Source organism: Mytilus californianus, unplaced genomic scaffold (assembly GCF_021869535.1).
Source record: "Mytilus californianus isolate M0D057914Y unplaced genomic scaffold, xbMytCali1.0.p SCAF_11, whole genome shotgun sequence".
Classification (NCBI taxonomy): Eukaryota; Metazoa; Mollusca; class Bivalvia; order Mytilida; family Mytilidae; genus Mytilus; species Mytilus californianus.
The window spans coordinates 59,009,962-59,586,677 of NW_026262593.1; the positions used below are offsets into that span (position 1 = coordinate 59,009,962).

The 576,716-nt window shown below is 32.5% G+C and overlaps 9 protein-coding genes and 3 long non-coding RNA genes across 12 annotated transcripts; all 12 read left to right on the forward strand.

The window, feature by feature from the left end:
- Window positions 1–64,916: 64,916 nt before the first annotated feature.
- LOC127719255 (uncharacterized) lies at window positions 64,917–104,405 on the forward strand. Its single transcript, XM_052225270.1, has 17 exons — window positions 64,917–65,053; window positions 65,487–65,557; window positions 66,111–66,274; window positions 68,706–68,872; window positions 82,109–82,271; window positions 82,814–82,978; window positions 84,511–84,684; window positions 85,514–85,664; window positions 85,979–86,041; window positions 88,394–88,545; window positions 91,254–91,321; window positions 97,375–97,538; window positions 97,876–98,003; window positions 99,575–99,722; window positions 100,988–101,239; window positions 102,044–102,056; window positions 104,240–104,405. Exons 2-17 carry the CDS (start codon window positions 65,503–65,505, stop codon window positions 104,403–104,405), a joined length of 2,193 nt encoding a protein of 730 aa, XP_052081230.1. The 5' UTR covers window positions 64,917–65,053; window positions 65,487–65,502.
- Window positions 104,406–115,253: 10,848 nt separating this feature from the next.
- Window positions 115,254–128,932, forward strand: LOC127719256 (uncharacterized). The gene is made up of 10 exons (XM_052225271.1): window positions 115,254–115,338; window positions 115,554–115,763; window positions 116,429–116,471; window positions 117,026–117,186; window positions 118,476–118,652; window positions 119,188–119,397; window positions 125,759–125,801; window positions 126,429–126,595; window positions 127,030–127,197; window positions 128,853–128,932. The coding sequence occupies exons 1-10, from the start codon at window positions 115,254–115,256 to the stop codon at window positions 128,930–128,932; spliced, it is 1,344 nt and encodes a 447-aa protein (XP_052081231.1).
- Window positions 128,933–132,137: 3,205 nt separating this feature from the next.
- Window positions 132,138–132,837, forward strand: LOC127720420 (uncharacterized). Its single transcript, XR_007990729.1, has 2 exons — window positions 132,138–132,280; window positions 132,718–132,837. It is a non-coding gene; the product is annotated as an uncharacterized LOC127720420 (long non-coding RNA).
- Window positions 132,838–134,426: 1,589 nt separating this feature from the next.
- LOC127720417 (uncharacterized) lies at window positions 134,427–138,537 on the forward strand. The gene is made up of 2 exons (XM_052226997.1): window positions 134,427–135,199; window positions 137,489–138,537. Exons 1-2 carry the CDS (start codon window positions 134,686–134,688, stop codon window positions 138,106–138,108), a joined length of 1,134 nt encoding a protein of 377 aa, XP_052082957.1. The 5' UTR covers window positions 134,427–134,685; the 3' UTR covers window positions 138,109–138,537.
- Window positions 138,538–148,204: 9,667 nt separating this feature from the next.
- On the forward strand, window positions 148,205–150,044 carry LOC127720419 (uncharacterized). The gene is made up of 3 exons (XR_007990728.1): window positions 148,205–148,348; window positions 149,447–149,617; window positions 149,893–150,044. It is a non-coding gene; the product is annotated as an uncharacterized LOC127720419 (long non-coding RNA).
- Window positions 150,045–150,091: 47 nt separating this feature from the next.
- LOC127720418 (uncharacterized) lies at window positions 150,092–151,763 on the forward strand. The gene is made up of 3 exons (XR_007990727.1): window positions 150,092–150,145; window positions 151,259–151,422; window positions 151,690–151,763. It is a non-coding gene; the product is annotated as an uncharacterized LOC127720418 (long non-coding RNA).
- A 10,447-nt stretch (window positions 151,764–162,210) lies between these two features.
- On the forward strand, window positions 162,211–177,823 carry LOC127719257 (uncharacterized). The gene is made up of 17 exons (XM_052225273.1): window positions 162,211–162,421; window positions 163,183–163,346; window positions 163,733–163,909; window positions 164,561–164,813; window positions 167,639–167,802; window positions 169,073–169,219; window positions 169,432–169,687; window positions 170,645–170,814; window positions 171,684–171,848; window positions 172,175–172,427; window positions 173,010–173,173; window positions 173,785–173,952; window positions 175,748–175,960; window positions 176,538–176,580; window positions 176,823–176,986; window positions 177,525–177,680; window positions 177,810–177,823. Exons 2-17 carry the CDS (start codon window positions 163,187–163,189, stop codon window positions 177,821–177,823), a joined length of 2,667 nt encoding a protein of 888 aa, XP_052081233.1. The 5' UTR covers window positions 162,211–162,421; window positions 163,183–163,186.
- A 1,404-nt stretch (window positions 177,824–179,227) lies between these two features.
- LOC127719258 (uncharacterized) lies at window positions 179,228–221,556 on the forward strand. Its single transcript, XM_052225274.1, has 35 exons — window positions 179,228–179,385; window positions 179,658–179,813; window positions 180,642–180,851; window positions 181,579–181,621; window positions 182,029–182,192; window positions 186,015–186,191; window positions 187,275–187,487; window positions 187,804–187,846; window positions 189,311–189,477; window positions 189,809–189,982; window positions 190,616–190,828; window positions 191,200–191,242; window positions 193,084–193,250; window positions 193,788–193,958; window positions 194,518–194,727; window positions 196,231–196,273; window positions 196,540–196,703; window positions 197,110–197,283; window positions 197,752–197,964; window positions 205,865–205,907; window positions 206,604–206,764; window positions 207,576–207,740; window positions 208,322–208,531; window positions 209,916–209,958; window positions 210,276–210,448; window positions 210,969–211,142; window positions 212,971–213,180; window positions 217,047–217,253; window positions 217,670–217,831; window positions 218,387–218,593; window positions 219,432–219,474; window positions 219,765–219,928; window positions 220,375–220,548; window positions 220,871–221,080; window positions 221,510–221,556. The coding sequence occupies exons 1-35, from the start codon at window positions 179,262–179,264 to the stop codon at window positions 221,554–221,556; spliced, it is 5,262 nt and encodes a 1,753-aa protein (XP_052081234.1). The 5' UTR covers window positions 179,228–179,261.
- Window positions 221,557–222,346: 790 nt separating this feature from the next.
- LOC127720421 (uncharacterized) lies at window positions 222,347–362,873 on the forward strand. Its single transcript, XM_052226999.1, has 73 exons — window positions 222,347–222,495; window positions 223,313–223,465; window positions 225,491–225,709; window positions 228,852–228,894; window positions 229,780–229,934; window positions 230,240–230,413; window positions 231,705–231,917; window positions 233,652–233,694; window positions 234,227–234,396; window positions 237,537–237,593; window positions 240,724–240,918; window positions 241,692–241,896; window positions 242,894–242,996; window positions 243,868–244,021; window positions 244,902–245,131; window positions 245,551–245,722; window positions 246,341–246,569; window positions 248,576–248,804; window positions 250,329–250,526; window positions 253,084–253,390; window positions 254,632–255,045; window positions 258,919–259,045; window positions 259,428–259,522; window positions 259,886–260,071; window positions 262,708–262,888; window positions 268,995–269,161; window positions 270,279–270,406; window positions 271,194–271,446; window positions 271,915–272,086; window positions 276,643–276,886; window positions 278,066–278,183; window positions 278,840–279,015; window positions 281,817–281,976; window positions 284,118–284,315; window positions 285,931–286,170; window positions 287,029–287,188; window positions 288,939–289,180; window positions 290,193–290,323; window positions 290,575–290,725; window positions 291,170–291,391; window positions 292,242–292,335; window positions 292,894–293,011; window positions 293,563–293,711; window positions 293,940–294,073; window positions 294,385–294,654; window positions 295,194–295,484; window positions 296,181–296,329; window positions 298,084–298,222; window positions 302,807–302,910; window positions 304,979–305,182; window positions 307,958–308,132; window positions 308,966–309,240; window positions 309,384–309,539; window positions 317,107–317,320; window positions 318,870–319,012; window positions 322,964–323,456; window positions 323,726–323,940; window positions 324,275–324,461; window positions 326,915–327,088; window positions 327,829–328,245; window positions 329,785–329,935; window positions 331,495–331,631; window positions 335,637–335,725; window positions 337,817–337,985; window positions 339,089–339,200; window positions 342,382–342,589; window positions 344,535–344,726; window positions 346,022–346,244; window positions 351,737–352,049; window positions 353,765–353,804; window positions 355,941–356,003; window positions 356,238–356,285; window positions 362,139–362,873. Exons 1-73 carry the CDS (start codon window positions 222,378–222,380, stop codon window positions 362,670–362,672), a joined length of 13,512 nt encoding a protein of 4,503 aa, XP_052082959.1. The 5' UTR covers window positions 222,347–222,377; the 3' UTR covers window positions 362,673–362,873.
- An 88,979-nt stretch (window positions 362,874–451,852) lies between these two features.
- On the forward strand, window positions 451,853–455,843 carry LOC127720430 (uncharacterized). Its single transcript, XM_052227018.1, has 3 exons — window positions 451,853–453,336; window positions 454,034–454,184; window positions 455,255–455,843. Exons 1-3 carry the CDS (start codon window positions 451,987–451,989, stop codon window positions 455,815–455,817), a joined length of 2,064 nt encoding a protein of 687 aa, XP_052082978.1. The 5' UTR covers window positions 451,853–451,986; the 3' UTR covers window positions 455,818–455,843.
- Window positions 455,844–466,946: 11,103 nt separating this feature from the next.
- On the forward strand, window positions 466,947–477,583 carry LOC127720428 (heat shock 70 kDa protein 12A-like). The gene is made up of 6 exons (XM_052227017.1): window positions 466,947–467,179; window positions 470,441–470,650; window positions 471,688–472,013; window positions 473,133–473,351; window positions 474,085–474,241; window positions 476,419–477,583. The coding sequence occupies exons 1-6, from the start codon at window positions 467,077–467,079 to the stop codon at window positions 477,471–477,473; spliced, it is 2,070 nt and encodes a 689-aa protein (XP_052082977.1). The 5' UTR covers window positions 466,947–467,076; the 3' UTR covers window positions 477,474–477,583.
- Window positions 477,584–482,409: 4,826 nt separating this feature from the next.
- LOC127720426 (hillarin-like) lies at window positions 482,410–496,558 on the forward strand. The gene is made up of 8 exons (XM_052227014.1): window positions 482,410–482,637; window positions 487,107–487,307; window positions 487,991–488,268; window positions 489,563–490,691; window positions 492,441–492,609; window positions 493,025–493,299; window positions 494,605–494,754; window positions 496,409–496,558. Exons 1-8 carry the CDS (start codon window positions 482,521–482,523, stop codon window positions 496,460–496,462), a joined length of 2,373 nt encoding a protein of 790 aa, XP_052082974.1. The 5' UTR covers window positions 482,410–482,520; the 3' UTR covers window positions 496,463–496,558.
- The last annotated feature ends 80,158 nt before the right edge of the window (window positions 496,559–576,716 follow it).

Sequence of the window (576,716 nt, forward strand, 5' to 3'; positions counted from 1 at the left end):
TCTATCATGATGCGGCTTGGTTTGGATTTTTCGAAGAAATTTTGCTCGAATCGCTGTAGATGTCGTCTTACATTATACTAGATTTTTCTCAAACTATTGAACTGATTATGACAAAACTTGACAGGAATGCTTGAAATAACCAGTATTACAGAGGAAAAAAGTAACACTCAGTTTATTTAACAAAAAAGTCTTCTAATATGGGAAGCTGTACATGCACCTTTGACCTTGTGAGTACTCTCATGTGTTAAAATTTCTTGCTATTTAAGTGAAATATTACAAATGATGAAATATTCTGAGTGGATTGAGTCTCCAAAATACATTTTATGAGAAAATTTCCTTGAAATAGGACTTTACCATGAATATTAGTTGACAGAACAAGCCATACTTAGAGTTTTGGGGAGCTTTTTCTCCCTATTTCTTATATTCTGCTATACTAGAAAGTTTTTCCTAAGAAATACTTTAATAAATATATAGTTTTAAGTAAATGAAATTATTTTTAAAGCAGTAACAACAAATTATTCATCAAAAAATAAGTTTTATATGTCCCTCTTTGGAACGCGGCGTAAATTTAAGTTTTACCTAAGGACTTCTTGAAACCTCCTTGGAGACAGTAAACTTTTATACGGATAGTTCATTCAGCTTGAATACTTCAATTAATCATTTATTATAACATTTTTATCATAAATGAGTGAAAGTTACCCCAAAATTTTTATTTATTGGCCTAAAAAGTAGAAATTTTGAGGAAATGAGAGGTATAAATGGACCAAAAGAGACCTTATAAGGAAGACAAAGAGGTCCATTAGTAGTATTTATCATCCTAAAGTCATCTTTTGTATCATATTCAACAGTTTGTAGGCAGATGAGATAAATATTTGATCATTTATTGGTCCACACTATATTCTATCATGATGCGGCTTGGTTTGGATTTTTCGAAGAAATTTTGCTCGAATCGCTGTAGATGTCGTCTTACATTATACTAGATTTTTCTCAAACTATTGAACTGATTATGACAAAACTTGACAGGAATGCTTGAAATAACCAGTATTACAGAGGAAAAAAGTAACACTCAGTTTATTTAACAAAAAAGTCTTCTTTATGGGAAGCTGTACATGCACCTTTGACCTTGTGAGTACTCTCATGTGTTAAAATTTCTTGCTATTTAAGTGAAATATTACAAATGATGAAATATTCTGAGTGGATTGAGTCTCCAAAATACATTTTATGAGAAAATTTCCTTGAAATAGGACTTTACCATGAATATTAGTTGACAGAACAAGCCATACTTAGAGTTTTGGGGAGCTTTTTCTCCCTATTTCTTATATTCTGCTATACTAGAAAGTTTTTCCTAAGAAATACTTTAATAAATATATAGTTTTAAGTAAATGAAATTATTTTTAAAGCAGTAACAACAAATTATTCATCAAAAAATAAGTTTTATATGTCTCTCTTTGGAACGCGGCGTACATTTAAGTTTTACCTAAGGACTTCTTGAAACCTCCTTGGAGACAGTAAACTTTTATACGGATAGTTCATTCAGCTTGAATACTTCAATTAATCATTTATTATAACATTTTTATCATAAATGAGTGAAAGTTACCCCAAAATTTTTATTTATTGGCCTAAAAAGTAGAAATTTTGAGGAAATGAGAGGTATAAATGGACCAAAAGAGACCTTATAAGGAAGACAAAGAGGTCCATTAGTAGTATTTATCATCCTAAAGTCATCTTTTGTATCATATTCAACTGTTTGTAGGCAGATGAGATAAATATTTGATCATTTATTGGTCCACACTATATTCTATCATGATGCGGCTTGGTTTGGATTTTTCGAAGAAATTTTGCTCGAATCGCTGTAGATGTCGTCTTACATTATACTAGATTTTTCTCAAACTATTGAACTGATTATGACAAAACTTGACAGGAATGCTTGAAATAACCAGTATTGCAGAGGAAAAAAGTAGCACTCAGTTTATTTAACAAAAAAGTCTTCTTTATAATATGGGAAGCTGTACATGCACCTTTGACCTTGTGAGTACTCTCATGTGTTAAAATTTCTTGCTATTTAAGTGAAATATTACAAATGATGAAATATTCTGAGTGGATTGAGTCTCCAAAATACATTTTATGAGAAAATTTCCTTGAAATAGGACTTTACCATGAATATTAGTTGACAGAACAAGCCATACTTAGAGTTTTGGGGAGCTTTTTCTCCCTATTTCTTATATTCTGCTATACTAGAAAGTTTTTCCTAAGAAATACTTTAATAAATATATAGTTTTAAGTAAATGAAATTATTTTTAAAGCAGTAACAACAAATTATTCATCAAAAAATAAGTTTTATATGTCCCTCTTTGGAACGCGGCGTAAATTTAAGTTTTACCTAAGGACTTCTTGAAACCTCCTTGGAGACAGTAAACTTTTATACGGATAGTTCATTCAGCTTGAATACTTCAATTAATCATTTATTATAACATTTTTATCATAAATGAGTGAAAGTTACCCCAAAATTTTTATTTATTGGCCTAAAAAGTAGAAATTTTGAGGAAATGAGAGGTATAAATGGACCAAAAGAGACCTTATAAGGAAGACAAAGAGGTCCATTAGTAGTATTTATCATCCTAAAGTCATCTTTTGTATCATATTCAACTGTTTGTAGGCAGATGAGATAAATATTTGATCATTTATTGGTCCACACTATATTCTATCATGATGCGGCTTGGTTTGGATTTTTCGAAGAAATTTTGCTCGAATCGCTGTAGATGTCGTCTTACATTATACTAGATTTTTCTCAAACTATTGAACTGATTATGACAAAACTTGACAGGAATGCTTGAAATAACCAGTATTACAGAGGAAAAAAGTAACACTCAGTTTATTTAACAAAAAAGTCTTCTTAATATGGGAAGCTGTACATGCACCTTTGACCTTGTGAGTACTCTCATGTGTTAAAATTTCTTGCTATTTAAGTGAAATATTACAAATGATGAAATATTCTGAGTGGATTGAGTCTCCAAAATACATTTTATGAGAAAATTTCCTTGAAATAGGACTTTACCATGAATATTAGTTGACAGAACAAGCCATACTTAGAGTTTTGGGGAGCTTTTTCTCCCTATTTCTTATATTCTGCTATACTAGAAAGTTTTTCCTAAGAAATACTTTAATAAATATATAGTTTTAAGTAAATGAAATTATTTTTAAAGCAGTAACAACAAATTATTCATCAAAAAATAAGTTTTATATGTCCCTCTTTGGAACGCGGCGTAAATTTAAGTTTTACCTAAGGACTTCTTGAAACCTCCTTGGAGACAGTAAACTTTTATACGGATAGTTCATTCAGCTTGAATACTTCAATTAATCATTTATTATAACATTTTTATCATAAATGAGTGAAAGTTACCCCAAAAATTTTATTTATTGGCCTAAAAAGTAGAAATTTTGAGGAAATGAGAGGTATAAATGGACCAAAAGAGACCTTATAAGGAAGACAAAGAGGTCCATTAGTAGTATTTATCATCCTAAAGTCATCTTTTGTATCATATTCAACTGTTTGTAGGCAGATGAGATAAATATTTGATCATTTATTGGTCCACACTATATTCTATCATGATGCGGCTTGGTTTGGATTTTTCGAAGAAATTTTGCTCGAATCGCTGTAGATGTCGTCTTACATTATACTAGATTTTTCTCAAACTATTGAACTGATTATGACAAAACTTGACAGGAATGCTTGAAATAACCAGTATTACAGAGGAAAAAAGTAACACTCAGTTTATTTAACAAAAAAGTCTTCTTTATGGGAAGCTGTACATGCACCTTTGACCTTGTGAGTACTCTCATGTGTTAAAATTTCTTGCTATTTAAGTGAAATATTACAAATGATGAAATATTCTGAGTGGATTGAGTCTCCAAAATACATTTTATGAGAAAATTTCCTTGAAATAGGACTTTACCATGAATATTAGTTGACAGAACAAGCCATACTTAGAGTTTTGGGGAGCTTTTTCTCCCTATTTCTTATATTCTGCTATACTAGAAAGTTTTTCCTAAGAAATACTTTAATAAATATATAGTTTTAAGTAAATGAAATTATTTTTAAAGCAGTAACAACAAATTATTCATCAAAAAATAAGTTTTATATGTCCCTCTTTGGAACGCGGCGTAAATTTAAGTTTTACCTAAGGACTTCTTGAAACCTCCTTGGAGACAGTAAACTTTTATACGGATAGTTCATTCAGCTTGAATACTTCAATTAATCATTTATTATAACATTTTTATCATAAATGAGTGAAAGTTACCCCAAAATTTTTATTTATTGGCCTAAAAAGTAGAAATTTTGAGGAAATGAGAGGTATAAATGGACCAAAAGAGACCTTATAAGGAAGACAAAGAGGTCCATTAGTAGTATTTATCATCCTAAAGTCATCTTTTGTATCATATTCAACTGTTTGTAGGCAGATGAGATAAATATTTGATCATTTATTGGTCCACACTATATTCTATCATGATGCGGCTTGGTTTGGATTTTTCGAAGAAATTTTGCTCGAATCGCTGTAGATGTCGTCTTACATTATACTAGATTTTTCTCAAACTATTGAACTGATTATGACAAAACTTGACAGGAATGCTTGAAATAACCAGTATTACAGAGGAAAAAAGTAACACTCAGTTTATTTAACAAAAAAGTCTTCTTTATGGGAAGCTGTACATGCACCTTTGACCTTGTGAGTACTCTCATGTGTTAAAATTTCTTGCTATTTAAGTGAAATATTACAAATGATGAAATATTCTGAGTGGATTGAGTCTCCAAAATACATTTTATGAGAAAATTTCCTTGAAATAGGACTTTACCATGAATATTAGTTGACAGAACAAGCCATACTTAGAGTTTTGGGGAGCTTTTTCTCCCTATTTCTTATATTCTGCTATACTAGAAAGTTTTTCCTAAGAAATACTTTAATAAATATATAGTTTTAAGTAAATGAAATTATTTTTAAAGCAGTAACAACAAATTATTCATCAAAAAATAAGTTTTATATGTCCCTCTTTGGAACGCGGCGTAAATTTAAGTTTTACCTAAGGACTTCTTGAAACCTCCTTGGAGACAGTAAACTTTTATACGGATAGTTCATTCAGCTTGAATACTTCAATTAATCATTTATTATAACATTTTTATCATAAATGAGTGAAAGTTACCCCAAAATTTTTATTTATTGGCCTAAAAAGTAGAAATTTTGAGGAAATGAGAGGTATAAATGGACCAAAAGAGACCTTATAAGGAAGACAAAGAGGTCCATTAGTAGTATTTATCATCCTAAAGTCATCTTTTATATCATATTCAACTGTTTGTAGGCAGATGAGATAAATATTTGATCATTTATTGGTCCACACTATATTCTATCATGATGCGGCTTGGTTTGGATTTTTCGAAGAAATTTTGCTCGAATCGCTGTAGATGTCGTCTTACATTATACTAGATTTTTCTCAAACTATTGAACTGATCATGACAAAACTTGACAGGAATGCTTGAAATAACCAGTATTACAGAGGAAAAAAGTAACACTCAGTTTATTTAACAAAAAAGTCTTCTTAATATGGGAAGCTGTACATGCACCTTTGACCTTGTGAGTACTCTCATGTGTTAAAATTTCTTGCTATTTAAGTGAAATATTACAAATGATGAAATATTCTGAGTGGATTGAGTCTCCAAAATACATTTTATGAGAAAATTTCCTTGAAATAGGACTTTACCATGAATATTAGTTGACAGAACAAGCCATACTTAGAGTTTTGGGGAGCTTTTTCTCCCTATTTCTTATATTCTGCTATACTAGAAAGTTTTTCCTAAGAAATACTTTAATAAATATATAGTTTTAAGTAAATGAAATTATTTTTAAAGCAGTAACAACAAATTATTCATCAAAAAATAAGTTTTATATGTCCCTCTTTGGAACGCGGCGTAAATTTAAGTTTTACCTAAGGACTTCTTGAAACCTCCTTGGAGACAGTAAACTTTTATACGGATAGTTCATTCAGCTTGAATACTTCAATTAATCATTTATTATAACATTTTTATCATAAATGAGTGAAAGTTACCCCAAAATTTTTATTTATTGGCCTAAAAAGTAGAAATTTTGAGGAAATGAGAGGTATAAATGGACCAAAAGAGACCTTATAAGGAAGACAAAGAAGTCCATTAGTAGTATTTATCATCCTAAAGTCATCTTTTATATCATATTCAACTGTTTGTAGGCAGATGAGATAAATATTTGATCATTTATTGGTCCACACTATATTCTATCATGATGCGGCTTGGTTTGGATTTTTCGAAGAAATTTTGCTCGAATCGCTGTAGATGTCGTCTTATATTATACTAGATTTTTCTCAAACTATTGAACTGATTATGACAAAACTTGACAGGAATGCTTGAAATAACCAGTATTACAGAGGAAAAAAGTAACACTCAGTTTATTTAACAAAAAAGTCTTCTTAATATGGGAAGCTCTACATGCACCTTTGACCTTGTGAGTACTCTCATGTGTTAAAATTTCTTGCTATTTAAGTGAAATATTACAAATGATGAAATATTCTGAGTGGATTGAGTCTCCAAAATACATTTTATGAGAAAATTTCCTTGAAATAGGACTTTACCATGAATATTAGTTGACAGAACAAGCCATACTTAGAGTTTTGGGGAGCTTTTTCTCCCTATTTCTTATATTCTGCTATACTAGAAAGTTTTTCCTAAGAAATACTTTAATAAATATATAGTTTTAAGTAAATGAAATTATTTTTAAAGCAGTAACAACAAATTATTCATCAAAAAATAAGTTTTATATGTCCCTCTTTGGAACGCGGCGTAAATTTAAGTTTTACCTAAGGACTTCTTGAAACCTCCTTGGAGACAGTAAACTTTTATACGGATAGTTCATTCAGCTTGAATACTTCAATTAATCATTTATTATAACATTTTTATCATAAATGAGTGAAAGTTACCCCAAAATTTTTATTTATTGGAGGAAAAAAGTAGAAATTTTGAGGAAATGAGAGGTATAAATGGACCAAAAGAGACCTTATAAGGAAGACAAAGAGGTCCATTAGTAGTATTTATCATCCTAAAGTCATCTTTTGTATCATATTCAACTGTTTGTAGGCAGATGAGATAAATATTTGATCATTTATTGGTCCACACTATATTCTATCATGATGCGGCTTGGTTTGGATTTTTCGAAGAAATTTTGCTCGAATCGCTGTAGATGTCGTCTTACATTATACTAGATTTTTCTCAAACTATTGAACTGATTATGACAAAATTTGACAGGAATGCTTGAAATAACCAGTATTACAGAGGAAAAAAGTAACACTCAGTTTATTTAACAAAAAAGTCTTCTTAATATGGGAAGCTGTACATGCACCTTTGACCTTGTGAGTACTCTCATGTGTTAAAATTTCTTGCTATTTAAGTGAAATATTACAAATGATGAAATATTCTGAGTGGATTGAGTCTCCAAAATACATTTTATGAGAAAATTTCCTTGAAATAGGACTTTACCATGAATATTAGTTGACAGAACAAGCCATACTTAGAGTTTTGGGGAGCTTTTTCTCCCTATTTCTTATATTCTGCTATACTAGAAAGTTTTTCCTAAGAAATACTTTAATAAATATTTAGTTTTAAGTAAATGAAATTATTTTTAAAGCAGTAACAACAAATTATTCATCAAAAAATAAGTTTTATATGTCCCTCTTCGGAACGCGGCGTAAATTTAAGTTTTACCTAAGGACTTCTTGAAACCTCCTTGGAGACAGTAAACTTTTATACGGATAGTTCATTCAGCTTGAATACTTCAATTAATCATTTATTATAACATTTTTATCATAAATGAGTGAAAGTTACCCCAAAATTTTTATTTATTGGCCTAAAAAGTAGAAATTTTGAGGAAATGAGAGGTATAAATGGACCAAAAGAGACCTTATAAGGAAGACAAAGAGGTCCATTAGTAGTATTTATCATCCTAAAGTCATCTTTTGTATCATATTCAACTGTTTGTAGGCAGATGAGATAAATATTTGATCATTTATTGGTCCACACTATATTCTATCATGATGCGGCTTGGTTTGGATTTTTCGAAGAAATTTTGCTCGAATCGCTGTAGATGTCGTCTTACATTATACTAGATTTTTCTCAAACTATTGAACTGATTATGACAAAACTTGACAGGAATGCTTGAAATAACCAGTTTTACAGAGGAAAAAAGTAACACTCAGTTTATTTAACAAAAAAGTCTTCTTAATATGGGAAGCTGTACATGCACCTTTGACCTTGTGAGTACTCTCATGTGTTAAAATTTCTTGCTATTTAAGTGAAATATTACAAATGATGAAATATTCTGAGTGGATTGAGTCTCCAAAATACATTTTATGAGAAAATTTCCTTGAAATAGGACTTTACCATGAATATTAGTTGACAGAACAAGCCATACTTAGAGTTTTGGGGAGCTTTTTCTCCCTATTTCTTATATTCTGCTATACTAGAAAGTTTTTCCTAAGAAATACTTTAATAAATATATAGTTTTAAGTAAATGAAATTATTTTTAAAGCAGTAACAACAAATTATTCATCAAAAAATAAGTTTTATATGTCCCTCTTTGGAACGCGGCGTAAATTTAAGTTTTACCTAAGGACTTCTTGAAACCTCCTTGGAGACAGTAAACTTTTATACGGATAGTTCATTCAGCTTGAATACTTCAATTAATCATTTATTATAACATTTTTATCATAAATGAGTGAAAGTTACCCCAAAAATTTTATTTATTGGCCTAAAAAGTAGAAATTTTGAGGAAATGAGAGGTATAAATGGACCAAAAGAGACCTTATAAGGAAGACAAAGAGGTCCATTAGTAGTATTTATCATCCTAAAGTCATCTTTTGTATCATATTCAACTGTTTGTAGGCAGATGAGATAAATATTTGATCATTTATTGGTCCACACTATATTCTATCATGATGCGGCTTGGTTTGGATTTTTCGAAGAAATTTTGCTCGAATCACTGTAGATGTCGTCTTACATTATACTAGATTTTTCTCAAACTATTGAACTGATCATGACAAAACTTGACAGGAATGCTTGAAATAACCAGTATTACAGAGGAAAAAAGTAACACTCAGTTTATTTAACAAAAAAGTCTTCTTAATATGGGAAGCTGTACATGCACCTTTGACCTTGTGAGTACTCTCATGTGTTAAAATTTCTTGCTATTTAAGTGAAATATTACAAATGATGAAATATTCTGAGTGGATTGAGTCTCCAAAATACATTTTATGAGAAAATTTCCTTGAAATAGGACTTTACCATGAATATTAGTTGACAGAACAAGCCATACTTAGAGTTTTGGGGAGCTTTTTCTCCCTATTTCTTATATTCTGCTATACTAGAAAGTTTTTCCTAAGAAATACTTTAATAAATATATAGTTTTAAGTAAATGAAATTATTTTTAAAGCAGTAACAACAAATTATTCATCAAAAAATAAGTTTTATATGTCCCTCTTTGGAACGCGGCGTAAATTTAAGTTTTACCTAAGGACTTCTTGAAACCTCCTTGGAGACAGTAAACTTTTATACGGATAGTTCATTCAGCTTGAATACTTCAATTAATCATTTATTATAACATTTTTATCATAAATGAGTGAAAGTTACCCCAAAATTTTTATTTATTGGCCTAAAAAGTAGAAATTTTGAGGAAATGAGAGGTATAAATGGACCAAAAGAGACCTTATAAGGAAGACAAAGAGGTCCATTAGTAGTATTTATCATCCTAAAGTCATCTTTTGTATCATATTCAACTGTTTGTAGGCAGATGAGATAAATATTTGATCATTTATTGGTCCACACTATATTCTATCATGATGCGGCTTGGTTTGGATTTTTCGAAGAAATTTTGCTCGAATCGCTGTAGATGTCGTCTTACATTATACTAGATTTTTCTCAAACTATTGAACTGATTATGACAAAACTTGACAGGAATGCTTGAAATAACCAGTATTACAGAGGAAAAAAGTAACACTCAGTTTATTTAACAAAAAAGTCTTCTTAATATGGGAAGCTGTACATGCACCTTTGACCTTGTGAGTACTCTCATGCGTTAAAATTTCTTGCTATTTAAGTGAAATATTACAAATGATGAAATATTCTGAGTGGATTGAGTCTCCAAAATACATTTTATGAGAAAATTTCCTTGAAATAGGACTTTACCATGAATATTAGTTGACAGAACAAGCCATACTTAGAGTTTTGGGGAGCTTTTTCTCCCTATTTCTTATATTCTGCTATACTAGAAAGTTTTTCCTAAGAAATACTTTAATAAATATATAGTTTTAAGTAAATGAAATTATTTTTAAAGCAGTAACAACAAATTATTCATCAAAAAATAAGTTTTATATGTCCCTCTTTGGAACGCGGCGTAAATTTAAGTTTTACCTAAGGACTTCTTGAAACCTCCTTGGAGACAGTAAACTTTTATACGGATAGTTCATTCAGCTTGAATACTTCAATTAATCATTTATTATAACATTTTTATCATAAATGAGTGAAAGTTACCCCAAAATTTTTATTTATTGGCCTAAAAAGTAGAAATTTTGAGGAAATGAGAGGTATAAATGGACCAAAAGAGACCTTATAAGGAAGACAAAGAGGTCCATTAGTAGTATTTATCATCCTAAAGTCATCTTTTGTATCATATTCAACTGTTTGTAGGCAGATGAGATAAATATTTGATCATTTATTGGTCCACACTATATTCTATCATGATGCGGCTTGGTTTGGATTTTTCGAAGAAATTTTGCTCGAATCGCTGTAGATGTCGTCTTACATTATACTAGATTTTTCTCAAACTATTGAACTGATTATGACAAAACTTGACAGGAATGCTTGAAATAACCAGTATTACAGAGGAAAAAAGTAACACTCAGTTTATTTAACAAAAAAGTCTTCTTAATATGGGAAGCTGTACATGCACCTTTGACCTTGTGAGCACTCTCATGTGTTAAAATTTCTTGCTATTTAAGTGAAATATTACAAATGATGAAATATTCTGAGTGGATTGAGTCTCCAAAATACATTTTATGAGAAAATTTCCTTGAAATAGGACTTTACCATGAATATTAGTTGACAGAACAAGCCATACTTAGAGTTTTGGGGAGCTTTTTCTCCCTATTTCTTATATTCTGCTATACTAGAAAGTTTTTCCTAAGAAATACTTTAATAAATATATAGATTTAAGTAAATGAAATTATTTTTAAAGCAGTAACAACAAATTATTCATCAAAAAATAAGTTTTATATGTCCCTCTTTGGAACGCGGCGTAAATTTAAGTTTTACCTAAGGACTTCTTGAAACCTCCTTGGAGACAGTAAACTTTTATACGGATAGTTCATTCAGCTTGAATACTTCAATTAATCATTTATTATAACATTTTTATCATAAATGAGTGAAAGTTACCCCAAAATTTTTATTTATTGGCCTAAAAAGTAGAAATTTTGAGGAAATGAGAGGTATAAATGGACCAAAAGAGACCTTATAAGGAAGACAAAGAGGTCCATTAGTAGTATTTATCATCCTAAAGTCATCTTTTGTATCATATTCAACTGTTTGTAGGCAGATGAGATAAATATTTGATCATTTATTGGTCCACACTATATTCTATCATGATGCGGCTTGGTTTGGATTTTTCGAAGAAATTTTGCTCGAATCGCTGTAGATGTCGTCTTACATTATACTAGATTTTTCTCAAACTATTGAACTGATTATGACAAAACTTGACAGGAATGCTTGAAATAACCAGTATTACAGAGGAAAAAAGTAACACTCAGTTTATTTAACAAACAAGTCTTCTTAATATGGGAAGCTGTACATGCACCTTTGACCTTGTGAGTACTCTCATGCGTTAAAATTTCTTGCTATTTAAGTGAAATATTACAAATGATGAAATATTCTGAGTGGATTGAGTCTCCAAAATACATTTTATGAGAAAATTTCCTTGAAATAGGACTTTACCATGAATATTAGTTGACAGAACAAGCCATACTTAGAGTTTTGGGGAGCTTTTTCTCCCTATTTCTTATATTCTGCTATACTAGAAAGTTTTTCCTAAGAAATACTTTAATAAATATATAGTTTTAAGTAAATGAAATTATTTTTAAAGCAGTAACAACAAATTATTCATCAAAAAATAAGTTTTATATGTCCCTCTTTGGAACGCGGCGTAAATTTAAGTTTTACCTAAGGACTTCTTGAAACCTCCTTGGAGACAGTAAACTTTTATACGGATAGTTCATTCAGCTTGAATACTTCAATTAATCATTTATTATAACATTTTTATCATAAATGAGTGAAAGTTACCCCAAAATTTTTATTTATTGGCCTAAAAAGTAGAAATTTTGAGGAAATGAGAGGTATAAATGGACCAAAAGAGACCTTATAAGGAAGACAAAGAAGTCCATTAGTAGTATTTATCATCCTAAAGTCATCTTTTATATCATATTCAACTGTTTGTAGGCAGATGAGATAAATATTTGATCATTTATTGGTCCACACTATATTCTATCATGATGCGGCTTGGTTTGGATTTTTCGAAGAAATTTTGCTCGAATCGCTGTAGATGTCGTCTTACATTATACTAGATTTTTCTCAAACTATTGAACTGATTATGACAAAACTTGACAGGAATGCTTGAAATAACCAGTATTACAGAGGAAAAAAGTAACACTCAGTTTATTTAACAAAAAAGTCTTCTTAATATGGGAAGCTGTACATGCACCTTTGACCTTGTGAGTACTCTCATGTGTTAAAATTTCTTGCTATTTAAGTGAAATATTACAAATGATGAAATATTCTGAGTGGATTGAGTCTCCAAAATACATTTTATGAGAAAATTTCCTTGAAATAGGACTTTACCATGAATATTAGTTGACAGAACAAGCCATACTTAGAGTTTTGGGGAGCTTTTTCTCCCTATTTCTTATATTCTGCTATACTAGAAAGTTTTTCCTAAGAAATACTTTAATAAATATATAGTTTTAAGTAAATGAAATTATTTTTAAAGCAGTAACAACAAATTATTCATCAAAAAATAAGTTTTATATGTCCCTCTTTGGAACGTGGCGTAAATTTAAGTTTTACCTAAGGACTTCTTGAAACCTCCTTGGAGACAGTAAACTTTTATACGGATAGTTCATTCAGCTTGAATACTTCAATTAATCATTTATTATAACATTTTTATCATAAATGAGTGAAGGATTACCCCAAAATTTTTATTTATTGGAGGAAAAAAGTAGAAATTTTGAGGAAATGAGAGGTATAAATGGACCAAAAGAGACCTTATAAGGAAGACAAAGAGGTCCATTAGTAGTATTTATCATCCTAAAGTCATCTTTTGTATCATATTCAACTGTTTGTAGGCAGATGAGATAAATATTTGATCATTTATTGGTCCACACTATATTCTATCATGATGCGGCTTGGTTTGGATTTTTCGAAGAAATTTTGCTCGAATCGCTGTAGATGTCGTCTTACATTATACTAGATTTTTCTCAAACTATTGAACTGATTATGACAAAACTTGACAGGAATGCTTGAAATAACCAGTATTACAGAGGAAAAAAGTAACACTCAGTTTATTTAACAAAAAAGTCTTCTTAATATGGGAAGCTGTACATGCACCTTTGACCTTGTGAGTACTCTCATGTGTTAAAATTTCTTGCTATTTAAGTGAAATATTACAAATGATGAAATATTCTGAGTGGATTGAGTCTCCAAAATACATTTTATGAGAAAATTTCCTTGAAATAGGACTTTACCATGAATATTAGTTGACAGAACAAGCCATACTTAGAGTTTTGGGGAGCTTTTTCTCCCTATTTCTTATATTCTGCTATACTAGAAAGTTTTTCCTAAGAAATACTTTAATAAATATTTAGTTTTAAGTAAATGAAATTATTTTTAAAGCAGTAACAACAAATTATTCATCAAAAAATAAGTTTTATATGTCCCTCTTCGGAACGCGGCGTAAATTTAAGTTTTACCTAAGGACTTCTTGAAACCTCCTTGGAGACAGTAAACTTTTATACGGATAGTTCATTCAGCTTGAATACTTCAATTAATCATTTATTATAACATTTTTATCATAAATGAGTGAAAGTTACCCCAAAATTTTTATTTATTGGCCTAAAAAGTAGAAATTTTGAGGAAATGAGAGGTATAAATGGACCAAAAGAGACCTTATAAGGAAGACAAAGAGGTCCATTAGTAGTATTTATCATCCTAAAGTCATCTTTTGTATCATATTCAACTGTTTGTAGACAGATGAGATAAATATTTGATCATTTATTGGTCCACACTATATTCTATCATGATGCGGCTTGGTTTGGATTTTTCGAAGAAATTTTGCTCGAATCGCTGTAGATGTCATCTTACATTATACTAGATTTTTCTCAAACTATTGAACTGATTATGACAAAACTTGACAGGAATGCTTGAAATAACCAGTATTACAGAGGAAAAAAGTAACACTCAGTTTATTTAACAAAAAAGTCTTCTTAATATGGGAAGCTGTACATGCACCTTTGACCTTGTGAGTACTCTCATGTGTTAAAATTTCTTGCTATTTAAGTGAAATATTACAAATGATGAAATATTCTGAGTGGATTGAGTCTCCAAAATACATTTTATGAGAAAATTTCCTTGAAATAGGACTTTACCATGAATATTAGTTGACAGAACAAGCCATACTTAGAGTTTTGGGGAGCTTTTTCTCCCTATTTCTTATATTCTGCTATACTAGAAAGTTTTTCCTAAGAAATACTTTAATAAATATATAGTTTTAAGTAAATGAAATTATTTTTAAAGCAGTAACAACAAATTATTCATCAAAAAATAAGTTTTATATGTCCCTCTTTGGAACGTGGCGTAAATTTAAGTTTTACCTAAGGACTTCTTGAAACCTCCTTGGAGACAGTAAACTTTTATACGGATAGTTCATTCAGCTTGAATACTTCAATTAATCATTTATTATAACATTTTTATCATAAATGAGTGAAAGTTACCCCAAAATTTTTATTTATTGGCCTAAAAAGTAGAAATTTTGAGGAAATGAGAGGTATAAATGGACCAAAAGAGACCTTATAAGGAAGACAAAGAGGTCCATTAGTAGTATTTATCATCCTAAAGTCATCTTTTGTATCATATTCAACTGTTTGTAGACAGATGAGATAAATATTTGATCATTTATTGGTCCACACTATATTCTATCATGATGCGGCTTGGTTTGGATTTTTCGAAGAAATTTTGCTCGAATCGCTGTAGATGTCATCTTACATTATACTAGATTTTTCTCAAACTATTGAACTGATTATGACAAAACTTGACAGGAATGCTTGAAATAACCAGTATTACAGAGGAAAAAAGTAACACTCAGTTTATTTAACAAAAAAGTCTTCTTTAGGTGTAATACCACCAAATCATAGTACGTCACATCCGGTTGCTACGAAAATAGGTCGAAAAAAAATATTCCCTTGAATTTGACAGTTGTAGGTAATTGATCCTACATTTCATTGCAGTAAAACATTTCTGAGTCATAAACATATATCTTGGGTATTTCAAAGCACCATTATTTCTTTATTTTGGGTTTCTATAGAATATTTTGGAAACTTGAGGTTACATGGTTACTAAAGCTTGTACACAGGTTAAAAAAGGGGGAAAATTTGATTGGTTAACTTCCAGTGATGGTTATTTTCTTATATGCAATGAAATGTTATGTGAAATTTTTTCTATAGTACTGGACAGGATAAATCTTTACTCATGCCAAGTATTTCTTTATTTGAAACAAAGATAAATTCTGCACAATTTTTGGAAAAGTGCAAATTTAACAAAGACTAATAGGGGAAAATCAATGGTGGTATTACACCTTAACTGCTTATTTTTTCGTCGTTATAATCCAGTATATCCATATTTCGCAGGACCAGTTCAAATTTCCTGCCATTCATCTAGGTCGACCTACCTTTGAGAACCTACCTGTGTCAGACATGATTGCTATTTTTTTTCCTAATCTTTGAATAACAACTATGAAATCCGTTTGATAGGTTTGTAAAAAGTGCAGACATATTTTGTAAATTACAAACCGGTTTGAATAAGTTACTTCGAAATTTATTCGGAACATCTTCTGTTGTCACTTTTCCAAATATAAGAGTCAAACATCAAGATTGTTCGAAACTGCTAAAAATATAGGAAACAAACTAAATTCAGATTCCCTCTTAGTCATTCTCTTAAAAAAAAGTTAAAGGCTGTGTCATTACTATACACTATACAAATCCTTGATTTTAATGATAAAAAAAAAATTCAAATTTTGTTTAGTGACTTTTACTTTTCTCATTTTGTTAGAAAATCTGAATACCTGTATTTCACACAATTATGCCATTTTGAAGGCGGATCATGGTATTTTTTTTATTGAATTTTAAAATTCCGGTGAAAGTAAATAAACTCATCATAGATAAAAGGATTAAAATTGTGTACGCCAGACACGTGTTTCGTCTACAAAAGACTTATTAGTAATGCTCGAATCAAAAAAGGTAAAAAGGCCATACAAAGTATACGAAGATGCAGAGTATTGAGGACCGAAAATTCCGAAATGTTTTGCCAAATAAGCTAGAGTAATCTGATATGTGTCGTTTTGGTCTTGAAATGAGAATTTTTAATTGAAAAGGGTAAAATTATAATCCAATTTCATATCATTTAATACTTAACAGATTTTCAAAGAACAGACCAGATTTTTTTTAAAGTGCACATTCTCGCCCGTATAGAGTTATACAGTAGGTTAGACCAAGACTACTACTTATTTTCAAAGAGTTAAATGACCGATCTAGAACTTGTCATTTTCTGAAAATACTTAAATGCCAAAAAAAACAACATGTTTATAGATATACCATTTGTCTAGACCAGCTTGTAACGTTTACTATAGCTATAGTTCTTAACTTTTAGGAAATGCCGATATAATAATCTAGATACCTAGTTTTTAACCGACAAATTTAGATTAACGATTCGCAGTTAAGTTCTATGTAAGGGAAATTAGTTGCATAAGAATGAGAAAAGTATTTTCTTTGTGTTTTAGCTATAAATAAATACGTCTGAATTATTTATTCGTGACAGCACAAACAATATAAATTACTCATATTATATTGTGTCCTTAAGATTTATTGCATAAAATAGCGGTCAATTGTAGACTATGGAATATTCAATATGCTTTACAATGTATACTTAAAATAAAACGTAAAGTATATTTAAATCTTACAAATTTCAAGGGTAGAAAAATTATATCATGTGTACACGCACTGGTTATGTACGCTGTTTATTTAAAGTAACATTTTGACAGATCAAGTAATAGACCAATGATAATGCTTAATATATTTCATGTAGGAAGTTACATGGACTGTGTTTTTAATTTGATTTATTTATGAGATTATCCAGAATTAAATGAACTAAGAATTAAGAGTTATAACTTTTAAAACAAAAAAACTCATCAAAGATACCAGGTTTATATTTGTGTACGCCAGACGCACGTTTCGTCTACAAAAGACTCACAAAGTCGCTCAAATCAAAAAAGGTTAAACGTCAAATCAAGGACGAGGTTGAAGAGCATCGAGGACCAAAAAATTCTAAAAGGTTTTGCCAAATACAGCTTTTATTGCGGTGTTTTACATGACATAAAGATTAACACTTGTCTACATAAGGTACATCCAAGCAGATTAATTCTCTCTTTCGTCATTGTACTTTACCATTTGATACATGTAGTAACCGTTGATTGATATTTCATTTTTTTACGCCAGACACTAACAGTCAACGAATCAGTTCTTAAGTACTGTGCTATTTTATCAGTTAAATTCAAATTATTTTCAAGATTCTTCCCATTTTCTGTTCGCATTGATATTTACACTGCATTAAAACGAAATCATCAGAAATGGTTCTGAATAGTTCAAACTGTAATTTATTTCATGTTTTATTGATTCTTGATTCTTGTATTGTAAATATATTAGTATAAATTCCATGTATAAAATTGAGAATGGAAATGGGGAATATGTCAAAGAGACAACAACCCGACCAAAGAGCAGATAACAGCCGAAGGCCACCAATGGGTCTTCAACGCAGCGAGAAAATCCCGCACCCGGAGGTGTTGTAATGTTGTAGTAATATTTCATAGTCTGTTGTTTATACTGATCTCTCTTTTGGTCAGTGTAAGTATGTTGTGTAATAATGAAAGTATAATAACAACTGAGTAAATATCCACCATAACAGTTACCTCCCGTTTGAAAAACCTGTTATATAACCTGACATCAAAAACCAGCCATGAGTTAGTCTCTGTCCTCAATTCCAACTTTATACTGAAATATGTGTTACTGAACAAAATCCTAAAAGTCACGTAAAATCAGTTTCTATTAATTTAATGATATTTTCGTACCCCTGATCGCTTTGAGAAACTCCTATTTTTGTATTGAATTGTATTGGAAACGTAGATAAGGGAAAATTGTAAAAAATGAAAAGAACAATCTGTAAATTTATAAATTTCATGCGTCCGAAGCTTTTTCTGGATTAATCTTCACCAAGAATGCCCAAAGCCGAATATTTGAAAGCCAAGGAAGTATTATTTTTATCTGGTTATTAAAAAAGCGAAAACAAGAAAACAATTTAGGAAGTATAAGAACCGAAAAAGTCGAAGAACTATATGACCTAAAAAGAGCTTTAAAAAATAGCCCAAACCATCTAGATCAACTTTGCCTGTGGGAGTTGAAACCTTAGTTTTATAATGTCAAAATTTATAAAACGAACAATGTTAGAAAATATGAAATTAAGGAGATGTGGTATGATTACCAATGAGACAACTATCCACCAAAGTTCAAATGAAGTGGATGTAAGCAATTTTAGGCAACCGTACGGCCTTCAACAATGAGAAAAACCCTTACCGTATAGTCGGCTATAAAAGGCCCCGACATGAAAATATGAAACAATTCAATTGAGAAAACTAATGGCCTAATTTATAGCAAAACAATTTACGTAAAACAAATATGACAGACATGAACCAACGACAACCACTTAACTACAGGCTCCTGAATCGGGACAGGCACATAGAGAATGTGGCGGGGTTAAACATGATTGTGAGCGCTCAACCCTCCCCTAACCCGGGACAGTGGTTTAACAGCACATCATAAGAACAAACTATAAAAATCAGTTGAAAAAGGCTTCACTCATCAGATCGATACAAAGAAAAACTTCAAACAAAAACACAGACAGGACGTGGCAGGGTATATATCCATCCCTCATCCCTAACAACAAAAAAGACACTAAGTACAGATCTGAGAGTACTCGCAGTTACTGACAGCTAGTTCAAAGCCAATAATAACTAATAAAAAAGCATGTATCTAAGTCTAAAATATCAATCAGTACACATCCAACATACAATGGATTTAGTGTAAAAACGTCATTAAAAGTCAGAGAAAACATGACATTGTGCAATGCCAAATTATAGGTATCAACAGATTGTAGTACCGTGAAAGTACATATGTGTAATATTTAGTATGGTTTTAATATGAATATATAAAATCAGTATTTATACCAATAAAAAACAATATTCAAAGATTTAATTACAGTGTTAGATAGGTAAGTCTTTCGAATAAGTTTATTTAAAGGATTGATAGGTTTACCCCGATCGTATCTAAATTTTCGGGCTCGGTTAACAACATCACCGTAAAATTTAGGATGTGTTATTCCGTTTGAAATACGTTTTCTACAGGTATAGCCAAATCTTTGTATCTATGGCAGAATTTAGCAAAGGCTTTAAATAATTTGTGGTAACGAAATCCCTGAAGTAATAATTTATTAGTAATACATAGATTACGCTCATTGAAATCCAAAACGTCACTACAGACAAGAGCATAGCGAACGAGTTGGGATATATAAACACCGTAAGACGGTGCCAAAGACAACGTCCACAAAAGGAAAATTAACAATAGGGAAAGAAAAATCATCCCTTTTCAGTTTTGTCATAAATTTTTATGTAGAGTTTCTGGTGTAATACTGAAATATCTAAATCTAGGGAATGACAGTTATTGCTGTTAATATTTGCTTTATTTAAAGTAAGTTCCTTTGGGTAAATTTCAGCAATATATTTAGAGAATTCTTGATTATTTACAGCTCTTTTCATAATGCTAGCAAGACAAAGGTTTGTTTGGCTTGCTTGCTTTGTTTGTATCAATGTTTGCTGAAGCATTGTAATTAAGATTGACATCTGAAAACAATATAAAAAGGCGGATTTAAACTTGTATACATCATATTTAAATTTGATTGGACATTATCAAATAATCAAATTTACCTATACACAGGTTTAACTTCGCCTACTTATATTGTTTGCAGATGCCAATCTTAATTACAATGCTTGAGCAAACATTTATGCAAACAAAGCAAGCAAGTCAAACAAACCTTTGTCTTGCTAGCATTATGAAAAGAGCTGTAACGAAAAAATATCATCAAGATAACAGTAGGTGTTGTTGAATTTATCAATTAAATGGAATTTAGACGGTTCTTTACTGAGTTGTGCCATAAACTTTGTCTGCTATTAAAGGGGTACAATTGGTGCCCATAGGAATACCTACAACCTGTCGATAAACTTTATTGCCGAAACGTACATAAATGTTGTCAAGGAGAAAATTTAGGGCTTTAATCATCTCATCATACTACAGTAAGTATATCTAGCATAGTTACCTTTCTCATTTGAGAAAAAAGGCTTTATATGAGTTGCAGCAAATATATTTGCAATCAGATTTATCAAACGACCATTTAATTAGACAGGAAAACTTTTGTATGATAAGATTGTGTGGAAGTGTAGTATAAAGAGTGTTAAGTCAAAACTGTCAACCGAATCAAAAGGACCATCAAAAGCACGTAATTTATCTAAAACATCCAAATAATTTTTTTCACTTCAAAAATGGTTAATTCCACTATTTTCATATGCTTTATTACAAAAATTAATGATAAGTTCTTTGATAGTAGTTAAGGAACTCGTTAAAAGCACCGAACGATTAGTAGTAGAATTGTAGAAAAGTTTGTTATAAATCATGTCAGTACCGATTTACTGACTACTGAGCTGATGATACCCTCGGGGAGTGATAGTCCACCAGCAGAGGTATCGACCCAGTGTTCTAAAAAATGAAAACAAAACGTTATAAATTTCATGCTTTTCTGAATTTGTCTTCATGTAACGATTTAAAAGGGACTTATTATTTGGATTCTTAGAAAAACTGATAATTGTCACTTTGATTCTACCGATATCTTCAATCATGGACAGCAAGCTCGGTGTGAGAGTGGTATAAGTTGTCCAACTACTGTACCACTAGCCTGTCAACACGGATGTTGTAAGTTAGAATTCCGCACGTGGGAGGTGCATTCGACTACAATCTTAACGGACTAGGATTGGCAGTTTTCCTGCCGAACGTAGGTGGTTCTCTCCGGGCATTGCAGCTTCCTCTACCAATAAAAACTGCATGACCCCCCACGAAATAGCCAATAGTGCTGAAAGTAGCGTTAAACACCAATCAATCAATCAATCGATCATGGAAATTTTTGACATTCTTTTTTGTTACTAAAAATATTATACAAATATCTCCGTCTTGTCATGTAGTAGAGTTCAGTATAGAAGAACATTTTCCCTTAATTGATTTATTATCTCAATAATTATTACTACAAGAACATGGTTAAAAGGGCATTAGCTGTCGAATTCATGTTCACCGATTTGACTCAAAATTCTCATATTTGATTTATAACATAATAAAACGTATATCCAAATTATAAAAAGTCTAAAAAAACAATTAAAAATGCATGAACTCGATAATATGTATCAACATTTCGTGTGTATTTTTGTCTAGACATCATCTAATTAACCATCGAGATGACCTCCGAAGGCTGCCGACGGTCATATAACCCGATATAAACATAAATATAAATATAAACAGATAGCGACCACGTGCAATTGGATTTTTCTATGTCTGTTTGATTTCATATTTTAGGTTAAAAAGTAAGTTTATCATCGTTTTTACCTGTATAAGAATGATTTTTTGTGGATCGAATCAGTCAACGAACTGATTCATCCTTGTTTCACTTTCAATGTTGACATTCTTAATAGCTGAATACATGCGTAACCCATCTCCAGCTAAGGGGTTAAATCGAAGGTCACATGAATACGGCTCCAATGAGGTCGAATTATTCACTTGCAAGTGATTAATTCATCAGCGATGTTTCTTAGCTTATTTTGACAAAATTGAACTAAATTGGCTGCTAAACGCGAATTATCATTTCACGATATCACTTTCATTAATGAGTGAACAAAAAAAATCATATTTTTTTTTTATATATCTAGTAGCTAATGCCCCTTTAATATGCGTGTTCACGTAAATCAATCAGGAAGTGGCCTTGAATGTATTTGAAACGACAACATAATAAGATGTCAATAGTTTAAATTCACACGCCAATATCAAATTCTTACGTAAAATGTTTACTTATGTTCGACTAAAGAAGGCAATCAGGAAGCGACTGTAGCTTATTATATTTATCTTGAAACTCTGCCAGTAGTTTTCTTTAAGTTCTGCGTGCTTTTCAATTGAATATTTGTTTTTATGAATAATGCAGTGTATAGTAATATTGGATAATATATTTCAAACTTTATAATTTTGGGAGTTTGTGTTTATCGACACGGCATGATCGTCTCCAGTATTGTTAATCTAAGATGTAATTATCATGTTTATTGTCCAGCACGAAATCGTATTCAATTGCAACTCGTCTGAGAGAGATATTTCATTTCAAAAGATAAGCTTTATCTGGGCCTTATACCTAAAAGTATTGTTCCCAGCTGGATATATGCAGTAGATTTTTAAGATACAAATCGAGGTTTTAAATATAAGCACAAATGAAATTGGAAACAAAGTACATACGCTGCGATTAAAGAATACAAAGAAAAGTCATTAACGAAATACATATTATCGGTGACTTTGACAGAGAAAATAATCTAAAATTTTATAATTAAAAAATGCCTTTCTCTAAATAAAGACAAAGGATTATAGGCGGGATGAGACCGAGGCTTGGAGTATAAATCAGGTCACTGGTAACCGTATGTAATACCGGTAGTATGTACATATCACTACAAAAGTCAAAAAGTCTGAAAAGACCAGTTTTTGTCTGAATTTGCATGAATTTTTACTCGACATTCTTAATTTGTCTGAATAATTTTTAAAAATTCTTGACATAGTATGAATTTATCTAATAAGGTTCTTGATTTTTCTTGACAAGTGTCTTGACAGTATGAACATTGTCTTAAAATTTCTCGACACTTCCTGTATCATCTGATAACGAGTCTGGATTAGTCTCGACCAATTCTTGACTGTCTTAAATTTGTCTCGATCTGTCTTGACATATTCTTGACATTCTTAATAATGTCTGAATATGTCTCGACATATTCTTGACATTCTAAATAATGTCTGAATATGTCTCGACACATTCTTGACAGTCTTAAATATGTCTTGATACTATCCCAACAGTATAAATTTCGCCTGAAATGTGAACAGACTTATTCTGCACTGTTTATGACATTCTATTGCTGTTATATACTCCTTTTTATTATGGCTAAACTAAACTTTGAAGAATCAAGGATTAATTTGGTATAGTAAGATACCCTTTTGGTGCAACTAAGTTGGAATACCCTGAATAATCCCCCATGTAGTTTAATTTTGATTTATTTTTATTAAACATTTAAGTAATTGTTTTCACTTGGAATATAAGTCGAAGGTATTGACAAACAGCATTTAGATTTTTGCCGTTCGCAAAACTGCCAGTCAAATTTGCTTTACTAAAATAGATGTCTTGTATCTCTTTTGGACCCCACAATTCATCTTTTGGGTTTGTGTGGCTAAAAAAAGAGGGGGGGGGGGCTTTCGTTTAGGTCAAAGAATTTGTTCCCATCTTGATTCAAAAACCTTATTCATTTTTTAGAACAACCCAAAAACATTTTTTATTCAAATTTGAGTGTTGAATTTTATAATTTTTTATCAAAAATAAATATTTGTGATAACTCCTTCCTGAAAAGAAAAAAATGTTTAGATCTATATTATGCATGTCTGTTTGAGAACCAATTCATAAGACCGATGATTTCTATAGAAATCATTGATGGGACCCATTATAAATAAAAAAAAATTTATTATTCCTGGAGTAGATAATAATTTTCTTTTAATCTTTGGGAATTATTCAATTTGTTTTTATGTTAAAATAATTAACTTCATAATTTTGATGAAGAAAATCCATTTCAATTCAATTTTTTTTCATCAAAATGATGATTTTCATTTTCATCTATCAACAAACTTTTTAAATTGTAGTGGCATGGTCGGTCAACTGATAAGTTGTATGGCTGATTACAGGTAAAGCAATAACTTCTATTTGACAGTTGCTGTACTCTGGGGTGTGGAATACCTTAATTTTATGGGGAACATCCTGTCTATGTGTAATACTTAATATATTCCAACAGATGACATTACACAAATTTTTCTTCTGTTAAATGAATGATTTGTATATCATCATAATTTGCTATTTATATAAACCACATTTTGGTATAATAATTATTTACCTTATCTACAGTGAATATTATGAATGTTGAATGAAATATGTCTACAGTATGATTGGTTTGAATCATTTAATTTATAAGATTTAGGAATCAAAATTTGTAATTATTTAAAAACCCACATTGAAATTGTTTTATTTCAACACACCCACATTTGAATTATTTTATACTTTAGATTTCATAGCCATATTTGCATTTGTAAAAATATTTATATACCCAAATTTTCAATTATTTTACATGCCCAACTTTTATTTTTATTGTAAAGAAGTGTAACTTGAAACAACAGTATATCATATAAAGAGAAATAAAGATTAAAGTTATATCATGAATATTGGTCATGATTTGTAAAACTCAGAACTGTCAAGTAAATTTAAGACACGATTCAAAATGTTCAGAATATGTCAAGCCATACTGAGAAAAAATAAGAATGTCGAGAATATGTCGAGAAATTTCAAGACAGTATTCAAATGTCAAGAATTTGTCAAGAAATTTTAAGACCATATTCAGAATGTCGAGAATATGTCGAGTAAATTTCATACAAATTTAATATAAATGAGAATTTGTCAAGAAAAAATTAAGACACAAGTCATACTTTTGGAGAATGTCGAGTAAAAGTTCATGCAAATTAAGACAAAAACTGGTCTTTTCAGACTTTTAGACTTTTGTAGTGTATATAGTTGCAGGTGTATCTCCTTGTTGAAGGCCCGGTGAACTGTAATTGTTTGAATCTTTGTCATTTGGTCTTTGGCTGAAAGGTGTTTCACTGGCAAACACATCACATCTCTATATTTGATATATTTAATATAACACAAAATATGCTAAAAAATTTAAATACTCATTCCAAATCAGTTCCCATAGGGTATCGTATACTATTTTTCATGAGATTTAAAAAAATCGTCACCTGAAAAATTGGAAGATGTTCTTAACAAACCATTGTAAAACAGAGGTGAAAGTTCCAAAAACATGATATTAAAACTTGTCGGTCGAAAACAAACTAACAATGCCATGGCAAAAAAAAAAAATGTAAAAAAGACGAAAAGAAAAAAAACAAAAAACAAAAAAAAACAGTACACAAAACACAACATAAAAACAAAAGACTGAGCAACATGAACCACACCAAAAACCAATGATGATCTCATGTGCTCTGGAAGAGTAAACAGATCCTGCTCCCGGGTGACATGCACATGGAGGGCGGATTCATATGTGTCCATATATACTGACGAGTTTGTATAAAATCATATGATAAAATGTAGATTAAAAGCTTTTTACAGTCTTTTCAATATTTGTACTTCAAAGATTTGTTATCAGGTGTATTTAACTCTTCTGACTTGGGACAGGCACATACAGAATGTTGCAATTGCGGGGTTAAACATGTTAGCGGGCGCCCAACCCTCCCCTAACCTGGGACTGCGGTGTAACAACATATTATGAACAAACTATAAAAATCAGCTGAAAAGGGCTTAACTCATCAGATCACAACAACACAGACAGGACGTGGCAGGGTATGTATACATCGTTTTAAAAGTACACATCTGAGGTCTAAGGTCACATTTCCAGCTTGAAAATAGGTGGGGAAAACTATCAGAAATATATGATAAGGTCAATAAATTTTTCATTACTTGTTATATGAAAAGCCCTGTAACTTTCTTGGTGTTGCGGCTGTGTTTTTATCCACAAATTTTCCCTCTTTTGACTATTTGGTATTCCACTTTTCCAACACACCACACACGAAACCCAACCAATATGGGAAAAGGTTACATTTTTACTTCCGCAATATATGAAAAGGTATACATTTTTAAAATTTAAATTATATGAAAAGGGTAAGGTAACAGAACCCCAGCGGCACCCCTATCAATTAAGTATGAGCATCCATCAATCCATTTTAGGCCATTTTTCTCTCATGATTCTTTATACTTTTTGCCCATTATTCTCTATTCTTTATATTTTAGCACCTCATTATTCTCTATTCTTTATTTTTTTGTTAATTTTTCTCTATTCTTTATTTTCTTTGCCCATTATTCGCTATTCTGTAACCCCCCCCCCCCATCCACACCCTCTTCTATTGGTGATCATTATCGCTGCTGCACGTGCATATCATGCTGTAAGTTTCCTTCCCCATAACAGACGACTATCCTTTTGGCCGTCTGCATCGACAGAGGGAGTAGAATAATCATGGTTTAGTACTAAGTAGTTCTGTAGGTTATTTTACTAAAGCATTTTATATAAAATTCTATTAATATTGTCATCTTTAATGAGCTAAATTTTCAATTAAAAATGCCGCTTAATCATGAATATTGTACAGTAACACATACCATGTCACCGGCATATGATATGTCTTCCCAATCTCTGTACAGCGCTCGTTTCCGTTCCGTATACTCAGTACATTACACTACAATTTCAAAGTCAGTATGAATAATAACCTTGGACAGTATACTACTCTAAGTTAAACAAGTTTAATTTGGTTGCTGAATGTTTGAATTTGTTCTTGGCTGCCCTCCAACATGGTGTCAAAGGGAAATAACTCTTACTCCAATCAGGTCTATGGAAAACTGACTGTCAGAGCTCAGACGTAATTAAGATTTTTTGCCTTTTTGACTTTTAGGAGTCAAATTTTATATTATGAAAAAAATGTGTTTACAATATGCCATTTCTCAAGTCATGTATTTCACCAGAAAAGATAGTTAAATTACGCAGGTCCTTATAATGACGTCATTTACTAGGTTGGGGACAACCCGCCAAATGGGGAACTATTCCCCAAATAAGTAACAATCCTTCATTTGAGTAACCATTTGATAGTGCTAAAATCAAATTTTTTTTGACCCAAGTCTTTTTACTTAAAATGGCACATATTCATAAAAAATGCAGCAAATTTTCAAAAAGATGAATAGCCCTAACCTGATTTACTGAGAAGTTTCAAGCCTATGGAAACTTCGAAAAATTGGCAATTTAAAGGCTTCTAACTTTTTAAAAACCCAAAATAAAAAAAATAAAAATATAGTTCTTTGGAAGAAGTTGTTACATTTTCTATAGATTTGTGCTATTTTAAGTAAAAAGACCCACTTAAAGAAAAATTTGTTTTTAGTACTATGAAATGATTACTCAAATGAAGGATTGTTACTCATTTGGGGAGTAGTTCCCCATTTGGTGGGTTGTCCCCAACCTGTTTACCAGATAGAAGACGCGCCTGTATCCCTGCACCTATTAAAGTTTCAAGCATTTCCAGGATTGTCATTCTGCTGAATAGTCTACAAATAATTTATGTTCCGTAGGTACTTAATCTCAATTCCCGTACAACTGAAGGGAGGGTGACCAACTAATTAGAATTTAATTTTCCGAATAATAGCATCAAACTTTTTCACCCATTTGCTCAACATGTGTTGGAACTTGACGATGCCTCCATTTGGTCATGTGGTGATGATGTCACATGACAGATATAACTAACTACCATATTGGAACTGGCGTTTTTTGGATTTGTCTAAGTCAGAAAATGACAGATTTGTATAACAAGGTCAAGTTAAAGTAAATATGTCACAGATCTTGGTAAAATTTTGCATATAAAAAGATACCAAAGCGATATTCAAACTCATAGGTAAAAAAAACCTGACCGTATGCCGATGCAAAATAGTCTTTTTATCGTATGTTTTTTACAGGTTTTCTTTTCAAATAAAACCAAATGGTCAGATCCTGAGAGTGTACCATCCTCCCGAAGATGATGAAGTACTTTCAACTAAAAAGGGCCTGGCTGCATTGTTGTCTGCTAAACTGCATGATAAAGATGAGGTATATAAAGCTGGGATTTGGGAAAATAAGAATAGAGCTCTTTTGTGAAAAAGGATTCTCATTAGTTGGTTATTACTTTTTATGGTTCAGACTTAAGGTGTCAGACCACCAATTTAATATCCATTTATATTCAATCAATTTTTAGCTCACCTGGCCCAAAGGGCCAAGTGAGCTTTTCTCATCACTGGCGTCCGTCGTCTGTCGTCGTCCGTCGTCGTTAACTTTTACAAAAATCTTCTCCTCTGAAACTACTGGGCCAAATTAAACCAAACTTGGCCACAATCATCATTGGGGTATCTAGTTTAAAAAATGTGTCCGGTGACTGAAGGTATAAAACCACTAATTCATAGCCCCATTGCTTTCTATGTTAAATTCTGCAATTTCAAGCATTGATGTAAACATATTTTATTTATTAAATTCAAGTTAAATAATGTACACAATTTGGCATTTACATATTAATACAATTGAATAATTAATAGGATCCGGAAACAAGCTGTTAACTTATATTAATCCGTTTCCTAATTCAAATAAGAACATTTCATATGTGTAATACTCAAGGAGTAGAGTGTATGAAATTAAACAATGTTACACTAGATGGAAAACAAACAATACATATAATGAGGTTGTGAACACAAGAAGAGAGAAAAGAAAAAAATCAGATACATTGGAAATACAATAATAAAGTGCATGTTTCTGAACGGACATTTCAAGCATTAATGGCTACTTTGTCTTAAGTTCAAATGAAGTGGCAGTTATTTCATGTAAAAACTATACCTTATCCTGACTTGTGCTGAAATAATCAACATACCTTTAATTGCATATTAGAGGGTACTGGTTTCCAGAAGTTTGATAGTACAAAAACAGGTACTTCTGATCTGAACAACAGGGCAAATGTGCTCTCCTATTAAAATTTTATATACTACTTCATATTTCAAAAGAAACTTTCAACAAGGGTTCTAAGTGATCCTAAGTCCCCAAGTTTTCATTTGATACCAAAACTACCCAAATATTTCACCTATTGACAAAGATACAGCTATGCGTAGGAACTATTTTGTTTAAAATATGTACTACTTTCTTGTATGTTCTTTCCGACCGGGCCTGAATTAGAGGTTCTTTACCTGAAGCTTAAAATAATAAATCTATATTTATCTGTTTGTCTGTACTTGGTTTCTGGATCAACTCCTCTAATGCAAACAGTGAATTTGAGTGAAATGACGTTTTTTTCACCATTTATATATAGCATAGCAAAAAAAGTAAATTACTGAAATGAATTTTAATTGAACAAAACGTAATGAACAAAGATCTACACCATTACGATACTATAATTAATGTTTTATTACAGTTATCCTCTGGAGTTGTACATATTGGAAGTGGTCAATGGAAATATCAGACAGAGGAAGTTGGGAATGAGGGTGAGTGAGAATTTTAACATAAAAGAAATCATATAGATTCTCCTTCTGTTGCCAGTTTTTTTATGATATGTTTCCATTCAAAGACATGTTTTAATTTAAAATTTTCAACATGCTAGATTGAGCAAACCTTTTATAACAAAAAATTTAAACTATCGAGATTGGAGAAGTATTGTAACTCACCATCGAACAGAGGTAGAAATTTTTTTTCTTCCGTTTGCTATTCAGTCTCTCAAAATTGAATATTTATTTTCAGATAAGACAACAATGGCAATGTTGCCATAGAAACGACCAATAACATGAGGTCATAATGAATTATTTACCAATGAAATTACTGGTTTATTGCACATGAATTATTTGTAACTACCTGATAGACTCTTAAATAATTACCCCAGCCAATGGGAGACAGTTGTTTAGTTTATTTTTTTAATTTGCAATAGTTTCTTAGTTTATTTGCAATTAATTTAATTCTGAGCAGAACCATGGATCACAGTATTTCTGTATAAGCTAATCAAGTTCTAAATCTGAAATCAGTGTTATGGAGGAGTAGGTTCTCAAAGGGCCCTAAAATTGTCCCCAAGATTTTTATGATTATTCAATCTGGCCAAAATACTACAAATTAATTGTGATATTCCTACTTATACAAAAAAATCTATTTGACACCTCACATTTTAAATTATGATGTTATGACCACGTATTAGGCATGATTTGTGCTGTAACATTAGTGGTGTTCCAATTTTCCATAATTTATAACAGTTTTTAGCATAATTAACTTTGGCTGCTATCCCAATCCAATTTTTTTGTTTGTCTAGGGATTCAATATAAACCTTTGCACCTTTTGATTACAGAACATTTTGGATCATAGGATGTGGACAAGCTTTTAGGTCCGAAAAACGCACAAATTCATCTCCAAAATATGCTGACTTTGGAGTCTGCTTTGTACCATCATGAAGATATTTGCTTTTCTTTATTAATGCTTTTGAAATACATCCATTTAAGAACAAAATTGTGGCCATTTTGATATTTCTTGATAAAATTGAAGTTCAAGGCCAAAAAATGAACATACTTTATGTGCTTGTTCCAAGTCAGTAGCCTGTAGTTCAGAGGTTGTCGTTGGTTCATCTCTGTCATATTTATTTTTCGTAAATTGTTGTGTTATAAATTAGGCTATTAGTTTTCTCAATTGAATTGTTTCATATTTTACAAGTTGGGCCCTTTATAGCCGACTATACAGTATGGGTTTTTCTCATTGTTGAAGACTGTACAGTTCCCTATAATTGCTTACATCCACTTCATTTGAACTTTGGTGGATAGTTGTCTCATTGGTAATCATACCACATCTCCTTATTTTTATATTTTCCTCTGTAGCTATGCTTAATCTGATAAAGAATGCAAACCTTTTTCCAGTATTGAAAGAAGAATTAATTTTGTTATACAGGTGTGCACTCTGCTAGATATATGGTCAAGGAAACTGGAATTGGAACTGAATTCAAAAAGATAAACGATGGTCATAATACCAAAAATTCAAAAGGGTACTTTGAAAAGGTAAATGTAGTTTACATTATAATTTTTTACAAATCTGTAGATATCAAGCTTATTTTATTGATGGTAATATATTACCACATGTATTCATGGCTGATAAGTTTGGTCACTCTTGTAATAAAAAGAAAATACAATATAAGAGTTAAGAGTCAATTTCCAAATGCATGTAGAGTAAGAGTTTGGTTGGCTTGCTTGCCTTGCTTGCTTTGTTTGTATTTATGTTTGCTCATGCATTGTAATTAAGATTGACATCTGAAAACAATATAAATAGGCGGAGTTAAACTTGTATACATTATATTTAAATTTGATTGGACATTATCAAATAATCAAATTTACCTATTTACAGCAAAGATGCCAACCATTATGGTTTTTCCGTAATTGTTACGAATTTTGGACCAAAATTACGGTGTTACGATTAACAGTCTATTTGTTACGGATTTACCTTGTTGACCTGTCCAGAATAGTTCTCTGTTTATAAATGATTTTTGATTAGAATCATGTAACATTTAGCGCTTGAATGGTTTGGACTGTTATTTTCCTTTGAGTTTCTTGGGACTATCCAAAAGGGTGACTGGGGAATAGATATATGGTCGCCACTGGTCTTCATCTGATCGGCAGTAGTACCCTCGCCTAAGTGGGGCGTCCGTTTGGCTGTGCGGATTTATCTAGTACGCAGCCACGTCAAGTCAGAATGCGGACGTTAAATCTGATGCCTCGTTTAGAGAGTGCCACGCTCTTAACACGTTAAGAACCCTTGCAACAACTCTTTGAGGGGTCCGTAGGTGGCCTGTTGCAATGCTAAATTTCTGTCCATATCCAATATACCCTCATTTTCCCGTGGTAAAAATTTTCTCCGACCTTCATCCCGGGCGGCCTCTCTTGTAAGACCTACCTATTTAATTTATTGCTTACTTGTTCTCGTCCTGAACATGCATGAAATATTTGCCACTGGACGTTTAGCAATCGACAATCAATCAGGATTACCAGTACAAAACGACCTATGTATTTCTTGTTTAATTTTGAATAATTCATGAATGAAACCAGTCATTGTTTTCAATTTTGCAATGTCTGATGGAACAATTTAAATTTCAATGCATAGAAAGAAAACTAGAAATCCGGACCATTATGTCTTTGGATATAATTATGAAAAAGATTTTCATTTGACGCAATGGTCAGTATTCCTCATTTGATCATCAACTTTGAATCGTAGTTCTGATAAATAAAGGAAACCATTTTGTCACTGAGAGTCACCCAAAATGTGTGACTGAGGAATAGAAATATGGTCACTACAGGTTTTCTTCCATTAGGCAGTAATACTCTTGCCAAAGTGTGGCGTCCGTTTGGCTGTGGTGGATGTACAAGTACGCAGCCACGTCCAGTCGGAATGGGGATGTTAATTCATATTCCTCTCGAAGAAAGAGTGCTACACACTCTGTTCCTGAAGAACCATTGAAACAACTCTTTTTGAGATCCGTAGGTGGCCTGTTGCAATTCTAAATTGCTGTCACATATCCCATACACCCTCATTTTCCAGTGGCAGTGTAAAATTTTCCCCGACTCTCATCCCAGGTGACCTCTATTAATTAAAGGACCTACCTTTTGTTTTTGTTAGTAAAGTGTTCTTTTCCTGAACATGCATGAAATATTTGCCATTGGACGTTAAGCAACCAATAACCAATCAATCATATCGCTGTGTGCACAGTTGATTATGAAATGTTATGTTAATATTACTGAAAAAAGACACAAATTACGGAAATTTTATTGCCTTTTTACTGATTGCACTCAAAGGGGTTGGCATCTTTGTTACAGATTTAACTCCGCCTACTTATATTGTTTGCAGAAGTCAATCTTAATTACAATGCTTGAGCAAACATTAATACAAACAAAGCAAGCAAGACAAGCAAGCCAACAAAGCTCTTACTCTTCATGCATAAGGAAATTGACTCTAAATCTTTTCTACATGTTCAGCTTTATTTCATTTTTTCTCACAATGAAATTTTCTAGAAATTTAGTTCTTTGCATACATTTGATAACTGCATATTTTTAGCTCACCTGACCCAAAGGGCCAAGCGAGCTTTTCTCATCACTTGGCGTCCGTCGTCCGTCGTCCGTCGTCGTTAACTTTTACAAAAATCTTCTCCTCTGAAACCACTTGGCCAAATTAAACCAAACTTGGCCACAATCATCATTGGGGTATCTAGTTTAAAAAATGTGTCCGGTGACCCGGCCAACCAACCAAGATGGCCGCCATGGCTAAAAATAGAACATAGGGGTAAAATGTAGATTTTGGCTTATATCTCTGAAACCAAAGCATTTAGAGCAAATCTGACATGGGGGTAAAATTGTTTATCAGGTCAAGATCTATCTGTGCTGAAATTTTCAGATGAATCTGACAACCCGTTGTTGGGTTGCTGCCCCTGAATTTGTAATTTTAAGGAAATTTTGCCGTTTTTGGTTATTATCTTGAATATTATTATAGATAGAGATAAACTGTAAACAGCAATAATGTTCAGCAAAGTAAGATCTACAATTAAGTCCTCTTGACCAAAATGGTCAGTTGACCCCTTAAGGAGTTATTGCCCTTTATAGTCAATTTTTAACCATTTTTCGTAAATTTTTGTAATCTTTTACAAAAATCTTCTCCTCTGAAACTACTAAGACAAATTTAACCAAACTTGTCCACAATCATCATTAGGGTATCTAGTTTAAAAAATGTGTCCGATGACCCTGCCCGCAAACCAAGATGGCCGACATGGCTAAAAAATAGTACATAGGGTCAAATGCAGTTTTTGGCTCATATCTCTGAAACCAAAGCATTTAGAGCAAATCTGACATGGGGTCAAATTGTTTATCAGGTCAAGATCTATCTGCCTTCGAATGTTCAGACCAATCAGGCAACACGTTGTTGGGTTGCTGCCTCTGAATTGGTAATTTTAAGGAAATTTTGCTGTTTTTGGTTATTATCTTGAATATTATTATAGATAGAGATAAACTGTAAACAGCAATAATGTTCAGCAAAGTAAGATCTACAATTAAGTCAACTTGACCAAAATGGTCAGTTGACCCCTTAAGGAGTTATTGCCCTTTATAGTCAATTTTTAACCATTTTTCGTAAATTTTTGTGATCTTTTACAAAAATCTTCTCCTCTGAAACCACTAAGACAAATTTAACAAAACTTGTCCACAAACATCATTAGGGTATCTAGTTTAAAAAATGTGTCTGATGACCCCGCCCGCGAACCAAGATGGCCGACATGGCTAAAAAATAGTACATAGGGTAAAATGCAGTTTTTGGCTCATATCTCTGAAACCAAAGCATTTAGAGCAAATCTGACAGGATCAAATTGTTCATTAGGTCAAGATCTATCTGCCCTGAAATTTTCAGACCAATCAGGCAACACGTTGTTGGGTTGCTGCCCCTGAATTGGTAATTTTAAGAAAATTTTGCAGCTTTTGGTTATTATCTTGAATATTATTATAGATAGAGATAAACTGTAAACAGCAATAATGTACAGCAAAGTAAGATCTACAAATAAGTCAACTTGACCAAAATTGTCAATTGACCCCTTAAGGAATTATTGCCCTTTATAGTCAATTTTTTACAATTTTCATAAATTTTGTAATTTTTTGTAAATTTTTACAAAATATTTTCCACTGTAACTACTGGGCCAAGTTCATTATAGATAGAGATAATTGTAAGCAGCAAGAATGTCCAGTAAAGTAAGATCTACAAACACATCACCATCACCAAAACACAATTTTGTCATGAATCCATCTGTGTCCTTTGTTTTAATATGCACATATACCAAAGTGAGCGACACAGGCTCTTTAGAGCCTCTAGTTTACATCTTTATTCGATGGTCCTCTGCTTTTCAAACACCACATGGTTAAGCTCAGTTCACTATTACATTTGATATAGCAACATGTCCAATATTGCACAAAGATTTTTTGTTATAAACATATATTATAATTGTGTTGCTCTAGATTTTGACCCTTATGCATATTTTGGCTTGTTTTTTGTACAAATCTTGGTTGTTGTTGTTGTTGTTTTAGAGATAGAATTTTTTCATTATTGTGAAAGGAAACTGATATTTACTTAGGCCTTTCATTTTATTCTTAAAATATATGTCATATTACCTTATAAATTTGATGAGAATTGAAGGCCATATTTTTAAAGTTAGAATACATAAACTTTTACTGATCACAGCAAATTATAAATCATTCTTGCTTGCTGGACAAAAAAAAGATTACCAGCTAGTCAGCTTTTTCAAAGCAATTAAAATCATTTTAGAAATATTTGTTCACAGTAAACTTCATGATATTTACAAATACTTTTTTAAATTAAAAAATAAGATGATGTAAGATACAGCAGATACTATAGAAAGCAGATTGTTTGATGGGTCTTGAATGTAAAATTTTCTATGTTTTTAGACTCTCCTCTACCATAAAGAACTTGGTATAGTCCATAAAGTTTTGATAGAAGATAGCTTTACAGCCTTGACTGAATCCCAAGAGTAAGTTTTAATTGTTATGCTTATTTGGACCAAATTAATCTGTCTATCATATTACTGTGAATTCATTATTATTCATTGGATACCAATTTTCATGGCTGTATGTAAATTACGAATTTAAATGTTCAACGAAGTACATATTTTCCATAGGCTTGTGTACAGACTTTGGCAAAACCATGAAATCAAATATCCACAAAAATACTATTTTTCCTTAATCCAGGAAAATTGGAACCCACAAAAATAAATGAATCCACCGTAAACTTTAAAAAAAATTCTTCTGAAATCACAAGGTTTGTTCTTGGTATCAATCTGGCCAATCTGGTATGAAATTAAAAACCATCCAAAACAATCCAATTTCTTCAAATGAGTTACAGATTAGGATTTATGGTTAATTCTATGATGGGTGTTATATATCTTATGTGGTAGACTGTATTTTATAGGTTTTACAGTAATTGTGTATATTTTTATATTTAGTTTATAGTGTTGTATTTTGTATAGGATATGACTTATATTGATTAATTAAAGGTATGAGTATATTAATTACAGATTGTAATTAATTGATTAGTATATTTATTTTCATAGTTCATTTTATTTGCTTATTTGACAGTTGGACTTATTGACAGACGACATTTTCTACTGGTTTGGGTAACTTTGGTTTCACTGTATTTTACTTCAAAGGCTTTCTTTTCATGGTTCATTGGACCGCACACTTTCTTTATTTCTATTGGTCTTATGTTTTGGCGCTATATTTCTTTTGTTCTTTATACTGGTTATCACTTTTGATATAATGGTGGACATAGACATTTGTGTCTGATATAATTCTAAGTTTGAGTAACATTCTTTCTTAGTGTTCTATATTCTATATACAGGTATATTTTTAAGTAATCCTGGGAAGATGTGATTTAATTCCAATTAGATAATTCAGGAGGCCTTTGCACCTCATGCGAGGGTATTTATTTAGTTATTGTTATTATCCTGATTTTGTCAAGAAATAAAACGAATCCACCTCAGAAGAAAGTATTGTTTTATTAGCCCTAGAAAGTGCTACTACATAATTTGGCGCCCACAAAGAGTTATTTCTGTGACAACGTTGATATATCTACGATTGGAATTCTTGGATTGAAGAAACCGTACGGTGAAAGTTGTTCGAACGCACCCGACCTAGTTATTGGCCAACGTCCGGTTCATATGAACGAAGAAAAGGTAAACAGAAATCGACATGTGATTGGAATTCTGAAACAACTTTTCTTGATTTATACTGATATTGTAAGTTGAATTAATATGTTTATATGAATTGAATTTGTGTATATTACATTACATTATATAACCGCAAGAGTAATTTGCGATAATTTTATACTGAAACTAGAATTTGAGAGCAGATTTGTGTTGTTAAAAAAAAATATTGTGGTACATATTTATGCATTGAAAGTTGTATAGTACATAGACTGAAAACTTATGCATTGGATGTATAGTGGTTGTTGCTTACAGTGAGACATACTTTGTGAACTTAGGTTGATTGAATATAGGTATTTTTTTTTTCAGAGACTTAGATAAAAAAATTTTTTCTCTTTGATACTTCACATACACTTTGATTTTGGATAATTGATCCTGAATTTTTTTTCCCTCTCTCTTAGGTACATACACATAGGACTTTGTGAATTTTTTTTTTCAAATTTATTTTATTTTTTTCATATTCACACACTGATGATAGGTACATATGTTTACTTTATGAGTTATTGAATACATGTGTGAAATGTTATGTGACTTGTATTACTTTATGTTTATGTACATGTAGTGTCATTGTGTTTTGATTTTTGTGTACAGCATATTGTGTTTATTGGTGTTATATGTGATTTGTACTCTTAAAAAAAAAAAATTAAACTTATTTAATTAGGAACATAAAATTTAGGTAAACATTTACAGAATAGTAGTACCGGGTAGTGTTATACCGTTTGTAAGGTGCATGTGCATGCAATCCTATATCTAATAATTACCTGCTAATACACACATTACATCCTTTCCTTATTGCATGTTAACCTACCTGTGATATACTTACTTTGATCTTTCAGTGTAGCTATACTTTGAGTTAGTTCTTTGATAGTTTGATAGTTCGGTACTTGAGTTGACACTAGTAGACATTGACTTAGTGACTTTACAGATTATCTAGCTTTGACACTGAGTTGAGATATCATTGTGTCCTTGATTTAGAGGTGTGAGCATAAAAGTTTCACATTTCTGGCCAACCCTTTTACAGGAAGTATACATTGCTGAGTATTTACATTATTATTTGGTGAGTATACATTGTATTGCATACTTTGCATTTGATTCTGTACTTTGTTTATTTTTTTTTGTACTGCATATTTTGACTTTACATTTATCAGTACTTACACTTATTACTGTAATCAGGTAAGTCATATACACACATACTTACAACATGGCTACAGGAGGAGATGAGGTCATCACTCATCAACCGAAGAGTCCATCATTGGAGATAGATCCTGACATTAAGAAGATGATGGATGCATTTGCAAAGATGGGAGTTAAACCCAAGGCAGATACACCAGAGGAACTTACTGATTGGATGATGGGATTTTTGAAGATGAAAGGAAAGATAAAGGAGGAACCAGAGGCCAAAATTGATTTACAACCACCACCTATACCATCAAAACCAGAAGAAAAAGTTACCAAGACAGTTATTAACCATCCACCGAAGATAGCATGGTTTTCGGGAACTGAAATCAAAGCTGGAGATGTTACATTTGAGGTATGGAGGCATGAGGTGAGAGTCCTTATGAAGCAGAACTATGACAAAGATGCCATACTCAACACCGTAAGAAGATCTTTACGTGGAGAAGCTGGAATGGTTGCCATGAGATTGGATTTAGATGCTTCAGTTCAAGAGATACTACAGAAGCTAGACAGTGTTTATGGTAGTGTGGAGAAGAAGGAGGAATTATTGGCAGAATTTTACAGCGCACGTCAAGGAACAGATGAGAGCGTTACTACCTGGAGTTGTAGACTAGAGAGCATACTTGGGAAAGCCAAAGAAAGAGGATTAGTACAACCCAAGGACATTGATGAGATGCTACGATCTATGCTTTGGACTGGACTTAGGACATCTTTAAAAGACATATCCGGCCACAAGTATGATACCATCAAGACCTTTGATGCACTTAGAGTAGCCATACGCCAGATAGAGGGTGATCATTTACTGAGGGAGTCATCAACTTCATCTAAGCCACACACCAGCAAGGCAGCAACTGAAGTTAAGGAAACACCATCAGAATTTGAGGAACTCAAAGGAATGATACATCAACTGGTTAACAGGATGGACACTTATGAGGCAAACAAACAACAGACACCTCCATGGCAACAACAACAAGAACATCAGCAACAACAATGGCAACAACAGATACCACCTTGGCAACAACGACAACCATGGAATGGTCAACCACAACAACAGAGAGGTAGAGGAAAGAACTATGGACAAGGACAGAACAGAAATCAGTACAACAACACAAGACAACAACCACAAAGGAACAACAGAGATCAGTTTGCGTGTTGGAGATGTGGACAATTTGGACACAGGAAGGCAGACTGCAATGTGAGTAGGAAGAATTTAAACTGGCAGCAACCTATGAAGGGGGAACATCCATAGGTATTGCAAGACAACAAGTTCCCAGAAGCAACAGAGTTAAGATGCCAGCAGGACTTTTTGGAACACCAACTGAAACACAGATTTTTATCAACGGAAAGGAAACATCAACACTTTTAGACACTGGCTCAACCGTTTCCACCATTAGCGACAGCTTCTTTCGGGAACATATATCAACACCTTTGAAGAACTTGGATACATTACTGGACATTGAATGCGCTGATGGTCAGCAGTTACCATATCTTGGATATACAGAGGTTAAATTGGAAATACCTGGACACAAGCAGATACACTCTTGCATACTATTGGTAGTACCAGACAGCAGATACAACCATGAAGTACCACTCTTGCTTGGGACCAACACACTTACAGCAATCATGGACACATTTGAAAAAGAACTTGGGCAAAGATTTTTGCAGAACAGTTGCCTTACTACACCATGGTACCTTACATTCCGCTGTATTCTACTACGTGAGCGAGAACTTCTGAAGAACAACAACAGATTAGGAATCATCAAGAGCGCAGAAGTCAAGAGTATCACTGTACCACCTAACTCTTACATCTCATTGACTGGATATTTGGATAAGGAGATACCATACTATCGTACAACAGCTATGACACATTCTTCTGTATTGGCAAAGGACTTTAAGGATTTTGATATTGAGCCAGGACTTGTCAACTACCAACATAAACAGAACGGACCAATAACCATCAAGATATCCAATGTAACCACCAGAACCATCAACATTCCACCAAAAGCTATCATCTGTGAACTTCAACCCGTATCACTTGAATACCAACATGATGAGCCATCAGAGAAAGAGATAGTTAACATCATGGATCAGATAGAGTTTACCAAGAGCAACTTAACAGATGATCAGTATGACCAAGGATTTCAACTTGTTACTTCATATTTGGACCTATTTTCGAAGTAAGACGATGATGTTGGCCATACAGATATTGTGCAGCACCGCATAGATCTGATAGATGACAAACCCTTTAAACAGAGATATAGGAGTATACCACCTTCAGTCTACGACGAAGTTAGAGCTCACCTTCGACAGTTACTTGATGCTGGGATTATCAGGCCATCACACAGTCCATTTGCATCCAACGTGGTATTGGTGAGGAAGAAAGACAACAGCCTGAGACTATGTGTTGATTACCGTCAGCTTAATAACATCAGCAAAAAGGATAGTTACAGCTTGCCGAGAATCGAGGAGCTTCTAGATTGTCTTGGAGGGAGTACGTTCTTTAGTACCATGGACATGAAGTCTGGTTATTATCAGGTAGGTATATATGAGCACACAAGGAACGCACAGCATTCACCGTTGGACCATTAGGCTTCTACGAGTATAACAGGATGCCTTTCGGACTTACCAACAGTCCAGCCACCTATCAACGATTGATGGAGAACTGCTTAGCAGAGTATCACCTTAGGATCTGCTGCGTATTCATAGATGACATCATTGTATTTGGCAAGACATATGAGGAACATCTACACAACCTGGAACTAGTATTAGAGCGGATACGACAAGCACATCTGAAGTTAGCACCGAAGAAGTGTTCATTCTTCAAGAGGAAGGTAAAGTTTGTCGGCCACATTGTTTCTGAATCTGGAGTAGAGATCGATCCTGCAAAGACCGATAAAGTCACCACATGGCCAACTCCTACATCACCAGAGGATGTACGACGATTTCTGGGATTCGTTGGGTATTATCGCCGTTTTATACGGAACTTCAGCCAGATCAGCAGACCACTGACAGATCTCATGCCCACACCTACTGGGAAGAAGAAAGGCAAAGGAAAACCGAAACCACAGAAAGATTGGCATTGGGGAGATGATCAAGATAGAGCATTTACCATCTTGAAACAACACCTTACTTCAGCTCCTATTCTTGGATATGCAGACAGCACCCTTCCGTATGAGCTACATACTGATGCTTCCGGAACCGGTTTAGGAGCTGTCCTTTACCAGGAACAACATGGACAAAAAAGAGTTATCAGCTATGCCAGCAGGGGACTCACCAAGTCAGAGAAGAGCTACCCGCCACACAAGCTAGAGTTTCTTGCCTTGAAGTGGGCCGTAGTGGACAAGTTCAGGGACTACTTGTATGGAACCAGATTTTCCGTCCTTACTGATAACAACCCGATGACGTATGTACTAACTACAGCCAAGTTAGATGCCACGGGACATCGATGGTTAGCTGGTTTAGCAGCATTTGATTTCACCATACAGTATCGTCCAGGGAAGAACAACGGGGACGCTGATGCGTTGAGTCGACTACCCATCACCATGGAGTCTGTGAAAACTATATGCCAGTCCGTCAGCTCATCACCTTATGCTGAATGTCTACCAATGACATCCGATGTCATTGCAGGAGAGGACATATCAACTGGAACATCAACATCGGATATCATTGATTGGAAGCAAGTACAGACTCAAGATGTTATGGTGAAAAACTGGATAGATATGGTGAAGAAAGAACAGAAACCAGAAAAAGGGAATAGCATACTGAAACGACAGTACCACCACCTCAAGATCATCGAGGGAATACTGTATCGTGAAGTAAAGGCCGATGATGGTATGAAACAACAACTGGTTTTGCCTGCACAACACGTCAGCACCGTACTACAGGCTTTACACACAGACATGGGTCACCCAGGAAAGGACAGGACTTTGTCACTACTGAGAGACCGGTTTTACTGGCCTGGTATGGCCAATGATGTTGAAGAGTACATTGCGCACTGTGGCCGATGCACCAGGAGGAAGGTATTACCCAACCATAGAGCACCACTAGTTAGTATCGAGACTACTTCACCTCTGCAACTGGTATGTATGGATTACCTGACACTGGAACCATCTAAAGGAGGACTGCAACACATCCTTGTGATCACTGACCACTTCACCAGATTCGCTCAAGCTATTCCTACCAGAAACCAGACGGCAAGAACAACAGCCGAGGCATTCCTGAACCACTACATTGTTCATTACGGGATACCTGAAAGGATACACTCAGACCAGGGAGCGAATTTCGAGTCCAAAGTCATCAAGGAACTCTGTAACCTGACAGGAATGAAGAAGACTCGCACTACTAGCTACCATCCGCAGGGTAATGGTATGTGCGAGAGGTTTAACCGCACACTACTTGGAATGCTAGGAACACTAGAGCCACAGCAAAAGAGGAACTGGAAAGCCTACGTTGGACCACTCGTTCATGCATACAACTGCATCAGACATGATTCCACCGGCTACTCACCATTCTATTTGATGTTCGGCCGCAACCCAAGACTTCCAGTGGACATTGCATTTGGCTTGAGGAAAGATGCCACAGGATCCAACTACATCAAGGACCTGAAACAGAGACTAGACCACGCCTACACAGTTGCTTCAGAAGCCTCCAAGAAGTTTCAACTTAGACAGAAAGAAGGTTATGACACCAGAGTCCGTGGAGCTACAATACAGAAAGGCGACCGTGTTCTGGTCAAGATAGTGGCATTTGGAGAAGGAAAACACAAGCTAGCAGACAAGTGGGAGCATGACCCTTACACCGTACTTGCTCAGCCTAATGCGGATATACCAGTGTTTACTGTACAGAAGGAAAATGGCGAGGGGAGGAAAAGAAACCTACATAGGAATCTCTTACTACCCATCGGATATCTGACAGACACTGAGCCACCAGTACAGAGAGAAAGACCCGTACCAAAACCAAGATTGAGGAAGAAACAACCCACACCTGTCACACCTATTAGACCGGAGAGCCAAGTGGAAAGTTCGGATGAATCGTCTGATGAGGAACCATTTGAGCTTGTGATAGTGGAGCCTGATGCTAGCAGTGACATTACCATCACTGAGGAACAGCACGACAACTCTACTCTGACCGATACACCTGAGGATTCTGATTCTGTAGGGGATGCCCATTCCCGGGAAGCGACAGACAGCGAAGCAGAAGGGACAGAATCGGAGTTGGTTATTAGAAGCGCTTCGACAGTCAGTAGTGAGGATAGTCAGCAGGAGGATAGTCCTGATGAAGCTTCTACAGCATCTTCACCTGCACCAGTTAGGCGGTCTACTAGAGATAGACAACAACCAGCCTGGATGAGATCTGGAACATTCGACTTATCCAAGTCAGTTGGTACACCAGTTAGTGACAGTGAGTGGTACAAGAAGGTCCAGTTTATAACATCGTTAGCTGGAACACTTCTATTCCGGGATTTACAGTCAGAAGCAGCGAAGACCATACTCGACATTGTGAAGTCACCATCAGCCAACAAATGACGAGACGTCATTTAACAGCTGGGGGGAGTATGTGGTAGACTGTATTTTATAGGTTTTACAGTAATTGTGTATATTTTTATATTTAGTTTATAGTGTTGTATTTTGTATAGGATATGACTTATATTGATTAATTAAAGGTATGAGTATATTAATTACAGATTGTAATTAATTGATTAGTATATTTATTTTCATAGTTCATTTTATTTGCTTATTTGACAGTTGGACTTATTGACAGACGACATTTTCTACTGGTTTGGGTAACTTTGGTTTCACTGTATTTTACTTCAAAGGCTTTCTTTTCATGGTTCATTGGACCGCACACTTTCTTTATTTCTATTGGTCTTATGTTTTGGCGCTATATTTCTTTTGTTCTTTATACTGGTTATCACTTTTGATATAATGGTGGACATAGACATTTGTGTCTGATATAATTCTAAGTTTGAGTAACATTCTTTCTTAGTGTTCTATATTCTATATACAGGTATATTTTTAAGTAATCCTGGGAAGATGTGATTTAATTCCAATTAGATAATTCAGGAGGCCTTTGCACCTCATGCGAGGGTATTTATTTAGTTATTGTTGTTATCCTGATTTTGTCAAGAAATAAAACGAATCCACCTCAGAAGAAAGTATTGTTTTATTAGCCCTAGAAAGTGCTACTACACTTATATATGTTGTGTACAAGTTATCATTTTGTACAAATTATAATTTGTACAAAAAAATTGTACAAATTATAATTTGTATTTTGACATTGTACAAATTACAATTTGTACAAAAAGTGCTTGTACAAATTACAATTTGTACAAAATTTTACTGAAATTCACTTATAACTTGTACAATAATTTATAGTATGGATTTTGTTATAAAAGAAGCATTGATACACACTATAGAATTTTTATTCAATGACCACACAATAAACCTGATTTACAAAATACAAAAAATACCAAGATGGAGACAGGAAATGTACATGCATGCCAGTTAATTCTGATTGTACAATAAAAATTGGCCCCAGTGACAATTCTGATAACGTAATAGAAATTGGCTCCAGTGAAAATTTTGATAGTACAATAAAAAATTTCCCGAGAGAAAATCAGGATGACACTGACGTTGAAACACCAATCATACGTGCCAGGAACAACAGATCCAAGCCGAATATCTAACCAAGAAAAACGAAACGGAAATTATCAGAAATTGCTGTTGGGGATAATGTCATTATACCAATTCATCAGTATGATCGTGCCCCAACTGACCCTCCGAATATCTTAGGTGTAATTACTGACTCTGGAGAATTTGTGTACCGCATTGGAACAGCTGTAGGAATTTTAACAGGATATTTGTTGAGAAATCAAATTGAAGCTGTTAAAGACACATCTTTATTTGCAGTAACGGTTCCTGAGCTTCAACTTTCGCTAAGTGAAGAAGTTAAAAGCTTCAAAAAATGGTGGTCAGGGGTTTCTTTTATGTAAATACAAAGGGGGGGTGCAGCACTTCTTAATGTAAATGTAAAAAGCAAAAGATGTTGTGCAATTCCCGATGCCATAATTCACTCACATGCTCAAACAAATGATACAGAACTATTTTTTGTATTTTGTAAATAAGGTTTATTGTGTGGTCATTGAATAAAAAAAATTTATAGTGTGTATCAATGCTTTTTTTATAACAAAATCCATACTATAAATTAGTGTACAAGTTATAAGTGAATTTTAGTCAAATTACAATTTGTACAAAGTCAAAATACAAATTATAATTTGTACAATTTTTTTTGTACAAATTATAATATGTACAAAATGATAACTTGTACACAACATATATATATATTTATTATGTTATGTTCTCATGTTTTTTTTAGATTTGATCCATACAAGAATATGAGAAAAGTAAAACCTGTTAATCAGTTTTCAGACATTACAAGTAGGTTAAATAATGTTAGAAGGGAATTCCAATGTCTTATACTTAATTGTGGTAACTGATTTTCTGGTCAGTTAAATTTGAATTTTACTTACAGCTGTTTAAACATATGTTAGGTACTGAAATCAATATTTCTTAACTGAAACATCTTGCTTCAATTGATTTACTTGATTTACTTGAATTCCATGTGAGCAATTGTTGTTTCAACAACTAATATTTTTTAAGATAGCTTTTCATAAATAAAGTTTAATTGATCAGTTGCAATGAAATAGGTTAACATGCATCTATAGTTTTGAGTGTCTTATCTAAAACCGAACATAATGTCAAAAAGTTGGTCCACAATCCCACCAATTCAATGGCCTTAAACTCAGAGAGACACTCACACAGTCAGTGGCGTAGCTAGACTTATTATGATCTGCACGCAGAAGTTGGCGAGCGTAGCGAGGCAAAAATATTTGGACCCTTTTTTACAGAAAATGAATCTTTTTTTGATCTAAGATGGTTAATTTTGAAGTGAAGTATTCACAGTTGGAGTGTTTTGCTATACTAGTATATCAAATCAAAGACCTAAAACTGACTAAAAAATTCTAAAAACTTTGCAATGCTCGCCAATTAATTATGCTTCAAAGAAAGAAAGGGCTAGAGAACTGGATCCTCTTATGACATATATGTTAACATACGAAAACAAAGCAAATCAAACAATCAATTTTTAATTTGGTGATATATGAATGTGATGTGTGTATGTAAGACCGTATGTAATACTGAAGTTAACAACTGAGGTCCTTTAGGAGAGTAACATTTTCATTTGCCTAGCATTGTTAAACGTGTCAATAGCTTCTTTAGTGTCAATGTCAAAATCAGAATGAACGTGCAGCAGTGCAAGTGAAGAAAGTCTTTCTTGTCCCATGGTCGATCTCAGATACGTTTTTACGTGTTTCAGAGCGCTGAATGAGCGTTCAGCAGTAGAGGTTGAGGGTGGCATGGTGAGAAGTATTTGCAGAATACAGAAAATATTTGGGCAAAGTTCTTTCGGGTCATCTTCAATGTTTCACAGAGATGGTTTGGTTTCTTAGATGGATAAATATCCCATCGCGCAACCCACCTTTTAATTTTGAGAAGAAACTGATCTTCTGATTGAAGATCGGACTCGTAGGCGCGAAATATGCGAATTTGATGGTCCCGATTCAAACTTTTCAGATTGTTTGGAAGAAGCATCTGGGTAAGAAAAAGTTCTTCCGAATTGACAAGACGATCTCGTAGTTCGTTTTAAATTAGTAGAATGTCTAATATATTAATTGTATATACCGATGTACGCACAACAAAACTGAACTGATAGAAAACACGGAAACCTTTCTGACAAGTTGAAACACCTATATATACAAAGTGACAGTCAATCGCACTCTTTCTTTTTTTGACTGCTATGATTTTTTAATTATGATTTTTTTGGGGGCCATTTTGTTTGTGCACGCAAGTGCGTCGTTGCGTCAATGGTAGCTACGCCACTGACAGTTGTTAAAAAAATTAGAAATACAGTTGAGTTTTGGTTTTAACATGATGCAGATTTCCTTGATGACTCAGATATGAAGTATTCATAAATGTGAATGGTAAGTTCGGAAATTAGTAAGTTTTGTAGAATAAATTGAAAGATTCTGTATACTGTGGATTCATTATTTTTCGTAGGATATCAATATTATGGGTGTAGGTTAATCATGATTTTAAATGTTTAACTATTCTATATTTTGTACATAAATCAGGCCATTGGTTTTCTAGTTTGAATTGTTTTACATTTGTCATTTCGGGGCCTAAAATAGCTGACTATGCGGTATGGGTTTTACTCATTGTTGAAGGCCGTACGGTGACCTATAGTTTTTAATTTCTGTGTCATTTGGTCTCTTGTGGAGAGTTGTCTCATTGGCAATCATACCACATCTTCTTATTTTTATATTGTATGTAAATATCACTGAAAATACATTTTTTCCTCAATCCATGAATATAAGTACCCACAAAAATAAATGAATCCACAGTAATTATTATTGGATGTCAGTGCTCCTTAACAGTAAAAAAACCTTGCATAAAGATTATGATATAAAAGAAAGGATACCAGGTATCCATCCATGACATAAAATCAGTACATGCACAGCAAAAAACACAAAAATCAAAGGTACAGCACTTTTATGGCATGTTTTCATAGAGAAATTGATTATTAAAATATGGTTGAACCCTCCAGATAATTGCGTATGATAAATTGATTAACTCAATTATAGATTTTGACTAGTCTGTTTACATTTTATTGAACTATTATTCAGAGTTTCCAGAAATGACTGTACTGAGTAAAGGTGAACTGCATTTTTTGACACGAGAACCAGTTGGAAATGCTTTAATAAGACCTCTGGAAAATGTATTAACAAGCAGTATCCATGTAGACAAAGTATGTATAAACCTCCTTAATTTTCTCGACTACCTTTTGTCTCAGTATCAACAGATCCACATGGTAAAGGGTTTTGAGGGTCTATTGATTGATAATTGTTATATAAGAGAGAAATTCTATTCTTCCAGTCACATAGAAATGCATAGAATGTTTGACATCACAAAAAGATAACAGTTACATACATGTTATAATGTTCTAATTACTGTAAAATCTGCAATTATTTAGCACATTTTGTATTGCGATAGTTGAACAGCATACAAACATGTGATTTGTAGCATAAAATGCTAATTTCGATAATGTGATACTTATTCAGTCATATTTTTATGCCCCACCTAGGGGTATTATGTTTTTCGGTCTGTGTTTCCGTTCATCCGTCCGTTTGTCCATCTGTCCTGCTTCAGGTTAAAGTTTTTCAGGTAAAAGTTTTTGGTCAAGGTAGTCTTTGATGAAGTTGAAGTCCAATCAACTTGAATCTTAGTACACATGTTCCCTCTGATATGATCTTTTTAATTTTTATGCCAAATTAGAGTTTTGACCCGAATTTCACAGTCCATTGAACATAGAAAATGATAGTGCGAGTGGGGCATCCGTGTACTATGGACACATTCTAGTTTGGCATAAATGTATCAGGCAAATTTCTAAGTTCACTTATGTTGTGTTATAAATCTGGGGATATATTAAGAGGACCCCCTCTCTGCATCCAACCTAGGCAATGCAGCACCTGATTAGGTAGAATAAGAAACAATGCAAATAAGAGCATATAACCAGTTAGGAGACAACATTACTTCTTCTTTGCCTCCTTGCCAACACTTGATGTATTGTAAACTTATACATCAAGGATGGATACACCACACCAGCAACTGGCATGGATACAGTGGCCAAGTAGAACATAAATTAATGGTGAAAAAAATATATATATATGTCAACAAAGTCAGGTTTGGACAAACTAACCACATTTTATTAAGCATAGTTAAAATTTCAAATAAGGCAAGAAATATGCAATACATGTACAAATGTATATGCATGATAAACAAAATTGTCTAAAAATGAATAATTGAATGTGTAAGTCAAACTGTGGTTCTCCAAATAAAATATCCCAAACCTGTAAATAGGGGTAGGAAAAAAACAAAATTTTGTGTTGTAAAATTTAACTTTTTATAATGATAAGGTTGTCAAGTTTTATTGCACTTTTTAAATCATTAATATAGAATTTTCATTGTTGAGAGTAAAGATTTGATCAAATTTGATCAATGATATAAGTTTTCACTTGTTTTTAATTTAGTATCAAAGAAAAAAGCCAAAGGTGGATGTTCATGAGAAGAAACGAGAAATTAATGACAGTGTTAACTGCATCAGAAATGAACCAGCTGAAGGTACCATAATAAAATACTTTTGATATTGTTTGTTGTTACAAGGATACTTGTACTTGATGAAAAAAAAAAGAACAAAAATACCAAACTCCAAGTAAAATTCAAAAAGGGGTAGTCCATAAAAACTGACAAAATCAAATGCGATCAATCAATGGAACAAGTGAAAAATAACTACCATATTTCTGACTTGGTACAGACATTTTCTGAAGAAAATGGTGGGTTAACCTAGTTTTATAGCTAGCTTAACTTCCCACTTGTATGATTTATGATCATGGTTGGATAACTTTCAAGTTTCCTTTCCTCTTGAAAGACTTTTAATAGAATTCTTCTTTTGGTACTGACTGGCTGGATTCCCAAAGCTTTGATAATCTGATGTTGTGCAATATGCCAGTCTGCAGTAGATCCTGAAATTTATTTCACTAAAATATGATTTATTTTGTTGACTGTAGATGTTTAAAATAGTCCCTTTAAGATGGTCTTTATTTTAAGCCCTAAAAGATAAAGCCAAGGGAGGCTATATATTTTGCACTTTTTCCGTCCAACGTTTTGCAAATCTTTTAAGATTTCACTTTTAAATATAGTACACAAGTAATTCATTGTAATTATAAGTTTGTGTATTTGTTTCAAACTCACCGAAATTTCACATAGATATAGCCCTTGAATTTAAAAAAAAATATTTGACATTGAAATATGTTTTTTTTGTTTGTAGGCTCTCCAGTGGTTAATAAATGCTTTTTAAAGATATTAGATATACTGAAGATTCTTCCTGATAAAGTGCTAAAAGAAGTTGCTGAATACTACTTCATGAAGTTGAACCTTAAGTAAGACATTACATATCTTTGGTTTACTTAGAAAGGTTGAAGAGTTGTCTACAGATGTTGTTAAATATTTTTATGAGTTTCATATGTTTTTTAGTAGTTTCATTGTGAAAGAGTTTTATTGGTTGAGGAAATCAGAGATGGTGCTGGGTAATCCATAACCTAGTCAAGCAACTTTAAAACTTTTGTCACATACCAGGCTTAAGTGTGACTTGCTAATTTTTTTAAATTACCAGAATTAGTCTTAAACTCATGTGCCAATGACGAGAGACCTTACAAGTGAAGGTGTATATCAGCCAACTTCCTATAGTACAGCTAAAATCATTTATACTTTAAACTAAATACAGTAAGTTTATATTGGGAATACAAACTACAGAAACTGAAACTAAACAAATTTGCTTTCATAAAAGATTTATTTTCTCAACTTTTGCTAGATGCAAAATAATATGAAAATAAATCGCCATTAGTAGGTCAAAATTGAATCGTTTTGTATAAGAATACATGTTGTAAATCAACAAAGAAAATAAAATGTGAAAAAAATCTGCTGAAAAGGACCAAAACAAAAAAAAGTATCCAGACAGTTAGTTCATCTACATTATTTATCTACTATTGCCATTTCATTTCTGTATATACTTGATTAGCTTGAACCCTGATCAAGATTTTAAGGATACTAATTTAGACTTAAGCTTGTTCAAAACATTTACTATTCTTTAATAATTTTTAGATTAAATGAAAACAGGCAGTCAACAGTTATAATGTTAGATGCATATGGAACACTAGAGTCAAATCTAAGCCAAGAAATCATTAGTAGAATGATTTTCCAAAGGCCTAATCCAGATCCTGAACTGATAGTGCAGTACATGGTTCATATTGTGAGTTCTGATGGGCCACCACACCCAGTAAGTTTACCTTAAAAAATATTACAGCTCTTTTTGTAATTCTAGCAAGGCAAAGGTTTGTTTGGCTTGCTTGCTTTGTTTGTATCAATGTTTGCTCAAGCATTGTAATTAAGATTGAAATCTGAAAACAACATAAAAAGGAGGATTTAAACTTGTATACATTATATTTAAATTTGATTGGACATTATCAAATAATCTTAATTACAATGCTTGAGCAAACATAGATACAAACAAAGCAAGCACGCCAAACAAAAAAGAGCTGTAAGGTACAGTATGTTTTATTTTCACTTAGTCCAATGCAGTACGGAATGGGATATGGTTATTTATATCAATTTCGGAACATTTCTAGATTTTATATATGTAGTATGTATTTTATAAGGGCATCAGACACTTAATGTCACAGTGTTGAGCAAAGAAAGAAAAAAAAATGGACTTGATGTGCTTTATAGATCAATCAAAAAAAATCTAATAGTATTCCAAGACAAGTTTTGGAGATAATTGATTTAGGTATTCAATAGGCCTGTACTATTTCTATACCAGTCTGTTGTCAAAATGCATACCTTCCTAGGCAGATCATTAGAGAATAGTGCAGAAATACAAGCTATACTGACTGCAAAAACCTTACAAAGGGTCTGTTATTTAAGAAAAAAACATTCCCTGTGAAGAAAAAACAAAAAAAATCATATTCTGTCTTTCTCATTAAAAAATTGTGAATACAGTTCCAACTTGCATTAACAAGTTATATTCAGAGAAGATCAAACACTTCTAAACAAATCTTGTAAGGAAATTAAGATTAAATTGTCTAATGAACCCTTTTTTATTGTTTAGATTATCACTTTTGATACTATGTTTCAGATAATACTTGAAGCTATGGAAGATATATGTTTCCATCCAGAGAAATATCCTGCATCATTTTATACTGGAAACCTGTATAACAGAGTAATGTTAGCACTAGGAGCTGCTGCAAGGAAGTTATATAGTAGTGGTGAACAAGAGAAAGCAAAAGGCATAACCTCCAAAGTCAATAATTTATTAGGAATACATGGTAAGTTAATATTAAGGTAAAATTGATGATTTTGTTTAATTGGTCTAAGACATTATGATAAAAATCCATGATGTGAAAATATTCTGTGATCTTAATTCTAAAATGTAACACATTAGAATCATCACCGAGAATTGAAAGATGGGTTCTCTATATTATTATTATATTTTTACTATTTTTTTCTAAATTAATAACTTATAGGACTGTTTTGATCATAACATTTCTAGTAATCGGAATATACACCTTGGGAATTCAATATGTATTCTTAAAAAAGTTGTGGATAAAAATCCACAATACATGTTCTTCTTAACTAGAATCTATCAAGGGTATACTCAATTTTTTGTTAAATTCCAGATATTTGAACTTATCACTTGAGACATCTGTCAGCATGCTGAATATTAAATTTTCGTAGGACTTGTTTAATTATCTCAGCTAAACTTTAATATTTAATTATTTTAGCTTCATTTTAATTAAGTAAATATAAGAAAGAGATGATCAGTGTTTGCATGAAGATAATTTTCTTCCTAACAAATCAGATCTTAGATCCTATGTTCTTTATCATGGATCTGGATAATAAGCAATAACAGACCTGCACTCAGTAATTCTGAAGAACGGGATATTTTTAACACAAAGGGATGATTCTGTTTTGGAAGCATTGTTTCCTTTGATACCATTTCCCCATATCTTCTGTGATAGGAGAAATTCATTGGCTAATGTAGAATATCCCTTTTTAAGTTTTATTTTGAATAATTATGCATGTCTGATGAAAAAATGGTAGGCTTGAAAACGAAAAAGACTTGCTTCTGTCAGGATGAATCAGAAAGTAAGAGCTGATTCTTGTAGTAATTTTCATAACTTTGATGAAAGAAAAGCATTGACTTTTATATTTTCAGATCCATGGATGTACAGACAAAAGAGATCTACACAGACTGAAGTGGAACAAGAACAGTATGATGTAAAACATGTCATATTGTTAGAAACACTTGGAAATGCTGCAATAGATCACTCCTATGATTATATTATTTCTCACATCAATTCTACCAACTCTCCATGGATTAAACGAGCAGGAGTACATGCCCTACGGAATTACGAAAGTGAAATGGTAAGATATCAATTTCTTGACAAGGTCTTAAAAAGTATAGGTAATATGCACATTTAAGACATTTTCTGTCAGGTATCTTTTAACAGAACTGCTAAGTTATTCCTTTAAAAAATGTATCAGTCTTTGAAATCATTGAAAATGTTGACTTGGATGAATTTGATAATTAGGTACCTGCCAATTGATCGATGGAGGAACTATAGTAATCAGCTTGTCCATCTGTCTGTGTGTGTGTGAAAGGTTCTTTACAAATTGTTTTACTCTTTACCTTTCAAATTCCATGGAGTTGGGTAATGAAACATGGTATGATTATTCACCACTACTAGGTGGTGTGTCATATACAAGGAAGAAAACCATATAGTGAAAGTCATTGTCAAAAACTTAGTTCAACTTAGCCATCCCTGTGTATATGTACAAAAATCTTTTCAGCTCTATAAATTTCAAACCCCTTAGAGTTGGGTAATAAAACTTGGCATGTACAATCAAGAAAAGCATACACTAAAAATCTTGGTAAAAAATTTAGTTCAACTTAGTCATCCCTGTGCATATGTACAAAGATTGTTTCAGCTCATTACATTTGTATCCTTTGGGGTGTGAAGATAAATTAGTGGTGCATCTTTGATTAATTGGTATACCCTTAGTGTTTAAATTAAAAGACACTGATAACTTCCTAGAAAATTTCTAATTTGCATCACAATTTATGTGTTTTTCTCGAGCGTAGTCCAATGTGATGGTGCCCATTGCTATTCTCTAGTTTAAGCTGTTATTGTCCTTTTGAGTTCTTGAAATATTCAAAAATCTAATTTTCTAATTACATGTATGTTGTTTATACAAACTTTGACAATTAAATTGAGAATATTTGCTGAAGTAAGTTGTAAAACCCATTACTTAGTGAAATCTTTTCAAGGAACCCTGCTTCAAAAGTTGATAATTTGCACATTGAAACTAATATAAACTTTGTCTACTTTTAAATATACAACAATCACATATTTATTTTAGGCAGCTCTAGCAATATTAAAGGCAGCAATCTATGATGATAATGAGGAGGTCAGATATGAAGCCAAACTAATGTACCAGGCTCATCCTAAATCAGAATATAAACATTACAACAGGTAACTTGAAAACCCTTTTTAGCTCACCTGGCTAAAAGGCCAAGTCAGCTTTTCTCATCACTTGGCATCCTGGCGTGCCATCATCTGTTATTGTCGTCGTTAACTTTTACAAAAATCTTCCCCTCTGAAACTACTGGGCAAAATTTAACCAAACTTGGCCACCATCATCATTAGGGTATCTAGTTTACAAATGACCCCTGACATCCAAGATGGCCCACATGGCTAAAAATAGAATATAGGGGTACAATGCAAGTTTTGTCTATCTTGAAAATCACTATGAAAAGAGAAAATCTGAGAGGGGCAGAAATGTTCATAATGTTGATATCTACCTGCTGTCCGTTTACATTAAAACATCTCATAGGAGTTATTGCCCTTAAATGTCAAAATTTACCAATTTTTTTCATTTTTGCCTATTATTTTGAAAAAGTTAATAGATACAGAGAAACTTTAATATGCAAAAAGGATCAGCAAGAAAAGATCTTCAAGTAAGTCAACAACATAGAAAATCGTCCGACGACTCCTTAGTTGAGTTATTTCCCTTTAATGACAATTTTTACCAATTTTTTGCATTTTTCCCCAATATCTTAAAAAATTATAATACTGATAGATGGATAAAAGCTGAATTAAGCATAAATGATCAGCAAGACAAGATCTAGATCTATGAAGAAGTCTAATGGCGGAAATTGTCAGTCGACTGTTGATAGTACTTATAACCGTGCGAGGGCTGTATAGCCAGTCAAGGTCGTTAAAAACTCCCATCATCTTATAACCCTTAAGTGACGATTTTAACCCATTTTTTTCATTTTTGCCTAATATCTTAAAAACTATAATAGATCGATATAAACTTAAATAGCAAAAATGATCAGCAAGACAAAATCAACAAATTTGGCAAATGGCTGAAATCGTCTGACGACTCCTTATTGGAGTTATCGCTCTTTAATGACGATTTTTAACAATTTTTTTGTTTTTTTATGCAATATCTTTTAAACTGTAATAGATAGATAGAAACTTTAAATTGCCAAAACAATCTACAAGACAAGATCTACATATAAGTCATCATGACCAAAGTCGTCAGTCAACTTCGTATTGAAGTCATTGCCCTTTAATGAATATTTTTCCCATATTTTAAGCATTTTTGCCTCTTATCTTTTAAATCATAAAAGATAGATAGAAACTTTTGATAGCAAAAATTATCAGGAAGACAAGATTTACAAATAAGCCATCATGACTGAAATTTTCAGTGGACTCGTGATTGGAGTTATTGCCCTTTAAAGATGATTTTTACAATTTTTTTTAGTTTTGCCTATTATCTTAAAAGGTATAATAGATACATAACAAGATCTACAAATACGTCAACATGACTGAAATTGTCAGTTAACTCATTATAGAGTTATTGCCCTTTCATGATGATTGTTAACCAAAAAGTGGCCATTGTTGCAAATGCAGGTGAGTGACACAGGCTCTTTAGAGCCTTCAGTTAATTATTCTGAGCAGTTGAGGCATAAAATATTGGATGGCTGGTTAACGTCCAATAGCAAATTACTTGCATATTCAGGACAAAATATGTTAAAATGGTACGAGTATGAACCCAGTGCTTTTTCAAGACACTGAAAAGGTTGTTAAAGATAAAGCACTAATGGTGACAGTAGAAACAAACAATAAAAGATTAACTAATTGTTTGAAATTTTGTTGCAGATGTTCTGTCATAGAAGTCGCTGACAATGAATCTGTTGTGTCAGATGATCAAAGTTTTGGACCACACAACAGAGAGAAAAGAGGTTTCTTTGAAGGTTTACAATTCAGACTGGAAGCTCCATCAGTAGACTGGAGAAAAGTACTTGGTTCTACATCTCTTGGAGGATCATTTGGGTTTATCATGTCCAATTATTTAGCTTTGAAAATAGGTGATTGAATGTGCTGAAATTTTCGTGAAGTATTATACAGTTATTATAAAGTGGCAATAGCTTCAATTTAGACAAAATGTTAATTAAGATTTTTTTTCTTCAAAATATAATATAAGCAGAATTTTAAAATAATAATTCCTTTTTAGCAGCCAATTTTGTTATGGTTTGAAAATAAGCTCAACAACATAGCTGATATATTATTGACTTGCAAGACAATAGTTCAACCTCATGTGGATCCATATGCATGCACCCTTTAATTGACCTTTGCTTTAGTTGGAGATGGATGCACATCAGATGATATTATCTTTTGAACAATATGACCAAGTTTCATCAAACTTTGCTTGAAAATGTCCCTTAGAAAGAAAAAATACCCCTATTGATTATTACCAAACTTGGTGTGACAATGTCCAATAGGATGAAGAACACCTGTATCAATTTTAAGATCACTAGGTCAAAAGTCAAGTTATCATTTGCAATGGGTTAATTGAAATTGGGTCAAAATTTGAATAATGGAAATTTTAGCGTTCAACTTGGCCCTTTATGCTAAATATTTTACCACGAGCAACAGGGAGGGTAAAATATCAGCTTAAAGGCCAAACCAATGGTTAAATCAATATAAATTCAAGCCCTTATAATGAAATATATTCCAAATGTTTTGACCAGAAAATAACAGATGTTACACAAAAACTTGTAATCCATAAAGTTGATAGTTTTTCAATATGAAATCGTGTCTGCGAACAATATTTGATATGAAATTTTGTCTGACTGACAATTTTTCATGGGGGACAATATTTTATGATACACATTTTAAGACCCTGCCCCCTAGGTCATGGTCCATGTTTTGAATTGATAAGCAATGTTGCTGTCCATCAGATTTTCTTTTTTCTAATTTTCTGCAGACATGATGAGACACATCTCTGTGTCAACAGTTTATTTATCTAAATATTATCAAATATTTGCCAATGACAGGAGTTATGCAGTTTTCATGAGTTTCATATAATTATTCCATATCCTACAATAACTATATGACAAACATGTTTCATAAGAATTCCATCATTTTAATTGGCAGACAATTACAAACATGTGCTTTAAAGTGAGGTTTTATGTCTCAATAAATTACATCCATGACTGCACATGCTCCTCATGACAATGTTACAAAAATGCATAGGAATATTCAATAAAAAAAAACAAATTTAAAATTGATTGCACTTGAAATTTTCTGTTCATAAGCATTAAAAAAAGATAAGAATTTAATCACACCTCAACATTGCTTTAAACTGGTTATTATAATTTTACATGTATGTTGCACCAGACACAGCACTCATTATATTTTTTATTATTACTCTTTACAGCTCCATTGTCAGGATATTTGAAGGTAACTGTACATGATGAAGCCTATGCCAGACTACACTTAGGAGTTGTGAATTACAATCTTGATGTTATACTGGCCAGGATATGTTTCAAAGGAGAGACTTCATACAACATTAATATCTTACAGGTGATTTCTACATTATTTATTATTTCTAACAAAATCCTGAAATATTTTTAACCTGAAAATGATAGTAGTACTTTAATTTTACAGAATTAAGGGTGTAAACAGATTAAGAGAGCCATTTTGACCATCAGGTCATATTCGGTTTTCATCTCTTTTGATGAAAGTACAAAATACAGTACACCATCTACTTATGCATGGATACCAAGTTTAATGTATTTCAGGGGTATAAGTACATTACAAATTTAGATATTCAAAGAAGTACAAATTTTGAAAAGGCTTATTTGTCTACAGAATTTTTCAAAATCACAAAATCAAATATTCAAGAAAATACAGTCTTTCCTAAATCTTTAAATTGGTAACCATGAAAAAACATGAAACTGCATGTTAAATGAAATATACTTACCAATCAATGCTAGAATTTTATGACGAGTAAGACTTATAATGCTTTTAATATATCAAGCTGCACATTGTATAGTAACTGGGAGTAGGGATACATGGTTTTTAAAGTACATCAGTATTTGTAGGAAAATGAACTTAAAGCAATGGGTAACATTGCAACAAGATTTGATAGAATTGTACCAACAGTTTTGGGAGGCATGAATGATGGTGTCAAGATGATAAAGGACTTGATAGAAGGGAAAGTGAATTTGAATGATCTGGTTTTGCAATTTGTAAACTCATTGACACAGCTACCAAAAAGGGTAAGGCATGAAGTTGTTAGGCATTTACTTTATCAGAATTTTAAAAAAAATTATATGAAAATATTTATAAAGAAAAAGATGTTCATGAGACATCTCATACAGACCGTGTCAATACAGTGCAAAAATTTATATCATTTCAAGTATGAATTTGACTCCTGGTACTTTTCAGATTTGATTAATTCACCAAAAAAGCAACAATAAAGACAGTTTCATGCATTTTAAAACTTTTTATCCTGCAGACAGCCAATGTTTGTACAACTAACATGTATACAAATAAATTTTTGATCCTCCAATTAGCCAGCATTTGTCCAAATATAAAATTTAACAGGTATACAAATAAATGTTTTTTGCTTTATATGTATAGTAAATAAATTAAGTCTCCTGTTATTCTTCCTCAATGGTTGAGTTATGTTAGAGCTAGTTTCCTAATGCTTGTAGATTAAGACTTTGGTTGGCTTGCTTGCTTTGTTTGTATAAACATTTGCTCAAGCATTGTAATTAAGATTTACATCTGCAAACAATATAGATTTGGCGGATTTAAACCTGTACTAACATTGGCTTGTAATGTTTACATGTACAATTGGGTGTTCCTTACCTCCAGGACAACTTCCAATCAAATTTAAGTATAATGTATACAGATTTAACTTTCCTATTTATAATGTTTGCAGATGTAAATCTTAATTACAATGCTTGAGCAAATGTTAATACAAACAAAGCAAGCAAGCCAACCTAAGTCTTAATCTATTTTTGGGTCCTCTTGGTTGTCTGCATTTAAGCCATGTTGATTTCTGTAAAAACAGACAACAGTTGAAAATGAAAAAAACTAAACACTAAAGTGCTGAGTTTGAATTGCAGGATAAAACAATATACATGTATGTTAGTTGTTAGAAAATATATTTTTATTTGTACTTGCTACAAAATTTATGTGTTTTCTTTCAAAGTGAGAATTGTAAATGGAAAGATTCTTACCATAAACATTTATACTGTAAATAAAGTAATTTTTGTGATGTTTTTATTTTAGCAAAAATTGTAAAAGAATTTGTATTGTAATAAGTAAAAAACTCTTTAATTTTCAAATTTGGTAGCATTATTTATATGCAGTGTTTACTGAAATGATAATATTTAATCTCACATTTTTGTCATTTCTTTAAAAATCGAAAAAATGAATACAGGCAAAAATTTCTGAAGTTACCGTTTCTTAAATATTTTACACAGTTTAATGAGGACTATGAGTGAAGCTTTAGGGCAATTTAGAAGGAAGTATTTACATATTTCAATGTTTTCTTGTATTTTCACATAAAGAAATATATAGTTAGTGTTATTCACTATCATTTACTTACTAACAATAAGTACAGTCCCAATTTGCTGCAAAAGTGAATTAGCATATATCTGCATTAAAAGTTTAACTATGTTTTGTAGGTTGCTAATTTAAGAAGTATTACAATCAATGCAATGAAAAAGTTTGGTGAATATGATCCAAAAGATATGCCACCTTTTATGAAACCTGTAGTTAATCTAGTATCCAGAGTGCAGATTTTTCTTAATCGTTTGAAATCGGATGTTAGTGTGTTTTTCAATGTAAGTAATTTAAAAAAAAAATAATTCTTAATTTCAAAATGGATCATTATTGTTTAGGTGTAATACCACCAAATCATAGTACTTCACATCCGGTTGCATATGAAAAAGGGTCGAAAAAATATTCCCTTGAATTTGACAGTTGTAGGAAATTAATCCTATATTTCATTGCAGTAACAAATTTCTGAGTCATAAACATAAATTTTGGGTGTTTCAAAGCACCATTCTTTTTTTATTTGGTGTCTCTATAGAATATTTTGGAAACTTGAGGTTACATGGTTACTAAAGCTTGTACACAGGAAAAAAAGGGGTGAAAATTTGATTGGTTACCTTCCAGTGATGGTTACTATCTTATATGCAATGAAATGTTATGTGAAACTACTTGGCCAAATTTAAATGGATCATTTCTGTTTAGGTGTAATACCACCAAATCATAGTACTTCACATCCGGTTGCATACGAAAAAGGGTCGAAAAAAATATTCCCTTGAATTTGACAGTTGTAGGAAATTAATCCTACATTTCATTGCAGTAACAAATTTCTGAGTCATAAACATATATCTTGGTTGTTTCATAGCACCATTCTTTTTTAGCTCACCTGGCCCAAAGGGCCAAGTGAGCTTTTCTCATCACTTGGAGTCCTTCGTCCGTCGTCCGTCGTCTGTCGTCTGTCGTCCGTTAACTTTTACAAAAATCTTCTCCTCTGAAACTACTTTGCCAAATTTAACCAAACTTGGCCACAACCATCATTGGGGTATCTTGTTTAAAAAATGTGTCCGATGACCCTGCCTGCGAACCAAGATGGCCGACATGGCTAAAAAATAGTACATAGGGTAAAATGTAGATTTTGGTTTATATCTCTGAAGCCAAAGCATTTAGAGCAAATCTGACAGAATAAAATTGTTCATTAGGTCAATTTTTTGAAAAGTGCAAATTTAACAAAGACTAATTGGGGAAAAACAATGGTGGTATTACACCTATAGCAAGTCGAAGATAGATAATAAATTTTCAGTTGTTTTGAATGCTCCTAACTACTGTAAAAGCAGAAATTTTCGTTGGGGATTTAATTTCGTTTATTTCGTGGATAAGAGTTATCCACGAAATTAAAACCCCAACGAAAATTTAACTGTAAATTTACCAAGTCTAAATCCAAAATACGTAAATATCTACATTATTTAATCAGACAAAATCATATTGACATTATATAAATGGTGAACATAAATGCATACAAAGAAATGATAGGTTAATTGATTATACAAAAGTATTAAAACGTTTTCTTTCAGTCAGATGATAATCCTAATCTTTTGTTTGTACAGTAATAAATCACGATCAAGAATTGTCAATCAATGTCACAGTCTAATGCGTCTGTAATGCCCGCAAGCCGAAATCCATTAATTACACAATCATTGTCCTTGGATAAAACATCAAAGGCATGTAAAAGCCAGTTAGCGTGTGCCGGTTTAATTGCACTAATCCGGAGATCGACAGTTACTTTTTCAACAGGTACACCTTTTTCCAGCTGAGTAGACACTTGATCTGAATACCAATTGATAAATTTCTGCTTGATAATGTACTTTAACTTCCCATTTACGGTACGGTCACACGGTTGAAGTTCTTCTGTTGTACTAGGGGGAACAAAAACTGTACGAATACGATTTTTATGAAGCAGTGCAAGAAAGTTCTTGTCTTGATGTGCCTTAAAGACATCGAATATGGCTAGTGCATGTGCCTTGCTCCTCCCGGAACGTCCAATTTCTTTACGAACTTTGTCAAAGTATGGTATCAATACGGATTTTGCGTATTCTATCATTGTAACACTTGTTGACCAGTGATTCTCAGAATGCGTTACATTCCAGTCTTTTGGAAATGTGTATGTGGGATGACATCTCTCAGTTGTACCTTTGTAAATTAATTGAAACGGAAGTAATGAACCTGTCAGGGAAATTCCAACCACACCCGTTATTTCTCTTTTATCATCTAACGCAACGATACTACAATCTTTTGATCCCTTTTCTTCTAAAGTCCATTCACTTGTAGGAACCATTTTAAGACCTGTCTGGTCAAAGTTTATAATCAGTTCATGTGGAATATCATACTCGTAAACACATTTTGTAATTTTTTTCAGATATTCCGCTTTTAAGTTTTCAAAATCTTCCGGTAACTTTCTGGCTGTTTTTGTCCCTTTCCTTTTAACAAGATTCATTCGCCTCATAAGTGATCTTGCATAATCTCGACTTACATCTAAATGTCCTCTGTTTTCAACAAGTAAAGCACGATTTTCAGCTCTAACGATGCCACGGGCGGCAGCAACAACTATAGTCGTATTTACAACGCCACCAGCAGCACGTAAATTTTTCACAAACATTTTTACTCTGTCATCAAGTTTATATCCCAACATCAGGGGCCTACCTCGAACTTTGGTAGGCAATTCCTTAATTTCAGATGCAATTCTCTGTTCAAGGTTTATCTTAATCTTTTTACGGTATTCGTCTCTCATACTTCTGATTGTTGTTTCCGACACCCGTTTTCCGAGATCACTTGATATTTTTCTCGACGCTTTTGCCACACCAAAATCATTTGTGATTTTTGCAAATTTAGCATGTTCTTCAGGCGTACATGAACCATATTCTCCTCGTTTCCTTTTACCCAGTCTAGACGGTGAAGCTTTTGGGGAATCACTTAAACTTTCGATCGCTTCATTTGCTGCCGTGATTGCTATTGCATCATCCTCGGAAGTTGCACGGCTCGGTGAAGGTAATCCTGGGGAAGATGGTTCACGTATTTTAGAACTTTTAATCCATTTTAAGATAGACATGTTTACACTTCTTGTTACAATTAATGAATGATAAAATGTAAGTTCACAAAACTTAATTACTGCTCACTGTCACTATTAAATGCACTATTGGTTTTTCCCAACGGCGAAAGTTAAGATTAGTTTTATTGAGTATTGTCAATTATAAAATGACATTTATATATTTTTTTCTCAACTTAAAAACCACGAAAATTAATCCCCACGAACTTACTTTTCTATACAAAACCACGAAATTTTAACCCCACGAAAATTAATGCTTATACAGTATTGACAAATATTTCATACTTTAACAAAAACTTGTTCCTATGTTAAGGCTATGGATTTTGTTAATCTCATTCAATACTTTTTGTGCTCAGGGCAAATGACAAAATTTACCTGTCATGACTGATTGATTACATCAAAAATTGAAATAGATTGATAAATAGATATAAGAAGATGTGGTATGAGTGCCAATGAGACAACTCTCCATCCAAGTAAAAATTTATAAAAGTAAACCATTATAGGTCACAGTACGGTCTTCAACACGGAGCCTTGGCTCACACCGAACAGTAAGCTATAAAGGGCCCCAAAAAATTACTAGTGTAAAACCATTCAAACGGAAAAACCAACGGTCTAATCTATATAAAAAACGAGAAACGAGAAACACTTATGAACCACATCAACAAACGACAACTACTGAACATCAGATTCCTGACTTAGGACAGGTGCAAACAGATGCAGCGGGTTTAAACGTTTTAATGGTACCAAACCTTCACCCTTTTTCTGAAACAATAGTGTAACATCACAACATAGAAAGACACACTATAAAATATCAACTGAAATAGCTTAACTCAATCAAAGGACATATTAACACCATTGAACATACACTGAACAAATAAATTTGACCTATGACACAATGTAAATACAAAATAAATAAACTAAGGGAAGAATAATAAAAGTAAATGCCTATTTTACATAATACAATATTAAAATTAAAGGCAAAAAAATGGCATCATTTAACATTTTGCTAGCCTAGTGATTACCTATTTGTTAACAATGCTAGCATTTTTTCCAGGTCATGTGCATTCTTAAGTTTTGTAAAGTTCCATTCCCACTCCCACTGTAAAAATTCGTTATTCAGAAGTCGACTAAGGTTTATTTTATTTTTATGCTTAAGGATGTAGTCAGGTGAAATTAAAAATATCTAGAATTTAAAATTGATACCATAAGTCAGAAGAGCATAAGTTAAGGAACAAAAATAAATTAAAGATATTGATAGGTTATGGAACTCCTTTTCGAGATATTGGATTTAAAAAAAATGGCGGGAAAAGGCTGACTCGTACTTTTACCATATATTTAGCATTGACTTTATTTGGGTCTCAAATTTTAAGAAAAGAAATAAAAAATCTGCTTAAATTTTGGTAATGGCCTTTTATTGAACTATTGTAGTCTTCTATGAAAAGAAAAGTGGATGAAATGGGGCAAAATTATTTACCCTGTATTGTGGGAAAAAACCCAAGGAGTCCAAACATCTGGCAAAAATTCCTAAACCTGACATGACTACATTCTTAAGTGGTCTTTGTAACTCTTGGGGTTTACTTTCCACTTTAAGGTAGTTTGACATTAGGTTCATAGTTCTCAATATGAATCTGCATCCTTGATGACATACAAATACTTACAACAATAAAATAAATTTCAAATGTATGATGTGAGCAACACTTCTTTGTGATATGGCTGTTGCTCATATCTAAGGGCTTCTTGGAAGATCTTGCACAATTTCCTTACTACTTTGCATTTTGAAGTTTCATGGTTCATGGTGAAAAGCAGAAGGGGAGATGATGATATCTATTATCAAAAGATCTTCTATGTAATATTTTTTTGCTTTTCATTATGCAGCAACTCTTCGAAACGGTTACCATAACAGTACCAGAGAATGCTAGAATCATTTTCAAGTCTTTAGGAGACATTATAGATGGATTCAAGGTTTTTATTAAAGATCCTTTGGCAGCTATATCTAGAATAGGGAAAGGAGTATTACAGTGAGTTGATGATGAAAATATTGTACTTTACTTATCTAATAGGTCTTCCTCTGTACAAAACACATGTTTAGGGGTTAAAAAATCCACTAGCTTTATGCCTAGGGCAATCAAAACTTTTAATGCAATATGCCCAACAGACTAGTAAAATAAAATCTTGGTGTTACTAAAATAGAAAGTGGAAAATTCCTTATAACATCTATAAGAGATGAAGAAGGTCCTCTTCTGCTTAAAAACCTCAATGAAGATTTTGAAGATTGACTTGTATAAAACTAGCATGAGCAGTATAAATGACTAAGTCAACATTACACATTTTCTTTTGTTCCATGTGTACTGTGAAGGTATGCAATATTGTCTTTATTTTTCACTCATATGCTTAAGGGTACATTAAAAGTGGATTGTTATTTTCAAGCATTTATCTTTTTTCTATTGTCAGGGTTTATGCATCAGTTATGAAATTGTTAGAGACAAAACACAAAACACAGGAAGCTTGTGATTTTCTTAAAGGTAGGTAGGTCCTGAAATAGGAAATAAGATTGCACAAAATGTATTAGATGAGATATAATGTGTGGAGTCAAATAGTATTTTTTTATGCCCCACCTACGATAGTAATAGGGGCATTATGTTTTCTGGTCTGTGCGTCCGTTCGTTTGTTGTTCGTCGCTGCGAGTGGGCCTCCATGTACTATGGACACATTCTTGTTTATAAATATTTTAAAGTTTTGTTTTAATGTAAAACAGTATTTTATATCTTGAAATTAATCACTTTTTCTTCTTTATATTTATAAATAAACACATTTCATGAGACTAGCAAATAAATGAAAATTTGTTTTATTTTCATAAAGTTAAAGTTGCAAGTTTTCCATTACATGCAAAAGCAGACTTCTTCACTCAATTTAGAGTTTTACATATAATGTAGACACTTGTCTATTGTTGAAGACTGTACATGTATATTGACCTGTAGATGTCTTTACAGATTTGTTTGTGTTGTTGGGTTGCTGTACTCACATCCTAATGAAGTATCCTCTTCTCTTTCTATTCATATTGTGTATGATTTTTAGATTCACAACCATACTGGTTAGAGCTGACTGAAATAATTGAAATAGTGGACTTATCAGTGAAGGTCATGAATACAGCAAAGGCTAAAAGTAAGGCTTGGGTGGAAGAAAATATTGGAGAAGCAGAAGATACTGTGAAACAATTTACTAAAGGAAAATTATCATTGGTAAGCAATATCATAAAATTATGTCAGAAAATTCTCATAAAGACCTATTTTTTTTGTATTCAAAGTACTTATTTTGTTGAATTCCCTAGACTTTCTTATCTTCTTTCTTTTTTATGTTTCCCCAAAAATTCCATGAGCATATTGTCATTCCTTTTTCTATTCTTTCTTCCATCCATCTGTTTATCCATCTGTCTGTCCTGTCAGTCCTTATGTCTCTCCATCTGTGTGTTGGGGAAAACATGATACCCAGGAGATAACTTGGGTATCCCTTGCTTGATAGGAATTAAAATTATATTGATGTAAGATATAGGAAAGGGGAAGAATCCTTATGATTTTAGGGTAAACGGGTTGAAGATAAAGGTCACTGTTACTGAAAAAATATTTACAAATGGTTTTTCTGGAAGGTATCTTCAGTTTCCTTTGATTGATTGGAATGAAACTTGTACTGATGGAAGATTTTTGGGAAAGAGCAGTAGCCTTCTGATTTGGGGGTCAACAGGTCGAAGATGTAAGGTCACTGTTACTAAAAAAAGATTTTTTTTTAAGTTGATCAAAGCCTATTTGTTTTAGGTAAGTTGATTAAAATCTAAATTTTTTTGAATCTTTTTACTTGGTATAGGCTTCCAGACCTGGTGGGTTAGCCAGGATAAGTGGAACACTTTTTGATGATAACTCAAGTTTCCCTATTTTGAAATGTAACACATTTGTACATGTGAAAATTTCAAATAATATAACATGTTTATTTGTCCCTCCAAGCATACTAGTATTTTGAACTCTTGAAATACAAATGTCTTCTCTTAATAAAATTTCAGTTCAAGGAGTATCATTTGGTGGTGCCCACTTTTCACTTGCTTTCCATTGTTTCAAACTATTTACCTGCTTCAGTTCTATGAGTAACACCTTAATTGATTTTACCTGTCCCAATCTTATTCAGAAAAGTTAGTGTCATATCTTAACTTTCTCTTTTTATACGCCCTTTACGGGACGTATTATGGTATACCTCTGTCCGTCCATCCGTCTGTCTCCATCCGTCTGTCTCCGTCCGTCTGTTTATCGTCAACATGTCGGACATTAACTCAAAAATACTTTCACCAATTTGCATAAAACTTTAGTGAATTGTTTATATCTATTGACGTGAGCTCCCTTTCGTTTTTTATAAAATTTAGATTTTACGTTTCTGAGTTATGGGGTTTTATTCATTAAAAAAAAGGGGGATTTTCCAGTTTTTGGACAATAAGTCAAGAATGCTTTCACCAACTTGCAAGAAATTGTGGTGAATTGTTTATATTTATTGACATGATCTCCCTTTCGATTTTTATAAATTTTAGATTTTACATTTCCGAGTTACAGGGTTTTATTCATAAAAAAAGGGGGGATTTTCCAGTTTTGGGACAAAAAATCAAAAATGCTTTCAGCAATTCTTATGAAACTTTGATGAATTGTTTGTAGGTATTGATGTAAGCTCCCTTTCGATTTTTATAAATTTTACATTTTACATTTCTGAGTTATGGGGTTTTATTCATTAAAAAAAGGGGTGATTTTCCAGTTTTCAGACAATAACTCAAAAATGCTGTCACCAATTCTCATGAAACTTTGGTGAATTGTTTATATCTTTGATGTAAGCTCCCTTTTTATTTTCATAAATTTCTGATATGACATTGAGAATTAATTGAACTTTATTTGTTTATAGTCTGACAACAGATATACTAAGTATTGCACAACAGCAAGAAATCTTTAATTGAATATAAATTCAATTCATATAACCAATTTCAAGTTCTATGACTACATTTATTCAGAAACCTATAATATGTCAAATATTTAATTACAATCCAAATTCAGACCTGAATCAAGCTTGAATATTGTGTCACTTTTTGCCCCAACTGTTCAGGGTTGGACCTCTGCGGGCGTATCTAGCTGTGCTCAGCGAAGCAGTTTATTTTTTTATTTTGTCCAAAAAAAAATAGTGGGAAGAAAAATATATCCCTACCAATAGTTTGGCCAAAGAGTGCTTTGAATCATCTGTGGTATAATTTCTGGTTTCATATCCACTAGATTACAGATACATTTGCACTGATTTGTTTCTAGATGCTGCAAACCAATTCATTTTCGCTAGGACTTTATTTTCACGAGTTGAAAAATAACGTGAATATAAATAGTAGCGAATTTGTTAAATTTTTTATCTTCCCTTATGTAAATATGTCAAGAAAATTAGAAAATCACCCAAAATAAATGGGCGTGATGTCAGCTACGAAGGGCTAAACGCGAAATAAAGTATCTGTGAAATTAAGTTTGTTTACAGTAATTATGATAACAGTAGTAAATACATAGATTGCTTAAGTTTCAAAATATTAAAAGTTTTCCTTGATTATAACTCAATAATCTTAATCTTTTTAGCATGAAATAAAAATAATCTATTCTTACTGAATTTAAGCGTGATGTTAGAGAGAGCATTGTAGAAGACATAGAAACAACAGTGGATGAATTGATGTCAGCATTACAAGGACTTACTGGATTTGCTGAACCATTTTTTAACATGTACACTAATTTCTTTAACTTGATAACATCAGTAAAGGAAGCATACAACACTTTGAAAGAAGGGTAAGTTTGAATATTATATATCTTGGAAACAAAAGATACACAATCAAAGGTGAGCCAGGAACCCCAATAAACAGCACTGTAAAGGCGCTTTTTTTAACTTCAATTATTAAAGTTAATCTAATGTTTATGCATTGCTAAATGTATTATATTTGAAAGTTTAATACATGTATAAAAAATTGTTTGTCTGCTTCATATTTATAAATATATCAACTGAAATAGGAAAAGATTTTGGTATATGGTATATAAACATGGTATATAAAGAATATTTCAGCAAGAATATTTGTAGGCGAAGGGTGGTGTCACTGTAAATTTTGCAGAATTCTGCAAAAAATCAGGTTTTTACGAATTTCACCTACATTTATGATGTCACAAGTACGTCACTAAAGACGCAGTTGGTGAAAATCTGTTTTAACTGAAACAATTTAACCTGTTTTTATCAAATTTTCTCCACATCATCCCAGTGGAAAAATTTCGTATTTTTAGGGCCAAAATTATGAGTAAGTGTAACAGCCACTATGTTCCGGCAGTTACTTTGTTCCGGCGGAACTTTTCAACTAGTTATTTCGTTCCGATGGAACTAGTTGTTGTATTCCGAGTGCAGTTGAAAAGTTCCAGAAAAAAGTAGCTAGTTGAAAAGTTCCAGAACAATGTAGCTAGTTAAATAGTTCTGGCGGAACAGAACAACTAGTTACATCGTTCCGGAACAAACCAGCTAGTCAATTTATTCCAGCATATCATAATAACTTTTCACTACTCTCGGTATAAACCAACTAGTTGGAAAGTTCCACCGTAACAAACAATTAGTTGGACAATATGTACTTCATAGTTATGTATATCAAATGAAAACTAAAATGTGTTACTGAAAAGTGAACGTGTGCCCACTTTGCTTTAATAACTCATTGTATTAAAGATATTGAATAAATGCAATGGAAATATCATATTTAATATCAGATTCAACACTAGTAAACAAGTCAAATCATTTTCAGAAATATTCATACATGCTGTTCTTGCTAACATTTCTTTTTCTTTTTGGTCTAGATGGACCAGGTTGCGACTCCAGAAAAAATTGCGCAACTTCGTTCAATTCTATATCTGTTTGACATCATCCTCATCGTCGTTATCGTCGTCATCATCATCATCATCATCAACAACGTTTTCATCATCGTCATCAATGTTTGCATCAGAATCAACGTCAGTATCGCAATTCTCATTGTCGTCGTCCTTTTCGTTGTCTCTTTCGTGCGCGATTTCCTCACCTTCGCTACCTGTACTAATATTTTTGTCAGCTAATGTTCCTAGACACAGATAACAACGAGAAAACCTTGTATAAATGACCTAGATCAAAGAGTCTGAGCTATGTTTGCTGTTAATAAAACACAAGTTGAGTAAAATGTCATTTATTCAGAAATTAATTTAAAATGCAACTTACATCTTAACAATTATAATAGTACTGCATAAATGACAATGACTTTAATAAGCAAAGGTGGGGTTGAAAAAGTGCCACACCCTAACATAATGAACATCATAAAAATGACAAAAATAAAAGTGAGTTGAAAAAATTAACTCACCAACATATATATATACAAAGTATATAAACAATACAATGAATATTGTCCTTAATTGATGTTTAAAGAAAAATAAATGTCCTATATAATAACGCTTAAAAGGGAGGGAAATGGGAGGGTTTTCAGATAAAATTCAAAAACGACCTTTTCTCTCTCCCAAAACAAAGGCGAATGACCGCATGTCCGAGCACATGTAGAAATTTGATATTAATTACCGATCTCAAGAACTGACCAATCAGATAATGTAATTAGATGATCATGCATTGAACATGCAGTCCTTGACCTCATGTTGATATACTTAAACAAAGAAATGCCTTCTTACACACATGGCATTAATAAAATCAATATTATCGGAAATTCCAGCCAAAAAGTCTTTTATTTACAATAAATGTTATTTTGTCAGCTAATGTTCCTAGACACAGATAACAACGAGAAAACCTTGTATAAATGACCTAGATCAAAGAGTCTGAGCTATGTTTGCTGTTAATAAAACACAAGTTGAGTAAAATGTCATTTATTCAGAAATTAATTTAAAATGCAACTTACATCTTAACAATTATAATAGTACTGCATAAATGACAATGACTTTAATAAGCAAAGGTGGGGTTGAAAAAGTGCCACAAATCCCAAGAGGGATCCCCATCCGAGGACTCTGAATTCAACTTAAGGAACTCCAGAACTAGAAAAATTGAGCAAGCCATGTTGACCTCAACAAAAAACACCCAAAATGGAATAAAATATACACCTTTTAACTTTTGCATTTCAAGTAAAAGTGTAGAGCAAACCATGTTGACCTCTACAAAAACATTAACACAGATTATAAACAAAGCAAAAAATAATATATACTAATATAATGAAACTTGTAAATGAAAGGTAAAGCAAGCCATGTTGACCTCTACCAACCAAATAAATACCATTACATATATAGTAAATGACTGATGGCAAAAACTTAAATTTGCAGAGCAAACCATGTTGACCTCTACAAAAGTAAATAATTCTAACATGTATAAAACAGTCTTGTTAATCCTTACAAAAAATGAATCACAATAAGGTAAAGCAAGCCATGTTGACCTCTACCAAAGCACTTAGTAAGCGACTGTGATTATATTAAATCTAAGTGTGAAAATTATCAAGTCGAATATAATGTTGAAAAGCGTTTGACTTCCATCTACCCATGTTTTGGATCAAGGCTAAAGGCACACCTCTGGCAGCTGCAGATGTCGCAGCTCCAATTCTGAAACTGTGACCTTTATAAAAATTTGTGTCTAAACCTACGAAATTAAGCAAACTTTTTAATGAAGAATTGAAATAAAAACCTGAAACAGGTTTTCCACATTTAAATCGAAATAAAGGACCAAGTGGACAATAATGTAACCTTAGATATTCCTCAATAGCTTTAACAGGACATAGATAATTTTCAGGACGTCTAGCTATTGATAATGTCTTACTTTGCAGATTACTATGTTTGTAGAACTTCATAGTAATTGTCATATTGCTCACATGACCATTTACTCTTTCAAACTTTATATCTTCCCTTTGAATTACTCTATAGAATTCAGACTCAGTTTTAACTGCAATTTCTCCAATACGTAAGAAACAAAAATAAGCAGTAGACATCATAGCCTTTAACAAAACTTGATTATAAATGCCAACTATTACTTTTGGTAAAGCCTTAACTAATTTTACAAGAATATCATAGGTTATTGGCAACCGTGTATCAACAGAATGTCTCAACTGTTTTGTACCTTTTAACATTTTTTTAATAAAAAATGTGTCTGTTGGATCCTGTAAGAACTTAATTTTATGTATAAAACTGATGGCTGATATGTATGACGCAATTGTAGATGGTTGATAATTTTGAATAAACAAATGTGAAATAAAATGAGCAACCATGACATGAGTAGATGGAAGTACAATAACTCCTGGAAAAATTTTCTGACAAAAATTTGAATACACACTTAGCATTCTATTATATGATGACACAGTAGCATCAGATAATGATGCACTAACAAGCTTATCAGTCATAGATGCAAAAATTGAGGTGGAATGGCCACAGGAGTTGGACTTAACCAAGGAGCAATCTGATGAGCTTCCTGAAATGAAAAACGAGACAACAAGTCACAAATAACGTTTGTTTTTCCAGGAATATGTTTGGCTCTAAAATAGATATTGTACTTTAATGCAGCTAGCACTAATCTTCGAATCAATTTCATAATATTCTTTTCTCGAGATGATATTTTATTTATAATTTCAGCAACAGCTGAATTATCTGTTAAAAACAGTATTTTATGATTTGCCAATAGAGGGCCCCATATATCAATAGCTAACACAATCGGGAAAAGTTCTTTCACTGTAATGTGTAAATCGACTAACTCCGGTGGCCATTCACCTGAAAACCATTTGCTGCCAAAAACTGCAGCAAAACCACCATATGTACCTGCAGCATCAGAAAAAAGTTTTAAAAAATCTGATGAAACCCATTCTTTAAATAAAAAACAAGATTTACCATTGTAATTTTCAATAAAATTGTACCATAACTTCAGATCTAATCTTGCATCAGAATTAAGATTGATTCTATAATGAGGAGATGTATGGCCTATAGTCAGGTCAAAAAGCCTACGTAAAAAGGCTCTTCCAGGTATGATAACTCCGCATGCAAAATTTAAAAGACCCAATAAGGATTGCAATTCTCTAAGTGAGATACTGCGTTTACATTTGTATTTACTCAATAATTGCAAAATTTTTTCAATTTTTTCCATAGGTAAACGAGCTACCATCTGAGTAGAATCAATTTCAATACCGTAGATAATAATGCAAGTAGTAGGGAGTTGTGTTTTGTCTGATTTGATGGGTACCCCCAATTTATCGGCAAGACAAAGAAAAGTTTGTAATGCACTATAGCATTCATTTGAGCCAGCTTTTCCGACAAAGAAAAAATCATCTAACAGGTGTGATACCCCATATATTTGAAATTTAGCATTTAAAATCCAGTGGAGGGCTGTAGAAAAAGACTCAAACAGCTGACACGAGGACGAAGCCCCCATGGGGAGGGAGACATCATAATAAAATTGTTTGTCCCAATGAAAACCCAATAGATGATGATCTTTTTTAGCAATTGGAATTAAGCGAAATGCATGCTCAATATCTGTTTTGGACATTAGACAATTTGATCCATAAGATTGGACTAAATCTATAACTGTTTCAATGTTTTGGTATTGTACAGCCGAAAATTCTGGGGAAATACCAGAGTTTACAGAGTCACCCTTAGGATACGACAAATCATGTATTAATCGATAAGAATTGGGTTCCTTTTTTGGAACTAAACCCAAAGGGGAGCATACAAAGAGAGGGAAAGGGGGCTTTGTAAAAGGACCCTTAACTCTACCTGCTTCAATCTCTTTATTTAGTTTTGATTGCACAACATGATAATTTTCCCTTGCACTTTTATGATTTGGAGGAAAAATCATTTTATTTAGGGATGTAGAAAAACAAGAATTAATTGAAAATCCAAAAGAAAAACCATGAATCAATTTATCTTTCAACTGTGTTTCATAACCTGCTAAAAAGTGTTTTAAATTTTCAACCTTTATTGGTGTTGGAAGTTTTGACAAAGTTTGCTTGTTTTCCTTTTTGCTCTGGACATGTAAGGGTACAGTGTTTCTTGCTGCAGTGTACACATTGGTGTTTAAGTTTACAAAACTTTGATGTGCATTCCCCTGATTTACAGAAGGCCCAGCAATAGCCATTTGGGAATTGATACTGATGCTGGGCCCTCCTATGAAAAGAATTTGGGCCTGAGTTTGAGGTTTTGGCAAATGACTTCTTATTTTGACCTGAAAATTCAGATTGTCTGTCATATAAAGCTGCAGATCTCCAAAGTTCATCATTTATTTCATCCCATCGTAACCCTAAAATTTTCCTTATCTTCCTAAATTTCTCGTCATATAATTTAGCGGCTTGGAAACCCAAGGACTTGCATAATGACCGTACATTAAAACCATATTTTATCAATGCTTTAGCAGACCTCAAATTCTTTTCAAGATATATAGACATAAATATATCAAAAGCATTTGTCCATTGGTGAATGGACAAAAGCTCTTTGTTAGGTTTCCTATTTGAAATCGTAATATTTAAATTTTCAAATAATGTTGATTCATTACATGTATCATCAATATTAGAAGGTAACAATAGAGCAAAATTTACATAATTATCACACCAAACATCAGATTTAACCTTATTGCTGACATGGTAATCTAAAGGTATAGTATGTCTCAACATTTCACATGCATATGGAATTTCTTCATTTGAGTTTAGCAGCTCACCATCAGAAGGAGTGTTGATATTAGGATCTGAGGAAACTGGTGGTTGAAAGACAGCTAACATTGGTCCCTGGGAGTCAGTAGTTGACGAATTTTCTGGTTGTATAGATGATGACGACAATATACCAGTTAAGTCATTAATTGGAACTGCTGTATTGTCTTTGACAAGTTGAACGCCAGAACTTTGAAACTTCAGGAACAAAGCATCAGCAATGTCATTTGCGGTTGGAACAGACGACTGTTTAGTATTTGTTTCATGAACTGACAGATTTTCAGGAGCTGTTTGTCTGGCCTTGCGTCTCCGCACTGGTGGCCTGTATATTGGTGGTAACTCCTGACTTTGTTCCTCCACTAAATCGTGAACATCCTCTACCAGGTTTTGTGGAGCAGCCTTTCTTCTTGTTCTGCTTTTCTGCTTTGGCATTTTGCTATAAATACATAAAACAAAAAATAAAAATAGAAATCCTGTATTATCACAGAATTTAAAGAATGTTACTATATAAGTAAAATTTTTAAACCAAAATGCTTGTCCGGCAAATTAAACATAGTTGATATGATGATATATCAAGCAAAATATACTCATGTTTAAAATTAAGTTTGATTATGATATGCTAATTAATACTCCAAAACCAATTTTTAAAACCAACCAATATGTATAAAGTACTTCAATTGTACCAAAATCGATCCCTATTGTGACACAACCATTATAGGGAAAGACGTGATTTATTCTCTGATTAAATAAACTAATAATACACTAATATAATAGTATATAAACCATGATTATGAATAAATAATCAATAATTAAATATAAACAGAGACATATTATATTATATAACTCTGATATAAATGATGTAACCAACCATAATAAAATATAAATAAGACATTTTTCATGTCACCAGTGTCACAACCATGTGAATATAAGCACAACCACTCAGAGATATTTTGAATTATAAAATCGTTAAGGTGATGGAGTAATAATATGCAAATAATTCATAGATAACTAAATAATTGTATTGTATGTTTCTTCTTCTTCGTATGTCCTTCCAATTAGGAACAATAAGTAATAACAATCATACACGGTAGTCTGCAACGCAAGTTTGCTCGACATTACATGTACGTGAAAGGCTACCAACAGCAGCACGAACACTTCTAGCGTATATTTCCATACCTTCATCATTAAGATGAACTTTATCTTTTAATAATAAATCTGGGGTGTTCTTCCACAACCCCCTATGATGCCAGAAAGTCGCATTATCTCTTTGTTTTAGTAAATGACTAAGTTCTTTGTTTACAATGTAAACCTTGTTGTTATAATAGGTTTCCGGTCTTTCGGAATACCTCGGGAGAAGTTGACCAATAACCACGTGGTTAACATGATAGCAATTAATTATGTAATCGGCAAAAACGCTGATATCTCTTGCTAATTTTACGGGCTCATTTTCAGACGATAAATCGTTGCCTCCAACCTGAAGAAAAACTGAATGTGGCGTATATTCTTCAATTATATGCATATAATGTTGCTTTTGAACACATTTATTACCGGGGCGAAGAGTCCCTCCCCCCAAACCAAAAAATTCCACCTGGATATCGGTTCCGTCTAAACCTAAATTTAACCAACCTCGATCACAGTTTTCATGAGTAAATGTTTCTAAACGACGAATAAAAGAATTACCAAAAATTAAGGCACGCCGGACCATGGTTCAAAAGCAACTAATCTATTATAAAAATTAATAAATTAAAAATTAAGCTATCAAAAATATATTGAATAATAGTTAAGGTTCGCTTTTACCTTATAATCTGTGGATTCTTCGATGACTGCCTTTCTTCAGTACTTTTTCAGTTTTTCAGATAAAATTCAAAAACGACCTTTTCTCTCTCCCAAAACAAAGGCGAATGACCGCATGTCCGAGCACATGTAGAAATTTGATATTAATTACCGATCTCAAGAACTGACCAATCAGATAATGTAATTAGATGATCATGCATTGAACATGCAGTCCTTGACCTCATGTTGATATACTTAAACAAAGAAATGCCTTCTTACACACATGGCATTAATAAAATCAATATTATCGGAAATTCCAGCCAAAAAGTCTTTTATTTACAATAAATGTTACTTCATCGTACCACTTTTTTAGATTTCTCTGATTGTATGGTCCAATCGTAACACCCTTTTCGTCATCGAACATAGAATAGTTACCTTTACCATTGTACTTGGTAACCTCGTATGGTCCTTTATATCTCAGTTGTTGTACGGTAGCCATACCTGCCTTTCTCCTAAAGTTTTTTAATAACACTTTGTCCTAACTTTCCTTTTGCTTTTGTTGAGCCTTTTTTACGTTCTTTACCACATCTTTGCTTATTTTGTCCTTAATTTTAATCATCTGATTAACTGCGCCTTCTATGTCTTGTTCATCGTGATTAGAATGTGTGTTTTTAAATCCAGATTCATTTGGTAAGACTGGTTGTCTGCACTGACCAAAAAACAATGCTACATCTGATAAATGGTCTAAAAAGCAAAATTTGACCTGATTCATTGTTGTGTAAAATGTAGATCCAAGTGACCTAATGATCAGTGAACCCTGTAGTATTTCCAAAGACCTATCCACTAAACATGTAGCAATGCTATACCATGTCGGGTATCTAAGAAACAGACCTAAACGCACCATTTAACCGGAGTCAATCATGCGTGAAATGTAGGTCAAAGTGACCTAATGATTAGTGAACCCTGTAGTACTTCCAAAGACCTATCCACTGAACATGTATCAATGCTATAACATGTTGGGTATCTAAGAAACAGACCTAAAAGCAGAACTTAAGAAACACATGGACGTACAGACGGACAAATGGACAGACAGGCGGACAAGGGTAAAACAATATGCCCCTTTCATATGCTTGATTGGGACATAAAAATAAAAATACATACCGGTATCCCCTTTTACAAATTGGCTTCTTTTTATCTGCTTTCATAAATGGTCCTATAAGATCTATTTCAATCTTTCCCCATACTCTTGGTGGGAACGAAACTGGAACCATCTCTTGGACATGTGATTTGGTTTTTTTGTTCTGAGACTGACATTCTGGGCAGTGTTTTATGAATTTTGCAACATCTTGCTTCATTCCTTTCCAATAAAATCTGAAAAAGTAATAACCATTTTTATATATCTCCATTTAAAGTAAAGATATCCTCAATATTGTCGTAAATAACATGCACTGTTAAATGAATATTATGTAAAGAAATACCATTATTTAAAAAAAACATAAGTAGATTAAAACAAATGTATTATAAACCGCAACACAAATTACCCCCTCCCACGGGCTGAACATGGGGGAGGGTTGATTTATACACTACGTTGTGGATGTGCGGCACTACGTCCGGATCAGGAATTTGTAAATATAGCCGGGATTTCTTATGTACATTTTCCAATTTCTGGAGATTCAATTTCATATTTTACCATTGTTGAGGTCTATACTTAACACCATATTTCAGGCAATTCGATTTGAAGTACCATAAACTCCAAAATGCAGTGCTATCATTTTGCTTGTTTTTGGAGTTTTGGGTCCATTTTCTATCCCCAATCCCCTTTTCGTTAATTTTGAGTTTGAAATTTCATATCGCCGTAGGCCGTTCGCCACACACTAATGAAAACGATCAGCGAGATATTTCTTGTGACTTTCCATGTAGAGTGTACAAAAACACTGGCAATAATTTTCATTACTTTTGTTAGAAATTATCTATTTGTACTACAAACGTTTTTTAATCGTTTAATACATGAATGTAAGAAAATGCTTATGTCATTATGTTATTATTATCATATGGATTAAAATAATCTTACCTTGAATTGCATTTTTCATAAGTCTTATCCCTGCCAAGGTGTCCTGTGTGCATTAGCTTGATTACACTCTTTGTTCTTTCTCTGGTGATGACAGTTCTCACAGTCTCTTGACCCTCCTGGTTGTTGATATACATCAAACTTTTGTTTCTGTCAACTGTCAACTTGAAATAACTTTGACCGTTTCCGTATTCTTCTCTTCTCACTTTTTGTTGCAGCTTCGTCATATTTTTTCTCTGACAAGTACAGAACGAGCTTCTCGTAATCTGAAACTTCCATTTCTGTGATTTTACTGACTATAACACTCATCTTATATATGCATTTGTTAGTTCTGAACTGTATTAACGTGTGCTGAACCATGAAACCTGCATTCCAGTGAAATGTCAGTTTAAATACCAATCATGTTTATATATATAACTAACAGTATTTAGCATCTAACTTTTTTTTGTAATAATATGAAAAAAATTATATAAAAAAAATATTTATTCACTTTCATTTTTAATGTTCTAACATTGTTCAAGGTTTTTTTTTCAAAATTGTGGGGAACTTTCTGACTAGTTGAAAAATTCCGTTATAAATTACTATCTACAATGATCTAAAAATGAGATTCTGATTCAATATTATTATAATACATAAGTTATGAAAATCAGGTTATGGTATTTTAGTTTTGTTATTGCTTGGAACAACAACTATATAAACGGAACTGTGTGACTAGTTGATAAGTTCCGTTTGAACTTTTAAGCTAGTTTGCTATTTCCAGTTTGGGATAATTCGCTGATGAAGGAGGAACTATGTAGCTATTTGATAATTTCCGTTTGGCATTTGTGGCTAGTGTCTTGTAGTCTCTTGGTTCCGTTTTTTAAAAGTTCAATGATGATATGTTCTTCTCTTTTTTAGTCAATTCTCTGAATGTAGCTGTCTGACTAGTTGATAATTTCTGTTGGTAATTTTGACTTGTTTGTTAGTTTCGTTATAGACTTATTTGACAAAGAGGAACTTTGTGACTAGTTGATAAGTTCCGTTTGACTTTTGTGGCTAGTATCTTTGTTCCCCTTTGAAAAGGTTCAAAGATAATATGTTGCGCATTTACTTTGCATCAATTCTCCAAATGGAACTTTGTGACTGGTTGATAAGTTTCGTTGGAACTTTTGGGCTAGTTTGTTAGTTCCGGTTTTGACTAATTTGGCAAAAAGGAACTTTCTAACTAGTTGATATGTTCTGTTGGAACTTTTCAACTAGTCACTTTGTTCCGGTGGAACTTTTAAACTAGAGGAGGAACAAAGTAACTAGTTAATAAGTTCCTCCAGAACTTTTCGGCTAGTTAGTTCTTTCTGCCCGGAACTTTCCAACATTGGAACAAAAGAGCATTTACATAAGTGACCCAACTCTTTTAGAAATTAAGTAGGTATTTTTCAAATCTGCACATTGTAGTGAATATAAATGAAAAATCAATGATCCAGCAAGCCAACATAAACACCAATTAGAAGTCTAAAGGTTAATATAAGGTTTTCAACAAATAAAAGTAATGGTACAGAATTGCTAGTAAAATGTCGTCTATATTTGGAAATAAAGACGTTAATTGAACACAAAGTTTACACAGAACACAACTGACAATAATTTATCCACTGTGCAAGAGTACTAACACATGATGGCAGAATAATTTTAACAAGCATTTTAACAACAAAAACATTGTATTTATACGCCCTTCAAAATTTTGACGGGACGTATTATGGTATACAAATATCATCTGTCCGTCTGTCCATCTGTCCATCTGTCTGTCCGGCGTAAACATGTCGCATCGTAGCTTGAGAACGACTTATCCAAATTTCATTAAACTTAGCATAGTTGTTTCTTATGATGGTCAAATGATCTGTATACTTTTTGGTGAAAATAAGATTAAAACTTTTTGAGTTACGGGACTTAGTAACTAAAACAGGTGTGTGTTTTTTTTTCACATGTTGCGCCGTATCTCAAAAACAATTTATGATTATTGCTTTAAACTTTACACACTTCTTAGTTATATTAATCTTAAGATCTGTATACTTTTTGGTGATGATTCAAAATTTTATTTTTGAGTTATTGAGTATTTTGTAAAAAAAGGGGGAGGGGTTTTTCACATGTCGCGCCGTATCTCAAAAACGATTTATGATTATTGCTTAAAATTTTACACACTTCTTAGTTATATTAATATAAAGATCTGTATACTTTTTGGTTTTGATTCAAAATTTTATTTTAGAGATATTGATTTTTTTTTTTTTAAAAAGGGGGTTTCAGATGTCGAGCCGTATCTCAAAAACGATTTATGATTATTGCTTAAAATTTTACACACTTCTTAGTTATATTAATTTAAAGATCTTTATACTTTTTGGTTTTGAATCAAATTTTTTTTTAGAGATATTGATTTTTTTGTAAAAAAAAAGGGGGGATTTTGCATGTCGTGCCGTATGTCAGAAACTATGATTATTGCAAAAAAATTCACACACAAGACGGCGGGCGTATGCACAGCTGTTTATTTTATTTTATTTTAATAGTTTACTTCCATATATACTTACTTTCACTTTCTCTTTCAATTGCTATTTATAACTTTACTCACCATAGCAACATTGTGACGTTTTAATTTTCTCAACCCGATTTTGTACATCAGAAAGATTTAATGTATTGTTTTCTATCCTGATGACGGTGGCCTAGCCACCGAAACATGTCAATCTTGATAAATTACTGGAGCATTCCTTAAAGTGTTGTTGTTATAGGACCTTCTACAAATAAAAGTATCTTTATCATTTGACAAGCTGTGAAAGTAACATTGAATCTTCAAGCAATGTTCTCTTCCTTTTTGAAGAAATACACTACTGCATAATTTCGCAGATGTTTTTTCCTTAAGTTATCCATCACGATGGAATAAACACACTAGTTTGTAGAATAACTACATTTCATGTTCTGCTGTCATAGAGTTTCATGTTCTGCTGTCATAGAGCAGAATTTCCTTCTTAATAGCAGTTACATATGGAAGAATATTCTGGAATATAATTTTTTATCGGAAAAACTTTTAAACAGTATTTGTTCCTGCCAAATGGATATAGAATTTTTGTTCCAATGGGAACATATATTAAAGCATTGTTTTTGAAAAAGTTTCCAAAAAAAGATAAAAGTTCTCCCAATTAGTTTTCACAGTGAATACATTCAATAGAGACTTCAACAACAAACTTCCTAAAGGATAAAAGCATTAAAATATAACTGAAGACAAACATTGAAGAGATCCATATTTTGAACAGTTTATCCACATTTTGAGGGGCCCTTTACCAAACTGCTCCTTTTTTCGATACAAGTACTAAATTTAATGGTTTTTTTTACTTTATTGTAACATTTGACATATGTTTACTTTACATTTGGTGCATATAGAAATATTATCATTATATGTATGTATCCTTTAAGCTGCATATGCATTTGGAATAAAGTGTTATTAGAATTATAAGTTTGTAAGACCATAATAATCAGAAGTGATGTATCAAATAATTTCAGGTATGAATCAGCAATGTCTACATTGGCTGGTATATTTGGTCCTAAAGCCAATAGAAATTTTCCAAATGTCACGCGTTTGAGTGGAGGTGGGTGTGGCTATGATGGTTTCTACCCTGCTGGTGACAAAGGAGGAGTTGACTTAGAAATTGATTCTGGAGAAACGGTTAGTAATATTTTACTTATGATCTTAGTATTTTAGAGGAATAGAAGAATAAATTATAACATAAGTAACTGGACTGATTGATTTTTGTTTGCTTACTGTTCAGAGGATGATTGTTCATACATTTTTGGAATAGATTTATGTAACTGTAACGACATGTAAGAATATTGCTATATATTAAAAAAAAAGAGATGTGACAAAAAACATTGATTTAGAATAAAAGAAAAATGTGTCCATGGGACACAGATGTCCCCGCTTGTAAATATAAGGCAAATTCAGGAATTTTTCCATTTAAACTCGAGAACCTGAATTTCAAAACCAACTACAAAAATGCATTCTAAAAATAAAAATCAAAAGATGCATTGTATGCCTAGGTGAGACACTCAATTAAGACCTATGAACATTTTCCTTTTGGACATTATCATCAGAATTTCAAATAAGTAAAAAGTCCGTATAGAGCAGACATCACTGAATCATGACCTAAAGAAATTTCTAATGTCATTTGTCACGTTTGAGGAAGACAAATTTTTTGTTTTGTTTTACAGGTAGTTTCACCATTTCCTGGATTGGTAATGTTGTCTGATGCAGAAAATGAAGTCATTATTCAAACATCTGGAGGTTTTCTGAAAGACATTGAAATTATCTTAAAGAATGTAAAACCAAATGGTGATATCTTGCATCCAAATGATGACCTTTATATTGACAAACTAGTAAGTGTCATGTGACAAGGTATCAAAAACTAGTAAGTGTAAGTTTTGAAGGTTTGAAAACTCAGGAGTAAGCATCATGTGAAGTTTAAGTTGTAAAAAACTTAAGTGTCATTGACATTTAATTTAAAAAAAAACAACTAATATATGAGTGTGTTATGTGACATTTGAAGGTATTGAAGACAAAAAATGAGACAATTTAGAGAAACGAGGAATCAGGAATGTATATTTCAAGGTTTTTTATCCCCTGCCGTAGTAGAGGGGGCATTAAGGTTTACCCTTGTCTGTCTGTACGTCCTTCCGTTGGTGCATCCCGATATTGGTTTCTGTTTTCTAACTTCAGTTTGACTCAACTAAATGTTATGATAATTATACACAATGCTTATTACCACAAAACACAGATCAAGATCGATTTTGGGTGGCATCACTTTTACAATTCTCTAGTTATGTCCCTTTATAAAGTTATATGCAAGCAGGGGCATCATCTGTGTCCCATGGACACTTTCTCCATTTATTTTAAATAAGATATTGGATATCCTTTATGTTTAGCTTTTGATGACCATAAATACTGGCTAGTTTTTAAGAAATCATTTAAGATGGTTTTGGCATTCTATTAATTATTATTTTACCCCCGCTTGAAAAAAGTGGGGGTATACTGTTTTACCTCTGTCTGTCCATCCATCCGTCTGTCAGTCCATCCATCCGTCCATCCGTCCCATGAATATTTTTCGTCGCATCTTTCTGAGGAACTACATTATAAGGATTTCTGAAATTTGGTTTCAGGGTTTATATAAGTCAGCTATACCGTGTGATGCGTTTTCAGATTCATCACTCAAAAACTTCCTGTTTACCGAACACTTACATCATTTTACACATGACATCCAAGTTGAAAATTTTTTGTCACATTTTTCTCAGGAACTACATTACAAGGATTTCTGAAATTTGGTTTCACGGTTTATATAAGTCAGCTATACCATGTGATGCGTTTTCGGATTCATCACTCAACAACTTCCTGTTTACAGTCAAGTATTTGGGGCGGGGGTATCATCAGTGAGCAGTAGCTCACAGTTTCACTTGTTATTGATACTTCAAATTAGAGATTATCAGGTTTTCTACACATTGATATCGTAAAATATTAGCTGGAAGCCACAATGTGAACCTTTTTTTCAAGTGAGCGCAGCGGATGAGCATAAAATTTTCACATTGTGTCCAGTGGCTAATATTTAACAATATCTTTATGTAGAAAACCCTATAATTTGTTTATCGATCAATTACTGGTCATTTTCCACTACCTATAATAGACAGTTTAACGCTTGATTAAAGCAAGCTTGATAACATCTCCTCACAGGTTATGACATTACTTGTAACTTCTCCTCAGACATTGTGAGGTTGCTGATAATGACTGCTCATGTCTCCAACCAGGAATACAAGAATTATGGAGCTACTGAGCAGTGTGATATAGGCAAAGGAAAGGATGATAATATTCGTTATCAGATGTAAAATATTATTTTAGTTAATATATATTGAATATTTAGGTTGCTGCAGGAGAACCTATTGGAACAGCAACTAGATCATCATGTGACAATCATATTACTGTTATCTTCCGTAAGAATGGAGGTTCTATAGATCCAACAGGATTCCTACAAAAAAGAGGCATTCAATTACAGCCATGGCTTCAGAAATGTGATGACTATAAACTAGTGTTCATGGTATGTATGATAAAATGTCTTGTATTTTACCCAAATCTTGTATTATGATGTAATACCACCATTGATTTTTCCCTATTAGTCTTTGTTAAATTTGCACTTTTCAAATAAAGAAATACTTGGCATAAGTAAAGTTTTATCCTGTCCAGTACTTTAGACAAAATTTCACATAACATTTCATTGCATATAAGAAAATAACCATCACTGGAAGTTAACTAATCAAATTTTTTACCCCTCTTTTTCCTGTGTACAAGCTTTAGTAACCATGTAACCTCAAGTTTCCAAAATATTCTATAGAAACCCTAAATAAAAAAATAAGGGTGCTTTGAAACACCCAAGATATATGTTTATGACTCAGAAATTTTTTACTGCAATGAAATGTAGGATTAATTTCCTACAACTATCAAATTCAAGGGAATATTTTTTTTCGACCCTTTTTCGAATGCAACCGGATGTGACCGGATACTATGATTTGGTGGTATTACACCTTATCTGACTCAAATCTTAGACAGAAATAGGCTTATTATGATGTTTGACAGAATCTTATCTTGCCACTAACAAAAAACCTGTACAATCTAGACTATATCTGTTTCATTTTAAGCAACAGGCTTTCGTCTAAAATCTGAAAATTTGTTCCTTTAGTGTTATAGATATTGTAAAGTCAGAGATTTTTGCAATGTTTTTAGTATTGTGAATTTTTTTTTCATTTTCAGAATTTGCTGAAATTGTATTATATACTGTTACATTAATGTGCACTGCTCAACCATTGCAATAATAAATGCACACAGTAAATCTGAATTAACAATTCTGTAATATTCTCTTTTGTATTTAGGGTTTCACTATTGCTGAGGGTTCCATTATAGGCGCTATTGGTAAGAATTTTAAAGACACCAGCGAGGAATTGGAAAGTGGGGAACCTGAAACTGAAGACATGCCAGACTTAGCAGGAGATCCTCCAGGGGCAGATCTTGATCAAATTAAGAGTATGTTTTAGGATACATTCTAATGAGTATCATTGCTTTGAAAGTAACATAGTGTTGAGATGAAAATGGTTGATAATTTGTGAAAACTTTTATTCCATGTGCATATTTTTGCTACTCTTTCTAAATAAGATAAGATACAAGTACAAGCCACAGAAAAGGACATCAGTTCAACAATAGTATTAAGTTTTGAAATTCATGATTATTATAAGATATGAACTGAATAAACTAATTAAATTTGAATTGCCTCATTCTTAAAAAGTCTTTGTACTTGATCAACGTTTATTGTTACAGAACATCACATTTTCTTATTACAGGTGGTGGTATGGTTGGACAGATGAACCCAGGAAATATGGGGTCCATAAATTTGAATGTTCAAGGTAAGGAAAAAAAGGGAATCTTATAAACCAAATTCCTTTTTAGCTCACCTGGCCCAAAGGGCCAAGTGAGCTTTTCTCATCACTTGGCGTCTGTCGTCCGTCGTCCTGCGTCCTGCGTCTGTTGTCCGTAAACTTTTACAAAAATCTTCTCCTCTGAAACTACTGGGCCAAGTTTGACCAAACTTGGCCACAATCATCATTGGGGTATCTAGTTTTTGGCTTATATCTCTGAAACCAAAGCATTTAGAGCAAATCTGACATGGGGTAAAATTGTTTTTAGGTCAAGATCTATCTGCCCTGAAATTTTCAGATGAATCTGACAACCCGTTGTTGGGTTACTGCCCCTGAATTGGTAATTTTTAGGAAATTTTGCCGTTTTTGATTATTATCTTGAATATTATTATAGATAGAGATAACTGCAAACAGCAATAATGTTCAGCAAAGTAAGATCTACAAATAAGTCAATTTGACCAAAATAGTCAGTTGACCCCTTAAGGAGTTATTGCCCTTTATAGTCAATTTTTAACCATTTTTCGTAAATTTTTGTAACCTTTTACAAAAATCTTCTCCTCTGAAACTACGAAGACAAATTTAACCAAACTTGTCCACAATCATCATTAGGGTATCTAGTTTAAAAAATGTGTCCGATGACCGTGCCCGCGAACCAAGATGGCCGACATGGCTAAAAAATAGTACATAGAGTAAAATGCAGTTTTTGGCTCATATCTCTGAAACCAAAGCATTTAGAGCAAATATGACAGAATAAAATTGTTCATTAGGTCAAGATCTATCTGCCCTGAAATTTTCAGACCAATCAGGCAACACGTTGCTGGGTTGCTGCCCCTGAATTGGTAATTTTAAGAAAATTTTGCAGCTTTTGGTTATTATCTTGAATATTATTATAGATAGAGATAAACTGTAAACAGCAATAATGTACAGCAAAGTAAGATCTACAAATAAGTCAACATGACCAAAATTGTCAATTGACCCCTTAAGGAGTTATTGCCCTTTATAATCAATTTTTTACAATTTTCATAAATTTTGTGAATTTTTGTAAATTTTTACAAAATATTTTCCACTGTAACTACTGGGCCAAGTTCATTATAGATAGAGATAATTGTAAGCAGCAAGAATGTTCAGTAAAGTCAGATCTACAAACACATCACCATCACCATCACCAAAACACAATTTTGCCATGAATCCATCTGTGTCCTTTGTTTAATATGCACATAGACCAAGGTGAGCGACACAGGCTCTTTAGAGCCTCTAGTTATTACTAAGTATGATTTTACTCCCAACAATTTGTTTGATAGATTAATGTAATGTTTAGAAGCAATCCTTATTTTGATATGTTAGAGACAATCTCAGTAGAATTGCAACCTGAAAATAATGGTTTGAGTTGCACACACCAGAATGTATATTTAAAATTTGGTATGCACAATCATGAAGAGTACATTTGATAATGTTTTGGTCAAAGAATATTATAAATGTACTAATTCAAATGTAAGTAAAACCTAGATGAAACCTGAATGTTAATCAGATGGACAAAGACAGTCACACTTGTCAGACTTATTTAAAGTATTTTCCACAGAAAAATGGTGTTTTGTTAACCAGGATTTTTGCAGTAAACTTGACATTTGTAAAACATTTATTCATGGCTTGTATTTGAAACTTGATAAACAAAACAAAAAACACAGTGCACAGAAATTAATCTCCCTTACATAACCAAGATGTAAACTGGAACTCCATACATTATATTTGGATTCATTAGTTTCAAAAGGTACCAATTTTCATGGATTGAGGACAACTTTTATTTTTGTGGGTATTTGATTTTATGGTTTTGCTAAAGTCAGCATACATTCATATAGAAAATGTGTAGTTTGTTACAGTTGAAATAATATAGCATGCAAGTCAAGAGTTTAAATGCCTTGCTTGCAAACTTTGTTTGGCTGTTTAATCAGACATTGTAATTAAGATTGACACCTAAATTCAATGGGTAGGTGGAGTAACAGTCTGTTTACAATAGCTCACTATACAAATCATTGGCCTACCCATTTAATTTAGGTGTCAATCTTAAGTACAATGTCTGAGCAAATAACCAAACAAAGTTTGCAAGCAAGGCATTTAAACTCTTGCTTTGCATGCTATATTATTTCAATTGTAAACATTAAAATTAGTGGTTCCCCTGTACCCATGAAATCCACGAAAATCGGTATTCCAAGAATAATTATGAATCCACAGTATTATATGGTAAAGATATACTCAAATAAATTTTGTTCATTAGATAAATCATGCAGAAAAGTTAAGAAAACTCAATTAATGTAAGTACATGTATCAATCTTTTACTTGAAGATCCATTCAGTGTTTTACTGAAGAAAGCAGACAGTTTCCTTCAGAAATTTTCTTTGAAGAAACTAAAGATGGGTTCAATCATAGATTTTCTTGGAAAACTTAAAATGGACGAGTCAAAGAAGAAGCTAGCTGTTGTATTGACGACAGTCAAGGTAATTTATTTATTTTCTCAAATTAACTTTAAAATTCCCGCCATGTTCTTTAGTTTAAATGTTTTAACTTAGTTTTTATATGTCCGTTTACGGGACGTATTATGGTATACCGTTGACCGTCTGTCTGTCCGTCTGTCCGTCCGTCGTCAACATGTCGGACATTAATTCAAAAACACTTCAACCAATATGCATGTAACTTGGTGAAATTTTTATATCTATTGACGTGAGCTCCTTTTTGTTTTTATAAAATTCAGATTTACCATTTCCGAGTTTTGGGGTTTTATTCATTAAAAATGTGGGGATTTTCCAGTTTACGGACAATAACTCAAAAACAATTTCACCAATTTGCATGAAACTTTTGTGAATTGATTATATCTATGGCGTGAGCTCCCTTTCGTTTTTTATAAATTTCGGATTTACCGTTTTGGGGTTTTATTCATTAAAAAAAGGGGGATTTTCCAGTTTTCGGACAATAACTCAAAAACAATTTCACCAATTTGCAAGAAACTTTGGTGAATTGTTTATTTCTATCGACATGAGCTTCCTTTTGATTTTTATAAATTTCAGACTAAGCGTTTCCGATTAATGGGGTTTTATTCATTACAAAAAGGGGGATTTTCCAGTTTTCGGACAATAACTCAAAAATGCTTTCAGCATTTTTTATGAAACTTTGGTAAATTGTTTATATCTATTTTTGTAAGCTCCCTTTTGATTTTTATAAATTTTTGATTTTACATTTCTGAGTTATAAGATTTTATTTGTTTATAGTCGGACAACAGATTTACTAAGTATTGCACAACAGCACAGTGTATTGCACAACAGCAAGAAATCTTTCATATAACCAATTTCAAGTTCTTTGACTACATTTATTCAGAAACCTATAATATATCAAATATTTAATTACAATCAAAATTCAGACCTGTATCAAGCTTGAATATTGTGTCCATTTTTGCCCCAACTGTTTAGGGTTGGACCTCTGCAGGCGTATCCAGCTGCGCTCAGCGAAGCAGTTATTATATGAATGTTGTAAAGATATAAAGACTTACCTTCATCAGACCTAAAGGAATCCTTTGCTAAGATTTGTGTCAGAAATTTACTGTGTTAAATCTATGGTATCTCATTATTACTGGATGCATATTTCAGCACCATATGGTCAACGTGCATTAGTGACTTTAGGTAGTTTATTTTATGGTCCATTTTACAGAAAATCACAACTGTACATAATAAATTCTATTACCCCACTGGAATTGTTTTGTATGATATAGTTCAACAAAACTCATATTTCCTTTTTCTATCAAGGGATAAATTTTTAGCTCACCTGATAACTTGGCATCTGGCGTCGTTGTCTGGTGTCTGTCATCCTTGTCCAGTGTCTGTTGTCCCTTGTCGTCGTTTGTTAAGTTTACAAAAATCTTCTCCTCTGAAACTACTGGGACAAATTTAACCAGACCACAATCATCATTGAGTATCTAGATTAAAAAATGTGTCTGATGACCCCACCTGCCAACCAAGATGGCTGACATGGCTAAAAATAGAGCATAGGAGTAAAATGCAAGTTTTGTCTATTATTTTGAAAAAAGTTATAAATAGAGAAAAACTGACAAGTGCAAAAATGTTCAGAATGTTGAGCTCTACCAATTTTTCATTGAACTTAAAACTATTAAATGACAAATGTTACCATTTTTTTTCATTTTTGCCTTTTCTCTTGAAAACTATAATAGATATAGAGAAAGTTTAAGTTGCAAAAATGATCAGCAAGACAAGATCTACAAATAAGTATCATAGTGGGAATTTCCGACGACTTCTTATTGGAGTTATTGCCCTTTAATGACAATTTTTACCAATCTTTTTGCGTTTTGCCTTAGATGATAAAAATTCATATAGATAAATAAAAACTTTAAATAACAAAAATTATCAGGTAGGCAAGAACCTCAAACAAGTCAATTTTTGCTGATAGTAGACTGTCACTCTTCATAGGAGTGATTGCCTTAAATGAGGATTTTTTTACCCCCTTTTGTGCTTTGAGCAAAAACTAAAGAGGATAGAGAGAAACTAAACAGACAAAATGATTAGCAATACAAGATCAACAAAAAGAAATGTCATGAATTCTATTCTTGTCTACAATGTTGGCGAGTCCATTGATGATTATGCACATAGACCTAGGTGAGTGACACAGGCTCTTTAGAGCCTCTAGTTTCCTTTATCCATTAAAAGAGAAGTAAATAAGACAATATCTTAACTTTTGCCAGTTTGGAAATTATATTTATTTTGTCTTAATATTTCCCAGTGTAGATAATAGGCAGAATGCCATTAACATCATGTATTATGTTAGAGCTAATTTCATAATGCTTGTTGAGTAAGACTTTGGTTGGCTTGCATGCTTTGTTTGTATGAATTTTTGCTAAAGCAATGTAATTAAGATTTTCATCTGCAAACAATAAAAATAGGCGGCTTTAATGTATACATTATATTTAAGTTCCTAACCTCCAGGATAACATCCAATCAAATTTAAGTATAATGTATACAGGTTTAACTCTGCCTATTTATATTGGTTACAGATGTAAATCCTAATTACAATGCTTGAGCAAACGTTTATACAAACAAAGCAAGCAAGCTAACCAAAGTCTTACTCTACAAGCATTAGGAAATTAGCCATAAGGATGAATTTGACTCCATTACTGATAATGCTTAAGTATTTTTTATTGTAGAAATTAATAGACAATAAACCCTGTTTTAACCCATCACAAGCCACAGATGATGAATTAGAAGAGGAATTGTTAGAAAGAGGACAGCAGACGGGCGGGAGTAGAGACAAGATGATCAAAAGACTGCTGACAAATGGCAACCGTAACTATGACATCGTCTGATAAAAAGAACTGAATATGCCTTTTTTGTATTTTGATAGGTGTATAAATGCCCTGACAGAAGCATTATTTGTATATAGGATACATTCTCTGTACTGAAAATATGTACACAGTCAACACTTTGACAAATCATGAAATTAAAAAAAAAAGTACATGGTCAACACTGGCACAACAAGTAAACTACAAAATTGTTGCATTTATTTTTATACGACCGCAAAAAATTTGTATTTTGCTGTCGTATATTGGTATGACGTTGGCATCGTTGTAGTTGTCATCGTCCGAAGACACATTGGTTTTCGCACAATAACTTTAGTTTAAGTGAATGGATCTCTATGAAATTTTACCATAAGGTTCAATACCACAAAAGGAAGGTTGGGATTGATTTTGGGGGTTATGGTACCAACAGTTAAGGGATAAGGGGCCAAAAAGGAAAACTAAGCATTTTTGTAACTTCCAGACAATAACTTGTGTGTTAGTGTATGGATCTCTCTGACATTGTACCACAAGGTTCCATATCACAAAGGGAATGCTGGGATTAATTTTGGGGGTAATTGCCTCAAAATTTTAGGAATTAGGGACAAAAAAGGGGCAAAAAAACAAGCATTTTTCTAGTTTCATGACAATAACTTGTGTGAAAGTGTATGGATCTTTCTAAATTGTACTACAAGGTTCCATATCACAAAGGGAAGGCTGGGATTGAGTTTGGGGGTGATGAATCATAAGGGGCTTCAAAAAATTTGGGGGGGGGGATTTTTTTTTCCTTTTTTTCCTTTTTTTTTTTCTTTAAAATTTTCCATTTTAAGTTGGTTATTTCTGATTTATATATAAAAGCAAATAATAATGATATGGTTTGAATAGGTAAAGAAAAAAAATTTAAGTTCTTAGACCACATTCATAAACCTATGCTGTGTCAAATATTTAATCACAATCCAAATTCAGAGCTTGAATATTGTGTCCATACTTGCCCCAACTGTTCAGGGTTCGACCTCTGCGGTAGTATCCAGCTGTGCCCAGCGGAGCATTTTATTTTATATAAGTACATATTTTTTGTAAACAACGAGGGAAACCAAAAAATTACAAAACTATAAAAAACAAACACATACAGTACAAAAAAATCCATTGAATGAAGTCCAATTAAAGATGGGTGTTACAAATAATTTATAATAAAAATAAGTTGGTGATATTATGCTTTGGATTTTTTTCAGAATGTCCTCTCCTATCATCTTTGATTCCATCGAATGTATACTGTACTTTTGATTCTATGTGTATGGGTGTGGAATGCTGTATAAATGTGAAAGTACTTATATTCCTACGTACTGTGAAAGTATTTGTCAGACTTGATCCTGAAGAAATGGACTTCCATTTTGGTATTGATGAATTTAGAACCTCTGTTTCATTTGGTAGTAACTCGTATGATGGTGAGTTCTATATTATACTGTAAGTAAAAATGAAATTGATAACATTTCTCTTACTCGCTGGTACGGTTTGGTGCGGGAGTATACAATCTCCCGCATTTGGATATTTTAACCTGGAATGACCTCATTCGTATTTCTTTGGATCTTTCATTACTTTCAATAGAAATAAACAAACAATTGGCTATCACTTGAAAACTTTGGTCAGTAGTTTTTATGTCCGATTTATCAGTAATCGAAAATCCATTTCTGCTATGTCAACTCCAAAAAGATAGATGTCTTTGTCTGGACCAAGCTGCAGTGTAAAAAAGAAGAAATATAACTGCAAATTGCAAGCAGATTGTATGAAAGATTTTCAATTTTTATGACCAAGTTCACTCGGCAATGAATCTTCATTTTGCACATTATGTTCAATCTTCTTTTCCGTTACTTCTTGGTATCTGTACGTCGTTTAAAAGCATGCTTAGTAGGAGTCTCACAACGAAATCAAAATATGAAATGTTACGAGTATTGTCCTGACTCAGAGGTATTGAAAAAGGCAAAAAAAACTTGTATATATTTAAACAATGAATTGAAGAAATAAAGTATATTTATTAACTCTCATTGGTGTTTTGTAGACGAATAAGTGTACAGGTCATATATTTAGCTTGAAAATGTCGTTCGAGCAAAATCTCCCCCTCAGCTATGACATCTCCCTCATTGAATATTTCAGAGGTTGGCAGGTATGACTTTCCAAGATATGAACGTCAACCATTTTGTGCTTTACATTATTAAAGGAACAACTCAGGTTCCTCAGATTGATTTGATTATGTCATCTTGTTAACAATATGGTCCAATCTTCTGATTCTAAGTAATTAAATGCATTAATAGATTTTGATGGGGAAAAACATTTAAAGAAAACAGTAAAGAAGTAATAGTATCATTTGCCTTAAATGTATAATGTCTGGGTCCATAGCCAAAAATTAAAAAAATAGACCGTATTCCTGGCTATGGATGTGCTGTCTATTTTTGTTTTTGGATTAACTTATAATTATGCTTATAAAACTCAGACCTGCCAACTATCCCAATTTATGGGGGATATCCCCCATGGGAGGGGTTGGCCTGACTATTCAAATCCTCTTTTATATGAACTTAATACCTCAAAAAAGTTATTCAAATGAGTTTAATGGCATTTAAGTACACACATATTCTCCTTAATCATAGTATATATTATCTTATTAAATATACTTTAGACATTTATAAAACATTCACAAGATCCTCTTGTGCTTAAAATCTCCATGGAAGTTTTGAAAAGTTGGCAGGTACGAAAACTTAAAAAGGAAAACATATCCAAAATTGATTTGTGGTTCCATAGAAAGAATAATTGAAAACTTGTGGAATATAAACGTGTAGAATTTTCAGTGTGCTCAGTTTTACAATAAAAGCTAATAGTGAATTATTTGATACATTTGCTAGTAACAAGTTAATCTAACTCTAATGTGTCATCTCATATGTTTTTATCTATGCAATGAGAAGATTATATTTAAAAACAAGGAATTTTCATATTTTAATATTTAGGCATAGAAAAGAAAATAGATACTGGAATCACACTTCCTGTTGCTGGTGGCATTACAATTATTTTGAGGTAACTAAAATAGATATATTTAACAATTGGTTATTTTTCTTTGAATTCTCTGCAGTAGTAACAAGCATAACAATGCTTTTATGTGAACCAGTTCCTTGTAACTTATCAATTCTATTTTCATTTATCAAGAGAAACTTTTAAAATGTTAGGTGTTTTAATAAATATTGCTTTAGTAAAGTCACCTGATGCAGTGGGAAATCTAGTGACAAAATATTACCTCCCCTGTAAACACTGAAAACTAGATCTTTTCAATGTTTGTGCCATTTGAGCAAGGACACTATCAATTATAAATTCATGGGAAAACGCTCTGGTAAATGGTAAAAATAGAAATAAGTTGAAATAAAAACAAAACTTCCATTTAATGTTATCATTTCCCTCCTTAAATAGCGAACCACAAGTACAGCAGGCTATAGGAGCTTTATGTAAAATTGGTTTAAAATGTTGCTATGCAAATAAATTCCTGGACTTTATTTTTCTACTGGATGTATACCTCTCTGGAACACTCTAGTTATCTGTATATATGTGCAGCTAGATCATAGAATTTCAGGGAAAATTTTTAAAGGAAACAATTGATATGCAGCAAAGATTAACACTTTTGAAATTAAGTTACTAAGCAAATTCAAACGGACCTTATCCAGATGAAAACATTGAATGTGAATAGATCCAGAAGACCGCAAATACATGTACAAAAATCGAGACAACCTTTTCTTAAAATTTGAAAGAAGTTATAACAACAGCACTTTAGGGATTGCTGCAGTAATTTAAGGTAGCACTGGAGGGGCACCGAAACATGTCGATCTCATTAAATTACTGCAGCAATCTCTAAAGTGTTGTTGTTATAACTGCTTTCACATTTTGTGTTTTTAGCTTACCTAGCCCAATGGGCCAAGTGGGCTTTTCTCATCTCTTGGCGTCCGTTGTCTGTCGTCGTCCGTCGTCATCGTCCGTTAACTTTTACAAGTGATGAGAAAAGCTCACTTGCTAACTTCTTTCAAATTTTAAGAAATGGTCGTCTCGATTTTTGTACATGTATTTGCGGTCTTCTCGATCTATTCACATTCAATGTTTACATCTTCTCCTCTGAAACTATTGTGCCAAATTTAGCCAAACTTGGCCACAATCATCATTAGGGTATCTTGTTTAAAAGATGTGTCTGATGACCCCGCCTGCCAATCAACATGGCCGACATGGCTAAAAATAGAACATAGGGGTAAAATGCAGTTTTTGGCTTATATCTCTGAAACTAAAGCATTTAGAGCAAATCTGACATGGGTAAAAATGTTCAATAGGTTTAAATCTATCTGCCCTGAAATTTTCAGACAAATTGTTGGGTTGCTGCTCCTGAATCTTTATAGTCAGTTTTTAACCATTTTTTTTCATAAATTTTTGTAATCTTTTACAAAAATCTTCTTCACTTAATCTACTGGGCCAAATAGAATTAAACTTAGCCACAATTTTCAATAGGGTATCTTGATTGAAAAATGTATCCGATGACCCTGCCATCCAACTAACATGGCCGCCATGGCTAAAATTAGAACATAGGGGTTAACTATAGAAGTCTAAGGGAAAATTGTAAAAAAACAATTTCAAATGGTCACAACTTGAAAACTAATTTAAATAATGATAAGGAGTCTACAATGGGATGACCTGCTTTTAATTTAACTACTGGGCTAAATTAAACCCAACTTGGCCTCAATCATTGTTAGGGTATCTTATACTATTTATTATGATTTTAACCTCATTTACATGATATCCAAAACCATAGTAGATACAAGTGAGCGACACAGGCTCTTGTGAGCCTCTAGTTTATGGTAACAACCCTGCATACTTGAGGTATCCACTTTAAGAATTCTATCGTATAGAAGATTTTCCAGGCGTTGGTTCACTGTCCTTGTAATTTTCTTAAAATTGTATAAAAATAGTAAAAAGATACCTACTTTTAAAAAATATTTATCTTAATTTTTTTAACCTGCACAGGCAGACTTTGAAATTGTTATATTCACGAAAAGACAATACTTCTATATTGAATCCGTTGTACTCAAAAACTTAGATGTGAAAAATTAGTATATTTTGGGAAATAGTAACATGCTAAGGACTTTGTGGAACACCCTGAAAATTGGTGACCCGAAAGATCTTTAGATTTTGTATGTACATGATTTTTTCCTATTTTTGTTATCAATAAGCAGCAAAGATTAACATTTTTTAGATTTCAGTTTTACAAGCTTCTAATGCAATTATCTCGATAAATACTGAACATAAAACATCGTGTATTTGCATGTATATTTCTAATAACATAGTTTAACAAATAATTTCTTAAAAATGTACAATTGTTGTTTAGAAATAACTTTTGATCAGTATCGTCACTGGCATTGTTTTTTTATTGTTTTTCTCAACTTTTTCATAAGAAGTGTGGATTTTCTATTGTCTTCGTTCACTAGATTTCCCACTGGATGCATGCATGTTGTTTCACCTACACGTTATGTATTTAATACTTAAAATTTAGTAAATATCTCTAAATGATATTCAAAATCTCACCCAATTTAAAAAAAATGTTTTAAAATTGTAACAGTTTATGTAGTTATTAGGTGGATGAAGCTTTGACTTTTATGACAAGAAATATTCAAATTATGGCTTATACATGTTTTATTCTCAGATTGCTTTATGTGTCGAATATTGCCCTTAGATGATATTACTTTCAAATTCACAACAAACTTAAAAATTTTCAAATGTGAGTTTGTCTGCAGTTCTCCTCTTGATGTTGGTTTAAAGTAAAAAAAATCTGTTTTCAATGATATTTTTACTGAGTTCTTTGTTGACACTTGGCCTACTTTTATTGTACACTAGGTGAATTATATCTGCTCCTATTTTATAGTTTAGCATGGAAGTTGATATGGAAAAGATGTAAATATTTTTCTGTTTTATTTTTCAGTGTAGAAATCAAGTTAATAGAGACTGTATTTGTTGTAACTGCTGGGCTAGGATTTTGCAGTGTTGATGATGACAGCAGTTGTCTGGTTGAGTTGGACTTCCTAAAAGATGCCAGAATACCTTTTCCATCAAAAGATGCTAATGGAAATTTAGTTTGGCCAAAAAGTAATACTTTTACTATATTTTTTACTTATGAACATGCTTTATAATTGATTTTTCCTTCAATAGATTTTGCTGAATTCATGTAAAATCAGTAGCAGATTTAAAAAAGATTTATGAATCTTGTCTATGAGAATTTCCCTTTAAATGAAAAGATGATAAGCTGTTTCAAATGCATTGAATTTGGTACATTAGACTATGATTTGGTACTAACAGTTGATCCCGATTTTTTCTTCTCAACTGTAAATAAAAGTATCTGCCAATTGCAAAATAAATACACAGAAATATGTGTAATAGTCATTTCTGCAAATCTTACCTTTTAACTTTATATTTTTTTTTATAGTTGATTTAAAAGAAGTCTTCAATACAACCAGAATGATGGAAGATTTCAATGAAAAAGCAAAGACAATAATGAAGGAAGTTCTGATAGCTGCACAAAATGAATTGGTTCAAATGTTAGGTCTTGACCAGGTATATGCAAACATACTTTCATTTTGTTGTGTAGAACTTTCAGTACATGAACTATGCTAGTGTATTTTTTCTTCACACTAGTGTGTATTCTGTTGTAAATTATACCCTTGTGAGAATCTGTAATGGAATTGTAATACTAGTGTATTTCTTTCAAAAGGAAAGGCTTCACTAATGGAAAAGGTTAACTGTTAAAATTATCAATGTTAGTTGTTATTGTGATGCATTTTCAGTCCAAACACTTTTGTACATCCTGTTTGTTGAAGAGTAATGTCAAAACTGTCTAATTTGAGTCTTGTGTATATCAAAAACCTGTGAGAATTGAACTGAAGGATCATGTACAGGAAATATTCAATAAATTCTGTTAACCCGATCGATGTGCACAAATTTCAAGTATACAAACCTTATTGCAGATATTATTGTATTTTCTGTCTATCCGTCAGTATATCTGTCCATCCGTGTGTCTGTCTGTCTGTCCAGATAACAATGAAACTTTACACAGTTGTAGAACACCTGATGATGTGCATATAGGAATGTAACCCCAGTCTTAAATGTTAAAGAAGAGAGAAGTATAGATTATCAGGTTTTCTACTCATTGACATCATAAATTCTATTGCAATTATTTTGTATCAATGGTTCTGATTGAATGACAATCAGTGTACAATTCTCTATTTCCCTGTCTGTAACTAAGAGAAGCCAACATTTTGAATTCTGGAATATATTGACATGTAATTTTTACAATATTAAGCCAAAAAACTCACATTTTGCACCTAGAAATCTTCTGTTAATCAAATTTTATTACATTCTGAGGTGGACAAGAAGCCAGACAACACCCGGTGTTTACACTATGGTCGCCAGGTTAACTCAGTTTGCGACAGTAAAACTACCTATGGATGTCTGCAAAGCTTCAAATGCAATACAGTTATCTCTTAAAGATCAGCCGCTAACCACAATGTGAACTATTTGGCGAGTGAGTGCAGCGAAAGAGTGAAAAAGCTTCACATTGTGTCGATACGTATCTATATGTAGAAAACCTGATACTGTTTATCGTTTTATTCCCCCTCCTTTAGACAGTTTTACACTTGAGGTTGATAACTTCTCCTAAAACATTGTGACTTGGCTGATAACTTCTCCTCAGACATTGTTACTTTGCTGATAATGCCTGCTCACGTCTCAAAGCCATAATACGAGAATTTCGGAGTTATTGAGCAGGGTGATATAGACGATAATCAAATTTACTTACTTTAATATATAAATATCATTTTGTGAGATCACTCACAGTTCTTACAGTTATTCCTAATGTTTACCTAGAGGCATTGATCACATTTAATTTATCTGGAATATTGTATAGCTATTGTTTGTTAAAAAATTTTGATCTTTTTATCAGAGCTGAAAAATACATTTAGTTCTGTTGAATTGTCTTAGTTTATCAAAATCAAGTGAATTTGTGCTTTGAATTGACAATAATGGTAGTTAAAATTTTGGTAAATGAAAATAATATGTACAGTTTGATACGGAAAACCACTTCAATTTAGAAATTGAAATTTCAAATAACCTGACTTTAAATTTTCTAGATCTTTGGAAGCTTGACTACAACAGAACCGTGTTCAAGACCAAATGCAATGGCATATACTCAGATCATGAATGAATTAATTGCAAGAGGTCTCAATGTTTCTGGCACAAAGGAGGAACAAATGCAACACTTGCTACTTGATGATAGAAGTAAGAGTAAATGGCCAAGATAACATGCTCTATAACTCCTAACCAATTACCAAACACCTGAAGCGAGACATAGGTGTTACTTTACCATGAGATATTAGTGGCTTCAACACAAAATTTCGTTTATTTTTACTAATATAAAAATAAGGAGATGTGGTATGATTGCCAATGAGACAACTAGCCACCAAAGTTCAAAAGAAGTGAATGTAAGCAATTATAGGCAACCATAAACTGTATAGTTGGCTATAAAATGCCCTGACATGAATAATATGAAAGAATTCAATTGAGAAAAAAATATCAGCCTAATTTATAACAAAACAATTTACGAAAAAACAAATATGAACCAACGACAACATTTGAACTACTGGCTCCTGACTTGAGACAGGTACATACAGAATGTTGTGGGGCTAAACATGTTTTAAGGCGTTAAGTCAATTTCAGTATTAGGGATAGGCCATTGCTATAATGATATGCATTTTCATTGATATACTTGCATATCAATATTATTCAGGTTGAGAAGAGTCATGCATCAGTAAGTTTGGAATTTTTGCATTGTTCAAATGTTAAATTTTCTGATTAGGTGTATTTATGAAAAAGGACTTAGGATAGAAATTTAGAAACAGAATATTAAGCCCTGTTAGGGCTCTAGTAGGGTACCCTCCTTAGGTCACAATGTCAGGTTTTTTTATTAAGTGTGTATATGGAAAAGTATTCATGATAAAGTCAATGATATATGGTTGTATTATTCCATGCATTTCAATTTCAAGCACAATAAGGTTCTGCCCCTTGGTAATGCTTCATTGACTATAACAGCCAATTCAAATTTCTGTTTTTGATACTGTATATTCAGAAATTATTGCGAGATTTTTATTAATGCGAATTATGCGACTGGGCGAGTATCGCAATAATAAGAACTCGCATTCTGATATCTGAGACATATAATGTATTCAGCTTTTCCGAAAATCGCAATAATTAATCTCGCATTTGTGATAATTATTCCAAAATTGCAATAATAAATGCACGCAATAATTTCTGAATTTACAGTAATACCGTGAAGAAGGAGAGACAAATCTCTAGTGTTCACAGTTGACGTTTTATAAAACTTTATATAGAGTGCAAATGGTTTATCAATTTCCCATCCTTCAGATTCATAGCTGGAATATTTGCCATAGTTACTTGAACACATACAATATCAAAAGTTTGCATATTATCATGTTTTTGCTTCAGTACATTTTTACCATTTGAAAATTTATGTGATTTTTTTTCAGCCTGTAAATTGGATGGAAAAACATGGATGTTGCCAGAAATTACCAGTGACACTTTAAAAAAGCATTTATATTATTCCATGTCTTCAGATTGTCAACGCATAGACGCTTGTGTTGATTTTTCCGTCAAAGTTTTAGGACAAGTCATTACAAAGGCTTTTAAAGCATATGTTGAGATAGATTTTTGTAATTTTGTGCTTGCATATGGATTTGAAGGACTTAAAAAATCAACCATTCTGATAAACTACAACTGGGGTAAGTCACTTCTTTGTTTTTATTATACCCCAAATTTAGGAGTTGGGGTTATGTTGTGTTCATCTTGTTTTTCTATCTGTATGTCTGTTCCTTCATCAAATATTTTATCACACTTTTCATGAACCCCTCCAAAAGCAAGGGGTGAACTCGAGTGCGTCTGATTTTTGGAATATGTAGATGATGAATAATATATAAGTATTATAAAGTAGGTCAAGAACATCTAGGTTATTCCTCATCAATCAGGACTCATCCCATTGCTTTTAAAAAAATTATTTTAAGGCTCCATTTACACTTCTTAAAAACTGTTAGGAAGACATGAAACTTTGAAGATATTTCTTTTTAAAATAGTGATGAGAAAAGATATGGCTGAGTTTTAATAGTTTTAACTTTTCAACATGTTAAAAAAAATTAAAAGATCCACACATATGTAAAAATAAAGCCTGATTTAGTAGTTCATATGCTTTGGCTTAGAGAAAAAAACTTTATTAAAATGTCTCAATTCTATTGATATTATGTTTTGTAAAAGAAAAAAGAAAAATATTGAGACCAGTAAATTATCATTATCAAAGAAGAAAAAAAAAATATACTGGAATCAAAGAAACAATATTGGAAACTAACTTGGTTGTTCTTTTATAAAGAAAGCTTATGAAAACTTATTGCCATGCAAGAATTGAAAATAAAGAGAAAAAGATTGCAACCAAAAGTTTTTAGGAATGATGTCTTGTCAAACTTCATTAAACAAATTCATAGAAGTCCAAAGATGGAATGCATTGTATTTATAAATGTATAATTATGTAATTGCAGGTCAGATGGAAAGGTATCCAGTGACAGACAATATCCATGTTTTGTAAGTTAGATATTTAATCACAGTAGCCAAGATGAAAGGCATTTAAATCTGAAATTTGCAAGGGCATAGAGCGAAGTTTTCATATAAAAAATATTTATGGCATTACTCACTTTTAAGACCATTAAACTATCTTTACTTAACTTGTATTTTGATAATAAGAAATACCAGCATCATATAGGTGCAAATATGTTTATAAGCTCTATCAAATTAATAAGGCAAAAACAGTCATGTAAAATCTTAGTTTAAATCTCAAAACAGGATTACTTTTGAAAAATAATTGACATCTGTGTCTTATTAGCTAACCTGGCCTGAAGGGCCAAGTGAGCTTTTCTTATCACTTGGCGTCCGTCGTCCGTCGATGTCGTCTTTAACTTTTTACATTTTGAACTTCTTCTAGAGAACCAATGAATGGAATGAAACCAAACATGAAATGAATGTTCCTTATGAGGTGCTGACCAAGTGTTGTTACTTTGAAGCCGATCCATCATCCAAGATGGCCTCCAGCAGAGGACTTCGTTTAACATAGGACCCTATGGACAATACATACAATTGTCTTCTTTTAGAGAACCACTGAATAGAATGAAACCAAACATGGCATGAATGTTCCTTTAATATGAGGTGCTGACCAAGTGTTGTTACTTTGAAGCCGAACCATCATCCAAGATAGCCACCAGAGGGAGACTTAGTTTAACATAGGACCCTATGGGAAATACATACAAATGTCTTCTTTTAGAGAACCACTAAATGGAATGAAATAAAACATGGCATGAATGTTCCTTATGAGGTGCTGACCTTGGGTTGTAACTTTGTAGGCGATCAATCATCCAAGATGGCCCCCAACGGGGGACTTTGTTTAATATAGGACCCTATGGGAAATACATACAAATGTTTTCTTTTAGAGAACCACTGAATGGAATGAAACCAAACATGGCATGAATGTTTCTAATGAGGTGCTAACCAAGTGTTGTTACTTTGTAGCAAATCCATCATCCAAGATGGCTGCCAGCGGGGAACTTAGTTTAACAAAGGACCCTGTGTGAAAAATATACAAATGGGAAATATATACAAATGTCTTCTTCTAGAAAACTGCTTAATGGATTGAGGTGCTGACCAAGTGTTGTTATTTTGTAGCTGATTTGTCATTGTCCTTATAAAGTCATTTTCTACAATTTCAATGAATTTATTGGTAATTTCTGTAAACTTTACAAAAGTCTTCTGCTTTTGATTAAATTACGGGGCCAATATTAAACCAAATTTGGCTTCAATCATTATTAGGGTTTCTGTTATGATTTTAATCTATTTTTACATGATTTCAAAACCAAAGTAGGATCAGGTGTGCGACACAGGCTCTTGGGAGCCTCTAGTTTTTTCTCTTGTGAAAATTGATTTAAGACAAAGTTTGAACAAAGTACATCGTATCTGCTAAAAGTCCATATGAAGGAGACAATGTTGAGTTTAAAGTTCCCTTTGTTGCTAGTATAAGTATTGTATGGACTTGAAATACTTGATATTCATCAAGCATCCATAAGAATATGTCTTGGAAAAAAATGAATTGTTTCAGTGATTTAAGCATATTTATATTTCTTTTTATGCCCCACCTAGGGGCATTATGTTTTTTCGGTCTGTGCGTCCGTGCGTCCGTCTGTCCCGCTTCAGGATAAAGCTTTTGGTCAAGGTAGTTTGAATGAAGTTGAAGTCCAATCAACTTGAAACTTAGTACACATGTTCCCTATGATATGATCTTTCTAATTTTAATGCCAAATTAGAGTTTTGACCCCAATTTCACGGTCCACTGAACATAGAAAATGATAGTGCGAGTGGGTCATCCGTGTACTATGGACACATTCTTGTTTTAAAGTTATCATCATACAAGATACATGTAAAAATTGCCAACTTCTGTCAATAGTGACTGATGTCAGTGCATATTAATTTGACTGATTTCTCTTTATTTCTGGTCAATTTAGCAAGACTAATATATTGCTTTAAATGATATTGCCATTTTTAAAAGGTAAAATAAAGCAGTGTTTGCATGCTGACAGTTGAAAAATATAATTGTATGATCAGTACAAAAAGTAAATTATTTTTTCAGTAATTTTAAATTATTTAAATTATAATGTTAAAATTAAGATTAAAAATTAATATTTTATTTACAGAGGAAAAATAGCCAAAAATGATGAAAAGAAAGTGTTTGTAGTAGATTTTGGAATGAAGTTGTGTATTGAAGGAAGCTGTATTCTGGATGACACAATGTTTATTCAGGATTTAGAAATTCCAATACCAATATGTAATGAAAATTTTACATGGCCAGGTATGAAGTAAATACTTAGAAGTTATTGACTTATCACATATTTGTTTGGTTGTTTGTGTGCCCTATGACACCAACATTTTATGATGAAAAATGAGATTGTTTCACGTCTCAACTATTTAAAAAGAAAAATAACTGAAGAGTAGCTAAGTTGAAATTTGTCTGAAAACCAAAATGTTGACACCATACATCAGACAGCATTCATCATATTATAAGCCAAATTGTGACTTTGTCACAACAGGCTGATAACATATGTCTTACCAGGAATACAAGTAAAGATCAGGAATCGGTACTGGGATTTGATACAATAATAATAATGGAAGTAGGCTGTGCACTTACATTGAAATAGCCAGTCATTTGGTTTTTGAATGCATTTGATATATATATCGTAATTCATTTCAAAGATTCCTGATGTTAACTGGTATTATTACAGGGAAGACATATGAACTCAGCCTGTTGTGACAGTCACAATTTGGCTTATAATATGATCGAATGCTGTCTGGATGTCCAGGTGTCATCATTCCGTATAAATCCTATAAACACATAAACAATATCCTTACCAAACTTGGTGTGTTAATGTCTGAAAGGGTGAGGTAGAACCATACTGATACTGGTGTAAAAGGTCAAGGTCACAGTTACTATTGATAGACTGAAATTAATTGGGAAAATTTGGTTTCTGGGTGTTATTTTTTTTTAAGATATATCCAACTTTTACCAAACTTGGTTTGCTGATGCCCCATTGAATGAGAAAATACCAAGACCCCTTGGAAATTGTTTAGCAGTAGATCAAAGGTTAAGGGCAAACTATCTATTTGCCATCATTCAACATATATATTTTGTCAACAGACTTAACAGTCACCAAAATCAAAAAAAATTTGTAACAAACCCCAAAATATTTTCTTCTACTACAAATAAAAAAAGATCCCAACTCAGCATGATGCTTCAATATTTTATTAGTGGAATTGTATATAACTCGGCTGTAACATTTTCTGTTTTTTTAGGTGGAAATAGTATTTCTGATATGGTGAATGCAATTGGTGGACATCTTACAACAGAAGTATTCACCATTATTTTAAGAAAATCTGGAATTGATGTAAGATTTTCTTGTGTCTTATTTAAAAAAAAAATCTTATTTTTGAGTGATTTTTTAATTTTAATGAACATTTTTTTAAAATTAGTTGCTACTTTGTTGACATTTAACCCATGTCTGATTTGTTATTCAGAACAAAACTAAAATACTGTAATTCATAATACATATAATGATAGAAGTGAATTTTGTTTAAAGAAAAAGCTGTAGTTGGCTTTTTCATTAAAATGAAACATAAGTTTCATTAAATTGTAACTTGGATGGAGAGTTGACTCATTGGCACTCATACCACATCTTCCTATATCTATATACATGTCAGTAATGTCTGAAGAATATTCTCACCAAATAATTTTCAGAATGTAAAGAATTATCTTTAGTATATTAGACTTGTAAAACTATATGCTGAATTATTTTCTAAATTCTCTTCGTTCAAATGAACATAAATTAATTATGTACTAGACTATATAATTTCTGTATACCAACTGCCCCATCTGTTTCTTATCTCATTCATATATAGAAATAACTAAAACACTAGTTTTAGATATTGTCAGGCACAATGACCATTCTCTTTAATCAAACATTGCAATATCAAGCGATAACATTATTTATAGTTGTAAATCAAAGTCCATACATATACAGAATAAGTCCTCTGTTGAAATACATGAAAAAAATGTTGCACTCAACAACCTACAAAAGATAAACAAATTATGTTACAAAAAAGTATTTAATACTGTTTTCGAATATATATGTACATAATACTTTTTACTCATTGTTGAAGGCCGTACGGTGACCTATAGTTGTTAATTTCTGTGTCATTTGGTCACTTGTGGAGAGTTGTCTCATTGGCAATCATACCACATCTTCTTTTTGTAAATAATAAGAAAATCTAACAAAAATCTGTGTGTACTGGCAATGGTCAACGCCCTTGTCGATAATTTCAAATCGAGTCCACTGTATTTATATACTCAGGTTCATTAAACCGGTTACAATTCAATTGATATATTAATAGAATTATCATACGATAAAATTCATCAGCCACATACATAAATAAATTTATTTCTTAGTGTATTCAGAAATTTCAATTTGTTTTAAAACAAAATTGCCACTTTTTCAAATAAAGAAGATTAACACTAAAACACTGAAATGATTCTTTTCAAAGAAATGCCAATAACATTTATTGAACTTTTATTTCAGAGCATTTTTACAGAGAAATGTGACTTGGCAGTAACTGAAGAAGGTATTCCTAATATATTGGCTATAACCACTATCCATAAGCTGATAGAAACAGTTTTGACATGTGTATATTGATTCTGAATCTTCTTCTGAAACTACAAAGTAAAATATTTTGACACTTCAGGGATTGATATTTGAAGACCTTTTACAAATCGTCCTCATTTTGATGTTGATCAGGTGGTAAACATGGTGGCAATAGTAGCACATAGTTCTTATCAAAAATCACATTTACAATGAAAAAGAGCTACTGAAAGCACATTACCTGCTGATATGAAGCCATATTGAATACATTAAAGTCAGTTACTGGACTTCAAAAGAGATTTCATACAGCATCTTAATAAATAGTACAGGATTACACAATTGTGCAATTCCCAGAATAGACTTATTGAATTTCAATGAAACAATTTGGTCAATATTAACCAGACTTAGCAGGAATACTGTATAGATAGCCTATGCAAATGAAACTTTAATGGATTGTGGCAATATAGTTATCAAAACCTAAACTTGTCAATTTTTTTCAGCAAAATTTGCTCTTTGAATTTAGAATCTTAGGAGCCCATAGATATTATAATATATTTTAAAATATGCAATTAAATGTACTCTGAAACTAATCATTATGAAACCTAGTATAATCAAACAAAACATTGCAATGTTCATATTTGTTTCTGACAATTATATCAAAATTGAAATGGTGTATAATTCCACCTTTTGTTTATACTGTGTTTTGTATTAATTACAGAATGTTCCAACACTTTCAAAATAGTTGATGCATTGAAAGGGAGGGCACAGTGTGAATTAACAGACAACTGCTTAGGACTTGACTGTTGTTTAGGATTGAAATTCAAGCTTCCATTCCAGGGAGATGATGTAACATACAGTATCCCTTTTGGATTTAAACTTAAGCCGTGTGATTTTGAGATTGAAATAAGTCTTGCAACGTACTATCATAAAACAGTTCTTCTTAATTATGATTGGGGTAAGTTATCATTTCTTGGTTACAAAAAGTATACAAATGTTTAAATGAAAAAAATAAAAAAATGAAATTGAGAACTATTTTATATTTGTAAAATATATTTTAAAAAAGTGTAATTTAAAAGCTTTTCCTGTAGATATACCTTAATAAATAAGGTTCAGATTTGCGGAAGTTTTTCATAATATTTTAACAAAATAACAAAATTCTAGTTTGACTTCCATGGATGCAATTGAAATTGATTCCAATACTTTACATGAATTTTCTTCAGTGTCAAAGATTTCATAACATTCCAATACATTTTTGTACATACATTACAGGTATGGAGAATGAACTTCAGATTGGAAAGGGTGACCCAGCTCCTATAATGATAAGGTTAGTTCATCAATGGCTATCTGAATCCTTTTCATGTAAATGATAAAAAATGCATCTAAAATAATTCTTATTTAAAACTTAAGATAGTCTTCAGTTATGCATAACAATTTTGATTTATTTAAAGTCAAAAAAATAATATTTTTGATATAGAAAATTGTTTATGTATATATTAAAAGGTACAAAGTGGACAAGCTGGAAGAAGGAAAAGGATTTATAATAGATCTTAGAATAGATATCTGTATTCCAATGGATGATGAGATTTATTGTTTCCCAGAAAGGGGTTTTCCAGTGCTAAACCAGCATGAAATTCCGGCATGTTCTAGAAACTTCACAGGCATAATTCCAGGTAATATACAAAGGTGTAAAGCATTGAACTGTTTCTTTGAATGCTGATGAATGTCTTCAAAGTGAAGTTCAATTGATTTTGTTGGGATGTCCTGAAAATTAGTAAAAAGTATTATTAGATGTGGATTTTTAGTGCTTCAGCGAGAAATTGAAAGCGTATGGTCCAAGTTTAGAAATAAAGAGCATAATAAATATTGCTATGCACAAATACTTGCATATTTTACTTTGGACAATTACTGAGTTTTCAACATGACACAATTATCTAGCTATCTGTAAAGTTGAAATATTTCTACTCGTTTTCAAAAACCTTCTACTTTCAAAATTAAGCACATGATTAAAAATGCTGAAGTTCTATAGTATTTCTTAGTATATCATGATAGTATAAAGATGACATCTTCAGTTAAAAATTAAGTCATACTAACAAAACATGTAGTTTGTATAATACTTACAGCAGATTCCATTGAGTGTGTAGCTAAAGGTAATATCTTTGGTTAGCTTGCTTGTTAGCTGAACCGTGAAGTCATTATTAGGTCAGGTATACTACCCTCCTTTCGAAGTAGCATAGTCCAACAGACAGATCGATTGGTTTTCTGTCGGACAAGTCTATTCTTAAAGTAGGGTAGTTTACCTAACCTAACAATGACTTCACGGTTCAGCTAACAAGCAAGCTAACCAAAGATATTACCTTTGGCTACACACTCAATGGAATCTGCTGTAATGAGGAGACCTGTTTGTGTGTTGCTACTCCGTCCTTCAAGATCAAATCAGCCAGTCTCTTTAACCTATTGGAAGTATACAAACTGTAGTTTATTATCCTCCCTAATGATTATTCTTTTTTTGGTTAGTTAGGGAATAATTTGGAAAACAAAATGATTTCTGGATATCCTTTCTGTTTTTACCGTCGGTTGTTGGCTATACGCCTACTTCTTCTGCGACTTCAATATTTTTTAGCAGAAAATTTGCAAAGATGCACCCTAATAAACCAAGAGACATAAGAAGGATAAGCAATTTCTGCTCCACAAATGTCAAGTTTTCAAAATAAAAGTATGATAGTAAGAACATAAGAACAGGTTCAAACAAAAAGCTATTGCAAGCAGAGAAATTGGTTATAACCTAATTCACAGCTTGCCTTCATCAGGTGACATAGGAATAATAAAAAACAATAGATGTAGAAATTCAATTCAGTTACCAAACTGAAATGATGAGGGTGTATTGTAGCTATGTTTTGAAATTTGGATGTCTACCACCACATCATTTCAATGCATACATGCAGATCTTAATACTGTAATTTCAGAAATTATTGCGATGTTTTGATTTATGCAAAAAATGTGACAGTATTAGGTTCGCAATAATGAAATAATGAAAACTCGCATTCTTAATTCTACTGTTGATTTTCCTTTTCAAAGCTTTGGTAATCACATTAATTAAATCTGGCATTGTTACCAGTCATAAGTGATTCCCAATTATAAATGCACACATATATTTCTGAATTTTCAGAAAATAAAAAAAAAAAATTATATTCTTGCAGACTTTTCAGTGAAGGACTGGTTAAATGAAGTGAATATTGATATCAATCAGGGTCTTAAAGATGTTGCTGTAAAATTCATTCTTGATCAGCTACAACTCACAGATTTTTTCAGTGGTCCTAACTGTGACGTGGAAAGAGCTCCTTACAAACCAAGTGTTCAAGGATGGAATAATTGTAAGTTCTAAATATGTATGCCCCACCTATGATAAGAGCCATTATGTTCTCAAGCCTGTGTGTCTGTCTTTTAGTCCCTCCGTTTGTACATTCATCTGTCATATTTATATTAAAGTTTTTGTTTAAGGTAGCTTTAAGTTTTTGTCTCGCCTTGACGGAGTCAAAAAGCGAGACATAGGTATGCTGTTTCCGGTGTCAGTGGCAGCGATGGCAGCGGCGGCTTCATAACTGTATTAGTTTGTGATTAGGTCTAGTTCATGGTGAACCACTAGTGGTAGGTCAATGATATTTGGTATGCAGTTGTATTAGCATTGGCACATCTCATTACCATGGAGATTATTTGGCCCAGCCCCCTCAGTCAAGGTCTATTGACTTTGAAACTTTTCATAGTTTACATGTATTAGTTTGTGATTAGGTCAATTTATGGGGAACCACTAGTGGTAGGTCAATGATATTTGGTATGCAGTTGTATATAAGCATTGGCATATCTCATTTCCATGGAGATTATTTGGCTCCGCCCCCTTAGTCATGGTCTATAGACTTTGAAAATTTTGCTAAGTTAACATGTATTAGTTTGTGATTAGGTCAGTTCAAGGGGAACCATTAGTGGTAGGCCAATGTTAATTGGTGTTCAGTTGTATAAGCATTAGCACATCTCATTTCCATGGAGAATATTTGGCCCTGCCCCCTCAGTCATGGTCTATTTACTTTGAAACTTTTGCTTAGTTTAATGTATTAGTTTGTGATTAGATCAGATTCGGATGAACTGCTAATGTTAAGTCAATGATATTAGGTATGCAAATTTATTGGCATTTGCAAGTATCATTTCCATGGAGATAATATAGCCCCACCCCTGATCATGGTTCATTGACTTTGAAACTTTTACATAGTTTACAAGTTAATGTTTGTGTTTAGGTTTGTTTAAAGGGAACGACTTATAATAAGTCAATGGTATTTGGTATGCAGTTGTATTAGCATTGGCACATCTCATTCCATGGAGATTGTTTAGCCATGTACCTTCAGTCATGGTTCATCGACTTTGAATATTTGCATAACTTACATGTTAAAGTATTGCTATTTTAATTTCAACATTTACATTATCAAAATTACAAAAAGGCGAGACATATCTCTGTGATAACAGTTTATGGTTTAAGGTAGTTTCCATGATGTTGTGGTCACATCAGCTTGAAACTTAATACACAAGTTCATTATGATATGAGTTTTAAAAAAATGTATGCCAAATTAGAATTTTGACTAAAGATTTTGTGGTTCCTTGATTAGGTTGAGGTTTTTGTTTAAGGTAGGTTAAAGTTGTGGTTTTAGGTGGTTCTCCTTGAAATTGTGGTCACATCAACATGATATATGTGCAAAATAGGGGTTTTGACCTAGATCATGGAAATGTGATGGTGCAATTATGCATGGTGTCTTATGGACCCATTTTCTTGTTTTTATATATATTTGGCTTCCTTATTTTTCATCTCAAGTGCACCAGATGATGGTGACCTGCATTCTGAAATCATGGTACAATTATTAATGTGAAATGTTTAAGGGAAGATAAGAATTTGGATTATTATTTATGGCCTAATAAAATATATTGAAAGTATCTGAAGGATATGTTCTGTTGATATTTTTTCTTTCCAGTATGTCCCCTCAGTATGTTCAATCGACCAAAGCTTGGAGACCAAATAGCCTGCCACATTACAGAATCCTGTACTGGAATTGATTGCTGTGCCAATATTCCTTTCTTTGGACTGACAGTTAGGCCATTTTTTGTGTTGGATCCTTGTGAATACAAGATATCATATGGAATCAATACAGAAAATGTGACAAAATCACTCTTTGACTATGAATGGGGTAAGTGATGTTGAAGATGAAATGATTGAAAAGTATCTCATTTCACTGAAATATCCAGGAAAATTACAAACATTTTGTTTGAGACTGAGAAAAAGTTCAAAAAGCAAGGCTTGATGATACATGTATATATACTATGTGAATAGTTTAGACTTTGTACTAATTTTTCTTTATGTTATTTTTACAATCAACTTCAATGTGAGAAAAGAACATTCGTTAATTAGATTTCTTATTGCCAAACTTAGTGGCAAAATTCAGGTCTTTACAACTTAATAGTTCAAAGAAAATGAGATAGGTTCAGATTAAATGGAATTGTTTGAAACTGTTTTTAACATGTTTCAAAATGGTATGTTTATGTTTTAGGAAAAACCGAAAGAATCTCCTTGGCACAAGATCTGATTGTGTTTGAGTAAGTTGTGAAAAAGAAGGAGTTATGAATAATATATTAATTGTTTGTTTTGTTGACCTGTATTACATTATCAGTTAGTTGCTCTAATCAGGTTTATAACATACAATATAAAGTATTGAAAAGTCCTTATTTTGTTGGTTTACAGTTTCATATCATCAGATGTTAAATAATCCATTTTAATGTTATGAATTTCAGTTTGAAATTTCAGCTTACGGTCTCCCCATTGTAAGATATTTTTAAGGTGTCTTATGAAATTATCTTTGCTATCTATCATTTTTGTCTTGTCAATAGTTGTGGAGGGGAGACTTTATTGTGCTGTAACAATACTGTTTCAGTGTGGGTGGCAATTGTTAAAGCTTGTGATATGGATACACTAGTGAGAGAAAATTCTTTATTGTTTAATCATTTTAATATGTTTCTTTGTAGGTTTTCTGTCAAAAAGCCTCCAAATTTGAAGAAGTTCATTCTTGATTTGAGTATTAAAGTTTGTTTGGGTGATGACTCAAACTGTGTTCCAAATAAAAAGATATTTGATAACACAGAGATTCCTCAGCTTGTTTGTGATATGGACGCTGAGATTGATTTAAAAGGTAATGATTTTAATATCTGATGTGAACAAAGCCCCACCGGTTTTTAAAGAGTCTTCTTGTTGTTGAATAAATGATAATATTTTCTGTATTTGTTTAAAACAGTTGTACCATAATGTAAAATAATATATAAATACCGTCATTTTAAATGAGAAAGTCCAATAAATATATTGCATTTCTGAATAAGCTATAAAAGTTTTTACTGTTCATTTCAAAATGGTGGAATACTCTGATGCTACCTTAATTAACATTAAGACCTTGAATGAACTAAAGCATTTTTGTCGAGCCTTCGACTTTTGTCGAAAAAGCGAGACATAGCGATCCTACATTCCGTCGGCGTCGTCGTCGTCGGCGGCGGCGGCGTCCACAAATATTCACTCTGTGGTTAAAGTTTTTGAAATTTTAATAACTTTCTTAAACTATCCTGGATGTCTACCAAACTTGGACAGAAGCTTGTTTATGATCATAAGATAATATTCAAAAGTAAATTTTGTAAAAAAAAAAATCCATTTTTTCCGTATTTTACTTATAAATGGACTTAGTTTTTCTGCCAGGAAACATTACATTCACTCTGTGGTTAAAGTTTTTGAAATTTTAATAACTTTCTTAAACTATCCTGGATTTCTACCAAACTTGGAAAGAAGCTTGTTTATGATCATAAGATAGTATCCAGAAGTATATTTTGTAAAAAAAAAATTCCATTTTTTCCGTATTTTACTTATAAATGGACTTAGTTTTTCTGCCAGTTAACATTACATTCACTCTGTGGTTAAAGTTTTTAAAATTTTAACAACTTTCTTAAACTATCCTGGATTTGTACCAAACTTGGACAGAAGCTTGTTTATGATTAAAAGCTAGTATCTAGAAGGAAATTTTGTTAAAATTTTGTTCCATTTTTTCCGTATTTTACTTATAAATGGACTTAGTTTTTCTTCCAGTTAACATTACATACAGTCTGCAGTTTAAGTTTTTAAAACATTTATTAGATTCATAAACTATCCTGGATTTTTTCCAAACTTGGACAGAAGCTACTTACAATCAAAAGATAGTATAGAGAGGAATATTTTTATTAATTTTTTTCTCATTTTTTTTAGCCTGTGATTAACAGCAAAAGTAGGCGAGACACTGGGTTCCGCGGAACCCTTACGAATTTTTCTTACGAGAAGTTCTTTTTGAAATATATTAAATGTGACTTTTAAATGTTTTTCTTGTCAGAGTCTAAAATTACAAGTAAGAATACGATTGTGTGCTCTTTATCTTTGACGTCAAATATAAGCATCTTTGTAAATATCATTTACTGTAAATTCAGAAATTATTGCAGGGTTTTTATTAATGCGAATAATGCGACTAGGTGAGTATCTCAATGATAAAAACTCGCATTTTGATAACTGAAACATAGGTCTGTATATAGATTTTTCTGAAATCGCATTCTTGTCCATTTTTTAAAAATAGCAATAATAAATGCACGCATTAATTTCCGAATTTACAATATTCCAATTCCTTTTTGAAGAAAAAACAAATCCTTTTTATTATATGATGTATAATATGATATTTATAATGATCATCCTGAGTGGTCTTTTATTTTTTGTATGCAAATGTGTTGTAGTGTTGTATGTTGTATTCTACATCAACAAAATAATTTTGAATTTGTAAGATTCCTATAAATGCTATTGTAGCCCATGGATTTTTTAAGATGTAAATTTGAAAAGTTTTGATAGAGACTTAAACTAGAATAATCATATTTTGTTTTCAGATTTTTCCTTAACAGACTGGGCCAACAACTTAGAAATTAATATCACCGGACAGATGAAACCATCTTACATTAAACTTTTACTTCAACAGCTTGGATTAGATGTTTTGTTGAAGTCTCCACCATGTAGTCATGGAGATGGCTTGTATTACCCATCAACAAATGGATGGAAAAATGGTATGATTTAATTTTGATATATAATAAATCTAGTAAAAAAATAAACTTAACATTGATATATCTTTTAGGTGAATACAGATAAAAAGCAGAAGCCACTTTCATATTTTCGTAAATATTATCATACTGCTCCTCTTCATTTGATTGTATCAATGATGGGTCTTCAAAAAATGTCTTTATATATGACTTTTCAATTAAATAGTCGCAAGGAAACTTGGGTTTTTTTTTTATTCTTTCGTTCTTAGTTTTTGAGCTGCACAAACTCATATGGCAATTATTTTAAAGAATCTCTGCTTATTGTATATGTTCAGTTTCATATGAGAGGGAAGGTGCTCTCAACTCTGATCTTAATTATCTAGGGTTGCCAGTTTTTATGCCGATGGCCAGTGGTTCTCCAGTTGTACTCTGGCTTCCTCCACCAATAAAAACTGGCCACCATGAAGTAGCCAAGGGTGTTGAAAGTGGTGCTATAAATACCAACAATCAATCAATCATAGTAGGTGCAGAGGATAACGAAATATAGAGTAACACACTAAGTTTAAAGAAAGATAAGGGTAAAAAGTTCTTTTATTTGTATACAGTTGTCAAGTTTTTTTAAGCAATTTATCTTGCTTTAAATGATTTATTATTTATAAATTGTCCAGCAGTTCATCATGTTTTAATGATTTATTTTGAATAGATTGTCCAGCGATCACAGCACTACAAGACTTACCAGAGTCCCTCGTTTGTTATCTTCCTGACTACTGTACTGGTATAGACTGCTGTTATAACTTTAACTACCTGGATTTGTCACTTAACATAAACTTATACATTGATACCTGTAATTACCTGATTAAAGGCAGAATAGAAACTCTCCAGTTTGAGATCACATTCTTTGACTATACTTGGGGTAAGTCTATATCTAGAAATTAAACTACCTGGATCTACACCTTAACATTAACTTGTACATAGATACCTGTAATTACCTGATTAAAGGCAGAATAGAAACTCTCCAGTTTGAGATCTCATTCTTTGATTATACTTGGGGTAAGTCTATATCTAACAATTACTCATTAGGAATGACCTTAAGTAAGTAGGTAAAATTTAGAGTTGGGACAAGATATGTACAAATTAACATAGTAAATGGATTGATTTCATAATTGGTTAAAACCATAAACAAAGTTATTGTAACTCAACTTTTATATCCAATCAATGAAAATGGTCCGATTCAATTTCTATTTGTTGGTTGTAAAAGTAAAAAAAAATCCTTAAATTTCATTGATATTAACAATCAACTGACAACCTTTTTTTTTTTTTGAATGATGAAATAAAATTATATATAATTATAAATTACAGCTACTCAGCTGTTTAAAATGCATCGATATACACAAATCCTTATAATAGCCCACTCTCTTAAAAGGCCAATTTCATGATACAGAGACAAGAGTTTGGTTAAACATCAATGAGACTGTATCCGAACAAAAATGACGAAAAGTTAACCAATTTTAATTTTGAATAGTACAAATTTGTGGTAATTTATGTTGTCTTTGATTTCATTATTATCTTGCTTTCAAGGTAACATAAAGGAAGAGAGGTTACAGGAGATCTTTAGAATCAGGTATGGGTTTTTTTCTCTATGTTTCTCCAAATATTTGATAAAGAATTGGTGTGTTTTTCCAGATGAACTTTTTTCAGCCAATTTTATTGTATATGCTTTCTAATATTACTGAAATGTGTATTTTGATTGTTGAAAAAAGAATGTAAATGAGGACAAGTTCATTTTTAAAGTAAGTTTTATAAATTCTGATTAATGTTTAGATGCATTTGAAATTGAAGTAAAAATTGAAACTTTGATTCTTAGAAGTGGAAGCTGTTGCCTCATTCTGAAGTATAATTAAGTTCTTTTTTCCTTCAGATTTATGGCAATAAATAGGCTTAATTTATTTTTTCAAAATCATGAATTACCTAAAAACTTTTTTAATTATTGTAAAAATTCCTTGTATTAAAGATATATTTTTTCCTAAAAACTCTTGTTTAATAAAAATTTTCTCAAAAGAATAATTCGTTAAAACACTTGTACCAATTTAAAGACCCCTACCAAATTTAAAATACTTTGTAAGTATTTTTTTTAATTGAAAATAATATTATTTACAATTTACATTTGTATTATAGGTTTAGAATTGATAAACTGTCAGACCAGAAGTCCTTTATAATAGATTTAGACTTTGGTATTTGTCTTGAGAAAAACTTCTGTGATCCTACTTTGACAATCTTCAAAGATCAGCTGATCCCTCAACCTGTGTGTGACCTGGAGATGGAATTTCAATGGAAAAGTATGTTAGATATTTTAAGAATGAGCATGGTTATTAGATTAAGATACACAAGAGAGTAATAGCAATAAAAAGCATTTTTAACCCTGTCATTTGAGTCTTCTTTTCATTTAAAAAAAAGTTCTTGCTGGATCAAACCTGGTCACAGTCTTGCTTAGTGTGGCTTCCACTGTTACTAAAGATCTTCATGTGGCATATTTTTGCCAGTTGATTGATTGTTGATTGCTTAATGTCCAGTGGCAAATCAGCCTTTAAATTAGGCTATTAAAACAGTCGCCTGGGCGACCTTTAAAGCCTCCAGGCGACCCTAATTTCATTGTTGGTTGCCATTTGGCGACTGGTACTATTTGAACCTGGCGACCGTAAAAATCCCGATAATCAACCTGCCTCCGGTCATATTTTATTAAGTTTTATTCACAGTCATACGAGCGCTCGAATGAATGCTAAAACTTGAATATGATTTCAAGCTTTATAATCTTAACGGGGTCTATAAAGCGTGTAACTTAACTGGGAATTCAAGCGTCTGATGAAGTGTTTTCGGGTCCAATACATCATGGCAGCCAAACAGATGTTGCTGTCCAGATTTTTCAAAACAACTACCCAAAAAAAATGATTTTTCACCAGCTAAGAAACAAAAAGAAGGGGCGGAGAGTTCCTCTATAGAAACTCCGGCTTCTGAAGAGCCAAGTATATCTTCTAATGTTACAATTAAGTGAATAAGAAAAATATTACAAAATTTATTGATATGCTTTTTTTACTAGTCTTCATTAGCTCTACTGACTAGACTTTCATAACAAATTTCTTAGGCGACCTGAAATTATTTCCTGGCCACAAAAATTTTGAATTGGCCACTGAAATTTTATATCTGGTGGCCATAAGGCAACCTGGTCTTTAAACCTACTTTGAGGGCTGCAAATATGTCATGCATGTTCAGGACGAGAACAAATTAACAATAAGTACAATAGGTAGGTCCTGTAATAGAGGCCGTCTGGAATGAAGGTCATGGAAATTTTGACTGCCTCTGCAAAATGAGGGTATATTGGATAGGGACAGAACTTTTGCGACAGGCCACCTACGGACCCCTCAAAGAATTGTTGCGAGGGTACTTAATGTGCAAAGAGCATGGCAATCTCTTATCATGAGGCATCAGATTTAATGTCCTTTTCCAGGTGAACAATTCAGGCTACTTGAAACATCTAGTTTGTAGGAAAACTTGTCTCTTAGATCTAGAAACAACATACTAGGAAAAATCTGTAACAAATACAAGTATGATAATAACTTTTTTTTTACAGATACATCATTATTTAACTGGATGACAAATAAAGGTCTGCAAATTGGACAAAGTTTAACATCAGCACTTGCCAATGAATTAATGGGGTATTTTGGTTTGAAGCCATTTCTAAATTCAGAGCCATGTGATAGGAATGAAAGACCTTATAAAGATGCAGGAACTGGGTGGAACACTACAGGTATATTATCAGACAAATGGGATTTTTACAACAAATGTTTGTTTTCAAAGTTCCTCCTTTACAACATGTACAACTGGAATGCTAAATGTGTTAACCAATTTTCATTCAACTGCATTTTTCCTGAAAACAATCTTGGTGACATCTGGGACTAAATGGTCACATGTGACATATATACTTTCCACACTTCTTTTTTGTTTATAATTTTGTATAATATACCAAATTTGAATTAAATCATCAGTGTTGAATGTACTTTAATTCACCAAAAAATGGTGCTCAAAAACATGGTATTGTAAAAATAAATTCCATAAACACGATTTTGGGGGTTTTCATTGCCATATCTATAAAATGATAATATGCTGTTTTTTCAATTTCTATAAGGTTGGGGAACAATTTTCAATAACTTCAATCAGAACCATAATGTTAAATATAGAAAATGTTAACACGAAAATTAAACTAATGGATTTGCCCTTTAGTATTTTTCAAAATGCCTGAATATATCAAACACATGTAAATATAAAAAAAAATATTTTGACAGCTTGTCCTGTGGCTTTGTCTTTGCCAAAGATACAGAGTACAATAAGTTGCACACTTCCAGAATCTTGCACAGGAGTTCAGTGTTGTGTAGAGGTTGGAAAAATTAAGATGTCCTACACAGTATATGCAGAAATTGATGGGTGCAACATGAAATTGTCATTTGGCATTGAAAAGAGACATTTTGAAATTCCACTAATTAACTACCAATGGGGTAAATATATATTTCCATCAATTTGAACAATCTTGAAGAACTGTAGATAGTTGTCTTTTTAACCGGATTTTCGAAGGAAATATCGGTTATTGAAATGGTGATATACGGCGGGCGGCTGTGCAGTTCTATGGGCGGCTGCCAAACAGTGTCAGCACAACAACATGAAAACGCTTTAACTAATCTTTTTTAAATTTAAATATGTTGTTTCCTTGGACTTAATGAAGGTCTCTATTAATTTTCAAGATTTTAGTATATCTCCTTTGTGAGTTATCGCCATTTTTAATATCCAAAAGAAGAATTTTCAAATATTTTACTGTTGTTATCATGTTATGATTTGTATTATCTCAGAATAAAAATTTGAGTGACAGATTTATTTGAAAATTATCTATTTCCTAAGTGGTAATGATTATAAGCTATATCATTAGACATTTTGAAGAGTATTACATTATTAATTATGTTAGAGTACTATGTTAAACAACCATAGTTCTGTTCAATTAGATATTATAAATATTTTAGCATATGATAATCATTGGAGTGACAGATTTATTTGAAAATTTTCTGTTTTCTAATAAGATCTGTAGGACTGTATATATAAAGTTTGAAACTTACTAGTATTACTGTATAAATGAAGTTTGGAATTTACTGTTCATTATTAGACATTTTGTAGATAATTAAGTGTCTGTTAATCATAAATATTCTTACCCTACCCCCCTTCAATTTGATAATGTGCTGAAACCATATATATTCTTGTATGTTACAATTCAAATGAAATAAAAGGTGAGTGCCCTGGGGTCACCCCCAGCGTGTCTGTTTGAGAACTTGTAAACAGTCGAGATCCCCACCCCTAAACCATATATATTTTTGTATGGGACAATGAAAGAAATCAAATGAAATATAGGGGAAGTCCATTGTGGTAACCCCCCGCCCCCTTCTGTTTGAGAAATTGTAAACGGTTGAGATCCCCACCCCTAAACCATATTTATTCTTGTATTTGACAATAAAACAAATCAAATAAAATTTAGGGGAAGTCCACGAGGGTAAACCCCACCCCTTTCTTTTTGAAAACTTGTAAACGGTCGAGATCCCCACCCCTAAACCATATATAATTTTTTTTTGGACAATAAAACAAATAAAATGAAATTGAGGGGATGTCTCCTGGGGTAACCCCCACCCCCTTTTTTTTGAAAATTTGTAAACAGTCAAGATCCCCACCCGGAAACCATTTTTCTTCTTGTATATAAAACAATAAAACAAATCAAATGAAATAAAAGTCGAGTCCCCTGGGGTCACCCCCACCTTTTTCCTGTTTAAGAACTTGTAAACGGTAAAGATCCCTCACTCCTAAACCATATATATTCTTGTATGGGACAATAAAACAAATCAAATGTAATATAGGGGAAGTCCATTGGGGTAACCCCCACCCCCTTCTTTTTGATAGCTTGTAAACGGTCAAGATTCCCACCCAGAAACCATATATATTCTTGTATGGGACAATATATCAAATCAAATGAAATATAGATGAAGTCCATGGGGGTAAATCCCAACCTCTTCTTTTTGAAAACTTGTAAACGGTTGAGATCCCCACCCCTAAACCATATATATTCTTGTATGGGACAATAAAACAAATCAAATGAAATTTAACGGAAGTCCCAGGTGGAAAACCCCACCCCCTTCTTTTTGAAAACTTGTAAACGGTTGAGATCCCCACACCTAAACCATATATATTCTTGTATGGGACAATAAAACAAATCAATTGAAATTTAGGGGAAGTCCCCTGGGGTAACCCCCACCCCTTTTTTTTTGAGAAAACTTGTAAACAGTCAAGATCCCCACCCTGAAACCATATATATTCTTGTATGTTACAATAAAACAAATCAAATGAAATAAAAGTCAAGTCCCCTGGGGTCATCCCCACCTTCTTTCTGTTTAAGAACTTGTAAACGGTCGAGATCCCCACCCCTAAACCATATATATTCTTGTATGGGACAATAAAACTAATCAAATGAAATATAGGGGAAGTCCAGGTGGGTAAACCCTACCCCCCTTTTTTAAAATATTCTCCCTTTTCTCATCACTTGGCGTCCGTCGTCCGTTGTCGTCGTCCGTCGTCGTTAACTTTTACAAAAATCTTCTCCTCTGAAACTACTGGGCCAAATTTGACCAAACTTGGCCACAATCATCATTGGGGTATCTAGTTTAAAAAATGTGTCCCGTGACCCGGCCAACCAACCAAGATGGCGGCCATGGCTAAAAATAGAACATAGGGGTAAAATGCAGTTTTTGGCTTATATCTCTGAAACCAAAGCATTTAGAGCAAATCTGACCAGGGTAAAATTGTTTATCAGGTCAAGATCTATCTGCCCTGAAATTTTCAGATGAATCGGACAACCCGTTGTTGGGTTGCTGCCCCTGAATTGGTAATTTTAAGGAAATTTTGCTGTTTTTGGTTATTATCTTGAATATTATTATAGATAGAGATAAACTGTAAACAGCAATAATGTTCAGCAAAGTAAGATCTACAAATAAGTCAACTTGAACAAAATGGTCAGTTGACCCCTTAAGGAGTTATTGCCCTTTATAGTCAATTTTTAACCATTTTTTGTAAATTTTTGTAATCTTTTACAAAAATCTTCTCCTCTGAAACTAGTAAGACAAATTTAACCAAACTTGTCCACAATCGTCATTAGGGTTTTTAGTTTAAAAAAATGTGTCCGATGACCCCGCCCGCGAACCAAGATGGCCGACATGGCTAAAAAATAGTACATAGGGTAAAATGCAGTTTTTGGCTCATATCTCTGAAACCAAAGCATTTAGAGCAAATCTGATGACGATAAAATTGTTCATTAGGTCAAGATCTATCTGCCCTGAAATTTTCAGACCAATCAGGCAACAGGTTGTTTGGTTGCTGCCCCTGAATTGGTAATTTTAAGAAAATTTTGCAGCTTTTGGTTATTATCTTGAATATTATTATAGATAGAGATAAACTGTAAACAGCAATAATGTACAGCAAAGTTAGATCTACAAATAAGTCAACATGACCAAAATTGTCAATTGACCCCTTAAGGAGTTATTGCCCTTTATAGTCAATTTTTTACAATTTTCATAAATTTTGTAAATTTTTGTAAATTTTTACAAAATATTTTCCACTGTAACTACCGGGCCAAGTTCATTATAGATAGAGATAATAGTAAGGAGCAAGAATGTTCAGTAAAGTAAGATCTACAAACACATCACCATCACCAAAACACAATTTTGTCATGAATCCATCTGTGTCCTTTGTTTAATATGCACATAGACCAAGGTGAGCGACACAGGCTCTTTGGAGCCTCTAGTTTTGATAACTTGTAAACGTTCAAGATTCCCACCCAGAAACCATATATATTCTTGTATGGGACAATATATCAAATCAAATGAAATATAGGGGAAGTCCACGGAGGTAAACCCTACCCCCTTCTTTTTGAAAACTTGTAAATGGTTGAGATCCCCACCCCTAAACCATATATATTCTTGTATGGGACAATAAAATAAAGCAAATTAAATTTAGGGGAAGTCCCCTGGGGTAACCCCTACTCTCCTTTTTTTTGAAAACTTGTAAACGGTCAAGATCCCCACCACGAAACCATATATTTCTTGTATGTTACAATAAAACAAATGAAATGAAATAAAAGGTGAGTTCCTTGGGGTCATTCCCACCTTCTTCCTGTTTAAGAACTTGTAAATGGTCGAGATCCCCACCCCTAAACCATATATATCCTTGTATGGGACAAAAAAATAAATCTTATGAAATAAAGGGCAGGTCCCCTGGGGAAATTAATCAGTTTGTGTGTGTTATATTTGAACATAAATTAAACATATATAGGGTTCTTTCAAGTGCTGAATCTGAACTTGTTTTTAATTAGATAATCTGTATTATTTTTTAACACATGAAAGAAACAATATTAGCAACTATTAATTAAATTTGATTATAATATGGAAATAGATATAACATCATATCTGATTTTAGAGAAGTATTTTGCTGATTTTTTACTGGTTTATGGAAATAAGTTTGAGTTATTTGTTTTGAAAAGTGATGTGTTTAATTGATAGATATAAAATCATATCTAATTTTAGAGATTTATGAGTGATTAAGTCATATCTAATTTTAGAGAATTATTTTGGTGTTTTGTTACTGGTTCATGGAAATAAATTTGAGCTATTGGCGAAATATCATTGGTAAATTGTTTGAAACTTTTATGACTTGTCTTATCTCACAATAAAAATTGGAGTGACAGATTTATTTGAAAATTATTTATTTCCTAAGTGGTGATGATTATAAGCTATATTATTAGACATTTTGAAGATTATTACATTATTAATTATTAATTAGATCTGGGTTATATCTTAGCATATGATAATCATTGGAGTGACAGATTTATTTGAAAAAATTCTGTTTCCTGATAAGATCTGTAGGACTGTATATATAAAGTTTGAAATTTACTAGTAGGACTGTATAAATGAAGTTTGAAATTTACTGTTCATTATTAGACATTTTGTAGATAATAAAGTCTCCCTAAACCATATATATTCTTACCCCCACCCCCCTTCAATTTGAGAATGTGCTTTTATATTGTAAACGGTCGAGATCCCCATACCCTAAACCATATATATTCTTGTATGGGACAATAAAACAAATCAAATGAAATATAGGGGAAGTCCAGAGTGGTCACCCCCACCCCCCTTTTTTTTGAAAACTTGTAAACAGTCAAGATCTCCACCCCGAAACCATATATATTCTTGTATGGGACAATAAAACAAATCAAATAAAATAAAAGGCCAGTCTCCTGGGGTCACCCCACCCCCTCCTGTTTGAGAACTTGTAAACAGTCGAGATCCTCACCCCTAATCCATATATATTCTTGTATGGGACAATAAAACAAATCAAATGAAATATAGGGAAAGTCCAGGGGGGTAACCCCCACACCCCTTCATTTTGATAACTTGTAAATGGTCGAGATCCCCACCCCTAAACCATATATATTCTTGAATGGGACAATAAAACAAATCAAATGAAATATAGGGAAAGTCCCCTGGGGTAACCCCCACCCCCCTTCTTTTTGAAAACTTGTAAATGGTCAAGATCCCCACCCCAAAACCATATATATTCTTGTATGGGACAATAAATGAAATATATGGTGAGTCCCCTTGGGTCACCCCCAACCCCCTCCTGTTTAAGAACTTGTAAACGGTCGAGCTTTTCATTATTAATAAGATAATACCACATTGAGGTCCAAAGGGTCCTAAATTAAACTTTTGTTTAATTTCATCAAAAATTGAATTCTTTGGTTCTTTGATATGCTGATTCTAACAATTTTTGAGTGTTAATTCATATCTAATTTTAGAGAACTTAGTCATCACTGGTTGTTGTTATTATATTATTGATTATAATTTGAAAAATTGCATCATATCTTATTTTAGAGAACTATTTATCCAGTTTGAGTTATTTCCATTTGCACAGAAAATAATATGGATAAAATTAACCTGTGTTTCATTTCAACATAAATTAAATATATATATAGGGTTCTTTCAAATGCTGAATCTAAACTCTATTTAAATATTAGATTTTTAGGCCCAGTTTTCAAGTTGGTCCAAATCAGGGTCCAAAATTAAACTTTGTTTGATTCAACAAAAATTGAATTTATGGGGTTCTTTGAAATGCTGAATCTAACCATGTATTGAGAGATTTTGGATTGTGGGCTCCTTTATCAAATTAGTCCACATTGAGGTCCAAAGGGTCCTAGATTAAACTTTTGTCTGATTTCATCAAAAATTGAATTCTTGGGGTTCTTTGATATGCTGATTCTAATATGTACTTAGATTTTGGATATTGGACCATAATAGGTATTTAAATGTCCAATTTCAAATATATCAGTTCTTTGACTACATTCATTTTCTGTCACAAACCTATGATGTGTCAAATATTCAATGACAATCCAAACTCAGAGCTGTTTTAAGTTTAAATGTAGTGTCCATACTTGCTCAACTGTTCAGGGTTCGACCTCTGCAGGAAAATCCGGTTTGCTGTCTCTCTGACAGCCTCTTGTTAGGAAATGTAAGGATTTTACATCATTTTGATTGTTGAAAAAACATCAGTGCTGTAAAAACATGTGATATTATTCAATACTAATTCATGATCAGAATTAAGTTTATTCTTGTAAAATGTTATTTAATTTTCATTGTAGAATAATTTTGTGCTTTAGAATTTAAACATATTATTTTCTAAAAAAGTTTTGTTTTATTTTCCCATAGTTTTTAGGTATTTTTTCACTTTGATATCATTTTGGATTGTACATTCAATGATATCCCGAAACTGTTGTAATTGCAGGGACTGAAGAAACTTTCAGTTTGCTGAATGTAATAAAATTAAGGTAAATTATATAAAAAAGCTAAACATGAAGTTCAATAAGTCAAGGTCAAACTTGGTATCATTGGTAACTTTTTCCACATCACAAAGACACAAACAGGAATTTCTGAAAACCTAAGGACAATGATTTAGACATAAAAATGGTAAATGAATGCAATTGAGTGTAATTGATTATATTTTATGTTCACACTTCCAACATTTCTCTACGTGATTTGCAATAGAACCTCTTTCTCTGATTTTCATACAATTTTTTGTGTATAATTTAGCATTTTTTGTGACACCATAAGACATGCTTGCCTTTTATCATGCTATTACTATAATTGCAAAACCATATGTTGAAAAAAAAATCATGATTGAATATTGGTTAACAATGTGTTGAGAGTAAATGGACCACACATATATTATAAAAAAAGCTGTCAGGAAGAGTATAAATTGCCAACAAATATAGAAATGTATTACAGATTTTCATATCATCTATCCATAATGTACTAGAAGATAATAAAAGCATATCTGCTGTTTATTGTCTTTCCATGACATACAAAAACAACAGAAAAGAATAATTTTACTTTTTCCGATTTCCCTGCACAATTTGCAAGGGGAAAAGAACTACAATTCTATCTATTGTTTTCAGGTTTTCTGTGCACAATCTACAAGGAGAACAGAAATACCTTGTGAATATGAAACTGAGTGTTTGTTTAGAACCAAATGGGGCTTGTTTATTGTCTACATCAATACTAGAAAATTTAAAACTGCCAAAACTAGCTTGTAACTGGTTAGATATGGGATTCAAAATTCCAGGTACTTTGTTTAGCTTTAAAGGGGGATAGGAAAAACTAGGTTGAGAAGGGAAAAAAGAGTTAAGTTTTGATTGGACAGTTCAATATGTTTAAGTGTCTGCCAATATATTTATATACTCTCAGTAAGACAAAATAATACTAACAAGCTAACTCTGAGAAAAAAATTGCAATATATAATTTAGTTTTCGTTTTGTTTTGAATTTCAATATTGCAAAATAAACATCTCAATCAACATGTCAATCAGTGACTTAATTTAAAAGGAAAAAAGGTTTAGTAGAAGCCTTAAGAACAAGTGTTGTTTAAGGCATGATAGTTCATTAGAAAATAACTAAAATTTTCCTCCCTCCTGTTTGCCAATATTTGTTCAAAAATTGAAATCACATGCAACATTTGTATATAATTTTTATTGTACCATTGTTTGTATATTTTATATAGATTTCTCACTGACAAAGTTTAAAATTGACAACAGTATAATAGGAAATGTGAAAGGTCTGATGTTCATGAAACTTTTGGAAGAACTTGGAATATCTACTTATCTTCATGAAGAACAATGCAGTAGAAACTTGCCACCCTATTTACCTTCCACACATGGTTGGTCTAACAGTAAGTTGATTTAATCAAATACATGCAATATCAGGGTGTCTGTGAATATTCTAGAAATATAAAAGATATGTTTAAAGTGTAAAAAACTGTAAAGAATCATACTTTGAATAATGAATTCCTGTATAAATACTTAAATTTATGTAATCAAAAGTTAACAATTTTGTCTTGCCATTGTCCTTGACCTTTTTAGATCACCTGGCCTGAGAGGCCAAGTGAGCTTTTCTCATCAGTCGTCCGTCGTCGTCTGTTAACTTTTACAAAAATCTTCTCTGAAACTACTGGGCCAAATTTAACCAAACTTGGCCACAATCATCATTTGGGTATCTAGTTTGAAAATGTGTCTGATGACCCTGCTGGTCAACCAAGATGGCCGACATAGCTAAAAATAGAACATAGGGGTAAAATGCAAGTTTTGCCTATTATTTGGAAAACCGCTAGGAATAGAGAAAATATGACAAGGGCAAAAATGTTCTGTATGTTGAGCTCTATTATTGTTCCATTAAGTCAAAACTGTCAGATGACTTCATGTAGGAGTTATTACCCTTAGATGATGAATTTTACCATTTTTTTAAAATTTTTGCCTACTATCTCGTAAATTATAATAGATAGACAGAAACTTTGAAAGCAAAAGTGATCAGCAAGACAAGATCTACAAATAAGTCAACATGGCTGAAATCTTAAGTCGACTCCTTATTAGGGTGATTGTCCTATAATGACGATTTTACAAATTTTTTGCGTTTTTGCCTAATATCTTAAAAACTATATTAGATAGATAGAAACTTTAAATAACAAAAATGATCAGCAAGACTAGATCTACATATAAGTCAACATGACCAAAATTGTTAGTTTTTTCCTTATTGAAATTATTGCCCTTCAATGACGATTTTTCCCATTTGTGCCTATTATCTTGAAAACTGTAATAGATAGATAGAAACTTTAAATAGCGCAAATGATCAGCTAGACAGGATCCAAAAATAAGCCATAATGACCAAAATCTTCAGTCAACTTATTATTGAAGTTATTGCCCTTTAATGATAATTTTTAACATTTTTTTTGCATTTTTGCGTATTATCTTGAAAACTATAATAATTAAATAGAAACTTTAAATAGGAAAAATTATCAGCTGGATAAGATCTTCAAATATGACAACATGTCTGAAATTTTCAGTTAACTCTTGATAGGTTATTCCCCTTTAATGATGACTTTTACTAAAAAGTGGCCATTGATGAAGATGCAGGTGAGCGACACAGGTTCTTTATAGTCTCTAGTTTCATGGTTCAGTGACTGCTTGAAATAAAATCACTGTTTTTAGAAAAGTGAAATTATCTCTTTATTATGAGTAATAGGATAAATATATTTGGTATATGGGTTCATTTGCAAGGTCTACATTTCTTTCAGGTAGGGTTCACCTGACCTTGATCTCATTTTATGGATCAGCAATCAAGGTTAAAGTTACGTGGTCAAGTCTGTATCTCAAATACTATAAGCAGTAGGTCAACTATATTTGGTGTATGGAATGATTGTAAGGTGTACATGTCTGACTGGTAGGTTTCATCTGACCTTGACCTCAATTTCATGGTTCATTGGACAATGTTCTGTTTTTTTGGTTGGTCTATTTCTCTGATTTTATAAGAATAGAAATGTTGTTGTTACAGTGTTAAGACGTGGTTTGGTCTATTTCCCAGGTACTATAAGTGATAGGACCACTACAGTTAGTGTATGGAATGATTGTTAGGTGTACATGTCTGTCTGGCATGGACCATCTGACCATGACATTATTTTCATGGATCATTGATAATGTTAAGTTTATCTGATACTTATAGTAAAACCTTCATATTATAGACTTTCAACATGAATTCAATCATAAGCAAAAAAGGCAAGAAATTTCAGCGTGTGCACTCTTGTTGTTTTAAGTGTTGGTTTTCTTTATTCTTTTTCTTACTTTAAAATAATGAAGATTTAATACAAAATTTGTACGTGTCTGATCAATTGCAGATATTGTCGTTCATCAGCTTTGTGGGGTGGATTCTTTTCAGAAATCTTTATTGACCCAATTCAATTCCTTAATATTATTTCAATTTAGATGTGGTCCATTGGTTCTTTGGGTGTGGTCACGTTTCTCCAACATTTTATATATATTTTTATATACAGGTAAAGAATTTCTTGTTGGAGAAACGTGATTTTTTTATATTAGGGATTAACTGATTATACCTGTAATTTGAGTTACAGTAAATCCCGCTCAAATGAATTTTTTAATGATATATTAACAATACCAAATCAAAAAGTCAAAATTATAAATATATATAAATTTATTGTATCAAAGAACATTTAATTAATATCATACAAACAACAGAATCAGTTTTTTTGATAAACAATATAAGCACTAATAGACAAATAATTTAGAAAATCTTGAAACGCTGTAAGTTTAAATAGCATATATCAACCAAATGAACTATTTAATAAAATAATAATAATACCAAATGAAGGTCAAAATTAGAAAAGTATATATATATTTAATTTATTTTTCAAAGAGCACTAATATCATAAAAACAGAATCATTTATAAACAATATAAGCACTAATAGACAAATATTCTCAATAAAATAAATCAGACACAAAAAATATATTTTTAAATACAACAAGTCATGTAATTAAAACATAAATTTGCACAGGAAAATGCATAAATTTAGCATTACATCAAATTTTGAAAATGGACACAGTGAACAATTCATAAACGACATGATTGTTATTTTGCATATACTTTACAAATATATTGAGCCTATTTACAAATTGTCAATACTACATGTATACACTTCATACTACTGTCGAATTTCCATGTGGAGGATGAAGGTTGTTTGATCAGCGTAGTCCTGGATGGTAAGTTCATCTTGAAGAAAGCGTGTTAATTGTAGCTGGACATAACAGTACGATGCATTTCCAATAATGTCTGTCACCTCTTGTAGTCTTTACCATGTACTGGTAACCATTCTGCTCTAGTCGAACTCTACCAAACTTGTTGGTTCCTTAGCCTTGTTCCACGTTAACTGAACTGTCACCTGGTCAGTACTTGCCGAAAATTTCCAGACAGGTTCTTTTCCAGACACGTTCATGGCAGCCAATAAAGCAGTCAATTCATTTGGGAATTCCATTATTATTCCAAGTACTCTCACTTTTATGTATAGAAGTGTTCAGTTTGTTTGGCTTGGCCTTATGCCACAATAATGATACAAGATTGAAATAATTATTTTATAATTAATGTATTAATATAGTAGTAACTAGATATCATTGAGATGGGAGCCATCTCTGTGGGCCCCGCTGTGAATAATGTGTGGTAAAAAAATTGTACCTTTATCATTGGACATGGGGTTATCAGCTAAAACCAAAGTTTTTGACCTTGACCTTTGACCTAGGAAGTTGTACATACATTATGACACACCCTCTGGTGTTGGTTAATATACATGTCAAGTACAAAATTTGAAATCATAACGGTTCTCTAGATATAGAGCAGACACAATTTGTTACGGACGGACAGACGGTGGGGCCCTAATTAAGTGTCAGTTTAATTATTCTTTATTACATAAATCTTAATTCATAAATATTTTTATTATCATAATTGACTTATTTCTTCAACAAATTGATAAACAAAATATCATCTTTTTACTTTTTAAGATATAAATGGTTTTCAAATTGATAAACATTTTAATAAAAGATAAAAATCAGCAAAAAATTACGAAATTATTTGTTGTTACTTAATTCCATTAATATTTTTATTTTGCTGAATTTGCTTATTATTTAACATTTATTATCAAAAAATTCAAAAATTTAATTTTTATTATAAATCATAAACAGGTTTCACTATACCTACCCAAAAACAACAATTTTAATTGTTATATAAACACCAAGCCCATCTATTGTTTGAAAAATGTTGGATAAACGTGAGTTGGATTTTTCAAATGTTGGAGAATCGTGACTAAACCGTTCTTTGCAGCTTCTGTTGTTACATTGAGTCTATTTTTGAATCATTTTAATCATACACGTTTAACTTTTGCATCCGTTAAGTCGAATAAATTTTTTAGTCCTGTTGATGGAAAATTAATGTAAATTAACCCTGATGTCTGGAAGTTTGAAAGTAAGAAGTTTTGAAAAATGCAGACATAAAGATAAAAATTCAAATCAGATGTTTTTCTTAAGTGATTAAAGCTGTGTAAACACAAATATTTGTATAACAGTTAAAATGATATATTTATAGTGACTGGTAATTAACACCTTTGTACATCGTCAAAGAGTACCTTTAGTGTGATGAACATATTTCACCTGATTTAAAAACAATGACCCAAGCCAAGATTAAAAGAGTTGTTTGAATTAAATTTCATTAAATACAATAATTAAAAGATTTAGACAATTATAAAAAAAAATAACAATATTTGAATACAAAGCAGATGACCCTCATCGGTGATCATTCAGGACTTGTTTCGGCAAGTGATTCCATAATTTATAATGACTGACCTTTGTTAATATTTGTGTATTGATTACTTTTTGGAATTATTTGTATCTGTACTTTTGTGTTTAATTATTTTGATGAATAAAAAAATAAGGAGCTTGATTACTCAATCATGGATTGTCCTATCAAAAAATGCACGATGTTCAATAGCTATTCTCATAATCTCATACTGTAATTCGTGCATTCAAAATTTATTACGACATACTGGACCTCAGATAAGTCGAATACTTTTGTCCGGCCCCTTTGACTTCAAATTGACAAAATTCTACTGTATTAATTATTTGATCTTACAAATGAAATCCTAGAATATTGTATTAATTACAGATTGTAGCTCTTCATCTATGCCTAGCCTGCCACCATTGTCTGGTCCTGTCACCTGCAACCTGATGGATATCTGTACAGGTATACAGTGCTGTATAGATGTAGAACAGCTGAGCAGGTCCATCAGTGCATATCTAATTCTAGATACATGTAGTTACAGCTTAGAAATTGGAATAGAAAAACTCACATATAAGAAGTCTCTACTGGATTTTGACTTCGATCAAAAACAAAGATTTAGTCTGTTGAATGTCATACAAATAGAGTGAGTATAATATTTTTTTTACTTCCGAGCATCTTTATAAACTATCCAGTCATATATGTTTCTGGTAATCTGTGTATATTTACAATCAGTATATCATTATGTTGTAAAATTATAAAATGCATTACTATGCGGTATGGGTTTTGCTCATTGATGAAGGCGGTACCATGATCTATAGTTGTTAAGTTCTATATCATTTGGTCTGTGGTGGTGAGTTGTCTCATTGGCAATCATACCACATCTTTTTATTTTTATACATGGAGCTGAAATATTTGCATAGGCTTGATTTCAAGGTAAAATGTATACCTCTATAAAAGCAAAAGTAATATCTTTAGTAAACAAAAAATATTAATGCAGAGTTAAAATATGTTAAAAATAAAGTGGCTTATTTGCAAGTTGAAAGTGATTTTTAAGAAAAATCTCCCTTATCTTTATTTCAGTTATTCCATAGATGACATGAAGTCACAAGACGTATATTTAATCAACTTGGACATGAGCGTATGTTTTGAATCGCACAGCAGCTGTGAATTTACCATTAGTATATTCAAGAATATGTATTTTCCTAAACCACTCTGTAAGGCTAGCTCACTCAATATAGGTATGTTCTTGTCATGATAACATGTTGCTTTCTTCATTCTGAATATGCATGAAATATTTGCCACTGGACATAAGGCAAACAAGAGTTTCTAAAAGAAGTCTAAAACATGGCTTGATTATTTTCTGAGAAATATTTTTAGCAAAATTCTGAATGTATTAATGTACATTTAGAATTGTGTATTGAAAAAAAATTATTATCAGGTTGAAAAAGGCTTCTTGAAATAATATTCTGCTAAACATAAATGTTTTTGGTTTCATTAGATCAAGTCACAGTAAATGAAAACAGCTTATTTTATTGGTTTTTTGGTACTTAAAGTAGATTTATGAGTTTTTCATTAAACAGTTGATCTTGTCTTTCATAGGTGATTTGGAACTCAACCAAGAAAAATGGGGTTAAAAATATAAGGAATACATAACAGGACTCTGTCCATCTAGACCCTCATCTTTATTATACCCCATGCAACAAAGTAGTGTAGCTTATAATGTTTTTGACCCGTCAGTCTGTCCGTCCCTCCATCAGTATGTCAGTCCTGTTCTTGTCATCTCAACTGCTTTGAAACCACACAACAGAATTTCATGCAACTTTGTAGATGATACGAACAAACTATGTAGTTGTGCATATCCACAAAAAAAATTTCAGTTGACTTTTGTAGGGGTTATGAGTCTTTGAAGTTAGGAATCTGGTGAGCTTTTTTTTCCCAGTGACAATATGGGGGCATGGGGTATGTGTGCGCGATTACAAAGGTTCTTTAATTTCTTTTCACATTCTTTTTTAATACAGATTTCTCTTTGGACAACTTTCTCACTGATGAAGGGCTTAACATGAATGATTTGCTGGCTGAAGACGTTGTGCAGAAACTAATGGGACAGTTAGGACTATCATCTTATCTTAACAGTGATTCTTGTAGCTTGGAATATGAACCTAATAAGGATGGATGGATCAAAGGTAACTAATGAAAATGAAGAATATGGTGTTTTAATTCATGATACAAAATCACTTTACCAACTTGATAAACAAAATTACAGTGAGGTCTTTAACACAAAGCAATTGTTAAGTGATATTTTTATTAACAAAAAAAATGGATTATTAATACACAGCATGTTGACATGTATCATCGCACATGCATTACCTGTCCTTTATTGCCGATTGGGTATTTTAGTTCAGCTTATATCTATTAATAACAACCAATGATATAAGGAATTCCCTACTGGCCACTCTTGACATCTCGCTCTCTAATTGCTTTGTGAGATGTGGGAAGGGAACCAATCAGAACAAGGCCCTTATTTCAAATTATCCAATCGGCAGAGATAATTAATTATCATCCTTTTGTTTTAATTACTGCGTGCCTCATTTAGGCATTCTAGATAATACAACTGCATGAAGCAGACGCATTGCAATTTGGCATTAGCGAATTTAAAATATATATATATATTGGCTTTAAACATCGATAAATTTTACGGGAAAAATTGGTTAAAATCCTTGGAAATGGATATTTCGGCAATGTTGTTAAAACCAGTGAAAGTATAGAGAACTTTTGTCTTGAGTAGCTGAATTCCCGAGAATGATATTTAACAGTGATACACTGTAGACTTTTGTGCACATTCCGGCGATGGAATTTATTGAGATCTGCTGTTGACGTGTGTAATCCTTGCATACCGTGTTCTGGTGATGGAATTTATTGTGCTTCCCTGTAGACTTTTGTAGTTTTTATCCTGCACGCTCCGGCGACGGAATTATCCGAGTCAGAAATGCTCTGCTTTAAACTTTTTTAACATTTGTACCAAATAGTATATTTGCGACTATAGGCGATATGGCGAGTGACAGTGAAGGCGAAGTAGATTTTCCACGTAATGTCGAGCAGGTACAGATGTGGGCATCCACAATGAAGCTGAATCCAAACACAGCTTCCGAATTAATAAGACTTGGCTTCGATTCTATGGAAGCGATTTCATTGATTGAAAAAGAGGATATGCCAGCTTTTAATATTCCGCTTGGGCAGCAAAAAGTGTTGATGCGAGCTGTTGGAAAAACTTTCAAGGACGGTCGCGCTGAAGCTGGGAATATGGCGGACACGCACCCTTACGGAAATGAAAACAAAGCTACACAGAGAACTTCCGCTAGGATACAAAATGGCGGCACCAGCAACCAAGATGGCGACGGTGTAAACAACAAAGATGGCGACGATGTAAACAACAAAGATGGCGGCGCCCATACGTCAAACCCCCGATCGGAGAATGCCTATGTGCAAGAGATCCTAAAGATGATGTCGAGGGAGAAGAACATTACAGGACAATTTGTGAATGACTCTCATAATTCTTCCACAGGTAGAGACAATTTGCTGGTCAATGACATTTACTCATGGAAAGACCCTCAAATATTTTTAAAGTCTACAAATTTTGATCCTAATGTGAATTTCTTTGATATAACTGATTTTGTACCTAATACTTTAGGGGGGCACTCAGAATCAGAGGAATTAGTTTCGGAATCGTCAGGGGGCAAATTAGTTTTCAAATCGGGGCCTGTCAAGCCAAAATTAGAAACATTGTCGGTAACACAATGGTCTATGGCTAATTTGTCCATAATGCATAAGTTGATAGCTATAGGGGAGTTACAATCATCCCAAGTTATGGATTATTTATCTTATACTATGCGCATTTATCTTTTTCTTTCGAGCTGTGAGTTGGTGTCTGTTTTTTTCCTTGATCGGGAATACCGACGCCCGCAAAAGCAACACCAATTTAGATGGGGTACAGACATTCCCCATCTCCATTCTGTATTTTTGAGGCCAAAGTTTTTGCAGAGTCAGAATTCCTGCATTGCACCTCAAACTCAGAGCTCGAAAGTAATGGCTAATAAACATGCAGTTACATATGCTTCTCATTCTCCAGGGGGAAGGATGATTTGCAAGAAATTCAATAGTCGTAGAGGCTGTTTTATGACACACTGTAAGTTTGAGCATTCATGTGCTATACCTGCATGTGCTGAAAAGCACCCAGCATTTCAGCATACAAAAAACTAGATACAATGGTGAAGCCTACGCGTGCTCTTGATCTAATTTCATGGACTAATGAGTTAAGTGATGATTTTGACAAAGAATTTTTGTTATTTGGCATAGAACATGGATTTGACATTGTCACTAATGTCCCCCTACCAGAGAATGTACGCTCCAAAAATCATCCTTCTGCAAAGCCTAGTAGCCCTTTTTACAAACAGGCACATAAACAAATTTTAACAGAAATTGATAACGGAAACTATATTTTTGTCAATTCCCCCCCCAAAATTATCAGTCCGCTTGGGGTTATCCCTAAATCTGATGGCGGAGTTCGAATTATTCATGATTGTAGCAGACCAATAGGTTTTGCAGTAAATGATTTTGCAGGAGAATTTGATAAACAAAAATTTCAAACAGTAGATGATGCATGCAAGTTAGTTTCAAAAATTTTTTATATGTCAAAAGTGGACCTAAAGGCCGCTTACAGATCTGTCAAAATAAGTGAACAAAGTAGAGAGGTCACTGGGCTTACATGGACTTTTCCTGATGGTCATGATTACACTTTCATAGATAAAAAACTTCTGTTTGGATCAAAATTAGCACCTGGTATTTTTCATAGATTATCTCAAGCAATTCGCAGAATGATGTCACGTAGAGGCTTCACCATTGTGGCATATTTAGATGATTTTTTTATTTGCGAGAAGACAAAGAAGCGCTGCCCTCAGGCGTTAGCAATTTTAATTGCGCTGCTCAGGAAGTTAGGTTTTTGTATCAGCTGGTCTAAAGTAACAGACCCCTGCCAACAGATTGTATTTTTAGGGGTTGAGATAGATTCTACTACTTTAGAAACTAGACTTCCTATTGCAAAATTGCATGATTTGAAATCAGAATTAGCTGAATTTTTATTGCGTAAGCGTGCTTCAAAAAAGCAATTGCAATCTTTAGCTGGAAAGCTTAATTGGGCGTCTGCTGTGGTTCGAGGCGGGAGAGTTTTTCTCCGTAGAATTATAAACGGCATCATGCGATTAAAGCTAGATTGGCATAAATTGCGTCTGACAGGCGAAATATTGCAAGATATAAAGTGGTGGCATAACTTTATTTCAACTTTTAATGGGAAGTCAATTTTACTTGCAAAGGTTCCTATCACCTCTGTAGCTACTGATGTTTGTAAATCAGGTGGAGGGGGTGTCTATCAAAATGATTGGTTTTATGTAAATTGGGCAGAAGATCACCCCTTTGCTTTGAAACTTCACATAAATGAATTAGAGGCTTTCTCAGTGGCGTTAGCAGTAAAGCGATGGGCCCCATATTGGCGTGGTCAGCGTATTATAGTTCATTGCGATAATGCGGTAACTGTAAGTTGTATTAATAAAGGTACATCAAAAAATGCTATTTTGATGTCCTTTTTGCGTGAGCTCTTTTGGTTATCAGCAACGTATAATTTTCACTTGATAGCTAAGCATGTTCCAGGCAAAACGAATATACTAGCAGACTGTATTTCACGGATGCATGATCTACCTTTCTGTGAACAATTTTTGCGTGATTATGTTCGACCACCACTGTATTTACAGGATCTTGTTAGGCACATGTCTAGTAATGCCCTTCGTTTTCTTTTATTTAGGCTCACTGGTATCGAGGGAGGTGAGATCACTGGATAGTATTGTTGCTAACTTTAGATGTCATTCTTATGCTGAATCTACCAAAAAGACATATTTAAACTATTTCAAGTCATACGCAGAATTTTGTAGAAGATTAAATATTACCCTTGTTCCATTAAGTCCTATGAATTTAGCCAGATATGTAGCCTATTTATCTTCAAGGTTACAATTTAATTCCATAACAAATTATTTGTCAATTGTGCGGTTGCTACATTTAGAATCAGGAGTTGCATCTCCGATAGATTCCTTTTTTATGGAGTCAGTACTCAAGGGTGCTAAACGTGTGTTAGGTGCTGGCATACATAGAAAATTGCCTATTACACCAAAAATTTTGAATGAGATATTTACTTTACTGTCAGTCAGCAGTAGTAAGGACTTGTGTTTTTGGGCAGCCTGCTTAGTGGCTTTTTTCTCCTTTTTAAGGAAGTCAAATTTGTTTGCCCCTTCAATTTCAGCTTTTGATCCTTTGCGACATTTTACTCGTGAGGAAATCCATTTTCACTCAGATGGTGTCTGTTTAAAAGTACGCAAAAACCAAAACAATTCAATTTTCAGAGCGTATATTAGAAATTCCCCTTCCTAGAGTGAAGAATTCTCATTTATGTCCCTCTAAGGTGCTTCTTTTAAATTTTAAACAGGTGCCAGCAGTGTCAGCCCCCTCACCTGTCTTCCTGTATTTAGTACGAGGCAAGGTTACCCCTCTTACATATACAGCCTTTGTAAAGATGCTAAAACAGAACTTATCTAGGTTGGGTTATGACAGCAGCAAATATTCGGGACATAGTTTTCGCAGAGGAGGGGCCTCCTTTGCCTTAGAATGTGGGGTTCCAGCTGATCTCATACAATCACAGGGTGATTGGAAATCTAATGCATACAAATCATACTTGGATCCTTCTTTTGCACACAGACAGGAAGTCATGGACAAATTTGCAGTTGCCCTGGGGAAATAATAAACCATTTAACCTACCTTCTACTGGTTACACCACACATGTTTGGGAAGTTTGGAATACCACAGATTATTAATTGATTAATTTGTGTATTGTTTTCAAACTGTACTGTTGTTTGTGTTTTATTAATATGAAATTTAAGCATTAAACTGTGGTTCTTTTCCCAAACATGTCTTTGTTTTACACTAGTTACCATCTGGATTCATAGGTTTCCTGACTGGATTCCGATCAGAGTTAGACATTAACATGCATCTGATCTGAGACTGGTCTAGATTCCAACAGCATATATACACACTATACACATACACAGGGGGGAGGGAAATGGGTGGGGCCGTTTCAAAGTGATGTGGATTAATGTGATATTTTTATTAACAAAAAAAATGGATTATTAATACACAGCATGTTGACATGTATCATCGCACATGCATTACCTGTCCTTTATTGCCGATTGGGTATTTTAGTTCAGCTTATATCTATTAATAACAACCAATGATATAAGGAATTCCCTAATGGCCACTCTTGACATCTCGCTCTCTAATTGCTTTGTGAGATGTGGGAAGGGAACCAATCAGAACAAGGCCCTTATTTCAAATTATCCAATCGGCAGAGATAATTAATTAATTATCATCCTTTTGTTTTAATTACTGCGCGCCTCATTTAGGCATTCTAGATAATACAACTGCATGAAGCAGACGCATTGCAATTTGGCATTAGCGAATTTAAAATCCCATCCTCACCCACCCTATTTTATTTTTATTATTTTTATTGAGATATTTAGGTTGCTTCATCAACTAATTATAGATATATAATTGATTTAATTTAACTGTATATTTTATAAATGTGTAGAGTAGATTATATTACAAGAACACACAGTTTTGGTTTCATATTATAAATGTAATATTCCCTTGAGTGGAATACCACAGATTATTAATTAATTAATTTGTGTATTGTTTTCAAACTGTACTGTTGTTTGTGTTTTATTAATATGAAATTTAAGCATTAAACTGTGGTTCTTTTCCCAAACATGTCTTTGTTTTACACTAGTTACCATCTGGATTCATAGGTTTCCTGACTGGATTCCGATCAGAGTTAGACATTAACATGCATCTGATCTGAGACTGGTCTAGATTCCAACAGCATATATACACACTATACACATACACAGGGGGGAGGGAAATGGGTGGGGCCGTTTCAAAGTGATGTGGATTAATTCTTAATGTTGTTAACACTATATCTATGCATTTTAAAACACAGATACTGGGTAATAAAAGCAAATTACAAGCCATAACTGTGAAAGAAATAACAATTCTAATGCAATTTTTATGTAACAAAATTTTTTTCATGGCTAAAAGTTACCATTGAATCCACAGTTGACATGTCGTAACTAAGGAGTGACCTGCCATTTTGAGTTGATTGGATCAACAAATGTTCGATTACTTCAATGTTAAAGAAATTTGCCGTTTTGATGTGATTTTATTCAAATTTGAATCGTAGAAGTAATGTAATAACCTTCAGTTTGTAAGTTCTCATTTGTATGATGTCACATTAAGCCATGATGTCTATGTGCCAAAATCATACATGAAGTTTCACAGAATTTTATTTTATTTCAAATTTCAAATTTTTTTTTAGGTCTAATTTATTATTTCTTTTTGTAATGCATTAGAATAGGAATAACAGTACTGTAGTTGGAGAGTTGCCGCTGTCAATTTTTATTTGATGGTCCTAAATATTCGTTTTACTGTCTCCTCTATGCGTCTCCAGTAAACTGCATTTGTGAGTGTCAAATCACTAATTGGGCGGCAACTCTTCAACTGCAGTAATGTTAATCCTTTAACAAATACTGTTATAATTTCCCAACACTTCCATTGTGAATCATGCATACAAACCAATGCTTGATATTTGAGGTTAGTCACTATAGAACAAAAGTATGCCTTCAAAAAGCTGTAACTGCATACAAGCAAGTACAAAATATTGATAGATTTTATTTTATTTGGTGTATTTAAATATTTTAATTTTTTTTAGGGTGTTTTGAAGAAGTTTCACTACCAACTTTGCCAGACAATACAAGATGTAAATTTCTACAGTCCTGTTTAGGTATCGAATGCTGCTTAGGTGTAGAATTCTTACAGCACAAATTCAAAGCTTCATTTGAACTTGATGCTTGTAATCATCAGTTGCACCTACGGATAGACAGATACCAGAAGACACTAAATTTGACAGATTACAAATATGGTATGTATGTATATGTATTGTACTGAATAAAGTTACAGCTAAGACATGATAAGATAAACAATAATTTACACACATATTCTGAGTTATGATCTAGACCAATGATAGCACAGTCAAATATAGATCTCTATCTGATCTCTTCATGCATTACTACTTTTAAGCCTTCTGGAAAGATCATCCTTCATACCAAAATGATGCATTTTATTAAGAAAGTCAGCAGCTCAAACAAAAATAATATATATAATGTACTTTTCTTGCTTCTTTTGGCTTCTTCAAGGTTCATATTTGATCTACCAATTGGTCATGGAAACTTGTTTGGATATGCCTCTGAAAACAATTCTGCATCCAAACTGTACATTATATACGGAGGTGGGATTGGTTCATTGTCTATTATGCAAATGCCGCTATCTTTATATAATGATCACCAATATACTTAAAACAAGTTTGTCTATAGTTCTCATTCAAAGCTTACTAAGCAAATTATTTCAGATTGTAATTCCTGTGTAATTCTTTTCAAATTGATATGCATGTACATAAAGTTTTTAAGTGGATATAGATTATAGAATATTGATTCAGTAAATTCTTTTAATAAATTTGTCAGGAAAATATTACAATAAATTTGATTTGTCTATTTCCAGGTACCATACAGAAATTTTACCTCATGAATGTTGTAAGAATGGAGTAAGTAACAACAGCTTATGCAATGTTTAGCAGTAAATGATAAAGTAGAGGCTGTTATTCTAAATCAAAGTGATATATTGTGCCACTTTGACTGCATGATTGCAATTCCATTGTTAACGTTCAGACATTGGCAAAATTGTTGTTTAATTGCAGTATATGTTTCTTAGATATTCAAATGTTTTATTTTTAACATTTTCCAGTATTGCATTATCACTTCTGTAATCGAAGAGTTGCCAACATCAATTTTGGAGCTGACAGTGGCAACACTTCAAATACAGTACTGTTATTCTTTAAAACATTCTGCAAACTTTACTTTTGTTAAAACTTTGACAGCATTACTTGTCTTACAACTGTTTTAAATGTTTGTAATATGCCAAACTTAATAACTCTCATGACAACTACATGAACTGGCTTAAATATTAAAAACATAAACATGTTATTTATTCTTTATTTAAGGTACATCATATATGATCTTGAAACTGAGAAAAAAATCCAATCCAGTTTGAATATTAGTCTCTGCTTTGAATCTTACCATGAATGCTTGACAACTGTTGAAGTCTTCAAAGATACCAAGTTGCCAAAGGTGTTTTGTGATTGGGGGACTGGTTTTCCTCAAGGTATTTTTTAAACTCTGAACAAAAAAATTTCAAGAAGTTTTTGAATATACTTTCATGATAAATTTATGCTGAGATTAAGACAGACACTGTATAAATAAGAGTTTTAGTATAAAGCTGAAAATTATTTTTGAAGGGCTTTAATTAATTATTTTTTTTGATACGGATAATTAAAAAATAATCTTTTGTCTTGTTGGCAATGCAGGCATAAATCTTTTTGTTCTTTTTATTTTGTATAGAGTTTTCATTGTCAACATTGTTCAAGGAGACAGCTGAGACAATTACTGATGTATTGCCTTCTCATATTGTTGAAACTGTCTTTACCAGACTAGAACTACAACAGTTTTTATTATCACCATCTTGCTCAAGATCAGCATCACCCTTTTCGAAGAAGTATCCTTGGATTAACAGTAAGTTCATAAATAACATACATTTTCAAAGTTTTACTTCGTACTATATTTGACCTTTTTGACTTTTTATGCCACCGCCATTAAGTTTTATCCTTGTCTATCTGTAATTACGTAAGTTCCGAAATTGGTTTCCATTCTCTGACTTTAGTTTGCCTCAACCAAATTTAATGAAACTTATACACAATGCTTATTACCACTAAACACAGATCAAGTTTGAATATTGGTGACGTCACTGTTACTTTTCAAGAGTTAGGCCCTTTACAAATAGAAAAATGGCTGAATTTTTCGTTTCCGTTCTCTAACTTAAGTTTGCCTCAACCAAATGTTATGAATCTTATACACAATGCTTATTACCACAGAACACTGATCAAGTGTGAATTTAGGTGGCGTCAATTTTACCGTTCTAGGGTTATGCCCCTTTACAAATGGAAAAATTGCTGAATTTTTCGTTTCCATTCTCTTAAGTTTGCCTCAACCAAATGTTATGAAACTTATACACAATGCTTATTACTGAAAAACTCAGATCAAGTACGAAATTCGGGTAGCGTCACTTTTACTGTTCTTGAGTTGTGTCTCTTTATAACGTTATATGCAAGGGGCATCTTCTGTGTCCTATGGACACATTCCCCATTTATTTTATTCAAGCGTCACTGATGAGTCTTTTTTAGACGAAATGCGCGTCTGGCCTACAAAATTTCAATCCTGGTATCTATGATAAGTTTACTAACATGTGGTTTAATTTATTTTTCAACTAGCTGAACATTGTTTAAAGGCCCAGACCCGTGAGAGAAACTATAAATTTATCCATAAATATACAGCATTTCCAAAATTTCTCTATCATGGGCAGGTATCACAAGCTATCTCATGATATTCCATATCACTAGACAAAATGATGTCACAATTCATTTTTCAAAGATTTACTAAAGTCAGTCAGAATAAAATCTTTGATCAGCTACTGCTTAAAAGTCCTTAAGTGCAATTTGTTTATATGGAAGAAGAGAATTTCTGTAGTTCAATATTCTTACATTTAAACCTCAAAAGCGTGCAGATTTATATATATTTTGATTGTGAAAAAGTTCATTTTTTGAAATGAATACATGTATTTTTTTTCAGATTGTTCCCTGACAACTGATGCTGTACCAACTTTACCATCCGATGTGTCCTGTTTTGTTCCTGATTCTTGTTCCACATTGGAATGTTGCTTAAGTGTTCCTGTCATTAATAAAACCCTCAGAATAGATATATCACTAGATTTATGTTTATATGAAATGGAAATTTCAATAGAGGATTTGAATGTGAAGAAATCTCTGCTATCATACACATGGGGAGAAGAAGAAAGCTTTTCTCTTCAGGGAGGAATCAAGCTGAAGTAAGATATTTAAGAAATAGTTCTTTCACAGGATGATCTATGCTTATTTTAACATGAATAGGTATTATATTTGTAAATATCAATACTGAGGATTAGCGAGTGATAATTCTATAACATATGTCGATGTTCAAAAGAGTATAATTCATGAAAAGAAAGAATTATTAAAATTCGAATAGAAAAATTCAGAATTTTTTTTCTTTAGAAGTGGATCTAAGACACATCTGAAAGGCAGATTTTTTTATTTGATGAAGCTAATAAGTTATGGAGGAACAACTGTTTTACTTTAAAAATGTTCAAACACAGAAATCTCCTTTTTGATCTCCAGCATCAATAAAAAGGCCTGTGCATTGATGAACATTAGCTGCTTATAAAACAAATCTGCATTAATATTATTATTGCTGTTATTTCTTTTAGGTATAAGATTTTTGACCTAGTTAATGAGAGGGTCTACATGATGGACTTGTCATTCCAGCTTTGCTTTGAGTATTCTCATCCTAGTGACTGTATTTTGAATCAACACATTTTAAACAAACAGAAATTTGCAAAACCATTGTGCAGTTGGGAGAGAGGATTTCATATTCCAGGTTTGAATTTCTTTTGACATGAAAAATGTGTGTAGTTATGGAATTTCAGTAGCAGAATAAAAAATTGACAAGACCTAGTAGTTTACTATGATAGTGAATAGTTACATGGCTTTGAATAAAATTGATAATTATATATATGTAACAGGGTCGTATCTTGGATAAAGAAATAACTAACTCTGTTTATAGGGTTCGGATGATTTAATAACCAGTAATAGAAAATAAACTCTGAAATAACAATATCACAATTATCAATAACAGTTCTATTTTATAAAACGCAAGTATCTTAAATTACACATTATCACATATGGTAATAGTAAAATACAATGCTCTTTATTACTGTGTACTATACTACTAATTCAATAATAAATACAGTCAGTTAATTGATGTCACATGTACTTTTATTTCTCATTGTGATACACTACACAAGAATGTAAACCTTGATCAAAATAGTGTACTATATAATGTTTACTGATAAACTATGTGTACGGTACAAAACTGAAGTTAAAAATGCATGAATAACATTAAACCAATCGGAACATAAGATATTATTTGTTCTTTACATACTATTACATTACAACAATCATTAAGTTGTAGATACTATTTTTATAAAGACTAATTATGCCAATATATTAAATATGCTTAAAACCGCATATCTAAAGGGAAATAATACATAACGTTCTGTTTACAACATTACATAATTAAAATAGATTGACTCTTACCACTTGTGGAGTGAGTTTTACTGGTAAGGAATAGGCACAGTTCACAAGTAATACTCTGTATATATCTACATCAATCGAGTCCTAAAACCAAAATTTAATCATAAACATTCGGACTCGTAAAATATTAAAATATACAATTTAACAAAATAACTCGAGTTCATTCATAATTATACTTCTATCATTACAGTGTATAGTATAAGTGTACTAATAAATATCAACATTAACACTTTTCCTTATTTTGTTTAATATGCCGCCATTCATGAAATATCAATTATCTGTGTCAATAATCAAATAGCTACGCAAATTATCTTGTTCTATATTCTATCGTGACAAATTAACGGTAGATAATAAAATATATGTAGCACGAAGCTAAATAAAATATTCTCGGGTACATCTATCATACTAATGTAATAACCAAATTTTACGAGGAGAACGAAATCATACAATAGAAACTTTGCTAACTTTATCATTTACATGTGAAAATATAACTTATATAATAAAGAAAATAACTTACATTAATCAGGTAATATGTTGTGTCCACAATGAATGAAAACAATAATATACAGGTGATATAAATTCAGGACACACAATATCATGCGACTGTAATTTTCAAGTTCCCGTTCAAATCTACCTGGTCAATACAAAATATAAATTGACCGCGAAATCACAATGACCAATCAGATACGTAATTTAAAGTAAGAACCTTTTGAATATTCATGAACTAAATATGAAAAGTAAAGTGTAGATTTGCAATTAAATAATAATATTCCTTTATCAAAATTCAAGAGTAAAATGTTTATAATAAATACAATTAATTTAAAGTACGTTATAAAGATATTTTTACTGTTATTTAATAGGCGTAAAAATGACACTACTACATATATATATAACGCAGGTTGAATATGCTTAAATTTAGAACGATTAAGAAATATTTTTTTGTCTTTGGTCCATGTTCTACATTGGGGCTATAAACAGATATCAAAATTATGGTTGACCCTGTCAAATATTCAAATGCAATACTGTCATTCAAAGTCTAATGCATAGCTGACTCTTTCTTTCTCAATAAAATAACATTTTTGTATACAGAAATTTTAAATGTAACGGCAAATAGATTAAAGTTGACATTTATTTTGTAACAAAGACCAATGTAGATTTTAAGATGGAAAATATTTGTAAATTATTACGAGTGCAAAACATTAGATTTGAATTTGTATTGCTTCTTATATTAACTAGTTACTTAAAATCTGACAGGATTAGTTTAAGGTGGGCATTCTATTTATTTTGTGTATATTTTGTTAAATATATGAGATATAGAAATTTCAAGAATATGGTGGATTCTTCTAACTCATAATAATCTCATTTAAAACTATAGACTGAAAAATTCATGCAGATTTTAACATCTTTTACAGGATTTTCATTGAATAAATGGCTGTCTGATGCCAAATTTGATGACAAACTAACACTTGATGCTTTTGTTGTGACTCAGTTGGTGGAAGAAATGGGACTGAGAACATATTTAAAAGATCCACAGTGTGATAGAAAGACAGACCCATATGTAGCCATTAACAGCTATGGATGGAATATAAGTAATGGTGTGTCGTCCCTCTTTTATCACTCTCCCTTTTCCTGCCTCCAAACATTACTTATGTTAAATAACAAGCATTTTCATAATGTATGAAACATAGATTGAAATTTTATTTTCTGCAAATGCTACATATTAAATGTCACAACCATTATAGAAATTTTCATGCTAATATGGTGTTTTGAAAAAAGACAACAACAAGACAGAATAAGTTGAAGAAAGTACAACATGGCAAAAAAGGAAGGAATGACAAACAAGTAGTCTGCAAAAAAATCACAGAAAATCAAAGATTGAGTAGCATAAACCCTATTGAAAATTAAACATTACCCATGTTCAGCTTAGGCTTTAAAGTGATGCTTTTATGTTGTGTTTTATATTCATTTGTATATTTTTAACAGAATGTGATGGAATAAACATGGGTTTGCCATCACTCCAGTCAGGTCTGTCCTGTCACATGACCAACAGTTGTACAGCAATAGATTGTTGCTTAGATGTAGAAAAACTTGGACTTGCTCTTAATTTTTATCTTACACTGGATACCTGCAACAACAAATTCACAGTTGGAATTGAGAACCTGAAAAGAACTATATCAATCATTAGTATGGGATTTGGAACAGTACAAACATTTTCCTTCATGGGACTTATTAAAATTGAGTAAGTGATAAGAATCCATTAGTAATCACTTATTGGTATCAGTAAGTAATCATTATTAGTTGATAATCACTGATTGGTATAAGTCAGTAATTAGTGTCAGTAAGTAGTCATTATCAGTTGGTAATCACTGATCAGTATAAGTCAGTAATTAGTATCAGTTGGTAATCACTGGCCGGTATAAGTCAGTTATTAGTATCAGTAAGTAGTCAGTATCAGTTAGTAATCACTAATCAGTAGAAGTCGGTAATTAGTATCAGTAAGTAGTCAGTTTCAGTTAGTAATCACTAATCTGTATAAGTCAGTAATAAGTATCAGTTAGTAATCACTAATCGGTATAAGTCAGTAATTAGGATCAGTAAGTAGTCAGTATCAGTTAGTAATCACTAATCGGTATAAGTCAGTATTTTTATACATGTAAAAATGAAAATATGAATTAATAGCTGTATTCCTATATGAAAATAGGAAGATGTGGTTTGATTGCCAATGAGACAACTTTCCATTAGAGACCAATTGATGTAAAAGTTAGCAACTATAGGTCACCATATAACATTCAACTATGAGCAAAACATATACCGCAAAGCAAGCTTTAAAAGACTATGAATGAAAGAATAGGTAGGGTATATGTCAATGAGATGAATGAAAGAAAAGGTAGGGTATATGTCAATGAGACCGCAACATGATAACACCAAAAGAGAAGACATCTTAACCCTTCTTCACAAGTAAAATAATGTTTTCACCTTACATTGAATTGTTGAACTAACAAAGATATAAGCCAAATTACACACCATGACATATTCCATAACAGACAATTATTTTTCCAGGTATTGTACAGGTATTCGTCATATTACGAGGATGTTTTTTTTTTTATTTTAGTTACCAGTTCTATGAATTTCTTAGTGAAAGAACATATGTTGCCAATATCAACATGAGTTTATGTTTTGAATCAACTGGATGTTTTCTACAGCATATAATACTCAAGGATGCAAAACTTCCAAAGCCTCTGTGTGACTTTAATGAGGGATTTCCTATAAAAGGTAAAATACTATTAAAAGTGATGAAATCCATTGAGACAGTAACCCAACAACACAAGTTTACTACTTATTACTTTAGAACCTTTTTTGTAAATGTTTTATTATAGATTGCATTATATAAAGGTAGGAACAGTATTCAATGGAAATTTGAGGTAATAAAAAAAAGGTCCTTGAGACAGCAACTATACAACACAAGTTTAGAACTAAGTACTTAAGGAGCAGTCTTTAAAAATAAATGTTTTATATATAGGTTGCAGAGTAATATCTTTTTGAAATAAAGTTAGTGACATGAAATTCCAAATTTTCCTATTGTGTATTGATGAATGAAAGTTTTTGTCATGTTGAAATGTTGAAATTCATTAAAAAAAACTCATAAGTCGAAGATAAACTGATCATGCCATTAAAAAATATTGAAAAAACGACGAACAGATAAGTCTACTAAACACCACATAGAAAACTCAAGACTTAGCAACACAAACCCAACAAAACTCTAACTATCTCAGTTACTCATTGATGATGTGTATGGGCTTTTTTTTACCTCCGTCACCCAAGTCATAAGCAGGTCTAGTAACTGCTTGACACCATATGTCCGTCTGTCTGAAACAAAACTTTCGTCAAAGTTTTCTCCCCTTCTATGAAAGGAAATAATCTAATATTTGGTCTGCAGCTTGACAATTTTGAGTTGAAGGGAGTAAGCAATTTTAACATCTGCCTTGTTGCCACTTCCTGTTTGCTGAAAGTTTGAAATTTTACAACACTCATTGTACAAGGAAAGTTTTTGTCAAAGTTTTCTTGGCTTCTATGTAAGGGAATGATTTAATATGTTGAGTTGTAGCAAGTAAGCAATTTTTACATCTGCTGTGTAGCCACTTCCTGTTGGCTGATAGTTTGCTGAAATTTTACAACACTCGTTGTACAAGGAAAATGTTCATCAAACTTTTCTTTGCTTCAATTGAAGTGAATGATTTCAATATGTGGTCTGGGAATAATCAGTTATGCTCCATTATACATGTTACCTCAATCAATTGCATGCAGCGACGCAGGTCCAGACCTGGTATTAATCTTGTTTATATGAATTGTTATCTCATTATTTCATTGAAGATTTTTCACTGACGAAATGGTTAAAACAGTATGACTTGGAAATTGGGAAAAGTGTACCAGAGTTTGCAGTAGATTTGTTGTTTCATCAAATGGGAATCTCTGGATATCTACAACATCCTCAATGTGCAAAATCCATGTACAATCCTAACATTCAAGGCTGGAATACTCTAGGTAAATATTTCTGTGAGCATTTCTAAAGCACTAAAGAAAGTGATACAGAAGTGATTATGCTGCTGCATTTAAAAGATGCTGTGAAATTTCTACTTATTATTTATAAGTCACTTTTAATAATTAGAGATGTGTGAATGAAATCTATGAGACTGCAATCACCAAACATTAACATCAGTTATAATATTATTATTTCTGTATAGAGGAAGATGATGTTACTATTCGAACAAATTTAAAAAATCATAAAAGATTAAATTTATTCTTTACTTAATTTTTAGCATGTTCAGCAGATATTTTAGTACCAACCCTACCAGTTTATGCAAGCTGTCATCTGCCAAGTTACTGTACAGGACTTCAGTGTTGTGTAGAGGTACCTCTGCTCCAAAGAACATTTGAAACACATGTATTATTGGATGCATGTGCTTACAAACTGAGTATTGGGATTGAAAATCTGATGATTAACGAATCATTGTTTGACTACACTTTTAATACATGGAAAACTATATCTTTGGGAAACATCTTTAGGCTTCAGTAAGTATTATTGTTTAATCACAGTAATGCTAAAAACTAATACTGAGGATTCATTTATTTTCCTGGGTACCATTTTTTGTGGATTGAGTATATTTTTGTCGATATTTGATTTTCTGGTTTTGCCAAAGTCTGCATACATGACTATGGAAAATGTGTCCTTCCTTGAACATTTAAATTCACAATCCACAAAATTGGTATCCAACAACTAATAATGAATCCACATTTCATGATGTTGAAGTTTTTTTATCTGACCCCTCAGGGCTTCGGTATTTTTTGAAAAAGCACTTACCCATGGGAAAGTTATCTTATAATTTTACTTTTCCCGCATCAGTTTCCATTTTCCTGTTCTTATTTTTTTTTAAAGTCTGAAAAAAAGCTTTATATATGAACAATTAAAAAACATAAACAACTTTATTTTGGTTTGATTACATTATTGTTGAAGTCTAATAATTTCCGTTTCTTTGATGAATCAGCGGAGATAAAATATTTATGCAAACTCATGGCTTCATGACCTCCATTACTGTTTACTGATAATAACTAAGTACCGCTGTAAACGCAAGGAAACAAGTGATTACTTCAGGGAACCAGTTTCTAAACTAGATTTTGTCTAATAATCGACTTTGTCAAACAAGAATACGACGCACCGGAAAGTACCACATATAGACAATTTACTTACCCAACGGGAAACTGGTATCTGCGTTTTCGTTTACCCAACGATTTTTTACTTTCTCCAGGAAAAGGGAAATCGGAATTCCGAAACCACGCCCCTGAAACGAAATCTGGGTTACCTTTTACAAATTGTCAAATTCATACCAGAAGTCTGACACAACATACATGTATACATCTGTGTTAACCTATATATATATATGAAATTCCTGCTTTTCAGTAAAACATTAACTAGGAATTTTCAGAAAGCAGCAGCTTAAAAACGAAATGATGTTAATGAACAAAAATTGTAAATTTCTACAGAAACAACCAAGCTACCCTTTTATTTATGGAAGATAAACTCCACTGGAATTTCTGACTGATTATAAATTACAAATGAATCTGAAATAAGAAAAGGTTTCTTCTGATTCTCAAGTGGCAGTAAAGATGCAATGATTTCATTTTTAGATTTAGAATAGAGGAAATAACAGTTGAAAAGATCTACCTGTTTGATGCCCAGATCAGTGTTTGTTTTGAGACCAATGGTGACTGTAGATACAAGTTTAACATATTTGATAGTGTACGGATACCAAAACAATCTTGTTCCTGGTCAGACAATTTTGTTATCCCAGGTAATATTATACATATATCATTATATTAAATTATCACATCCATCAATATAAATAACTTTATTTTAATTATTTTCGTTTATTTCATTCAATTTATTCATTTTATTTATTTAGTTTATATGATTTGATTTGATTTGATTATTTTATTTTATTTTATTATGAAACAAATGTTTTCATGATTTTATTCAAAATTGTGAAATAAATGATTCAATTACTGTTCAAAGCTTAGTTATATTTTAGGCCATGGCTATGCATGTATTTTGATTTTAGGTTTCCAGATAAATGACTGGATGACTGATAATGGACTTAGTGGCTATGTGAAGGATTTGCCATCAGTCCTTGCATCTCAACTGATGGAAGATGTGGACATAGCTAGTTACCTTTTGAATCCATCATGTGACCTATCAGCTGATAAATATAAAACTGCAAATAACAATGGATGGAATTCAGGTAATTAAGAATGAAGTTGTTTTAATCAGTAGTTGTCAGAGTACATATAGTTAAAATTGTGAATAAAATCCATGTACAATGTATAATGATTATACATGGATTTTATTATTAATCAGTTTTTTTTTACTCCTTTTGCCATGTGTTTTAAGATATTCATCTTGCAAGCACAGAGAAACTTGCCATATAATAGGCACTATAAATGAAAGGTATGTTCTTGACTTTATAGTTATACATTGAAATACAAATTTTTGTTGAAATATGAATTACTTAACTCTTCATTTTTTTCAGACTGTGGATCAGATATGAGTCTCCCTGATCTACCAGATTTAGTCAATTGTTATCTAGATGAGACTTGTACTGGGTTTAGTTGTTGTGCAAATGTTGAATTTATCAATAAAAACATTAACATCTTTTTGAATATCGACCCATGCAGATATACACTGAATATTGGCATAGAAAAATACCAGTATGAATTTTTCTTGATGGATTTTGAATTCGGAGTACAAAAGCAGTTCCATATTGGAAAAGTCATTGAAATAAGGTATATTGATTGACCAATTTCATGAATATTCTATATTTTTTACGAAGTTATTTGAAATTTAAGTTCTGTAAAAGTAATTTTCCATGTTTATGTCTTAAATTATTTAATGTATTTTAGAATTAGGTGAAATTTCCCATTCCTCCCATTTCTGAGTATTCAAGACAAGTTATTAATCAGGTGGGGTCATATATATGATAAAATGCTATCTTTTGTTGTAGAATTGCAATCATTAATTAGATGTATACCTTAATGAATATTTAATACTTTTTCATTCAGCCCTTTGGACTATGAAATACCACTATAACTGCTTTATGAAATTGTTCGTCTTATCATCGCTTTTCATTTTTATGCCCCACCTAGGAGGGGCAATATGTTTTTTGGTCTGTGCGTCCGTTCAGTCGTCCGATCGTCCATCCTTTCGTCCGACTGCCCTGCTTCAGGTTAAAGTTTTTGGTCAAGGTAGTTTTTGATGAAGTCCAATCAACTTGAAACTTAGTACACATGTTCCCTATGATATGATCTTTCTAATTTTAATGCCAAATTAGAGTTTTGACTTAAAAAATAAAACAGTAGATATTTTTTTCATGTTTGAACATTTATGTTTTTTTTCAGTTACAAAATTACAGACTTCCAAGGATTGTCAGTATACTACATAGATTTGGATATCAAAGTTTGTTTTAATGATGGAGGTCCATGTGCTTTGGAAGTAACGATATTTTCAAATACTGAATTACCAAAGTTACATTGTGGTTTAACTAAAGGATATTTAAATTCAAGTAAGTAATGTTAGTCCAAATGTATTCAGATGCCCGGAAAAATTGGTTGAAGATACTGGCCTAACTGTCTTGAAGTAAAGATCAGAAAACACTATAGAAAGAGCTGTATATGAATATAAAAATGATTAAAATCCAATGAAACAGCTGTTAAGACCAGTAGGAACAGTTTAACACAAAAAATGAAACATTGGCGGAATATAGAATACTTTGTGTGTTCCATATAAACCTCTTTCTTTTTTTGATAGGTATTTAGATAAAAGTCCATTTCTATATTCACATTAACTGCTCCAAATATTGTTATTATTATTATAATACACCTGTTTAGGAGATATTGCATGTCAGACAGTAAATTCCTGCTTGCCTTTACTTTGAATTTTTCATTATGTTAAATGAACTTAAGATATTTCATGATACATTTCTCCAGTAATATTTAACAGAAATATTTTGTTATTTGGTCAGCCGCTTGACAGTGATGAGTTGTAAGGTGTGAGCACTGATCAAAACTGTCAGACACCTACTTCCTGTGTTCAGATACTGTAAATTACTGTTAGGTATAAACAAAATTACAAGTGAATAATGTGCTATATTTTTAACCTGAAATTTGAAAATTCAAACAGATCAATCAAAAATTGTTATTTTAAAGTTTTTATCAGCCTACATCAATATGTTACAGTTGTGGTTGTTTTAGCATTTAATTTGTATCTTTAACTGCAGACTGGTCTCTATCAGAATGGTACAGTAATATGCAGATTAATCCACTGGAGAAACTGTCAACAAATGAAATATTAGTACTAATGGATACACTTGGGGTAGCATCTTTCCTCAGAGAGAAACAATGCAGCAGACATGATCCCAACTCTATATTTGCAGCTCAGTTCCAGGGATGGAGTACAGGTAGGTCAAGGATTTATGTAAAGAACCATGCACATAGAATATCAAAAGCATATTGAGTTTGAACCACATGACCGTCTTTCTTGAATCCACTCTTGTCTGTAGACATTCCTCAGGATTCTTATGACTATGATAATCATTAAGATTTCCTGAATTATACAAATTATTGAAGACTGATCAGAGTGAGAATTATACTACAATTACCTTTTTTGTCCATTTGTCCATGACGTTTGTTACATAATACTCATAATTTGTAGTAAGAAAGGATTTGATATTTGTCTCCAACTGCTGTAAAATATGACTTCTTTTACAGAATGCAAGTCAACTTCCATAGCCCTGCCACTTCTTGATACCTCTGTTGTAACGTGTTACTTAGATGGTGATTGTAATAGCGTCCAGTGCTGTCTTGATGTGGAATTCATTGACAGATCTTTCCATTTTTTTGTTAACTTTGACCCATGCAACTATATGATAAAGTTTGGAATAGAGAGATTAGAGATGGATATCTTGTTGGATAGTTATCAGTGGGGTGAATGGGAAGAGATGGACCTGTATGGAGTACTCAAGATGAGGTAAGTTATATTGGTGTTGACTTTTTGACACTTTTAACAGGCAGAACATACAGAATAACTCGACAAATAAATAGACTCAAAATTCTCATTTTTTGTAATAATTTAACATATGAAAAAGATTTCCAATTCAAATTTTCTGTTGTTTTTTTAATTTTTTTTAATGACAGGAAAAAATAATACAGTAACATGTTATTGTTAAAACAACAAACAATTCTTTTCTAGCATTGTTTATATAATCCTTTCAAGAAAATTCTCTTTTACAATTCCAACCTTTTTTAGCTAACCTGGCCAAAAAGCCAAGTGAGCTTTTCTCATCTCTTGGCATCCTTTGTCTGTTAGCTTTTACAGAAATCTTCTCCTCTGAAACTACTGGGCCAAATTTAACCAAACTTTGCCACAATCATTATTGGGGTATCTAGTTTATAAAATGTGTCTGATGAACCCACCTGTAAACCAAGATCACCGACTTGGTTAAAAATAGAACTTAGAGGTACAATGCAAGTATTGTCTTTTATCTTGAAACCGCTATGAATAGAGAAAATCTGACAGGGGCAGAAATGTTGAGAATTTTGAGATCTACCTGCTGTCTATTTAAATCAAAACTGTCAGACGACTTCTTATAGGAGTTACAGCCCTTGAATGTCAAATTTTATCAATTTTTTTCATTTTTATCTTTATTATTTTGAAAAATATAATAGATACAGAGAAATTTTTATTAAGAAAAATAATAGGCAGGACAAGATCTACAAGTAATTCAACATGGCTGAAATCATCAGACGACTCCTTATTGGAGTTATTGCTCTTAATTGATGAGTTTTTACCATTTTTTTATGTTTTTGCTTTATATCTTAAAAACTGTAATAGATACAAAGAAACTTTGCAAAAATGGTCAGAAAGTCAAGATCTACAAATAAGTAAAAGTGACCGAGATCGTCAGTTGACTGCTTTATACTGAAGTTATTGCCCTTTAATTACAATTTTTTTGCATTTTTGCCTATTATTTTGAAAACTATACTAGCAAGAATTATCAGGAAGACAAGATCAACAAATATGTTGTCCGTCTGTCTGTCGGTCCATCCATCCCTAAAAAATTATGTCTGCTCTATATCTTGAGAACCGTTATGATTTCATACTTTATACTTGACATGTATATTAACCAACACCAGAGGGTGAGTCATATTGTATGTACAACTTCCTAGGTCGAAGGTTTGTCCGTCTGTCTGTCGGTCCATCCATCCCTAAAAAATTATGTCTGCTCTATATCTTGAGAACCGTTATGATTTCATACTTTATACTTGACATGTATATTAACCAACACCAGAGGGTGTGTCATAATGTATGTACAACTTCCTAGGTCAAAGTTCAAAAACTTTGGTTTCAGTTAACAACCACATGCATATCCATACAAATTTTTACCACACGTTATTTACAGACAGGCCCACAGAGATGGCGCTCATCTCAATGATTTCTAGTTAAGAATAAAAGGACAAAAGGTGAAAAATAATAGCCAAAGCCCAATATGACAGCTATATTAAGTAATTAACAACTTAATCCAGTTATTAAACATCTATCAAAACAGACGACTTATTTGATGATTGAGTAATCTTAGTTTATTTTGTTTCATATTGTTAAACAAATGAAGACCTAATTAATGGATTTTTTTTAGAATAATAAGTCAGTTACATATGCTCTGATATTTTTGGAAATATCACAAAATTAGATACATGCAAATTCATCAACAATACCAAAATTGTGAAAAAAAGTACATATACAGTAACTCTATAAACAGTAACTCTTTATAGAGTTATTGCCCTTTCATGATGATTTTTACCCAAAAAATGGCTATTGTTGAAGATGCAGGTGAGCGACACAGGCTCTTTAGAGCCTCTTGTTTTTCATGTATAAATTAGTGAATTGGAAATGGGAAAACACTACATAAGGTAATATTATTATTGAATAACATTTAGGTACCTGGTTGATAACTTTTTTGCTGAACAACAATATGCCATTTCCATGACCATCAGTGTATGCTGGGAATCTAAAGGAGGATGTCAAGAATTTGTCATACTTGATAGAAATAGAGTACCTAAATCTGTGTGTAACTGGAATAAAGGATTTAAAATAAGTGGTGAGTTAATTTAAACAATTGGCAAATCAATTAGATAAAGCGTGTATAAAAAGGCTACATTTGCATGTTCAATATCCACATTCTTGATTTTGGTTAATTTATCAAATAATAGGTTATTGAATTTATGATTTATCAAATAATTCAATTTAAATTGAATTTTGTTTTGGTAAAACAAAACATTTGCAACATGGATTGACCAAAGTAATTCTTTGTAAAGTTGTGGTCATGATCTGATACATGCTTTAAATGTATAGCAGATGTAATTAAAGTCTATAAACTTTTATAGAATTTATTATTTCAGTTTCATTTATTTCAAATTTCAGACTTTTCCATCTCTAAATACATGTCAGAAAATGGATTAACCTGGTTAAATCAGATGGCTGCCTCAGAAGTGCTTGAAAGCCTTGGTGTATCTCCGTACTTGAAGTCTCCATCTTGTGACAGATACAGCACACCTTATACTGTTGATAGTAAAGGATGGTCAAGAGGTATGTGATATTTTTGTGCATATAAAGATTTAAAGACATTCCACATAAGCCCATGCAAATGAATAATAGCAGGGAAGAGAATTAATGGTCGACCAGTCGCCCATGGCGACCAGAAATTGACCTGGGTGATCTTTTTATTCAGTTGTGGTAGCCCAGGTGGCGAATTGAAAAAAGTACTCGACTGACAGAAATCCGCTGTATACCGTGGCATTAAGTGCCGGCTACTTCAATGACAAGAAAATAAATTCAAAAAGAAAAAAAATCTTTTTAAGATGTATACAGGCAAGTGTCGAGAGTCGTATTGTTGCAAAGTCATGGTCGCGATAAACAAGGATGTAAAATCAGTGTCGGAAAGTATCGTATGTTTGCAAGGATAACAAGAGAAACGTTCTGATGGTCATTAACAATATGAAGCGATCAGATACCCTGTTCGGTTTTGGCTTCAAGAAAGCGAAGACAGTCAGAGAAGATGACAATAGCATGTTATGAAATAAAATCAGTCAAATAAAAGAAAGTATAATATATAATGTTGTTAAGAATCTGGAAAACAGTTCCTTTTGTAGTTCCCTTTTCAAAGCCCACGTGGTGTCCAGAGAATGAAGGTCAAAAACGAAAGTAGAACATTGTCGACCACAAATAAATAACATTAGTTCAAAATGATTTTAGTTTCCTACTTACTGAACAGTTTACAAAAAAGAGAAAATCAGAGGAGATATCAATTTTATGACAATGCTTTTGAAATACGTGCAAAGTCTTTTGAGAAAAAAGGGGGTCATTTGTTTACAAATGTACGTAGTTACGCAAAATAAATCGACCAAGATATTTAATAAATTAGGCCACACCAATTTGATTAATAGTTCTTTGGATTTTCCCGCTCCTATTTTGGAGAAATTGACTTTTCAATAAATAAAAAAAATTACCGCTTCTGCAAATTTTTTGGCCGCATGCCGCTCCAAATTTTGTTTCTCCTTGAAATTTTTTTTCTTCACATAGACGTTTTTCTTGTGCATATATTGCTCCGTTTCGATTCAAACGCACGTGTGATAAATTGAATTGTAAATAAGAGGTCAAAAATCAGGATGCCAACATGTAGTTGTGTCAGCTCATTGTCGTGGACAAGTAGTTACTGAACACACAGTTATCCGAAATGCATCTCATTTTATCTATGAAGACCTGTTCTAGGAGACAAATATTAAAAATTTGTCTTTAGATGACCACAATCACATCAATGTATGTTAGAACCATCGTCATCCCGGATTATTGTTTCAACAGACATAGACCTGAATCTGAATAAGTACGTTGCAGGGCCAGGATAGGCATCAATGGCAACGCCAACAGAAGAGAGGCGCTGGAAAATTAGTCCAACGATGTGAGAGCAACCGAAGTTTTAAAGCTCTCAATTGTATTGGTACACACGAGATTGTTTGGTAGTCTATTCCAATAAAAAAATGTTTTTACAAAGAATGACGGTTTATATTGTTCAGATTTGCTATGTGGAATTTTGAAACACCGGCTGCTGTTTTGTACAAATTTATCTACAATCTTTGTTGTTTTATAGACCTATCTATCTTGGATGAAATTAATATTAAATTCCCTTGAATTTTAAAAAAAGATTTATCTTATTTTGATGAAAGTCCATATCCCCTTGTTGGTCTATTGGCATACAAGCAGAAATCTTTTGTAAGGGAAAATTTAAGAGTTCCAACATTCGAGACCAAAGTGGTGGTATTGTGATTGGTATGCTCATAACAATTAGGGATGTGTAATTGGTTCAACCACTTCTAGTCAAGCTAAAGAGTTTAAAATGCATTGCAGCTTTTAGGAGCAAAAGGAAAGAGTATTTTGCTGTCAGAATAATGCATGTGAATGTTGTGACAAGTATTTTAAGGGAATATTTTAATACATTGAGATCTACATGCATAGCAATATAAATATCTTACTCATGATGTTGAAGTATTCACCTCACTCATTATGTTGATCCTTTGTATGGATAAATAGTTCAAAGTGGACATCAAGCAGCCAATTAACAATCATTACCATATATAGATATAATGAAAATTTTTTTTTTGGTACATACATGTACACATATTTAAATTTTATTCAACATATGTCATTTACCTAACTAACATAATTCCACAGGCACCTGTTTCAGAAATTTTTTCCCCTATATACCTTAATAATGTGTTATATTAATGTATATAGGAAATTTTTTTTCTGAGACAAGTGCCTGTTCATATTTCCTCTTGTTAAACTGCATCTGCTATGCTTCCTTAATATATACACATGTATGAATTTTAATGAAAATTCACGCAGACAAAGCTTATTTGACGAAAACAATTATAAATTAACTAAACCCCAGCGAGACAAGAAAGTTGGGTATGGTTCATGCGCCAATCCCAGTGTTCTCCCCAGGCCATTAAAGGACCACGGGCCCGCGATGTATAATTTTTTACCGCGGTGGTATCGTTCTTACCGCGATGTATAATTTTTCTCCGTGGTGCTAAAATTTTCAGTTAAAAAATCGTAAATCGGTAAAGTTTTAAACGACTTGTTAAATCTTTTCCGTGCGGTATAAAATTCCAGGTGAAATTTGACCAGTTCAAACCAGTTCAACACGGATTGTTTACACCACGTGATCCATTTACCTTTGTGAGGTTAACCTTTGTTGATTGGATTTAATCGATGTAATTAACACTTTTTACATGATTATTTTGTGTTTTAATTTAGAGATCATAACTTTATGATCATAGATAACTATTTTAAGGCTTCACTCATCACCTGACAAGTCGGCAAATACTTTGTACACAAACCGTGTTGACCCGATAGTTGTACACACGACGACACATATTTTGTACATTATAAAGTTAGCTCAATACTTATATTATAGTTTTATATGTCTCTGATTAAACCATTGCCAAAATTATCTTTAATTATGACATAGTTATTGCATGATATTCCGGTTTCAAATTGTCAACAAGTAATTCAAAGGGGAAGGATCACATGACCCAGTTAGTTCATGTAGAATATTCAAGATTATTTACAATTAACTGCAATCTATTCTATTTTATAAATAAAATGCATGACTGTACCTTCAAACTGGATATCTATATCCATATGATCATTAATGAATAACAGAAGTGATCTTGCAATTTTAATCCATAAGCACATGTTAAATCTATTTATATCTACTTCCTGTCATTTAGGCGGGAAAATATGGAGACTTTGTTGTTGACATTGAATATGTTACTTATAGATCAATAGACCTAAGATAAATTTATAGATTTAGGAATTCTTTTTAAATGGATCATGACAAATAAAGATTTATGTTTCAGTGCAGTATTAAGTCTGTATCTATGTTTGATTATCACCAAAGACAAGAAAGGTTAATATTTACATGTACATGAAATCTATGGCAAAATGTTTTAAAATCTATGAAAAATTTCTTTTTATTAAAAATTAAGATAGAAACTGGTTCAAATTATAACACAATTTTGTTCTTGTTAATTATATATCTCCTTATGACAGGAATCCTTTCACATACAACAACTTTCTTTCTAGAAACTAGAAAGTTTTTTTTAAATTGAACATTTTTGTTCTCTTTTCAATCTGGGAACAGTATATCTAACAATATATATATGTTCCTGTTTGAATGATATTTTATTTTTATTGATCATGGAAAAAGATTTAATTACTTTAAATTTAGATGAATATTATGTAATGAATCATGTTTTATTTATTTTTAAAAAATATTAAAAAGAATACAAACTGCTTATTGATCTTTTTAACCAATAATATTCTGACATAACACAGTACCACAGTATTAAAACAAAACAAGAGACATAAAAACTGCAGTAACTAGAAATATAGCGACGCCACGCGACACAACTGATTGTATGAAACATTTCACCAAGCTGTTCACACGCGTTACCCTGGTGCTATCCAAAAATCCTGGGGAGAACACTGAATCCATCAAATTATATGCATTAGAGCATGTTTCTTCTCCTTTTTCTATGAAGTAACCCAGTTTTAACATGTACAAAAATTTTAAATCGCACAATTTAAAAAAAAAATTATACCTCTTGCTTCACTTGTAGAGCACCCGCCTCATAAAAACTCATTTTCAAGAAAAAAATACAATAAAAAAAATTTCGCTCGCTCGCCCCATATTTTTTGGAGCTTTTGTCCGAAGAACTACAAATCGAATTGGTGTGGCCTTAGATTATTATGAAATAAAATTAAATATTTCATCTATCATCTACATGTATTCAAGGACAGAGAATTTTTTAATTGTCTTAAAAAGATATGTAAAAAAAAACTGGTACACAGGGCATGAAGATTCCCATTTTGTAAATGATTTTTTTTATGAAATTTGATTGAAGTCAACAACAATAATAAGACAAAATTGACATTTTCCCAAGCATCTAAATCACCTCCAGGTATGCTCATAATGCAGGGTTTTGAGTCTAAAATTTCAAAATTTTCTTAAGGGGGGGGGGGGGGGGGGGGGGTGCATGCCCCCAAACCCCTAGTAAGTTCAGCCCGCTTTGCGGGCTTCACACTGTGATAGTGAAATAAAGTGGGCTAATTTTTTTGTCTGGGCTAACTGATTTTTAAGTCTAGTAGCCCAGCTGGCTACTGGCCTTAAAAAGTTAATTTTGACCCCTGAATAGTACACTCACATGATGAACACCATAAATTTATCAAATTCAGGGCTGAATTTGGAAAGGTTTTGTTTTAGCCACATGGATAAACCAAAATAATTCTTTCTGAAGATGAGGTCATGTTGTGATACCATTATGTTCACATTTCTATAACTAATTGATTTTAATTCAAAAGAAATTTTACAATATATTTGAAATTTTACGGACATGAAGCACAGATAAAATGTTATTTCTTTCAGATTGTCCATCAACATTGGTGTTAGATGAAAACATTTCTTATCATACATCATGTTATATTCCTGAGAAATGTACAGCTCTAAACTGTTGCACAGATATTCCACTACTAAATATCACAGTACAAACTGGTATTGATCTAGATCTATGTAACTATCAACTAACTGTGACCTTGGAAGAGGTTACACTGGAATACACATTGGTTGATTTTGAATATGGATCCTGGAAGAAATTTTCATTGTATGGATTATTGGAGTTAAGGTTGGTACAGTAACTTTAGAAACTTTTGTGATGTTTTAATTATTGGACATGTATATGTGTTGCAAAAATTCTTTTGGAAAAGCTTCTTGGGTGAGTTCATAACAAAATATGCTAATAGTTTCATATATGGAACATAAAGTAACAAATTTCATATATTTATACAATCATATAGTCACATAATATGATAAACCTGAGGAAGGAGCAGATGATGTGTGACTTATAATTAATTTGATTTGATACAAAAGGATGAATAATTGTGAAAAAAAAAAATATTCAGTTCTTGAACAATTTGTTAGAAATTGAGATACCATACACCCACTTTTCACCTGTATTTTTAGGTTAGGAGAAGAATCAAACACTCATTGTTGAAGGCTGTACGGTTGCCTATAACTGCTTACTTCCACTTTATATTTAAACTTTGGTGGATAGTTGTCTTATTGGCAATCATACCTCATCTCCTTATTTTTTTAACTGGTAAATATGCAAGACATGGAAATCTGTAGTCAAAATATCCTAATTTACTGTACACACATTTTATTCCTATGATTTCTGACTGTTTTATCAATTTAATTGAACACTCAACTGTGAGAAAAAGAATCAAACTCCTATTAAAAAAGAGATGTGAAAATCACAGGTACCCTTGTACAAGATTCCCTATCATCTGTGATGAGATACACAGACTGGGTATCTCACCAAAATGTGTTTGAGATTTCCAGTGCTTCTGCTCATTCTGGTATAGCAATATTAATATCTTTTTCCAGTTTTATGATCGTAGATCTGAGCAGCGATGGTGTGGTAGTATTCACTGTTAATGTATCATCCTGTTTGGAAACATCAGCAGATTGTCTATTTCAACATACACTGCTGGAAGATGTTACACTCCCAAAACCTAATTGTAATTTGAATTCTGGATTTAGAATAACAAGTAAGATTTTCCATTTAAATGTATTTTATGTTTTGAATCGATATTAATCAAAAATTTATAATTTGAGAAACTACAAACCATTTTATTTTTTTTTCTTAACTTTATAACAATCTTTGTTTAGATTTAAAGTGTCTTCGACAGTTAAGTCTAAAATAACATAATTTTTAATACTTATGCTTTCCATTAGCAAAATGGTTATTTATGGAGACACTGCAAAAAGTTTGTACAGAAAACTCACCGTTCCTCTGATTTAATCATAAGGATCAGTCACACAATGCAGCGTGATAGTGAAACATTATATTTATAGTCAATGGGCTGTTTATAAGAAGATATTGATGACACAGTTACTCTGATGTCGAAAAAATATTATGTTTATATTTTTGTAGATTTTTCACTAACAGAATTTCTGGATGAGAAAGGAATAAGTTCAGATGGAACACAGCTATCCCTGTACATAACATCAGTTCTTCTTCATGACCTTGGAGTGGGCCCATTCCTACTTGAACAGCAATGTGATGCAAACAATTTACCATATTATCCCAGGCAAAAGGGATGGAATATTGGTAAAGTAACTTTAAGTTTAAAGACAAGAAATTCAGTCATGAAGAAACATAATTTGTTACCTTTCTTTCTAACAAAAAACCTTCTTATTTTATTGGATGTAAGTAAGCCTCTATGAAACCATATCCTAAATGTTCACGGGTATATATTGATGGGTCAAACACTCATGACCTCTGACATTTTTGATGTCACTTTAAAGTCCATAGATGATGGTAAAAGATAAGGCAGTGTCACGCATGTCATGAGGTGATTTGAGAAACTTGATTAAGAAACAGTTACAATTTCTAATTAGAAACTTAAATGCATGTTGAAATTAAATGATATTTTTTTTTCTTACCTGTCAGCATCCTGCTTCATACTGTTAATATGCAACTGGACATCACCAGCCTCTAGGTTAAATTTGTCATGCATAATTAGTTGCACTGTTCATTACATAGATAAATAAATACATATCACTGTCCTAATACTGGTATTTGAAACAATTTCATCAGAATTTCTGATTTGTAAATATGGACATTTGCATACATGTGCCCATTGAAACAATTTTGATTGTCATGATGGAATTTATAAGAAAGATGAGAGGGATGACTATCAGAATCATCAGTGAAAATGTTCAAATGTAATGGATTTGTTTATATATTACATAATTTCAGCTTGTCAGAAGGAGGTGAATACAATTCCACTGGACCAATCTACTGTTTGTCATCTCTATGACTACTGTACTGGTATCACCTGTTGTACTGATGTAGATATCATTGGCAGATCAATAAACACATTTGTAACACTGGATCCCTGTAACAGAAGGATGAGTATAGGGATAGAAAAGCTTACTGTGAATATCAGTCTTTTTGATTATGAATTTGGCAAGCAAGAACATATTAAGTTATTTGGACTCTTTGGATTAGAGTAAGTTTTTGTGTAGTGGGTTTAGCTGTTTGTTTTGTTCACACATTGTCGTCAATATAATGGAATTTCATGCGACTGTCATACAAATGAGAGCTTTAGCTAGCTATAAAACCAGGTTTAATCCACCATTTCCTACATAAGGAAATGCCTGTACGAAATCAGGAATATGACAGTTGTTTTCCATTCGTTTGAGTTTTTGATTTTGCCATTTGATAAGAGACTTTCCGTTTAGAATTTTCCTTGGAGTTCAGTATTTTTGTTATTTTACTATTTAATTGATACCAATTATTTTTCTTTGTAAAATATAAATGTTTTTAAGACATTGAAGATAGATTAACATTGCTAATCTAAGCACCTTATCAATCTGCTTATTTCATGAGACTTGTCTTTTAAATTGTTGAACATAAGTTGAAATTGAGAATTAAGTATTGAAATACAGTTGCTTAAAACATCTTATTTTTATGCCCGCCTACAATAGTATGAGGTCAATTTGTTTTTCCTGTCTCTTTGTCTGTTCATCTGTTAGTGCGCCCAGTATCAGATTGAAGTTATGGGTTAAGGTAGTTTATAATGAAGCTATGGTCACATCAACTTGAAACCTTCTTCAAATATTCATTATGCCTCTTAATTACCATATAAATGGGTAGTTCTTTGTTTTCTGAGTGATAATTAAAGTATCATTTGACCAGATCTTTTGAAATTCTAGCACAATGTCATGGATTATAAAATACAGGTCAAGTTTGATTGATGGTTTCGACATTTGCCTTTCAAGAGATATTAGCTCACATGGCCCAAAGGGCCAAGTGAGCTTTTCTCATCACTTGGCATCCGTCGTCGTGAACTTTTACAAAAATCTTCTACTCTGAAACAATTTGATCAAATTTAACCATACTTGGCCACAATCATCATTAGGGTATCTAGTTTAAAAAATGTGTCTGATGACCCCGCCTGCCAACCAAGATGACAGACATGGCTAAAAATAGAACAAAGGGGTTAAGTGCAAGTTTTGCCCATTATTTTGAAAACCGTTTTAAATAGAGAAAATCTGACAAAGCTGAATTCTTTAGAATGTTGAACTCTATCAATTGTCCATTTTTATCAAAACTGTCAGGAGACTTCTTATAAGAGTTATTGCCCTTAAATAACATATTTTACAATTTTGTTTCATTTTTATGCCCTGCCTACTATAGTAGTAGGGGCATTATGTTGTCTGGTCTGTGCGTCCGTTCGTTCGTTCGTTCGTCCGTACGTTCGTCCGTCCGTACGTTCGTCCGTTTGTCTGTCCATTCGTCCGTCTGTTAGTCCGTCTGTCCCGTGTCAGGTTAAAGTTATTGGTCAAGGTAGTTTTTGATGAAGTTGAAGTCCAATCAACTTGAAACGTAATACACATATTCCCTATGATATGATCTTTCTGATTTAATGCCAAATTAGAGTTTTGACCCCAATTTCACGGTCCACTGAACATAAAAAATGATAGTGCGAGTGGGGCATCTGTGTACTATGGACACATTCTTGTTGCCTATTATCTTGAAAACTATAATAGATACAGATAAACTTTAAAGTGCAATAATAATCAGCAAGACAAGATCTACAAATAAGTATGCACGGTCGAAATTGCCAGTCAACTCCTTATTAGAGTTATTGACCTTTGATGACGATTTAAACAAATTGTTTGCATTTTTGCCTTGTATCTTAAAAATTGCAATATTGTAGAAACTTAAATAAAGCAAAAATCATCAGCAAGACAAAATCTTCAATTAGGTTAATATGAAGGAAATGGTCTCCATATTATTAGAGTTATTGCCCTTTGATTATGATTTTAACCAATTGTTTGTGTTTTTGCCTTATATCTTATAAATTGTAATAGATAGATAGAAACTTAGATAAGCAAAAATAATCAGCAAGACAAGATCTTTAATTAAGACAAATATGGAGGAAATTGTCCGACGACTCCTTATTGGACGATTTTTACCAATTTTTTTTGCGTTTTGCCTTATATGATAAAAATTATTATAGATAAATAGAAACTGTCAATAACAAAAATGATCTTACAGCAAGGCAAGGTCTACAAGAAAGTCAAATTTTACTGATATAGTTAGTAGACTGTCACTCTTTATAGGTGAGGTTGCTCTTAAGTGAAGATTTTTTTTACCCTCTTTTGTGTTTTGAGGAAAAACTAAAGAAGATAGAGAGAAACTAGAAAGACAAAAGGATCAGTAATACAAGATCAACAAAAAAGAGATTTTTGTCATGAATTCTATTCTCATCTACAATGTTGAAGAGTGTCTTTTGTTGAATATGCACGTAAACCTAGGTGAGCGACACAGGCTCTTTAGAGCCTCTAGTTCCCATTAGTTTATGTGGATTAATTTTTTTTTTGTTGGTACCAATTTTCTTGGATTGCATTTTTGTTGAAATCAAATTTTGTGGTTTAGTCAAAGTCTGCATATATCCTTATAGAAAATTTGTAGTTTGTTGAACATTTAAATTCAAGGTTCCCCTGTACCCTCAATATCCATGAAAATTGATATTCAACAATGAATCCACAGTACCTTACAATTTTGAGGTTTTTTATTTCCAGTTGATAATAATGAAAGTACTGTTTCACAAAATTGTTTTTCGATTTTAACACAATTTTGTGCTACAAAAAATACAGGTCACAATCAATTGAAATTTGGTTTTTGCATTTACCGTTGAAGAGTTTTTCTGTGGGTGGAGGTATCTGGAACGCCTAACTTTTAGTTAACATTGTCATAAGTATACAAAACTTATATCACATTTGTTGAATGTGGTGTTTGTGAATTTAAAATATTTTTTTCCTCTAGCCTTTTGATAGAAGATTATCCAACAGAGAGACAATATGAAGTGACATTAGATCTGAGTATTTGTTTTGAGTCAGATTCACCTTGTATGATATCAGTCCCAGTTCTGAGGAAAACCATTCTCCCCAAGACCATATGTGAGTGGAAAAGTGATTTCATCGATCCAAGTGAGTATTTGTTTTGAGTCAGATTCACCTTGTATGATATCAGTCCCAGTTCTGAGGAAAACCATTCTCCCCAAGACCATATGTGAGTGGAAAAGTGATTTCATCGATCCAAGTGAGTATTTGTTTTGAGTCAAATTCACCTTGTATGATATCAGTCCCAGTTCTGAGGAAAACCATTCTCCCCAAGACCATTTGTGAGTGGAAAAGTGATTTCATTGATCCAAGTGAGTATATCTTTATTTTCATTGAAGCTGAAAACCATATGTTAATCAATTTTCTTGCAATATGTTTGATTTAATAGTTATCATACTGTCAAGCTATCTGGTTTTAGAGCATTGTTTTATGTCATTATTGGGTTTGTTGGACATACAACCTGTGTTGGTACGTTGAGCAAAGGGATGAATGTCTTGATTGGTTAAAAAGTTCAATATTGTGACTTAGATAAATGTTATAAATGATAAAGTTAACCTATTTTTGTAGGTAAGGTTGATTAATGTACATAGAAATACAGAAATGCTTGTAAAATTACAAGCTGCCATATTAACTATGTCATTTAGAAAATGCAACGATCAAGTTTGCCATCCAAAAAGAAAATATTGACGTCAAAAATCAAAATAGAGGAAGAGTTTTTTAGTAATGGATATGATATGAATCAAGCATATTGGACAATTTCATTTTACTTTTTGGGAAAAAAATGTGATACAATGTCACATGTTGAAATCTAAATTGTGCAAGTTCAACTCTGGCTAAATTTAAGTCACCTAAAGCAAGCTACTTTACTTGAGTAGTATGATTTCAATATCTAAGGGTTTAACCCTTTCACTGACAACTGCCTATACAAAAGTGATACTATGATGACAGCTTCCCTGGTAATTGAGAAATAACCAATAGTACTTCTGAAGGATACTTTTAATTAGTTTTTTTTCTCGTTTGAATTGTTTCACATTTTTATGAAGGGGCCTTTTATAGCTGACTATACAGTAAAGATTTTTCCTATTGTTGGAAGACCTAACTGTGACCTATAATTGCTTGTATCTATTTCATTTGAACTCTGGTGGATAGTTGTCTCATTGGCAATCATCATACCACATCATATCCTTATTTTCATATTTAAGAATAAGATTGAATCCATTATATTCAGAAAATTTATGATTTTGTCTTGGAGATTTAAGAGTTAATTAAAACAAAATTGTTCATATGCAACACAAATTAGAAGTCCTAAGACCTCCAAATATAATTCTGTACTTCATATGTCTTTTTGTTTTAATAGATTTTTCTTACATGACATTCCTGGAAGAGAAAGGTTTAAAGAAAGACCATGTCCTAAGTGTGAATGACATGAAAGATTTGATGGACACACTTGGTATCACAGATTTCTTACAAAAACAGCCATGTACCACAAGTGGATGGATAAATGGTAAGATCTAAATAACATTTTGTCATGTAAATTTATAAATTTCTGTCAAAAAAAGTCTCCAAACAATCAGAAACTCATACTCAAAGTCTGATGCATGGAGAAATTTTCTGCTTTTTAAAAAGGATATCATAGAGTTTGATGAGTTAAACATAGTTAGTAAAAACTATTTTGGGCTTCTAGTTTTAGGTCATTAGATTAATATATTTTTACAGAGTGTAATCAATCCATGGCTGCTTTACCCAGTAACACAGGACCAATAGGATGCCACATTGGAGATACTTGTAATGCAGTAGACTGTTGTATAACATTGGAGAAGATTGGCAGGTCATTTGAAACTTTCATCAACATAGAGCCCTGCCTCTTCAAGCTGACTGTTGCTATTGAACAACTGCAGTTCAGTAAATGGTTGTTTGACTATGAATGGGGATATCCTGTCCAAGTCTGGCTGTTTGGATTTATTAGAATGGAGTAAGTTTATTTTATAACTTAACTGACCCCAGATAAATAGATCTGTATTAGAAATAAGACTAAAAAAATTGTTATCACCTATGACTGAACTTTTTTACTTTGATCGTTTAAAAAAAAACTTTTTTTATTCTTTATTGAAACTTCAAGGCCAAATGTTTAAAACTATTGGTGATTGATATTTGAAAAGAGTCCTCATTTTATGTTAAAGATGTGACAAACATGGCAGCATTGTTGGCTGGTAGATCCCAATGAAACCCTAAAACCACATGTTCATATGCTATTCTGAACTACTCGACCAAATTTAACCAAAATAAGATATGTATGGAATATATATTTTACAAAAGATCCTCATTTGGTTTCAAATTAATGAAAAACATTGTGGTCTTGGTTGACTCTGATTGACCAATTTTCAGAAATCTCTGAACAACAAGTTGGAATGTTTTGAAATGTTATGGAATTGATGAAAACAAACCCATGTGATAGTATATTTGTCACACAAAAAAAAGTTATCTTTTTTTGAGCAATTTATAGGTAAATTTACTAGATGATCGATCACGCTCCAAGGAGCCTCTAGTTTGAAACAGAATCTAAACAGCAGTTAATATTTCCATATCTGAGGTGCATAAAATATATCAACACTACCCTATATCAATGAAGTGTAATAATGATATAAAGGCACAGAAAACCAGGCCATCCATAATATTGTTTTATCAAAAGATCAACTAACAGGGCAATTTGGAAAAGTGATTATATATCCACTCAACATGACCATCCTAACTGACAGTACAAATGTAGGTGTTATACTTTTAAAACCTTAAGTCTTTATAGAAGCTGACTCATGACAAGAAAATTAAAAGATAAGTTGGTTGAATTTCATCTTTTAAAATAACCTGCCATATTTGTAAATTGTAAGATATAAATTGATCTCACTTTTAGTATACTGTATATTTCTTGCAGGTTTAGCATTGTAGATTTAACTGCAGAGGAACAGTACCTAATAGATTTAACACTGAGTGTGTGTATGGAGGCTGACAGGTCTATTCCTTGTGATTTATCAGTCCAAATTTTCAACAAGCATAAACTGCCTAAACAAAAATGTAATTGGGATACAGGGTTCTTTATTAATGGTGAGGATTTGTTAAGTTTCTGTTAACTTTTTAAATCATTCATTTTATTCTAAAATGGCTCATGACTTTATTTTCAGTACAGTTAAGTGTCAAAAATAGAGGCAGAAGGACAATAAAAAATCATTAGTTGAAGAAAAATTAACAACACCATGGCAAAAAAAGAAATTATTAAAAAGACAAAACAACAGTCTTCTAAAAACTTCATCATACTAAAGAACTGAATAACAAGAACCCACCAAGACCTTATGATAATCACAGGTGTTTTGTAAGGGTAAGCAAATCCGCTTCCACATTATGGCACCTCTCACTTTGCTAAAGGAAAATACAAATACTGAATCAATTTTTGAAATTGCTGTTAATTAGAAAATCAAGACTGATATTAATATGACTTACGCTATCATCATCAACTCTCATACTGTGGATTCATTATTATTATTTATGGGATACCAAATTTCGTGGATTTCATTGCAACAGGTTAACCACAAATTTAAATGTTCATAGAAGTACAAATTTACTACTGGATTGTATGTAATTTTGTCAAAACCACGAAATCAGATATCCACAAAACTACAATTTTTCCTCAATCCATGAAGTTTGTATCCACATAAATTAATGAATCCACAATAAATTGTTTTAGCATCTTGTATAGAAGAGTTTGAAAAACCAAAGGCTGAAAATCAATTTATGCCTATATTAAGGAACAAGCTTCTTAAGACTTGTCCATTATTACTTTTAAGCTTGTTTTCTAAAGCAGGGAAGTGAAAGGCATTGGTGTGTGGTACCAGTTCCTTGTATCATCTTCTTGAGAATCTGTTTGATAAAAGGGCACAGTGGCAATTGGATATACAGATATTCTTATTTTATTTCAGATTTTTCTCTACAAAGCTGGTTACTTGAGGAAGGTTTCCCTGATGTTTCTCCATTGCCAGCCTACACAGTATCACAGCTGTTGTCTGATCTCCATGTAGCTGCTTACTTACTAGATAATTCCTGTCAAATAGACCAGGAAAGCAATCAAAATGGTTGGAGAAGTGGTTAGTTAAATACTTTTATTTATTGGATTACCAGTTTCTCAGTTTTGTAGGATGGTCTTGTTTGAAATATTAATGAAGTCAATGGAAAGAATATCATAAAATATTAGAAACTTGTATTTAAGATTTTCCTTTATTTTTTGTCTTTCAAAGTGTTTCAAGATACAGTTTTGACATATGTAATTGTTGGGCACTTGTTTCCACCTGATGGTTTTGAAATAGTATCTGTTATATAATAACAACAATTTTCCATCATTTAAGTTCGCTCTTATATTGCTGAAATGTTGTTATATTGTAAATCCAATATCACAAATATTTATTAATTTCAGAATGTAACCGTGATATAACCTTACCTGCTCTGCCAAGTAACATTGCGTGTCATGTTTTTGAGACATGTACAAGTATAGAGTGTTGTGTAGAGATACCATTGCTCAATACAACATTGAACTTCTACCTAGATGTAGATACTTGTCGTTCTAGTGTTACTGTTGGAATAGAAAGATTGTACCACAAGTATAGTTTGTTAGATTATACCTTTGGAGAAACAGAAAACTTTAATTTGTTTGGAGTAACAAGACTGGAGTATGTATTATTTGTTTTAATGTCTGTTAAATGTTATATGTGCTAGGGTACAAGAAATGTTTAGATATTGTTAGTTTTAAGGAATTTGCATGCATAGGGTGTAGAAAATTTTGCAGAATTCTTTTGTTTAAAGATAACTTAAAAAATTTCTAGGAATCAAAAGTTTTTAAATAAATTCTGTTATGCTACTTAGAGAGTTTTATCTAGTTTTGAAATTAACTGTGACTGCATGATTCTTTATAATTATACCCCTGCTTTAAAAAATTGGGGGTATACTGTTTTACCTCTGTCTGTCCGTCAATCCATCAGTCCATCTGTCAGTCTGTCCGTCCGTCCCATGAATATTTTTCGTGGCATCTTTCTCAGGAACTACATTACAAGGATTTCTGAAATTTGGTTTCAGGGTTTATATGAGTCAGCTATACCGTTGATGCGTTTTCAGATTCATCACTCAACAACTTCCTGTTACTTTATACTTTTAGCGGGGCGGGGGTATCATTAGTGAGCAGTAGCTCACAGATTCACTTGTTATATTTGTGTATTCAAAATTTTTCTTCAGTTCAAAATCAATCTAATTTTCAGGTATAATCTTGAAGATCTGAGACAACAAGAAATGTTCATTCTTCAGTTGACGTTCAGTATTTGTCTGGAATCAAATGGTCCATGTGAACTGGTTATACCTATTCTAGAAGACATGATATTTCCCAAACCTGTATGTCAATCAGACACAGCTTTCATGTCAAAAGGTATCTTGAACTTTATTTTTAATGAATAAACCACCAGTCTCAGAAAACTGGGGAAAAAAGTGAACAGTGGACATTTTATGTTTTTCACATTTCTTGTGTTAAGACTGGGATATAGCTATATTTGGAAAGAAAGCCATAATGTCAATGAATACACACACAAAAATATATTAAAAAAGAATCGAACAGCACAGCAAACCACACAATCAACCAATACCTTGCTCCTCTGATAAAATACATGCATAAAGCAATGAACAACAGAGAGTCCAGATAGCTGGACTTGAAACAGGTCACAATGTGATGGGGCCAAACTAGTTCAATGTGCACACGACCCTCTCCCATTGCCTATCTAGATCATATGTTGTATGAGTCAATCACACAAATAAAACCTGCACAGTACATAATATTAATCTTATATATTGTTATGAAAAGCAGCACATTTGTTGCCCTTCTTCTTTAGTGTTGCTAGATGGTGTCTTGCATTGAGCTGTATGGACTAGGTCTCAAATGAAAAAAGTGTTTATAAATTGAAGTAATATAAGAAAAAGTTCATATTGAAAAATGACAAAAAATTTAGAATACATGTATTGGCTCCTTATCTTCATGTATTGTAGGATTTTCTCTGGAACAATGGTACAGAGAAAGAAAATTGTTGTTTGGCACTGTCTTACCTGGACACTATGTATCTGAACTGCTAGAACTAACAGGATTGACAAGTTATATCATTGATGATACCTGTCATGTGAACACTCTTGATGTAGATGTCAGTGGTTGGAAAATAGGTACAAAATAGAATAATCTATTAGCTCATGCATTTTATACACAATGTTCAGTGATGATATTGCTTGTTTGATTAATTGAGATGAAGTCTTGATGCATATTCCTATATTTTTAGTTAAAAAAAAAGCTGATTCAGGTAATCTGAATGTGAAATTAATAGGCCCAAACCTGCTACCCACTGATTTTAAAACGGAGTAGAATTTATAGAAATGCTTATGTCAGTCAGATTTTAATGAAAATGTCCAAAAAAACATCAGCAATATCTTGAGGAAAGTAGAAATTCAGGGCTTATTTGCTATTTTTGCCCCCGTGCAAAGTGTTGCGGGTGGACATAGAAATACTGGCCAGATTTTTATGAAACTTATATCATAGGTTTGTATCAGCAATGTCTCGAACAAGTTTGAAAATCAGTGCCGATCAATAATTTTAAAAAGAGTTATGCCATATCAGCAATATCTTGGACAAATTTGAAAATTAGTGCTGATCAACCATTTTTAAAAGAGTTTTACCCCTTGGAAACATTAATTACATGGAAAATTGCATTGTTAGTGCTCTCACATGTACAATTCTTGCCAAATTTTTATAAAACTTATATCATTGGTTTATATTAGCAATGTTTTGGACAAGATAAAAAATCAGTGCAGATCAATTAGTTTAAAAAGAGTTATGCCCTTGGAAATATTAATTATATGGGAAATTGCATTGTAAGCGCTCTCACAGGTACATTTTCTGCCAGATTTTTATCAAATTTATATCAAAGGTGTATATCAACAATGTCTTGGACAACTTTAAAAATCAATGCTGATGAAATATTTTTAAAAGAGTTTGGTTTATATCAGCAATGTCTTGGACAATTTAAAAAATCAATGCTGATGAAATATTTTTAAGAGTTATGCCCCTTGGAAATATTAATTATATATGAAATTGCATTGCATTTGCTCTGAAACCTTCATTTCTCTAAGATATTTAAAAAAAAATTAAAAGAAATTTTTAGTTTTTGCTAATGGTCAGATAAAATATGTGCAACGAGGGGGACATCGAAACTCTGTTCTTTTATTTTGTGGAGTTATGACCCCTGGAAATGTAGATGATTTGAAAACTCAACATTGTATGTACTCTCAAACATGTATTTCTCATCTGAGTTTAAGGAAATCAATGTAAAAGGTTAATATAAAATATCTGTAGCTTTCCAAAATCAGTCCTTATCTAATGTTTTGTTGAGAGTTAAGGATCAACAATATAGGTGCAAATGAACCTACATTTATCATTTGAGTTTCATTGAATTAGGTCAAAGGTTCACATTGGCAAAATTTCAAATGTGACTTTGAAAATCGGAGCAGATGGATTATTTTTACCATAGTTACATCCCTTGGAAATGGAAAATTAACATCACAAGGGTTTAATGCTGGGATTTCTTAATGGATTTTGAAAATCAACACCTTAGAAAATGTGCTTAATATTGAGAATAAGCAATTATATTTGTTAATGCTGTCACACCCATGTTGTATGGACAAATGTATCTGTTGCTTGCCATTTTTCTATACTTATATATATATATATATATTTTATAGGAAACCAATATTTTATCAAAATATTAGTGTGGGGTCATCTTGTTGGAATTTTATCAACTTGGTACCATGAAAAAAAAAAAATTGTTACATGTACATATTTGGTTAAACTTTTATCTCATCAAAAGGCATTGGATTAAAGACAGTTTCACCAAGATTTAAATCAATTTAATTTTCCTCTTATTTTGCAATTTTATGGACTCACTTCTTATCTTTCTTTATTTTACAGATTGTAGTGAAAATAGGCTTTTACCAAATATATCATCCTACCCTCTTGTTTGTCACCTGAAAAGTAGCTGTACTGAAATATCATGCTGTTTGAATGTTGACTTCATAGAGAAAACCATAGAAGTTTATCTTAAACTGAACCAGGACTTGCAGTTACTGGAAATTGGAATAGGAAAACATCAGTTGTTATTGTCTTTGATTGGATTTGACTTTGGTGAGATTTAAATGATTTGTATGCATAAAAGGAGAATATTTGACAAGGGCAGTTGAGTTTATCAAATTTTTGCTTCTGATTTTCCTGTAAATAAACTCATCATAGATATCAGGATTCAAATTTTTTAACACCAGATGTTTGTTTAGTCTACAAATGACTCATCAGTAACACTCAAATCAAACAATTTAAAATGGCCAAATAAAATATGCAGCATTGATGACCAAAAATTCTGAACGGTTTTGCCAAGTACAGCTAAGGTAATCTATTCTTGAGGTAAACAATCCTTAGTATTTCAAAAAAATTTAAAGTTTTGTAAACAGTTAATTCATAATTATGACCATATCACTGATAATTCATGTCAGCACTGAAGTGCTGACTACTGGGCTGGTGATAACCTCAGGGAGGAAACCTTTACCAGCAGTTGTATATATCTCAGTATCAACATCTTTGTTACATATAAAATCAGCGAAAACAGCATGTCAGTCACAAATAGAATAGTTAATTCAATTTAAGTCACAATTTACAGTTGCAATGTAAAATTTTTACATGATTTATTAACAATGTACTTTTTTTCCAGGTATTGATCATGAATTTAGACTGTTGAATGTATTCAGAGTGCGGTAAGTATTTTATTTAACTTTTTTGAACTGTTAGAGTGATTTTTGAGGTTTCTCATACCAAAATATTGAATTTGCCATTTCTGCTTAAATCATTTTGAGACAGCAGACGGCACATGTTCATATTGGATGACTCACAAATTTTTGTGATAATAGAATGAAATAAAAAAAGAAAATTGCTTCATAAAATATGGTTCCAAAATATTTTGCCAGGCAGCAGAGTGATTAATTTATTATTATTTTAGGTACAACATATATGATTTATTGAGTGAAAATGAATATTTGGTAACCCTGGAAGTGTCGGTTTGTTGGGAAAGTTACAAACCTTGTGCCTGGTCTGGATATATACTTCAAAGTACCAGACTACCAAAACTACAGAGGAAGTTACAGAATAATTTCAGCATTAAAAGTAAGTATGTAAGGACACAAAATGTTTTTATTGTACTTTATTTATAAAAGCAGTTTTGATTACTGGTTAGTACTAAATGGATTAATGATGTCCTTTGTCCACACAGTTGTAGTATGTTCTAAACTATTCTGATTCATAACAGGGCGAGAACATTATGTAGATATAAACCCTGCTTTGTACTAGACTTGAACACTGAGCCGTATTTTTAACGTGCTCGTTCACAAGGTAACAGTCTGCAGGAATTCATGCCACTTTACTATGAGCTACATGCTTAGCGAAGAAACAACAAAGATCATAGAATGCAGTTTTGAAGTTATGGAAGTGTAATGATCTGATCACTGAACTAGAATACATATTTGTTTAGGGGCCAGCTGAAGCACGCCTCCGGGTGTGGGAGTTTCTCGCTGCATTGAAGACCCATTGGTGGCCTTCAGCTGTTGTCTGCTCTATGGTCGGGTTGTTGTCTCTTTGACACATTCCCCATTTCCATTCTCAATTTTAAAGGTTTTTGTACACTGATATATTTATTTCTTTGCAGATTTTGATCTGTCAGATTGGACTTCTGAAAGAGGAATTAATGTGTCATTCTTCAGGCATCTTGATCTCTTGAGACTATACAATGATTTGGATATTGGATGGTATTTGTCAACTGTATGTGTAAACAACACAACACAAATCAAAAGTTTTGATTCAGGTATTATAAAGTTATGATGGTTTTTATATTATTGAAAATTGTTAGATTAATAAAAAATGTTAAATAATGAACTTTTATATGTATTAAACCATTCTGGTATGATTGGTAACAATTTTAATAATTGGATAGACTTTAAGATTTGAACACATGTAAATAGAAGTTTGAAATAAATGCATAATATATTGCCACCCTTGTTTTCGCCTAAATCTTGTTTTAAAAATTCTTGTTATTGAGATTTTAAAATTGTCAGATTTGATGATTTACTTACAATTAATTCATTGATTATTTTCCTTTGTTCTTTTACTTTATTTTGGTTTGAAATCTTCAATTTTTATCATGTGTTATTTATGAAAAATGAAAAAGTAATATGAATACAACATTTCAAAAAATTACAGGTATTACTTATTTATGGCATCTACATGTTTCAGCATATTTTAACCATGAGGCATTGGTTCACACTCTTAATTCAATTTGATTTGATTTATTGTGGCCAAGTCCAAGTTGTTCATCTACAGTATCACTAGCCTGTCCAGATTGAGGCTGTGAGAAGGTGGCAGTTGAATTCAAACTGTCTTAATTGACTGTGATTGTCTGTTTATCTGCAGACCGTTGGTGGTTCTCTCCTGGCACTCTAGCTTCCTCCACTAAAAAAATGGCATCCATGATAATAGCCAAGCGTGCTGAAAGTGGCAATATACACCAACAATCAATTAGTCAAATTATTTAATTTATATATTACTTATTTATTATAATTTTCAGAATGCTCAGCATTAATTGATGTACAATTTTTACCATCAACAACAGGATGCAAGCTATATGAGTCCTGCAGTAACATCAGTTGTTGTGTAGAAGTTGCTGACCTCCAGAGGTCATTCAACATGTTCTTACACCTAGATACCTGTAACCTTAAGCTAACTGTTGGAATAGAAAAACTGCGTTATATCCAGATGCTTTTTAAGTACAACTGGGGAAGTAATGATTCCTTTTGGTTGAATGGAATCTTCAAACTACAGTTAGTGGATATTAGAATTAACAATTATACCCACCATTGTTATAGAAGTCATAATTTATTTCATAGACTCCAATAACTAGCCAAATTATTTATAATAGTGACCTGAGTTTTAAACAAAAAGTATATAATACAATATTTCTTAGGAAGCATGAATCTTGCAATCTGATTAGTTAATCACCTGGGTGTAAATTGGCACCTCATCCTAGTTAAACTATTTACTCCTGGGGATAAAACAAATCATTTAATTGAAAAATTGCATACTAGAAAGAATTTTTATGCCCCACCTACGATATGATCTTTATAATTTTAATGCCAAATTAGAGTTTTGACCCCAATTTCACGGTCCTCTGAACATAGAAAGTGATAGTGCAAGTGGGGCATCTGTGTACTATGGACACATTCTTGTTACTTCATGATTTTAAACTTCAATATACTAGTCTCATGTTCACAAGCATATTTTCAAACTTTATTTTACCTCATGTCTGAAATTAACTTCATAAATATCTTTCTTATATCAGTTTTTTTTCAGCTATCAGATACATCAATTACATTATGCAAAGAAGTATAGAATGTCAGTAGCCTTGGAAGTATGTATGTCATCAATAGAACCATGCATACAGAACACAACAATACTAGACAATGTAGATCTGCCACAGGAAGAATGTGATTGGAGACAAAACTACAAAATGTCTGGTTCGTATCACGTTCACAATGCAAGGTTGATAAGGGACAGCAATAATTTTAAAACTTAAGACTAATATATAATGATTCCTATTGCTAAAATACACATACTGTAGACATTATAAAAATATGGAGATGTGGTATGATTGCCAATGAGACAACTCTCCACCAGAGGCCAAATGACGTAGATGTTGACAGATATTAAAAAAGTTATATTGTATTTTAAATGTAAAAGAAAAACACTATTTTAGTCTAAACATAAAATATCCACGTCTTACTTTCAGATTTTGCCTATGGCACCTGGCTGGGATCTAAACTCAGCCTACAAGATACTTCTGACAAAGACCTGATACTACAGTTGAAGGAGGAAACTGGCATTGGGTTCTATCTTGAAAAGAACACATGTGCTGATGACTTTGAGTACACAGTCTTACAGTCAAGTATGCAGTCTGTGTAAAATGAAAATTACTAAATTAATTATTTTATCAATGGTTTATTGAAGAATTTGATCTTAAATTTGACTTACAATTAAATTTTTATGCCTCTGCTGTAGGCAACGGGTGCACTAAGTGTTACCCTTGACGGTGTGTCCTTCTGTCCATCCCATTTTTGTTTCTGCACTCTGACAAGTTTTTCACATCCAAATTTTATGAAACTCATACACATTGCAGGGAACCAAAATTCGCAGACAGAGTTTGAATTTTGGCAGTGAGTTTCTTACAGTTCTAGAGTTATGCCCCTTTATAACTTGGAAAATTGCAAATTTTTTCGTTTCCACACTCTAACTTAAGTTTTACTCACCTAAATTTTATGAAACTTATACAAAATGCCACGAACCACAACAAGAAGACAGAGTTCAAATTTGAGTCATGAATCATTTATCATCTAGCGTTATGCCCCTTTTTAACTTTGAAAATCGTGAATCTTGAGCGGGGGCATTCATGTGCTCAAACACATTCTTCTTTGATTCATTAAAGCTTTACACAGTGAATAAACATGTGAAGAAAATGAACTGAATCATGCACTCATATATCAACTATTTGTACAAATATATTATCTTTTTCAAACTGTTTAATGGAAATCATTCCTACAATTAAGAAATGTTGAATTATCATTAATCAAATAACAATTTTTATATTTAGAAACTCACTCAAAATTCCTGTTTAAGACATTTATTTGGACAGGGGAGGGGGGAATTGAATAGTATATTTATAACAACTGTTATTGATATTTGACTACAATATAATTATAACTTTTGCTCTTCATAGATTGCTCAAAGTTTAAGACTAGGACTTTACTGGATGGACCTGTTATGTGTGATATTAATGATCAATGTACCGCTATAGACTGTTGTGTTTATGATGAAAAGACACTGGAAAACTACAACATTTTCATTCATCTTAACTCCTGTAATGACAGTATAATTGTTGGAATTGAAAAGTATAAATTTTCACAATCACTTCTTGACTTTGATTGGAGTAAGTATAGAATGTTATTTTTTACACTTTAAATAATGGGACTATATTGTAATCATCTTATCCATCTTTTTGTGTAATAAATATTTTTGTCGCACTTTTTTCATGTCATATTGGAAAAAAATACTGTATATTTGGTCATCTGCTTGTCAGTTATCAGTTGTATCTTGTGAGCACTTTATGGATTTGTCAGACACCTACTTTTTGTTTGCCTGTACTTTGAATTTTAATAATGTTGAACTTAATATTTTCATCACGCTTTTATCTAATACTACTGAACAGAATGTCTTCATATATGGTCAGCAGCTTGACAGTGATGAGTTGTAACATGTGAGCATTTTTTTATGTGTCAGAATCCTTCCTCCTTTTTGCCAATACTTTGAATTTTTTCATATGTTGAATGAACTTCATATTTTGATAACACATTTCTTCAGAACTATACAAGATGACTTCATATCTGGTCTCAGTATTACTTATAAGTGTCTGCACTTTTTGGATCTGTCGGACATTTTCTTCCTGTTTTCCTCTACTTTGAATTATGAGTGGGAGTATGCTAAGCAAAACAACACATACAAGTTGTTGATGTGAAAAAAACAGTGGAATGTAAAAGAGATAAACGACAGATTTATTTTTGTCTTGCCTGTTGTTGAGTAATCTTGTATAAGTTTGTGTGAAAGAGTTTTATTACATGCTATAATATCTTTTAAATATTATGCATACATATTTTTAGATCAACAGCATGGACTTTACTTGGGAGGAATTTTTCGAATACAGTAAGTGGTATCTTTTAAATTAACATTTTTAACATTGATATAAAAATAAGGAGATTTGGTATGATTGCCAATGAGACAACTATCTACCAAAGTTCAAATTAAGTGGATGATAACTGGTTCTAGTATTATAAGTAAATATTGATGTCAGATGGTTAGTGAAATATTTTTCAGCTTTGAACTTATGAGTAAATTTCTCAATTGTTATACAGATTTAATATAGGTTCTGTTTTTGAGGAAAATAAAACTTTAGGCAAAAAATCTATGCTAATTATTATGAAATGAAAAAGTTATCTTGCAAATTTGCAACAAACAAGTGTAAATGATAAAACTTAAAAACAATACTTGCTAAATGTTTTTTTTATTCTACATCTGTTGTTTTTTTTTCTAATTATAATTTCATTTGCTAGATATAAGCTTGAAGATTTGCCAGGACGGAAGAGCTTTATTGTAAGCATGAAAGTGAGCGTCTGCTGGAGTTCTAAGACTGACTGTGATTATAGAGTGACAGTCCTAGAAAACATTGTATTAGAAAAAGAAGTGTGTGAATGGAAAAAGCCTTTCCTTACACAAGGTACTTAATACTGTTGTTCAATGCAATGACATATGTTTCGCTTAAATGAAATAGTAGAAAGGAGAAGTATAATGTTTCAAATAAAAGATGTGGGTTATATGTCAACTAGACAACAGCCCAACAACAAAATAAAACTTCATACTTTTATTTTTATTTTCATCATTTTCCATACGGCCTTCATCAATGAGAAAAATCAATACCTTATACTCGGCTTTAAAAGGCCCCGACATGAAAAATATGAAACAATTCAATTGAGAAAACTAACGGCCTAATTTTAACAAAACAATTTACGAAAGAAAAACAAATATGTCAGACATGAACCAACAACAACCATTGATCTCCAGGATGCTGATTTGGGACAGGCACATGAAGAATGTGGTGGAGTTAAACATGTTTGTGAGGGCTCAACCCTCCCCCTAACCTGGGACAGTAGTGTAACAGCACAACATCACAACAAACTATAAAAATCAGTTGAAAAAGGTTTAACTCAACAGATCGATACAAAGCAGAAAAACATCAAACAAAGACACAGACCGGAAGTGGCAGGGTATTTATCCATCCCTCATCCCTAACAACAAAAAAGACACTAAGTACAGATCTGAGAGTAATCGCAGTTACTGACAGCTAGTTCATAGCCAATAACAACTAATAAAATCGAAGTGCTGAAGTACTAAACATCGGATGACTGCAAGTTCTTGTGGATGGTCACAAGCACTTGTCTCAGAAAAAAAAATCACATCTCTATACCTGAAAGTGAGGTTAATGTACAGTTATAATTTTTAGCTCACCTGGCCCAAAGGGCCAAGTGAGCTTTTCTCATCACTTGGCGTCCGTCGTCCGTCGTCCTGCGTCAGTCGTCCGTCGTCCGTAAACTTTTACAAAAATCTTCTCCTCTGAAACTACTGGGCCAAATTTGACCAAACTTGGCCACAATCATCATTGGGGTATCTAGTTTAAAAAATGTGTCCGGTGACTTGGCCAACCAACCAAGATGGCCACCATGGCTAAAAATAGAACATAGGGGTAAAATGTAGATTTTGGCTTATATCTCTGAAACCAAAGCATTTAGAGCAAATCTGACATGGGGTAAATTTGTTTATCAGGTCAAGATCTATCTGCCCTGAAATTTTCAGATGAATCTGACATCCCAATGTTGGGTTGCTGCCCCTGAATTGGTAATCTTAAGGAAATTTTGCCGTTTTTGGTTATTATCTTGAATTTTATTATAGATAGAGATAAACTGTAAACAGCAATAATGTTCAGCAAAGTAAGATCTACAAATAAGTCAACTTGACCAAAATGGTCAGTTGATCCCTTAAGGAGTTATTGCCCTTTATAGTCAATTTTTAACCATTTTTCGTAAATTTTTGTAATCTTTTACAAAAATCTTCTCCTCTGAATCTACTAAGACAAATTTAACCAAACTTGTCCACAATCATCATTAGGGTATCTAGTTTAAAAAATGTGTCCGATGATCCTGCCCAATAACCAAGATGGCCGACATGGCTAAAAAATAGAACATAGGGTAAAATGCAGTTTTTGGCTCATATCTCTGAAACCAAAGCATTTAGAGCAAATCTGACATGGGTAAAATTGTTTATCAGGTCAAGATCTATCTGCCCTGAAATTTTCAGACCAATCAGGCAACAGGTTGTTGGGTTGCTGCCCCTGAATTGGTAATTTTAAGAAAATTTTGCAGCTTTTGGTTATTATCTTGAATATTATTATAGATAGAGATAAACTGTGAACAGCAATAATGTACAGCAAAGTAAGATCTACAAATAAGTCAACATGACCAAAATTGTCAATTGACCCCTTAAGGAGTTATTGCCCTTTATAGTCAATTTTTTACAATTTTCATAAATTTTGTAAATTTTTACAAAATATTTTCCACTGTAACTACTGGGCCAAGTTCATTATAGATAGAGATAATTGTAAGCAGCAAGAATGTTCAGTAAAGTAAGATCTACAAACACATCACCATCACCAAAACACAATTTTGTCATGAATCCATCTGTGTCCTTTGTTTAATATGCACATAGACCAAGGTGAGCGACACAGGCTCTTTAGAGCCTCTAGTTTTTTCTTAGACAACTTCGTGTTGGGATGATAAATAAATGACAGGAAATTCAACTTCACCGTAATAAATATGATATTGAAGTAATACAAATCAGTATACTCTGGTTTGTTGTTATATATTATATTAATATTTGTATATTACAGTTACATGTATATATAATTTTCATCCATTTGTATATCATTCTATTCTACTATATTAATAATAGTGCAGTGCAAGTGCATGGTGGACACTCTTCTGTAATAATTCGATTTTTCTAATAGATTGGATTTGAGTAGGCATTCAAACATTCATATTTTCCCTCGAAACTTTCAATCTCCCATGCAGAGTTATCGGTCCTTGAGAGAGAGCGAGGACCGATAACTCTGCATGGGAGATTTTAAACGTTCTTGAGATATTCTTCCGCATGCGTTAACACACATTTTCTGTACGTGTGCATAGATATTAAAGATTTTTTACTTATATATATATTTCTAACGACAAAACATTTTCATATTATTAATTTTATGTTCTAAAAAAAATATTTTTAGGAGTATCCATTGAAAAAATGAATTTATAACAAGCGATAAGGAATGTTATTTTGCACTCGATAATGTCCGCGTATTTATCATGTTTATAGATCGGCTACAATCCCAACACGAAAGTTTCATAATGGAGATCTAGGCGACAGCAATACACCGGAATGCCCTCATCGTCATCCGATGTAAAAATCATGTTTCTAAGACTAAAATATCAATCAGTACACATCCAACATCCAATGAATTTAGTGTAAAGACGTCATTAACAGAGAAAAACATGACCTTGTGCAATGCCAAAATATAGGTATCGACATATTGTAGTACCATGAAAGTACATATGTGTATAACAATAATATTTAATATGGTTTTAATTTACTGATAACAAAATCAATATTTATACCAATAAAAACAATATTCAAAGATTTAATTACAGTGTTGAACTGGTAACCTTTTAGAATAAGTTTATTTAAAGGATTGATAAATTTACCCATATCGTATTAGTTTGTTTGTTTTTGAATTTGTTGTCAAGAACTACAATATGAGCAGAACCCTTGTGTATCTTTTAAAAAAAAAGCTACATCTGTATTATATACTGAAAAACTTGTATTTAAAACTTAAAAAGTTTAATAAGTTTACTGCCATCCAATATCTTAAAATTTTTATTAAAAACATTTTCCAACTATTATGAAGTATATGTGATTGTTTTTAGTGGGTTTTTTAAAATATCAATTTTACGGATTTCTGTCTCATGTCTTGTTCAGATCTGTAAGTACCAGTATAGTTGTCTGATCTGTGATTTTACCAATTGTATCATATTCCCAATTGTGACATTTTGACTGAGTGAATTAGCATGGAAGGTGATGCATGCAAAGCAGGAGATGCTTATCCTGTCAATGTACCCTGTCTTGCTTCTTTTAGAGTTAATGCGATTCTCTCAGTTTTTATTGGTTACTTTGCTTTGCCTCTTCTTAATTGATTTACAAGATTTGAACATCAGAAATAGTGTCCCCTTAATAAATAAGAACTGTTCCATGTTTTGATTTTATTCAGCACCATTTTGATACAATGGTGTTTTGAAAAACACACAAATTTTGTAATAATGGCAAAAAGTTTCATGCAACAATAAGCTCCTAATTGTTTCATTGTGTCAAATAATTTATGACTTTAGGAAATAGTAGGTTTTGATTGTAATTTTACTTTCTTTTAATATTTCATGATCTTTTCCAGATTTTTCTTTGACAAAATGGGAAGCAGAAAGTGGATACACAGTGAATACCACTTTACATGGGCAGGCTTTGACAGATTTACTTGAAGAACTTGGTGTATCTAAATATTATGAGAAGACTAAGTGTAACAGAAGTAATTCACCATATTTCCCTCAATCATCAGATGGTTGGAATATAGGTATAACTTGTGACTTTCTTTGTGCATTTCAGCAGGAAGATATTAAATTTTTTTTTATTGAAACTTTATTTGAAGCCAGATTTTTTAGCAGAAAAATGTAGTTTTTATATTTCTAATGTATAATAGTAATTGTAAAAGTTCTCCTGTTTCTAAAATCATTGAAATTTCAACAATATATATTTATACATCAAAATCTAGGTCAAGATCTGATTTGAATTTTTTTTTAAAGAGGTTTAGTATAATTTTTGATTTTTTTTCTTTTTTTTTGCAGTAGAGGTAATAATGTCAATGCTGCATATTTCTTAAAATAAATCTGTTTTGAATAATTATCATCAATATTTCTTTTCTTTTAAACATTTCCTTTCCTTCTGTGATTTGAATACTTCAAGATAACCATGGAAAGGAGTAGGGGCCCGGTTTTGGCACAAGAAAATGAAATGCTTGACAACTGTTTCAAATTTGCACATAATAATTGGAAATGCATAAAGTCAAGAAATATAAATGAAAAACATAAGATTTTTTATCTGATGACATCACAGTTACGTCATAATATGTACCGTTTTCATGAAAACAATGAGAAATACAGAATTTATGAAGTTTTCCATTGTTATTTCCATTGTGGAAACATTGTGCACCGCCAAGAAACAACAAAATAATTTAAGAGAAGCTTTATTATGACTATTGACATAATCTCACCAAATATGAAGTTGTTTCTTGGGTGCGCACATACTTTGCCACTCTAAAATATACTTAAAATTTGATGAAAAACAAGGAAAATCGAGAAATTTTACAAACTATACAAATTCCGTCAATGTTTGTTGCCATGGTTACTCGTTAAATATGAAATTTGTTTTTATTTTCTGAATACCTTTTACCTTAGTCTATTTATGACAAATTTATAAATATGTATGATAATTTTTAAATTAGCACTATTATTTGGGCCAAATAAGAGCCTTATTGTCCCTATTCCTTTAACATGATGTCATTTAGTCATTAAACATCTTGATAATCTTTGCATTTTTTCTGTCGGATATAGAAACTAGTTTTTGACAGTTACAATGTGATTTGGTTTTTTTTTTTTAGCATGTCCACATACTATCCAGTCCATCTATAGTCTACCAGACAACATGGTTTGTAGCTTATCTGATACATGCACCAGTGTTGAATGCTGTGTGGATATTAAGCTGCTTGGAAGATCATTCCACATTTACTTGGACATTGATCCATGTCACTACAGGCTGACGGTTGGCATTGAAAGGATGAAATTTAACAGAAGTCTACTGGACTACAGTTGGGGTAAGAGGAAATATTTAAATAATATTTAGTGTCTTGAATTGTATTAAAATTTAATTAATGTTTATATTTCTACAGATGTTATTTCTTATTTTGACTCCAATATTTCGTAATGATTTAATTTCAGTTTTAATGAGTTAAAAGCAAGAAATACAACTTATAGAAGTGATTTTAGTGAGCACTATGTATATTTGTATATAATATCACATGTCTTAATATTTTGAATTTGGTATTCTTATAACTTTTAGTTTTGTTAAAATACTCAATTAAAAGTGTCAATACACAAATGGTAATAAACGTTTTACTTTAAAATTTGTAGGTTCTGTGTTATCAGTGTCTTTGTATGGAGTCATGAATTTAGAGTATGTATTATAATTTTTATACTGCTGCAAAACAAAGTTCAGGGGTGGGGGGTAATATGGTGATATAGGATTCACCCTTACTCTCTGTCCATGTTCCTTGTAAGTGACAACTAAACAAATATTGATAAAACTTTACACAAGTTATAGAATACTTCATGAGGATATGCAAAAAGGAGTGTTATCCCAGTCCATCATTTTTAAGGGGAGATAATCAGATTTACTGACTTCAATATATTAATACTATTGTGGGGCAGAGATTATACTTGCATTTCTAGTTCTAAAAAGTGCTCAGTTTCTAGTATTGCTAGTGGCTATGACAATGATATGAACTTATCTACCTTGTTAGATTAAGTGACTGAGGTAAGGATAAAAATTATTTATGGATATTTTGTGTATTTTTCCTTTGACTTTTTTTTTGTGATAATTTTTCATATCATGCTACTCTCTTTAGATAGAAAAAATATTGCTAGGAACTAAGGGTGCATGTGCTGTTGTCAATGTTAACAATAACGACATCATAGGCAAAATAGAGATAAACTCATTATTAATGGTCTTTCAAACTTGAAGATGTTTCTCAGCCACATCTCATCTCACTATTTGATGAGATTGTAGCTGAGAAAAACCCTCTCGTTTGAAATACCAGCAATAATTTATTATTATTGTCTTTACATCCATCTATATCAACCTGCTCAGTGGATCTGTAATTCTCATATCACAGCTTTGAGACAAAGCAGAACTTTTCAGCAGCATCACATTGTCTGAAGTGAAGATATCAACAAAGTCACAATGTGTGAAGAAATGACATCAAGATTACTTTGGCAAGGGTAAAACTTTCTAAGAGATATGTAAAAAGACCAGAAAAAGCCGTAATTTTATTAGCAGAGTTTTGGGTTTTTTAAAGATATCGTTAAATATCAGCCACTTGACACACTCACCAAAAAGGTTTACATTGTGGTTGGCAGCTGATATTTTATAATATCAATTTGTAGCAACTCAGATGATCTATACAAATTGAAAAAGTACTGAAATGGCTGGCATGCTCAATAGATAAGATTCCTGTTCTCTATCTTGACAGAAAACATACAAACATACATGTCGAAGATTTTGAACTTGACATATGACATAGACACTTGTCTTTTGTGAGAGATTGTATTTTGACATTGAGTCATCCTTTTTCTGTGATATGTTAAGTGTTGGATGTCTGCCAACAACCATGTGAAGTTTTTCAGAAAAGTTATGTGAATAAAAGAGATATTGGTATATATCAGTGAGACAGCAAACCAAATAAAACAAATCTGGAAAGACCTCTTGATGTAAGATAAATGATCTGGTGTGTTTAAAAATATGAAGGAATGAAAAATGGTACAAGATAAGGAATATTTTTTGCTGTTGTTAATTTCTTATTTTAAATAGATTTAATTATGGGTTTTGGTATTAGCTAGTTTTTGTTTGTTCTAATTTTAGATTTTCTATAGATGATCTTCCAGATGACAAGATATTTATCATTAGTTTGAATGTATCAGTTTGTTTTGAAGCTCAGAGCTCTTGTGATAGCAATAATTCAATGGTTTTGAGAAATGTTCTTTTACCAAAGCAGGAGTGCAAATTTAACAAAGATTTTGTTGTAGAAGGTAAGGCATTGTTCACTAAAAGATATCTTTTAAATACCAACCAGTAGTTAATTTAGCATTTGTCAGCCTTCAAACCTTTTTTGTGTCAAAATAGATACTGTTGAGGATATATTGTTTGAAAAATAATTTCACGTTTAAATTCTACACTAGGAAATGATTTTGCACTTAATTTTGATAGGCTGAATAGGAAAATGGTTCACTTCATTTACAAGTGGAATTTATTTTCTAAATTTTTGAATAGATATTTCTGAAAAACATGTCGTGCATTGAATATAATGTTTTAGAAAATATAGTGACATTTGCATAGCGCCTGATTTTATTTACATTACAGATTTTTCACTAACCAAGTGGATGTCAGATAGAGATATTATCAGGACAGATGTGTTAAAGGAGTACATGTTATACCAGATCCTTGAGGAGTTAGATGCTCCATCTTTTTTGAATGAATATTCATGTGATAGATCAAGAGAACCTTGGGTCCCTACCAACAATGGTTGGATGCATGGTAAGATAACTTTGATTTACTTGCAGTCAATAATCAAGGCTAGCTTTCGAAGTTTGTAAAAGTCCATTGAAGGTATCTATACCATATTTAATATAATGGTGATATGAGAAAATATATACTGGTAGTATGACATTTGAGATGAATAGAAATACATTTTCTAAATATATGTATGTACAAACTACATGTATGTGTTTATACTCTTTCAGAAGTTTGCAGAGTAAATTCAAAATGAATATATTTAGTCACTGTGGTAATTATACCCCAATCTGAAGGAGCTGGTAGCTTCCAGTGATGGGAGGTATATTGTTTTATTTTTTTCAGTCCCTCTGTCCCTGTGTAGGTCCATCCATCCTATAAAATTGGTGTCAAATGTTTCTCAGGAACTTGAAATCACAGCTTCCTGATATTTGGTATCAAGCTTCTAGTGACATGCTAATTTTTTTATGCATTTTCATCCACATCCTAATGTGCGTAAGACAACTGATTTTTTTTCAAGATGACCTTTATGGTATCATATTTTTATTGTAGCAATTTTAATATAAAAAAAAATAAAGTTTACTTATCAACTGTTTCCTCATGAAGCCATATCAAGATAACAGCTCCATCCTATTTACATTTATACTTTTATTGCAGAGTGTCCAAACTATTTGACATTACCTTACCTGAATGGTGCAGAAACATCATGTATAACCATGGATACATGTACAGGAATAACATGTTGTGTTGAAGCAGTATCTCTTGGAAGATCATTTGTCATGTCCTTTGAACTTGATGCATGCAACTTCATGTTTACCATCAACATAGAAAAATTTGTTCACAACGAGTCACTTGTAAATTATGTTTACGGTATGTATCTCAATTATTTATATCTGAAAGCATGTCCATACGTACTGAATCTGTTCTGTTTTTAATAACCTACATTTCATCGTGTTATAGCCATTGGAATAGGAACATTTCAAAAAAGGTACTTGTTTGGAGCTTTTGTTTTAAACATTGAGATTAAATTTTTGTTAATAAGTATAATAATTAATCTGAATGGACAGTTCTGGAATCTACTTACCCTACACACATGTCTGAATAGTCTCTTTGTGATAGTCACAGACAAAAAAATTACAGCAATATATATCTTTTGATGTTTTCATTTAAAAAAAAATATCCAATATTTATGTGAAAGATGTTTTATATTTTTTTATTTTCAAGTTTAATTTCAATTCCAGGAACTCCCAAGCAATTATATCTGAAAGGAATCTTTTTAGTTGAGTAAGTAGTTCTTGTTATACTCAGTTGCTAAATCAGTAATTTATATTTAAATTTTATACATTATAAAATTCTTCTAGTAGCTTTTTATACATCCGGGTGTAATAGGGTCACATACCGTAATCAGCCTTGTAAAGTCCGCACTGGTATATTGTCTGCACCCCCTTTCCTCCACGAGAATTCAGGAAAAAAAACTTTTTGTAATTGCTTGAAAACATCTAATGAAACTCCTGTAATTTCAAATCATGTGTGATCTTTGTGGTACTTTCATGGAAAAACCTGTTTTCCATCATAAAATAGATTTTGAATATGATTGTAAATGATCCTAGAACACTCCACGAGTGTTAAAATAGGTCAAAATCGTGAATAAATAATTAGGAAAGTTGTATTTCATATTAATCTGAAGTTGGTATAGCATGTGTAAATCAAAAATAATTATGGTGAAAGTGTGTGAAAAATCTGTACTTAATTATAGTTACTACTTGAATACAACTTTGAAACTGAAACAGTTCCCCTCTTTAGGTAAATACTATCAAATATATCCATAACATTAATGTTTGAATGATCTTCAGCTAAAAACTGCTTCGGTGGTCTCGTGGTAGCCTAGAGTGCGGGAGGTTGTGGGTTCGAACCCTGGCCAGGTCAAACCAAAGACTTTAAAATTGGTATTTGCTGCTTCTCCGCTAAACATGCAGCATTAAGGAGTAAGAGCAAAGCCTGGTCAGCTCGGAGTCAGAATAATGTGTCCGGGTAAGGTGACATGTCTTCCTGCGGACTGTTACCTTGTGAACTAGCATGTTAAAAATCTGGCTCAGAGTGTCTGTCTAGTACAAAGCAGGGTAAATATTCATATTACATTAACATGTTCTTGTCCTGAATATGCATATTAATTTGCTGCTGGACGTTAAGCAGCCATCCATCATCATCAACTTCAGCTAAAACAAAATGTATGCTTCAGTATGAAACACCAACATGGAATGAATAACCAATTACGTTTTGTAGTTTATACATTGTAATGCATAAGCTGGTTCCTGGCTGATTTATATACTTTTTTCATTCCTGTAAATACAAGGTGATTCCTGTTTATGTTATGCAATGCTATGAAAAGAAACGAGTAATATGTGATAAAGATTTTAATTGTGATATTTATCAGAGTTAATATTGGTATTGAATTAAAATTGCATATTAATATTGATTAGGTTAATTATCAGTTTCGAAAATTATAAGGGCGCTCACTACACAAACATGGTGGAACATGAACAAACCTGGCAAAATCTAGTTTTTCTCTTATTTCTTGCTTGTTGTACTCTATAATCTGCACCCCTGCCTGACAATATTAATTTAGGAGAAAAAAACCATGGTCTATACAAGCCTCAATATGGTAAGGGCTTCAAATTTATGGACTCAACAAGCTCAAGTACTTTATTATACCAGGAAAATATACAACTCTGCAAAGCAAAAGCAAACATCATCAGCAATTTTACAAATGTTATATAGCATGATTAAACACAAGCATGGTTAAAAACACTTACAAATAGTTAAACTTAATCATACATAATATCAAAGTTTCAGATTGCATTGCATTCTACAAAAGTGAACTACATTATGAAAAGATTCAATACACTTAACAGTTTCAACATAAAATTATTAAGATGTGCTGAAAGATAAATTTTGAATAAAATATAATTTCATTGTTATATATAATTACTATACATGTATATGTATATACATATATATATCATCCTTTGTGCTTTTGTCAAATCTCGTGTCCATCATTCAGTTAAGAATGGATTACTCATGTACCACATTTCTGTCGGATCATGGTAAATTTGATTTATTTTTAGATACACTCTGGATGAGTTGCCTACGACAAAGGAGTATGTAGTATCTGTAATCCTGGGTGTATGTCTAGAATCGACAGAACCCAATTGTATGATCAAAAGAGTTGTAGCAGATAAAACAAGCTTACCTAAACCATCTTGTGACTGGAATAACGGATTTAGTATGCAAAGTAAATAGGAGAATTATATTTTGTGGGTATAGATTGAACCATGAATTTAAATGTGCAACAAAGTACAAAGTTTCCATAGGCTTATATGCAGACATTGGTAAAACCATGAAATCCAATACTCATGAAAATATGATTTTTTCCTCAATCCATCAAAAATAAGTGAATCCATGGTAAATGTTTTCTATGCCTAGAGATTCATATTTCTCAAAAAAATGTCATTTTTAAAACTCTTCTGATTTTGATACCTATCTTAAGAATATGTTGAAAACAATTCCATTGCATATGGGTCACCATGACCTACATTTCACACTTTTGAGATTATCGATGTTTCTAATTTAGGTATATAATGAAGACAAAGATAAAAAAACACATGCAGTTCTTGAAATTTGGATCATCATTGCTGTTGTATTTTATGGTTGTCACAAGTTTTTAATTGTAGCTTTTTCAAACAGTGTTTTATGGGGGTAAAAAAATCGTTTTGATAGAATAGTGAGATATTTAAATTTGAATTACATTTTTTACATGTCTTGTTTGTAGATTTTTCTTTGGAACAATGGGCACTTTTAAAAGGTTTGGAATTTGAAAATCTCCCAGAGGTTCCAGTTCTACAAGTTCTAAGAGATCTTGACCTGTCAAAATACATGAAGACACCACCTTGCAACAGAAATAACACATTTTATAATCCAGAAGTTAATGGTTGGAAAAATAGTGAGTAAACAAATAAAAGGCAGCATAAAATTTGACTATGCATATGTGTTAGTGTTCATGGACTTATAAAGAAGTTATGTTCAAGTAAGTCTTAATTCCAATTTTTATTGAACAGTTTATTGACCATTAAGTTAAGTAACTATAGTAGATTGCCTTTAGCTTTCTTTAAGGCAAACATATTGCTGAACTTGTTTGCATTTGTTATCAGTAAATTCAGATGTTTTTGCATGAGAAATTTAATCCAAAAATGATGAGATCTAGACTGGCCTAAAGAATTCCTTGGCGAGAATATGAATAAACGATATAAAACTGTTTACAAATGAATTTTTTTTTTTAAATCAGTATAAAGATAAGCAGATATATGGTATGAGACAACTATCCACCAGAAACCAAATGACCTAGGTGTAAGCAAATTTAGGTCACTGTTATACCTACAACTATGAGAAAAAATCTTGTCAAATAGTTCAAATCAGAAAAGCCTGATTCATGTACAAAACATTGAATGATTGTACTTTTTGTAATAGTTATTGTGAGTAATTTTTTCGAATATTTGTTTTAGGTTGTCCAGTTACAACAGACTTAACAGAACTACAGCCTGAAATGACATGTACATTATTATCATCCTGTACTAAGGTGGACTGCTGTGTCGACGTAGATATTATAGATCATTCATTTAATGTTATCTTACAACTAGATCCGTGTGAGGAAGAATTGATTGTTGGCATAGATAATTTTGTATTTATAATATCACTTTACCACTATGAATTTGGTAAGTACCTTCATATAGATTTTCCTTCTGGAAAAGAAGGTTTAAATTTCCCACTTTTATATTTTCATGAGGGAAATTTTTTATTGTGTGTATTTGAAAGGCATTGTCCTTTCATGGTATCAATTCCTCAAAATGTTCTTCCAGGTTGCAGCTTGAAATCATTCCTTCAAACTGATCAACTGATACAAAATTTTAGCCCTTTGTTTGAGTGAATAGTTTTTAGTCCCCTACCGAGGAAGTCGAAGGGGACTTTAGGTTTGCACTCTGTCTGTCTGTCTGTCTGTCTGTCTGTCTGTCTGTCTGTCCGGCAAATCAGTTTTCCACACTCTTTTTTTTTTCGTGCTTGAAGATATTGATTTGATATTTGGTGTATTGTTTTATCATGACAAGTTACAGATCAAGTTCGAATTTTGTTTCGGTCTGAATATTTTGTGCAGAGTTATGGTCCTTGAACTTAGAAAATTCACTCAAATGATCAGTTTTCCGCACTTTTTTTTGTCATGCTTGAAGATATTGATTTAATGATTGGTATTTAGTTTTATCATTACAAGTTACAGAACAATTTCGAATTTTGGTCCCGTTGAATGATTTTGTGCAGAGTTATGGTCCTTGGACTTAGAAAATTCACTAAAATAATCAGTTTTCCTCACTTTTTTTCGTCATGCTTGAAGATATTGATTTGATAATTGGTATATAGTTTTATCATGACAAGTTACAAATCAAGATCCAATTTTGATCCTGTCTGATGATTTTGTGCAGAGTTATGGTCCTTGGACTAAGAAAATTCACTCAAATAATCAGTTTTCCACATTTTTTTTGGTCATGCTTGAAGATATTGACTTGATATTTGTTAGATAATTTACACCATGACAAGTTATAGATCAAGTTAGCATTTTGTTCCAGTACAATGAATTTTTAACCGGTATCGGACTATGTATTGCCAGACAATACTCACAGAATGCTTGTTAGTATAAATAAGTGTATGGTAATAGAAATGATCTTACCATCCAATTATATAAGTTATTGATTTTTTTTTTAAAGCTGGAAGGTTAAACACCTTGTAATCAGGATTTTTGTTAAGAATGTTATTGAGGAAAAGAATATGACATGGATTTGCATAAGTGTATATTGCCAAGATATTTCCCAGGAAAAAACCACATCATCTGTGTTTTGAATATTTCTCTTCGAAATAAAGATTTGTCAAAGTAATACCACTGTTATTGCTGTTCTTCATCTTACCAGAGTTACTGATATGATTCCAACAAGTTAGAGACATTACATCTTATAGTAAAATAAAAACTACTCTAATCTTTGACAATTATTCCCTTTTAATTTTTCAATTTATGACCTCAACAAATACTCTTTGAAGTTTCATTTGCAAGAGTTATCTTTAAATTACAGAATTAACTGGGGATATCATCCTACAAATATTGTTATTCATTACAAACAACACAAAAGTATTAATTGTTACAATAACAAACATTTAATTCTTGTTTTATGTAGGAGCCAAACAGAAAGTTTATTTGAAAAATGTTGTTCGAATTGAGTAAGTATATATTACTGTTACACTAGTTTTTTATAGTTTGAACGTTGACAGACTCGTATTGATGTGTCCTTTTTCTACAAAAAAAACCCCAAAACTTTTCCAGTTCATCTCATGCTTAAAATCTTTACCTACCTTATATATTCCACACAATTAAGCTCTGTAGAAACTTTTGATTAAAAGCAGATAGGTTAGAAAGATGCTACATGTATTTGATTGTGTCAGCAGACAAACTGGGATATAAAAGGGATTTTTCTGTCATATTCCAGCTATTCCATATATGACTTAGAAAGTGATGGTAGCTACCTTGTAGACATGAACATAAGTGTATGTTTGGAATCAGAGAAGCCATGTGTGTTTGAAGAGCAGATCTTCTGGAACACCAAACTTAGAAAGAAACCATGTAAATGGCATACTGGTTTTAAAGACCCAGGTAAGTATTTTTAATGTAAATATACCACTCATTTTCTTGTCTAAAATCAGTTTGCTTCCATGAACTCATGTTGGAGCATACTATTAAGTATTTGCAAAGTATAAATTTCATAAAGGCTTGAATGGAACTTTGGAAAAACTATGAAATCAAGTATCCTCAAAAAGATGAATTTTCTTCAATCCACAAAAATTGGTACCCATGAAAATAAATGAATACACAATAGCAATTTCTAGATATAAGAAGATGTGGTATGAGTGCCAATGAGACAACTCTCCATCCAATCCAGCTTGTATTGCTGCATTGGAAAATTTTATGAAATTTTTTTTCCATAATATCTGACCTCAAGTTAACTTTTTAGAAGGTACCGGTAGTAACACAATGATAACACATTTTTTTTTTTATATAGATTTCTCCTTAACATCATGGAAGACCTCCGTTGGTATTGATCCATCACAATCACTCAGTACAGTAGAGATCAGAAAGTTACAAGAAACACTTGGAATTTCACCATTCCTAATGGATGTTGCTTGTGAAAGACACAGCTCACCTTATGTCCCACCATTCAATGGATGGAGAACAGGTAGTACACCCTCGTCCTTTGGTCTCTGGTGTATATTTAGTTATCTAATTGGCAATTATACCACACCTTACTTTTATAAGTCCACATGAAATATCATTTACAACAAAGCCGTTTTTTAAATGAAAAACATATTGCTACAGAGTTCTAAAGTATCTATAAGATTTTATCTGATTAATGACTCAAAGTTAGGTCATAGCTGTTTGTAAAGCTTATAGATTTTATAAAGATGTTTCTAGATATGAAAAAAATACAGATTTGGATTTATTGTGAATTGTGGGAATTTCTCATCAGTGAAAATCATGCTATTACTTAATGGATCTTGATGTAAATAAAAGAAGATGGTGGGGTATATATCAACCACAAAAATAATCAAAAGGTATTTGAATGTAGTTTTTGCATCAACTATTAAATGTACATTTGCTATATGTTCCATAATTTTTTATTGATAATGGCTTGTTACACTTCTAGAATGTTTACAAGAAATACAGAATTTGCCAGCACTCCATGATAACATGAACTGTTATATTGACCAGACTTGTACAGCAGTCCAGTGTTGTGTTGATGTGACAGAATTAGGAAAAGCTTTAGAGATTGGAATCAACATTGATCCCTGTGATTTTAGACTATCTGTCAGGATTGAAAAATTGAGCTTTGATGTAACATTATTTGATTACTTATGGGGTTAGTAGAAATACTTAAATAAGGTGCATTGTTGTTAAAACTATGGTTGGAACCTGAGGCCTTATACAGTTTTGGCTGTTCTGTTATATGGCTTGTACAATTTTTGATGTTTCATAACTTTTATTTATTTGGCCTCTCAAACGTATGGCCTCGAGTGTTCTGAGGACAGTTATTCCAAATATATGGCACTAAACTTGGTATCATACATTTTTTATATGCCCCTTTAGGGGACTATTACGGTATACCCTTGTCCATCCGTTTGTCCGTCTGTCGTCAACACTTCAGTCAATAACTCAAAAACACTTTCACCAACTTTCATGGAACTTTATTGAATTGTTTACATTTATTGACGTAAGCTCCCTTTGATTTTTATAAATTTTAGATTTTACATTTCTAAGTTATTGGATTTTATTCATAAAAAAATGAGGGATTTTCGAGTTTTCTGACTATATCTCAAAAATGCTATGAACAATTTTCATGAAACTTTGGTGAATTGTTTATATATATTGACATAAGCTCCCTTTTGATTATTAAAATTTTCTGATTTTATGTTTTGCAGTATTTGGACTTTATCCATAAAAAAGGGAGGATTTTCCAGTTTTCTGATAACTCAAAAACACTTTGAGCAATTTTCATAAAACTTTGGTTTATATCTATTGAAGTTAGCTCCTTTTTGTTTTTTGTTTTTATAAATTTCTGATAGGACATTGCAGAGTTATGGAACTTTATTTGTTGAAAAACTATTCAAATTTTAAAGTAAATTTGGATTTTATTAGATAAATACTTACCATCATAAATTCTGAGTGTAACCCCAATTGGGTCATAGGTCAGATGGAATATCCCGACTAAAAATAAACGTACTCTCACTGGTATGGACATTTACCCCTGTTTGCCCATATTCTCCCATTCAATTTCCTCAAGACAGAAACGTAAGGAAAGGGGATGAAGGGGAGGTGGGTGGGACCTATAATTTATAATGGTAAGTATTTATCTAATAAAATCCAAATTTACTTTAAAATTTGAATATTTTATAGCTATAAATACGTTACCATCATAAATTCTGAGTAACAGAATCTAACATAAAGCTGAATCCCCTGTAACAGGAGGAAAGTTCAATCTTTGTGCTGAAACTATAGGTCCAAGAGAGTATAAACTTTCGGCAAAAGTAGCCATAGATTGGAGGTAATGAGAGATAAAAGAGTTCTCATTTCTCCAGAAACCTGCAGACAGTACCTCTTCTAAAGATGTACTGATTAATCCACATCACTTTGAAACGGCCCCACCCATTTCCCTCCCCCCTGTGTATGTGTATATATGCTGTTGGAATCTAGACCAGTCTCAGATCAGATGCATGTTAATGTCTAACTCTGATCGGAATCCAGTCAGGAAACCTGTGAATCCAGATGGTTACTAGTGTAAAACAAAGACATGTTTGGGAAAAGAACCACAGTTTAATGCTTAAATTTCATATTAATAAAACACAAACAACAGTACAGTTTGAAAACAATACACAAATTAATTAATTAATAATCTGTGGTATTCCACTCAAGGGTATATTACATTTATAATATGAAACCAAAACTGTGTGTTCTTGAAATATAATCTACTCTTCACATTTATAAAATATACAGTTAAATTAAATCAATTATATATCTATAATTAGTTGATGAAGCAACCTAAATATCTCAATAAAAATTAAAAATAAAATAGGGTGGGTGAGGATGGGATTTTAAATTCGCTAATGCCAAATTACAATGCGTCTGCTTCATGCAGTTGTATTATCTAGAATGCCTAAATGAGGCGCTCAGTAATTAAAACAAAAGGATGATAATTAACTAATTATCTCTGCCGATTGGATAATTTGAAATAAGGGCCTTGTTCTGATTGGTTCCCTTCCCACATCTCACAAAGCAATTAGAGAGCGAGATGTCAAGAGTGGCCAGTAGGGAATTCCTTATATCATTGGTTGTTATTAATAGATATAAGCTGAACTAAAATACCCAATCGGCAATAAAGGACAGGTAATGCATGTGTGATGATACATGTCAATATGCTGTGTATTAATAATCCATTTTTCTTGTTAATAAAAATATCACTTAAACAGAGCCCAGGATGTAGAGATACCCCTAACATCATGAGCTTTAACATTAAAACAATTCAAAAGTTCTGCCTTAGAAGAACCATAAGCTAAAGATATGCATTTGCATATCCAAGTAGAAATAGTTTTAACAGAAAGATCTGAGATTCCTTTTTTAATAGGAATAAAGAGTCTTGAGTTAGAAACAGAACATAAACTACTCCTTCTATCCAGATAAATAGAAAGGATTCTTACTGGACATAAAAGTACACAACTGGTTAAGCACCCTTATCCGGAATCTGATTCTTTGCCAAAAAAACAGGATCAGTTAAAAGAGTAACAGAAGATTTATCCCTGCTAAATCGAAGGCAAGCATCAGAAATAGAGAAGGCATGGATTTCACTCCTTCTCTGTCCAGAAGCCAAAGCTAAAAGAAAACAGCATTTATAGGAAAGAAACCTTAAATCTATTGTTTCTGCTGGTTCAAAAGGAGGAAGTTTTAAAAAGGATAAAACTAGTCCAAGGTCCCACTTAGGAACTAAAGTTTTTTGTCTTGGTCTTTCAAGACTAAAACTATGAACCAAAAGAGAAATATGCTCATTGTTTCCAAAATCTGGGCCACCAGAAATATGAATAGTTCTTGAAATAGCTGATCTACATCCCTTAATAGTAGAGGGACATAATCCTTTGGATTCAAAAAGAAAAACTAGAAAGTCTGCTAATTGTTGTACAGTGACTTGGAAAGGATCAATTTCCCGCTCACTACACCAATCTGAGAAGATTGACCATTTTGCATCATAGACAATGCTAGTGGAGTCTCTGATAGACTTTGTGAGATGCTTGGTTGCTCCTTCAGAAAAACCCCTCTTTCTGAGGATAACCCTGAGAGAAGCCAGGCGTGTAGATGAAGTTTTTCTGGATTTTGATAAAGAACCTTGCCCTTGATTTGAGACAGAAGGTCTGGTCTCAGAGGTAGAACTAGAGGACAAGCACATGATAGGCGCAGAAGTCTGGAAACCAAGACTGATTAGGCCATGCTGGAGCAATAACTATGTTCTTGCAATTTTCCCCTGCTATTTTCTGAAGTACTGGGGAGAGAAACCTGAAAGGAGGGAAGGCGTACCCGAACATTCCTTTCCAAGTTAGGCTCATTGTGTCTACCGCAAAAGATTTTGGATCTGGAACGGGAGACACAAATGTTGGAAGTTTGTGATTGAGACTGGTCGCAAACAGATCTATCTGAAGTGACCCCCAATGAAGAGTCACAGCTTTGAAAACTACTTGAAGTAGTTCCCACTCCGTGTTTACTGGAGCAAGGGATCTGGATAGAGTGTCGGCTAGAATATTGAGGTGCCACGCAATATGTCTCGCCACTAGATGAACCTGGAGTTGAAAACATAGAAGGAGAATGTCTCTGGCTATCTGATAAAGAGAAGGTGAATGAGTTCCTCCCTGATTCTTGAGATAAGCTACAACTGTTGTGTTGTCCGTGGCCAAAATGGCAGACTGATTATTTAGAGACAGTTGGAAATGATTTAGTGCAAGCAGAACTGCTTTCATTTCCAATACGTTGATATGCTCTTCCAAAAGATCTGGATTCCAGACTCCCGAGATTGTAAGCCCCTCCAGATATGCTCCCCAACCGAGGGTGGAGGAATCTGTGAATATTGTTAGACTGGGAACTTGAGGGGACAGACATAGGCCCCTCATTACATTTTCCCGTACTAACCACCATTGAAGATGTGGAAATAAAGGCTGAGTGATTGGAATCAATGCTTCCCATTCTTGTGAAGCTGGAATCTATAACTTGTGCAAATAAAACTGAAGCGGACGATTGTGCAGGCGTCCCAATGGAATTACATCTGCCAGAGAATTCAATAGACCCAGAAGTTGCAAGAATTGACGTGCTGTGACTGATTGAACCGTCAGGAATAAATGCATTTTCTGACATAGTTTTGTAAATTTTTCCTCTGGTGGGAGAACTAGGCCTAGATTGGTTAGGAAATGTTTTCCCAGGAAAACAAAGTCTTGAGAAGGAACTATCTCTGACTTTTTCCAGGAGATTAGGAAGCCTAGGGACAGAAAACAATTGATGACCAAATCTGTCTGAACCCTCAATTTGATTGGGCAAAATTCCTTGAGAAGGGAATCGTCCAGGTAGGAATGAATCTGAATAGACAGGGAATGTAGGTGAGCTATAGCTGCCTGCAAGATTTTGGTAAAAGCCAAAGGGGCTGTAGACAGGCCAAAATGGAGAGCCTTGAACTGGAAAACTTTGTTGTTCCAAACGAAGCGAAGGTATTTCCTGTAAGTATGGGAAATGGGAATGTGGAAATATTGAAGCATCTGAAAGATCCAGAGAAGTAGTCCACATTCCTGGAATGATTGAAGTCCTGATTGATCTGTTGGTTTCCATTTTGAAATGGGGAAAAATAAGAAGGTTGTTCAGAATAGATAGGTCTATGACCGGCCTCATTCCTCCTGTCTTCTTTGGAACCAGAAAAAGGCGGGAATAAAATCCCGGAGACAGAGTTAAGAGCGACACCTCCTCTATTGCAGATTTTTGTAACATTGTGTCCACTTCTACTGATAGTTGATACTTAACTGAGTCTTGAGTATGAGACAAACTTATCGGAACTGCTGACAGAGGAGGTGGGTTCTTGAACTGAAGTGTTAATCCCCCTCGAATTATTGACAGCACATAACAGTCTGAGGTAATTTTCTTCCACAGATTTAGGAAAAAACTTATTATAACCTCCCCCCTACTGGTATTGTTTTTTGAGGAACTTCTTGTAAATTTTCCCCTGGGGAAGCTGTCAATAACGTACGAGGGCAAGAACCTAGCTACTAGACCCAGGTTTCTTGGGACCCTTAAAACCACCAGAAGGCTTACTTGAGCTTTTTCCGGAGTTATGGGATTTGTTCTGCGGTTTGCCGTAGTTATTCTTCCTTTTCTTAGCAGAAGAAGGAGGACCACCTGAAGCAGAAGTACTAGTAGAACTAGATGTAGCATTAACCGACCTCTTGCCATTGTTAACTTGTACACTAACTTTGACTGGAGGAGGGTTTTTGCTGAGTTCCTCTTGAACCCCCTGTACGGGTAAATCAAACATCTTGTCAGTAAGTGGAGATTTCAGTAAAGAATCTTTCAAAGACTCAGCAACAGAAATGTTTTCAAGAAACTCTGCTCTTTTAGATAGGGTGCAATTAGCAATAGAACCCATTAAGAGCAACTGAGATGAACCTAGAGCTTTATCCAGTTGACGTAAAAAGGATCATACTTCTGCTGGAACAACAGAATCTTCGCTGTTAAGCAAATGTCCAGTTGCAGCTAGAAAATGTTCGGCTGTGCCAAGAACTTGAGAAGCACTACGAAGGAGATTCTCAGTCTTTGACCAAACAGGTTGAGTGAGACGAAGACCATCTACTGGCTTTTTTCCCAATAAAGATGAAAGAGATTTGTCACAACTGGGAACAAGTCTACCCAGTAAAGAATCAAAGATATCAAAATCCTGGTACTTAACCTGATCAGAAAAGGATGATATTCCAAATCCAGAGATATTGTTATTAGCAACCTTTTTCACTAGCAGAATTAGCGATACCTTCATTTATAAATTGTAAAGCAAATGCCATATAGCCAGATTCAAGAAAAGAATTGTTAGAGGTCACAGTATTCTGAGAAATACCACAGGAAGCTTCAAAAGTTGAAGAAGGTTTCTTCGGCTTGGAAGGAGAGGCAAAAATGATATGTGCTTCATCCCTCATCAAGGTATACACCTTATCCCTAAGATACTTCAAGGATGGAGGATCCTCAGTCTCCTTGGTGGGAGGTTGTTGAGCTGACTTAGAAGAAGGCTCAGGGGCCGTCTTCGATACCTTGGGAGAAGAAGAACTTTCAACATCCTCATCAATGAGGAAAGCCCTTTCATGACTCCCAGGGGAAACAGAAAGCTCGTCATCCTCCCTCTTATCATATTCTACAGACATAGCTGGAGAAGGTTGATGAGAAGAAACTCTATTCTCCAGTAGAGACATACGACTGGATAGAGTACTAAATTCAGCCTTGAAAGACTCACCAAAGTCCAAAAGTAACTTCTGAAAACCATCCAAAGATGATTCATGATCAGAACCCTGAGTACCATGAGAGAAGACTGAGCTCGAGAGTCAGGTATGGTGGTAGAAGGAGCTACTGCAGGAGTCAAAGATACTGCTATGGGTGGACATGGAGCTAAAGGTGGAGCAGTAGCTACCCCAGAAGGGGGACCATAGAAATTGTCCCTATAAGGCCAAAAACCAGGTTGGTTTGGCATAAACCCACCACAAGGGTAAGACTGTGGCCAAGGTGGCTGGGACCATGAAGGTATAGGTTGGGTGCCTGAGTTGGGAAGCAAATACCCACAATAGGATAATGGGGGCCTAGAACCTGGCAATTTCAAGCCCATAGCTGTACCTGGGACAGAAGCAATAGTACCCGATGAATTAACAGGCCTAGATAAAGTATGAGTCACCGAAGTTGATTTAGGTACCCCCCCCCAAAAAAAAATGTGTGAAAGGGTCAGATAGGTAGCATTACCAGACACCGTTATCGAAACTCCGGTCAATGTACTGGTAGTTTGGGGGGGAACACAAATAATTTGTTTAGAAATTCAAACTAAACAAGGGAATAAGTTTCCAATAATATACACAATAAATGAAAAGCAATTAAGCTATTACTTTACAAACAACTAAACACTTCTCTGTTGAATCTGTAATAATTTACACGAGTGACCGATGTCGCAGATGGAAATTGAATGGGAGAATATGGGCAAACAGGGGTATATGTTCGGACCAGTGAGAGTACATTTATTTTTAGTCGGGATATTCCATCTGACACAATTGGGGTTACACTCAGAATTTAGGATGGTAACGTATTTATAGTTATAAAATTCATTTAACACACTTTGGACATTTATAGGATTTTATTCGTTCAATAATTGAGGCCACAAACTTAGTCAAACTTAAGGTAGCCTTAATAGTGCCAAATTATTCATGTTTTGTGTCAATGGGTACCACTGTGTGTGCATGTCTTTTATTTATTTTTTTTTTTGGGGGGGGGGGGGGGAGGTGGGGTCTATTTGAGCAGTACTCACAGTATTTCAAGTTAATCATTTAAATTCATCTAAAGCATAAAGACCAGCTGAAAGGGTGATGAGCGTATCATGCACTCATGGCGCAGCTCTTTATTCAGAGATATTCCAGTAAAGATATCAGGTAAAATTTATTTGGCACAATTAATACTGGGAGGAAAATTTCCCCTCTAAATAGTCTTAGAGTAGCTTATCAAAGTCATGAGTTGGAGCCTTCAGACAATTACCTCTGTTTTCATAAAGCAAGAGTTTTTGAGATACTTTGTGTGTGAAGGTTGAAGTTTTTCAATTGGTAAACTACTTTTTGTCATTTATCTGTCTACCTTTGGATAAAACATTTTGCAATTGGTAACTAATAACAAAAGGAATTTTGAATATTTTAGGCAGACTACATATTTTGTCTCTTTTTTTTTATATTGTTGTCTTGTTTAGTTGCTGTCACATTGATTAATATCCCATATCTATTGTTAATATAGTTTCGGACATATACTACAATAATGACATATCAATGCCATGATCTCTCTTTTTTTCATCGTTGGTGCATGATGAATGTTAAGGGAATATTGTGTTAACTGTTACAGAGATATCAACAGTCAGAAAGTCAGAAAGTGTAAAACATGTAACTACATTCAAAAGTAAAAGTTTGCAGAAATCATGAATTAATAATTTAAGTAATTAACAATTTTTTTTTCTTCAGGAAAACAGGAATTGTTAGATTTGTATGGTGTTATTCAGATATCGTAAGTATCATGTTGAAACCCTGATCTGTATATTTGATTTTGTTGATAAATGTCAAATGAAAGGCCATTTGTTTTGGAGACTTTTATGGGTACCCATTATTTTCCAAAGCGAAACCAACCTGCATGGAAACTTGAACATTACATTTCAAAAATGCATTCTAAGTTTACAAAAAGATCTAAAGCATTATTGCATAAAAACTTTAAATTTCTGTAAAAAATAAAATTGAGAATGGAAATGGGGAATGTGCCAAAGAGACAACAACCCGACCATAGATCAGACAACAGCCGAAGCCAACCAATGGGTCTTCAATGCAGCGAGAAACTCCCGCACCCGGAGGCGTCCTTCAGCTGGCCCCTAAACAAATATGTATACTAGTTCAGTGATAATGGACGTCATACTAAACTCCAAATTATACACAAGAAACTAAAATTAAAAATGATACAAGACTAACAAAGGCCAGAGGCTCCTGACTTGGGACAGGCGCAAAAATGCGGCGGGGTTAAACATGTTTTTTGAAAGCTATTTAGAATATATCACTGTTGCCCAAAATTTTAAAAAGATTGAAAACTGACAAAAAAAGATTGGGCAAGCTGACTTCCATGTTTATTGATTGTTTTTTTTTGTTTTTTTTTATATCATACTACTTTTTATGCAAATATGTTAGTATACTCATATGACCTTTATTTTTGTTGCAGTTTCACCATCGACAATTTATATGAAGAAAAACTCTATTTGGTGAATCTAAATGTGTCTGTCAGATTTGATGCCAGAACTCAACCGCAATATAATATTATAATGAAGAATAATCTACTTCCTAAAGCAGTCTGTGATTGGACATCAGATTTTTATATTCACGGTATGTGTTTTTGATTTAAATCAATTATTAATATAATCAATATTGATTAACTGGTGTTTCCTGCTAGAAATATGCACATTTTTAGCAAATATTAATTATATTTGTAATCTTGGAAAGGAAACTTCTTGAATGCTTTACTGTTTAAATGCATCAAATATATGTGAGCTATATTTTATCTCACACTACAGCCTTGGTGTGATATATTTAATTTGCCTCAGTATATAACATATGAAAATAAGAAGATGTATGATTGCCAATGAGACAACACTCCATCAGAGACCAAATGACGTAGAATAAACAACTATAGACCAACATGGTAACGGCCTTCAACAATGAGCAAATCCCATACCCCATAGTAAGCTATAAAAGAATCCAAAATTCCAATTCCAACAAGAAATGTACAAAACATTAAACAAAAAACAAATATGATATACAGCAACAAATGTAGATTTTGCTAGTATGATTAGAAATTAATATAGACAATTTTTACTCTACTCCAAAAAATTACAAATAATTTGGCACGTATTTATTGTTTGAAAGGAGTCTTAGTGAAGTGGCCTTGTAAGGGCTGTGCTGTTCTAATATCTTATAAGCTAATCAATATCATATATTTTTAATACTCTGTTCCTGAATTTTTGTAGTCTTAATATCCTTGGAAATGCTTTTCAAGAGCAACAAGATATAATTATTTAAATATAAAAACATGAATATTTAAATATAAAAACTATGCATTTATATGGAGGCAGACTCTTTTAATTTACCTTCTATTAATAGCAGTGAAGTAGTGATTATTATACCAGTTTTATTTCAGATTTTTCATTAGAGAACTGGCTACAAGACAAAGGCTATCAAGTTAAAGAGTCACTACCTAGCAATATCTTATTCCAATTGTATGAGGAAACAAATATAGGCCATTACTTTCTGGATAACAAATGTTCAAAATCACACTATCCCTATGATAGTAGTTGGACAAAAGGTATGGGTTTTTCTTAAATATACATTTTTTTCTTAAGTGAAATACTTGTGCATTGTATAAAAACTGAATTTATTAGAACCAATGCCTGCAGTAGTCAATACAAAAAAAAAATCATTTCAGGGCCTTTTATAGCAGACTATAGTGTATGAGTTTTTCTCATTGTTGAAGGCTGTATGGTTGCCTATAATTGCTTACATTCACTTCATTTGAACTATTGTTGATAGCTGTCTCACTGGCAATCATACAACATCCTGGTGTCAGATATCTGGTGCTGGCTGGTTTAATTCAATGCAAATAATTGAGTTAAGTAGGATATTAATGATTCTGTAATAAAGATAAATTTAATCAAATGTTTTTACCCCATTAAATCATTACTTTATTTTGTTGTAGCTCATACTTTATTGATAAAATTGTTAAAATCTTTGATATTGCAAGGTAAATTTTTTGAAACCTGTATTTAATTTGCATACTGATTATTTCAATCAAAAATTTAAAAAAGTAGATTTCGCTATGAGATCTGAAACTTAATCAGCTGTAATAAATTTCTTTTGTTTATACATGAATGTTGTTGTTTTTTGTAGATTGTGCTATGAACATGACTTTACCCATGTTGCCATCAGACATCTCCTGTTTCATCACAGATACCTGCACAGGGATTCAATGTTGTGTTATGAACGATTTATTGCAACAGACTTTTGAAGTCTCATTTCTGTTGGACAGCTGTTCTAAGAGAATAAGTATTGGTATAGAGAAAATACAGTACAACAGTACTTTACTGGATTTTAAGTGGGGTAAGATATAGTTATGACATATTGCAAATGTTGATTAAAGGATCTAATGTATAATAAAACTTGTATTAGGCATTGTCTACCCAATGTGAATGTTTTACTAATGATTTTTACTTAAGAAATTCAATATTAGATGTTAACTCAATTTTAGAAAAATGTAATTTTCCTGAGAAGGCAAAAATGGAAAACTTGTTTAAATCCTCTTAAGAAAATTACTTGATTCAATGTTTCTGAATTTTTCCAATGAGTACAGAGGATTTTTATGCTGAAAGCAGTAGAACTTGAAAAGTTATATTACTCGAAACACACATAGGAAAACAATTAGTCATTGAAAACTATTTGATAATGATAATGGTCATAAAGGAGTTGGTTCGCTATCTCATAATTTTGGCCCTAAAAACCTGAATTTTTTTAACTGCAATGATGTGAAAATTATATGAAAACATATATTTAAATGCCCAATTGTTTCAGTTATAAAAGATTTTTCACTAATTACGTCATAAATGTAGGTGAATTTGTGAACACCTGATTTTTGTCATAATTTGGTGAAATTTATGTCAATTTTTCTGAAAAATTAACAGTGGCGCCACCCCCTTGCCCACACAAAATTTTTGCTGGAATATTTTAAATGTACCATATTCTTTACTTTTCAACCAAAATTTCAATGGGCGAGGGGTGGCGCCACATATAAAATCATGAAATAAGGTTGAAAAAGATGACAAATTTCTAGAAAAATGGCCTAAAATGAAATTTTTAACTATTTCAGGGTAATATATTTATAATAAATGAAGTAGATATACATTTTTCTTATACTACTTTCAAAAATAATACATTTAGCAATACATACACAGTAAATTTACTCGAACAATTGAAGTTTTAAAAATGCACCTTTACAGGGCCGTTTATTGGGGTTACTGGCTCTACTCCTTTTCCATTTTAAGCATATGTCTGCATAAAAGTCTAAGAAAAGAAGCTACAGTAAAAGATAACAAATCATCAAGTTCATTGAATAAGTTATTTCCTTTGAAAACATTTACAAAAAGTAAAAAGAAAAGACAAAGCCCTACTACTATAATGATATCAGCACTTATTAGAAATTGGGCATTGTAAGTCACAAATTATGTCATAGTGTCCGACATCAGTGAATTTATAAACTTAAAATATGTCTGTAACTTATAATAAATTGCTAGCAACATACTTATTCATGCTAAAATGCTACCTGCAATATTTGATTTTTTTCTTTATTTCATATGTGTTTAATGTTTCAGGATTTTATAATATTTAAAAAAAAATCCAAAATGGGTCCATCTATATTTTGAAAAATATTTTTATCTAAAAGGGTCTTTACCATTTTGCACTGTATAAAAGGCACTTTTTAATTTTATAGGTACTTATCACTCCTTCAGCTTACAGGGGATAGTCAGAGTTGAGTAAGTTGAACTTTTTTTATTAGAGGCGAAAGAAAGTTTTGATGATAAAAAACAAATATGTATAATTCAATGAGACAGATTAATATAAGCACTTGTTGCTTGTTTCAGAATCCCATTTGCCACAATGTGGATTTATATTGTATAAGATGTATTTAATTCATAATAAAATATTGTTTACACTAAATATGGATAATGCATTTTGTACTTTGTTTTTTAATTAAAATGTATCATTTACAAATCTTTCCAATTCCCAAACCATGTCTGCTAGAAGGAAAATAGTCTCATAGAACAGATAAAAATTATTATTGTTCTTTCAGATACATTATAGAAGACTTGTATACTGAGAGATACTACTTAGTAAACATGAGAGTTTCATTTTGTTATGAGAGTACAATACCTGAGTGTGATAGCAAAAACCAATTCATTGTTCTACAAAACATGAAATTACCTAAGCAGCAGTGTGATTGGACCAGTGGCTTTCATTCTCCAGGTAAATCTGACTTTAAGCAGTCAACAATCAATCAATCATTCCAGGTAAATCTGATCATTTATGACAGTTTTTTAAATAAATAAACGTTGATGTGTAGTTAAATTCAATGAAACAGCAATTATAAAAACTCAAAAAACTATGATAGAAATGCGACAGATGTGTCAGTTGCTACAGTGTCATATTAGAATTTTTTATATCTGTTCTTGCCATTTGATCATTATCTGTTCCTGTCATGTTACGAATGCTGAACTTCTTATGGAACAGTTTTTTGGAACGAACAATGTGACAAAAGCAGAAACTCTTTTTTTTTCTGGTGGTCCTTGAAGAAAATCTGCTAGTACTTACTATTATTTCTATTTGCAAAATACCAAAATTGTTTTGGTCCTTGCAAAATTTTAGTGGTCAAAACATTGGACCATCATTTTTCTAGAACTCTGTTCCTCTTTGTATATTTATCAAATTCATTTCAAAAGCAATCAATTATTATACATATGAATGACTTGAGACTTGTTTATGACAGTGTTCTCCTTGGAAACTTGGTATGAACAGCATTCACTGGTACCTGGATCACAGCTGGAAGACTGGATGATATCTGAACTACTCAACGACTTAGGAATATCACAGTATCTCAACACAGAACAGTGTTCCAGACATTCATCACTTTTCTTCCCTAGCTCTAATGGTTGGAAAACAGGTACTATGCTAAATTTATCTTGAAAAAAATTTATCAAGGCCGCAATCTACAAGTTGAATAAAGGCGACACACTGGTCAAAAGATAAAGACCTAAAAGTAAAACAAGACACAGAAAACTAAATATTGAGCAAGAAAAATCTTGCCAAAACCTGGGGGTTCTAATTAGTAACAAGGAGTTTCTGCACCACTAGTGGCTTTTTTTCCTCTTAAGAACAACTTTAACTTGAATATAGAAATAAGAAGATGTGGTATAAATAAGTCTCATAAACAAAGTTTGGAGACTTATTGGTTTTGCTCAGTTATTATTATTATTATGTCAACCTATCGACACCCTGATCGACAATGTCAGGTGACATATTGCTTTTCCTCCGTTTCTTTTTCCCTATTATTATTATTATTGTTTATGGCCCAGCTGACTTAGGTCGGGGCCATATAGTGTTACCCTTATCCTTCATTCCGCAACGTACAGTTATACTTACTTTTTTCTAAACACCTTCACATATTGAGCTGAATTTTAGTATGTGAGTCTACTATGATGAGTTACAGATTGCTTTTACCTTTGGTTCTGCCCTGCTGATTTTTGACGAAATTACCAGCTTTGGACCTTGAAAATTTCATGAAAATAACAATTATACAGACTTTCTCTCTAAACGCTCCACTGATTTTTGCCAAAAATTAGGGGCTTTGGACTTTGAAAATTCTTGAAAATAACATTTATATGGACTTTTTACTAATCACCTTCTTATATTGAGATGATTTTTTATGTGAGTCTACTATGATGAGTTACAGATTGAGTTTATGTTTGGTTCTGCTCTGCTGATTTTTGCCGAAATTACAGACTTTGAAAATTTCCACTCCTAAAGATGGATTGAAGCTTTTTTTGCAAGCGCGGCCATTTGTTGTTGCATATGAAACAGCTCTCCACCAGAGACCAAATGACATAGAAGGATAGCAACTAAAGGTCACCGTACCGCATAGCAAGTTTAAAAGGCCCCAAAGTGACAAATGAAAAACAATTCAAGCAAGAAAACTAACTGCCTGATTTATTTAAAAAAAAAAAATGAAAAACAAATAATGATAAACAGCACTAAACGACAACCACTTAATTACAGGCTCCTGACTTAAGACAGACACATACAGGATGTGTCAGGATTAAACATACTTACATATATAGCTTTATCTCAGAAAGGTTGTGTCTCCTTTCTGGCAGCAGGAGAGAATTTTTTTACTTCTTTACTTGATTTTTTGTCTGCTTGTGTTGTGCATTGTGTGTTGTTTTATATTAGAACAATATACTATTATTTTTTTAACTTATTTCATTATAAGATACATTGTAGTGAAATTTTAAGATAATCAATTTTATTCGGATACAGTAACAGTGACAAATTTTTCCTTCTTGAAAAATCGGATGCAGACATTTCACATACTCTTGTGTAAAGTTTATCTATAGGTTATGTAAGGAATATAACAGTTAATTTGATAATTATTACAACTGAAATATCTAAATAGACATTATTTGAATTATAAGAACATTTATTTATTTATTCTATTTATTCAATTATCTATTTAATTTGTCTTTCTCTTTCAATTGCTATTTATAACATTTTATATTATTTCTATCCATACACAAAATGTTAATTTAATGTTAGTTTTCACATTATTTTTCTTCATATAATAAAATGATAAAGATATTTTCTTCCTATATAACCATTGTTTTTGAATATGTAATGTTCAGTAGTTTTTATTTGAAAAGATAATTTAAAAAAAAAAAACATTTTTTTGATATTTACTATTTATAAATGGGTGTTTGATCTGACTTTAATTTCAGGTTGTTCAAGCAAAATTACTCTTACTGAAATTCCTGACCCAATTACCTGCTATTTAGACACAAGTTGTACCAGAGTAGAATGCTGTGTTGATATAGACTTTATTCCATACTCCTTCCATACTTACCTGAATATAGATCCATGTAAACAGATGTTTACAGTTGGCATTGAAAGATTCCACAGAAACATTTCACTAAGCAACTACCAGTGGGGTATGTTATTTTTTTATTTAAAGAAAGTTTTATTGATGTAGCAGGACTACTTCTGGTAAGTCATCAGTATTTTGGTATACTGTTGCATTTGCCTCATTACATGTCATTATTGACCTGCCAACTTTCTGCAGGTATTTTGTAATAACTACTGTGTCTCTCTACCCATATCATCCATCAACTATTTTATATTGTACAATTTTTCAATTTATGTGTATAATTTTATGAACCTGAAAAAGGAGCTCCCTTTTTACAGTTATAAAAATGTTTTGATGTCCACTTACTTGTACTAAAAATTCCTCATTGAACCCATTTTTCTATTATTGACTCATTTGTCAGTGTTTCTGTTAAGAATGCCTTAAAGAACATTTTATTTTAATTGGATTTTACAACAATTTTTCCATTGAATCCCTTTAAAAACTATAAACTTTTTTTCATTTTTAGTCTCTTCGTGTAAAACAAATTAATATGTATTGTGAGAACAGTTAACTTCACTTTATTTACAAACATCAATTTACTTTCGTTTGTAAAATATCATAAGTGATTAAATATTTTAAATGTGAATACTCTTTAACATAGCAATAGTCGTAGTTCAGATGGTTATTTGGCCATTACATCCAAAACTCACTTAGTCTTGTGACCATTAATTGGTGTTCTGTTGATAAGTATTAATGTCATCACTGAGTTCATAATGATAATAACATATAATATGTTTGTGATTTTTTTTTTTTTTATTGTGCGATAATCAACAATAATTAATTTAATAAGTGATCAATTTCTCTGTATAGGGCCAACCTTAAAAATATGTTTGTTTGCAGTTTTCCGACTGTACTTTCAGACTGCAGGGTCGGTAGGTAAGAAAAATATTTTATTTTATCAGCCAGAATAAAGTTTAAACAAGTAGTTTAACACAAACCAAAACATTTTAAAACAGCAAACACTGAAAACCAACATGAAATGAACAGGCATTTTCAGGTAAACACCTTTTTAACCAAAACTGAAACTTAACATAGTGTCATTATACAATTTATGACATAAATTTATGGTATTATGAAATACTGGAACACTTATAAACAAGGAATGACTAGAATTGTTGTAAAGAAACATATTCACTGACATATATGCATCTTTACTAGAATGTTTTCATGAGTAGAGTATTTGCATCAGAAAAATGTAGATATTAAAGATTCAAAAGACAATTTAGGAGTGTGTAAAAAAAAAATCAACCATTGAATCTTCCTCAATTGAAAAAAAAGACAACTTAAAAATAAATATATTAGACATCTGACATAAAGGTTATATTTGGAAAGATATGTTGATGCCAGGCTTTAATTAAAACAAACAAAAATCTTAAGTCTAGCTTTGGGGTGAAATCCATAGCACCCTATTAAAAGTAAATGGTCTGTACTAAAATGTTTTGACTGCATAAAAAAATAGCAGCATAGCTCCTAGCTAAGGACATATTTCAATTCAATTCACACAGGCCACACAGTTTGGGTATATTTAATATTGTAAGAGAGAGAATAATTGCAATGAGTGGGACAGCCCCCCTTATCCTAAAGGAGCATACTCATTGCAATCGAAGATAGATTTGATACAGAAAGAATATATTTATTTCTCAAGCCAACCATTCATTTTCTCTACATCTTTGTGTATTTTGTGTGGCTTCTTATTGATTTAACATTTCAAATGTGTCCTTCCACCGTACAGGGGTGTTTACAGTTATCCATGAAGTCACGGAGGAGTCTGTTTCCTCTTTGTCATCTTCACGAGGACTTAAAGAAAATATGGCATACTTCAGGCTGGTGTCGAATTGTTGAACCACTGATATTGGTTCCATAAAGTCAGTCTCAAAAGATTCTGTATCCGATTTGTTTAAGACAAAAACGGTTATCGTGTCGTTTTATGAATATCCGCTGCATCATCGTCAATGATATCATCGAAGACATCATTCCGTGTGCAATTCTGCCTGAATCAGTATAAACAGTTTACTTTGAAACTTTTCTGTGTATTATTTGTCTTAAAATTGACAGAAGACGACAGAATAAAGTACTCCTCCATGACTTCGTGGATACCTGTAAACAATCTCCGTGTGCTTTACCATTAAAGGGTCCGATGAACGCTTGACAGGAAGGGAAGAAAAACCGAACTTCAAACATGTAATTGACCTGGACTCGAAATCAATTCCGGAAACAACCCGAAATTCCGGAATGAGTCGATTGAAGTATTAAAAATAATTTCTTCAAATTAAAAGCAATAAAATGTTCACAGTCGGGCGGATTTTCGAAGGTCGGTCGGTAAACTGCAAACAAACAATATTTTAATTTAAGCCTAGGTTTTAACTACTCCTAAGCACAATTCCAGACTTACATAATGACTTTTAGATTGACTGAACTGTTTTTAGGATATACCATTTTCATCCAGATTTACTTTAGCTATAATTGACCAGTCTTCATATAGGATAAACCATACTCATCCTGATTTACCTCCTCTTAAATGAACCAGACTTATATGGGATCCTGATTTACCTACTGACCATAATGAACAAGGCTCATATGTCATAAACCATTTTTGTGCAGATTTACCTCTTGTTTAATGAACTAGACTGTATGATATTCCATATAGACCTTCTTTGTAACGAAAAAGGCTTAAAACAGATAAACCATTCCCAACCATAAATACAAATAGAATGACTTCCTGTTGAACCCCTCTTTTTGACAAAATAAGCGTAGACATATATGAAGCGTCATTTAAAAGAAAATCTTGCAACTCATCCTGAACTTTAATAACATTAAACATTTCTATCTTTATCCATTTACTAGAAAGACTTCCTTACCTTTAATAAAAAAAATATTTTGGGTTAACATACTAATAAGTCAACATCTAATACATTGCTAGAGAGAAAAACAAATCTGATACCTCTTTCGTATTTTCTTGAGCTGATTTGTATCTTTATGAGATATATGGTGTACAGCAATGATATAGCAACCCAATGAAACAGGTCAATATACAGACTTCAACAATAAACTGTTTTGCCTATGTCAGACTCTGGTCACTTTGTAGGTGATCTTGCTGTGGCAAAGGAATCACATTATTCATAAGCTGAACCAGCTATTTCAAAACAGACTTTTGAGAATAACAATAGTTACAGACCATCGGTGATGAAAATCAATTCCTAAACTTATTATTGACCACCTCTGTGGTCTCCACATAGTGTGTTCCTTTTGAGTGTGTAAGGTTGTGAGTTTGAAACCAAAGACTTTAAAGTTGTTTTTTGCTACATCTCTGCTAAGCATGCAGCATTTAGGAGTATGATCAAAGACTGGTCAGTTGGGAGTCAGAATAGTATGCACGGGTAGGGTGACATGTGGTCTGTTACCTTGTGATTTAGCACACTAAAAATCTGGCTCAGCATTTAGGTCTAGTACGAAGCAGAGTTAATATTCTTATCATATTAATATGTTCTCATCCTGAATATGCATTTTATTTGCCACTTGACTTCAAACAGCCATCAATCATCATTATTATGATTATTAATGTTTTGATGTTCTATTTACCTGGGTTTCTAGAAGAAAGATCAGGTCAATTATGAGAACAATCAAATTCCTATATTTTGATTGGTTATGGTTACCTTGATAAGATACAGCAATCAATTTCACCAAAAAAAAATTTGAGAAAAATACTCATAAACATTTAAGTATAAGTTGGGATCAATTTTTTTCATAAGATTTTTTTGTAAAAAAAAACCCTGACCTTTGAGAATTCTTGTCTATTTATAGCAATGAAGGCTGTTCTTCAAAACAGCACATTGCTACGTATGTTCAGACACGTCTTGTTCTTCATATATTATGTAAAAATTTTAATTGCAGGAGTACAGGAGGAGTTCTGGCTTGCTGGTGTTCTGCGTCTTTCGTACATGATCAACGATTTTGATGGTGAAAGCCTGTACTTAGTTAGTCTGAACATGAGTGTTTGTTTTGAAAGTAACAAGACTTGTCATGTGACAACACAGATACTTAGTAACACCTGGCTGAAAAAGACATTGTGTGCATGGGATAACAGCTATTATATATCAAGTAAATATGTATAGTTACATACTAGTCTGCAAACTGCATTTCTTTCTTCTTTTAGATATCTAGCAAAAAAACAAGAAAGTGACAGGGTGCAATTAAAAATCATACATGTAAGATGAATATTGTAAATATTGATCAAAAAAATATTCAGAAAGGTAAAGGCAAACCAACCTTTTTGTTTTTGAAAATAAGGGTATAATGATAAATGTACTAACAAAATAGGAAAATTTTATATGAATTCTGCAATGGTGACTATTGTCTTTTAAAAGAGTACAGCCTCTCACTGCAAAGGTCTCTTTATAGTGCAGGTGCTAATGTCTTAATACATATGCTTTTGTTTAAATTAAATATTTCCTGGAAGTTCATGCAATTGTTTGAAAATACTAAAAATTAAGATTTCATTTACTATTACTTTTCAGATTTCTCCCTTTCAACTTGGCTTAAGAATGAAAACATGTCTGTTCCATTACCAAGTTATGGTCAGCTGTTATTGTTTGAAGACACTGGTCTAGCTCCATATTTATTGAATGAGGAATGTGGGGCAGATGTTGCACTGTTCAGCAAATTAGCTCTCACAAATGGTTTGTGCCTATATGTTCAATTTAATATTTTTGTTGAGGTTTAACCAAATCTTGTTATTTATTCATGAAGGATAAAGAAAAATGTTTTGTACTGATTTAAAAGATTGTAGCATTTTTATAACGAGTGAAAAATGAATAGGAGTAAATATGAAATTGAGTTTAAGTTGACACAAGCTTATTATCTTATGTTATATATTTTCTGTATAACATAACCATAAGTCAACATCTAAAAATTCTTAGTAATTTATTATTATTTCAATATTATGGTATTATCTTTAGGAAAACAGTATAGGTTAGCTAAAATCAATTAGACAGCAAGAAAACAAAATTAAAGGTAAACATGTATGTGGTTTATACAAAATTAAGAACCAACAATGACTTTAATTTTTGCTGTAAAGTCCCAAATTTCAAAATGGGTAAGCTTAAAATGATGATATTTGACGTGTTTTTTTTGAAGATATTATATCAAAACAAGAACAATTTTATTGTATGTATTTTATGTTAAATTTTACTTTGTATTTCTTGTTAAATTTTACTCTGTATTTTTTTTCCCAGATTGTCCATTAAATGTATCATTGAATGATTCAGTGGAAGTTCCATGTCACCTATCTGCACTGTGTACTGGTGTAGAATGTTGTGTCCATGCCAACAAGTTAAGCAGAGACTTCCATACCAAAGTTCTAGTTGATCCATGTTCATATATTGTTACTGTCGGAATAGAAAAATTTGTGTACAACATCTCAATAACAGACTTTGCATTTGGTATGCAACTCTTGTTAGAAGAATATCATTTTGTAAGGTTTTGTAAAAATGGAAAAAGTCATCTGCTAGCACAGATACTGTGGATTCATTATTATTTGTTGGATATCAGTTTTCTTGGGTTTCATGGGTACAGGAGAACCACGAATTTGAATGTTCAATGAACTACAAATCTTCTTTTGTCTTGTACACAGACATTGACAAATCCATGAAATGAAATATCCACGAAAATGCAAGTTAACCTCAATTCATGAAAATTGGTACCCATGAAAATAAATGAATCCACAGTAAATTATTTATTCTATAACCTTTGAGAGAAAAGATACAATAGTACAAAAAGAATATAATTTTCCAATGAATATTTTTGTGCTTCCCAAAATGTTGCATATGAGCTTCTAATGGTTATTTTATTCCTCTAAAAAGCTAGACGGCTATTGATAAAACATTACACAGTTGTAGAACACTGATTGAGATAATGTAGAAAGGAAAATAATCCTAGTTCAACATGTCAAAGGGGAGATAATCAAATTTACTTGGTTCAAATACTAATAGTATTGCAGGCTGGAGGTATCCTTCTGAGAGTTCACTCACAATTCTAGTTTTAAAAATGCTGTAAAATATTTTGATCACTTTGATTATATTTCTATTTAATTGAGTAAATAGTTTGCCTAAATACCACTATTTGCCTTATAAATGAAAAAAAAAAACAGTCAAAAGAAGGTTGCCAGCTTTAACGGTGCAGAAACTTTAAGGCCCAAAATTTATAAAAGGAATATAAGTTGATTTATCATACTTCTTAATATATTTTTTATCTTAAATTTATTTAATTTTTATATTTAAGGTGAAGTCCAACAGTTTTCACTGGCAGGAATTGTAAACATAAAGTATGTAATGTATAAAAATATAACAAGTTTTATACACAATAAAAACAAACTAATTTTAAATTTGTTAGCTACTTAAATTTTGTTATTGATAAGAATAATATAATGTATGTTTATATACATTTTAGACATATTTTACACATCTATTGAAATGGCAATTTTGAAAATTTTAGATCAAATCACTTATTATATAGAATATTTGTAAACATGAAGATAGATCGAGAGACAAAATAGAAAGATAGATATAGTCTCCCATTTGAAATTTTACTTCATGTTGTTTGTATTATTGCCAGAATAATCATCGACTACCTTGAGGAGAAGCATTCCTATCTGGTATCAAAGAATATAAGTATTTGTACAGAGAGTCAAGGTACATGTGAACAGGATTATGTGATACTGGAGAACACTATGCTACCAGTGTTACAATGCTCAAGTGATGGTGGATTTGTAAAAGAAGGTATCTTATTGAAGCATGTTCAAATGAACTTTTAAAAGTTTTTCAATTAGAAATATATCAAATACATACAAAATCACCCTCTCGTCTTGAAACCTAGTTTAATAAGTAGGTATCAATAAAAACTATCTGTAATATCTTTACGATGTTAACCCCACATCTTCGTTATTTATCATATCTTTTTCAATAAAGATATGATATGGCTGTAATTATTGCCCCCTTAAATCTTTGATCTTTTAATGTAGTAATTAACTATTGAAGCTTTTATATAGGTGGCTCCTACATGGTCAAATCTGTGACCCCATTACCTGAGGCATCTTTTAAATGTGATCTTATGACCTACTGGAGCCCATATTGTTATATCATCAGTATGAGAACATTTTCTTCAGCCGATGAACATACTGATAGAAGAAACTGTCTTAAAACTTTAATTTTGAGTTTCTTTTCAGATTTCTCGCTTGAAAGATGGAGGAATGAATCAGGGATTTCAAAGAATGACAGCTTGACCAGTGTTGATGTGTCTCAACTATTTGAGTATATTGGTTTGTCTTACTACCTGCTGTCCACTAGATGTAATCGCTCCATTGATCCATACATTCCAGCCACCAAAGGATGGAACTCATGTAAGCAGAAGATAAAAAAAGAAATTTATTAGGACTTTGAGAATGGTGGTTTTAGCTTTAGTACTATGTTAACATTATACAGTAAAGTCTAATTTAGATTTTCAAATTTTATGTTGTTATATTTGCCACTGGATTTTCATCAATAGACAATTTTAAAATTGATAAACCAATCAATCAGATTTCAAATTCATTGTATTAAGTTTTCAAAATTGTAGTCTATCCCTTATGTAGTTCACTATGCATGATTTGTTCAATAAAGCTTGCTTGCTTATAATCTGAACAGTAAGAAAAAGGTTTGAAATGATTTTGAAATTCACCTTAGTTTGCCCAAGTACTGAAGGCCTGAAAAATTTGAGCGAACCTGTAAGCTGTAACCTTGATGCCACATGTAACAAGATAAGGTGTTGTGTTAATGTAGAAGATCTTGGAAGAACAATGGAAGTATCATTGTCTCTAGACCATTGTAATAGTATACTGACTATACAACTGGAAAGATTGACGGAGGAAATATCATTGATAGATTACAAATGGGGTGAGTCTAAAAATGGTTTTGGAATCAAATTTATTATGAATAGTTCAATTTTTAGCTTTCATTCTTTTACAGTAACCAATATTTATCACCCAGATATTAAAAATGCTTTGTAAGAGGTAAAAACATAAAAGTGCTTAGGTCAGTTAGTCCAATAAATAAAATTTCTCTATAGTTATTATTTTTATTTGTTCGAAGTTGTTTAAATATGCTTCTGCATAGGGTTGAAATATGATTTAAAAGTTTACTTAACTTATTTTCATACATAATGAAACTTTAATGGCATTAAGCAACCAGCAATCAATCAATCAATATTTAAAGATTTTATAAAAAGAAACATAGACATTCATTAATCTTCTTATATCAATAAAACATTGTTTCAATTGATACAATAAAATTTAGTTCAATATGCAATATTTTTGTTAATTTTAGGTACCAAACTGAAACATGGACTTGTAGGTGTTCTGAGAACTGAGTAAGTTTAAAATACTTTATTATTACAAAAGAAAGTGAATCAACGCCTGGTGAATCTAGTACGGTAGAGTCCCTTAAATGCATACCTCAGGTATGCAGGGTCGTTATGATGAAGCACATAAAATGTAGAAAGTCTTATAACAACAACACTTTAGGGACTGCTGTAGAAAGTTTATTGATCTACCTGTTTCTGTGCCTAGGGCACTGTCATCAGGATCATCACCGAAACAACGTAACTCAATAAATTTTCTGCAGCAGTCCCTAAAGTGTTGTTAATATAAGACTTTCTATACTTTATTATTGTACATTATAAACCAAACTTTGGTAACAAATGTTTTTGCACCTGTTCACTTGAAGTCTATGTTGCTGTGAGAAATGGCTTGATTCAAATTATCAGACTTAACTGAGTTCAACTTTAGCAGTTTTGCCACAGTATGAGTTATAGGTATGCCAATATAGCATTTAGGGAATTAAATTATTTACTTTTATTATTTCAGATCAGCAAAGTTGACCTCAGATGGATTTGACTATTATGTTTGGTCCCTTTTAGTCATAAATCTCTTCACAACCAATTTTTGTTGAATTTTTAACTTTGAGTTTTCATGCTTTACAGTCAGTGTTTCAGTTGTACTGTTAATGGGCTAAGACATATAGATGACAAATTTGAAGGATGTCTACCTAGAAAAGTGGAAAATCTTTCGGATAAGGATTCATGGTTATTTTATTCCTATTAATTTCTATTAGCATACTTGTTAGGTCAGGAAAATGTATGTGTTATTTCCATTTCAGAACTGTTGTTTACAATTTAGCAGCAGAAAACAATTATATGGTGTTCATGACCATTTTGGTTTGTTTAGAAGCAAATGGGAACTGCACAGTAGATCAGGTTATACTAGATGGTCTGAAGATTGATAAAGAAGACTGTGACAGATCTAAGGATAATGGTAAAAATATTAGTTAGATATAGAGAGTACCAGTATTCCAACTTTAGGAGGATACCTACCAGTTAAGTTCCACAACCAGATTTCCTTCATTTCACCAAATGTTTTAGCTTCCAATAGATATTTTATGAAAATGACCAACAAAATATATATGTGACTGACCTTGTTTTCAATACTTATTAAGGTTAAAAAATGATAATTGTGCACAAATAGATTCTGTTTAATTGATGTAGCATATAGAATTATTATTAGTAATAATTAATCAGATGAAAAATTGATAATGCTAGTACATGCTTATTTATCATTCCCAGCATACATAGTTTTTTGAACGCTTGAAATTACCATGTTATCCATTAATAAATGTCTAGCTCTGGAAGCATCAGTTAGCAGTGTCAGCTGTACTAGTTTTCATTATAAATGTAGATGCATCATTCAAAATGCTTTCAGTTACTATTGTAAAAAAATACATACATTTTATTTCTTCTTCAAAGTTGAGTAGCAAATTTCAGAATAAACATATTTTCATAGCTACTTAGATAGTTTGAAACATGTGTAAAAAAATGAGGTGGGAGGACATTCAAAACTCATAAGTCAAGAGAAACTGACAATACCATGGCAAAAAACATAAGACGAAAAAAAGACAAACAGGTTCACAAAACACTACATAGAAAATTAAAGACTGAGCAACACAAACCCTACCAAAAACATGGAGTGATCTCAGGTGCTACAGAATGGTAAGCAGAATCTGCTCTACTAGCAAGAACGCAAGAAACACCTGAAGTTTTTATGTCATATTGATGAATTTGTATTTTTATCATAGAACATTCCTTGGTTGCTTGGCTTGATGAGAAGAACATACCAAGTGTATCAGACAGATTACCAGTGTGGGCAGAAGTGCAGATCAAACAGGATCTTGAAATTCATCAATTTCTTAAATCAGAATCTTGTAATCATAAAGTTCTGAGTAATAATGGTATGTTGAATTTTAAAATATGGTAGGATAATCTATTGCTACTTTATGACTACCTCATTTATGGTAATTTTTTGGAATCATGCCATGTGTTATGTATGGTAACATATTTCTGAAAACTACCCCATTTTCAGCTCACCAGCCTCCGTTTACTTTTACAAAAATCTTCTCCTTTGAAATTAATTGGCCACAATCATTATTGGGGTATCTAGTTTAAAAAAATGTGTCCGATGACCCCGTCTTTCAGCAAAGATATATAGGTAATTTTTTTTTTTTTAAATAATTAAATTAATAGAGTAATTTTAAATTTCAATAGAAACACAGACTAAATGTAGTTTTCATGAATTTTTACATCATTTTATTACATAAAATTAAGAATTTATTAATTTCGAGAGGAGCTAGTATAGAGATAAAAGGTTACTTTAAAAAATTAATGACAAAAATATTGCTTGAATAAGTTATTTTATACATTTTTGAAAAAATTAGTAAATACAATTATTTAAGGAACACATGTAATTGTTTTGGGTTACAAATTATAAATAACTTCATTGTCTTAATTAAATCACAAGTTTCTATCTATTTCTATGTGTCTACCTTCAAGATTTTCAAGAAAAATGATATTTTAATAGTCCCAAGAGACCAATCTTTGACCAAGAAGCATCGACATGAAAGATAAGTGCATCAGAAAGGCAATTAGTGTTTCAGGAGGATTAGTTTTTATATTTCATGGGAAAAATAACCAGATGACTGTGAAAATTAGTTAAAGCTAGTAAAATCTGTATGAATGAACACCTATAAAAATATTATTGAGAAAAGTTACCTATATAAGTAATATTTAAAATAGCCTCGTTTTCAACATTACTTGCAGGGTTCACCACAGAATGAAAATCATGGGTGGGGAGAAAGTTCATCAAATCAGAGATTTTGTGTTGCGTTGTCGAATCGATTCCTTGTGCATGAATTATTAATTATATGCCTTGCATGTATTTGTCATATATATATATAGCTAATTTGGAAAGGGGGTCTCACAGATTTTGTAATTGGTCCTATTTGTGGTCTTGTAGCCTGGACATATTAAACAGGGAGAGTAAACACCTGATGTGGCTTCCCAGATTGCAGGAATATTCTGACAAATTTTATCTAAATTGTCTTATGGAAAACCACATGGTAAAAAGGTCTAAAAAGATAAAGAAATTAATAATAAAAAAAAAAATCATATTTGTTATGTAGAATTTTATTGAATTAACTCCCCTCTTTTCCAATACAATTATGTAAAGGAATTATATATCAAGTTTTACTCTTTTCTTACTTTAAATGAGTTTTAAGATAAGGAAACTCCTATCCCAGATCTAACTGTCTAAAAATAACCAGACAATGTTTATCTGTTAGTTAGGTATTTCCCAGTATTTTCCCACCAAAAGATATCATGTGACATTGTTGTCAACAAAAGGACCATGTGGTCAGGGAATCCATTTGTTTTCTGGATTACATCTTTTATAAATCTAGATAGGATATAAACATTCCATTTAAGGTATAGTCAAATGTATGCATTTATAAAATAATTGTAGTTTGCAAACAAGTTTTACTTTTCAAATTGAAGAAACTGGGTCATGATCGTTCATTGGTTGTTACCTTGTTCAACCACGCGAGACCATGTAAATAATATATTCAGCTGTCAGGGTACATCCCTTGAGGCAATTAACAATAATTCGACTTCTTAATTGCCACTGACATGATAATCGGATTAGGGATATCTGAAATTTAACTTCAATCTATTGAATTTTCAAGTGTGGCGGACAATGAAATAAGCGTAGCACTGGGAATTTTAACGTGGTGCTAGAAATTTTAGCATGGCGCACCTCCATCCTTAAATAGGTTGTGGTGATCCCTGACTTGTTTAGGTAATTTTAAAAGTTACTTGTTTAAGTAATGCCCCTGACTGTTAATTGTCTACATTGACTGCAGGCATAGAGTTATTCTTACTCCTATTAATGAAATATTGATAAGTAATTGCTTTTTATATTTCAGGATGTGGTTTATCCAATATAAAAGTAATACCAGTGGGTAGAGAAGATAGTTTGTCTTGTAGTGTGTCAACTGATTGTACAAGTGTTGAATGCTGTGTAAATTTACCGATCCTAAATACATCAGTCCTTATTGTATTCGAGATGAATCAGTGTAGGAACAACTTAAAACTGCAAATTGACAATTTGATTCATAATCTCAAATTGTCAGAAGTTTTTTACGGTATGTTTTGATTATGGAATTGAAAGGTGTAGTTTTTTTTATAAAACTTGGACGAAAATGAAAGCAAGTGACCTTCACATTTTACTTATAGCGTGAAAGTGCTTCTGGCTAAACATGAAATGGTCACTTGCTTTCATTTTGTATAAATTTTCAAAAACACAGCATTTAATTCTAATGTTCAAAGATCTTGAAAGATAAATAGTCTCAATATACATTTTGAATCTTAGTCATATGTAACGAACTTCTTGTAATTATAATTTTTGATAAAATTCTTGATCCAATGCATGCATATATACTGAACTAAGTCTTGTATGCACTTTTTTATGCACCACCTACGATAGTAGAGGGGCATTATGTTTTTCCGTTTGTGCGTCCGTTCGTTAGTCCGTCTGTCTGTTTGTCCGTCTGTCCCGCTTCAGGTTAAAAGTTTTTGGTCAAGGTAATTTTTGATGAAGATGAAGTCTAATCAACTTGAAACTTAGTACACATGTTCCCTATGATATGATCTTTCTAATTTTAATGCCAAATTAGAGTTTTGACGCCAATTTCACGGTCCACTGAACATAGAAAATGATAGTGTGAGTGAGGCATCCGTGTACTATGGACACATTCTTGTTTACATGTATCATAAATCTATAAAATATTATTGACAAATAATATTTCATTTAGTGTTTGTTGATCAGAAGCTAATTTAAAAAATTTTGAGTATGTTGGAGAAGTTTACAGGATCGTGTCATTGATAAACAATCAATACAGAGCATATAGAGCATGTAAAAAATAAGTGAATTGATAGAGCCATGATATTATTTTTTATTTTTTCCATTTGTTCACATTTGTTAATTAAACCTTTCCTTCCTTGTTGTTAAATGATATGAGATAATTTGTTCTTTAAGAAACAGTTCTTACTATTTACCTTCCAGTGCACGTTTGTTTACATTCTTTTATCATGTTTTTCCCCTGGCACTTGTGCTGTTCGTTGGCCAAAATTCTAATGAGAGGTCTTAGAGTTAAGGTCACTGCATATAGGAAAATAGCGGCAAATTAGTGTGCAGGAAGACAATAATTCAATAGCAGCATATTTATGAAGATTTTGATAATTCAAAGGATTTTCTTTCATAAGAAAGTTGACGTACACTTGTTTTATAATAAAACTTAGCCTTTCAAGTATGTAAAACATATTCAACTTTTTTTTTAATTTAATGTTTCATGTGACTTTAAAATGAAACTATGTACACAAAACTTCGGCAGATATTGTCTGGTGAGATCAACAAAAACAGAATAATTCCACATGAAATCAATGATACATCATGTAGCTGAAATTTGCATCATGAAGATGTCGATTCCAAAGTAAATAGGTGATGAAATATTAATCAAACAATAATTATTAAACGTGTACATCATGGGATAATAATTTATTGTTACATATTTCTATTAGTTATTCATATTTCCAATATATTTAATGTCAATTACTTTTTCAAATTGATTAATTAGCCAATTTTTATAATATAACGGTTTGCACATAGTACATGAAAAATGTGTAAAAATAGTGTTGATTTAAAAGGTGGGTGGAGCTGATTTTTTGGTTGCCTTCATAGGGATTTGTTGCTTTAATGCACATACTAGGTTGTTTACGTACAAATTGAAAACATTTGATGGAATCAAATTATATATTTTTCGGCCAATAAAAGATCAGCATTTGTATGAAATGAACACCTACTGTAAATATTATTAAGTTAATTTAATATAGCTCAAAGGCTATTTCAGAATATGTGTCAACCACACTGAAATCGTTGTCACACATTTAAACTGTCACTCCTCAAGATACCACCTCCTTCTTAGACAGTGCTTTACAGCACATTCCAACGAGTGTGTAGCTAAAGGTAGAATCTTTGGTTAGCTTCCTTGCTAGCTCAACCATGAAGTCGTTATTAGGTAAGGTACATCCAGCCTTTGGGTGGAGTCAATAGTTAAGCAGAGAACCAATCAGAATTAAGTGACAGAATATAAACATTGTAAAACTAGTTTTACAAGTCAGTTTAAAAATAAGTTTTCAATCTAAATTTAAAATTTAATGATAATTATAAGCTCATTCACAAGCATGTTGTAGGTGTGTTTGATGTGCCAATTTTATTTTGATAAATGGTGAAAAGTTAACTGAAAGCTGACATTCCTAAAATGCTTTCTTCTTCGTCAGACATTACAAATAATAATATATTTTATCTGTCTGTTGAATTTGTTACATCAAGTTAATAAAATGTAGTTGGATATGACTGACAAGTGCTGACCGTATTCACTTTTACACATACACATATGTTTACAATACACCCGGACAGGTCAAAAAGATTTGAAGGTGTTCAAAAGTACATATGACCTGATCATTCAATCTAGGTCAGATTAAATCTAACTGAATTAGAGACATAAAAATTGGTCTTCATGGCTGCATTATTTATCTGAAACTAATAAGTAAGGTAATGTTAACAAACCAAGTGGATGTCCATAAACTCTGCAATATTTTCAATTCTAAACTGCAGTTGTTTGCTGGTTTTTTTTTCGTTGCATTTTTAACTAAATATAAGTACTACAACCGTGCATGATATTAAGTATGATAATTTTTCTTTTCTGTATGAATATAAAAGATTTTAGTTCTAAAAAATATGCATATATAAAGAAAATACATAACAATGTTTTATGCGTGGGGATTACACCAAAAGACATTAATTAACTAAACTGCCTATTCACGGCGTAAATATTTTAAAAAAAAAGTCACTCCGCTTCTGATTTATTGTAATAAAAAGATTTTTTAATTCAATCAAAGACTATGAAATGAAATTTCATTTGCAAAGTAGTCTAGGTAAACCTTTGTATGAAACATACATATATTATGAATAATAAACAGGCCATTGATATAAATGTTTTCATTGGATGATAAAATAGCGCTTTGCTCCTCCCAATTTAAGGTAATAATCATTTCATGGTTGAGCTAGCAAGGAAGCTAACCAAAGAATCTACCTTTAGCTACACACTCGTTGGAATCTGCTGTAATACTAGTTTGATTTGAGTTGGACAATACCTTTTGACTTTTTCAGTGTGACACTTATGCTAGAGTGATATGTAAAGTCATTTTAATTTCATTTATTTTCAGGTGAAAGTAGCTCATTTGGAATAAACGGGATAGTAAAACTTAAGTAAGTAAGGCTGTTTTCTGCTCTTTGGTCAGGTTGTTGTCTCTTTGACACATTCCCCATTTCCATTCTCAATTTTACAGACAGTTAAAAAGTTATTAGTATTCTTAAAAACCTTTCTGCTGGTTCCCAAATATTTCATGTTGATTAATTTTTATCTGCACATTAAAGTCACAACTAACCGACTAAAAAGTTACCCATGTATAACTATTATGGTATTCGTTAGCAAATATTGTTTCTTATATATGCATCATTATAAGAGTTATTTCTGTTTTGGGATATTTCCATGTGTCATCTTTCAAAAACATGATAAGCAATAATAATGAATATTAATTACAAAGGAAATAAAAACTTTCATGAGAAACAGTTGGTGTTGGTCAGGCTATTAAAATTTAACATATAACAATACTTTGCAATAAGTGTACAGTTTAAGTCAATATCAGGCTCGAGATAAACTTCGAGATTATACCATTGTTCGATCCATCAATTGACTGGTTATAAGGCCTGATCCTCCTTCCCTTGGCCTTTATCACAATGTCTGAGGAGACATTATCAAGCTACCTTTTGACAAGCGTAAAACTGCAAAAGAGAGGGGAAAGACCAGTAATAAAATGACAAACAGCTTATCAGGTTTTCTACATAAAGATATCAGCCAATCAACACAATGCTAAGCTTTTAAGCTTGTTTGATGCGCTCACTCGCCAAAAAGGTTCACCGAAAGGTTCACATTGTGGCTCATAGCTGATATTTTTCGATATGAATGTGTAGGAAACCCAATAATCTTTACATATACTTGCACCCAAAAGATCAGTAAAAAAATCAATCTGACTGTGCTAAGTGTTTTTGAAATTGAAACTAGAATTTTCTGAATGATTTCTTTACTTTCAGTTATAACATAGACAAAGGTTTCTCTTCATACAACATTTACTTGGAAATAACTGTTTGTTTTGAACCAGATGAATGTGAATTACAGATTGTAGTCTTAAATAACACAGCTGTTAATTTTACATCATGTGACATGGCACCAGGTTTTCTTAACTCGTGTAGGTATATCTACGTAGTATTAGTAACCCAAAAATACAATCATATTGTGTATTCTGTTGCTTTAGATATATATATATATATTTGTTATCTCTTTTTCATAGCTTGCGGGAGTTAAAAACAATGGGGAAAATGTAAGATCAAAACCAGAAAATACACTGTGATGTCTTTTTCAAGATGACTTCTTTTTATATAAATTAGTTACTGTATTTTTCTGTTAAATAAATAATAAACCATGCCAATACTACATTACAAATCTGTAATACTGGCATAAGTAAGATATTTTATATTATTTATTTATATACAGCATTTTCATTGGATGATTGGTTGTCAAGTAGAAATACAGACCTGCACCATATAAAAGATATTACTGCAAATGACCTAATTACAGAACTTGGACTGTCTGATTACATGGGATGGTCCAATAAATGTGATGCCAATATGCTACCTTATAACCAGTCTGCTGGTGGTTGGAACAATGGTATATTCACTTCTTTTTTATAAATTCATCACAGATGAGGAAAAATATATATGTCCTCTATATATATTTATTAACCAATGATTTAAAATACATTATACAATTATGGCCCACTGAGGAGGTGAAAATCCAAAATTGTCAACCCTTAATCGAGTTGACAATTTGGATATTCATCTGCTCAATGGACCATAACTGTTTTATTATACAGAACAAACAATTGAGTGTAAAATATTGCCCTACGGGAGAAAAATAAGATTTTTAAAACACTTACGTTAGAAAATTATTTTGTGTCTAAGAATTTCTGGTATGTACAACAAAGGTAGACTCTTTCTGTAAAATATTGATGGCCCTGAAAGGGATCGTTTAAGAGACATATCCTCGGAACTAGATGATTTTCCAAGCCTTGTTTAATTTGTTTTCTTGTTACTTCATGGGCTTCTTACCTGGCCGTTGCCAATTTGTTTACAGGCGTCAATGATGTCATTTTTTATGGGAGATAACTTGTGCAAAAACCAAGGGGCTGAAATGGTAATTCACCGGGGAATAATAGGGTTAACGTTGTTTGATTAGAGGCTTCAATTTGTCATGGTTATTCACCACTCCTGCCAATTTTTGGAAAAAGAACTATGACCTGTGATTCCGTATTAGCCAATCAAATAATTACTATATAATGTAAGGTATAATAATATAAATTGTCCATTTAAAAACAATTCCGTGTGACCTGGTCATTAGTAAAGATATAATACAGAAAAGCAGGTTGTATTGGGTCTCTACTAGATTTTTATATTATAGGTCAAACTGTACATGTGTTAATCAATTTTCTTGCAGCTATCAGTTCAATCTGAACATTTTAAGAGTTTATAGTGTATAAATCTATATTGCTCAGCTGATTAAACAACCTTGATTTAGGTAATACTATTTAAATAAAGAGATGTGGTGGTTGATTGCCAATGAGATATAGCTATTCATAAAGACCTAATGACAAAAATTTGAACATTTGCATGTCACAGTAAGGCATTCCACAATGAGCAAAACTCATACTGCATAGCCTGGTATGATAAAATGTGAAATAATTCAAAAGAGAAAACCAACAGCCTGATTAATACTTCAACAATGAACTAAAAGCAAATAAGCAGACAGTATTGTATTATGGTTGATACATTTACAAGGAGACTTATGATTATGTTGATTTTTATTAGCAATTTTCATGATAGCAATATAAGAAATTTTTGATATATCCTGCTTGATTTAATAAGTAATAAGTTTTATATTGTAATTACAATATTTTTTTCAGAATGTTCAAACATAACTACACCATCTGTCCTGTTAGATAAAGGTGTAGCATGTCACATTCTGGACAGTTGTGATACTGTTACATGTTGTGCAGAGATTGCTGTTCTGAAAAGATATGTCTACACATCGGTTAATCTTAAAACATGTGATTACTTACTGGAAGTGTGGTTGGAGGAAAAATATTTTGAATTTGATTTGATCAACTATGAATGGGGTATGTACCTTTATTTGCTTTCTGATGAAACTGTCTTCTTTGAATAAAGTCTTTTACAAATTAAATTTTCAAGAAAATGAGATTTTTTTCCTTTTTCATGAAGAATTTCATCCCATCAGCCTATTAAAAAGTGCCAAGTAAGGGCTACAGCAGTCAATCCATGGACGACTGTACAAAGTGAGGTTGCTTAAAGAAACTTTTCCAGAAGTAGCCATTATAAATGTAAGAGTCAAATCTATGTTTGGCCTCAAATCTGTGTCCTTCCTCAAATCTGCTGTGGCCCTTTGTCCAGTATCAAATCTGTGTCCGTGACGTATTGATACTAAATCTTTGACGCTTTGTTATATTCAAATCTATTTCCTTTATAAAGTAGACTCTCAGTAATTATAATGTGATGTGCATTGGGACAGACACATATAGAATATGTTGGTATTAGAGTTCTCAACCCTACCCTAACAGGACTGTTTTGTAACAACTCTACATAATAACAAACTAAATACCACTAGTTTGACAACAACACTTAAATGATCTGCAAATTTATTTAGTCGACATGTTTCGCCGATTAGTTCGGCGTCATCAGGACAAGGTACAAATAAGTCCTTTATAATAACAAACTGTAAAAAAAACTGTTGGAAAGGGCTTGACTCATCAGATCGGCACAAAACACACAATTCAGATAACAAAAACAAAAAAGACAATATACGCAAATCTAATTTATCGTTTGGCCTTCAAGATTATTTTAAAAAAACAAATATTTCCTCAAAGAAGTTTTGATAATTCTGATATCAACACACACAGTAAAGTGCATAACTTAATGAAAATGACATATATTTGAGGAAAGACAGGACATAGATTTGTGACGTCTATGACGCAATAAAGAATAGGACACAGATCTGAGGAAAGGGCACAGATTTGAGGCTTACATATATTGGCAATGATTTTAAGAAATATTTTTTTAACTTTAAAGTTTTTAACATTTGCTATTCCTTTTTCATATGATATAAATTGGTTTAATGTGGAAGTCTTTCTAAAACAATTGATTTTATATACAGCTGATTTTGCCATTTTCAAGATTATTTAATTTAAAAAAAAATGTTTTACTACAGGATATATATATAGTCATGTCTGGTAATTTTCTTTGTCAAAAAAGTCCTTTTCATTTCTTTCTCTGATAAGTCATTTTAATTTCTTCGAATTAAAGCTAGATAAATGGACTTCTGGGACAAAATAAATTACCTACTAGCAATGTAGATGATTTTGGTCAAAATAGATTTAAATAAAAAGGCAAATTGACAATAAATGCAAGGATGAAATTTGGTACATGTTTTATTTTCCTCTGATGACAAGTGAATGATCTATTTTGATTTCCATAGATATATCCCTAACACCATTTGTCCACAATAGATGTTATTAACATCTTCATTGGATCTTTCCAGACTCAGTTACTGAAAGTAAGAGGTCAAGGTCAGATATTTGAGGCTAAAGGGGATGCTCAACTTGCACTGTTTACTTCATTTTATATATTACTTTCAAAGACAAAACAAGCACTTGTATACTTTTTTTTTACTAATTGACATCAGCTGTGACATCAATTTCCATAGCAAAATAAAAGAAATCAGCTATTTATTTGAAATTTGAATACTGTTGAGTGAGTAAGTGAATAATATTAAGGTAAATAGAAAAGATATAGATTATGGAACGCATAATATTTGTTAACATATAAAATAATTTTAGGCAAACAAGAAAATTTGCAGATCCATGGAGTATTGCAACTAGTGTAAGTACTGTAGATTTGTATCTGTTATCCTACAAACTTGGGGAGGGGTTATAGAGATTCTTCTGTTCTATGGCTCTCTCTCTGTCCACCTGCATTTATTATTTTTTTGTCTGGCCTCATAACTTACATAGAAATAAAAGGTCCATTGTAAATGACTTACTTTTTTTTGCCATGGACCATCCATCAATGAACAGTTTAGGGGTCTTTCTTCTTGTTTTTCAAGGTCAGAGATTGACATAATAGAACAACAAAGACCTTAGCACATTAGAATTTGCATACATAAACAACAAAGAAAACATTATAAATTGATAGGATTGAGTAAAGATAAAATTGAGAATAGAAATGGGGAATATGTCGAAAATGCATGATTTGTGATGCACTTGCTAATGTTTATATTTTAGTAACATCATGCATATTCTGTACTGTCAGTATTTACAAATGTCAACATTTAAAAGGACAACATGAACTACTACAAGTATTTTCTATTTTGAAAATTTGTTATGGTTTGATTTAATCTTTACTATACTTACAGGTATGCCATCCATCACATCCCTTCTGAAAAGGTATTCTCTATGGATGTGAAAATCAAGGCCTGTTTTGAAGAGAATGGTACTGTATGTTTGTATGACTACACAGTCATGGATGATTCAAATCTTCTATACTCACAATGTGATCTAACTGAAGAAAGAGTCCCTTTCAAAGGTTTGAACATATCAATTTATGTAGGATTGAATATTTTGATTTCTACAACTTTCAGATGTAAGACTTAAGTTTTATTTACACAGAATACTAACTGATTGTTTGATATTGTTCAATTTCTAGTGGTAGTAATTTCACACTTATACTGGTTGAGAACAAGGCAACAATTAATATAAAAGGTAGGTTCTGCAAACAGAATGGGCAATGGTCAGGTCTGATCTTAATTTCACTGTCCTAACTAGATGTGGTGGCTTTGATGGGGCTATTGGTCTAATTTACTGTAAATTCATAAAATTTTGTGAGGTTTTTATTATTATGAAAATTGTGACAGGATAAGTTTCCTAAAAAATAAAAACTATTATTTTTAAATTTTGATAGTATTATTCTAGCGCTGCATCGCAATTTCACAATCTCATAGTTTTTGTCTATTGCTCAACAACATCAGTTATAAATCCATGCACAAAGTTCTGAATGAGCAGTTATTATGGAAATTGGTATATAAATAATCTCACTGGTTTCTATGAAAACTATAGAGGTAGAACATGTGGAAATGGAAATGATTATTTGAAAAGATATAAACATAAAAATTGCAAAAAACTTGACTTGATTCAAAATAAAATTGAGAATGGAAAGGGGAATTGTGTCAACAACCCGACCAAAGAGCAGAAAACAGCCGAAGGTCTCAAATGGGTCTTCAGCACAGTGAGAAAATCCAGCACCCGGAGGCGGGCTTCAGCTGGCCCCTAAACAAAAATGTGTACTAGTTAAATGAAAATGGATGTCACACTCAACTCCAAAAATGTTTCTTATTTAAAAATTATTCTGCAAATTACCTTATCTGTATATTTTTACTTCTATTTGTCAGGTATAATAGTGGAAATTTTAAAAGTTATACTCATGTAAATCTCCTCTTACATACTCAAATGCAGTTCCACATGCAAACTTGCATACACATTTGTAAGATTACAGATTTCTAGAACTGATGGTATACTGTAACATGTTTTGGTCTATAAAAATGCCTTGTCTGGTAATAAGCAATGTGAAAACAATTACCAAAGAGTCAATTAAATGATTATCGAGGTTTTCAATAAGATTGACCAAAGAATAGTAGACTAAATTTAGATATTATCTCTGGCCTAATGAATTAAATGCATGATTCTTCATCTAGAAAGTGTGGTATTAAATTTGCAATTTCCACTAGCCACTTTTGTCAATTTTACTGAAAAAGCAATTTTCATATTGCATAATTTATATTCACATCATTTATTAAGTTGAAGGAAAACCATATTTTTTCTAATGAAAAAATGAAAAAAATTGCAAATAAATGAAAATTTATAGCTTGTTTCTATATTATTTGTAATGTAAGTATCAGGCTCATACAGATCAGGCCCAGTGGTCTAAGTAGTTTATCTAGGGTAGCACTAGTCTGTCAGCACTGAGGTGGTGAGTTCGAACCCTACATGTGGCCGGAGCGTTCTACTCTAATCTAAATTTACTAGCATGGTCATTTTCCTGCCGTAGGTCTGTGGTTTTCTCTAAGCACTCCTGCTTCCCCCTGCAATGAAAACTGACTGCCAGGATATAGCCAATAGTGCTGAAAGTGGTTTCAAACACCAACAATCAAATAATCAATCAATCAATCATAAATGTCTGTTATCTCTTGATTCTTGATATGTGTTTCTTAAATTTTTTAAATAGTTTACATGACAGGAATAAAGTTAAAATTAAAAACCAATCCAGATAACAATTTAAGGTGTTTCCATCTCCAAATGCCGATATTTTGAAATGAAAATATTAAACTTCTAGTTTATAATTCATTCTGGGTGTCAGATGATAGATTACTTTACGCTGATTCCAAAAATATATGGTTCAGTATACTTTTGCTTGAAATGAGGGATTTAAGTTGCTACTTCTGGTTTGAAAAAAATCCCTTTTGGTTGTATATGATAGATTACCAGACTGAATCCAAAAAATATGGTTCTAGTAACTTTTACATGTAAATAGTACAAAAAAAGGCAACCATTTTTTACAAGACCCTTTGACTTTATTTATCAGTAAGAAAGTTACAGGAAAGGTCAAAATCTAGAACTTCAAATGAAGCTGACCTTGAAATCAATTTGAGATCATAAAGGAAGGATCTCAAATCAAAATACTCTAGGTCTCTATACTATATATGGCTAATCAGTTATATTGCCATGCAGCTAATTTTAAATATAAGAGGGGAGAATACTCTCCTTAAATGTCAGCATACCCTTTCAACCAAAATATACATGTTACTAACATTTGAGTAAAAATAATTTGTTGATATCTTATATGGTTTCTTAGGAGAAGCAATAATAAGTTAAATTTAAAACATGACCTTGACCATTGACTTTAGCCTAGGTCTCTATTACTTATGGTTTATGTGTTACAATTACATTTCACTTGTCGAAAACATAATGGGATCGAAATAACCTTCATTATTTAGAAAATCCTGAGGATATAATGATATTTTGGATAGATTTAGAAAACAAAAATTTGGGGGGTTTCTTATATGGCATCAAAGGAGTTGCATAAGGGAGCTACCATTTGATTTTTTTGGGGGGGAGGGGGGCTAGGATGAAATTTGAAAAAAAAGGCAGGACAGAAGTTTTGAGTAAAAAAAAAAGGCAGGATGAGCAACTTGGCAAAAAAAAAAGGCAGGATGACAAACTATGTATAAAAAGTCAGGATAAACTAATAAAAAAAACAGCAGGACCGAATAAAGTAGAAACAAAAAGGCAGGACCGAGATTACAACAAAAAAAAAAAATGCAGGACACAATTTTTCATCCTAGCCCCCCCCCTAAAAATCAAATGGTAGCTCCCTAACAAGAAAAACAGTGTTCAGGGAGATAACTCGTACAAAGATAATTGTTCGGCTTTGCAGGGTCAAATTTAAAAGCTCATGAAATGTACAATATCACTTACTAAATATCTAAGCAACATGTTGAGAAACAAAAATTACAAGAAGAAAATTTGGCAGAAGAGAAAAAAAGAACCCAGAAAGAAATCAGAAGGTTTTTCCATAGAAAAGTGGAAAGACATAATAAATACTTGAGAACAAGCACTTGTTATGTTTGTATAAGTACAGAATTTTATTTAATTTTGTTTTATGTATTTCAGGAATTTCATTTGATTTATGGCAACAGATACAGTGTTCACCTCTAAAACCTGCAAAAGGTAAGGATGCTTTTTGTTATCAAATAGGTGTATGTATAACATGGTCATAGACGAATTTTGATAGTTTAGTAGTTTATCTTACATCTTTTATAGTGAATATCAGTAGTTTACCAATGAATACAGTCAAACTGGCTATAGGATGCACTTTGTGAATACATCTGATTCACAAAACATACGTCTTTTGGGGAGATGCTTAATATTCATATATATTTATACGGCCGCAAAAAATTTTTTGGGATCGTATAATGGTATGATGTCGTCTGCATCATCGTCCGAAGACACATTGGTTTCCGGACAATAACTTTAGTTTAAGTGAATGGATCTTTATGAAATTTTTTAAGAAGGTTCAATACCACAAAAGGAAGGTTGGGATTGATTTTGGGGATGATGGTTCCAACCGTTTAGGAATTAGGGGCCCAAAACAAGCATTTTTATACGCCCGTCAAATTTTTGACGGGACGTATTATGGTATACAAATGTCCGGCGTCCGTCCGTCTGTCTGTCTGTCCTTCTACCTCGATAAGAAAATATCATAGGACGATGCGGCTCTCTTAAGCAGGGGCAAACTTGTCCGTCTGTCTGTCCGGCGTAAACATGTCGCACCGTAACTTGAGAATGACTTATCCAAATTTCATAAAACTTTACATATTTGTTTCTTATAATGGTCAAACGATCTGTATACTTTTTGGTGAAAATAAGATTAAAACTTTTTGAGTTACGGGACTTAGTAACTAAAACAGGTGTGTGTTTTTTTTCACATGTCACGTCGTATCTCAAAAACAATTTATGATAATTGCTTAAAACTTTACACACTTCTTAGTTATATTAATCTTAAGATCTGTATACTTTTTGGTGATGATTCAAAATTTTATTTTAGAGATATTGAGTATTTTGTTATAAAAGGGGGAGGGGTTTTTCACATGTCGCGCCGTATCTCAAAAACAATTTATGATTATTGCTTAAAACTTTACACACTTTTTAGTTATATTAACCTTAAGATCTGTATACTTTTTGGTGATGATTAAAAATTTTATTTTTGAGTTATTGAGTATTTTGTAAAAAAAGGGGGAGGGGTTTTTCACATGTCGCGCCGTATCTCAAAAACGATTTATGATTATTGCTTAAAATTTTACACACTTCTTAGTTATATTAATCTAAAGATCTGTATACTTTTTGGTTTTGATTCAAAATATTATTTTTGAGATATTGACTTTTTTTTTTTTTAAAAGGGGGGGTTTTCACATGTCGTGCCGTATCTCAAAAACGATTTATGATTATTGCTTAAAATTTTACACACTTCTTAGTTATATTAATCTAAAGATCTGTATACTTTTTGGTTTTGATTCAAAATATTATTTTTGAGATATTGATTTTTTTTTTTTTAAAGGGGGGGTTTTCACATGTCGTGCCGTATCTCAAAAACGATTTATGATTATTGCTTAAAATTTTACACACTTCTTAGTTATATTAATCTAAAGATCTGTATACTTTTTGGTTTTGATTCAAAATATTATTTTTGAGATATTGATTTTTTTTTTTTTTTTTAAAGGAGGGGTTTTCACATGTCGTGCCGTATCTCAAAAACGATTTATGATTATTGCTTAAAATTTTACACACTTCTTACTTATATTAATTATATTAATCTAAAGATCTGTATACTTTTTGGTTTTGATTCAAAATTTTATTTTAGAGATATTGAGTTATTTGTAAAAAAAACGGGGGGTTTTCGCATGTCACGCCGTATGTCAGAAACTATTTATGCTTATTGCATAAAAATTCACACACAAGACGACGGGCGTATCATGCGCTCATGGCGCAGCTGTTTATTCTAGTTTCAGGATAATAACTTGTGTATAAGCATTTCGATTGCTCTGAAATTGTACCACAATGTTTAATACCACAAGTAGAAGGTTGGGATTCATTTTAGGGGTTATGGGGCCAACAGTTTAGGAATTAAGGGCCAAAAACAAGCATTCTTCTAGTTTCCAGACAATAACTTGTGTGTAAGTGTATGGATCTCTCTGATATTGTACTACAAGGTTCCATACTACAAAGGAAAGGCTGGGATTGAGTTTTGGGGTTATTGCTCCAAGGGGGGTTTCAAAAAGTTGGAGGGGGGGGATTTTTTTCCAAATTTTTTTTTAAGGGATTCATATTTTTTTTCAAATTTTTTTTAATTTCGAATTTTTGAAAAGTTTCAAGAAGAAATCTTCAATTGCACAGTATTGCGCAATGGATTTATAAGATCTTTGACCACATTTATTTTGTGTCAGAAACCTATATTATGTCAAAAATTTGATTACAATCCAAATTCAGACAGTATCAAGCTTGAATATTGTGTCCAAATTTGCCCCAACTGTTCAGGGTTGGACCTCTGCGGTCGTATCAGGCTGTGCTCAGCGAAGCATTTTATTTGGTTTGTTTATGTAACTGGTTCATAGATATGATCTCCATGTTTCTTCTCATAGAGATGCAATTTAGAAATTTACCAGTATAAATACAGTTGGATAGTGATCACATTGAATTCTCAGGCAGATTCAAAGTAAAGGCAGGGATAGTACAGAATTTTAGTATAAGTTTGAACTTTTGGAAGTTTGAGGCATATAAATGCTGAAAATATGCTGCACAACCCTATGTTTTGACCTTTGCAAAAAATAGTAGTGCATGTAGACTTTGCATTCCAGGATATAACTTTTTATGAAACTTCATAGTAAAAGTGGCTCAGTTTAAGCTGTAAAAGGAGTTCCTATGGGAATTGCATTATCTATATTTACATAATTACAACCTATAAAGGTCACCTCTAGTAAGCAAAAACCTGTCTTGTCAGGTCACCTTCTTCTTGTCCCACATTAGTATACATGCATATTAAACTTCAAATCAAACATTACCTCACTTATAAGGTCAGTTAAAAGGATGACCTTTATATACAGGTTTGACTGTACTTGTTTAATTACTGAGAATTAATTATTATTTGTTGGGTACTAATTTTTTGGAGATTTTGTTGGTAAAAGGTGAACCACAAATTCAAACTTCTTATAGGATTGTACACATATACTTTTAAAATCATCAATCCATGAAAATTGGAACCCAAGAAAAATAAATGAATCCATAGTATTCATTTACATTGTAGATTGCAATATAAGTTTGACATCCTATGGATCAACAGTTTGCTCAGCTACATCTGACTGTCAGGGTATAGCATGTTGTCTACCTCTCACTTTTATAAATGGACAAAGGAGTATCAACGTGACATTCCTCTTTAGTTCGTGTGGTAAACTGAAGTATAGTATTGAAAGGAAAGTTTGGCAGAAAACTCCTGAACCAGGTTTGTTTTATAAGAAAAAAGTGTTATGTATTGATAAGAAGAACACTTGAAATATGTAGTACTATACTTTAAGCAATTGCTGTAAATTCAGAAATTATTTTTAGGTTTTTATTAATGTGGATAATGCAACTGGGTGATCATCGCAATGATATGAAACTCACATTCTGATATATGATACATATATCTGTATCAGATTTTCCTGAAATCGAAATGATAAAAATCTCATATTTTTGTCCTTTCTTTAAAAATTGCAATAATAAATGCACACAATAATTTCTGAATTTGCAGTATATTGAAGGGAGCATCCAATATTAAAAAAACTGAAGACAATACATGACTTAAACTAACTTATTTCTGGAGTACATATTAATTCAATTAACAGTTTGGATATACCAGTTGACAGGCAATATAACAAGCAAAAAATACTAATGAAGGTCAACAAACAGAAATGAAACATGCAAGTGTTTATACCATGAGTTCAGCTATAAATCATGGCTTTGCAATTCAAGTTTCATTTTAGAGGACTGAATTTAAAGATTTCAAGACCAGGATAATTAAACTGTTTCCCATTTCCATGGGGAAAAATGCATCAATACTTTCATTTTATAGAAATTTTAAAGGTAGCTAGGTACAAGTGCTGTCTATATTTTTCTATTTGATCTCTGGTAATGCTGGCTTTATAATGATCTGTAATGAATTATTATTAAAACAGTAGAAAATAAATTTTAACATTGTTGCTCTAAGTATTAATAAGATTTTGTCTTACTTTTCAGATAAAGTAGTGACTGAGGACATTGGAGACACTTTTCAGTATAATTATACCCTTGCTTCAGGACTTAATCCTTATATAGTAACTTTGAACCTACAAGTTTGTTATTTGGCTGCAGAATTTTGTAGTAAATTCACGTTATTGGAAAATTCCACTATGGTTTGTTCACCATCTAAACGCAAGAAGAGAAGAAGAAGATCTATTACAGAGTATGTATGTTTTTAATGTAATCTTCGATAAGATATGGTAGAACAGTATAGTGTTATTATCCCTTCATGATAAAGCTGGGGAAGGGATGTAGTAGTTATATTGAAAGTCCATAAAAAGCAGGTGTTTATTCATGGATTTTATAAACCAATGTAACCCTGCAAGACTAAAATTTTGGCTTCTGTCCAAAATCTGGTTTTAGGGGCCAACAGTTTTCCATAATTTCAGAGTTTAGCTGTTTGATTATTATTTGAAAGTTCAGGTATGTTCCATCAACTTCTAACTATGAAAAGTTCTTACATTGAACCAAAATGTCACTGTGTCCCAGCTGCAGTCATTTTTCTTTTACCAAGTGTGTTTGTTCACCGCTTAGAGTTACATTGACAGGCCTTTGCAAATTTAACATGAACTGTCAGTGACTGATTTATACAAGGTGAACACAAGATCTGCTTTTAAAAACAGTCAAGGAATGGACTTTATACATTGATTCACACAAGGAAGTAATTTGCAGTCCTGAAAAGTAGACCTTGTGTTCACAGCATATAAATGATAGTCCAAGTTGAAGTTTCAAAAGACTAGTTGATGTCACTAACAGTGGAGAAAAGTTGCAATTGGCGAGAAAATGACTACCACTGGTACGAACAGTTTAATTTTTTGGGGAAAGGGGGTTGTTATGTCTATTTATACACACACAAAAAAAGTTTGAAAATTGAAATGGGACAAAAATTAGAATATTTTTAGGAATTTGCTGCCCTGTTCATTATGCCCACACAAAACAGAGGACTTAAATCAACAGAAATTAGAAAATATACAATGTAGCTATTTGATAACTCAGGAAAAATATAATGTTGTATTTAAAGTTCACTCAAATTTATTTATGAAATAAAAGATGTTACAAATTTGTTGTCATAAAAGTAGATAGGGGTTAAATTCATTTGTGATACATTCCATTCAAAAGTTTAGATATTTGTTTTCAATTTATATTTTGTAACTTTCCAGACCCATGGCATCGAATTTTAAAGAAGGTATCAAAATATTGATGCAGAGACAGGCTTCGTCAGAAGAAATAGAGAAATATCTTGAACAAGTTAAAGAGTATGAGGTAATGAAATCATTGTAATCACTGGTCATCAGTTTTAATATTTCCATATTGTGTATACTTTTAAATCAGAGGATGAATTTTAGGCAAGATAGGCGACAGGGGCATTAAGTGTTACCCTTGACCGTCTGTTTTTCCGTCTGTCCCATTTTCATTGCAAAGTTTGAGCGGTGGCATTCATGTCCTCAGACACATTCTTCTTTTATTAATAATATTTTAATTGAAAATTTAAAAAAAAAAACGAAATATTTATTAAAACCATGAATCTTTTTTAGTTGTGAAAAATATTGAAAACAGCACCATTTTGTTAAATGTTTTATGTTTGATAGACTAATACTGACAGTTTTGCTCCTTTTAAAGATGGGGGAACAGAAGTAATATTTACTATTGATTTCATCGACACACCAATGAATATTTTGTACTGAAACTATGTTTATGTCATAAAATACCACTTTTGATATGCAAATATTTTAACAAAACACTTTAAAAAAAATCTGTATACCACCACAAATGAAAGGGCAGTTGGTTGTATATTATGATAAAGTTTTAATTAGCTGTTTATTCCTGCATTTCACAATTCCATTCTTGATCATTCCTTCCAAAAAAAATATTATATTCATCTATGTGTGTACCTACTTTTATATAGAAATAAAAAGATGTGGTATGAATACCAATGAGACAGCTCTCCACCAAAGACCAAATGACATAGAAGTTAACATCTATAGGTCACTGTAGGGCCTTCAACAATGAACAAAACCCATATTGCATAGTTAGCTTTTGAACAGTCATTGTATGGTTCATTTGTATGGTTAATATAAATCTGTTTTGATTAAATTCAATGTATTCTAATATTAGGACTTTTTCTTTCTTTAAGTTGAATTTGATACAAGAAAATTTGAAAGGAGCTGTTCTATCAGTTACAGACACCAAAACAAGTGGGAAATCAGCTATGAAGGCTCTTGGTTGGAACAATCCTGCCACAATTGCAATAGCAGTTGACACTGAAATATCAGAGTCAGTTACAGGAGGTATGAAAGATTTTTTTATTTTGATAATTTCAGTGAAGTGAATAATACCATAAAATAAAGAAGGCATTCTAATTTTTACAGAGTGGTCTAGGCAGTTAAACAACATATTTCTCACTGAGTACTAAGTCCGTTACCACAATGGTAGGAGTTCAACACTCAATCTGGTAGTTTCAAGAAAATGCAATGTGACCTAGATTTTTACTCTGAAAGAACAGAAGGCATATGGTGTACAAATTCATAACACCAAATTCTTACAGTAATTTCTTGAAAGCCAAAGCAATGAAACCTACAAATTTACAAAAAAAGTCTCTGACATTCTAGCACTGTAAAGGAAAAAAACTAAAATCCTAGTACACACGTTTATTATGATGTGAACTTGTATGTGCCAAATTAAGGTTATGACCTAGATTTTGTGGTCCTTTAAATATTGAAATATAATAATGCAAGTGGAGCATGGTGTTCTGTTGACACATTGTTGATTTCTTTCTGATGTTTATATGTAGGAATACATAATTTTACATATGAATAGATAGTTTTCCATTGGCATATGTATAGTTTGATATTGAGTTATTTCCCTTTGACGACCATGTTAGAGGGCAAACTGGTCGATTTTTCTGATTGTTTGACCTACTATAAAGTTTAAACATGTGGTACAAGCAAGTCTGATAAAAAATCCTTACTACATTGTAGTGATGTATTAAACAAGGCAGAAACAAATAAAACTAGCAAGAAAAGTACTCTTTGTTAAGTCTGGAGGTCAATATTACAAATTTGATTTGGTTGATTCTTAAAGAAATTTGTGTACATTAAACTGCAACATGGTGACAAAGGGAATTAACTCTAACTTGAATTATATCAATTAAAAACATTTTATTGCCAGGAGATGAAATACAAAAGATGCTTGGGAGCAGTACATCAGACATAGCAGGTAGAAGTGATCAAGCATTTGTTGTTGGACATGGTTTAACAAGTCATGGATTAAAATTGCTGGGACAAAAACTTGCCAAGATGACAATTGGAGATATTGAAAATCTCTTGGATGTGAAAAATGTAGACCCAGTAGAAGTGTCAAAATTGATGGATGAGCTGAGAGATCTTCACAGAGCTTTGGTAATATTTCCTTTAATTGCCTGTCCAATAACTTTCTGATAATCAGTAGATAAAATTCCCACAAATTTTTGAAAATATGACATAATTTATTTTCAATTTTTTACTTTGGTTCATTTAAAAAAAAATACAAGCGTTTAGTTGTTGATCTTAGACATTGAAACTGAAAACAATACTATTCAAAAGGCTGAATAGTATGTATCATCATTTCTGTGGAATTTTGTTTCTTTTTATTATTTGATTGATGAATTTATTTTTTCTCTCTGTCAGATGCAAGTCATAAAAAGAAAACCATCAGGCCACATAGCAAAGTCTTTGATGATAAGCATTTAGTTTATTAAGAAAATGTGGCTAAGCATATACAAAAAAGAAGATTAGGAATGTTAAATGTTCACCTAATGAATATTTTAATTTTTTTTCAGTTATCAGAATTTTTATCAGATATACTTGGTGGAGAATCAGACATTTTTAAATCTGAGGATCTTGTCTTGTGGCAAGAAATTCCAATGCCTACCCAAAGTATATTAAAAGAATTTCCACCACCACTTGGGTTTGGATTTGTAATAATTGGTGGATTTGTCACACTGAAGTATAGTATGTATTTAGTTAAAACATATTTTATTTAATTAATTGATTTCTTTCATGCAATTTACCAAAGTATTGCTGAATTATTTGGATGCATCTTCATCTAAACAGCTTTTTTGTGTTAGTCAAACTGAAAAATGTAGCCAGGGTTGAAAGTTAAAAATTTTGAATGAATTGGGGCATGCCCATATTTAATTCATTTTTTACTGTTTCTGATATAGATTAAAACTGTTTCATTGCCCAAAAAAATGTTAAAAAAAGTGACAAGTTGACGAATGATTGGAGATATAGAAATATCATAAATTATTCATAGCAATAAAATATTTTCCACAGAACATATCATAAATTATTAATAGCAATATAATATTTTCCACAGAACATAGGATGCAACATTCCTGGATTTCGTACTAGTGCAAATATAGCTTCAAATTATTAAAGCATCAGCAACAAAAATATGTTTTAAACAGTATTTCAAACTTTGCTATACAATGAATATTTACCCTCATAGAGTATATATTGCTCCTGCAAGCTGATACAACATAAAAGTCTACTCTGGACAATATTCACTAATATTCATGCAATAAACCTATAATATTATAAACTAAATATTTCTCCTTTGTTTTGTAGCTGTTGGCATTGGGATGTATTATGGTGTGAAGTTTGCTGTAGGTGTAGAGATTATGCAAATGAAAGGATTAGCTAAGGTAACACCATATGTCGGATTTCTTGTTTATGGAGAAGTTGGAATAGGCGTTGGTGTCCTGTTTGTCAAGCTTAGACTAGAGGGATATATAATGGATTTGAGGTTCCCAACAACAGCTGAAGTAGCATTCAACAAGTTTCCCCTTGATGTTGGGTAAATGTATTTATGTAAAAATGTATTTTACCAAAGTGCAAAAATCTTTTAAGTGATTGAAAATTGCTACTATGGCCTTATCTGGCTGTTTTATGCTCATGTTGATATCATTCATTTGATACTGTAAATTCAGAAATTATTGTGTGCATTTATTATTGCAATCTTTTAGCATGGGACAAAAATGTGAGATTAATTATTACTATTTCAGGAAAATCTGTATACAGATGTATGTATCAGATATCAGAATTCAAGTTCTAATTATTGTGAGACCCACCCTGTCCTATTATTTGCATTAATGAAAAACTGGCAATAATTTCTGAATTTATGGTATAGATATTTGAAAAATAAGGCAATGTGATATGAATGATTAGATATAAGAAGATGTGGTATGAGTGCCAATGAGACAACTCTCCATCCAAGTCACAATTTGTAAAAGTAAACCATTAAAGGTCAAAGTACGGCCTTCAACACTGAGCCTTGGCTCATACCGAACAGCAAGCTATAATGGGCCTAAAAAATTACTAGTGTAAAACCATTCAAATGCAAAAAAACTTTCCAATACCCTACAATACAATCGAGACCACTTACAGCCGATTGCATTGAGTGTGTAGATAAAGATAATACCTTTAGTTAGCTTGCTTGCTAGCTGAACCGTGAAGTTATTATTATGCTAGGTAAACTACCCTCCATTAAAAGGAGACTAGTCCGACAGATAACCAATCTACTGTGGATTCATTTTTATTCGTGGTATACCAATTTTCGTGGGTTTCATGGGTCACAGCGAACCACAAATTTAAGAATTCAACGAAGAATAATCCCGAGAAATGTGTATGGAGTCGGATGTTTATTTCCGGTTATGTTATGCAGTTCTAGTATAGTGTTGACTAGCGATAAACATTGTAACATAACACGTGTTTTTAATGAAGACGATACAAGTATTTTGATTAAATCAATAATAAATATATCGAATATCAGTGATAATTTACGTTTTAAAATTGATTAAAATTGTTCATGGAAAATAACTGCAAGTTGTTAATTACCGTGTCATAGTTTGGTTTACTGGTGATTAAAAATCAATAGAATAAGTACGGGAGTATTGCCCGTAGGTAATATTGTTTATGACAGGAACATTTATTTTCACACCTTTTACTTATATTACTGTTTATTATATCGTGATTAGGGAAATAAGCTTTCAATCATAGAGTTTTGAATGCCTTATAAAATTCCGACAAGAATTTATAAATTGTAAAACAAACAAATAATTAGTTGTCTCTGTCCATTATTGTAATAGAAGTTTTCAATGAACACTTTAACCTAGAATGACTAAGCGAGGATTTTGACAATTCAAAACTTTTTCAATGAATTCCTTCTTTTTTGTTTGTTTTATTATTGATCAAACCAAGGAGGTTATATGATCTTCTAAATCAATAAGAAATCCACGAATTATGATCTGATTTTTTTTTTTTTGTAATTAGCGATCCATGAACTTACGTATACCACGAAACGTCTTTTTTTCTCTATCCACGAAAATTGATACCCACGAAAATAAATGAATCCACAGTATCTGTCTGTAGGACTAGACTTCTTCCAAAGTATACCTTACCTATTAATGACTTCACAGTTCAGCTAGCAAGCAGCTAACCAAGGTTTCTACCTTTATGTACACACTCAATGCAATCGTCTGTGATTAACATAGACCATATGACAAGGATGTAATCTACAGGTCAGTGTACAACTTTCAACAATGAGCAAAACCCATACCATATATGTACACATTCATAAATTGTGATGAAGATAGGTGAACTTTTGGTTTTAAAAAAAAATGAACAAGAATTCTCTAATTATACTCTAGAAATTTACAAAGGGACTTTAAATAGATTTAATACAAACAGTAATAATTGTCCTTTTCCTAAACTGTAATGTCATATATTTAAGACATTAAAGCATCAAATTGTGAGTCAGATGTGAAACACAATGTAACTGAAGTTTTGGTTTGTTCTTTGTAGAATTACCATGTACCTTGAACTAATACCGATCAGCCTAAAACTGAAGGCTTTAGTAACAGTAGATGTCTCATTGATCTTTAAAACCATAACAATAACGTTGTTTAAAGCAACCCTTTGGCAATACACAGCTCCAACAATAAGAGCAAAGCTGCTTGATAGTAGGAAGGGTGAAGTAGATAAAACTGGTCCAGCTATAAAACCCTTCATTGAAGATTCAGCTAGTGAAAGGGTAAGCATTATAGGTTTAAAATCTTTTATCTACTTGATTTGGTAGGGACCATGGGAAGTTCGTCCATTAAATATCAAGCCCTTAGAACAATGGCATGCATCATATAATTTATATTTATCTGATATATTTATAACTCTCTACTTTTACTTTTCATTTCTTTTTCCCAGAGCAACACACATTGTGACATCAAAATTTAGTGTACAAAGCTTTATACTTCAGTACTTAGTTTTTGTGTGTAAATTGTCGTGATGATGTCTGCCTTGCTGGCGAAACAATTGCTGACCAAGTTTCATAAAATTGCAGACTTTTTGAAGTGTTGTTGTCATATATAGGTATTTGATCATTTGTATTGAAAATGTACCTCTTGGTTTATTCCCAGTAAGAACACAAGTGATTTGTATTACGCATGAATATTGGGTGGAATCAACATGGGTAAGCAGTCATGCTATATATATTGGTTGCAAATAGAGTCTTCTGAACTTCATTAGTTAACTTCGTTAAAAAAATCATTGAGTGAGTGCCAGACATTCTTGTACACTAATCATAGTAAAGGATTCCTAATTATGCAAAGCTTATCATGATAAACCAAACAGGGGATGAGTAGCCATCATTGATAAACCAAACAGGGGATGAGTAGGCATCATCGATAAACCAAACAGGGGATGGGCAGGCATCATTGATAAACCAAACAGCGGATGAGTAGGCATCATCGATAAACCAAACAGGGGATGAGTAGGCATCATTGATAATCCAAACAGGGGGTGGGTAGGCATCATTGATAAACCAAACAGTGGATGGGCAGGCATCATTGATAAACCAAACAGTGGACCGGCATGCATTATGGATTAATGAAACAGAAGATGGCCATGCATTATTGATAAACCTAATAAGGGATGGGCAAGCATCATGGATAAACCGAACAGGGGTTGGGCAGGCATCATTGATAAACCAAACAGGTATGGGTATGGATTATTGATAAGCCAAACAGGGGACAGGCAGGCATCATTGATAAACCAAACAGGGATGGGCAGGCGACATTGATAAAACAAACAGGGATGGGCAGGCGACATTGATAACCTAAACAGGGGACAAGTAGTATGCATCATTGATAAACCAAACAGGGGACTAGCATGCACCATTGATGAACCAAACAGGGGATGGGTAGGCAACATTGATAAAACAAACAGGACAGGCAGGCATAATTGATGACCAAACAGGGAAAGATTAGACCACTGATAAAAAAACAGGGGAAGGGTGGCTATAATATTTAAGATGGACAATAGTTTTGTAAACCATCAACAGAGGAAAGGTAGACATCATTGATAAAGTAGTATTATGTACATAGGACAGGTGTTTTAAAATCCCAGGTCAAGAGTCTCAGAATCATAAATAGCAATAAAATCTATTATTTTGATTCAAATGGGTAGTCTGAGGATTCAATATATCTTTAGTATTAATTCCAGGAATTTAAAATTATTCTAATCTGAATACTTAGAATTTGTAGTCCATACCCTTTTTTTTCAGAAAAAGAGGTCATCAGCTCAATGTTTAGTACGGCAGATTCCAAATCTTGATTACAAAGAGCCTCGTTTTGAAGTTTCAATCCATGCTGGGGATGACAGGAGTGGAGTCAATTTATATCTAGATGTAGGAACTGTACCTGGTGGACATGATGTTGTGAACAAAAAGGAACTTGGTGGTCCATCCACTATTTTATCTGAGGTTGGATTGATTTTTTTCTTTAAATTTACAACTGGCGTTGCTGTTTCAGCTTAGTTTACCCAATGGTGTAAATGGGGATTACTATATATATAATTTGTACATTATAGCAAACTGAAAAATAAAAGAAAACGAATGTTGACAGGAAAACTAAGACCACATACAGGAGAATAGATGATTTTGGGACAAATTGGCCAAAATAAATCAAATTTTTCAAGTTTTCTCTGTTTTTATACGCCTGTCAAATTTTTGACGGGTCGTATTATGGTATACAAATGTCCGGCGTCCGTCTGTCTGTCTGTCCGGCATAAACATGTCGCACCGTAACTTGAGAATGACTTATCCAAATTTCATGAAACTTAACATAGTTGTTTCTTATGATGGTCAAACGATCTGTATACTTTTTGGTGAAAATAAGATTAAAACTTTTTGAGTTACGGGACTTAGTAACTAAAACAGGTGTGTGTTTTTTTTCACATGTCGTGCCGTATCTCAAAAACAATTTATGATTATTGCTGAAAACTTTACACACTTCTTAGTTATATTAATCTTAAGATCTGTACACTTTTTGGTGATGATTCAAATTTTTATTTTAGAGATATTGAGTATTTTGTTAAAAAAGGGGGATGGGTTTTTCACATGTCGCACCGTATCTCAAAAACAGTTTATGATTATTGCTTAAAACTTTACACACTTCTTAGTTATATTAACCTTAAGATCTGTATACTTTTTGGTGATGATTCAAAATTTTATTTTTGAGTAATTGAGTATTTTGTAAAAAAAAAGGGGGAGGGGTTTTTCACATGTCGCGCCGTATCTCAAAAACGATTTATGATTATTGCTTAAAATTTTACACACTTCTTTGTTATATTAATCTAAAGATCTGTATACTTTTTGGTTTTGATTCAAAATTTTATTTTTGAGATATTGTTTTTTTTTTTTTAAAAGGGGGGTTTTCACATGTCGCGCCTTATCTCAAAAATCGATTTATGATTATTGCTTAAAATTTTACACACTTCTTAGTTATATTAATCTAAAGATCTGTATACTTTTTGGTTTTGATTCAAAATTTTATTTTAGAGATATTGAGTTTTTTATAAAAAAAAAAGGGGGTTTTCGCATGTCACACCGTATGTCAGAAACTATTTATGCTTATTGCATAAAAATTCACACACAAGACGACGGGCTTATCATGCGCTCATGGCGCAGCTGTTTATTTTCAGAATGAAATGTAAAATCTTTAACAAATCATTGCCGTCTTGGTTTATAATATTTGTTTTATGTGGGTAAGACAGCCATAAAAAGGCAGTAAATGCAGCAAAATTGCTTACAAGAAAGTTCGAAATTTGGGTGGCATCACTTTCACTGTTCTCTAGTTATGTTCCATTATTGACGATTGCATATTTACAAGCAGGGGCATCTGTGGACCCATTTTTCTTTTATTTAATAAAACAAAATTACAAGACACAAACGCTAACGTGCATTTCATTAATGCTTTTTAGCTCTCCTGGCCTAAAATGCCAAGTGAGCTTTTCTCATCACTTGGTGTCCGTCGTCGTAGTCCTTCATCGTGTGTTAACTTTTACAAAATTCTTCTCCTCTGAAACTACCGGACCGAATTTAACCAAACTCGTCCACAATCGTCATTGGGGTAACTAGTTAAAAAAATGTGTCGGATGACCCTGCCTACCAACCAAGATGGCTGACATGGCTAAAAATATAACATAGGGGTAAAATGCAAGTTTTGTCTTTTATTTTGAAAACAGTTATAAATAGAAAAGAATCTGACAAGGCAAAAATGTTCAGAATGTTGAGCTCTACCAATTGTTCATTGATGTAACGACTGTCAAGCAACTTCTTATAGGAGTTATTGCCCTTAAATGATAAATATTACTATTTTTTTTCATTTTTGCCTATTATCTTAAAAACTAATAGATAGAGAGAAACTTTAAGTTGCAAAAATTATCAGCAAGACGAGATCTACAGATAAGTATGCATGGTCGAAATTGTCAGTCAACTCCTAATTAGAGTTATTGCCCTTTAATGATGATTTTTACCAATTTTTTGCGTTTTTGCCTTATATCTTAAAAATTATAATAGATAAATAGAAACTTTAAATAACAAAAATAGGATGAAGTGATCAGCAAGACCAGATCTACATTTCAGACAATATGGAGGAAATTTTAGAAAGACTCCTTATTGAAGTTATTGCCTAACAAAAATGATCAGTAAGCCAAGATCCACAAATAGTCAAATTTTGCCAAGATAGTTAGCAGACTGTCACACTTCATAGGAGTAATTGCCCTTAAATGAGGATTTTTTTACCCTTTTTTTTTGTGTTTTGAGCAAAAACTAAAGAAGATAGAAAGAACCTAATCAAACGAAATGATCAGCAATACAAGGTCAACAAAAAAGAGATTTTTGACATGAATTCTTTTCTTGTCTACAATGTTGGAGAGAGTCCATTGTTGATTATGCACATCGACCTAGGTGAGCGACAAAGGCTCTTTAGATCCTCTAGTTTGACCTACTACTTGAAAAATTGATTATTTTGTCATAGGTTTTATCAGCGTCTGGTGTCCCACTTTACTTTACGGTAACTGCAGAAAATGATTCAGGTCAAAAGTCCAAGGCTTCATGCTACTTATCTACATATGATGTCACACTACCTGGTGGAAGATTTGATGAAGATTACAAGACAACCAGCAACCCATCAGTTATTTCAGCATCAATTAGTGTGTATGAAGATTCAGACCTATTAGAAACTGAAGTAGGGTTAGGTTATGGCAAGGACATATGGGGAGATCAGGTGGTTGCCTGGCAAGATGTTACACTAGATCATGGTGTGATAAACCATGTTAGTCAAGGTAATTCATATAGAAAGTGAAGTAGGGTTAATAGAAACTGAATTAGGGTTAGGTTATGGCAAGGACGTATAGAAGATAATGGAATTATTTTTTTTTTATACTGACTTTATTAGCAAGAATTTCAAGTGAACCTGCTAGGGCAAAGTGATATTCAAGCTGATGAAGTCAGTATAAAAAAATAAAATGCCATTATTCTTTTCATTGTCAATTTCTCTTAACAGTATGTTTTTTTGTTGAGAATATGAAATAAAATCAAACAGTAAGTACAACTATTTTTAAGCTTACAAAACATGGTAATAGTTGTTCGGTGGTATGAATGAAGTCACATGCATTTTATTTTTACATTGAGCATTGAGGCTGATGGACATGAACATTTGCTGTACTGACACCTGATGTCATTGCATAATATTGTTAAGTATCAAGTCCTGTCTATCATCTTAACAAATATTAGGCAGTTGGACCAATGTGAAAATGTAGAAATTGCTGATAAATTAGGAGATCAAGTGGTTGCCTAGCATGATGTTACACTAGATCATGGTGTGACATTTTTGTTTTATCAACCTGCTTTTTTACAAAAATTTTAAACGCAACATCTCCTGTACTTAAACTTGGTTAAATTAAATGAAGTGAAACTGATATTTTTATGCCCCATCTAGGATAGTAGTGGGGCATTATGTTTTTCGGTCTGTGCGTCCATTCGTTCGATCATCCGTTTGTCCCCCTTCAGGTTAAAGTTTTTGGTCAAGGCAGTTTTTGATGAAGTTGAAGTCCAATCAACTTGAAACTTAGTACACATGTTCCCTATGATATGATCTTTCTAATTTTAATGCCATTATTAGAGTTTTTACCCCAATTTCACAGTCCACTGAACATAGAAAATGATAGTGCGAGTGGGGCAACTGTGTACTATGGACACATTCTTGTTTTATAAAATGTGAAATATATTTACGGTATTATCAATTCAGATTGTTTTATTTCAATCAGCACTTTACCCTTTTTCAGAAATTTAAAGAATTTAAATTCAACCTTTGTTTAAGCAAATTTCAACATATACTGACCATATTTCAACCAGTTTCCAACTAGAATTCAACATTAATAGCCTTGAATGACAAGAGTTCAATTTATTTTCAAGTTGCAGTGACTAGAATTTTATCAATGAAAAATTGTAAATTAGAAAAGGCGTATACTTACTTTATAAATCAATTAATCCATTAACATTATCTATGAATTTAATTTTGCAGAATCTGATCCTCTAAATAGAGAAGTATTGAAAATGTTTACAAGCTCTCGTCATGGGAAATTAGTAGCACCAAAAGCAGGAAGAGATTCTGAACAAAATTCTCCCGGAGACTGTGCTAGAGCATGTGCTAATTTACCTCCAACAAAGTGTATGAGCTTTAATTATGACTTTGGCATTGGAATGTGTGAACTTGTTGAAGCCATTGAAGGTTATCATTTCAAACGATCAAAATCAGGACTATTTTACCACTATGAAAGACTTGGAGTTGCAAAGACCAAGCAGTTCAACTTCAACCAGTTACAATTAGAACACAACAAAATTTACTTTGTTAATTTCCGAATTGTAAACAGCCTGGGATATTTGTCTATCATCAACACACAGGGTGTTCTTCTTGACGTAACTACACCAACCACAGGTATAATAAATTGGATATGAAAGTTTAAAGGTGAAAAGGAGTTCAACATCTCATACCACATCTCCTTATTTTATATTCAAAGCAATGTTTTACATGACAAAGGCGAAATTTAGTTCTTTGTTTATCTTGTTAAGAGAAAACATAAATAGTTATATTCTTATCTTAAAAAATGGGAAATATATAGTTTTATTATAAAAATGAACACTGAAAAGTTGATAAAAATGTCAAAAAGTTATGAGGCCCAAACTTCAGCTAAAAATTTACAAATCTCTAGTTGTGACTTTACAACACTGTTACATGTCTGGAAACAACTGAAACAAAAAATCAACTGACTTATATGCATTGTTTCCTATCGGAGTATCAACCTTTCAAGTTCTCTGATTTTGCTGTTTCAATTGTTGCTTACTATTTGTTGACTATTTAAAAATTGTTTTGTTAAAAGCCTTAAGCACTATGGATAATTTAATTGCTATTTCACCAAATATACACCAAATATAAAATAAAAAATATTGTTGATTTGGTTATCAACATTTTTGACATAATCTGCCAATCAAGTATTTAGATGTATGCTTTTCAGGCTTTTGAAAAGATTACTCAAAGTTAAAAATATCTGAAATGTGAAATAGATAATTGTGAACAGGGTCAGTATTAAGGTAACACGATACCGAATGACGTTACGCCACGAGTTATCGTTCCTGCTGTTGTCGACATCTTTGAAATTGACGGCAAACGTAAAACCTGATGTTTTATAATAACTTAGAACGAATTAAACAAACAATTTGCCTCAGTCTGGTATAAAATAGTTGAAAGATAAATGTTTCTTTATTTCAAATTTGCAAATATATATGATTATATATTAAAAATACCTTCATTTTAACGCCGCTTTCTATACGTATCATATTCAATCACAAAACAATAATCTTAGCATAATTACAATTCAAATAAAAGAACAAAAATGAGAAAAAGAAAATCACACTTAGGTGAAATATAAATAGTAAATAAACCTTTTATTTTTATTAACATTTTTAATAGTAACTTTGCATAGATGTAGAATGTCGAGGGATTTGATGCAGTACGTTATTTGAAATTGATTGTTTCGGCGTCTTCCTCCCATTCTTCTTCTCATTCTTCACATTTAAAAATGTACTTTTTAAATTTTCTGTTTCTATTGATAAGTAAGCATGTGTACGATTAATCTATATATGTTCTTATGCATAACAGACGGAGCTTTTTATTCTGGGTTGAAAGTAGAAATCCAAATTATAGAAACGCATGATAATGTATGAAAATATGTGGAATTGTACCACAATTAATGCAATTCCGCTATGAAGCCCATTCGTTTTTAAATGGTCACCGAAAAACGTCGCTAACAAAAAAGAAAAAGGAAATTTATTTGGAAAAGAATACCAATAGAATTTAGCGGAAAAACACCATGCAAGCAGACGTACAAACTCCGACAGAAACTGGTTTATTGGCATGGAATGAAAAAAGAAGAGTTGTTGAAATTGGCTATTTGGCCGAACAACATTCCCTATGTTTCAAGTGTAAACAGTATTTGAAATTTATTGGACTGTACAGAAGAAATCCGATATGGTGTCGGAAGCTTGTTTAAAACAAACTACTAGCATTGTTATTTTATAAGCACAGTCTAAACAGGACAGCTACATCGGAATAAGGAGAAAGTTAACAAAGGCTTAAACATATGGAATGTCAACACTAAATGCTCGCTCGGTTAGGTCGAAATAAAATTTAATCATTCAGATCCCGTTACATCTTTTTTCTTTCAATTCCATTCTGAAATAGATTATTTCTCGAAATTTACAATCAAACGATTAATTAAAAACCTGTGGCCCCACAATGAATGAATGATCGGTGCTTCGATGAAGGTTAATCCAGAAAAGCACTTCGACCACAAACAAGCTACAAAACGATATTTTCATTAACCCATTTTATTCAAACTGCAAAAACAAACTGATTAAAAAAAACAGTTCCAATGCCCTCACCCCACCCCCTCCCGCGTTGTACATATTGTATCTGTCAATGGCCATTATAACTTTTAAAAAAATTGTTTGTTCTTTGATTGATTCTTATTTTGTCACCAAATGATTTATAAAATAGAACATTATCATATATGCTAATATATATTTTACTCCCTTGACAAAATGCTGGGAGCATATTGTTTTACCCGTGTCCTTCGACTGTCCGTCCCTTACTTGGTATATTGAGTTTATACGGCTGATTTTTTTTAGGATTACAGTTTTAAAGCTGTAACTTTTAAATTATGTACTTGGTGTTAGTACATACATGTATACAATACGCGCATCTTGTCAGATTTTAATTTTTTTTATTACAGGTTGCTGAATTTGGCATTTTGATAATATATTGCACCAAGTTTTTTTTACCTATATTGCATGTATATTCTCAGGATCGCCTTTTTTTAATAATTTTCCTCGAATGACAGAATGTTGAACTTTGTCTATTCAAGTGAAATTTTGCATACAGTTTGCAAGGTTTGTCTGATTAACTACGTACACAACCCACACGTTTACATCATACAGAGTATACTATATTTATAGAATACGTATTTTATCAGGATGTTGATTTTCTTTATAATTTTTACAACTAACAGGTTGTGTAATCTTTTTTGACGGCTGCATCAAATGTGTCTTTTAGACATAACTTTTCAAATTGTATTGTATCGTCCTGAAAATCCATGAAATATTTGCCACTGGACGTTAAGCAACCATCAATCAATCAATTCAAATTGTACTTCAACATCACTGTTTACATAAAATTTTTGAGGCACTTTATTTTATTGATGCATGGATACATCAGTGTCATCAGCATTGTCTAGTTTGGTAGGGTTAAGTAAAGTTGAAGATTCAGTTTTGAAAGCTAAAAGTGCACCCAGTTAGGACGAAATAAAATTAACTCATTAGATGTTATATTGAATTATTAGGAAATTTTCGACAGGGGGAATGAAAATGAAATAACAAACACCATTCAGATCCCGTTACATATTTTTTTTCAATCCCTCTGAATAAAAAATAACGTTATTCTGTATTCCGTAACGTCACATATTTTTGTCAATTTCTAAGCGTATCGGTCATCTTTGAAGCGATTTATCTAAAAAACAAGGATGGTGACATATGTTTTTTTATACATGTATGGATTTGGTGTACAATCCTGGATATTATGTTAGTTTTTAGTCTTTCTCCGTATATGAGAATATAGCCATCCATTGAAAAATCTAGAAAAGTAAGTAGAAAAAAAGGCATTTCCCCTATATATCTATGTAAATTTGGCGCCAAAATTGACATTTACTTATCAAAATTACAAAAAAACAAGAATGGTGACCCCCATTTTTTATTTCATATTCCGATCTATCTCGATTCAAAGTACCAGTGTGTCAAAAATTTTAGAAATCGGGAGATATTCCATTCGGTATCGTGTTACCTTAAGACACTAATAAAAAAGAATTAAGAAAGACACAATGATACTTGGATACACAATGACTGTTTAATGTCAAATGGAAAATTGAATGCAAAATCAGAATGAGAACATGTTTAAAATGTGATATGAAAATGTACTAGACTGACAATCTGCACCTGAGTTTTAAAGTGCTAGTTCGCAAACGGGTAGTAGTCTGCAAGAAAACATTTCCCCTACCTAGACACACTATTCAAACTCCCTAATGCTACTTGCCTAGAAGACAAGCAGCAAATACCAACTTTCAAGTTTTAAAGGGAAATTGGAATTTGAATTCTTAGTATCAATGAAGTTTATCATTAAGGTAAAATTGTCATATATTGCAATTAAGGCTACCTTTTACAGAACTTGACTTGTGAATTAAAGGAATTTCTCTATTTACAGGTGAAATTCAAAATGCCAGTAAGGACTACCTTGAACGTGTTGACTGTTTGTCACTCATACCTGAATTACACAGACCAGACTGGATTATCCAGTGTAAAGGAATTAACCCTAATGTCAAAAATCATAGGTACAGTTGTCTTTAAATTTCCAATAATTTTATCACTTATGTTTCATTCATATTTGTGGTATACCAAATTTTGTGGATTACGTTGGGTAAAGTGAACCAGGAATTTAAATGTTCAATGAAGTACAAACTTTATCTAGGATTATACTCTGATTATGGGGAAACAGCGAAATCAAATATCAACAAAAATACAAATTTTTCCTCAATCCACTTAGTATTGGACCCATGACAAATTAAAGAATCCAGAGTATATATGTCTTCAAGACAAATTTTTTAGTTATAGAATTAAAAAGAAATATTATTTCATTTAATCTTATTTAAAATTGTTTTTTTTTCCAAAGTTGAATAGTTTCTTGATAAAAATAGATTTTATTTTATCATACAGGTTAATTGTTGATGGTAAGGGATCTAAAGCAGTTTTTAATGGTATAGAACCAATGACTGATCTTCTTTATACAAGATTTAACACATATATAACAGGTATTATATTTGATAAAAGCTGTGTGAAATAAATTCAAATACAAAAAGCTTAAACATTTAATATTGCAAAAGGAAGGAATTCCTACATAATGTTCTTTGAAAAAATAAAAAATAAAACGTTCTGATTTGTTTGAATATTTTTGCAGACCTTCTCAAAAAGCGTCATTTTCTCTACAAATTTTATGAAAATAGCACAAAAAGACTGCATAAAAATTGAAGGGGATTTTAAGGTCCTCAACATTTGAAGAAAGCTCTAAACCCTCAAAATGTTCAACAGTGCCTTTTCTACCCATTTTAATATCTATAGCATATATGTATTGTTAATCAAAGAACTTAAAGTATGAGTTTTCTTTATTTTTCAAGCAAACTGGGATGGATTTAATGATAGAGAAAGTGGACTGCTTGGTTATACCATATATGTTGGCAGGGATGTCTGTGAGGACCTAATACATCCACACCATGATCCACAGAAACATTTCTTTGAGAAATCCCAGTGGACCCACACTGCTATGATTTATCCTATTCCTGCTCCATATGAAACACTACCAGGTAAGTTTACATAATTTCAAATGTAAATAAAATTGAGAATGGAAATGGGGAATATGTCAAAGAGGTAACAACTCGACCAAAGAGCAGAAAACAGCATAAGGCCACCAATGGGTCTTCAACACAGCAAGAAGCTGGAGCTGGGCTTCAGCTGGTCCCTAAACAACAATGTGTACTAGTTCAGTGAAAATGGGTGTCAAACTAAAACTCCAAAACATATAAATGAACTAAAATTAGAAATCATACAAAAAGAAAAAGTTTGGTCATAAATAACACATGCAAAATCAAGCAAAAACCCAAATTTTTAAGTTGTGATTTTAATTTGGTGTTTTGATATCCTATGATATACTTCTCTGTTTTTATAAACACACTTTAATCCCAAGGGTGACTTGGGTATAGAAATACGGTCACCTTGGTTGGTCTTCTTTCAACTGACAGTTAAAACCTGCCAAAATGGGGTATTTGTTTGGCTGTGTGACATGTATAAATTTGCAGTCATGTCCAATCAGAAAGGGGACGTTAAATCTGATGCTTAGTATCGATAGAGTGTCATGCTCTCTCAGGTTAAAGAACCCTTGCAACCACTCTTTGAGAGATCCATTGGTGGCCTGTTGCAAGGAAACATGCTTTTTCTATCCAACATTATTAACCATTGTTTTTAGGAGGCATTAACTTGAACTTACTTTCCCATGGTAAGCTCTCATTGTTTTTGTCTTGCCTTGACAGAGTCAAAAGGCGAAACATAGGTATGCTGTTTCTGCCTGTGGCTTCAACAATGTATTAGTTTGTGATTAGGTCAGTTTGTAAGGAACCACTAGTGTTAGGTCAGTGATATTTGGTATGCAGTTGTATTAGCATTGGCACATCACATTTCCATGGAGATTATTTGACCCTGCCCTCTCATTCATGGTCTACTGACTTTGAAACTTTTGGTTAGTTCACATTTATTAGTTTGTGATAAGGTCAGTTTATGTGGAACCACTAGTGGTAGGTCAGTGATATTTGGTATTCAGTTGTAGTAGCATTGGCACATCATATTTCCATGCAGATTATTTGGCCCCACCCCCTCAGTCATGGTCTATGACTTTGATATTTTTGCTTAGTTTACATGTATTAGTTTGTAATTAGGTCAGTTTATGGGGAACCACTAGTGGTAGGTCAATGATATTTGGTATACAGTTATATTAGCATTGGCACATCTCATCTCCATGAAGATTATTTGGCCCTGCCTCCTCAGTCATGGTCGATTGACTTTGAAACTTTTGCTTAGTTTACATGTATTAGTTTGTGATTAGGTCAGTTTATGGGAAACCACTAGTGGTAGAACAAAGGTATTTGGTATGCAGTTGTATTAGCATTGGCACATCTCATTTTCATTAGATTGTTTGGCTCGGTACTTTCAGTCATGGTTCATTGACTTTGAATATTTTGCATAACTTGCATGATAAAGTATTCCTATTTTAATTTCAAAATTTGCATTTTTCTATCGAAATACCAAAAAGGCGAGACATATCTCTGTGTTAACAGTTTATTGTGATAAAAAGTGTTGCTGGAACTAAAAAGGACTGATGACAAACTATTAGTATTTTATATCAAGTCTGCTGTGGGTGTATTTATTTTGCATGTTAATTCCTAAAAAACATCTTGTCTTGGTGTTTTTAACAGAATTGCTGTAGATCTTAAGATTCAGAGAGAAAAAACAAAGTAAAAAAAAAAATGAAAACAACACTTTATAAATTTCCTGCGTCTGAAGCATTTTTGGGATTTGTCTCCATGAGGAACACTCAAAGCTGAATATTTGAAAGTATAAGAATCGAAACAGTTGAAGAGCTATATGACCAAAAAGGACCTAAAAAAAACAACTTCTGTATTGATTTGTTTTTGCATATATGTTAATATGTTTTATCGCTATGGGATTTGAATTCCCTCTTACCATAGAAAAATCTTCCTTTGATTATTTTCATCTGGTTTCATTTTCGTGATAGAAGGAGCTGTTAAAAATGTAATCTTACGTCCATCATATTACTGTGTCTACAATCATTTTAATGTACCTGTTCACTTTTCATTCGCCCGTTTACGGGACGTATTATGGTATACCGTTGTCCGTCTGTCGTCCACATGTTGGACAATAACTCAAAAACGCTTAAGCCAATTTGTATGAAACTTTGGTGAATTGTTTATATCTATTGCAGTGAGCTCTCTTTCAATTTTATAAATTTTAGATTTTACGTTTCTGAGTTATGGGGTTTTATTCATTAAAAAAGGGGGATTTTTCCAGTTTTCGAACAATAACTCAAAAGTGCTTTGAGCAGTTTTCATAAATCTTTGGTGACTGGTTTGTATATATTAAAATAACCTCCCTTTAGTTTTTTATAAATTTCTGATATGACATTGAGGAGTTATGGAACTTTGTTCTTTGAAAAAGCTATGGGCGTATAATGAGCTCATAGCGCAGCTCTTTATTCATCTTTCCATGTTCAGCATGCTTCAGCTTCATCATGCGGTGACTGGAGTAGCCCTTGGTATCATTTGTAATAATTTGTAATGACAGCATGTAAATAAATTATTTATTCACCGAATAGGAATTAAATATTATTCATCAAATTCATTCAAAAATGTGTATATGTTCTACTTTTTAGATGGAGAATATTATATAACATTGAGAGCACTCAATGAGGTACAATTTGGAGGTCCACTGGCTACAACGGTCTGTCATACAACACCACTAACAGTAGACAATTCACCTCCGTTGGTTTGGGAGGTTTATGATATTCAGTATAATGAAGACACCTATAACCTTACTGCAAAACAAAATTCCAGGTAAAATTTGTCACAATCTTGATTAAAATCAGATATTTCACTTCCCAGCAGACATTTGACGTTGTATAAAAATCATTTCGACGTCAGACCCTAAAGTCGGGCCTACGTTAGATTTTGGTTGTATATGAAATTTTTTAGACGTCAAAAACTGACGTCTACCCAACGTCTTGACAAACGTCCTTTCAACGTCTGTACAGTGTAGTTACAACATCAGTACAGCGTTGGTACAACACCAGATCAACTAGCAAGATGAACCTGAATAAGGATGTTCCACGTCTGTACAACGTCCTAACAACCACCATTAAACCTCTTTAAATATCTTTAGATGTCTGTACAATGTCTAATCAACGTCCTAACAACCACCATTTAACCTCTTTAAATATCCTCAGATGTCTGTACAACGTCTAACAACGTCCTAAAAACCACCATTAAACCCCTTTAAATATCCTCAGATATCTGTACAAAGTCAAATTAACATCATAACAACAACCATTTAATCGCTTTAAATATCCTCAGATGTCTTCAGAGCTAATTAAGGACCAAATTAAATCCTTATTAACGTTCTTAAGGTAGATTGGGTGTCTAAATTATAATCCATAGAATTTTTTAATAATTTGCCAAAATGTAGTTTATATCATGCTTTTTAAAAAAAAAAATAAAAAGAATGGGTCACGGGGCTTATTTTCACGCTACAGGTTGTGCAAAATTGACAGATTTTGTATAGATTATGCATGGAAAACCCAATTTTCTGCCATAAAACGAAAACTACACCATAGAATTTTGAGATAAAATATGAGAAGATAGCTCTAATAGTAAGCTTTCAGATAAGAAAAAGAAAAAATGGGGTCACGGTACCCGTTTTCTTGCTACATAATAAAATAGGTAAATTCCTAACACATTCTATTATAAAAGTAACTTTATCTGAATTATCTGCCCTTACATTTGAGTTGCCTCCCCTTATGTGGCAAAGTTGGAAAAAATAGAATCAAACAAAAGTTTTCTGTTTTTCTGTAAAATACAACCATAAATATGATAAAATATGTCATTTTCTCTATTGAAATGAAAATTCTTACACATGAATTACCTACTACTCTCAAAATTTGCACCTTTTATTAAAGATCTAGACCGATTGTTTTCTTGTATTTCAAAATCCAAGATGGAGGAAGACACCCTATCTACCTTAAATTGGACACTTAAGGCAATGAAACAATAATTCATTCAAGTTAACGTCCTGTCCTGAATAAGTGCGTCAACATCTTTAAAACCTCAGAAATTCATTCCTGCCAACAAAGGTTGGTAACCTTATAATTCAGTGCTGGTGGACATGTCTTCACAACTACTTAGCAATTTGCTGTTAACCAGGGGTTCAAAAACGCTCGCATTGTCCGGGCTTGGCCAGTATTTTTGACTTGATATGCAGAGCCTGCAGTGGACATATAAGGTTTTGTTAAGTAAATATAGGAAAAAACAACAAATATCAACTAGCTAGGGTCTAAAAGTCAGTGTCACTGTGGTATAACATGTATAATAATAAACTTGTCTTACAAGTATTTATGAACTCAAATAATCTTTTTTTTTTTTTGTATTGGGGAGGGTGTCACTGTGAGTGGGTGTGTTGTCTCAATTATTTGTAATTATACCATTATCTCAGGGCTTACACTACTTCAGATCATAGGGAGAAGTGACTTCTATAAAGGGCTATATGTATCTTTTTTATACTGTTCAAGTCATAACCGAGTATACAATTAAAGTAACAGTTCAAATATCATAGCTGTCAGGGGCGTTTCTATGATATTTGAATCAAATCTTTTTGGACCTTTTTTGCTAAAAAACATAAAATAATTGTGAAGTGCACTAATGTAACAAGATTAGCAGATTACGATAGGTTTTTTTTTTTAAAAGGGGGGGGGGGGGGGGGGGTGTGTACGCCCATTACGCCCTCACCTGGACCCAATATTCTTCTGTCAGATGTGCCATTCATGGGTCCGTAGTCATTATCCTTAGAATCCGGATGTCATTCATAGCTGGTCCTTTCCCGAATACGACCAGTAGTTTGTACAAATATTTCAATGACGGACGAGAAAATTTACAAAATTAAACGATGTCTGAAACGCTATTTGGAAGGGAATATGACGTATTTAATGCACTGAATGAATTACAAATTTACTCAAGGCAACTTTCATCACTTCTAATGGGTAAACAAACTTATTTTGCCGACATTTAAAATGGTTTGAAGTACGCTCTCGCGGGGTATACCATGTCAATAGTAATATGGCTTTGAAATTACGATACTGATTGTTAAAAGGGTTGGCAAAGTTGATTTTTATTTTCTTTCAAATCGAAGGTCCGTCAGGCGTAGCTAGTAACAAAAATGAAAGTCCGATTGCAATAGTGGAAAGTCACGGACCACAGACCACCGCTAATTTGAACCCCTGAATGGGTAAACAAACTTATTTTGCCGACATTTAAAATGGTTTGAAGTACGCTCTCGAGGTGGTATACCATGTCAATAGTTATATGGCTTTGAAATTACGATACTGATTGTTAAAAGGGTTGGCAAAGTTGATTTTTATTTTCTTTCAAATCGAAGGTCCGTCGGGCGTAGCTAGTAACAAAAATGAAGGTCCGATTGCAATAGTGGAAGGTCACGGACCTCGGACCACCGCTAATTTGAACCCCTGATCATACATTGCAAACACAGATCAATGATGGAAAATATAAAAACAAATTTTCAAATTATCTTGAAATATCACCGAGATCTTGACAGTCACTCATCTTGAGAAACAATAATGCACCACAAGCACTGAGATCTTGACATTCACTCATCTTGGGGAAACAATCATGCACCGCAAGCACTGAGATCTTGCCAGTCACTCATCTTGAGATACAATAATTCCCCACAAGCACCGAGATCTTGACACTCACTTATCTTGGGAGAAAATAATGCATCACATGCACCGAGATATTGACAGTCACTCATCTTGAGAAACAATAATGCACCACAAGCACAGAAATCTTCACACAGTCACTCTGAGATCTTGACTGTCATAATGCCCCACAAGCACCTAGATCTGTACAATCACTCATCTTGGGAAACAATAGTTAATGCACCGCAAGTACTGAGATCGTGACAGTCACTATAATGCACCACAAGCACCAAGTTCTTGACAAAAATTTGCTGTGGTCACACATGTTTCTTATCTGCACATTACTTCACCGATAACATGTTGGAATACATGCTGTGAGTGTCAGCTAGAGTAGAACGAAATTGTTTGTTTGAAATGTATTTCAAGGTAAAAAATTCAATCTTTGACTTTTATTTACATCAACATATAAGAACGAAATTTTATCATTTGAGCATTACTTAGGTGAACTTTAATAAGCCATAAAGGTGTTATAAATAATTACTTGCCAGATGAATACATTCTTCTGTTTCATCAGATATTCCATGATCTATTATGAATCCATCCTCCATGTATCTGCAATGATAGAATTTTGAAGAAGTCGTTACAAGTTGAAAAACTTGTGTCTAATTCATTTGTCCATTTTGAATTTATGCTTTTTATCAAATCACTGTTCATAATTTTTAAAAATAAGTACGTTCTTTTACCCATTTTTCAATATATAAGTCAAATATATCTTAAGGTCACCTTTCTGCAGAAATATGACAGACTATGTGCATAATTATAAATCATATCTGATCCGAGTTCTGATCTACACAAATCACTTAAACTCATTCTTGCGAATAATTACAGCTACAATACTGTTTACACTAAATTATCATATATCTATTACTAAAGCAAACAATAAATGAAAATTATACTTACTTTGCACTTTTTACAGCAACTGAAAACTAAGTATGTATATCAAACGTCGAAGAAATTGTTGTAATCAAATATTGGCGCACATAAATTTGAAATGTTGGCCTCATATGCATGCGCCAATTGAAATCAAATCTGTTTGTGATTACAATATTTTACTTCGAAATTTTTTTGAAGTGATTCATTAACTTTTATCATGTCAATAATTTGAAGATTTTTATACATTAGCAAAAGTAATGATTGAATTAATGCGAAAAACATCAGTAAACCAATCTTAATAAAAAGTTGCGTGCCTGCTGAGTATATATGTCCGTGTACGTGTGATTTTGATATTTTAGATTAATTTAGACGTCCAACAGACATTTGGAATCCGACGTTGTGTTGACGTTGTATAAGGTCGCGACCAAAAACCAAGGTTATATAGACGTCATTCTATAACGTCCGACAGACGTTTGCAGTTCGACATTGTACTGACGTTGAATTTAGGTCGCTGACGTTGCGACCTATTTTCAACCAAATATCCACGTCTTTACAACATCGGGTGCCTGCTGGGTTTGCTCTGTTAGATGTTTGTCACTGCTTGTGTAAGATCTGTATTATACATCTCATATAAAAGGGCATGGTTTCCAAAATGGTCGTATTTTCTGTTCATGTCCTGTAAAATTTATTTTTGACCAGCTGATGTACTGCTGAAGCTGACCTCAAATGTTGATTTCCCACTTTAACATAAATCAGAAATAAAAATTGAGGTTTAGGCAACCTTTTACCCTATCACAGATAAACTTTTCTGGTCTTAAAAGGGACATTTAAAGTAATTACTATAAAAACAAGCCCTACTTAAATACCCACTCGTGAGTACTGGCTGTGCGAGGGCCTTATAGCCAGTCAAGGTCGTTATACACACCCATCAGTATCATACCAACTCACCAAAATACTTATTACTTTCAAGGTAAGTTGGTTGTCAGCTGAGATTTACTTGTTGGCCTGACAGTTAAACTGTATAGGTTGCACTTATACTTGTACGGCTAAAACTGTGCCACTTTTACTATGAAGTTTGGTAAAATTTATATCCTAGAATGGAAAGTTCATATGCACTACTATTTTTTTTCAGAGGTCAAAACATAGATTTCCCTTTTTAGACCTGAAGACTACATGTTCACCAATTTAGGGAGGGAATTTGGAATATGGGGGAGGGAAGTGGGAGTATAGGGGAGGGAAGTAGGAGTAAGAGGGGAGGGAAGTGGGAATTGCTAACCCCCCTGTCCAACCCCTCACCTATAGTAATTGGACAACAACCAATCTTTTTGAAGTTGTTTAACTGGTTTGCATATAAATAATTTTATCAATAAGTGAGTGATTTTATCAAAGAAATATTTTAAATGATTAAATGATGAAATTAAAAAGGTTTATAAGTGAAAAAATTGAAAGAACCAAGTTCCACGTCTGCATAAGTACATGTAGGTGCATATGTGTGAAATCTTATCTTTTGTAAATTTCAATTATTTACTTGAAGAAATAATGTGAAGTGAACTACTTTTTAAAAACTAGATGGGGCTTGACAAAAATACATTAGAAAACGTATTACAAAAGTAAAGTTTCTTCTTTGTATGTTATTGTGATAATAAAAAATAAAGCGCAAATGTAATATTGACCCAAGCCAATCAAATGTAACACCTATTGTATTATTTACAACATATTTAATTTGGACAATGTATCTTTAATACAAACAATTGTTTTCATAATTGTAAAATTATTGTTATTTTGAAATAGCACTGATGTATGTATGGACTTAGATCTATCAACTATTAATATATAATGATTAATTCCTAAAGGCTACATTGTGTGTTAAATTTAAACTTATCTCCACTTCATACAAAAAGACCAGTTATTTGCAATTGTGTGTTGATATATTTTGTAAATATCACGAATTACATGTAAATGCAGGAGAATTCATTTGCAATACCTAATTTGTGAAAATATGTACAAATGCAGTATATGTCAATGAGACAGCAACCCAAACATGCATAAAAACAAGACATTATTAACTAGCATTGCAAATCAAATTTGATAATTTCAACTTTTGACTTTTTAGAACTGTGTCAAAAGTTATATGATACCAAGTGCTACTATACAAAAAAAAATTAAAGGAAGACTGACCACACCATTGTAGTTTGTACATTGAAAATATTGAATAGACAAACAAAATTCTGAACACTACACAGAAAACCAAAGAATAACCATAATTAACTTATGATATCGAATGTAATTATCTCTTTTACTTACAGTGATCCACATTCAGGATTAGACTACAATGATGTATGCTTAGGGAGAACAAGACGGGATTGCTTGGAAATGAGATGGACAAGATTTGCTGTTACACCAAATATCTCACTTGTTAGATTTTTAACTGATGGAGTTCCAGTTTGGGTAAAAGTCAGAGCTGTCAACAGAGGTATAATTCCCATTAAGTTTAATATATATGCATGTGTTGATCGATATAAATGCCTTCAGACTTGAAAAAAAGATGTCCATCTCACAAGAAAGTTATTTGCCCAAATGTCTGTCCAAATATATGTACAATTCTTACATTTAAGACAGTAGAATTATTTTTAAAACATCCTGTATTTACTTCACTATAGTTTAATTTCTGAAATTTGGTTTCAGGGTTTATATAAGTCGGCTATACCGTGTGATGTGTTTTCAGATTGATCACTCAACAACTTCCTGTTTACCGAACACTTACATCATTTTACACAACACATCCAAGTTGAAAATTTTGTCACATTTTTCTCAGGAACTACATTACAAGGATTTCTGAAATTTGGTTTCAGTGTTTATATAAGTCAGCTATGCCATGTGATGCGTTTTCAGATTCATCACTCAACAAATTCCTGTTTACCCTCAAATATTTGGGCTGGGGGTATCATCAGTGAGCAGAAGCTAGCAGTTTCACTTGTTGGTATTCTGTTGCACATGACCTGAAATTTTGCAACTCTTGACCTATTGACATTATACAAAAATGACTTCTGCTTTGTGGCAACAGACTTTCTTTCTTCTGTAATGGTGGACAAATAACAATAAGGTGAATATAAAAAACTTAATACTTTTTTTATCCACTGAGGATTAACCAATTCAGGGTCAATGTTTAAGGTCTTTGGATGGCATTAAAACTTTGTTATGCATCAACCTTAACCAAAAGTGCATTAATGGTTTAACTAGACAAGACCATACATCATATTTAGTTTTACATGTATGTTCAAATTTTAAGGGGAAATGATTATAGATAGAAAAAGCAGTAAATTGTTTAAAGTAGTTAACCATAAAGTTATGGTCAAATCAACATGAAACTTAGTACTCATCTTTATTGATTATGATGTGAACTTTTTACAATATATATCAAATTAGTTTTTGAATCCAGGTTTCGTGGTTCACTGTACATGAAAATGCAGGGCATACATAGCGTCTTATGAACATGTATTTCAAAATATATTCTATTTATTTAGATCTATTATTTGTTTAAAATTGTATTCTATTTGTTTGGAACTATAGTCGGGTGTTTTTTTGTGCAGTTGACTTGCGTACTATTGGCATTGCTGACTCAGCCATTATTGTTGACAAGACTCCACCTAATGCAGGAGTTGTAATGGATGGTCCTATTTATGGTGAAGATTTAATGTACACCAAGTATTCTGACAGGGTAAATTTAACATATATAAAGCATATTAATTTTAATTTAATGCTGACAACATTGATTATTTCATACAGTTCTAGTTTCATCTTTCTACAAAAGGGCCTGCAATGAGGTTGTGAGTTGGAATCCAACTCAAGGGTACTCTGGCTTCCCCCACCATAAAAACCTGGGAGCCATGATATAGCCAAGAGTGCTGAAAGTGGCATTCATTACAGCTCTTTTATAAAAGCATGCAAAGCAAACCTTTGATCAACTTGCTTGCTATGTTTGTTTAGATGTTTGTAAACAAAAGTTAGGTAGTCTGTTTCAGTCTGTTTACTATATAATGGAATTTGATTGGACAATAAACATTAACTTCATTGCATGTCAATTTTTATTGTCCAATCAAATCCCAGTATATATAAAACAGACTGAAACTCCGCCTTCCTATTGTTTGCAAACATCCAAGCAAACATAGCAAGCAAGTTGATGAAAGGTTTGCTTTGCATGCTTTTATAGAAGAGCTGTAAACACAATCAATCGATCCGTTTTACAAACGTATGAACTGCAAATACAGAAATATTTTGCGAGCATTTATTATTATACTTGTTGAACAGTTGATAAAAATGTGAGATTAATAATTGTGATTTGAAATGCTACATACAAATAATGCTATCAAAAATTAAAATGTGAGTTTTTATTTTTGCTAAACCTATCTTGTTGCAATTTTCAAAATAATAAAAACATCACAAAAATTTGTTAATATTATGAATATGACTATGATTAAAATATATGTTTCCAAGTTTCTTTTCAGATTTGTGCCAACTGGTTACATTTCTATGACCCAGAGTCTGGTATTGGATTGTATTTGGTCAGTGTTGGATCTATCAAACAGATAAATGTGACAGACATTGCTAACTTGACAGAATACAGCAGGAAAACTCATGAAGCTTGTGTAGAGCTAACTCCTGAAAATTACCTGGAACATGGACATACTTATTTCACCACTGTATGGGCATTTAATGGAGCTGTCAATCAGAGAAATGTGTCGGCCATTTCAAATGGAGGTATAAGATATATAAATTGTAGAATTTATAAATTTGATACATAGAATTTTAATGTCAGAAATCACCATAGACCTTTTGCTGACAATCTCAGTGTAATTAAATTTACATTTCTTCTGACTTTATATTTTTTAAACCCCACTGTAAGAGCTTTGGCTGTATTGCAATTACCTTGTTTGTCCGTCCAACAAATATTTGTTATACTTGACAGTGATGAACTGTAACGTGTGAGCACTTTTGGGAACTGTTAGACACCTACTTCCTGTTATCAGAAAATTTAAATTAAAAGTGAGAGTATGCTTAGCACTACAACATGTGCAACTTTATTTTTATTATGCAATATATTACAAATTTTATCATTTTTGTAATTAACAAATTGTCTCTAAATGATAATTACAAAGAAGACTGTCAGAAAAAGGAAAACAGTATCAAAATGTATTTTACTAACAAGAAATTTACACCACCTTGCAGTTACTGTTGATCTGACAAAACCTGTTCCTGGAGATGTTGTTGATGGAAATAAGACAGGGTTTGAAGATGTCCAGTTCTCTGGTAGTGCAGCTAAGGTAGAGATTCAGTGGAAGAATTTTTATGATCCAGAATCAACGATCAGACAATATGATGTTCAAGTTCAGGCAGCAGGGTATGTTTATAATTATTAAACCGTTTCAACATTTTTGAAGGCTAAGTGAAGATGTATAAATATGCAAAACAAGTTGCTTTCTTTAAAAAAAAGAAAAGCAATACGTGAACCCAAGACCGCTGACTGATCACCAAAAAGTTGTTGCTGAATTTTTGTTTGCTTTTGAATTGAAATAATTGACTGTGAATAGAATCAGATAATGATGATGTTAAAACACCTTTATTAAAAATATGTAACTGTGTGTAGATTCTTGCACAAGTAAGTTGAAAGCAATGTTGGATAGTTGTGAATAGAAAAGTGTATTTATATAGCTACTATTTGAATAAACATTTTAAGGCTCGACTATTCTATTTATTACTTGGGAGTGAACATCATTTTTTCATAATTGCAAATCCCAGTTTCTACAAACCGGATGTCTAATGCAAATTGCACAAACCAATCGCAATATAAATTTAAGCACTCAGTTTACTTTATAATCTGGATGCATTTATTTCATCTATCATATCTTCATATTTTGTTTCCTGGATGCCTTTAATGTTCTCAACTCATTATTGAAGCTGCCTGTACTCATGGTAGATGTTGTATAGGTAAATTTAAAGTCCAATTTCCATGTGAAGTGAAACCCTGTGGCATGCAAATTATAAGAAGGTTTCTTATATTTTTCTTGAGAGTATAGCACACCAGCTTCATTGGGATCTCTTATATAGAGACTTATTTTGGTCTCATAAAACATCTCAAATTTTAAGGATTTCCTGATTTTTCTTAAATCATTCAAATATTCTACAGGAATTTTGAAGAATATCTTATTTTCAGAAGTTTTATGAATACCTGAACATACTCTCAAAAGAACTAATTTATATAAAAAGATATGTAGTAATAAAAGGATAACAGGATTAAAATGGTGTACGCTAGACACGAGTTCAGTCTACAAAGAATCATCAGTGACGCTCGAATAAAAAAGTTAAAAAGGCCAAATAAAGTACGAAGTTAAGTAATCTGTTCCTTGGGTAGAAAATCCTTAGCATTTCGAAAATGTCTAAGTTTATAATAGGACAGTGACTCAAAAAAGAAAACAAACGAGAAACAGCTAGAGGTCAGAATACCATAAGTAATGATGACCGTGCTTGAAAGTCATATGTCAAGCTCTTACTGCTGTGTCCTGAATTTAGATAAGAAAAGCGAAAATTCACATTCAGGAGTGAAATTAATATTTATGCATGCACGTGGTATTTTTGTGCAAGAAATAGTAAATAGAAAGTATACGCACTGATACTCTGGATAAGAATACGCATTTTTGTAATCACATATATTAATCTAATAGTTGAATTCGGATGTCGAACTACCTACCTCAAGTGTTTTGACTCCCGATTCATTGAATTTTATCCGGAATTTTTGTGAATGCAAACCGATGTGTGCGTGTGAACAGGGTGATGTATAATGTGATTGAATCAAGATGTGTAGGATAGCTAGTCAACACAATGAATACAATTTTCAAAATCGTACCATAGTACAAATATATAGATGCTATAAGGCTGAAATATTAAAACAAACAAACAAACAAATGAATTGAAATTTTATAAATAACATACATTCCTGTTAGTGATTTTTTTCGGAAAATTTAGAATATAATATCAATAAACACAAACGTCAAGTATTTACGGATGGACATTTTATTTATCAAATCAATCTCTTTTTAAAGTTTAACATTTCTTTATATGAATATATATCGATATACAAAATATAAGCAGAGACTTATAAATCTATACTAAAACAGTATAGACTAATTAACATTATCTATATCATTAACGGAAAGCTTAATACTAAAATATATGATAAAAGAGATGATTTTTCATTTCCTATCGTTAATTATCCATTTTTAGATGGTGACGTTCCCTTGTCACCATCTTACGGTGTTTATATATCTCAACTTGTACGATTCGCTCGTGTATGTAACAATGTTTTAGATTTTAACGAGAGAAATTTATGTATTACTGAAAAATTATTACACCAGGGTTTTCGATATCACAAACTAGTCAAAACATTTACTAAATTTTATCATCGGTATAAGGACATCATTCGTAAATATAGCTCAACATGCAGACTTCTTATACGTTCAGGTATTTCACATCCAATTTTTTATGGAAATATTCTTTATAAAGCACAAAAATGTCAGTATTCACCTCTGAAACTAACAAAACCTTTAAATAGACTTATTAAGAAGGGATATAGTTACGATACTGTTGTCAGGTCATTAAAGATTGCATATTTTGGCGTTAATATTGATTCACTTATAGGGTCTTTGCATCGGCACTAAACACATTTATTTAAAAACCAGTTGTTGGCATGACACGGGTTATGTTCTTCTCATATATGTTATGATGGTATGATACTAAACCCCTAACGGGAAGGATTGTGCCTGATATTCATATGATGAAGACATAATCTTTCAATCAGTTTAATTGAAGTCTGGAGCTGGCATGTCAGTTAACTGCTAGTAGTCTGTTGTTATTTATGTATTATTGTCATTTTGTTTATTTTCTTTGGTTACATCTTCTGACATCAGACTCGGACTTCTCTTGAACTGAATTTTAATGTGCGTATTGTTATGCGTTTACTTTTCTACATTTGCTAGAGGTATAGGGGGAGGGTTGAGATCTCATAAACATGTTTAACCCCGCCGCATTTTTGCGCCTGTCCCAAGTCAGGAGCCTCTAGCCTTTGTTAGTCTTGTATTATTTTTAATTTTAGTTTCTTGTGTACAATTTGGAGTTTAGTATGGCGTTCATTATCACTGAACTAGTATATATATTTGTTTAGGGGCCAGCTGAAGGACGCCTCCGGGTGCGGGAATTTCTCGCTGCATTGAAGACCTGTTGGTGGCCTTCTGCTGTTGTCTGTTCTGTGGTCGGGTTGTTGTCTCTTTGACACATTCCCCATTTCCATTCTCAATTTTATTATGATAGTAATTAAATTTTGTTATGATTATTGTAAAATATTAATAACGTTTTTAACTCACCGGGAACCGAAGGGCCCCATGTGAGCTTATGCCATCACTTGGCGTCCGTCGTCTGTCGTCTTCTGTAGTCGTCGTCTGTCGTCGTAAACTATTTCAAAAATCTTCTCCTCTGAAACTACTGGGCCAATTACCTTCAAATTTTAACTAAATGTTTCTTAGGGTATCTTGTTTATAAATTGTATCCCAAGTTTGTATCCATCGACAAACATGGCCGCCATGGCTAAAAAAAGAACATAAGGGTCAAATGCAGTTATTGGCTTATATCTCAAAAACTAAATCTTTTAGAGCAAATGTGACATGGGTAAAATTGTTTTATTGGTCAAGATTTATCGGCCCTGAAATTTTCAGACAAATTGAACAACCCATTGTTGGGTTGCTGCCACCGAATTGGTAGTTTTTAAAAAAAATTTGCAGTTTTTTGTTATTATTTTGAATATTATTATAGATATATATAAACTGTAAGCCGCAATAATGTTCAGCAAAGTAAGATCTACAAAAAAGTTAATATGACCAAAATTGTCAATTGACCCCTTAAGGAGTTATTGCCCTTTAAAGACAATTTTACACAATTTGTTCATCAAGTTTGTTAACATTTAAAAATCTTCTCCTCTGAAATGCAGGTGAGCGATTCAGGCTCTTGAGAGCCTCTTGTTTGTGAGATGCAAGGATTTAAAATCTGTGTGAATTGAAACCATGCAAGTATTTTTTTCATTCACGAACGTTTAAAATTTAGGTATTTAACTAACTTTGGGTATGCATCCCTGCTCATTGGTGCTCATACATTGCATATAATTTTCATAAATGTAATGACTATTCAAACCTGTGAGACATAATGCACATATATGACAATTTTAATTATATTCTATTCAGAATAAATTCAGTCTCAGTTTAAACTTAATAATGAATATTCTCTTGATCTGGTAGTATCTATTAATGAAATTAGATATTTTTGACAGAAAAATCCTTTTGTTTGATTATCTGTCTGCTTTCCGACCACTGTGTTTTCGACCTAAGATACATGTTTTGCCTCTAAAATTTGTATTGCTACTTGGTTAAAAAATTCAGCGGATTGATTTTCTTGAGAAAAAAAATATTTTTATCTTGTGTTTAGAATATATAATTTATTAATTAATAATAACATTACATGTATGTTTCATTATAATATGTTATTTTGATTGGCCAACAGCAATCTCGCATCATTCTGAAATTAACCTTCATTTCAAAATTTCAAAATGAAATGTAACATTCATGACGACACAAGCTTCCACAATAAAGTGCACAGGTAAATAAAAGAAAAACTTGAAAGAAATAAGAAATCGTGTTTTCATGATCCTAGCAAAAAAATGTAATTATAAGTATTGAATGCTTCTTTTAGTAATTTTATAGGATTGTTAAAGCGTTGACCGTGCGCACATTTTTAGAATGAAGCCCTTCCGCGCTTCATACAAAATGTATTTCGGTCAATGCTTTTACACCCCAATAAATTTACAAAAAGAGGCATTCAGTTCTTAATTATTATTGGTATATTCTACTTTTTCAGGAATTTATCAGAAAGTTTCCAAGTAGTGAGAGATTTTGTGACATTTTCTAATATGACAGAGAGTGCTAAATGGCTGAATTTTCATTTTGAACATAAGGATAGAGTAAAACTGGTTCTGCAAACTACAAATGGAGCTCTCAACTCAATAGTCAATGAAACAGATGGTTTTATTGTAGATCTTACACCTCCCATGCTGATACATCTTGGAGATGGTTCTGTTCAACATAAAGATCTAGAATTTCAGGTTGGTAGGATAATGCCTGTATCTGTATATCTAAAGGCAGATTTAATTTTTACCAACACACTCCACTTTTATGGACGAAAATTACAACCGTAACTTGGTAGCCAACTAGGCACCAAACATAAAAAAATCTAGTTGCCTGGAATTAATTTAAGGGGCCCTTGTTGAAAATTTTTAGATATCCTATCAAATATAGATACAGTATGCTTCATTCTGCTTTTAATTTTATTGTAGATAAAACCATGTATACAAAAAACGTCAGTTGCACCTGTATTTACATAATTTTATTCAAGAAAGTTATGATCATAAGGTGAATGTTGACAGGTATGAAAAACTTTTCCTTGTCAATACCATCCATATTTAACAGCCTTACAATGGGTCAATACATAAATCTGTGTTCAGGGTGTCCTTCTAAAAATAGCCTAGTTGGTAGGTTTAAATTTTGCTTTCAGTCATTATCCTTGATAATGTTGTTTCTTCAAAGAAACTTGTTGCAGAAGTTTTCAAATGGCTTTTGTAGAAGTGTGCCATTTGCACCATCTTATTTAACAATTAAAAAAAAATTATGTTGTTTTGATCAATTTGGTCTCATATATTTTGATAAAATGAGTTAGTTATGCTGTAAACTATAGAGTTTAGTTCAGTTATATTAAAAACCTTACAAATAAAGATTTTTTTTAAACTAGAATAAAAAGGTTTTATTAGAGTTACAAAAATGCAACTTTAAAATCTAAGAATTGGAGAAATATTGAAAAACATTGGATTTTAGAGTCAGTTTGACCCCAAATCATACTTTTTTCATTAAGAAACGCTTACTTGCACAAGCCCCTACCAAATCATACCAACATTTAAACAGTACTACAGAATAAAACATATTGGATTGGTATGCCAAAAAAACCAACTCTTTTATAAGAAGTTCCACCAAATTCACAATTACTTTTTGTATTTGATAGTATTGAAAAAAAGGGAGACAATTAATTGTTATTGCAATAAAAAATATAGAAATTTGTTATTTGCTAGCAATCAAAATTGATTTGAGATATATTTTTAAAAGGATACATATATTTTGCAACACTGTAATAGTTTTTACATAAAAGTAATCTTATATCACTAATGGTTTGTTTACAATTGAATTAATTCAACATTTAATAATTTAAAGAAATAAAAATGATGTATTTGTAGTCTGATACCACCAGCCTCTCATCAAATTTCAAGTTTATTGATGAAGAATCCGGATTGGATCATTTCAAAATACAGATTTACCAGAGATATCAGAGCATAAGATCACAAATTGTTCCAGGTAGTATACAATTTTAGATATTTAACATAATTCAATTAAAAGTTTGATAAGAATTTAAATATAATGTTTAATGTCTAAAAATATGTCTTAATGACTGACACATTCAAATAAAAAAATTCTGTATTTTTTTATTGCAACATCCATCTCTGCAACGTTTATAAATTTTTAAATTGTTTTCAACATGCATGATATAATTCCACTGGATTTTAAACAAACAACAATTAATTAAATTTTCAAATCCTCTGCCTTAATTTTGTTTCAATTTTTCTAACCCATCTAACCAACTAGCTGAAATTCCTAATAATAACACTAACAGTATTATCAGATGTGCATTTTGACAATTAATGTCTCTTTAGTGATGCCCAAGGTTGAAATATTTGAACATCCAAACCTAATACAAAGGTTGAAGAGCTTTTAAAATGGGACAAGGAATCAGATTTGCATGAGTGAGATATATTCCTCAATTTCAAAATGATTTCCAAAATTTTATAACAGCAAATTTTAATGAAACAAACTTTCAATGAAATGCTAGCTATTGAAAACTGGAATATAAAACAAGTTTGCCAAATAACATTGTTGATCTATGTATTTGTATATTTTATTTTGAGATATTAATCTTTTAAACATTATCATGATTATACATGTGTTTTTTGTAGAAACTCACAGTGATTGGATTGAATTGGATGATGCAAATCTGAATGAGTTTGTTGACACCAGTCTGACTCTCCGACAGGGTGCAGTGTACAGTATAAGAGTAGGAGCTGTAAATAAAGCAGGTTTTATGGCATCTTTTGAGACAAATGGTGTAAAGGTAGACACAACACCTCCTATTGTAAGTTATTTGTTGAATACATAACCAATTATCTGTCTTTATGCTGGTCCCAGAAAGTTATCTTGAAATACTGGTTCCATGTCTTCAAATAACATAACTAAATGTGCACTTTGATTTAGTTTCATTTTTAAATCATTTTTAAACTGAAACAATATTGTTTACCATTGCTATGTGTCTATTTATACCCCACACAAAGTTGTTGCAAATTATAGAGATGTTTGCCAAAGGGAGACAATTCCTAAGTAGGACAGACTTTGTTCCCTATCAATGCCAAAGAGAGGGGCATGCTTTATTGTATACATGTGATTACTTGTCTGTCATCACTGAGATTCTGAGTTCAAACCTTGCTATTTGCAGATAGGATCTTAATTTACCAGGATTGCCACTTTTTGTGCCAAAGGTCCGTTGTTTGCTCTGGATACTCAGGCTTCATCCACCAATAAAAACAGATTGCCATGATTTTGCCAAGAGTTCTGAAAGTGATGTTAAACAACAACAATTCAATTAAAGTCATCATTGTTATATCCAACACAATACATCATTGTCTTGCTACTTGACTTATATAGGCATACCCTACAGTTTATTCTCTTAGGAATTGCAAAATAATAATATAATTTGAAATTAAATTAAAATTTGAAAATGATGTCTTTTATATATAATATTTGTTATAAATTGTAATTTCAAGTTTCAATTTCATTTTTACATCTTGAAGGAACAATGATCAATTAAGCCAACCAGGGCAACCACTAATATTATATGATTAATTTTGCATGCAGGTTAAAATAATGCCTAGAAATACACATCACTTTTTCCTGTTTATGTGGTTTTGACAAATATTTTACTTTGTAAAAGAAAATAACTGAAAATATTTTGTTCAAGATTATTGGACAAATGGAATATTATTTAAAGACTATAAAAAAGGAAAAGAATGATCAATGGCATTTAGAAGAAGATTTTTTAATTTAAAAAATATATGTTCAGCGAGGGAAGTAACCTGAATGATATTTTTCTCATAACACTTACTTCAACTCTAGGTATTTGGATTACAGGTCAATGAGTTCTTGAAGAAGTATATGTTATTTAGCAAAGCATGGCTAAAATAACTATTCAAACTTGTGTCATTTCAGTCTGTCATATTTTTATTACAATATGAGGTATCCTTGAGGCAAAAAAGTAAAGAATGTAGTACAGAAAGTCACAGGACAAAAAGTCACAATTCAGTTTTGAGATTATTTTTCTCTGAATAAGAAAACACTTATTTAAAAAATTTTTTTGTATTTTTTGAACTTTTATATATAAAGCAACTTTGTAATTAAAGTTTATTTAATAAATATCAATAATGATTGAATAATTGTTAAGGAAACAAAACGTCAAAGTGGCTTGGTACTTTAACAGCTTCATGGTGCCAAGAAATATATCCTTTGCATGATTAAAATTTAATAAATTTTCATTTATCAAGGCTAATGAACAATTTCCTAAACTGTAAAATGAATATATGTAACAAAAAGAAAATATTTTAAGATCTTTTTCTTATATATTCAAACAATTGTCTGAAGCTGTCAAACTCAATTACAGCACCCTTAACGTTAAATTGTAAATATTTTGAGTAAGAGCCGATAGACTTTTCTATAATTTTGATATAATTTGTCTTAAAAGTAGTACACTACACTGTAAAAATCTTTTTTTGGTAGAGCTGGTGCGATTTTTTTTAATTTGCTTTTTTTGTCTAAAAGAAATGCACTACGAAATAGCTTTGTTCTCGGGGCCAGATGTTCTATACCAAGGATCCAGAAATTTTTTCACACAATTTTCACGCATGTGTTTTACATAGTAAATAAAGCACATGTTTGACTCGTGTAGTTTTTCAACGTACATTTGATAAAAGTTTTAATTTTTTAATTAGAATTGGCAATTGTCTTTATTAAAAAATTCTTAAGTAATGAAGTAAGTTGTAATGGAATTGAATTTCTCTAAAATATTAGTTCTGGTCTTGATCACTACTGTCAGGTGTGAAGAACACAGGTTAAAAGTGATTAGCGATCATTAGCCAATATCTTCTGGAGGCATTAATATGATTATTAGGAGGGCCTCAGGATTATCATACTATACTGGAGTGGCAGTTTTATTACCGGAAAAGCATATAAAAACAAAACTTATTAAAAAAAGGCAATTAAGAAACCTGATCTCAATGAAATGACCGAAATTATTTCTGTAAAAAAATAAAATTTGACCTAACTCCCAATCTACCATTCCAGTCAATGACCTTGCAGTTTAAGTCAAGTCTGGCAAATACGACTGTTTCTGGACCCTTGTTTTATGCCATAAAGTTTAATATTTCTGTTTGGATTAGCTATTGAACTTAAAGACCATAAACAATGCTGATATGTTTCATACAACAACTGCTACCATATTACAATGAATAACTAATTACTTTTTATGCCCCACCTACGATAGTAGAGGGGCATTATGTTTTTCGGTCTGTGCGTCCGTTCATCTGTCCGTCCGTTCATCCATCCATTTGTCCGTCTGTCCCGCTTCAGGTTAAAGCTTTTGGTGAAGGTAGTTTTCGATGAAGTTGAAGTCCAATCAACTTGAAACTTAGTACACATGTTCCCTATGATATGATCTTTCTAATTTGAATGCCAAATTAGTTTTTACCCAAATTTCATGGTCCACTGAACATAGAAAATGGTAGTGCGAGTGGGGCATCCGTGTACTATGGACACATTCTTGTTTAGATATGAGTTATATTTTGTTGACAAAATTTTGACAGTCATATGGGTGTTTGTTTCTTACACTAGATTCACTGGCTTCATGTTAACACATTATCAGATGACGTAGAGCAGGTTGTGTATGGCTATGTATGGCAAGCAGATACAAATGGTATAAAAGCAGCATGGCAAGCAATAGATCATCAGTCAGGAGTTATAAATTACAAAATAGCTGTTGGATCCTCACCAGGTATTTGTAAAACAAAATACAGATTTTTAATATGATGTTTCATGACCATATGCCCATTGAAATAGAAATTATTGGAAAATTGCATTACAAAAGAGGGACGAAGGATACCAGAGGGACAGTCAAACTCATAGATCGAAAACAAACTGACAACGTCATGGCCAAAAATAAAAAGACAAACAGACAAATAATAGTACAGATGACACAACATAGAAAACTAAAGACTAAGCAACACGAACCCCACCAAAAACTGGGGGTGATCTGAGGTGCTCCGGAAGGGTAAGCAGATCCTGCTCCACATGTGGCACCCGTCGAGTTGCTTATGTTATTACAAATCCGGTAAATAGTCTAATTCGGTAAGTCACATTCGTGAAAAGGGAAGGGTATTGTAGTTACGACATAAGGAACATATCCGATATCATCTGTGAAACGGTTATTCCATAACGGTCAACCAACTCGTGATGGCGTCCGTAAAATTATCGAAGGGATGACTTCAACTTCACCATTTGGAACTCTTGGTTTAATAGCTTCCTTGTGAGCAGCAATCCTCTATCAAGGAAATCATGATAGGAAACACAAGCCCGGGAATATCGTATCAATTGGGAGATATATACTCCGTATGCAGTATACAAGTGCTCTCCTGCCTACATTTCTTGTATGAGTGTTATGAAATTTAGATCAAAGGTTTATATCAGCGATGTCTGGGACAAGTTAAAAAAAATCAGTCCTCATCAATTTCTTTTACTGGAGTTATGTCCCTTGTAAATCTAAATTCTATAGGAAATTGCTTTGTAAGAGCTCTGATCTCAAGTGTATGTTCAATTCTTGCCTGATTTTTCTGAAATGTATATCATAGGTTTATATCAGCAATGTCTTGGACAAGTTGGAATATTAGTGATTAACTATTTTTTAGGAGATACGTCTCTTGGAAATATAAATTATAAGGAATATTGCATTGTAAGCACTCACACGCTTACTTTTCTTGTAGTATTGTTATGAAATCAGTTGGGTTGTTGTCTCTTTTACACATTATAAAAATAAGGAGATGTGGTATGATTGCCAATGAGACAACTATCCACCAAAGTTCAAATGAAGTGGATTTAAGCAATTAAAAGCAACTGTAAGGCCTTCAACAATGAGAAAAACCCGTACCTTATAGTCGGCTATAAAAGGCTCTGACATACAAAGTATGAAACAATTCAATTAAGAAAACTAACGGCCTAATTTATAACAAAACAATTTACGATAAACAAGATAGACATGAACCAACAACAACCACTGAACTACAGGCTCCTGACTTGGGACAGGCACATAAAGAATGTGGTGGTGTTAAACATGTTTGTGAGCCCACAACCCTCCCCTAACCCTGGACAATGGTCATTCCTCATTTCCATTCTCAATTCTATCAAAGGTTTATATCAGCAATGTCTGGGACAAATTTGACAGATAGAAAGTATATCGTATATAACAATGATTCCAATCTCATGTCTACATTTCTTTATATAGGATAGTTACGAAAATGTTCTAAAGAACTAAAAAAATGTTTTTTTTCAGTTATTGGCCTTGGGCAGATAAAATAAGTGTAGCCGATGGGTACATTGGAATGCTGTTCTTTTATTAACTTAGCTATCATATGGATATTTGTATGCCCTACTTACCATGGTAGAGGGGCATTATGTTTCCTGATCGGTGTGTGTTGGTTACTGTAAATTCAGAAATTATTGTGTGCATCTATTATTGCAATTTTTGAAGAATGCACTAAAATGTGGGTTTAATTATTGAGATTTAAGGAAAAGCTGCATACAGATATATGTATCAGATATTAGAAATTGAGTTCTGATTAAGGCGATACTCACCCAGTTGCATTATTTACATAGAAAAAAAAACCTCTCAATAATTTCTGAATTTACAGTATTCTGTCTCTTCTTCAGTCCCTTATCAGTTAAGGTAGTTTACCATGAAGTTGTGGTCTCATCAACTTGAAACTTTGTACAAATGTTCATTATGATGTGAACTTTGAAAAAAATTATTTGCCAAATTACAGTTTTGACAATGATTATATAGTTCCCTAAATATGTAGATGTGATAGTGTAAGCAAGGCATGGTGTCCCATGGACACATAATGTTGTTCTTTATATTCTAAGGTGGAACTGAAGTGAAGTCATGGACAGATATTGGGCTAAAGACAGATAAATATATAGATGGATTATCCCTGGATATTACTGATATTGATACAAAGACCCCAGTGTACTTTATTAGTTTGATAGCAGTAAATGGTGCTGGCCTGGAAAGTTCACCTGTGATTTCAACACCAATAGTGGTGGTGGAAGCTGACAAAGCAGGTAAATATTTAGAGGGATTATCCTGACATTGATACCAATACTCAAGTACCGTAGAAAGGCTTGTATAGTTCGCACTGGTACATAGTCCGCACCCCCTTCTCCCCACGAAATTTTAGGTAAAAAAACTTTTTGTAACTGTTAGAAAAGGTCTAATGAAACTCCGGTACTTTCAAATCCTGTGCGGTCGTTTGCTGTATTTTCTTGGAAAAAACTGTTTTCCATCATCAAACAGAAGCTGAAACTGCTTGTAAATGATTCTAGAAAGCATCATGATTGTTAAAATAAGTTTAATTCACTTAAAAAACAATTTAGAAACTTGTGTATGTTTAAACAGGAAGTTTAAAAAGCACGTGTAAAAGAAGAAATTAACCGGTGAGAGTCGAAATCCGTACATAACAGATATCACTATAATACGACTTTGAAAGTAAAACAGTTCCATCCTTTTGTAAAACAGTCTTTAATATATCTATCACATTAATGTTTGAAGGGTCTTAAGCTAATACAAACCATATTAGTCAGTATGAAACACCAAAACGGAACAAACAATCACCGATTACGTTTTGTAGTTTACAAATTCTAAGCTGGTTTATGGTTGTCTTTTTCACTATGTTTGTACCGTTTCAATCAAGCAGATACCAGTTTATTTCAACCAATGCATTGAAAAGAAACAAGAAATTTGTAATGAAAGGTTTAGTTTTTATATTTATCAGTATTAATTTGATATTGAATAGAAATAACTTATTAATATGGATGCGTTAAAATTATTAGTTTGAAAAATGATAAGAGCGCCCTCTACAATATAAATAACAAAGATGGCGGAACGTAAACAAACCACCTCACCCTCGAAATTGAAATTTTTCTCTTATTTCTTGCTTATTGTACTCTATAGTCCGCACCCTGTCTGGAAGGTCCAATTTTGGAGAATAAAACCACGGACTATACAAGCCTTTCTAAGGTATATTGTGTTACTGTGGATTAATTTATTTTCTTGGGTACCAATTTTCGTGTATTGAGAAAAACTTGCATTTTCGTGGATATTTAATTTCGTGGTTTTGCCAAAGTCTGCATACAACCTGATGGAAAATCTCTAATTATCCATGGGTCATCTGTACCCATGAAATCCACGAAAATTGGTATCCAACAAATAATAATGAATCCACAGTAATTGGTTATCAGTTAATTAAGAATGCTTCTTTTGTAACTTCATTGGGGTGTAAAAAGTCTTGATCAAAGGACATTTTGTATCAAGCTTTTCTGCATTTGTGCACATTGTATTGTTGTATGGTGTGTTTATATTTATTCCTCATATCTATTTTTGAACTAAAAGATTCATTAGAATTAAAATGGAATAAAGTATGAGAGAAAGTATAGAAATCATAGGAATAATTGCCTTACCTGATAGGGATAGATAAAAACAAAAATATTAAACTCTATAAAAGTAATTTCAAGTTTCTCACACACTGGCAGTTCTGGAGAGAAAATAATCTATGATATCAACTGATGAATTAAATGGATAGGGATAAAATTGAAACTAAACCAAGGTTGAAAATATAGTTTGTCTTCTTATTCAGGTTTTGTGAAAAATATATTTCATATGAATGTGTTAATTATTTAGGTATAGTTATTGATGGTACGGATGGCACAGACCATGATCCTGTATCTGACATTGGTGTTGACATCGATTACCAATCTGACATTTCTACTCTTAGTGTACAGTTTACAGGATTTGAGAGTCATCTCCATGGTGTAATGGCCTATGAATGGGCTGTAGGAACAAGTCCAGGTGGACAAGATGTTACCACATTTTCAGCTGATGGAATTTTACATGTAGAAGAACAAAATATTGCTGGAGATGGTAATTAATATTCAAAGCATAATGTTTAAAATTGGTATTGTAGCTCCTCAGCATAGCACGAAGGATGATGTTTGACTTTCAAATTAGGTTCAGACTTGAAATGGCACAAGACATTATCTATTCACTTTAGTCAATTAATAGTCCCTTCTTTTTTTACTTGTTGAATGGAAAGGAAACAATTAACTTAAGTCATGTTATTAGGAGATTCCTAACTGTTTTTTCCTTAGCCTGGGATCCTGCGGCTCTTTTCACAAAAAATCTTCAGAGTAAAAATACTTGTAAGTCATACACATTTCATTATAACTTAGGATCAATTCAAATCGTAAGATTTTTTGTGAAAAGAGTCGCTGGCTCACTTCTTGACAGAAGGGCTAGGCGGACTACAATGTATGTATTTGTTTATTGAATCTTAGAATGATGCATATAGGGATAGCATCATTTCTTGACACATGGTGGGAAATATTTATATTGCCACAAGTTCATTGAAAATTATTTATAAATTCATAAAAAATATGACTTCATGAAAAATTTAGCAATATAATCCAAACTTTATTGATTAACATCATGAATCACCAGTTAATTAACAATCCAATTTATATATTATTGATTTATAGAACATGCACATGCATAGTAATTCAGTCCTGTTCAGGGCTGAAATATGTTCATGTGAATTGTATTGTGCCTGGCCATACTGATGCAAATAGGAGGTTTGGCTAGGATGCCAAGTTTTTTTTTTATCTTTTGTTTTCAATAAAACAATTGATTAGGTTCACCAAATTTTATTTGTATGAATATAAAAATCTGGTCTTTTGACTAAAAATGTTTGTATTTCAATTGCACTCTCTTTCATATTTTAAGGCATTACAAGCTCTGGATATGCACAAGTAAATGCTCAACTAGAACCTGGAAAGACATATTATTCTGCTATTAGAGGTGTAACCAATGCTGGAAATATTATAGAGTCTGTATCAGATGGAATTACAGTAGATTTATTACCACCAGATATAGTTTTGGATAGGTAATTATTGTAAACTTTTTCAGTCTATTCATTTATCCCTATTTTTGTGTCTACGAAGTCAAAAATGAGACTTGGGCTTGCTGTTTCCAGTGACAGTGTCAACAGTATATTAGTTTCTTATGAGGTACAATATGGGATACCACTAGTGGTGGGTCAATGTAATAGTGACATTTTTAGCGGTCTTATGATGTTTGTGAATTTAATTTTATATATGTGTTTTATTTTATGAAAAGTTACTTAAAAAAATCAAAATAATTTATTGTGAAACCATTGCTATAAAAATAGTAAAAGTCAAAAATAAATAATAAAAAGATAGCAGTTAAATCTTTTAATAAATTGTTTGAATTACTTAATTAAAGTGTAAGAATTTATTGTATAGAAACTGGTCTCTTTATATAATGTGAATTATCTTTACATTATTATGCAAATGAGTTTAGTCTGGGTATATTTCCCGCTAGTCATGCACGCTTGATTATAGTTTTCGTTTTACAGGTAGATAAGTTATCTAGTTAGTTTGCTGCTGAAAGTTGACGGGGTTTGATGTTCTTTTGTATTGAAGATTTGTTCAAAGTCATGTGGTTGTTATAGTTGGAAATATCAGTGAATGCACATCCTTGACGCACAAGTATGAGTTGTCAGTGAGCCTAAAATCCATAATTTTGGGCGTTTATTTCATTATATTGAATACGTCTGGTGCCAATAATAAATTTATCAACTTTTAATGGATTGGTTTTGTTAGCCACATGAACCCCCGTTACATCAATGATATCTGGCATGCAAATGCATTTGTACAGAGGTTATTTTAGCCCTGCTCCTTCAATCATGGTTCATTGAGTTTGAATGATTTGTTGTTTACATGTAAAAGTATTGCCATTTTAATTTCAGAGTTTGCATTAGTATACAAAATAAAATAAAGGCAAGACTTATCTCTCTATCAACAGTTTTATAATATTAAGCAAAACAGTTTCAGACTACCTGAATTTTTGATCCTATACGGCTTGTTTGGTGAAAATCAACATGAAAAAATTAAATATTTGAGCCTGCATATCAGGAAAGGACCACGTTAATGTGATATGAATATGAAGCTTTGCTTTGGACACATTACTCGAACTCTGAGTTGACCTATCTTTGCTTTTACTCCTTAATGCTGCATGTTTAGAGGAGAAGCAGTAAATACCAATGCTCAAGTCGGTGATCAACCCCTCGACCTCCTCCACTCAAGGAAAGCACAATACCATGAGACCACCAAGGTTTTTTAAGGGTGTACATAGGTGAAATTTTAAAAATCTAGAATTTAAAATTGATAATATACGTCAGATGAGTATTAGTTAAGGAACAAAATAAGATCAAAATATTGATAGGTTATTGAGCTCCTTTTCGAGATATTTGAGTTTTAAAAAATGGCGGAAAAAGGCTGACTCGGACTGTTACCTTATATTTGCATTGGTATTATTTGGGTCTCAAATCTGCTTAAATTTTGGTAAATGACCTTTTATGAGCTATTGATGTCTTACATGAAAAGAAAAATGAGTGTTATGGGCCAAAATATTTTACCCTGTATCATAGGAAAAAAAGCAAGGAGTCAGAACATCTGACATAAATTCCTAAATCTCACCTAAGTACATCCTTAATAAAAGGAAATGAGGGTTAAATATCAATGTAACGACAACTGACCAAGCCAATTTATATAAGATAAACATCTAGAGGACCAGTAGATACACTGATACTTTCTATTACTCTTTTTACACAGACTTTCTGATAAAAGTGCAGCCAGTGGTGAGATTGGTTCAAGTTCATCGATGTATAAAAGTACAACTGACTCTCTGTCTGCAATGTGGCACTATAATGATACAGACAGTGAAGTAACAAGGGTGTGGTATTCTGTTGGCACATATCCATACGCAGAGGACATATCACCTAGAACTAAAGTAAATATATCCTCTACACAAAGTAGTCACCTGGAGGTTGGCAGTATCACACCTGATATTACAGGTATAGTTTATAATGTATATGTGATTTTTTTCTTAAAAGAAAGCTAAATGTACAACCATGCAAAATTTTCATAAAAAAAAATAATGAAATTTATTCTTTTTATTATGAAAAACATTATGTTCTGTATTCAATTAATATATGTAAAATTAGAGAAAATCATTCTTTGAGATTTTTATGGCCCACCTACGATAGTAGGAGGGGCATTATGTTTTCTGGTCTGTGTGTTTGTTTGTTCGTCCGTCTGTCCGTCCGTCCGTCCATCTGTCTGTCCCGCTTCAGGTTGAAGTTTTTGGTCAAGGTAGTTTTTGATCAAGTTGAAGTCCAATCAATTTGAAACTTAGTACACATGTTCCCTATGATATGATCTTTCTAATTTAATGCCAGATTAGAGTTTTGACCCCAATTTCACGGTCCACTGAACATAGAAAATGATAGTGCGAGTGGGGCATCCGTGTACTATGGACACATTCTTGTTTAAGTTGATTATTTTGATCAATCAAAAAGCTTGAAGATGCAAAAAAAAAAAAAGAGCAAAATTAATGTACCCATTCATTTGTTTTCACATTTCATTAATCAAATGTAAGATCCAGATAAATTATCTCCTTGTGCTTTGAACATTGGTGTGGAAGTTATTTCATTTTGGGAATTCATAGATAACTCAATAAGTATCTCGTGTATTTTTAAAATTTAATCTATCCTGAAAAAGCAGAAATGTTTTTTAAGCAATGGAATTTTCAAGCAAATTATAATGAATTTTCAGTCTTATTTAATTGTTTGCTAATTTTAAAGGTATATGATATGAACAGCTAGAACAAACATAAAAAGATATTTATTCTGGTGGATGCTCATTTTTAATTGACTATCTAACAACATTATTCAGTAGTTTAAAAAAACTGCAAATAAATAACCAAATTGAAAATGTCTATTTTGATTTTTCAGGTTGACCAGAAATACATTTCAGTTCTCTTTTACTTTTTTATTCATGAATTAAACATTCCCTTTTTTATTGTAGGCAAACCAAATATAATCAGTATCTGGGCAGAAGACAAAGCTGGTATGATTGGTCTTACTACATTTGGTTCAGTTATCATTGATACCAGTAAACCAGGAACAGGATATGTGACTTGTCCAGAATATATTGGGGTAAGCTTAGAATAAGTAGTGTGAACATCAGACATTGAAGTATAATCATGCAAGATGTGATTAAGGTGTCATTTTTTGTTTTTTATCATAATTGAAAACCTTTCAGCAATATCAAGATGAAGAACAGCAGTAAAACAACTGTCCTTTTGATATATTAATTGTTTCCTGGTGTCCCAGGAATGTTTTGTCTCATGAACATCAACTCAAATCCTTATATATAGAATATGTTATATGCACTTCTTGAATTTCAGGTGGAAACCCCAATACTATGTTCATGGTCAGGATTTCTAGATGAAGAGAGCCCCATTCAGAAGTTTATTATTACACTTGGATCAGAACAAGGCTCCTCTGATATATTTGAAGAAACTCTCAGCGGATTTGTTTCTTTTTATAGCATAAAAGGTATTTTATTGTATTTTTGCAATACATATATGATATTTTAAAATTTCTTTAAAACTTGAATCATTTAATACTTTGTGAAGCTAAATTGTGGAATGCTGTTAAAAAAAAATATGTGTTATTCCTTGGTGAAGAATTTTTGTTTATGAAGATTTCTTATCATGTTCTCAAATCTACTGGCTTTTTTTCGTCTTTGTTGACAAGTACTTTTTTTACATCTTCAATTTTAAGTTGATCACTTTATAATAGTTAATGATTTATCAACATCTTTCTGGATATTATGAAAATGTTTTTTAGTGTTCTGTAATTCTGTGAACTCTACCTTATCCAAAGTCAATAAAATACATATTTACCTCATAAATTGTTACAGAAAGAAAATATAATACAATTTATAGATTATTAAAACAATTTCGCATTGTATCTTGATATTTTATCTTGTTTTAATAGGAGTGAATAATCGTTTAGACCATGGTAAATCCTACTATGTCACAGTAACAGCAATCAATTCAGTGGATATGGAAACATTTGCTTTCTCAGGACCCATCTCCATTGATACAACACCACCTAAACATGGGAGAGTGGTGGACCTACATACAGTCTACAGAATCAATGTCAAAGACAACATGGAAACTGTGGCAATGAATGCTAAAATCTGCACTACAGATGAAGGTCACTATTTCGTTCAGTTCCTGGCGTTCTCTTACTTTAGGGTCATAATCCATACCTAACCCTAACACTAGCCCTTGTCCTAAACCTTCCCTTAACCTAGAACAACCCCTGACCTAAACATAACCATAAATGACACTTACCTTAAAGTACAGGGACTCCTAAAGTAAAAGAAGGCCCAATTCCTTGAAGTGAAAATTCTGAATTTTTATATGTTGCTAGCTGATAATTGATTGTTAATTTGCTAGTTTTTTCTAAAGTTTCTTTAAAATCAGGTAATCTTTATAAAAATGTTTTAATTTAGAGATCAGGGTAGTTTATCTACAACTTACACCATAATTACAAAATTTAAATTGTGCATCCACTGTATCATTCCCCTCCTAGTCATTATTTATAGACCTAATTTATGAATTTTGTAAATATTGGATTTGAATTACTTTTTGTAAGACATCATGATTTGTTTGCCTGTTTTGCGAGAATTTGGATACTGCGAAGTCATTATTATTTGTTGGATACCAATTTTTGTGGTTACAGGGGAACCAGGAATTGAAATGTTCAACGAATTACAAATTTTCTATTGGAATGTATGCAGACTTTGGCAAAACCACAAAATCAAATATCCACGAAAATGCAAGTTTTCCTCAATCCACAAAAATTGGTACCCACGAAAATAACTGAATCCACAGTATTGTAGTTAAAGATGTGTAAAATTTGAGTAAAAAAATGAATTGCAGAACACTTTATATTATATGTGAACTCAGGATTTATTCAATTATTAAAGAACCCTGCCTTTCATCCTTTTATATACTGACTATAATTGATATTCTTATAACTGATAATCTTTCTACTACAGAATGTGATGCATTAGATGCTGTTTGCTCAGATTCCCTTACTTCTGTATCAGCGACGTGGCAGCTGTTTACTGATGATGAATCAGAAATTGTTGGGTTGGTATAAGAAGTATATACAGAAGTTATTTGTGATATTCACCACCAATTAGTCCCTCCATTTTCAATTTCACTGTAAAAAAGGAAAACAATAATTAATGATTAACAGATGCAGATTTTTAAGGGGGCACCAAGGCAATGTTAGGAGTGGGACTTTAGCCCACTCCACCTAGATAAGCTCTGTTTTATTCACCGTAAACATATCTGTTAATATAAATAATATTGTATATGCTTTATTTCTCATATTCTAGTTTAAAAACTAAAATATTTCTTGATTTGATCAGATAAATGCTTTTTCAAATCCAAACTTCAGTTCAAATTTTGATACCAACTCTAGTATTTATAGTCATATTTTATAAAAATTGAAGTAAGCTTTTCCCTTTTAATACTTGATCTTACCTTTATTTTCATAGCTCTCCAAGAGAATTTAGGTAAAAAGTTCTTGCTTATTGAGTTTTATGTTGATACATGCTTCAGTTTTGTTAGTTTTTCTTGGACTGCATAACAATAGCATGTACCAATATCAGTAATTTGATTTTTTATTTTACAATATAACAGGTACCAGATAGCAGTAGGAACAACACCAGGTGGAGGACAGATTAAGTCTTTCTTTGATATACCTGAGGATGCTAGACATTATACAGTATCTGGGCTGAATTTGATGGGATATAGAAAGGTTACTAGGATATTGTATTTCATTTTTTTTTCATTACAATATAAAATTGAAGTACTGTAGGACTGGTATATGGTTTTACTATTTATGTTTTGTAATAATGAAATAAGTTGTCTTTGTTCACAAATCTTTGGAGAATATATAGAAATGTCCATCTCTGTCCATTTGACTCACTGATAAAGAAAGGGCTTTGTCCTTGCAAATTTATTTGTAACCTTTTTAGACTTGCAAACCAAATGCAATCATCCCCACAGACAAAATGTGTTTACCGGTTGTTAATCTTGAATTCTTCCCTTTAAAACTTTTGAGAACCAAAAATGTCTATTCAATATGATGTTTTGTTAGATGTTTCAGCCAACTGGGTTTTTTATGAGTAATGTCCCTTTGAACATAGTTTTTTTCAAAGCAAACTTGGTCATTGTAACTTATATGGTGTATTATACCCCCATTCTGAAGGGGGAATATTGGTTTAACAGTATTATCTATAAGACTGTCTGTGTTTCCATCTGAGTGTCAAAATATTTTTGTGTGTTTAATTGGTATATTTATTCCAGGTTTATGTATCTATCAGAGGAACAAATGGAGCTGGAGTTTCAAGTGTGGCTACTTCCAATGGAGTTTATATCTCCTACTTGAGTCAAGGACTTCAGCCATTGTCACATATTGCAATCAGTGATGTACTGGAAAACTCTGATGTTGATGTGTAAGATTTTAGTTTAAACTTAAACAGTTCTTGTGATCTGTTGTAATTTCTTAAAATGCAAACTTGCCTTTATATGGTTTGTGATAGCAGTCATCTTGAAAGTACAATAATCACTTCACTTCTGAAAGAAATTTTGAATAGAAAATGTTTAATAAAATCCATCCCCAGCCTCAAAAGATGAATGGTCAGTACCTTCATAATATATTAACAATATTAACATGATTACAGAGATTTCCAGAAGAGTTTTGACACACTTAGAGCATCATGGGATATGTCAGGTGACCCTTGTCCATCAGTGAGAAATGAATGGCAGATACAAAGGCTGGATGGAAAAGTTATCTCAGAATGGCTAGACATGCATGGTGATTACATATTTACAGTTATCATTTTAGGTTCATTTTTGTTATTGGTTTTCTTTTTGGAATATAAATAGAATACTATTGAATGAAATGTAGCAGCATTTTTAGAATGTCAATGGGTTTGTATTCAGAGGAGGAAAAGATGCCAGTTAAAAACATGAGTTTTGAAAAACGATCATGGTAATGATTGATGAACTTGCACTCCATCTTCTTTGAGAAACATCAAATAGTGATAATTTTTTTATCAGTTACAATAACAATGGTAAGAGTTGTGGGAAAATAGAAATATATTATTCAGAATTTCATATTTTCAGTTTCAGAAAATGGAATGCTCGATGGACTCCATATGAAAGACAGAGAACTGTATTATTCCTTGTTAAGAGTTACAAATGCTTTGAATTATACCTACATCATAAGAAGTAATGGAGTAACTATAGAAGAAGATCCTCTGCTTCCAGGCAAAGTTTTTGATGGATACATAACTGGATTTGATTTGAATATACTTCCTTCTCAACGTAAGGTCACTGCAAACTGGGATGGTTTTGGTTTGCCAGCTTCTGCCTCATTTCAGGTAGATGTTGAAGGTAGGTTTTCATTAAAATCTATTATTGTGATGAACTGAAATGTTGTTTTAAGTAAGGCAGATTAGAAAAAATAGGGAAAATGTTTTGTATGAGGAGTTTGCCTTTTGAGAGAGGTGTTAATTACTTTTCAGATGTTTGTTCTATATACATATAAATGAAGCCATACCTTCCTACTGTTCAAACCTTGTACTGGTGTATTATGAAGCCTTGAAAAAGAAAATATTGCATTCATGGCAATATCAAGGTTTTTGTACATCAAAGGAGGACATATTAGTCTAACACAATACTCCTCTGATATATTTTCCCTAATATTGCCTGTATACTTGGTACAATGGTAGGATTGTTTGTCATTTGTCATTATGAGTAGTTTACCTAACTATATATATCACCATTTATATTTGATGATTTTCATAGGAATAATAAGACTTTGACCATTAATGACTTATTGAACCAAAGCATATTGACACCTTGTGAAAGCTATTTATAATAGTGAGATTTTTTTTCATCAAGTGTAGTTATTTTAACAATATTTTTTTTAGGAAACCCAGGATATCAGGTAGATGATTCAAAAACTGATGAACAACATAAAACCCAACAGGTCTTATTTTATGAAGTAGCTGTTGGAACAGACAGAAGATTTCCTAAAACCAGGGATAATGTTGTACCATTTACAAATGTTGCTGGGAACAAATCAGTCACATTCTATGATCTCAACCTTGAGTCTGGATTAGCAATGTATTACTTTACTGTTAGAGCCTACAGTGTATCTTATTCTGTTGCCATGGTTACATCTAATGGTTTCCATGTTGGATATGATGGTGGTGTTGAAGGTAATTTTCAAAGGACCGTTTCAGCTATGTCCATTACTTAGTTTCAGTTGCCATTATGAGGACCATGGCTTTAAACTTCTCAAGTTATTTTCTCATCTTTAACAATCTGGTCAATTTCATTAAAACTTTACAGTAGTCCATAGAATATCTGCTTTTTTAACTTTATTGGTGATCATTTCTCAGATTAACCATGGCTGTTGTTGAGAAATTCTAATGAATTACCAAAATTTTTAGGAGTTTGGTAGGGGAGATCTACATTTGGATACTGTTTGATTTTTAATATACAAAACTACAACAACATAACTTTTTTCTGCAGATGACCTTTTTGAAAATTCACTAAAATAAAAACATCTTGGGAATGATTTTTTGTAAGCTGATTTATATTCCTTGCTCAGTAATGCGGCAGATCTCTTTGATACTAAAATTTTGCTTTTGATCTCATGCATGTAATTATGAAGTACATAGATATCAGAAAGGAAGTGAATTATTAGACAGCAACCCACCAACAAAAGGTCATTTAAAATAATATTTACTTATGATGTCATGACATTCTAACATTTAGAAGTATATATTTATTTGAATGTGAATATACAAACTAAGAACTTGGAAGCTTATTACAAGTCCAGTTTCAGAGAACAATGAATTATAGCATGTTTACACTGTTTATTGGTTTATAATATTCTTTTACTGTTGTAGGTGGATCCATTATTATTGGCGACTTTATTAATACCGATATGTATGTAGATATACAATTTGAAGGTTTTACATCTAAGTTGGATATAATGATGTATTATATAGGACTGTCCAATCACACTCAAGCTGTTGGAACTGACTGTAAACAATATGTAAGCATCATTTGATATTAAGATTCTTAATGTATGTCGTATGGTAGATGGCACAATAATCTTTCTTCCTTAATCTCGACACTGGACGCTAAGCAACCAACAATCAATCGATCAATCCTTAATCTCGTCACTTATTATGAAATGTGTAATTTTTGTATGGCATGGAAACATAGTTGCAAAAGCAAGACTTTGACATGCTGGAATCAGCATTAGCAGTGTCAATTATTTGTGATTGTGTCACACATTACTTCTTCAATTTCTGACCAAGTAGAATACAATTTCTTCTTTTTCTTAATATTTAAACTGTAAAATATCAGATGGAATTTACAGTATGTAGCATTTTAATGAGTTAGTACACTTTTAAAAAATCAGTATGATGTTATTTGACAGTGTACATAGTGTTTATTTGGTTTGGTTTTTTTTATGACAGAAAAATCAGGGTTTTTGTCTCGCCTGCGAGACATAGGTATTACTATCCGGCGACGGCAACTGTGTAAACTATTTGTATGATGCTTTATACTTCAGAAGGAAGAAGACCGATGCTTCATATCTTGTATGCAGATACCTATGTTATGAAGTTTTGGTCAATCCATTGTCTCTAACCTCATTTTCATGGTTCAGCGACTGCTTGAAAAAAAAATTGATTTTTTTTTGTCATGTGAATTTCTCAATTATTATGAGTAAAAAGATAACTATATTTGGTATATGGGTTCCTTGCAATGTCTACATGTCTGTCAGACAGAGTTCATCTGACCTCAACCTCATTTCATGGATCAGTGATCAGGGTTAAAGTTACATGATTATGTCCGTTTTTTCAAATACTATAAGCAATAGATCAACTATATTCAGTGTATGCAATGATTGTAAGGTGTACAAGTCTGTCTGGCAGGTATCGTCTGACCTTGACCTCATTTTCATGGTTCATTGGTCAATGTTAAGTTTTTGTGTTTTGACTGTTTTTCAAGTACTATAAGCAATAGATCAACTATATTTGGTGTATTGAATGATTGTAAGGTGTACATGTCTGTCTGGCAGGTATCATCTGACCTTGACTCATTTTCATGGTTCATTGGTCAATGTTAAGTTTTTGTCTGTTTTTCAAGTACTATAAGCAATAGGTCAGCAATATTTGGTGTATGGAATAATTGTAAGGTGCACATGTCTGTCTGGCAGGTATCATCTGACCTTGACCTCATTTTCATGGTTCATTGGTCAATGTTAAGTTTTGTGTTTTGTTCTGTTTTTCAATTAGCATATGCAATAGGTCAACTATATTTGGTGTAAAAAAAAATAGTATGGTGTATATGTCTGTCTGAAACGATTTATCTGACCTTGACCTCATTGTCATAGATCTTTGAAAATGTGAAGTTTCTGTAATGCTTTTAGTAAAAACTTTAAGACTTTCAACATAAAATTAATGATCAGTAAAGCAGGCGAGACATTTCAGTGTGTGCACTCTGGTTTTCCTTTTTTGTTTGACCAGCAAACCAGAAGAGGACTTAATTTGTTTAGATCAAACTTTTCAATGTCCTGTCAAACATTTTAACAAAGTGATAAAAACAGGTTAAATTTGCTTAAGCCCGTCAACATACCTGATGTCACAAATTAAGCCATGATATGCAATTTGGTGAAGAGCTGAGCAGAGTCATACCAACATGAGGAAGACTTTTATTCAAATTTTAATGTTTTAAATTCAGATAAATGAGAAATCAATAATATTTATTGAACCAATGTTCTTTTCTATTACATTTTAGATTGATGGACGTAAGGGAAATCAAGCAGTGGAAAAAACATTTAACATAGCAACTTTGATAAACATTAACTTGAATACATTCTTTACTCTGACATCACTACAGTTACAGTCAGGAGGAACATACTATGCCTGGGTTATAGGTAAGAACAAGTATAATACATTCTTTACTCTGACATCACTACAGTTACAGTCAGGAGGATCATACTATGCCTGGGTTATAGGTAAGAACAAGTATAATACATTCTTTACTCTGACATCACTACAGTTACAGTCAGGAGGATCATACTATGCCTGGGTTATAGGTAAGAACTTGTATAATACATTCTTTACTCTGACATCACTACCGTACAGTCAGGAGGAACATACTATGCCTGGGTTATAGGTAAGAACAAGTATAATACATTCTTTACTCTGACATCACTACAGTTACAGTCAGGAGGAACATACTATGCCTGGGTTATAGGTAAGAACTAGTATAATACATTCTTTACTCTGACATCACTACAGTTACAGTCAGGAGGAACATACTATGCCTGGGTTATAGGTAGGAACTAGTATAATACATTCTTTACTCTGACATCATTACAGTTACAGTCAGGAGGAACATACTATGCCTGGGTTATAGGTAGGAACTAGTATAATACATTCTTTACTCTGACATCACTACAGTTACAGTCAGGAGGAACATACTATGCCTGGGTTATAGGTAAGAACTTGTATAATACATTCTTTACTCTGACATCACTACAGTTACAGTCAGGAGGAACATACTATGCCTGGGTTATAGGTAAGAACTTGTATAATACATTCTTTACTCTGACATCACTACAGTTACAGTCAGGAGGAACATACTATGCCTGGGTTATAGGTAGGAACTAGTATAATACATTCTTTACTCTGACATCACTACAGTTACAGTCAGGAGGAACATACTATGCCTGGGTTATAGGTAAGAACTTGTATAATACATTCTTTACTCTGACATCACTACAGTTACAGTCAGGAGGAACATACTATGCCTGGGTTATAGGTAAGAACTTGTATAATACATTCTTTACTCTGACATCACTACAGTTACAGTCAGGAGGAACATACTATGCCTGGGTTATAGGTAGGAACTAGTATAATACATTCTTTACTCTGACATCACTACAGTTACAGTCCGGAGGAACATACTATGCCTGGGTTATAGGTAGGAACTAGTATAATACATTCTTTACTCTGACATCACTACAGTTACAGTCAGGAGGAACATACTATGCCTGGGTTATAGGTAGGAACTAGTATAATACATTCTTTACTCTGACATCACTACAGTTACAGTCAGGAGGAACATACTATGCCTGGGTTATAGGTAGGAACTAGTATAATACATTCTTTACTCTGACATCACTACAGTTACAGTCAGGAGGACCATACTATGCCTGGGTTATAGGTAGGAACTAGTATAATACATTCTTTACTCTGACATCACTACAGTTACAGTCAGGAGGAACATACTATGCCTGGGTTATAGGTAGGAACTAGTATAATACATTCTTTACTCTGACATCACTACAGTTACAGTCAGGAGGAACATACTATGCCTGGGTTATAGGTAGGAACTAGTATAATACATTCTTTACTCTGACATCACTACAGTTACAGTCAGGAGGAACATACTATGCCTGGGTTATAGGTAAGAACTAGTATAATACATTCTTTACTCTGACATCATTACAGTTACAGTCAGGAGGAACATACTATGCCTGGGTTATAGGTAAGAACAAGTATAATACATTCTTTACTCTGACATCACTACAGTTACAGTCAGGAGGAACATACAATGCCTGGGTTATAGGTAGGAACTAGTATAATACATTCTTTACTCTGACATCACTACAGTTACAGTCAGGAGGAACATACTATGCCTGGGTTATGGGTATAAGCAAACATCTGTTTTGCAAAGAAAACTTGATTGGAAAGACTATATATATGGTTTGGGTTTTATATTTTACTGACGAGGCACATTTCACCCCTGCATGTCTGTTTAATGAAATTCTGTCGCATTTTTCTCAGAAATTACAAATCAGAGCTTCCTGAAATTTGTTATGTCGTTGCTGTTCAGCATACTATACTGTGTGAGATGGTTTCAGTTTCATTGTTCATCAACTTTCTTTTCACTAAATACTTATATATTATACTAACACAAACAGCTAGGCCATTTATTAATTTTTCATCACAATTTTAGCTCACCTGGGTCAATATACCTAATGCGCCTCTAATTGAGGAACACAAAAGTTGTGTGTAAACAAAAAATCTCTGTGTAGTGATATTGGACATGTTTCTATTTTTAACAAGTGACTGAGCTTAACCATTTGTGTTGATCTGGAAAGTATAGGACCATAGAATAAATGTGTAAAAACTACGGAGTTATTATATGTATTCAAAGTATTAAATTTTCAAAGAAATTATTGTGTGAAAAAAGGGACTTTTTACCATGAAGAGCCGCATCACGAAAATATTTTCGGGGTATGCTAATTTAGGGAAAAATGATTCACACTTCGTACCCCGAAAATTTAACCACATATGTGAAAATGTCTCAGCTTCGAAACGAGCCATCATACATATCCAAGTTTACGATATGGACTGAGCTACAGAAGAAGACATTACCATTACCGCCTATGGAGAAACAATTGCGCATATTGCCCCAATATATATTGGGTCAATATCCCTAATGCGCCTCCAATTGAGGAACACAAAAGTTGTGTGTTAACAAAAAATCTCTGTGTAGTGATATTGGACATGTTTCTATTTTTAACAAGTGACTGAGCTTAACCATTTGTGTTGATCCGGAAAGTATAGGACCATAGAATAAATGTGTAAAAACTATGGAGTTATTATATGTATTCAAAGTATTAAATTTTCAAAGAAATTATTGTGTGAAAAAAGGACTTTTTATCATGAAGAGCCGCATCACGAAAATATTTTCGGGGTATGCTAATTTACGGAAAAATGAATCACACTTCGTACCCCGAAAATTTAACCACATATGTGAAAATGTCTCAGCTTGGAAACGAGCCATTATACATATCCAAGTTTACGATATGGACTGAGCTACAGAAAAAAACGTTACCATTACCGCCTATGGAGAAACAATTGCGCATATTGCCCCACCTGGCCCAAAGTGCCAGTGTTAGCTTTTGGTATCAGGCGTGTGGAAATATAAGTTGTAATCACTTGTCCCCGGGCAAGTGAAATTGTAAAATTTACTTATCCAGGTGAAAAGTTACTTGCCCTGATTTCTTAGTGAATTTTGGAATGAAGAAGATGTATTTTACTGTAAACATGTATGTTTCTAAAACAGTTTTGAAACACAAAAAAAATGGTATTCATTGTGGTTGTTTGTATATTAGAATGATAAAAAGATAAGTAGAGAATACACCAATGAGAAAGAAACCAGCCAAAAAAAAACAACTTTAAACTAAAGAATTTAGAGGCCAATTTTTGCAATGTTTTTTCGATGCTAGCTTACATGAAACTGGGAAATTATATCATGACTTATATTTTCTTCACTGTCAGTCTGTGCGAAGTTTTAAACTTAGTAAATGAAGAGATGAGACCAAATAATTGATGATTTGTTGAATTGTTGTTTGCACCCCCTCCCTCCCCCTTTCCCCCCCAAAAAGCTGTTGATAGGCTAATTATAAATTTGAGATTTTTTAAGATAACTAAGCGAATTCAAAACTTTGTAGAACTTTAAAACCCTCTATTTGTCCTTGCCGCTTCTGATTTCCGTTTCTAGCCAAAACCAAGTTTTATTTTTTATGAGGCGCCTCTTTTATATTGGTCAAGTTCCGATCGATGACCTATCTAAAGATGCTTATCCAACTCGACCAGTCATTTAGTTGTCATTCTTGAGAAATCAGAGCTCGAAATTAATAATGACCATTTCTGGTGTATTGCTGCTATAACCTGATCGACAATCCCGGATCAATGGGGGAAAATATGGCAGAATATTAATGAAACCTTGGTCCGCATACTTTTTTGTTGTTGTTTTTATTATCGATCTATTTCTTAATCATTGATGTTGTTTTACTTAAACATGTTGCTTTCGTCTTGTTATTTGATATTTTGTCTGCTTTGTTGAATAAGTTTTGAGGACTTCTCTATATGGTTATATAAATTAACCTTGTCAAGCAACATTTTTTTACTTGTCCACTGACAACAAAGACACAAAACATTGCTTGTCTGGTCGGTCAAATGTACGAGTCAGGCATAGCATTTCCACGCCCCTGGGTATCACATGGTGTTCGTTGTCTGTCATTGTCCCTTTGTCGTCGTAGTCCCTCATCCGTAAACTTTTACAAAGTTCATCTGCTCCAAAACTACTTGGTCAAATTTAACCAAACTTGGACATAATCATCAATGGGGTATCTAGTATAACAAATGTTGCCAAACATGGCCGACATGGCTAAATTTAGAAAATAGGGATAAAATGCAATTTTTGTCTTTTATCTTGAAAACCCCTATAGATAGAGAAAATCTGACAGAAACATAATTTACTGTGTAATGGGTTTTTGAAATACTACTCAGTAGAGTACTCAGATTAAACGAATACTTGAAGCAGGGGGAATCATTAGTGAGCATTAGCTCACAGTTCTACTTGTTGTTTATATGCTTCAAAAAGACATCCAAGCCATGCTTATCTTATCTAATCTTATCTTTTTTTATCTATTCTACAGCTACAGATGAATCAGGAGATTGTGGAATGATTCACCACAAATTCACAGTTGATACAACATCTCCAATGTATGGAGCTATGACTGCTGGTCCATTTTATCACATGGTTTGTTTTGTTTAGTGTGTCTTTTCTATCAAAGATGCTAAAATATTATTAGTTACATAGTGTGCTAGTGACCTAATACGATATATATGGGGTCAATAAATTCAACATTGGGTGAGAGCCCCTTATGGAATTTACTGACCCCATATATATTGTATTAGGTCACTAGCACACTGTGTAAAAATTTAATCTTACCGACTATCTTAACATGTGGTATTTAGACTAGTTGCCTATCAAAGTGATCAAGTCTTCAATACCGTTAGTATCAAGAACCTACTTCCATTGGTCTACAAAAACAAATGCCAACTGTGATAACAAATTGTTAGCTTTAAATGTGTTTTTTTAATTTATTTTAATCGTTCATCCTCAATTTCTTCGTCTATTGAAACCTTTCAGATTTTTCCTCAACACTGTGTTGTTTATTAAATGGACGTAACACCACTACTAACCGTGTATTGAAATAAGCCCTGCTTACTAACCGTGTATTGAAATAAGCCCCGCCTACTAACCCCATATGAAATATACATGGTCTCCACGCAGTTGCTTTTAACCAACCATATTCCTAAAAATGTATAGGAGGTAAGAGAAAGAATATTATAGTCTAGTTGATATATTGAACTGCCCTATCAAATTGCAAATCACTTTATTGTCTATCAGGGGATCATATTAGGGGTTTGCTTTTGTGTTTTAACAGACTTGGCATATTCAATATCAGAAAGATGTAAACATCCATTTTATTCAACAACACATTGGCTCAAAAAAATTAAGCTAGATTCCAATTAGTATCATATTCACATGGTCTCATCCTGAATATGCATGGTTAAGAGGTTGCCTTTTGCACCTCCAATGTTCATCCATTTATCCATCTTTCAATTCTTATTACCTTTACATGCATATATGCTTCAGGTAAAAGTTCTGGTGTATTGTTATTTGATGAAGAACATGTGCTACCAGTATGTTACGAAAACTATGTGCCAAATTATATTTATAGGTTTATTGTACTAGGATGTTGAACAGTCTTGGATATGTAGAATTTAACAACTTTGATAATATATTTTTACTTGTTTATTCTATGTCTGATTTTGTTGCAGCCATTTGCTTTGAATTCATAGAGGAAAGACTTATTGGTTTTTTAAAATTGTTTAGAAAATAGGATGTGTTAACCAAAGTTATGAAAAATACTTGAACTGAAATGTTTTTTTTTTTTTATAAATCGCTTTTTGTCACTACAAAACAAGAGTATGCTAGTATAATTTGTATTGCTGTTCAGATAACTCTCTAGAGAAGCAATTGTTGAGGATCTGGATGGATCTGAATAGAGAATTATGGGCACAAAGTGCAGAAAAAAGAAAAATTGACAAAAAAAAAAGAACAGTGAATAATGGAGTGTTGAAATATAAACAATAGAGAATAACATGCAAAAAGAATAAAGAATGATAGCCTAAAAACTTGAAGAATACAGAAATGAAGGACCCCCATCTAGACCCTCATTGTTGACTTGCTCTAATAGTATCATGCTACACTTGACATATAGATTTCACCACTGTAACAAGTGTGTTATGATATTTCTCCACTCGAGACAGTTAAATTTTAATATTTAAAGCGCGAGGCTTGCCGAGTTTTTTAAATAATTAAAATTTAACTGTTGAGAGTGGAGAAATATCGTAATACGCGAGTTATAGTGGTTGAATCTGTTTCTCTAATGATTTTTATCCTTCGTTTTCAAAGATTTGCAAAAAGTTGTGTTCTGTATATGTGAAGTCATCAGACATGGTCGCCTTTTTTCATGACGTCACAATAGGAAATTCAGAAGAAACCAAGAAAATCTGACGTCATAATTAAATTTCGACCTATCATTTGCCGAGAACAGATATTTCACTAGTGAGGAGAAATATTTTTCTCACACCGATCAAGAAATGTGAAAATAGCACAAAAAATAGAGAAAAAGCTTTTTACCTTTTTGTCACTGTTTAGGAAATTCAATACCACACAAAACTTTGTTTATATACTTTATTTCTATGACATGACTTAATGGCATTGATAGAATAAATTTAATCTTATTTTCTGACAGGACCTGGCCTACACCTCTGACAATACAACTGTTCAAGTTCAGTGGACAAACTATAGTGATCCAGAATCTGAGATAGCAACATATGAAGTTTCACTGTGGAGGAATACTTCTTGTTATTCTGATGGAGAGGAAGAACTGTTGGTAGATTGGATAGAATTAACAAACAATTACACAGAATACAGCTTTGTCAATTTAAATCTAACGGTATGTTATAACAATTCACCATATACAATGTATACATAAAAAGAAAAGTAGAAAGGTTAATTAAAGAGCAGTTTTAAAAAACTAAAACCATCCAAAAAATGAACATTTTTTTCTTCACCTTTTTTTTTTATTGGCAGCATAGAGTAAAACGTTGAGTACAATATATCAGTCAACAGTCATTCACTAGTAAATCTTGTTCTCCTCTGGAACATTTAGTCTGATTCATCTATATTTACTCAGAGTAAATAAGTATCATGAGTAGTATACTAGGTTAGCAAATAACTAACAAGCTCCTTTGAGCCTCTAGTTTTGTTTTTCAACAACAGTTGTATCTCCAGTGTTATTATTTAGCTAAAAAGATAGCTTCACATTTATTACAGAATTTTCTATTCTTTTAGAAACTTACTTGTTCTTTTTTTAACAAGGTCAGAAATACTGCAGGTGAAATTTATTACTTCCCTTTAGGTTGCAATTCTGTAAATATGGACAATGCAATTTCCCATAGGAACTCCCTTTGCGGCTAAAACTGTGACACTTTTACTATGAAGTTTCGTGAAAAATAATATCCTAGAACGGAAAGTTTATATGCACTACTATTTTATTCAAAGGTCAAAATATAGGGCTGTGCGGCATATTTTCAACATTTATATGCCCTGAACTTCTAAGAGTTTAAACTTATACTAAAATTCTATACTACCCTTACCTCCATTTTTGGACCTCCTAAGAATTAAAATTTAGGCGCTACCATGTTTTTCTATACTGGTTACATTCCCAAGTGATGTCTCTATGAGATGAAACACAGAGATCATCAAAGGGAACCAGTACGTTAACAAATTAACATATCTATGAATATTATATATCTCCCCAAAAGAGGCATGGTTTGAGAAACAGCTGTATTTACAAAGTGCAACCTATACAAACATTTATTCAAATAGAGAACTCTCTAAAAACACTTTTTCTCACAACAATACTTATTTATCAGAATTATAGCCTTAAAGAAATCACTGCATATACTCTAAGTTTCCTTTTACAGTACATTTTATACCCCTACCCCTGTTTCAATTTTTTAAAGAATTTGAAAACAAGACTTTAATTATTACCAGCTTACCCTAAGTGCATGTTTTCTGACATGAACTGTCTAAAACCTGTTTGAAACTATTCTGATAACAAATTTGAAAGCATTTTAAAATACTATAAATGTAATGCTAAGTAGTTAATCATTCCAACATTCAAGATTAAACAAAGTACCCAATCCTGCCTGTGTCTCCAGTCCACATCTTACTGTATGCCTATTTGTCAATGAAAGTTCACAATTTCTGCCTCAAATGGTCAGTTTAGAATTCATGTTACAACAGTATCATCCCTAACCATATATCTAACATAAGTTAGTTAATATATGAACTAGAAGTGTTTAAACAAAGCCATATTTGCAAAAGTTGTATTTATGAAGATATCAGTCTGGTGCATAAATTCACTAAAAGTTTGATAGAAATGACTGCTTACATCTGATTTTTGCATAACTTCCTACCACAGTTATTGTTTTCTTTACAAAAGACCTTTGAAATAATAAAATCATAGCATTTAGAAGTTAAATTATCTGTTTTATGACCCAGGGGGAGGCATTTTTTCTCTGTTTTTTTGCCCCTGGGGCCTCACATTTCCTAAATTGTTTCCCTGTTTCTAGCAATGTGGAATATTTAGTACATATTTTGGATAGAACACACTATTGTAAGTTTGCTGAGGTCTTTTGGTAAATCTAGCTTGTACTTTTTATGCCGCGGTCACAAAAAAGCACATTTAGGTGTTACGGCTTACTTTTGGGTTATCGACAGGACAAAAACACCCCACTAAAAATATTTAAGAAGGATCAATGAGTTGCAATGACTGCGAAGGGTAAATATAAGCACTTCTAAACAATTTAAATTACAAATAGGCATATATTATAAATTTATTTTTAATTCAGGGCTTTAAGTAAACAATGCATACTGTAAACTATGAATTTATGCTGACTCATCATAGTTAAGGCCCAGGATTTTCTCAATCTTCATGAAATATTTATAAAACTTCATATTTGAGTTAAATTCTTCAAAATCTCTGAGATAAACAAGATTTTGTGAAATTCTGTATGTTCTAATTTTTAACCCTATATAGGTTGCAATTCTGTAAATATAGACAATGCAATTTCCCATAGGAACTCCCTTTGCGGCTAAAACTGTGACACTTTCACTATGAAGTTTCGTGAAAAATAATATCCTAGAACGGAAAGTTTATATGCACTACTATTTTATTCAAAGGTCAAAATATAGGGCTGTGCGGCATATTTTCAACATTTATATGCCCTGAACTTCTAAGAGTTTAAACTTATACTAAAATTCTATACTACCCTTACCTCCATTTTTGGACCTCCTTAGAATTAAAATTTAGGCGCTACAATGTTTTTCTATACTGGTTACATTCCCAAGTGATGTCTCTATGAGATGAAACACAGAGATCATCAAAGGGAACCAGTACGTTAACAAATTAACATATCTATGAATATTATATATCTCCCCAAAAGAGGCATGGTTTGAGAAACAGCTGTATTTACAAAGTGCAACCTATACCCTGTTACATAAGTCACCTGGAGTTGTTAAAGTGACAAAACTAATTCCATTTGAATTATTTATTGTTGAAAAGGAAAACAAAATGGTTAATTTTATTTATTAGCAAGTTTTGGTTCACAATTTTATAATTAATTGGTCACATGTATTTGTCATTCTTGTTTTTATTTTTCAGATGAACATACCATATACTGTTATGTTTAAGGTTACTAATGGTGCAGGTCTTTCTATCGTACAAAAATCTTCACCAGTTCTATATGACCCTTCAAAACCAACAGCTGGTACCTTGCAGGATGGACCAGACTTTTCAACACCACAAGTTTGGTTTAGTTCGACTAAGACTATAACAGGTAAAAACTTCTGTTTTATTCAACTAGAGTGATGTACACTATGCTGAAAAATACCATTTAAAATTTACTATCTGATCTCATGTTTGTTTTTTCTTTCTCCACTCATTCCTTAGGTAAAATTGAATGGGACCTGTTGTCCAAAATTTCTTATTTATAGATGTTCTAATTTGGTGTAAAATTTATGCTTCAGTGTGTGAATTATATAGGTTATACTTGATAAAAATATTACAAACATGTTTCATATGATTCCATAATTTTTATTGGTTCAGGCATTTCGGAAGTAAAAGTTTATTTCTATGCATGAATGCACATGCTTTCTGTGACAACATTAAAACAATGCTTAGAAAAACAATCCAAAGGCTTTATTTAACTCATAGTTTAATGAAAAACAATCCAAAGCTTTATTTAACACGTAATTTATTGATTGTAACATAAAAATGTTATTATAAGAATTATTATTTTGTAGGGTTGTAAAGGGGTTCAACTTAGTATGAAGAGAACTTACTTGCTTCATACAAAATGTGCTTTGGTCTGAATGCTTTTACAACCTCATTAAATTACAAAAAGAAGCATTCAGTTCTTAAATAACATTGTAAAATCAACAATGTCTATTTTCACAACAATTGTTTGTTTAATGTTTTGGAGATAGGTTAACAAAATTTTATAATAGAGTTCATAAAAACAGTAAATGTTTTTATTTATTTTAATACACTTTAAATAAAGAGCAGTCTCGCCCCTATTAATATTATTAACAGAAATTTAAAAAAAAATTATACATGACATTGCTTTTCTTTTCTATTATGACAATTAATCATACTAGTAACATTGTTTAGGTTCATTTCTGCACTTTGCCAATCCTCTCGGTTTAGCCTGTCCATCAAGACACATTTCAATGGTGAATGATCCTGACTGGAAGGAACTGCAGCAGATTGGTCTTAAAGATCCTAGTGGCAAGAAATGGTCATTGCTGTATCTAACAAAGAATATCGACAAGGATATATATGATGATGTTATTTCTGTAAAACTGGCAAGAGACCACAGAAAACCGCAGATGTTTACTGGTGCATATTACAGACCTGCTAGCTTTGAAAATGGTGGCACATATCATGTAAGAAATTTTTGAATTTCAGCTTTAATTTGCAGTAAAAACATGAAACAATAAAAGAATTATTCAGTTTCAACAGGTCATGCTCAATGCAGTCCAACTATTTCTACTAGAAGATTAATTTCAGTATTTGTAATCTCTTGCAGATTTCTGTAAAACCTGCAAATGGACATGGAATTGCTGTAACAGAAATATTATTTTGGGATGGGCAGGATACCAGTATTGCAACCTATGAATATGAAGAACCAGTTGACTGGGCATCATCAGTTTGTCAGTGTTGTTTACTGGATCCAATACCTTTGGTAAAATCATTGATATGTGTGCAGTGCACCAACTTTTAAACAAATGCAGTATTTCATTTCCGGCAAAAAATATATACTGCTTTTGCGCCACTTGACAGGTCAAATATAATGGAATAGTGTTAATATAAGTTGTAACCTGAATTAATACAATTTTCTTACACAAAAGTTTGTTGAGTATTCCCCTGGATAAGTAAATGAGTTCATACACATCACTCATACAAAACTGAGAGTTGCTTTTAGGTAAAAAATTGCAGTTTTCAAATGTTCAGGGTGACAATGTAGACAAAATTCAATCCGAGACAAATTTAAGAAAAGAGTTTGTAATTTGACCAAATATATAAGATACGCGATGTATTAACAAACGTAGAAAAGGTGTAAAGATGTTCCCATAAAGGTTAAATGAACACAGTCAACCATGGTTTAGTCAAGCAGAAAGCAGAATTTCAGCATTTAAAAAAACTGATGGGAATTTAATGTATTAAATTGGAGTTTATACATTTTTGTTCTGTCCTCATCATCTTTTACCCTGTCCCATCATTTGTTTAATATTAGCAAGACCTTTGATAAGTTATTTTTGTCTACAGAGATAAGATAAGGATTTGACCAATCACATTATAGATATTGAAGGGATAGGTGGTCATTTTATAAAGCTTGTTGCAGTTTCAGCAGCCATATTTTGTTTCTCTGAGATTTAATTTGAATATTCTATTCTATTTGCTATTTGGAGTTATATATAAACAGAATTCGTATGTTTATTTTAAACTAAAATTCGTTCACTAAGTATAAGTGTTTCGTTTCCAGTAATTCGGATTTACGTTTTTAAACAATTCAGGATCAGCCACAAATGTACTTTTTAGCTCACCTGACCCGAAGGGTCAAGTGAGCTTTTCTCATCACTTGGCGTCCGTCGTCCGTCGGCGTTGTCGTCATTAGCTTTTTACAAAAACTTCTCCTCTGAAACCACTGGGCCAAATTTAACCAAACTTGGCCACAATCATCATTAGGGTATCTAGTTTAAAAAAATGTGTCCAATGACCCCGCCAACCAACCAAGCTGGCCGCCATGGCTAAAAATAGAACATAGGGGTAAAATGTAGATTTTGGCTTATATCTCTGAAACCAAAGCATTAAGAGTAAATCTGACATAGGGTAAAACTGATTATCAGGTCAAGATCTATCTGCCCTGAAATTTTCAGACAAATCTGACAACCTGTTGTTGGGTTGCTGCCCCTGAATTGGTAATTTTAAGGAAATTTTGCAGTTTTTGGTTATTATCTTGAATATTATTATAGATAGAGATGAACTGTAAACAGCAATAATGTTCAGCAAAGTAAGATCTACAAATAAGTTGTCATGACCAAAATTGTCAGTTGACCCCTTTAGGAGTTATTGCCCTTAATAGTCAATTTTTAACAATTTTTCGTAAATTTTTGTAATCTTTTACAAAAATCTTCTTCTCTGAAACTACTGAGACAAATTTAACCATAATTGGCCATATTCATTATTAGGGTATCTAGTTTAAAAAATTTGTCCGATGACCCCGCCTTCCAACCATCATGGCCAACTTAGTTAAAAATAGAACATAGGGGTAAAATGCAGTTTTTGGTTTATATCTCTGAAACTAAAGCATTTAGAGCAAATCTGACAGGTGGCAAAAATGTTCATCAGATTTAGATTTATCTGCCCTGAAATTTTCAGACAAATCCAACGACCCGTTGTTGGGTTGCTGCCCCTGAGTTAGTAATTTTACAAAAATTTTGCAGTTTTTTGTTATTATCTTAGATATCATTATAATATCTAATATCTAATACTATAAATTATGATTTTAACCTTATTTTACATGATTTCCAAAGCATCAGTAAATACAGGTGAGCGACACAGGCTCTTGAGAGCCTCTAGTTTAAGTTTGTGCTTCATAGTCTTGATAGTGCATCGTTTTTCTCCAGAGTTTGTAACTTTCAATTTATCATTAAGACGATTCTAAATTGGATTATATTTGTATTCTGCTTTAATTTTAAACCTCTGTTATTCTTCATCATGGGACCAATTCGTAGATTGGGGACAAGGACACACGTGCATTACCATCCGGAAATGCCTGAAAACTGGACTTTAATCAGATTAAGACAAGAACTTAACGCAAGAGGGATTAGAATTCCTCAAAATTCGAGGAGGATGGCATTGGTCATGCTTTTACGAGAGTCTGGAGAAAATGTTATTTCCGATGCGGGGAGAAACGCCGAGGGCCACGCTGACACCATATTGGGAAGTGCGCGATCCCAGAATTCCTCTGCTACAGACACCACCATCAACGACCACGTGCACGACGCCTTATTAGGAAGTGCGGCATCCCAAGATGCATCTGTGGAGACAAACAATAGAACTTTAATAAACATTGTTTCAAGGCTGTCTACGACAGTGCAGTCCTTGCAACAAAATGTGACAACACTAACTGGCCAAGTCAACACCAGAGAACAGTGGAAGCACGTGATGAGACAACAACAACGAGAATCGGAAACACATGGATTACTACTTTCGCTTCAACCGGACGTCAAAGAAGTGAAGAAGTAAACAATGCCAATGGTCTTAATTTCAACCTGGAGACAGCCTACTCCGCTCTGAGAACTAACGCATTGCCAATGGCTGCAGCGGGTAGCGAAGAACAAGCTCTTAGGAACAATCGCTATGTTCAAACACCAAGAGGCTATTCAGCCGAGTCTTTGCCGTTTGTGGAAACAGTGACACCACAAGTAAGGAGAAGCATTATAACAGGTATGGACATCAACCTATCCTCTCTTCTTATCCCGTATTATGTGGGAATGGGTACAACAGACGGGGAAGAAAAGAATGAAACTTCCAGTTACCACACAAAACCTGACCCACGACGAAACAGATCTTTGTCTATTGGGGAGTTTATCCAAGCGTTTGGTATCTACAAGAACATTATGTGTTCCGCGTTCCCCCACCGTAGGAGTGAGCTCGACACGTATGAGAGAGACATTGTAGACATGGCTACTCGATACCCTGGCAATGGGTTTTATGAATACCATAAGCGTTTTTCCCTCGATTCAGCTGCACATTTACGCTACAATAACATGGCAGTTGATTGGTCCATAAGGAACAATACATTATTCTGTAATATATTCACAAATATAAGGCCTAACACCTGTAATGTTTGCGGCAGTAACTTTCACACATCTGGATTTTGTTCTCTCACGCAAAGGTCATCCAGAAATAAAATCGATGATTCCCAGGATACATATGGTAGGGAAAGGGTTTTTCATTCTGGAAGAGAAATTTGTAACAATTTCAATGGATACAGGGGATGTATACTGCCACGCTATAGAAATGCCCATGTGTGTTTGGCTTGTAAAGGAGATCATTCAAAAATCAACTGCCAGCAGACAAAAAACATGTTCCAGGGGCCTCAAAAGAACGGGCCCCACACACAGAGGAGAAACTAGATACACCTCAAAATTATGACATGTCTGTCTCTACACCTGTAAATATAGATGTTTTGGAAAAAGAGTTATATAGACATCCTGACTCAGCTTTTAAAAATTATTTGATAAATGGGTTAAGATATGGTTTTCACACTGGGTTAAAGACTCTCCCATCAAAGTCTATTATTTGTAAAAATTTGAAGTCAGCATCTACAAATCCTATATGCGTGTCAGAATTACTTGAAACTGAAGTGTCAAAAGGATACCTCATTGGACCTTTTAATGATATTCCTTTTAGCAACTATCGCATAAACCCCATTGGTTTAGCAGAACATAAATATAGTAAGAAAAAGCGCTTAATTGTTGATCTTTCAGCACCACATGAGGATGAGGACAATCCAAGTCTAAATGAACTGATAGATAAGGAAGAATTTTCTTTGCAGTATAACTCTATTGATGATGCTACTCATATTATTAAGCAGTTAGGTAGAAAAAGTTGGCTTCTAAAAACAGATATTTGCGATGCGTTCAAAATTATCCCACTTAAATCAGAATTATGGCCTTATCATGGTATACAGTGGAACAAAAAGTTTTATTTTTTTAAGAGATTAGTGTTTGGGTGTAGATCAAGTCCCAAAATTTTTGATACACTATCCAGGGCAGCTTGCTGGATAGCTAGAAATAACTATGGTATTGTAAATATTTTACATTTGTTAGATGATTTTTTAATTATTGTACCAAGAGCAGATAATGCTCATTTAACTATGAGCAATGTGTTAAAAATGTTTTCATCTTTGGGTATTCCTTTGTCAACAAAGAAAACTGAAGGTCCTTGTGTCATTTTAGAATATTTGGGCATTTTTCTTGATACTATAAAGATGGAGGCACGTTTGCCTAAAGAGAAAATTGCAAGAATTCAAGAAACAATTGAATCTTTTTCTAAACGCAATACATGTACTAAAAGGGAACTTTTAAGTCTGCTAGGCCACTTAAATTTTGCAAGTAGAGTTATTTTACCAGGTAGATCATTTGTGTCTCACTTGATTAAGCTTTCAACTACTGTTAAAAAATTGTCACACCATGTACATATTAAGAATTGCAGATCTGATTTGGCAATGTGGTCTCAATTTCTTAAAAACTGGAATGGAATATCCTTTTTCATTAATGACAACATTATTAAAGCTGCAGATATCCAACTTTACACAGATGCTACACCTAAATCGTTCGGGGGATTATTAGGGAAGTTGGTTTCAAGGCGAATTTACACCAGAACTTTTAAATGAACAAACGTCTATGGCTTTCTTTGAACTGTACCCTATAGTGATGGCCTGTGCTCTATGGGGTCACAACTGGAGTAGGAAACGTATATTATTTTACTGTGACAATTTAAGTACCGTAGAGATTATCTCCAAAGGAAGATCAAAAGTCCAGAGTATAATGAAACTTATGAGGAAGCTAACTTATCTTTCTGCTCTATATAACTTCGTCATTCATGCACAACATATTGCTGGTGTCGAAAACACTGTAGCAGACTCTATTTCTCGTTATCAGATGAGGAAGTTTCGCTTACTACAACCACTGGCAGATCAAGAACCAACACCTTGCCTGAAGCCATCCCAGTTAATGATGAGTTGATTCAACAAGTTGAGGAATTATGGGAAGCCTGCCTTTGTCAGAGTACAAAGCAGGCATATATGACTGGTGTTAAATGTTTTCAAAACTTTATGGTTATGAATGGAAAAGACTGTTTTTTAAATGCATTGCCATATATAGATGAAAATTGTTTGATTTTTTTTGTTGCCTTTTGTAAAAATTCGTTAAAACTAGCACATTCAACTGTTGTTAAATATGATAATATTGTATTTAGCAGGTATAAGACACTATTTTTTAAAACAGGGTCATTCAGACCCGCTAGCAAATACTGTTCGTTTGCAGTGCATTCTAAGAGGTTTAAAAAAGTCTCAGTGTTATATACGTCCTAAACGAATGCCTATTACTTCTTCGATTTTAAAAGAACTATGTAATTTGTTAAGATCTGGGGTATTTTCTCCATTGGTTGATTTAATGCTACAAAGCGCATTTAATTTAGCTTTTTTTGGATTCCTCCGATGTGGAGAATTTACTTGTCGTAGTAAAGACTTTTCTAAGGATACCATTGTTTCAATTCAAGATATTTCTTTAGATGTGTCACTAAAAAATTTAGTTTTCCATTTACATTCTTCTAAGTGTGATCCATTCAGGCAAGGTGTAAATATTACTATCTTTGAAAACAATGTTTTTCACCCTGAAGCTACCTTGAGAAAATATATAAAATTCAGAACTGATTCAGGAGCTAAGCCTCAGTCGCCTTTGTTTGTTAACGATGATTATGACCATACTCCCTTATCAAGGGATCGCTTTATTTCTTTGCTGCAAGATTTACTTTTTAGACTTGGGTATAAAGATGATAAATTTTGTGGGCATTCATTTAGAATAGGAGCAGCTACATCTGCAGCTGCTGCAGGAATTGAAGACCACATTATTCAAACTTTAGGTAGATGGTCATCTGATTGTTACATGCGTTATATCTATTAGAACCAACCCTAAAACTATACATGCAGCTCAAGATAAAATGTGTTTTTAAGTGAACATTTCTCTTAGTAGATTTTATACATCATTTCTTATTGTTTGTACATAAATGTGAGGTTAAATATATATATAATTTGTATTTTTTTTAAAGGTACTATTATTCATTGTTTTTTATCATATCTGATGTATCTTTTCTTGGGGGCTTTCACTCATTAATTTCACTCATTTTGGCCAACATAATTTCAGGGAAATTATTTTCCCCCAATTCATTTATACATATTTAAAATTATTAAGTACATTTGTACACCTGCTGGCATCTACCGCAGGATCTATTGTTATTCGCATTAGGTAACCTGCTGGCATCTACCGCAGGATCTATTTTTATTCACATTAACCTGCTGGGATCTACCGCAGAATCTATTTTTATTCACATTCACCTGCTTGGATCTACCACAGGTTCTCGAAATTAGTTTTGTTTGCTCGGATCTACCACAGGCATAAGTAATATATATTTTTTGTATGTTTTGTCTGCTCGGATCTACCACAGGCATAAGTAATATATATTTTTTGTATGTTTTGTCAGTGAGTGCTCGGATCTACCACAGGCATAAGTAATATATATTTTGTGTATGTTATTCGTCAGAAACTGTAATGAGTCGCCCCCTAGAAAGCCAAATGTTACATCAAGGTATTAATATGTAAATGTTTTACTATTAACTATGTTTTTTATATTATATGAAAATGTTTTAGTCCTTAGTGAGTTTTAGTTTTTTGTTTTAATAAATAGTTTAGTTTTATATCTTAACTTCGTTATATACAGTTAGTAATTGTAGTTTTGGTATATGTTTGGTTTGCCAAGATTATTCAGGACCACAAGCGACAGTACACACACTCTCATACATACTGGTGCCCTTAGTCGTAAACGGAATTAATCTTATTGATGATATATTTTGGTTGTTTTTTATTCAATGATTAAGCTAATAGATAGAAAAAAGATTTGGTATGAGTGCCAATGAGACAAATCTTCATACAAGACTAAGTCCATCATAGTACCAAACATACAAACTCTAACAGAGTTCTGTTTAAGTGGGGTATTTTCTAATCTGGAGAATTATGTATAAATCAGTGTTTAATGTTTTCATTGTGGTTTTATGATGGATGGGATTTATTATGCTATCAAAACTATGTTGTAACATTATTATTAAAAGCTTCTTTTCAATACATATATCTATTAGTATTATATTTATTTTGGTGTAAATGAAATATGATTTGTGACGCAAAGGAAAGGTTTTTTTTTGGGCAAATGAAATGTCAATTGGTGGAAAAGCAAAATACCAATTGAAAATTAGTTGCTATTTCCTTTTATTCATTTTTACAATTCAACAAGCTTTTCTGGAAACTGCAGGCCCCAAGCCTATGGGGTGACCTCAATTTCAAACACTGTTTTATATTTTCTGAGATTAACTGTTTAATTGTTTGTAACTTTAATGGTAACACATGCTGTATATATATAACAGACATTCCCCGTTTCCATTCTCTGTTCTATTTCTCATTTTACAGGACTGTGAATTTTGTAACTGCTCGAGATATCTGTCAGATAAGTATGGAAACAGTACAATACCTACAGTACCTAGTACTACAAAAGGAACAACAGTCCAGACAACAACACATCCATACGATATCGTCAATAATCCTGATAACAGTAATGTTTCAGAACCTGTAGATACCAGTATACCAATAGCACAAAGAGCCTGTGGAATTCAAGTGTTCTCTGGTATGATTATTTCATTTCTGCTCAATATTCACTCCGATACCATTGAAGTCTGAACATTGTGATTCTGATGCAATTTCTCATTCTTTTATATGTAGTATTGTTTTTTGACATGTTGAGGTTATTCAAGAATACAATAGTTCCGTCATGATCACTATAAGTACGAACTATTTGTATTACATGGGAATCATAGACATCACATGAATCTGATACTAAAATAGGATCTAGCAAGGACTGGCGTGTGGCACAAAATCTGGTTAGTTTGTTTATTACATGTTTTAGTCCATTTAGTCTCATAATGTCAAATATTTTATGTGAATATCTACATTTACATCACCAGTTATTACAACATTGGAGAATGGCTCAATGGATTTTCTATGGATTCATGAAATTTATCCCAAAAAAGTATTATTATTAGAAGGTTGTTGATTTACAACACAAAGGAGCAATTTATGTAAAGGGAAGTTGATTTCAAGCCATAATGCTTCATTATCAAAATCAAAATCAGTAGATATAAGAAGATGTGGTATGAGTGCCAATGAGACAACTCTCCATCCAAGTCAAAATTTATAAAAGTAAACCATTATAGGTCAAAGTACGGTCTTCAACATGGAGCCTTGGCTCACACCGAAAAGCAAGCTATAAAGGGCCCCAAAAATTACTTGTGTAAAACCATTCAAACGGAAAAACCAACGGTCTAATCTATATAAAAAACGAGAAACGAGAAACACTTATGAACCACATCAACAAACAACAACTACTGAACATCAGATTCCTGACTTGTTTTGGCTTGAATAAATTTACTGATATAAATTCCTCCCCCTGAGCTATTGCGATCTTTTCTATAAGGATCTCTATTATAATCCTCAATGATAATATCTTCATATTTTATATGAGTTTCTGTTAAACAAATCACATCGGCTTCATTACTAATACTTTCAAAGTAGTCTTCTTTATTATACATACTTCTAATATATAGGCGAAAAATTGAGAAAATTTTGCTGCATCATCATGAGGGGTCAATTTTTAATAGTTATTTCCAATAACTCTAATATAAGATTAACATGATCAATGTTATATAAATGGAACATATGGTTAAAGATATGAAAAAATATCCCGAAAGTCCTGTAAAGGATCAATTCTTCAGGAAATAGTAAATGAAATTTATTACCACTGTTACTTAAAATACAGATTTTATCCATGAAACCTTTTTAGATAATTCTAAAGAATACTGTTCAAATCCTGTTTAGTGACAATTGCTTCCAAACTTCAGGGTAAAGAAATAATAAATTTATCGTACAATGAACTGTAGCTGTTTACATCTTTGTCTTTAGGTCTTTGTTGGATAGTGTCGGATTGGCAAGCGTGCCATATTCCCTTAAATATACTTATTTGCTTAAAGAATTGAAGCTTTCATTACTTAAAAATGGAAAAGTTTTAAAAAAAATATCAACAGAGAAACTCATAAAATTAAATTGCTCTTATTTATTATTTCTTTATCAATAAAACAAATTTAAGTTTTAGTTAAATAATAACAATTTTTTTCTTGCAGATCATAATCCAAAGATAGTTACTTGGTGTCGATCTTTCAATGATATACATCCCATAATGAAGACAGCAGTGGATTACAATGTCACTGAAGAATTTCTCAACTTCAAAATCATATTTCAACCTGAGATGGATGATGCAGTAGATGTAAGCATGTATTTAAATCATATTTGTTGGATTTTAGCATACCTAGGGAATACAGTACATGTATATACAATACATACATACTGTCAAACTGGTAATAAACAGTCACTCATGAGGAACATAAAAGTGACCTCTAACATAAGGATTCCATTTCTACAACAGTACAACTGTGAACTGTGAATATTATTAAACTCTGAAGTTTAATCACAGTGATTAATAATCAGTGAAAGTGCAACAAGGAAGAGGCCTTGGTTGCCAAGTGTCAACACTGAGGTTGTGAGTTGAAACCCTGCAATGAGAAGTTCAACTCCAATCTTAATTGACAAGGATTGTCAATTTTCATGCTGAAGGTTGGTGGTTCACTCCCGTTGCTCTTGCTTCCTCCACCATTAAACACTGACCGCCCCAATTTTAGGCAATAGTGCTGAAAGTGGCATTAAACAACAACAATCAATCATCAATAAATGTAAAATGGAAAATGTATCAGCTTAGCCTTTTTGGGATATATATATATGAAGAAATGTCTTGATTTTTTCAACAATATTCATGATTTGTTCAATGTTACAATTTAGTATTTCATAATGCATCAAATTTCGATGAAAATTTTACCAGTCTAGCAGTAAGCTTAGTTCAATTTTGTCAAAATAAGCAAAGAAACATAGCGTATGAATTATTCAGTTGCAAGTGAATAATTCAACCTCATTGAATCCCTATTCATGTGACCTTCTATTTAACCCATTAGCTAGAAATTGGTTATGCATGTCCCTTACCAAACGGTGCTAACATGTTGCACATAAGATGCTCACGTTAGAAACTAAAATGATTGCACATGAGGTTTTTAACATGCAAATTAGCTGAGCATTATGTGAGCAAAAAATCTGCACATATGAAACTAACCTAATTTGCATGTTAAAAACCTCACTTGCAAATGCTCATATGAGCTTTTGTTTCACATGTGCATTTTATCAGATTGCTCATATGAGCAGCTGCTCACATGTTGCACACATGAATATAAGTTGACCCATTTGATTTTGTTATCTAATCATTTCCAGATGATGATGATTAAATTGTATCTAAAGAAAAAAAAAATTGGTTGCTTCAAAATAGGATAATTTTTCAAATTTAAATGAAAATCTTAAGTAATTGAAAATAAAATAAATGACACATCATGAACACTTATTCTTTATTACTGTCAGTTATGATTTTCATATTATTTTGTCTTTTTTGTTATTTAAACAATAATGATTAAAACATTACATTACATTATAAAACTAGTGCAGGGACTTGCAAGTTTAGTACATAATGAATGTCTTTAAGTATTGTATTTCAGAAAGTTTAAAACAGGAATTATCTATTATATATATACATGTAGTACTTATTTGAAGCAACATGCATACTTCCATAAAGGACTTAAAATTGTAATATATTTCAGAATCTGAAACAAAATTGAACATGATGAAATAGAAATGATAACTTACAAATAATTAACCACAGCCACACTGGTTTTATCAGATTCCAACAATGCTATTAAGTTCAAATATCACAAATTTTGACAAAATATGGCTTAAAATTTTCATCTCCATCTCCCTCCAAATTGATGCTTTGAATTTGAATTTACAGGAAGTACTTGACTGGGCATGTCATTTTCAAAAAGCTCATATGATAATGATCTACGTTAGTTTTAAATGGTTAGAAGAATGGACAAAATTTTCAAAGTACAAAACTTTGAACTAACATAAAACTAACATTGATGATAAAAGCTCACCTGAGGTTTGAATTGCACATATGAGCATTATGTTAGATTTTGATTTTTTTGGGCACATATGAACAACCAAACTGCACATGTGAGCAATCTGATTTGCATACAATTCTTACTTGCATCTCATGTGCTTCACATGTGAAACTCATGTGCTTTTGTTAGCAATTTCTGTATGGGGTATCAGTCGTGTTCAGCCATTAAAAGGAAATGAATGTCAACACTGAAAGTGAAACAAAGGTGAACCATTTTGATGACTGATCTGATCCACAAAATCATTCTTATGCAGGTAAAAATGATCATTAACTTATTTTTTTTAACCCAAAACATGAAGTCAAACAAACCTAGAAAAGTCCAATTGCACGAGGTCGCTATCTATTTATATTTATGTTTATGTTCATATCAGGTTTTATATGTAACCGTCGGTAGTCTTTGGAGGTCATCTAGATGGCTAATAAGATGGCGTCTAGACTAAAATACACACAAAATCAGGGCTTCCAAAAAATATTTGAGCCAGCCGGACATTTTTTTTTTTTTGACTTATCCCGATTTTAATACCTTAAGACTTAGTAACAAAAGGCAACCATGGTAATCAGTTGGGCATCATATATATTATGATTTACACAAAAACAGTATTTAACTTGATGTTTTATTTAAATTCGATGTCCTGGCGTTAACTGTTAAATTGACAGTGCACCATTAGAAGTGTGCAACATCAGCGTGCTAATATCTGCTTTAGACTCTTAATTTGTGCAAAATTACGCTGCCAATAACTTCACTTTCGTTTTTAAAAAGATACGTAGAATATGTGTACATTAACAAAGCACGAGTGAGTTTAGTAGCTTTAGTGTGTCTTTCTATGTTGTGATGTTACACTATTGTTTCAGAAAAAGGGTGAAGGTTTGGTACCATTAAAACGTTTAAACCCGCTGCATTTGTTTGCACCTGTCCTAAGTCAGGAATCTGATGTTCAGTAGTTGTCGTTTGTTGATGTGGTTCATAAGTGTTTCTCGTTTCTCGTTTTTTATATAGATTAGACCGTTGGTTTTCCCGTTTGAATGGTTTTACACTAGTTATTTTTTTGGGGCCCTTTATAGCTTACTGTTCGGTGTGAGTCAAGGCTCCGTGTTGAAGACCTTACTGTGATCTATTATGGTTTACTTTTATAAATTTTGACTTGGATGGAGAGTTGTCTCATTGGCACTCATACCACATCTTCTTATATCTACTTTCTGCATTATTTCTTAAGGAAAATACTTGAAATGAACATTAGATAAAGGTATCAATGATATTTTTAGCATTTTTGATAATTCAGATGCATAACTAAATTTAACATCTGCGCACATGCGCACGAGTGTACTAGCTAGTTCAAACAACGTGATTCTGACCATTTTTCCGTTAAAACCTTTATTTACTACCTTTTTAAATTTTCATCAAATCAGATTTATAAACATTCTCTGATAATCTCAATTTTGTTGATTAATAAATTAATTAGTTGCAAACGGCTGAAATTTAAGTAAATAACTTTTAATAGACCGATCAATGTCCGGTACAAAATAGTTTACCTGTTGCCTGAACAGGTAAATTTCAGCTGTCAGAGAACTAATTAACCTTGATTGTACTTAGAGGGTATTAAAGTAGGGTTTGTTTTGATAGTACTTATTCATCATGTCACTTATATAACCGCAAATGTGTGGCTGTTTAAGGCAAAAGGTCGGGTCAAAAGATCGATAAACTTCAAATTTTTTTTCTAAACTATGTTAAAATGTCTGTTTCAGCCTTGGCACAACAAGTCATTTATATAATTTATAAGTCCGCACAATACGACCATTTTGGAAGCTCTGTACAAAATGCCAATATAGATTATAGAGTCCTTGCATTGTTAAGGATATACGTTTTAGTATGTTATAAATCAAATATAAGAATTTGAGTCAATCAGTGAATATGAATTTGACAGCTAATGCCCCTTTAAGAAATGATTTTATATTTGGTCAAGACATTTATGAACTGTGTTAGCAATTGTCAGATTTACCAGCAGTTTTTTCAAAACTTTTTTTTCTATTATTCCTATGGACTATAGAATTTTTCATCATAGTCTACTATTGACATTTTGGAGTATACTTTAAATGACATTAATGGCAACTCATTGTATTTTAAGAGTTTTTCAATTTCTTTTTTTTTTTTTAATTCTATTTCAGATTTCTATGTGTCTTATTGTATTTGTCAATGATGAGGAATTAACTGAACTATGTGGAATACCTAATCTAAGTGAATCAGCACAATTAGTTCTTCATGTCTTCAACCGTGATAATTTTGTACCAGATATTACAGATAAATTCAACATATTTTCCACCAAAGCATATTTCAAAAATCTAATATTGCCACCATCAGCTGGTGCACTTTGTCGCTATGGTGATCCATTCAGGGGCGGGACTAATCCAATAATAAAATATGAAGTTGGCATTGGAAGCGACAAACTTTTAACAGATATTGAACCATTTAGAGAAGTGATAGTACCCTGCATACCTTGCTTTGGAGAATGTTCTAAATATAATTGTGATCGGAACTGTAACATTGATCAACATGTGGATTTCAGATTTACTTTGACAGACTTAGATTTAACACCTCAGGTTGTTGATGTGAATGAAACTGGACACTACTATAACAAAACAGTTATATATTATCTTACAGGTTAGTTTTATGTTGTGTATTAATTGCCTTTTTTTCTGCACACATACATTTCTTTTATATGTAAAACACATGTCTTCCTTTAGACTTAACCTTGTGAACTAGCTCGGTCAAAATATGACTCTAGTAAAAAGCATGGTTCATATTCCTATCAAATTAATAAAAAAAATTGTCCTAAATTCCATATATGGACAAAACAACCATCTATCTTCATCATCATTTATTTCTTAGCTTCTGATCACATTTTTCTTATTTTGTTTTATAAATTTTAGGAAAAGCTGTAACAGGGGCTGGGGACAATGTTTTGTCATCTTCACCAGGATTTTATATTGATCTTACAAGACCTGTATTTGACCCTGATGTAATGTTGACCAGTCCAATATATATTGATGCGACACAAGGAGAGTTTCAGCCGATTAGTTACCAAGCATCCAACAACACTATTAAAGCTTTTTGGAGATGCACTGATGAAGAAAGTCAGATAAAGGTAATGAGACAGAAAGTCAGATAATGGTATTATGCTTTCTTAAAGAACAAAACCTTAAGATATTGTGCAACTCCATCTTCTTTTCATTGATCAAAAGGATTTTGGTGCTTCGCATAGAACACACAGATTTTGCAACCTTTTGCTTTTTGGATGTCTCATGTATATCCTTTTTCATAATTTGATAGCAGATATTAATTTAATTAAAAAAATTATTTGAAAAATATCTGAAAACCTGTGTCTGTTGGTTAAAAATTTAACCTTCTTAGAAATATATCCCCAAAAATAAACACAAATACAGTTAAACATCTATTTATAAAAAATGTTGATCTTTTAGGAAAATTTGTGGGCTATTGGTGAAACACCAGGTGGAGAAGAAGTTCAAAGTTTTCAGTCCATTGGCCATAACATGACAGCCCTTAACTCATCACTAGAGGGCGTCCTTAAGCATAACCATACATACTATGTATCTATCATTTGTATTAATGGCGGAGGAAGAGCTACTCACTGGAATGATATAACAGGTATGCATTACAAAAATTGATACTTGAACACTCCTGTACTAATATTTGAGTACTAAATTTAAAAATGAAGGAAAGTTGAAAATTGTTATTCTCAAACTTAATGTGTGAATTTTAGGTTAATATTTGACGAACCAAAAAAAAATGCTTTAAACAGTGGGTTAATCGTCATTTTTGGGGAGAGACTTTTTTAACTGAGAGGTTGTTGGCTAATATCTATCTGTAGATCAAGTCAGTGTATCCCTACTATATGGATAGATCAAGTCAGTGTATCCCTACTATATCTGTAGATCAAGTCAGTGTATCCCTACTATATGTGTAGATCAAGTCAGTGTATCCCTACTATATCTGTAGATCAAGTCAGTGTATCCCTACTATATGGATAGATCAGTCAGTGTATCCCTACTATATGTGTAGATCAAGTCAGTGTATCCCTACTATATCTGTAGATCAAGTCAGTGTATCCCTACTATATGGATAGATCAAGTCAGTGTATCCCTACTATATCTGTAGATCAAGTCAGTGTATCCCTACTATATGTATAGATCAAGTCAGTGTATCCCTACTATATGCATAGATCAAGTCAGTGTATCCCTACTATATCTGTAGATCAAGTCAGTGTATCCCTACTATATGGATAGATCAAGTCAGTGTATCCCTACTATATCTGTAGATCAAGTCAGTGTATCCCTACTATATGTGTAGATCAAGTCAGTGTATCCCTACTATATCTGTAGATCAAGTCAGTGTATCCCTACTATATGGATAGATCAAGTCAGTGTATCCCTACTATATCTGTAGATCAAGTCAGTGTATCCCTACTATATGTGTAGATCAAGTCAGTGTATCCCTACTATATCTGTAGATCAAGTCAGTGTATCCCTACTATATGGATAGATCAAGTCAGTGTATCCTTACTATATCTGTAGATCAAGTCAGTGTATCCCTACTATATGTGTAGATCAAGTCAGTGTATCCCTACTATATCTGTAGATCAAGTCAGTGTATCCCTACTATATGGATAGATCAAGTCAGTGTATCCCTACTATATCTGTAGATCAAGTCAGTGTATCCCTACTATATGTGTAGATCAAGTCAGTGTATCCCTACTATATGTGTAGATCAAGTCAGTGTATCCCTACTATATGGATAGATCAAGTCAGTGTATCCCTACTATATCTGTAGATCAAGTCAGTGTATCCCTACTATATGTGTAGATCAAGTCAGTGTATCCCTACTATATGCATAGATCAAGTCAGTGTATCCCTACTATATCTATAGATCAAGTCAGTGTATCCCTACTATATGTGTAGATCAAGTCAGTGTATCCCTACTATATGTGTAGATCAAGTCAGTGTATCCCTACTATATGTGTAGATCAAGTCAGTGTATCCCTACTATATGGATAGATCAAGTCAGTGTATCCCTACTATATGGATAGATCAAGTCAGTGTATCCCTACTATATGTGTAGATCAAGTCAGTGTATCCCTACTATATGTGTAGATCAAGTCAGTGTATCCCTACTATATGTGTAGATCAAGTCAGTGTATCCGTACTATATCTGTAGATCAAGTCAGTGTATCCCTACTATATCTGTAGATCAAGTCAGTGTATCCCTACTATATCTGTAGATCAAGTCAGTGTATCCCTACTATATCTGTAGATCAAGTCAGTGTATCCCTACTATATCTGTAGATCAAGTCAGTGTATCCCTACTATATCTGTAGATCAAGTCAGTGTATCCCTACTATATGGATAGAGACTTAAAACTTTACAAAGAGATACCAATCAAGCTACTTCAAATTTAAATACTGTGGAGTCAATATTATTCTTTCGATACCAGTTTTCATGGGTACAGTAGAACAACAAATATAAATGTTCAACAAATTCCAATTTAATATATATAGAATAATGGCATTTTTGTTTTTGAAATAAACTTTATCAGCAAGAATATCAAGTGAGCCTGCAAGGGCAAGCTGATATTCGAGCTGATGAAGTCAATATCAAAAAATAAAATGCCATTATTCTTTTTATAGGCAGTTTGTTTTAAAAATATGTGTTTTTGGTTGAGAATATGAACTAAAATGAATTAACTAGTAAAACTACTTATACGCGTACAAAACGTTGTGATAGTTGATGGTTGTATGAATGAAGTCACTTGCATTTCATTGATAAATTGAAGCAGATGAACATAAAAACGGGACGTACTGCACTGATACGTGACTTCATTGTGTAATATTTCGAGTATTAAGTCCTTTCCATGATCTAAACAAATAATAGGCAGTAGGATCAAAGGAAAATGTAGAAATAGCTGATAAAAGGTTATCATGGTTATATGCAATCTTTGGCAAAAACCTAGTTTATAAATCAAATATCCACAAAGTTTTCCTTAATCCATGAAAATTGGTACCCAGGAAAACTAATGAATCTACAGTATATTTTATGTTTATTTAGGTGTTATGGTACTATTGGAGCCACCAGAGGTTGATAATTTGAATAATACAATAAAAGGAGACATCCAACCATTTGAAGAAGGAGTAGTCCCTACAGATGCCATGGAAAGTACAGATCCTACAACTATAGGGTTCACCTTTACTGTTAGTGAAGATAAATCTGTAAAGAGATATGGTATGTTCATCAATATTGTTGTTGATTTAAAAAAAAAATAATCTTGTTTCAAATCATTTCCGTTTTCTTTCTGGATTATAATAGTTTTAAACAAATCAGTATGTCTGATAGATCATTCATGTTTAGAGCCATGCATGTATGATAACCCATTTGGACAAAACAAACAATACCTCAATGGTAGATTAGGGTATAAAATATTCTACATGAATAAGGGGCCTAGGTGGCCAAGTGGTCGAAAGTAGTTCAACAACTGCATTACTAGCCTTTCACACTGAGGTTGTAAGTTCGAACCCCACACATGGTAGGTGCATTCAACTCCAGTCTTTATTGACTAGGATTGTCAGTTTTCCTGCCAAAGGTCATTGTTCTCTCTAGGCTCTCCAGCTTCCTCCACCAATAAAAACTGACCCCACGATATAGCCAATAGTGCTGAAAGTGCTAAACACCAACAGTCAATCAATCAAAAGGAACATTCAGCCTACAAAATGCAGGAAATAATTTTGTACAAAAATGAAAATAATTTTTTGCTTAGCTGAGGGTGCTTGAAATAAATAATAAAATTGAGAATGGAAACGGGGAATGTGTCAAAAAGTCAACAACCTGACCAAAGAGCAGACAACAGCCCAACCTAGCAACAGGTGAAAATGAAATTCTGTCAAAGTCCATCTGCAAAAAATCCTCCTGCCCCTTAACAGCAATAATAAAGTAGGATAATTACAATATATTTATTTTATTTTTAGATATGTGCATTGGAACAGACAAATATTTAGATAACATTTTCCCTTGTACCTGGGTTGGTTACAACACATCAGGATCAGCTTCTATCAAAGATGGATATTTGTATATAGATGATATCAAGCTGAGACCTTTGTCAGAGCTTAAGACCAAAGTTTGGAATATCTCCTATGAATCTACAGAGAACAAGACAAGTGTATTCCATATGGAACCTGGACGGACATTATTTATGACGATGAGGGTTTGTAATGAAGCTGTACTTTGTACCAATAAGTCAATAGGAAGTGTACTGATAACAAATACAAAAACTGTATTGAAAACATCAGAAAAGGGAGAATCCATTGAAATTATACAGTCAGTTGCTACTAATTCAACACGGAAAAAGAGGGAGACAGATGTGATTGTTGTTACAACACCTGAAGGTAAATTTAGATAAATAAAAAGCATACATCCAGGATTTTTAATCTTATTTCTTAATTTCTGGCTTATATCATGTGCAAATATAGTCTTTATATATCTCTGTGCACTGAGGTTAAAATGTGTTTGCCAGAAAAAAATTTTTAAATGGATTTAAGGTCAAACTTGTGTATTTTTAGCCTTAGTGGAGAAAATTCAATGGCGTTATCAGATGAAAATGATATGTGTCAGATTTGAATGAAATAAAACCAAATCATTCAAAAGTAGAACACTTCTTTATATTTGCTGTGGCCCTTCTGCTTCATTGTTAGGAGGCATTTAATATCAAGCCAAACGGTTGAGCAATTTTTCAAACAGCACATTGTTTTCTTGAGTAACTCAGATTGCCTAAGACAGAGTTATTGCTGAGTCTTAATTTTAGATGTTTCAGGTCAGAGCATAGATGCCAACCATTACAATTTTCCCGTAATTGTTACAAATTTTGGACCAAAATTATGGTATTACGATTAATAGTCTATTTGTTACGGATTCACATTCATTACCTGTTCAGAACAGTTTTCAGTTATATATATCATTTTTATCATTGTGGCGGTTCATTTTTTATAAGAATTGTGTAAAATTAAACGCTTGAATGATTCATACTGTTATTTTTCTTTGGGTTTCTCGTGACATCTACCGGTAAAAAACAATCTCTCCATTTCTTGTTCAATTCCAATTAATTAATGAATGAAACAAGTCTTTTGTTTTCAATTTTACAATGTCTAGGTAGTGAAACAATTCAATTTCTGAAGCAAGGAAAGAAATTCTGAAACTGGAACATTATGCCTTTTCCATAGATTGTGAAAAAGACTTCCTTTTAACGCGATGGTCGGTGTTCTTCACTTGCTCATTGACTCTGATTTGTTGTTCAGATAAATAAAGGAAATCATTTATTTGTCACTGAGTGCCATCCCAAAAGGTGACTGGGGAATAGAAATATGGTGACTACAGATCTTCCTCCAATAGGCAGTTAAACCCTTGCCAAAGTGGGGCGTTAGTTTGGCTGTGCTGGATGTACAAGTACGCAGCCACGTCAGGTCAGAATGGGGATGTTAAATAAGTAAGAGTGCCACGCTCTCTGCATGTTAAGAACCATTGTAACAACTCTGTGAGGGGTCTGTAGGTGGCCTGTTGCAGTGCTAAATTTTTGTCTCATATCCAATATACCCTCATTTTACAGTAGCAGTCTAAATTTCCAGACTCTCGTCCTTGACAGCCTCAATTAAAGGACCTACCTTTTGTATTCATTGTTAATTTGTTCTCGTCTTGAACAAGCATGAAATATTTGCCACTGTTAAGCAACCAATAATCAATCAATCATATCACTGTGTGCCTAGTTGTTTTTATGAATATTATAAATTTTACAAAGTAAATATTATTACTGAAAACAGACACAAATTACCAAAATTTTAATACCTTTTTACTGATAGCACCAAAAGGGGGGTGGCATCTATTTCAGAGGTATTGGTAAGCTCTTTTCATACACTAGTTTCTTTTTATAACAGGACTGGAACCTGGCCAAACAGTTGTACTACAGCCAATATCAGAGGAGGATCTAAACGCAGAATACAGATCTGATTCTTCAACAGATTTCCAACCTTATATTGTTAATCCAGCAACTTCATTTGACATGGTTGACAGATTATTGTACAGAAGGTAATGATATCTTCAATCCAAAATTTAATGTTATAATAATGGTTATTTATGCCCTGTCACTAGGAGAAAATGGCATTAAGATTTACTCTTGTCTGTCTGTATGTCCGTGTGTCTGTCTCTATTTACGTACATTCATCTGGAAATTTAGTTCCATTCTTTAACTTTACTTTGCCACAACCAAATGTTCTAAAACATAAACACATTGCTTATTAATACCAAACACAAATCAAGTTTGAATTTGGGTGGTGTCACTGTCTTTGCATATTTTCAAGCGAGGACATCTGTATCCCATGGACACATTCTTCTTTTATTTCATTTTGAATTATTTCATATCAATTTTTTATGACGCAATATATATGAATGAGATACTGTACCCTTTTTAGCTCACCTGGCCCAGAGGGCCAAGTGAGCTTTTCTCATCACTTGTCGTACATCGTCTTCGTCATCATTAACTTTTACAAAAATCTTCTCCTCTGAAACTACTGGGCTAAATTAAACCAAACTTGGCCTAAATCATCATTAGGTTATCTTTTTTAAAAAATGTATCATCCGATGACCCCGCCCATCAACCAAGATGGCCGCCATGGCAAAAAATGGAACATGGGGGGTAAAATGCAGTTTGGCTTATATCTCTGAAACTAAAGCATTTAGAGCAAATCTGAGTGTGGGTAATAAAAATTTATCAGGTTTAGATCTATCTGCCCTGAAATTTTCAGACGAATCAGACAACCCGTTGTTGGGTTGCTGCCTCTGAATTGGTAATTTTAAGGAAATTTTGCAGTTTTTAGTTATTATCTTAAAAATTATTATAGATAGAGATAAACTGTAAACAGTAATAATGTTCAGCAAAGTGCGATCTACAAATAAGTCAGCATGACCAAAATTGTCAATTAACCCCTTAAGGAGTTATTGCCCTTTATAGTCAATTTTTCGTAAATTTTTGTAATCTTTTACAAAAATCTTCTCCACTTAATCTACTGGGCCAAATAGAATTAAACTTAGCCACAATTTTTAATAGGGTATCTTGATTGAAAAATGTATCTGATGACCCTGTCATCCAACCAACATGGCCGCCATGGCTGAAAAAAGATCAAAGGGGTTTACTATAGAAGTCTAAGGGAAAATTGTAAAAAAAACAATTTCAAATGGTCACAACTTGAAAACTAATTTAAATAATGATAAGGGGTCTTCAGTAACTATTGTAAGACTACAATGAGATGACCTGCTTTTAATTTAACTACTGGGCCAAATTACACCAAACTTGGCCTCAATCATTATTAGGGTATCTAATACTATTTATTATGATTTTAACCTTATTTTACATGATTTCCAAAAACACAGTAGATACAGATGAGCGACACAGGCTCTTGAGAGCCTCTAGTTTAAATATAGCTCATACAACTGATTAGACTACAAATATTAGACCCCCCCCTCCCAAGTCTGATATGCAGTTTCACCTAGTATTATATTAATGAAAATTAGTTTTGAACATCAGTAAATATAACTTGTATTTAAGTTGTTTTCTTTTTTTTTTAATTTCTTTATTTATTTGCTTGCAGAATACACTCTTATGTGACTACATTTTCTGTAATACCAGTTGGTCACCTGTCAATGTCAGGGCCTATGAATATTACATATCCAGATAGTATTGGTGAAAATGAAGACAACAGAACTGTTCTGGCTCACTGGAATTCAGGTATGCAATTTTGATCATGTGTAGTTATTTTTACTTGAAATCAGCAAAGATGAATAATCAATATGATAGTGCCCTTTGATCGCTTCTAAATTTTAGTCTATGATAGATATTAATATTTAGATACCTTTGACAGCTTAAAACCTCTTACTGTGATTGAATGAGCTTTTTAACTAACATCTGCTTTCAATTAAATGGTCTGGTCAGGGAAAAATAATAAAAGTTGTTTTTACATTTCTTTTTTTGTCTTTCCTGTGATGAAATGTGTTAGATTTTCAAATTTACTTCCTTCAATATTGCAATATGTGGCAAATTACTTTTTGGTGGAAGAAGACTTCAAGTCTTCTGAAAGCCTTTACTGCCGGCTGTAAAATCATTGAACCGTCACCAAGAAGTATGCCGTATCCCTTTCTGTGCTTTACAATTTCATAACAACTTCCGTGCCATATCTTGACACCGATGTTTACACATGATCTAAGCATCTGCATCATTTAATCTATTAGTTAGGCTTGAAAAACGATCACTATCGTTAGTGTTATAATTTCTCATGTTTTAATGTATTAATATCAACCTTTTTATTTATGTAAATTATTAGATTTCATCTCATCTTACATGAACGTTATTTGTTTACTTGTAACCGGATGTCTTTAAAGTAGAGTTTGTAGTACGCATGCGTTAATTTGGTATCGGGTCGGTTCGCCCTGATTACATGTTCGCCCTTGGTCCGTTCGCCCTGAGTTCGTCCCCATAGAGTACGTTCACCCTGGGTTACTTCTCCTTACTTTTATTGTGGAAGTATTATATTGACTGCTTTTATCAAGGACGTTTTATACGTCATTGCAATTGTTAAAAAATAATGATATTATGGGTATTAAAGTTTAATAAACTTATTCAGATATTTATATGGTATAAATTCTCGAAATTCATGAACACACATGAAAAAAAAATTAATTAAAAGTTGATGGCTTGTTTTGTAGCATTAATAGGTCATGATAATAATTCTCACTGATTGTTGTAATAATTGTCTTTGGTAGATTAATAATTGGAATTATCGGGATAAAACAACTGGATTATTGGAGTTAATTTAAACCACGTTGGTTACGTATCTGCGCATGTGCACAAATGGGAAATATAATTGTGCATCTGAAAGTTTCAAAATAATGATAAACAGAATTGTCATATATTCATACAATCCATCTTGAATTAAAGTCAAGTATATACGTGGAGAGTACGACTTCAAATCAATGATGCTTGAAAAAATACACGGATTTAGTTGTTCCGTCTGCGTTCAGATCTTTAATGCAATCAATTAAGTCATATTCCAGTTTTAGACAACATGTGTTTTTTAAAACGAAAGTTAGAATATCTAAGTATGTTATTGCGATAATAAAGAGTCAAGCGCACACGTGAATCTGCTGGTTATTTACACATCAAACGATGCACCATCTGTTGACAGAAATATCAATGTACAAACTAATGTCTGTTGACAGATTCTATTTCAAAAGTACGTAGTTTTCATGTCGGTCATTGTCGGAATGTCCCCAATGATTGCCTTTTTGCCTTAATACGTTTCAAAGTTTTAGAAGTGATAAAAAACGGGATTTAACAACTGAATAGTCCAGCTCTTTACCGTTATTCGTCATTAAGGTACACACAAAAATGACACATTATCGAGGCTCGAGTACGGAACTAGTAATTCGTTGCTGTCAATAGTTTTATTTTCATGAAAAATTTCAGAAAAGGGCTGTGTGACTCCTGACGAAAAATGCCTTTTCTACCCTCATACTTTTGTGTAAAAATATTAGATGAAAAACAAATATGATATATGGGTCAAGCACTTTAAATGAACGGGTTTGAAATGCTAAAAGAGTCAAGTGCACACGTGATTCTGTCAACTGACGGTGCATCATTTGATGTGTAAAACACCAGCAGATTAACGTGTGCGCTTGACTCTAAATTATTGCAATAACATAGCAAGGTCATCACCTGACATGACCGGTCAATCCTTGGCCTGACACATATCTGCATTGGATATATTTAAAATTTTTCAATATATGTTTATTTATTTAAAACCCTAATTTAAGCAAACTTGACTAAAATCTTGGTGGCCAGTTTTTTTTTTAAGTTAACTATCTGCCTTTGACAGAAAACTTTCAAGTGAAACCAAATCAATTACTGTTATAATTGCTTGGCGAAATTGCATTGCATCAAGTTGACCATGCTGAGATGAATGTGTGGAATTTAGTTATAGAAAATTTAATTTGAATCAACAGTATTTGCAGATTTTTATGTTAAGTATAGTGAGTTTTGGTTGAGTATTATTATTTTTGGAAGAAAAAAATAGGTCGAAAGCAATAATAAGACAAAGCAGGCTGGGTTGGTGTGGGCTGCTTTTATGGTAATTCAAGTTACCTTTTATGCATCTTCTTCCACCTCAGAGCAATCAGCTCTTTGATTAAATATGTTCAGTGGTAAAAACTTTTCTCATTTGTCCTCTGTTAATAAATAAATTTGGTTATTCAGTAATGAAGATAAAAATATGATATTGAAATTAAGTTGTATGTTGCAACTTTGTTTGATAAAAAAGAGGAAATATTACAAATTAATGTGCATAACTAATTTATTTTTTAGAATTAGTCGCTAATGCTACATATTTTTGTACTTTGGAGTAGGGGATTGTCTCCACTTCCACAGGTAGAGATGCCCAGAAACTAGACAATTATTTTGTACTGTATTTTTAGTTAGTTAGGTTTTTTTCCCCTGCTCCATTATGTTAAATATTCAATTGTAAAAATCATTTTTCTTGTTTATTTAGTTTTGTATGATTGTACTGCTTTTTTTAAGGCACCATCATTGGAAATAATAAAATATGTCTATGTCTATGTGGTAATAGTCTCTTCTAACTCCTTCTTAACTGCTGGGCACAGATTGGTGTAACTTTTACACACTACCTGGGGATATGCATAAAGGAATATTGTCCCTGTCCTACATGTTTAAAGGGGAGATTATCAAATTTACCTACTTCAATATTGCATTATGTGGTTATAGCTAACAAGAGCAACTCTGTCTAAACAGGTGAATAGATATTGATGAAACTTTACACAAATGTAGAACACTACCTGGGGATATTCATAAAGGATAATTATGACTGTCCTACATGTTTAAGGGGAGATAATATAATTTACTTTCTTCAATATTGCATTATGTGGATTAACTTTCAAGTACAACACCTTCTAAGCAGCTAGACAGATTTTGTTGAAACTTCAAACGGTCGAAGAGCGCAGTTGTTTTAATCTCAGTCCCAAATGATAAAGGGGAGATAATTGAATTTACTTGCGTCAATATTGCAATATGTGGTATTAATTAATAAGCACAACTCCTCCTAAACATCTAGACAGTTAATGAAGAAATTTCACATAATTGATTGATTAATTGGTGTTTAATGCCACTTTCACCACTTTGTACTTCGTGGCGGTCAGTTTTTATTGGTTCAGGAAGCCGACGAGAACCACCAACCTTCAGTAGACAAACTGACAATTCTATTCAATTAAGATTGGAGTCGAGTGAACCTGCCACGCGCGGATTCGAAATCACAACCTCAGTGTTGACAGGCTAGTGATATAGTAGTTCGACTACTTAGACCACTCGGCCACCGAGGCCCCTCACATAGTTGAAGAAAACTACCTAAGGATGTGCTTTACAGAATATAATTCCAGTCCAACATGTTAAAAGGGAGATAATAATATTTGTCAATAGTCTCTGATAAGTGAAACTCCTCCTAAACAGCTTGGTGGATATTGATTAAACTTTATACATTTTTTTGTGCAAAAATAAATGTTTTCCCTGTCTTGCTTGTTAAAGGGAACTTTGCATCCTTAATTGTTTCGGCTCTGTTTCTTTGTTGTTGTTTTTTGTTATTTTTTTAATAGATTTATAGATTTATATTTTAAATATGCTAATAGTATTGTTCTTTTGTGAATTCACTGACAGTTCTAGTTGTATTTTTAGTTATTCAGCAGTGGGAACTGAGTGGTAAGACCTGTGGTGATGCATCAGTTTTAGAAGTTGATAATGGGGATGGAACAAAGACTGTTCAGGTAAATTTCACATAATTTGATTAAATATAGAATAGATTTGAAAAAACAGATCTTTAGGTCAATGAGAATTAAGTTGATCCAAATTAGCAAGATTGAAACATAAAAAAGGATATTGAGTATCATCGAAATGTAGAAACAAACATAAGACCAAGACAACTCAAACAAAGACAGATGTAGATAATAGAAAGAACACTAAATAGTTCAGGAATCAAAGGCCAAGTAATAAGTTAGGGACATCTATCTGTAGAGTAGACTTCAGACTATTTCCATTACTTTGGGTGTTCAGGCCTTGCTGTAGTAATATTCAACAAGAGTGCACACGCTGAAATGTCTCGCCTTCTTTACTGACCATTGATTTTATGTTGAAAGTCTTCAAGATAAAATGTTTACTACAAGTATCACATAAACTTAACCTTTTCAAAGATCCATGACAATGAGGTCAAGGTCATATAAATCCTGTCAGACAGACATGTACACCTTACAATTATTCCATACACCAACTAAAGTTGACCTATTGCATATGGTAGTTGAAAACAGACTAAAACACAAAAACTTAACATAGACCAATGAACCATGAAAATGGGGTCAAGGTCATATGATTCCTGCCAGACAGACATGTACACCTTACAATTATTCCATACACCAAATATAGCTGACCTATTGCCATTAGTATTTGAAAAAGAGATGAAAACAGAAAAACTTAACATTGACCTATGAACGGTGAAAATGAGGTCAAGGTCAGATGATACCTGCTAGAGACATTTACACCTTACAATTATTCCATACACTAAATATAGTTGACCTATTGCTTATTGTACCTGAAAAAACACAAAACGGCAGAACTTAACATTGACCAATGAACCATGAAAATGAGGTCAAGGTCAGAGGAAACCTGCTAGACTGACCCCTTACAATCATTCCATACTCCACATACAGGTGACCTACCGCTTTTAGTATCTCAGAAAAGGAACTTTATATGACATGAGGTCAAGGTCAGGTGAACCCTGTCTGATGTACATGTAGATGTTGCATGGAACTATTTACCAAATATGGTTATCCTATTACTCATAATAAGTGAGAAATTCACATGACAAAAAAACTAATTTTTTTTCAAGCAGTCACTGAAACATAAATATGAGGTCAATGACAATGACATAAGGTATCTGCATACAAGGTAGGAAGCATCCAGGTCGCCTATATATCTACCTTCTGAAATATTAAGCTCTATACAAATAGTTTACAAACCCGCTGTATAGTACATGTAATCCCTATGTCTCACTTACTGCTGCTTTTGTCACAGGCGAGACAAAAATGAAAAACTGCACTTATCTATTTAGTATGTGCTAAAAAATATTTCTTACTTGTTGAAGTTCACTCATTTCATCCTTTTACTCTTTCTTCTATCACAAAAAAAGAAGTGATTGCCATTTATATTTATACAAATGTATAGAAAGTTGTCATGAAAAACATCAATCAAATAACTTTGAATATCCCCGACAACTTAATTTAAGGTAACATCTGGTATTATGAGGTCTGGCCTTGCTGTCATAATTATTTTGAGTACGATTATTGTACTCATATACTCAGAATTCAACCAATCAAAGTAATGGATTTGGTGTTTCAACCATATATTTTGTACTCTTGAGTTCTGAGTAAAGTTTTTTTATCGTAAGCCCAGGATGCATTTGTAAGAAATTATTTTTTAGACAATTTTGGAGACACTTGCAACTTGTTAAGAGTTCAAATTTCGTACTTTGATTACTAAATTAAGTTTTACGACAGTAGGTGCAAGATGCATTAATATAAAGAAACTATTTGTTGGATAATTTTGGTGACACTCTCCCCACAATTATCTATCTACTAAATTATTTTAAAATATATGCCAAATTAGTTAGTTCGCTGAAGATGGAAATGTGATAGTGGGAGCGGGACATGGTGTCCTATGGACACCAATTCTTGTTCTCTAAAGTTTTAAATATACTGAAGAGATATTGATTTCAAATTTTTAATTATAGTTTATAATTTTAGTGTGTAAAAAAAAATTTGTCAAATGTGTTGGGATTATTACTTTCTAATACAAAAATTTTCAAGGTTTGCAAAACATGGAGAGTTGACTCAGAAGAAAGGAACCAAACTGAGGAATCCATTTTGTATTTCTCTGAAGAGACACAATTTGCAGTTTTCATTGTATCAAAGAAAGTATACAATTCTGCACCAACACTGATCAGTAATAGATTTATATCTATCAATGAAGATCAAGGTATTGAATTAAAAAAAAGAAGATATTTCTGATTTTATTGTATGTATCTCTCTGTTTTTTTTTTTTTTAAATTGTCCCATAGATATCATGATGAAAATGCTACCAGATGAAATCAGGTTAAAAAATTGCTGTTAGCAAAAACACTTGGACATAAATAGTGGTTTTCTATTGAAAGGTAAAGGAGTAGGTTAAATAAGGCCCTCAAATGGCTTCTATTTCAAGCTACAATTTCAAATTAGGATTTATTGAACAATATCACAATGAATCAAAGCTAATACAATCAATAAATAGAAAATATATAAAAAGAAGATTACAGGTTCCAGACTTGGGACAGGCACATACAGAATGTGGCGGGGTTAAACTAGTTTGAAGGTGCCAACCCTCCCTTTACCTGGGACAGTGGTGTAACAGTACAACATAAGAATATGTCTTTTTGTTGAAAATTTAATACTTGTATTTTATTCTTGACATTACAAATAGCACTCATTTTAATTTCCCACGAAAAAATTCAATGAAAATAGGTAAATTTCCATTGAATTTTAGGACAGTAAACATAGAGTGCATGCATCAACGAAAAAAATCTTTTAATATAATGCTTGTTATAATATTTTAGATATTTGACTTGAATATGTAGCTCTTTGATGACTGCTCTTTGTTTCCTAGGCCTAAATTTTGTCGAGATATGGACTATTTTCGGCCTACTTGGGATGTAAAATTCAATGCTTTAAAGTAAAACTGTGACAAAAAGAATTTTATTAAACTTTGTTACTTGTCTTTTCGTCAACTTAAAGCATTTTTTATCTTGAAACATGGAACATAATTATCTGGGCTGAAAGTGTCCATTACCAAACTTACTTCTTTGTGCTCCTTTGAAAAACAAGGTTTTCTTTTGTACAGCTATTGGTTGCGATGGAGATATTTTAGTTTGTTTTAGAAATTATAACTTTAAACTTTCATTCTGGCATCTCACTTTATGCCCCATATTTTCTTTCAGCCATTAGGTGAATTTATGTCAAATGGCATATAGTTTTCCTTAATAATAATCCCATGTGCCAAGCTCATCAAATAGGTACACAGTTTATTGAGACTTTGCTTTGTTTTAGGGACAATACAGTATCAGTTGGAGGCAGCAGATGCAGAAGATGATATAGTGAGATTTTACCTTAAAACACAGACATACAAACTTGGTGATCCAGTTTTGTATGAGAATGGCTTGTAAGTCAGCGATTTTATTGTCTCGCCTGCCACTTTCGTCGCGGAAGGCAAGACATAGGTATTGCTTTTCCGGCAATGACGACATCTTCGTAGTTGGTGTTGGATGATGGATGCTTAACGTCCAGCGGCAAATTAATATGCATATTCAGGACGAGAACATGTTAATGTAATATGAATATAAACCCTGCTTTGCAGACGACCGACATGCTGAGCCAGATTTTTAATGAGCTAGTTCATAAGGTGACAGTCTGCATGAAGACATGTCACCTTACCCAGACAAGTCTGGTTTGACCCGGCCGGGGTTCGAAACCACAACCTCCTGCACTCGAAGCGAACACGCTACCACGAGACCACCAAGGCGGTTAAGTTTGATAAGAACTACTTGTGATAGATCAATGATATTTTGTATGAAGTTGCATTACTATCAGTTCATATTAGTTTTATGACTATTTTGAGGCCCTGCCCTAGGTCACGGTCCAGTGACTTTGAATTAACTAACAATTTTCAATGTTAAGTTTTCTACTTAAGTAAGTTTGATAAGAGCTACTTACAATTATAGACAATGATATTTGTATAAAGTTACATTACTGTGTGTACTTCTCAGTTTGTTGACCATTTCAAAGCCCTCCCCACTAGTTCATGGCCCAGCGACTTTGAATTAATTAGCAATGTTGCTGTCCTTCAGATTGTCTTTTTCTTAATTTAATACATACAGGCGAGACTTTTTCTGTGTCAACAGTTTATTTATTTTAGGAAGATAAGTATTGTCAATTCTGAAATTTTTATGTGCATTTATTCTTGCGATAATTGCATGAACAATGGACAAAAATGTGATAATAGTTATTTTGATTTAAGGAAATTCTGCATACAAATAATGCTATAAGAATTCAAAAAGTAAATTTTTATTTTTGTGAAACCTATCTTGAAATCTTGTGATAAATTTGGTTAAAGTCTAAATCAGGATTTCTGAAATCAAAATTAATTCAGAAAAAGATTACATTTCTGAGTCATCATAAGCATGATAAGCTACAAACTTTGTTGAAGCAGTCTATGTTTATGAAAAACTGATAGATAAAAAAAAAAAATTATGAAGAAATAGTCTTGTATAATCAATATTTAATTTTTCTGGATTTTTAGGGTCTTTTTTACCTGTGGACCTACATATTTCCCATTTGTAATTTATACCCCAAGCAATTTTTTGCGTCGGGTATACTGTTTTTGACCCATCCATCTGTCGATCCGTCCATCAGTCCATCAGTCCTGTTCTTGTCATCACAACTCATCTGAAACCACACAACAGTATTTCATGAAACTCTGTAGATAATAAGGACATACTATGTAGATGTGCATATCAACAGGAAATTATGATTCAATTTTTTTTTCTAGGAGTTATGCCCCTTTGAACTTATTGGCCTCAATATACTACAGTCCGTCAGTCCTTATCATCGCAACTCCTCTGAAACCAGACAACAGAATTTCATGAAACTTTATAGATAATAAGGACATTCTATGTAGATGTGCATATCGACAGGAAATTATGATTCAATATTTTTTCTAGGAGTTATGCCCCTTTGAACTTATTGGCCTCAATATACTACGGTCAGTCAGTCCTGTTCTTGTCATCGCAACTCCTCTGAAACCACACAACAGAATTTCATGAAACTTTGTAGATAATAAGGACATACTATGTAGACGTGCATATGGAAAGAAAATTATGATTCAATTTTTTTTCTAGGAGTTATGCCCCTTTGCACTTATTGGCCTCAATATACTACTGCAACAGTTTGTCATCGCAACTCCTCTGAAACTACACAACTGAATTTCATAAAACTTTGTAGATAATGAGGACATACTATGTAGATCAAGGATCTGGAAATTTTTCACACAATTTTGGTCATTTTGAGATGATTGAAAAGTTGGTGCCCCTTTTCAAATTGTCGATGTCAAACTAGATTCATAGCATCAACAAACTTGTATTGCTGTTTCATCGCATTTACTAAGTAAATTTCAAACCATTTTTCTAAAAAAAAACCTTCAAGAACAGTTTAGGGAAGGTAACAGTTTAAAATTGAAATGATTTTAGTGACTCAAAATAGTTCATTTCTCAGACATTGCTTACGTTTCTTTCGATTTGACGGAAATTAAAACCGGAAGTTTTGTGATAATATTAAAGTATGAATAATTTCGGATTCATTTCCGGGATTCGTTTTGTTTATCAAATTGACAGGTAATCACAGGCTTTTTTATTTTATTACCTTTAAAAGTGTTTGAATATACAGATAATAGTTGCACTCGTTTAATTAAGCATGAAATCAATTTGCATTTTACGATTAAATATTTAATTTGCTGAAGACAATTTCACGCATAGGTATTATGTAGTAAATAAAGCACATGTGTTACTCATGAAAAAATACTTTTTCTACGTCATTAAAATTAAGGTTTAATTTTTAAATCAGAATTGATGATTGTCTTTGCTGAAAAGTAATTAAATAAATGAATACACTTGTCATGGAATTTTGATTTCTTAAAGATATTATTCTGAGCCTGTGATCAATGTCATGTGCGAATTAAAACCACAGATAAAAAGTGATTAGCGATCTCCCGGAGGCATTGATATAGATATTAGGAGGGCCCTTAGGATTATCAAACTACTGGAGAGGCAGTTTTATTACAGGAAAGGGAGTATAAACAAAAACAAATGATCACAAGTGCAAAATGGCGATTAAGAAACCCGATTTCAAACATGAGTCAATGAAATGACCAAAATTATTTCTGTTAAAAAATAAAATTTCTCCTAAATCCCAATTACTCATCTAGGACATATAGCTTTCATCTTAGGACATGACTGGCAAATATGACCGTTTCCAGACCCTTGATGTAGATGTGCATATTGACAGGAAATTATGATTCAATTAAAAAAATTATATGATGCTAGAGTAATCCCTATTGCATATTCCCAACATGCTGCCATTCAAATTAGGATTAATATGTGAAGGTAAGCATTTGATAGTGTTCATTCTACTTGTGAAGTGAGATTTTGTTTGTCCAGTGATAATATGAAGGCATGGGGTATGTGAGCTTGCTCACAAAGGTTCTTTAATTCATAACATTAAAATGTCTTTGATATAAGTTATAAGATAACGATAGTTAATTTATAACTGGCATTCATATTTTGTTTTAGGTTGATGTATACACCATGTAAAGATTGTTCAGGAGTAGAGGCAATTGATATCATCTTGAGAGAAGTACAAACTAGTAAGGATGTAACACCAGCCAGCAGTGAAATAACACTTGTTATTACAATTATAGATACCAATGATCCACCAGAAATGTTCCTTGTACAGTATGGTCAGTCTATTTTGTTAGATGATCCAACAGAGCCAGTTATGGTATGAAATTTAAAGATATATTAAAATATGAAAGGAAAAATCTTTGAAAAAGAACTATGCAGGTTACATTTGTTAATATACAGGCAAGTTCAACATTTGTTCATCTACGTGATGAAAATAATTGCATGCTTACAAACTTATTTCTCATACTGTGGATTCATGTTTAATGGTGGGATACCAATTTTTGTGGATTTCGTGGGTACAGGTGAACCATGAATTTAAATGTTCAACAAAGTATTAAATTCTATTGGCTTTTAGGCAGACTTTTGTAAAACCGCGAAATCAAATATCCACAAAAATACAATTTTCCCTCAATCCATGAAAATTGGTACCCATTAAAACAAGCATTCTGTTAGTATTGCCTGGCAATACATAGTCACCTACTGGTTAAAAATTCATTGTTCTGGAACAAAATGCTAACTTGATCTATAACTTGTCATGGTGTAAACTATATAACAAATATCAAAAATATCAAGTCAACATCTTCAAGCATGACGAAAAAGAATGTGGAAAATTGATTATTTGAGTGAATTTTCTAAGTCCAAGGACCATAACTCTGCACAAAATCATTTGACCGGAACAAAATTCAACTTGATCTGTAACTTGTCATGATAAAGCTATATACCAATCATCAAATCAATGTCTTCAAACATGACAAAAAATAGTGTGGAAAACTGATTATTTGAGTGAATTTTCTAAGTTCAAGGACCATAACTCTGCACAAAATCATCAGACCAGAACAAAATTCAAACTTGATCTGTAACTTGTCATGATAAAACAATACATCAAATATCAAATCAATATCTTCAAGCATGAAGAAAAAAAAATTGGAAAACTGATTTGCCAGACTGACGGATGGACAGACAGACAGACGGAGTGCAAACCTTTGACTTTGTTGGTAGGGGACTAATAAATGAATCCACAGTAAGCAATTAGAATAAACTACTGGATTTAAGTCTAACAGTGTCAAAAATATAGATACAGTTAACTCTCGTTGTCTCGAACTCGGTTGACTCGAAATTTCATTGTCGAAGTTTTCTCGTGGTCCCGAACTTTGTTCCTGATGAGTCGAAATTTCGGTTGAGTCTAACTAAATTTACGGTCCCAAGGTTAACAAAAGCATTCAAAATTCATTATTTATCTCGAACTATTACACATATGTCAAAACATGACCTCTGGGATTTAAATGGATTGAAGAGTTAATCTGACAATACACGTGTAATTAAATTTCCAGTCAATGACCACTGTATTGATTTATGACATTCTATTTCCACGAGTGTTTACCTAAGATTATCTTTTATCACCATGATAAATAATTAGTGATACATTGTTAAAGTTTATGAAAAATTATTTAAAATATTTACAAAAAAAATTAATTTAATTAATCGTGATTTACACTGATGAGCTTGGATGTGTATAAAGTGGGGATTAAGACTTCCCTTGGTGATCACATAAAAACTACTCAATCGGCGTTTTTTATCTATTTGTATTTTTTCTTTAAAAGAAAGATTGAGATAAAAGAAAATAAAAATAAGTCTAAATTTCTAAACTCTTGTATCCGAGAATAAACAATTTTGTCAAATTTAAATGACTTAAATAACGCTAAGATCGATTGGAAATTACTCTCTCGGATAAAAGCCACAGGGAAAAATTGTAACTGTTCAAAGAAATAATTGAATAAGTGAAATCAATGTTATTATAATAATGAGTGACCATAACATACAAATCCATCGATATGAGACCAGAATATCGATCCCCTTCCAATATTCATCAGGGTTTATTTTAGCTTTACCAAGCTAAGCAAGAGTTGTGTCCCTTGGTCTGTCAAACTTCCGGTTTTCGTTTGAGTCGAACTACGGGTATCTCGAAATATTTCTATGGTCCGGCTGACTTCGAGATAACGAGAGTCGACTGTATTTGAATTTATGTTTTAAATGTATTTCAGGTATATTTGGAACAGAAGACTGAATATAACAAAAACAAATGGACAGAAGATTTCACGGTTGTTATAGGAGCCTTTGATGTGGAACAACAACATCTTGTTATGGAAGTATACAAACCAATGACGGGAACAGTTATGTTTACAGAAGTGAAAACAACAGTACCAGATATGTATGACTGTGAAACTGATGCAAATGTAAATAAAATGTTTTATATTATATACTTAGTTGTAAATATATGTGTAATAAAGTCATTGGCAAGCGTTCTGTATCAGTAATGGTTCCAAAGGCTATATCACACACCTAATCTGTATTACTTTATGTCACATAAAAACATTTTTTTTAGGCTAATGATGATAACATTAACATTACCAATTTTTCCCACTAGATGCGCATTATGACAACTAATGTCTCTTCAGTGGTAGTCGAGGCTAAAATATTTAAAAACCCAAAACTTATAAAGCGTTACTGTGGGTACCAATTTTCGTGATTCATGATAAATTTGTAATTTCTCGGAATTTTTATTTCTTTGTTTTAGCCACAGTCTGTCTGCATACAAGCCTATAAAAAAATTGTACTTCATTGAACATTTTAATTGGTGGTACACCTTTGAACACAAAATCCATGAAAATTGGTTTCCAACAAATATTAATGCATCCACCACAGGATATGATATTACTTTTTCAATATTCATACTGTATCAATCAACCCTTATCCAATACAATCCCCTGAGCATTTTTGTCACATTTTTCTCAAGAAATATTAATCAGAGCTTCTTGAAATTGGATATCAGAATTCATACCAGCATGCTTTATTGTGTGATGCATTTTCACATTCATCAATTTTCTATTTACCAATTGCTTATACGTTCTTGCACATAATGATAGTGTGAATTTTTTGTCAATTTTTCTCAGGAAATGTGAATCAGAGCTTTCCCTAAATTTGGTATTAGACTTCATGTGAGCATGCTTTACTATGTGATGCATTTTCATGTTCACCCCTCATTTACTTCCTGTTTACTGAATACTTTTATTCTTTCACATGTATGAAAATTTTCTCTGCATTTTTCACAAGAACAATAAATCATGGCTTCCTTAAATTTAGTATCAAGCTTTATATGAGCATGCTTTATACTGCATGATACGTTTTCACATCAATTACTTATCAACTTTCTGTTTATCCAATACTTATAGCCAGGGTATCATTTAATGAGCTAAAGCCCACAGATCAACTTGTAGACAAACTATAAAGTTATTAATATTTTCCATATCATTTGATGATGTGAACATAAATTGTATGCTTTGCTCAATATTATTGGTTAAATACATTTCAATGTAAAGAAGAAATCTTGGCATAGTATCTGCAAAGAAGTCGCAGTGGATATAATGTTTTTGATCAATGTTTTTCAACTCTGGTTTGATCAGGTTTTATTAATGAATAAAAATTGCGAGATTGAACCAATTAAATACAAAATATGGTTTTATTTTTGCAGGTAGCCAGTGAACCGTGCGGTAACTTCAGTTATACTCTGCCTCATGTTAAAGTAACCATGTCCTGGATTTATACCACCTTGACCTACAAACAAAGCGTAAATGTAACAGGAAATGACTTTATAAAAATTTATGTCTCTGATTCCATGAATGCCTCATCGTCAGTAGTGACCATACAGTTTGTTATAATGGAATCACCTTGTCAGAATGATGGGTCTTGTCAACGTAAGTTTCAACAGAAATTTTTATTAGGGCCCCGCTTAGTGACAGATCGCCCTATAGTGTCCGTCTGTCCATAACAAATTGTGTCCGCTCTATATCTAGAGAACTGTTTTAATTTCATACTTTATACTGGACATGTCTATTAACCAACACCAGAGGGTGTGTGATAATGTTTGTACAACTTCCTAGGTCAAAGTTCAAGGTCAGCAGGCACCACAGAGATGGCTCCCATCTCAAAGATGTCTTGTTTTTATAATTTCCAATATATCAGTTAGAACAAACTATTCTTGAAAAATAAAAGGATAAAAAAAATATTTTAAACTTCCATACTTTTTTAATTAACGAACAGTTTCTTGGATAAAACAAAAAAGTATCTGATTTAATCAATATTTTCCTAATTTTTATGATTTAGGGTAACACGATACCGAATGGCATATCTTCTGATTTCTAAAATTTTTGGCACACTGGTACTTTGAATCGAGTTACAACTGAATATGAAATAAAAAATGGGGGTCAAATTGTAATTTTTATAAGAAAACGTCAATTTTGGCGACAAATTTACCTAGTTGAATAGGGAAAATGCCTTTTTTTAACTTATTTTTTTTAGATTTTTCAATGGATGGCTATGTTTTTATATACAGAGAAAGACTAAATACTAACATAATATCCAGGATTGTATACTGAATCCATGCATGTATAGAAATACATATGTCACCATCCTTGTTTTTTAGATAAATTGCTTCAAAGTTGACCGATACGCTTAGAATTTGACAGAAAACGTGTGACGTTCGACTGAGTTAATTTTATTTCGTATTAACTGGGTGCACTTCAAGCTTTTCAAAACTGAATCGTCAACTTAACCCTACCAAACTAAACAATGGTGATGTCACCGATGTATCCATGCATGAATAAAATAAAGTGCTTCAAAAATTTGATTTGGTAAACAGTGATGTTGAGGTATAATTTTAATTGATTGATTGATGGTTTGCTTAACGTACGGTGGCAAACCTTTCATGCATTTTCAGGACGATACAATACAATTTGGTGCAGCCATCAAAAAAGGTTAAACATTCTGTTAGTTGTGAAAATTATAAAGAAAATCAACATCCTTATAAAATACACATTCTAAATATAGTATACTCTGTATGATGTAAACGTGTGGGTTGTGTGCGTAGTTAGATGGACAAACCTTGCAAACTGTATGCAAAATTTCACTTAAATAGACAAAGTTCAACCTTCTGTCGTTGGTGGAAAATTATTTAAAAAAATGATCCTGAGAATATATATGCACCCTCAATATAGGTAAAAAAAACCTCGGCGCAATATATTATCAAAATGACAAATTCATCAACCTGTAATAAAAGAAAATAAAAAAATCTGACAAGATGCGCATCTTTAGTATATGTACTAACACCAGGTACATAATTTAAAAGTTTAAGCTTAAAAACTGTAGTCCTAAGAAATCAGCCGTATAAACCCTATATTCCAAGTGCAGGACGGACTGTCGAACTGACACGAGTAAAACAATATCCTCCCAGTATTTTGTCAAGGGAGCAAAATATATATTAGCATATATGATTATGTTCTATTTTATAAATCATTTGGTGACAAAATATCTTTTTGAATAAGCATTTCATAGTGGAATGGTAATTGGGAGATCTCAAATGTAGCAACGTAAGCAAGCCAACATCTACGTCATTTGGTCTTTGATGGAAAGTTGTCTCATTGGCAATCATACCATTTCTCCTTATTTCATAATGGTTTGAGTTTTCATCTGAAATACAAGAAGTTTAAAGGCTAACAAATACGTACTAGGAGACTGAAATATGTTGCTGTTATAGTTAAAATCTGACTTTTGTTGTGAACATGTGATGTTATAATTTGATAGATTTAATACTTGCTATACTAAATATACTTATTAACTTTCCAATTCTAGGGACTAACAAATCTTTACTAAAACTACAAATTAGCAGTAAAAAAATACTCGTCCATCCTGCATTAGTCACGTGTTATCTAGATGTCTTTGGTTTTGTGTGTCGTTAATCGGCAAGTTGCTGTTTTATTGTATATCCCACATTTCCATTTATGCACACAAAGATATAACAACCCTTTTAATTTGAATAAACACTTAGTATACTTGTAAAAACTCCTTATAAGACTGCGAATATTCTCGGGCTTTTCTCGACGCCTATGTGGAAATTAATATGAATCTAAAATCAAAATGATTTTAAAATCTCGTTGGATTTTTTTCCCCGCACGATGCGTTGTGTGGGACATAGAAATACCAGGTGTCTGTCCGTCCGTCTGTCCGTTTGTTCGTCTGGTCTTGTTAGCTCTCTCACGTGTACAATTCTTGCCAGATTTTTATAAAACTTATATATTAGGTTTATATCAGCATTGTCACTGACAAGCTTGAAAATCAGTGCCGATCAATTATTTTTAAAAGAGTTATGCCCCTTGGAAATATTAATTATATGGAAAATTGCATTTGTAAGCGCTCTCAAGTGTACATTTTTTGCCAGATCTTTAAATAAATTATATTGAAGGTTTATATCAGCATTGTCTTGGATAATTTCGAAAGTCAGTGCCAATCAAATATTTTTAAAAGAGTTATGTCCCTTGGAAATATTAATTTTATCGGAAATTGCATTGCATTTGCTCTCAAGCCTGCATTTCTCTATTAACGATATTTATAAAAAAATCAAAGAACAAACAAATTTTTTTTTAAAGTTATAAAGGCCATTGATAGATACAATATGTTCAACGTGGGAGGGGGGCATTGGAACTCTGTTCTTTTAATCAGTTTGTTTTGCTGTTTGAATAAAATAGGTTAATGAAAATATCTTTTAATAACTTGTTTGCGTTCGAAGCACTTTTCTGGATGTACCGATCATTATTTATTGTAGGGCCACAGGTTTTAATGAATCGTTTGATTGTAAATTTCGAGAAAATAATTTATTTCAGAATGGAATTCATAGAAAAAAATGTAACAGGATCTGAATGATTTTATTTTATTTTGTCCTAACCGAGTGCACATTTAGTGTTGACATCCAATATGTTTTAGCCTTTGCTTACTTTATCCTTATTCCGATGTAGCTGTCCTATTTAGACTGTGCTTATAAGAATACAATGCTAGTAGTTTATTTTAAACAAGCTTCCGAAACCATATCGTATTTTTTCTGTACAGTCCAATAAACTTCAAAGACTGTTTACACTTGAAACATAGGTAACGTTGTTCGGTCAAAATAGTCAAGTTCAACTACTCTTCTTTTTTCATTCCATGCCAACAAACCATTTTCTGTCTGAGTTTATATGTCTGCTTGTACGGTGCTTTTTTCGCTAAATTCTATCAATATTCTTTTTCTAATAAATTTCCTTCTTCTATTTTGCTAGCGACATTTTTCGGTGACCATTTAAAAACAAATAGGCTTCTTATCGGAATTGCATTACTTGTGGTACAATTTCCCGTATTTTCACACATTATCATGCGTTTCTATAATTTGGATTTCTACTTTCAAAACAAAATTTTCTTGGGAAACGGCATGCATCATTAATAAAATAAGAATGTATTGCAAGATTAAACGAACCCAGAATAAAAAGCTCAGTCTGTTATGCATAAGAACACAGATAGATAAATCGTACAAATGCTTACATGTACTTGTCAATAGAACATTTAAAACGTATATATTTAATTGTAAAGAATGTGAAGAAGAATGGGAGGAAGACAACGAAGCAATCAATGTCAAATTACATATTGCATCAAATCCCTCGACACTTTGCAGCTAGTTCATGCAAAGTTACTATTAAAAATGTTTATTTATTTAAATTTCACATTAATGTAATGTTTTTTGTTTTTCTCATTTTTGTTCTTTCATTTGAATCGCATCTATGTAAATTTTGTTTTGTGATTGAATATGATACGTATAAAAAGCGTCGCTAAAATGACGGTATTTTTAATATATATATATATCAAATAAAGAAACATTTATCTTTCAACTATTTTATATCAGACTGAGGCAAATTGTTTGTTAAACATTCTAAGTTATTATAAAACATCAGGTTTTACGTTTGTCGTCAATTTCATGGATGTCGACAACAGCAAAAATGATAACTGGTGGCGTAACGTCATTCGGTATCGTGTAACCTTAAAGTCAGAGTTATCTACCTTTTTACAGATAATAGAGCATTTTTTTCTGCTCTTAGGATTTTTGTCTTATTCATTTTATCTACAATATTTTTTCTAGGACACAACAATTAATTGTATTTATTTCATTTGTAAAAGTTCTGTATAAGCTTGATTCAGTTAAGTTTTTGACACCCAGGGCGGTGTTTTGGATTTGTTTTATAACATCTTTAATCTTTGAAAAATTATCATTTTCAAGCAAGCTACATGTAAGGTTCCTTAAGAATACATATTTCTGGGATAAGAATTAGAATAGATTTATAAATTTCAAAATATCTGCTTTCCTTTACACAGCATAAGAAACTCGCCCCTAGGTCAGATATACGCACTAAGTTTGATATTTGTTAAAATAGTATTAAAGTTTCTGCGAATCAATATTAGAGCAAAACTTGTGAATTTCTAATGGTAAATAGTACTCAACTAGTATAGATTTTCACTATTGTCTAAAAATCATTAGACGCGAGAACACACTTATTTCGTAGTGCATATCCTTTAGACAATAAAGGTAAAATAGAAATATCGCTCTATCCCAATAAGATTTTTACAGTGTAGTGTACTACTTTTTTGGACAAATTATATCCAAATTATAGAAAAGTCTATCGGCTCTCAAGATGAGGACAATTTTATGTTAAGGGGGTCTATAATTCAGTTTGACAGCTTCACCCATACTAATTTTTGACCTTTTCAAACTAGACCAAATCACTACTTTACCTAAATATTCTTGCCCCAATTTTTTTTTACATGTAATTTCATCCCCCTACTTACTATTATATGCATAAAATATTAAGAAATAAATTTGGAAAGTGAATAAAAAAAAAATTGGCATGTTATACATATCCACACAAGGGACTATATTTGTAGACAACAAAAATCATAGGACGATACGTGGGTCCCCTTAGATATATAGGGGACATTACGCATACAAATTGAAGAAAAGGGATATAACTTATGGAATAATGAAAATAGGCAAGTAGCTACAGAAAGATATTCAGGTGGAGATCTAGAGTTGACTCATTTTGCAATCATACCACATTTTTTTATTTTTATAATGTTTCATTATTTTTGCTATCACAAGCAAGTAACAGATATACAAAAACATTATGTATTTGAATTCTGTGTGTTTCTACTTTACTAATTAGTCAAAAGCAAAAATATCCATAATGTGGAATATTTACAGACCCTCTTCATACTAAAAGGATCTTCAACAATACTTATAACACCACTCACATATACCCTGTTCTGTTTATGTTGATATCATGTAAAAAATCTTCAGGAAAATTATCTTGGAGGCACTATAACTTTTTTGTTTTAGCAAAGAATGGCAGTAACTATCCATGCACCAGCACCTATAGAGCAGAACATTTTGATCAGAATTTTGAATGTGTATGTTTACTTGGCTGGATAGGTGTATACTGTGAAGAAAACATTGATGAATGTTTAAGTTCCCCATGTGTGGAACCATATGAATGTATTGATGGTGTTAATAAGTATGAGTGCAGGTGTCCAGCAGACGATCCAAACTGTGATTTTAAGATATGGATCATTCCAGTGATTGTCCTGAGTGTTGTTTGTATTGTGACTATCATTGTAGTGGTCATTTATAGATACATGTATAGGAAAAAAAGGTATTTTGTGAAAGTATGTCCATTTTTAGCTACTGATAACATTAAAAAGATGAAATATGAATAAATATTGATGTGGTGTATGTGAATGATACAGCAACCCAACAACAGAAACCAGTAAAGACATTTAGATGTCAACACACTATTGGATGTATTAACAATAGATTAATTGATTGATTGTTGGTGTTTAAAGGGACTTTCAGTGTTGACAGGCTAGTGATACAGTAGTTAAGCTACTTAGACCACTCAGCCACTGAGGCCCATATTAAGCAATAGACAATGTTTATAGATGCCCATATTTCTGGATAAAATTGCCCCTAGTCTGCAGGGTTAGTTTGCAAATTTTCAAAGATACTTTTATTGATTTGTTAAAAAGACCATGTTTTTTTAGTGAACACAAATATTTGACATTTCCTTATTATTAACGCTTTGAATTTGTAATGCTCAGTTACATTTTTGCACAAAAAACTGACACCCCACTTTTTCTAGTCCATGTAAAGTATGAGGAAACTATCACTACTTATGCAAGGATAATAATGTTTATAACTTTATATAATATTGTCAATTCCTAATTAAAATGATATACTAATTTGTATTAAGTCCTTGACCCTCTCACTCCATTTATTGATTGATAAGAAAATTTAGTTTCAATCATCATCATCCGATAGCTTTGCTTTTTCCATGATTATATGAGATCGTGCTCTTGGAGATTAGAAAGTACAGAGGTCAGTGCAAAGTCATTTACAAACGACATACATTGAAGCAAATAACATAGTAAAATCAAAGTACTGAAGTACTGAACATCGGATGACCTCAAGTTCTGGTGGATAGTCACAGGCTCTTGTCTCAGAAAAAATAAAATATCTCTATACATGAAAATTGGTTAAGTACATAGATTTATTTATTTTTTTCTGAGACAAGTTCCTGTGTGGATGATGAATAAATGACAGAGAATTCAACCTCACCGTAATAATTATTATATTGTAGTGATATAATCATTTGTTATCAGTATAATCTGGTTTGTTGTTATATATTATATTAATATTTGTACAACAGTTATATATATAGCAGATCATCTTAATAACTTTACCGGCAAATTGTCATCCATTTATACCATCATTCTATTCTACTATTCTAATGATACTGCAGTGCAAGTGCATGGTGGACACTCTTCTGCAATAATTCGTTTTTCTAATAGGTTTGATTTGAGTAGGCATTCATATTTCTCCCGCTAATGAATATGTATTGATGAAATTAATACATAACAAGTGATGAGATATTCATCCGCAAACACAATTTTTCGGTCCGTGTGCATAGATATTAATGATTTTTTACTTATATATATATATTTCTCACGACAAAACATTTTCATATTATTTATTTATGTTCTTAAAAAATATTTTCATGAGTATTCATTGAAGAAATGAATTTAAAACAAGCGATAAGGAATGTTATTTTGCACTCGATAATATCCGCGTATTATATAATTAATTTATACGAAATGCGTTTGGTTATCAGTCAAAAATGCAAGTCACATGGGTAGAAATGTCTGCGGCAACATAACACCGGAATGCCCTCAAGGTCATCCGCTGTAATACTGTCATTAAAAGCCAATGTCAGATTACTAAAAATTTCTTCGAGTATTTAAATGTAATGCCAAAAACATACAAAAAACACAAAACAATTGTTTTAGTTAGTTATGGGTTTTATTTTTTCAGAGAGAAAAACAAGAAAGTTTATAGAGACCTTGTAAGCCAGGTAAAAAATTCTTCAATTATTAATAAAAGGAAGCAAAGTTTCACATGGGCAATTATTTGTGTTGCCTCCTCTTTTGGGCAAAATCAGCTATTGCCATACCTTTGTGTTTGTTGTCATCAACTTTTTTAAAAGGATATTTCTTCTTAAACCACTAGACCAATTTCAACCCACCTTCGGCTGAATGACTCGAAGGGTACGTATCTAAAAAATGTTGTCGTTTTTGTTCTTGTTTACCAACCAACTGGGCTGCAATTCCTAGAAATAGAACATTAGGGTAAAATGCAAGTAGTTGTCTAATATCTTGAAAACAATAGTAGATGGAGAAAATCTGACAGGACCGAATATCCAGTTCTACCTACTATTCATTTTACACATAATTATCAAATGACTCCTAATAGTTGTTCAGATGCGGATCAAGGATTTTGAAAAAAGTGGTCTGTGGGCCCACAAACTAGGCAAAATTTGTAGTGGAACCAGTAAAAAGTCAGGATTAACCATAAATGAAGCTCCATAAGGGGGGCCCAGGCACAGAAAACTGTATCAGATAGAGAGAAACTAATTAGAAAATTAAAATTAACAAATAAGTCAACATGACAAAAATTGAAAACTATAAAAAAAAACTGTAAAAACGCAGAATGATCAGCAAGATAATTTCAGCAATTTAAAAGTCAATATAACTGAACTGTAAATGGACTCCTAATACAGTCAAACCTGCCGTAACCATCACCTTGTTACACCAGTCACCTACCTCTAACGGTCACTTTCAGACCCTCCCAAACATTTTCTCTATATAATTTAACTCATTCAGCGGTCAGCAGTCACTATTTTCGTACTCAAAATCGTCATTTCAACTTTTAACTACTGTAATTTTTATGAATTTCTCGTGTTCCACTCCTTTCAGTTTCCCTTAAAACTGTATCGTTAACTTAATTCTCCATGAATATTAACTATTTAGAATATTTTCTTCAAATTTAGAGCGCCGGAATCCCCCAATTTTTATTTGTCTGCTCGCAGAAAAGATGAAAATACAAAACAATTTGCCCTGATCCCTGCCACATGGGGTGTTAAAATCAGAATTTTTTTTCGGAACCTCTTTCAAAAGGTCACCTTTCTGGCGTGCTCACTTTTTATTCTTGCCATGTGTGACTGCTTCATACAGGTTTAACTGTAGGTGATATTGCCCTTATATGAAGATTTTTGTCCATTTTTAGTGTCTTTGGCAATTATCTTGAAAACTATTATAGATACAGAGAAATTGTACATAGTAAAATTTATCAGCAAATCAGCATCTACAAATAAATCATAATAATAAAAATTGTCTTGAATATTGCATTGTAAACATTCAGCTGGCTGGTAAGCTTTAGGTTCATTATATAATATCCATTATAATTTATTAGATCTTAGAATTTATTTTGACTATGTAATTGAATGTGACATATTGACATTGTAAATTCAGTTAAGGTCAAGGAACAGTAAATTGGCTATGTCACAGATTTTGCTGAAATTTTGCATACAACCTTGACTCATTAACTATAACTGAAAATCAAAAAATATAATGCATTTATCTCTTTTATTATCTGAAATTTTACTGATTGAGCTCTTTCAAAATAGGTGAACATTTGTATAGAAAGCACATAAAATACCTGGAAAAACTTCTGAAATTTGTCTTAAAATCATCAAATCTCTAATTTCTACTACATAGATTTTTCTTAAAAAACTATATGTTGTTGAGACATAAATTTTGCCTTGCAATGGGCCACCTACTGACTCCTCAGAGTGTTGTTGCAAGGGATCTTTAACATGCAGAAATCATCAGAGTTAATGTTTCACTTTTGACCAGATTTATACATCCCACACAATCAACCGACTCCTCACCTTGGGAAGAGTTTAACTGCCAAATGGGATAACTCTTGTAATAACCATATTTACATATAAAAATAAGGAGATGTGGTATGATTGCAAATGAGACAACTATCCACCAAAGTTCAAATGAAGTGGATGTAAGCAATTATAGGCAACCGTACGACCTTCAACAATGAGAAAAACCCATACTGTATGGTCGGCTTTAAAAGGCCCAGACATACCCCAGTCAACCCTTAGAATTGATAAAGTTTATATATTTCTTTCTATTTATAGAGCTCAAAAGATCTGCTAGGTGATGCCCAATCTCAGAATTTGTCATTTGCTGAAGATACAGTGGTGAGTAAATGAGCTTTAGTGATTTGAATCAAGCAGACAAAATCATGAGTGAATAAATATTGCTGGCAACTCTGAAGAGATAATTTTAGGGAACTTACTTCATTTGAATTGATATGTCCCCTACTTCTGTAAGATTTTCATCTTAGGTGGGAATTTATTATTCAATGGACAGAGCTTATTATATTGGAGATGAACTTATGCTGTTTTCTAAGAGATACTTGGGTATTATTTCAGGAAAAGTATATTAACAGCAATCCTGAAGCAGCAACTTTGGATGCAGAGGTAAGGAATATTATTGGATTTTCTCCATACAAGTAAGCATTTATAGAATCTGCAATTTCTGATATGAAATGTCTTTATTTTACCAGAATACATGTTGATACATATGCCATAGTTATTTTTTCAATTTGCAAGCAATATTTACTAAAATGAAACATAAAATATTATATCAGGAGAAGAAAGAAGCACCAGTAACTGTTACGTTTGTACTTTTAAATGTACACATTTTGTTGTTGCAAATCCAATGAAGAAGGTATTTTTGGATTAATTACACCTTATATAAGAAAGCCAGATTTTGATTGGTTGATAGCCAGTGTATTTTTCGCATATTCTAATATTTTTTCCTCATTTCAAACGAATTTGCCTGTTTTTCACCACTGCTGGTGAATTTGCCTCAAATACCATGGTATTTACCATTTTGGATATTCCTTTTTTACCCTCTCGAGCATTTTCCCACCAACATTTTTTGGATATGACGTTACATAAAAAAGCGAGCTAACACGTATTAGTACATGTATAATTCCGGCGGTTCTATGATAATATCCTCTTATCCTCAAAATTATGCATAAACATGTTAATGAATTAGTTTCAATCCAAATCTATTCGGTGTAATTAAACAGATATATCATGTTATGGAGGGGTATTTGCTAAAAATACCAGTCTTGGGACCGAAATTCCCTCGCCTAGCGGCTCAGGAAATTTACAGTCCCTTGACTGGTATTTTTTCGCAAATACCCCTCCATAACATGATATATCTGTTCAAAATTGATCCTAAAATCAAATACTTTTCAATATATGGCTTTAGAGCCATAAAATGGCAATTAATGAATTAAGTAAAAGGAAGAAAGTTCACAAAAATCTTAACTATTTGAATATATAAATGCTTGGAAATAATGTAAAGCACAAAAACATATGTAAACAGTAAGAATACTAGTCACTATCTTGAAATGGATTATCCCACATAGTCCAGTTCATTTTAAAATTGTATCAACAGTTATTTCTTGTTCAAAATTGTTAATCCCACTAAACATGCTAAAGCAAAGTCCATGTTGAAAATAGGTAAAAAGGGATTGTGAATACTTTTTTGAAGATCAGTCTTATTTAATGTCAATAAAGATTTGAGTGATAAGCATTCTTTACTCAGAAATGTTGTTCATTTTGTTTTAAAAACATTCATGAATAAATTTCAGTGATCACATTTTAACATAATAACAGACTGATCCATGAATACTAAATTGTATTCAGTAGTGAATACTGTTCTTGATTGATGTCCATGATGAGAATACATTTAAGCCTTATTTGAATTTGTAAAAGTTGTGTTTTGGTTTTTTAATTTAAATACTGTACTTTAAGATGATTTTTTTGCTCACCTTGCAAAGACTTTAAGAGGGCCAAGTGAGCTTTTCTCATGGTGTCCGTCATCATCTGTTAACTTTTACAAAAATCTGCTTCTCTGAAACTACTGGGCCAAATTTAACCAAACTTGGCCACAATCATCATTAGAGTATCTAGCTTAAATAATGTGTCAGATGACCCTGCCTGCCTGCCAACCAAGATGGCCAAATGGCTAAAAATGGAACATGGGGGTAAAATACAAGTTTTATCTATTATTTTGAAAACTGTTATAAATAGAGAAAATCTAAGAGAAACAGAAATGTTCAGAATGTTGAGCTCTACTAATTGTCTATATACTTCAAAACTGTCAGACAACTTCTTATAGGAGTTATTGCCCTTAAATGAAAAATTTTACCATATTTTTCATTTTGCCTATTATCTTGAAAATTATAATAGATAGAGAGTTACTTTAAATTGCAAAAATGATATCAGCAAGACAAGTTCTACAAATAAGTCTAACATGGTCGAAATCGTCAGTCGACTCCTTACTAGAGTTATTGCCCTTTAATCACGATTTTTACCAATTTTTGGCATTTTTGCCTTATGTCTTAAAAATTAAATAGATAGAAACTTAAATAAGCAAAAATGATCTACAAACAAGTCAAATTTTGCCAATATAGTAGACTGTCATTCTTTATAAGAGTGATTGCCCTTAAATGAGGATTTTTGTTACCCTCTTTTGTGTTTTGAGCAAAAACTAAAGAACATAGAGAAACCTAAACAGACTAAATGATCAACAATACAAGATCAACAATACAGAGATTTTTGTCATTAATTCTATTCTCGTCAACAATGTTGGAAAGTGTCCTTTGTTGAATATGCACATAGACCCAGGTGAGCGACACAGGCTCTTTAGAGCCTCTAGTTTTTGTCTCGCCTTGACGGAGTAAAAAAGCGAGACATAGGTATGCTGTTTCCAGCTTCGGCGACAGGGGTGTCAACAATGTATTAGTTTGTGATTAGGTCTAGTTTATGGTGAACCACTAGTGGTAGGTCAATGATATTTGGTATGCAGTTGTATAAGCATTGGCACATCTCATTGCCATGGAGATTTTTTGGCCCCACCCCCTCAGTCATGGTCTATTGACTTTGAAACTTTGCTTAGTTTACATGTATTAGTTTGTGATTAGGTCAGTTTCTGGGGAACCACTAGTGGTAGGTCAATGATATTTGGTATGCAGTTGTATAAGCATTGGCATATCTCATTTCCATGGAGATTATTTCACCACGCCCGCTCTGTCATGGTCTATTGACTTTGACATTTTTGCTTAGTTTTCATGTATTAGTTTGTGATTAGGTCAGTTTCTGGTGAACCACTAGTGGTAGGTCAATAATATTTTGTATGCATTGTATAAGCATTGGCATATCTCATTTCCATGGAGATTATTTGGCCACGCCCCCTCTGTCATGGTCTATTGACTTTGAAATTTTGCTTAGTTTTCATGTATTAGTTTGTGACTAGGTCAGTTTAAGGGGAACTGTTAGTGTTAGGTCAATGATAATTGGTATGCAGTTGTATAATGCCACAATTAAAAATATTTCAGTTTGCCCAAACCCGACCCATGATGACTGGGTGTGGGTAGGTAGGTAGGCAAATTCTTTTTTTTTTTTTATCAGAATTTGCATGAAAATATGAAAACAGTATATCTTTTTTTTCCATCAAACCTTTGTAGAGACAATCAAAAGCCATGAATTTAAGACCCGTATAAATTAGTCTACTATATAGAATTAAATCACTCAACAACTCAGAATGGTATCTTTTCACAGTAAAAGTAGCAAACTTAAGTTTATTGTCAAATTCCTGTACAACCTCAATAGGTTCACTCATGTCAGGCTCGGAAGTTTGTAGCCCACTCTTGTCGGATACAGTAACAACAACTTCATCGGTTTTCCACATGTCCATCTCATCAGGATCGGCAACCTCATCAAAAACATCATTCCAGGTTTTCTTATTGTTAAAGCGATAAAGCCTATTAGACACAATAGGCTTTATTTTTTGGTTTATTTTAAGTAGTACAGACGAGGACAGCGTAAAAAAACTGTCTGCCATTTTCACATGTTTTACTTCTTTACGTTCGTTAAATCAGAAGATAAAAACCGAGGAACATCGAATATCGATTAACTGCGTCTCTTACACACTTTCTTTTAATCTTATTCACAGTTACTTTCAAACGCAAAGACGACGAACATTAAGTTTTATACGATGACGGAGCGTACACGAAAAAATCTGGAAAAAAAACAGCAAAAAAAGAAGTTGAGTCGGCGGGTTTTTTTTGGGTCGGTCACGTTTGGGCAAACATACAATATTTTTATTTTGGCCTAATCATTAGCACATCTCATTTCCATGGAGTATATTTGGTCCTTACCTCTCAGTCACAGTCTATTGACTTTGAAACTTTTGCTTAGTTTACATGTATTAGTTTGTGATTAGGTCAGTTTAAGATTTCAACCACATATCTTAAGTCATTGATATTTGATATGCAAAAGTATTGGTATTTGCACTTGTTTCGTTTCCACGGAGATTATATAACCCCACCTCCTCATTATGGTTCATTGACTTTGAAACTTTTGCATAGTTTACAAGTTAATGTTTGTGCTTAGGTTTGTTTAAAGGGAATGACTTATGAAAAGTCAATGGTATGCAGTTGTATTAGCATTGGCACATCTGATTTCAATGGATAGTGTTTAGCCCTGTGCCTTCAGTCATGGTTCATTGACTTTAAATATTTGCATAACTTACATGTTAAAGTATTGCTATTTTAATTTCAACATATGCATTATCAAAATAACAAATAGGCGAGACATATCTCTGTGTTAACAGTTTATGATAATCTATGTATGATTATAATTATTTAGAATATAGCAAAGTGCTCACAACCAATGAAATTGTAGGAATTGATGTCTCTTAATTGTGAAGAATGAATGTGAATCATGTTCTTAGTAAGGGATTATCCTATTATTCGGGTCTATTTACAGTTAAAAAAAAAGCGTTTCTATAAATGAGTTACAACTGCCTCGAAGCACATTTATTAGATTGAAAGGATTTATCACACAGTGATTGAAACTGTCTAAAAGTTGAATTGTGAAACAAACAAAAATATCAAAATAAGTTGAAGTTTACTGGTGCAGTAAAATTGGTACCTTTAATGTTATTATGAAAATATTAATAACTTCAAATTACTAAAAAATTAAACATGGTACAGTAAAATTGGTACCAGTATAATGTTATTATGAAAATATTAATAACTTCAAATTACTTAAAAAAATTAAACAATGTCAAAGCAATGCAAAAAAGAAAAAAAAAGTTTTAAAATCAAAAATAACCTAAATCTTTAGCTTTCAAAAACTCTGATTACGGGACCAGCGGTTGGGAAGAATAGTTATTTCCAATATTCCGATAAAATAATCATTTGAGCCTTGAGCACTTTACAATATTCTAAGTTTGTAAGAGAATGATAATCCCTTACTTACTGATAAGTACTCGCTAACGGTCGTACATAATCATGAAGAAAGGGATTATCATTCTCTTACATATTTGGGAGATTTTAGTAGTATATCAAGTAGAAATAACAAAAGGTGAATAAAAGTCATCTTTTGTTTTAATGGGTTGTTTGATGACCTTGACCTTCCACAAGATCTGAATCTTTTCTTATGAACTTAACATTTTGTTTGTCAAATATGAATACTGAGTGATTAATTTGCATTATTGTATCACTGGACAGAAAAGTTGTAGCAAAACATAGGTGTCACTTTTGTCGTCATTTTCAAAAGCAGTATTCGTATGGAACTTTGTTAATCCATGAAAATGGCTGGACAGAAGACAACCAAAATTGCACAAATTCTTCTACAGGACATAAAATTGTGCAACTACTATTTTAATATTTAATCTGAGGATTTTTTGGGGATTTCATTACCAAAGTATGGACTATGCCATTTCTGTTTATATTATTTTGAGACAGAAGGCTACATATGTTTTCTCAGAAGATTTACATTGTTTTTAAAGTTTGAATGTTCACTTTACAGGAAAGAAACAAGCTTAACATTTTAAGCAATCTTTTATAGAAATGAATTAACTATAAGTGAATGACCATTTGATTTCGGGGGATGGGGTTAGGAGGATTTTGAAAATGAATATGATGTCCTGGCCAGCTGGTAAGAGCTGAAAACAAATAACCTTGCATAAGTCAGGATGAAAATAAATATTCTGCAATGCAAAATGCAGGAAACAATTGTGTACAAAAGTGAAAATAAAGCAAAGCCGTGGAAAAAAATAAACATGCGTAGCAACAGATAAAAATGAATATTCAGTCCTCCTGCCCCCTCCGGAATATCAAAGATTCTTTTACAAATTTTATCAATATAACTAGATAAGTGGATTAGGTACTTCATATTTCACTGATTGTATGGTTTATGATTGTAATTATGTTAAATCAGTAACCAATTCTTCATTCTTTCCAATAGCAAGTGGATTTCCAAGAGAACCATGATGATCTCAGTAGTTTGGATCCAGTGGGATTTCTGAATCCTGCTATTGGAAAATCGGGAAATCCAAGATGGAAGAATAAGGTTTACCCTGAATCATCATGTACCAAGAAATTTGTTATTTCTCCTGCAGAACAGAAATCAGAAAGTAAGCTGAAAGAGGAAGTTCAAGAGAAAGATGATTTGAAGTATGACTGGACCTATGCCTTACCTATGCATCAGGTTCTCGAACAAGCCTTGAAACCAGTATCTAAACCAAAGATACAGTTTCTTAGAGAAATAAAATTCAAATTGTCAGCTGATGAAAAGAACGCTGAAACATTATCAAATCCAACAGAAGAAAGAGAGCACGATGCTGAAACTGACCTTCCTCAGTCCATGCAACCACCTTTGAAACAAATGTATCAAACAAAAATGGCAAAAGCTGTTCCTGCAACTGGTCTTGTTGCACATAACATGTCTCACAGAAGAGACAATGACCAAAAACAGCAAGAGAAAAGCAGTGACGCTTAACATTTTGTGCTAACAGTTGCATTTTACGTTCTTCAATTAGTAATCACAGTTCTTTGATAATATAGTAACTCTTTCACAATAGTCATTAACCATTTTATTATTGATATTCTATTGAATTTTTGCTGTTCTGCAGATAATTTTATAATCAGATGTTGTATTTCTAATTAATAAAGATAAAGTTTATCTTAGCTTTCAAATGTATGTATTGTATTATATATTTGACAAAAGATATCTTGAGGTTAAATGCAATCTGAATGGAATTATTACCTTACATCAAACTTTTCATTCTGCTTTTTCAAGTACATCTATGTTTAGCCTGTGATAATTTTATAGACATAGGTTTTTTATGGCAATTACAATACCAAAAATTCTGTTGTCTAATTGTAACTTTTAGAATAAGTTCATTCAAAATGTTAAGTGCCCAATGCTGTAACTAATCTAATTGATCTTAACTTTATCTCCATATTTTGCTGTTCCAATTGACTTTACTGCTAGTTTTTCTTTCTTCCTATAGCAGTTGCTGTTTTAGTACTTTTTTGCATGTACTTATTTTCAAGAAGTATATATTGCCAATATATTCATGTGAATTAAATTCAAAAATAATATAAAAAAAACATATACCGGATAAATAAGGGTCTTTTTATGTCCCTGCATCAAAATGTGGAGTGGCATATTAATTTACCCCTGTCCGTCCATCCATCCGGATATAAATACAGATACATGATATGTCCGGCTATCTCCTCCTACAGTTTTTGAGCGACAGCTTTAATATTTTGTTGGATGTTTCTACACATAATGCAGGTGTGCATGTCCACAGGATTTTGATTTTTTCAAATATTCTCAAAATGCCAAGTATTTGGACTTTGTCATTTTTAGCTCACCTGGCCTAAAGGGCCAAGTGAGCTTTTCTCATCAATTGGCTTCTGTCGTCCGTCGTCGTCCTTAACTTTTTACATTTTGAACTTCTTCTAGAGAACCACTGAATGGAATGAAACCAAACATGGCATGAATGTTCCTTATGAGGTGCTGACCAAGTGTTGTTATTTTGTAGCCGATCCATCATCCAAGATGGCCGCCAGCGGGGGACTTAGTTTAACATAGGACCCTATGGGAAATGCATACAAATGACTTCTTTTAGAGAACCACTGAATGGAATGAAACCAAACATGGCATGAATGTTCCTTATGAGGTGCTGACCAAGTGTTGTTACTTTGCAGTTGGTCCATCATCCAAGATGGCCGACAGCGGGGGACTTAGTTTAACATAGGACCCTATGGGAAATACATCCAAATGTCTTCTTTTAGAAAACCACTGAATGGAATGGAACCAAACATGGCATGAATGTTCCTTATGAAGTGCTGACCAAGTGTTGTTACTTTGCAGCTGATCCATCATCCAAGATGGCCGCTAGGGGGGGGGGGGGCTTAGTTTAACATAGGAACCTATGGGAAATACATACAAATGTCTTCTTTTAGAGTACCACTGAATGGAATGAAACCAAACATGGCATGAATGTTCCTTATGAGGTGCTGACTAAGTGTTGCTACTTTGTTGCCGATTTACTGTTCAAGATGGCCACCAGGATATTTTATTAAATAATGGGACCAATATTAATCCAAATTTGGCCTCAATCATTATTTAGGTATCTGTTATGATTTTTATCTATCTTTACATGATTTCTAAAACCAAAGTAGAGTCAGGTGAGCGACACAGGCTCTTGAGAGCCTCTAGTTTAGAAGTAGCTGTATAAAGTGATCCTGGTTTGTCCGGCTGTCTCCTCCTACAATTTTTGAGCTACAGCTTTAATATTATGTAGGTTGTTTGTACACATAATGGAAATCTGCATGTCCACAGGATTTTAAAAAAAAATTTCAAATATTTCCAAAATGCCAGGTATTTGGACTTAGTCATTTTTTTGTACTCAGAATAAAAATAAAAGATAAATCATCATGCATAGTGTAAAATTTATGATTTCTTATGGTCAGGTGAGGGCATCATTTGTGTCTTACAGACAGCTCAACAATTTCAAGTTGTACTTCAACATCACTGTTTGTCAAATCTAAAGTATGTAGAACTATACTCATGCATAGCAGAGGGGGCATCATCCATATCTAGTTTGTATAAAGTGTTTACAAGTTTTCAAACTAATGTTGGTGATTCTTCTAGGAATTCATGTAAATAGAAAATAGATCAAGGTAACTGTTTAGAATATTACAACAATTAATTATCATTGAAACAGCTCCAAAGCCTATATCCATCTCGCCATGATGAAGAGGGGTAACATGTAATGCTAGCACACAGAAGAAATTAATTCAAGTATTTAATAAGAAGTATAAACTGATAAGTAAAAAGATATTACTATTTTTATACAATTCACCTTTGTTATTGGCACAAATACAAAAAAAAAATTGTACACATGACATGGCAATTGGCACAAATGCAAAGCATCACAATTAAGGTGTCACATTTGCTTGTTATTTGTTATGTTTGACCTTTTATATTTAATTGCAATCGACTCTCGTTATGTTGAATCGCTTGGGACCAGAGAAATTAATTCGAATTGAGTGAAAATTCGAGATATAAAGAGTAAATATGTATACTTATGACTGTTGAGGGTCTAAACACTCTGTTCGAGTTATCCAGAACTTCGACTTAAATGTGTTTGAGATAACGAGAGTCGACTGTATATCCCACTCTAGTTGCTTGTTATTTGTTATGTTTGACCTTTTATATTATATTATATCCCACTCTAGTACCGGTAGTTGGATCTTTATTGCTTGCCTTCACCTTGTCTTTATGTCTATTCGTTCCTTACTCAATTAGTCTAAAAATCATTTCTGTCACACTTTTCTTAGGTATAATATTTGGTCAGCAGCTTGACCGTGATAAGTTGTAATTTGTGAGCAATTTGGGGATCTGTCAGACTCCTGTTTTTATATGCCTGTTTACAGGAAATATTATGGTATACCGTTGTCAATATGTCGGACAATAACTCAAAAACGCTTTCACCAATTTTCATGAAACTTTTGTGAATTTATATATCTATTGACGAAGCCCCCTTTCCATTTTTAACCGGATTTTTGTGTCAAAAATGTTGGTTATTGATTTGGGGATGTACGGCGGGCGGTCGGTCGGTTGGTCGGGCTGGCGGGCGGGCGGCAACCAAATGTTGTCCGTGCATTTACTCATGAACCATTCAACCAAACCTTTTAAAATTTTAATATGTTAATTGTTACTGACAACAAAATGGAGGTCAAGTTTAATAATGACGATTTTGACTTTTACCGTTCAGGAGTTACGGTTCTTGAAAGTTTAAAAAATGTCGTGTCCGTGCATTTACTCATGAACTGTTCAACCAAACCTTTTTAAATTTTAATATGTTGTTACTGACAACAAAATGGAGGTCAAGTTCAATAATGACGATTTTGACTTTTACCGTTCAGGAGTTACGGTTCTTGAAAGTTTAAAAAATGTCGTGTCCGTGCATTTACTCATGAACTGTTCAACCAAACCTTTTTAAATTTTAATATGTTGTTACTGACAACAAAATGGAGGTCAAGTTCAATAATCACAATTTTGACTTGTTAGACTTGTACCTCGAATTTGACACAAGTGGTCATCTCAGTACCAGAATCTATGACAAACGAAATGATTTTAATTTTGAAATTATGAATTTCCCCCACCTAGTGAAGTAGCAATATACCAACCTCCCCTGCATATGGGATATACATTTCTCAACTCATTTGATAAATATTCAGTATCACAAATAATACATGATGGTCTTGAAGTATAGATTCTAGGTACTGATGTCTTTTATCATCTTAATTAAGTGTAAGGGTGTTCTTTTTATTTGTCTTTGTTTATTTTTAACCTTTACTGTTTAGTCCATTTTTGGTAATATCCTTTTGGCGTGGCTCAGCATTTATACATCCCGCCATTGTTTTATTGTGCTATGGTCATTTTTTGTATTCTTGTCTTTCATTTTTGCTTATATGCTTTGACTATAGCCGTCCCGTCTTGTTAGCGCTCTCACGTGTACAATTCTTGCCAGATTTTTATGAAACTTATATCATAGGTTTCTATCAGCAATGTCTTGGACAAGTTCGAAAATCAGTGCCGATCAATTATTTTTGAAAGAGTTATGCCCCTTGCAAACATTAATTATATGGAAAATTGCATCGTTAGCGCTCTAATGTGTACAATTCTTGCCAGATTTTTATGAAACTTATATCATAGGTTTCTATCATCAATGTCTTGGACGAGTTCGAAAATCAGTGCCGATCAATTATTTTTGAAAGAGTTATGCCCCTTGGAAACATTAATTATATGGAAAATTGCATCGTTAACGCTCTCATTTGTACAATTCCTGCCAGATTTTTATGAAACTTATATCATAGGTTTATATTAACAATGTCTTGAACAAGTTCAAAAATCAGTGCCAATCAATAACTTTTAGAAGAGTTATGTCCCTTGGAAACATATGGAAAATTGCATCGTTAGCGCTCTCATGTGTACAATTCTTGCCAGATTTTTATGAAACTTATATCATAGGTTTATATCAGCAATGACTTGGACGAGTTTAAAAATCAGTGCCTATTAATTATTTTAAAAAGAGTTATGCCCCTTGGAAACATTAACTATATGGAGAATTGCATTGTTAGCGCAATGGTCGAGCGGCTACCAAACAGTGTCCGTTCATTAACATGAAAATGCTTTGACGAAATCTTTTCAAATTTAGATATTGTTTCCTGTGACTAAATGAAGGTCAAGTTCAATTTTCACGATTTCATCTGTTCTCGTTGTTGAGTTTTAGAATTTTAAGTAGCAAAATTTATTTTTATTATATGAATTTGAGTTATTTCCCTTTGAACAGAAATTAAAAATTAATTTCTTTGTCCTTTGGTCTCTTGTTGGTTTTTTTTAAATTTTGAGGCCTGTCTTCAAATTGGTCCACATTTAGGTCCAAAGGGTCCAAAGGGTCCAAAATACAATTTTTTTTATTTAAAAAAAAAATTGAATTCTTGGTGTTCTTTGATATGCTGAATCTAAGTGGTATTTAGATTTTTGATTATAATTTGAAAATAGATATAACATCATATCTAATTTTAGAGAACTATTTTTATATCATTTATTCAGTTTGAGTTATTTCCCTTTGAACAGAAAATAATTAGTATTTGGATAACATTAAACTGTGTTTCATTTCAACATTAATTGAATATATATATAGGGTTCTTTCAAATGCTGAATCTAAACCTGTTTTTAAATATTGGATTTTTGGGCCCAGTTTTCAAGTTGGTTCAAATTAGGGTCCAAAATTATTTTTTTTTGTGTCACAAACCTATGCTGTGTCAAATATTCAATCATAATCCAAATTCAGAGCTGTTTTAAGCTTTAAATGTAGTGTCAATACTTGATAAACTGTTCAGGGTTCGACATCTGCAGGAAATCCGGTTTGCTGTCACTCTGACAGCCTCTTGTTATAAATTTAAGATTGAACATTTCTGAGTTATGGGATTTTATTCATAAAAAATGGGGGATTTTCCAGTTTTCTGACTATAACTAAAAATGCTTTGACAATTTTCCTGAAACTTTGGTGACTTGTTTATATGTATTGACATAAGTTCCCTTTCCATTTTTGAAAATTTCTTATTTTACTTTTTGGAGTATTCGGACTTTATTCATAAAAAAGGGGGGATGTTCCAGTCTTTAGGACAATAACCCTTTTTTTTTTTATAAATTTCTGATATGACATTGCAAAGTTATGGAACTTTATTAGTTTAAAAATTGTTGAAAAACTGTCCTGTTTTCAGTTTGGACAGTTATAGAATTTGATTTGTTCAAAAGTGGAGGACACAAACTTAATTAAACTTGAGGTAGCCTTAATAGTGCCAAATTATTCATGCTTTGTGTCAATTGATACCACTGTGTGTGCAAGTCTATTTTTTTTTGGAGGGGGGACTATTTGAGCAGTACTCACAGTATTTCTAGTTGATCATATAAATTCATTTAAAGCATAAAGATGAGCTAAAAAGGCGACGGGCTTATCATGCACTTATGGTGCAGCTCTGTATTGGATTTTTTATATTACAAGTGGTGTATTCTTAACACAAATCTATGTCCAATCTTGTTGGTTTTTAGCACTGTTCTCTAGTGTTGTTTTAACAGGTTCATAGTTCATATGAATTTATGTCAGGTAAACCTACATGTGTAGATATAAATCAAGGTGATGTTTATTTAAGGGTTAAGTGCACATCAACAGCATTTTTATTTGCATGTATTTAAGAAATTATAAATAAACTTTTTTAAATTCATGAAAATAAATACACTGCAACATAGAAAAATAAACAGTCATAAAAAAATTATGACACAACTGAATTTTGTTAATGACTAATCCAACTGTACAACCTATCAGAAATTTTAAACACCATTTAGTATATACAAACATCTACTGTTGTAGACTACTGTGAATTCAGAAATTAATGCATTCACTTACTACTGTGAATCACTGATTATTGGTAAAAATGTGAAATCTACAAAAATTTTATGAAGGCAAATCACTAATAAAAATTTGAATGCAAGCGAGGTTTTATTAAATGTAAACATTTTTTTGCCTATAAATTTGTAGTTCGGTGTGAGCCAAGGCTCCGTGTTAAAGGCCGTACTTTGACCTAGTATAATTGTTTACTTTTAATATGCCCGTCAATATTTTGACGGAACATATTATGGTATACAAATGTCCGGCGTCAGTCGATCTGTCCGGCGTAAACATGTCGCACCGTCACTTGAGAACAACTTATCCAAATTTCATGAAACTTAATATAGTTGTTTCTTATGATGGTCAAACAATCTGTATACTTTTTGGTGAAAATAAGAATAAAACTTTTTGAGTTACGGGACTTTGTAACTAAAACAGGGGTGTGTTTTTTTCACGTCACGCCGTATCTCAAAAACGATTTATGAATATTGCTTTAAACTTTACACACTTCTTAGTTATATTAATCTAAAGATCTGTATACTTTTTGGTGATGATTCAAAATTTTATTTTAGAGTTATTGAGTTTTTGTAAAAAAAAAAGGGTTTTTTTTTTCACATGTCACGCCGTATCTCAGAAACTATTTATGATTATTGCATAAAACTTCACACACAAGACGACAGGCGTATCATGCGCTCGTTTATTATGCAATGTGACTTGGATGGAGAGTTGTCTCATTGGCACTCCTACCACATCTTCTTGATCATATTGTTCACATTGATAAAAACTTTGCAATAATATCTGAATTTACAGTAAATGTTTACTTCTGGATGCATTAAGGATTGTTTAGGGATAGATTTGATTTTTAAATATTGTAAAATATCTAGTAAATCCATTTTACAAAAATGCATGGACATGGAGCATGAGTTGTGCTATACCTGTAAACTTTTGAAAATCCCCATGGGGGTTTTTGTCACACCCAAAAAAGACCCGAAGTTGAGACAGTTTCTGTTGGTAGCGTCAACAATTCGTTAAAGTTTGTGATTAGGTCAGTTCAAGGGGAACCACGAATGATAAGTCAACGGTATTTGGTATGTAGTTAAAGTAGCATTGGCACATCTCATTTCCATGGACAGTATTTGACCCTGAACCTTAAGTCTACGTTCGTTTACTTTGGAAAATTTGCATAGTTTACATTTTAAAGTTTGTGATTAGCTCAGTTTAAGATTAAACCCTTATGTAAAGTCAATGATATTTGATTATGCAGTTGCAGAAACATTGGCATATGGTTCATCAACTTAAGATGTTTTGTTAAGCTTTCCAGCATACAAAATTTTAATATATTCCAGGCTAAGATATTTATTTTTCAAAATCCTCCTCTTTCGTGCTTATCTTAAGTGTAATATTGAAAGTAAAAAATAATAGTTAAAATTGTTGAAATGCTCTTGACTCCTGACAAATATATTAATATATAAGACTGAGCAAGATGAACGTGTCTGTTGTTATTTGATTTCCTTTAATCTAATTTATATTTCATTTTTTTGTGGATAGTAATCAAATGAATAGGATCACAGCTAGTTAAAGCCTACATGTATATACATTCCGTCAATAGCAACACGGACCATAATACAATATATTACATATGAAAATATGATTGGCAATCCACCAGCAATGCAGATGAGGATACTAGATTTCAAATACTTATTCACAACTAATGTTTTGTCCATATACATAATTAGTTCATTCGTTATTGACAAGAACCAAACTTAACTGCATACACTAATTAAATTGTTATAATAACATTAATGGCAATATTTTTGTTCCCACCAGATGCGCATTTAGACAATAAATGTCTCTCGTGATGCCAACATATTATAACTAATATCAATGATATTATAAAACAAAGTGAAAAAATGGGGTTAAACACAGATTCAACAAAAACAGATGCATCAATTTGCAATCTTCGATGAGAACAAACAATAAGGGTAAATATTGACCATCATTGTTGTTGAACATCTTAATCATCCACTGGCAATGTTGCTGACTTGGACAGGTATATTAGCATACTTGCTTACTTTCTGACTAACATTGATGCATAAAACAAAACACCAATAGACATTCGACAGCAAGATGCCATCACTGGTAAATGTAGGTTGTGAATACAATTAAAATAGCTATAAATGTGTGTTGCTATCACTCTAAGTGCTTTGCTCAGGGATTATTACAATGTTTGCACTCATCCATTGTAGTTCCAACATTTCCAATACTCCAAACATAATTGGGTTCATGTTTAATATCTGTGGCTTTGTAAATAAAATATCTTTAATGCACATTCACAATCTTTGAAAATGTAATGGAACACAAAAATAGACCATTCTGTATGTTGGCATGGTGATAGTATCCACTGGTTAGAAACGTTTAATATTTTTATACTGAAGAAAGCTTATATGTTAATTGAAACGACTGTGCGCGTAATATAGATTAAAATCTTAATATAATAATAATTAATATTATTTTTGTTTAATTCAAAACATTTGGTATACTCTGGTCGATACTACTACCAATAAACTATTGGGGTCCAAGGGTTTCATCAGCTCAATAGTCAGTGCTACGGTACTGACATGATTTATTGCAAAACTCTTAAATTCTCCGTTGACTATTCTAACATTATAAAGAAAGTTCGGTCCCAACTCCCTCAAACAAAGTTGACCAAAGATGGATTTGGCTTAATTTGTTTTAGTCCTTTTTATCATATACCTCTTAACGTGTGTCGGGACCAATTCATCTTTGGCTTTAATTTTGTTTGGCTTCGGGAGTACTTGACGAATGTAAAATCAAGAAAAGCGAGAAAAGCGAGCGCATGACGTGTTATTCTTATTTCATTGATTTATACGTCCCACAATGAACTTTCCCTTCTTTTTGTTTTTATCAAATTTGCCAAACCTTTCTAAGACCTTTTTTAAAGTTGATCAAAGTAAAACAACAGATAAAAATAGAAGCGAAACTACATTGAGGAAATATCCATATTCATATAAGAAGAGTGGTGACAAAAACGTTTACTTCCTAGAAAATCAGCGTTGGCAAATACTGTAAACAATTAACTGAAGTGTCAGTTTATATCGTTAAAGACGTAATTGTAAATTATTATCTTTTTTTTAATTATTCATATATGATTAATTAGCTTTGAATATTATAAATATATAGAGAATATTATAAATGCTTGCATTACATTTTTTCTAAAAATGTAACTGCTTTACATTTCTTAATTTAGCATTTCTTGTACAACTTTCAAAATTTAACGAATTCCTTTCCAAGGCGTATAAAAAATCCTTAAAATTTCACTTTCTATTATCAAAATTAAGACAGTATGGTTTTCCTGGTTGATTGTGATCAAGTCTATTGTAAAATTGCAAATCTATCATGAAGGTAATTCGGTATTTTACATTTCGGTCAATTACAATAACTATTGAGAACTGAAATTGCATCATGAATAACCACTTAAAGCAGTTGTCCTGCTTGTATTTTGAACTGTCATTGAAACTTTCTGTCAAATACGTGCTTCGTTTGAATTTTGTATACCCCACAATGACTAAATACGCAATGGAAAATGTGTCTTTTGAAATGTTAAACTGTACCGTGCATTGTTTTAATTTATAAATGTTAATATTCAACAACTAATAGAAATTTTAGACCATCACATGTTATTGCGATTTTTGTTTGGCTATTCGAAATAAGAAATTGTTTCAAGATATTTAATGGTTTGTGAGTGACAGGTTATAATTGATATTTTGCAATTACACTGACTTTTCAGTCTTTGAATATTTATGTTGAAATATCAAGTATTTGTCACATTTCTTAGCATCAGTTAGACCAGTCAAATTGTGCATATCTAATGATTTGTGATTGTACACAGAGAACAATTCTTATCCTTGCAAAAACGTTAGTTCTAAAAAATAGAATAACAAAGATACCGAACTCCAAGAAAAATTCAAAACGAAAAGTCCCATATCAAATGGCAAAATCAAAAGCTCAAACACATCAAACTAATGGAAAACAACTGTCATAGTTCTGACTTGGTACAGGCATTTTCTTACATGTATGTAGGAAATGGTGATGGATAAGTGGCATTCCTGATCCTGACAATCGTTATACAATCACGAGTAAACTTGCCTTCTAGATTTAATGTTATAATTATAAATCTTTACATGCAATTTGTTTCCTTGTTTTAATACTGTTGTGAAGAATTATAATCACTTCCGAAAGTATCTTATATGAATTGACTGAAGTAAATTTGTATCACCAGTATATGTCTCAAACATAAATTGACTGAAGAGAAGAATTATAATCGCTGGTATAAGAATCAGACATAAATTGACTGAGGTGAAGAATTTTAATCATTGGTATAAGTATTTGACATGAATTGACTGAAGTGAAAAATTCTAATCACTGGTATAAGTATCTGATATCAATTGAATAAAGAAACTAACAAATTTAGTATTAATGAGTGGGAAGACAGAACATTTTCCCATAATTACGACATTTGATTAAAACAGAGACGAAAGATACCAAGTGAAACTCATAGTCGAAAGTAAGATCTTTGATTAACAATGGAGATAGCGTTAAAGTCGATGTGAACATTTCTTGATTTTCTTCCCTCTGTACTTGGAAAATAGTTTTATCAGTTATTTCTCATCTGTTGGGTTTTTCATTCAGTAAAATGTAGATATCTGATTCCCATTATTTTTATCAATCAATTTGAGGGAAGACAAATAAAGAGTTAGATCCCGGTTTGTGTTTTTGTTAGATGTTTTTCTGCTTTGTATCGATCTGATGAGTTAATCACTTTACAACTGACTTTTATAGTTTGTTCTTATGGTGTACTGTTACACCACTATCCCAGGTTAGGGGAGGGTTGGCGCATTCAAACATGTTTAACACCGCCACATTCTTTATGTGCCTGTCCAAGTCAGGAGCTTGTAGTTCAGTGGTTGTCGTTGGTTCATGTCTGTCATATTTGTTTTTTCATAAATTGTTTTGTAATGAATTAGGTCGTTATTTTTCTCTTTCGAATTGTTTCATATTTTTCATGTCGGGCCGGGGCCTTTTATAGCCAACTATACGGTATGGGTTTTTCTCATTGTTAAAGGCCCTACGGTTGCCTATTATTGCTTACATCCACTTTATTTGAACATTAGTGGTTAGTTGTCTCATTGGAAATCATAAAACATCTCTTATTTTTATATAGAGGCATATATTAATGTTTTTACACTCTTATTTTAATCTAAAAATGATTAAAACTTCATGTAAAATCTGTAATGCATTTTCTTAAGTCTATATGCCTGCAAACACACTGATTTTTATGCTGACCATCATTCTAACTTGTGCAACAAACAAAATTATGTTTAAACTTACTGCTTATCAAGTCAGTAACAACTATCATCTACGACCAAAAGATAAACGTCTTGAATTAAATGCGAAATCTTTTCTTTTTGTTGATAAAAATTCGAACATACCTTTTGCTGATTAGTTTGAATATTAAGAATCTTTTTTTATAAAGACGAAATAAATGATTGTATGGACAAAATAATAACGAAATGAACATATGGATATGATTGAACTTTACTCTAAGTGACGGTATTTCATTATTTAGCGAAATAGTTATTTTTTTTATTTTTTGTTGATTGTTTACAAGATCTTGAATGCAATGATTATATTTTAGTATTTTTTTACAATATAAACTAATTTTATATTATACATCAGAAGTACTTTTACACTCTAATGGATTTTTTCAGGCGTGTTATAGAGAAAATGTACCGTACAATTTTTATGATTACATGCACCGTCTTCAGAGGCATCGTCACTGGGTGTCCTTCCTCATGTATATGCAGAAACACGACTATTGATTGCACTTTTAATGCTCTAACGAAAGTCCCATCTAATGTCCTAAATTCAACAACAGAATTGTGAGTAATTCAAGTGTTTATTTTCTGTGACTTGACTATGGGTGTTGCTGTTTACCTTTACCTATTGTTTAACCAGATTGTAAAATTGACAATACAATTTGGACATTTAAATTGACCAGTTGGTATTGTTAGAGTTGAGTCTACCTTGATGCTACCTATACTGTTTTTTATTCACCTGACCCAACCTTACAGCATGCTTTTTTCATGAAGTTTTTCTTCACCTAGGGTTATTACTATATATATAAAAATATTAATTTTCGCGATTTGAACCATTTAGGTCACGAAAATTCCATTTTTTGCCATCAGTAAGGAGAGTTGTACAAATAATGTGAATACACAGAACCCCGATCCAATTCATCTTTTGCTAAAAATATTTATCATTTTCTGTTTTATATCTCCTAACATCATTCCATTTTTCTCTAATTTCGATTAAAATATGCCAAAACCTGCAGTAAAAATAGATGTATGCCCCAAATAAACATTCCCCGATTGGTTGAACTACTATGACGTCGATGTAAAGCAATGCAAGCCTCGATGTAAAGCAACGCAATCCTCGATGTAAAGCACACGCTTCCCAAGAGTAAGGAGAATTGTACCACCCGATGCAACTGGGGTTTTCCTATTCAATAGTTATTAGGTTATGCGGGGTTATGCTGTTCAGCCGATAACATAGTATACTGTGTTACTATATAGTATTGGGTTATCCTGTTGAATAGAATGATTTTTAAGCAGCAATTATAACCAATCAATTTGCGATTAATAATGCAGTCTCCCTGCATGCTTTTCAAAGAGTTCTTACATTAGCCATTTTCAAATTACATAAAAGCACGATTTAACATTCAAGCTCCATTCAAGTTTTTCTTTTATTACTCGTCCATCTCAACTAGATATGTCGGTAAGCTATTTTAGATCATTTTAATGTTCTTTATACTGGCGAGTATTCTACTAGAGAGATTTGGTACCTTAACTTGACTTGAAATATTACAGGGCTGAACCTGTGCCCACCTTTGGTGCAGACTGAATTTCTGAAATGTGTTGTTGCAGTGCTGCATTATCCATACCTAATGGTACTATGAACTTAGCAGATGCATTAGACTTCCGTGTTAATAATGATATGAGCGCTATGGTGCGATTTTGATTGCTATATACACTATGCAACTACTTTCGAGAAACCTTGTAGCACTTGAAATTGAAAAAAATAGACGTTTCTGATACGTTGCAACCAATGATCCTCGCATACAAAATCTATAATATTATATATGACATTTATTACATTTTAAAATTATTTCCAGTTAAATGTTATGAATTTGTCCGCGGCGGGATTTTTACTTTTGTCACGTGACCGTTAAATAAAAATGGCGGACATCCTAGATGTGCAACTAGATTGAGTAATAGAAAAGTGGCTACAAAAAATGATTAGTTGCGGTTGATCGGAGGACCTCTAATGGATTATTTCTTTATAACGGGAAGCTTATTTTCTTACAAACTTTCGAAAAATTAAATATTAAGGGAGCTGCCATTTGTCATTTGATTTTTAGGCAGTTAAGCTGCCTTATGCGAGCACCCTAGATTTGTGTTCTACCCAATAAATGCTGAAATACGTGCCATTGTTATTATCTAGCTGGCTATTATGTTATTTATAACTAATTGGACATTTTTTTAATACTTTTATTTCTGGAATACAAAAAATATGACCAGAAAAACCTTAAATGATCGTCGAACTACCCAAAACTTTTGAAGTTGCACATAGGAAGTAGTGCTCAATAGAAATCCGTACGTAGTTTATTATCCCCTGTGCTTTTGGCTACGATGTCAAAGAACAATTGTATGAAATATTTCATCGCCGAAAATCGGTAATTACAAGTCGTTTATATTTCCCAAATGGCAAAATGCGCAGGAATATTGTTCATGTACAACAAATCTCTATGATAGAGGAAATAAAGTTATATAAGTGGGTGGTAATTTCTAACTTATCTTGCCAAATAAGGTTGTTGTTATTTTATGAATGAAACGAGGTCATGAAAACAGATGTGGAAATCGACGTTGATGGGATGTTTTAAGTAATGTGGACAACTCGTCCCCGAGACAAGTCGGACCGAATCCACTCAAACCGTCTAAGAAGACAACTTTGACCGTTTGTCAGATTTACTTAGGGTTTCATAAAATATTAGACTAACATGTCTAGCGGAGCCATTTATCTTTTGTTTGTGCATTGGGGTCTATTTAGGGGTATTTGGAGGAGCCCGAAGAAGGGAGGGGTTTACTATAGAACCCTATGGGATTTTATTTTTTAAAATTTTCAAATGACTATTTCTCGAAAACAGTAGGTGATAGACACATGCAGTCTTCAGTAATAAGAACAGGACAATACAAAAAATCAACCGAAATATAGGATGAGTCCCTGGGGGTCATCCCAACCCCCTTTAATTTGAAAATGTACTTTTATCTTGTAAACAGTCGCGATCCCCACCCCTAAACAATATATATACTTGAATGGGACAATTAAAGAAATCAAATGAAAATAATTTGGGGGAGTCCCCAGTGTCGTCACACCCCCTCCTGTTTGAGAACTTGGAAATGGTCAAGATCCCCACCCCTAAACCATATATATTCATGTATGGGACAATAAAACAAATCAAAAATGAAATATAGAGTGAGTCCCTTGGGTCACCCCACCCCCTCCTGTTTGAGAACTTGTAAACGGTCGAGATCCCCACCCCTAAACCGTATATATTCATGTATGGGACAATATAACAAATCAAATGAAATATATGGGGAGTCCCTGGGGTCACCCCAACCCCTCCTGTTTGAGAACTTGGAAATGGTTGAGATCCCCACCCCTAAACCATATACATTCATGTATGGGACAATAAAACAAATCAAATGAAATATAGGGGGAGTCCCTAGAAACACCCCCGCCCCTCCTGTTTGAGAACTTGTAAACAGTCAAGATCCCCACCCCTAAACCATATATATTCATGTATGGGTCAATATAACAAATCAAATGAAATGTATGGGGAGTTCCTCGGGTCACCCCACCCCCTCCTGTTTGAGAACTTGGAAATGGTCGAGATCCCCACCCCTAAACCATATATATTCATGTATGGGACAATATAAAAAATCAAATGAAATATAGGGGGAGTCCATGGGGACACCCCACCCCCTCTTGTTTGAGAACTTGTAAACAGCCAAGATCCCCACCCCTAAACCATATACATTCATGTATGGGACAATATAACAAATCAAATGAAATATTTGGGGAGTCCCTGGGGTCACCCCACCCCCTCCTGTTTGAGAACTTGGAAATTGTCGAGATCCCGACCCTAAACCATATGTATTCATGTATGGGACAATATAACAAATCAAATGAAATATAGGGGGAGTCCCTGGGGTCACCCCACCCCCTCCTGTTTGAGAACTTGGAAATGGTCGAGATCCCCACCCCTAAACCATATGTATTCATGTATGGGACAATATAACAAATCAAATGAAATAAAGGGGGAGTCCCTGGGGTCACCCCACCCCCTCCTGTTTGAGAACTTGTAAACGGTCGAGATACCCACACCTAAACCATATTTATTCCTGTTCATCATTTCAAAAAGATTTGAATGACATACAGGGTCAATCTCCTTGGTGTCACATATGCATATCACTTTACTAGACCAAACCAATATGAACTCAGGGACTTTGCCCAATGTCAGGAGACCATGGGAATGACGAATTATGGGGGCTTTGTTTGGGAGACTTCGTAACGGCATCCTGTTACAATTATTTCTTGTTTATTATAAAAAAAATTTGATCCAAAAAATGAGTCTAGATTATTGAATTTACTTTAATTGTTTATTAAATTATTTCTGGGCCTATAATAATTTTCATTTATGGCTCATTTTAAAGAAAACATAAATCTTTCAAGCAGTGTAAAGCCCGAGAATGTTTGACCAACTGTTTTATAATCACCTGTCATTTTATTCCAAACTTGGTATGGAGTAACATCATGCACTTGGGGGTGAAGATGGGGGTCATTTACATTGATATATGAGTTGCTTTTGAAAACCTTGATGAAATATTAATTAATTTGCCTTAATAATCAATTCATTTAATGAACATAAATGTACAATATACGAATGTTTAATGTTTGTTCTTTCAAATCTTAAAAGAAAATTGAAGCAACATTGCAACAGTTTTCATAATTACGTTTGCCTTGGTTTTTGGTTAACTGCCTACAGCGCTTACAGTGCTTTGATTATGGGGGGGGCTAGGATGAAAAATTTTGTCCTGCATTTTTTTTAGTTGTAATCTCTGTCCTGCCTTTTATTTTCACTCTATTCGGTCCTGCATTTTTTTCAGTTTATCCGACTTTTTTTTTACATAAATTGTCATCCTGCCTTTTTTTTTGCAAAGTGTCTCATCCTGCCCTTTTTTTTTAACTCCTGTCCTGCCTATTTTTTTCAAATTTCATCCTAGCCACCCCCCCTCCCCCATAAAATCAAATGGTAGCTCCCTAAACCATCAGATATAGAATTTACTACCATATACTCACACTCACAGGCACTATAGTTTCTGTCAATGGAAAAGGGGGGGGGGGGTTACTATCCACATTCGTACGAAAAATCACTCGCACTTGTTTCTGTCAATGGGGGGTTTACTATCTATGATTAAAAATTTCTGGAATAACCCAATTTATGAGGGTATGATAGGGGGTTTTCATTTCTGTAGTCTTAAATGTTTTCGCTTATTATTCTTTATCTTTAAAAACACTGGCTATTCTGTAATCACTTGAATAAAATTGAAAATGGAAACGGGGAATGTGTCAAAGAGACAACAACCCGACCATAGAGCAGACAACAGCCGAAGGCCACCAATGGGTCTTCAATGCAGCGAGAAACTCCCGCACCCGGAGGCGTCCTTCAGCTGGCCCATAAACAAATATGTATACTAGTTCAGTGATAATGGACGTCATACTAAACTCCAAATTATACACAAGAATCTAAAATTAAAAATGATACAAGACTAACAAAGGCCAGAGGCTCCTGACTTGGGACAGGCGCAAAAATGCGGCGGGGTTAAACATGTTTTTTGAGATCTCAACCCTCCCCCTATACCTCTAGCCAATGTAGAAGAAACAAACGTACAACAGTATGCACAGTAAAACTGTTATCTACAAATGATATTTTCTGTTCTTTATGCCCCCCCCCCCCCCCATTATTTTCTATTCTATAAACCCCACCCACACCCTCATTTATAATTCATAGGGATTTAAGACTTATTATAACAAACAGACCACTTAGGCACTATGGCTGTGTTGACATCTAAAATAATACTCAGAATTAACTGAGCAGACGAAAACATCTGGACTCTTGAGGCCTTTTTTCTAATTTAATGAATTATCTTAATTTACTCTTGAACTTGACCCAATTACAAATGATATGATTTGCCACATTTATAAAAATAAAGATTCCACCACTGCACTATTAGTGTGAAAGATATTTCTCCAATAGAGACAAAACTTTAACTTTTCCAATTTAAAACTTGAGGTGTTATTATAATCGAAGTTATATTCCATTGCAATAACATTGGTTAACATTCTAGAAGTTTGTCTTCATTGTGTCCATCAATGAATATATTAGAAATTCAACTACCAGAGGTGGTCTTCAGCAGACCCAGAAAAATTAATGTGAAACTAACTAGTTAAAGAACTGGACGCCATTCATTTAAAATAGAGATGATATATAAAAAAAAAAACAAGACTAACAAATGCTTCAAGTTCCTGACAAATGCAAAAATTGTGGAGAGGTTTAAAATTATACTGACATCAAGAATTATGTAATGTCTCATAATGCAAGAAAAGAAAGCAGTATTGAAATTTAGCCACACTTGAAGTGAATCATTTATCTGTGAAGATGTTTCATAATTAATGCTTAAGCTTGTAAAAGAAAATTCTAATGGATGACCTAATATTAAAAATATCATTTATTTTATCTGATAACCAAATTTCCTTTATAATTATGTATATTCTCTTCAATGATAAAACCAGTTAACAAATGCTTGTTTAATAAAGTCACTTCAAGGTTCCTTTGACACAATGTTTGAGCTCGATATGGAATGTATTCAGTATAAAGTTAAAAGTAAAACCACTCACAGTATAAATATATTTCAGAAAACCACTATACCAGAACAGACAAAGGAAATTTTGAAGGGGATGTTTGACCAAGGCATGGTCTCAAAAGGAAAAAAAATGCAGTGTGCTGCACAAACCAGGCTGTTGAGAGAACAGGACTGCCTTTACAGGTTATCAAGGTATTTTGATTTATCTGTCAACTTGGAAATGGTGAATTCAAATTTTCATGTAATAAGGGAGCTACCATTTGATTTTTATGGGGGGGGGGGGGGGGGGGGGCTAGGATGAAATTTGAAAAAAAAATAGGCAGGACAGGATTTTTGAGTAAAAAAAAAAGGCAGGATGAGCAACTTGGTAAAAAAAAAAGGCAGGATGACAATTTGGGTAAAAAAATTCAGGATAAACTAGTAAAAAAAAAGGCAGGACCGAATAGAGTAAAAAATAAAAAGGCAGGGACAGAGATTACAACGAAAAAAAAAAACCAGGACACAATTTTTCATCCTAGCCCCCCCCCCCCCCCCCCCCCCCCCCCCCCATAAAAATCAAATGGTAGCTCCATAAATTGCATTATTAACTAAGTTTTCAAACTGAAACAAAGCATTTTGATTTGGATTAATACCAAAGAACTGTGTATCCAGTCATATTCAAAGTTTATATGTTTTCTGATTTTTAGCTCACCTGGCCCGAAGGGCCAAGTGAGCTTTTCTCATCACTTGGCGTCCGTCGTCGTCGTCGTTAACTTTTTACATTTTGAACTTCTTCTAGAGAACCACTGAATGGAATGGAACCAAACATGACATGAATGTTCCTTATGAGGTGCTGACTAAGTGTTGTTACTTTGAAGCCGATCCATCATCCAAGATGGCCGCCAGCGGGGGACTTAGTTTGACATAGGACCCTATGGGAAATACATACAAATGTCTTCCTTTACAGAACCACTGAATGGAATGAAACCAAACATGGCATGAATGTTCCTTATGAGGTGTTGACCAAGTGTTGTGACTTTGAAGGCAATCCATCATCCAAGATGGCGGCCAGCGGGGGACTTAGTTTAACATAGGACCCTAACGGAAATACATACAAATGTTTTCTTTTAGAGAACCACTGAATGGAATGAAACCAAACATGGCATGCATGTTCCTTTTGAGGTGCTGACCAAGTGTTGTAACTTTGAAGCTGATCCATCATCCAAGATGGCCGCCAGCGGGGGACTTAGTTTAACATAGGACCCTATGGGAAATACATACAAATGTCTTCTTTTAGAGAACCACTGAATGGAATGAAACCAAACATGGCATGAATGTTCTTTATTAGGTGTTGACCAAGTGTTGTTACTTTGAAGCTGATCCATCATCCAAGATGGCCGCCAGCTGGGGACTTAGTTTAACATAGGACCCTATTGGAAATACATACAAATGTCTTCTTTTAGAGAACCACTGAATGGAATGAAACCAAACATGGCATGAATGTTCCTTATGAGGTGCTGACCAAGTGTTGTTACTTTGAAGCCGATCCATCATCCAAGATGGCCGCCAGCGGGGGACTTAGTTCTACATAGCACCCTATGGGAAATACATACAAATGTCTTCTTTTAGAGAACCACTGAATTGAATGAAACCAAACATGGCATGAATGTTCCTTATGAGGTGCTGACCAAGTGTTGTTACTTTGAAGCTTATCCTTCATCCACGATGGCCGCCAGAGGGGGACTTCCTTTAACATAAAACCCTATAGGAAATACATACAAATGCTTCTTCTAGAGGTGCACTGAATGGAATGAAACCAAACATGACATAAATATTTCTTATGATGTGCTGACCAAGTGTTGTTACTTTGAAGCTTATCCTTCATCCACAATGGCCGCCAGAGGGGGACTTCCTTTAACATAAAACCCTATAGGAAATACATACAAATGCTTCTTCTAGAGGTGCACTGAATGGAATGAAACCAAACATGGCATAAATATTTCTTATGATGTGCTGACCAAGTGTTGTTACTTTGAAGCCGATCCATTATCAAAGATGGCCGCCAGCGGGGGACTTAGTTTAACATAGGATCTAAGGGAAATACATACAGATGTCTTCTTTTAGAGAACCACTAAATGGAATGAAACCAAACATGGCATGAATGTTCCTTATGATGTGCTGACCAAGTGTTGTTACTTTGAAGCTTATCCTTCATCCATGATGGCCGCCAGAGGAGGACTTCCTTTAACATAAAACCCTATTGGAAATACATACAAATTCTTCTTCTAGAGGTGCACTGAATGGAATGAAACTAAACATGGCATAAATGTTTCTTATGAGGTGCTGATGAAGTGTTGCTACTTTGTTGCCGATTTACAGTTCAGATGGCCACCAGGATATTTTATTAAATTACAGGGCCAATATTAAACCAAATTTGTCTTTACTCATTATTAGGGTATCTGTTATGATTTTAATCTAGTTTATTTTTTATTTAACTGTTTGGGTGAAATTCACATTTAAATTCACATATGTATGTTATTTCATTTTGTCATTTTACAATACATGTACATGCATTTGCTTACATGCAATACAAATCCTAAATAAACGATTAATAAATTCATAGCTATTAAATAGCATCATTCTAATAAAATGAGAAAAAGAAATAAACTATAAAGATATTCCTATCAATAATATTGATTATGGACCTTATATACCTAGAATGATTCAACATAACATGTAACCCCTTAGATAAAATAGCTTAATAATTGCGAGATATTAAAAGTCTAATTTGATTTTTTTGACAATTTGACCTTTGTCATTTTGGAGTGATGCGCATGATTGAATTTATTTTATACCAATAATTTAAGGACTGGATTGGCAATAATAAAAAAGTAATGGAGGAGAGGAAGTATGAAACACAGCCACGGACGTTTTACATCAAAGGAATGAATGGATATAATTGTTTTGTCAGAGAGAAAAAAGGTAAACTGCATACATGTATGTTAATATATATAGCCTAGATGGTCGAGTGGTCTAGAGCGTAGGGCATATTGCATGGCGAATTGTAGCATAAGTTCGAAATCCGGCGAGGGGAGAACAATTGTTGGGCTGATTGTTAGACGGATTATATATATATATATATATATGTATAGAGCCTAGGTGGTCGAGTGGTCTAGTGGTCGAGCATAGTGCAAGGAGATTTGGTGCCACTACATCTCAGTAGCATGATTTCAAATCCCAGCGAGGGAAGAACAAAACATTTGCTAAGCAAATTTACAGATCTAACATTGTTGGGCTGATGTTTAGACAAATTATATGTAGAGCCTAAGTATCGAGTGCTCTAACGCGTCGGGCATAGTGCAAGGCAATTTCGTGACAGGATATCTCAGTAGCATGAGTTTGAATCTCGGCGAGAGAAAAATAAAACATTTGCTAACGCAAATTTACAGATCTAACATTGTTGGGCTGATAATTAGACGAATTGAATATAAAGAAGTCTATAAAAAGGACCAACCAGCAAATTTAATATGTACCAGATCGTTTAGAATAGATGATACTGTGCAGATAAGGAAAAAATTATATAAGTCTAAAGATTTTTACAACGTTACTAAGATAAGATGGTATTATACGATGATGTTGTTATTAAATTATTAAATAGTGTTTACAAATAATAATATTTGTCAACATGATTTAATAACAACTTCTTCATATAATACCATCTTTTATTATATGGCTATAGATTTTCTGTTTTCTCATTGGCTAAATCCATAGGAAATCCTCTTTGATAAATAGTTATATTCACCGCGGCTAAAATCAAAAGAGGTTAATATAAGATTTGGAACAGCGTCCATGTACCTAAAGATCGATATTCCAAGGCAACGTCAATGACGTAGGTTTTATGACGTTTTGTAAGTTCCTATTTTTTTTTCTTTTTCGTTATGTTGTTGAAAAATCATTGTATCAACCTCATCAAAAGTCAATAATTGTATATTATTAGTACCGTTGTTTAAATCTTCAAACATATATAATATATATAAGTGCCTATAAATAGCAACACATGACATACAAATCTATGGGAGTGTGGATTAATCAGTACAGAGATTAATACAATTACACAAATAAAATTATAGATTGTCTAACAATGTAAATTTAACACTATTTAGTATGTAAATATTAGAATGTTTAAAATATTTACAAAAAAATAAAAATAAACGCAATATTTCACTAGACAAACTAGCTTTATCAAGCGTGCATCTATCCAGGTGAAATCGGATGTAGATGATAAGAAACTTCTGCAGCTCAATGTACATGTTGCACATGAATTTAGCTGCCTTGTAAATAATACATAATGTGGATGAAGTTCAAGATTATATACAAAATTTGTGGTTGAAGTTTGCAACGTCCATTGGCCAATATTACATGATAAAAAAGACGATGCTGTGTATTAAATTATTCTTTATCTTTCCTGTATCTCTTCTCGTCTATTTTGTTAAGACCATCCGGTTCTAAAGTGTAGAGCTGGTGGATCCAAAAGTTTTCTCTTCTCCTTCTCACCGTGGTGTCCCACTCGGTGTTGACTTCTATGATTTGGAAAGTAACATTATCAAAAGGATGTTTCTTTGTGCGAAGATGTCTTGTGAGAGGACAGTTTTTGTTGGTTTTGTACCATGAACGATGGTTATTGAGCCGAATATTGAATTTATCCATTGTTTCTCCCACATACTGAATGCCACAAGTGTTACATGTTAATATATAAATTGAGTTCTCTGTTTTACAGTTGGAATTTGAGTAGATGGTATAATTTTGATAAGTAACGGAGCTGATGAAAGAACTGCTTGTATTGGCAGCTTTACAACATAAGCAATTCCTTCGACCACATTGCGTTTAATTTTATTGTTTTGTAAATATTTTAAACAATATAATGTTATATATTTATATATGATAAACCATTGATAATGACTATCTATATATATATATATATATATATATGGTATACAAAGATCTTTGCACCTTTGTTTGCATGATGGACATTGTATATCTGAGGTCAATTCACATGTGGACATATTTAAATATATATATAAATTCATGGTGATTTTATGCTAAAAAATTATTTCTGTACACCTATAATACTTTGTGTATTGTGATTAGTCATCATGTACAAAATGAATTTACATTTGTATGCATATGCAGGAGTTACTTTTCTCATGACTGTGCATTTAAAAGGAATCTATTGTTATTTCAACTCTAAAATTAGTTGAATTAGAAATTTGTTGAAAGAGAATAACATCACAATTGAATAAAAAAAGCAAATAACATATTATCAATCAGTTACTTCTTACACTTGACTAATTGCAGTAGCCTAAAGAATATTTACTGGAGACAGAGCTATTGCTCATAAAAATTTTAATTTGATGAAATTTGGCATCAATGAATAGTAGCCTGAGTTGAAAGTTTAAATAGTTTTTCTTTCGACCTTTTTAAAAGGAGAATTAATGAAAAAAATTGTGTTTGCTTATCCTTAATGCAGAGATTTCTGGTTAAATATTTTAAGAATCAATCAGGTTAGACAGTTGATTAACCTAATTTTTATATCTGTTCATTTAAGAACAATTTATATATATACTGACATAACAGACTGGGCACCTGCCTGGAATCTGTTAGGACAGGAGGAGAAAGAACAATATAAGAAGAAGGCCCAGGAAAAACCAGTGGCACCACCTAAACCACAACAGAAGGATGCCTTTAAAAGGCTTAAGATTATCAGAGAACATGTGAGACTGAATTTTATTTCTGTTATCATTTGATTTTAACAATTATATTCTGATTGGCTAATAAAACAACCTTCTCTGAAGACTCCACTTGCAATATGATAGCAACATCCTTTCAGTTATGGGCAATATGTGTGTATGTTTTGATAGCCAGCACATGAATGGTAAAGTGAGCTTTTACCATCACTTGGCATCCATCATCATCGTCATCCCTTGGGTGTAAACTATTTCAAACATCTCATAAAAAACTAAAGCATTTAGAGCAAATCAGACAAGAAATTAAAGTATTCATTAGGTCAAGGTCTTAAATTATCAGCCAAATCGGGTATCTGAATTTTAGGTTATTGCCCCTGAATTGATGATTTAAAAGAAATTTAACAGTTTCAGTTATTGTCTTGAATATTATTATAGATAAAGATAAACTGTAAACAGCAAAAATGTTCATCAAAGTAGATCGACAAATATGTTGAATATGACCAAAATTGTCAATTGACCTCTTATCTTAAGGAGCTATTGGCTTTTAAAGACAAATTCCACAATTGTTCACATTAATTATGTTCATCTAGTTTGCTTAATTTAAAAAAAAATCTCATTTGAAACTTTTGAATCAATTTCAGCCAAACTTGAGCTGAATGAGTTTAAGAGTATCTAGTATAAATCTTGTATTCTATTTCCTTGTACATCAAGAAACACAGCCACTATGGCTAAAATAGAACATAGGGGTAAAATGATTTTTTTGCTTTTGAAGAAAATATTACAGATAGAAAGAACATTTAAATGGCATTTTTAAGCCACAAATTAATATATATTGAATTTCAAAAATAATCATTGATAAAAGATTTAAGCAAAAATTTACAGGTGAGCGATTCAGGCTCTTGAGAGCCTCTTGTTTACTATCCTTTATCAATATCAAAATCAAAGTACTGAAGTACTGGTCATCGGATGACCGCAAGTTCTTGTGGATGGTCCGACAAGCACTTGTCTCAGAAAAAAAATCACATCTCTATACCTGAAAGTGAGGTTAATGTACAGATATAATTTTTTTCTGGGACAAGTTCGTGCGTGGATGATAAATAAATGACAGGGAATTCATCCTCACCGTAATGACTATTATATTGTAGTGATACAAATCAGTATACTCTGGTTTATTGATGTCTCGCCTTGACGGAGTCAAAAAGCGAGACATAGGTATGCTGTTTCCGGCGTCGGCGGCGTCAACAATGTTTGTGATTAGGTCTAGTTCATGGTGAACTACTAGTGGTAGGTCAATGATATTTGGTATGCAGTTGTATTAGCATTGGCACATCTCATTACCATGGAGATTATTTGGCCCTGCCCCCTCAGTCAAGGTCTATTGACTTTGAAACTTTTCATAGTGAACATGTATTAGTTTGTGATTAGGTCAATTTATGGGGAACCACTAGTGGTAGGTCAATGATATTTGGCATGCAGTTGTATAAGCATGGGCATATCTCATTTCCATGGAGAACATTTAGCCCCGCTCCTTCAGTCATGGTCTATTTACTTAGAAACTTTTGCTTAGTTTACATGTATTAGTTTGTGATTAGATCAGTTTAAGATGAACTGCTAATGTTAAGTCATTGATGTTTGGTATGCAAATTTATTGGCATTTGCAAGTATCATTTCCATGGAGATTATATAGTCCCACCCCTGATCATGGTTCATTGACTTTGAAACTTTTACATAGTTTACAAGTTAATGTTTGTGTTTAGATTTGTTTAAAGGGAACGACTTATAATAAGTCAATGGTATTTGGTATGCAGTTGTATTAGCATTGGCACATCTCATTCCATGGAGATTGTTTAGCCATGTACCTTCAGTCATGGTTCATCGACTTTGAATATTTGCGTTACTTACATGTTAAAGTATTGTAATTTTAATTTCAACATTTGCATTATCAAAATTACAAAAAGGCGAGACATATCTCTGTGATAACAGTTTATTATATATTATATTAATACTTGTATATTACAGTTACATGTATATATAATTTTCATGCATTTGTATATCATTCTATTCTACAATATTACTAATAGTGCAGTGCAAGTGCATGGTGGACACGTCACTCTTCTGTAATAATTCGATTTTTCTAATAGAATGGATTTTAGTAGGCATTCGTATTTTCCAGCAAAAAATGTTTAATCATCCATGCAGAGTTATTGTTCCTTGAGATTGCAAACGTTCTTGAGATATTCTTCCGCATGCGTGTGCATAGATATTAATGATTTTTTACTTATATGTATATACACTCAACTTGTACGATTCGCTCGTGTATGTAACAACGTATTAGATTTTAGCGAAAGAAATTTATGTTTTACTGAAAAGTTATTACACCAGGGTTTTCGATATCATAAACTAGTCAAAACATTTACTAAATTTTATCATCGGTATAAGGACATCATTCGTAAATATAACTCAACATGCAGACATCTTATACGTTCGGGTATTTCACATCCAATCTTTTATGGTAATATTCTTTACAAAGCACAAAAAAGTCAGTATTCACCTCAAAAGCTAACAAAACCTTTAAACAGACTTATTAAGAAGGGATATAGTTACGATACTGTTGTCAGGTCATTAAAGATTGCATATTTTGGCTTTAATATTGATTCACTTATAGGGTCTTTGCATCGGAATTACACATATTTATTCTAAAACCAGTTGTTGGCATGACACGGGTTATGTTTTTCTCATATATTTTATGACGGTATAATACTAAACCCCTAACAGGAGGGATTGTGCCTGATATTCATATGATGAAGACATAATCTTTCAATCAGTTTAATTGAGGTCTGGAGCTGGCATGTCAGTAACTGCTAGTAGTCTGTTGTTCTTTATGTATTATTGTCATTTTGTTTATTTTCTTTTGTTTCCTATTCTGACATCGGACTCGGACTTCTCTTGAACTGAGTTTTACTGTGCGTACTGTTGTACGTTTGTTTTTTCTACATTGGCTAGAGGTATAGGGGGAGGGTTGAGATCTCAAAAAACATGTTTAACCCCGCCGCATTTTTGCGCCTGTCCCAAGTCAGGAGCCTCTGACCTTTGTTAGTCTTGTATCATTTTTAATATTAGTTTCTTGTGTATAATTTGGAGTTTAGTATGACGTCCATTATCACTGAACAAGTATACATATTTGTTTAGGGGCCAGCTGAAGGACGCCTCCGGGTGCGGGAGTTTCTCGCTGCATTGAAGACCCATTGGTGGCCTTCAGCTGTTGTCTGATCTATGGTCGGGTTGTTGTCACTTTGACACATTCCCCATTTCCATTCTCAATTTTACATATAACAAAACATTTTAATATTATCAATTTATCTTCTTTAAAAAGTATTTGATGAGTATTCATTGAAGAAATGAATTTATAACAAGCGATAAGGAATGTTAGTTTGCACTTGATGATGTCTACGTATTCATCATGTTTATAGATCAGTTAAAACCCAAAATGAATATTACGTAATGGAAATTTAGGCGATAGCAATACACCAGAATGCCCTCACGATCATCCGCTGTAAAAAGGGGAGGCAAATTTTTGATGAAATTTAACAACAATACTACAATCATTGATTCATTAGCTGTCAAATTCATGTTCACTGATTTGACCCAAATTCTCATATTTTATCACTATCATACTAAAACAAATCTCTAAATTACAAAAAGACACAATTAACAATGCATGGGCGTGCTATAATCTAAATGTATTTGCTTTTAAATTAGTACTTATTTCCATTGAGATGACATCTGAAGACTGCTGACAATTATATAACTCTATTTAAGGTAGATAGGGTGTCTTCCTCCATCTTGGATTTTGAAATACCAGAAAACAATCGGTCTAGATCTTGTGCAAATTTTGAGAGTATTAGGTAATTCATGTGTAAGAATTTTCAATTCAATATAGAAAATGACATGTTTTATCATAATTATAATTGTATTTTACAAAAAACAGAATACTTTTGTTAGATTCAATTTTTTCCAACTTTGCCACATGAGGGGAGGCAACTCAAATCTAAGGGCAGATCATTCAGATAAAGTTACTTTTACAATAGAATGTGTTAGGAATTTACCTATTTTATTATGTAGCAAGAAAACGGGTCCCGTGACCCCATTTTTTCTTTTTCTTATCTGAAAGCATAATATTGGAGCTATCTTCTCATATTTTATCTCAAAATTCTATGGTGTAGTTTTCGTTTTATGGCAGAAAATTGGGTTTTCCATGCATAATCTATACAAAATCTGTCAATTTTGCACAACCTGTAGCGTGAAAATAAGCCCCGTGACCCATTCTTTTTATTATTTTTTTTAAATAAGCATGATATAAACTACATTTTGGTAAATTATTAAAAAATTCTATGGATTATAATTTAGACACCCCATCTACCTTAAACATAAATAAGTATAAATAAGAATAAATATAAATAAATAGTGAGCATGTGCAATCTTTTTTTATCTAGGTCTGTTTGATATTATTTTAAACCTCAGTCAGACCATAATCAAATATTTTTCTTTTTCACTTCAGGTCATTGAACTTGAAAAGCTGGGTATGGATGTAGCTCTGATAGGCATCAATACCAACACTGGAGCCCAGATCCTCTTAGGTGATGGAAAATCTGCTGCCTTCCTGAAGTCAGAGGACATCCTGCAGAATTTGTTTGCTTTCCATTCACTAGGTCAGACTTTTAACATTTTTTACATACAAGTTTAATCCAATTAACCAAAAAATGATAACTACCAGTACCTACCGGTATGGACCCTACTTTTTGTCTCATCTTGACAAAGTCAAAAAGCGAGACATGGCAGTGGGGCGTCAACAATGTATAAGTTTGTGATTAGGTCTAGTTTATAGTGAACCGTCAATGATATCTGGTATGCAGTTGTATAAGCATTGGCATTTCTCATTTCCATGGAGAATATTTTGCTCCACCCCTATGTCATGGTCTATTGACTTTGAAACTTTTGCTTAGTTTACATGTTTTATTTTGTGATTAGGTCAGTTAAAGGGGAATCATTAGTGGCAGGCCAAGGTTAATTGGTATGCAGTTGTATAAGATTGTTAAGCCATGTACCTTCAGCCATGGTTCATTGACTTTGAATATTTGTATAACTTACATGTTAAAGTATTGCTATTTTAATTTCAACATTTACAAAAAAGTTGAGACATATCTCTGTGTTCACAGTTTATTTAACTTAATTCTTGATATTTGGCACCAAGCTTCTTGAAGTTCATATACATAGCTGTTAATTTGCAGACCAATTTGCTTACTTAGCTTTAGGATTTTAAATCAGTTTATAGTATTTTTCAGAGAAATAAAAAAAAAAACTATGGCATATTCTAATGCATTTTTTATACAACAATCTTTTTCATTGGCTAAAATTTACCGTCAAATCCACAGTTGATCAGTTGTAACTAAGGAGGGACCCGCCATTTTGAATTCATTGGATCAACGAATGTCAATTACTACAATATTATCGAACATAAAACAACATCTACCTAATAATCGCCTTTTTGATGTAATTTTATCCAAATTTGAATCCTAGAAGTAACAAAATTATCCTCAGTTTGTAAGTTTTCATTTGTATGACATCATGTTAAGCAATGACGTCTATGCGCCAAAATCATTCATGAAGTTTTGCGGAATTTTTTTTTATTTCAAATTTATACATTTTTCCAAACTCTAACAAATTATTATTTATTTTTGTAATGCATTTGACTCGGGATAACAGTACTATAGTTGAAGAGTTGCCACCGTCAATTTTGATTTGACGGTCACAAATTTCCGTTTTACTGTCTCCGCTACGCGTCGCCAGTAAAACTGCATTTACGACCGTCAAATCACCAATAGATGGTGGCAACTCTTCAAGTACAGTACTGTTATTCCTATGTGTGAAGTTGTGCATCCAACTATGGAATGGTCCATTATAGTCCTAGTTACCATGGAAACTGTTCAAATGTAATAAAAAATTATTGGCAAGGTCGCCTGGCAACATGGGGTGACATTTGCTATTGCTTGCCAATTCTAGTTATTTTTCTTTTTTTTATGGTTAACAATCTAGTTATATTATTGACAATACGTTTATCTGTAGGAACCAAAGAAGTACCCGAGGACTTAAAAAGTCTTCAAAAGGAGGCCCAAACCCACATGAACAAGTTGTATTGTAAGTGTTATGTGTTTTCTCTACTTCGTATGAAATGTCAGCTGCAATGTGGAAAACTTTAACTTTATTTAATGAATGGCTATAAAGCGGATTATGTAAAATGTGAAGAGTCAAAAATTTATTTTATGGTTCAATAAATTCAAAATAAATAATAGCCATTCATTATAAATAAATTTCTATCAAAAATAAGGCTCAAAGAGCTTTTTATATTATTTATATTAACAATAACAACGTACACACATGTTGGCGTATGAATACACAACGTCAGAGTGGGCGTGTCGCCATAAAAATTACCAACATTGAAAATAAAGGTAATACTTTTAACCAATCAGAAGACAGCAAATACAACAAATATATTTATACTGTTATAAATATGACAATACAAAACTGCAACTTAGTTTATTATAGACAGGTTTTAATTTTCAATGGATTGTTGCACTTTCATAGAAAATTTAGCTTGTAATCCTTAAGTTGCACCTTATTTTTGAATTTCAATTCTGAAAAATATAAAGGATATAAAGATATAATTTTTAAAGTATAATTATAGAAGATAAAACTTACATTTGTAAAAACAATCAGCAAGACAAAATCTACAAAATAAGTCAAATAGTTGGGATTGACAAATAACCCTTAAGAGTGTCTGCCCTGTTTTACTAAAATAAATTGCGTTTTTGATTATTATTTAAAAAAGAATTGATATATAGAGTAAACTTATATAAGCAATTAATTGAATAATGAAGAACCAGCTGACAAGATATTCAAATTTGTCAATTAATAAGCCAAGAACACTAGTATAGTGTATGGTAAACAAAAGTCTATAGAATTCCTGTTTTTATCCACCATGAATTTATTTGCAGGATAACTTGAGTTTAAGAAACTTAAACATATGTTGTTTTTAGGGAATAATGAAGAACCCTATTGATCCTGAGGTCTGTTGTTAAAAGACATCAAAGTAAAAAAAGGAAAAAACAGCACCTTGAAATTGTAGGGACAAAATACAAACAATTAATACATGGGAAAACATATTTCACATTACAGTTATGCACAGCCAACATTATTAGTCATTACCTCTGTATTATATACTATAGAAACATTAATTTTCGTGGGGTTAAAATTTCGTGGTTTGGTCTATATATAATATTTCATGGGGATTTAATTTTGTGGTTTCCAGTAAATAGAAGTGATATTATATGTAGGTTAAATTTTCATTGGGGTTTTAATTTCGTGGATATATTCTTTCCACGAAATAAACGAAATAAAATCCTCCACGAAAATTTCTGCTTTTACAGTTTGTACATGTATTTCAAGTAACAAAAGAAATACAAAGATGTTAGATAAAATTAAAAAAATAATTTTTTAATGTATTTTAGTTAATACTTTTTTATATTTTTTTTTATAGCAAAAGCAGTTGGAAAAAAACACTCTTGCCCATACAAGAAAGTAAGAACTGGAGAATTGCTAGTGAATGGGATCCCCCTTGATGTTCTCCCCCTAACACATATGTCAGACTATGGGGAGCAAAAAATCAAGATGATATTAGAAATAAAGGAAATTTCGGTAGAAGTGTAAGTACAATTAGACATTAGCTTTTATATCTGTCCTAGAGTGGAACAATGGTGACCAATGTTTTTGGTCTGTACATCTTCTCAAGTTAGTTTTTGATGATGTTGTAGTCACATCATTTTGAAACTAAGTACACATGTTCCTTATAGAAATGAGTTCACTGAACATAGAAATTGAACCTAATATTAAATCAAATTCATAACATAACATTCTCAGGTTTCAAATTTTGGTAAAGGTAGTGCCAATCAACTGTATTGACAGGAAATTCTGATCGATCATGTCCTTTTGAATGGTTCTTTTTTTATTAGATTTAACAATTAAAATTTAAAGCAGTATTGTCTTTGACCAGTTTGATTATTAGCATTGTTAATTTTTGAAAAGATTATAACTTGTTCCAATTCTTTCCTAAGGCACCGGCCTTCAAACATAAAAGGGTACTGATTAGCTACTAAATCTATACACACTGACATATAGTTCACAATTGTTCTCATGTCTGTTCACATATGCACAAGTGAACTGGAAAGAAATTTGGTGACATCTTACTTTAGAGTATTTTTCAAAAGTAATAGTCATTACGTTTTTATGCAGTTAAGCTGCATTATGCTACCACCCTAGATTTGTGTTCTTCCCACTGAATGGTGTAAAAAGTGCTATTGTTATTATCTAGCTGGCTTATATGTTATTTATAACTAATTGGGCACTTTTTTCATACTTTCAATTCTGGAATACAAAAAATATGACCAGAAAAACCTTAAATGATCGTCGAACTACCCAAAATTTTTGAAGTTGCACATAGGAAGTAGACTACTTCAAGTAGTGCTCAAAAGATATCCGTACGTAGTGTATTATCCCATGTGCTTTTGGCTAAGATGTCAAAGAACAATTGTATGAAATATTTCATCGCCGAAAATCTCTAATTACAAGTCGTTTACATTTCCCAAATGGCAAAAGGCGCAGGAATATTGTTCATGTACACCAAATCTCTATGATAGAGGAAATAAAGTTATAAATATATAGAAGTCTCAGTTGGCGGTAATTTCAACTTACACGAACCGTAAGTTCGTAAGCTAGTAAGTATTCTGGTGTTATAAAGTAAGTTTTGTTAATCATGATGTTCTTTTCGTTTAACATGTTTAAGAAGATTGTGATTATTTAATTGATTTCAATTAAATGTATGCACATTTAAATTCTTTTCTTTATTCTTCCGTTTATCACTGACTTGCCAAAGTTGTTGACGCGATTGTTTATGAATGAAACAGATCCGAAAATCGACGTTGATGGGATGTTTTACGAAATGTGGACAACTCGTCCCCGAGACAAGTCGGACTGAGTCCACTCGGACCTTCTAAAAAGACAACTCGAACCGCTGGTTAGATTTACTTAGGGTTTCATAAAATGTAAGACTTGCATGTCTAGCGGAGCCATCAATCTTTCGTTTGTGCATTGGGGTCTATTTAGGGGTATTTTGAGGGGCCTTAATAAAGGAGGGGTTTACTATAGAACCCTATGGGATTTTATTTTTTTTCAATTTTCAAATGACTATTACTTGAAAACAGTAAGTGATAGACACACACAGTCTTCAGTAATGATAACAGGACAATAGAACAAATAAAATAAAATATAGGGTGAGTCCCTGGGGTCATCCCACCCCCTTCAATTTGAAAATGTGCTTTTATCTTGTAAAAGGTCGCGATCCCCACCCCTAAACCATATATATACTTGTATGGGACAATAAAACAAATAATCAAATGAAATATAGGGGGAATCCCCAGTGTCACCCCATCCCCTTCTGTTTGAGAACTTGTAAACAGTCGAGAGATCCCTACCCCTACTGCATATATTTTCTTGTATTGGCCAATAAAACAAATCAAATGAAATATAGGGGAGTCCACAGGGATCACCCCACCCCTTCTTTTTTAAAACTTGTAAACGGTCGAGATCCCCACTCCTAAACCGTATATATTTATGTAGAGGACAAGATAACAAATCAAATTAAATATAGGGGGAGTCCCTGTGGTCACCCCACCCACTTCTTTTCGAAAAATTGTAAACGGTCGATATCCCAAACCCTACCCCATATATATTCTTGTATGGGACAATAAATCAAATCAAATGAAATATAGGGGAGTCCACAGGAGTCACCCCACCCCCTTCTTTTTGAAAACTTGTAAACTGTCGAGATCCCCACCCCTCAACCATATTTTCATGTATGGGACAAGATAACAAATGAAATATAGGGGAGTCCCTGGAGACACCCCACCCCCTTCTTTGTGAAAACTTGTAAACGGTCGAGATCCCCACGCCTACACCACATATATTCTGGTATGGGACAATAAATCAAATCAAATCAAATATAGGGGAGTCCACGGGGCCATCCCCACCCCCTTCTTTATGAAAACTTGTAAACGGTTGAGATCCCAACCCCAAAACCATATATATTCTTGTATGGGACAATTAACTAAATCAAATGAAATAAAGGGTGAGTCCCCTGGGGATCACCCCCCTTTTTGAGAACTTGTAAACGGTGAGATACCCACCCCTAAACCATATTTATTCCTGTTCGTCATTTCAAGAAGATTTGAATGACATACAGGGTCAATCTCCTAGGAGTCACATATGCATATCACTTTACTAGACCTAACCAATTTGTACTGGCCTTTGCCCAATGTCAGGCGACCATGGGAATGACGATGTATGGGAGCTCTGTTTGGAAGACTTCGTAACAGCATCCTGTTACAATTATTTCTTGTTTATTATAAAATTTAATTGATGCAAAAATAGGTCTAGGTTAATTGAATTTACTTTATTTTTTGAATTATTTCTGGGCCTATGAAAATTTTCATTTATGGCTCATTTTAAAGAAAACATATAAATCTTTCAAGCAGTGTAAAGCCCAAGAATGTTTGACCAACTGTTTTATAATAACCTGTCATTTTATTCCAAACTTGGGATGGAGTGACATCATGGACTTGGTGAAGGTAAGGGTCATTTACATTTACTATGGGCAGGTCAATCAGACCTCACCTTTGATCCTTGTAGTAGTAAACCTTTGGCTGATTTGTGTCTCATAACTTTTGTACTGTAGAACCTAAACTCAGTGTTCCTGCCAGGGATGCAAGTCCATTCATACTATTACAAACTCGTACTACGTCAACTTGTACCACTAAAAGTCAACTGGTACCAACGTTAACTACCAACTAAAACAACTGCAATCATTGCGAACTTGTACCACTGCAAACTCATCATTAAAAATATACATTGATATATGCATTGCTTTTGAAAATCTTGATAAAATATTAATTAATTTGCCTTAATAATCAATTCATTTAATAAACATACATGAACAATATACGAATGTTTAATGTTTGTTCTTTCAAATCTTTAAAAAAAAAATGAAGCAACACTGCCGAAGTTTTCATAATTACGTTTGCCTTGGTTTTTGGTTAACTGCATATAGCGCTTACAGTGCTTTGATTTCAATTTCTGGCTCAGTTTTGTCTTTTTACTTAAGTGTATTGATACATTAACAGTATGATTGACAACTATCATGATCAAGGAACAATTAAACATAAAGGGTTGGACAATAATTGGAATTCTATATTAACTCCTTCCCTTAATGCCAATCTTAATTGTCCAAATGGTATAACTTGAGTTTATACATGACATGGCAGACCACTCAATACCCAAATGTTGACCTCATTTAAGTATCTGATATAATTTAATCTATGTAGGTCAGTCTCTTTCTTCAAGTTTAATTGAAACTAACAAAAACTAAACTGAAACTAAACGGGGATTATAAATAATAAACTTATATACAGACTATAGCTTTAATCCTTTACCTATATATATATCTTTTGACTTACATTGCATTAAACAACTGATCCGTAAATCTTGTTTGAAAGATGATTAAGTAAGGATTACTACATAATGTATTTTTTTGAGAAAAAGACCAAAATGGAAATCTGTATGAGTATAGAATCCATGTGTGGTGTCTGATTCTTTTCAAAATCTGTACAACAATTATCTGTAATTAATCCATAATTTTAATAGGATACATTTATCAGTGAAGGAATTAGAAAATTTGAATACTGTGAGCAAGGATTTGTATAGTAAGACTATACAATACAAATCCTTGCTGTGAGGTAATATATTTTTTCGATGAAATAAATAAGAATTTGCCTAAAAATTAAGTCTTCATCCTGTACAATAGAAAAACAACATCATTTTAAGCTTATTGATATGAAAATTACCATTTGTCAACCATGCATCTTCAATGTCACAAATTATTGTTAAAATTTATATTAATAAAAGCTATATAAAAAGAGCCAACAAATAAACTATTGGAGTTATTGCCCTTTGACAGACAGGTATATAAAGTATATGCACATGCTGGGGACATTTTTGCATGTTCTGGAAGTAAATTTTACCAATTTTTCAATTTTATTGTTTATTTCAGGCCCACATCTCCTGAATATGAGATATCTGCATTACCAGTTGACAATGGTAAATACATATAATATACTTATTAATGTCTTTTATAAATTTTGTCCTGAACATGCATGAAATATTTGCCACAGAATGTTAAGCAAATGACAATCAATCCTATTTTAATTGCAGGCTTTATTCAAGATGTAACTTATACACAATGTTTCCGTTCCCTTACTTTAGTGTACCTCAACCAAATATTATGAAACTTACGCACAATGCTTATTACCACAAAATACAGATCAAGTTTGAATTTTGGAAGCGTCACTCTAACCGTTCTAGAGATATGCCCCTTTATAAATGGAAAAATTACAAAAATTTCAGTTTCCGTTCTCACGCTTACGTTTGCCTCAACCAATTGGTATGAAACTTATACACAATGCTTATTACCACAAAACTCAGATCACAATTGAATTTTGGTGGCGTCACTTTAACCATTATGGAGTTATGCCCCTTTATAAATTGAAAAATTGCAAAATTTTTAGTTTCCATTTTGTAACTTAAGTTTGCCCCAACTGAACATTATGAAACCTATACACAATACTTATTACCACAAAACTCAAAGCAGATCAAGTACAAATTTGGGTAGCGTCACTTTTATTGTTCTTGAGTTATGTCCTTTATAATGTTGTATGCAAGCAGGGGCATCATCTGTGTCCATGGGGACACATTCTCCATTTATTTCTTACACTTTACCCCGTTAAAAGTTATTTTCAGAATTCTTCTGTCCTCCCCTAAGGGTTAAACAAGAATTGAATGAATGGGGGAAACAACTTTTTTTCAGACCTCACCCATCCATAAGTAAAATTTTTACTTCCAAAATGTTGTCAGATGAAAATGCAACCACCTGTTAATTGTAAATGTCAGAGATTTGATCAAACAATAAAGACAGGTTGTCATGGGCACTGTTTGAGTTCAGTTTTATTGGAATTTAAACTTTTAGTTTATGTCTATTATCAATTATCTTTCAGCTATAGAAACAGACTTGAATGTGAAGGTGCAGGAGGCTGTTGAGGATGATAACTTGATAGGTAGTAAATTTTATATGAATTTGGTTAAATATTCTTACCATGAAATTACATTTATATTATATAGAATATGTTTGCTTTCACAGCATGTTCTCATCGCAATTAACTAGGTGATTAAAAATTACATCCATAAGATGTACTCACCTATGTCATAATTTACCTGTGTAACATACAGTAACTTTAGTTTTAATTTTTGCGTTCAGGTGAACGCATGTTTCTCGTCGACAAGGATTTTTAAATCCTTATGTTTTATAAAAAGACATTATTTGTTTTCGGTATATCGTTTTACGATTAATTTAATGTGAATACAGCGCTTCTGTCAAGTTTCTGATATGCACGTTTCGTCAATTTTACAGCTTACGAGTCTGGAACAACGACGACCTAGAAAATTACCTTTGTTTAGCCGCCATTTTCAAACATTAAGTCCGGTCCGAGGAAAGGCAGAATTTTTCTGTCAAAATCGGACATGTTACGTGAGTGCTCCGTTTTTTAGAATAAACGGATGTTTAAATACTTCTTCCACGCTGACCGAATTTTTAGCTGTTTAGAGCAATCTACGAAACGGGTCAAGTGGAAAGTTTGGATAAGTTGATTGTTTACAATTTTACAGTCTGTACACGAGACTGTGTAAAAACATCACTATATTAAAATCAGAATAGGTGTTTTGGCCAGATCTGATTATTTTAATGTGGATAACGTCCTTATGGGAGCGTAGACCACTATTGTCACTATTTTAATGTGGATAACGTCCTTATGGGAGCGTAGACCACTATTGTCACTATTTTAATGTGGATAACGTCCTTATGGGAGCGTAGACCACTATTGTCACTAGAACCTCAATTGGTTCAATAAATTTCATTCAGAAAAGGGAATTTGCCCATATCCGATTGTTATTTTATTTGGATAACGTTCCATACAGGGAGCGTAGACCAACATTGATACTCACATTGACTGTTTAAAGTTGATAAATAAATATAAAATAAATCACAATCAGAATAGGGAATTTGCCCACAACTGATTATGTTTATTTGGTTAACCTTCCATTCAGGGAACAAAAATTAGACCATATTTATTGAAAATAAAAATTGCTTAATGAATCACAAATAAAATTAAAATTAGAATAGGGATTTTGCCCAAGTCTATCTGATTAATGTTGACATCGTTTCATCCAGGAAACATAGGAACTAGAACAACGCATGATTTTGGATCTGTAAGTTGCATGCATTCTACTACAATACAGATTTGATATCTTACATAAAAATCATAACTATTAATTGATTGCACATTGATATTTATGGAGCATAGACCATTGTTGTAAATAAAAACTTCATTTTTTGACGTACTGAAATAAAATAAATTAGAATCAGAATAGTGAATTTAAGTCCAGGTCTAGCTGATTGTTGCAGTAGACATCCTTCCATCCAGGGAACGTTAGGTCTACCCTTATTATATTTAAAACAACCTGCAAGCATTGCTAATTTTTGGTTGCACATTGATTTTTGTGATGAACCAACAGTTCAGTCAATTTACATATATACTCATATTGATAATACAATGTAATATATTGAAAGAGTGTCTGGAAATGGTCAGGACAGATAAAAACACTGAAATAGTACAGTGTTATCTAGTACAATACAAATGTGTATGCAGATTAAGCATATCAATACACAATTTTTTTTAATTATGTCCAGTTTTAATCAGGACAGTAAATTCTCAGAAGCCTGAAATATTTTCTCGGAGCAGGAAATTGCTGTAAATATTTTCTTTACTGATAAATTATTCTCTTACAGATGTTAAGAAAATACTAATATGTTGAGTCAGTAAGAATGGAACACCGTTCTAAAACCAGTTGATAGCTTGTGACAACTCATTTTATCAATTTTTAATTTTCATGGTCAGTTTACTACTGACAAGAAGAACATTAATATTATCAGTATGTACTGCTATGACCAATTGGTTGTTTTGTCTGCAGTAACGAAACAAAGACTTTTATATGTTTTTTAAGTAAACATTAGATTGTTTCTTGGATTAAGAGTTTAGGGGATGCCATGATGCATTTCACAAAGACTCATTCAGGGAAATGGCTTATATTTTGATTACATAATTCAGAGTGTACATTGCCAATGCATATAACATAATATGTACTTGTGCTATTTTGTGTTAAGTACACAAAAAAGGTGATAACATAAGACTTAAGGGTCTATTTTACCCTCACTATATGAGAATCACTGCCAAATAATACATGTATCTTCCAATCATGAAAGGGAGAGATTTTTGGAAGCTCTTTTAAAGATAGAAAATTATGCCTTTACATCTTAAGTTTTCAAAGCAATGCCAACAAGTTTGGCAAGATTCTGCTATAAGGGATTCATTCATTGGGTCTGTTTTCAATCTTAATGTGAGATTGGTAGTAAAAAACAGCTTAACAAACTGCTACACGTTTTTTTTCCTTGAGTTTATATTGAATCAGAAAACTGAACTATAGAGGACTCAAAGTTACTGATATATAAATACAAGATTATCATTAATTTAGGATTTGTATTTTGAGAATTTAGTGTAAAATTAAAGACATATCAGATAGATTTTGCAAAAAATTAGATATAATTAGTAAAATATTAGTAAATAAATAAAGAAAATTTAAAGCATTGTGGATGCAGGATTCATTAAAAATGCTAGACATGGACTTGGAGATTGGAGTAGTTCACAAGTTTTAAAAATGAACTATCTAATACAGCTCTTTATATAAAGCTTCTTTTTAGCCAGTCTTTACAAGATGCAGAAAAATGAAGAGGTTTTTTGGGCTACATAATGTACCAATATATACATATATATATTTCAATTGGTTCTCAAATTTTAGCACCAGTGTAGAAGCAGTTAATCTAAGAGCAAAATACATGAAAAGCAGTTTATTTAAAAGACTGATTAATAGTTAGCAAATAACATTCAATAGTCTGTTAGTACATGGAAGTAAAATGCAATATGATAATTCCATGATTATATTAAGTGCAAGACATTTGTTAATATCTAAATTTAAAATGTCACTGTTTATTTTTATTTTTGCTCATTACATGTAAAAGCAAAGAGTACAAAAAAAAAAAAGTCTTGTCAAAGTCAAGTTGTGACTTATCTACATGCATGAAGGATTCCAAATGCGTGCGATTTAATCCCCAAATTGATGGTATTCACTATTCAAATTTCATAATGACCAGTCAATTATCAAACAATATTTCTTAGTCCCTTTTCTGCAGAACTTTGCAGAAATAATATTAATATCTAGCATAGAGTTAGTATTTTATGCAAAAATATACTAGACAAAATTGAAATGTGTTTATTAACAGTTACTTTGAATTTTGATTCAATACTGTTTTGAAAGATGTGATTATATAAATCACATTTAATTTGTTTTGTCAAATCTGTGGACAAATGCAAAATTTTTCTGAGTGACTTTTAGTGAACCAAATGACTGGGTTGAAGTCACAAAAATACTACCAAAAGTGTTTTGGTTGGTATATATGGAATCATATCAGAATGTATAGAATTCAGATAAGGTGAACAAGAGAGAAATAAAATGAGCATTTCTGATTGTGAAACCATTTCTAAAACAACTAAGAACACTTAAGTCAGCAAGTTAGTACAAGTGTTTTTCCATATGGTCAAACGTGTTTTCTTTAAATACACCTATAGAACTATATTTAACAAGTTGCATGTTAGTATTTCTGATTGCGAAATAATTTCTGAAACAAATATAAACAATTGTCAAGAGCAACAGTTCAAGAGTTGTTCAATATGTCAAACTTTTGTTTCTTTAAATTTGGAACTGTACATGGCAAGATATAATTTATAAGGGTTCTAATTTTAGACAGTATATCATTGTGAAATATTAATTAGAAATATCAAAACAACATTGACTTTTCATAGTTGGAGAAAACCATCTGTCAGCATTCTTTTTGGCTTATTAGGACAACAGTTATTGGCTTGCTCAACATCCAAATGCTCTGTAGAAGCATTATGATACCATTGGAAAACATGTATATTTAAACATTTCCACTGATTTGTCCATTTCTGTATTTTTTACACTTAAGTAGTCTAATACGAAACAAAAAGATTGTTCATTGTTCAACTGGTAGACACTGTTATCAAATGTTCTACCACTCATAGAAATTTATATCAGATTTTAAAATTTAGTCGGTTTGGAAAATTGTCATTCTATAATAATGCAAGACTTCTCTTGACAAACATATTTTCGTTCTAAATCTACAAGATATTAAAAAGAGTAGTATATCTAGCAGAAGAATAAGTACCCAGGGAGACTATAACTTCAAAAAAGTTTATAGATTAATCCAGATTTAGCATAATCATGAAACAACTTTTGTTTGAGTCTTTATTATACTTTGTTTGTATTAAGGACACTTATTTACAAAGTATATTTTAATTGATTATAATTCTTTGACAATTAAGCAGAAAAGAATTTATTTCGAAAGATATGATATTGATCAGGTTATCAAAAGATGACAGCAATCATATATTCTCTGTTATTATATTAAAACTATAGAGAAAACATTGGAAAGTTAGAGAGAAGCTAATTGTTTTCAAATAAACTAAAGTTTTGAAAACTAATATTTAAAAAGTTGAAAGTAAATGATACTAAGGTTGGATTAGTTCTTGTCGATTTGTACAAGCATTAAGAACAACCTATTCAAAAATAAATGCTTATTTACTGTTGCAATAATATTACAACACATTTAACTCATAATGAAGGAGCTTTAATGAAATAATTTCTATACTGGCCTGTAGATTATTTATTCAACAGATATTGAAAGATGTGGTATGAGTGCCAATGAGACAACTCTCCATCCAGTCTATTTTTGCATACTTTTATTTATGCAATGTGCAAAGTTTTGCCATTGATACATACAGTTATACAGCATACATGTAGCTTTATTGTATAATAAATTTAAATTTAGTAATTTCGGTTTTGACTAATATCCGTATTTACAAAATTAAGTGGAGTTATTTTTTAAAAATTTTGACATAGTTTTATATGTTGGAAATTGTATATGTGTGAGAGAATTTATCCTCCACCAAAATAAAATACTGCTTGTTAATCAGTAAATATTCTATATAATATAAATGTAATTTCATGGTAAGTATATTTAACCAAATTCATATAAAATGGTTATTTTTGAAATCTCAAGAAGAGATTTTATATGAATTTATAGGGTTAAATATACTTACCACAATCCACCACCACCCCTGGAATAAATTCAGTTTTTTGTTCACATAATTGAAATTATTCAATTAAATGACAAATTAAAACTAAAGTTACTGTATGTTACACAGGTAAATTATGACATAGGTGAGTACATCTTATGGATGTAATTTTTAATCACCTAGTAAATTGCGATGAGAACATGTTGTGAAAGCAAACATATTCTATATAATATAAATGTAATTTCATGGTAAGTATATTTAACCCTATAAATTCATATAAAATCTCTTCTTGAGATTTCAAAAATAACCATTTTATTTCCTTCGTGATTTGGTTAAAAAATGAAGATGAAAAGATACAAATGTTATGCTTGCTCATATTTTTTCTTAAACAATAGAAAATAATTTATGTTGAACATTGAACTGTAAACATTAAAAATATTGAAGCAACTCCAAAAATACAAAAAATTCTGCAAACCAGTTTTACATAATGGTGTTTTTATCAATTTCATTCATTGCTATATGTGTACCAAAATATATATATATTTTCCAAAAAAATAATTTATTGTTGTTAGATTATCAGAAGGTCAATTTCTTTTTAAGTTAACAAAAAATAGAAGGACTTGAAGTTATATGTAATGAGTTACTGGGCAAAAATTATGTTCATTTAATTATCCAACAATGATACTTGCCTATATACACTAAACTTATATGATCATGTTTTAACCTTTTAATACTTTAACATGCATCTATAAAGTTAAATTAATTTTCCTGATAAGCTCTGTTCTTGTCTGACCAGTTTACATTGCTGAACAATTGACACAAGTGTGTATGGAAAACACTCTTCACAAGTGCGATGATTGGGCTGTGTAATTTTATAATGTTCCTTGCACATTCCTGTTTGTAAATCAAACATTATAACCGTTTTAAACAATTTTGTGTATAAAAAGTTTTCTTTCAGCATCCATAAATAAATAAGATTTAGAATTAATTTTGTTTTCCACATATATCACACAAGGTAAAAAATGTAATAAATCATTAATTCTTTCATTGCATTTTCAGAAAGCACAGCAGATTTATTACAGGACATTATTTTACCACATTCACATTCTACACCATTGACACATGCACTGACGAAACCTGTTACAGACGAACTGATAAGACCTTCCACATACATATTGACAGCACCTATGACAAACACACTTACTGTTCCCATGACACATACAGGGACACACACAGTGACAGTACCTAAGACACACACACAGACATTACCTTTGACACAGACAAAGACATTACCTTTTACACAGACAGAGACACACACAGTGACAGTACCTAAGACACACACAGAGACATTACCTTTGACAAAGACATTACCTTTGACACAGACAAAGACATTACCTTTGACACAGACAAAGACACACACAATGACATTACCTTTGACAAAGACATTACCTTTGACACAGACAAAGACACACACAGTGACAGTACCTAAGACACACATGGAGACTTTACCTTTGACAAAGACATTACCTTTGACACAGACAAAGACACACACAGTGACAGTACCTAAGACACACACAGAGACATTACCTTTGACAAAGACATTACCTTTGACACAGACAAAGACACACACAGTGACAGTACCTAAGACACACATGGAGACTTTACCTTTGACAAAGACATTACCTTTGACACAGACAAAGACACACACAGTGACAGTACCTAAGACACACATGGAGACTTTACCTTTGACAAAGACATTACCTTTGACACAGACAAAACATTACCTTTTACACAGACAGAGACACACACAGAGACATTACCTTTGACACAGACACAGGCTGACTTATACTCACAAATAAACCTCGAAAGAAAGATGAACCAGCAGGCCAAGAAAAAAACAGTCGGTGAAAAAAAGAGTAAAAAAAGGTACTGTAGTTTGAACTTTAATTTAATTTATGTGAACTTTAAACTAGCAAGAGATTAACTAAAAAGTAATTAAAGCATATGACCATCAGAATTATTAAGATGAAACCTAGATTAATAATAAGATGTCATCCAGTCTAAAATACACAAGGCATGTTGGTACATTAAATCCAGTTAATGCATTTATAATACTCAGCATAAAAAAGTGATCTTTTATATGAGTACTATTTGTATTTGACATTATGAGCAATAGTTGAATAAATAGATATCCTTTTAAAAATTTTCTACAACTGTTTTATACTGTGATCTTTGTTAAAGTTTTATTTCAGAAGATTTATTTAGTGGATATGTTCAAACTTAGAAAACATAGGTTTTTCTTATTTATTATGTTCATTATGATGTAAACTATAATCTGTATATCAGCCTTATATCATGTTTCACTGTTTTTTTAATAACTATATATATATAAAAATATTAATTTTCGCGAACCATTTAGGTCACGGAAATTCCATTTTTTGCCATCAGTAAGGAGAGTTGTACAAATAATGTGAATACACAGAACCCCGATCCAATTCATCTTTTGCTAAAAGTATTTATCATTTTCTGTTTTATATCTCCTAACATCATTCCATTTTTCTCTAATTTCGATTAAAATATGCCAAAACCTGCAGTAAAAATAGATGTATGCCCCAATTAAACATTGCCCGATTGGTTGAACTACTATGGCGTCGTTGTAAAGCAACGCAAGCCTCGATGTAAAGCAACGCAAGCCTGGATGTAAAGCACATGCTTCCCAAGAGTAAGGAGAGTTGTACAAATAATGTGAATTCACAGACCCCCGATCCAATTTATCTTTTGCTAAAAGTATTCATCATTTTCTGTTTTGTATCTACCAACAACATTCCATTTTTCTATAATCCCGATTTAAACATGTCGAAACCTGCAGTAAAAATAGATGTATGCCCCAAGTAAACATTCCCCGATTGGTTGAAAAGCTGTGGCCTCGATCTAAAGCAACGCAAGCACACGCAAAAATTTCCATTGATATGTTGAACTTCGACCACGGGATTTAGCCGAGGTAACCTTCTGCCGATTCACAAAGAGATTTTCTTGCGCTCAAATGTAATTCTAAGTGAAGTATACTGGTAAAGTAAAATTATATTCTTTTACAGAAATATTTACACATTTTATCATTAATGTATTGTCATGCTTCTGCATATTTACGCTGAGCTTTAGTTAAATATAATTCTATACAAATTTTGTTACGTCAAGCATTAAGAGTAAAAATATATTTCGCGTCAAAACAAGAAAATAATCTGTGTCACAAAATAAGTTTATCAGCATCTTTCTGAAATTTTCCAACAGAAAATAGCGTTAATTATAGAGAAATTTTGGTGAGTATTACTTATTAATGTTAAGGTTCTCCAGAGGTGGTTCTCTACACCTTCTTGGCGGTCAATTTAATCCCATTTATCAATTATCCCCGATGGCGATGACACCCAGTCGATTTGTGTCATCAAGGATTTGTATCACTATACAAATCCTTGGTGTCATGAGCAAAAATCTTATCTATTTGATGAAATAACTTCTTCATTAACTGTACATGCAATTTTTTTGTAGTTTTTGATAACCGTGCACATTCCCATTGCATGTCCGCAAGATAAATGGGTTATGCATTTGTGAATTGTGTAAGTACAGTAATATTGTGTAATGAATAATGGCAGAGGACAAAAAATTGTGATGGTCAGTGCGTGATCACGTGACATTATTATTTGTAAACAAACGGGCTCCCCATGTAACACGTGTCGGAACTATCTATACAAGGTGCAATCAATCTTATATTTCACTATTTGATGATATTTCTGTGTCTGTTTGTAGGTTTTGCAGATCAGATGTCATAGTGTAGTTTCATAGACAAAAAAGTACCATGATTGTTCCTGTTCAGTAGGTGTGAATTTTTTTTACAGAATTAGAAGGTAAGTCTACATTAGTCATTATTTAATGAATATAAAAATGACTCAATTCTCTGTGTAATTTTTCCCCAATTTTTGAAACATGCATAATTTAAAGAGCATTTGCTTCCCTTGAACCCACCCCCCCTACAAATTGCCCTAAACTCATATTCATAGTCCGAGATTACTCTGATGTCCAACATCTGTTTTTGCGATTCCGGCATTTTAACTCTTTATTTTCAAATTGAACACACTCGGCCATTCAGCTTATTTGCATCATAAATGAACGAGGTGTTAGATTATGTTTTCCTATTGAATAAGGGTCATTTTCATAAATCAGCTCTCGTAATGCAGTGTAAATTATTTTTCTGTTGGTCATGTCACAATCTTTTAAAGTTAAAAGTAAAAATGCCAGTATTGATGTGTCAACTGTCCAAATATGAGAAAATAGCGGGTGGCAGGTCGATTAAACTTACTTAAATGAAGAGAAAAATTAACTAATTGAGGCTCGATAAGGGTCATTTGCATAAATCAGTTCCCATAATGTTGGTCATGTGACATTCTTATAAAGTGAAAGTTAAAATGAGGGTGGTAATGGGGGTACCTTCATGACGAATAACGGTAATAAATCTTGCCAAATGACGTTAATGGTAATTTTTGGTGCATGACGATAAAATGAAGACTTTCTTCAAGACGATAAAAAAATCGACAGATTTTGATAAATCACGTTAATTTTTTCCCAAAAATAACGGTAACGATAATTACTTGAGACCTCTGACGAATCATGATAGGGATATGTTGACGAATCACGGTAAAATGTTAACATATTTGACGCTAACGGTAGCCGTATTGACCATTTGACGCCTGACGGTAAAGGGCATTCATACCCTCTAAAATGCCAGTATTGATGGGTCAATGTGAAAACTGTCCAAATATGAGAAGATAACGGGTGGCAGGTTGATCAAACTTACTTAAATGAAGAGAAAAATGAATAAATTGAGGCTTGATTTATATGGATCTAGTCACCTCCAGAAGCAACGAAGCAGCACATCCACTTTGGACGGGCAAATATCATCTATCTGATATGGGACCAGCTGAAGTCCCACTGCCCTAGCTGGTGTCGCAAAACAGTCGTTGGAGGTTAAAGTAATCTCCGACTACAAAACTCAATTCCAATGACAAAAATGCCCTAATCTTAAATTGAAAGCAATGGAAAAGTAATCTGTAAATTATAATTTTGACAATGACCACAATTTGTTTTAGTTCAATGTACATGTAATAATATGTGGGATAATACATGAACTTAATACTGCTTCAAGGTTATACAGGTTTGTCAATGTAAAAATAAAATAATTTGTTTGCTAACTTAGGGAGCTACCATTTGATTTTTAGGGGGTGGGGGTCTAGGATGAAATTTGAAAAAAAAGGCAGGATGAGACAATATAAATAAAAAGGCAGGATGACAATTTATGTAAAAACAAGTCGGGATAAACTAATAGAAAAAAACAGATTACATCTCGAACTGAAAAAAAAAATGCAGAACAAAATTTTTCATCCTAGCCCCCCCCCCTTTTTCCCCCATAAAAATGGAAAGGAAGCTCCCTTATAGTGTTTCCTTCAGAGGGTGTTGGCCCATTAACTCTAAAAATGCTTTGTTCACTAACTCTTCAATGCTTTCACCAATTTGCATGAAACTGTTGTGAATTGAATATTTTATAAATTTTAGGTTTCCCATTTCAGAGTTATATGGGATTGTATTCATGTATTGATGTGAGCTCCCTTTAGATTGTTTTGGAATTTTAGAATTTACATTATCCAGTTACAATGTAAGAAGTTTTATTCATTCAAAAAGGGGGATTTCCATGTTTTCGGACATTAACTTGAAAATGCTTTAAGCAGTTGTCATTTGTCATGAAACTTTGGTTAATTGTTTATATATATCTATTGATGCAAGCTCCCTTTCAATTTAATAAATTGTGGAATTTTATTCATAAAAAAGGATAGCTTTCCCAGTTTGCAGATCAAATTCAAAAGTTTGTACATGCACTTCTCTGGCATGTTTCAGTAAATGTGTAAATTATAACTGACATAACTAACTTTGTCAATGACCACATATTTTTAAGTTCAATGTACATGAAATATACAAGGTAATGCATGTAGACTCGATACTGCTGCAAGGTTATACAGGGTTGTCAATGAAAAAAAAAATTTGTTTGCCAACTTAGTGTTTCCTTCAGAAGGTTTTGGTTGGACATTAACTCAAAACCACTTTAACCAATTTGCATAAAACTTTGGTGAATTGTTTATATCTATTGAAATGAGCTCCCTTTCGTTTTTTATAAATTTTAGATTTTACGTTTCTGAGTTATGGGGTTTTATTCATTAAAAAAAGGGGGATTTTCCAGTTTTCGGACCATAAAAGCTTTCACCAACTTGCAAGAAATTGTGGTGAATTGTTTATATCTATTGACATGAGTTCCCTTTCGATTTTTATATATTTTAGATTTTACATTTCTGAGTTGCAGGGTTTTATTCATGAAAAAAGGGGGGATTTTCCAGTTTCGGACAAAAATCAAAAATGCTTTCAGCAGTTTGTATGAAACTTTGGTGAATTGTTTATATCTATATTGATGTAAGCTCCGTTTAGAATTTTATAAATTTTACATTTTACATTTCTGAGTGATGGGGTTTTATTCATTAAAAAAGGAGTGATTTTCCAGTTTTTGGACAATAGCTCAAAAATGCTGTCAGCAATTCTCGTGAAACTTAAGTGAATTGTTTATATCTATTGATGCAAGCTCCCTTTACATTTTTATAAATTTCTAATATGACTGGGAATTAATTGAACTTTATTTGTTTATGGTCTGACGACAGATTTACTAAGTATTGCGCAACAGCACACTGTATTGCACAACAGCAAGAAATCTTTAATTTCATCACGTTCTAATGAAGTAACAAGCTTATTTTGCCGAAAGTTAGAATGATTTGATCTAAGCTTGAGTAACAAGTACCAGAAGTGATAAAAAAATTGTCTTTATGAAAATAACATGCAACCAACTTTAAAATCAATGCTTTAACCTCCTAAAGAAAATAAATCGTTTATGTCTTTGAATTTCTTTACTTTCAAATGAAAAATTGCTGTTTCATCGACTTGGTAAATGTTGAATATTGCCGATGACAAAAGCGACTGAATTTGAGTATCGTAAACAACAGGGCGGCTAGATTTCGCTTTTGAAGGTCGGTCAAAGCGAAGTGGCAACTGGGAAAGCGACTTTGTCGCCCCAGTAGCATGGTAACGTGAGCCCTGAACAATGCTTATTACTTTAAAACACAGTCCTATAATATTTTTTATTCTACTTTGAATATTGCCTGCTTATTTCAGCAACTATTCTTACAAAACAATCCTCTATTAATCCTAGGTGTTGCACTCAGTATTGTTGATTATATTTATATGTATATGTAGTAAAGTGAATGCAACCCCCTTTTTGAAGGTAAGTAACAGTTAACAAACTTTATCACTTATCAGTAGTTTAGAATGGTTTAAAAAAAGATCTAATAGATGTTACATGCATTATGACTTCCTCTCAAAAAGTTTGCATGTGTTTTAAAGTGGTTATTTAGCAATGTAATTTTTTCCCTCAGTATTAACATTAATTTGGAAGTAAGTTAAAGGATTTCAGTTAACCAAAATTATTTCACACCTAATTTATATAAACAAATCCCACGTCGATATATAACATGTACAACAATCAAACATCAACCCACGCCAAACTGGATTTAATTGAAAGACATCTAGAGGTCAATATACAGTCTCGAACAAAAGACAAAATAAGGAAAAATATAGCGAATTTTTGAGAATTATTATTATTGCATGTATATTTGCAATATTTAAAATGCATAGTTTAAAATTTTTTGAGTTTTAGGTGCCACCTACCATTTTAGAAAACTGGGATTTCATTGCAGCTAGTCTATTAGATAACATTTTATAGTTTTGAATGTTTCTTCATCAGTTAACTAAAATTAGGTGGAGGTATGTTCTTATTTCTGACAGAGTGGTACTCAACCTATATCAATTTGTGCATGAAGCGATTGATAGTTGCTAGATACTGAATGATTTTACCACAAATTTGTTAAAGTTTTAACCGGTGTATATACTTAAAATATGTTAATAAAGTTCATGTCTTTTTCAGGACTTCTGATCCAACCATGTAGTATGGCATGTTTGTGAGATATGGTTTTGGCCAGTAGGATGTTCATGAAGGACCTGTAGTACAAAGTATATCACTGGATTGAGCTCATTGTCTAAGTGTATTATTAAAGTGCTTTGCTTTGAGCTCAGTTCATTGTTATGCAATTCATTCTTTGTGAAGTAAAGATTTGACAGACAACTCTCATGTACAAGGAATTGTCAAAGTAGTATCCATTCTATGTACAATGTAAGTAATAGGGAGATAAAAGCATTTAGATTTGAACCAAACATTTTTTGTCCATTAGCCAAACTAAAAAAAAAAGCACAAATTCACCAAACAATGCTACTGGCGCTACTAGCAATATGATGCTAGGTTCTTTTGTTACACTTTATTTTTTTACATCTGTACTGCCTACTGGCGACTCAGTCCTGAGTGTAAATGGTCATTCAGTATGTTAAGAAAAAGACCAAAATTTATAAGGCCTATCTGGCCTAATTGATTTCTAAAATATATTTCATTGTACATGTTCAACATTTATCATTCATTTGTTTATTTCTTAATTTGTGTGAATTAACAGTAAATGTTAATTACTACACTTTCATACCATAACAAAACTGCCTTACTGTATTGGTATCACTTATATTTGTATCCATATAACAAAAAAAACTGAAAAGAGAATACTTTTGCAATAGCTTTTTCATATTGAATACTAAAACTTTTTAGATATTTAGACATATTAAGTAGATGTTCATAATATCCACTTGACATTTTATCATATGACTTCTGTAGTTAGTTATGAGTCTTTGAAGCATGCTCACAAAGGTTCTTTTGTTGATATCATTTTCATACTGGTCAAAACTTTTTTTTGCTTTGACCAGCTTTGGAGGAGATACATTATGTATTTTCAAAGAATTAATAAAAAATAACACAGAAATTCACTTTCTAGCTCATCTAGCACCAATCATCATGTCAGGCATTGTCATTACTAAAAAACATTAAATGTCTTCTAAACTGAGAAACAATTTCCACATTTAACCGAAATCTTTTACTTATGATACTGACAATCCCCCACAAAGTAACATAAATAGAACCATACAAATAGTAAGCAAATACATGTTCTCAGATACTATCTCCCATATAAAAAAAATCACATTAAGAAAAAAATGTACCTATTATGTGTTCCTCTCCTAGCTACAAAATGTATCCAAAATCAAAGATGTGGAACATATATATTCTATCATAATCATTTGGTAATTAATGCAATTAGTATCTCTTCCATGCCCGTGTTGAACATAAAAAACTAAATATTACATAAACAACACCCCTAATGCTCATGTTGGTTGTCATTGTGCAACATTAATACATAGAAAACATAAAACATAGAACTCCTTTTGTCATATAAAACACTGTCAAATATCCAATCATACTATCCACACTGATCTGTGTCCACACTTGTAGATATATGAATATATTAATATTAAGCCTGATAAGCCTAACACATTAACTTATACAGGGAAACTATGTAGAAAATTCAAATTAAATTTATTCAAATATTTAATTAAAGAACTAAATGCAATTCACGACTGCCGACAAAATTGGCTGACTAGATCTAAATAAAAAATTTTTAATATGGTAATGTTTAAACGTTGTGAGAAAAACATTTTAAACTGATTTCCATAGTGGTTACAGTTTTGTTTGCTAACACTTAATACCAATAAATTAACGACAGCTTCCCTGGTGGCTTTATAAACGTACCCTGAGATAGTGCTTTTCAAAAAGGCAAGTTCATGTAAGTCAGTAATTTTGTTTTCTTCTTACACAAGAACGCTGTCAAGATTGTAATTTAGCACGCTTCTTAAACTGGACTTGTGATTTATTTATTAATTACGATTAGCTTTGAACTAGCTTTCAGTATAACTGTGAGTACTCTTATTTCGGTGTTTTGTGTCTATTTCATGTTGAATATGTAGTTGTTTTTTTGCCCCGTACCGATCTTTTCTTTACCAAATTGCAAATGATTTTTCTGGTTTGTTCTTATGATGTGCTGTCCAATGTTAGGGAAGGGTTGAGAGCTTACAAACATGTTTTCCCCCGCAACATTTGTTATGTGTCTGTCCTAAGTTAGGAGCTTTTAGGTCAGTGGTTGTCGTTGGTTCATGTCTGTCATATTCGCATTTCGTAAATAAATTGTTTTGTTATAATAAAGGCCGTTGGTTTTCTCGTTTAAATTATTTCACATTTTTCATGTTGGGCACTCTTATAACCGATTATTCGGTTTGGATTTTTTTCTCATTGTTGAAGACCTTGAGGTCTGTAATTGCTAGCATCCACATCATATTTGTACTCTGGTGGATATTTGTCCTATTGGCCATCATGTATATATATATATATACCACATCTTCTTATTTTCATTTTATGTGTTTGTTTAACGACACATTGGCTAGATGAGTAAAATACTTATAATTTGATATGCCAGACGGACATAAGACTCATCAGTGGCGCTCGAATTCAAACAGTTTTAAAAAGAGCATTCAAAATGGAAATTCGAAAAAGGTGTGAAAAATACGGTAGAGTCTATATATGATTTTCGGTAGAAAAAAACTTTCGAATAATTCAACGTTTGATCAGTAGAAAATGAACATATTATGTGACTGTACTGATTGATATTTTAGTATTAAGATTTAAATGCATGCTTTGTTATCAGTCGTCATTGGTTTTGATCTAGCTGTCAGTAACTGCGAGTTCTCTCAGATATGTACTTAGTGTCTTTTTGTTATGGGGATGTATAAGTACCCTGCCACGTCCACTCTGTGTTTTTGTTAATGCATATCTGCTTTGTATCAATCTGATGAATTAAGTCCTTTTCAACTGATTTTTATAGTTTGTTCTTACATGTATGATGTACTGTTATACCGTTGTCCCGGATTGGGGAGGGTTGGTGCGCCTTCAAACTAATTCAATCCCGCCAGATTCTGTAATTGCCTGTCCCAAACCTGGAGCCTGTAATTTGGTGGTTATCGATTGTTGCTGTATATCATATTTCTTTTTCGTTCAGTATTTTGTACATAAATCAGGCCGTTAGCTTTTTCGTTTGAAATGTTTTACATTTGTCATTTCGGGGCCTTATATAACTAACTATGCGGTATTCATTGTTGAAGGCCGTACGGTGACCTATTAATAACATCAATGAAGCCGAGAAAATTATTTTTAAATCTTTCCATGTTCTTGCTACGTGCTAATGATAATACAACACTGTGCTTGGAGAGAGATAGTTGTTAATTTCTGTGTCATTTGGTCTTTTTTGGAGCAATCATAAAATTGTGAATGGAAATGGGGAATATGTCAAAGAGACAACAACCCGACCAAAGAGCAGATAACAGCCGAAGGCCACCAATGGGTCTTCAACGCAGCGAGAAAATCCCGCACCCGGATGTGGTCCTCAGCTGGCCACCAAATAAAATTGTGTACTGGTTCAGTGAAAATGGACGTCACACTAAACTCCAAAACATATTAAGGAACTAAAATTAAAAAAAATTACAAGACTAACAAAGGCAAGAGGCTCCTGACAGGCGCAAAAATGCGGCTGGGTTAAACATGTTTTGTGAGATCTCAACCCTCCCCTATACCTCTAGCAAATGTAGAATAAAGAAACACATAGCAATACGCACAGTAAAACTCAGTTTAAAAGAAGTCCGAGTCCGATGTCAGAATAGGTAACAAAAGAAACTAAGCAAAATGACAATGATACATAAATTAACAAAGGACTACTAGCAGTTACTGACATGCCAGCTCTAGACCTCAATTAAACTGATTGAAAGATTATGTCTTCATCATATGAAAATCAGGTACAATCCCTCCCGTTAGGGGTTTAGTACCATACCATCATAAAATATATGAGACGAACATAACCCGTATCATGCCAACAACTGGTTTTAGAATAAATGTGTTTATTTCCGATGCAAAGACCCTATGAGTGAATCAATATTAATACCAAAATATGCAATCCTTAATGACCTGACAACAGTATCGTAACTAAATCCCTTCCGAATAAGTCTGTTTAAAGGTTTGGTTAGCTTTTGAGGTGAATGCCGACATTTTTGTGCTTTGTAAAATATATTACCATAAAATATTGGATGTGAAATACCTGAACATATAAGATGTCTGCATGTTGATTTATATTTACTAATGATGTCATTGTACCGATGATAAAATTTAGTAAATGTTTTCACTAGTTTGTGATATCGAAAACCCTGGTGTAATAGTTTTTCAGTAATACAGAGATTTCTTTCGTTGAAATCAAATACGTTGTTACATACACGAGCGAATCGTACAAGTTGAGATATATAAACACCATAAGATGGTGACAAGGGAACGTCACCATCTAAAACTGAATAATTAACAATAGGAAATGAAAAATCATCTCTTTTATCATAAATTTTGGTATTAAGCTTCCCGTTAAAGATATAGATATCAAGATCCAGGAAAGGGCAGTGTTCATTGTTAGTATTAGCTTTATTTAAAGTCAGTTCGGCAGGATAAATCTCTTTAGTGTACATACTGAAGTCGTCATTATTGAGAGCCAATATATCATCTAAATATCTAAAAGTGTTATTAAATTTTTGAATCAGACGTTGTTTCGATGGGTCTTTGCTGATTTTAGTCATAAATTGTAACTCATAACAATACAGAAACAGGTCCGTAATAAGTGGTGCACAGTTAGTTCCCATGGGAATTTCGATAACCTGACGATATACGGAATCTCCATAGCGAACAAAAATGTTATCTAGTAAACATTCAAGGGCAGTTATAGTATCAAAGCAAGTCCAATTGACATAGTGCTTTTTGTTTGTTGTTACTACAAAATGACCTAAAAGAGTTCGAACATATATATTCGCATTCCGACTTTGTAAATGCCCATTTCATCAGGTGTGTGATTTTTTTCTTAATAAGATTATGAGGCAAAGTGGTATATAGGGCAGAAATATCAAAACTTTGAACAGATTCAAAATCACCAATATAAGCATGCAATTTATCAAGTACTTCCAACGAATTTTTGACACTCCAAAAGTAATTAATTCCAATATTTTCAAAGGCCTTATTTGAATAATTTATTACCAGGTTTTTGATTGTACCAAGTGTACTAGTAAGTAGAATAGATAGTTTAATAGTGGAACAATGGCTTGAAGACGAAATAAATCTATATTTGTAAGCCTTTAAGGAGTTTTGTGCAGCTTCGGAAGCCAGTACATAGTTGGAACTTTCATTGTATTTGGTTCTGCTTGTAAAGAGGTAGCTAAAAGTTTATGTTTGTTACAGATGTCATTTTCCGAAAATGGAGTCAGTTGGAATGTTGGTGAATTCGTGATTTCCTTTTTTAGAACATACCACATCTTAATATATACACAAACACAAAATTGTGCGAACACAAAATTGCTAACTACTGGACTTGTGATACGCCCGGAGACAAAAACTTCGACAAACTACATTGTGTGCTTGTACGAAGTCGGGCTATATGAACCATGTGCTGTCCGTTGTTGTTTGTTTTTGTTAATGCGTCTTTTTTTTTTTTTTGGAAGAGTAGGGCGTTGGATCTGTTGTATTGTCAGGAATTGTTGGTAATTCCTGTTCTTTTTTTAACAGTTATTGTTCATATTTGTACCTCGATCAGAATAGCTATAACAATCGCAGTGACCTACAAGCTGGTATAGTCTTTCGCATGTATCTGATACATAAACAAATAGATTCTGATATATAAAGGTAAATTTTATACACCTTTACCTTTGAAGAAGACGTATGGTTAACCACTGTCCATTCTTAAAGTAATCCAAATGAAATCGAATCATAATTTTAAAAATTGCAAACAGAAAGTCCATTTCGAGTTTGATGTTTTATAGTGATTGGACTTTCATTATAGAAAAATAAGGAGGCATTATGTATAGATTTAGTCATAACTAATTACAAGTCTACTAAATGGCCATGAATTAACCTTTGTGCCACAAGAAGAGCAGGAACTACTTACACTTCCGGCACACCCGGTCCAAAGTTTAGCGCAATTTGTATAAAACAATTTTCAGTTTTTAATGTTGAGATTTGTTAACTGCCTTTATCTGAATTTTCTTGATCATCTATAATTGTTTAAATCCAAATGTATTATATATAAAGTGTGGTGTAAGTCAATTATACAGCAATCCCACGAAACTCGATAAAATCAGATTAAACCAAAATATGGTCTGACACAATGTGTTTTAAATCAGAACAAAGATCGTTCATGAACGGCTATAAATGATTGAAGACGAAACAATCCCTCAAGTGAATCTAGAAGACTTCCAGAAAATCAAACAGTGTATAATTTTTGGCAGGTCTAAACCAGGAAATGAAAGAACTTGTGTCGTAAAGTATCAAAAATGGGCAGTACTGTTAGCCTGTTAGACCAATGTCTTTCACCGAGTATACAAGTAGAAGATGTCATTGTCACAGCTGAAACTGACTCCGAAATATTTTCTGTAGATGACATAGATGCAGTTTCGGATACAAAACCTGAAAAACACCTAACGCTTTTGAGAAAGTATGTACATTTATTATGATTATTGAGAAAATCAGAAATGTACAGACACTGGGAATAGTCTCTGCTACTTTCTTTTAGAGTATTTTTGCACACCGGTCAGATAAATAATTGGAGGAATGATTTAAAAGATACACATCGATCATTCAAATTTTTTAGAGGCATGATTTAAACAAACATCAAAATGAAAATTGTAAAATAAAAAACTGATAAAAAAATGCAGAAGTTTTAAGAAATTGCTCTGCATGATGCATAAATGGTGTTTTTTTTTATAATAATAATTTCACTACACCATGTTTGAAACAACATTCATATTTTATGAGAATAATAATCTCACTACACCATGTTTGAAACAACATTAAAATTATAATAAAAAATACAAGCCTGAAATGTGATATGATTGCCAATGTAACATCCATAAAAAACAGTACAACAAGGACGTAAACAAATTTTAAACACATCCCATACCGTATAGTAAACAAAACCCATACCGTATAGGTAAACAATAAAAGACCATACTGTTACACCACTGTCCCAGGTTAGGGGAGGGTTGGGCGCCCACTATCATGTTTAACCCTTCCACATTCTGTATGTGCCTGTCTCAAGTCAGGAGCCTGTAATTCAGTGGTTATCGTTTGTTGCTGTGTTACATATTTGTGTTTTTCGTTCATTATTTTGAACATAAATTAGGCCTTTAGTTTTTTTTGTTTGAATTGTTTTACATTTGTCATTTCGGGGCCTTTTATAGCTGACTATGCAATATGGGCTGTTCTCATTGTTGAAGGCCGTACGTTTGTTGCTGTGTTACATAGTTGTGTTTTTCGTTCATTATTTTGAACATAAATTAGGCCGTTAGTTTTTTCGTTTGAATTGTTTTGCATTTGTCATTTCGGGGCCTTTTATAGCTGACTATGCAATATGGGCTGTTCTCATTGTTGAAGGCCGTACGATGACCTATAGTTGTTAATTTATGTGTCATTTGGTCTCTTGTGAAGAGTTGTCTCATTGGCAATCATACCATATCTTTTTTTTTTATATATAGAGATATCAAAATGTGTAACAATTCAAGTGAGAAAACAATCGGTCTGATTTGAGCTTTTACCAAAACCGAAAAATTTTATGACAGAGGGCATCCCGTGACCATCACTTAAGTAATATCAACAAGTTTCTTCTGTCCATGATTTATAGATAGTCAAAAGACCATATGAAATCGAACAGATAGAAAGTCGCTAAATCAGTGCCACACAATAAAGCACGCTTTTATTGTCATGTTTTGGAGTTTTTTCAACAATGTATCGTTTTATTTGTTTGGACGTTTTGTCTGTCTCCAATGAGTAATATTTTCCGAAAGCCTCAAATGTTACAGCGATGTAGCATTTGTCAAATCTTGTCGCAATTTCATTGAATTTTCACCTCTTGGATTAATCTTGAAGTTACTACACGTATGTATATCGCTTTTCACGAGCCTTTTAGATTAAGGTAACTCTGAAACTTAAATATAGATCAAAGATGAATCCGTTTTGGTCTATGTTATTTTTCTATTTTAGCCTATATATGTACCCCGCTTGTTATCTAGTATTATCTAAAACATTTTGTTAATAGATTGTCCAGTCGTCAGATAATATTGATGAAGAGCAAAGCTTTTACAAATCTAAATCTTATTTTGAGAAGGAAGTAGCCATTGAGTCGGTCAAACAGAACGAAAGTGAACATTTGGAACAACTTACCGGACATCCTGCAATAGGAACGGTAACCATATCATATTTAGTCTAGTTAACCAAAAATATTAATATCATTCAAATCCTAACTACAAGTAAAAAGCGCAAAGAATTCGAAGGTTCAATAAATCTTAAATTTTGAAAATAAAAAATGATTTCATAATAGCTGTGAAATTCACTATACCTTCATTTAATTCAAAACTTATAACTTAAAGATATAGTAATATAATAAACAGTGCCAAATAATTAGCATTTTAATAAACATCCGTTGTTAAAATATGACCAGAAAAAATATGGCCTATTTGTTTAACAGGCAATACTACTAATGTGTCATAAAATAAAATGTTATTCTTTAAAATTCTGTCCGTATAGGAGCGAAAACTAATTATCTTGGGTTGACATTAAGCTGAATATAGCACGATCGTCGAATCATTCCCTGGGTTGTCCAAATAAATGCGATAGATTTCCGACATTGATGTGTGATGAAAATAAAAATGAATCATTGATTATCAAAGCTAGTTTATGAGTCCTTTTTGAATACATACCTACGATACATGTACTTGCACAAAAAACTTAACCACAGGAAATGGGTATGTGTGCTAGTATCCTAGATGAAGCGTTGTTGCCATCCTTTAAAATTGTTGACGTTGTTATTTCTTCTGACAATAGTGATGATTCTGCGGATGAATATGATGAAACCGATTTAGATACATATTCAGCTGACGAGGTACGTTATGTGCTGTTTTAAGGTGATTATCATATGAAGACATTAGTGTTTGTGTCTAAATTCCTTAAAGTTTTAGCATGTAAAATTCTGATTATTTTCATCTATTAAACATGGTTAATACAAATAAAACTAGAGGCTCTAAAGGGCCTGTGTCGCTCACCTTGGTCTATGTGCATTTCAACAAAGGACACTTTCCAACATTGTAGACGAAAATAAAATTCATGACAAAAATCTCTGTTTTGTTGATCTTGTATTGCTGATCATTTAGTCTGTTTAGTTTTTCTCTATCTTCTTTAGTTTTTGCTCAAAACACAAAAGAGGGTAAAAAAACAATCCTCATTTAAAGGGCAATCACTCCTAAACAGAGTGACAGTCTACTAGCTATATCGGCGAAATTTGACTTGCTAGTAGATCTTGCCTTGCTGATAATTTTTGTGATATAAAGTGTTTATTTAACTATTATAATTTTTATCATATAAGGCCAAATGCAGAAAAATGGTAAAAATCGTCATTAAAGTGCAATAACTCCAATAAGGAGTCATCGGACGATTTCCTCCATATTGTTTTAATTGTAGATCTTGTCTTGCTGATCAATTTTGCTTATTTAAGTTTCTATCCATCTATTATAATCTTTAAGATATAAGGCAAAAACGCAAAAAAAAAATGGTAAAAATCGTCATCAAAGGGCAATAACTCTAATAAGGTGTCGACTGACGATTTCGACCATATAATTTATTTGTAGAAATTGTCTTGCTGATTATTTTTGCAATTTAAAGTTTCTCCCTATCTATTATAGTTTTCAAGATAATAGGCAAAAATGGAAAAAAAAATGTAAAATTTGTCATTTAAGGCCAATAACTCCTATTTGAAGTCATCTGACAGTTTTGACGTATAAAGACAATTGGTAGAGCTTAACATTCTGAATATATTTGTCCATGTCAGATATTCTCTATATATAACGGTTATCAAAATAATATACAACACTAGCATTTTACTCCTATGTTATATTTTTAGCCATGTCAGCCATCTTGGTTGGCAGGCAGGGTCATTGGACACATTTTTTAAACTAGATACCCCAATGATGATTGTTGCCAAGTTTGTATAAGTTTGGCCCAGTTGTTTCAGAGGAGAAGATTTTTTTTAAAGTTAACAGACGACGACGGACGACGGACGCCATTTGATGAGAAAAGCTCACCTGGCCCCTTTCTCACCTGGCCCAAAGGGGCCAGGTGAGCTAAAAATCATATTATTTTTTTAATTGAATGAAACCAAGGGGCTAAACTGAAAGTCTCAAAAGAGTGACAGACAAAATGTGTATTTTTTAAGATACATATTTATGTGATAAAATGTTCACTTACTATCGCCACTTCGCCGATTGAGAGATTCATTTTCATGTACATTTTTGTACATGAACATGGTTGTTTTCATTTTTGTCATCCTCGTAACCTATTTTCCAGAATTTCCTAACTGTTTTATTATGTAAAATTGTTCAAGAAGGAGGTATGATAAAAACTATAATCGGTGTTCCCACTGTCTGTATCGCCCTTCTCAGCTCTTCATAAAATTGCATATCACGGCTTTGTAACGTCAAACACGTTAACCCTGCCTTAATAACTTTGACCCGGACATATCATCGATGTCATAATGAAAGAACCGACGTTGATAAGTTTGACCCGAATTTATAAAGTCATCTTCCAGTTTGTTGGTAAAACATAGAAAACACTTGATTCTATCATGCAAAATACAGAAATACAAGCCGATAAATCGGTTATCAGATTTTCATTATATCTATATGGTAAAATATCAGCTGCTCGGCGCAATATGAAGCCTTTTTGAACTTCATATTGTGACTCGCCGCTGATATTTTGAAATATCAATATGCAGACAACATGAAAATCGATGCTTAGTTGGACCCCTGAAACTGCAAAAATAGTAAATTACTCAATTCTTTGAAGCATGAAATGCAAGAAGGCTGAAACCCTAACGCAAATACGTACTAAGACATGATGTCAGCTGCTTCATTAAACGTCTTTCTGGTCTTTAAATTGCCCTTTTTTATGCAAGAAAACATGCTTAAAAATGATATTGGAGATATTTAGAGACTAGTTTATATAATAAGTTAGATATTGTGTGCCTATATCTACAAAAGAAGATGTGTAAATAGTGTTAGTGATGCACGATATAAACATATACGAATGTTAAGGAATATTACATCAATGAATTTTGAGTGGAATGATATAATTATTATAATTAATCATATATGCTTGAAAGAAACTTCTCAGAACGTTTTAAAAGTTTACATAGTACATCTTCTTATTTATGAATATGCTTATTTGGTTTTTCTATATTTTAGAACGTTATCCTAAATTCTAAAACTTTTGAAACAGTACAAGACCTGGACAAACATGCAAAGCAGGTATGACGGATAACGATAAACAAAGCATTCACAACACACACACACACACACATACACACGCATATACAAAGTTGTAGAACGAAAATTAGCATGCAAACCACTAGTGACGGGCAATAGTGGAAACATATAAGCCAAAAGAAGATAAAATAGTGATAGGCGTGGAACACAAATGTAATCATAATAAAAGGTCGAATTTCAATCATTATGTTGTTTGCAGGAAAAGTCTATGCATCTTTAAAGTATATTAAATCTCCATTAAATAAATGTGAATAAAAATTAACACATAACGGTCTTCAAATGCAGCAAATTCTTTATATTCTACCATATCTATTTATGAACTTGCACACTCTAAATGGTATGGTTTATTTACATAAAAAAAGATTATCTACATGCATAGACCAGGTTTAATCAAAATACATAATACCATGCTAAACTGCTTCCGACTTAATACAACACCTCTTGTTGAAACATGCACTTACAACTGTTTCAATGAACGCAAAATACTAATTCAGGTGCGCACAGTTAGTAAGTGTTTCTTATTAACGTTCATAAGTACGCTTGAGACCGAAGTCTATAAATCGAAAAAAATATGTTATTTGAAAGCATCAAATCTAAGTTGGACAAATTTCTTAATAATCTGATGACCAGTAGATATCGAATAATAATAAGTATTCTTTTTGAACTCATGTAGCTAACTTTTTCAGGTTCCAAAGTCATTCCTTAAAAGTTTCAAGGATCTACTGGGATATTTTGAAAGACCATTGCAAGATAAAGAAGACAAACATCAGATGCTAATCCGCTCCTTTTTAATATGGCTTGGTGGATTAGACATTCCCGACACCGAAACGTTACCTCTGAAGGATCTGAAAGAGAATGACAGCAGATCACCAGATGAGTATTTGAACTTACTAAAGAAAAATTTGAATATCTACAATTCAATCTTTATACTGCTTTGTTGGTAAGTATAAATAGTTTACTATTGAATTTGCAATTGGTTAATTTGTCAAAATCAACTAATGTTATTATATGTTATTTATAGAATCAAATAAATGGAATAGATGCTGTCGGTGAAAACTCTTTGAAAATGACAAATCAACTTAGTCGCACGCTTAATTTTCAACTTTTAAGCAAAAAGAGCAACAGATAAATGGGACAGTCTGATTTGCTAACGTACACATTTAAGTATATGAATATATAAATAACATGAGATGTAGAGTACTATACTTTTATGAGACAGCAAGCCAGCTACGCAAATAAAGTTATATAATGCATGTATGCGTTTGGTAACTGGAACATAAAGTATTTGGTTGCATTTTTCAGTAAATTATTTCTTTTATAAATATAGGGCTGCTGGCATAAAATGTTTCAAAATAAAAGGTGTCTACAAAACTGGTGGTTTTGGCAATGTGGCATCATCAGAATGGGCGGCAGTAAATGTCAATGGAACATGGCAAATTGTTCATCCTTTTCGTATCTGTCGTGCTCTTTCTGGAAAATTCCCACAAGGATGGTTAAAGTCTAAAACTGAGGACTTGAATACGAGCTATGTTGAAATTTTCAAAACCTCTTTCCTAGATTATTACATTAACCCAAAGCCAGAGCAGTTTATCTACGAATTCTTCCCTGATGATACTGATTGGCAACTACTACCTGATCCGATTACTGAAAAGCAATTCTTAAAACAAGAGTTATATTACCATACGTGGTGGGATACAGACCTACGATTGACAAGCAAACGACAATACAGAATAACATCAACAAAGGGGAAGGTATCTATCACTCTAAATGGTACTGAGCACTCTATGAACGATCTTTTTCTGTGGTATGATTTAAGTCTTTTGGATTCAAACGGTGAGATAATAGAAGACACAAAATTACTTGACCATGATTATTTTCAAAGATTAGTTTTCCTAGTAAGAAATTGTTCCTCTTGGGTATGCAAAATTTTACTTCCCGTCGAAGGAACGTACAGAATTGTTTTTTATGGTGGAAGATGGAACAAACCTCTAACGGCAATTTGTCAGTTTAGTTTGATTTGTAAGGAAGCCTACAAAGACCCCGTTCCACTAGCTGTCGATCCTGGATGTGTTGGTTTAGGACCCGGACCATTTGCGATTATGGGTGGATTAATATCGCCAACATATACAAATGGAGTCATTCAATCAGAAATGAACAAAACCTTGAAATTAAAATTTCGAGTCGGTTATAAATTGCCGGAATGTTTCAAAATCAAAGCCAATCTTCACAATTCAAATGGCATTGTTTTGAAAGGAGATACCACTAGCATGGCGGACTGCTCGATTTCAAACACCATACAGGGAAGGGAAGTTACGATTATTGTCAATACTCCTGACGACCCAGGTTACTATATGCTGGAACTTTTAACCAACAAAGATGAAACAAAATGGACGAGTGCTTGCTACTATTTACTAGTTTATAAAGCTTTAACACAAGTATTCATTGAGGTTAGACTTACACTTTTTGTATACTAAGTCATACACACCACATTATCAATTATCATTATTCAATTATTACAGCAGTTCCTCTCTAATGAAAATGTTCTTAATACTAGGTCTTGCCTTTCAATTTTTTTTTTATGATGGGCAGTCTTTTTTGGAATCCATACCTAAGGGGCAACATTAGAAACCATACGTGTACTTTAAACACGTAATCGAAACCCTCCTTATAATACCGTAGTAGTGTAAAAACAGACTAGAACAGTTTATTGGCTTCCAGATACTGCCTCTTCCCATTATCTCTATAAAACTAGTATTTAGCCGAATTCGGTTTGAAAACTTGAGACACACATCTATCATTCCTCAGGCACTTCTCACGGACTATAAGTTATGATGGTGACCAGCAGTATATCATTAGTTAATACGTTTTTGATTATGTAAGATACATGTAAGATTCCGATTAATCGAACGACGTAATGCACTACTTTTATCAAAAATATTTAAAAAAGCAACGTGTATGCTTTACATGATATTTTGCAGCGATGTTCACAGAAAGTTAGAAAAAAGATTTTGATGAAAGTGACAGAAACGGGAGATGCTCACCAGATAATGGTCAAGATACAAGACTGCACCAATAAACATTTTCAAGAAAACGATATCGATATCCAGAAAGCAAGAGGAAAAGTTGCTCTACTGAAGACATCCAAAAGTATAATAAACTCATTTAGAAATGCGTATTCTAACATGTGTTTGTTTGAAACGACTGAAAATATAAATAAGAAATATTGACAAACAGAAAAGTTAATTTAGCAATTCTGTCAAAAAATCGCGTCATCATGTAAACTTTATCATTACAATTCACAAACAAATATAACGAAATTGACACATTTGAGTATCTAAACTGTATTGAAAATAACGTATTACTAAGAAAATAGAGATTTCTACAAATCTTGACTGCTAGACATTATATTAAAGTTCAAACCTTTGACATCTTTTTTTACAGAGAAATCACTAATCTACAGTACGATCTTTCCAAAAGAATCATTTGATAGTACAAATATTGTAAGCCAGAGTCAATATGAGAAAAGGTTTTATGACATGCATAAAAACCTAAGAAGTCTGACCAAATACTTGAGAAACATGTACTGTTCTTCTTCCAAGTCCAGCCAATCATTAGACACCCGTAGTTTATTCCCAGAAGAAAAGCACGTCATTAGAATGGTGCTAATACTCTTTGGAAAACCAGTTGATGAAGAAGAAGTAATTATATAAGGCCACACCAATTTGATTAATAGTTCTTTGGATTTTCCCGCTCCTGTTTTGGAGAAATTGACTTTTCAATAAAATAAAAAAAAATAATTACCGCTTCCGCCAATTTTTGGGCCGCCTGCCGCTCCAAAATTAGTTTATCCTTGACATTTTTTTTTCTTAGATGTTTTTCTCGTGCATATATTGCTCCGAGCGATTCAAACGCACGTGTGATAAATCGATTTGTAAATAAAAGGTCAAAAATCGGGATGCCAACATGAAGTTGTGTCAGATCATTGCCGAGGACACGTAGTTATTAAACACACAGTTATTTGAAATGCATTTCGTTTAACCTGTTCTAGGAGACAGAAATAAAAATCTTTCGTTAGATGACCACGGTCACATCAGTACTTGTTAGAACCATTGTCATCCCCGATCATTGTTTCAACAGACATAGTCCGAGATTACTCCGACGTCAAACAGCTGTTTGCCAGACAAGATGGGGGCTGTTGCGGGGGCTGTTGTCCCACGGCCCAAGTTTGTCTGGTAAAACAGCCGTTGGACGTCAGAGAAATATCGGACTACAACAGACATAGATATCTAGAGCTATCTGTCTTGGATGAAATTAATATTAAATTCACATGAATTTTTGAAAAATGACAGATTTATCTTATTTTAATGAAAACTCCATATCCCCTTGTTAGTCTATTGACATGCAATCAGAACTCTTTTGTACATATTTTAATTGTATTCAACACATTTCATTTACCTAACTAACATAATTCCTCTTGCTAAACTGCATCTGATATGCTTCCTTAATATATACACATGTATGAATTCAAATGAAAATTCACGCAGTCAAAGCTTATTTGACGAAAATAATCAAAATTATACTAAACCAAAGCGAACCAAAAAGTTGGGTATGGTACAGACTGTACTACAGGCACAAATACATCAACTTAAATTATATGCATAAGAGCATGTCTATCCTCCTTTTTCATTGAAGTAACCCAGTTTTAACATGTACAAATATTCTAAATCGCACAATTTAAAAAAAAATTATACCGCTCGCTCCACTTGTAGAGCACCCGCCTCAACAAAACTCATTTTCAAGAAATAAATACAATCAATAAAATTTCGCTCGCTCGCCCCATATTTTTTGGAGCTTTTGTCCAAAGAACTATTAATCAAATTGGTGTGGCCTAAATGAATAAATTAATTAGTTTTTAAAAAAAATCTAATAAAAGGTCCTCAATGATAAATTGATTAATCTGCTCATGTCATTTCGTCCAATATATTTATTATGAATAAAAGTAAAATGCGTCAATAAGACAGCAACATAACACAGCAAATAACATGAAGAATCCAGAGAAACACATGAATTAAAGATCTGACGTCAAAAACCTAAGGTTCCAACTCCCTCAGGAAAAATTGACATACAATTCACGTGACTATCCTGTGTCGTCTTTTTATTCAAATAGCTCCCAACGCTGCAATGTATTTACGCATGCCTGGCTTTAAAATGTTTAATTTGGAACGTTCCTGATAAAGGTAAATCGAAAAAGGCGCTTCGGATGCACAATATGAATAATGGTTCGAATTCTCACAACAAACAAAACACTAAGATCTTAGGCATAACTAGAGACAACCGGTGAACAGGTTCCAGTTTGAGACAAGCAAGTGTATTAATACATTTGGTGGAGATGGATTTTTTTGTTTGTTTGTTTTTGTTTTGTTTTAAATGTTAATCAGTACCCAGTTAATATCGGTTGGAGAAATAACTAAAACAATTAATTATAAGAAGGGATTATTCATTAAATTAATATTCCACCGAATACTTTTTTAATGTCCAATGATAAATAATAAATCTATATTCAGTACGAGAACGATAAATGTATTAGGTAAGTTCTGCAAATTGAGTCGACAACGATAGTGGATGAGAAATCTGGACTGCAACTTGAACAAGGAAATGTAAAGGACACATTATTTCATGCATTAGGTCATGACCGGATATCTTTATGAGCTTTTGTAAGGATCCATTAACCCCATCTAGCGTGACATGACATTCTTTCAACAAAGAATGTCGAAGCTAGACGGTCCCATTTCTAACCGAATATGGCTTCATAATCGTTCTGATCAACCAATCAGTCGTATCCTTAGCACGGGTATTACTGACGGACAAACTCCCCGGCAGTTCCAGCTCCGATCCGCATACTACTCTACACTAACGATGGGAGTAAAGGAAAATAGTTCCGAAACGGAAACGATCACTGTACGGAGTTTGACTGACGGATTGATTGATTGTTGTTTGCCTAATGTCTAATGACAAATAATGTATGCATATTCAGAACAATCTAACAATAAATACGATAGGTAGCCTTTGTAAAGTTGGTTGATCGTGGCGAAAGGCGGAAGATTCGGAATGCTTATTGATTGGGCAGTAATTTGACCTTGCAATAAATCACTTTTAAACTCCTCAATAAATGACAAGGGTGTTGACGTCATTAATGTACAGTAAACATGTTTATCACCTTAAACTAGTTATAAGGTTTAACGCACACATTCCCAACGCACAAGACTGCTTATTTATCATCCATCCAAACATACAGCTACACGTACTTTTGAATTGGTTTTACTACCGGATGGGAGACGTCAAGATGGCCATTGTTCTTAACCCCAGTCAATCAGTTAGGTTAGATTGTGGGAGAAATTCCCATGACCATATATATATATATGAAATGAAGGAACTAAAAAAGAAGAAAAAAATGAAGGGTCCGTGAGCTTGTTTTCGAGATATAAGCCAGTGAAAATTTGGCGGGATTTTTCATACATTTAACATTGGCACCTTTCTTCGTTCAAAAACAATGAAAAAATAACAAGGATTTTATAAGATTTTCAAATATGGCTTTTTAAACTATATGTAACAAAATTATGAAAAGAAAAGTAGGGGTTAGCGGGCATACATTTTTAATGGCACTACATGGATAAGTCCAGAGGATTCCGAATATCTGGCAAGAAATCAAAAACAAGAGGAGCGAACATCCTTAACTTCATAAAGCGTCGAAAATAAAAATATGGAGCATACCGCTGATAATATAATCGAGCAAATAAATAGGATCACAGGATGAGACTAGCAATAATTGGTGATCACAATGATATTAAATAGTCAACGTGTTATGATGGATTAGGCATACTTTACTCATTTAAAAAAACGTATGAAAGGTGCCTATTCAAATTCATTTGGAAACAAATGTATTCGTTTCAATTTGAAAGTATTTTGCAGATTTTTGTTCAGCTGCTAGACGACATTATCAAAGGATTAGGACAAACTGGACTGGTTCTTGAAATTGGGAATGTTAGGAAAACAGCAGCAATACCGATCAGATTTACATCCGAACAGATCAATTTCATAAGCAAAGCAGCTGCAAGAGTTTATAATACAGTAAGATTCCATTGTGCCTATTGTGTTAACTTAGCGTCGCATTGTGTTTATAAAGTTCGTAATCTCATTCAGTTTGAGGCATGCATTTCACAGAAACAATGTATGTTCAATAAGTTTGTGATCAATAAGTGGGTAGAAATATTTGACAATACACGAGATTCCAATTTCAATTTTATGAATGAACTGTCCCGGTTGACCTGTGGCAATTTGGGGGAAAACCCTCATAGGACATTGTGATGTAAAGATATTTGCTTTGCGACGTCATTTTTTCCGGGGGAAAGCACCAATTGGAAAATCATGTATAGTCTTGATGCAAACATTTATAGTTGCTCTTTGTGCTTATTTCATGCATTAATGTATTATCAGAGTAACTATACCATATATAGATGCGATGAGGTTTTATGATAATCGGTACAGGTGTCCAATAAAAAGAGACGGAAGATGTCAGGGGCATTCAGGATTAATAAGTCGAAGGGAAAATGACAACGCCATGACAAAAACAAAAGACGATGAAATGACAAACAAATCCTACAGACACTTCATTGAAAAAAGACTGAGCAACACGAATCCCATCAAAAAAAGAGGAAAAAAGGATGGGATTGTGATAACGAAACATTGAAACGTATGTGTGGTCATAAGTGACACAGATATTCAATAACGGTCAACCAACTCGTGAAAGCGTGAATAAAACTTTCGAAGTTTTCTATTTTAATCAGAGTGGTTTTGGAGTGTTTCATGGGTTACCCATTTTTTACATATATTCTTCGGAGACGACAGGCGACATTAGTCTCCCTTTGAGCGTTCCGGATGAAGGTAAATCCAGAAAAGCGCTTCGGACGCATGAAATTATAACGTGTTGTCTTCTTTATTTTATGACTCATTCATTTTTGTTTTTGTTTTACAGGTTCAAGATATTGTCGACTGGATGCTTAAGTCTTCATAAGTGATGCAATAACAGTGCCAATCTATTCTGCTGAAAAGGTTCCAGCTTGTATTTGTATCATACTATTTTTCTTTTGTTCATGATTTTTCCGGGACAAAACCAGGTGTAAACGAAGGTGAATAAATCCATTAAAAATCAGGGAAGAGAAAATATTACAAGTCAAATTTAGACGATGTTTATGTTGCAGCATACAGACATATATATAAGTTACGCCACTGGTTAACATTTCATCTTTCCTGTTCCTCATTTGTAATCATTGTTTTTATCATGTTTGATTTATCATAACTGAATAAGGAATCATTACAAAAAAATAGTATCCAAATCGTATATTGGTTTCATTATTGAAACAATTGTTTGTGTTATATTTTTTTTTCCTACGTATGCTCATTAGCAGAAATGGTATATACTGAAGAGACATTATCAGAAAAAAACTAGTAATGTGTTTGTTGTTATTTTTGAAGAATTAAAACAAACGAAATAAGTTTAGATTTTTGGCAGAAAATAACAAAAAATATTTTCAAAGCAATGATAAATATCCGTTCTTTAATAAATAAAAAGAATTAAAACCATATATAAGAAAGAAAAAAAAATCAGATGAAGAACGATCTTTAAAATCGATAATATATAGTCGTTTATTAATTTTGTATTTACTTTTAAAATCTCTCCGATGGCAATAGTGGCAATATAAAATTCTACATCTTTTTGCACGAAATAATATTAATATGTTTCAAAAGCATAGAAAAGGGAAAAAATAACAAATGTTGACAAATATTTGTATGCCATATTCCTACCTCTTTAAGGTAGAAAATTCTACCGATAAATACTAACATTATCACACTTTTCAATAAATTTTAGTCTGAAACGGACATGTTTATCGTACCATCATCGGGGATGTCTGACATAAAAGTGTTATGTCTTGTGGAAAAGTAATTTTATTTTTCTTATATAATGTGATTCCCAACTCTAAAATACCAGATATGAAGTTCTTAATTGATCATAAGTGAAGGGGTTTCATAGGGGTTCTTTTTACTCAATCTTTGGTTTCCCGTAGCGTTTTTGTTTTTGTTTTACACAAGTAGCAGTTAAGTCTCCAAAGATAAATTTCAAAACTTTGCAATCTCTAACCGGACTTTTGTAAATTCGCTTCTGGTAAATATATTCCATTTTGTTCAACTAAAATTAACCAAGAAATGAATGGGAATTTATAGACAAACGTATTATTCAAATCATTCAAGAAACACTATGCGGGTGGTACTCTCGGTGACTGATAGTCCATAAACAGAGGTGATAACCCAGTGGTAATAGAGTCTATCATTTAAAATACTAAAAAGTAGACTTCAAATGTTGTCGTGTTGCTCGGTCTTTGGTTTTCTATGTTGTGTTTTGTGTATTGTTGTTTGTCTTTAAGTCTTTTTTTTTTTTTTTTGCCTTTTTTGTTTTTAGACTAATGAGTTTGGATATCCCTTTGGTATCTTTCGCCTCTCTTCTATAAGTACTTTATGTAACTACAATAAAAATGACAAGCAAGTACATGTAAATAGCCGGATTTTTATTTAGCAGTATAATCCTTTACAATACAATGCACTGCCGAATACAGTATAAATGGCAATGTTAATATTGTGTATTTTTGTATAACAATAAGATCATTCTTATGTTTACAATATTATCAATTACGTAATTTTAATTTGTATATCAAATGGACATTTATATTTTGAAGGGTTGATAGCAACCAATAAATGCAGTAATTTACTCTACAGAAACTAAGGTTTCAGCTCCCTCAGGCAAAGTTGGCCTTTAGATGGATTTGGCTATTTTTTTTTAGGTCCTTTTTGGTTTATAGCTCTTCAACGTTTTCGGTCCTTATACATCCTTAGCTTTCAAATAATTGGCTTTGAGCGTTACTGATGAAGGTAAATCCAGAAAAGCGCTTCGAACGCATGAAATTTATAACGTGTTGTTTTCAATTTTTTTTTTTACTAACAAGAATACAATAAAAGTTAAGAATGAAATACAATTTTAATTACTTTTCAATTACTTATACTGTTAACGAGTCCACTTTCAACAGTATTTTGGACTTTTTAATAAATGGAGCAATACACTACAAAAGTCCAGGCATAAGTACTATCTTTATTAGTTTACTGTATATCTAAATTATTTTGCTCTTGAATCTCATGTGAATATTTCTTTTTCAAATTCTAGATGTACAGTTTTATTTTATAGACAATTGCAAGCATTGAGATGTGATACAGTTATCTCAGGTTAAATAGAAGTGGGGTTCATCTACTTTTTCATTTAAACCATAAAATTGACAAATCTTATTTTCCCTTTTAATCTTTTTATATCAGAATCAGAATAATTTATTAAAGTGTTTCATACCAATATAAAACACAATGAATACATAATTACATAATATACAATCTAAAATAAGATATTAAATATTACAATTAAAATATTAAAAACAATACTGACTTATTGGACATTTAAAAAATAACACATACTAAAATAAACAATTAAAACGTATACATAAAAAATATCATTACACACAAAACCTTCTTCGATAAAACATTTTATGTAAGGTTTTTGCTAAAAATGGTTGAATTGCATCATTTGACATTTAGAAAATAAATTTGTCTTTTGATTCAAGATCGTTATAAGTCTCGAAAATATCACAAGAATTTTTCATTAAATCATATCTTAAATCTAAATAAAAATTGCACCTTTACAAAAAAATGTTTTTCATCCTCAACACAATATACAACTACATTGCACGTTCATTAAAAGGCATTTTGGCCTGGTGTATCTACCTGTTTCAACTGCCAGTGGTAAACAGTCATTACTAAAATTTGACAAAACACGTCTATGCTGCCTATTACATGTACGAACTAGTTTTACCAATCTTACATAAGAATCAAATTATATAACATTTTTAAACTCCATATAAGTTCGTTACATTCATTTCTGTCATTAAACAAATTTTTAACTCATTCAGTTTTATCTAATTCACAAAGTTTGGATTTGGTTTCTTGCAATTAATGTCTGATGGAAAAATTATAAATAACATTTTCAATACATAAATTTGTGCTTTATTTATACATGTTTTATCCCATGACCTAGAACAGTCCTTACTTCACGCATGAACCTTATATGTTAGTCTTGTATCATAAGTGTTGCTCACGCTGAAAAATAGACGAAATTGGGTCCTCTATGCTCTTCAACTTTGTACTTGTTTTGTGATTCTAACTATTTTGATCTGAGCGTCACTGGTGAGTCTTATGTAAACGCGCGTCTGACGTATCAAATTATAAGCCTGGTACCTTTGATAACTATTAGTGATTTATAGAATGATTGATGCCACCTGAATGTTTTTCTTTGTTACACATAAAATAACGGGAGGAGGTTAGTTGAAATGAAATGACAAAATATAGACAAAAAGAAATAAATCAGTAACATTTTGGATACACAGTATCTGAGGGTCTCAATTTTTTTATTTTTTTTTTTTGGGGGGGGGGGGGGTTATTAATTTATGTATTCTTTAAATTTGTAGAAAACAGTGGGTTTGACGACGCGACAAACATATCATATTTAGTTACAAATAACTATATGAATAAAATGGAGTTCACGTTCCAAAGCAGACTCTGTATTTGTACATCCCGCGCAGGAAAACGGACGCCGCTCGGCAAGAAACTTGTTGGAAGGAATCTGTTTACGTGTCGAGATCTTGGTATAAATGAACGGACTCTCTAAGCAAGAAGAGCAGCAACGGCACACTACTTTATACAAAATAAAAACCACTATAACTTACAGATATTCGCACAGTATACGAATGGGGGGATGTATTACCCCCCCCCTTCCCCCTCCTTAAAAAAATAACAAAATCAAACAATAGGAATTAAAAGAGATGTGCGGAATAAAGTAGCCCAACAATTCAAATAACCAACTGAAATTTGGAGGACATCATACAGTCTTAAACAACAGCCAGGTGTACTCATACAATATAACAGACTTAAACAAGAGTCAGGTGTCCATACAATATAACAGTCTTTAACAATAGCCAGGTGTCCACATACAATATAAAAGTCTTTAACAACAGCAAGGTGTCCACATACAATATAACAGTCTTACACAACAGCCAAGTGTCCATGCAATATAACAGTCTTAAACAACAGCCAGGTGTCCACTTACAATATAACAGTCTTAAACAACAGCCAGATGTCCACATACAATATAGCAGTCTTAAACAACAGCCAGGAATCCACATACAATAGAACCCCCCTTTTTTTGACGATCAGTGCATTTGAATGGGGACATATAGTTGGAAACCCCCTTTTTAAAAGTGGCTGGATCCTCCCCTGTGGTGAATTTATTTCTTATTTCTTTAAATGAAGTTGTCCGAAGTTTCTATATTAGATGATAAATCTTTGCGATCACGCGTAGACTTACCAGGACAAATACATTTATTCTTAAATGCATTCTTAATACCAGAGGACATAGCTATCAATATTAAGAAGTCGCTGGCACTATTTATGATACGGAGAATAGTTCTGGCTTGACTGATAAATCGGGATGTGTGCGATGTGATTTTATTAATTCCTAATTCTGGAAATAAACGTACAACAATGATGGTCAGTGAATTTGGAAGATAATCTAGAATGTTTGCTAGACACAGAACAAGAAAATTTTGCACAATTTAATTTGAACGGGTTTCCGTTGTTGATTAACAGCAATTAAATTTAATGCTTGCATTGTTTTCCTATATGTATACATCTCATATAATATAAGCCTATTCATTATACAGAAAATAAGGATTTGAAGTAGCCCAGAAAAAATCTTTGAAGTGAGAATTACTGTGTTTGACCTCGCTATATTCTGAAATAAAAATCTGAGCGTACAGGTGAATACACGGTTAAGTTTGTTCCATCTAATACAATGTCTGCAAACTTAGTATTAATGACTTTTGATATGTTAGCAGAGCTAGCAACCAAAAAGAAATGAGAGTGAAATAAAGATGAATGGAAACGAGCTGTTAGAGACGACTTCAGGTGAATGGGATATTTAATTGCCAGGAATCTTTCCACAGAAAGTACACATAAAATATTGATAGCTGTACACCGAAACGTGTACGTTACAAACACTTGATTCCAATGTCTCATTTGGATAAGTATCCTCTCCCAAGCCCCAGAGACATATAGTTCTAGTACATTCGATAATGATACTAACATATCTGATAGAAGACTTAAAATATCAGCCATTACAAATGAGAACATGTATACGAATGAAGATCCAGTATTACATCTGTCAAATAAAGCTAACGTTACAATGATGTTTCCCACAAGTCCTATTAAACAAATTGGTGGAAGTATATACGCGTTCTGGTAAAATTCAATGTCTTTTAATATTGCTGGTAAAGAGTTAGGGTAAATATCGAGGTTTGGTGACCTAGTTTTTGTATTGTTCTCATTCAGACAAGCTCCTGTTGATATCACACTACTTGACGTTGTTAAATTTATTCCAAATATTGTTATTGCTTCTCTGACTATAAATCAAGCTTGTGTCTCCTCTGCTGTGAAATTCATTCCAAATGTTGTTATTGCTTCTCTGACAGAACTTCTAGCTGGTGTCTCTTCTGCTGTGATATTTATTCCAAATGTTGTTATTGCTTCTCTGACGGTAATTCTAGCTGGTGTCTCCTCTGCTGTGAAATTCATTCCAAATTTTGTTATTGCTTCTCTGACGGTACTTCTAGCTGGTGTCTCCTCTGCTGTGAAATTCATTCCAAATTTTGTTATTGCTTCTCTGACGGTACTTCTAACTGGTGTCTCCTCTGCTGTGAAATTCATTCCAAATGTTGTTATTGCTTCTCTAACGGTACTTCTAGCTGGTGTCTCTTCTGCTGTGATATTTATTCCAAATAATTTTATTGCTTCTCTGACTGTACTTCTAGCTGGTGTCTCCGCTGCTGTGATATTTATTCCAAATGTTGTTATTGCTTCTCTGACTGTACTTCTAGCTGGTGTCCCCTCTGCTGTGATATTCATTCCAAATATTGTTATTGCTTTTCTGACTGTACTTCTAGCTGGTGTCTCCGTTGCTGTGATATTCATTCCTAATGTTGTTATTGATTCTCTGACTGAACTTCTAGCTGGTGTCCCCTCTGCTGTGATATTTATTCCAAATATTGTTATTGCTTCTCTGACTGTACTTCTAGCTGGTGCCCCTCTGCTGTGATATTCATTCCAAATATTGTTATTGCTTCACTGATTATGCTTCTAGGTGGAGCTTTCTTTTTTGTTATATATATTACATACAGGATACAACGTGCGCACATTGTTTGACTTTGGAGTAGAACTGGTCGTTGATTTCTCCTTCACCGATATCAAAATCAGACTAATTATCGTGCTATGTATTCTGAACATCATTTGAAGTAAAGACGGCTTATACTAGTCACTAAAATAATTCAAAAATTTGGTATTGGTTACTTAATTAAAATTAAATTTCAAAACCCTTTGATGTGAACATGAAAATTCATAAATGTCTAACGATGTGTGGAAGGAATGAAAAATGACAAAATGCTAAGAATAATTCAAACGGCTTTGTCCTATATCGATTATCTCTTTCTAATCCAAATTGAATTTAGGAGAATGAACACATATGTGAACATAGTTACACCACTGTACTAGGTTAGGGGGAGGGTTTGGCGCCAAAAAACTAGTTTAACCCGGCCACATTCTGTATGTGCCTGTCCCAAGTCAGGAGCCTGTTCTTCAGTGGTTGTCTATTGTTGCTGTGTTATATATTTGTTTTCGTTCATTATTTTGTACATAAATTAGGCCATTAGTTTTTCTCGTTTGAATTGTTATACATTTGTCATTTCGGAGCCTTTTATAGCTGACTATGCGGTATGGGCTTTGCTCATTGTTGAAGGCCGTACGGTGACCTATAGTTGTTAATTTCTATGTCATTTTGGTCTCTTGTGGAGAGTTGTCTCATTGGCAATCATACCACATCTTCTTATTTTTATATAGACAGGATAATGTAAACATAACAACGTGCGCATATTCAAGAGAATGAAGGCATACATACGTGTGCACTGTCAAGAGACTAAAGGCATAATACGTACACCTAGTCAAGATAATGAAGATATACATACCTGAACCTCGTCAGGAGAATGAAAGTATAAATACCTGCGCAAGCCAGGAACATTAATACATATGTGAACATAGACAGGAGAATGTAAAACTAACAACGTGCACCTAGTCAAGAGAATGTAGTCATAAATGCATGCACATAGTCAAAAGAATGAAGACATAAACACGTGTACCTAGTTTGGAGAATGAAAGTATAAACACTTGTACTCCGGAGAATGGAGGCACAAATACCTGTACCTTGTCAAAAATGTATAATGATGTAAAATTAATTGTCTGTGCGTAATCAGGATCACGAAGTCATAGATTACCTGTACGCTGTCAGGAATATGACGGTAATTTTATTTGACGATCTGTGTTATTTAGTTAGATCAGGGATCAATTTTAGTTTGTATTATTTGTGTTTTTGTAAACGTTGTTAGTCTTTTTATGGTTTTCCTGAAATTGTTAGCAATAATTAACTTTTACATGTATGCTATTTCTATATTTTCATTAATTTGTAAGAAGAAATATCACTTACTTTGCTGTTTGTATATAGTGTCACAGTGTATTATTTTTCCTGATATTTTGTCCAATAAATTAACCGCGCTGAAGTACGTCCATTATTCATTTTTCATTATTCAAAATTCAATAATGAATAATGAAATAGTTCACTATTCACTATTCAATATCAAGTGATGAATAATGAATAATGAAATAGTTTATGTTTCATTATTCAAGTTAAAGCGGTGAATAGTGAAATAAAAATAAAAAAATTGACTGTGACATTTTAGCTATATCCCGTATTTCTAAATTAGTCTTTTTGGTGTTATCTAACAAATATTCAAATTGACATCAGAAAAAATAAATAAAAACACTCTTTAAATTCTAATTTGATTTATTTATCTGGTTCCTAGTTTCGGAGGATAAACTAGTGGGTTTTCCTAACTATTTTTAACAGGAATTCCTTGGTTCAATGTATGGACGACCTGAATACCAAAACATATATTTATAAATTAAAATACTCTACGTGGTCTTTTTTTATTTTCACTGGACCTTTGCTATTCTTCATCTACTAATTATAGATATAACAAGTCAATTGTTCAGCAATGACCATTAGAGGGGTTACGGAGGACCTAAATGCCAAAATACGCGTGAAAATTAAGAAATAGCCAATTTTGAATAATGAAATGGATATTTTGAATAATGGAATGGACTGCTGCGACCCTTTAGCCCCTAATTATAGATATACCTTTTACCTCATTCGAAAGCTTATTAAGAGAGGAACAAAAGGTATATAGTCAATATGTTCCGCAACGCATATTAGAGGAGTAACGAAGGACCTAAATATCGAAATACGCGTGAACATTAAGAAATAGCTTATTTTGAATAATGGAATGGACTGCTGCAACCCGTCAGCCCCTAATCAAGGAAAAATTTATACACCAAATTAAAGTTTATTGATAGGGGAATAGACTGAGTATAAACGATATGTGCCGCAATGACCATTAGAGGGGTTACGGAGGACCTAAATGCCAAAATACGCGTGAAAATTAAGAAATAGCCAATTTTGAATAATGAAATGGATATTTTGAATAATGGAATGGACTGCTGCGACCCTTTAGCCCCTAATTATAGATATACCTTTTACCTCATTCGAAAGCTTATTAAGAGAGGAACAAAAGGTATATAGTCAATATGTTCCGCAACGCATATTAGAGGAGTAACGAAGGACCTAAATATCGAAATACGCGTGAACATTAAGAAATAGCTTATTTTGAATAATGGAATGGACTGCTGCAACCCGTCAGCCCCTAATCAAGGAAAAATTTATACACCAAATTAAAGTTTATTGATAGGGGAATAGACTGAGTATAAACGATATGTGCCGCAATGACCATTAGAGGGGTTACGGAGGACCTAAATGCCAAAATACGCGTGAAAATTAAGAAATAGCCAATTTTGAATAATGAAATGGATATTTTGAATAATGGAATGGACTGCTGCGACCCTTTAGCCCCTAATTATAGATATACCTTTTACCTCATTCGAAAGCTTATTAAGAGAGGAACAAAAGGTATATAGTCAATATGTTCCGCAACGCATATTAGAGGAGTAACGAAGGACCTAAATATCGAAATACGCGTGAACATTAAGAAATAGCTTATTTTGAATAATGGAATGGACTGCTGCAACCCGTCAGCCCCTAATCAAGGAAAAATTTATACACCAAATTAAAGTTTATTGATAGGGGAATAGACTGAGTATAAACGATATGTGCCGCAATGACCATTAGAGGGGTTACGGAGGACCTAAATGCCAAAATACGCGTGAAAATTAAGAAATAGCCAATTTTGAATAATGAAATGGATATTTTGAATAATGGAATGGACTGCTGCGACCCTTTAGCCCCTAATTATAGATATACCTTTTACCTCATTCGAAAGCTTATTAAGAGAGGAACAAAAGGTATATAGTCAATATGTTCCGCAACGCATATTAGAGGAGTAACGAAGGACCTAAATATCGAAATACGCGTGAACATTAAGAAATAGCTTATTTTGAATAATGGAATGGACTGCTGCAACCCGTCAGCCCCTAATCACGGAAAAATTTATACACCAAATTAAAGTTTATTGATAGGGGAATAGACTGAGTATAAACGATATGTGCCGCAATGACCATTAGAGGGGTTACGGAGGACCTAAATGCCAAAATACGCGTGAAAATTAAGAAATAGCCAATTTTGAATAATGAAATGGATATTTTGAATAATGGAATGGACTGCTGCGACCCTTTAGCCCCTAATTATAGATATACCTTTTACCTCATTCGAAAGCTTATTAAGAGAGGAACAAAAGGTATATAGTCAATATGTTCCGCAACGCATATTAGAGGAGTAACGAAGGACCTAAATATCGAAATACGCGTGAACATTAAGAAATAGCTTATTTTGAATAATGGAATGGACTGCTGCAACCCGTCAGCCCCTAATCAAGGAAAAATTTATACACCAAATTAAAGTTTATTGATAGGGGAATAGACTGAGTATAAACGATATGTGCCGCAATGACCATTAGAGGGGTTACGGAGGACCTAAATGCCAAAATACGCGTGAAAATTAAGAAATAGCCAATTTTGAATAATGAAATGGATATTTTGAATAATGGAATGGACTGCTGCGACCCTTTAGCCCCTAATTATAGATATACCTTTTACCTCATTCGAAAGCTTATTAAGAGAGGAACAAAAGGTATATAGTCAATATGTTCCGCAACGCATATTAGAGGAGTAACGAAGGACCTAAATATCGAAATACGCGTGAACATTAAGAAATAGCTTATTTTGAATAATGGAATGGACTGCTGCAACCCGTCAGCCCCTAATCAAGGAAAAATTTATACACCAAATTAAAGTTTATTGATAGGGGAATAGACTGAGTATAAACGATATGTGCCGCAATGACCATTAGAGGGGTTACGGAGGACCTAAATGCCAAAATACGCGTGAAAATTAAGAAATAGCCAATTTTGAATAATGAAATGGATATTTTGAATAATGGAATGGACTGCTGCGACCCTTTAGCCCCTAATTATAGATATACCTTTTACCTCATTCGAAAGCTTATTAAGAGAGGAACAAAAGGTATATAGTCAATATGTTCCGCAACGCATATTAGAGGAGTAACGAAGGACCTAAATATCGAAATACGCGTGAACATTAAGAAATAGCTTATTTTGAATAATGGAATGGACTGCTGCAACCCGTCAGCCCCTAATCAAGGAAAAATTTATACACCAAATTAAAGTTTATTGATAGGGGAATAGACTGAGTATAAACGATATGTGCCGCAATGACCATTAGAGGGGTTACGGAGGACCTAAATGCCAAAATACGCGTGAAAATTAAGAAATAGCCAATTTTGAATAATGAAATGGATATTTTGAATAATGGAATGGACTGCTGCGACCCTTTAGCCCCTAATTATAGATATACCTTTTACCTCATTCGAAAGCTTATTAAGAGAGGAACAAAAGGTATATAGTCAATATGTTCCGCAACGCATATTAGAGGAGTAACGAAGGACCTAAATATCGAAATACGCGTGAACATTAAGAAATAGCTTATTTTGAATAATGGAATGGACTGCTGCAACCCGTCAGCCCCTAATCAAGGAAAAATTTATACACCAAATTAAAGTTTATTGATAGGGGAATAGACTGAGTATAAACGATATGTGCCGCAATGACCATTAGAGGGGTTACGGAGGACCTAAATGCCAAAATACGCGTGAAAATTAAGAAATAGCCAATTTTGAATAATGAAATGGATATTTTGAATAATGGAATGGACTGCTGCGACCCTTTAGCCCCTAATTATAGATATACCTTTTACCTCATTCGAAAGCTTATTAAGAGAGGAACAAAAGGTATATAGTCAATATGTTCCGCAACGCATATTAGAGGAGTAACGAAGGACCTAAATATCGAAATACGCGTGAACATTAAGAAATAGCTTATTTTGAATAATGGAATGGACTGCTGCAACCCGTCAGCCCCTAATCAAGGAAAAATTTATACACCAAATTAAAGTTTATTGATAGGGGAATAGACTGAGTATAAACGATATGTGCCGCAATGACCATTAGAGGGGTTACGGAGGACCTAAATGCCAAAATACGCGTGAAAATTAAGAAATAGCCAATTTTGAATAATGAAATGGATATTTTGAATAATGGAATGGACTGCTGCGACCCTTTAGCCCCTAATTATAGATATACCTTTTACCTCATTCGAAAGCTTATTAAGAGAGGAACAAAAGGTATATAGTCAATATGTTCCGCAACGCATATTAGAGGAGTAACGAAGGACCTAAATATCGAAATACGCGTGAACATTAAGAAATAGCTTATTTTGAATAATGGAATGGACTGCTGCAACCCGTCAGCCCCTAATCAAGGAAAAATTTATACACCAAATTAAAGTTTATTGATAGGGGAATAGACTGAGTATAAACGATATGTGCCGCAATGACCATTAGAGGGGTTACGGAGGACCTAAATGCCAAAATACGCGTGAAAATTAAGAAATAGCCAATTTTGAATAATGAAATGGATATTTTGAATAATGGAATGGACTGCTGCGACCCTTTAGCCCCTAATTATAGATATACCTTTTACCTCATTCGAAAGCTTATTAAGAGAGGAACAAAAGGTATATAGTCAATATGTTCCGCAACGCATATTAGAGGAGTAACGAAGGACCTAAATATCGAAATACGCGTGAACATTAAGAAATAGCTTATTTTGAATAATGGAATGGACTGCTGCAACCCGTCAGCCCCTAATCAAGGAAAAATTTATACACCAAATTAAAGTTTATTGATAGGGGAATAGACTGAGTATAAACGATATGTGCCGCAATGACCATTAGAGGGGTTACGGAGGACCTAAATGCCAAAATACGCGTGAAAATTAAGAAATAGCCAATTTTGAATAATGAAATGGATATTTTGAATAATGGAATGGACTGCTGCGACCCTTTAGCCCCTAATTATAGATATACCTTTTACCTCATTCGAAAGCTTATTAAGAGAGGAACAAAAGGTATATAGTCAATATGTTCCGCAACGCATATTAGAGGAGTAACGAAGGACCTAAATATCGAAATACGCGTGAACATTAAGAAATAGCTTATTTTGAATAATGGAATGGACTGCTGCAACCCGTCAGCCCCTAATCAAGGAAAAATTTATACACCAAATTAAAGTTTATTGATAGGGGAATAGACTGAGTATAAACGATATGTGCCGCAATGACCATTAGAGGGGTTACGGAGGACCTAAATGCCAAAATACGCGTGAAAATTAAGAAATAGCCAATTTTGAATAATGAAATGGATATTTTGAATAATGGAATGGACTGCTGCGACCCTTTAGCCCCTAATTATAGATATACCTTTTACCTCATTCGAAAGCTTATTAAGAGAGGAACAAAAGGTATATAGTCAATATGTTCCGCAACGCATATTAGAGGAGTAACGAAGGACCTAAATATCGAAATACGCGTGAACATTAAGAAATAGCTTATTTTGAATAATGGAATGGACTGCTGCAACCCGTCAGCCCCTAATCAAGGAAAAATTTATACACCAAATTAAAGTTTATTGATAGGGGAATAGACTGAGTATAAACGATATGTGCCGCAATGACCATTAGAGGGGTTACGGAGGACCTAAATGCCAAAATACGCGTGAAAATTAAGAAATAGCCAATTTTGAATAATGAAATGGATATTTTGAATAATGGAATGGACTGCTGCGACCCTTTAGCCCCTAATTATAGATATACCTTTTACCTCATTCGAAAGCTTATTAAGAGAGGAACAAAAGGTATATAGTCAATATGTTCCGCAACGCATATTAGAGGAGTAACGAAGGACCTAAATATCGAAATACGCGTGAACATTAAGAAATAGCTTATTTTGAATAATGGAATGGACTGCTGCAACCCGTCAGCCCCTAATCAAGGAAAAATTTATACACCAAATTAAAGTTTATTGATAGGGGAATAGACTGAGTATAAACGATATGTGCCGCAATGACCATTAGAGGGGTTACGGAGGACCTAAATGCCAAAATACGCGTGAAAATTAAGAAATAGCCAATTTTGAATAATGAAATGGATATTTTGAATAATGGAATGGACTGCTGCGACCCTTTAGCCCCTAATTATAGATATACCTTTTACCTCATTCGAAAGCTTATTAAGAGAGGAACAAAAGGTATATAGTCAATATGTTCCGCAACGCATATTAGAGGAGTAACGAAGGACCTAAATATCGAAATACGCGTGAACATTAAGAAATAGCTTATTTTGAATAATGGAATGGACTGCTGCAACCCGTCAGCCCCTAATCAAGGAAAAATTTATACACCAAATTAAAGTTTATTGATAGGGGAATAGACTGAGTATAAACGATATGTGCCGCAATGACCATTAGAGGGGTTACGGAGGACCTAAATGCCAAAATACGCGTGAAAATTAAGAAATAGCCAATTTTGAATAATGAAATGGATATTTTGAATAATGGAATGGACTGCTGCGACCCTTTAGCCCCTAATTATAGATATACCTTTTACCTCATTCGAAAGCTTATTAAGAGAGGAACAAAAGGTATATAGTCAATATGTTCCGCAACGCATATTAGAGGAGTAACGAAGGACCTAAATATCGAAATACGCGTGAACATTAAGAAATAGCTTATTTTGAATAATGGAATGGACTGCTGCAACCCGTCAGCCCCTTATCAAGGAAAAATTTATACACCAAATTAAAGTTTATTGATAGGGGAATAGACTGAGTATAAACGATATGTGCCGCAATGACCATTAGAGGGGTTACGGAGGACCTAAATGCCAAAATACGCGTGAAAATTAAGAAATAGCCAATTTTGAATAATGAAATGGATATTTTGAATAATGGAATGGACTGCTGCGACCCTTTAGCCCCTAATTATAGATATACCTTTTACCTCATTCGAAAGCTTATTAAGAGAGGAACAAAAGGTATATAGTCAATATGTTCCGCAACGCATATTAGAGGAGTAACGAAGGACCTAAATATCGAAATACGCGTGAACATTAAGAAATAGCTTATTTTGAATAATGGAATGGACTGTTACGACCTTTCAGCCCCTAATTACAGAGAAACCTTAAACGTCATTCGAAAGCTTATCAATAGAGGAACAAAAGACATATAGTCAATATGTCCCGCAACGCCTATTAGAGGAATTCCGGAGGATCTAAATTTCAAAATACGCGTCAACAATAAGAAATGGCTTATTTTGAATAATTGAATGGAATGCTACGACCCTTCAGCCCCTAATTACAGAGAAACCTTATACACCATTCGAAAGCTTATGGACAGAGGAACAAAATGGTTATAATCAATATGTGCCGCAATGCCCATTTGAGCGGTAACGGAGGACCTAAATGCCAAAATAAGCGTGAACATTAAGAAATAACCAATTTTGAATGATGGAAAAACGATTTTGAATAATGGAATGAACTGCTGCGCTGCTGCGACCCTTAGGTTCGCCAATTTGTTTACTTATTACTTATTTATTATTCGTTACTTATTCGTTATTGCTAATTCCGTATTTCTTACCTATTCGTTACTGAATCATTATTCCTTATTCGTTACTTGTTTTTCCTTATAATCTTTTCATATGTTGCCCCCCTTTAATGCTTTCTTTTTTTCCTTAACTCTGGTTTGAGGAGGTAAAATAACCTGTAAGCGCGTATGAACCCGTTTCAGCGCTCGAATGATACCCTATTACTTGTTCGCTACTTATTCGTTCCTTATTCCTTTTGATACGCTCCCCTTTTTTGATGCTTTCTTTTCTTGTCTTTGATGTTAGCTATGGGTTCGGTGAGTTGATATTTCCTGTTAAAGCGGATGTCTCCGTCTTTGCGCTCGACTGATACCCTGTTACTTATTCGCTACTTATTTGTTCCTTATTCGATTTTTAAACGTTGCATCTTGTTAATGCTTTATTTCCTTTTCTTTTCTTGGTTTTTGTTCTTGGTTCGTAGAGGTGAAATTGCCCAATTAGCGCGTATGTATCTGTTTTTGCGCTCGACTGATACCATGTTGCGTATTATACATTGCCCCCTTTTAATGATTTCGTCTTATTTCTTTTCATGTCTTTGGTGTTGATATAAAAAATAAGATGTGGTATGATTGCCAATGAGACAAATCTTCACAAGAGACCAAATGACACAGAAATTAACTATAGGTTACCGTACGGCCTTCAACAATGAGCAAAGCCCATACCGCATAGTCAGCTATAAAAAGCCCCGAAATGACAAATGTAAAACAATTCAAACGAGAAAACTAACGGCCTAATTTATGTACAAAAAATGAACGAAAAACAAATATGTAACACAGCAACAAACGACAACCACTGAATTACAGGATCCTGGCTTTGGACAGGCACATACACACAGAATGTGGCGGGGTTAAACATGTTAGCGGGCCCCCACCCCACCCCCCCCCCCCCCCCCCCCCACCTAACATGGGACAGTGGTGTAACAGTACAACATAAGAACGAACTATAAAAATCAGTTGAAAAAGGCTTAACTCATCAGATGGATACAAATAGAAATACATCTAACAAAAACACAGAGTGGACGTGGCCGGGTACTTGTACATCCCTTTTAGTTCTTTTCATGTCTTTTGTGTTAAGTCTGTTTTTGCAGAGTTAGAATATTTAAAGCCCGTTAGCGCGTATGTACCAGTTTCAACGCTCGACTGATACCTTGTTACTTATTCGCTAGTTATTTGTTCCTTATTCGCCTTTTATAGGCTGCACCTGTTTAATGCTTTCTTTTCTGTTCTTCTCTCTGGTGTTAGTTCTTAGTTCGTAGCGGTGAAATTGTCCTATTAGCGCATATGTACCCGTTTCCGCGCTTGACTGATGCCCTGTTACTTATTCGTTCCTTATTCGCTTATCCTTATTCTTTTTTTTAAATGGTTGTAGGATTATTCTAACTTGATTTTTTCTTTTTGCATGATTGGAATGAAACATTTACACAAGTAATATATTGAACTGGGAAGGGAAGTTATATAAAAATAAGGAGATGTGCTATGATTGCTAATGAGAAAACTATCCTTCAAAGTTCAAACGAAGTGGATGTAAGCAATCATAGGCAACTGTACGGCCTACAACAATGAGGGCCCGGGGGAAAACATACCTTGTAGTCGGCTATAAAAGGCCACGACATGCAAAAATGTGAAACAATTCAATTGAGAAAACTAACGGCCTATTTTATAACAAAACAGTTTACAATAAAACAAATATGACAGACATGAACAAACGACAACAACTGAAATAAAAAAAACCCTGACTTTGGACAAGTACATAAAGAATATGACGGGTTAAAACATGTTTGTAAGCGCTCAATCTCCCCTAACCTGGGTAAGTGGTGTTACATCACAACATAAAGCATCGAAATAAGAGTACTCGCAGTTACTCAAACCCAATTACCAGTAAAAGATAAATTATGTTATCCCAGACTTATATATCAATCTTTACACATCCAACATATTTAATGTGAAGACGTCATAAACAGTCTGAGAAATGCATTACCCTGTGCAATGCCCAAATATATGTTAACAGTATCGACAGGATGTAGGAATATATATAGCAATATATATTTAGTTTTCATGGTTCAATTTTATCAAAAACAAACTCAATGTTAATACCAATAAAAACAATCTTTAAAGATTTTTCTACTGTGGTAAAGGAGTATGGCCACGAAGTGCCTATATTGGCCCTGTGAAATGACAAAAAATAAAATACAAACAAGGTGGATCATTTATAGCTAAAACATATCTACCTATATCGTTGTTTGTTATTATGTTATAAAATCATATTTTCATGACGTCATTAATGTGACGTAACACCCGAAGTCGAACCAGAACGCTCAAAATATCAAAATTCTGGAAGAATTGCACACTTCCTGGTTAAATTTCGCATTGGCCACAGGCCTCGACCAAAGTAATTCAAATCTCATTTTAATTGTTTGACACTTTGACATCGTTTGCAACAATTTTTAGCGTGGTCGAGGCCTGTGGCCACATCGAAAAATAAACTTTTGCTAACAAGCGAATCCAAATTCGACGATGTCATTTCCGAGGTACGATAGATTCTGTGGCGAAATGTCTGATGAATCTACCACGAACTTATATTAGAATAGAAACAATTTCTATAGTTCATCTTCTTTTTATAATATTTTGAATAAATTTTATCATATTTCTGTTTTTTTGTTGTTGTGTGTATTGGAATTACATTGCGCATGTTTGTTGCACTTGCCAACAGAAATATGGATGTACAGGTTTTGCGACGGTGACATACTCGGTAATTTTTATTTTCTCTGACATATACTGTAGACCATTATGTGAATCTTTTACTTGCAACTGAAGTATGCTTTTCTTGATGAATACGTATTGAGGTAAGTCAAAATTAATTTACAGATAAAAAAAGAAACAAAAATAAGAATAAAAAGTCTTATGTATTTTCCGTAGCTTCGTCAAATGCCGATGGAGTTTTTTTCCATGCTTACAACGGTTTTTATTGAAACACATGACAAATTGGTTGAAAATAAAAATAACTATTAATTGATATATTACTTTAGAGTTTATTTCAACTTTATACAACATAAAAAGGATTTTGTAATGTTATTATTAACCCCGGTCGGCTTTGGCATTTGCTATGAAAAAAAATAGGGCAGCTTTTGATTAAAGACGAATTTTTCTACGAAAACCGTCTTTTAAAACATCTTTATTAATCACGCGAAAAGCAGTAATAAATCTTTACACATGTTAAAAACAAAAAAACAAAAATTCAAACAAATGCAGACGACTAGCTTCAGAAGTTCCATTCTATAACTTTATATACCACTTGTTAATTTGTCTTGCAATGTATGACGACGTGGTGTAGTGGTTAGCGCGTTAGGCTTGAGAATGCCATGGCAGTGACAGAATGGGTTCGCCTCACACATTTTAAAAGTTTTTTTTAAATTATCTTTTTTGTATAATATCATAAATCCTAATGTAACATATGCTTTACTTTCATATAATCTAAAACATACTGTTTGTAGTGTAGTGGTCAGTGAGTTAGGACTGGAAACTAAATATTTTATTACACATAGTCTGTTCAAGATCCATTCCTGAACACATGGTTTTATACACAATAATTAAAAATAAGATGCATTATTTGTTGCTCTGTTTTATATTGCATCACATCTCCTGTTCTGGACTGCATTCGTGGTTCGTGTATTAAGATTCATTTCTTTATTTCACTTCAGAATGCCTGGAAGCGGTGCAAAGTATTACCCTTGCGTTCTATGCAATAAAAGGACTAAACCACACGAAAGAAGATCAATCAATAAATCTGTAGCAAAGTATTTGAATAAGAGTTTTTTAATAACACCAAAACAAGAAGATAAAATATGCAATACTTGTAGACACAAATACTATGTTCAGGAAACCAGACATTCCTCTGTTGTACAACATATATTATCTGACGATGAAGATTATGTTCCACCAGCAAAACGTAGATCTACTGTGTTATCTAGTCCACCATCAGTATCTCTTTCAATACCTTCAACATCAAAAAGCCATTCATACTGTTTCATATGCAAAAAGCCTGGTCCAAAGCTAATTGTTGTTCCATCGCAAGCAAGATTTTCTACTTTTCTTAAAAAAGAGGTTATAATTCCTGCAGGATGTCGCTGTTGTCCGGGACATTTGACAGAAGATAATTTTACAGATGATGCAATAAGTAAAATAAACTATACAAATGATAATGTCATCCTAAACAGATCTTCAATCATGGATCTTTTGAAGAAGTTAAGATCCACAGCCATACAAAATGAACAATCAAGAATTGACTTTGATACAGATAAAGTGTTATCTGACTCTGACTTTATTAATTTAACCGGAATAAATAAGGACAATTTTAATGATCTTCATTCCTACATCAAAAATTTAGTAAGAAATACACCTACACGAAGCACCAGAACCTCTCTTGGAATTTTCCTTTTTAAATTAAAATCTGGAATTTCAAATAAAGTGCTATCTACCATTTTCAACATATCAAGATCAAGTTTACGCCGAGCCATTTCATGTGTCAGACAAGCTTTAGTAAAAAATTTCGTACCTGAAAATTTGGGTTTTAAACACATCAGCCATGACGATGTCGTTAATCAGCACACAAGACCACTAGCCCAGACTTTATTTGGGGACGGAACAAACACACAGGCTATATTAGTGCTTGATGGCACCTACATCTATATTCAGAAAAGCGGAAATTTTCATTTTCAAAGACGGTCATATAGTTTACACAAGGGACGACCTCTTGTTAAACCAATGGTAGTTGTTACTACTACAGGATACGTTGTGACTGTTCTGGGACCATACTTGGCCGACTCCAAAAATAATGATGCGGCAATCCTTAAACATATGTTTAACACAAATGTAGAAGATATCAAAGATTGGGTACAAGACAATGATATATTTGTAGTTGACAGAGGTTTCAGGGACTCATTGGAGCTTCTTGATGATTTAGGGATAAAGGCACAGATGCCAAGCTTTTTAACGAAAGGCCAAAAACAGATGACAACAGATGAAGCCAATGCAAGCAGATTAGTTACTAAGGTTTGTACCCCTAGAGCCAAAATACTGTTTTAAGACATTACAGTTTACAAAACAAAATTTGAAACTGCGTCACTTTAGTATCATCATTCAGTTAAGATATTTTTATTGCTCAACAGAAAATGTTCTTATTCGTACGAAGCACACCCAACTTACATGTGCACATAGTTACTGTTATAACTATGAATATTGTGCCACTAATAAAAAATAAAGAAAAGTCACTTATAGGACTGCGTAATTTTTGTTTTCCCCTATGAAAAGGATTTTTTCCTATATACATCAATTAAACAAACCAATAACAACAACAAAAAAGTAGCATAAACGTTTTATATTCGGCACACGTATTGCTGTTACTGTTCGCAAAAATGTCAATGTATATAACATAATTAACATAGCCATACAGAGTTTTAATTGCAACCAATTATGAATTTCAAACACGACCTTATGTTTAGAGCTATTTTCCTAATGGATGTAGTTTAAAGGTTTGGTTGGCTTTCTTGCTTTTATCGTATAAATGTTTGCTCAGGCATTCAATAGATTATATAAGCTGAAGCCCCACCTATCTATTAACTGGAATTGTAAAACTTAATTACAATGTTTGAGCAAACAGTTATACAAACAAAGCAAGCAAGCCAACCAAACCTGTAAACTACATGCATTAGGAAAATAGCTCTAAATTACTATTTTTTTCTCATTTTAGGTCCGTTGGGTAGTAGAGTCTGCTAATGCCAGAATCAAGAGGTGGAAGTATCTGAGCCATGTTTTACCAAATAAGCAAGTTCCATATATCGGAGATTATGTTTGCATTGTATGTGGAATATCAAATAAATATTTACCGCCGTTGTCTCCAGGTAAACATTCTCACTAAGATAGTTCGTATGGGTAACTGTGATAAGTATACATATAAGGGGGTAACAGTTTAATGAACGGCAAAAACAAATCATAAATAGTGATCAAAACGAATTTGCAATATTTTTAAGACAAATTTTTTCATTAGGAAATTCACACAGTGTGAGCCGTCATTTTCCTCTCAGTTCAAAAAAAGTTATGTATTTTTCAGAAAATGTACTTAAAAAACCTTCTCTAAAAAGTATTAATCACTTTTCCTAGCAAAAAGTCCCTAACTATTCCATAGAAAGCATATAAAGCAAACAAGCAATCCTTCAAAAAAAAAAAACCTATAAAGCAAATGATAAATTATACCACATGATAATATTATCTAATTGTTCTTCTGTATCTTCATTTATATTCAATTGAGGTATTTGTGTTTTGAGTTTTATTTTTGTAAGAAATTGTCTTCAGTTTAGTCTTAAAATGATTTTTCAGTAACTGCGAGTACTCTCAGATCTGTATATTTAGTGTCTTTTTGTTGATGGGATGTAAAAGTACCCGGCCACGTCCACTCTGTGCTTTTGTTAGATGTATTTCTATTTGTATCCATCTGATGAGTTAAGTCTTTATCAACTGATTTTTTATAGTTTGTTCTAATGTTGCACTATAACACCACTGTCCCAGGTTAGGGCAGGGTTGGAATTCCGCTAACATGTTTAACCCCGCCACATTTTGTATGTATGTGCCTGTCCCAAGTCAAGAGCCTGTAATTCAGTGGTTGTCCTTTGTTTCTGTGTTAAATATTTGTTTTTCGTTCATTTTTTGTACATTAATAAGGCTGTTTGTTTTCTCGTTTGAATTGTTTTACACTTATACCATTTCGGGGCTTTTTATAGCTGACTATGCGGTCTGAGCTTTGCTCATTGTTGAAGGCCGTACGGTGACTAAGCGTTGTTAATTTCTGTGTCATTTGATCTCTTGTAAATAGTTGTCTTATTGGCAATCACACCACATCTTCTATTTTATATTTGATTAAAAATTTAGTGACACTATTACTAGTATTATAATTGAAATTTTCTTATTTAAAAAGGATGTGATAATGAAGAAGCATTGGCTGCTAAAATGCTACATCTGTCTAAAAAAGTTAACACACTGAAACAGAGGGTGGAAGAAGAAAATTTGGAAAGGCGGAAAACTATATGGAAAGAGCCAGATAATACTTTGGATGATTTTCCACGTCTTGATGAAGAAGATCTAAGAAATATAACGTGCGGAGTGTATCAAATAAAACTTAGCACTAGCTATATTCAAGAGCACTTAGAGGGAAACTGTCAAATTCTCGTTCATCAAGAGGATGAACATTTAATACGTGTGAAACTGCAGAGCCGTCATGTTTCTTCAAAATCCTACATCTTGTGGATAGAATACACTTCTGCTGAAATTACCGCATGGTACTGTAAATGCAGAGCAGGAGCACGAGTAGTAGGAGTATGTGCGCACATTGCCTCTATACTGTGGTATCTTGGGTATGCTAGACATAATCGGGACATCTCATATGGAGTCCAGAATTGGGGAGCTTCTCTTGAAGATGCAGCATTAATCCCACATGCCATAGACGAAAGTGACAGTGAGCAGAGTGTCGTTGAAGAATAGAATATTGCATTAATCCTTCTTAGATCTCTGTCTCATTGACTTTTATCTCAGTATTCATCTTGTTTATCTATTTGAACATGCTGAAAGCTATTTGATTATATTGTAATGTTTTTTTTCTTCAACTAAGCAAACTTTTTTAAAAGTTTTGAAGCATTTTATTGTTGAATATAACACATTCATGAGACATAGTTAACATTTTATATAACTTTAAAGGAAACAAAAATACAGACAAAAATAATTGATTTTGTATATAAATTGTAGCTGTTTATAATTTTGAATAATACATTACTTAAATGGACACAGCTTACATATACGTTAATATAAGTTATATCCTTAAAATCAACACTATAGTTAATTACATAAGAAAACTTATATTCTATTAGTTTCTTGGCAATTATATCAAATCTTCTTATTGGGCCATGATTTTTTTAATTTGACCAAATGATATATATATATATAAACAAAGTACACTCGCACTTTTCAAGATAAAAATAGCTGTTGTATTACCGGGACATTTGTCCACTTTCATGTAAGGTAATACATGTAATAAGAAGAAAACTAAGTAAGAAAAAATGACAATTATTAAAACTGTAAAAAATGATTTAAATATAAAACTGAATGAAAACACTAATAAAAAAATAACAAAAGTGTTTGCTCTTTCAACACGTAATTATTAAAACAAGCAAACAGATTTAATTGTACTTAGCTAAATCCGTAAATGAATTTGTCCACATTTGACAACTGAGTGTGAGCATTTTGTCAATTAATTTTTTTTTGGCTTTTAAACAATTACTAGAAAAAAAAAGTCTGAGAAAAACATGAAAAGGATCCACTGAACAATTTAAGTAAATTCCTATTAATTTTGGAGTTGAATACATATTTTCACGCGCTTTAGGTACAATTAGAGATAGTACAATAATATATATATATATATATATATATATATATATATATATATCTGTGTATGTGGTCGGTGGTGTATAAATGGCAGTATTAAATGAAACTATCGTTAATACAAATTTTTATTCTGAATGCTGATTTGAGAGTAGGCAGGTAATCCTTCAAAAAGAGCGTAGTGCTAATGAGTGCACGTGTGGTACATTTGTATAGTATGTGTTATATGATTAGTATATATAGAATGATATGTATTGTCTATACGAATTGTTATCATTCTTCATTTTTTTAACAGCAAATAAACTTTTCTGTGTTTCAACGATATCACGGATTTTCTTTTCATATCAATGTAAGAGATGACATGACATGATTGCCAATGAGACAACTATCGTAAAAAATTTTAAAGATTTTCATCGACTGTACTCCGCTCGCCAAGATATTTTACAGCTTTCAATCAAAATTCCTTCTGCCAAATAGAAGACTATTATGCTTTAATATGTTTGAAAAATCATTTATGACTTTGAATTTAATCTATGCTATAGAATTTGGTTGTCTTCAATTTCTATTTCGTGAATATCAATGCAGAAAACGAGTTTTCGTGGCAATTATACATAATGTAATTGAAGCGCTTGTTTGCAACTTTAATCTGTATTTTAGTAAGTTTCTGTTAATATATATAAAAAGAACAAGAGATATGTACGAGATTCAAGAAATACTTTGTAAAATAATTCTTGTGGTAAAATGATTATATTAGTAGAAGAACGTTAAGAAAAACAATTTTGACGTTACGCGCAAATTGTTAAAATAGGATTTTACCATGGTCTTTTCTGACGCTCTGGAAAATTATACAAACACAGTTACAAGTCGAATGGTTATCATTTTATAAACTACCCTAGTTAGTGATCATTCTGCAGTAATTTCGTCAATTTCTGAGACAGGGCTGTTTTTGACCCTTCGTGGCCCTACTCCTTTATAACCTTTAATGATAAGTTTATATATAGGATCAATTAGTTTACACTTCAGATACAGCCAAACTTCTAAACTAAATATTGAATTTGGATGGTTTTAATTGATTTTTGATAACGAAATCCCTGACTTAATAATCTATCAGTTAAACATGAGTTACGTTCATTGAAATCTAAAACATGACTACAGACATGGGCAAAGAGAACATATTGTTGAAAATACACACCGTAAGTAGGGGCGAAAGGAACGCCACCATTCTAAAGGCGAAAATTAACAATAAATCGTCTCTTTTGTCGTAAATTTTTGTATAGAGTTTCAGTGTGTAACTTTTACGGGAATCATTTTCACTGTCGTATGCGAGTATGTCTATTGTAGAAAAAAAAAGATGATGGAAAAAACTGCGTTTGTTTACTTTTGGAAAATAAAAAATAATTGATTTGAAAGTATGTTTTAACACAATTTCATTAGAATATAACTTTATAATGTATAAAAACAGGATTAAAGTCCAAAAAGGTGTAACTAAAGCAGCTGAATCCATAATATTGATTACTGAATGCGATTCATTTTAACTATAAATGCGATGCATTATCACTGTAAGTGCGATCATTTCTGATGTGGATTTTTTGGAGGTGCGATGAATTTTCATTGTTGTTTTATATGATAATTCGACATGCAACAACTGAAAATAGTCTTTTAATGACTTTAATATTGATGATATTTACAATTTGAAATGCAAGATATGCAGATGCTTACTTAAATATACACGGGTATAACCAACGTATGGTTGATTCCGGACGTTGTTCGTTGTATACCGTTCGTCAATTTTTTTTTCAGTACGTTTGTTGCGTGTTTTCGTCAAAGGTCTGTACCGTTCGTTAGTAAAACATCGAGAACAAAATTAGCTGTTTCTATTGAAATACCTATCTTTTATTTTTTGTTAGCAAGCATTTGAAACTACTAAAACTATTTAACATTTCTAACATTTCATATTGAAGATTAAAACAACCTGAATTTTGTATTTGTTTGACGTGAAACAGAACTTACTGGAGCTAGAGAAGCCAACTCATCGGCAGCGCCTGATTGCAATCCAGTTTTTTTTAAATCCAGTATTTTGATCTTGAGTTCAAAGGTCAAGCTCATACGAAGGTCAGGGTAATATGCGTCACATCGCCTTAAGATGATACACGTTCATATCATGCATATTCAAATATTTTTTAATGAGTTTGCTATTAGTGTGTCATGGATCCGGAAATATACTGGAGTAGAACATCAATGACTATGACGTTTTTTTAAAGCTTTGTAAGCTTTGAAAATTTGTCACACCGTTTCATACATTTTTCCTCCATATTGATAGGCTTTTGCACAACGAACAGTACAAGAATGTACAACGAACGGTTCTAAAGAAAGCAAACAAACTACAAAGAGAATAAATCGTACAGTGCCAAAATTCTGAGGTCAGTTTTTCAAATAAATGTCTGCAAATAGAATAAAACAACGGGTTTCTCATTCGCATTATGTATTTTAATCAACAACAAATCACAAAATACACGGTCGCATTTAGTGTAAGAGCCAACCAACTATGCTATATTTTTAGTTTAATCAAGTTTGAGTTACACAGAGTGTTTGTTTTTATCAATATATAATGCTGTCAGGGGCAGTAAACTTTGATTTCATAAACATCGAATACTTAACTGAACAGTACGTCAATTAGTTTTTGGTGAAAATATTAGGACGGTTTATCTACCAATATAGTTTTGCGATGCAGCGATTAACGTCCGAAATCAACTGTATACGGCGGTTATACCCCGAACAATCTAAACATGTAATAATAAACTGTATTCAATATATCCTTGTATTCTTACAATTACGTATTTGCTTATTTGTAACAACGATTTATAAGAAATTCAAACATAAATTAAGGTGACTCAACTGTTGCTCGAACTTTCTTTACTGTATAAGATGTATACACAATGGCATGAGAAATATCAATTATCCAGTCATCCAAGCGTCAAATGTAAAGCAATTGTTTGTGCGAGATGAAAACCTTACCACTCATTCAATCGTGAAATGAAGATCGTCTTTTGAATGCTCTTTGTTATCTAAGATGCATCCATTAGAGCTATTTTCCTAATTCTTGTAGATTAAAGGTTTGGTTGGCATGCTTGCTTTGTTTTTATAAATGTTTGCTCAAATTAATTTCAATGCCTAAGCAAACATTTATACAAACAAAGCAAGCAAGCCAACCGCACCTTTAAACTACAAGCATTAGGAAAATAGCTCTAATGACGTTTTATTTGTATGTGATGTAGATTTAGACCGAAACCGAAAACTTTGCTTTTTCGGTGACGTGGATTTCCTTAACTGTCCAAGATATATGTATTCAATGATGGCGTGTCATATGAAAGGATAAATTTTATCCTACATATAGATCTGAATCTGGAAAAAATTATTACAGAAAATAGAATGGACAATATTAGCAATAAATGCTATTTTTTTGGAATTTATTGATATATTACCCCACACTTTCACTCACAAAGTATGCATATATAATCAATCCTTCTGACTTCACAATTTTTGCTAGAAAGTCGGCTGAATTAAGACTTTGTATGATGAAAATTAATTAATTTCCATCTGTGAAAATGCATCGCATGTACAATAGAAATGAATCGCCCCTACAGTGAAAATGAAGTCTAGTATCATTATTCGACAGTTAACATGAATCGCATAACGAAAACAGAATAGTGGAATTTAATTCAATATCAACATGCTGAATAACAAAACCTGTTTTAGGTTATACAACATTGATAATTATGTTAAAAGGTACATTTTTCAGCGAATGAACCTTAACTGCTGCGTTTCAATCTCTTGCACGCTCTGTTCGTGAACTATTCTTAATATTTATCTATTTGTGTATCAATTTTACACCTGGATGGCTGTAGGCGCGATGAAAACCCGTCCGCATCTCATACCTATATTGTGAATTTATAAAAACAGTACACATGATGTATTATTTCTTATTTTATTCAAAAATCATCTGTTTATTTATCATTCTATATTAGAAATTCATAACGGATACAGCAAAAATGGTATTTTAGGATTCGCACATTATATACACTGATTTTTGCTTTTTAAGTGTCTATCTATTCTTTTTTTTTTTTATAGTTTTCAAGATAGTAGGCAAAGACGTAAAATATTGGTAAAAATCGTCAGTAACTTCTACAAAAACTTATTTGTGGTACTTGACTTGCTGATCATTTTTGCTTTCTTATGTTTTTATCTATCTGATTACAGTTTTTCAAATTGATAAAAAAAAAAACGTCATTAGAGCACAATAACTCGAGAGTCGTCTGACGATTTCGACTATGTGCTTTGATCATTTTTGGAATATTAGCCAATAGTTTTGAAATAATAGATAATAAGTAGACCTGATCATTTTGAACATTTCAACCTCTTTCTATTTGTCTATTTTTCTCTATTGCCTCAATTAGTAGCAGTTTTCAAGATAATAGACAAAACCTGCATTTTATTCCTGTGTTCTATTTTAAGCCATGTCGGCCAAGTTGGTTGGCAAGCGGGGTCATCAGACATATTTCTAAACTAGATACTCTAATTATGATTGTGGCCAATTTTGGTTAAATTGCCCAGTAGTTTCAGAGGAGAAGATTTCTGTAAAAGTTAACGACGACGGACGACGACGGCCAAGTGATGATAAAAGCTCACTTGGCCTTTTTGGCCAGGTGAGCTAAAAAAATGATATAAAGATAGTAGCACAGATTTATCTTGCTTGGTGGAATGAAACTTATACAGATGGTTGATATAGGGAATAGGTTAAAATTACTATTAGTTCAAATACAGGTTCGGTAGAGTATCCCATTATCAATTATTAATTGCAACACATGTATACAGACAAAATATTAACAATGTAGGTTTCTGCTTCTCTCTCACTATAATTGCAAGCATATGTACATAAAATGTAGTTCGGGTAGCATCAGTTGGTAGTGAAGCTTTTACTGGTATTTTTTTACAAGCATATTTGTAAGATTTTAGTCCTTACTATCATTTGAATACGGAATTGCAGCTCATATTGATAATATCTTTTCTTCCTCTATAATAAGGGGCTGACGGGTTGCAGCAGTCCATTCCATTATTCAAAATAAGCTATTTCTTAATGTTCACGCGTATTTCGATATTTAGGTCCTTCGTTACTCCTCTAATATGCGTTGCGGAACATATTGACTATATACCTTTTGTTCCTCTCTTAATAAGCTTTCGAATGAGGTAAAAGGTATATCTATAATTAGGGGCTAAAGGGTCGCAGCAGTCCATTCCATTATTCAAAATATCCATTTCATTATTCAAAATTGGCTATTTCTTAATTTTCACGCGTATTTTGGCATTTAGGTCCTCCGTAACCCCTCTAATGGTCATTGCGGCACATATCGTTTATACTCAGTCTATTCCTCTATCAATAAACTTTAATTTGGTGTATAAATTTTTCCTTGATTAGGGGCTGACGGGTTGCAGCAGTCCATTCCATTATTCAAAATAAGCTATTTCTTAATGTTCACGCGTATTTCGATATTTAGGTCCTTCGTTACTCCTCTAATATGCGTTGCGGAACATATTGACTATATACCTTTTGTTCCTCTCTTAATAAGCTTTCGAATGAGGTAAAAGGTATATCTATAATTAGGGGCTAAAGGGTCGCAGCAGTCCATTCCATTATTCAAAATATCCATTTCATTATTCAAAATTGGCTATTTCTTAATTTTCACGCGTATTTTGGCATTTAGGTCCTCCGTAACCCCTCTAATGGTCATTGCTGAACAATTGACTTGTTATATCTATAATTAGTGGATGAAGAATAGCAAAGGTCCAGTGAAAATAAAAAAAGACCACGTAGAGTATTTTAATTTATAAATATATGTTTTGGTATTCAGGTCGTCCATACATTGAACCAAGGAATTCCTGTTAAAAATAGTTAGGAAAACCCACTAGTTTATCCTCCGAAACTAGGAACCAGATAAATAAATCAAATTAGAATTTAAAGAGTGTTTTTATTTATTTTTTCTGATGTCAATTTGAATATTTGTTAGATAACACCAAAAAGACTAATTTAGAAATACGGGATATAGCTAAAATGTCACAGTCAATTTTTTTATTTTTATTTCACTATTCACCGCTTTAACTTGAATAATGAAACATAAAATATTTCATTATTCATTATTCATCACTTGATATTGAATAGTGAATAGTGAACTATTTCATTATTCATTATTGAATTTTGAATAATGAAAAATGAATAATGGACGTACTTCAGCGTGGTAATAAATTAATGTATTTTAACAAATGCATATTTTAATCTGTCAACCAATCAGCTAAATGTGGTTTTCTATTGGTCTAAATGGCAATACTACAATAATCAATACATCTTACCAAATAATAACAAAAAGTCGGCATTATGCATAGAGGAATATATTATCTTTCATTAATGTCGGACGTCGAAATCTAAGCAAAAAGAAATTGAAAATAAACAATGATAGGTGTAATAACAATTTTCAGACAGCAATAGATCGGTTTCATGAACGGTCTATTCCTAGCCGTTTAAACACAGAACCAAATTTAATTCGTGAAATTACTCATCAAAATCATATGCATACAATGTGGTAAACCGATTGTCAGACCATATTTATGTTTTATTGTCAGCTATCAGACCGTCTTATTATGTTGTCATGTGTAAGATCCGGTCAATATAGTGTTGTCAGTTGTCAGGCCCTGTCTTATTATGTTATCATGTGTAAGATCCGGTCAATATAGTGGTGTCAGTTGTCAGGCCCTGTCTTACTATGTTATCATGGGTAAGTCCCTGTCAATATAGTGTTGTCAGTTGTCACAACCTGACTATACTGTGTTGCTTGTTGTCATATTCTGTCAATACAGTGTTTTCAGTTGGCAGACTGTCTATACTGGATTGTCATGGACTATCTATACTGTGTTGATAGTTGTAAGTCCAAAACTATAATATGTCTTTACTGGGTTGTCAGTGACTGTCTATACTGTCTTGCTTGTTGTCAGTGACTGTCTATACTGTGTTGCTTGTTGTCATATCCTGCCAATACAGTGTTTTCAGTTGGCAGACTGTCTATACTCGGTTGTCAGTGGCTGTCTATACTGTGTTGATAGTTGTCAGTCCAAAACTATACTATGTCTTTACTGGGTTGACAGTGACTGTCCATAATGTGTTAATAGTTGTCAGTCCAAAACTATACTATTTCTTTACTGGGTTGTCAATGACTGTCCATAATGTGTTGATAGTTGTCAGTCCAAAACTATACTATGTCTTTACTGGGTTGTCAGTGACTGTCTATAATGGGTTGATAGTTGTCAGTCCCTGTCTATACTATGTTGTCAGTTTCCATACTCTGTTTATACTGCGTTGTCAATACCTTTCCATACTGTGTTGTTAGTTGTCAGAATACCCGAATTAATGTTAGGGTTTCCTTAAGTAGATCAATAAGTTTGGCATTGCTTTATCTGGGGTACCCATTTCAATCCGCAACTCAATTAAACCCCTTATCAAAATTAATCGAAACTTTCTCAAATCTTAATAACATTAAAGGTACTAAATGTACTGCACTAGATATGTATGGCCGTCTCAGAATCTAAAGGACTATAATTTTATTGCTCGTACCCTAACATAAAAATAACGTCACGTCATTGGTTGAATTTTCATTGTTAAGAACGTTTTTAACCAATCACGACGTTTTTGTTGTATACTTTTGAAAATATTACCCAGTATGCATTAGATTCTGAAATGACGAATTAATGTTACTTCCCATGATGTTCGAGGCTTAAACATTTTAAAAATCCAAAACCTAAAACAAACGTTGAAGAGCTGATAAAACAAGATAGACCAAATGCGAAGCCCAACCCGGACAAAAAATGCGATCTATGCACAAGAGAAATAAATACATTCCTGATTTTAAAAGGATTTAAAAAAAGTTTGAAACAGCAAATTTCAATACAACAGTATTCGTATTACATACCAATACCGAGAAGTATTGGCTACTTAACTGATGATAACCTAGCGGACCTACATTTCACCATCAGACTTCATTTATATTTGTTAAAAACAAAATTGATAAAAAGAAAAATAAATAATTGAAGCAAGATTATGCCATGCTTTAGTCCGATAATTAAGGTTTTACATATATTAATCCTGTTGCGACACGACTGTTTTCAGGCGATCTCTGCATGATAACAAAAAGTTTACTAGTAACACATCTGAGTTAATCTTACATCTTAAAAGTATTCCTCAGTGAATATATTTTTTCTGTGTTAAGAGTAACTTATTAAAATAAAAATGAAGAAAGTTTATTAATGGTTTTTGTCTCAATTTCTTTTATTGACGTAGACCACTCTTCTTCACTCATTGATATTTATAATCTTTTAATGGCTAGGGTTCGGTGAAGTGAAGATTTATTCATTATAGAAATTATCTTACAAGCATTATGATAATATACATCGGAAATCTTCTTTCCATTAATCGTTATTGATTTGAAACAGTTTGTTAGGGATTGGCGTAAATTTAATTCGACTCACACGATGAATGAATATGATTGTGGATGTTTTGGTATAATAAAATTTTCTGAAAATTCTAGATTGACATTAACCACTTCCAGACTTTATCTAAATTTATTTTTCGTGCATTTTTTCACAGTATTCTTTCTCCTGTTTTGCGATTGTTTCGCATGCAATATCTAGGATTCCTGAGGCGTTTATGATATAAATGCGAACTGTTACGGTAGTGTGCAGATATGACAAACTCCATGTCATGTGAGTGTCGCATAACAGCCAATAAAATATACATCATATGATGAAGACATAATCTTTCAATCAGTTTAATTGAGGTCTGGAGCTGGCATGTCAGTAACTGCTAGTAGTTCTTTGTTCATTTATGTATCATTGTCATTTTGCTTAGTTTCTTTTGTTACCTATTTTGACATCGGACTCGGACTTCTTTTAAACTGAGTTTTACTGTACGTATTGCTATGTGTTTTTTATTCTACATTGGCTAGAGGTATAGGGGGGGAGTTGAGGTCTCACAAAACATGTTTAACCCCGCCGCATTTTTGCGCCTGTCCCAAGTCAGGAGCCTCTGGCCTTTGTTAGTCTAGTATGTTTTTTTAATTTTAGCTCATTTATATGTTTTGGAGTTTAGTGTGACGTCCATTTTCACTGAACTAGCACACAATTTTAGTTAGGGGCCAGCTGAGGACCACCTCCGGGTGCGGGATTTTCTCGCTGCATTGAAGACCCATTGGTGGCCTTCGGCTGTTGTCTGCTCTTTGGTCGGGTTGTTGTCTCTTTGACATATTCCCCATTTCCATTCTCAATTTTATGGTCATGGAGCAAAACTTGACTTAAAATGCAGTTGAAAAACAACGTCTTTTGTTTTCGCTTAATGAAAAAGGCAAATGTTTAATGGCTCCTACGTGCAGAAATTTAGTATATTTTCTATACTTTGTAAAATATGAATTTGATTTTTTGGATTTTTCAAATCTCATTGAGATAAGCGTTCGATTGAAAGTAATTCCATCCTGTATCATCCAATCAGAAGCCGTACAAGATTCTATTCTGAGTACCATCTTTAACAAATAATTGCGCTCTTGTTACCACCAGAGTACCTTATCTTTCAAATTTATATAGTTTAAAAATCTTCTAATCCATGAATATAAACATTCGAATTATAGTGCAACTTCAAAATCATCAAATAAGCCTTGTCATCATAGGCATTTGTGTGTCTGTGTCCAAATTTGCCCCACTGAATTATTTGTCTTGTCTTGACTGTCTTAAACCTAGCTTAATCACAACCTACTGAAAATTTCTTGGGCTAATTCGAAACGAAGTGTATGTTAATTATGGTGTTAGCCCTGTATATCAATAGGCTATCTAATGGAGAACGTCTTTCATAAAGTTGTCAAATGTATAGATACTGTATATTTAACTTTAACTAACCTCTTATTTGCCTATTTTTGTTTAGCTTCGTTTTGATTATATAGCACTTTAACTGTTTCGGTTCTTATACATGTATCCTTGGCTTTCAAATATTCGGCTTTGAGCGTTCCTGATGGAGGTAAATCCAGAAAAGTGCTCCAGCAGCATGAATTTGTGAGGTGTTGTTTTTATTTTTATTATTATATATTATTAGGTTTTGGGTTTTTACATCATTCTGTAGTCTTCGTTTAATGGGGACATTTAAATATTAATTATGACGCAAAAAGAAAATTTTACAGTGGTGATTATAAATGAAACAAAGACGAGATCACATGACAATAAATACGATACTTTCGTTGATAGTTTGATTTATGTATTCACTCGAAGTGAGAAAGAATTAAAATGTGGGTATGCTTAAATTGTCACGAGTTTAACAGTCCGGAGAATGAAAATTGTTTAGCATGCCATACAGCTCGACCACAATCAAGAACAGGAAGCGCAAAAGGTATGACATTAAAGTGGTGTTTATACATATATACTGATAAAGTGATAGATTTTGAAACGTAAATATATTTAGGGTTGTGGCAAGAAGGAAGTAAAATAAAGATAACTGCTAAACATAGGGTATGCAAAATAAATTGGCGGCGAGATTTAATAAGTAGAGATAAAGATACACTGCATATTTAAGACCACAAAATGAACAAAAGCAGATGTTAGGTAAACGTTAATGAGAAAGCACATCCTAAAATAAACAAAACAAAATATCTAGGTCAATATACAAGTATGGTCTTCGTCAAGAGAAAGGTATATCATCCCGAGTATAGACAATTTGTAAATAAACTCAACAGCGACTATAAAATACCTGCTATCAAAACCAAATTCCCTGAATGACCAACACTAAGAATAATGATAAAAGAAAAACAAGAGAGCTACAGATGAGGTTCCCGGCTTGGAAAAGATTGATTGGTGTTTGCTTTACGCCGCCTCAGCACTGTCATAATATTATTTTTCGTAAATTGTTTTGTTAATGATTAGGCCGTTAGTTTTCTTATTTGAATTTTTTCATATTGTTCATGTCGAGGCCTTTTATAGCCGACTATACGGTATGGGTTTTCTCACGGTTGCATATAATTGTTTGCATCCACTTCATTTGGACTTTGGTGGATAGTTGTCTCATTGGCAATCATACATCTCCTTAATTTATATACATGTATATCGCGACGAGAGCTAATTCAATTCTTGGAAAAGAGGGGCGGAAGATACGAAATATACTTTGTTGGAACATGCATATTCACACGTTGTGAAGGTAAGTTAAAGTAGTTATTTGTCTACTTAATCCTATCCCTTTCAATATCGATGCATGGGATTGAAATTGACCGAAAAGGGTCAACATGCGGTCCTGAACGAATTATTTTAAATCTTAACCCTTTTTGTATATTCAACTTTTAAAATGGAATGTTTTATGGCACCCATTTCGGCACAATTTTCAAGGTTTCGATGAATGCACAAATTACAAATAACCAATAAAAGCTACACATAAATGTTTTCATCTTTTTAACATGTTTTTTTAACTATACGGCTTGTTGTCGTCTTGTTCCCGGTGGTATCACCAGCCTAGTAGACAACATTCTGGTAGTGGCGTAAAATGCTTTGATGAGGCCCTCTTCTGTCAATTGGCAGTTCTCAAAAGGTTAAAATCTTTCGATTATCATTTAAGGTTTTTGTATATATTTGGTTTTCAATGCTCTTCAAATCTGTAATTGATTTTGACGAAAAGCTTACAGCTGTTTTGTTTCGAACGCCACTGGTAAGATATTTTTAGAAGAAACACGGGTCTGTCGTACTAAATAACAAGCCACGTATCTTTGTTGGTAACTTTTTACAAGTCTCTATTATAAAGTACAAAATGTACGTCATGTTTCACATCAATTCACCACCAGGGCCGTTACTACCGTTGAGGAATTGCCTCGTCTGATTTTCTGGCAAAAAAAAATAATAAGAAAAAGAAAGAAAATGGAGAAAGAAAGAAAATTGGAGAAAGCTAGGCATGCAGGGGTAGAAAACATCCTTGCATTTTCTTGTATAGAAATAAGAAATGCATACTTCGAATAGTAATTAATGTTGCGTGCAGCTTCTGTACTTTTATTTCAACAACGTTAGATATCGAACTCTCTGCGTGAATACCATCGCCATTAAACCGGCATTTGGTCTGCCATTATTCATTTCCCGCGAAAGAGTCTCTTGAACAAGTTCGACCGTCAGAGATGACTGAGAACAGGTTATGTAGTTTAGCCATGCTTCACATCCATCGTTCGGACAAAGTCGGGCAATTGAACGCAGAAGATGTTCTCAAACGATGGGATCGTTGGGGCACAAGAAATGTCGAATTAGCATTCACAGACAGTGACTAGGTTCCAATCTTTGGGCTTTATTAAAGTGTTATTAAAATGTATGTTATTTATAATGAAGCGTTGACCACATACACATGTCCCGCTTTTTCTACTATCAAACCCAAGGGTGACTGGGGAATAGAAATATGGTCACCATTGGTCTTCCAGGCTCCAACTGGCAGTAAAACCCTCGCCAAAGTGACGCGTCCGTTTGGCTGTGCGGTGTGGGATGTACAAGTCCGCAGAGACGCCCGGTCAGAATAGGGACGTTAAATCCGATGTCTCGTGTAAAGAGAGTTCCACGCTCTATGCAGATTAAGAACCCTTGCAATAACTCTTTGAGGGGTCCGTAGCTAGTGGCCTGTTGCAAGGCTAAATTTCTGTCCCTATCCAATATACCCTCATTTTCCCGTGGCAGTCCAAATTTCCCCCGACCATCACCCGGACGGCCTCTATTACAGGACCTACCGATTGTATTTGTTGTTCGTCCTGAACATGCATGACATATTTGCCACTGGACTTTAAGCAACCAACAATCAATTAATTTTCTGCTATCGCATATGTATCTTACTGTAAATGGATGCACGTTTGATTGTACAAAATTCTGATAGCCCAATGCAGTTCTTCATACGGTAAATATGAAACAAAAACAAAAACGGATGTAACAAGTTTTATTTCGGACCATTATATTACAATTTTCGGCCGGGGCGCTCGTCTGTTTCAGATGCCTTGATACGGCCCTGACCACAGAAAATATTAAAATACTAGTACTGGAAAACATTGGTTAATATGCTAAATCATTCATTCTGCAAATGTATTTGCTTGCATAACTTGCATAATGTTTTGACTATAATTTTCCAACTAACTTTACATAATCAATTGTTTTCACTTTACAGTGATCTTTCATTGTTTACATGAGGATCTGGATGGGGAGGGGGTCCTTAATTTCTGGGTTTCTTCAAATATTTTGGGCATTTTTCTATATCTTCAAAAATCACGCTTATTGTGTAAAATTTCTATAATCAGTATGTTCTTACCGGATTCTTTTATTTTCCACACTTATTAATCTTTATACTTTTGCACTCCATTTTTCTCTATTCTTTAATTTTTTGGCCATTATTCTCTTTTCTGTAAAACCCCATCCAGACCCTCTTACATGGGAAAAGAGTCTTATATATACGTGTGTAAAATGTCTAAAAAGGAAAACACAGTCTTCTTTCTCTAATCCTATGGCTTGCATCAATTATTTCTCACATAAAGACAGTACATTGTTCAATAAAGTTACATTTTTGTTACAAAATTGACATTATCTGTAAAGCTTGACTGGGATTAATTTTTTGTTGTATTAACTATAATTTTTTGGTATATCTTGGAAGGTCGAAGAGAAAACAAAGTTAGCAGCCTCTTTCTCGATGGTATTAAAAGGTCTGTTGATAAGACTGCAGTTGTTCGAACAAGACGACCAGCTAGCGAAGGAACTTTGGAACAACGACAACAAACTGATGACGTTGAGAAAGTAACAGAACATCTTGTTCAACAATTTAAACATTTGCTTTCAAGTGCACCAAATGAGCAGAAATTTACAAGTGAGTATCTGTTTGAGATTATCTGTGAGATTATCTTAAGATTAGTTGTAAGATTTTAATGCAACTTAGGATGACCCTGTCCTTAACAATATTCCTGTCGGTACGTTGTCGGTAAATCTATACGGGAAATAAATGGACCAATCATATTAACGTATTTCCTAATATGCAAATCATATAAGAATTATCACTCTTTAACATCGATCGTATTTAATGTTGGCCTTCCAACTGTTTAGATTCGAGTGCCACTGATGATTCGTATTTACATGTATAAGAAACGCGAGTCTGGCGCGTAACAAATTATAAAGCTGTATTCTCCAATGAGTATCTATGCATATATTGGTTAGTCGAGGGATGCGTTGCCACTATATAAAAAAAAATATTGATTTTATCCCCTGAGTGAAGGACAAAACTATGTCCTTTTCCCCGGATCCGTCTTTAACCTTATGCATATCAGGGATCAACCATACGCTTGAAATATTGATATGTGAGTAATGAGATCTGATCATACATATACATTTACAGCAGGGTGAGGGGTTCAAAGAAGACAAATCGATTATTTAAACGTTAAAACCATTCCTCTTGACGTTTAAAAACAAGACAGAAGCTATGAAAATATCAAGTAGTACGACTTTTTTTCAAATTTCATATGTAAATGGACAATATCTCGAGAGAAAAAAACCCAACATATTTAAATGTTGAATTAGGCCGGACAGATTTAGGAGTTAACATAAATTAAATTTGTTTAGAGTGAGTAAGACCTAACTCCTTGTTAACAATTTATTTCTTATTTTGAATTTCTGTATATTTGTTTACATTTTCTCACTAGTTCTAAATACAAAACAAATTTTTAGCTTAGATTTTAAAACTATCCTTATTGTGTTCTATTTGTGAGAAAACTAATCGTAACAAAGTCATAACGTTTTAATTTGGTTGGTTAATATCGGTTGGCACATGCAAATTCCTTTACATGAAATGTGTCAGAAGAACGTTACTTTATTTGCAGAATAGTATTTTTACACATATATTTTATCTTTAAGGACATGACTTGGATATGTTGCAGATGACAAGTCATATGTTGGTGGCTGCTGTGGACTTTGGTACAACTTATAGCGGTTATGCTTTTTCCTTTCGCCATGAATTCAAAGACGACCCTCTCAAGATACATGCTAACCAAGCCTGGAATGCTGGAGGTCGATCTCTTTTATCTTTAAAAACACCAACATGTCTGTTACTGAACAAAAACAAAGAATTTGTGGCGTTTGGCTATGATGCAGAGAATATGTTTTCTGACATTGTAATGGAAGGTGAACAGAACAATTACTACTATTTCCACAGATTCAAAATGAAACTACATAATAATAAGGCAAGTTTATCAAACTTTCTTATAATCAGGCAAATATACAAATATTTCTTATATCAAGTAAAGTGTTTTTGTCGTTTGATAAGACTAATGTGTTAAACTATCTCATAATAAAGCAAGTTTGTTAAACTATCGTTTAATAAGGCAAATGTGCATAACTTTCTCATAATAAGGAAAGTGTTTTAAATTGTCGTCTGATAAGACAAATGTGCAAAACTTTCTAATACCAAAGCAAGTGTGTTAAACAATCTTATAATAAGGCAAATGTGTGTATAAACTATATCATATTTAGGCAAGTGTGTAAAACTATCTTATAATAAGGCAAGTTAGTAAAAATATTTCATAAATGTGCAAAACTTTCTCGTGTTAAGGCAATCTTGTTAAACAATCTTATGATAAATCAAATGTGTAAAACTCTCTCATAATAAGACAGTTATATTTGACCTTATTAATATTAAGGCAAGAGATGGAAAACGATTATGGGTTTAAATCAATGAAACAAAGAACCACTTTTAAAAGTGTTATATCAAACAGTATGGAGCGCTGTGTTCATAAACATGTGTACTTTCACTTAAGTTCATTCAGTTGTCTATGTTGTGTTTTTGTATATTCCGTTTGTCTTTTGATTGTTTTTGTTTTCATTTTTATGCCATGGCATTGTCAGTTTGTTTTTGACTTATGAGTTTGAATATCCCTCTTTGTATCGTTTGTCTCTCTTTTTTAGCCATAATCAGTTTGGCTTCACTAGGGATTCAGCACTAGATCAATTAGTAAATATTTCAAATGATTTTGGTATAGTTCTGGATAGTGGTAAAGAAATAAGGGTTGTATTATATGATATAAGAAAATCTTTCGATAGAGTTTGGCATAGGGGTATTCTTTTCAAATTACAACAAGTTGGAATATCCGGAAAGTTTTTAAAATTCTGGAATTCCTGTCATTTAACAAAATAATAGAATAGAAATGAGTTTAGCGAATATATCATTTTTTGTATTACATGTAGTTCATAATAAATAGCCAGCAGCTTATCTCAGACATTTGTAAAATTACAGATAAAAACAAAACGGGAATAAAGACAAGCTAGCAATTCTGACAAACAGATCTTTTCATTTTCCATTGCAGCATATCACAAATGAAATGGTTTTAAAAGACATTTCTGGCAAACAAGTTCTAGCGCTTGATGTATTTTCATTGGCAATCAAAGCATTAGTTAAGCATTTGCTAGATCTTCTGGAAAATAGGGGGACTAATGTAGAGATGAAAGATATACTATGGGTATTGACAGTTCCTGCTATCTGGTCGGATGCTGCAAAACGGTTTATGAGGAATAGTGCTGAAAAGGTAAAACGTCCAAAGATTATCCAAGCATTAATTTGAATTAAAAAGGATATGCGTTAGATATAGACAAACTGACATTATCAAAATTGTCTTTATGATGTAACTTTATATACATTAAGTGTTATCATTTTATTCTGGCCGGATGCTACAAAACGGTTTAAGAGGAATAGTGATTAAAAGGTAAATGTTCCAGGATTATCCAAGCATTAATTTGAATGAAAATGGATATGCGTTTGATATAGAAAAACTGACACTATTAATATTGTCTTTATGCTGTAATTTTATACACATTAAGTGTTATCATTTTATTCATGCCAAATGCTACAAAACGGTTTATGAGGAATATATAGTGATTAAAAGGTAAAATTTCAAGGATTATCCATTAATTTGAATGAAAATGGATATGCGTTAGATATAGAAAAACTGAGACTATTGATATGGTCTATATGGTGCAATTTTATATACATTAAGTGCTATCTTTTTTTTGGTTTTTAAATATGATAAAAAATACTGTTTTGAAAGGAATAGTCTTTGATAGGCTTCTTGTTCCTTGACAGACCTCTCACTGTAATGGAGTAATAATGTAACGTTCACCAACGAACATCTGAAACAGATTTTCTTTCCCAGGTCCCCTTTTCAGCACGCCTTATTTTAAAACGTATTTAGGACCATCTACGTCTGAACAGGGTTCATGGACGTATATACAAATGTAATCTAATGATTATCAATTTTTTAGGCAGGAATTCCAGAAAATAATTTGAAAATTGCGCTTGAACCTGAGGCAGCATCTATTCATTCTCAGTATCTTCCAACAAAGAAACTAATTGGAGCTGAAAAACAAGGATTTACAATGACAGAGCCTGGAACAAAATATATGGTTGTTGATCTCGGTGGTAATGTTCTTAAATTTATTGTTTGTTGATATTGTTGTAGTCCAAACTCCGACACCGTGGTAACGTCGTCTTTGCTACGCTACTTTGAATGTTTAGCAAAGCAACGTCACCGCTGTTTCGGAGTTTAGTTAAGTTTTTTTAGACAATACTTATTGCAATTATTGACAATAATCTCCTTATCATTTGTTGATATTGTAAGCTGTCGAAAGAGATTTTTTAATATCCCACATCAAATAACGAGTTGCAAATGATTTAAAGAAATTTTAAGAATCTACCACTTTATTTTCAATATTTTTCAAAACTCTTTTTGCATTTTCACTTCTACAAGACTTTTCATACAGTTTGACATAATTTTTCCATGCATAAAGATACGAAAAATCATAAGACATACTTTTCCTGTCAAAGGTTCTTATTTTAGTTCATCAATCAGGCTCGAAAGCCAAGTATGGGCTTTTGCTATCACTTTGCGTCACTCGTCTGTCGTTTATTCGTTAACTTTTACAAAAAATCTTCTCCACTCTGTAACTACATTTTGTACTGGTCTAAATTGAACTAAAGTCGGTCACACTTATCGTTTGTTTTGATTTATAGTTCAGTTTTTAAAATCTGCCACCTAGTATACGAAAAGAAGACATGGGTGAAATGCTAGTATTGTCTGTTACTTTGAAAAGCGTTAACGATAGATCAAATCTGACCGAGCAAAAATGTTCAGAATGTCAAGATTTAAACGTTGTCTACCGGTATTTTGGCGAAAATTCTTGAACGACTCCTTATAGTATTGACAATGTATCACCCTTTCATAAAGATTTTTCCATTTTCTTTTTGCCATTTATCTTGGAAATTACGATAGATAGAGAGAAACTTTTCAGACAAGACAAGATCTACAATAGTTTAACATCGTAGAAATTTTCAGACCACTCTTTATATAGAGGTTATTGCCCTATAATGACGATTTGTTTTTAACCGACTTTTGTGTTTTGCCTATTATCTTGAAAACTACTACAAAGATAAACTTTTAATAGCAAAAATTATCAACTAGGGTTGATCTGCAAAGTTGTTTACAAGAACAAAATTGTCAGTTGACTCTTTAAATAATTTGTTGCATTTGAAGGATGATTTTAACCCACTAACTCTTTTTGAGGTTTGAATATAGTAATCATAATCGCGACAGAAAGAATGGTAGTGAAGCTACAATTTGCACATATGAGTGGTTATCTGTTATACAGACATTCCATAACGGTCAACCAAGATATAATGGCGCTGGAATGACTAGCTTTGTCACTAGAACCCTTGATTCAGTACCTTCTGTATTAACTACAACCCTCTGTCATTGAAATTATGAAAGGAAATGCAAGCTCAAGAATACCAACTGGGAGATAAATATAGTTTGAATCAGTTCTAACTGTTCAGTTATAGAACTTTCATATTCGGTTTTAGAGTAGAACTGTCAGGATAGTATGTTCCTGAGTAGAACTGTCAGGATATGTTCTAGAGTAGAACTGTCAGGATATGTTCTATGGTAAGAACCGTCAGGATATGTTCTAGGTTAGAACCGTCAGTATATGTCCTAGGGTAGAACTGTCAGGATATGTTCTAGGTACAACTGTCAGGATATGTTCTAGGTTAGAACAGTCAAGATATGTTCTAGGTTACAACTGTCAGGATATGTTCTTGGTTATAACTGTCGGGATATGTTCTAGGGTAGAACTGTGAAGATATGTTCTAGGTTACAACTGTCAGGATATGTTCTTGGTTAGAAATGTCAGGATTTGTTCTAGGGTAGAACTGTCAAAATCTGTTCTAGGGTAGAACTGTCCAAATCTGTTCTAGGGTAGAACTGTCCAAATCTGTTATAGGACAGAACTGTATGAATATGTTCTAGGGTAGAACAGTTCTACATACATTTGTAACTTAAATTAAAGCTGGTCTCTGATTACGATTTAATACACAGTGACTTCAAATTGTCAAGTAACATGTAGTCAAGAAAAATCTTTAAAATAAAGGTATTTACTGTAATATAAATTTTTCACTGAATAATAAAATGTCAGAAATATATTTATGAATAAGTAATGTTTTCAAACTGAAAATACATTTCAATAATATGGTGACGATTTTTTTGTTGTTGGCCATTATATGGTTTTAAGAACTATAAAACATAATTTAATGTATATTAACAGGTGGGACCGCAGATATTACTGTGCACAAGAAGCTGTCAAACGGAGGACTAGAAGAACTGAAACATGCCACTGGTAATGACTGTGGAGGAACTTCCGTGGATGGTCATTTCTTTCAAGTACTTACCCAAATTGTCGGTGGTCCCCTTATTAAGATTTTTGAAGAAGAAGATCCAGAGGGTTATTTAGATCTCTTTCGAGAATTTGAGGTGGTAAAAAGAACAATACACCCGAGCAAAACAGGAAAGGTAAACTTCTCGATTCCATTTGTGTCACTTAATGAAAAGTGTAAAACTCACCTAGGTGAAACCCTACCCGAAGTCTTTCTTGCATCTCCATTTAAAGATGATATTTCATTTCGAGGCGATAAAATGAGGATTGATGTTGAACTGATGAAGAACATTTTTAAGCCATCAATTGACAATATAACATCCCTCATACAATCAGTATTAGACAGCGATGCCTTGATAGATGTATCGCAGATTCTTCTTGTTGGTGGGTTTTCAGAATGTTTACTTATACAAGACGCAATAAAAACGAAATTTCCAAATAAAAAGGTAATAATACCAGAAGAGGCAGGGTTATCTGTTCTTAAAGGAGCAGTGCTATTCGGACATAGACCATTCTATATTGAGTCACGAAAAATGAAATACACCTATGGCATAGAATTGAAGGATCATTTTGATTCATCTGAACATGATAGAAAACGATTAGTTTTTGTAGATGGAATCGAATATTGTGATAAGATATTTGAAAAACTTGTTACAATAAATGAAACTGTTCCTGTGGGGTCGACAATTAACCGGTCATACAGCGCTACTGGGACAACAACCGAAACGGACGAATTTTCATTCTTTATATCAACAGATGAGGATCCGCAATATACCGATGAAGATAGTTGTTCTCATCTCGGGACATTATCCATCCCCCTTTCCGATCCATGTGAAGGTGGACGACCAATAACTGCTATGTTCTATTTTGGGGGAACAGAAATAGCTCTAACTGCTACAGAGGTGAATTCTGGGATTCAATATGAAGCCAATTTCAATTTGATTTGAAAAAAGAAAATAACAGTGATGTTTACAAAAATATATACTTTAGATAAAGTATTGAATAATGATCACAGAAGTGTCTGAAATGTTTTACTATTAAAATCTATATAACATTCTGAATGTGTTTTAAATCTAATTGCAGTATTAAGTTGGAGCTGCATGTTCCTCTGTACTGGCCTGAAAATACGGATATTGTGTTATTAAAATTTGCTGTTACAAAAGTTTTGAATTTATTTAAAATTAAAGAATATATCTCCCTTATGCAAGATCGGACTCCTGTCTGGCTTTTACTATACTTTTGTCCTTTTTTTTTGGTTTTATTAGCCCTTCAATTTTCTAAGATTTCAAAAAATTACCAAAACTTAAGGGAAAACTTTTTTTTTAAATAGGTGCATACTTCATCAAGAATGTAATTTATTTTGGCTTTTCAATAATTGTTCCATCTATGTAAATACACTGTACTAGTAATATCCAGTTTAAACAAATACCCTATAATAATCTTCGACTTAAATGTAAAATGTATTTAAATTAGAACTGTTCTCATTATGAAAAGGCAATTTATTCAGTTGGAAAGCATTTTTATCTTGACGTGAAATTCGGTTTAAGTTAATATATATAACATATTTTATTTGTTTTATAGATATAAAATCGAAACTTGGCGAAAAAATAACGAAGAGAGAAAAAAAGAAACAATAAAGTATAGAAAAATAGGGAAAAAATATAAAGCATACAGAAATGAAAGACCTCTTCTTAAGACCCGCATACAAATACCTAATATATAGATATATGTACAAATATTTGGTCTAGAAGCTTGACTGTCCCTGTAAAAATATACCTGTATGGTCCTAATTTTTACTGTGATGTTGTTTATAGAGCTCGTTAATTAAGATACGACCCGTATATGCTTATTTTTCTTTTGAATATTAAACTCTTTCTTAAAGGTTAATTATTAATAAGTATAGTAAAATATTTGAACATTTATTTATCTTTATCGGTACTAACTTTGATATTATATTTAACACTTAAATATATAACTAAACATATATCGCTTTCCGGGCATTAACACGTATGGTCAACATCCTGTCGATATGTATATTTTGGCATTTAAACGGACGCCTGCTTCATCAGAAAATTTTATATTATCATTCGTCCGGCTAGTCAGAAAGACACCTCTCAATATAGTGTAGGCAATTTTCTATTGTTGAAAACTCGTATGTTTAAATTTTACTTTTAGAGTCTTTTTGGTTTGATTGTGTTCTTGATGTGATGTGATGTCTTATTGTCGTATACCTAACAATTTGTATTCCTATGTAACAGTAACATTCTCCTGAAATTGTTTACAGAAGTTTTACTTAGGCCAAGCTTCAAATACAATACAGTTATCTTTTAAGTTGTCCCCCTTATACCGATTTTGATAGCGACTTGACATAGCTATGAAGTCAGTCAGCCTGCGAGTTTTTTTCGCCGGCAAGATTATGCCTAGTCCCCAATAATTACGACGTCTTGAAAGTCTACAACAAAACAACAAAATAGCCTTTCATGACGTCATAATTATTTGGACTATATTATGCCATGTTAAATTCTCAAAATCAACAATTATAATCATACTTGTAATATCATTGAATAAAACGAAGTTGCCAATACCACAAGTTCTTGTTTTTTCTGAAAATCTTTTTTCCTTCTTCGTCTGACCTAGATAAGGCACCACCTTATGGAATTTATATCCACTATGCAACAATATTTCAATGTATTCCATAAAGTATTGTAATTTAGGTACTATAATTTGTTAAAGACCAAGATATCTATCAGGTTAATGATTTTCTTAACGTTCAGTGGCAAATATTGCATGCATGTTCAGGACGAGAACAATTTAACAATACGGACAAGAGATATATGTCCTGTAATAAGGGCAAGAGTGTAGGGAAAATGAGGGTAAATCGGATATGGACTGAAATTTTTCCTTGCAGAAGACTACCAACCTCTCAAAGAATTGTAACAAGTGTTCTTGACTTGTAGGGAGCGTGGCACTCTTTCTCTACACGTGGCAGCGGATTTAACGTCCCCATTCTGTCCGAACGTGGCTGCGTATTTATACATCTCGCACAAACGAACGGATGCCCCACTTTGTCGAGGGATATACTGTCGGTTTGGAATAGACCAAGAATGACTATTTTTTTCTATTGCGCAGTCACCTTTAGGGTCACCTTATTCTAGTTATTTTTAATATGCTTCCACTGAGCTGTCAACAAAGGCTTAACTTTTTATCAATCTTTCAAACAGAGATTTCCTTATTTCAAACAAACAGAAAAAAAAATGAAAAATATTTAATCATTGCTAACTATGGTGTACCATTTGGTTCAAAAGGTATTTTTATTGGTTAAACGCTATTTATGTATCGGCTAATCACTATCTTTATCGGTTAATCGCTATCTATATATCGGTTAACCGCTATTTTTAATGTTTAATCACTTCTTATTCATCGATTATGCATAAAACAACTTTTTATTTGACACTATTCTCTGAACGCCAACATATTAAAATATTTTTACCTGTATTTTATCGGCAGATCAAAGGTTGTAGGCATTAAAGAAATAAACCGTTTCTATTGGTAATTTAATTCGAAATATGGAAATTTTTATATTCAAATATTTTACAATAAATTACCATTATTACAATAATAACATGCCAAGGAATTATTGTTTTGAAAATCTTACAAATTAAAAAATACATGTACATGACAAAGTACAAGTTTAACCAAATGTAGCTTGAAATCATTATAATCGATATACATGTATGGTCAATTTTACGGCTTTATGTTGAAAAAAAAACGCCAATTCAAATCAACCCTCCAAGGGTTAACAGTAGTATTAAAACATGGTCAAGTCCGGTCAGAATGTGGAGGTTAAATACGATGTCCCTTTCGTAGAGAGTTTCGGGTTGTCTGGACATTTGCAACAACTTTCTGAGTGGTCCGTAAGTGTCCTGTTGCTAGACAAAATTTCTGCAAAAAGGTGTAAAATTTGCAATTGTATGTGATATTGTATTCAATGGCAATTTAATGTCCAGATGCACATTTTGATTTAAGTACTTTAAACACTTTTGCAGAATCTTAAAATATATTAATCTGACACTTTGATATCACTAACGGATTTTTAGATTTATTTTATCTTGTTCATTTAGGGTTGGTTTATAGTATTATAAGACATTCGCCGACTACACTCCACTTAAAAATCTTGCATACTGATATATAATTTTTTCAAAAAATTTACATTACTTCTTGCACAATTAATTGTGAAAATGTGGAAGACACATTCTTTTTCAATGACTTTATCTCAGCTCGATGTACTGCCTCTCAAATTGCAAAATTAATTGTCGATTTATAGCAATTACTCTTGTATCACGACAGCAGATCGACATAAAATAGTCGCAATCACATTTTCCTTAGTAGGGCCTGATATAATAGTTTGGCGATTGACCCTTATTCTTGCATATTTTCTGAGTAATATCAACTCCAGGGTCTAACAAGAATGTGTCCATAGTACATGGATGCCCCAATTGCACTATCATTTTCTATGTTCAGTGGACCGGGAAATTTGGATAAAAATTCTCATTTGGCATTACAATTAGATAGATCATATCATTGGGAACATGCGTACTAAGTTTCAAGTTGATTGGACTTCAACTTCATCAAATACTACCTTGACCAAAAACTTTAAGCTGAAGCGGGACAGACGGACGGACGAACACAGACGGACGGACGAACGAACGAACGAACGGACGCACAGACCGAAAACACATAATGCCCCTAGGTGGGGCATAACAAATGATAGATTTTCATTTGATTAACGTACAGTGTAGCACACATTCATTCATATTCAAGACGAGAGCATATTCACAATGAACACAATAAGTAGGTTCTGATAGGAAAGTCGACAGGCGAGAAATGTGAATTGCTGCTGGAAAATATCGCTTTGATGAATATGAGTAGATACTGAGATATTTTCCTTGCAATATACCAGATAAGTACCGCTCAGATAGGTGTAGCAAGTGTTTTAACGTGCAGAGAGCTTGGCACTCATGTAGTAGGATAATTAATTATGGGACTTCACCAACATCATGTAACATAACTACAAGACTTTAAACATTGGTTGAAAATTGGCATGTAGAAAGTTGAAACAGGTATAATTCATGGTTTTCGTGAAGTTAAACTTAAGGTAAACTATTTAGAAAGCTGTGAAAATTGAAAAATATGGTTAAATATATGGTTATTTTGAATTGGAGGTCTCGGAGCGGGAGAATTCCATGGATTACCAGTCAACCCTTGGGATTACCATTTTTTATGGAGTAGCTTTCTGTCAGGTTATAATCCTGAAATATGTTCATTGGTCTTACAATGCATGTTTTAGTAATTCTGTTGCTATATATTGCATTACATTCAACCAAAAGAGTAAAAAGCCTGTATTTTCTCACGTAAATTATAAAATATTCGTTTTACACAATGCAGTTTACATCCTACATAGAAGGATTAATTAAAAAAAACTTGTTTACTAACAAATATCGGTCCCCTAGGTCAATGTAATTACAATTTTATGAGTTATATGCTGTATTTGAATAGATTAGTAATAGAAACCAAGCCAAAGTTAACATTTTAAACTTGACATATTTGGCAAAATATCATCTTTAGTTAAAAATGGTCCAGTTTACCATTCTTGTATATATAGGTCTCGTGTATATTAAATTCATATTGAACTCCTCTTCAACAGGTACAGAGAACTTATTGTTTAATGTCATAAATTAAGTATTCTCCATTTACGTATTTAAGTTAATATAATGTTATTTAATACATCCGTTTTGTTGTTCTAATAATGGGAATGTTGTTTAAATCACTGTTTACCATCGTATCAAATAAAATTATACCTTCAAGACAGGTACAATCAAAACATATTTGGGATTTTCACTATGATTGACATTTTTAAGACCATGACGTGATTTATGTTTATTTTGGTATCTTTTGACTAAAGTCGAGAGTATTTTGAAGTAGAAACATACCTCAATGGGTAATAATCCAGCCAAGAGTGAGCCCCGTGTTTTTAATGGGGAAAAGAACCTCAACAAAGTGACAGCAACCACTGAAGCTGAGTTAGAATCGGAAAGTTTCCTCAATGATAAGGTTTGTTTTATATAATTTACTATCATATACTAAAATATATATAAAGCACGTTACTCTTCGGGTGATTTTAAATGTATTCTTCACTAGATACGAAAAGTTTAATTGTTACACACAAGGAACATTGCAAACAAAAAATCAAGCATAAACATTAACCCTACATAATAAAATATAAATTAAAGTAAAATTATAAAGTAAATTTAAAAACAACACACAAATACACTAGCTTATAAAATGGAGGGAAAAGAAATTACAAGCTGATTTGAAATATAAGACGCACGTGCATGTGACACACTCAAACATATTTTTTTCATATTGTATTCTTTAAAAAAAAAATTAGGGAGATGAGGTACAATGTATGATTGCCAATGAGATAACTATCCACCAAAGTTCAAATAAAGTGGATGTAAGCAATTATAGGCAACCATACGGCCTTCATCAATGAGAAAAACCCACATCGTATAGTCGGTTTTAAAAGGCCCGACATGAAAACGTGAAACAATTCAATTCAGAAAACTAAGGGCCTTATTTATGAAAAAATAATTAACGAAAAACAAATATAACAGACATGAACCATCGACAATCACTACACTACAGGCTCCTGACTTGGAACAGGCACTTTTGCTGTCAGTTTTCTTTTTAATTTAAATCTTCTATTTACTTTTCAATCCTGCAATACTATAACCTTGGTCGTAAAATGAAGAAAATGCCAATTTACTATACTAGTAATATGATGATAACCTATTTAGGTGAATTATAGAATAAAAAGATTTTAATTTTAATTTTGGAGTGCAAAATTGAAATGGAACGGGGTAGGTTAAAATTCTTACATAAAATTCAGTATAACGATACTTTTCAATTTAAAGTGGTAACAACTGTTACTTGTGTTAAAAGTAGTACATTTGAGTAGATGATGCCTCATTGGTATAGTAATTTAAAATATCTCCGACACGGTCATTTACAGTTTTAATTTAAATCTTCACTAAAATACAACGTATTAAAACTATGTACTAAGAGGTGTCGATAACGTTAAGTAATGTTTTGAACTTAAATCAATTTATTATTAATGCTTGAATAACGAATTTGGAAATAAATAAACATCACGGTTAAAAGGTATGACAACAACAACAACAACAACAAATAAAACGTACTTAATAAAATATGACAGAAATTGACGCAATTTGCCTTTAAAAATATAGAAATTGATAAAAACTTCAGACCAAATAAGATGAGAACAATCAGATCAGATAAGGAAAAAGAACGACAATAAAAATGGCGTCAGTTTATGATCTCGATATATCTAAAATGTCAATATATATGTATTATTAATGACACACAACTGTATCTCCTTTGCGTATGAGTTCTGAAACAAAAATTACTACGTATCAGTTATCCCTACTACAGATGTTAAAATAAATGATAAACATATAGTTTGGACGCTTTCTTTCCAAAGCTTGTTGTGTCATGAATTACTCACACGACGCACTTGACACAATCAAAAGAAAAATGTTTCTCTCTCTCTCTCACTTATCCCCTTATCAAATACGTATATCGATGTCCTCAACACAGAATAAATCTCCTTCTCACTGATATTTTAAAATTGTATTACAATTACAATTTATCCTTATTACTAGATAAGTAGATGAACGTAAACACGTCTACCATTCTTGTACCCAAAGGTGACTTCGGAATTGAAATATGGTCACTATGGTCTTCTTTTCGATTCCTCGTATAGAGAGAGTTCCACGCTATCTGCACTTAAAGAACCCTTGCAACAACTCTTTTCAGGGGTCAAAAGGTGGCCTGTTGAAAGGCAAAATGTCTGTCCCTATCCAATATGCCCTCATTTCACAGTGACACTCCATATTCCTCCAACCTTCATCCCGGACGTCAATCTATTACAGGCCCTACCTATTTTATTTATTTTTTATTCGTTATCGTCCTGAACATTCATGAAATATTGGCCACTGGACGTTAAGCAACCAACAATAAATCAATCACTACCATTCTTTATATGGTTTCTAACATTTATGCTACTAGGTCTTATAAAGTATACACGAAAACACTTGTTTCTTTTAAAACTTGCTTATGCCCAAAGAGCATGCCTGTCTCGGTCACCTCTGTCATGTCCAACTCGATTAGAACGGTCATCTGCATATCTTTATTGTTTCCGGAGTTAGGAAATAGTTGCGAAATGTTTGTTCAAAGCAGTATAAATTATGTACAAATTTACTCATGTCAGTATCAAATCAATGAATAGAACATTTCACTCTTCAAAAACAGTTATGATATAAAACATGACTGTCTTTGTGATATTCAAGAAATAGTATGCTTTATGTTCCCCTTAAACATAGTTTTGGATATACACGTCATATATATCTTTACCAATATAATTTGGTTTGTTGAGAAATAAAGAATATATATATTTTTAGTGTAATAATAATTTTTTTTTAAAATAGTCTTTTATTCAAAAGCAATACAGCTTATATATTTTTTTATATATAATACAGTTGATAATTTCTGTGTGATAACATAAAAGTTGACGTTTTGTGTAAACGATGTTTTGTGTAAACGATGAAGAAATGCTATATGACCAAGTCATCATGCGCTTATTAACACTGTGTACCATCACCACCGGATATAGGTACCCCCAAATCGGTTGAAAAAAAATAAATGTGAAGTCATGTAAGGTCACATTCTTCTTATTTTCATTATATTCTACGTTTTGCTGAAAAGTTTTAGGATAGTGATTCCTGATAATGTAGCTACTATTTAGGGCTGTTTATGATCCTTAATTGGCTTTCTCTCTCTCCAAATCGTCAGAATCGGATAGGGTGGTACCTGTTCAACGAAGCATGTGGCGATTTCAAACTTTTTAAAAACACATTTATCCTACAACTATTCATTTGACGTTTTCGTAGAACAAATGTATATCATATTTAAAGGCCGTACGGTTGCCTATAATTGCTTACATCCACTTCATTTGAACTTGTGGATATTTGTCTTATTGGCAATCATACCACATCTCCTTATTTTTATATTAAGCTTGAACAACACTGTATTTCGAAATAAACTATTGTTTACCCAGAAAAGTTCATGTAAATAAAGCGGATAAATTATACGGCGAATAACGGCGAAAAGCGGCGAATAGTTGTTTACTGTACGGGGATTAGAATACTATTTAGGTACTTTTTGCAATCATTGTTTCTTTGTTTCGGGGTACCTATGTCCGGTAGGGATGCTACACAGTGATTAAAAAAGTTTTAAAAAATGTGTAAAAATTGCAAGACTTAAATTGAACACTTCAAACGAATGATTTTTTTTCCTTACATTTCGATACTTTGTCCAAAGAACTAACAAATCCAACAAAAGTAATATTCAATAATAAAATAATATATGTCTGTAAATTCAGAAATTATTGCGTGCATTTATTATTGCGATTTTTGAAAAAATAACAAAAATGCGAGTTTAACTATTGCGAATTTTGGAAAAGCTACATACAGATATAGGTATTTGATATCAAAATGCGAGTTTTTATTATTGCGATACTCAAGTAGTCGCATTATTCGCATTAATAAAAACCTCGCAATAATATCTGAATTTACAGTGTCTTTTTAGTTTTGTTTGTCTTGTTGTGTCTAAAAATAAGGAGATGTGTTCTGAATAAGGAGATGTGGTATGATTGGCAATTCGGACAATCAGCCTCATATGACGAAAGGACGATGATATAGCCGTACAGTCTTCAACAATAAACAAGGACAAATCATATGGTAAACTATAAAAGGCTCTGGAATAACAAAATGTAGACCAATTCAAAAGAAAAAACAAACAACCTGATTTGAAAAAATTACAATAAACGATCGATACACATTCATGGCAGACAATGACCATTCACCACTGGATTACAGGACTTTTGACATGCACATAAATCATTTGGCTGGTATTAACATGCATGTGAGCGCTCACTACTCACTACATTAGACAGTGCTGAAACAGTACCAAAAAAAAAACTGGAAAAAATTTGAAAATGGCTTGACTCTTGGTATCGGTATTTCGCATGAAAAAAAAACCAACGCGAAAACAAAACAAACAATGTCTAACAATAACAGCATAGTTTAATACTTGAGTCTTGATGCTGAAGATAAAATTAATAGGGAATAAGTAATCGTCGATTTCTTTTCCATTTGATAAACTTTAGATATATGTACATGTATGCTGTTTAAATAATTTTCGAAATTAAATACTTGTATTCTATACATTTAAAACTATTTTCGCAAAAACAAGTTTTTCAAAGTATTTTTTGATAATATTATGACAAATCTTTTAAAAAAGTGAATTTTAGAAAGCCATTTGCTTATTTTGATAATTACATCTTATATTGGGGAATATTTATAGAAATCAATAAATAACTAGAAACGATACAAAAACTAACACATGAAAATAATGCTGATCATCTATATTTTTAAACCTAGGTTAAAATACTTCCATCTCAAGATTATTCCTTTGAACCAAATCCTATAACAACAAATCAAGTTCAACGAAAACAAGCAAAGCGAAATGTGGTTAAAAGAGTCCTATACCGGAATGCTCTCTGTGAACAGTATGTCATTGCTGCGAACCATAATGGTTTGAACACTGATTTGGTAGAATTTATCGACGAGAACGCATCGAAGGTAGGCAAAATATGTTCAAATAAATCATATATCATTATTTCGTTTTTGTGTCCTCATTCGGTTATTAACAGTATAAGCAACGATCGTACATATCATTGTATTGTTCAAAATGTGAATTATTGTATTTAAATTTGCATACATTATTTTTTTACTTATGGGTTTTTATAACGCAAGGATTTTTTTAAATCTTGGTACGTTCATGTAATATAAAAATAAGATGTGGTATGATTTCCAAATATTGTGACAACTATCCACCAGAGACCAAATGACGAAGATGACTCCGTACGTCCTTCAACAATAAGCAAAACCAATGCCGCATAGAAATTGAAAAAAAATGTAAAATAATTTAAACAAGGAAACTAACGGTCATATTTATGCACAAAACGAATAAACGAAAACAAATATGATAGACTGCGACCAAAACAACCACTGAATTATAGGCACATGACTTGGGACACGCACATATAGAATGTAATAATGCTTTCATACAATGTATGTGCAGAACGTTATGAAATCCACAAAGATAATTTGGTCGACTGAAGTAATACAAAGGATTGCAATATTATCTCATATCTTGGATTGTTGGTATGCTGGACAGGTGTACAGAAAAAATATGTGCTATTTTAATAAAAAGACTTGACGAAAAGCCTTAAAAAATACTGAAACCTTTTGTATCAATTCAGGTACCACGGATAGCACTTAACAGTTTTAGGGAGCTAAGGGATTATCTAAAAGAACCAATACCAAACCATCCAGACAGTGACATTCTACTGATCAGGTCCTTTATTATTTGGTTGGCAGATGAATTGGGTAATGATACAGTTGAGGATCTAGAGCCACCTCCATCTTCTCCTCTGTCATACAGATCTGCTGAAGGACAAGGAAGGACCCCGGATGTATTGGTTAGACTTTTACGGCAACATAAAACTACATGCACCACAATATTTATCTTATTATGTTGGTATGTTAAAAATATTTGTATTACTGAATAATTTAATTATGGATGTAACACGTCTTCTGATTGGCTGAAAGTGTTTTGTCTATCAGTTCATAGACATAATTTTGTCATGTGACGGCGAAGTCATCAACGTTTTTATCATGATTTACTCCTTTTTAGAATTAAATTATAAGAAATGACTTTAATATTTTTTCTGTCTATTCGAAATAACATAAAAAATGTGGTGCACACTTTTATGTATTACTGAATAGATTTAAACTGGGCGGGTTGGTGTAAAACATAACGATTAAAACACGTTTTGATAAAGTTTTGTTATGCAAATTCAACGAAAGATCAGTGCTAATGAAATAGAACAAAGACATACAAACAACACAGTACAAAATTCGTAATACCTTGTCTGACAATATCTGAACAGAAAAAAAACACATAAGGGATCTAATCCTTTTTGAGTTTTTTTCTGCGTTTGTGTGTAAATCAACGAGAGCTCCTCGAGTGCAGCAGATTTCGTTTATTCAAATTTTACTGCCAAAATATCAAAGACATGTATTGAGCCGAACCAACGTAAAAAGGAAATATTTACGTTAATGCGTCCATATATATTTCATCTGATAAATATTTCTTAGAGACACTCGCAGAAACAGCATAGTTATACTTTACGGAAGTATCGGACCTACATTGTATCTCACATCCATATTTATATGTTTGTAATGCTTAGCATTTTATGTGTTTTAGTTATGTTATTTCCTGGTGAGCGGGAGGTTAACATTAACTATGCAAATGCATTATACGACCAGTACTTATGCTGACTGTTACGACCAGTACTTATGTTGACCTTTACGACCAGTACTTATGTTGACTGTTACGACCAGTACTTTTGTTGACTGTTATTTGTCATTTGGTCATTGATCGATTATTGTCATGGCCTTGTCAGACTAGTTAGCTTATCTTCGACTTATGAGCTCGAATATTCGTTTGGTATCTTCCGCTTCTCTTATAATGTATGAATTATTTCGGTTCTCTATTGATATGCATTACCTATACGTAAGAATTTTAACCGATCAATGTTACCCATTTTATTGGTAAACATTAAAAAAAAATCCGATTATTTTTTACGCTTATTCTAAAATATTTTGTGTATTTGTCGTTGGCTGTTATTCTGTAATATGTAAGTCATATAATGACGTCACAATGGTGTAAATGAAATTCATAATAATCAGTATGGCTCATGCTGTCAAACTACAAATGGAAATAATGTTACACAATTCGTCTTCTTAGCTTACTCCATATTATTTTGCAGGGCTGCTGGTATTAAATGTGACAAGATAAGTGGTGTCTGTAGGAGTGACGATGGAAATAAGTTACTTCCTTGCGCATGGGTAGCAGTTTTTATTAAAGACACGTGGCAGCTTGTTCACCCATATCGCATCTGTCGAACACTATCAGGGAATTTACCAAAAGACATGCTCAAATCTTACACTGAAATCAATTCCGATACAAATGAGATAATAAAGAAAACATTCTTAGATCATTATGTATTGTCAAATCCAGAACATTTTATCTTCGAATGCTTCCCTGATGAGGAAAAATGGCAGTTACTCCTTGAACCAATTACACAAGAACAGTTCTTAGACCATGACATGTTCTTGCCGCCTTGGTGGAGAACGGGTTTAAAACTTACTACCCATTTAAGCCATCGGATAACATGTGACGATGGCAGAATTACGCTTGGTTTTATGGGAACATACGAATCAGTATATGAATTGGTACTATGGTATAATTTGGAGCTGGTTGAGACAGACTTGGATTCAAAAATTGAAAATGATAACTTTTTACAAAAGTTTGTTTATCTTATAAGAAACGAATCAACATGGACATGTGATATACTGTTTCCTTATACTGGTACATACAAACTTGTATTTTATGCCGGTAAATATGGCGAGCCACTACTTAAAGTACTTGCGTTTGATATCGATTGCAATGTTTGTCATCCTGACCCTGTTCCGCTTCCGATTAATACTAGTGCTATTGGCCTGGGACCTGGTCCTTTCATGTACTTCTCTGGGCTATCTCATCCATCATATAGATCTGGAATACTGCACATCGATTTGAGCAGACATTTCCAGATTAAATTCCGGATAGATAATAGAATGTCTGATTTAAGTTCCATAAAAGCAAATGTGTTGTCTTCAGAAGCAACATCGAACCATTCCGAGGATTACGAAGTGACCAATGAACTAACCCAGTGTTGTTTAATACAAAGGAGAACATACAAAGAGGTAGTGATTGACGTATTCCCACCAGAAACCCCAGGACAGTACATATTGCAGATTTGTACTGAAACGAATGGATATTTAGAATCGGAGACAAAAACAGCATGTTACTACCTGTTGATCTACGATGAACTTCCTTTGCAAGAATCGCACGAAGTATGTATACGATTAACTGATAAGGTAACTTTAATAGCAAGAAATAAGGGCCTTTTGCATTAAATGAAAAAATAAAAACATGAAAATCATTTTTTTTTCAAGTAAATACGTTGCTTTGGACCCTACCCTGTATAGAACAAATTTTGTTTGTTGAGGTGTGTTCTCCAATTTTTCTTCTTTCGCAACTTTGCATCGGATATTGCTACTACTACTACTACTATTATTTTTTCTGGAACACGTCCACCAATTAATGAAAATTAACATTCAATTCTTGCCAAGGGTTTACCGGATTTGTAATAACATAAGTAACACGACGGGTGACACATGTGGAGCAGGATCTGCTTACCCTTCCGGAGCACCTGAGATTACCCCCAGTTTTTGGTGGGGTTCGTGTTGCTTAGTCTTTGGTTTTCTATGTTGTGTCATCTGTACTATTATTTGTCTGTTTGTCTTTTTATTTTTGGCCACGGCGTTGTCAGTTTGTTTTCGATCTATGAGTTTGACTGTCCCTCTGGTATCTTTCGTCCCTCTTTTAAAGTTGGATAAAGAAGATTACATTGAATCTACATTCAAATCACACGACAGTCTTCTATTAATTAAAGTAATTAGCTTGTTGTCATTTTATAATTCATATCAAGAATTAAAATTCAGCAGTCAACAAGAACTTTTCGGAAATACCTTTGATGATCACTTGTGGGTTTTTTTAAAGAATGATCCTATTACTTACGTAAAGAACGAATACATTTTCAGCAGAAGACTTGTCTTATTAATGACCCCTTAATATAAGAAGTATATTTACAACTAATCGATAGAAATTAAAATGGAAGCATGCAAATTACACTATCCTTGTCATAACCTAATGGTCACCTTAATCAATGACTATCAAGAGGACAACTAAATCAGACATGAACTTCCTTTTATATTGTCCATAAATTAAACAACTTATATACTAAGTAAAAGTTGAATGTGTTACAGATGACATTCCTATCCATTATTATAGTTCAAGTCATAGATTATTCATTAACAAATAACAAATTTGAAGAACGTTGCTAACATCCATTACGAACTTGAAGGTCACAAATGCAGTTTTTCTGATGATGCAGAACAGGGCCATTTAAACGAGTGTTTGCGGCCATTAATTCTCCAATTGATGGTAACAAAGCTTCAAATAGAGTACTGCAATACTTGTAAAACATTTAGAATAAAAACTTTTGAAATATCCGGAAACCGCGACTTGCACAATGTTTTTGTCAATATCTATGACCGCCATCCTTAGAATTGACGACAGACCCCTTCCAATAAAAATTGACGTTACATTTCTTAATACATTACATTGGGTTTTCTCAACCTTAACACGTGCAACCAATGTACTACTCGAACCGAAATAACCTTATGAAACCGATTTGTTGTGCAGCAGATATGTGTTCTGGACTATAAACTTTCATCAACGTAGTCTTGAGATCAGAAATATATAAACATAGATGATACATATATATGTTGTTGATGTATATAATCATATGTTTTATGTTTTTGACTTGTTATTGAATTTGCTTGTATGCTCAGAAGGATTCCGAGTCGTTGTATAAGTCTTAAATGAATAATTGCTGTAGTATTTGTCCGTTTTCATGTAATATGCCAAATCAAATGAATAAGATTAGCTAATATCGATACAATGAATTCAATAGATGCTTTGATCTAATATAAATATTTGTGGATAATATGGTTATTGGTTTTTTTTTTCAATTGTAGAACTGTGGTATCAGAACAGCTCGTAAGATGTTAAACGCATCAATAGAAGGCAAGAACGTCAACGAAATATTATTCCGTATTCAGGACTGTGCCAGCAAGAAAATAACAGAGGTTGACCTAGATGTTCAGAGAGCTAGAGGAAAAGCTGCAATTCTCAACATTAAACAAAGTAATGGATAGTTTTGTTTTTTATATTGTTTTTGTTTTTCAAGTTAGCTATACAAAAACATTCTTTATATTGATATAAGGCAGCACACCCTATTGTTTTTAGAACAATAGTTCAGTCGATCGACTTTGGATAACTTTGTAGGTTCCTTCCTTTATATCACTTTAATTACAGTACAATGTAAAGGTACCAAAATTAATTTGATGCCATTTGTGCACATTTAGAATTCTATTTATTTCTCGTTTGTGGTGCTTGAAACTAACCGTTGGAAATTGAATAATACCAAACGTTGAAGAACATTTAACCCTAAATTTCACGCTGACACAAAAGAAAATACGTGTCAATCCAGCGGGAAATCTCAGATTTAAACAAATTTTACTCTGACCTTCTCTACTATTTCAATTGTATGTTTATTTAGAAAAACTACACAGAGGTCGAAAAGTGGCTGTCGATCCACGGCTGCATCATTCGAACATAGTAAGACAATCGGAATATGAAGCAAGATTACATAGACTTATAAATCTTCTAGAAAGACTGCTCTACTACCTACAGCATGGTGATAGCTCAAAAACATGGGCAACTGTGAGCAGACCACAATCAGTGAACAAGGAAACAGTCGAAAAGACTGAAACAGTTAATCAAACAGTAAATCTGCTGCTTACGTTATTCAGCAAGTCAGAAGAGAAGGAAAAGGTATATATGTACATGTTTTTCCTTTTATTTATCAACTATACAAAATCCAAAAAATCATGTATTTTTTTAATTAGTAAGTGATAGTTGAAATAATTTTCAGTTGATAAACGATTTCATTGATTGAATAGCAATATTACATGCAATCATGCTAACATTATCTGGAGTTCAGGACTACATAGGTTGTCACACGAAGTTTGTTTAAATAGCTTAAGTTTTTACAAAAATAAAGCTACTTACATCTAAAGTCATTTAGGATAGAGTATGTGTGCGATATGTCAAACTCTAAATCGCAAAGCGTCTAGATAAGCGAGGAACACATTTGCAAAGGTTTACAAGGATTCGCTATCAACAATTAAATCGTTAAAGGGCTCCATTAAACACCCCGTTGACATTAACAAAGACAGCAACTGACGATGTTACTTTCTTCAGACTGTCACATTTAATGCTGGTGGGTAGAACTAGGCCAATCATCTATTTCCCTTCTTTATTTATCTCAATAATTAAAACAACGAACGGTAAAAAAGGATACAATTTCAAATTAATTCTGGAAAAGCACTTGAAAGCTTCAAATAAACAATACCGAGTAACACCGTATCACAAAATAGTCTAAATAAACTATAAGAAGAGACATATGTAATTGTATCATAGTTCAAAGTATACTCATTCTGCTCACATAAAAATCATGATGTCTTACACTTTGCTATGGTCTGGTGTCCTTCAAAGAATATGCCAAACGGCAAATCATGAAGACGTCAGAAAGCCAGATTTTCAAAACGCTCAAAGTTAACTTGTGAACAGTTCCAGTACGAAAAACAGAAAAGAAAACTTATGCATTTATATACTATGATAATATCTAATAAAGCTGGCTTTGAACAAGTTGAAATATCAATTTTCATTTAATTCTATCATGAGAAATCATACTTTCTGTTTCCATGCTAAAATTTAAATTTTAATTTATTTGTTCTATTATAAAGTTTTTTCGTAATAAAAATATTTACCTTCTTTGAAATTTGCATAACGAACCTTCTGAGAAATGGATACTCCGTAAGAAGTAGCCGACAGAGAGAAAATGAAAACTAACAATTGGATGCACAGTGAGTTTTATACAAAGATTTAAATGATTTTTAAAGATGAAGAACGTTACAGAACCGAACGTTACCATAATGCAACTGTTTAAGGTTAATACAGGAAAGGACTTTAGGCGAAAGAAATAGGACTTGTACTATTCTAGTTATTAAAATCAACTGTATTGTTGTGTTTAGTATATATATAATACAATGTTGCTCTTATTTCCAAACATTTCAGGATACTGTTTATTTGATTGAAGAACTCTCGAAAGACCTTAAACAGCATGGGTTTATTCTTTTACCAGAAGACATTAGACGGACGATGGATTTAATGGAAGAGTTCACATTCAACCATAGAGTAAAGATTGCATCAGACATATTCAAATGTGTAAGTAGACAATAATCAAATCGGAAGTAGCTACATTGTAAACTTTGTTCTGATAATTTTTTGCAATGACTTGTAAGAAGAATATGTATTTTAATGTACTTTTGACCAAAGTACAGCACACAATAGGATCAAAGTTTTTGTCCATCATAAACAGATGCTGGCATTATTCTTAAACTTCACGTTCCGCTAAACACAGATGATGTCCTCTCAAAAAATAAATTCGATTTTTTTAACGAACTCTTCCAAGATATTGCTCTTAAAACGTTTTACATAAATCATTGAACTCTAATGAGGAAATGTAAATGTAGGCATAGGAATGCTTACAATGGTGTTTTCAATAATACTAACGTATTCAAGGGACATTACTCTCCTACAAATAATCGATCGGCGCCGAATCATTGAAGCTTTTGCTGAATTACTGAATTTTCATCAATTTCATGGAGGATGTCTGAAGGTACAAGAACATTTAAAATGTGGAACGGACATCAGTATTTCCAGATCACTTTCTCCACTCCACGCCGGGAGAGACTATAATTGCATTCGAGTAGAATTCATGACTAATCAAATACTAGCTGATTTCTAAAGAGAATTGAAAAGTTGATTAAAAGATACATGGTAAATCGTCAATAAACGCTAATCAATCCATTTTCTATATATAAACTCTATAAGATGGATTATTTGCTCGTTATCTATTAACAGATTTTTTTAAATATATAACATCCCAGCAAACCATGATTACCCATACATTTTATCTTTTAAAATGTACTTATTTTATCTGTACAATGATTTAAATGCAGAGGTCAACGTAAAAGAGAGACGAAAGATACAAAAGAGATATTCAAACTTATGAGTCAAAAACAAACTGACAATGCCACGGCAAAACACGAAAAACGATCAAAAGACAAACAACAGTATACAACATGGAAAACTAAAGACTGAGCAGCAAGAACCCCACCAAAAACCTGGGGTAATCGTAGGTGCTCTGGAAGAGTATGCAGATCCTGTTGCACCCGTCGAGTTGCTCACGTAAGTACAAATCCGGTGATAAGTCTTATTCGATAGGTCAAAGTCGAGGAAAAGGGGACTGGATTGTGGCTACCAAAATTGGAACATATCCGTCGTCATCTGTGAAAGATATATTCCATAGGGGCCAACCAACTCGTGATGGCGTCCGTAAAATTTTGGATGGGATGATTCAGCTTCACCACTTAAAGCTGTTGGTTTAATTGCTTCCTTGTAAATAACAACCCTCTAATATACCGTCGTTTCATAGGACTCCTCTTTTTTCACATCTGAAATTTTAAGATTACGTGCAAGTTCTCAGACTAACAAAAATGGTACTAATTTAAACGCTGAAGACATGTTTTTTCTCTGGAACAACAATTCTCAGGTATGCCCGAAACCAAAAGTTTTTGAAGACTGTGTAGTACCAAAAGCAGTAGTGTCAAACAATATTGTCAACACTGACTTACGAATTCATTTTCAGCATTATTTTTCTAGGACTAATTCTTCAATATTTAAAAACTTTCAAAATTTATATTTAAAGAAGTGTTGGTGTAACCATTGTAATTGTCTTCATTGAAAACGTTTTTGCTTTATAATTGTTAAATTTTCATTTCAGATGATGTGTTAAAACATGTTTTATTTATTACAGGTTAACGAGATAGTAACATTGCTGATAAGTGAATGGAATGCGTTAGAAAGATAGTCATATTGAAAGAGGAAACACCATGACTGAACGGCAAAGCTGTTATTTTTGTTTCCGTTTTGTAGCTCACCTACATTAAACTTATTATGTATTCAATCAATCCGTTCTCGTCAAATTTTAAAAGTCATATTTCGAAATATTTCCACTAAGTTAAACAGACGCCATCCCAAAATGGTTAATCGTTTAAACTTATAATATATCTGTGTCACAGATGACCACGAAAACGTCGAATTAGCGTAACCACAATCCCATCCTGTATTTTTAATTCTGACATCACCGAATGATTCTTATCAACGGATATGTACTTACCATGAGCACCATGACGGGTGTCACATGTGGAGCAGAACCTGCTTACACTTCCGATGTATCTGAAACCCCCCTAGTTTTGTTTAAAAAGGGGTTCGTGTTGCTCTTGCTTTAGTTATTTGGTATTGTACTTTGTGCTTTTTAGTTGTTTGATGTCTTTGTTGTTTTAACTGGTCACAGCCTTGTTCATCCTTTGTCCTGAAAAAGTATGTTTCAATTTCAAAATTTCACATTCGGCCAAGTTTAATGATTAGAAAATTTTGCATGACCGATGTTTTACGTATTTGGTGATATAGACGGTAATTAACATTGTGATAGTGCGTGATGCCTAATCACTTGATATATCTTATCAACATACTTTAAAATTGTAGGAGGAGGATCTGTTCACCCTTCCGGAGCACCTAAGTTTACCCCCGGTTTTTCGTGAGGTTCGTATGGCTCAGTCTTTAGTTTTCGACGTAGTGTTTTGTGGACATATTTGTTTTTTTCGTTGTTTTTCGTTTTTTACCATGGTGTTGTCAATTTCTCTTCGAGTTTTGAATGTCCACCTGATATCTTCTACCTCTTTTTCACACACAGAGATTTAAACAAAAAACGCTGTGATTAAAAATATTTTTACAAAATATGACAATTAGAATTAAAAATTACACACCGAGATTAAAATTGAAAAACATTCACTGAAAAGTAATATTTTACACATTGAGATTTTGGAGCAAATTTTATGCACATTTAACGTATAGGCATTTGTATCTGAGGTTCACTACAGTTACGCATAGGTACCTTAGATGTTGTACTCGGTCTATCTTCTACGTATGGATTTTGATTTCCACTTTGGTACCTTCTTCTTTTTTTGCTATAATAAATTTAAGGATGTTTGCTACTCTGTTTCAAAATAACAAGCTTTTTAAAAGACTGTTATAAATTGATAGTATATAAATAAAGGAACAAAAAAGCAGAGAAAAATGAGGGGTCCGTGTGCTTATTTTCGAGATATAAGCCATTGAAAATTTGGCGGGAAATATTCTCTTTAGATTTTTCATATATTTAACATTGGCACCTTTTTTCTGCCTAAAAGTATGAAAAAATAACAAGGATTTAATAAGATCTTCAAAGATGGTATTTTAAACTATATTTAATCAAATTATGAAAAAAAGTAGGGGTTAGTGGACAGAAATTTGTAATGGCACTACATGGATAAAACCAGAGGATTCCGAATATCTGGCAAAAATTCAAAAACAACAGGAGCGAACATCCTTAAAATGTAGGACCTGCAAAGAAGGTGGACAACAATGAAGGACAGGTTATTTGAACTGACTATAGAAAAGAAGATATTTTGGATAGCAGAAGAATTTTGCGTTGCAACAAGCCACCCACGAACCCCTCGAAGAGTTGTTGCAGTCTTGACACTCTCCCTTTACGATTCATAGGAATTTACGTCAATATCGCGACTGCACATTTCTGCGTATTTATAAATCCTGCACAGTCAAACGGACACCCCTAACATTGGTCTGACTGTCATACTCATATCCAAAGGATTTTTTGAAAGGTGACGATTTATAAAAACAATTGAATAACATACTATTATAAATTTCTAAATCGGATACCCGAAATCTTCTGAGGTTATCTTAAACTGAGGATTTGAATGTTTCGTAAAGATTACAAATTTATTGACTGAGAGTATTATGAATACTGGTTGGCGCCCAAACAAAGGCTGCAAGGCGGGTGTTACTTCTTGGAAATAGCATGTCACCATCAGATATACATGTAAAGACACAATATGTTGGAACATCGCAGTCAAACAAACTTGGACTTCAAACATTTCTAGCATCCGAGTTGATCACCCAATTTTTGGTTGGGTTCGTGTTGCTCAATATTCATAGCTTTCTGTGTAGTGTTTTGTTTTGTTATTTTTTTTTTTGTCTTTTTGTCGTTTTTCTTTTTCTCCATGGTGTTGTCTGGTTTTTTTTCTGCTTATTTCTTCTGATTGCCCACTTTTTATCTTCTCCCTCCGTTTAGACTTTGTTAATCGTTGTGCATATATAAAGAAGTTGTCGCATTTTATTTCTCAAAGTATTCCTTACTTGAATTGGGTGTTGATGGCAGATTTTTTATTGTTTCAGTTTAGTTTATTCACAACTTTTATGGCAGGTCAGTTTGTTTTCAACTTGCAAGTTTGAATATCCAGTTTGATATCTTTCGCCTCTCTGTTGTAAACTCGAAACGATTTTGAACTCAAGACATATTGTTCGGCCACCTGTCTTTTGCTGAATACTTTTTTTTGCCCTCTAGATGTCTTCTGATAATTTGTGTCATTGGGTTGCTGTCTCATTGATGTATACTCAACATCTCATTTTATTCACATAGATTAACTTTTACGGAACATGTAGCATTCACATTTCTTTTTTTTTTCCATGGCTGAAAATTACTAGAATAGAAAAAAAAAATCCATCAACTGTTTTTCCAGAGTACATTGTTGGAAGTATTTGAAATATTTGTTTAGGTGGAAGAATTTTCTGATTTGTTTGCATTTACACACAAAATGTCAGTTTTAAAAGGTGATTGTAAAAGTTAAGCAGAAAAATATCATGATAAAAGTAAACAGATTTAAAACTTTGGTTCGTGACTTATAATGTCACTTTACCCTCTTATTTCGCTCATGCGTATGAAGTTGATGAGTTTAAAGGCGGTCTAAAATGTAATTTCCTAGTACATAACTTACCTTGTGTAGCGTATTGGAGAAAAATTTCCTTTGTTCATAGAAACATCAGTTTTAGTACTATAAAAAATGAACGCAGCATGATATATAATAAATTCGCTTGCTAAGTTTTATTATAAAGGGACGTTTTGATATCTCCATAACTTGTACAAGTGTATATAATCGAACCAACTGAGAAATTAAATGTAGACCCAGGTGGAATGAGCGGATGGAAAAGCACTATCAAGAAATAATGGCAAGGTTAAACTAGAGGCCCTAAAGAGCCTGTGTCGCTCACCTTGGTCTATGTGCATAATCAACAAAGGACATTCTCCAACATTGTAGACGAGAATAGAATTCATGACAAAAATCTCTGTTTTGTTGATCTTATATTGCTGATCATTTAGTCTGTTTAGTTTCTCTCTATCTTCTTTAGTTTTTGCTCAAAACACAAAAGAGGGTAAAAAATATCCTCATTGAAGGGCAATCACTCCTATAAAGAGTGACAGTCTACTTACTATATCGGCAAAATTTGACTTGTTAGTAGATCTTGCTTAACTGATCATTTTTGTGATTCAAAGTGTCTATTTATCTTTTCTAACTTTTATCATAAAAGGCAAAACGCAAAAAAAAATGGTAAAAATCGTCATTAAAGGGCAATAACTCCAATAAGGACGATTTCATGCATTTTGTCTTCATTGTAGACCTTGTCTTGCTGAATTTTTTTGCTTATTTAAGTTTCTGTCTATCTTTTATAATTTTTAAGTTATAAGGCAAAAACGCAAAAAATTGGCAAAAATCGTCATCAAAGGGCAATAACTCTAATAAGGAGTCGACTGACGATTTCAACCATTAGACTTATTTGTAGAACTTGTCTAGCTGATCATTTTTTGCATTTAAAGTTTCTCTTTAACTATTATAGTTTCAAGATAATAGGCAAAAATAGAAAAAAATGGTAAAATTTGTCATTTAAGGTCAATAACTCCTATAAAAAGTCGTCTGACAGTTTTGACGTATAGATTGGTAGATCTCAACATTCTGAACATTTTTGTTTCTGTCTGATTTTCTTTTTTCATAAAGGTTTTCAAAATAAAAGACAAAACTTGTATTTTACCCCTATGTTCTATTTTTAGCCATGTCGGCCATCTTGGTTGGCAGGCGGGATCATCGGACACCGTTTTTAAAATAGATACCCAAATGATGATTGCGTTCAAGTTTGGTTAAATTTAGCTCAGTAGTTTCAGAGGAGAAGATTTTTGTATAAGTTAACAGAGAACGACGGACGACGACGACGGACGACAGACGCCAAGTGACGAGAAAAGGTCACTTGGCCCTTTGGCATTGAGTCAGTGGTTGTAAATAAATGTACTCATCAAAGATACCATGTTTATAATTTGTAACGCCAGACGCACGTTTCATCTACACAAGACTCATCAGTGGCGCTCGAATCAAAACAGTTGAAAGGTCAGGCCACATGCAAAGCTACTGGTTTTCCTGTTTGAATTGTTTTACACTAGTCATTTTTGGGCACTTTATAGCTTGCTGTTCAGTGTGAGCCAAGGCTCCGTGTTGAACGCCGTACTTTAACCTATAATTGTTAACTGTTTATACATTGTGACTTGGATGGAGAGTTGTCTCATTGGCACTCATACCACATCTTCTTATTTATACTGAAAACCAGATGCATCCAAAATTAATGGTTTTCCACAGTTATTGGAATCTGCATACAAATGTAATTGCCCAACGTTTCGTAGTTCTACTTATGTATCACAATTGTTACATACAAAATAATTCGTGACTTTGTATGGAAAACTGTAAAAATAAATAATACCTTGTACTTTGGTACTTTGGTAACTATTGCAACACTGTGGTTGTATTACATAGGTTAACAGATTTAAACAGAAGGAACTGGTTTGGTCTGGTATGTGTAACAACAATTTTTGACAAAAATTCAACAGTTAACAATATGGGACCAAAAGTTATCTGATTAAATCTGTTTTTGTTATGTACTTTTAACATTTAATTGGAAATCACCATTACATAACTGAAACAATTGAGAGATTAAATGATAACCCTGATATGCACACCGAATAGTGTCCATTTAAATGGGTGTATCATTGAGTTTTTATCATTAGCACCGATTGTTGTTTTGTTATCTGATTGAATCTTTTTATATTTACGATTCCATATATGTTTATTTAAACGCCTTGTAAATCATTATTTCATCATAAAGAATATATACATTTAACGATTTGCATCGTTAAAGACTATAATTTAAATATAGTTGTTTTAGTTTTAAACAACTTGCATATTTTATCGAGAACGTAAATAATTAGAAAATACAGCAAGTTTCATAAAGGGATTATTGTTACTGGATAAAAAGCACATTTTCGGATAGCCATGTTATATGTAGAAATCGGACTAACGCACACAGAAATTATACCAAAGAAAAAGCTCGTCGAACCTCCAAGAAATTTACCAGATTATTCGAAAATGAGTGCGAGATATGCCGGATTTGAAACTGTGTCCCAATTTGAAATAAAAGAACTGTGTGAAAGACTTTCTAAACCAAAAAGAAAAAATACAGACGCTGACCATAAGTTGGCAAACCATAGTGCGTTAGAAAATGTCAAAACACACCACAATAAAACCAAAACAATTCGTTTCACAGGAAAGAAGAAAATGTCTTCTCAGGACATGCAATCTCTTGTGGATAGACTATCTAATACAAAATCAGCACGTGTTCCTGATTCACAACGAATTCACTCAAAAGAGGATAAATATGTGAGAGGTGTTGTAGCCAGTCATGCATGGAATGGACATATAAAACATTATTCCAATTGTTCACACGAGCATTTTGAAAAGTATGTTCATAAAGTACGAAATGCTTTTTAGTCACTCAGAAAAGTTTTAACTTATTCCTTTTAAGCTAATTAGAAACTGGGAGTCCTTAAACTGTTTTCGTCCGAATATAAAAAAGTTGATATTGTCAGACATTGATTTTATAATAATTTAAAATAAACCTACAAAGATAAAATTAGATTAAGAAATGAATGCTTCTTTTTGTAATTTTATTGGGGTGTAAAAGTGTTAACCGAAGCACATTTTGTATGAAGCGCGGAAGCACGATCAATACTTTTACACCCAATAAAATTACAAAAAGAAGCATTCATTTCTTCTAATTACATTTTTATGATAATAAGACCATGAAAAACAAGTTTTATCAAGTTTTTCTTTTATTTACCTGTGTACTTTTTTGTGGAAGCACGTGTCATCACGAATGCAACATTTCATTTTTTTGATATGAAGGTTAATTTTTGAATGACGCGCGATTGTTGATAGCCAATCAAACTAACGGATTCTTGTGAAACCTAGTACATGTAATGTAATTATTTGTTAATAAAATAGACAAATAAACCCCCCCCCCCTCTCCCCTTTATGAGACCACGGTTATAAACAGAGAGATTCACATGAAATTAACATTTAAAAAAATACTCCAATGTATCTATATTTGGTAAATAAATACAACAGGAAATGTTTATGCTGACTGACTGTAGTATACATATACTTACAATTTACATTACTTACATATCTAATATGAATTTTGTAACATTTATTTTAATTCCTAATTATTTGAGAAATGTTATATGTATTTGTAGTCTTTGATACTGTATAAACGTACTAATATTGTCTAATTTTGCACTTATAGGTCCAATGGGGAGGGTGCAACATGGACTAAACAAACTTTGTAATTTTGTTATATTTATTTGTAGTCTGTGATACTGTATAAACGTCCAAATATTGTTTAATTGGTGACTTATAGGTCCAGTAGGGAGGGTGCAACATAGACTATACAAACTTTGTAATTGTGTTATATATATTGAAACATGTTCAAAAGTCACTTTAATAAACAAATTAACAAATTACTTACTTACTTACTTACTTATTTACATTATGCAATATATGTATATTGCAGGAAATATTATTCGTGAGAGCTATAGTAAGAGGAAGAAGGGAATAATTCCATTTTCTATATACATTTTTGTACACAGATGACTTAAAACTTTAAAATGGATTTGTTTCTTTCAAATTACACGTAATTTAATTTGCAATTTCAAGTTATAGGTAATTAAGGCTAAACATTGTTAGGCTTAATGAAAAAAATAAAAGTTTAATTCTTATATGATTTGTATATCTACACAAACTTGAATCAGATTGGTCCGTTAGAATTTTTTCCCTTGGTTTTCATTTCGATAAATCCAACTTCTAAGCAAGGATCGTGGCTCATAAACTCGGCAATCAATGAGGTAGGTGTATATCTAATTTTAGATTCTTTTGCGTTAACTGAACATTTAGAAAGTCATTATGACGATTAACTCCTAGGTTACGACATGCCAATTGTGGCATTTGATGGTACATAGTAGTCAATAAACAAAAAATTGTTAATCAAGAATTGCAAATATTTGGCTTAACTTAAGAATTAAATGGATTAAACAATTTTTTCTAGATGATATTGCTGTGTAAACTGGGTCGCTTACTCACAAACTGAATCAAAGTCCGAGACTTTTATGTAAAAGGACTGTTGTTCAGTTGGTGAGTTAATCGCCCCATTTTTTTGTAAAGTTTGTGAGTAAGCTACCCAGTTTACACATCAATAACCTCTAGAAAAAATGTGTTTAATCCTATAATATTACATAGATTGGCCGAACGGCGTTTGATGTTGAAGACTGTGCAAGTGGTGTTGTCTTAAATGTGTTAACAGAGTTCGAATTCCGCAAGAAAATGATATACATTTTGCAGGTGCTTATAAGGAGATCTGACATTGTTAGGCTGAATACAAATAAATTGAATATTCATGAAAAAAACCGTATAGTCTTTTGCGTTTCTCTTATATCTTTATTGTTATAAGTAAGTCGAACAATAATCATATAAGAAGTTTTTGTACCCGAATGAAGTTAAACTCATTAAAAATCCTTGTACATGTACCACATACATTTTTAGTCATAATTATGTTATAATAGGATATATTCATGAGCTGATATTACAGAGATCAAATTACAATATGGTTTTTGTGTGTGATTTTGTAAATGAGAAGAGGCACACATAAAAATAATTTTTAATTATAAAAAAAAAAACTTGCAAATTTCCTTTTGCTTCCATTTCATATATGTTTTTCTTTTTTGTCTTCGCAAAAACGCTGCACACATAATGGAATATATACAATTAATATTTTATTTACAGATGTTAACGTAGCTATAAAATTTGCTACAACGCTTTCCTTTTGTACTAAACAGGTTGATGGTTGAAATCTCGTTAAAGCAATGAGCTCATGTAAGGATTAGATAGTAGACTCAAGATGTAAAATTCAAACATCTGTTTATTTCAACTTTAAAAAGATTTACGAAAATAAAATAAAAAATATCACTAATTACAACAAATTACATTTGATATTTTATGATATGTATTCCATTAATAAGATTAAATATGGTGTATACAGATTTAGCCATAACAAAAACACACCAGGATATGCTTTTCAAAGAATCTATATCAAGGATTCGATCTAGGTTTGAACGTCATCGATCAATTGAATTGTAAATAATCTATTACTATATATATATCCATGCACTTGATAAACGGATTTAAGAATGTTTATTCCTAGAAATGCAAACATGAAAAACCGTAGGATTTCCTAGACACTATTAAATATTTAAATACTGAGAATGTCATCTTATTGTAAAAAAAGTGTATCTAAATCATATGTATTGACTAATACTTCTGGGAATATAGATAAATTTGAATTTTGAATATAACTATTACATAAATCGACATGCATTTGAAGCAAATAATTTTTCACAATCAGCGTACTGTCATAATGATGATTCTGAGATATAATATACTTTAAGATTGCACGAAGAATCTTTAAGAGTGTAACCAGAACCATTCTTTTCTCGCCCTTTTCTTTCTCCTAACATCGTTTAAGAATAACCATAAGGCGGTCTCATTCTAAGCACACTTACAAACTTTCAGTCCTGTCCGTCAAAGTTTTGTTTCTTTGATTTAGTCATTGCCAAGTAAAAATCTCTCGTGCGTTTTGAAGTAACGGGATTTTTTTGGCTTACATAGTCTGCTTATTGATCCTGAGAAAGTTAAAAACGTGGGAAATTTAACAGAAAAAATAAATTGGCTCAATGCAAAAGACCACGAAAACCAAATTTTAAAGAAAAGGAATTGAAAATTCGGCTATATCATCATTTTTCCCCACACGGGGAAGTTTGATGTGACCAGTTTATTTCCGATGCATTTTCATTGGTTATATCTCTACGAACAAATTAAAGATTTCATTCATTTTCGTAATCCCGAACGACGATGTTTTATAGTTTTAGGGGAAATTTGATTGATTGATTGATTGTTGCTTAACGTCCAGTGGCAAATATTTCATGCATGTTCAAGACGAGTACAAATTAGCAATTAATACAATAGGTAGGTCCTATAATAGAGGCCGTCCGGGATGAAGGTCGGGGAAATTTGTACGAATTAAACAATTACAGGTTATAATTTCCCCCAAATTTGAAATCGGGAGGAGGGGGTGTTGAAAGGATATAACCAAAAATCATATATGCTCGCTCCGTCTAACCGATAGTTTTTGATAATTTGTCCATCCATCATTTCAAAAAGTAGTTTAGGGGTGGGTAGAACCACACTTACAATAAAACGTGTTAAGTAAGAGCTCTTAAATGCTTAAGTTGATGCTAAGAGTTCTTACTAAAGGACAAAAAATTGAGATGTTTTCGAGTTACCCGAATCAATAGGTTTATGATAAGGGGATGCAAAGAACTTCCTTAAATCCGTAAGAAATTCGAACATGTAAAGGGCTATCAATCATTCTAAGATTGATATAAGATTGCTTCTTGTTACACTCTTAGTCACTAAAAAAGTCTTACGATGATCTTAAGTGCTAAGACAGCTTCTTGTTACCGACCCCAGGTTATTTGCACAAAGATCTTTTTCTTCATGCGTTACCCAGTTATATTTTGATTAAATATACTTCCTAAAATCAAAGTATATAAACATACACTTGGTTGTCGTCAACAACAAAAATTCCGTCGAATTTGCATTTTGTTTTAGGATAAACATTACTTTTATCACAAACATTTATTGTTTCAATTTTACTTATATAGATCTCTCCATAGTATAAATCACCTCCCATTTAAAAAAAAAGTATTGTTAGTGATTATTTCCATGTGACGTATTGTCTTTGTTTTGTATAAGAGCTTGTTGGTCTGTCATTCTTCGACGTATTGTTTTTGGTTGGTTCTTTGTATACTCTTACTTTTTATACTTCTTCGGTGATATATATCCTGGTAATCTTGTTTCCCCAGAAAGTGTCTACTACAAATTCAGTTACAATATTTTACTTTCACCTTGAAGCGTAAGTAATTAAAGTTACTGTAAACCAACTAATTTTCGCGAGCGATTTATTTTCGCCACTTTCGCGAGTAGAAAAATAACGCGAATATAAATCGTCGCGAAAATTTAAAACTTGGATATTTCCTTATCTAACTACATCAAGTGAATTTGAAAATCCCGAAATTAAATCGCCGCGAATTGGGATAGAAAGAGCTAAACGCGAAATAGAGTATTCGCGAAAATAAGTTGGTTTACAGTATTGAAGCACACGTATGAAAATAAAGAATTATATTTTTTTTTATTCAGGTCGACCAATATTCATATTACATCTATATCCTGCTGATTTTTATATTCTAAATACTTGTCAAAAATGACAATAGTTATATATATAAAACTAAATAATAATTATTTTACAAGATAAAAAGATATAAACATCAATGGCTCCGAAGTTTGCTGACAATCACTGCTACAAATATTATTCCAAATCTTTGAACAATTACCACATGTTGTGCACACTGAAATATGTGTCAAATTTATTTTACTCACTAGGTGGGTTCAACTTGCTTGTGGAAAATCATCCCACAACAACTAGTCGTTCGGTAGCAACATAATCTAATGTAACCGTATATGTATGACATATTTCAAAGCAAACAAAGTAATACTTTCTTTTTTAAATTTTTATGATAAGGTTGCAATCGCCTCTGAACATATGATATAAGAAGGTTAAGGCTTTTCTGTGTATTCATTTTTGAGTTTGGCGCTTTAAAACATGTGATGCATTAGATTTCCCACATATACATCTTGTACGTCTTTTAAGAAGGTTATACAAATGTCATTCTCGTTAAATAATGTTTTATCTGATCTATTCTTTCATGTGATTTTATGAAGAATAATTAAAGTATCAATATGTTTAAAACACACCGCTTGCTAAATTTTCAAAACAATAAACGGTGGGATTGTTGTGATATGAAAATGATTCGCATACATCCTTAAAAAGCAATTTACAGATGCGTAATCAACTTCGGTTTTTCTTCGAGCGCTTATTTCACATGTGTGTACTCAAAATTAAATGTAATGGTGAAATATTTAACATAATTATATATGACTTTTTATATTTTAAATTACAATGAGATTTAGTTACAACACTTTCAGTGCAGATCTTTTGACTGTGTATTAGATTGTTGAAGTTAAGTTTTTTACTTCGTTATAATGTATAAACCTACGACAGCTAAGTACTTGAAAATCTATTTTGATATTTGCATGAAGGAACATGTCTGCCTAAAAAGCACATCAAAGTCAAAATATGCTATAATAATGGTATTGTTCTTTTAAATCATACTAATTCGTGTTTAAACATTAATTTTTGAATTTAGAATAAAGTTTATTCAGTTTTCTACTAAAGGAATGTAGTCATATAAGATTCATCATTATTCTTCATCATGGGTCGAAATGTAAATATACCCTTTTTCACATTTCCATAAAGATTTCTCCTACAACTGGTTTTCCTCAACTAACAAGCTTTTGCATGAAAAAAAGTCAAACAATATTTACGAAAGACTTGATTTGCCTATATCGATATAAGTTCTGGTTAATATGTTAAAGTTTGAGCACAACGCTGTTAGTTGAATATAGTCCATTCATGCAAACAGCTGTAATTGTTATATATATGGACATTCCTTTGGAAATTTTAACACGAAGTGGAACGTGCATTATCAGATATTCATGTGTTGTCTCTTGCCACTGAACAATGTCAGCTCCATTCAGAGCTGTTCCAACAGACACTTCATAATATAAAGAGAAGGAGGAAGTGAAAACTTTATTCCATGTAACTGTCAGTGTACGATTCTTCTCAGAAAGTTCTACAGGTGTGTTTTCTGAAATAAAGAAGTCTTTCTATATTTTTCATGTACCGTAACATTGATCAATAATTTGATTCAAAAAATAATAACAAAAAATTTTGATTTTTTTGTGTGTGTTTTAACGCCACTTTTAAGCACCGCTTTTGGGCTATTTCGTGGCGGCCAGTTTTTATTGGTGGAGGAAGCCGGAGTGCCCGGAGAAAACCACCGACCTTCGATAGAAAAACTGACAATCCTAGTCAATTAAGATTGGAGTCGAGTGCACCCGCACGTGCGGGGTTCGAACTCATAACCTCAGTATTGACTGGCTAGTGATTACAGTAGTAACTACTTAGACCACTCGGCCACCGAGGCCCCCAAAAAATTTTGAGAACATTTAATTTTTCTACATTGATTTTAAATAAATAAACTTGTCCTATGCAACAAAATAATGGCTAGTGACATCTGAACTTCTTTGTTCTTAAAAATAAATCCTTTACACCTATAAATTTATTCCTGTGTTGGAAAAGTTTTTTGTTTTTAATTACCTGCAATAATTGGATTTTTTGTAAAGATAGCAAAATTTGTTGATACAGGTTGACTTGTTAGAAATGCAGAATTGATTGCTGCAACCGTGGCTAAGAATGGCCCATCGTGTAGGTTAAAACCATTCAAAAGACAATACACCATTCCACTGTGTTCGTATATTATGGTCTTCGAAATGGAAACACTCTTCTCTTGGTTTTCAACGTGAACCTTTCAAAAAATCATATAATTTACAAATTAGAGTGTAATATTATTAAGTCAATGGCTATTATTCTGTATTTTGATACATATATTTACTATTCCACATATCATTTATGTAATTGTCGTTTTAAATACAGTATCGATGTTTCATTGCTTTGCTTACAACTGAAATCTTCTACACATATATATCATTGAGGGAGAAAGAATAGGTAAACTAGGGTTTTTCTTCGCTTAGGCATAGACTAGCGTAGCCGTATTTGGCACAACTTTTCGAAATTTTCGGTTTTTAATGCTCTTCAATTTTGTTTGGTCTTCCAACTGTTGTGAAAGGAAAGCCACTCATGAGTCTTATGTAGATGAAAAGCCTTGCGTATTTGATGATGTTTATTTGTATTAAGGATGTTCGCGCCTCTTGGTTTTGAATTTTTGCCCGATATTCGTAATCCTCTGGTTTTATCCATGTAGTGTCATTAAAAAATTTGCCCGCTAACCCCTGCTTTTCTTTCCATAATTTGGTTACGTATAGTTTAAAATGTCATCTCTGAAAATCTTATAAAATCCTTGTTATTTTTTCATAGTTTTCGAAAGAAAAAAGGTACCAATGTTAAATGTATGAAAAATCTAGAGAGAATCATTTCCCGCCAAATTTTCAATGGCTTATATCTCGAAAACAAGCACACGAACTCTTCATTTTTTATGTTTTTTTTAATTCCTTTATTTATATACTATCAATTTGTAACAGTCTTTGTAAAAGCTTGTTATTTTGAAACAGAGTCTCGAACATCCTTAACAACTGCTGACGGAAATATTTAAATAAATTTCTTAAGAATATAAGAACACTTATTTGAAAATATGACAAACATTCAAATGAGTATAAATACACGCATTTGTCAATATTTTATCAATTATTTTTGTACGGCTTTTTGTATAATGTTATAATGTTCTTACAATGTACGAATCTAAACCTGATGGATCTTCGAAACCTATCCACTTCAGTTTCATATTAGTGGTGTTTCCTTGAAAATATGGTTTGTTTGGATATTCGGTAACTGGCAGGTCGAGTAACTCAATTTGTGCACTTTTTGTAGATGGAGGACTGTTGGATATCGTAACCCCATCTGAAGATCTAAGACTGTGTAAACCTGCATTGTTGTGGCATCGCAGTGTAACATAAACTGTTCTTGATGACAATAATGTGTGGTCAAATACTTTTGAAACAGACGTCAGCTCAGGTGATATTCTGACAAAAGCCTGGATATCATTACCCGTTTCGCTGTAGCCTTTGTAATAAATAAATAATGTTAGGAACAAATATAAGGACGTTTTTGAAGATAATGAAATACTGGTTTAATCATATTTTTGTTGCTTCAATATTGACAAAAAAGGAAATATTCAAATAAAGATTGAATGGAAGATAATACACACATAACGAGTTACAGTGTCAACGAACAAGGTCTGGTCACGTTTATAGTTCCTGTGATTCCATCTGTTCTTTATCTGGGATTTTATTGTCACAAAGGATTTACTTGCGAAAAATATCGTAAAACTACTGTTGCATTTAAATCGAAAGTAACATGTTTATACTTTATATGTTATATCTGATTTTAAAAATTGTAAGCAATAGCCTATAGGAATAAAAGGACTCAACGCCCATCAAACAAGAACTCTATGAAGCAAAAATAACATCGAAAGTTTTAACATACAGTATAAGATCGTCAACAACATACAATTACTGTAAACCAACTTTTTTTTCGCGGATACTTTATTTCGCGATTAACCCTTTCTAGTCCACTTTTCGCGATTTTCTTATTTACTTGATGTAGTTAAATGAGGAAAGATCCAAGTTTTACATATTCGCGACGATTTATATTCGCGTTACTTTTCTACTCGAGAAAGTCGCAAAAATAAATCGCTCGCGAAAATTAGTTGGTTTACTGTATACATATCACAATTTTTATCAACCATTGTAACCAACATGTGGTCTTACCTACAGCCCATTCGCAATGTGACAGTCCTGACTCTGGATCTTCCACCTTCCAATTAGCAATTATTTCATCAGTTGTTTGACTATCTATATCATAACCTATAAACATAAAATTATCATATGAAAAAAAGTAAAACAAAAGTACCGAGCTCCAAGGCAAATTCAAAAAGGGGAAGTCCATAAAAACTGACAAAATCAAACGCTATCAATCAACAGAACAAGCGAAAAACAACGAAGCCATGATATCTTCATAATATTTATATACGTCATATTGCAAACGTGCTTAAAATATTTACCTTGAAATGTTTTCAGGTTTCATTTCTGGAGCATTTGGACTTGGCAATTAAAAGTTTTTTGTATGCATGTTTTACTTTATGTATATTACCATCCTTTGATAAACATAAACATAAACAACAACATTTCAAATATATTATTTTGTTTTGAGTTTCATTCAATCCCATCATCAATTTGATTTTAATCCTTGTATTTTTGGTATTCACTTATGTGCATCAGAAATTTTGGAAAATACCAACGGAGTTTCAATAACTGGACTTACATGACTGAAGGGTAACTATAAAAGGACAATACCGATTCAATCCATAAACTTATGTCACGGATTCAACCTTAAATTAGTTATAAAATAAGAAACATGCTTGGACAGAGGGACGATTCAAGACACAACCTAGTAGACATGAAAACTGTGTTAATAAATTAACAATCAGTTGTCTTGGTCAAAATTTTCGAGGTTAAGATAATGTTGCTTTTACATTTTTAACTGCCTATAATGCTCAGAGATTGCTTAACTTTATTTAGGACGAATTGTTTTCTCTTGAAGATTTGTGTCATACTTGAGCTTCCATGTTCAAAGTCACGCCAAAACAAAAAAACACACAACCAACGACATACATGCTGGAAATATGTTAACAAATGGATTGAACTTGATTCTGTGAATTTTTTGCATAAACTTACCCATGCCATCATATACAAATTCTATTTGAGGTGGAGTCAAGTCAATAAATAAAGCTTCTGCCGTTGCAATTGAAGATAGTCCTGCAGCATTAGTTGCAACGACTGTGACATGAACTTGTGAGGTATGAGCTAAAGTAATGTTGTAGTTGTAGGCAAATGTATTAAGTCCAACACTTATATACCTCTGTATTTCCGTACTTCCTTCTTTGTAACCTTTTAAAAAAAAGTGAACGTTTTTAATATTGACTAAAAAGCCAGGATTGTACAAATGTAATACGGGATATCTTCGTTTACGTGCTTTTCATATTTACAAAAATAATATCTATAAATCATTTCCATACCTACTCTCGCCATCACTCAACTAAATGAAAAAAAGAAAAACAGAATATGAGGAATTATATCAAATATCGTATTCATTTTTAAATAAAATGGGTGTAAGTTTTATTGGTCCATGTATTATTTGACGGGTCCTGAACTACCGGTATGAAGTACGAATGTCGTGTTTAGGATAATAACATTTTACTGTGATGTAGACAGAGCAGCATCAAATACTAACTTTTAAGGTTTTGATTTAACAGTTGCGTCTTTCTATCAATAAACGTATCGTTATAACATTATTTGTTCAACTGTGTATTAAGTGATACTTATTGTATATATGTAACTGTTAAAACTATGCTCCACCTAATTTAAACTATAAAACGCGTCCTCATAACACCTAGTTATAATTATGCCTTTCAAACGAAGATATAAAGAGGTTTACAGTTGAATCACTTATTTTCACACCTTAGACTAGCATGTCACATATTTCACGAGCTGTAATGAATATTTGGTTGGTTATATTGTAAAAGTAGACATGTCTAGGTACATGTTGCATTAAGAAAAGTTTTTTACGATTAATATCGTTATGATAATTTTTGGGATCCTAAAGAAAGAAAAATAATTTTTGTTGGAGATCCCCGAAAGTAAGAAGTGTATCTAACAATCATTTTCTTATTTCCCAACCATTAAGTTATAAACCTTAATTTCACCAAAAAATCATATTACATTTTTTTATTCATAACAAGAATGACTAAATATAATGTTTTTTTTTTGGTCCGGGTTCATAACCACCCTCTCAAATCAGCAATTTTTTTTATACAAACATCCAAAATCGAAAAAAAGTTATGTAACACTCTTAAATGATTGGTTTGTTTATATTTATATGTAAGTTTTGTTCACTTTAGTATTTCATTTTTTAGTTATCTCTCAGCCCTTTTTGTGGAGGAAAGTGTGGAATTTTCTTTAAAGATATGTGCCCACAAGTCCACTGTGTCTACTGTAGAAACTTTATATATTTGTAATTTTTTAATTTATATAGTAATGTGTTAGCTTTAATAGTTCATGCTGGTCATTAAAACCTACCGATAGCCCATGCATATTCCACGATTGGACTCTCTTGGTCAATAAACTGCCATGACGCATGTATTGATGACCACTCATGTAGCCACACTGCGTTTGATAAAACTCTACCAGAAAGTGTTTTATCTTCAGATACAGTTACTTTGAAAACGTGTATGTCGTCTAAAAGAATTCCAGTCGTTTCATCCACACTTCCAAAAGTTATGTTCACATTTTTACTTTTTGCCGTAAAATAATATGTATAAGAATGCCACGACGAATCTGGTTTTGATCCATATTTATCTTGTTTTCTGTGTATAAGGAATATATGTCTTTCATTTCCAAATCCGACGAATCCCTCTTTTGTCGAAACAACTGCATCGTCAAATGGCACGTGGGCAGTGACAAATTTGATACTATAATAACTACCGATTTCTAAATCGTCCACCATCTGCCAGACATGTCCTCTGACAAAAAGAAATGAGCGACCATGCATAGCCATAGATTTTGTGGACCCAATCACACAAACGCATGATTCTTCCGAAAAATTCCAATTATTTGGTGTAGACTGACCACATATGTCGCCACCAGATATATTAGAAATGTCAATAAAAGTATTGTCAGTCTCTTCGAATGAGGGGTTCATTAAAATAGTTCCTTCAGATAGAAACGTCTTCACTGGTCTAGGTGGCGTGTTATCGATCACAACTCCATTAGACAAAACAACGTCAGATTCATGGCCAACGAAATCCACAGAATATACCTTGCTAACAACTTTTGTCCCTTTAATATAAATGATTTTGAATAAACATTTATGTTACTTTTGTTTCAGTTTTGGAAACGGAAAAATTATGGTCATCCGGACTTTGCTAATAATCAGACTAAATTTGGTTAATCGCAAAGTTTACATACATGTAGTTGATATTTTCAACGGAAAATTTCTGCCAAACTTAAATCCCTTTTTGATTACATGTTATTCGAAAACCTGGTTTCAACAATTTGCAAACCTTTTATTGAAATTGGAAATTCCATGAATGCAATACTCCTATATTTCCTTAAAGGAAAGTCAATACTGGTTTACATTGTGTTATTGTTTTGTGATTTTGAGATATTTTCTATTGCAAACAAGCTGAGGTTTTTGAAAAAGTCACAAAATAAACACTGTCATATATATCAGAAATACTGGGCTCAAATTTGAAAAGTTTTGTCATTTCGTTGGAATTAACTATTCTCTTCAAATTGATACAAAAAATGATATTTTTATATACTTTTGAACTGTTTATTAGTATTTGGTTTTCAAAAACTAATGTTCGGAGAAAAGTATTGTTGTTAGCTTCTTAATTCGAAATGCAGTGTAAATGTATTCCAAAACTCTAACATAATACAAATATCTGTTTTTTGTGTCATTTAAAAACTATAAGCATTTATTTCTTAGACTTATTCGAATGCTAATTCTAAACAATGTCCTATTTTTTAAATTCTTTTTCTGTGATACAGGTCCTTTATTACGACATCATCATAAGAAAATCTAGTACCAAATGAAAACTTAACGTTAATTGGCGCAAACAGTAATCACCTCTAAACTATCTACCATGCAGATACTGCTGAACTAATTTTCGAAAACTGTAATATCATATGTGAACTTCATATCTCCTACATCACATTATTGCATTCCATTCGGATAAATTGAAACAGACAATTATATAAAAAGATGTAATTTTCAAGTGATACCTATTTGAAAAAGAATATGTGTCATTTCCTCTTTTTGAAAGGCGTTTCCCCTGGTTTTGATTTGTAAATTTCAACATTTTTTATCTTGACTTCCAAATTTGATACCACTAAGTCGATTGCATAGATAGTGGAGTGCATGATTTTGATGATATTACTAGCCCTGGAGCTTTTCCTGTTGCATATGTTACTTCGATATATATAAATCAAAGAAAGTGTGCCTAAAAATATGTAATGTAAAAAATAGCAAGGTTATCCGACCTTTATGCACAATCATTTATCTTATTTTGAACGTTGGCTGCTACAATGCGGTATTCGTGAATCAGATTCGTTTCAATATCTTATAAATTTATGTTATACCTGAATTTATTATTGATGCATTGATAGATCTTGAAACTGATCTGTGGATACCAACATTTTGATATGGTAAAATATTGCAGTCAGAATCAGTACTGTCAAATTGAACACACCAGTAATATTTTGAAATACCAGAGTCCCTGTCTCCAAAACCATGCCAGGAAGCACTTACTGCATCTGAAGTATTTTGGAAGTCTGCTTCAATTTTCCCTGAAAAAAGTTATTAAAAATTACAATGGTAAAAACTACGTTAGACATTAAATTGTGTTTAAAACTCAAAGAAAATGATTTACTTTCTGATCTTTCTCATGGTATTTTTCATATCAATATATTGATCAGTTAATAATAAAAATCATTAAAAGAGCAACATTCCATAAAGAAGTATGAAAAGAGTTCAGATGTGAGATACGCTAATGAGATAACAAACAAATGACACAAAATTTAATATATATATATATATTACAATAATAATAATGTAGTAGAATATCATGTACACGTTAATGCAATTAAAAAGCAATAATCCCTCGTATTGGTTAACCGAATAAGTTGGTTATATGGACAATACTGTCAATTACATGAATGATAATTCAATAAAAAACATATCTAAAATTTAAGAAATATAAAGGTTTAGAGGAAATTTAGATTTTTCTAGACATTTCACTAACACGTCTATGGTGTCTGATAGTTGAATGTATTCTCAAAATACCTGTAAAGGAAGGTTCAACAATGAAGGAAGAAAAAGATTACCCGTGTTTTATAGTATCTTTGATAAGTTATTATTTCTTATTAACAAATAATCAAGGAGAATTCCGTTTAAAAGAAGACCAAGCTCTGACTGTTGTATAATTGCTTTTTAATTGCATTAACGTGTACATGATATTCTACTACATTATTATTATTGTTATTAAAGGAAAGAGAAATTTATCCTTTCTAAATCATGGGTCATATCGCTGATTACATGATGGCAGTCTATATCAAAATTTGACTATAATTTTATTGTCATTTAATCGATACATAAAGAAATATATTTGCAAGCACATAACATTTTTCATGCTTTCTTAAATTTTGAATGGTGATCAACAAGAAAAATCTCGATATTTCTACGGTTAACCTGATATCTTAGTATGATTTCAGCTCCCACAGGCACAATTGACATTGAGATGCATTTGGCTATTATTTTTGGGTCTTTATGGTCATACGGCTCTTCAAATTGTCCGAGGACACAGTTATCGTCCTTAGATTTTCGTTGTCTACAAATATAGTCCCTAGTGTGGACAGTGTATAACTTGCAAATTTTTTTCAAACACTTTCCAAATTTATTTCTTTATATTTTATGCATGAAATATTAAGTAAAGGGATGAAATTACATGTTAAAAAGTTTGGCTGCTGAATCTTTATGTTAAGTAGTGATTTGGTCCAGTTTAAAAAGGTCAAAAACTAGTATGTCTGAAGCTGTCAAACTGAATTTTAGACCCCCTTAACATAGAATTGTCAATATTTTGAGTTAGAGCTAGTAGACTTTTCTATTTTTTTGATATTATTTGTCCCAATAGTAGTACATTACACTGTAAAAATCTTTTTGAGATAGAGCAGGTGCAATTTTTTTAATTAGACTTTATTGTCTAAAAGAAATACGAAATAACTGTGTTCTCGGGCCAACTGTTTCGGTTCTTATACATCTTTGGCTTCAAAATATTCGGCTTTGAGCGTTCTTGATGAAAGTAAATCCAGAAAAGCGCTACGGACGGCGTTTCGGACGCATACAATAAATAAAGTGTTATTTTCATTTTTTTACAGCACTAGGTCGATACCACTGCTGGTGGACGATCAGTCACCGAGGATATCATCAGCTCAGAAGTTAGTTAAGATTCATAACAAACTTTTCTTAAATTGTCCGTTTACAAATATAGCAATTATTATGAAACTAAAGTTTCATCTCCCTCAGGTAAAGTTGACCTGAGATGCATTTGGCTATTGTTTTATGTCCCTTTTGGTCATAAAGCTCTTCAACTGTTTCGGTTCTTATACATCCTTGACTTTCAAATATTCGGCTTTGAGCGCTCCTGATGAAGGTTAACCCATAAAAGCGCTTCGGACGCATACTATAAATAAAGTGTTGGTTTCATTTTTCTTACAGCTCTAGGTTGATACCACTGATGGTGGAAGATCAGTCCCCGAGGGTATCGTCAGCTCAGAAGTCAGTACTTCGGTACTGACAAGATTAATTACAAACCTTTTTTAAATTGTCCGTTCATAAATGTAGCAATTATTAAGAAACTAAGGTTACAACTCCCTCAGGTAAAGTTGACCTGTGATCCATTTGGTTATCATTTTATGTCCCTTTTGGTCATATAGCTCTTCAGTTGTGTCGGTTTTTATACATCCTTGATTTTCAAATATTCAGTTTTGAGCGCTCCTGATAAGGGTCAATCTAGAAAAGCGCTTCAGACGATGAAATTAATCAAATAGAATATGAAATATTTATCTTTCGCCACTCTTTTAATAAAGTTTTTTTTGTAATACTTGCTGAAACTAGATTTTACTTAAAGTATCTCAATAAGTCGTCATCCACTTGATAATAGAAGTAGAAATAAACAGGTCCGCCACAAGACTAGTAAACTTATTAACAAACCTATTCCATCATTGACAACTCCAGTTGTAGGTTTATCTATATCTACAGTGAAACCATCTGATGACAGTGTAACATGCTGTCCAGCATAACTGTAACCAACAACATTAGAATAATACCAAACACTAGGTAAAAGAGGGACACGGCTTATATTCACGGATGTCATAACTCCTGGCAGATTAATATCCAGTACGTGTACGTCATGACCTGAAACGATCAGCAAACAATCATAAATGCTAATAAGTGGTATAAAAGGAGAAGAAAAAAAAACACGATTAAATGCCTCACACATTATATATATATATATACATATAAGAACGTCACCAGTCTTAAATTAAATTAAGTAATTCAGTAGGTCAATGTGAAGCATTCACAGTAACTTGAGACTGAGTTTGTTTTATATAACTTATATTAAGAAGATCAGAAAAACGTAAAACTGTTTTTCCAGTGAGTGCTTAGAGATTTACGATGAAAAACAAAAGCATAGATGAGGCCAACGATTGCGAAAAAATATGGAATTCATTGATAACATCCCTGAAAAATGTCTGCATTATTAAATTTGCGATGTCGATTTTTTTTGCGAAGCTCAAGTAGTGTATATTTTAAATAATTTTTAACGTCATCAGTATAATGACTTAGATTAAGATTGTGAATACGTCGACAGAAAATAACACAATGTATAATCAATATGCGAAACACATGATACATAGTTAATTAAAACCAGTCTTAACTTATTCTAGCATCAAGTCACAATTAAAATTATTTACAATAAAACGAATTTAAACGAAACAGCTGTATGATCTGAATAAAATCTCCTATTCCAAAGAGATTCATTTAGGTTTACAGTATTTTGTTTTCTCGTAACCGTTTCGTTTTCGTCACCAAATATGTTGAACCCATATAAAATTCAAAGTAAAAATAAAAGACATACCTCCTGGACAAGTACTTATGTATATGTTAAACTTTTTTATAACTGTGCTGGCCTTCACAAATGCTTCATGCCACGAGACAGAAAACAATCCGCCTCGCAACATGACATCAATATCTTTCTTCCAATGACCAGGCAAATATTCCTTCACCTGTCAAAAGTTATATTTTAATCTTGATTTAAGATAAAATAAATATTAAAAAACTGGGAACTTTTCGAAATAAAAAAACTGTCAATTGCACTGAGAAGGGAATGTGAATTTATTTCGAAATTGCAATGAAATGACATGACTGCAACCCTTACAACAAGATTCCAAAGTATTTGTGACCATCAATTGTTTTGTAATTAATTGATCCAACTTATTTACCGCTATATCATATTAGACCATGCTAGCACAGATGCATACGCTTGTATCAATAGAAAAACAAAGGATATGGTGTATCCATCCATGGCGCAAAATCAGTACATGCACAACAATAAACACGCAAAAAGCAAAGGAACAGCGCTGGTATTGCTGTTCTTCATCTCAAAGTCACAGTGAGGCGTTCAACACGGAGCAAATATACTCTCATCTCACAGCAGATTTAAGACGGCCCCTAGCACCGGTTTGATCGGAATTCTTTGCAAATATTTCGGATAGACTTTGTAAGAGGTAGCAGCAACAAATCGGGCACGGTCAAAAAAGAGCATACAACACTATTAAGGTCTGCCAAAAAAAAAACAGTTCATTAAAAAAAAAAAAAAAAAAAAAAAAACTTGCAAAAACCAAGGTTGTTAATCCCTTAGAAATAGATTATCTTAGATGGCATGGTCTATACTTTTATGATTCTTTTTCTTAATTCTTCTGAATCTTTTTTTTTTGGCTGTGGATGTCTGAATTGTGTCTGAGAGTTAATTATTTAAGTATATTGAAAACGGTACAATATTACTTATAAATGCTTTTTATATATTATTTTTAGAAAGTTTGTTTCAAACTAGTATATTACAATATATTAATATAGTAGTATATTAGTATAATTTTTTTTAAAAGCTGTAGATACCTAAGGGATATTGACAAACTAAGCCCGGGAATGATCTCAGGTGACTCGGAAGAGTAGTAGACTTTGCTTCATATATGGCATCCGTCGTGTTGCTCATGTAAGTACAAATTCGATGACAATTGACACATATCCTTCGTTTCCTGTGAAACAGATTTTCCAAAACGGCCAACCAACTCGTGATGGCGTCCGTAAAATATTCAACAATAGATGTAAAATTAAAACAGAAAATTACATATATAGCCTTATTTATTTTCACAATTGAAAAAGGAAGTAAATTTCATATGGATTGGATTTGGTGATTTATACAGTAAACGTGTTATCTAGTCAGATGAAATGTCAATGAAAATTCTTACCCCTACACCAATGAAATTTGTTGTTGTCAAAGGCTTTGACATGACCGTAACACCATTGGATTTGAAATCGGCAAATGTGTTGCTGTCATACCACGCTCTCACGAAAAACGAGTAAGATACCATATCATTGAGAAGTTTTCCTGTAAAAAATATAACACTTAACTATAAATTTTTAAATGAATTTGCATGTCAATAAGTGTAACACAAACTTTAAGTGTGAAGTGATATTTTATATTATACATCAATAATTGATGAATTTATGATCTCATACTGAAAGGCCAACATAAATTTGAATATCTATGTATAAGGAGCTAAACATATAGTTAAAATAAACTCATCATAAATACCAGGATTGAAATTTAGTATTTGCGCCAGACGCGCGTTTCATCTACAAAAGACTCATCAGTGACGCTCGAATCAAAAAGATTAAAAAGGCCAAATAAAGTACGAAGTTGAAGAGCATTGAGGACCAAAAATTCCTACAAATTTTGCCAAATACAGCAATACATTCTTATACATTGATCTTCATACATTATAGTTGGCTTTATTCTAATCTTAAATCTTATTTCAGATGATAATTCAAAAAATCTGTCTTCGTTGATTGCGCTCATTTGCAATTATTTTAGAATTATCGCTCGTTTTTGATTACTCAGTAACAATCCGTTTTATTTTGCATTATTGATTTTATAAAATGTATCAACTAGAGTAAATTGAATAATTGATTTGAATTTTATATGATATTATTGTATTTTACGCTACCTCTTGGTAAGGTATAAATTGCACTTTCTATCTGTCCACATGGGTGCCATATATTTTCAATTTTATCATCAATGACACCTCCTGGTTCATTTAAATCTGTAAGTCCCACACTCCATTCATACCTAATACAATACTTTCATGAAAAAGACGTTAGCATTTCACATTTTCATTATAAATAATTGTCTGTTGCTGGACTTTCTTTTTCTATTGTGAAATAGGAAAAATAATCTGTATTTAGGTGCTGTCATGATTTTTAACAAACATATCTTAAATTCGCCGATGATAAATTTAGAAAGTGTTAAGACACTAAGGTTCCAATGTCCCCAGGCAAAGTTGATGAATTTGGCTATTGTTTTTAGATCCTTTTTGTCATATAACTTCGAATGTTTGGGTATGAGCGTTCCTGGTGAAGGTTAATCCAGGAAAGCGACTGTGTTAATTTTATTTGTAATTCTATTCTACATAACGTACAAGGCCTTTAAAAGTATAATGATTAGTATACCTTATCCTTGTTACAACATAATGTAGCAAAAAAAATATCATACACTTATTATCTTACATATATTTAATACTGTGCTTTGTATTCTCATTTTGACAGGATCCAAATACAATGATAAAAAAAAAAACACAAAATAGTATGATTAGTTTCAAATTTGTAATTGTATTAAACTATAAATACGGTAATTGTTTCTGATCTCTATCCGTAAATGTTTTTATACGAACCATTCAGGCAAAAGGCCATGAATCTGAACAATACGCCATCTTGCTGCAAGCGTATCATGTGATGCTGTAAATTTGATATCTTTTGACTCTCCTGGTCGTAAATCAGTTATGTCATACACAGTTATCAACGTGTTTGTATTATCTGCAAGGAAAAACAAAAATGCTAAAACGGAATGTAGAAACTAACCCCAAAACTGAACCGAATGGTTAAAATATATATATGTACAACGATAAAACCGATAAAAAGCAAACAACAATCAAAACCAAAGTTCACAAAAGAAAATTACAAAATCAGAACAATTTCATTGTTCCGGTTCATAGCATAACTTTGACTTATCAAATTGATTCCATATTCTAGAACAAGAAAATTTGTCCGATGTTTCTACTGTTTCCATCATGAAAAAAGCTATCTGAATACAATTCGATAAATCAATAGCCTTTTTGAAATCGTTTGAAGAGCTCGTTTGTCAAAAAGATTCATATTGTGACTTGCAGCTGAAAATTAACAATTTCAATATGTAGAAAAATCTCATCGAATTCTCAACCATACATATTTTACTCGACATTAACATTCTTTAAGATTAAAATCCAAACAGTATTGGAAATTGTGATTTATATTTCAGTTCTAAAATGCCGTAAAATATCACAATAGAAATGACAGAATATATATCTTACTTCGTGTAGTGTCTATGCAACTGGCACTCTCCACAGGACATCTTTGGTCTTTCGGTGCACATACACAATGACCTAAACACGTTGTAGAGGAACATCGTCTGATAAGTTCTAATGATCCTCCAGGAATCAAATGGAATTGGTGGTGTATCATATCACTTCTCAGTCCAACCTGAGTAATAAACATTTGTTTAATCTTGCTATTCATATTTTGCACTGTCCAAATAATTTAATGTTTATGATATATCATAGCATTGGCTCTATGCAATAAATTGTGTATTTATTCTAATGATATAGTTTCATCTTTTTCTCAATTCCACGACATACATTTTTTTTTAACTTCATATAAATATTTGAATATATGATATCACAATTAAAAAAAAAACAATATATTTTAGATCAAATATTTTTGGTTCATTTAACTTTGCCATGCTGATGCTTAGTATTGCATTTAGATATGGCTACAACAGGTCTAACAGAAAAATCCGATAACTTATTTTTCCATCAAATATGTTATGAATGTCTTTATTTCCATACAAATATTCAATACTCACTTGAAATTAATGGTCATTATAAAGTATTGATTAAATTGGTATATTTTGCTCCCTTGTCTTCATCCGTTATCATTATACCATTTAAAAGATTACTAGACATAAGACAATGAGTAAACAATCGAAAGACACAAAAAAAAAAAATAAAAAAAATATTGGCTTTAAGCAATGACTTTTTAAAATTTTCATTGTAACTTGAGTTCACAATAATATACACACAATCAATCTTAGGAAGTAGGAAAAAGGTGTTGCTCATGTCCTCTATGGCAACATAAAAGACCACTATTGCTATGAATAGAACAAGAGAAACCAGACCAAAGAGCAGTTTTTCACGGTGAATATTCCGCTGATTTTTAGTTTGTAGTTGCATAGGATTTTCATTGAGATATTGTAAGAATTTCATGAAAATATCAGTTGTTACTACCAGTGTATTCCCCCTTCCATTGCAGATGTTGAATCACTATTTTGTAAATGATTGTATATCAAGAGTCATTCATGAATTTCGTTGACCTAAGCTAAATTATTTTAAATGATAAATCAAGTATACTGACTTCAAAAATGTCCGTATATACATTATGAAAAGAAGAGGGATTTTATAGGAACCACAACATTGTCTATCTACTAACTTTATATTAGATTTTTCTTTAACTAAACATTTTTATATAGGCAGAACAAAACAACAAATGTCTGTTGTTGAAATTATTGTTAACCTATGTCTGATTTAATTTAAATTTGTGTCGTGTTTGGTTGCTGCTTTGATGTAAACCCCACATTTTCTTATACTAGTTTGATCTTTAAACGAAAATGTATTACAAACATTACTATGTTTGATACAATCTTCATAACGATTTCTAAAGTGAGAATTTAATTAATCAAATTATTGTACATAACTTATGAACACTATATATTAAAAATTGACTATATCCGGGCAATATTGAGTTTTACTATGTAGACAAGCATTGTCTTTACAAGCTGGCACAAATTATAATTCCATGTTTAATTTCAGTCAACCATTGGATTTAAACATTTTTTGTTTGGTTTGTGACAATCATATTGAGAAAATACTTTCATAGACTAGCTGTAAAGAATGTCCCTGCTCAGATAGTTTTGAATTATATGCCAGAAGTGATTTATTTCATAATCATCTTCAAATTGTCTTTTTTATTTGCGGAAAAGCATTATGCCTTTCTTGCAATTTAGGAGAACAACCTATCAATACCATTATTCGTAGCCAATGCTGTATGATTTTCCTTTCCTTAGGAATACATGTTTACTTACGCTGTTAACTGCCCAAAGACTAACAAACACATGAGCATCTGCTCCAAGTAGAGTTGTTGCTACTTCATACGTTTGAACCTTTCCTTCATCCCCTTTGTCTACACTAGTATTTGTTACGTGGTGGATAACATTCTGAGGAATACCATCCTACAAAGTTGAATGGAAATAAAACTGATACTGTTCGAGAAATTTTTGTTGAGAAATTATCATCATAATATAAGATCAGGTTATTCATCGTGCTACGGATGAAGGTTAATACACTGCAATTATGTCATTTTCGTGTCACATAATCGAAAATCTAATTTGTCAAGTATGACTTATTATCAGGGGCTGCAATGCTTTAAGGTAAGAGACTTTTTTCTCTTTGTTTTGTCATTGTTTTGTCGGTCTCACTTCTATGAGGTTTGATTGTCAATTTTGGTATCTTCCGTCTCTTTTACAACTTTATCAAAATATTTTTTTCTAAAGATGGTAATAGTGCATCTTATTCTAACAATTTTAACAAACATTTTAGTACCTACATTATTGAGATCGTCCCTCATGAATTGACTGCCTACTGATACCATGTAGTAATCAATACCAGTGTGGAGATCAGAAAATCCTAACCATGACAACCATAATTTAAACCTTGACCACATCATCCATTCGGAAACTTGGCGATCAGGATTTCCAGCATGATCAGTTTCGATAGCAAATGTTCCTTGAAAATAACACAAGTTTTCTCGTTAACCATTATATGTATATGCTCAAAAGGTAAAACATCTTTGTATATATTGCTCAGTTATTCTTAAACTAAGGTTGCTATTCCGCAAGCCGAAAATTGACCTGAAACTAGTTTGGTTTTGGTTGTTTGTAGATTTTCATGATCCAAAACATGTTAAATTTGAATTTCCAAACAATCGATCTATAGCCTACCTACAATATTTGCCAAGATAAGCACCAAGAGAATGAAATAAAAAAAATCTTGAAAAATACTCGTTTTCCTTGCCTCTTCACCAGTTTTTAACATTTTATAATTGAAAATACTAGCGTAAAATTGTTCTGGATTACCTTTGTGCTTTGGATCAAAAATTTCAAATTATTTCTTCTTGCTGTAATTTACTAGACACAACTTGTTTTTTTCTTGTATAATAAGCATGTTTTTAAGAGTTTTAAAATATCTTGTTTTTGAAAACAGGATTTCAGATCAGATTAAAAGAGCATTGGAATGATATTTGTGGATTCTTTTTAAGTTCTTTAATAATTTTTTAGCATGCTCTAGAATTTTCTTTTAACATTCAAATTTAATCTCCTGAAACAGCAAAAGTTCATACCGTCAAGATTTATCTGTAGAGATCTAAAACTGTTGTTAATTAAAAGAGAAAAACAGTATCTAAATTTGGTAAGAAGACACATTCTATCAATTTTTGATTCAATAATAATAATAATAATTAAAAACCAATTGTTCAAAGAACAATTGAAGGTCTTTCCACATAAATTTTCCAAATTATTGATGAGAAGATAATTCTGGTTTAATCAAAGCTACTATTGGCGTCCAATCATAGGTTTCTTCATACTGATTCAATAAACATGGTTTCTATAGACTTTTGCCAAAAATAAGGGAGATAATTGTCAACATCCGGTTAAGAAAATGTCACTTCCGGTCTCATATGATAGCTTTATTTACACTGATTCCAAAAATATATGGTTTATATATACTTTTGCCTGTAAAAAGGGAGATAATTGGCTACTTCCGGTTTAGAAAATGTCACTTCCGGTCTCATATGATAGATTTATTTACACTGATTCCAAAAATATATGGTTTATATATACTTTTGCCTGTAAAAAGGGAGATAAATTGGCTACTTCCGGTTTAGAAAATGTCACTTTCGGTCTCATATGATAGCTTTATTTACACTGATTCGAAAAATATATGGTTTAAATATACTTTTGCCTGTAAAAAGGGAGATAATTGGCTACTTCCGGTTTATAAAATGTCACTTCCGGTCTCATATGGTAGATTTATTTACACTGATTCCAAAAATATATGGTTTATATATACTTTTGCCTGTAAAAAGGGAGATAATTGGCTACTTCCGGTTTAGAAAATGTCACTTTCGGTCTCATATGATAGCTTTATTTACACTGATTCGTAAAATATATGGTTTAAATATACTTTTGCCTGTAAAAAGGGAGATAATTGGCTACTTCCGGTTTAGAAAATGTCACTTCCGGTCTCATATGATAGATTTATTTACACTGATTCCAAAAATATATGGTTTATATATACTTTTGCCTGAAAAAAGGGAGATAAATGGCTACTTCCGGTTTAGAAAATGTCACTTCCGGTCTCATATGATAGATTTATTTACACTGATTCCAAAAATATATGGTTTATATATACTTTTGCCTGTAAAAAGGGAGATAATATGCTACTTCCGGTTTATACAATATCACTTCCGGTCTCAAATGATAGATTAATGTATGACCATTCAAAAAATATATGGTTTCTATGTACTTCTACATGAAATAAGTGCAAAAATGACTACTTCCGGTTCACTCAAGGTCACATCCGGTTGACATTTTTCAAGGTCATATGTCACCCAACATTTTGCAAAAGATCTTATGGCTTTATCATGTTTCAATATGAAGTAATAATCAATATACCTTAAAATAAAACATTTCAGGAGCAATAACTCCAATAAGATGTCGCTGGATTGTCTCAGACCAAATTTATCATATCTTCATCACAATATAACAAACATTTTGCACTTGTTCTTTAATATATAACATTAAAAATATTGGAGAAAATGCAAAAACAAGCAAAAGACAAACTTCAGAACATGACCTTGACCTTTGACCTTGACCTCATTTTCGAAGTTTGGATCCAAGGACCTTAAATAAAAAGACTATAGGTTTATACGGCTTACAGTTTATGAGTAACAAAAACATAACGACAAATGTATTTGATAAAGGTAGATAACTCCTATAAAATTTCATCGAATCGCTTCGATCCAAATTAGCCAAAAATTCCTGAGGATGTAACGAACAATTTGTAAAAAGAATTTTGTCGATATCTTTTTTTGTTACGAAGGAGATGCACACAGATGATAAACAGTGAATAGGGAGATAACTCTTACAAAGAAAATGGTTCGGCTTAGCAGGGTGAAATTTAAAAGCGCATAAACTATACGATACAATATGAGAAATATCTAAGCGACATATTGCGAAACAAACATTTATCGCAAGAACAAAATTTGGCGGAAGAAAAAAAAAAAAAAAAAAATAATAATTATAATCAGAACAAATACAATAGGTCTTTCCACAGAAAAGTGGAAAGACCTAATAATAAAATTATTTGACAACTTACATATTCAGTTTATTGGTTTCACTAAGTCATACGGTCACCATACGACATTCAACAGTGTGCAAAACTCATACTTAAAATCAGATATATAAATCCCCGACAGGACAAAATGTAAACAAATTCAAACGAATCAAATGCCTTATTTATGACAAAACGGTAAACGAAAACAAAATATGGCAGACAGCAACCAAGGACAACTACTGAAGTACGGGTTCCTCACACGTGACAGACTAGAATAGAATATTGGGATAAAAATGTTCGCTCAACACCCCACTCCCCCCCCCCCCCTTTATATTGGGTAATGTTGTAACACCACAAATTAAGAACTTAGTAAAATGTCATCTCGTCAATAAATATGTCCATGTCCCGTATCAGGAATTTGCGAGTGTTGTTGCGTTCAAGTTGTATCAATTTTAAACGTTCTGTTAATATTCCGTTATCACTCTTAGATGTACTTATCTTGTCATACTATAGTGGCGCTTGTTTATTTAAAAGCCATATATGTTCATTTTGTAATCTTGGGTTGTTTACTTGCTATCTTGTTGAAATAACTTTACATTCCCTTTTTATTCATAGATTTATTTAAAGTAGATATAACTGACAAAATGAACTTCTGCTTGTATATCTGTATTCTCTACTTAGATGGAAGAGTTTTATCAAAATCTCACCATGTTTTCTCTTTAACATGATGATGAGCATAATGTTAAGTTTCCTATGCAAAGTAAAATAGATGGTTTTATATTTTCAATATGCCTGTTTCTCTTCTTTTAACTGAATGAATTTAATTTTTTTTTTCTTGCATGAAATTTATGGATTTTTATGCAAGCTATATTCCCTGTTGTGCAACTGATAAAGGGAATAAGTATATGTTTTGAACGAGTGTTAGACTTTTCCAACTTTCGATAAGTCTTCAACCAGCTCTTCCGTAAACAAGTCTTTTCAAATGTATATTTTTCAACGTATTTGCACATCTTGTCAGTCATCAAATGTAAACAAAAATGCTGGAACAAAAAAAAAACTCTATATTTCCACTGTCATAACATAAATTTAAAACTCAGCAGATTATTGTGTCATTTTATTAAAACGAATTGTTTACAAGGCGTGAAATAGCTATTAATACATTAATGACCTATTTATTGTACTTTTACAATGTTTGTGTTCATTTTACATAAAATATTTAATGAAGAGAGAATAATGATTGTCACGATGCTGTTCGTGTGGTTGGGGAAAATACGACATAAATGCCGATAGAGAATAATTATATAATTGAAATTTTCTGATCTTTCTAGTCAGACAAATTTAAATTGCCAAGAATACCTGATATAGGTGGTGAGTTGTCTACTAAGATACTATCTGAAGTCTCTTTTACACAGACTTTAGCTCCATTACATGCAATAACAGTTACAAAGTATTCGCCACCATCATGCAGATCAAGTCTCGTATACGTATAATCTCGAACAATGCCATTTAGCTGTTATAACAAATAGAATGTGTTTTTAACAAGTTAATATAAATGTTCATTGACAATATTATAAAAGTATGTATGTTTATTAACAACTCGACTTACAAACAATATATATCTACTTTTTCAAATATCATAACATGATATATAAATAAGAAGATGTGGTATGAGTGCCAATGAGACAACTATCCATCCAAGTCACAATGTGTAAAAATAAACAATTATAGGTCAAAGTACGGACTTCAAGACGGACCATCGGCTCACACCGAACAGCAAGCTATAAAGGGCCCCAAAAACACTAGTGTAAAACAATTCAAACATGAAAGCCAACGGTCTAATCTATATGAAAAAACGAGAAACGAGAAACACTTATGAACCACACCAACAAACGACAACCACTGAACAACAGGCTCCTGACTTAGGACAGGTGTATAAAAATGCAGCGGTTTTAAACGTTTTAACAGGCACCAACCTTCACCCTAACCTGAAGCAGTGGTATAACAATACAACATAAAAGACACACAATAAAATATCAATTGAAATGGCTTAACTTGATCAAAAAGACAATACACAAAAACAAGTAAATACACACTGAACGAATAAGTCTGATCTATGACACAATATAAATAAAAAAGATGTTTCAATGTCAAAAAGACAACTTTAACCTAGAACAAAATGGCGTTAAATAAAGTAACGTACACAGGTAAATTTAAATATAATAATTTTGTTGTTAGGAGTACAGAAACATATTTTACAAAATAAATTTGTTATTCATATGATGCATGTTAATTTAAAGGAATTCTGATGCACAATATGTTTCTTAGCAGAATATTCAAGTTGATCAGACGTAGTAACATAATTTCAAAGAAAGTATCGTAAATATTTTTTTCTTTAAATGACATGTCAGCAAGGGCCCCTACTGCATTTGGTCTATATAATAAATACTGATGGAAACCAAAAGATGATGATGTGGTATTCGCTTTCGTTATTTTGACACAAAGACAGAAATGATTTAAGATAAGTTCTACGTATGTGTAGAAATCAAGTCAGTAAAAATCTAAGCAGTATGATTTTTTATTACTTCAGTTTTCCCTTGCCCCAAATTTGACATCCTGAATGAATTTGATATAGCAAATCAATTTTTGATGGAAAAGATATTTCTGAAACTGTGATTTTTGTTGACAAAAATTAAATTTTAACATCATGTTTTGTCAATTTACAAAATGATAGAAACGCACCTCCCTGTTATAGATGTAATCAATGTACATATAATGCTTAAATTTGTTTTGGCAATCTTGACTTATCATAGACCTTTGAAGTTCTGTCGGACAGACGGATGGACAGAAGGATTATTATAGGACAATCCCGACTAGCTGATAGAGCCCTAATAAGATTAAGATTTACCTCAGCAGAAGTAGTATTTATTTCACCTCCTCGGTGGGACGAGACTGATATATATTGCCGCTCTATAAAAGATTCTTCGTCACTCACTTCCCACATGACTTTAAAACAACTTCTATATACGATGGAGTTTTTTATGATTGAGCCCATCTCATTATATAGTTCAGGTTTACTGCCGAAAACTGGTGGAGTATCATCAATAAGGAATCCATTAGATGTTGCTTCTGAGTAAAGCCCTTGAAAAAAAATTGCCTAAAAGTTGATAGTACAATAGCGATAACAATTCTGTCTCTATACCTGTATATGTGCTTTTTTATATATCAATTTCTGTCATTTCTTTTACAAACTTTATGTTCATGTTTAAGTAAATTTAACTTCTACACGGTTTTTCTGGGGTTTTAAAATAGATTTTTGGGATATTTTAGTTTTTGAAAAACCCTAATGTCTGCTGTTGATTGAAGAAGTGTTAATTATGCATATATGCGTATCGCATACATTATAAGATTGTCTGTAATATGGATGCAATTCTAAAATATCTTTTAATTTTTTACTTTATCGCTATTTTGTGTATTTTTCCTTTATATCTTTTTTTGTGATAATTTTTCATATCACGCTACTCGCTTAAGATAGAAAATTGTTGTCAGAAACTAAGGGTGCACGTGCTGTTGTAAATGTAAACATCAACGACGTCATAGGCAAAATAGTGATAAACAGATTATCAATGGTCTTTCAAACTATAGGATGTTTCTCGGCACATCTGATCTCAGGGCTATCGCCCTTCGATGAGATTGTAGCTGAGAAACACCCTCTCGTTTGAAAAACTATCAATAATCTATAAGTACTTATTATATACTTGCTGTTAACAAAAAAGAACCTCAATTACTCCTTCCACATTCCTAACTGAAAAACACTTATGTACATCTCAGGAATGTTACCACTATTTATTTTGTTTGGGTCCAATTTAAAAAAAAAAATGTCCTACAAAGACTCTACATATCAAAATGATGTTCTGCTCTGAGATTTTATTGAATATCACATTTACTCATCACGGACAAAAGAAAGATATTTACAAAAACCGTTAGTGTTAAGAAATCACAGATATGTGGGATCAAAAGTTGATATCTAATATTTAGACCCTTTTTATGACAAAAGTCTTAGCTCTTTCGAATGGGTCTTTTCCAACCATATTGCAACCTTGAAGTGACCGTCGGTTTCATATTCTAGTTTTAGTCAATGTTTTATCAATACTTTTCTAAAAAGGCCATCAATTGAAAGAGCAAAAGTCAAAATATCTAGGTAAACGATTTTTTTATAATGTTACACTGTAAATTTTGAAATGTGTCACATATTTAGATAAGAATAGTAATGGATGTAAAATTTAGGTTGTCTATAACAGAATGGCTACAAAGAAAGTATGAGTGAATATGGATGAAAACACCAAGGAGGTATTAAAAAACAATCGAAAAAAAACAGGCAACACCTTAGCTAAAAGAGAAACAAAAATGACAAACAATGCACAAAGCACTTATAATAAGAGAAACACGAAATACTTAGGAATACCTGTACGAACCAAATCCCTGGGGAGAACATTGAGGGTTAATTGCAAAATCATCGAAAGGCAAGCAGTTGCTGTCATGTTGCTTACCGCAAGCGTTTTATGCTAAAAAGTCGCATTCGTTGATGTAACAAACGAGAGAAAGTGGTCGTTTATCAACGGCGATTTCAAAGTGGTACGTTATTTATCAGTTAAGTACCTAGCAGTCCACCAGCAGCGGTATCAAAAAAATGCTTGAAAATAAAAAAAAATACTTAAAACATTTGGTGCGTCCGCAGCGCTTTTCTGGATTTACCTTCATCAAGAACACTCATACTCAACAATGTAAATGCCAAGGATGTGTAACAATTTGAATAAAAATGTCCTTCTTATGTCTCTTTTGCCTGAGGAAATCGGAAACTTAATAGTTTTGAAATTTATTTAAGAAAGGTCTGTTATAAATAATGGCAGTACCGAAGCACTGACTTCGAGCTAATTATACTTACTTTAAAAATTAACAAAGAGGGACCTTAAAAGAAAGGCCAAATCCACCTAACGTCACCTTTGCTATACATATTTATAGCATAACTGTCAATCTAATCACGATGACGTCAAAAACACGTTCAAAAAGAAATTATTTCAAATTTTTTCTTAGTTCAATGAATGTCAATGATATATGAAAACTGACATTTGGAAAGTCCTTCTTAATGCAAGAAAAGTTCTTGTCTTTATTGCTTTAACATTTTGCGTGTATCAGTCTTGGAGCTTTTAAAGAAGTAAGGAGAACTTCGTGACTTGAAATAGTCATAATACAAGGAGAGCTCTGGCAAAACAAAATTTCTCATTGAATGTCTGGAATATGACAAATGCGTCTTCCTTCAGCCACTACTGATTGATTGCTATCAATTTTTTCATCACAAGACACTTATCTGAGGTAAAATTGATGTCTTGATAAAAGCAAATATTAAAACGAATAGCAGTTAAAGAAATGAATGAAGGTATGAATGATTTTAATATTTCGTCTGATTATTTAAGAAAAGAGACATATAATTTATGTAATATACCGGCTCTGTTGAACGCACGAACAGTTACAAAAATTCTAGTATCAGTTGGAATTTCAGTCATTGTGTTTGGGAACACAATAATATCTGTCAAAGGTACATCTCTGTCCGGCATTATATCATTCCCACCAGTCACCGTTCCTATTCGTACTGAGTATTTGTCTAAACCCGATTGAGGATCATTAAATCCTCGCCATGTTGCAGCAACATAAGACCTGTATAGAAAAAAAAGTTTTTTACATATTTATTAGCATATAATTTTTATGATGGTGTTATTTTCTATGCAAAGGTAGAATACACATACCAACAACATTAGTTGAATCTGAAGGCTTGTCATCTTCCTTTCCCCAAAACACCAATCACGTCGGTAGTGGTAGTTGTTTGGATTTTTTTTTTTTTTCATTAACATAATTTGAGAGCATGATAAATCTGATATATCTACACTTGATGCAATATAAAGCTCAAACTTGACCTGATCTCTCACGTTATACCTTAAGATTGTTGAATTGAATTAATATTTTCTAAAATTGGAAAAATAATTAGAATTGACAAAAAGTTGTTAACCTCAGGGAATTATAATAAAAATACACGCTCTTTCATGTTTATTCTTTTATAAATTCACAGTAATTTGTTTTGAAATAAGTAATATTGGGAAAAAACCAAACCAATCGAATTATAAAGAATTAAAAAAAGGAATTTCTAAATTTAATTTTATTTGAACTTACCGCAGTGTTAATATTGGAAAATTCACTTGAAGATTGTAAAGGATTTATTACTCTAATTGTTGTTTTTCTATTATAATCAGTTCAAATTTAAGTGAACCTTTAATTTCAAAACCTTTAAGACGTGTCAAATTCGTGTATACATAATGGATCTACGTAAAAGATAGAGAAAAGAGAACTTACTTTAATGATTGGTAATTGATGTCCTTGTAATCAGCACCATCCTTCACTTTTCCTGAATTTGGTGGACTGTTGTCAATGACTACTCCGTCAGATGTACTAGAGGTACATAGGTCAGCTGTATTACAAGCGGTCACCGTCGTATAGTACCTAATACCAAGAGCTAGATTAATTCCTTTCAAGTGGAAATCTGAAACAAACACGTCGGTATTTTAAGTTTAATTTTTTTTGCATTTCATTTAAGCAATATATATCAACAAAGGATTTCTTTAATAATGTTTAATTTAATTACACAGAACAATAAACAATCATAAAAAATACCAGTGTAATATATATGTCGTTATACTAAAATTAAAGTTTCAATGTCCTCAGACTAAAGTATCCTACAAATGATTTCTTTTCAGCATGTTTTTGTTTTTTTGTTCCAAAACCTATTGCAATATTGCCATCACTGAATGTTGGTTTCTAGAGAATCTGAAGGTGGCCATTCCATGACGATTGTTGTGTGTAGTGCATTTGATATCAAATTTTAGAGAAAAAAAAACTAGTCAGTGAACTTTAGAATTTACCTTTATTTCACATACAGATAACAACTAAAGTCAAATTCGAACAAAACGCAAAAATGAGAATATTATGAAGAATCTAATTCCAAATCATTCCTGCCAGGTTTTAAAAAAAGATATGTTGGAATGTTAGATAAGATCTACAAAGGTACTGCCTAACAGATACATGATTTCAATCGACTTCAAGCTTATCGAATTCCCTGCGTTTGAAAAGATGTTCCTTAACACTCGGAGGCATAATTTTAAGATGTTCGAATTTTAAATAGGAAGCATTTTATTCAAAAGGAAGTTAAACAATTACAAAACTAGTTATAGGTAAACTAGACGCAAGGAAGTAGGGGTCTAGAGTCTTGAATACAATCAGATTTTTTCAACTAAACACAATAAATTATGACAGAGAAAGTCGATTATGGACGACGTATTATAATACCATGAATTATTCCCACATCATGAGTTTTCAGTAAATCATCACATCCAGAACACGTTCCTATTGCAACTTTATACACTTTCACCGTTGTATGTGGATCATAAAACTTTTCCCAGTAGGCATCAATTCTAGTTGTGTCAATTTGGAAATCTATGTCTTGTTTGTTATCCGTACTTCTTGATAAAATTCCATCAAATACTTGTCCGGCTTCAGGGGGAGACTTATCATAAATGTAGGCCCATGATGATGCTGTACTTACTAGATTTGCTTTATTGACAGCCTAATAAAATAAAAACGTAAACACATTATGAGGGATTTTTGGCTATAACAGACACAAATATAGATGCATTTATATAAATAATATCCTACATGTAATAGATGTTGGTATAGGTTCATTTCTGCATGTTTTAACTTTAAAGAAAATATTCGGTTTATGGTCGATATGAAATATTAAAAATTGTTTTGCCATCTGCCATCATTTTCCTGTAAATCAACGTTTCTTTCTTTCTTTCAAAAAATTATTAAGATTTGTATTCGTTATTTGTTTTTTTCTTTACGTATGGATCGTTGACTGGCTTCCACCTGCATACTATAGTAACGTACAAATGTTTTTAAAAATGACAGACTCCGACTTATAAATGTTTATTACGAATTTCATCATACGCTTTTTTACAAGAATTACCAAAATGTTGTCGACATGTCAATGAATATATTATATATGCTTGCACGGTTCAGATTTAATCAAGGTAACGTTTTAACATGCCTTTTATGGTACCGCTGGTTAACATACATCACAAAGTATATGTGGAATTATAATAGATTACAAATGACCACCTAAATCCGATTCAATAAAGTAATGGTTTTATCACGTACCTTATCTCGGGAATTGCAACCACGGGAGATTTATGAATACATGGAGATACCCATCCTTTTGATATCCTTTCTCCTAGTCAAAACTAAGGATCCTGGTTTGTTAAATTTGTTAATTTTTCTTGCATTAGTATTTGAATTATTTGTAATGACCGAGATACTACTAAAACTGTTCAAAGACGTATAACCATTACCTGAGCTTCTAAGGGTGACCGAGGAATAGAAATATGTAACTCTTAGTCTTCTTCCGACCAACAGTTAAACCCTTGCTAAAGTGGGGCGACCGTTTGACTGTGCGGGATACACATGTACGCAGCCACATTAGGTCAGAATGGGGATGTTAAATCCGATGCCTTGTGTAGAGAATGTGCCACGCACTCTATGTTAAGAACAACTCTTTGAGGGGTCCGTTGGTGGCCTGTTGCACGATTCAATGTCTGTCCCTATCCAGTTGACCCTCATTTTCCAGTGGCCGTCCAAATATCCCCGACATTCATCCCGGACCGCCGCTGTTACACGACCCACTTATTGTATTTATTGATTATTTGTTCTCGTCCTGAACATGCTTGAAATACTTGCCACTGGACGTTATGTAACCAACAATCAATCAATATAACCAACATCCCATTTCATGTATAATTTTAAACAGAAATGAAACATGGTAAAATGAAACAAAAATTGAACCTTAATTGTAAAGAAGTATGCATGTCCCTCGTGTACATTATCATCCAAGAAATCAACTGATAACCCACAATCCTCCATTGTTTCAATTGGTTGCACGATGTCATTAAATTTTGGTCTTGATCCGACTTCCAACATATAGTGCTTTATTCCACTTTCTACATCGTAAAATACATCTGTCCAACTGCAAGTAAATCAGAAACAAGGTTAGACTACAAGAATAGTTTTAAAAATTAGATGACCGACATACATGTAAATTTCAGCACCGGGATCGTCACCGTCCCCGAGGAAGCCATCGCCAAGGTAGCCGTGTTTTAAGCTCTGGAAGGTATTAACGGAATAATTTCGTTTGTACATTTTAAGATTATGCATAAAGTTATGTAATTTGACTAAGCTTGTGACTTAACAGGTACCACCTTTTGGGTTTAGATTTTCTTAAATCAATTTGCTTTTTTGGGATTCTAAACGTATGGTATTGACAGAACAAATTGAAGGTAATTCCAATCAAACGTGTGGGTCTTTTTACTGAAATCATGATGATATGTTTATGTTGCTCAATCATTTGTTTTCTGTTCAGTGTTTTTATGTATTTGTTTGTCTGATCCTTTTTGCGTTGTTCCATAATGATTTCTGTCTTTCTCTGAACTATAATTTTCCCTTTGTGTTGGTTTTTTTATGATAAAATTTTCATATATTAGAAAACAGAAAACAGCACAGGTCAAAACCTGAGTACAAGTATTCGAAATATAATTCAGAGCCTGGATTATTAACCCGGCAAATGTATGCAATATTGATATATAAAAAGACAAATACATAAATGCAGATGCCTTTACATTCATTATTCATAGGGGTCTCGGTGGCCGAAGTCTTAGTTGTCGAACTACTGTATTACTAGCCTGTCAACACTGATGTTGTGAGTTAGAATCTTGCACGTGGCAGGCGTGCTCGACTCCAATCTAAATTGATTAGGATTGTCAATTTTCCTACCAAAGGCTGCCTCCACCAATAAAAACTGGCCACGAAATAGCACAATAGTGCTGAAAGTGGCCTTAAACACCAATCAATTAACCACTTAATATGTTTTGTAGAGTATTGCTAAAATATGTTTTAGGCTTAACTTTTCCGTGTTTCAAAAAAGGAGTAAATATATTTATTTGAACTAATAAGTTCAGAATAACTTTAGTCAAGTGAACAGATCTAGACAAAGACAAAACTTGAAACGAAACGCTTATATCAGTAAGCCTTAAATATATTGAGATATTATGCACAATGAACAGAATGCGTCTAATGTATAGCTGTTGAAATTTGTAGTAGAGTGTTTCTTCTTCATTCGTGTTTTAATATATTTTACAAAACTTGTTATTTTGGGATGAAAAAACTTGCGAACTTATGGAAACATAATTCGTTTACAATAAATTGCACTCTGTTTTCTTCCATAACATTCGTCTTTTATCTTCACTAATTATACGAACCATGCCTTTACTTCAGTCAAATTGTTTATGTGTCTTCCGTCTATTGAAATAGGTCTAGACGTTTGTTGTGGTGGTGTATTGTCAATTCTTACAGAGGATGAGTGAGAAATGGAACTTCTACCAGAAAAATCCATTCCTTCAAATGAAATAAATAGAACGAAACATGAACATATGCAAATATTTATGTTTTTAACGTATTCTATATTTCTAAATGTGTTTGTAACTATCCATTTGTCAGTTGACATGCCCTATGAAACTAGAAAAAAAGAGCTAATTTATTACATAAAGTGATATTTTTCTTTCTGAATGAATATCATTTAAATTCGTCAGAACTCTCCTCATAAACCTATTACATATACAACTTATTAACATGGTAAACAAAATGCTGAAATAATTAATGCTGAATATCGTAAAATATTACGCGGAAAGGAAAATATATCAAAAAAAGATAATAATATCAAGTTGATACTAAATTTACCCGAATGCTGAAATTTTGGTTTAATTTTTCTGAACGTTGATTTCATTTGCCTGTTCATGATAATGTTGCTGCCTTAAAGAATTTATAAAACAATAAATTTCATCCGTTCCTTGTATTGTAAAAAAGTCTTCGTTCCTGATGAAGATAAAACCAGAAATGCGCTTCGGACACATTAAATTTATAATGTTTTGTTTTCTTTTTTATTCGTGACATGACGGACACCTCGCAAAAAACTGTCTTCTACAGACTAGCTATATTTACACATTTCGAGTCTTCCTAATGCACAACCTGAGCAGGTCACAATAAAGAAAAATACAATGTCTTGCGCGTTGATTTATTATGTTTAGTTTTTTACTTTCCCTCCATATACCTTGTGAGGAGGTTTTCGGAACTTTAATTATTTAATTAACCGGTAACAAAGGGAACATTCGGTTTCTGAAGATCTCTAACTTCGTCTTCAATTTGGAATAACTGTTTTGATTTCAGTGCCACTGATGAGTCTATGTAGACGAAACACGATTCTAGCTTACCAAATTATAAGTCTGGCATCTTTGATGGGTTATTACTATTTTGCTGCATCTAGGTAGTCTAATTTCTATACTCCCTGCTTGTAATTATATATTTTTTTCTCTTATTTGAGCCCATATCACATTCTGACAAAGGCCGAATATATGCTCACGATATAGATTATGTTTGCAAAACTGTACAACAATCATATAATAAGGAGTAAGAATGTGCCTAAATTAATTCACAATATCAATTCGTTGGTTATTACACATAATGTTCGAAAGACTTCAATTGAATTCATTCAAAAATTACATGTAGCTACTTTTGACGATCTATTTAAGAATTAATCACATACCATGGGTCATTTAAATTGTAAATATTATAAAAAAAAAACGAAAAAAATAACCTTTTTCATTTAATTACATGCATTTATAGTAATACGAATGTACGAAGATATGAGGTTTACCTCAACCAATGGAAAAAATATATTACCGTCAACACGCGGCCTCTAACAGCAAATAACTAGTTATTGTATTTGTGTCATCACTAGTTTATTATTTTGAATAACGAAGGATTTATTAATATTGATAAAAACATTCCTTTAATAATCGTTTGTGCAACATTCCATTTAAGCTTCTTGCCTTATTTCTTAATAATATTTAAGTATGCAACAATTGCTGTACATGTAATACATATATACCTTTCACTGATGCAAAGTAGTCATGACCATTTTGCAAATTGAGGTTATGGAGAGCTATATGATTAACAAGACCAACATTTGTAAAAGGAACAATGTCCGATCCGCCTTTAACTGAACCTATAAAAAGTTATATTATTTTCACTATATTGCATTGTTATGACTAAGTATTACATTAAACATATATTTAGCGTGTTTTGAATGTCGCAAATTCTGTCAATAAAAATATTTTCCAAAGCACAACAACGATAGTGTACTCTTATAATCGAGGAGCTGAAGTACGAGAAAAATTTGGTAGTTTTGTTCCTTAGATCTACACAATTGGTGAAATATGCACTGGATTGAAGTAAAACGATGTATTTATTTCTTCCTCTTTTCAGTGCTTTTTTCCTGGTTTTCAAACCAAATTTTTTTTTTTTTATCATGCACTGAAATTACTATGGTCAATTACGTATAATTGTCTTACATTTTTTAACATACTCCTAGCTTTTACGTAGTTTTTGTAACACTTCTTTACAATTTTGACAATAAAAAACGAATAGGAATATCCAACAATTGGACCATTTACCGATAGCTATACTATATTGCAATATTCCAGAATTGTGGCTTGTCGTTTTAAATTCTTCGACATCCATGAAAGATTCCCAGTTGACAAAAAGATCTGAAGTTGACGTCTGGAACTAAAATGAAACGATATACGTATATAAGTATTTTTGTGGGGTAAAATTAAGAACCGATAAAATATACATATTTATTATGCCAGGCAATGGGTTAAACGCGAGAAAGAAGACGTAGATACTCTTTCCGAATGGATTAAGGTTGTGAGGTCGTTGAAACAAATTAGAATTAAGAAACTGAATGGGAATATTAATACCCATGCTGCATCAATCTTTAAAGACCCAAATGTTGCAAAGCACTAGTACTTGTCCTACCTCCATGACAAATATGTTGTTGTCCCCGCAGATAAAGCCCAAACAACATCGTTTTTGTGCGTATATCACATTACATAAACTGCTTGATAAATGAATTAGGTATTGACAATTCACTTGGAAACTCAACTTAAACCCCCACGACACTTACCTAAACTACACAAGTGTCCTTACAAACAACGGTATATTGCTGGGTCTTCCAAGTGCTCCACGAAACCTCTTTCTTAATTATTAACATCAATTTACCAGCAATCAAAGCCGGGCTTCAAAGTTATTGTGAAACTACCTATTCTAGAGGTGGCGTGAATCAGATTTGGATACTAAAAAATTCCAAAGATTTTATAGAGTACACACAATCTAAGATTCTTTCATCTTGCAATAATATTAAAACATTTGACTTTTCTACACTTTACACAAGTATTCCCCATTCCAAACTAAAAAAACAAATTGAAAAGTTGGTCCTGCTTTGTTTCATAAAAAAGAATGGCCAACGTAGATACAGGCAACTTGTCTTAGGGAGGGATAAATCCTACTTTGTAAAAAATCACTCTGATTCAAACAAAAAATTCTTTGAATCTGACATTATCAAGATGCTTGATTTCTTGATTGACAACATATTTGTTACGTTTAGAGGACGTGTTTTTCAACAAACTATCGGCATTCCTATGGGAACAAACTGTGCCCCTCTTCTTGCGAACTTGTTCCTTTATTCATATGAGGCTGACTTCATACAGGAACTTCTTAGGAAGAAAGAAAAGAAGTTAGCAGTATCCTTTAACTTCACTTTCCGCTATATAGAAAATGTTCTCTCACTAAATAATTCAAAATTTGGTGAATATGTGGAACGCATCTATCCCATCAAACTGGAGATAAAAGATACAACAGATACAGTTAAGTCTGCCTCGTATCTTGACTTACATCTAGAAATTGACAATGAGGGTCGGTTGAAAACAAAACTTTACGACAAAAGAGATGATTTCAGCTTCCCAATTGTGAACTTTCCATTTCTATGTTGCAACATTCCAGCAGCGTCTGCATACGGAGTATATATCTCCCAGTTGATACGATATTCGAGGGCTAGTATTTCCTATCATGATTTCCTTGATAGAGAGTTGTTCTTCACAAGGAAGCTATTAAACCAAGAGTTTCAAGTGGTGAAGTTGAAATCATCCCTTCTTAAATTTTACGGACGGCATCACGAGTTTGTTGACCGTTATGGAATATCCGTTTCACAGATGATAGCAGATATGTTCCTAATGTCGTAACTACAATCTGCTTACCCTTCCGGAGCACCTGATGAAATCACCCCCAGTTTTTGTCGGGGTTCGTGTTGCTCAGTCTTTAGTTTTCTATGTTGTATTTTGTTTACTATTGTTTGTCTGTTGGTCTTTTTCTTTTTTAGCCATGGCGTTGACAGTTTATTTTCGACTTACGAGTTTGAATGTCCCTCTGGTATCTTTCGCCTCTCTTTTAAAATATTTTAAAGAAAACATAGATTAAGCATAATAGCAAATAATAAAAATAGAATAAAAAGAAGGTACTGAGACAAAAATGAAGAAAAAAATACCTCAAATCAGCAAAAAGCTTAAATGAAACTTCCATGCTTAAAAATCTAAGTTCAAACCTTGTACGTAGTGCTTGTTGTCGGTCCAATCGAAACTTTTCCCGCAACAGGAGGAGTAAGGTCAACTGTAATGCCGTCACTGCATTTATTCATTTCTTCCAAATATTCTGTCCACTTTTCATGCTCAACTATTGTTGCTGGAGCATGAATGCAAATTTTGTAACGCTTACCGTGCTGCAGATATGTTTTTTCATTGAACAGAACATTGACGTATGCTTCATCTGGAAGGTAAATTCAACTGTATAAATAATATATTACTATATGATGTTTGCTGTTCGCATTTTAAAAGCTATATTTCCATTGAATTTTATTTATTTTGTGAATAATTTTTGTTAAGAGTGTTCATCGTAAAGCTATCAAATTTCCAATCTGTCTGCAGAGGTTATATATCATATTGGAAATAAATTTTAAAAAATAATCAGTACTGTTCCTTTGTCTCTTCTTAAATGATTGATAATATTTAAGCATATTTAATTCAGAGGCAACAGTAGTGTACCGATGTTCAAATATCATTTAACCATAAATATGAACTCCACAATAGGATTGAGACCGCTTTGCATACATCCCCCCGGGCCCGTCATGCAAATCAACACTAATGTAAAATGTCACAATCGGGAATAGTACACAATCCGTAAATTTACAGATCAGACAACTACTCTGATCTAAAAACATGAAAATATGTCGCTAGTGAGTTTAGACGCAGAAACATGATACCGGTCAAGCAATACTTGATGGGAACCAAAACTCTTTTCTATCGATTTCAGTCGTTTTTCCTCATAACTCTATTTTTTTAATTCATTCATAATCAATTCATTCTAATGGTGCTATTTAACATTTGCATAATATAAATATGTATCATAATGCTTATCTCATGCAATATCAGTTAAATAAACATATTTATTCAGTTAACTACATAATTAGGGAGCAAAGATATAAATGACTATATTTTACTTGTATGGCCACATTTGACCACGTCAGGATGGGAACACGGATCTCGAAGTTGAATTTCGTTGAAGTCTTTGTAGTATGCTAGTGTATCCAAAGATTTTTCTTCAATCACAGCCCATGTGAAGTCTTTGTGTCTTAAGGAGTGCCATGTGGAGCTTAATATGTTCTTATAAGGCGTGTAATCCATATCCTCTTTATCCCATTTTGCATTTTCCTCGAAATAAATTTCTCTTCCATATCCATCTCTAATGGAATCATCTTAAAGATGCAGATTAAACAAGATATTTCAGATATATACTAAAAAAAATTTGATTATTATTTTTTTTTTTTTTTTTTTTGCTGTTCTTAGATTTCTGTTTTGTTTTATTCTGTGCATTGAAATTTTCAAAACAAACCTGGCAAAGAAAAAAGCAGTGATTGATTTCAAAACTTTTTAAAGTAACCTGCAAATATTATTGATAGAATATGAAAAATGATAAAATGTTGTACACATATCATAATTGTAAAGCTTTCGAATCTTATTACAACTTATAATTTGTCAGATAAATGATTTAAAGTTCTTTAGCTAAGAACTTTTTATGTATATTGTGTAAGGAATAACATTGTTATTTCATCTTTACCAAGAAAGCTTTTTCGTCATATCATCATTGAGATTGATAGAATCTAGCACCTTTGAATTAACGTATAACAAGGAGAAACGCACATAACATAAAAGTAATAATATGTATAAGGAATAACAATATACAAAACACTATTTAGATACTCTTAAAGGTCAATCTTAAAGGTCTTACCTCCATTTAACTGTGGTTTACCAACAGCATCGACAGCAAGCTTTGGAATTATAATCTGGTTGTCATCATAAACATTGCATTGTTTGATTTCAGCAAACGTCGTCTGCCAAACACCTGCCTTATTATATCCACGTAAAGCAAATATTCGACATTTTGAAAAGTCCATTTGACCAGATAGGTAAACGTTGAATTCTGACTGAAATAGTTAAGTTATACAAAAGTATTATGATTCAGTAAAACAAAACAAAGTGATCAAACACATATTTGCGGCTTTTAAATCTGAGATATTAAACTGACCAATATTTTCAATATGATGATGAAATATTATGTAAACGTTTAACATATAACATTTACTAAAATATGTTAAACTTTTACTCCAACTTTATGTAGTTGAAGCTACAAACATATATTTTTTATAGAACATCAATAAATTTTGTTAAACTTTTAATCAAATTTTGTGTAGTTCAAGCTACAAAAATATTTTTTTGTCATGCATCCGATTTCACCTTGAGAGATGCACACGCCTGATGAAGCTAATTTATTTAGCGAAATATTGCGTATTTCTATTTAAAATCTAATAGAACTTTTTAATGTATTAATTAGCGTGTTTAAGTTATATTCTTAGACATTTATATAATTTTAATTCAGTAACTGTATCAGTTTATTTTCACAAACTGAACCACGCCTAAATAGATTGGATGTTGATTGTTGCTATTTTTAGACATTATATATATATAATCATTTCCGCCAATAACCACCCTACAGAGAAAATATCAGAATTTATTGACTTTCATCAGACCACATGTGGAAAATTTACCATCCTATATACAAGACACAACACATTATCTTAAGAAAATGGAATCTTTGAACACTCTCCCACCTGAAACGATACTTGTCTCGCTTGATGTTACCTCCCTCTATACTAACATCTCCCATGACGATGGTATTGAAGCTTGTAGGGAAGTCTGGAACTCTCGTAACACCTTACATCCACCGACTGAATGTCTCATCCAGCTTCTAATTTTTGTATTACAATGCAATAACTTCACATTCAATGGTGAACACTTTCTCCAACTTAATGGAACAGCAATGGGAACAAAGATGGCCCCGTCTTATGCCAATATTTTTAAGGGGAAATTAGAACAGAGAAATCTCAATTCTTCTCTTTATCAACCCCTCTCTTGGTTCCGATTTATCGATGATATTGACATGAAGTGGGATAATACTGAACAAGAACTAAATTTGTTCATTCAACATGTCAACGATGCCCATCCCTCAATAAAATTCACGTATGAAATCTCTGACTCTAAGATCACATTTCTTGACACTACAACGCAAGTAAGGGATGGAAACATATTTACAGATCTGTATTGCAAGCCCACAGACAAACATCAATATCTATTTCCTTTTAGTTGTCACCCTAAAAATTGCACCAAGAGCATTCCCTACAGCCAGGCCATACGAATAAAAAGGATTTGCTCAACAACGATATTGCAAAAAAACGACTACAAGAACTTAGCGGTCACCTAAAATATCGGGGCTACAAAAGAAAAGACATTGATAAAGGTTTTTCTCGTGCTAACAACATCAGCCGAGATGAACTTTTACAATATAAAGTCAAAAAGGTCAACAGGAGGGTGCCTTTTGTGTTGACTTACCATCCAAAATTTGACAACTTATCTCACCTAATCCGCGAAAATTGGAAAGAAATCGAAAAACATCCTAAACTATCCAAGATCTTTCCCGAGCCACCTGTACTGGCTTTCCGTCGGCCCAAAAGCCTTAAAGACTTGCTGGTGAGAGCTGGTTTATCCTCTCAAGCAGGCTCTTCGTCTGTGGGCTCTTGCAAGCGTTGCGGAAACAAACGATGTCTGACTTGCAAATAAATACTGGTTACCCAGACTTTTATCAGTCACTCCACTGGTACAGAATACACCATATTTTGTAATGTTAATTGCAAGACTACAAATGTTGTGTATCTCCTACAGTGTTAATGTGGTAAACAGTATGTTGGCGAGTCAGAACAGCCGTTTCACAAACGAATGAACGGTCATCGTAGCAACTACCAATGCAAGCCAGACCTCCCTCTCAGTCGACATTTGAGATCCCCTGGCCACACTAAGGCACAACTCTGCTTGGTCTAGGGAGGATAGACTCACTCGGGAAAGATTTTGGATAAGAAAATTAACAACTTTGGCACCAAATGGGATAAATGAAAAGATGTAGTTCGACTCCATGCAGTGCTTCACATTTGGGTCATATTACTTATTATTACAGTCTCTGTTTCTATTTCTTTACCTTACTCATCTCTAAAATAAATCTGTTGAATATACCAATTTAAATTGCTTAATTTTTGAGGGATGTAAAAGAACCAAGCCACGTTCAACTAGTTAACCATAGTCAAAATTTATTATTATATTTTAACGGCCGTTTGTTTGCGATGTTTAAATACGCAGACTCTGTTGTAACTACTCTACCGTTGTCAAATTTGAAATATTTACAAATTTAGATCGTTCAGTGCTGTTCATTTGGAATTCTTATTGACGCAATCGTTCTTGTAACATCATAACTGTCGTCACCGTTAAAGCTTTAGAATTGTGCTAGTTCATATCGCACATTATTATTTTTATTTAAAGCATATATTTGAACTCTCTGTTGTAATTAGTCATATAACCTATATCGTGTTTAACACATGTTTAGAATTGTGCAAGCGTCTTACCTGATGTTCGGTTTGACTTTTTTATTGTATAAATTTCAAGATTGTTATAGTTTAATCTAAGTAGACTGATATATGATTCATTCAACATCACAATCATATTTACTGATGAAGGATATATGTTATCCGAAATATTTATAAATAATTACATTTATAGTTCCTGTTTTTGTTATTGGTGTTGTTGTGTACACTTTTTAGGCGTTTATATAATTTATTTATTGTGTACATGTATCGTTACTCGTAACGATCCAGCGTCCTCGTTTATTACATCGGTGATCCGTTTATTTGGCAATCGCCAATTGCAGTCAGCAGGGTTTAAGAACATTTGTTGTTCGACCTATTAGTCAAATGCGTTTTGTTAAAATATACTTTTTCACTCTTTTGGTCTTTTAGAAAATGTTGTTTGTGCTGTATTTAAACCCCTCTAACAAGAAATTTGTTTTGCATGCACACGTATAAAAAATTGCGGTTTTTATCCAACGCAATCAGAGGTTTGAACGTTGTTTTCAATTTAGACTTGTTTATATTTTTTCGTTTGGGCTTGTATTATATTTGCCTTCGGGTTTATATGATCTGTTCATTCTATTTTGACTCCTCAAAATTCAAGAGTCTATCCTAAATTGAGGTAAATTGTATGGCTTTCCAAATACCGTTTCGATTCTTACATCACTGAAGAGACATTAATTGTCGAAATCCGGATATGGTGTACAAAACCTTTGCACCTTTTGTTTGCGGTATAACATCCTTTCCGCAAGTTTATTGTTTTCTGTTTAGTATTAAATTTATATTTAAGATCCATTTATTTCATCGGTGATCCGTTTTTTTGGCAATCGCCAATGGCAGTCAGCAGGGTTTAAGAACATTTGTTGTTCGACCTATTAGTCAAATGCGTTTTGTTAAAATATACTTTTTCACTCTTTTGGTCTTTTGGTCTTTTGGAAAATGTTGTTTGTGCTGTATTTAGACGCCTCTAACAAGAAATTTGTTTTGCATGCACACGTATAAAAATTGCGGTTTTTATCCAACGCAATCATAGGTTTGAACGTTGTTTTCAATTTAGACTTGTTTATATTTTTTCGTTTGGGCTTGTATTATATTTGCCTTCCGGTTTATATGATCCGTTCATCCTATTTTGACTCCTCAAAATTCAAGAGTCTATCCAAAATTGAGGTAAATTGTATGGCTTTCCAAATACCGTTTCGATTCCTAACATCACTGAAGAGACATTAATTGTCGAAATCCGGATATGGTGTACAAAACCTTTGCACCTTTTGTTTGCGGTATAACATCCTTTCCGCAAGTTTATTGTTTTCTGTTTAGTATTAAATTTATATTTAAGATCCATTTATTACATCGGTGATCCGTTTATTTGGCAATCGCCAATGGCAGTCAGCAGGGTTTAAGAACATTTGTTGTTCGACCTGTTAGTCAAATGCGTTTTGTTAAAATATACTTTTTCACTCTTTTTGTCTTTTAGAAAATGTTGTTTGTGCTGTAATTAGACCCCTCTAACAAGAAATTTGTTTTGCATGCACACGTATAAAAATTGCGGTTTTTATCCAACGCAATCATAGGTTTGAACGTTGTTTTCAATTTAGACTTGTATATATATATATATATATATTATAAATATTAACCTTTGTCATATCTGGAAGTGGTATTTGTCGAGAAGGAGAATTCAAAGAGCAAGTTATTATATCTATTCCCATGCGTCAGTGTTATTAATTCTCCATACTGAACATTTTCAAAATATCCAAATATAATATTGTGAACTTTTAGGTCTAACATTTTTAAATCTCTCTGTTCCTATGCATCGGTCAAACATGGTTTATTGTACAGTCTTTTTTTTAGAATACTAATGATTTTCATGACATTGGTAAATACGAAGTACAACCAAGAAGGCTTATATGTCTCATCTCCAAATGTGACAAAGTGGGTATTTTGTATTCCAAATGAAATATTTGACATGGAACTTTGATTTGGGGAAAGTGAGTTGGAAAAAAACTGTCAGTAGTGTTTGTACTGGAAAACGTTTTGGGTATTTTTTCTAAAAGAAATGTACATAGCATTTAAAAGATATATCCCGAGTTAACCCTGGAAATATTATGATGCTTGTGATTATTTGTCAAGCGCAATTACTTCGGCGAGTCGCACTAGTCGACCAAACTGTAGAATAGACTGTTTTGGCGATAAGCGTTTGGGAAAGCTAAGTGTTTATGCAATTAATGTGCAATTTAACTGACTCGGCTCTTTTCAAAAACAAGAAATCGGCTCACCGCTTTATTTATAAATATATAAAAAAAACATGAATTTGGATAAAAAAAAAAAGGCAATATCTTAAAAAGCACAGCCCAAGATTGTTAAACCAGTGTAATGGATAATGAAAAAAAGATGTCGGCAGAATTTTTTTTTTAAATCTTGTCTCTTATATAATTCCATTTGAGACACAATATGCATCCACTCAAAACAGTTGATATTTAAGGATTTGAAAATGTAATCCTCCGCGGTCGCTTGAAAACCCCAAAACACAAATTTGTCATGACTGCAGAAATGTTATTTTCAACGAGATACAGTGGTAGAAATTGACAGGGAATTTTGAAATCATAATTGAATTTTAAGTTTTTTTAACCAATGAAAAACTGGGAACAAGCGACTATCTAGTTGATTATCAAAACAACTACCAGATGAACAGGAAAGTATCAAATAGAACTGTGCTGAGTATTTATTGGTCTTTCAAACTAATCATTATGAAGACCATCATTTATTTTACAAATGATTAATCGCCAATTGACAATGAAAATATATAACATACATGAGAGTTGTTCACTGTTGATATATCGTTAGGTTTCAACCATTTGTGATATGCTCCTTTAGACTCATCCATTAAAGTATATTCATAGTAATCTATCACACTTTGAGCTTCTTCAGCACTGAGTATATCAGGATCAAACATTTTAGCAAATGTAATTTTCATCTGCAAAATACGAAGAAAAACCTGCTGCGTACTAACACATATAATAAAAATAATTACCCTCAATCCCTTTGGAACCTTAAATTTTTTATTAAGGGTTTTTGTTTTTCATTTTTACTTTGTTTGAAAAACTGTATGAATACCTTTATCAAAACGATGTTCATTTTGGTGTATAACCGAATCACATCGATGAAGTTTTTTTTTTTAATATAAATGTAAAATGTGAAATGATTATACAAATTAAACGAATAAAGGGAAATGCATTTTTATACATTTCAAATAAACACGAGGTAATTTACATTTAAATGTTTTTTTTTCTTAACTACTATGTACCAGATATATCTTCGATTTTTTTTTTTAAACTAATTTATTCAAATGGATTACCTTGAACATGGTGTAAATATTTGAGGTACAAAAGCAAACACCAGCACAAGTTTTAAATACTTTGTGAGTTTGATAGATTTTATAAATGCTCACATTTTTGTGCACTTTTGGTCACTTAAAACGATTCCAGATTAACAGGTTAAGTTAGACATACGCCACGATTACAGGGGCTATGATGATGATGATGATGATGATGATGATGATGATGATGATGATGATGATGATGATGATGATGATGATGATGATGATGATGATGATGATGATGATGATGATGATGATATTTGACGAATCATTAATATAGTAAGGAGGCAGTAGTTTACTGATGGTCAGGGTAACAAACAAAAACTGAGGGAATCGCTTAAATCCAAAAAGAGCGAGACCAGGTTCGTCGACAGGATAAGCATATTCTGCTTTCATTGTATATTGCCGTTATGTATTTATTTTGTTTTAGCTGTATAATATCTCTTGATACTAAGAGTATAGGTGTAAATACATTACGTAATATACTAGTACATGATATGTATATTTTTGGAAATTATTGTAAAGATATGTGCCAGATTTATATTACAAGAAATAGTAAATTAAATTTAATCTGATCTGACTAAGTTGTTCTGAAGGTTGTGTGAAAGTCAGGTAATTAAATGTTGCCTTTTTTAAGTTTTGAAGTTATGTGTTAGATATTTTTTGCGCCAAATACATAACTGTTCGACAATTTCGCGTGCAGTCAATTAAATACAGTTTAATTATGTAAATATAGTTCAGTCTCTTTTGATAGTTTGATCGTTTTGCACACTTAAATAACATATACATGTACTAAATAATCTCAAGTTTGCAAGGCTCAAATATCTATTTCATTATTTTTCTGAGTGGTAACGTTATTCGAGCTTTATAATAGTTGTTTCACATCTCAGACCAGAAATTCATACCAAATTCCTATGAAGAAATTATTTTTTATTATAACTTGTAAATGAAAAATAAATTTGACTGATATTGACTTGTACTTTGAAAACTTAGGTGGGTATATTCTTATTACTTATCTTACTTTTCGACAGATAAAAGAACGCAAAAATACCTAACGAAAACTTGATTGCTCACCACATTAACAAAAATGCCTTCATGATTTAAAACTAAGATATTTTGTGTATTAATGCTTGTATTGTCCTATTTCAGAATTTGATAACAGAGAAAGTTGTAAACATAAATACAATATACAAATAGTGTATAGACAGACAGTTTGGCAGTTCAGACTTAAATAAAAGTTTGAAGTAACCAACCATACTTATTTTGTAATATATAACAAACGTATTGATGGAAAATTCTGGAGTTTTTTGTGAACCCTTAACATCGTTCAATTCAAGTTCAAGCTGTTTAAATGTTTTTTATTGGTTTATTGGAATTAAATGTAAACGATATTGCCAGTTGAAACATGAAAAATTAGTATACTTGTATGACAGTCCTTTTGAAATAAACATATCATCAATACTTATTGTCATTTTAAACTCATGTTTTCTTAGAAGCAACATAAAAACTGTGCATCCTCACTTTTGTTAAATAGTATAAAAAAAAAGTTTACTCTGACACCTCGTAGCACTGTGTCAATGAGACAACAATCCTCCAGAGTCCAAGTGACGTAGATATGTATAACAAAAAACCGCACTCCAAGGTAAATTCAAAAATGGGAATGCCATAAACCTGACAACATCAAACGTTAACAACCAACGGAAAGAGTAGAAAACAACTGTCACATTCCTTACTTGGTACGTAGATATACGCAACCACAAATCACCGCGAGGCATGTACCAATACCCCAAGTTATTTCTCATGTAGATTCATTGTTTATTTGTAAGAGTCGCTCTTTATCTTTACTGAATATCATGAACAAATCGTAAGATCGGCGATATGTGAAAAAAAACACGAGATGCATATATTGTCGACGCGCCACTTTTTGCTGTTTCCCTTTGATTGCCTGCTTGTGGAATTAAAGTGTTCAATAAATCTCAATGTACTACCTCTATACACATGAAAATAACTTTACCTTATCCTCCGTATCAGTATGATTTGTATACTCGATAGACATTAACCCTGCAACTGGTTTACTTAGAATGATTGTGACTCCGCTGGTTTTTAAAGGATGAAAACATACACCATCTGCACAAAACCTCACTGATAAACGGTACGTTCTTCCTGGTGACAATATTAAATCTACTGCTGTTATATTAAGCTTTGTGTGCAGTGTGATATAATAACTATCTATTTCAGTAAACGTGTGCCACAAATCTGAAATAATGAACCAGAATAAATGGAACTGTTTCTTGTATTATAAAATAATAGAAAAGTACAATTTCCTTAAAAATGAAAGGTTTATTTTGTTATGCCTGGCCTGGTATAACTTACTATACGGTATCGGTTTTGCTCATTGTTGAAGGCTATACAGTGCATTGTAGCTGTTTACATTTTCGTCATTTGGGCTTTCGTGGATAGTTGTATCATCATACCGCAGCTCCTTATATATCAATGGAAAAACAGTAAATAAAATCTACTTATGTCAACCTCAGAAAACGTTAAGGAGATCACTGCGAATTTTCTGTCCTGTTTCACAATTTTCCGTACAAAGGAAAAATGTTGTTGGATTATATTTTTATCAATTTTATTTTAGAATTGCAATTATTATTGTAAAACATAATGAATAGCACGAGCTCATGGTCGTTTTACTATACATATATACATTTCTAAAATTCATATATGATATGCATATCTACAAATACTTGAATTGGATTGGTCCATTAGAAGTTTTTCCTTTGGTTTACACTCGATAAACCATGTTGCTGAAACTACTTTCACTTTGATCTATTCATGCGCTATACACATGCAAGTGATCCAGGCTTACTAAGCAAATTGAGATTTGCATGGAAAAAAGAAATAATGCATTCAAGCTTGGAAAATGTATGAAATTTAAATAAAATAAAATTGTGCATTTGATGGTTAATAGAAGCCAATGAATAAAAAAATGTTAATTAAAAATTGCGAATGTTTTGCTAAGAATTATAAGGATTAAACACATTTTTTCTAGAGGTTATTGATGTGTAAACTGGGTGGCTTACTCACACAAACTTTCAGTTTGTGAGTTAATCGCCCCAGTTTACACATCAATAACCTCTAGAAAAAAATATGTTTAATCCTATAATGTTATAAAAGCATGCTGTTGTGAGCATTGTGTTTAAAGAGTTGAAGTATATGCTGAAATCCCATCAATATTAATATAATAAATATAAATAAGAAGATGTGGTATGAGTGCCAATGAGACAACTCTCCATCCAAGTCACAATGTATTAAAAGTTAACAATTACAAGACCGTCTCAAAATGGGGTAAAGGAACATAGTTTTGACTGAACATCTATATGAATATTTCGATGAATAGATTTACCACCAATCAAAATCTTTTCCTCTATATTCCAGAAAGCATGTGTCGTATATGGAATATAATTCTGTGGTATCTCAAAGTAAGCATTTAAAGTCGACGTCGAGATTTGAAATTCTGTTTCTGCTACACACTGTGGACGGGTGTCCTAACAAGAAAAAATATATTAAGTCCTTTAAAATTTTGCATCTTATTTATAAACACGCATTATATTTTTGACAGAACTTTCTATAAAAGTATTTCCACAGAAACGATAAATCATAATGTTTTACGTTCCGTTGATATCGGGCAGTACGTGTCATCCTTCCTTTTTCGGTTATATAATTACTACGTTTCAAATAGTTCTCAGTTGAAGAAATTGAAACGTCTTTGTTTACTGCAGATATTATTCATTATATCGTCGGTAGATATAGCTTTGTAAGATACAGTTTGAATTTTCTTAGCACATCATTCAAAATCGATACGTTGACATTTATGAACTCGCAGAATTTTGCCAACAGGATGGTAGTGTTTTTGAATAAAAGGAAATTTTAATAGATGATTTTTTTTGCGCTTGAACAATTATTTGAAATTTACCAAAGTAAAGGATACAAGTACAAAGACTTAAGCATAATTAAAAAAAAACCTGGTGACAGTCTTTTGCTTTTTTGTTTGTAAGAAAGATTTTGACAATTGAATGGTTCAGACGTACAGCAAAGTGATTTCTTGACGTTCAGTTTATAACAATCAGGTATATAAGGATTTTTGGAAATTTTGCTCGAAGCATTTGGATTTTCAAACAAATTGCTTCTAGCCTACATTGCCCAATTAAATACCAAGACCTTTGTTATACAAAATGTTACATCATCAATTTATTTCCAGTATTTGTATAGAATAACTTGAACATATTCCTGATATGCCAGCATGCAATAATATGTACTCATGTAGTATTCGGCAGCTAAAGACAAAATAGTTTGTAAAATGATAACATACCTCACTATGATGGCTTGCATTCAAAGGCTGAATATCTGAAATTTATAAAAAGTCATTATCAGCTTAAACAAACATGTAAATATTGCTTCAGGTCATGCATGGTTCTGAGTAGTCCGATATATTTCTGACATCTGACTGCCTTTAACAAGACATGCTGGGGCCGAAAGATGTCAGATCGCAGTCAACATAGAAAACATGAAAAAGCCAACCCAAACTTGCAGTGGCAAGTGTCTGTCTTGAAATCGTTATATATCCATTTTCGAGTAGATAAATCATACATCATTAGATACTTTAATCATTTTACTCCGCGAATATGTAACTTTTCTATATCACCTGCTGTTTCCCTTTAGCACAAGTTTTATTTCCATCAACCAGTATTTCAGTAAATATTATCACTTTGAACAAGATATTGCGATCCCGTGTTACAGTGCTTGTAAACATTGGAACAAGTTTATGAACATAGATTGACATTCGCTACGTTTGTATACGAAAGATTTTTTGATAGATTGGCAATTGTTGTTGGTATATCAAACACACCGGGATCATATGCATAAATTAATTCCTGAACTTTTGTGCGCATGGAATGAAATAACGCAGTCACGTGTTAATGTGTGCAAAGTGAAAGGACGAGCAAAATATGGATGATATTAGGAGGGGAGGAGGGAGGTCAAGGAAAAATATTTCGTTTATTCCACAGGTGGTAAGCACGTGAATAAATGTTTCATATTCTTGGTGTAAAAATAGATGTATTACGATTTCGAGACAGACAATTTCTATGTTTTGAATATGGATTTGCGATAGGTTGTCCCTCTTCCCAAGCAATGCATTTGAAAATCCTCTGTTTAAATGGTGTGTAGAAAGTAAAATATCAAAAATACCAAACTCCAAGGAAAATTCAAAACGGAAAGTCCCTTATCAAATGGCAAAATCAAAAGCTCAAACACATCAAACGAATGGAAAACAACTGTCATATTCCTGACTTGGTACAGGCATTTCCTTATGTAGAAAATGGTGGATTAAACCTGGTTTTATAACTTGCTAACCCTCTCACTTGTATGACAGTCATATATCGTTCATTATATTGACAACATTGTGCGAGCAAAACAAACAGACATAATAGGTAAAAATGTGAAAACTTGGGGTACAGCAGTCAACATTGTGTTATAATCTTAATCACTATAAAAAACAAATAACTATTTAAAAAAAAAACAAAATGGCATATAGACACTCTATAGACAAAGTACATAGGCAAAAACGAAAGACAAGAATACAAAAATGACCATAGCACAATAACACAATGGCGGGATGTATAAAAACCTAGCCACAATGAAAATGATAAACAACGTCAGTACCTAGACTCTATACTTGAAGATCATCATGTATTATTTGTGAAGTTGATACGGAATATCTATCAATAAGGTCTTGGTATCTTCCGATGATTTTTTTTTAGAAAAAAGACGAGACGTTCTTTGAAATAACACTGGTTCGTCAACTTTCTGCTTAGATACTGGTGACTTTTATAAAGTCTGAATAGCAGCTGCAAGCTTTTGAATACAGAATGAGTTGGGAAATGTATATTCCATATGCAGGTGAAGTTGGTATATTGCTGCTAAGGTGGGGAAAATTTATAATTTCAAAATTACAATCGTCTTGTTTGTCATAGATTCTGGTACTGAGATGACCACTGATGTCAAGTTCGAAGTATTAGTCTAAAAATGAGGCGGACGAAGCAATGTCTGTTGTTTTTTTAATTTCTAGTTCTGGAGGATATATTAATTGAACCCAATCTGAAAAGTTTGTAAGTTAATGGAAAGAACATCATCAATATATCTGAATGTAAAATTAAATGATCTGGCTTCTTTGATCTTCTTGTTTTTGATAAATGTCAGAAGGAACTCAGACTCATATGAAAATAAGAAGAGGTCTGCAAGGAGAGGCGCACAGTTCGGTCCCATAGGAATGCCGACAATTTGTTGAAAAAGTCTGCCTCCAAATTCAACAAATATGTCAATATATATCATTCAAACATGCATTCGTTCATAACATTCATAACTAATCCCAAATGTCTTAAATTGGTATTTAGTTAAAATTTAGTATTGTGCTTTTATGGTTAAATACGTTAAATTATATAAAACAGCTTAATTTCAGTAAATTGGATTAAACTATTGAATCTTATAGAATGAATGATTTTAATAATTTCAGATACTAAATAAAGTCATAAATTGATAGTGACATCAAATATCTTGTTTTAATATGTACGCGCAGTATCGCTATATATTTAGAATAGGTTAGTTATGAATTTAATATTTGTACTGCAGGTATTCACCATTTTGACGATGCACCATGTTGGCATCAAACTGATGTGTTTTATTATTATCGTATTTCAAGCCTTCACAGATACCTGTGAATTAAATTTTGTTATGTTGAATCATAAAACCTTAGAATTGGAGATCACTATCTCCAAACTTAATAAAATTATATATTATTCTTTTATTATTGAAATGCTCGGCAAAGTAAACAGTTTCCTTGTTCATAATTGTTAGCATAATATTTTAAAGCTATATAGTTATCTAATTAGATTTCATCCATTAATATAATGTTTTGTTATTACAGGGTAATATTTTGGATTTCGATTAAAAACTACGAAGTAAAGAATCCGTAGCCCTGAGATTGTGTCTTGTGTATATTTCCCCGAAACAAGACTACTTAAATTAATTTCGTATTTTCAAAATCTAAGGAACGGAATTATCCACCTGTCTTGTATTTATTTACCAACAGTTCATATAACATAATCCCAAATGTCTTAAATTGGTATGTAGTTAAACTTTGTTTTATTTACCACTGCAATTGTGTCCATCAACTATTTTCAGATCTGGTAATTTCCATTTCGGATCCACAACAGTCACTCCATCAGAAGAGACAGACACAGAACCGGACAAAGCTTCGGCAAATATGGAAACGTAGTACCGCTATGTAGGAAAATTTAAAACATTTCAAAATAATTATTTATATCATATCTTAGGAATTAGAGGTAACAGTAGTTTACCGATGTACAAATCTAATAAATACATTTAGAAGATACAAATCAGAGTAATAAACAAAACCTGAGGGAATAGCATGAACATCAAAAGGAATAAGACTGTGTTTGTCAACAGATTGAACGTCTGCTGCTATGCATGCACCCCCCTCTCGAGTCAAAATGTCACAATCGAGAATAGAACTTGATCCGTAATCTAACAGATCAGAAGACTATTATTGTATCTAAGGATATAAGAACTCGAAAACATGTCGCTAGTTAGTTCAGAGACAGAGACTATTGACGTTGTTATCCATTCGTTTGATGTGTTTGAGCTTTTGATTTTGCCATTTGATTAGGAACTTTCCTTTTTGAATTTTCCTCGGAGTTCAGTATTTTTGTGATTTTACTTTTTTTTGTATCGCTAAACCAATTTGTGATAGCGACCGTAAATTTTGTGTAGAGTCGATTTCAGTCGATTATCTTCATAACTCTGTTGGAGTACGAAACGCTTATTCGGCAAATATTCATTTTTTGTAAGCACTATACATTTTCCTAAGAAATATATAAATTAGTTGTAAAGTAGTGAATATAAATTTACAAACAAAAATACTTATATTAATACGATGCTTTATTTTTATGTATTGGGTGGTACCAAAATTTTTCAATCCCAAACGAGTTGATTGACGGTGTCTGTTTTAAAGACGATATGTGATCAAATTTGTGGTATTTTAAACTTCTTATTCCGTTTCAAATCTTAAAAGGCTATGAAGTTCACAAGACCAAAACCTCGATAGGATAAAGAAGATGAAATGATGTGTGTGGGTCGAAACACCATTGACTTTATTATTGATTTATCTAATTTTAGTTACAACTTTTTACTGAAGAAGGAAACGCTGTATTTTCCTGGACACTTGTACTTACGTGATTTCAACAAATTGTTCATTAAAACCTTTAGAAAATGTGCCTTTTGTTGAACGATTACATTCATGGTTTACCTTTATCAAGGGAAATCTAATAATTATATTCATGAATAATAATGAATGATTGGGTTAATATGTTATTACAACTACCTTTATACACAACTACCTTGAAATAAGATAATGTTAGTCCAGAAAATATGTACACATTAATATTTTGACCAATTCCCCGTTTTATCAAGACATCGCATGCCTTTAACGTCGATCCAACACAGGCTGAATATGTTATATTCTGATGAGGATGTCTAAAGTTTTTCCAACGTACAACAAGGCGATCTGTAATATCGGTATAATCAATGTCTTCTATGTCCTATTACAAAAATGAAAATATCATGAATTAATCTTTAGCACATTTATTTACAGCAGCATCCGTCATTTAAAGCAATTTTCTTAGAACAAATGAAATTATTCTTTTTCTTTTTTAACCGAGTATGTCGATGAATTCATATCAACTGATATTTCAATACACTCGAATCTGGTTTTCTCATTATTTATCCTTAAATTATAAACTAATATTCTTTATCTATTACTCTCCCGAAACAACTCGATTAGTTGACAAATGATATGAAATTTATTAATTGATGAAGTATTATAAGACACCAACTACATTTTCTATTCACAATATCATGCAATACAAACTTGATTATCTGTTCAAACAAACAGCGTATTTGCTTTTTAGTATTTTGCTTTTGATAGATTCTCACTCTTTGTGTAAACCGTCGAACCTATTGGGCATTATATGTAAGGTAGCTCATACTTATATAAGATACAAAAAAAATAACTTAGATATTTTTCAAAAGAAAATAAAAGTATTTGAAATGATTTAAGCTCCTGATCTGCATATGATCTTAAAGAATTTCTTTTCCTTGCAAGAGACAGGCTTTAAAACATTATATTTCATTTTATATGCGAATACAGAAAGAAGTTTGTAGTAAAGTTATAAAACTGAATTACGCTTAAACAGGACAACAGTAGTTTACCGATGTTCAAATATCGTAAACTGATAAGGAAAATCTAAATCAAGGGGGACACATATTAGTGAATCACACGAACTTCAAACGGAGCAAGACCTGTTGTGTCGTCAAGATCAGAGTCTCCAGGCATGCATATCTTCACTCGTCATTTCAATCAACCACAATTAAATGTTTTACAATACGGAATATGACACCATCGGTTCATTAATAAATCAACTGTTTTGGCATCTACGTAAATGCCTAAGACACACAAATTTGACTCTACTGATTTCTATTGTTTCGGTCACCAATAATTCGTGATAGTGACCGTAAAACGTATGTAGTGTCGATTAATAAACTCTGCGAACTTGGATATTTTAGTGGTTTCAATATCTAAACTTTTTGCAAGGGTGTTAAATTTGCGCATCAACGGTAAGTATGCACTTCATCACAATATGCTTTTACAAACAATTCGTTCTGAGTATATTTTCGATCATTGTACCCGAGTTTGAAATAAGCCTAAATATCCCAATTCAAAAATGTCGACGCAAACAGTATCGACTTTTGTAAATCAAACATCGTGGTATGTGTTTCCAAAATAGTTTCTCTTTTCTTTATATCCTTTATTTGAATACAAAAACTTAAGGAGATACCGAGAAATAATTAGAAGACTACGAAGGGTTACATCAGTGTATATTAAGTGCAATCCAGTTAGTTCATTTTCACTGTTGTATGCGAGTATGTCTATTGTAGAATAAAGAATGATGGGAAAAACTGCGTTTGTTTACCTTTTGAAAATACAAAACAATTGATATGAATGTATGTTTTAACACAATTTCATTAGAATATAACTTTTTAATGTATAATAACAGGATTAAAGTCCAAAAAAGTGTAATTAAAGCAGCAGAATCCATAATATGAATTTTTGTATGCGATTCATTTTAACTATAGATGCGATGGATTATCACTGTAAGTGCAATCATTTCTGATGTAGAATTTTTGAAGGTGCGATGAATTTTCATTGTTGTTTTATATGTTAATTCGACATGCAACAACTGAAAATAGTGGTTAAAAGACTTTCATATTGATGATATTTACAATTTGAAATGCAAGCTAGTCGTAGATGCCTACTTGAATATACACGGGTATAACCACGCTCATATCATGCATATTCAAATATTGTTGGTGAGTTTGCTATTAGCTTGTCATGGATCCGAAAATTTACTGGAGCAGAATATTCATGAATATAACATATTTCTACGGCGAATTTTCCTTAAAAAGTTTTAGAATTCGCTTAAAAAAAGCTTTGAAAATTTGTCAGCCGTGTCATACATATTTCTACCATATTGATAGGCTTTTGCACAACGAACAGTACAAGAATGTACAAATAATGGTACTTAAGAAAATAAACAAACTACAAAGAGAATGAATCGTACAGTGCCAAAATTCTGAGGTCAGTTTTTCAAGTAAATGTCTTAAAAAATAATTAAAACAACGGGTTTCTCATTCGCATTATGTATTATGTATTAGTGTAAGAGCCAACCAACTATGCTCTGTTTGGTTTGTAGTTTAATCAAGTTTGAGTTACTCAGAGTGGTTGTTTCGCGATGTTTACAAGTAATTCACAGACCTGTCTATTTAAAATAGTCACATGGTGTTCATGTAATATAAATAATATACAATGCTGCCAGGAGCAGTAAACTTTGTTTTAGTAAACATTTAATACTTATCTGAACATTGCGTCAGTTAGTCTTTGGTGAAAATATAAGAACGGTCTATCTACCTACATCGAGAAGAGTAGCGATTAACGTCCAGAATCAACTGTACGGCGGTTATACCCCGTGGTATAGATATAAGAAGATGTGGTATGAGTGGCAATGAGACAACTCCCCAACCAAGTCACAATTTGTAAAAGTAAAACTTTAGAACCATTTAAACATGCAACAATAAACTGTTTGCAATATTTCCTTGTATTCTTACAATTGGGTATTTGTATATTTGTAACACGGACTTAATAGAAATTAAAACATAAATTAAGGTGACTCGACTGTTGCTTGAACTTTCTTTATTGTATTAGACGTATACACAATGTCATGATACATATCAATTATCCAGTCATCCAAGCGACAATTGTTTGTGCAAGATGAAAACGTTTCCACTCATTCCATCGTGAAATGAACATCGTTTTGTGAATGCTCTTTGTTATCGAAAATGCATCCATTAGAGTTATTTTCCTAATACTTGTAGTTTAAAGGTTTGGTTGGCTTGCTCGCTTTTTTTGTATAAATGTTTGCTTAATCTTAATTACAATGCTTAAGCAAACATTTATACAAACAAAGCAAGCAAGCTAACCACACCTTTAAACTACATGCATTAGCAAAATAGCTCTAATAACGTTTAATTTATTAGTATGCGATGTAGATTTAGGCCGAAACAGAAACTTTGCTTTTTCGGTGACGTGGATTGGCCTAACTGTCCAAGATATATGTATTCAATGATGGCGTGTCATTGGAAAGGATAGATTTTATCCTACATATAGATCTGGATCTGGACAAATTATTAGAGAAAATAGAATTGACTATATTAGCAATAAATGCCATTTTTAGGGAATTTATTGATATATTACCTCAGATTTTCACTCACTATATATAAGAAGATGTGTTATGAGTGTATGTATATATTATTAATCCTTCTGACTTCATAAATTTTGTTAGAGATTCGACTGAATTAAGACTTTATATAATGAAAATTAATTAATTTCCTTCAGTGAAAATGCATCGCATGTATAATAGAAATGTATCGTCCTACAGTGAAAATGAAAGTCCAGTATCATTATTCGACAGTAAACATGAATCGCATAACGAAAGAGGGACGAAAGATACCAGAGGGACACAAATAAAATTACAGATGACACAACATAGAAAACTAAAGACTAAGCAACACGAACCCCACCAAAAACCAAAGGTACATTTTCCTGCAAATGAAACTTAACTGCTACTTTTAAATCTCTTGCAAGCTCTGTTCGTGATCTATTCTTAATATTTATCTTTTTTTGTATCAATAAAATCCGTCCGCATCTCATACCTATATCAAAATTTATAAAAACAGTAAAAATTATATATTATTTCTTATTTTATTCAAAAATCATGAATTTGTCGTCTGTTTATTTATCATTCTACATCAGACATTCATCACGGATACAGTGAAAACGGCATTTCAGGATTCGCACATTACATACACTGCTACATGATGACCGTGAGAAAAAAGAGTAAACGCTAGTCCACAAATTGCTGCATAGAAGAGAAAGTAAAGATTGAATATTTTCAAATTCAAATGTTTTCATACAACACCTGTTATTTGATTTAATGAAAAAAACAAAAAAACAATACTTCTGCTAATGCATATTATTTCAATATGATAGTTCTTGATATCAACTAATAAAATTAAAATTGTCATTTAAGAGAGAAGTAATCTATCTATTTTTTTTCTGTTAAATTTCTAATGATGATGAGTTTTGAAATGTCACTTGTTAAGCAAATATATAATACGAGATTATATTTTAAGTACCATTTGTATTTTTATGTAGCATTTGTGTTCTTCATTACTATAATCTACAGTTACATACCTTAAGTGGGGCCTTGGCTGAAAAACTAGAGTTTACTGGAACATCAATAACGATGCCTTTAGTCGGTAACAATATATCGTGTCTGTATGGTTCTGATGTTTTGGTAACTGATAAGCCAGCAAGATTTGTAGCTTTAATTGTGATATGATAAATATCATTGCCATGTAATTTCCAGTTTAGTTTAGATATAGCTACTGCTGTACACATGTGCTTCGGGGAGTGTGTACATGGTCCATTTTGTACAATGGACGAATATTGGCGAACATCGGTAGAGTATGGAGCATGTCCTAAAATAACCAAGATTCAATAAATTACTTTTATTATAGTTTGACAATGACTATTATAAACAGAATTTCAAGCAATCGAACTGTAGAATAAAATATTTGAAATGGTGATGATATATTTTGTATTTGAAGATTTTTAAAATGTAGTTTGTTCAAAGATGACATCAGCTAAAAATTAACCTGCTGACACTTGTCATACATCCAGGCAGCTATAAAGGATGATATCTATGAAAAAATTGCTTTTAACAGGATTGAAATATAACTAAACATTTTAAACAGATATATATATATACGATTTATTTTATACTTTATGTGTATATACATTGTCAAGCATACCAATGAAAATGAAAAATATGTGCTTTATGAAGCGCTTTTCTTGATTTTTCTACAGCAGGAACTCCCAGCTAAACAGAAATGAAAACCAGGGATATAAATACTTGATGAACACTATGATCAAAATTAAAAACATATTGTCATTGAAGTATTTGTAAAGTATAATGAATATTTATTTGACCTAAACAACACTTACACTAGACATTTATCAATAAATATAAGTTCAAATATCACAAATTTATGTATAAACGAAAAATGAATCGGAATTGCATGGACTTCAAACCGAATGATGCCAAACAAGCATCTATATAAGCATGACTTACACGTCATGGAATTCAGAGTCAGATCTAGTAGCAGACTTACCTTTATAATGACAAAACCAGAATAAAACACTGGTACACATATGAGATTTATAGCAAAATGTATCTAGTAGTTAACAAATTTGGTCAACTTGTGATTATTTTAACCGTTAACTCTCATTTCCCTACTGGCGAAATGTTTTAGTTTAGTGTACCTATGTTACAGAAATTTCCAATTGATGAATAAGAAACATCGATTGTTTAAACTGAGATAAGTAAAGGCTATTGGCTACGACATATTGAATGTTACTGATTTTTCAGTAATTGATAAAAAACTGAAAATGTCATTGTTGTAATAAGTTCTTTCTATTATAAAGTTAATTGCCTTTTGAATATGGTCAGCACGTTTACCTATAGAGTATTCATAGTGTAACGGGTAAGGGTCATCAACGTCAGTGAAACTTGCGGCAGACCAATTTGCCAGAAGAAATGCGCCAGAAAGGTTAAGGTCAATATAAGTTCCAATAAATTTCGGTGGTGTACTATCCATTATATATGGTCCAATACTCTAAAATGAATTTGGCAAAAAAGAATTACAATTCAATTATCGGCATTTAAAAACAATTTGAAATATATGTATGTGTATATATACTGTAAAAAACGGTGATTTCAAATTATAGATTTCAGAAAATACAGTTCTGAGATAATAAAACATACAATAATTTTCAAAGAGAACTTTTATAACTATCGGAACAGATCATACAAGACATGAAGAAATTGGAAATCAACTCAAATTAAAAACAACAAATAACAGGGAAAGACTATGAAAATGATATACATGTTACCTAATTAATTTTCCAAATTTCCAAAGATTTATCAATATTACATTGTGCCATGAGAATTTCAATCTCAAGGTTGAAATTATTTTTTTAGTGATAAAACTAAATCATAAGAAGTTAAAATTCCCATACATGACTTTGTATCAGAAGGTCCACACATTCGTGGTTTCAACAAATGCGGAGATTTCTTGATACGGTAATGTTCATTATTGCTTTATTCGTGCTTGTGTTTCTGTTGCATTTTATACAGTCATTATAGAGTTACTTGGTTTTAATACACCATATCGCTATTTATTCCAATCCGGAAAAGTTCTAAAATTACACAACTCTTTCAAACCAGTTGAAGCTATCTGGGGCCCTGTTTAAACAATGTACTGTGCATAAAAAATTTCAAAGAATTATGTTTAAACCATTGTTAACACTTCAAACAAAGCACTTTTTAACTTTAATTTGTGTATAAAAAATTGGATCATAAACTATACAAATTTCAAAATGTTCACTTTCTACACGTTTTCCGCCTTCAGTTCATTACTGATGACCTTTGTTCTTGCGTCACTTGACCAAAACAGGAAGTTGTCTAAGTGACTTTTTCCCGGATTGAACTAAATAGCGATAAGGTGTATGCTCTGAGTTTTATAGCATATTATTGTATGTAACATTTGTTAGTTTACTTATCGAAATTTACAAAAATTTGAAAGGTTAAGTTTCAAAAAATAGTTACACTTCGTCATGTATGCCCTTGCCTGTACATGCAGAACTTCGGTGATCTTTATTTTCAAGATGCCTTTTAATAATCTGTGCCATTGTGATACTGTCTCACCGAGATATACCCGTCATTTCATAATTTTTAAGAAAAAATTATTCTACATTCCAGTTTTATTTACTAGTGTGTTAAATTGGCCAACGGGCTGTATCAACATAACATATTCGTTTCTGCTTTTCCAGATATTAATTTAGCTTGTAATTTTATTCTTGAATATATAGTATTACATCTGATTTTAAACGGTGAGATTTTAATAATTCGTAAAGGTGTTTTATATTAAAATGTTAACATACAAAGTAATATTCTTCATATATTGAATTTTCAATTACTATTTTGTAATCTATATTTTTTTTAAATCCAGATCTATATTCATATTTTCTTGGATTCCATTTATAGATGTATTTCAAAAGATCAATATTGAACAGCCTTTCAAAACGTTAGAACCAAAAAAATGAGAAAAATATAGCTCATTCAGATTGTTCCCTTTCATAAAATGTTACTTACTTGAATACCTATAACATTTGATTTGCTTATTGATTTTATGATTAAGAAAAAAAGCTTCCCTTCTGGAACTCCAAAATGGTTTATCAGTATCTGTGTATGATGTTTTGAAGATTGAAATGACAAAATGTCAGGAGCAGAACTTCCTGATGTCGATGACAATCCCACTTCATAATCACCAACCAAAGATGGTTTTATATCTGGCATCCATGTAACATTTAACTGAAATAATATAAATCAACTTAAACGAGGTGTTGTAATATATTTAACATGCTGATTGTAAAACGACACAGTCAAAGCATCAAAATTTAATTATTAAGAGTCCCCACTTTAAGGGCTGCGGTTAAATTCCATTCTAGTTATTTCATAAAAAAGGAAAAACCATGTTTAACATACACTTGCCGTAATATTTACAATGCATATTACATTAATCATACATACAACGTGTTTACATTTATCATGCATCAGTGGTTGTCGTTGGTTCATGTCTGTCATATTTGTTTTTCGTAAACTGTTTTGTTATAAATTATGCCGTTAGTTTACTCAATTGCATTGTTTCATATTTTTCATGTCGGGAGCTTTTATAGCCGACCATACGGTATGGGTTTTTCTCATTGTTGAAGGCCGTACGGTTGCCTATAATTGCTTATTTCCACTTCATTTGAACTTTGGTGGATAGTTGTCTCATTGGCAATCATACCAAATCTCCTTATTTTTATATAAAACGTGTTTACATTAATCCTGCGCACAGCGTTTTCACATAAATCATGCATATAACGTGTTAACAGAAGTCATACATACCAAGTGTACTTTAGGTAATATTCTGGTAACTAAAGATGCGTATGATAAAGAGCCAGTGCATACATTGCCGCTCAATCCAGGGATAATCGGAAATTCTTTGATGTCTTCTGGCATAGGATCCGAAAATCTTAAAGATAAAGCAACACATGTACAAAGCTCTACAGTTTTTCTTTTAATGTATTTTTTTTATGTTTACCTTTATCTAACTAAAATATATACCTATATGAACAAGACTATAGTAAGGTGATTACAGAACAGGAATTATTAACTTATGGCTTTATACGACATTTACAGGAAATATTTTTATTTTCAATCATATAAAAATAAGAAGATGTGGTATGATTGCCAATGAGACAACTCTCCACAAGAGACCAATACCAAGCCCATACCGCATACATGTATTATTATAGAAAATATTTACTGTTCACCTTCTCGGGGTGCATTATGCTACCAGTCGACACTTTCTTTTATTCTATAATGTGAACAATCATTTTATATTTACAATATAAAATACTTACTAAAATATGACATTTAGTGGCTTCGTCTCATTGAATTACAGTTTCATTGATGTTTACCTCATAACTCCTTTTATTAATATTTTGGTTAAATCAAAATACGATTTATATATATATCGTTCAGCTTTTCTATTTTTGGTTAAATGTGGAAACTTGGTTTTCGAAAAACTGACAAATATACCTAACAAAGTCCCTTGTTAGATTTGGTGACACATATTTGTATTTTTCCTGAATTTTAAGTTTTAACTGTTACGATCTTTTTGTCAGCCTAGGATTTTAACTAATGTATACATACAATGACCTATATAGGTTAAATTCTACGTCATTTGGTCTCTGGTGGAGAGTTGTCTCATAAGCAATCATACCACATCATCTTATTTTAATAATGAGTATAGGAGAGAATGTTTTTTGCGTTATCAAGCAATAGTTTCTTTATTTGTTTACATGTAAGCTATACAAAAGTCTAGATAACATTAGCAGCAATAAACAACATACTTGCAAGTGTCTGTACCGTTCATTCTATGCCTGTTAAGGTTTTTGTCTAAGTACCATCCATTGTTTTCAGAGTCTTTAATCAAACGCGGTGCAGTCACTGCATTAATAACAACGACATTCTTTACTGAAGGAATAGTGGTTGTAATAGTGACACCATCTGAACATACAGGTTTTGACATTTCGTATGCTCTGTTATATGCCACCACAGTGACAAAATACGTGCCAGGAGCAGATGCAGTAAATGCAGCAAATGTATTATAGGTATCATCAGACTGAAAACAACAGATATGAGCTTTTTACATTTATTTACAAGTGGTATACAAAAACTCATCAAAAATACTAGGATTATAACAGTGTATGCCAGACGCGCGTTTCGTCTACAAAAGTCTCATCAGTGACGCTTGAATAAAAAAAAACTATAAAAAATACACAACCACAATTCTCAAAGCTTTTGCCAAATACACCGTCTTTTATTGGGTTATGATATTCAATTATTTGTTGTAAGCTACTACAGTACCTTTTAAAACATTCATTAAAAAGTTTAAAAAGGACGGTTATCTGTTAGTTGTTATCTTTCTTTTATTCTGAGGACCTAGTGCTTTGAGTATTTGTTTTCCAGCAGTTCTTGAATTGTTTGTTATATATTTGTTTAATTGTATTCCCATTTAAAATGTGTTCATTTTTATTCTATATTTCTTGAGTTTTGTTTGATTTCTTATGACAGCGTCAATGTAAGTAATAATTTGATAATATCATGCCCATGTACCACAATAACGATATACATTTAAATCAAAAATCTGAAAAAGGATAACTTAAAATTAAATTAACAGTTATCGAGATTATCATATGTTATTATATGTTTATGACTATTAACACTTGTAAACTATTAAATATATTGTAAACAAACAAACCATGTTTTTATTCTTAAAATCATCTTGAGTGAGGCAGGTTGTGGCAAACTCATACTGATAAAATGCAACTCCACTTTCGTGATCAAAGAATCCTTCCCAATATGCATCAAGTTGAAGATCTTGTTGATAATCGATCTCTGGAAAACCATAAATGCCATCATGCACATGTCCAGGTTCTGGCGGAGTAATATCAATTGTTATCTAAAATGATATGTTGAGTGCTTAATATGGTGAAGTTCAATCTTCAGGTTTTTACAGTGTTTTGTGACTATTGTTTGTCTATTCGTCTGTTGTCTTATTGCCGTGGTATTATCGATTATTCCTCGAATTGTGTTTGTTTTTTCTCTGGGTATCTGAAAACCCGTAAAAAATAAATGAATATTGACAATGTTTTCGATTTACTCATGACAAATACTTGGTGGTTTTTCTATTTAATAGAAACATTTCATATTTATATTGCATGAAAGAATGTACAATATAAAAGCTTTATATTTCTTGGAGTTAAAAAGTTATTATGAACACAAAATACTTTACTATACGGTAATCCTTAAATGAATCAGATGACAAAAAGACCTCAGATGGTAATTACATAGCCTTTCTTACGAGAGATATCCGAACTTAGTCCATAAGTTCATATCAAAATTGCTTAAAATACAAGAAAGCGCAGTAATGTTACTGTAATGGTAAACTTGTCACAATTTTATTTTTTTTTAATTTTGATTTCTTACGTTATGAGTTACTATAGATTTACATTTGTTCTTTGTGTTTCGTAAATGAAAAATTCTTGAAAATAGCAGTCCATAAAATGTATACAAATATAATTTTAAAAAAGTCGTTTTGAAGATAAAAAAAATCTTAATGAACTGCAGATAAAGTTTAGTAAGATGAAGAAAATATTTAAATAAAAATAAAGGAAACTTAATAATATCAAATATGTTGCCATTGTTAATTTAAAAAAAAAGATGCGTGAATTTATTATTGCTATTGTTGAACAATAAACAAAAATGCGAGATTAATCATAGCGATTTCAGAAAATGCTGCATACAAATAATGCTAATAATAATAGTATAGAAAACGCTAGATTTTATTTTTTACCAAACCGATTCTGTAACAATTTTGCAATAATGAAAACATTGCATAAAACTTCTGAATTAGCAGATATAATTTATGTGTAGGAGTTGTGTACCTTAATCGTTTTCTTAGTAGTCAATGTTGCCATGTTTGTTACATTAACATCAATGAAATAATCAGAATCATGTACTCCCATAGATCTGTTATGAACGATCCCATTACCAGTGTCATTTCCTACTGCTAAATGTGGTTTGATATAAAAATGTTTATGGTAACATCCTGTATAATGAGTGCAGTAACAAACTGGTCCTCTTTTATGATCTTTGTATTTTTCGACGCATTCTTCTAAAGAAGACTTCAAATAAAAAAGGCACTTTATATTTATTATGTAACTTTATTTTACTCACAAATGATCTTTTCGTTTGTTTTGTTTGTTTTGGTTTCTTTGGAAGACCTTTTTTTTTTTATTACTTCTATATTATGATTTAAGCAGCACATAACAGGTGAGCTAAAAATGTACATGTAAATAATACGACTTTTTTGCTTGAAATAAAGTCAATATCTATCAGCATTGTGTGACAATAGAAATGCACATATCACTTCTTGTTTCAGTTTTTCATATTTTGTTATATATATTTTTATGTATTAATAAAGATTTTCATTTTATAGTTTCTATAACGAAAAGTTCATTTCAAAGTGTGATAACTTATCAAATTCAAGACTGTACTTGGATAGGTATATTTCAGTAACTATAGTTTTTGAAGCATTGTTTCTTTAAGATTTGATGAAACTAAGTTTACAATGTCAAAATCAGAAACAAATGATGATACCACATAAATTTCTTCCATGAGAAAAATATCATTTTTATCAGTAATTTCATCAGGTATTTTCTTATTTGTAACGTATTACCTCAGTGTCACCTTGGCCTGGCAGGTCGATTTCTCCGTGAATAATATCTGATCCAGTAAAATTATCATACAACCTCCAATTCAAATGACTTATTCCGCTATGGTAATCAAATGCATCCCACTCAATCCTGAAACGTTACATATCAACAAATATGAAAATTATATTATTTCCACTTTTCTCCCATAGTTCATTACCTTACAAAATGTATGAATTAATGACACCGACCAAAACAAGTTTGTAATTTAAACATAACAGAAAAACAAAATATCAATTGTATTTTTTCCTGCATTAACAGCACCTAATGTGACCATGGTAATTCTTTTTCCTTTTGTGAGAAAAAAATTCCTAATCCATAGGAACAGTTTCAATGTTTAAACATAGGAAGCCAAATTTTCTTTAAAAAATCATTTTATTCTGAACCTTTTCTCTATGCAAATCTAATATAGTGCTCCCCTATCAAATTGATACTAAAAAGGTTTGTATGTATTTTTTCATACATAGTTCTTTTAGTGATATGCAGTATAATTAACTCTTTCCGATATATGCGTTATAATATATTTTCTCCATTAATGTTGAAAGAAAGACAAAATGTATTTCAATGTAAATACACTTTATAAATATCTAACACTATATACGTTATCTATAAAAACAAACTCACTTTATAACAAAATAATTTAAAAACAAAGTTCAAAATAGTTCTCAATTGGTATGTTTACCAATGTAAATACGCTATTGCCTTTGTTTTTTTGTCTAAATCGCGTTTTTTTCTAAGGCCTTAGTATTCATCAGGTGTCTCTCTCTGCAAACAAATATATGCAAGTAGCTTTATTGGCGCATTCATTTAACAAGCCAGGGAATTAGATATATCAAACATACGTTATACAAAATTACTGATTTATACACAAAACGACTGATAGTATCTTTTCAAGCAATATAACTAGATCTATGTTCAAAATAGCATTTCATGGTTGTGGTTTGAACAATTTGGGAAAGAATACATTGTGCATACTTACACCATCTCATTGAATTCTTCTACACTGTTGACAGCAATGTTGATACGATCACCTTTTGTAAGCCATAAATTCGAAATTATTGGGGGCGAGGCGTCCTTGTACAGAGTTACATTTTCATCTCTGTGGTTTTCCAAAAGATCACACGCCCTTATTGTAACAATGAGTTTTTCACCATCATCCCATGCCACGTTCTGTGTAGCCATTTCTGCATACACATCAGAAACAAGTGTAAAAGGAGATGAAGATTTAGTGGTCGGTCCAAACACATCATGAGCGATTTCAAATTTAACTATGCCTGTTAGAAATAACGTTTTAGGATTAATGGTTATATTTATTATAACACATAAAAAGCTGGCTCACAAATAAATATCATTTCGTTATCCTCCAACTTTCTCTAACATGTTACACTTTAATTTGACTTATAAAAAACATTAATTTTCCTTTTTTCTGAGCTTGATATTTAGCATTTAAGATGATTTACAACATTACTTCAATTGTACCTGAGATCACCCCCAGTTTTTAGTGGGGTTCGTGTTGCTGAGTCTTTAGTTTTTTATGTTGTGGTTTGTGTACTATTGTTTGCCTGTTGGTCATTTTCTTTTTTAGCCATGGCGTTGTCAGTTTATTTTCTACTTATGAGTTTGAATGTCCCTTTTGCATTTCTTTTGCTTACGAAACACTTTCAAGATCGACCTAAAAAAGGCACGCTTTACAAAAAAAAATTTCAAAGTAATATGAAAATTGGACTTAAAACTAAAATGTCTATAAAAAACGACCAACAACTCAATAAAATCTTCTCAAAAGTCCAAACACTTCCAAAGAATGAAGATTGAAGATAGAATTGTAGAAACTATTTACCGGGCAATACTAATTAATGTAGGTAAATTAAACAATAATCTTCATCGATCATATTCTATCTAACATATTGGTCACTAAAAAAGGAGAGAGACCCCATAGACTGTAAGCAGAAACTCCAAGTTGAAGAAGGGAAGACTATCTTATAGATATAAGAAAGAAAGAAGAAAACAAATTTATAAACGACAATCTATAAAACACTACACACATTAAAAAAGATTGACCAACACGAATCAAAGAAAAACCGGAATGAACACAAGTGAAGCGGGGAGGGGGGACGGGAACTGCTACTAGTGACAATGGGTATAGGTGTGGTATATTGTAAAAACATTTTCAGCTTATCAAATACAATGAATTGTATTCCAATAAGCTCGTTTTCAAAAGGAAAAAAACATTTTTTTTGTAACGGTATATTTGATGAGGGTTTTTTTTTTTTCTTTTTTTTTTTATGAAATATTGAATTTGCATTATCTCATGCCGAATGCAGATAGAAGCTTTTATCCAGATGTCTTTTATACTAAGTTATGATCAATGAAAAATTGTCAAAAAAATCAACTTACCAAAGGTCTTTGAAGTTATGGTTAATTATATATAGATCAACTGTGTAGAATTTATAAATAAAACCAAAAAAAACGCTCCTTTATAAATTAACTGTTTACAAAACTTTGAATATTGGGAAAAGCTTAGGATGTTCTACCCCAGTAACAGATAAACTTAGCTGTATTTGGTAAAACCTTTCGGAATTTTGGGTCCCCAATGCTCTTCACACTTCGTCCTTTATTTGGCTTTTTTAACTTTTTTAATTCGAGCGTCACTGATGAGTCTTTTGTAGACGAAACGCGCGCCTGGCGTACAAAAGTTTAATCCTGGTATCTATGATGAGCTTAATTATATATGGTTCTGGTATGGAAGTAGGAATTATAGCAAGCCTTTTGTACAAATTTTTATGTTTAAGTTTTAGAAAGCCCGTTTAGCCTAATTTTTATTACGCCATCTAAACTAAGATATCAATACCTTTAACGTTGGGAACCATCTCAACGGTACGTTTTCCACTGTTATCATCGTATGATGATTCAATGTAGTACAAATTTTTAACTTTGACCAGCCAGTTGTGTTTAAAATGATCTGTTTTCACAAACATATCCTTCCATGTCACATAAATGATAGGACTACCGTATGTTATCCAGCCTTTTTCTGAATAATTTTTTGCTTTTAAAACATCAATACCGCCTCTGCCTAATTCTATTTCTTCGTTATTGTCATACAGGAAAAGTCCTCTAGCAGACTTATAATTTCCAGCTCTGTCAAAGGCAGTAAAATGAACAGCATACATTCCTGGAACTGTCACATTAATGGTACTCTAAATGAAACATTTTTTTCTATATTAATTTCTCATAATTAAAGTTGTTATTTAGATGGAATAAATGTTCAAGTGTAAAACTACTAAAGTGATGACGAAACACGAAATACGTAATTTTTATTTAGTAATTCAAGTTGAAGATACTTCTGATGAATAGCTGGATACCAACATAAGCATAATCACGCATAGGAGTTTGTCTAATATAAACCAATTGTTAATCATAAAAAACCGGCAGAAATTTACGGTTCCATTTTCCAAGTGGTGTCCAAGAATTGAGACAAAGGGGTTGGTGTCAATATATTCCTTTGACAGTAACACTCATTCTTACATTTTGATTTTAAGGATATATGTAAAATGTATTTATAACATGCTATAGACTCTTTATTATCACAATATCGGTAGGATTTGACAGCTTTTATATATTGATATTGATATTTTCTGATCTAAAAAGCCTCTGGAACAAATGTTTTGTGCATACCTATGTGCTTTATCGCTTTGACACCACTCGATGATCGAAACCGAAAACTATTGCATTTTTTGTTAAGCTCAACATTTGGTTGAGATTAAAATATACTCTGGCGTGGTAACTTACATTTCAAATTAAATCTACTCAAGCATGGTAACTTATATTTCAAATTAAATCTACTCCGGCATGGTAACTTATATTTCAAATTAAATCTACTCGCAAATAACTGAATTATAACTACTGATAAAAAATAAGAAAAATTACTAACTATGAATAAATTTAAAAAAAGACACTTAAACTCAATACTTTGTTTCACTTGATATTTTAAACAATTATAAAACGTTTGTAGTAGCAAAGAATTTTGAAATTATATTTAATTATTGTAATATTAGAGAATCTAATATAAAGCGCTTGTCTCGCTTTGTAAAAATAGAGCCATGTTGTAATTTCAATCAAATATCGGGTGAACCTGCTAGTTCAAAATAAAAACTGCATCGACATTTGTATTTTGTGCGATGCCGGAGATCAAAATGGACATTGGTGTTGTCCGCTTAGAAATTATGTAAAATCATTGTGAAAGTAAGTCTACATATATTTGTACACTTTTATATCTTGAAATGGTTGGTTTTCTAGAACATTTTTGTTTCGCCTATTCAAAATGTCCAACTTTCTACTTGTTTTATAAGCCCGGTTCGAAGTACATTAGTTATGAATTGTCCTATTAAAAATCGTAATAATTCCTTCATGTCATGCTAACGCTAGGTGTAAAGATATTGACAAATGTAATGCCTACTCATGTTATGATGACCATAGAGCATGACATAAAAGAATCGTTACATAAATATGAATTTATACATCAGTAAAATAAAACATTAAGACCATTTACGGATCTTATCACACGGCTACAAAATCTGGTAAAGTTCTGGTTTCAATATTTGCAGAGGAAATCTGATTTTACTGTAAGGGGTAAATAATTAAATTACTTTCAATTTTCAATTCTTCTAAACAGTTTCATTCGGCAAGGTTCGAAAAGACTCGTTTTGTATTCAGAATAATGATTTTTACTCCACCCGTCTCGAAGGCTTTTAGTTGTATTCGATTCAGACTAGCACTTTATGCGCCTGAGTCGATGTTCTGGGTTAACCTTCATCAGAAAAGCCCAAACCCAAACATTTGACAGCCGAGGATGTTCACAACTTAAAAACTTTAGTAAAATAAGGAAAGGGAACCTAAAAAAAACCAGATTCCACCTAAAGCCAACTTTTCTGATTGGTTTTCTTCGACTGAATGTTTTTAATTGTCCGTCCTCTCTCTTTCCCCATACTTTATCCAGAATATTTTTTTTATCATTAATGTAGTACTGTTAAATACAGTTAAACCAGCAGTATATGTAAGGAGAGAACACACTTGAAAGCGATAAAAGTTATTTAAATTTTGCAAAAAGGAGTTTAGTGTGACGTCCATTTTCACTGAACTACTACACATTTGTGTTCAGGGGCCAGCTGAAGCCCGCCTCCGGGTGCGGGATTTTCTCACTGTGTTGAAGACCCATTGGTGGTTTAGAGCTGTTTTCTGCTCTTTGGTCGGGTTGTTGTCTCTTTTACACATTCCCCATTTCCATTCTCAATTTTATATATAAAAAAAAATACATTTGAAAAAAAATAGAAATGTGTGTTATCAAAGTAATTAGAAGCATGGTGGTAGAGTAGCCATTTTTTAAATTAAGATTGCATAGGGAAACAACTAAACAAAAACAAGTGATGAAAACTA

Bases quoted from the DNA above. Each gene is read 5' to 3' on its own strand.
- LOC127719255 (XM_052225270.1), top strand. From the start codon at position 65,503: ATGAAATTGTTAGAGACAAAACACAAAACACAGGAAGCTTGTGATTTT. The intron at 82,979-84,510 runs GTAAGTGTCATG...TTGAATATTTAG, and splicing joins ACCTTTATATTGACAAACTA to GTTGCTGCAGGAGAACCTAT. The intron at 97,539-97,875 runs GTAATACTTTTA...TTTTTTTTATAG, and splicing joins AAATTTAGTTTGGCCAAAAA to TTGATTTAAAAGAAGTCTTC.
- LOC127719256 (XM_052225271.1), top strand. From the start codon at position 115,254: ATGGCCAGTGGTTCTCCAGTTGTACTCTGGCTTCCTCCACCAATAAAA. The intron at 116,472-117,025 runs GTATGGGTTTTT...TTTGTATTATAG, and splicing joins CAGGAGATCTTTAGAATCAG to GTTTAGAATTGATAAACTGT. The intron at 119,398-125,758 runs GTAAATATATAT...TTGTAATTGCAG, and splicing joins ACTAATTAACTACCAATGGG to GGACTGAAGAAACTTTCAGT.
- LOC127720417 (XM_052226997.1), top strand. From the start codon at position 134,686: ATGGCGAGTGACAGTGAAGGCGAAGTAGATTTTCCACGTAATGTCGAG. The intron at 135,200-137,488 runs GTAGAGACAATT...TCTTTTATTTAG, and splicing joins CTCTCATAATTCTTCCACAG to GCTCACTGGTATCGAGGGAG.
- LOC127719257 (XM_052225273.1), top strand. From the start codon at position 163,187: ATGATCGTAGATCTGAGCAGCGATGGTGTGGTAGTATTCACTGTTAAT. The intron at 163,347-163,732 runs GTAAGATTTTCC...ATATTTTTGTAG, and splicing joins TTCTGGATTTAGAATAACAA to ATTTTTCACTAACAGAATTT. The intron at 163,910-164,560 runs GTAAAGTAACTT...ACATAATTTCAG, and splicing joins GCAAAAGGGATGGAATATTG to CTTGTCAGAAGGAGGTGAAT.
- LOC127719258 (XM_052225274.1), top strand. From the start codon at position 179,262: ATGTCAGTAGCCTTGGAAGTATGTATGTCATCAATAGAACCATGCATA. The intron at 182,193-186,014 runs GTACTTAATACT...GATCTTTTCCAG, and splicing joins AAAGCCTTTCCTTACACAAG to ATTTTTCTTTGACAAAATGG. The intron at 194,728-196,230 runs GTAAGTACCTTC...TGTTTTATGTAG, and splicing joins ACTTTACCACTATGAATTTG to GAGCCAAACAGAAAGTTTAT.
- LOC127720421 (XM_052226999.1), top strand. From the start codon at position 222,378: ATGGTGTTCATGACCATTTTGGTTTGTTTAGAAGCAAATGGGAACTGC. The intron at 231,918-233,651 runs GTATGTACCTTT...AAATAATTTTAG, and splicing joins TTTGATCAACTATGAATGGG to GCAAACAAGAAAATTTGCAG. The intron at 295,485-296,180 runs GTAATTTTCAAA...TTACTGTTGTAG, and splicing joins ATATGATGGTGGTGTTGAAG to GTGGATCCATTATTATTGGC.
- LOC127720430 (XM_052227018.1), top strand. From the start codon at position 451,987: ATGCCTGGAAGCGGTGCAAAGTATTACCCTTGCGTTCTATGCAATAAA. The intron at 453,337-454,033 runs GTTTGTACCCCT...TTCTCATTTTAG, and splicing joins CAAGCAGATTAGTTACTAAG to GTCCGTTGGGTAGTAGAGTC. The intron at 454,185-455,254 runs GTAAACATTCTC...TTATTTAAAAAG, and splicing joins TTTACCGCCGTTGTCTCCAG to GATGTGATAATGAAGAAGCA.
- LOC127720428 (XM_052227017.1), top strand. From the start codon at position 467,077: ATGTGGGTATGCTTAAATTGTCACGAGTTTAACAGTCCGGAGAATGAA. The intron at 467,180-470,440 runs GTATGACATTAA...ATATCTTGGAAG, and splicing joins AAGAACAGGAAGCGCAAAAG to GTCGAAGAGAAAACAAAGTT. The intron at 473,352-474,084 runs GTAAAACGTCCA...TCAATTTTTTAG, and splicing joins TGAGGAATAGTGCTGAAAAG to GCAGGAATTCCAGAAAATAA.
- LOC127720426 (XM_052227014.1), top strand. From the start codon at position 482,521: ATGGGTAATAATCCAGCCAAGAGTGAGCCCCGTGTTTTTAATGGGGAA. The intron at 492,610-493,024 runs GTAATGGATAGT...ATGTTTATTTAG, and splicing joins AATTCTCAACATTAAACAAA to AAAAACTACACAGAGGTCGA. The intron at 494,755-496,408 runs GTAAGTAGACAA...TATTTATTACAG, and splicing joins CATCAGACATATTCAAATGT to GTTAACGAGATAGTAACATT.